Raw genomic sequence first — 576,716 nt, forward strand, 5'->3', positions numbered from 1 at the left:
GTGTTTTTACAGGAAGACAGACATGTGTTCACAGTGTACTGAAGTGGACATCTGGTTTGACTGTTGCATATTTGCCGTTTGCCATCATAATTCAACCTTGCATCATTTTCAAGTGTATTTTTTTTAATGTGTCACACACTTCGGCTTAATTTCTCATCACCATGAGATTTGAATGGTTCCTCAGTCCCATCTGCACCTGCTCTCTCTCTCTCTCTCTCTCTCTCTCTCTCTCTCTCTCTCTCTCTCTCTCTCTCTCTCACTCTCTCTCTCTCTCTCTCTCTCTCTCTCTCTCTCTCTCTCTCTCTCTCTCTCTCTCTGCATTTCAGTGATGGAATGTGTTCTTGTTGTTGCCTTCTCTTTCCCATCGCTGTCTTTGCCTCTCAGCATGGGGACTTTGGGATTGCGGCAGAGCTGTGTTGCCATGGCAGCGGGCTGTGTTGCCGAACTGTGTACACCTGGGATTTGGAGTCTCTCTCCCTCCGTAGTCTCCCTCGCTCCTATTTATTCCACCTTTCTCTCAGGTTTTTTTTTTCTTTTCCTGCGAAGCAGAGGCTATCGACACCCCACTTCCTTTTCTCTTCCTCCTCCTCTCAGTGTCTTCACAGTCTATCAAAAGTAAACTCGCATACATAATGAGACACATATACTTGAAAACAAAATTCATGTCCATACCAGTGCCTGTGCCTTTATCACTACCTTCCTCTTTCCACCTCCTCATTTCACTTTCTCTGTAGTTGTCTCTACTTCGTTTCCTTCTCCATTCCCATGTGGGGGTTCAAATACGGCATTGCGGGATACCACAGTCCCCCGAGTCCCCTGGCATACATCACTGTCTCGAGTTTACTTTGAAACACAGCAGCGCTTTCCACTGGACTGTGCTTCAAAATCTCATTACTTGATTTAAAGTGTAATAACATTGACTTTAATAGTAAACTAACCAGCTGGGATTGATGTCAGAACTGTAATCAGATATGCAAGCAAACAGAAGACCTGTCTCGGAAAAATAATTAATGTCTCCTTTGACTGCTGTCGTGATGCAGGTAGCAAACAATCATGAACACAATTCTTTCTGATGTACAAACATGTGTCCTTTTATTTACCTTTGCAGGTTTTTCTTGAAGTTCTTCCTGAAATGTAACCAGAATTGTCTGAAGACAGCGGGAAACCCGAGGGATATGAGGAGATTTCAGGTACAAATATATGATGGGGTTAAAAAACAAACCGTGTGTGTGGGTGTATGCTTGTGTGTGAGGGAGGAGAGGGAAAATGACAACAAACACCTGAAAAAGTCATAATGACAACTTATGGTGTTCATGCCCTTCCATTTGAAAAATAGGTATTTAATTTCCTTCCCAGTCTGCCTCCTTGAAGCATTTACACCATAAACTCTAAAGCAGTAAAAAGCTGGAAAAGTTTCAAGTGAAAGACACAGAGGAGGGAGGTAAAGGTGAAAGTTAGAAATCAATAACGAGTCAGAGAGATGGAAAGATAAACCAAATAAGAGAGATATGTGGGCGACTTGGTCGTGGGGGTGCCGGGGTGCAGGAAATAGGTTGAGGTGTTTCAGGAAGTTGTCAAGAATTGAGTGATTGGCTCCAGATGGAGGAGGTCATGCTCCGTGACCCAGGAAGTGGTCACAGGGGACACTCCCGCCTCACTTCCTCCGCCGTCTTTCAGCACCAGCGGCCTCTGTCTGGCATTCTCCTTCTCCCAGCCAAACCCTCTGTCCCTTCTCTTTCTCCGTGCTCCCCCTGTCTTCCACTGTGTTTGCTTTAACTCCTGTGATGTGACACATGCTGAGAAGTTATGACCATGTCGGTGCTCCACAGCTCTCATCTCTGGGTTAAGAGGTGATCAGATCTGGGCAGGAGTCTGCTGCTTGATCGATAATTTACAGTTATTTTCCTTCTGGCTTCCCTCCCTTTCTACCACCTATAGAACATTTTTTCCCCCTCTTTTTATCCTCCTAATGCTCTTTCACCTGTAAAGTTCCTGCCATGTGTTTATTTCAAAGGGATTGCAGACTTTTGTCTTTGATTTTCCAAAAATCCATATATTTCATAAGACGTGTATGTTTTGCCATTTTATTAGAAACAAAAATCTCAGTGACCCTTTATTTTTCACTGTGAAACATACTCATAAACGCAAAGTCTTTCCTGCTTTTAAAAATAGTATCATATCAACACTTTTAAACATCCAAAGCGAAAAGCCTTCTCCATTAATTATATCCGTATCATCCACGAGAGGCAGATGTGGGAAGGGACACACACAGGCTGCAGCCAGAAAATCAAATTAGGGCCACTATATATCATCCGCTGTTTTAACGGCCGGCTAAAATGGGAGATTTAGTCCATATGTTTGGTGTCATTGAAGGATCAGGAGGAGACAACGATGAGCCTGCTGCATGCTATATGAATCAAAAAGTTAGGCAAGAGGCATTGGAGAGACCATATGGAGGCCTGATGGAGGAGTGGAGGGGTGTGTGAACTGTGACATCCCCAGAATGCAGACATGTTATGGAGATCCCACATTACCTTTTGAGAAATATTACTATCACCTGTACCCTGAAACAAATTGTTGCCCTGGGATTTTACTGCTGTAACTGGAGATTGTGACTCACAGTGTGCTGTCGAAATGGCGCATTTATACTCATGCATCTTCCTCTGGGCTCTCTCAGGTGGTCTTGTCCAGCACTGTGAGCGTAGACGGCCACGTCCTTGCAGTGTCTGACAACATGTTTGTCCACAACAACTCGAAACATGGACGGAGAGCTCGCAGACTGGAGCCAGGCGAGTCTGTGGAGAATAGCATGGAATATGGTAAGAAAATGACATGTCATTAGCACTTGTATTTATTTTTATAACTACATGTCTACCCCCTCCCTCAAACTTACAAACACAAGACGTGCTTTATCGAAGAGCAAACGGCGGGAGCAGTTTGGCATATCAAACATAACCAATCACTCTGCTGGCTTGGTTGTTTATTGTGTGGTAAAATATATTTGGACAGATTGTGATAACAATTGGCAGGCTAACAGATAATGGGACAAAGAATAAGTGATTAAAGTTTTGTCGAGATCTGGATCATATCCTTGCCAGGAGGAGGTATATACACACTGTGAGTGTCTTCTTCTTTTAAAAAATATTATCTACTTGTCTATAAAGTGTTAAAAGAAAATATGTCATTATTGCTCTTCCTTAATTAAGTCTTGTGTCAATATGTTTGGGTGCAAAAAAATTGAAAGGTACAGTTTGTTTCCATTTGGAGGTCAACACGTCCTGTTTCCAGAGGAGTGGATGCGTGTGTATTTTCCCTTTAGATAATGCTCTCTCATTTTAGCTCATAAAAGTTAGTTACCTCTGATTGTAAAATGGCGACAGACGCCCAATACTGCCCAATACTGTTGAGCACACCTACTCTCACCTTATTATGGTTTAAAAAACCTCTAAAAAGAACTAGTTTGGACAAGAGTTTTGCTTCAAACTTAAACTTCTTAAATATAAAGCCTCTTTAAAACAGTCCTGCACCTACCTACAATATAACCTTGATCTTTTTCTCTCTCTCTCTTTTTTTTTTTTAAACTCCTAAACATCTGCTATTACACCCCCTAGAGTAAATCTTGCTTTGCTCCTCTTTTCAGCTACTCCATGCATCAAAGCCATCAGTCCCAGTGAGGGCTGGACCACTGGCGGGGCCATGGTCATAGTCATTGGGGAGAACTTCTTTGATGGGCTGCAGGTGGTCTTTGGAAGCATGTTGGTTTGGAGTGAGGTAAGAGTTATCAGCAGAATATCTCAAAATGTTGCTACATATGCTGACATTAAAGCGGGTGGCTTATCTCAGTATCTGGATAATCTATGGTTGTTTTGTTAGCCTAAATATCCATCTTCTATACTTTATCCCCGAGCCAAAGTTTTTTACTCGGTCATCTTGGTGCTTTATTCTCAGCTGATCACACCACACGCTATCCGAGTTCAAACACCTCCTCGACACATCCCTGGAGTTGTGGAGGTCACACTGTCTTATAAATCTAAGCAGTTTTGTAAGGGAGCACCAGGACGTTTCATCTACACAGGTATTCATGCATAACTCCGTCTTCATTTTGTCGAGAAACCTGACGTTTTGATGTGTTGTCACTCAGGTTTGACCATTTTGTCCTTCTTTTCAAAAAACTTCTTTAGCTCTGAATGAGCCAACTATAGACTATGGTTTCCAGCGCCTCCAGAAGGTAATTCCTCGACATCCAGGTGACCCAGACAAATTAGCAAAGGTGAGATCCTCCAAAACAAATGGATTTAGCATGCTCGGTATAATTGGTCAAGACTTTTTTGTATGTTTTTGTGATAGCTGTTTTGAATGAATTGTGTTTTATTTGCAGGAGATTCTCCTGAAGAGAGCAGCAGATCTGGTGGAAGCTTTATATGGAAACCCACACAGTAACCAGGTAACTGGTTACTTCAATGCTACATATCCATTTCCCTATGATTGCATGAAGTATTGTTACAATTAAAAGCATGAACAGATTTGGAAAAATGCCCAAAATGTTTTGTTATCCAAACTTTGGCTCAGCAAACAAAGCATATGGGACTGAAAAGTTGTTTATCAAGACAAAGATAATATGCAACCACCACACCGCTCTTTCGGTTTGTGGAAAATAGCTGTTTGGCAGCCGAGACTCAGTTCACAGATGAAATGAGAACACTTGAATGCACCAGCATGAGTCAGAAAATTGTCAGCAGTACTGTTTGTATATGCAACTTCTATTTAATGGGCTAATTGGGTGTTGGTTATACATTCTCCATTTTAACAATTAATTAGTGCGCCCTGTGTACTGGCAGCCCATAGATGAATTAACAGCGGTAACATGTTGGCAGGCAAACAAAGCCGCACCATCTTTCTGTATCTGAGTCTGACCCGTTGCGTTCCTCCATAGGACATGCTGCTGAAACGTGCGGCTGACATTGCCGAAGCACTCTACAGTGTTCCCCGTCCTCACAGTCAGTTACAGGCACTGCCCAGCTCACCAGCCCACGGCAGCGTCATGGGCCTGGGATCTTATCCGTCTCAGTTAGGAGTGAGCATCGGTGAACAAAGCAGCCAAGGTGAGTTCCAAACTCAGAGCTTTTGTTTTCGTCAAAGTCAAATCTGACAGTGTGTTTAATGCTACCCTCCAGGTTACATCCGTAACGCCAGTAGCTTGTCTCCAAGAGGTTACCCATCAGCCTCCACTCCTCAGCAGTCAAGTTACGGCGGCGGCGGTGGAATGACTGGCGGCTACGGGACAGTTCCCATGACCAGTCTAGGAGTTCCTGGATCTCCTGGCTTCAGCAGTGCCTCTCCCACTGGTTCACCCTACAGTAAGACCTCACATGCTCTCTGTCTATAAATCTGTCTTGCAGAGTGGGTGTTAATGAAGTTATTGATTGTGTTTGTTCACACTCAAACTTGACTGTTGCTCTCTCCACAGTAATGCCCTCCAGTCCCACTATCCCAGGAAGCTCCAGCTCCTCCTCATCCCTCTTGCCTTTCTCCTCCTTCCCGTCTGCTGCTAAACAGAAGAGTGCTTTTGCTCCCGTCCTCAGGCCCCAAGGCTCTCCCTCTCCTGCCTGCCCCGCCTCAGGGGGTAACAGCTTCAGAGGTAGCCATGCAACTCACTATCTGACCCCCCTGTCTGAACTTACGAATGCAGTCTAACCCCTCTTACTAACTCAAGATGCTATGACTGACCAAGACAGAGAACACTTGCTGGATGTACAATAATGCAAGACCCGATTGATTAGAGTCATAGATTTTGTATATTTTTTTCTCTCCAGCGATGACGGGCCTGGTCGTTCACCCGATGTAGCAAAGCACCCCGTCCAATCTACCGCAGACCACTGCTTCACTTAGCCCCACTTTTGGCACTGAGGGGGCAGGGAGGATGGAAAAATTATCACTAGTGACTGTGTAAAACTTCCCTCCCTGACCCCCCACGCTCCCCTATCTCTACCTGACACTCCTTAGTCTCTTTTTTTTATCCGACTGGATGAACAGGATGGGGTATGAATATGTCCAAAGACCAGTCATCTACTCCAGATGCAGCGGAGAATACTGCAGCCACCACTGCAGGCAGGCCGTGCGCCTTAGCAAACAGCACCGGACTGGATCGTGCACTGCTGTATGGGGAAAATGAAGCATAATGAAAGAAACAGAGAAGAACTCATTGTATTTTCACTCCATGCTTCAAAAGCGTCTTTATTGCCCTCTGGCCCACGATCACATGCAGTATTCACTTCTTCTTCCCGACACCTGCTCGAACCCCGGGCCAGATTCTTGCAGGATGCGCTGCGAGAGCACCGAGCGTTCATGGATTGCAGACACTGATGAAATGCCACTGCTCGCAAAAGCAGGGTGCTACTCTGTCTGCGTATGGACACCTTAAATGGCATGTGTGTGTGTGCACTGTCTGTGAGTTAGCGAGAGGATTTTTTTTTTTTTTTGTAGTAAAGTTTTTGAAGACAATTTACATTCCAGAAAAAAATAGGCCCTTTATTTTTTGTTCTGATCTCTACGGTTTTTCAAGGGAAAACTCTTTGTCCCAAGGGTTATTACTAAAGGAATTCATATATTGATTTATTTAAGAACAAGCAATTTAACTTATTATAGTTAGTTTAGGGAATAATATAAACATGTTTTTATAATGTGGTCTTTTTCCAGTTTTTCCTGAAATACAGTTGTGTCAGCATTTGATAATTAATTTGATAAATGATCATAGGGATTAAATCTTTTGGTGGAGAGAATTATTTCAATTTTTCAGAATGAAATATCCCCAGTTCACAGGTTGATGCATAGCGGAATATAAATGTTATGCCGACAATAAAAAAGTTCTTGTCCTTGCGTAAGGGAAAATGTTAATTAACCTTATCGTTTTAAATTTCACTTAAAATGCATGCGTTGTTACACCAATGCCCAGACACTTTTCCATACCCCTCTGCAAATTTGATTTTATAGAACTATGACTTATAGATTTTGCAGTTTCCTTTTAAAATGTCTCAGTACAGGTCTCTATGCAGTACAGTATTTAAAAGCACAACTGCTCAAAAGAAATGAACCGGGTGCATTGGGTGTTCATTAACCGTCATCATAATATTCTTACTGGTATTATTGATCCTTGTCATCACTACTCAAAATACATTCTCAGGACGTGAAAACAAAGAACACAAAGAGGTAGATGACGTTTGCAAAATGGTTTTTAGAGTTTTGGTTAATTTTATTTATTTAAAAAAAATTATTAGCAATTTAATATGTTTTTTGAAGCCACCTTTCTTTGAAACAATACAGAAAATGGTGCAAATGTGATTTGTATATTTCAAGGTGTAATTATATTTTGTGCTCCAAATAAAACAAAAAAGAAAAAAAAAAAACGATCAGGCTGATTTAAGTTGTTTTAGTTTTTACATCTCATTAAATTGCTGCGTGTCTCAGTGGTTTTGTTTTACATGCATTCACAAACAGAAGAACACAGGTATCTTTTTTTTTACACATGCTGTGATACCTGACAGTTTCCTGGACATTAACATTTTCCTGCGAGGCTTCTCATCTCAAGGTTGTGCTGGATCTATTTTTGACTGTGCCCATCACCTGTGTGCTTGTGCAGCTTGTTACACTGTTTTGTATACATAGCTGATGAGCCGCAGCATCTTAATTGTGATGCGAGCGTTAAAGACTGAGTAGAGCATGTCAAGATAAACAACAACCCCCTCCTATCGCTCTCCTCTCCAATAAGCCTGCTTTTCTCTGAGGACCAAGCCTCTGGGGGCCCGAGTGAGAACCACATGAGTCTCCCTCCGATGCGGCCTCCGCCTCTCCGTCTCTTTCTCTTCTGTAACACGCACACAGGCATAGGCATGTGTCTCGTCGCTGCCTTGTTTTTCAGTCTTTGTTTGGAACTACTTTATCCCTTCTTCTTCTTTTTTTTTTTTTTTTGCTCCTGTCTTTTGCTCCCTTGAAATGGCCCTTCTCTGTTAATGTAATTAGCACGGGTAAAGAAGGGCAGTTAATTACCCACTCTATTTTGATCGGGTAATTAATGTTATGCCAGGAAACAGCAACTGTTTCATTAACATAGCCCTCAAAGCGGTGAGGGGGTAGGGTAGCGCCCAGTCGATGCATGTGTTTGTGCAATCCACATATGGACAAACTATGTTTCAACAACTCCGCTTTGTGACGGTGGGAGACGTGTGGACTTCAAACATCTGACATTCTCCATCATCTGACCTCAGCTGCAAGTCACTGCTTCTCTCCGTGCAGTTTTCATCGCCGTCAAGTTGCACTTGCACCTGCCTCCTCCTCATCATCACCACCACCCCCCTCTTCTCCCCCTCCTCCTTTGATATGCTGTTAATTTGACAAGTTAAAGTCATCTTTGTTGCCAACACCTCAGCATTCATCTTGCTGAGTGCTCCTTCTGCCCAGTGGTGCAGGAGCCATATGCTCCTCTTCCACATGACTGTTCTGTTGTTGCTGTTGTTATTGTGAGTGTAGCGGCGCCATTTACTATTTTGTGATCACAGTTTGGATAAAGACAGGATATGAGATGCCACCTGCCACCAAGCCACTCCACACCACACTGCATGCACAGCTTCAAAAGATCAGCTCACTGTGAGGTATGGGAGCATAACCATGTCATCCTTCATTATCGATACAGCTGACATACTGATGAGCTGCATGTTTAAGTTAAAGCACTGTCTTTGCCACAATAGAGGGAGCTCAAAATACACCATTCTTTTCTTCACTCTCAAGGGATATGTTTGTGTTTATATACCCAATTAGCCCTCCGGCCACAGCACGGCCATGCATTAGGCTGACATTAGCCCCGGGTGTATGCAACGTCTGCGTGCATGTGGATAAAATACAGTGCACCCCTTTTTCATTTGAGGCATAATTTCAGGGGTGTGCGTGCCTTATTAGGCAGACGGGGGCAGAGCTTGACAGGGGTGGCCCACTGTTTTGTCAAATAGATTGGTAGATTGGCTTCCACACACGCAGTCAGTGTCCTTTGCCTTTGGCCTGCCAGTAAAACTCGCATTGTTGCCCATTAGACCACTGGACCCCGAGTCCTTTTTCCAAAATGAATCCCCCACCCCTTCTGCCGTTCCCTTGGGTGTCAGTAGAGTGGGGTGGCAGATGGGACAGACACAGAGCTGCCCCATGAGGCCACCCCCCTCCTCTAACAAAACACACACACACACATACACACACATGTGCATTCACATATAGGTGCGCACACACGCTCAGACGTGAATAAATGCATAAGCACAACACACAATGACACACACACACACACACACACATACACACACACACACACAACAGCACAGCAGCAACACATAGCTCCCCTGCCCCCAGACACAACCCTCATCTGTCAGCCTGCTGCTTTTGTCCAGGCCGCAGGACTGTGAGCACAGAGTGACGTCTCTGTCCCTACCTCTCAGTCTGAGCTCTGTGTACCTGTGTTTCTGTGTTTGTATGAGACAGGGAGACAGACAGAGGCGCCCAGAAACAGATTTGCGGGGTGAGAGGTGTAACTACAACAAGAGTTGCACAGAAATTACATTTTAAAAGTCAAGTCAAGGCAGATTATGGACAAAGGTAACCCCTGTGGTGCTTTTCACACTCATTCTGAGCTTGTAAATGAAAAAAATAAAAATAAATCAGCAATTCAAACTAATTTGAATGATTTTTGTGATACTGGTTCAGTTTGTGCTCGCGCCATTTTATCATAAAGAGAAACTCCAGCTATCAGATTGCCACCAAGATCTCCAAGAAGACTAATGAGTGATTAAATGTGAACATCAACTACTCATCCAAATCAGTTCCTTCTCTTTTAATGCAGATTCAATAATAAATTAACGTGGACAACAATATTCCGTGTTTTACATCATCTTGGGTTTCTTGGTCATAGCATATTGACCTCCTCAGTGTGAAAATGCTCCTATATACCAATAAGGTGCTTAGGTAACTGTTTCAAGTTACAAAACTCTTGGTATAGGGACCTTTGTGAGGAGGCATGTTTACAAGATAACCCTTCATGTCAGATGGTGTCCCTGTTACTTTAACCTCATAAAATGCTTTCAGGTAACATTTTAGTGGGAATATAACACATATGATCACATTTTTACAGACAAAGACAAATATGGAATCATGTTTAAACAGCATAAATCGGCGAGCGTATTGTAAATGAGCAACTGCCACGACAATATATGTGAATATTAATGAAATATAAGGGAATATTGAACAAAATACATTTAAAACTCACTATCAGTTGTAAATACATCGTGAAATTCTGCAGTCTTTCTTGTCTTGTATCGCTGTAGTCATAGTTTATTTGGTGCAAACATGTACATTATTCACTAAATGAGTCCACACTTTACAAAGCTAATGTGTTTACTGACTGTAATCCTTGTGTTTACACTAGACTCTGCTGTAAGGCTAAACCATATAGGAGTTTAACTCACTTCCTTAATGCAAACGCACACAAACTATTTAGAATCACTTAGATATTTACTTTCTATTTTCGATTCACGAATCAGTTATTTTTTTGGGCCTCACTTTTATTGCTCATCAAAAACATTGGTGGGTGGGGGGGGGGGAGGCTCTTTCTTCTGTTTGTTGTGACATGAGCTTTTGATGTCTGTACTGTTGTGTATGATATCACAATCATCCAGATTAGAGGAGGGAGCAGCGACCTCGGGCCAGAGGCAGGTAGGTTCGGGGTTCATTGTGCTGGGGGCGCGAGGTGCTGTGCTTTGCGGTGCGGCGCGTTGCGTTGCGGCGCGGCTGCGTGAGGTGAGGAGGCCCCAAGCTGGTGATTAATTACAGCCAGGCCGCTCTCCCGGTGCTGCGTGTCTGCAGCCGACACGGAGGGAAATCCACCCCGGCTAATTGACCCGGCTTCTGTAAGGCCATCCATCAAGCGTGGCCCGCGTGCCCCCGTAAGAAACACATTATTCAGAGGTAAGTTAGTTAACCAACTAGCGCTCCACTGTTCATTAATGGCTTCAGCTCCTCCGAGCAAACCAGCGTCAAGAGGAGCGACACTGTTTATTTGGTTGTTGGTTTTTTTTTGTTTTCATGAAGTGTTGCCCTTAAAAATGAGCTGGTTTAAGGTTTTTATCCTGTTCTGCAGACGTTTTTGACTCGTGTTGTAATCAGCGTCTGCACTTTACAACTATTGAAACTTCTACATTTATCGCATCGCTTCATTGATTTCGCTTTTAAAATGGGATCTTTTCACCATCAATTTGTTAAGGTTGTTTGAAATTATATCAGTGGAATGGCAACACAGGCTGCCTTTTTGTGTACATTGCACAAAAAGGCATTCTTTGTTTTCCGTGGTGAAACAAAATATCTTCCATTGTCATCATAAATCATCTGATTGGAAGATTTTAGTTTACCTGCAAGGAGCATCATAGGAACTGATCCTGTAACACATTTTATGTCGGAAGTATCAGTATTTTATTTATTTGTTTCAGGTAACATCGCATCCAATAAAATCAGTGGTGGTTCTGCAAAAATAAACCCATTAATTATTCCTCAATATGTCAGTTGAGGAAACTACAGTATTTCCATTTAAATTACAATTTCTAAGTTATAAAAAGAGAGCATAGGCTATGAAAGAAACATCTTAAGAGGTGTAATTATTGCCACCTTTCAATAAAAGCATACATTTTTCCTCCATTCTCTTAACCTGTCAAATGAAAATAATTTAGACAAAGGTGTGTCTTGATGCCAAAAAAGCATTTAGGATGTTTTTGAAAAAGCAAACAAACAAAAAACAATAATTTAAAAGAAATTCTCCATTTATCTTCTATACCACTTAACCAAAAGCACCAAGACAAGCACAGAGGGACAGACACTCACTTTCACACTTCACAACATGTTTGTTTACAATGAGAGGAAGAGACAATCCACATGCACAGGTAGAACATGTAACCTGGACACAATAGAAATAGAAACATGAGTAAACAAGTTTAGGTTAGATAGGTCTATATGCACACAGTTGAAATAGTTTCTTGATCTGCCGTCTGAAGATACGCGGGGCTGGTGTGGTTGTACTAAAGAGAAGGAAGGATAACCACAGGGTCTTCTGCTCTTCACACCTGGCCGAGGCCAACATGTGCTTTCACTTCACCTCCCAGTGCAGCAGCCCTGCAGATATATCACAGGAGAAGAAGAGCAGACACATGGGAACCTAAATAAAAGTCAGCCAGCAGTGGGGTTTACTGGACAAATGATGTTTCCCCCTCAGAAGGTGATTCTTAACACAGGAGTCTTTTCTTCAAAACAAAATACTTGCTTTCCTCGCTGGTCGTGTCAGAGAGAGACAGTCACACCGGCAGGGTCAAACGAGTTGTCACCACTGACCCTTTGTCAGTGACAGAGGTGTGTGTGTGTGTGTGTGTGTGTGTGTGTGTGTGTGTGTGTGTGTGTGTGTGTGTGTGTGTGTGTGTGTGTGTGTGTGTGTGTGTGTGTGTGTGTGTGTGTGTGTGTGCGAGAGAATCAGCTTTTTAGTGCAGCACTGAACAAGCAGGTCTTTGTCTCTTCACACTAAAAGATAATTATGATTTTAACCTTTTTTTTTTTTTTTAAGTAATTTTAGTATTGATTGAAGAGTCTTAATCAGTTTTTCAGACACCTTCATGCCAACTGTGCCTTCAGTGTGTACAGAAGCCCCATAGCGCCACCTACTTGTAAAAGAATAGTTTATGATTTTTTTTTTGAAATGTTTATTTTCTTTCACTCTGCTCTCTTTATTATAATTTATTTTGCCATGCAAAGCATCCAAATGTGTTGTGCAAATGTGCATCATTGCTCAAGATAATCTACGTCACTGTATACTGTTGCGATGTGTTTCATTTGGGAATGTCAACGTCGTAACTGTGACACGCCGGCAAGAAGCAACACTGTGACAACAACCACAAACAACCGTTTCATATGTCTAGCTGTCCTCTGTCTAGCAGCATGCATAAATATGCAGAAGGATATCTAATCAAATAAATCCATTCATTAAGAGAGCTGCTGGTATTTCTGCTTTTGCATTAATTACATAGTCATTACCATATCAATTAGAGAAATCAGAGATCATGTAATTAAGGTTTAACCAAAAGCACCTGCTGCCTCTGAGGTGTGTGTGTGTGCGTGCGCGCGCGCGTGTGTGTGTGTGCGTGCGCGCGCGTGTGTGTGTGTGTTCGTTTTAGTCCTAATCTAATCTCTGGCCTTTGACAGGACTCCCCCTCATCAATCCCAAGCTGTCGGAATTCAGCTTCCCTTTTTTTTTTTTCCCCTGTGTTTTGTTTTTGTTTATTGGGGTGGGTGTGAGCAGCGATGGCGGTGTTTGAATGTTGTCATGGTGATCAAATTGATTGGCAGGGACGCCTGATTAGAAAGGGAGAAAAGGGAGACAGGTGGAAGGAGGCGGGCTGGACATCCAGAGGAACAGATTGGGACAAAGTGAGGACTAGCTGGGTGTCACGAGGGGAGTCGCTGTCTGTCTTGGCTCCAGTTACACCTTGTAAAAGATAACCAGTAATTACTCCAACGGTCCACGGAGGATATTCTGATGTTTTGAGGTTTCAGCGTTTGAAACAATATCACCAGATGCTCTTTTGTTTGGCTTTAATGTAACTAAACTGAATCAAACTTGAAAGCTTGGCCTTGGATTTCTCATAGAGATGGATTAGTGTCGCCTTGTTCCAGAAGTTAAGAGGCAAGATTTGGATTTGCCACCTGTGAGGAAAAGCTGGAGGATGGAATAATTCTTCTAATGAATGGGTCAGGGGAAGTGGTGTGTAAGGAATCCATGCAAGGAAAATACACACAGAGGAAAAGATATTGGGTGGAAGAGGAGATGAAGAATGACAGCGAGGAAAAGTGAGAGGAAAGGAATTGGACTCAGGGGGATGGGTCTCTACTGCCCGGGTGACACCAGCGTCCGGCCTCCTCCTCCTCCTCCTCCTCCTCCTACTCACTTCCTGTTCCATTTTCTTTCTCTTTGCCCTTCTCGCTCTTTAGTTTTTTCCCTCATTGAAACATTGATACACTTTACCAGCAATAACATTGGAGTCCAGCAAGTGATGTTCAGTTTAAAAAAAGGCTGAAGCGAGACTTACTCTGAAGATGAATTTGTAGCTTATACATTCCTAATACTACACCTCATTCTTGAAACAAAAATAAAAAAGTTTTTAAAGTATTTTCGCATAAAACATCTATGTAAATGGGTACGGCGAGTTTTGGGGGCCACCTTGAAAAACACATTTTTCTTTTTTTTGTGTATTTGAACAGTGATCAATAAACACCAATTGAAAGCAGTTGTATAGACTAAAAATCTATTTGAAAGTGTGAAACTAACCAAAATGTCAACTTGTCATAAAAGAAACACTGTTAATTGGATAAAATTGTCATTGGGTGTCCTTAAGAGTCCACAACCCAACTCAATGTTGCTGAAACAAGGACATTTCCTGAAAAAGATCAATAAAGTCATTTTCTATCTGAACCTGGTTACATGGTGCTGGTGTCCTGCACCGTCTGTGCTTCTTTTCTTTTCTTTATTTCAAATAGTATGCATTTTGTAATGGTTAATTTCCAAACCATAAAACATTACAGAAAATCACAGAAAATGATGTTCAAGGATAGTGAGAAAAACACCAATTACTCAAGTAAAGTGCGGACACCTCAAATCCTGAGCAGTGAATGAAGAAATGGCATCATAATAAAACAAAGACTGATATTATTTAATTTAAATTTCAAAGAGGGAGAATCATAAATCTTTTGGATTACTTTGAGAAAAAAAATTACCACAAGAATAGTGTCTTCAAGGACACTTAAAGGTTTTCTACATGAATAAATATTGTCTATAGAGCTATGTTTTGGTTTTTCCTGTGTTTTCATGTCCTAGTGGTTTAATCCCATTTGCCTTTATCTGTGCCTCTTTCATCACACTTCTCTCCCTCTTAGTATTATTTTGTTTTAATCAATTTCTGTTATTAACCGTTTCTCTCTAAGTTCCATTGTCTTTGGACTCAGAAAAACTGCAATTTTTTTTCCCTTGCCTGCTGTGTATCAACACTCGGCATGCTCAAATAAAACCAGCAAATTAAATAAAATGTGATATTTTTGACAACAAATCAGTCGGCAATTGCTGCATTGTGTCAGACTTGCCTTAAATCAATCATTCATGAAATACAATATTTTATTTGTATTTCCAGGCAGTGTACGGTTGATAATCGCTGCCTGATGTTCAACAAATGCTGTCCTGGAATGCTACAGATGTTTACACACACACACACACACACACACACACACACACACACACACACACACACACACACACACACACTCAGAGTGATTCAATGAAATATTCACCATCATACAGAAGCATTCAGAAGCAATGCTGAACAGTTTGTATTGGAAGTCCACATTCCACCGCTCCTACACATATTAATCTGTCCCTCATGTTGTTCTCTCATCTGATCTGACACGTTTCACAGTTCACATTGTGTCTCCCTCCATGTGCCGTTTCAGTGCCGGGGGTAGTAAATCTTTTTCTCTTGTGTCTTCTTTTTCTGCCGCCTCATAACATTCTTCTAACCTCACTCCACATCTCCCCTGTCTGTCAATTAGCACAGTTTTTGACTCCGTGATGTCAAATCTGCGAAATATTATTGGCCTGAACTAATAGCCGCTTCTTATTCTAGTGTAAAGTCTGAAATCTACTCCCACTTCATTTTGGATTTTGATTTATTTATTTCCTTTTTTTTCCCACCACTTTGCTTTGCTCTGATGTTTATCTGTTTTGTTTTGTTTAAATTTGTGTTGTTGTTCCCACATGTCTAAAATAAACTTTTTTATTCTTTCATTCACTCATTCAAAATCAAAGGATTTTATAACACATTCACCAAACTTAAATTTGACGAAGATATTTAATTGCATGTTTTAATACTCAGCTGTTTTATGATTGATTGTTTTAAGTTCTAAAAAATTGTGCAGGAATGCAGCCATTAATATGACGAGAAAGATGTGCTGAGAAAGAAGTGAAAGAAGTGTTCTTCTATTAGTTTTGTTGCATGAAATATGTTTGCACATTGTCACCACTAGATGGCACCAGTAATGCTCGAATAGCTTTAAGAGTACCATAGACATCTTCATCCCTGAGTTCCACTCATACCGTTCATTAATAGCTTAAAACTATGTGGAAAATATAGCTATGATGTTGAAGTTGATGCTTTAGTCAAATAAGATTTTGTAGAACTGTTGGATATCAATCACTGGACATAAACACGGTTTATTTTCTTTTTAGCTGCCGGCTACATTTGACTTCCCCAATCCTTTCAGCGACAGCTTGCCTCTGCTATTGATCTTGCTGTGTTTCTGCACTTCACACAGTTTCTGCTATTTGTGGAATTTGGCAGGCTCGCACCCTCACTGTTTACAAAAATAATGAATTTCTTTTTAATCTCTGGTTTTACCCACGAGTTAAGAAAGACCCTCCTGCAGAGTGAAAATATAGTAGGCGTGATGTAATAGTTACAATCATCAGACAAGCCTCTGTCTCACAATCAGTTGAGAACAAAATATTACTTTGCCATCACGTTGCTGTGCTGTACTCTTGCAGTCACACGGCAGGAGCGATTGTCAATCTGCCTCGGGTCATTGTCATTCCCAGTTGGCGTGATTCACGTTCTCAGAACGGCTGTTCTCATTGCAGAACTGGTAATGCTGCAACGTCAGTAACATTTGCGTTGCATATGTACTCTGTTCTCATGTCTGCAGAGCGCCCTTTAAACACAGAGCCCAGTCAGGCCTTTAGATTCTTTAGATGAGGTGGCAGGATGCCAGAGCTCCAGTACAGTGTGCGCATGAAGCCTGCTCTTGGTTTGTTACCTGCCATATGGCTCTCCCTCCCAATCAGTGCTCTCTGTGCTGGTGCAGATCCAGTATCTCGTGTGTGTGTGTGTGTGTGTGTGTGTGTGTGTGTGTGTGTGTGTGTGTGTGTGTGTGTGTGTGTGTGTGTGTGTGTGTGTGTGTGTGTGTGTGTGTGTGTGTGTGTGTGTGTGTGTGTGTGTGTGTGTGTGTGTGTGTGTGTGTGTGTGTGTGTGTGTGTGTGTGTGTGTGTGTGTGTGCGCTTTCTGTGGGAGCATTTCAGGTCTCTGAGTTACTTTCTTGGTCTTCATATTTCTTTCATGCTTCACTAGTGACAGTCAATTGGCTGCTGTTCGCGAATGGAATAACTCCAGTGTACAGTATGACAGTAAATGCCCAACATGATTGATACCTTCCAGTAATACAGGTTTCTTTGTTCCATTAAACTCTAGTTTGTTTTTGGTTTGTGATGATGGTATGATGCATTGTATCTGAATACAAGTTTGGTCTTATATTGTCACTTGACCATGAGGACATCCTGGTCAACGCATGCTGGTGTTGGCTGTTGAATTCTATTTTATCCATTCACATAAACATATTTCATTATTGATGTATGTATTCATTATTGGTTTAATGGCGTTTTGATACTTCTTGAAAAAGTACATATTCCTGATTAATTACAGATTGAATTCAAACCGGCTGCTCATGTTGTGACAGAATTGGCTTGTTGTGCTCGTTTGGATTGGTGATTGTGTGCTTGTGTGCACAATGCGGTTAGACTCACCAACAGGGGGCGCTCTGACATAGGTTATCTGTTTTATGAATTATGCTGAGTTCTGCTGCATTTGGCTCTGTCTGATCAGTGGCGTTTTTAGTACTTCGGGATTTCACTGCATGTGGATCTTATCAACAAGATTGTATTGCATGTTATGTGATCAACCATCTACAAATGATCCAAGATCAGTGGCAGGTTATTTAAATGTAAAAAAAAACAAAAAACAGCAATGCAGTTCTAGCTGTTGCAGTACCAGCTCTTAAACAATAGAGGGCGCTGGCTGACCTGTTTTTAACCGCTTCATATGTCTTGCCTTTTCAATTGATCTTCTCTGACAACTGGCCATAATCTGTTTCACGTGGTTAAAAGTGCAGTATTATGATCCCTTGATCCACTTGGGATCCTCAAATGATCCACTGTCTGTCCATCCATATTACATTAGCACAAATACAGCAAGGCTTTTTTTTGTTGTTTTGTTTGTTTATCCCTTCATCTCATTTTGGCCGATAGTGACTAATGCTGCTGCTAAAATAACTCTGCTATAAGCCACAGCTGATGGTGCAGAGGATGGCACAGGCTTGCAGAATACTGTATCTCACTGTAGGCTCTGGTCCTCTGCCAACAAACACACTGGAGACTCGCCGTATCAGAAATGTTGAGATGGATTCAGCCTAAGCAGGATACTGAAAACCGCCAACACATTTTTACTTTAATCTTTACAGTTGAATTGACAGCTTTTCAGTGAATATGACTCACTTTGCGATATTATTAAAGTATTCAGACCTGCATGCTCCTATGACCTGACCCCAATGAAGCGAATACCTTAATCAGAGCAGAAATTCAGAATATTGCAGAAACAATTTTACCTGTGGCGTAAGTGTAAATTAGTGTCATATTGATTTCAACTTTCAATACTGTTAAGAAGGTCCTATTTACAAACCAATGCCTTTTGCAGACACTCTCGACCTGCTTGATCCACCTGCTTCCGGCTAACACTAACATAAGCGTGTCACCGAACGTGGTTATGATCACATGACTCACCGACCGAGCTACAAAATGTGGGTGTGTATAATACAGCGTGCCTTCATGTGTTGAATAGACTCTCATTTCACTGTGGTGAGTTTGTGTGACAGTGTGTGTGTGTGGCTCTGCCATGTCCCGTCCACTGTTTTTAAAGGAGCGGTGGAGCGGTTAATGTGCTGGCGGGTGCGGGCCGTCACACTGTGCAGATCCCAGGCTCTTACTGTGTGTGTGTGTGTGTTGTGTGTGTGTGTGTGTGTGTGTGTGTGTGTGTGTGTGTGTGTGTGTGTGTGTGTGTGTGTGTGTGTGTGTGTGTGTGTGTGTGTGTGTGTGTGTGTGTGTGTGTGTGTGTGTGTGTGTGTGTGTGTGTGTGTGTGTGTGTGTGTGTGTCCCACGTCCACCACACAACCTGTCCCTTTGTGTCCCAGGCGGGACCACCCCGGGGAAAGTCTGTATACACTGGGTGCACTCAGAGACACAAAAATTGGCTTGTATGTGGCTTTAATAGACGGGCTCCCATAGTTAGAAGCCATTTGACCTGATATGTTCTCCCAGAAAATGTATATGTATTATATTGCTGCATGCATTTTATTTGAGTAAAAATTATTCAAGCCAATTTCCACCACCGTATAAAAATAATAATGTAAACCTTCCTTCAAGCTATCGATCAAATCACATGATATTGGTCTTACACTAGTGTTCTGCCGCTTCAATGAGTTGTGTTGTTATGTGTTGTTTATTGAATTTTGAAGCAGTTTTACACAAAATACTTAATATCAAGCCCTTGATTTAACAAGTACAATATCAAGGCAGCCATGCAAACGTACTTTATATGGATAACCTTATAATAACGCAAAACAAACAAACTTCACAAGTCGGTAAATTGCTAACGTAGTGAATACTTTCAAAGAAATGTCCTTAAGTGGTCTCAAGTGATAGCAATATGAATATTCTTGATCATAATAATGACAATAGTACCTTTATTCATTGCTCCCTTTTAAAGCGTTCAACTTGACCTGACGAAACACAAACATCTATTACAAGCAGCCTCATTCAACATGGTGTTGCAGGGCACTGGAGCTGATCCTGGCGGGTCACAACCTGGACTAGAGGTGTCCAGAAAATGGCCTGCAGGCCAGTTGTGGTCCATGAATTATTTTTAATTGGATAACGGGAATGATCAAAAATCGTTTGCTTGCAGGGTCTGCACAGTGGTGCTTTGGTTAGCTCTCTCAAGCTTCCTGCGACCCGAGGTTTGACACAGAGCTACAGATGATTGATGGATGTATGAATTTACCGACATGTTTGAATTGTTTGACATGGCTAACCTAATAACTTTATAAAGCAATATACTCTAACTTTAGTGAGTGACGCAGTCCTTTATAGTTCTCCTGTATATTTTTCAGTATGTGGCTCTTTTGTTTATAATCTCCAAATAACCTCACATTCATGTTTTTGGACTGTTGAAGGAAGATGAATCTCTTGAAGAAAGACACTCTCTGCTCAATAATGGCTTTGAAGTGTCGAGTCGGTGATCATTTTTATGTGTTCACTTAATTTTGATGTCTTTACCCTTTTCCTTCACATTGAAGTAAATACGTGACACGGTTCACTGGTGGTAAATACAGTTGACTTATATTGTGCATTTCCACTTATTTAACAACCCCCAGAGTGCTTCATTGTCACATTCACTCATTCACAAATGCATTCGCACACAGATGGAGGCAGCAGCCATGCAAGGTGCGCAGTCTATCCAGTCGTAGTAGTTTAGGGTTCAATGTCTTGCTCAAAGACACTTCGACATGAGGACAGATAGGGGATCCAACCGAGAACATTCTGAGTGAGTGGTGACCTGCTCTACCAAAGCTACCATAGTAGAGCTATTTGATATGGAAGATTATTGTCCATTGGTACTTTATGATACTTCCATGTTTGCGGTTGTTTTACTTGTCGGTTATTTCCGTTACTTTCAGCTCTGAGCAGTCATTTGAATGCCACCATTCCAGCTGCAAGCAGTCAGTGCTCTGTAAAATGTGGTCCACTTCAATGCAATCAAGGAATGTTGCGTTAGCTTTGTGCACTGGTTGTCGAAAAGCCATCCATCATAGGTTTCTACACCAGCCTGCTCTCTGCAGATTATGTAAGTGTGTTGCTTGTCAGACTGAGACACCCTCATCTCCACGGGGTTTCCAGGTTCATCCACTAAAGACGCTACAACTGTAAGTGGTTACAACAGCTGCGTTAAAGTCAAACGTTAAACTTCCCTTCCATTAGCACAGGAAGAGCTTAACAAGGCCAGCATACTTGGCTAAGCAAAAACCTTATTACCAATGCAGTCACAAGTCTTGCTGGCGATTCATTTTTTTTTCATATTCCCAAGAGATTCAATATCGTGATGGATCTCTTGCCAAGGTGCTGTCAGCTCATCAGTATTTGTGTTTGTTTGTGTCATCGCTAGGCCACATGAGCAAGTGATTTGTGTAGTAGCATTGCAGACAGAAGGCGATATCACCAGTCCTATTCATTAGTATGCTGCAGTATATGGAGGGAGCTGCTATCAGATCAGGGGAAGCCTTGGCAGGAGAGCAGAGGAAAACACAGAGTTATGGACCGATCTGTGTGAGTGCAGCAATATGGACAGAAGGTAGGAACCGATAAGTGGGTAGATTTATAAAAGATTTCTGGAAATGGTATGAAATTTCTAATATTTTGACAGTAAATAGCAAGAGAGTTTCATGATGGCAGTTACTGAAGAAGAATGTGATTTAATCATGAGTCATAGAGTCGATTAGTCTGAAAAAAGACTGATGATGATTATAAGAACAGGAAAAGAAATTACAGCTGAAGATGTTTAGATGGTGAGTAATCATTTCCCAACTGTTAAATAACCAATAAATGGTATTAAATTAAAATATGGCTGCAGAATTGCTCTAATGACACACACAGAGCTGGTGAGTGAGTGTGTGTGTGTGTGTGTGTGTGTGTGTGTGTGTGTGTGTGTGTGTGTGTGTGTGTGTGTGTGTGTGTGTGTGTGTGTGTGTGTGTGTGTGTGTGTGTGTGTGTGTGTGTGTGTGTGTGTGTTAACGCACATGTCTTGGCATGTGTGTGGACTGTGGGTGTGTGTGTGTCTACAGTATCAGTGTGAACCAAACGTGTGATGTATAGTGAGCCAGGCAAAGAGAGATGTTAAAGGATTTTTTTCCCCCCGTGTCAGCAGTTTCACAGGGAGGAGGAAAGACGTAGGGGAGGGGAGAAGGAGGGAGGCAGAGCCATACCAGTAAACAGGTGCCGACTCCATTAGCACCTCATTCTCTTTGCGTATAGATCCACACATCCATTGTATTAGACACACAGACCACTTGTGCTGTGATACATATGTTGCATATTTCTGTGTGCGTTTGTGCAGGAAAGTCCATCAGATCACAGACGGGAAAAGGCAACAAATCAGACGAAGCAGTCATTGATGCAAAGATTTTAATGACGTTAATGTCTCACTCTTTACAAGAGACGGTCAGAGAATGATAGCCAGTTATGCTCTCAGCTTCCATTTAATACACACAAGCACACTGCACCAACATCCTTGCATGGGTACCAATCCTGTCTGCTGCAGCGCCTGAACAGTAGAGAGGGAGGAGGGCGTAGGGATAGAGTGAGAGAGGGGGTAAACGAGCAAGGGGCAGCTTTTTTTTCCCTCATGCATGTTTTATATCCCCCCCCCCTCCTTTGGTATCCTGGTGTGTTTGTGTGAAGGTGACGGTGTGATTGGCTGTGGTGGTGACAGGTTCCCTTTGCAGCCCAGTGATCCTACACAGATGGACACACAGCAGGACTGTGAGATACAGAGAAATTAAATACAGGAAAAGGAAACAAAATCAATGCGATGTGAGGAGGGAGAGCTGACTTTGATTTAAAGCTGCTGAAGCTATTTCTCAACTGACTGTCATTTCATCCCTTTTTAATCTTTGTTGATGGGGAAGGGGGTGGTTGATGCAGTTTGACAGCTTGTTGAGGCAGTCCACACACACAAAAAAAGACACGTAGAGATGGAAAACAACAAGGAAAGAGGGAAACCTGTTTGTTGACTGTTTCTTACTGTTTTCCCTCTGCACAGGGAAGGGAGGATATCGGGGTGGAAAGCCGCAGAAAGAATTGAACGAAGGAAGTGAGAGTGCAGACATCGACGCGCGAGAGAGGGAGAGGGAGAAAAAGAGAGCTGCGCTGCAGTAGCATCCCACAACAGACGGCTGAGGACTGTCGGTGTGTGTGTGTGACTGCACTGCTGAAGAGGAGGAGGAGGGGGAGGAGGAGGAGGAGGAGGCAGCAGAGGGTGAGCACGCTTGCAGACTCTGCAGGGCCATAGAGGAACGCAGAGAAGCGCCAGCGCTGGCCCGCGCCAGGTAGAAGACCCAGCAGTGTCCCCGCGCAGACCGCCGCCGTAAGACCTGGACACGCCAACGCCCCCCAGACTCCGACCACCGGCGCCATGGCACAAGCGGCCAAGCATCTCCGCAAGAACAAGGATTTAGAAGCGCAACTTGAGCAGGAGCGCAAAGAAAAGGAGGAGGAGAGGGTCAAAAAGAGGAGTCGCTCACGGGATAAAAAGCGCAAGGTACTGGGGACTATTCACAGGTGGGATAGTGAGTCAGGGGTGGGGTGATGGTGGGGTTGGGATTGGGGTGGGATTGGGGTGGGAAAGGGGTGACTGGAGAGGGGGGCAGGAAGGTTGAGATGGCCCCCCCTTTCTTTCTCTGTCATGCTACGCTGTGGTCAGGGGTGCCAGGGCACACATGGAAACCCAATCCCGAGTGTGTTTCTACTGTGTGTACACTCCCTGGCACACATGTATGTCGTGTGCATACAGACACTGGGGAAACGGTACTACACAATGCATGCTTTCCTGCTCCTCTTGACTGCTTTATACCTGCTTTATTGACTGTCCTGTCTGAGTCGTCTGATAAGGCAGTGTAGTACTCTACCTCTCACGGTGTCTCTGTCCCTCTTCACATTTCTGTCTCGTTGCCCTCTCTCTGTCTCCTCGCTGCCTTTGTTTTCACACTGCAGTATGCTATTAGTGAGCAAAATTTCTATACGGCTCTAATCTTCCTTGAGGATAGTAAGCCGGCTTATTTCTGCGGCAAACCATTCTCTTTCTGCTCTCTGTTTCCCCCCCCGACTGTGTGGCATCGTAATGACTGCAGAGCAGTACCTGCAGCCTGAGAACTGCCAGGCAGAGCTGGAATAAACGGCAAGGTTCGTTGTAAACAATAAATCTTTGCTCCGTCAGTCACAGACTGCGGGGGACCCATCATCAAGCTCACTTCATTCCTACGGCCGCTCGTCAGATTCCTCTCAAACTTATTAATGAAAATGAGTCATCTGCATATTGTGGATCGGTGGCAAATTGGTCCTCAGCAGCGGAGTCCAGACGCCCTGTGTTGCCTGCTCTGTGCCAGGTTGGCTGTAAACCAATCTGATGCTGATGCAGTAGAGACAGTGTTATGCACGGAAACACAGTACAGCTCCACTTCCCTGTGAAGGGGAGAAGCAGGGCTGATCGGCCGATGTATGGGATTAGATTTTTTTTCAGTCTTGTCTGCAATACAACGTAGATTGGCAAGGTTGTTGGACACATTTGTACAGATTCTTGCAGATCAAAGACAGAAAGACCAAGAAAAGAGTGGAAGGTGGTATGACTCATACACCTTGGTGGATTTCAGTCAGTCGGGGTTTGCTCCTCAACTCTTTTTGCTCGAGTGGGACTTTCATCACACAGACACACATGACACCAGCATGCCTGTGATGACTGACATGAGCCAATGACTCCTGAGTGACACTTTTCATCATATTTTCCACCTCTAACCTCTTAAACAATGTGATCTAATCGTCTGTTTGGCTTTAGTTAAAGAATCGTAGAATGAAAGCCCAGTGCAGAGGTCTGTGTGCGTGTGCATTATGCATGTGCACAAGTGCAGCCTGTGTCTGTCAGGAAAAGATGTGGTAGAAGGAAGGAAAGCGTGCAGCTCTGAGCAATTTGCGTAGATGGGGCAGGTATGAGATTTCTGGTAAGTGTGCTAATGCAGTGCAAGTTTGACCAAAAGTGTATGGTTTCAAAGGATCCCATATCACTTATGTAACCATGCAGCTCAAGTCTTTCAAATGAGCTTCCCGACTCCCTTCCAGCTCCCCTTCTATGTCTGTCTTCCTTTTTTTTTAACACCGGCTTACAGCCATTCCTCGTCTCTGGGACAGATGTTAACACTGGGGGAATTCTCTCTCCTTTTCCTGCTTCATGGCTTCAGCTACAAATTCACTGTCTTCAGTTTAATTCATGAGTCGATTATCACCATTTCATTACATCGACTAGGTTATTTTCAGTAGTTATTTTTCTATTTTTCATTTCACCAGCTGGCTTTTTGAAGTGACTTGGTAGTGTTCCCTTCCTCACAGTGCAGGCAAGGTCAACACTTTTGTATATTTCTGGAGCTGTGATTCTCAAACTGTGGTACGTGGACCACCAGTGGTTCTTGAGCTCCCTCTAGTGGTACATGGGGGCAATATTAAATTATGAAAATAGCACAAAACATACAATGAAATATATAACGTATTAAATTTATATTCAAAATAAGGAAATTCATAACAACTCCGTAGCTAATAGGGTAAGCCACATCAGAGGAGAGCCCGGTGTTTTCTCAGGTGGTACACACTGTGGCAAGTTTGAGAACCTCTGCTTTCATTTAGTCTCATTTAGGGGGCAACACATTGTGATTGACTAGAATTCTGAGAACTTTCAGTCAGTCATCACATGTTCAGTCAATCAGTGTTGCACAAGTTGACTTAAAGTCATGTCTTCCACGTGATGAAAGCTATTCTAAGATATTTTATAGTAATATTCTTTAAAAGTATGCCACAGTTGCACTTTGTGAGGCGGTGTACATTTGAAAACATTGGTTTCACACCAAACCTTTTATCTCTTGCCATTTTCATCCTACCAGTTTCAATATATACTTGTTCAACACAAAAAAGAGAACCAGCCTCAACCATGTATTCCTTCTGCTTCTTTGAGTATTAGATGTAACCAGCAGTACATCACAAAATTATCTTTGAGGTGACAGCTTGCCGGTAGTTTTATTTTCTCATTCTGCTCATTGTTTTAAGTTTTGTTGATGTAGCTTGAATGTAGTTATTACTTGTTGCACATATCTGGGAACATGTGATATAACCGGCTTTGTTATCGTCTCTACTGCTTTAATATTTCTAATCTGCTGTTTGTGGCTATTATCTGTGTTTTACATGGTCATTCCACCCCTGTGAGTTCAGAAAACGCTGTGATTGCCACGCTTGAGGTCGTACCCACTGCTGAACTCCTGGTGTCATAAAACGAACAATTCGTCATCGCAGGGTGAAAGTGCCATTTTAATTAGCTCCATAGTGTAGTCGCATTATCTCGCTCAGGTCAGTTGCTGAGCAGTGGATAATGTCCTTAAATTACTTTTATTGATGAGCTTGCTCCTCTTGAAAAAGGAATATTGTCGGAAAACGAACAAAGCTTTATTGTCCAGGTCAGCACCGACATTCAACTGACTCTGTGTCTGCCTTTGTGTCTGACGCTGCTCTAACATGAAGTGGTTTGCGTGGTGATGGCGACCCAAAAATGTGGAGTAATGTTTTCTATATTGTTTCTCATGTATCAGGATTAGTAATAAATGGGGAAGAAAGTGGATCTTGTCCACTTTTCATTTTAAGTTGTTTACTTCATTTGTGTCTCAGAACTGTTTCAAGGTTATGAGAAATGCAATTCTCAAAAAAAGAAGAAAAGAAATTGATCTCCATTGTATTCCAGCTTATTATTGACATTCTAGCTCCTGTGTCCTAAACATCTGGGCCACTTCCTTTTTGTAGCTTCTCGAGGAAAGCTTGTTCAATGACACTTATTGTCAATTGCAAAAGGACTGGTGACATTTTGACCAGAAGACAGTTCCAGTAGATGCATTATGTAATCAAATTCTTATTCTTTGTGTTCATTCCAGTGAACTATGAGTGCCAATAATTCAGATAAAATACTGGATACCAATATTAAAGGAAATTTACTGCTGGATTTGCAGTTAGAAAATAACAAAATAAGTCAAATGAGCCTGTTAGGTTTGGAATACAAAACATCATATTATTTAAGTATATTTCTTATTGCTCTTTACTGATCTGGGCTCTCTTGTTTCCAGAACAGTTGTTTCAATTCATACGATCATGATGAACTTTCAGGATGTGTAACAAGTCAAATACGAGCAATAGGGATGTATTGATTATGGATAATAACAGTATGGATTTCTCATTTCCTTTTCTTAAATTGATTGGATGTTTTTTTTCTTCATGTGTGGATATTATTTCAATTTACCGATATAATCCAACTAACTTTATCATTATCTGATCATTGAGTAGTTTTCAATAGGCCAGCTAATAAAGTGAGCATATTTTTTAGGAAGTTATTTTGGACAAATTGTAAAAATATTTCCAACGGGAAGCAACACATTCAGGAAGATCATTCAGCTAATTCAAGTAATGAAAGCAGATTTTAAATGTAACCTGAGATTGAAGTTTTCAGTGTCCATTGAATCAGGTGCAGTGGGTTGTTCTGCAGAGTTTGTCCAGTCCATGTGGCTGTAACGTAAGGTGTTTTGAGACCTCCTTCTTCCGCCCACAGTACAAAAACATGCATTTGAGCATAATTGGTAGCCGTAGATTGTCCATGGATGTGAATGTGAGTGTGTGTGGTTGTCTGTCTCTCTGTGTTTGTCCTATGATAGACTGGCGAGCCATCCAGGTTGTAACCTGCCCTCGCCCATAGTCAGCTGGGATTGGCTCCAGTTACAGCAGATATTGCCGGTAGTGAAGACTGCAGTGTTGAATAGTGCCATCTCCCTCCTCCATCTCTGTTTTCATGAAAAACTCGAGAGGGGAACAGTCGATCAACATTCCAGCCTTGTATCTGTATCCGTCTGCCCTCCTGAATCTCCTAACCTTACTCCCTCAATGAGAAGCAAAGTCTTCACTGAGCTGAACGTGTTGATGTTTGAGACAGATTGGAAGTATAATGCAAGGATTGTGTGTGTGTGTGTGTGTGTGTGTGTGTGTGTGTGTGTGTGTGTGTGTGTGTGTGTGTGCGTGTGTGTGTGTGTGTGTGCGTGTGTGCGTGTGTGCGTGCGTGCGTGCGTGCGTGCGTGCGTGCGTGCGTGCGTGCGTGCGTGCGTGCGTGCGTGCGTGCGTGCGTGCGTGCGTGTGTGTTAGGTTGGTGCAGTGGATTAGAGATGCTGCAGCAGTGATTAAACTATAGCACCCGTTTAATGATCATCCCCACTTTAACGAGAAACTTCAAACTGTTTTTTGTTCCTTTATGTTTTTGAACAAAAATAATCTTGATTCGAGACTCATAACTGCTGTCATGTCAGATGTTTTAATTATGAAGATCTTAGTTTTTTCTGTTGAGGAAAAGTTGTGAATGGGCATTATGGCACATGTTTGTCAAGGCGCCCCAGATGTTCTTGACATCCTTTTGCAAGACGGCCAGAAACTCTGCAATACACAAACGCACTCATGACCTTTCTCTATGGAAAATGACATGGTGGAAGCTGATCCAGCTCAGACGGCCAGACTTTCACCTGCTCAAAAGCAACAACTACGTGGAGCCTCCGGTTGCCAACTCCAGGCTGGGACTTTAGAGCAATCGTCTCTAGACCCAAGGGAGGGGTGAGGGGTGAAGGTTTATGGTATTCATGCCACAGTTTCACTTCTCCTGCAGTTGTAACATTGAGCCCGTTGTTCAACACTGCTCAGGCCTGAAGTCATTGTATTGCTCATAGATGTGCCCTCGGTATGCTTAATCCTCACAGAAGCTCTACATCCATGTCACGGTGGCTCACTTCTACACATACAATCGATCTGTTTGTTGTTGCAACTTGTTCTAGTCATATTAGATTAGAAAAATAAAACTTCCCTGGTTTCCCTAATTTCACCAGTATTTGCCATATAAATGCCATACATTTAAATATGCATTGGAAACTTGATGAGAACACAACAGTCCAAGTCCAAGTTTGTTCAGAGCTGTGTCATTATTAACTTAAGTCCAGTGTTCAGTCTCCTTCAATCTGAGTCTCTGCAAGCTGAGAAGAATCGCTGTCTTTCAAAATGTCTTGATGCTGTATTGAAAACCTTGTTGTCAGCGTCAACATTTTAGACTTGAGTAGTCTCCCGTCTATTCAATGTACAATTCATGCAATCATTTTATTTTTTATAATGTGTTTTCTGGAGTTCCCATCGGCAGCATTTCAGAAGCAGTTTGCTGTTGACTTTGAGTTTCAGAATTTTTCTTTCTCAATTTTTATGCTTTGCATTTTTGGCCTTTTGCTGTTGGGTATGGTATAATGTTTAAAGTGAAATCAACACAATCTAGAGTCTTAGGCCTCATCCTGAATGGCCAAATGCTGTATGTTGATATTCACAGCATGAATGCACAGTGCACAGAAGAACTGAATTTATCGCAGCTCAGTCAGTCATTTGCAATGTGTATGTTGTGAATGTTAATAAAGACAAATTGTGATTTATCATGCAGTCCATGATAATAAGAAACCAAATCATTTGTGTCAGTATAAGTGAATGTTTTCAAGAAATCTTATAAAGATGGCGACGCCGTTCCGTTCTTTCCCGTGGTTTTTGTGTGTGTGTGTGTGGGTGTGTGTGTGTGTGTGTGTGTGTGTGGGTGTGGGTGTGGGTGTGTGTGTGTTTGTGTGTTGACACCATAAAAGATCACCAGTTCAGGCAACCAGCGGTATGTTCATCTCAATTCTCTGTGATCAAACATCACTCAAGCCTCTGTACATTTCTGAATCCTTTATTGTGTGTGCGTGTGTGTGGCTGTGGCCCTGTGGAACCCCTCAGACAGATGACTCAGCAGGCTGAGCTGGGGCACTCACTCACATTGATGGAGCTTGAGTCTCACCGAGTCCAGTGCTTGGCTCTCCAGTAAGTGCTGCTGGGGGAGGGCGGCCAGGAGCTGCAGCCTACTCTCCTTTAATTAAAGCGGGAGTGGAACAAACACGTGAGGCCAATTCACTGAACCCGCATCTCTCTCCTCCCAGTAGTGGATCTTTATGAGCTGGAAGCGACTGATGAGTACATTTTTAAAACAGATACCAGAATACTCTCATTTCGGTTCATTGGTAGGGAAAACTCCACTTCTCAAAAGTTATCTATTCTTGGCAAGAATGAAAAAAAACTCCCCCCTCCAAAAAACAAATGCAGCAACATCAAGCATCCAGACGCTCCGTCTCTGCAGGACTCCGGCTTCCCCAAAAACTGCGAAGCTCGAAGATATTTTTAAATTGTTGATGAGTGATCAAGATGTCTCACCATGTTGTCAGTTTCATGCTCACTGCAGTGATTCATTCTTTCATTTTAGGAATGAAGATGCAACCATCTGCACCTGCTTATTATGTGTTATTATCTCATCTTATTATGTAATAAAGAAGGCATGATGTGTGTATTTGATAATCCTCATAAGCCTGGCAGACACTTTCCATTTATTGGTGTGTTTCTCAGCTGATTATTGTAAATGAAGGAGACACGTAGGACTGAAGTCTTTTCACGGGAGAGAAAAAAACATGAAAATTTCAGCAGAGGTTTATGTAAACCTTTCAAAAATTAAGAGGAGCCGCATTTGTGTGTGGTTGTCCTCCCACACCACGTGAAACGATGTGTCATGCTAAGAGGGGCTTCCTAGGATTTTTCTCCAAGTGCCTCCTCCTCTCTGCCTCTCGTCGCCCTCCTCTCTTTCTCTCTCCTTGGCCGATTGCGCTAATCTCCTCTCCCAATTGTTATTCTGATAGTGCAGCTGTTACGTAACTCCCTGAAACAAGTATTGAGAGATCAGGGTTATTGAAATGGATCCTCATCATGCCCAAATGAAAGAGGAAGAAAAACTGAGGCCAGGTCTTCATCGAGGAATTTGATCGGTCACTGCTTGAACAGTTTGTTGTGAAAATAGGAGAGGTTGTTGGTGTCCGTTGTCCAACCTGAGCCCTTCCCCTTTAAGCTCCTTCTGGCTGATGAGGGAGGAGAGGAAAGGACAGGAGGTGGGATAGAGAGCTGAGTGGGGTCTAATGTACAGGTACTGTGAGCCCTGCCTTGATCTGCCCGGCCCCCTGCAGCATCTCTTGGACTGGAACATACCGTGGCTGCATGAGCCTCCGCAGTGTGCATCCCAGCATTTACCGTATTGATCTGTCCCACTTTACCCCAGAGGTAAAAGATTTCACTTGCCCTGTGTGTTCAGCTCTAAACACCAGGTCTTATAACATGTTAACATTCACCCTACAGAAAAATTCTAAATCTCACCCATTTTTCAAAGCTCTCTGTTTACCTGTCGCTGAACTGGGGCAATTTCATTGATCAGAACCTGTAATGGACTTTAGGACTTTGCTATTTCTTACTTCTTTAAAAAGTATTGGCAGTGTCTAGTTACTGCAAACACGAATTGTATATTTTATTTGAGAAAGTTCATTATGTCCATGCTTTTGATTATACTGTCCAGCTGGACCAGTCTTTATGACATCCACAGTAACTGAAGTGGCAGTGTTGTGTGAGTCAGTCTGACTGATTTACTCATTAAACTTAGACAGACGTCTATTATTTTGTGTGGTTTTTTTTAGGCGAGAAATGGTCTCCGCTCTCGATGTTAATGTTCTGAAAGAAACCAATTTACCAGCTAATGACAACAGGAAGAAGCGGAAACGGCTGAAATAAATTACCATTGATGTTTCCTGCAAACAACAAGTCTTATAAAAAAAGCAACTATAGTATTTTGCTAATATATCACAGGTACTGTAGATGATGATAGTTAATTTGACTTCTCGTGGAACATCTTTTTAACAATTTGTTTCTGTATTTGCTATATTTAAGTTATTTTAGGATGAGTGTAAACTGGAGTTTTATGGAACCAGTCATCAAGGAAACACACAGAATAGTTACACAGTTGACTCAGTGAGCACAGCAGAGAGACAGCGGCTCTGCAACTGTTAGGAACCAGCCCACTGAAATGTCACTATTTATAACCGCAATAACGGTTCTATAATATTAATTAATCAATTTATTAAGTAATTGGTTATAGTCATGCTTTACCAGTTAAGTCACTGTCCCCAACGCTATTGAAAAAACACTACAAAAACCCATGACCCTTAGTCATTTGTGCTATATTTTTTATTTATTTTTTTCTATCTGCACTGTTGCTAGTTTGTTCAGCAGGCCAGTGTGGGAAGCAGTATATATGTGGGAAGCGCCTCATGTGTTGTGGGCCAGAGCTTGGTGTAAACACGAGTGCTCAGACTGAAAGAACTTAAGTGTCAAGAAGGAGAAGAGTGAAATCAAAAAGGAGCGAAATGTAAGCGGAGCGTGGGTGACCCGAGGGTGACTCTCTGCCCTTTTCCCTCTGTATTGGATGACTAGTGTCTTATTTATCTGATTGATATTATGAGTCCTTTTTTTTGTCTGTCTACTGGAGGAAAGAAAAATAATTCAATTCAAAAGCCAGCAGTACAGTAGGTCATTACGGCAGCATAGCTTCCCGGCTGTAATTCTCCGTTCCAGTTCTCTGAGTGCGGACAATAGAGAATGTCTGATTCATTTAATGCAATGGGCTGGAGAAGATTGAGTTCATGATTGGAGTCTGAATTTCCTGACTGAATTAAACCTGCATGGTCCAAAGTGATGCCCAGAAATACCGTATAGATGTTACATAAGCGTGGTAGGACGTTTGGGCTGCAGATTCAGGTTTGTTTTTTTTTTATGACCAGAAGCCTTATTTGAGCTCCAGAGCAAGAGAGCACAAGACCAGATGCTGGTTGGAGCTTTGGAGTGTCTCTGTGGGCTCCCTTATGACACGTCTTACTTAGTGGAGTGCAGATTTCTTGAGTCATCTAATCCTTGTGTCAAGTGTCATTACAGTGTTGTAGCATCATGGACCTGTTATTAAAAGCTTAGCCATTTGTAAACCCCTTCATCTGGATCCCCTGGAGGGAAAGGTGGTGTCACTTTGATTTGATGCTCTTCACTTCTCATCTTCTCCAGCTTCCACAGCGATCCTCTCCTCTGTGTTGGCCAATACAACACACGGAACATCCTGCATTTATTCCGGGACTGAACTTTGCTTCCTCTGCAGCAGCAAATGAAAACTGTTATCGTACCACCATGTACAAAATACGGCCTCTCTGCCAATTCTAACAGTTATTTTAAGCAACAATGACTCTGGCAACCACAGCACATTTCCACATGAAAAAAAAAATCAATCAATCTGCAAGCAAAAGCATTATTTTGTTGATTACTTTTAAATCCTCAAGTTGTAGCAATGATATTTTGATGTGCAGATTCTGGAGAAAAAGTGACTACTTTTGGATCTCGGAAAATAGTTTTAGGACAAAAATGATCTTACTTGAATTGTTAAAGCTTTTGTACACATTCATTGGAGGATATTTGGCATTATTTTGAGTTTCAAGGCAGCACTTTACAAAAGCATTCTTCTTTCAGCTGTGTTGTAGCTCCTGGGTAAATCTATGGCTGAATGTGCTGTGGGGACTGACAAGATCAAGAGATGACCCATAAAATGACAGCTTTGCTCACCATTTAAAAATGTGGATTAGAATATCCAGAAAAAATTTAAATGTCATTGAACAACTTGGTCAATGTTGGGACAGAGATTATTTGTTATTGTGGTAGTTAATACTTCTAGGAAGAACTGAAGACAGAAGTGATCTTGAAGTTAATTAAGAAGAAATGACAGTGGAACAGAATTAATTAATCACAATACAACTTGATTAGGTTAAACTAACAAAACTGTCTTTTGACTGTGGAAATAAGTATTCCAGATAAAGTCCACGCACACACTAAGACTGAAATAAAACTATGGACCATCTTGCTGTGTGGCAAGAGAGCGCTCGTCACCATGCAGCTCCCAAGCACACCAAACCAATACCATCAGTGCCAGAGCTAAAAAAAAAAAAGAAAGAAAGAAATATTAAGCCTTTGGTTATGAGGAAGTGTCTCATTATGTATTTGCTGTACAATAATTCAATGATAGTTAACGTCTAATCCCTGAAGCACATTTTTCTTTGATGATATTGCTCCCCGACACACTAATACCTAATTGTGTCCAGTCTCTACTTAAAAAAACCATTTCGTTTTCTGCGTATGTGTTTTCTTCTTGTTCGCGCGTCTCCGGAGGAGCTCATATGTTCATTGGGCAGAGGCACGCGACTTGTCTTCTGGTGCAGGATTTACTAGCTATCTTGGAGGATAGTAGTGTCACCCAGCCTCTAATTGGCTGACCCCACAGATTTTTCTTGAGCAGATGCGGAGCCTGGTATGTCCACCCCCCCTTTTTCCTTTCTCACTACAGCTGGATTGTGATCCTCCATCCCTCCTATAATCAATCCTGCTGCTTCAACACAGCAAAGATCTCATTCCTTCTCCCCTTCTTCCTGCCGCAGAGAGAGAGAGAGAGAGAGAGAGATAGAGAGAGAGAGAGGGGGGGGGGGCATTGCAACACTGCAAAAATCATAGATTCTATCCTGAACACCTCCCTCTTTCTCCCCTTCGGTCTCTGAGTTTGCACTAAACATTATAGATCCACGTTTACAGAAAAGCAAGAGATTAAGTGAGCAACAGTGAGAGGAAGGAGGAGGTAGGGGATGGGGGGTGTGGACCATTCAGTCACTTTCACTGTTACGGCAGCTTTATGTTTTCAGTAGGCAGGGAAATGGGAGAGCAGTGTTGGCACATATTGGAATAATTAGCTTCCATTACGTATCTTTGTGAAGCCTTTGATTATGATAACAGGCATTTGTGCATGTTGTGTTTCACCTGCATTTGTAACCCCCTTCATATGAAATCATTGAGGATCGAAGGGGAATGTGTGTGTGAGGGGGGGGGGGGGGTCGGTCCTCAGGGACTGAAGCGGTATATAGGCTTGGGATGAAGGAGAATCTGTGTGTATGCAGCAGCTTTACAAGGTCAACCGCACCTCACGCTCGATCACATGTAAGCACACATGTATGTTGACTTGGCACACACACACATCTTCTGCCAGCCAGCCCTTAGTCAGCACAGGGGAGGCAGCTCTGGGAGTGTTGCATGTCGCCACCTAGTGTTGATATCGAGGAGTTTCTCATCATGACAGGAACACTGACACCATTTCTTTTTTTATGCTGTTTTTGTTTTTGTTTTTTTGTTAAAGTGAAATGCTCAGCCGTTTCTCCTGCATGCATGACCTCTGAACACACGTTCACATCTTGGTCTTAATCTGCCATACTCTTTATAACACGCGGGACGGTCCAGCTTACGTTTTACATGACTTCTAGAAAATCATTGTAACCCTATGATTCATCTGCTCTCTGAGCCCTCTGTTAGAGTGAGTGTGTGTGTGTGTGTGTGTGTGTGTGTGTGTGTGTGTGTGTGTGTGTGTGTGTGTGTGTGTGTGTGTGTGTGTGTGTGTGTGTGTGTGTGTGTGTGTGTGTGTGTGTGTGTGTGTGTGTGTGTGTGTGTGTGTGTTACACTGACCCCGCTGAAAGCCAACAGCTGGCCCACTGACGCCTCTAATGATCTCAGAGGGAAACACTGTCCTTTAAATGTTACTGACACACTAACATCACATGCTCTTACACACTGAAAACTCATCTCCTTGGCCCTGCATTCTCTTCGTTTTCATGTTGGACTGACACAAAAAGAATATTGGGCACCTCTTTTAAAGTGGATTATTCATTTTTATCGATGGCGGCAGACATTGGCTGGTCTGCCGTTGGCTGTGTTCATGTTTGCCTCTTTTCCAGTCCGCTCATACAGCAGCGCTTCCTCTTCCTATTCTCTCTTCGATCCTGTGGCCACTCTTTTCAACCTTTCCTCTGCCGCCTCCTTGCAGAGTCTCGGATGAAGGACAATATACAGTAGAGCTTGAGGCAACGCAGTTAGTGGGATGGTAATGGAAAAAAATGTTTGTTAGGGCATAGAGCACCAAGAATTTGACCTCAGCACCCCCTTAGGCACAGACTTTTAATTGACAGCACAATGCGGAATTACTTTTGCATCTCATGCTGGTGTGTATGTGTCTAAAAGAGACTGTATATGGATGTCCACTTATTGTGGCTTCCTCTTAATGAGACCATATTACGACCCCTGGGTGGTTTTGTGTGACTAAAATAACTCCTGGGTCAACATTAGGACCCGTTCAGTTTCTTTCCGTTTAAAGGAAATGTGTTACTATGTTTTACTAAGATTGCCTTCATCCAGTACCTTTTCTTCACAATACTTGCTTTACATGTTTTGTTTGTGTTTGACCTTGGTCAGTAAACTGAAGGTCATCATCAAGCCACTTCCTTACACTTCTTGTGACTTTCCCTCCATTCATCAGTTTTCTTCGTGTCCCACATCCCCAGCCATCACTTCAATCCTGTCGTTTTTGCATTCTCGCGTTCTGCTGACCCCTTGAAACTGAATCCGCTTCAACACTTATTCACTTATATTTTCCTCCTCCTTCCCTCCTCTCTGAGATACCTCATGGTCATTTCAACCACACTCTAGTCTTTAAATCATTCACTTCTTATTTATCAGGATTCATAGTTGATTTCATAGAAGAGCTTTCCCAATGTATTATGTTGAGCTGAATGCAAATGAGGCAGAGTATGGACAAGGACCCTACTAAATCAGTTTAATGATTAATTTACACTTGAAAATGCACCAATTCTATTTAACGTGGCTAAAATTCACAAAGTCGTTTATTTCATTGTTTCTTTGTTTTGTGCTTTCAACTGTGTCTAATTTGTAAGGTATTTTTATGCTTCACTTTCCTGCCTTTTCTCACGATTGTAGCATTGTTGAACTTGTTGTTGTGTAACATGCTCAGAATATCTCAATATTGAGCAGAGGTGTATGCGTGAGTGTGAAAATCTGTCCAATGCGCGCTGCAAATATTCCCGTGGAAACCGTTTCTATCCACAATAACTGCTGGTTCAGTCATAGAGCATCTTTTTCACTTTAACTTGGCCTGCTGACATGTCAAAGACCCTTCATGCTTTTATCTTTTTCGACCTCATTTCTCTGTTTATGACACATATTGTATTGTATTCTCCAGATAGAGAAAATGATTTTTTCCTCCAATGTTTTTGAAAAAAATGAACTAATTATTTTCTGCTTTTGGCACTTTAATGTTTTTCAGTTCAAAACAACAAAAGTTTATTTCATTTCACCGTGTCTTCACTGCTCTCTCCATCTAAATATACAAAACAAATTGGAATGGAAGCAATAGCACGAGCTGTAAGTCAACATGCGTGTGTGCATTTTTTCACCCAACATGGCTCCGTACAGTATCCAGATACGTAACTGTTCCCCTCAATGACGAGATCAATTGCAAATAGCTCCACAGTCCTCTGACAATAATGTACGATGGAAAGAGAAGTGCACAGAACAAATGTGGTCTCATGATTGAAATGTCTGCAGCAGACCTGAACGTCGGCCAGATGTTTGTCCTTGACTGAGTGAAGAGACTGTATCTATATGATTGGGATTATCTGGATTGATTTAATTTATTCCTAAAAGATGAGCGACGAACAGGTCATAGCTCCCTCTGCTGGTAGGAGCAAGGTCAGGGCTCATTTACGTTCAACTTTCGCTGTGACTCAGGATTAGGGCAGTCCAACAGTGGCGCATGATGCAGTCAGTGGGCTGACAGCCGGTTCAGAGATCATCCACAACTCAGTGAGAGCAGACAGGATGTGTGAAGCACTTGGTGCTGTGCTTCCCTTCAAGGAATGCTATTGGGTTGTGTGTGACGCCCAGAGGACTCCATCTTTTTTTTTTTTTTTTTTTTTTTCCCCAACAGCCACACATTGCCCCAGATACCAGTCCAGGATGCAGTACACAAACTAGCTGTGTTCACACCAGCCTCTCCCCCCTCGGATCCAGTGCAGCAATCCAACACTGTTCTGCAATACTTTTACGCAGTCATCAATTATGCATAAAGGATTTCTGCACTCTTCAGTCATGGGCTTGAAATACTGGAAGATGAAAAAGAGTCACAAGGTTAAATATTTATAGAATTTTCTAAAAACTTAAATAACACGGTATCTTCAGTCAATTACTCTTGAAGAATTATTAGCGTCGATGCCATTGATTAGACTGATATTATTCAAGTGCAGCTGCTCTTTTTAACTGTAAATCAGTGCAGGCGTACATAATGAGTGTGTGGGGAAGGTTGTCTGATTTAATATCATTTGGGCAACAATTTGTCTCATTCTCTGCACCTGCATTACAAAATTAACATAGGGCTTCGTTGTGTTCTCATACATAACTTGGGTGGCCCTATAAATAACCACATCAGCACAGTGTATTCACGGGACTCGGTGGAAAGATTTTAAAAACGTCTGTCTACCAGACCAGCTGCACGGCTCATACGGTCAGATGAAAAGGTTCGGCGTTTAGTCGAGCCTCGTTTTGCAAAAATAACAACCACTAGACTTTTCCAATAACCTCTAATTAGTGTCTGGACCTTTATGAAACATCTACGGTTTAGTCAGGCTTGGTGGTGTCTCAGCATCGACAGCCCACTTCAAATCACCCCACAGATGTTCTTGATATTCCAGTCTATGAGCTGAGATTGGCCATTCCAGAACATTGCATTTGTTCCTCTGCATGAACGCCTGAGTAGATTTTGAGCAGTATTTCGGGTCGTTGTCTCGTTGAAATACCGAGCCCCCAGTGCAACTTGAACTTTGGGGGCAGACTCTTAAACGTTACTTCACTGTGGGGAGCAAGTGTTCTTCTTGGAATGCTGTGTTCTTTCACCACCATCCATAATGCTGCTTGCCATGCCCAAATAGCTCAATTTGTGTTTCATCAGTCCAAAGCACGTTATTCCAAAACAAAGTTGACTTGTCTGAATGTGCTTTTGTATACGGCAAGTGACAATTTGTGGTGAGGGCTCAGAAAACATCACTCTCCTGTAATAGCTCTTTCTTGGGCAAAGTGTGCTGAATTGTTGAAGGATGCACAGTAACACCATCTGCCATCATAGGTATTTAGAGGAGGCTGTGGCTTGTTTCTGACCATTCTCACCATCCTTCACCTTTGCCTCACTGATATTTTTCATGGCCTGCATCTTCTGGCCTGAACAGGAACTGTGCCTGTAAGCCTTCCTAGTTGTTTGTACCCTTTCCACAAACCATAAAACCAGCCATCTTCATGTCCAGGTCATTTGAGAGTTCAGTCAAGGAGTCAAAGAGAGGAAACGACTTAAAATTGGCCACCCTGAATACATTTTGTCATGAGTGAATGTACCCGTCTATGAAGATCAATGCTTAATGAGCTCATCAAGCCAATTTTGGGTTCCGGTTAATCTGTGTTAAAAGTGTTTAAATCAAGCAAAATGACATGGGTGATCAATTTTTGAATCAGATGCTTTTGAGACATGCAGGAAAGGTTTCAGTCAGCAGATGATACTCACAGAGAAGAAGTGGGCAGTTTAATGGGGGACTCCCTTGGTTTGATGAACACCGTACCAGGCTGGCTGCTGGCGTCGGGGGGGGGGGGGGGGGGGGGGGACAGCCATGCAGAGAAAGACACAATAAGAGCGTGGAGGAGATATAGAGACATTTCTGTGGATTGATACAAACACTGGGTGTAGTAGATGTTGCAGGTGTATAAAGCAGAGAGACACAAATAAATACTGGCTCATTGAGTGTTTGTGGATGTGTAACTGCTTGGATGAGCATTTCTAATTGCTGTCTGGGAAGGCAGATTTTAGTGCAGGGCTTAAAACTTTGTGTCTAGTGGTGTGTGTGTGTGTGTGTGTGCGTACTGTCTGAGAGGTGACACAGATTAGTGGAGGCAGGTCCTGCACTGTGTGGTCCACAGCACTGCAGGGTCATGAATGTTTTATGGCAGAAGAGGTGAGCTTCGTCCTCCAGCTCACTCAAGATCACATAGACATTTACGACGCAAAGAGGTGATTCATTTTCATGACTGGGCCAACTGTTGTATCGATATTCTGAATACATTGGATTTCTTTCTGTTATATTTATGACATTAGCTCTACAAACAGAATTGGTGCTGCATTTTGCCGCTGTTTGTCCAAAGAGAGCCAGTCAACTCCCACAATCATGTGTGAGTGTCATCCTCTCTCTTTTTAGGTACACTTACGTAAGGGGAAAGTAAAGAGAGGAGTCAGCAGGTCAACTTTGTAGTGTGTTACAGGAATACTATACTGTATAGCAGCATTTTCTCACAATACAAAACCACATATGCTGTGAATGTTATTTAATGACAGATAGGTGTGAATACTATCATGTTTCTCTCAGTTTATATGGTGCATGGTAATGCTACCCCTTCATAAGCCTTGACATCCAAGCTGCGGCTGAACTGGAGCCAGGGATCCTGTTCATACGCATTCATGAATATGGCTTTATTCATGTGAAAGGTCACATGTGCAATTGATTTGTTCTCTCTATTTTTACTTACTAAACTGCTATTTTAATTTCACCATAAAATCAATGAAACTTCTGAGGTTAAAAAACACGTCGTCACCTCAGTTTCATCATTTTCTCTCGAGCAACCTTTTAAAACCTGCTGATCAGGAAGGTTTCGCATAAACTCAAACCTCAATATTACCTACTGGATTCTTTGTAATGTGTCAGCTAATGAAATGACATCCACCTCAGATACTTTGTCATTGTCCAGAAATCTTCTGGTATTCTCATTTTAGCCTGTGGGGGGTTGTACGTTTGACATTAGGGCTGGGAGACATTTATAGAGACTTGTGTGAATGGTGGAATAATTCACACAATCACTTTTCCAGTCGTCTTTGTGTTTTCTTTTTGTGTTTTTTTTTGGCTCACTTCTCCTCCTACAGTTTTTAATCCAATTTTGACCATTCTGGTATCAAAACCTACAACTGAGTGAATTTCTGCATAATTATATGATTATTGAATTTGCTGTGTGTTTAAAGTTCCACAGAAAACGTTTTTTTAAACATATTTTAAAAGATTGTATAGCAACTTCACATCCATTCAGAGTTGCAAACATTTATTTTTAGGTTAATATTTGTTAATGTGGAATGATATATTTACAAATCATGCTCTAGCATGGCATTCCCGACAACACAGTGGGTTTACCAGATGGTATTTGTTACTATGAGTTTATTCAGTGAATATTGTCGGGCAACTAACATGTTCAACATGTAGAATCGAGGCATGGTTACTAGGCAACTGAATATTTGGCCGGATTTGGCTACGTTAAAGCCCTTCCTTTAAAAATAAAATCTGTGGCTTTCCCTAACGTCGGGGTATTTTACAGTATCTGGACGATCTCAAAATGTGAGAAAATATCTGCATTTTAAAATGTCAGCACAAGATTCAAAAAGTCTGTGCCACACTGTGTTTATAAGTTAATACAGTTTTCATGCTTCCACTTGGATTATTATTTGTTTAAAGATTGAGTTGAACCTCTTCTGAATCATGTTTGATGTCTCTTAATGTTGTAGCCGTCCTCGTCGGTGCTCAGTGTGTTAAGAATGAAGAGTAACTCAAGAACAAAGAGTATTTAAATAAGTTACTGTAGCATATCTGCAAACATCATTTTTTTTTTCTCTGTTCTGTATTTAGTCCAAGTTGAGTTGGTGGTGGTCTCACAGCAATTGAAACTGACTCATGGAAGCCAACTCACCACAGTGTTAACAAAATGCTCACACACTGCACATGCTGATCACTTTGAGCAGTAAATATTATTATTAGTGTCAATGTTAATGGCTCAGAGGATCCATAGATAACAAAAGCTTTTACCAGAGGCATGACAGTTGAAAGTGTTTTCAATTCGATGTTGGTGACCATGAAGGAAACTCATTCTGCAAATATTGGTGCCGTCAATGTCACACAAACAAGGAGGCCACTGAAACACAAAGGACACTTTTTGTCGAAGCTGAAGCACACCTGTCAGACAACACACGTCTGGACGAGTTTGACAGAGATCAATAACTCACGGGGTGACAGAATCGGAATGTACCTTTAGAAAAAACAGAAACAAAGACAAGGAAAAGGGGGAAAGGTGCATTTACGAGTGTGTGTCTGAAGCAGATTGCGGAGGGCGCAGGTTTGGTATCTAGCCTGGCACTTTCCTTGGCTGTTCATCCCTCTTTCATGCTCCATTTAGTCAAAATGGCAGCCACTTTGCTGTCTAAGGTTGAAACTATTTTGAGGCTTTGCTTCTGGTTGTAGGCTTTTTGGTACATGCTGATGAGACCATTTTTGCAGCAGTTATATACTTTCAGCAGTCTGGAAGCCTTGTATACTACCTTTGTCCTTTTGTCAAAAATAGAGCAGCCACCTTTTCCCAACAATGTAGTGACCTTCATGGTTTTTTTCAGAACAAGGAAATCATATGTGATATGCGACTAAATAAATGTTAAATGTTTCCATTTTGTGATCATTGTCGCAAATCATCATTGCTGGAAGCGCTTGCTTTTCAGTGGCCTCATTGAGCGGGACATGAATGGGGATGTTATTCTGTTGTACAGTGTCTTAGATACTCCTGAGTGCAGCTTGTTCCTTTGTCAGAGTGTGCCGTGTCCTCTCTCGCTTCAAATTACAGAACAAATTGTTGATTTGCCAGTTCTTTTCAATTTGATCCAAAATGGATGTACTGGTGTGGCCCACCTCTCATTGATGATAATTCACGACCAATTTTTCAAAGTATTTTCCCACACACAGTGCCGCCAAGTACCAGCATATTTCTTCAGCGGGGCCAACACTGTATCACCTTTTCACTTTCAGCTCTTTTTTTTTTTCCTCTCTCAACCTCTCGTTGTGTATAGCTTCACTTACAATGTTCACTCTCATCACATTCAAACCTTTCTGCTCCCTCCTCGACTCCCTTTTGTACTTATTCTCTCAGTTTTTGTCCACCTCTCCTAGTTTCAAGACATTCACATTTTTTTTCCAAGTCTCCTACTTTTCTTTCTCTTAAGTCCTTGAACTGACCCCAGCCTTTCCATGTGTGCATCTTTATAAGTCCTCGGCTTTGACAACCCCCTTGAGCGACTCACGCCTATAAAATCCCATTTCAAGAGCTCTCTTCCTGTTTCAGAGGGCTTCAGTGAGGGTTAGGGACTTCTCTGTGGTTGGTATGTGTCTCATTTACATCGAGGAGTTTGGGCTTTGTGAAAGCAGGAGTGTGTTTTTTTTCTCAGGCCACAGGTGTGTAGTAGTGGGGGGCTGTCATTGTGTCTCTCCTGTTTGAATAACAAAATTGAAATGAGTTTTCCTCTGGTGAGGAAAAGCAGCAGGGGTTGAGATTTTGTGAGATTTTACTCCGGTTGCATGTCTGTATCTAACACCTTTACAGAAGTTGAATCTGACTCACTGCACCGCTCAAACTCTGGATGAATACTTTTTTTTATTCAGTGTTCAGATTGTCTCATTGTCCTGGGAAGCGGTCCGATGTGTTTCCATGGAGTCTGTGAATTGGATGATAAATGGCCTCCTCAGATCTCATCACAATACTAATCGGGTCGGGCCAATCTATTGTACATCCCAAGGCAAACACAGAAAGAACATGTAAACTCCATACAGACAAGGCCATCTTTGTTTGTATTTCTGACGTTTTTATTTATTTTTTTGTTGCTTACTTTAATGCTCTCGTATCACGATTAGACTTTAAACAAATGGTGCCTTCATGCTTTAGTGAACTAAGGGAAATTAGTCATCACCAGCCATTTTTATAGGCAATTAAAGTAATTTTTCAAATGAATTGTCGGATCATTACGGAGTTGTGGTTCGTCACTGGTGAAATGATTTCCTGCATTTCCTTCTTCTGATAACTGGTTGCATTTTGATTTCCCTTCCTGATTCTACAGTAACAAATCTGGACACTTTTAGTATTCCTGGACTATTCATCAACGACAAAGAATAATCACTTTCCATCCGGAGATTCATCAGTTGTAGAAAACAAGACGGTAATAACATGACGTATAGATTGCAGTCTGTAGATATGCAGATTAGATTGTTTCCTCTCGTTCTTGGTAGATTGGAAGAATACAAGTAGCAGAGCTTTTCGCTGCCGGCACTCTCATTCAACACAGTTTTCACTTCTTCACCTCTTCTATTTTCTTTTTCATTTTATTGTTCTCACTCATCAGGACAGAAACTGGAGAAAATATGACGAGGAGGAAGAGTAGAGGACAGAGGACAGGAATTGAAAAGAGGATATAGTGATGTAACTGTTGGTGTCAATGGGGAGACTAAGAAAGCTCCATGAAAGCGGCTTGACTGTCCACCATCTGAATGAGCCCCACACTGCTGATAAGGATGATGAAAGGAGTAATGATGATAGTGGGGGTGCCAATTGGGTGCTATTTTTAGAAGCATTCGGCCAGCCTGTTGTGTATGACTTTGTACGTGCAAGTGAACGTTTCTTCATGCACACTCCTTTACATGTGTGCGGGTCATTTATGCAGGCATGTGCAGAACTGCAGTAATGCAAGGGTGAAGTATATGTCCAAGGGTGTGTGTGTGTGTGTGTGTGTGTGTGTGTGTGTGTGTGTGTGTGTGTGTGTGTGTGTGTGTGTGTGTGTGTGTGTGTGTGTGTGTGTGTGTGTGTACTGTTGTACATGTACACGTAGATGTGTGTGCCTCCTTTTCCAGAGTGCACATGGTTGTAGGTTTAAGCCACGTGCCTTTAGTGCTGACTACAGAATCAGGAGAGCTGCTGCAGTGAGGAGCTCATCGATGTACCCTCTTCATGAACGCACTGAAAATGGCTTTTCAACGGCTGTGCGTGTCCGTGTCCGTGTCCGTGTCCGTGTACGTGTCCGTGTGTGTGTGTGTGTGTGTGTGTGTGTGTGTGTGTGTGTGTGTGTGTGTGTGTGTGTGTGTGTGTGTGTGTGTGTGTGTGTGTGTGTGTGTGTGTGTGTGTGCGTGTGCGTGTGCGTGTGCGTGTGCGTGTGAGATAATTTAGTTCTGTTTTGGGCACCTTACTTTATTCACCCATATTATGGGGGCATAACAATTTTGGAAGCAAAAATCTACCTACAATGATTTTCTTTTCTTTTTTTTTATATCGGAGGTGAGAAGATGTTTTTATGTGGATTAAAGTTATGCTTCGATTAGGTATCAGAGTTAGGCAAGTATTAGTTATGTTGAGTATATAGTAATACAAGAGGCATCGCTACACAATGAATGTGAGCGTGTAAATCTATTCTATCCCTATCACACTTTTCTTATGTAACAGCCCACATTGAAGAGTTTTGGAGGGTTGTCTATTTTTAAAGGTTAGAAACACAAATCAGTTTCCGATGTGGGATTTGACAGCTTAATGCTCTGTTTCTCATCCTTGTTCTCATCTTTGTTTCTCATCCACACAGCTCTCTGACTGCTGTTCTTTTGCCCGTTTCCCTCTTGGAAATATTAACCCTCAGATTCAATTTCCCCAGTGTGAATCTAATCAAGGACGCTTGCAATAACGTTTTGTTTTAAGAACATTGCACCAGCCATCTATAGCGTTTTATTGGCTATCCCTATCATGGCAGTGCAGAGTGCATACTGGCAATACACTGTAAAGGCTCACAGGACTGAAGGTGGTGAAGGTTTACTTGATATCTGCTTCCAGGTCTCGTTACAGAAATGCCACAGCACATGTTTAAAAATTACAAGATGCCCGAGAGGGAATAGACAAAAAAAATGTGAATGGTTTACTCAAGTGACTTTGAAAACTACAGCAGCTTGCAAAGGTGTTCATACCACTTTCCCTCATTAAATAAATCCAGTGTCTCCAGAAATGATCTATTTAGTAAACATTGGCCCCCTTTTTGTTAATCTAATCTAATCTAAGAATATTTATGAACAAACGGCATCATCAAGACTGAGGAACACACCAGACAGGTCAGGGAGAAAGTTGTGAAGAGGTTTAAATCAGTATTGTTCTCCAAAAAACATCCAAAGTTTTGAACATGTCACGGACCAACGTGCAATCTATCATCTAAAAAAAAAGAGAGAAAAGGATTGATGATGTTGATGGAAGATGGATGGAGCCAAATACTGGGCGATCTTGGAGGACAAACTGTTCAGAGTCTGCAAAAGACTTGAGAGGTTCACCTTCCAGCACCGGGGTGTCAAACTCAGGTTCCTGGAGGGCTGCAGCCCTGCACGTTTTCCATGTCTCTCTTCTTTCACACACCTGATCCTCATGGTGGTTCATCACTGAGTTCAACAGAATGCCTGATTACCAGCTGCTCACTGCAATCAGCCCTATCGAAGCAGGGAGTCATGCAGAGCATGCGGGGCTGCGGCCCTCCAGGACCAGAGTTGGACACGTGAGTTCCAGCAGGACAACGAGCCGACTCACAACAGCCTGAGCTACACTGGAAAGGTTTCGATCAAAACAAATTCATGATATATACAAAATACATTACATTTATGACTGTAATGTGACAAAATGTAGAAAAGTTGAAGAGGTATGAAGAATTTTTGCAAGCCATTTTATAGATTCTAAAAATGCCTCAAAAGTGCTATAAAGTGATACTGAGTGATGGACATAAACATTTGACCCATTTAAAGTGTTGCTTGTGCCTGCCCAGTGTGTGTAAACGACAACACAGGTGTGAGGAAACTGCAAGTTGCCCCAGCGAAGGAGCATTAATGGGTGTTACATGTTGAAGTGAAGGAGGGAGCATCCATCTTTCTGTCCCAGGAGGGAGCAGCAGGCGGTGGTAGTAGTACAGCGCTGATAGATGACCAGCACAAGCTGCTGCTATATTATTACAATTGCTGAGTGCAGAAAATCCACAGTGTGAGCAAGCATGCACCAATACACTTACATCATTTTGTGGCTGTGGTGTGTTTGATTTTGCTTATTGGAGCCGCTATTCGTAGATTGGGATTCTACCTTTCTCATCCAGATAAACTGAAAATTTCTAACCTTTATGTGCTGTTGTTATTGCTCTGCTTCTCAGGCTTTGAGCAACGCGGCTGACTGATTTGAAGGTGAATGTTGCACTGTGATTCTTTTTTTTTTCTGTCTGCTGGTTGGCTTTTTTTAACAGAACTTTTATCATGAAATAAGCTTCTTATACGTCATCAGATCCTTTTTTGATTCACACACTAGATATAACGTTGTCCTCACCGGCCGAGTTCTGCGTAGGTCTCCCCTGTGCAGCCGCACATTGAACAAATGTTTAATAATAACTGGTGTAATATACAGCTGTAAATCTGAACAGATTTGAGAGATATGTCATGACACATCAAAGGTCCCATGAAGAGTTCAGCGACTGTCTCATAAAATGTCACGACGAATCTATATTCGAAAAAATTAGCATGCCTGTTTTTTTTTCATCTAACAAACCGCTTTACTGGCATCACATTTTTTTCTTTGCAGGTTCTTTGCCCCACTTTTTTTTTTTTTTAATAATTTTCTTAGATTTTATATTAAGACTTTTTGGTACAAAAAAATGTGTTGCCTGACAGTAGATTAAATAATAAGGTAACAATTAAAGAATAAAATTGAAGGCTTCTTTTGAATAAAGAAAAAAAAGAAAGAAAGGAATGAAAACCTTCACGACCAACATCTAATCTTTTTGGCATTGAGTTTTTAGACATGTGTGGCGAGACGAGCCGGTGCATGCTGATTATCACTGGACTGTAATACATTCAGTCCAGTATTGTGACGGCCATGTCCTGGCTTAAAGACCTGGATCTATTGTCTGCCCCGACGCCTGTGGTACATCTGCTGCTCCTGTTGGTTTTTAGTCTTGGCATGTTTTTTTTTTTTTTTGGCTACACTTATTAAAGCATGTAACATCCATGCTACACTTGGCAGGGGTGTTTGCTGGAGTGGTAGGTCGCTCTGTCTGCGTGTTGACGTGAGTCTGGGTAATCCACTGGCTGCCCCACTATGCTTGTGCGTGGCTCTGGGCTGGCCCCATACAAAGGAGCAGACCTGAAAAGCACCATAATGAGGCACAGGCTGGAAGAAAAGGCATGTCTCTTTCCATTTCTCTGAACGAAAAGAAAAGAGGAACATAAAAGAATAGGAGACAAGAAAGAAAGATGAAAATAAGCCTTTCAAATCCAGGTTTTTGGCTGCGCTGTCTCTTTGAGTTTATCTTTTTTTCCATGCATGTGTTTTATTATGGTAATGAAATGTTGGATAAAAATAGTCTTAGATTGTAGAGCAACGGTTTTCACTCGAAAGAGGAGAGAAATAAAGGGGCGGGAGAAGCGGGCACAAGTCATTGATGAAGCACATAAAGAAATTTTCAACTGGCTTCCCTCTACCTTGTAAGGTCTTTTTCTGTCTCCTCTTTCTTTTTATCCTCTTGGTCTTCCATAAGTCACAAGTCCCATGGGTTCACTTGAAACATGAATATGTTGTTTCGTTTGTCTGCAAGTCATCGCTCAATGAGATTGTGTTCCAATTAGGAGGAGAAACTGTAAATCACAGAAGTTTCATTGACGCTACTTGAATTAAATAATCCATTAGTGGCAATATGTCAGAACACTCATGTTAACTTTGCTGCATCCCTCTAAGTGTTTACATTAAGCTCACTGTTCTCAGCAGGCACTCGTACTGGTTGCTATACTGGACTCCGCGACACACAATCCTCCCGATAACTATTCTTTTTGGCAGACAAAAGAAAGGTACAGAGCTGGAGATCAGAAGAGGGTGTACTTTCTTTCCACGGCAGAGAACATCAAAGCAGCATGCCCTCGGTGTGCTGTGATGTTAATCTTTGTGCTTCAATGACCCCTGACCTCCGCCAGCTCAGACGGGACGACAGGAAGAATGAAGGAGGGGGTTGATGAAAAAACAGGAACACCTCATGTGCAACGCAAGGAAGCCATATGGCAGGTGATGTCAGATGCGGGAAAACTAAATTATTGAAGATGAGCAGAGGTCATACCGATTATAAATCATGGCCAGATTAGACACAACAAGGTAAACTATATCAACTTTAACATGCAATCAAAGATCAGCAACACATATGTATTTATCTCGTTAAAAGTGGATCATTCACGTCATCATACAGAACTGCCTTTTCAAACTTTTACTGATGATTTAGGAACATTTATTTACATTATTACATTGTCCATCTTAATAAAATGATACCGTGTACAAATCAATCCTAAAATGTTACTGTAAGTTCAATGCAATGTGATTTCTCATTTTGGTGGGGTTTGCACTTTTATTTCTTATATTTATGTAGATGATACATCTATTTCTTTTTTGACTTTTTGTAAATCCATATTTGTAACATTGTTAACCAGCTCGGAACAATAGTACAACCTCAAATATAACTTTAAAATTAATTCAACACCTCAACATTTTCCATTGGGGTATACAGACAAATATTTGAAGGGCATATCAATGTGGATTCTGTATAAAAGCACAATCAAATTTGAGCGGGCAGTTAAGGATATAAAAAAAAAGAAAAAAGTGTGGCTACTGTGTGCACCACACTGAGACAAAATGTGAACCCAGATGGGGAGAGAGATGGCGAGTGGACAGCAAAGAGGGTCGAGGTGATAGGTGGAGGTGACTGCACCATCCTTTTCTTTCATCCCACCTGGCAGGTCCACCTGTGCCCCTGCAGAAACCTCCTCTCTTCTGCTGATAGAGCTGCAGTTGGCTGCTGCTGGAAGCTCTCTCACATACATTATTCATGAGGCGGTGAGCTGCAGAGCTCCCCTCTTCATTCTTGCTGTGGACTTTTTTTTTTTTTTTTTTTTTTCATACTCCATCTCACTTTGAAAGTCTCTCATTTATGTCTGCTTCCATGTAAAACCTCTCACCAGTTTCAGTAGTGTCAAGCTGTAATGTTTTATGTATTTATGTTTTTGGTGGAGGGGTTTTACGGCGGTGTTTTTAATGGTGCAAAATATTTCGTATCACACAATGGAACACTTCTAATCACTTTATATGGCTCAGTGTAATTCCTCACATACTGAAAACCACCTATATATACAGTATATATATTTTATCAAAGGGGGTTTTCAGTTAAGATATATGATGCAAATGATGCAATTTTCTGCAAAAAGACTTTTATAATAAGCTAACCTTGCCTGTTTGCTATTTAATGCACCTTTCTAATATTCATGTTCCCGTCATGTCTGCTGAGCTGTATAAACTAATTTTTCCTCTTTAATCACCTTCTTAGTTGATCACATGAGGTTCTTATCCCCTGAGCTTTTCTGGTGTGTTCAGTTAAATCCTATTGGAATAAAAAGTGGACCAGATAAATCCGGTGTCATATGGGATTCTCTGGAGCTCTCATCAATCCACCACCTCAGTGAAGAAGCTTTTTTGTTATAACTCCACTTGATTTTTTTTTTTTTTTTTTTTTTTTTACTCCAAGGACCTGAATAATTTAGTACAAGTCCATTTAGTTTAGATACTGTGTCAGCCTTTCGCAAGGAACCACTGGCCTAGCCTGACCTGTGACATTAAGAGCTTGATTACTTGATGTTTATTCTGCACTTGAGGATAATGGACAGGATGGTGGACAATTCAGAGGGAAGCTGATGTACTGCCGGACTAAAACAAACTGCAATCATGACTAGTTGTCTTGTGAAAGGTACCTGGTTTTTAATGCCGCAGTCATTTGTGGATAACAGCTTATCTTAAGAGTTCTCACAGAGGGAGTGTGAGATGATGAGGTGGAATGAGCTTCTCCTTCACTGTTGATTACTGATTCTGCACAGTGCTTCTCAATTCATCAAAACTAAGCAGCTCAGTCACTTTTACACTTTTATTCAATACAAAGACGACACTGATTAGGAATTATTACAAAGTTCTAACAGCAATATTTCTTTACTTGTAACTGTCCTCACAGCAAAATCTTAAAATATTTTTTTTCCTCCCTACAATTTAAATTAAAAGATGTACATGCTTTGCTAATCTCTGATGATTATTTTAAGGGATAATTTTGTGTCTCTAATTCTCATCAATACTGCAACTCATATCATTCAGATTATACATGTGCTGCTTCAAGTGGCTCAAGAGGCAATTTCACACATTTCAGGGTGACAGGCTATATAGATTAGAGTATTAGAGTACTAGAGTTTTTTTATGGTGAATGATAAATTGACCAGATGGTGGCACTATAACAAGCCTTTACAAGTAGGTGTGTCTGACTAGCTGAAGTAGCTATGATGTGTTTTTTGATTAAAAACAAAACAAAATGTTTACATTGTTGATGTTTCTATCCAGGAGAGTCACATTTTCCTTTCTGTCACAACAGTTGACTGAAAGAACTTTGCCTTGAATACATTTAACATTGTATATGACGATTGTGATTGTCTATGGAAACTACAGGTAACGCTAAAAACTGTATATAAGCAACCCCGTGCGCTGGTTTATCAGTGACACCTTTTTTAATAGGGGCTTTCCCACTTTTCAACCTGTCTCTATCTCACTTGCATTTCTTTTGTGTGACTTGCACTCAAGTACAGACGAAATGATAAGTCTCTCTTCTTATGTGACTCGTATTGGTTGTGGTGTTTTCATCTTGTGGTGAGTTTGAAGGGAGGTCTTCCCATTTAAAAGAGTCTGCTAGTGAGTTGTTCAGAGTCTCAGAGTTTTATTCTTTTATCCCTCTAATCTGCAGCGTAACGCTTTGAGTTCGATGCGTGTCTGTTCACTGTCCCGAGGCTCCCAGAGGCTCCACAGCAAATGGCCTGTTACTTATCAGCACCTCTCTCACCCCCCCCTGCTGCCTCTATCTGTCTGCCCCCCCACCTTCCTCCTCCTCTCTTACCCCCTCACCCGTCCCTCCCTGTCATCACTAGCCGTCTGCTATTTAATCCAATTATTCCTTTAAGCTGACACGCTCTGTAACTTGCCACAAACTCCAGCCAGGGCTGACGCCCCTGTGCAACACACACACACACACACACACACACACACACACACACACACACACACACACACACACACACACACACACACACACACACACACACACACACACACACACACACACACACACACACACACACACACTGACTGAGCACTGGCGCTGCAAATTTGCTTCATAGATGAAGGTCATGAAAACACTGAGCAAGTTAAAAAAAAAAAAAAAGAGATCAAAAGTTGCATGGATTTTATTCCGCTCTCACATTGTATTTGCCCCTCTTCCACTTGTTTTGTCTATTTTCAGGTGTCCTAACAGAGGCTGTGGCCTCTGCTGTCATCGTCTGATTCACTGTATCCTTGAGGTGACTCCGTCTATTTCTGTGTGTTGCCCTCCACTTTCCCCGCTACGCGTTGGCCAGCATCTGTCTTCGCAGTTGCACAGGCTCGGTGCAGAAGGTCCTGCTCCCTCTCTGTGTGCGTGCATGTGGGCTTCTTGTATTTCTATTTTTATGGGGATCAAATGTCGCCACAGAGAGATGAGAAAATCATCAAAGGGCTATATTTTCTCTTTTCCGCTCATTTCTATTCAGTACTTGAATGAAATTTTTGCTACATTTTGGTGATGTTTGAATAAGACACACGACTGAATTGATCTTAGGATTAGGAATGCAGTAGATCCTTATATTATAGGTACAATAGTGCATAAATGTGCCTGTGTGAGTGGTTATCTGCCTATACATGGAGTGTCCTTACCTCCCCACACGGTGTGTGGTTTATAACCTGTAGTTCTCTCCCACAATTAACAGCTTAGGTGCTAAGTACCAAAGGTTATAACAGCTGGGATTTTAAAAACACAACTGGGATTTGAAAACTGCCTTCGTCAAGATTGAACGCATGGTTGTAGTTATGACAGAGTAATTAACACTTCAAATCTGCAATTTCACTCCGTTGCAAATCTTGACAACTGATTCTGCCGCAAAGGGCCGGCGAGCGGCCTCACAAAAGAAGCTGTGTTTGGTTGTTTTTGGTGCTGACACAACAGTGGAGGGTAACAGATTGGGTGCCCGTGTGCGTGTGTGTGTGTGTGTGTGTGTGTGTGTGTGTGTGTGTGTGTGTGTGTGTGTGTGTGTGTGTGTGTGTGTGTGTGTGTGTGTGTGTGTGTGTGTGTGTGTGTGTGTGTGTGTGTGTGTGTGTGTGTGTGTGTGTGTGTGTGTGTGCGCGCGCGCGCGTGTGCATGTGTGTCAGGGTGACGGGGACCAGAACTGTCTGGCTGCAGTGTTTGTTTGATCTGAATCTAAGCTGATGCAGTCTGAGCAGACGATGACGGCTTGAGAGATATTGCGATGCCGTCAGACAGAAGCAGACTTTGGGGTTTTTGTTAACACTCAACATTTGTTCACTGCTGTTGCTTCAACTCTACATGCTGGTTTTCCCACAATCTTGTGTGTATCTCACTACACTATACCATTGGTATTATGAAGGAAACTCGCATGTCGTGACCTATAGTACACGCTTCTCTCGGTGTCTCTCAGTGAAAAGGCCAAACTCGGGCCTTACTGTGTTTCTACCTTTTGGATTGTTGTGCCACATGGTGTTTTTGATATTCTTTTGTCTGTACTGTGTGTTGCATTGCACATACGTAGTTGCACATTTCTGTGAGAGAAGTTTGGGTAAGTACATTACATTTCATGTCCGGATGCCACTTGCACAAGAGTGATTAAAAAGGAATCCTGTCTCACTCCAGGTGTGTAAGTTGCAGCTCCCCACAGCAATGCTGCCGGACCATCTGAGACCTTCCTCCACCCACCACCATCATCATCATCATCAATGTGGTGTTGCCCTCTACTCACCTGTGTGTGTGCGTGCGTGTGTGTGATGTCCTTGTGTCTTGCCACGTCGCGCCTCCACCAACTCATACCACTCATTCTAACCTGACCTGTTTCCTGCTGGGAGAGTTTTCAGGGGTGGGGGGTTCGGGTTTTGGTTAAGCAAGGTGGGATGGGACGGGGGTGGGTCAGAGTGGTCGGGGTGGTTCCTCTTCCTGCTCTCTTTCTCCTCCTCCTCCCCCCCTCGACCTTGTTTTCTCTCTGTGTCTGAATATGATGTTCACCTGTTCCTCTTTTTCATTTCCTTGCCATTGTTTTCTGTCCGCTCTGCTGCTCTGCTCTTCTTCCCTCTCCTTATCTTTCCTGTCTCTCGATCTCTGCTGCTCACTGTTGCGATTAACTGGGCTCTGTCTTTATGTCGTATGTCCTTTTAGGCCCACGCCGTGCATCGCTGGCTAATCGATCAGGACAGTAGTGTGAGCTCTGAGATGCCGGATGGCCAAGGAGTATGGCACTATGATGATGAAGTAAATATCAGCAACACGTATATCTGGCTTTTCCTATTTCTTTATCTTTATATGTATATATTTATATTATGTATTTATGACCATCTTGTATCTGTCACCTAAAGTTTGTGTCCCTGTTGTTGCACTGCTGTTGTTGTTTTTATCTTTATCTCTCTTGTTTTTGTTGTGTGTTGCTTATGGTATTGTAGTTCTGGTTCCTTTGACTTTCTAGTGTTGCTGTTGTGCTGTGAGCTGACTCAGTCAGGTGTCGTGGGATCAAGCTGGAGCTTTTTATATGTTCCTGTCTTTGCTTGACGTATCGTACTAACTTGCTGATTTTAATTTTCTCATTTGATTTGTTTTGCGTTCCCTCTTTTGGTTTTTACATAATTATATATAACATGAGTGTGTATCTGTATCCAATTTGATATTTTTTATCGGTGTCTGTGATTCCTCTTAAATTAATGTTCTCCAGCAGCATATTAAATGGCAAGAGTCCACGGGGAAAATCTAGCTTTGATATAGTTTTTATACACTTGACACGAGCTACAAGTAGGTCCGTGTTTGCCGTTTCACAAAGCACTTCACACACTAACAGTTCACAGTAGTGATAATGGATAACAGTCCGAGTATTTTTCCTGTGGGTTCTTCTGATATATAAAATATGCTTGTGTCATTCTGTGTTTGTGTTTGAAGGTATTTTCACAGTTTGTGTGTGTGTGTGTGTGTGTGTGTGTGTGTGTGTGTGTGTGTGTGTGTGTGTGTGTGTGTGTGTGTGTGTGTGTGTGTGTGTGTGTGTGTGTGTGTGTGTGTGTGTGTGTGTGTGTGTGTGTGTGTGTGTGTGTGTGTCAGTGAGTGAGTGTGTGCGTGACGAGATGTGCGGGGATGTGCTTGTATCCTGTTTGGGGATTTGATCTCTCACTGAGTTTGTGTGCATGCCCCTGTTTCCGTCCCCGCATGGCTTCAGTTTGTGTATTGGTACAAAGTTTGTATTGGTGGAATTTGAATGTCTGACTGTATCTGTGCTTGTTGTCTGTGCTTGTGAATTCTCCGTTGTGTCTCTCCTGTCGGTTGTCATAGATGTTGTGGTTGCGCCTGCCTTTGCTCGCTCCTTTGATGTGTCCATCTCGTGTATTTTGGCTGTGTGTGTGTATTTCCTGTGCCACTGTCGTTTTATGCTGTGCCTGTGTTCTGTCTGTTTTTTTATCTACTCAACCAGTCTGGGATATGTTTGCCAAAAGTTTTATTGCACCTGTGTAATAGATGATCTTGAATCCAATTTCACTTGTCGGAGGAGAGATCAATCTAAGTACAATAAGGCTGCTGGGAAACTTGTTCCAGACAACTTTTGCTCCTGATGATTTCCCCTCAAATCCTAGCTCCCTCCCTGCTCTCATGTCAAATTCCCAACTCTCCTGATCTCCATATTGCTCCCAAATACCCTGGAGCATCATTGGCTTGACCTTTACTAAAACTGAACCATTTTCAGCTGTCTAAGTATTACAGCTAATAAATAATTTGGGCATGCAGCTTGCTGCAAAATGATGAAGTGACCACATTTACCCCAAAATGGAGCTAACACACACAAAGCATGTGAATAAGTGTGTAAGCCGTCATCAGAAACTGATCGACATACAACAATATGGAGTCTTTCCCTCGGTAATGCTCTTGAATGCGTGTGCACTCTGCAAGTGGAATTCTTTAAAAAAAAATATATTCTAACCGTTTGTGTGAATGTGTGAATGATATTTTTGGTTTCTTTATTTTATTCTGTCAGAGCAACAAATATCATCCTGTAATATATGTAGTAGAAGTCCTTTCTAGATGACATTTGAAAATACCAGCAATTCCCAGTGCTTGCTTAAAAGTTTGCTGGTGAGTTAGTTTTAGTTTTGTCAGCAAAGACACGGGCACACAATGTTTATTTCAAGAGTACTAATAAGACAGTGACTGATGGCCTTTGTAAGCTCAGTCCACTTCTTACGAGACCTCGGTCATTAACACAGCAGTAACATTAGCAGATTAAAGTAAAACCCTGAATAAATGTTAATAACAAAGCCTTCCTTCCCCCCATGTTTATCCTTTAATGCCTTAGTACTGCATCTTAAGTGAAAGTATTAATCAGGGGTTTATTATTTCAGCTGAATGCAGCAGTTTATTCATAAGATCGACTTGGAAATAAATAACAATGTTGCTTTCGAATTGGGCCAAAAAATGCCAACTCACATTCTTCTTAAAGTTCACTGCTCGTGATAATAGTATGTAGGGAATCAGGCAACATGGTGGATACCTTGACACCACTGTTTAAACTACACTTTGTGGCTTTTTTGTCTTTATCAGTAATTTTCAGTCAAGATAAAATGGACCTATGCAGAGTACAGAGTGGGCCTTCCATTTGTTATACAGCAGGCTGATGAGTTTTACCTGTTTGAACATCGGTTTTGCGTTTTGATTTTTAGATGAAAGTTATTGAATCATAACAAAAGATTCAAATCTTTAAAACCTAATATTATGTTTGCATTTTTATTTTATCGTTTTCAGCTGTCTAAGTAAATATGCTCAAAAGAATTAAGTAGCACGATGCAGATTGCCCGCTCTGCAGCTTAGTGATGCAAAACTACTCAGAAACCTTGGTCACCCAAATCATCACTCTTTCCCTGAGGGCTGATGTAATTTACACATTGAAAAAAAAATCAAAAAAATCTAACGCTTCATCAGACAGTCAATCCTAATACCCCCCTTCCCCGTAATATAGATTTGTGAGATGTCAAAGGTCCATGTAAAAACCCCATCCCTGTGCCTCTATTAATAGTCAGTGGGCCTGGAGAATATCCCGTATCATCCTGCAGCTCTAATTACCCCTCAGTGAGCCCTCGGAGACAGATGCTTCTGGAGCCAAGCCCCATTCGTCACAGTGCGGCTGCATGGTAAACCCAATATGGAAAAAAACCAAACTGTCACACTCTACACTGTCACATAAATTCTCCTCCGTCTCAGTTTCCCTGTTCCAGCTGCTCCCTGGGCCACTGTAGATGCAGACTACATTAGGAAGCCCATTCATATCCAACCACCAGCAGTTGGCTGTAATTTGTTTCGGCTCCGGGGGCAGAGTGTAATTTACATGTGAAAGGCTACAGCGTATTCAGATATTGTAATTATCATTTTTGTCCCAGGGTTATTGACACCAGCGCCACAAAATTCAGATTACAGGTTTACCGCTATTGTACAAGGTTGCAGAAGTCATATAATAATGGCTCTCTTGGCCACATACCAACTTTACGACGAAGACAGGAGTGCAGGATTCTCCTCGTCTTGCTGACCCATTAGGATGTGATCTTTTCTGGCTTTCTGCAACAGCGAGATGCCTCATGGGAACAATCTGGCCCACAAAGAGTACTTTCAATGGAGCCCTCCCGAGTAACTACAACCTGGATGACTCTATAATTGCAGGACACACCTTCGCTGGACGAAGTTGAATATTTCTATGTAAAGTCCACTTGCAAGTGGGAATTTCAAGTGACAAAATGTTTTTTGATCCTTCTTTGTATCCCAAGAACAAAGACAATCCTGGCTTGTGTATGTATTCAAGCACTTTACTGACTTTATCATAAGAGACCATACGAGGGTCAAATCGTTGCTGTTGGACATTTTTTCATCCACATGTCATTAATTCATACAAAAGGAAATTGAATGGGGACTTCTGACCAACCCTTAACTTCCAACTGAACTGTGCTCACTTTATCCAAAGTATACTAAACATTTGGTGAATTTTACACCCACTGTGTTGCTCACATGAAATCAAGGCAGTTATGTTCAGACTTTCTCTTCACTCTTGTTTACACTCTAGTGATTCAAACTCCATCCACCTGCTAATTTCCCACTCATGATTAATTTATTTTCATGTATTCAACATGATGTTATTTACTGTTAATTTGTTTCCTCCATGTCTTATATTGCTTTCCCCAACAATTTTTAGCGGTCTTCATTTTAGTTTACTTTTTTTCACTGCACCTTTAGTTTTTTTTTTTTGTTTTGTTTTCATTGAGCCCTTAAAAGGCTTCTTAGATGCCATCAGTTTGATTTGAGAGAAAGAAAGCGAGAGAGAAACTAAGCAACAATCAATGTGCATGCATGCGTGCATGTGCATGTGTTTCAGGCGAATGCGCAGAATGCATGGTAAAGGTGGAAGTATACTCCAAACGTTCTGACCCAGTCTCTTAAAATCCGTAGAAAAACTGTTCACCACTCTCACGGTATGAATGTCACAACAAACTCAGTTTCCAGCCCTCCAAACATTTACTTGCATCGCTTTTTCCACCCTGTCAGCATTGTCGGCGATAAAGACCCGGTGAACTGTCTGAGGAAAAGAAAAAATTAGAATATATTTAAAAAAACAAAACAGGACAGAACTTCTCAGTTGCTCAACGACAGACTCTGGCAGCTCGACATTTTCAACTGAGCTCTATTCCTGTTCAGCACAAACCACAAGAAAAAAGAAGGTGATATCTCTGTTCTCTGTATCAGTTATTCTCTATCATTCACAAATGCTTTATTTGATTATCAGCAGCAGCAGCAATTTATTTAGTAATTAGTTATCTGAGAGCAACCTTCTCAGTTTTAATTATTTATAAGAACATAACAAAAGCTTCCAGTGCATTCAAGCACCTTTTATAGCGTAATAGCATTTTACTTTTATAGCCCATCTCCATTATACTACAAAGAAAAAAATGTATGTTGTTTAACACAAGCGTAGTGTCTTGTATTACTTGAAAGTGTTTTACTGATTTGTGGTATAGCCTACCTGAAGTTTGATAATATAATTAAATTTCACATTTATATTTTATGTCCAACCTGTTGTGTTTTTACACAACGTAATCTGACTGCCACATATTGTAGTTACAGTCATGATTAAAATCAGGAGGCTCTTTTTTTTTGTATGTTAGCATACCGGAAATCAATGTAAGATTGTAATTTTAATGTTTATTACAAATATTTCTCTTTAAAGCCAACCTGAGTATACATGTATGTACGCCTACTAAACATCTTACCTCTTCAGGCCCAATGTAACTTTAATGACGCGCACTTGTCACTCCCTATCAGGTGAGAAAATATACATGTATATAAGTAATGAGCACATAAACGTTGCTCCTCACATGGTGGAACTGCACGACCTTGTTCAATATGAGTATACCGCTGCCTGAACTGAATGCTTGCATAATGGAAGGTTGCTGCAGATGTGAGAGTGTTGAATGCAAGTGTGTGTTATGCACCTCATGTGCATGTCCTGCACTGTAGGTGTGTGTGTGTGTGTGTGTGTGTGCGTGTGTGTGTGCGTGTGTGCGTGCGTGCGTGCGTGCGTGCGCGTGGGTGGGTGTGGGTGTGGGTGTGGGTGAGGCAGCAGCAATAAAAGTAGTTGAATAAGGGCTGCTGAGTGATTGACGCCCGCTTTAAAATCTGTCTTTAGACTGCACTTGCTCTGATTAATGAGACCATCTCCCTTAATTACTTATATTTAATATTTATTAACATGTCAATCTCAGGTACTGCAGGCAGCTCAGTGTCTGTCCCCTGAGGCTTGAGATATTAACTGTTGAACTGGAAAACAACATGGTAGACAGATCAAATATGTTTTTTGTTGTGTTTTTACACAACTTTTTAGCATGGATCACACAGCTGATAACATCATGGTAGGCCTCAGGTCCCAAGGTCTTGACTCAGCAAAGCTGTGCAGACGACTATGGAATCAAACTGCCAACAACAGACGAGAAGATACTTCTGGTGAAGCACGAGCTCAGTGTGGCTCCCACAGCGTGCCTTCTGATCCTTGCAGTTGCCACTGGAGCCACGACACACCATCCATTCTTTTTGCTTTTGCTGTGGACCTCTTGATCTTTCCATCCATCTCTTCTTTCATATGTTTCTCGCCTGCACTCCGCAGTGAGAAATGAGGCTGCTGCTGCAACGAGACGAGTCAAAACAAGTGTTTGTAAACGCTGCAGCTCCACTATAATTGAAAACACACTGCAAAGTGGCATAGAAGGGTTTAAAAATGAAGTGAAATGACGACACTGTGTGCCACATAAGGTCACATCCATCCTTTTCAAAAATAACACACTAATTGTTGTCTATATTACTGCAAATAATGCAGCATTTGATTGTTTTCTTTAGATTTATCGCTGTTGACTGAAGAGGTGTGTCATAGCTTAAATAATAAAAAAGTAATTGCCCAATTTTCATAATGTCCAATAAATCTTTTAGTTTTCAAAAATACAAGCATGTATACACATATGTTAGTAATTAAGATTTAGATTATCTTTGAATAATGTTTTACCAGGCCAACCAATTCACTCGAGAAAAGCCACACTTGCACAGAACATGCAAGCTCCACACAAAAAGACGCCAAAGCATGCAAATTCGATCAATGGATATTCTCACTGCAAAGGAGAAATGCTGACCACTACAGCGCCATGAAGTATACGATAAATTCCAGATTATTTACTTTTTTTATTTGAACATGAAAAATAGATTCAATCAAAAATGCATGGAATTTAAGGGCATATTGCTTGGGCTTTTCATGTGGATATGTAAACCAACACAAACTGGTAAAAATGACTTGGGATGATGAATAGATGCTAAAAATAGTAAGAAACCCTGGAGAACATCCATCCATTTATCTTCTGCTTAATCCAACCTTGGATTTCTGGGGGTTAGAACTGATCCCAGCTGACTGTCAGTGAAGGCAGGTTACATCCTGCACAGCTCATCAGTCTCATGCGCTCTCAGTCTTCAGTTTAAAAACACCAATTCACTACGTATGGGTGCAGATCTCAAAGTTTGTATCTGTAGAAAAGTGCAGGTAGAATAACGGGGACTTCTTTCTGCACCTAACCACGTCATCATATAGCGGTGTGCCCCTGGAGAACATCCTGAACTGAACTGACTTCATATGCTAATGTTATGTAACAATAGACCAACAGAGTGACATTTTTGTTCTTGATGTACCGCCCAGGAAACAGTGCAGTTCATCTTCTCGGGGGATGCCGAACAAAATTTCCGTCCATATTTAATTTCGTTACAGAAACACTGGCAGGTGACCTCTTTGTCCTGGTGGACTTTGTATCTCGTAGTTTCGGGACAGCGTGTCATTTCTGAACAGACTTAAAAACTTGGGCCAGTGCAGCTCTCTGTCTATTAACCAAGCTGATTGAATTATGGTCTCGCTGCTCAGTTTCTGGCTGATGCTGACTCAACCTCTCTCCTGACGGATGGTTGAACCCTTGTTTTTAAATTATTAAGCCTGTGTTCTCAGGTTGCACTCATACTCTGTGCATACAGGAGAGGAATCGTCATGAAGACATACTCTTTCTACGGTGATGCCCCTGGTCTCTCCTTTTGCACATCTTCACTCTGTATTTCCCCATCTCCACTCCTCCACTTATGAAGATTAATGGGAGCCCGGCCATGTGCTGACATATTTCTGCTGCCATTCTTCTCTATTGCCATCAGCTTTTCTGCTCTCCTCCGTCGTCTGAGTATTTCTAACACCCTGTTTTTGTCTTCCACAGGTCAGGCTGGCTTTGTCACGTTGAGGCGCATGTGCATTTGTTGAGCCGGCTGTAATAACTGTATGTATGATAATATGTCTATAAGGGAGTGAGCCTCGTGCAAGCTGACACAAGATATGTAATCTGTGAAGACGGTTTTAACACCCGCAGCTCTTAGTGATGAATTAAATGCTTCTCTGTCAGTTCATAGGCCGTACAATCTTAATGTGGAAAGGCACGAGGTACTTTGTGTGTGTGTGTGTGTCTGTGTGTGCGTGTGTGTGTGTGTGTGTGTGTGTGTGTGTGTGTGTGTGTGTGTGTGTGTGTGTGTGTGTGTGTGTGTGTGTGTGTGTGTGTGTGTGTGTGTGTGTGTGTGTGTGTGTGTGTGTGTGTGTGTGTGAGAGAGAGAGAGAGAGAGATGGAGGTTTGCACCAGGGCTGCAGCAAACGGCCCAACCCAGCCCACACCGTTAGAATCTACTGCGGGCCAATGCTGCAGAGCATCAAGTTGCCACTAGAGGGGCAATAGAGCAAACTCAAGTACAACGTCATATTGAAACAACTTTACCTCATATGATTTAAAGTCTGGTAAAAATTTAAAAAAATCATAACGGTTGTAATTCAGAGACTTTAACTTATTAATTCTGCAAGTCTTTTGAATTTAATTTGATTGTTCTGCCTAAACAAATATTTAGGTGAAGAAAAGAGGGATTTATTGAAGTCTGATCCTTATTTTTCCACAAATAATCACATTATTTTCACATCTGTGCATTGTCCATCTTAAATCTTAAATCTTGTAATTGCCAGAGAAAGTTTTCTCTCTTCAGCATTCTACTGTGATCCATCCCTGTGTTATCCAGGATGTGACTTTGTATGAGGCAGTGAGTGCAGAGGCCAGACAAGAGCAGTGGGTGTAACAGTTTTGAGAAAGGAAACTGACAGACTCTGTTTATGTTGATTTCTCCCCTACCTTTTCAGCCGTGCTCAGTGTTCTCTGAGGCATCGGTTCATGGGCAATAAAACAACCATGAGCAGCACGCATGGACAGCTGACGCTCTTCGTCCTGCTCACAAGAGAAGCTCGAACACAGGGTGCCGAGGGCATGTCTGACTTGAACCTAAAGCAATCTGGAAAATGCTCGATAATGGGCATGATACACAAACAGAGTTAATTCCTTTGAAAAGAAACTATACAATAATGCAGATTTTCACACTGATGCACGGTCATGGCCAAGAAATTCCTGCTGCTGTCCCACAAGCCAAGCCTGAGGCTAAACTCATGAGGGGCAAAGTCAGATATGACTCAAAATGGTCCCACTTTAGTCACACGTATTGGCAGAGCACATTACAAATTCAAACATTTTTGACAAATTAAATGTCTATTTTCACATTTTTTTTATTTCTTTTATTCAGCAAATAACTCAAAACTGTAAGGTCAAACAAACAACCTTGGTTCATATGATAATAAGCACTAAATACTGCAAGACATCCTTTTTACAAAAAACAAAGAGATTTGAAAAGCATAACTTTACATAAGCTCCACATTTTTAGAGTAAATGCAGTCACTGAAAATTATCTATTTCCCCTTTGCTGAAAACAAAATAACAAAAACAAACATACACATTGAAACTGGGGGGTGACTTTTTTTTTTTTTTTTTTAAAGCTTATTAATAAAGCTATATTTATAGTCATTGCGGCTGTAAACATTAATGGCAACCTAACTCAGGCAACTTCAGGACACAAGCTCTGGAAGTCTTCCCTGAAAAGTTGATAATTTGTGCATCATGTGCATTGAAGGCATGTATGTTGTTCAAGCAGATGATTATGGAAACAGCCCTTCACGATCAAGTCATTGTATAGTATAACATGTTCTTATTACAAATATTAAGAAGTTTGAAGACCATGAGTCTGTGGTGGTTACCGATCTGATTTCCAAACCAATAATCAGATTAAAGTTACTTGTCCAAGTCACTGTGTGTTACTAGTATAGTGTCCCGCAAGATGAGTTTCTGGTCTGCAAAACCGCTTTATTATTAGATAACAGAACCTGCCGCTCCTCCACTCTCCTCCAAAGTGAGACGGACATAAGCAGCACATGCACACCCAACACGCTCACCATTACTCCACTCTCAGCCAATCACATGCCAAACCGCTCTAACGGTGCGTTCAGGTAGCACAAAAGAATTGGAACCAACCATCGTCATCAATAAACCATAACATTGCAATAAGCCCCCTCTTTTTTAAATTAATCAATCAATCAATGAACAACTTTATTTGTCTGGTAGACTGTTGTCGGCAGCTGCTGAAATCAACTAAAAAAGTCACTTGTAATCTAACTTAGATACTTTTAAAAACAAAAACAAGTAATTGGTGAAGTAACTAAGTTACTTTTTAAAGGTTTAACTTGGAATCAGTAATCGTGTTACTTTTTTAAAGTAAGTGTGGCAACACTGGTGATAAGTTATCTTTCACCTCCTCAGATGAGCTGCGACGCTCCTTCCAGGCCGGTTGACAGACTGTTATGTCAGAGTTGAGTTCCCCCTTTCTGGCAGGACCACAACATAATTTGTCATGTCTTTATGGACATTCGTGTCTGTACTCCCCTTCCCCACATTCTTTATCAGTGCCACTCTCATCACTGTCTAAACTCAATTCTCTGGACAGGACAGACGTCCCACGTGATGTTTTTGCCGAGGTCACGGTCCAGTGGTACTGAGTAGTGTATAGCCTTCTTTCTGCTTTGCCCCCTCCTTCTCTTCTCCTACTAGCATTTATCTCTCTGCATGGTTTTGGCAGCGATGTGCTTTTCCCAGCATTTAGCCAGGAGAGGGAGAGAGGAGGGGAGAGGTAGAGAAAAGGAGGCCTTTTCAAGCGGGGAATGATGGAAGCTTTATTAAAAGAGGCAGGACCTTTTGAGAGCCTGGCCCCTCCATGCTCCCCCCACCCCCATGTGTCTGGGCCCATTGTCACAGGGCGGTGGCAGGGACCCCCCTCCCTCACCGGCGGCTTTGTCACTGTAAGTCACCTCACAGACTTAAACAGACCCACTCCGAAAGAACACACCCATTCGCCACAGTAACTCCGCGCTATTCTGGCTTTGCCTGCTCTGTGAAAAAAAATGATTGTCTGGCTGTCAGAAAACATACAGGAGACACAGAGATGGGCGTAACATGGAGGGAAGACCGGGAAAGGAGAAAGGAGGGATAAAGTTTGGGTTCGAGAGAGTTTGGGTGCAACAAATGTGAAAGATGGAAAGGACAGATGAGATAGACAGCTCCTTGTGGAGTGTCGGTGAAAATGGAAGAAATAGAAAGAAATATGCAAAAGTAGGAAACAAAATAAGCAAGTAAGGTACAATCCAAGAAATTGGAGTTTGTGAAAAATGAAGAGAAGTGAACTGAAAGGATGCAGGATGTGGACAGGGATCCTGCAGGGAGCGTATGGTGGTACCCATTTGTTTTTCACTGTGTGAAATGTGTGTCTTTAGATACAAGCAGCATTCCTCCAGAGATAAACCCCTGGGCCCCCCATCCCCTCAACCCCCCCCCCCCCCCCCACTCTCCCACCCTCTCTTGTCTCTCCACCCACCATGCTTGCTCAAGTGTGTGTGTCTGGCTGCGTGTTTACGTGTGTGTGTGTGTGTGTGAGTGAGTGAGTGTGGTGTGTGTGCGCTCATGTTTACGTTAGATGGGGGTGCCTCGTACCACAGCAGCAACGGCACTCGCAGGGGGCAACAGAAAAGACAGCTGTGTGTTTGAGAGTAACAGAAAACATAAGAAAGAGAGAGTGGAGGGCCAACAGGCATGCCAGTCAAGACCGTCACATTTGGAGTGAGTACCACGAACTCTGCTGTCCTCCATCTCACCTTCCTTCTGACTGCATCGCTCGTCCTGTCATTCTTTCCATCTCTTCATATCATTCGACTGCACGTCTCTCTGTTACTCTCATTATGTCTCTCTTGGCTTTTTTGTTTGTTTTTTAGTTTTTGGAAGTTTTGTTCTGACATAAAATCTTAAGTTGCATTTCTTCAGACGGAATGCACCTGCCAACACTTCCTGTTTTTTGCCGTCTCACATTAGACCGGGATGAGCCAATACTTTTACTTTCTGACCCACTTTTAGACCCCTTTTTTAAAATGTACTTTTTCTCCAGCCTAACAATATCAATGTGCTCGTACTACCTCCTTCCCTTTTCTGTTTTTGTCTCATTTTATTCCGTACACGATTCTCCTGTTTGCGGACCACCATTCTTCTTCTCCATCCGTACACATGAACTGTTTTGGTAACTTCTCTCAGGACTTTCACTGTTTGTTCTTGTTTTCAGTCCTCGCCTATAGAAGTACCAATGAGAAGTTATACCAGAGTTAAAAAAAAAAAAAAAAAATCTCCTTGTTGATGAATTGATTAGAAATGTACAGGTAAACTTTTTATGTATGACGAAATTATTTGCTCAGAAAAGACTATTTTGATCCAAGTCACTCCTCAGAGCTTTCTCGCCGCAACCTGGGAGTGAGCTTGGTTGTTTTGGCAGTATCTCTGACAGTTGTGGTGCATGTGCGTCCAAGATTAGTGTAAGTACGTGCATGTGTGGGTGTGTATCCCTGTTTACCCCTTTAATCGTGTTTTTGACCTCATTTGCACCTCTGTTTGATGTTCAGCTTGTACGAGGCCAGTATTTGCTGTGGTAAGTAAACTTGAGTTGGGTAAACTGATTAGCAGGTCAGTGAATAAGTGAGTGTGGCTTCATTGTCATTACAGAATGGTACATGCACTAAGCTGGCAGAAGTAATGGAAATATAAGTCACACCTGTACCAGTCCCTTGTTTTTATATAGAATTTACTTGGTTTGAATATTGAAACGGTGACATTTTACTGCAGATGATGCAATATATGAAAATGTTGCTGTGTTTATGGGAAGACTAAGTACAGTCAGGGAACTACTTTGTTGATCAGACTCACTCATCTCAGTGTTGCATTGTCTGAAACCTTTTTATTACGTTTTGCGGTGGACTTAGTTTACAGTAGATTTAGTTTAGAAGTAAACATATAAACTAGTTTATGGCCAGCTGGAGGAAATATGATCAAAATTAACCACAACAAACTTCCAATAAGGTGAGGTGGAAGAACTTAAGTAGAAGAGAAAATATTCATAATGAACCTCTGGAATTGTTTTAACCAACTGATGTCAAAGTTTACTCATCTGCTGCTTCTGTTTGCAGCATTGTAATATTATAATAATTATTATTATTATTATTGAAGAAATAGATGAAGTCCTTTTTGTGTAGATAAATTGATTAGAAAGATTCCTGAAACTTATCACATGTTCCATATCCAAAGATGTAAAAAAAATATAGGGCTTATCCAGTGTTTTGAATCAAATAGAATTAGTTGAGTAAAAAGCAGTTGTTCACTAACGTTTGCTTGTGTTGCAGTGTTAAGTGATATGAAAAAACACTCCCAACGTTTTCAACAAATTTCTTTAAAATAAATTAACCCGAGTCAGCAACTACGTGTGTTTTCTTGTCTTATGCAGTGTGTTGTAGTTACAGATAAGCTATCAAGTTGATCTTTACAGTGGCGCCATACTCCTCAACCCTATTTAGCATAATGCAATAGTGCACATTTACATATGTGTTCTATTGCATTATGTCTTCCTTTTGTCCCTGCAGATGGTGATACTCTGTAAAATACTGTGTCGCAGAGCATATGATGTTTACCATATCTTGATCCTATCCACCACCGCTCCCAGTCTTTATCCTCACACTATGGCCCTCACCTTCTTTGTCATCACTATCAAAGATCACAATACCCATGACAATTATGACCATGACAATCTCATCTACAAGCGCAGAGGCTGAACATAAAGAGACAATCGATGAGCATGGCAAGGACAAACAGTGGGCTACGTGGTGAGGGGGGGGCTAGAAGTGGGGGAGTGTGAGAAAGTAAATAGTAAAGATGGGACAATACACCTTGTGGCATACAGAGAGCAGCAGCAGACAAAGAAATGGCTGGACTGGCAGATTTACATGCAGACAGAGAGCGTCGAGTGGGAGGAGTGTAACAGATTCATCCGTGCACCCTGCTCATTCACTTCCTGTAAATATGTCCAAGTTGAGCAGTCCCGTGGGCCTCTGTCCGACTGACTCTACACTTACTACATCTCGGTATCCGGAAACTTCTTCAAGCAGCCATGAAGATGAAGGCAGAGATGGCTGAGAGGAAAAAAAAAAAAAAAAAAGGGACAGAGGAAGAAAATCAATTTCTAGAACAAATGCCAGTCAGCAGGAAAGGGTGATGAAATAGCTGTTTAAGCACTTTGGAAGAATTTCCATATCTACAACTCAGTGTTTCCCTGAGATGGACAGAAACCGTCTCATCACAATGTTAGTTTAAATAAATCTAGATATTGAGCTTAGTGAAGTGAAAACAGGAGCCATTACCCACAATTTGGTGGGCCTGCACAATGTCTATTGCTTAAAGTTTAGGGAACTATTGCAAGTTAAGCAGTACTTGTGACATGCTGAACATACATAGACACCTCATTTCCACCCTTCTGTGTGTACAAACAGCTGCGGTGGCATTAAAATATTTATGATTTGCACCTGGTGCTGTGTCTGCAGATTCATGTTGTGTTTCTGGCCGATGTGTGTGATAGAGCAGAAGAGGGAATAGGAAATACAAGGACTGTTTCTGTGTTGTGAATTGTATGTAGAGTTTTATGGGAATGCACTGATATAATGAAGTGGATAGGACTTTTATATCGTATTAAAAAATATCACCTTGATCTAGAAATCGTCATTGATAATTGGAATAAATTGACGCTTCCAACCAGTGACTTTTGTGGCAAATCCAATGTATAATAAGACTTCAAAGTCATAAAAATTATCTTATTCTGACAAAGAAGGAGGGATTGAAATGATCTATTTCCATCATTATTAGGCCATAACCCATGGTGTCATGTCACAAATACATCACCATTTGAATGAACTGTTTGAACTCATTATTGGTCAAAATAGAATAAGCTGAACTGAAATTGTAGCTGGAATGACTATTTGAGTGGTGCAAAGCTCAGGCAGTCAAGTGAAATGGGAAATGAAATGGAGTTTTCTGTATTGCTTTCAAAAGTATAACAAAAACTCATGCAGAAAGCACTGTGGTCAAGCATCGTGTGCAAAGTGCGTTTGCAAGAGTGCAAACATCCTCTGCAAAGAGATGGCAATATAGCAGTTTGCATAGAGATTTCTTTCAGACAGCCCTTTTCTCAAATCCCAATCTACACATTCTCAAACAGTTCAAAGTCAGAGAGAATCTTCTTTCGCTCTCCGTTGTCTCAGTGTTCATATTTGTCTTGTTGTTCCCCGTAACACCCGTCAAATCTGCCTCCGTGTAAAATCTTCACAAAAAACAAATGAAATGTAATCGACTCGTGAAATTGCCGATCCTATAGATCCAATCATCTGTCGCAGGGGATCTCTGAGGGGGCTGGGACGCTGATCCCTGTAATGCTTCTTCATGTGTGCACACGTTCATACACACTGCAGTCCACTGGCGAGGCGGTGATGTCATCCTGTCTGCTGCAGCACCAGCAGAGGAGGCAAGCAAAAAGGGGAGAGAGACAGTCAATTAGGAACAGAGGGGGTAGAGGCGAGAGAGTGAGCAACAGGAAAGAGAAAATGAGATAACAACAAGTACAGGGAGTTTTAGTGGAGAGGATTTTCTGTTATGAGATAGGGGAGTAATTTTACTTGGTAATTTTGAGCTTCATTATGAGGAGCCTACCAGAGTCTGAGCCTGAGGACAGTTGCATGCGCACTGCATGACACTGTCTGTTGATATTGCTAATGGTAAACGTGGCAGCTTATTGTCTGCTTTTGTAAGCGCAAAGTATGATTAATGAGTTTCCTCATTGCTGTTCAGCACTGTGGCTCGTCCACTCTCTTTTGGGAAGAACACAGAACAAGTCCTTCATCGAAATCACATCATATGCTCATAAAACGCTGCAGAGGATACATCCGCAAACATTTCTCGGTATCTTTGCATGCTCCACAGATAACAGGGTACCTGTGTCAGAGTTTGGGATGGGTGTGGTTCCCCTGCATCCTTATCTCACACCACCACACACTCATTTCTTGACATAAGCAGACATTTACAGAAACATGCAAACATCCAGGCAAATGCTGGCCCGGCAGTTAAAAAAGCTTCACGATGAAGAGAAAGGAAGTTTTACTGTGACCAGCGTCTTCGACTTGCATTTTTTCTGATAGTTTCAGTCCCGTGCTTATAATCTTTAACGGGTTGTATATTGGTGGGAGGGGCTCAAACAGGGTCACCATGGTGTTACCATTTGCTTGGGACATGTATATTTGGTCAGGTTGTTGAACTTTGTATCAGCTGTATTTGCCCCCATGTTGAAAAAGGATTTTTTTAGTGTCTCCATGGTAAAATATGCACATTAGAAACTGGGCCTGCATTCTGAAATGTCCCATATACCTTGTTTTATTTCATGCATAACTATTAAATAGACAGGCTATTAAATACAAGATATCAAGGTTTAATAGAACGTACATAATGTTTAAGAATCAAATAACATAACATGTTTTTGGCCTTTTAAGAGTAGCATGGAATTACCTTTTTCTCGACTCCAATGACTGTGTAGAAGTTCAAAGCAAGTACATTTTGGATGCTGTGTCCCATGACGATGCAACTTTTTTGCACTGCACTGGGGTCAAAGTGTTGCTCTTCAGCTGTCTAGAGGGTGGAGGTTGTGTGTGTTATGTATTTTTTCTTAAAGTCAATGAAAAGTCTGAGTATAAAATAAAAAAAAAGAACATGTTTTACCAATACAGCTTGGGAAGTGTGAGTGTTGAAAACCATCAGAAAAATACCGGTTATAACAACATCTGGGTATTATGTAGTATATTATATTTGAAGTTATATATTAGTTTTTTCTGTACAGCATCTACAGTGTGTGTGTCTGTGTATGCGTGTGTGTGCATGGGGCACCATGAGTGTGACTCAGATGCTTTGTGCTGTAGTGCGGTTTTCTCATTTGAGAGACAAAAAAAAACTATAAACAAAAACTCACAGGCAAGTGGCTCTGCATGAGTCAGTGTACTCAAAAGCAAATCCCAGGATTTATTACATTGCACTCAACATACTGTACGAGGTTCATCTGATAAGTGGAAACTCTGTCACTGCATAAATTTCATCATTTTAACCGATATGAACAGTGCAGACTATCAGATGTGGTTTTGCTGCCACAGTCAGCTGGAAGCAGCTTTTTCAAAAAGATTTTCTGTTTCCCTGCCATTGCTGTTCCTTTTGTTTTTCTTTCTTTCCAAGTGACCTCTCTCTTTGCACAGTGCTGTGGCATTGGTGTCATGCTGAGGGTGTGTTGTGTCATTTGTTGCTATGCTGCTACTTCAGGCATGTGGATCCTTTCTTCTTCTTCTCCTTTTTTTTTTTACCCGGGCCGACTCCCTCTCTGTCAAAAGAGGAGCAACGATCCTGAAGTTGAGAGAAGCAGCTTCTTTGATGCGTTTTAAACACAGTGGGATTTGATGTTTTTCTGCTGGAGCAGAAAATGAGGGTTTTACGCAGCAAATTCATTCATTATCTGCGAAAAACATACAAGGACGGGCTGTTTATTTTCCTGACGGGCATGTCGGGGAGGCTGGTTGGACAGAAAGCAGATGATGTATGGGTGGGGATGGGCACGGTGAGATGGGAGATTATGTAAATGACATAAAAAGGTGCAGGGTTTGCCGCAGTCGAGCTTCTCCCTGTGGTTCTCCCTTCATCAGTCCTGCTTCTCCCCGTCTCCCCCTGTGCCGCATGAGTGATCCTGTTTCAGCAGCAGTTCCTGCCTGCCTGGGAGGCATGAAGCCTTCAGACGCAAACAAAACACAGACAAAAACACTAGACAGGCCATGTGCCGGCCCGTGAGCCAGGACTCAACAAAACCGCTCTCCGGTCTCTGCATACGTTTGTCTCTCTCTTTCGTTTACAACTTATACACCACAAACCGTTGGTATCATAAAACTTACCTCATCACTAAGTGGTGCATATGTTTTAGTGTCATTGTACCTATGCACTCGTTACGTTCTCTCAAAATGCAAATTGCAAGGTGCAGAAGCACATGTTCAAGCTGCACCATCAAAAAACCCAAAGGGAGGAGGGAAATGAGAGGAAACCTGCACATCATGCTATTACTTTTCTATTCGTTGAAAATGCAGTGTTTGTTTCAAAATAATAACCAAACTCTGTCTTCTTCTCCATCTTCCCTTTCTGTTCCTCTACTTTATGTGCCTCTCACTTTCTTATACCCCTCATCCCCCTCTTTTCCTCCTATCTGCTTAATTGTCAGGCGGATGCTGGCAACAGTTTTCTCCGAGCAGCCCGTTCTGGCAACCTGGACAAGGCCTTGGACCATATCAAAAATGGCATTGATATAAATACAGCCAACCAGGTGAGAGAGAACCTTTCCATGTTAATTCATCTGACTTGGCAAACACGTTGAACCACGCCACAATGTTTTCCTTTTGGTTTTTTTTTTTAATTAATACTGTACGTGTTCTTGGAGTTCTACTCATGTGAGGTCATTTTGCTTACTTGCAAAACAGACCTTCAGATGTACTGCTTTATAGTCTATGGCATTAATCGCAAGTGGAATAACGCAGTAGTTCTGTGCCAATCAATTCATGCCAGGATTTTAGGCCTTCGTCTTATTATCCACTTTCAAACTGATTATATACAATTTTAGAAAGTGGCTGGACAGTTCCCTTATCAGGGATTAAGGGACCATTATTAGTCATTTAGTTTTATATTTGATCAGGACAATTGCCTGGATTGTTAACATGTGTAAATCCTGTAGTCCATAGAGAAAACTTTGATGAAATTTAATCCAAAATTGTTCCGTTTTTTTTGTTTTTTGTTTTTTTCCAAGCTCTGTCCATGTGTCCCAACATTTATTGGATTTCTGTTTATGTTTTTGAGTTTCTAGTCTGCATGAAGTATCCGAGCTGGTGACTGTGCTGTTCTGTCTGCTGATGCGCTCGGTCCTGCACTGTATTTACTGTATGTGCATGCTGGGATAGGTTGTTAATCAGCGACTGAAGGAGACAGGTGGAGCTTACAGGTTCTCCAGAGAAGTTAGTAAATGGGACAGGGGGATTACCTTCGCCCTATCTCTTCCATCCTGCCTCATCTACTCCGACAGTCGTTCCCGGAGTGTCCAGTAAGAGGCAGTGTCGGTATGCTGTAACTGCTGCCCTCAGGCCACAGAAACTTGGCCACACACTGTATCTGAGTATTCCTCTGGCTCATTAATCTAACGTTGCTGCAGTTTCCTTTCTATTTACTTATGCTGTCCACAACATTTTGTATTTATTGTTGGTAATGCTTCTTCCAGGACCTTTATGAGGTCCTTTCACCAGACCTATAACAGACTCCATATAATGCCAGATTTTATTGTATGAAATTACACTGCACAGTGATAAATGGAGACACCCCATAGAGCGCATATACTATGGCATGATGAAAAACTGTTTGAAAATGTTTGACATGCAGGAGTATTTTTCACAATAGCATAATTTATATAATTGTGTTAGTGATATACAGCACATAAGTAAAAAAAAAAAAAATCTCTGTCTGGTGTTAATTTGACATAAGTGACCATCTACAGTGATTCTTTGTGGCGAATGTGTAGCACTCACTGCATATGGTATGTTTTACAGTACGTGCCTGTTTATATTAATTTGTTGTATTGTTTATACAAGAAACTATTAATTATGTGTGCAGACATCTAATCATGTCTATTTATTACTCACCACTGGGTGGAAGCAAAATGCAAATTCTATAGGCCAAAACCATGTGCTCCAGTCAATAATGTCACATTAATGGTATCACTCAATTATTCAAGGAATTTGTAGTATAGCAATGAATGACTTGTAGATTGTCACTTAAACTATAGTGGTGGGATTACTGTCATTGAGGTTGTGTTGACATGGTGAGAGTCTGGCGAGGTGGAGGCCTGACTGTGGCAGTCGTGTCTCTGTTTCTTTGCCTGAGTGGATACCTCTGCCATAGCTCGCTGTCCAGCACACTGCCTCACTCCTGCCCCGCTTACTGTGTTTTCTCTCCTTCTAAGTCTTAACTAACTGCTCTGCTACCCTCTGTCCCTCTCTCCTTGTTTGTATATCGTTTTCTAATTCACCTCTCCTCTCCTTTCGCCTCCTCCATCACCTCCCTCCTGCCCCTCCTGCATCTCTCCTGTGTCTGCAGTAGAGTGATGGTGTGCTGTGGTCTCACCACTCAGAGGAATAATATCAGTGGTGTGGGAAAGGTCCAACCTCACATGTCCTGTGCGGCTGAAGGAAGGCTGTGTGAGGTCAGACCTATCCCACACGGCTCGTATTCTTCCCAGCCACGAGACCAGCGGCCTGCCATCTCCCTCCCGTCCTCCTCCTTCACCTCCTCCTCACACCATCATTAATCCGAAGAATACTGTTCTCATCCCAGATTTCATCCCTGTAGACATTGTTTTTTTGCTAATGATCCCTCTGGTTCTGTGAGGTACCCCATGCATGATGTCCTGTGTAAGTATTTGCCTGCGATGGTCTGTGAGTGACACTGAAAACAACACCAGTTGTTTCTTTTGGCATGACCTTCATGTGTTTGCGTGTATGTAATGTTTGTGAGGTGGTTGTTATTTTGTTGTTGGGTTTTTTTTTTTTTTTTTAATTGATGATGTCTAATGAAGTGTGTGTTTGTCGAGGACCTTTCAGTATGAGGTCTGCTCTTGTCTTCTACTCAGAATGGGCTCAATGGGCTGCATCTGGCCTCCAAAGAAGGCCACGTTAAAATGGTGCTGGAGCTACTCCACAATGGAATCGTACTGGAGACCACCACAAAGGTAAATTATTCACAAAAAATGTCCAAAACAATCTTAACTTCTCAGGTCACTTACAAACACTGGCTGACGCATTGTTTTAGAATGAGAAAACAACTTTTTTCACATGAATTCAACAAACAAAATGTGTTTTTTGGTTTTTTTTAATTAAAGGGTTTATGTTCAATAAAATAAACTAGTTTATAACTGAGATGTTTAAAGTTTTCTTTTTTCAGATTTTCAATTTAATTCCTTATTTTAGTTAAGGAAAGCCACTACTGGATTAGTTATAAAATGTAATTCAAAACCTGGGACCTTTTGGAATGAAGGGTAAAAAAAACCTTTTTTGACACATGTTCAGCCAGTATTTAGGGGAAAAAGGTGGTATTTTTTTTTTAAAAAGAAAAAGATTTCGTCAGAGGATTTGTTGGGTTTTTCCTCTTTTCTCTGTCAAAAGCAGCTAGAAATTACTATGTTGTATTTGGTGCTATATAAATATAGTTGAATTGAACTGAAGGCATTCGTATGTCCAAAACACATTTCCAATGCATGTGCACATTAAACTCCACTGCTGAGTTTGTGCTGATCATGCCTGTGTGTTCTTGTTCTGGTGTGTAGAAAGGGAACACAGCCTTGCACATTGCAGCCCTGGCAGGGCAGGAACAGGTGGTCATAGAGCTGGTTAACTACGGGGCCAATGTCAACGCCCAGTCCCAGGTGAGATTCAAGAGCCTCCCTCACAGCCACAATCACAGGACGTGCCGCGACTTCTTACAATGTCAGCTCAACTGTGAAACCACAGGAGTAACTATTGCAATTCCATCTGTTAACGTGTGTCTTTGCTCCAATATTTCTGTGTGTTGGTGTTTCCTCTCTGTCCACATCCTTGTGTGCATCTGTGACTGTCTCTCTGTTGCTGTGCTTGTGTTTCTTCTGCTGCTGCTCCTGCGTGTGCGTGCCCGTCTTTCTGAGACAGAAAGGTTTCACTCCACTCTACATGGCTGCACAAGAAAACCATCTAGAGGTTGTGAAGTTTCTTCTGGAGAATGGAGCCAATCAGAGCATTCCAACTGAGGTACCAGTGTGCCAAGAGAGGTTTTTCAATCGTAATCTCCCGAAATCCCTCTTTGCAATCCTTGCTGAGCCACACTCGCTGTGTTTCCATTCTGTTTTGTTCTCATGAGCTTCTCTCCTTACATCTCTCTCATTTTGTCTGCATGAGTCAACCTCTTCTCTCCTCTCTCTCTCTCCGGTGTGCTGCAGGATGGATTTACGCCTCTTGCCGTGGCTCTTCAGCAGGGGCATGAAAACGTTGTCGCCCTGCTCATCAACTACGGCACCAAGGGAAAGGTCCGCCTCCCCGCGCTTCACATTGCAGCGCGCAACGACGACACACGCACAGCCGCCGTGCTTTTACAAAACGACCCCAATCCTGATGTTCTGAGCAAGGTGTGTGTGTGTGTGTGTGTGTGTGTGTGTGTGTGTGTGTGTGTGTCTGTGTCTGTGTCTGTGTCTGTGTGTGTGTGTGTGTGTGTGTGTGTGTGTGTGTGTGTGTGTGTGTGTGTGTGTGTGTGTGTGTGTGTGTGTGTGTGTGTGTGTGTCTGTGTGTCTGTGTGTGTGTGTGTCTGTGTCTGTGTCTGTGTGTGTGTTGAAAGGGTCATAAACAATAGCTGTTAATGCAGCAGAAGGAACAATACCTGTTCTTCCTTTATGGTTTGGTGCATGGATTGCAAAGATAAAGAGAGTTAACAATAATGTGTCTCAACAGACTGGATTCACACCCCTCCACATCGCTGCACACTATGAAAACTTGAACGTTGCTCAACTGCTGCTCAATAGAGGAGCCAATGTCAACTTCACCCCAAAGGTAGGGAGTAACTAATGGTGACAGAAGGTCGATCGGTTCTCCCCGCTTCAGTTTTTCTTCGTTGATCTGTCTCCCTCTGCAGAACGGCATCACTCCTCTGCACATTGCATCCAGACGAGGGAACGTGATTATGGTCCGACTGCTGCTGGACAGAGGAGCGCAAATTGATGCCAAGACTAAGGTGCAGCACACACCCATCCCTCTGTTACCAGAGCTTTTCCTATTACCCACGCCCTTTGTTTGGGATTTAATGTGTCATTAACTGAATTGCTTTCAATTGTCTCCTTGCAGGATGAGTTGACTCCTCTACACTGCGCAGCCAGAAATGGTCATGTTAGGATAATAGAAATCTTGCTGGACCACGGGGCCCCCATCCAGGCAAAGACCAAGGTACACTCTCAGAGTCAAACAAAGACCCGTCTGCTCTTAAACTGAACGCAGGGATTTTGCTATGACTCCTTATCTGTTAGATTTTTTTGCTCCTTTTGTTCTCACTAAATCAATGAAAGTCCAAATCAAAGCATTTTATTGTGTTTGCAGAATGGTCTGTCTCCAATCCACATGGCAGCACAGGGGGACCACGTGGACTGTGTCAAGCAGCTTCTGCAGTACAATGCAGAGATTGATGACATCACAATGGACCACCTCACCCCTCTTCATGTGGCTGCACACTGTGGCCACCACCGCATGGCAAAGGTCCTTCTGGATAAGGGAGCCAAACCCAACTCTCGGGCTCTGGTTAGTAGGCGGTTTAGTTTATATGATTTGATCAATATTATTTCGTTATGTAACAGTGAGCATTTTGTTTGACTTTTGGACTGATGATAATAATAATTGTTTCTTTGTTTCTACAGAATGGCTTCACTCCTTTACATATTGCCTGTAAAAAGAACCACATGCGTGTGATGGACCTGCTGCTCAAACAATCAGCATCATTAGAGGCTGTAACTGAGGTGAAATAGGAAGAAATGAACAAGCAACAATTCTGAACAAGCTCACAAATATATTCGTACGGGTCAAACAAATCCTGCACATCAACTTATATTTGTTGTAATTGTATGCTCCTTTTGAACAGTCTGGCCTGACCCCTTTGCATGTGGCATCATTCATGGGTCACCTCAACATTGTTAAGATCCTACTGCAAAAAGGAGCTTCACCCAGCGCCTCCAATGTGGTGAGTATACCAACAGAACGATAGCGGCACGAGCACTTCTCGTAGAGTGGTGGACAAACTGCTGGTTCTGATGATGTGGATTTTCTTTCCGTGTGTGAACAGAAAGTGGAGACGCCTCTTCACATGGCTTCTCGGGCGGGACACTACGAGGTGGCAGAGTTTTTATTGCAGAATGCAGCACCAGTGGATGCCAAGGCCAAGGTAACGACTTCCAACTTGGCTTCAAATAGATCTGAGATTCAATATATTTCTCAAGGACTTACTGTAAATCTACTCAAAGCCTCTGTTAGTTAAGTGGGTTCTAACATATTGCTGTGATCAACCATGATTGATTGATTGTGAGATCATAGTGGGGTGCCAATAAATCAATACAGAATAGTGAACCTTTTCATTTCGTGTGTTACAGAGAGTTAGTGATCATTACCTAATCGCTGTCCCTTTCCTGAACCAGGATGACCAAACTCCTCTGCATTGTGCTGCTCGGATGGGACACAAAGAGCTAGTAAAGCTTTTGCTGGAGCACAAAGCCAACCCCAACTCCACCACCACTGCAGGACACACACCCCTTCACATTGCTGCCAGAGAAGGTCATGTTCAAACTGTGCGCATCCTCTTGGACATGGAAGCTCAGCAGACCAAGATGACGAAGGTAGAGCCTGTTTGCTGACCTTAATGCTGTTTTTCCAAACCACCAGAGACAAGCTAACTGATTTTGTGTCTTTTTTTTACTGTCGTTGCACCTGTAGAAAGGCTTCACTCCACTCCATGTAGCCTCCAAGTATGGTAAGGTGGATGTAGCAGAGCTGTTGCTGGAGAGAGGAGCCAACCCAAACGCAGCTGGGAAGGTGAGAACAAGCACAGTGTGGAAGATGATTGAAGTTTTTTGTTTTTTTCTGTAGTCACACAGTCTGACCAAGTATTTGTCCTCCTTTTTACAGAATGGGCTGACTCCGCTGCACGTTGCTGTACATCACAATAACCTGGATGTGGTTAATTTACTTGTTAGTAAGGGAGGGTCACCACACAGTGCAGCCAGGGTAAATAAAAAAGACACTCTCAAGCACAGACGTTATTCAAGTAAAATAGTTTTGTGTCATGAGGATGCACACATCTTATTCTAACCAGAGTTCATATTTCTCCCCCAGAATGGCTACACTGCCCTCCACATAGCGTCAAAGCAGAACCAGGTGGAGGTGGCCAACAGCCTGCTGCAGTACGGAGCGTCGGCCAATGCTGAGTCACTGCAGGGAGTCACACCTCTCCATTTGGCCTCACAGGAAGGAAGGCCCGACATGGTCTCACTGCTCATCTCTAAACAGGCCAATGTCAACCTGGGAAACAAGGCAAGAGCAGAGTATTTGAGGGGGGAAAAAAACAACCTTTAGAAATGTAGAAGAGTGCGCACTTTATCTGAAATAAACAGACTTAATTTTGATAGCGTGATCTATGTGTTTCATTCTGTGTCTTTTGATCCCTGCAAACAGAGTGGCTTAACCCCGCTCCACCTGGTGGCACAGGAGGGACATGTCGGTATCGCAGATATCTTGGTCAAGCAAGGAGCCTCAGTTTATGCTGCCACACGGGTAATACATTATGTTTTAACAGTCAGAAGATGCATCTGTTTGTATATTGAGTTAAAAAAAAAACATTTTCTTTCGAGCTGTTGCAGGATTAATAAAACTCTGTCAAGTTTAATGATGTTATCATAGACAGTTTTATATGCAACAATACATGGCTGAACCCATGTTCCTGTTAAAATCTCGAAATGTCTTCATTTTATGGACATTTTACTTAATGTTGCATTTAATATTCATAAAACATTGAAATCCAAACACATATTGTGTACATACTGCAATAGGAAGTTACAAAAATGCAAGTGAAGTTTGTAATTAACAGTCACTTTGTCCTCTCAATGTCAGATGGGTTACACCCCTCTTCACGTCTCGTGCCACTATGGCAACATCAAGATGGTGAAGTTTCTGCTGCAGCAACAGGCCAATGTCAACAGCAAGACAAGGGTGAGTCGCCCCCTGAGATGTTTGGTGTGTGGAAAGTATCTCGATATTCACAGGGTCACAGACACCGACTTTACTATTTAAGTTTGTAAGTTGTAAGTGTTGCAGTTTTTCGTGTCTCCCGCAGCTCGGCTACACTCCTCTGCACCAGGCGGCCCAGCAGGGACACACAGACATCGTGACACTGCTGCTGAAGCACGGAGCTCAGCCCAACGAGACCACGACAGTGAGTGTAATTCTACATTTTTCTCCTCTCGTCCACAAACGTTTCTCAATGGAGGTCTGATCACTCGTCCTCTTTCTCTCCGTTAGCATGGCACATCAGCCCTTTCCATTGCCAAGAGGTTGGGTTACATCTCTGTGATTGATGTCCTGAAGCTTGTCACAGAGGAGACTGTTTCAATGGTAAGAAATACTTCAAGGATACGGCACTTCAGTCGCCTTGACTTGATTAGTGCGTAAAAGTAATCCTCAAAAAGTTCGATCTCTCTCTTTCATATGTCTTTTTCTGATTTCCTTCTCCTCTGTGACAGACGACAACAGAGAAACATCGTATGAGTTTCCCAGAAACTGTGGATGAGATACTCGACGTTTCCGAGGATGAAGGTACGACACTAAGATCTTCAGTCCTGACATGAAATTGTAGGAGAAAAAAACATTTAAAATTCTTGCCATGATTATTCATTTTTCAACTGTTTTTTTTGTTTTTTGTTTTTTTTGCCTTTTGCCTTTTGCCTTTTGCCCCGTTTTTAGGAATTGCACAGCTAACATTAGGTATGAATGTCTCTTTCCTTCTTTGTGCGACATTCATAGGTGGTAAAAAAAAAAAAAAAAAAAAGAGTGTGTTGCTCCATTTCAAGCAAGCTTCATCTCTTTCCTCACTACCTCTCTCTGTGTGGTTTCCACTGTAGTGGCGCTCACTGTGATGGTGGCTCTGGTTTCTCATTGGCATGCACTCATAGCACTCGTGTCTGTAGCCTCTATCTTTTTAATAACATCCCCATGGTTGGACTCTCCAGGTGTCTCTTTTCCTCCATCTGATAACGGAAGTTCTTATTTCTTACTGATCTTCCATACAGTATACTTACAAGTTATATTACTCGTATTAAACATTAACTATTGGCTGTAAACTATTCTAAGACACTGGAAGGTTTTAGAGTTCATAGGGAGGTGGCATTCTCTTTAGTTTGACATGTGTGAGTCTGCTATTGTGTCTTTATTTGAATGTGCCTGCATCCTGGTTTTTGTCGTGTATCACATCATTGTGTCATGTGTTCGTCAGTGTGTCTGTTGAGTGGCTTGAAAATTGTTCCGGCACTTTGAATGGACTGAACACACAGAGACTTTTTACCACACTGTAGTTAGCCTTTGATTTCTAGAGACTCGTGAGTTTTTATTTTCTTTATTCTGGCAACTTTTCTTATATTACTTAGTTTTAGCGCAGCAGCTCACTGCATAGGATGTTGGATTTAATCAGGGAGCAGGTATTTACCAGGAAAAATGAAACACACTTGGATTTGGATCCTTTATACTTCATGGGAAACTCATGTGCACAACTCCTGGGAAGTCTTCTCAAAATAATCCAATTTTCATGCCAACAGAAAAGTGGATGTAAAAACATTGTTGCTTTCCCACCTTAACTACTCTCACTTGAAATGTTTGACCAGTTAAACAATTGCTGATTTACACTACTGGAGAAAGACGTTTTGCACTGATAATGTGTTAAGAACAGACAAAAGAACTCATGAGCCAGAAAAAGAACTAAGTATTCTGGTTTCTTATGGTTTCCCTTTCTCTCTTTAGCTAAAAGTAACTGCACAAGTGTAACAATATAAAAAATATCTTTTAAAGCTCATGGTTTCAGTATTAAAGAAAAAATGAGAGAAACATCACTTGTATTCTCCTTCTATATACTGTGTCATTCTTAAAAGAAAACTGTTTGGTATATATCTGACGAGACAAGTTGTTGTCTCATCAGATAGCAAACAATTTTCTTCAGTCCAACAGATTACAATGAGAGCATCCATATTTGATCATACAATGTGGATATAAAACTTGCAGAGGCACTTTGAATCTCATTTAGAAAAGAATTCATTCAAGAAGCTTCCTACTCCATCTGCTGTATGGACAAAAAAAAAACTGTTAGTTACATCCCACTAAGCATGCTGGCATTCAAGGTTTGTGCCAGGCTTTCTTGTTTACTGTAATTGTGACTGATGAACTCACTATAAATAACAATCTAACCTGTCAAATATGACAGATATGCAATTTTCCTGTCATGTTAAAAAAATGAAATTATTGATGGAAAACATTTTGCTGGCATTAAGAATCCACGATAGGCAATTGTTCCAGCTTTAGGGCTTTGTAGCACAAAAAGTGTAGCCTGTAACAACTTAAAAGTGATGATGTCAGTTTATATCCCACAGCTTCACATATGAAGTTTAAAAATGGAAAAAAAAAAACAATAATGTCACAGGTTATTATGTCATGACATTTTTAGTGTCCTGATAATTCAACCGTCAGATTGTCAGTGCGGCTTCAAGTTTAGAAAGCCACAGTCATGAAAACACATCTCATATTTGGATTAGTAAAGTGATCTGGGAGGAATTTTTGCATATGGTGACACAACACACGTGTGGTACAGAGGACACAGAATATCCACGACACGAGCTGACTCGTTTGAGGCCGTGTGAAGTGTACACACACAGGCAGACGTCGTGTAACGACTGCTGTCACACACATCAGGAAGCTAAACTACAATAGACAGCCACTCTCACACTCTGCACTGCCACACTCACAAATTCACACATTCAGAAGAGAGTCCGTTTATGCTCCTGTTGAATATGTAAAAAAAAGAAAAAGAAAAAGTCACGTGCTTTGCGGAGTGATTAACTAAAACCCACTGCGACTCACAGCTAGTGTTCAAGGAGCTTCCTGTCGTTATTGTGTTTCGTGGCAAAATAATTTTATTCACACTGTCTTTGTGTTTTACAGCTACTCCTTATATATCAATACAACCTGCATTTTACTGGCCATTTACCCTTGAGAACAAACATTTTTCATGGAACGAGATCAAGCTGCTTCCATCTCTAAATGAGAACCGTGCAATGTTTGTATTTTTGTTGTTTATTTAAGCCTGGACTTAATCTCTAATGTGTACTGATGTTAAAATAGTCTTTATTAAATATGTTGGATATGACATGTTGAGACTGAACTTCATTATAGCAATCCTCTTCAGTAGTCTCACACTTAGTCTTTGTTTTTTCTTAGATGCGTCTACGTATAAATTGAAATGTTTTCACCAGTCTCACCTGTAACTAACAGAGCCATCAGCTAAATCCTGGGCTTTCATGCTACCTAACCTTTCCAACTGCTTGTTAACAACGTTGTCCTTTTTTTTTCTCTCCTTCTCTTGTGCTGTTTCACCAACCTGACAACGGTCTGTTCGCTCTCTTTGGCATGTTGTTCTCTGAAGGAGAGGAGCTCTTGGGGACAGAAGGGGCCAGGTACATGAAGATGGATGACATGAAAGACCATGATGACGATTTCCTCTCCCCCAAGAAATCACTGGAGTACGAGAGAGGGCTGGGCACAGCGTAAGGGGGGCTGGGCGGGGAAGCAGGGGAGAGAGCAAAGCTGGTAGACACAACCTCATAACATGGATGGATAGTAGGGGCTGCACCTTAGACACCCACTGAACACATGAGCACTTGGGGAGGAGCTGAGATGTAAAGACACGTCTTCACTCTGGCCTGTTTTTTTTCCCTCTTGTCATACAACAGAAATTACTCGCCAGCCATTCCCAGGATCCCCCGCGTTTCCCCAGAGACCGTTATCTTGAAGGAACACGAGATGGATCAGGTATTGAATAAAAGACTTGGAAATTTTGATTTCCTACAAAATTGTGCTGCTTTTCTTCTGCATAACTCGAATCACATGGCTCAAAACCAGAGGATGTATAAGTATAAGTTTATACTTGACTGCTGTTCTTAAGTAGATTTTCAGGTTTCTATACTTCAGGATTCCTTTTTTTGGTAACAATTATCCACACTGAAGCTGCAGAAGTGGATGAATGAAAGACCTTTCAAGCTACATCAATAGTGGATGAATGCCTAAACGTTGTATTGATTGGAATTCATAGTTTTATATAGAATGAAATTGTTTCTAACCCAAAACTATGATACGAATTGACTCATGGTCTGTGTTTTAAGTTAAGAGTAAGCTGCTGTATGATGCTGATAAACACATGTATGAAATGTGGATACATGTTTGTACACGTGAGTCGTCCCACAACCACAAGAACAATATTCAAGATACCTCAAGAAAGACATTGTGTGTCAATATAATGAAATCATGTTTTACTTGAGCACTCAGAACTGTACTTTTTTTGTGTGCATTTATTTAAGTTTTAACACAGGTATCAGCACTTCCAACCCTGAGGTTTAAAGCCCAGAAAAAAACGTTTAAAAGAAAAACTACCCTTGTTACCCGAGTTGGGCTATTTACAGAGTTTTAATTTGCTCACTTGAAAGCAGGCTAACCCTTCCACTAGCTTTGATTGTTATATGATTTTGTCAATTTGTCATCAGAGGTTTTGTAAATAAATACACTTGTTTTGGATAGAAAAAGTAGTTTTCACATTGGCTCAAATAGTGTAATGTTTTATTATATCTCTTTCAATAAGCTATTTTTGATAAGCACTTAACAAATTATTACAGTTGCCTAATTTATTTTCATAGCTCAGGAGGCATCTCCTTGATTAAAAAAGAAAACAGCACTGTGTAAATGCAAAGTATTTTTAACACATTGTTATTAAGCACTTTGATAAAGTGATCATCACATCTTTTTCTGTCATGTAGCAACACACTCCGCTTCCACTGCCCAAAGAATACGACGAGGACTCGCTGATCCCCAGCAGCCCGGCAACAGAGACGTCGGACAACGTCAGCCCGGTGGCCAGTCCCATACACACAGGGTCAGCGGCGTGGCGTGCACAGAAGAAAGCGTTTTCTTTTGCTTCCTTCCTGTTTAATCTGCTAATTTCCACCATGTTGGTCCCATCACAGTTTCCTGGTCAGTTTCATGGTGGATGCTCGAGGCGGTTCAATGCGAGGCAGCAGGCATAATGGTCTGCGTGTCATCATACCTCCGCGGACGTGTGCGGCACCTACCCGTATTACCTGCCGCCTGGTGAAGCCGCAGAAGCTGACCAGCCCCCCTCCACTGGTGGAGGGAGAGGGGCTGGCCAGCAGGATCATCTCCCTGGGCCCGGCTGGCATGCAGTTCCTGGGGTGAGAAACCAAAGCAGAGCTCATTTGTTTCATAGGAAAGGTACAAGGAACAGACAAACAGTGATGGCCACATAGATTAAAACTACTGAGTGACATGAAATAACATACATGACCCAAACACATCGGTGCTTCTGTGACGGGTCCCGGTGTAAAACCACAGTTTGTTCTCATTGTCAGAGGGTCAAGGTTTGCTACCCGGTAATCAGTCACACAGGCAAAGGTGAAGAAGCAGTCAAGCGCATAATAAAATAACAGATTAGACATGAGTAAGATACCAAAGTGGAACGAAACGTTTGACAAGATGAACTGGCAACGGGCCTCCACAGAGGAGGGGTGTAGTTAATACACTGATGGTCACAAGGGACTTAATAAACATTCAGAAGGTAAGTGTAAATTTCCCTGACATCTCTGAGGACGTGACATACCCAGTGCTTTTAAGATATTGATTCATCTACAAAACAATGCTTATAGTCGAAGGTGGTAGGGTTTGTTTTGGGTTTTTTCCCCCAACTTCCCTGTACGCACACAAAAAAAAAGGCTTTTTGCCTTTTCAGGTATCTTTTAGCCTTGTTTATGTATATCCAGAGGTTTCTCTGTACTTATATGTGATTTTCTGTGTGTGACAGACCGGTCATTGTGGAGATTCCCCACTTTGCTGCTCTGGGTCGAGGTGACCGCGAGCTCGTCGTGCTGAGGAGCGAGAACGGCTCCGTATGGAAAGAGCACCGTAATCGCTACGGTGACGAAGTGTTGGAGACGATTCTCAACGGGATGGACGAGGGTAGGAGTTTAAAACCGTCACTGCTTGAAACTGACACTAATCGCATGGGAGGCATAGCTAAACCGTTTCTTCTTTCCTCAGAGCTCGAAAGTCAAGAGGAACTCGGGAAGAAACGAATCCGCCGCATTATCTCCACCGACTTCCCTCTTTACTTCGCCGTTGTATCACGTGTCCAACAAGAAAGTGACCTGATTGGTCCAGAAGGAGGTTCACTCACAAGCAAACTGGTGCCGATGGTCCAGGCCACATTTCCCGAGACGGCAGTCACCAAACGTGTCCGCCTGGGGCTGCAGGTGAGCTGGGACGATGAGAAGATGGAAGGAGAGGAGAGACAGAATCGCTAATGCCTGTTTTGCCTGAATAAAGCATGTTTCATTTACTTAAATTGCTCGTGGAATGACCAGATCATATCAGCACTTGTGCCAAATTTGTCTGAATCAGTTGTCTGTTTGTTTAACTCGTTTTTTTCCCCATTTTTCACATTATAAATGATCGCATTTGCCTTTTATTTCACATTTTGCATGCACTTGGCACCTTGATATAAATGTGGACTGCTGATTTTGTGCTGATATGTTATTGTCTGTTTTTTCTTCTGTCATTATTATATTTCCACCACTGGAAAAAACCATGTGCTTGTATTAGATTTATTTTTAAATATTAGAAAAACATTTATTCTTGCAGTGGCTAGAAAAACAAATGTGACTCCCTAAGTATGTTCTAATGACTTTACTAATAACCTTAAAAACACAACAACACTATTAACTTTTTATTAACTCATCAGGAGTGTTTCATATATAGAGGTACGACCTGATATTTAAGTAATTTTAAAGCTGTTGGAGCTCTGCATTTGTGTGTAGGTATGAGCTCTCCAACATACACACCAAAGTTAAGAAAAATCAGTTTATCAAACTCAGTACGTAGCAATTTTTGTAAAGGTGGTATTTTTGGCACATTTTTTTGAAGCTATGATTTCAACCTTCTTTGTTCATCACCTCACTGTTAATTGTTGTGCCAAACTGACCTTGAAACTGAAACTTCTAATATGGTTAAACCAAAATTCACAAAAACAAAGCAGAAATCCAGCCTCAAAATCCTATTTATTTTGGCGAGACATGTACCTTTAATACTAATGTCAGTTTCCAACAATTTAAAAATGAATCTTTTCTTTTTCTTCATGATGTTTTTCAATCCAAATATTTGTTATAGATATTGGATATGCAAATTCTGGATTTCAATCTGTCATTTGCATTTGATTTAGCTTGAACATGTCAGATTCACACACTGTTCATCATGTTGTTGCTGCATGTTATTCTGCTTGAAGAGCGTGTTTGCATAAAATGTTGTTTTTAACTACAGACTTGAAGCTTGTAGAGTTGAGTATGTTTCAGTAATGCACACTGAAATTGGGATACAGTGTGACTGGACCTTCTGCTGCATGTTGTTGCTACTTTAGACACGCAAATGAATTTATAAGCTGCATGTATTTTCTATATATACTAACATGCCACCACACATCCTATAACCTCCGAAATGAAGATAGAGAATGTAACTGAATGTAAGGACTATAGAAATTGGTTTATTATACAGATTATTTTATAATTTTAAGACCATATACATATATATATATTTTAAAACTAAATATTGCTGTAGTGATCATGTTGTGAATGGCCTTGTGAAAAACCGCAGTGCCTTTTTCCCTGATATCTCCTGTATTATTGTAAAAAGGCTCTTGTTAACACACATTGTTACATTTTACAATAAAGAAAGTCATACAAACCAGGTGTATTGGTATTGTCTTTAAATAAGTGAGGTTTCGATTTTGTGATACTTTATTCACTCTGGCCTTTTTCTCTCCCTTTCTCTTCATCTTTAATTTTTCCTGACTGATTTTTTTTTCATCCTTTTTTGTGACTGCTCTCCTAATATCCCAACCTTTTGCATTTCTTTTCATCCTTATCGCCTCCTCATCCTTCTTTATTTCTTTTCCATCATCAAACCTGTGCTCCTGTTGTCTTCGCTCCCATCCTTCTCCATCACTCATTTTAAACCTCAGGCTCAGCCAGTTCCAGACGAGCTGGTTGCAAAGCTGCTGGGTAACCAAGCAAATTTTAGCCCTGTGGTCACTGTGGAGCCTCGACGGCGCAAGTTCCACCGACCCATCGGCTTGCGCATACCCTTACCCCCGTCCTGGAGGGACAGTCCCCGGGACTCTGGCGAGGGCGACACCACCAGCCTGCGTCTGCTCTGCTCTGTCATAGGTACTGCAGCCTGGTGGCGTGAGGCCTGGCGAGTTGTTGTGTATGTCAGTTTATTGTCTTTGTGAAGAACGAAGAACAATGTCAGTGTCTGAGGTGGTTAAACAGCTTTTTTTGCCGTTTTTCTAAACGTGGCCTCTCCCTTTTATGAAACTTCTCGATAACCTTTGATCTGAGCTCTCATCCCGTCTCACCCTCAGGTGGGACGGCCCCGGCACAATGGGAGGACATCACCGGCACTACCAAACTAGTCTATACCAATGACTGTGCCAGTTTCACAACCAACGTATCAGCACGGTAAGCTCAGTCGCAGCATCTCGGCATTTGCACCTTGAAGGAACTTTATTGAAAGTGTTTTGCCATTTGAGATCATCCAACGTTGTTTCTGCGACACGTTTGCATCCTTGTGGTTGTTTTTCTCCCAGATTCTGGCTGGCTGACTGTCCTCGGACAGCTGAGGCCGTGTCTTTTGCCAACCTGCTGTACAGAGAGCTGTCAGCTGTACCCTACATGGCCAAATTTGTGGTGTTTGCAAAGATGAATGAGCTCCGTGAGGGCCGTCTGCGATGCTACTGCATGACTGACGACAAGATGGACAAAACCCTGGAGCAACATGAGAACTTCACAGAGGTCGCTCGCAGCAGAGATATAGAGGTCAGTGCAGAGACAAGGACAACAATTGGTTGACTCTTTAGATTCATGATCTGAAAGTGTTAAATAAGATTACAACAGAGTCATGAAATCTTGGGATATGTTGCTCCTTTTATATACAGTGCATAGTATCTCACACGATTTTGGATATAAAAAGTAATACAATACTTAGTAAACTTCCTGCTCTTGGTATTTTAAACCATTTAAATTCTTTAAGCGAAGAGAAATGCTCCTCCAAATGGTTATTTTTTTTAATAGAACTAAGTTTTGGATGAATTTTGGAAAGAGTTCCTCTTCATCCGTTGTACTTTGGAATCATTTTCAAAAATATCTCAACCCAGAAATACTCATATTAATGAATAAATACAACCGTATCATCAGAAATATGTTTCAAGAAGGAAAGTTGATTTTTATTTTAAATATATATATTCTGTATTTTTTTTTTTTTTTTTTTTTTCAAAATAAAGAAAACCGTCATGATGTCATGGCAAAAAAAAAACATTTGCAACTGAGACTAAAGTAAACTGGCTATAAAATATAACCCCAGCTTACCATGTATTGTAATACCACTTTGGTAAGGTGGTGTTGTATATATGCATGTACATAAAACAATCAGCACAACAATCATTGGAGAATTTAATAACACACAAGCAGAAGAAATTGTGACTCATCACAGAGTCATTCGTGTGGCACTAATGTCTGTCTCCTTGGGTTTTCTTTATCTTGTGATTTTACAATGGTCACTACCTTTGTGGGTACAACTTTCATCAAATTAGAATTCTTAATCAAATTAAAGTGAAATAAACTAGAAAAATATTGCGATTCCTCTTTACTTTGGTGACTCGATCTTGCTCGTCATGCAGGTGATGGAGGGAATGCCGCTTCACCTGGAGTGTTCAGGGAACCTCGTACCTGTGAGGAAGGCCGCCCAGCAGCCTCGCTGCTTCAGCTTCCAGGCCTTCAGGGACAACCGTCTTCCTGTTTCTGTCAAGGTGCTGCCTTTTGAGTTTTTTATTCTCATGGGTTGTTGTTTTTGTTTTTTTTTGCTCAGTTTCTCTATTAGCTTTGTCTCCATTTTTCTTATGGATCCCTCTTTATGTTGTCAATGCTCTCTGTATTTGTGTTTCTAAGGTGAGGGACAGCAGTAAAGAACCCACTGGATTTCTGTCTTTCCTGCGCAAGACCACTAAGTATGAGGACAGTCAACATGTCCTGTGCAACCTCAATATCACTATGCCTCCATGCATCAAGGTAAAGCACTCAGATTTAGCAACAAAGAAAATACGTACACTTGATATATTTATCCGTGAAGTGAATTGCGTGGCGTTTGCTTGTTGCTGGCAGATTATCGGGAGCGAAGATCGGAGGCGAACTCTAACCCCACTGGCATTAAGGGAAAGATACAGTGCTCTGAATGAGCCTGCTATGGGTATGAGTGTCTCACTCTCATACTTTTATAAAACTGTACCTTCTATCTACTTTTTTGTGTTATGAAACCATAAGGAACAATATGATTTTTATTGTATCAGTTCATCGAAGGCAGGGATTTTCTACGTGAGGGAGATGACTTTCTTTTAAATAAACAAATGCTCAGAAAAGACTTTCCCGTGACCCTAGATTTTTTGCCGGCAGTGCACTTTTCCCCACCCACACAGTGAAAAACATAGACGCACAGCATTTTAGAGCTTCTCCTCTTACTTCTGTAGCATCCATGACAGCCATGGAGAGGACAGAGCTGAAGATGGCTGTGATCGCAGAGCAGTTGGGACTGAGCTGGGCTGGTGAGTGAACAGCGCAAATTCACAAAATCTTGTCATGTATGGTACACCATGTTTACCTTCTGTCGAACAAGCTTGCCTGCTGATTAAACAAAGTTATAACATGGTGCCCAGCCAATGACGCTAATTATTTTCTGCCCCCCTGCCAAGAGCCATTGCTATTTTACACAGTGTGCTTCCTCTGCTGGATAGAGCTGCTGTGAGGCAGCTTACCATTTTAAGAGCATTACTCCTTCGCTAATAGAAATATTTTCCTTGCTTCCTTGATCTTTCCCTTATTTCCTAAACAGAGCTGGCACGTGAGCTCCAGCTCAGTGTGGATGACATCAATAAGATTCGGGTGGAGAATCCCAACTCGCTGCTGGAGCAGAGCTCTGCGCTGCTCAACCTGTGGGCCACCCGAGAGGGCAAGAGGGCCAAGAGTGAGTCCGTGACGTCTGGGTGTACTGCTTGATTTAGTTTCTGCTCATTAAAACCGGGTCAAACTGTATTTCCGTCACTGTAGTGGAAACCTTGTACATGGCTCTGAAAAGCGTCGACCGTATGGACATCATCAACATGCTGGAGGGTCAGCCTGCTCAGCCTGCCAGACAAGGCTCCCGTGACATGAGCAGACGCCGACACAACGAGAGAGATCACCTTTCCCCTGGTATTACCAATGGTAAGCTCCCTTCCCCAGATTCCCCAGCATCCCCTTCCTCATTGTCCCCTTCTGCCTTGACCCTGAGACCCTTTCCCAATAAACGTATGTCCTCCTCGCCCCGATGTCCTCAACAGACCAAGTAAAGTTTGTTTCTCTTCAAAACTCTTCATGTTTTGTCTCGCGTACTCCTGTTTATTTCCAGTGTTGCTCTTGTGTATCAAAGCTGCCACAAACATCACACCTTTGCAGGTTTTTTACCTCAGCAGCATGCAGAAGGACTCAGGACACTCCTACTGTACTACAGTAAAACCTTTGGTCATTGATTACATGCTTCATTTATTTACCACCATAGTGAGGATTGGAAAATGCAGCAAACTATACAGAAGATGATGGTGACATGGTGGATGTTGAGGGCTGTTTTATTGATATCACACTGAAACAAATTAAGAATCGTGTCATAAATAGTTAAGGTTTATTTTCTGTATCTAGAGTTTGTAAGATGGATAAGTTATGTACTGCCCATATTGAATAAACCACATGATCAGCCTATGAAAGGAAATATCTTTTTAGATTTTTAAGGTATCGTTTTAAAACTCTGAGTTGTAAATGATATCCATGATATTCTGTCTTTGTCATACATGATACAGCCCACATAAATCATAACAATAACTAGCATATCTGGTCTTCTTACCAGTTGTCCGTCCTCAGTCTTTTGCTCTTTTTCCTCATGGTTTCATTCACACATGCATACTGTATGCTACATCTTATTGACTCCATTTTCACTTAATGGACTGGCGTGAGCTCCCCATTCCTCCTGGACCGACTTCTCTTCTCTGCATCCGGTGCAGATGGCGAGTTAGTCTGACAGGTGACAGGTCCTCACTGTGAAAACTGGAGCAATAAATCACAGATGTAACAATGCATACGAATGCAACCATGACGGTCAAACGGGTAAAAAGGGAGACATTCAGATCACAAGTGCAGTGAATCTGATAACCGTGTATCTGTCTTCTCTGTCTATCTGTCGACTACCTGTCTCCCAAAAGCCGTTCCTGCTTTAAATTGGTGGGTTTAAAAGTTAAGAGACTTTCTTCACTTGATTTCGCACATAGATTTCACGTGATTCTAACATAGATAATTGCCTCTTTTTTTAAGCACACCATTGACTTGGAATTCATTTTATTGTTTTCAAGTATATGTCAAATAAAATAAATTAACAAATCTACTCAAAACAATAAGAAAAGATCTGGAACTGGTCACTGAAATTAAATTTAACTCGTTGTCTCTTTAAAGCTAGATGAGCATATGATATAGCTCAGCAAACAGCAGCCAGTAAATAACAGCTTTGTAATCACTTCAGTGACCTGTAAAACCAGATCATGTAATATTAGTGAAAGGATTAGGTTGGTATTTATGTTGGTAAATGGCTTTAGAGATGATTGATATTGTTTCTAAGTCAGAGTAACTTCCTCTGTTCTGTTCTATTTCCTGTACGCGAAGCTGATGCCAGTAGCTTCACATGAGCTGCAGAAACATGCAGTGGGGTGTTCATCATTTAATACTTAAATATATTTAAAAATATTATTAAAACACAAAGATTTACAAATCAATTGCAAATACTGTATATGTGCTAAATGTTATTCTGAAAAAATAAAATACCTAACACTAAGATCTACAACCACTTTTATCTTACTTTATGAAGTAAAAACCTTTAACCGGCATCTTTGTCATTTATTGCCTGAAAATATGCCATTGTCAATAATGTGTTTAATTCTGGAAAACCAGATTTGAACATGAATTTACTACTTGTTCTGAGGCAATCTGTGGGATGATGGGTTGAGTTACTCTCTTGACATTCACGCCACGTGTAAGAGCGCTTTACTTTGACTTTGAAATACATTTTTCAATTTGTGTTTTGTCTGCTGGTGAAGTAGCTGTAGTAAAAATATTTGAACAGAGGTTAAGGGGCAATGTAGACCAGAGGGGGCATTGCCCTCACACAAACTGCACATAATAATCTTAAGTATAGTCGTCCTACATGCAACCATAAGTTATTCTCACTGATGTAGCGTTTTTACACAAAGTGTTTTCTTTATACTTTGTTAAAATATCTGCAAGCTTTCACTTTTCTTTCGTAGTTATTCAGTGCACCTATACCTTAGGTCAGCATATGTTTGAGGTTCATTATATGCCAGTGAGAACATACAAAACCTAAATGCTGACAGTGTGACGCCTCTTCTTTCAGACCTCTGTTTAAGGGGCATCCCTATTCTGTCTGCTTGTTTCTGCATGGGGAGTAGTTTGAGTCTTTTGTAGGGTTAATGTTGGTGCACTGAATGTTCTTTTGGGAGCCCTGTTTTCATTCCCTGTGAATCTGTCCCTCTCTCTGTGTTTCTCTGGACATGTCATCTGCAGCCTAGCCGCCCTACTCTTCCTCCTTCTCACTCCTCTCCGAACTCTGACCTCATGCCGACCTCATGTTGACCTCTGACCCACATCTCTAGCTTTTATTTATTTGCGACTAGTGCATTTTTCTTTATTTTAACTCTTGAAACCCCACCTTTATTTAAATGTCCGCTCTGTGCCGGACACCCCTCACACAGACTGTGAACTCAGCACCCACTGGGAGGGGGGAGGTGACCCTCGCTCTCTCTCTCTCACTGTTTCTGTCTGTTTTCATCACCCTTTTTTGTACTCCTCTTCCTCTCTCGCTGCCCTTCTCTTTTTCTCTCTGTCCTTTCCCTGTTTATCCCATCCCTTCTTTCCTTGCATTCCTGCATGTCAGCATGTGCACCCGACTTTCATTGCTCATCTCCCCCTGTGTTTGCATGGAGACACCGGGACGAGGGGCATTAGTAACTCTGGCTTGTTGGAGATGATGCTTGGAGCACACTGCACTGGACACTGCACCGAAAGCTGCTTGACAAACAGACGTGTGCCTGTGCATGGCATGCACACTGAGAATGACACTACAAGTCTGTCTCTGTTACTCCTCACTGGTCTGTCCTCAAGGGGGGGTTGAAAAAGGCCTCAGACCTTTTTTGTGATCCGTTACTTGTGTTTGCTCTGTTCATGTATGAATGTTGTGGTTGTTTCTGTGTGTCACTGATTTCTATATGAATTGTTCATTGTTTTTTTGTGTGAAATACACATTTTCAATGTCTTTTTGATTGTTCGTGTGTTGTTCGCACATGACTGTTACACACCTTGTTATAAATGTCTCTATTATTTAATGTAAAATCTGAAATCAGTCTGTGTGTGTGTGTGTGTGTGTGTGTGTGTATTAGTGTGGGTGTTTTTATATGTCTTTTACTTTGAGATGTTTTATGTCTTCCATGTAAATGTATATCCACTGTGTCTGTTGGGGGAAAAAAGTGTATTTCCTTTACATATGTTTTTATGTAAGCTTCACTTATTTCTATGTACACATTTTATTTACATTGGGGAGCTCAGGCAATCAAAAGCACCTTTTTATATTCTACTCTCATCATTTTCTGCCTCTTTCTACTGCCTTTTATTTCACCATCATTCTCAAAAACCCGTTTGATGCCAAACATTCTCATTCAGAGATTTGTGCTGTTTGTCCAAAAACAGCTCAAACAACACGGCTTCAGATCTCATTATACCGTGAATATAACTACATCAATGTGTTTTCAGACACACAAGGTGGAATAGAATACAAATTCAACAACTCCATATGTTTGGCAACATATTGCTGGTAGTATAAATGACTATATTCAAATAAATACATGGGATTGTGGATTATTGCATTGATGAGGGGATCGGGTGGGGTAAACTTGTCTTTTTGGGGTTGAAGCTATTTTTCAGTCCATTTGGTAAGAGGGATTTGTAGAGTCTTTAGAGAATCTTTAATGAAAACAGCAGGGAGAAGAGGTGATGTTCATGGTGGGCAGGGTCCTTTATGTGTTTTCTATTCTATTCTATTCTATTCTATTCTATTCTATTCTATTCTATTCTATTCTATTCTATTGTATAACAGGCCCTTTTTGGTCAATGCAGATGCCACGGTTGGAAGGTACTCTGACACCCTCACCACCCGCTGAAGGTCCTTCCGATTTTCCATTGGAGAACCACACAGTACAGCAGTACATTTCTCCATGGCTGTCTTGTGTACATAATTACTGCACATTTTTTTAAACTACATTACTAACATAGGCACATTTTCTTATGCCAGTAAAGTAGAGCCATGGTGATTTTGTTACCTCAAGTACGCTTTACCCTATTCATGCATTAGCTTAGTCAGACAAAAATACAATGAATCATGACACATTTCATCAGCCCATAATCCCTAGTGAGCTGAGTCAGCTAGTCTGAGGACTCAAAAGGAAACTGGTTTCATTCCAGTTGTATCTCCAAGATTAATTTGATACTAATTTCAACAATATCCCTCAGATTTACATTTTCATAATTCCAATAAAGTATAAATAGCTAAATGAAATCTAGCAAATAGAACAAGGGCGTTTTATTTTTTGTCCTCACAGCTATTTGCCTTTGTTTTTAGTTTGTTTAATCTTTTAGAGCACAAAACATGAACAAAAATATATTGTATTTAGTTATGATTAATACTTTGTACAGACACAGTCACAGTAGTTTGGAGAGTGAATGAGAAAGTAGGACAAGGGGTCTCTTGTGCCACTTGGAGTCTCAAATATCTCCTGCACTCTCAGCATTCGTCTGCTGCCAACCATGAATCATGTTACACCCTGTGCTTTGCAGTATCCGCCCCACTATACAGTATATTCTCTCTCTCACTTTCTCTCTCTCTCTCTCTCTCTCTCTCCTTCTGGTCATGCATTTGGAGAATCATCCTCCCTTCTCGTTGTACTGCATGCTTCGCGCTGTTACCACCCTTTTTTCATCCTGTGGTTATGAACTCATGTAGTCTTATACACTTTGTCTAAAGCAAAGTGCGATTCTTTTGTTGGCTCAGCTCTTCACATTTACTCAAGTTTCAGCACAACTTCAGAATGAATATTGTAGCAAAATCAGTTTATAAAACCTATAAGCTATATTTGTATATTTAGATTTTCTGTTTGTGTACAGTCGTCTTCATACAGTCTGACATTGTGCTCTGTCATGCCAAAGCAGTTTCACACAATAGGCAAAGTATTTTGGCCAAGAGTGTTTGAGAAATGGCTGTAGGAGTGACCTGAGTCCGCAGCACATTAACAACATCCAGTTTCACTAACTTATATATTTGCTCTTGAAATACTAATTCGCATTTTGGTTTGAGGCAGCAACTGTGTGTCTTTTCCAAAGAAAAAATGATAAATTGTGTTTGCATAACTATTAACAATACGATAAGTTTAATGTTTATTTAGCTGTGGTGTATTGGATACAGTATAATAAATGTATGTGTCAGTGAGAGAACAAGCAGCTGTGTGGAGTGATGTAAGAGAGCGTGTACGTGCACTTGTGTGTAAGGAGAATATGAGATTGCCTGCGTGCATGCTATCCAGCCTGATAACAATATTAACCTGCCTGTTTCTGAGTGGGTTTGAATGCATGCTTTTATGAGAGTGACTGTATGTGCGTGTTAGGATGAGCCAGAGAGAGAGTGTGTCCCTGCTGGACAGGTGTAAGTAATCCCTCTCCGTCTCCCCTGCAGGTGGCAGCCAGCAGAGCAGCATCAGTCACTGCTGGGTTCGAACCTCAGTCTCAGTCTCTCGGTCCATCTGGCTGTGTCTGCTGCTGCTGCCGCTGCTGCTCTCACCGTCAGCGCTGGCTGATTGAGCTTGACAACCCCACTTCTAAAAGCTGCCCTTGCTCTCTTGTCCTATGCTCCGTGCACATTTGTTCTAGCTCCTATTGTCTTGGCCCTCCCCCTCTCTCCCTTCTCAATTCTCTCCCATTTGTCCCTTCAGCCTCCTCTACTCATCCCCTAAGATGCCCAGTTCCTGGGCAGGGGCACATACCCCCTCCCAGGGTCCTGATGCTATGGGGGTGAGGTGGGGAGCGAGGCGGGGGGCCGGGTATCAGTGTGCCTCTCTCTGTCTCGCTCCAGGTTATGGGCTCGCGCAGGAAGAGCTTCTTTCACCGGCCTCCATGCAGTACAGCCTGCCCTCCCCGCTGGGTGCTGAGCCTTACTGGCAAGAGGTCTCCAGTCTGGACTGTGCACCCATTGCCACCACAGAAGAAGACACGCTGATGGAGATGTCGGATGTGCAGGTGTGGCCCTCGGGCAACAGCCCCTCCCTGGTGCCCGTGGAGGACTCATCACTGGAGTGCAGCAACGCTGACGATTCAGAGGGTCTGCTGGGGCTGCCATATGGAAGTCTGGGTCGGCCAGCAAGTCAGGCCAGTGCAGCCAGTGGAGGGGGCGGGTTGCTGAGCGGCTCCATTGAGTTGCCCGAAGACGATTCAGAGATGGGCGTTGACTCACTCAGCACGACCACGCCGGCCTCGCTTGGGGGTACCATCGCTGGGATCAATCTTAATGGGCTCAACAATGGTCAGGGGTCAGAGGCCAGTTCAGAGGCATCAGCCGTCACGAGTACGACTGGTGGTGATGGAGCTGGAGGAGGAGGTGGTGGAAGAGAAGGCGGGACGGGCTCAGAGGAAGGGCTTTCTCTTGTTGCAGGACAACAAAGGGTGTATGCTCGCTTGAGTGAGTCACCTGGTCTGAGCCTTGTTGCTGATCGCAATGGAGATAGGTGAGTTGGGCCTCTGTATACCTCTCAGATGGTGCAAAGTCCAAATCAATCCCCTTTTAACCTGCATGTTCTGGAAAATCCAATGAAGAGGACATGAAAGCTCATGAAAAGTGTTTCATTCTGAATGTACAACCTTATCGTTGCTCCACTGGTGTCCTTTCAGGTCAGGTAATGGTGGAAACGGAGGAGGTGGAGGCTCTTTCCTTTCCTACCTGCAGGAACAGACGGGGCCAGGGTGGATCCCTGTCACCGACCCTACCCTGGCTTGGGTGGGTAACCAACCAAAACCCAGGCAAGCCATGGAAACAATGATGTCATCAGTGCGTAACGCTGTGGACGTAGACCCATCCCGCATGTCCCAGGAGGCCTTGCTTCAGCCTGTGAGGGACATGGGGCATTCTGAGATCTTGCGGGGCCACTTCAGGGGCACGCAGCCATTCGAGAAGGGTCTTGGCTTTCCACACAGGGTTCCAGAACTAAGGGCCTGGGATGACGTCCGTCTAATGGGCCAGGTGAGTGACTTGAGTAGAATATATGGCATCAAAGTCAGGAGGACTCATCACCGATGTGCCAAACACTATATGAATAATTATTGTTAGTTCCAGACTAACGTAGTGAACTAGACATCAGAGCTTGTTGTGCTATTAGCCACAGCATTGATAATTACAGAAACCACAATTATTCCACAGTAGCATTTCACAAACTTTGTTGGGAATTCAGCATTGATTCAGTGTAGATATGCTAATAAATAATTTTTTACATTTAGAAGTGGTCCAGTTGCTCACAGCACTCCTGTTTGATTTGGCAGATACAGTACTGTGGCACAGGTTTATTACCACTTAAATTAGGTTTTAGAAAGGTCTGAGGTCTGACACATTTTGGCACTCATGTTGATTTCCTACCTCCTCTCCTTAATGCCAAACAATTAAGTGTGGCAGAGTTTTTAAATCAAAGTATTATTGTGAAGGGATTGATCCTAGAAGGACACAGCCACACACACACACACACACACACACACACACACACACACACACACACACACACACACACACACACACACACACACACACACACACACACACACACACACACACACAGTGGACCCAACATGGGCACAACTCGCACGTCGAGCCAAATATAGAACACATTCTCACTCTCCCACTCGTATTACACGAGCCCCACCACAGTCGTTCCTACATGTTAACTTTCTGGCACAAGACAGACACACTCCACTGTAAAGGACAGTCCATGAAATGGTTCGAGAACAAAAATAGAGATCTGTACTTAGGGCCTTCATGGACTTGGTACTTGTTCTCTATTTGTCTCACATCGGTCACCAAAGAGCCAATTTTGGGTTTGCCTGAAGGCGATAAGTGCTCTATAACTGGTTATACATTATACTGGTAGTGTGGACATAAGGGAATGACAAATATCTTGTACTTAATGTGTGAAGAAGTTCTGCCTGTGTTTTTGCTGGAGCACACAAAGCTACTGAATAGACCGGGGGTATTTAAAGACCACAGATCACGTGATCAGAAAGTGAGGGAGGAGGGAAAAGACATTCGGAAGTTTGGCTTGCTAAGATGTTTTTGACCAGGGACGCCTGACCTGACAGTGAGGAGAAGAGGGAAAAGAGATCTCGGGAGAAGGGCCCACTCCCCCAGCAAATGGATATGAACTGAAAGAGACAACACCAGTTTGATTGAACCACTGACACAAGGCACACTATTTGCAGCTGTTACCTTCTCTCTTGTGCTGAGAGACGGCTGTGTGGGAACCAGGAGTTGCTGCAGTCTGACGGTCTGAAGTCGGAGTCGTGCCTTGCTGTGTGGATTTGCTGGGGGTCAAAGTGGGGCAATGTGGGCCCTGGTGACTGAGCTCCTCTTCAGCTTCGTGCTGCTGGCGTTCCTGGTGATCAGCTGTCAGAACGTCCTCCACATAGCCAGCGGCTCAGTGCGCTCGGTGCTCACCTACATACATGCTCAGCTGGACCACGAGCTTGGTGAGGTCGAAGGAGTTGCTGATGAAGAGGAGAACGTCACCACCAGAGTAGTCCGACGCAGGGTCATTCTCAAGGTACACAGATGAGAAGGACTGAGGAGAGGCAAGCAGCACATTGGAAGAAAGGATTTACTGGCAGAAACACAAAGATTGAAGGAAAAGAGAGGATAATACTATTGATGCTGAATGTCTGAAGTATGCAGTGAATTTTTGAGAAATGCAAAGTAGGTTTGTGGCAATAGATAGAAGTTAAATTGACTTGCTTTACTGTACTTAATTGGACCTGGATTGACAAATACTTAAAACCTGTTTTTAGTTCAATTCAGTAAATTTATTGTCAACCTATTTGTGGCTTTCCAGTTCATCCAGGCCATTTGTGCAGCACTGTTAAAACTGTCAAAGGAACATATAGAAAGCAAGTAATGTTTACAATAGAACCAAAAGGCATGAGACAATGCATACAATACTAATAAGCTGTCCTCCAGTAAATATCACGGTATGGTACTTTATCATGGGGACTTGTGGTTAAATTCATCTGCTGTTTTCACCGTTGTAAATAGATTGTCTTCAGCTCAACAATTTCAGACTCCTGTGCTATAAAAAGTCTAAAAGACTGCCTGGCATTTTACTCTTTCCTATTGTAGCTCTAACGCCCTCAATGTCAAACCTCAATGTCTCTATTGAGGTCTCTTTCAGGTTGATGCAACCTTGACTTCTTCCTAGCCGAGCTTCAGTCATGCTGCAGATTATCATGGACTAAAACGTATTGTTGTGAACCTCATCAAGTGTAATTACAAGTGCCGCCAAGGGACATTAGTGAGCTCTGTGAATCCCAACAGTTGGATTTTACTCCCCTGCACAAACAACCTTTTAACCCTCTCAGCCATCTGTTGTTTATCTGCCTGTCTGCGTTTCCTGTTCATGGAGGGATTCATTGCTTGCCAATTACTCCATTCCAGTAACAGCAATTTCAACTTGATTTAAATCTCCAATTAGAAGAAAACAAAAAAGGGGGGGGAAGCTGAGTTTCTGTTTATTTTGTTGCATTTGCAGGGTGATGAGGTTGAAGATCTTCCCGGAGAGCAAGTAAGCGAGGAGCAGTTCACAGATGAACATGGAAACATTATCACAAAAAAGGTCAGCCCTTAACATGTGCCGAGTCATTTATGGCCGGATTGTGTTGGAGATGTTTTTATGGAGACTCTGCAGGCAGTGACTCAGCTTTTTTAAGTGATGCCTAATTGTCCAACAGGTGTGTGCACACATGGTTTATGAACTAACTCTGCATATGGTAGATGGCACGTCTGTCATGGCGCAGTCTTCATGTTGTGTGTAAATCCTCAACAAAACACAATGAAATTTGAAGAGAAGCTGTTTCCAGTCAAAGCACATTAACTCTTTTACAGACACGCTTGTGGGATGATTTGGTACCATATAAAAAAAGCTGTTTCAGTCGCCCTCACAGAAAGATCTCCCTTTACGTGGTTTCAGAATCACAATATCTGTGTGCCACATTTCCTCATACAATCATTATTATTCCAAAAATAATAATAATTTCTTACATCAAACATTTGCTGTAAGTCACTTTTTGAAATTAATTTATTTTTCCCATGAACATCCATCACTCTGTCCCGTGTGTGTGTGTGTGTGTGTGTGTGTGTGTGTGTGTGTGTGTGTGTGTGTGTGTGTGTGTGTGTGTGATAGATTGTGCGTAAGGTTGTGCGTAGGGGGAAGGGTTCAGGTGAGGAGGGGGTTCAGGACGTGAGCGTGGAGGGGTCCCTGCAGGATGCCAACGAGCTGGAGATCGATGCCGAGCAGTTCATGAACTACGCCGTCTTGGGTCGGGACAGCAGCAAGGTGGGCTTCTGATCTGCAGGCAGCTCTCTTTCTCAACCGAGGCTCCCGTTGTTAGTTAAGGCTTTGCAATGAGCTCTTGGAGCCACAATGGACTGAACCAATCAGATGATACAGCTGAACACCATCTGATAAGGCCCTGTGTTTGGTTTAAATCCATGCAGTGAATCCGTGGATCTCTGTGCCATGGATTGACAGACTTTCCCTGCAGTTCCTGTTGTAGCTTATCCTGCATGAGCACACTTTGTTAATCGTCTCTGGACTTTAGGAAGTTACAACTCAACTATATTTGCGTGACAAGCAGTCACTGCAGAAGATAGAGAGATGTATGTTTGGTTGTTGTTTTTTTGATTGTTGACTTTCTGTACCATTAATTTCCACCTAAATATTCTGTCTTGTGTCCATCTTCTGCATGTAAGAGATTTTAATACATTTACTTCTGGTAATGTTTTTGCTTTGGTTTTGTTGCTCACAGTTCATCAGCTTATTCAGAATTTCATCTCCAAGCCACATCTATGCACCCCATGTTTGTTTCTCACACCTAAATGGCTGAATGAAATGATAGTGGATCCCTGGAGTTTTTATATTTTCCATCGTATCTCCACTGAATACAGTGACTCCTCTGTCCTCTTTTCATTTGTTTGTTTGTTTTTTTCCCTTCATTAAAGATTGTAGTCCTTCAACTGTGACTGTGTGCCTTGTCACTCCAACCTCCCAGAGTCTGAATCAGAACGGAGTCACATATTATTTACAGCAGGGGTGTCAACACCAGTTTTCAATTCCACTGTGTACAATTTACACAGAAACACCACCCTCAGTGTTTAGTGAAAATAACTATTCTTCTTGTGTTTTCCACTGCAGGAACATGACTAAAAACACTGAAACCCAAAACACGGGATAAGAAATCGCATAGTAGTTCAGTGCAGCAGTAAATGAAACGGAGCCTGAAATCAGCTAAAATGAGTTTGACACCCTTGATTGACAGTCATTTAAGGATTTTGAGATTCAACTCACCCAATGATTCAGACTATGGGGTATACACTAATAAACATTAATTTTAATGTGTGAAATCTCATGATATTGACATATGTCTTAAACCCATTCAGCTTGAGAAGCCATATTGGAGAATGCCTGGAAATATCTTTTGGCCCTACTCTGAAGAGCAAACGTGGTGTCTTATCTATTTTACAAACTGTCAGCCATCATTTCTGTCCTTGCTTGACTGTTTTCATAATTTCTTCCTTTTCCCCCTCCCTTTCCTCTGTCTTCATTTATTCATGTGTCACATGCTTTGTTCCATCTCTTGTGTTGACTCCCCTACATGTTCTCTCTTTTCCTTTACTGTGGTGCCATTTGCTTCGCCTGCGGGTCTATATCTGTGCTCCTTCCTCTTTCTCCCACCTCTGTCTTCTTCTCCTTCATTTTACCCCTTCCTTACTAATACTCCCTCAACCTCTTGTCCTGCTGCCGCCATCTCACCTTTTCTCAATCCCTGCAACTCGTCTGCCTTCAATCCCCTTCCATCCCCCCCAATGTAGCCCGATACTGTGGATGTGAAGAAAGGTGCTCAGATAGTGAAATGTGCCAGTCTGCGGAGAGTTAAGCAGTGAGGCAGACTGAGAGCTGCATTCCCGCAGGTACGGGACTGACCCACAGTGCCGCCTCTCCACTGTGGGCTAAACCATTTAATCCACTGTCTTTGGATTAAATGCAGCTGAATGTACTTTTAATTCAATACTAATAATATGTAACATGATGCTAGAACCACAAAACATTTTAATCTTTCGTCTGGCGCCCAGCAAAGGAATAGCCTTGTTATTTGTCACCTTTTGCTCGCCAAAATTATACAGATATGAAAAAAGTACCTTATGTTTTAAGTCTGATTAATGTAGAATTAATTTGAATTTGGACACCACCATTTTAGTCTGACTGATATAAAGTGAGACGACAAATTGCTTTCCACTTAAGGTGACACGTAATGCTGTAGTGTGACGTTATATTTGCATTGTATTATTTTTAAAAGCCAGAATAAACTGAATGAATTGCAGCTGCTGACCTTTTATCAAATGCTTTTCATGTTTACATCAGATGTGGAGTTCTATTGGTGAAGAATTAGTTATAATGGAAACACAATCCATTCATGTTTTCCTTCCTATATTGTCAGTTATGCAAAACGTTCTACAATATAATGAGTGTCTCAGTTCAAATCAGCTGAAGCTTGAAGCTCTCCTGTTGATTTAACAATAATTGGACACAAATATAAGTCCACAAGTTTGATGTAAATAGATGTTGCAGTGAACAGTATCAGGTCAGTTGTGTTTTTCATGCATGTTGTGACAAAGCTGTACCAAAGGTTGGCACAATGTGCTCTCAGCAAAACAGGCGACCAAGGAGGTGACAACTCTCAAGGTCAAAACTGCAAGAAGAGTCGCTCAGAGAATTGGAGCCACTGCTTGTGTGCGTGTGTGTGTGTGTGTGTGTGTGTGTGTGTGTGTGTGTGTGTGTGTGTGTGTGTGTGTGTGTGTGTGTGTGTGTGTGTGTGTGTGTGTGTGTGTGTGTGTCTTGCCCTTTCTATCGTAAAGGCCATGACATTCCTGAGATTACTGATATTTCAAGCGACTCACGACTGAATGTTAAACCACTTTTACCAACCATTCCTGCTTAAATGCCTGTGCAAAAAACTAATGTGCTGTGTTGATTGAGCATTGTAATGGCTGATTAAAATAAAGAAGAGAAGAGTTTGGGTGACAAATGAAGACTAAATGTGGAGAATGTTGAAAAGGGCCATTTGAGAGATTTGTAGGACGGATGCACATTTTAGGTATGGGATTGTCTTGTTGTGGCTTGCATGCGACCCGTTCTGTACAGTAGCGAGACAAACGTCATGCGGCTTGTCCTGAATCAGCATGTTTCCCTCTTTCCACAGAGCTCTCCACAGGATTCAACCCCCTCACCTAAACCATCGTACATGGACACATGACCAGCAGCAGCTGACAGGAAGAAGCCCACACGCAAAAGGCAGACAGATGATGAAAATGAACGGCAACACACACCGACTCAATGACAACACCAGTGGCTATGCCAACTCTCAGCAACCACGCACCAGAAGAAAAAGGATATGGATTTCCTTATAGTTTTTATTATCTTTTTTTTTTTTTTTTTTTTTTTTTTTTTTTTTAAGAACCGTGGGGGGGAAAAATCTACTACTAGGCTAGAAGCATGATTTCGTATAAAAGAAAAATCAAACCCCAAAAAACTAGCAACCAAAATGTGCTTCCTGTTATCTGTATCAGCATGAGTGACTGCTGCCGCATGGCCTGTCTTTAACTACAAATACTGGGAGGGTGGGAGACAGGGGCGGGTACAAAGGGTGGGGAGGGATGGGGAGGAAACACTTCTCTATGGGACAGGCATGCATTGTAAGCTATGGTCAACCACTGGGCCATTTTATGAACCAACAGGGAGAGGTTCATCAGTCAATCGTAAGAAAAAGAGAAACTAAAATACTCATAATGATGTAATCTCTAGACAACAGGTTGTTCTCCCTCCTCCATGCCAAACTCGTCCTGCTAAGAACATCACAAGCTAGTTTGAAGCCTGTCCCAGTGCTCTCTGAGTCCAGTAAAGATACAATTATTACCGGGCGACATCAGTGTTGTACATAATATTGTATGCACTAAAATGCTCTACGTGACTGCGTTACGTGTGTTGTTTATGTCATAAGATCCCCATACGATGCCACTGATGCTGCTGTTTCAGGTACATAAGAAGTCCTTCCCTGTTTTCTCTTATTTGGTTCATTTGGTCAGAACCTATATATTATTCTATATATCTTGAAATCTTTGTGGGTAGAAGAACATACAAATGTTGTGTCGCTCTGCCTGTTTTAAACATTGGATTTACTGGTGTCCCGTTGTTGGTTTCTTTGTGCTTTTCTTGTGCTCTCATCTTTTGCTTTCTGACATGTCGAACTGTAGAGGGAAGACGTACTGTAAGTCCCTCACCGTGTTGTGGGTGGTGGCGCTTTGGGAAGCAGGTTTTATACGGTGAACCTGCCTCCCTGACCTTCTCTCAGAGGGGATTGCTGTGGAGAGCGAGCGACAAAGAGATTATCATGGGAACCTGACCGACTCTGCCATCCCACTCCTCCGCTTTCTCTTGTCCGCACTCTGCCGCGTCCTCCTGAGATTTGTGTTAATAAGATGTCTGTCTAAACCAAACTCCTGATACCTCTCCTCACCCTCAGCCTTTCCCTCATCACCACTCTCTCCACCTGTCATCCCGTCACCCCTGCAGTCAGAGTAGATGTAGCAGTCCTGTCCGCCCCGGCCGGGGGCAGGAGCCCACCTTCAGCGCTGAGCTGTCTGTTTGACCTCATCATACATGGTACCCCACACCAGGTGCACTTATAGGCCATCTCACCACCACCAGAAGATGTCACTTGATGAGGGCAAAGTAGCTGAAATGCTGATAATAATGTAGCACTGGTTTGACTGGGTAAAGATGGAGGAAGGAAGGTGTCATGTCCGGGGTCGAGGACGTGTTGAGCTCGGATGTTTGTCTCCTTGGCAGTTCTTCGGGGTGTAGCAACGACAGTCAGTCACCAATCACTGTGAAGAGAAACTGTAATACTGACCCGTAACTGTGAGCCTGACCCTTCCCGAAGCATGTCTCCTATTTGTTTCACTCCTTTCTTTAGTGCGACGTCTTCCTTTTTATTGTTTTTCTGTCTCCACTGTATACTTCAGAAGAAGCAATAACTGCTTACAAAAGGAGAGGATTGTGTGTGTGTGTGTGTGTGTGTGTGTGTGTGTGTGTGTGTGTGTGTGTGTGTGTGTGTGTGTGTGTGTGTGTGTGTGTGTGTGTGTGTGTGTGTGTGTGTGTGTGTGTGTGTGTTAAAGAGGTAGGATTTGAGGATCATAGTTTAAGTTCTTCCTGAGTTTCTGTTGGTCGCAGCTTTAGAGTACATGTTACTCTGCTCAGAAATGATGTCAGCTCATCAGTGTGTCACATTTGATCACCTGGCTAACGAAGAAGACCATTTGTACCTTGGTATGACACCATACCAGTCATCCCATCTGAAAAGTGCCCTGTGATTGTTTTGGTGTTTCTCATCCGGGGCTGTAAGTGTGTACAGCCAGTTTCTAGACCTTAATCACATTCAGATGCACCTTGAAAGAAATCCTGTGTGTGTGTGTGTGTGTGTGTGTGTGTGTGTGTGTGTGTGTGTGTGTGTGTGTGTGTGTGTGTGTGTGTGTGTGTGTGTGTGTGTGTGTGTGTGTGAGCGAGAGTTATTCAGTCCTGAATACTAGGACTTATCAAAGTTGTGATAATATCACAGGAGGTATTAATCCAAATGGACAAAGATTACATGTATAATTCTGAACCACCTATTTTTAAAGTTGCTTTACCTCAATAAGTGTGCCATCTCACATTGCATCAATTACTTACATGCATTTCTTTCAAGTGTTGCATCAGACATTGACGGCTTTACTATAGAGAAATATATAAGTCACATGCAATGTTGCAATAAGCACCCATCAGTAAGTGTTTAGTATGGCTTCACAGCCAGAGATGATGAATGTAAAGTCTAGGTATACTGTGAGTCTTGTTATGAAGTAGTCATCCGTGTTGACTCTGTACTTCAATAGATAATAAGATATTCACTCTGTCGTTTCAACTCAGTATCTGCTGTTGATGATCATACATGTGACTTAATTCTCATTTCATCACAAACATACACAGAGGAGAGTTTTAATTGCTGACGCCTCAATTTGATTTTTGACATTTTTCCAAAAATCACTCCATTGGATATTGTTGCTGTTTTATTAATGTGTTTAATAACCACAGAGAAGTTAGATGTCAATTTTTAAAAAAATCACCAAGCAGTGTAAAGTAGTACCCCTTACATCAGAGCATACAGTTTGCTCTCTATGGGAGTGTGCTGTCGTATGCTTGGGTTGGTTTTTTTGGAGCAGGGGGTATTCAAAACTTCACTGCTGATTTCAGAGTTCGAGCCGGGGGTAGGAAGGGAAAACATATAAGAAGCACTTTGAAAGTAGATAGGAATACAGGGAAGCTTGGTGGCTTCGATGGCTAGTCTTTCAAGATGACAAGCATTTTTCCTCAACACAGCTCGCCCCTGATCTTTTTCTGCCCTCTTACCAAATATGAGACTGAGCCGATTCTCAGGCTTCCACATGGTGACAGTTCGCTCGCAGTTAGAAAAGAGCTCGACTAAGAGCAAGCAGAGGGAGGAAGCCGTTACAGCGGATAAGCCCTGGAAGGCCCTGCACTGAGGGACTACTGAGACGATGCCATGCACCAAGTTCATGCAAAAATATTAACTGTTGCAAAAACTAGAGAACACATGTATATTCCTTTAGAATGGATTGAAGACATTATTAACGCAATAGCATATTACTCAATACTAAGGAATGCAACTGCGCACATGCACAGAAAATGTTTTTAACATAAAAGGCTATATATATATGAGATATATGAAAATATATATATAAATATATATATTTACTTAGAATGCTATGCACCCTTACTTGTCAACTGGGATTCTAGTTATGTTATGGATGTACTTTTAGCATCAAACAGCTGTAGCTACCAAGAGACTGTTGTGTTCTGGGTAATGCCTGCAAACTGGGGATAAATAGGGGTCTTGTGGGTATTTTAACTTGTTTTTTTGTTTGATTTTTTTATTGCTATGGAGAGTCAAACATGGGTTTAAAATATACATGTAAAAGCCTTTTAATCCAATCAAATCTGAGGACATCTATTGACAATTTACTCTGTACACCAGCTCAACATTTACAAAATTAATAAAGAAATGAAATGTCTTTGTGTTTAGTGTGTATACTTGTGTGTGAGAGGCACTCAGTGCATTCAGTTATGGATGACCATCACAGATCCGGTATTTAAAACACTCTTACCTGCACCAGATATATTTGTATTCACTGATGAGCATCTTAGTTAGAGGATTGCATCAACTTCAATAGTGGGCCCAGAGGCCTTGCTGTGTGTAATTTATACATTCTTCCTTTGAGTGCAGAGGTTATCTCTCACAGTGCAAAAACATGTACTTAGTTGATGATTCTAAAATTGCCTGTACTATCTGTCTGTCTCTATGTTTGGACTGGTGATCTGGACCCTGCCAGGATTGACTCCAGGTAACCATGAACAACTGTTACCTGTATTTGGCCACAGTTTAAACCGGAGGTGTTTTGGCCCATTAGTTAAATCCAGCCTGCAAAAGTCTGATATATACGTTCCACAAATCCACCAACAAGCAAATAGTAAAAACAAAACAAAAAATAATTATTGAATTTTTAACTCAGGAAAGGACATAATGCAAAACTGAGACTCAAACTAAGGCGCCTGAGCTGTTGTCATAAAAGATAGCGATATTTTAGCTTATTTTTACCAATGTTGTAAAAGTATTCACACAAAAGGTTGCAGAATGCAACAGTCACAAGGGGGGGTTTCGATTTTTTGGGGGGTGGGTGGGCATTTCACTATATTTTGCATCACTAAAATTAGCTTTGTGTTGATATTGCAATAATTATTTATACTAATTGTACAAAGTAAAGGTTCTTATGGCACCTTTTCACCGTTTAGGGCCACTGTGACGTCCCACAGTAGCGTGTTGTTTGGACCTCTGGCCGGCAGAGGGCGCAGTGACCTTCCTGCGTCTGCCGGGGTGTTGTTTTGTGTGCATGAGTGGAAGCGGAGGAATCTTTTCTATCAAAGATCCTGGACACTGGTGTGTGTGTGCGGGAGAGAGTGTGTGTTGTAATGTGAGGCAATTATTTCCCGTCGTGTTTATTTTGCACTTATGCCAGAGAGGTATTTATTAGTATTTATCGGACAGTAGCCGTCCTCCGCAGCCCGCATCCGCGGCTTTGTTCTGCTCTGCCCGGTTCATGCTTGTCGTTTCTCCGGCTTCAGTTGAGCACTTTGAGGCGACATGTCCACAGACTGCCAGAAGACCACCGCCAAGGCCATCCCGTCCACCCGGACGGTGGCCATCAACGACGCGGCGCACATGCCCCACGACTACTCCACCACCCCCGGAGGGACCTTGTTCAGCACCACCCCGGGGGGTACGTAGCTCCTGTCTGCAGCCACAACACGCCATTGCTCTCCCCCCCCCTGTCCTCGTGAGCCCAGCACCGTCCTCGTGCACGGAGGAGCTCCACGCTGTCAGCTGATAGCTGCACATGCTACATGCTAACAGTGTTTACAGGACGGACACAAAGAAGGAGCAGCAACGTGTTGATTATTCTACTTTCAGCGACGTGCTCTCTGTTTTTATGGTTGCTCGAAATGCGCTGATCTGTATGCGTGTGTATTTTTTTTTCATTTGCTGCGGTTTAATGTTTAAAGTCCTGCTGTTGCCTGGATCCAAGTCACGTGATCAAACTCCACCTGAGGCAGGTGGACAAGACGCCACCCAGACACGTTTCTAATTATGCACCCTCCTGACTTTAAATATATTGCAACAGCAACAACACTAAGACACACTACCCTGACAAGCAGCAGAACAAACTAAACTGATCATATTTTGATATCCTTGAGGGAATTCCATTTATTTTCCTTGCTTTGACCAATAAAATTACTCTTGACATGAAGGTGCAGCCACATGAGAGCTCTCCAGGGAGCTGATGGCTCAAGAGTCTTTGTCAGGGAGCCACAGTGGAAACACATCAATTAAGGGATTCAAACCTGCACACTGTAGTCCTCTTCTCCAACCTCGGTCTCCGAGGGCAACCTGTCCTGCATATTTGAGCTCTCTCCCAGTTGCCACACACCTGATTGCAATGAGGGGATCGTTATTGGGCTTTTTCACAACCTTGGTGATGACATCATCATTAGATTGAGGTATGCTGAAGCAGGGAGAGAACTGAAACATGCAGGACAGGATACTAAAAGAAAAATGTCATTCTTGTTTACCTGGATACAAACGCATAGAGAAATAAATGGGGGGGCTGAAAGAATGCATAAACATGAAGTTTGCGTTGTTGTTCAACTTTATATTCCATGCTGTCCAGCTTAAATGTTAAAACATTGTTTTTTCATGAATGTGGTCCAAATTCACAATAGTAATCGAATCTACAACAGGTGGAGCTGTGGATTTTCTTCTAAAAGGATGTCGCTCGTGTGAAAACACCTTATAGCAGAGAAAGATTAAAGAGAAATGAGGAGAATTGATACAAAATCTTATTTTCCAGTTGTCAATATGATGCTTGACAAAGGAGTGTTTCTTCCTCCTCCTCTATTCGCCTCCCTGTGGACCAACTGCACCATCATTAGTAGCAACATGACTGAAGTAGTTTCTTTCCAGTCGTATAAATTTGAGGAAGTAACGTGTTTATGAGTTCAGTGTTCACACATTGTCACAAAATGATCACTGCTCTTCCTGTTTCAATGCACCACAGTGTGAAACATGAATGACATCACTGCAACTGTACTGGAAACAATCTGACTATGATCCCTGACTCACCTGTCACATGTCTAACCAGACAAGCTTGTTCAAATGTGGTGTGATTAATAATTTAAAAAAACAAACAAACAAAGCCTGTGACCAGTCGTGGCTCTTGACACACGGCGCTCTGGGTCGAGCCTTTGGCCTTACTCGCTGTTCTTGGCGACTCGCGTCACTCCACAAATCTCTCTGTGCGTCTTCTGGCTCTTTCACCTCTGTGGAAGAATTCAGGTCCACAGTGATGACGGAGTTGAATGATGGGGGGGGGGGGGGGGGAGTTATTTTTGTGTTTTATTTCGGTGCAGAGGTGAAGGATGACGTGTCTCGGGTGTTAATGTGACTGAATCAGAGCTCAGTGTGTCTCTGCCTGTCGTCACTGAAGGAACCCGGATCATCTACGACCGGAAGTTCCTGCTGGAGTGTCGCAGCTCTCCGGTGGCCAGAACTCCTCCACACGGTCTGCCCAACATCCCCGGGGTGACGAGTCCTTCCAAAGACGCCAAGAACAAGGTTCCTAATGGAGAACTACTGAACAACAACAGCATCACCGCACCCAACAGCAGCAGCGCTGGTATGTGGACCCAGCAGATGGAAATGAAAATGACATTGAAAGTAATTGAATCAGGTCCGCTGGACTTGGTTTTATGTCTTTGGAAGAGGTTTTGCCCCTTATGCAGTTGGATTATTGACCTGATACAAGTAGTTTAGTCCCAAAACAAAGTGGGACAAGTTGCTTCGTCACACACGTTCTAGCCATCAACATTAATTCATCTTAAGCCTTCAAAACCAGCTTAAACCCAGTTTAAAAGTTTAAAATTAAAGAGCTGAAAAAGGTGTTTACTAGGAAAAGAGAGCAACATTAAACAGGTTGATGTAATATTAAAGCTGTATGTTGTCAGTATGTTACATTGAAAATATACCAGTGTGTTGTGTGTGCTGTGTTCTGGACTTGACTGTACATGTGTCGCTGTCCTGTTCACATCGTGTCATATCTGACATACAGGAAGTGATCGCTCAGCGTTTCCCTCTACTTTTAAAAGTCTTGTCGTATGCCAATGTTTTCAATAACCAGTCAATTCAATTTATAATCGATAGTTGAGATAATTCCCAGAGATGTTGATCAAAGGTCAATTAGTCAAGTGAACCTGCTATCAATTGCAATTATTTTCTTCTTTTTAAATGAATTCATGCATTTTCATTCAATTTTGACCATCTTACTGAAATTCTGTTTTGTATGTTTCCAGTCGACGACGCACAGTTTGAAATGGACATCTAGGCGGAGCTGATGCAGACGCTTAGGAGCAAACGTCATTATTCCTCAAAGGAGATCCTTCTTCCGTTTCTCATGGTTTCACCTTTGTCAGTCTTATTCCACATTTAGTTGTTTTTTTTTCCTCCCCCGAACAAATCTGTAAAGGGTCCTTTTTTTTTTTTCTAATTGCCTTAAACATGATTTTGATGTGACAAAGCGTGCCTTCCTGTAGTGGCTCCAAGCTGAAAATCAACAGAGAAGCGCTTCACTGGACAATTTCTGTCAGTAATGGGAGACGTTAATGAGAAACCTCCAATCGTCACATTTTTAGAAGCATTCCTGAAAGGTTGCCACTTCAATGTGCTTTCTGTTTCCCTCCTCCTCATGGTAACTCGTCAGCTCTTTGCCTTTGAAAATGTACAAGGTAATTTTCAATATGCTTTTGAGAATGACCTGAAGTTTTCAACAAAACAAAGAATGTAAACAGATTTTTGTTATTTGAAGACATTTTGCAACCGATTTTCACAAGTGGTTTGTAGGGTGACAAAGATCATTAAAGCAAACACCATGAAAGCAGCTGTTCTTTTTCTTCTGTTTGGATTTGTGAGTATTCTAATATTGCTTTTTTAATTTAAAATCCTCTGATTATTCCAATTTGGACTATCCAATGCAAAACAATTGAGTTATTGGAAAAGCTGATATTCATTTTATGAATGAATGGTTGTTACAGTGCATACATTAAAATTTTGTGCATTCAGTTTATAGTGCTTTTTTGGGGTTTTTTTTTTACAATACCCGTGGTACAAGAGGAAAGACGATAACGGAAGTAATATAAAAGAAAAAAATGTATGCCTTTAATTTAATGATTGTGTCTATGTATTTCCCCAAACCTGAACACAATAGACCATGTATGGGATTATAAGTGAGAAATACAGTATACGCAAACATTTCTTTTTCAAAAAGCCACTTGTTTATTAATACCAATAGTTTTCAATAATTTCTTTTTATATATATATATTCTATATGTGGCTTTCAACTGAATTTATGGAGTAAAAATTCAAAGTGTATCAAATAAATTCATGCATCTTTATTAATTGAATCTCACACTTTGTCATAACACCACCAAACACCATAACCTTTGTTTTATTTTCATTTCATGATGACTTATTCATATCTTAATACACACATTCATTTTAAAGATAGAAAACCTTTGTGGGCCAGTTTCAGAGCCTGTAGTGCCTCGCATGCACTCCTGATTCAGCGCAAGTCATATCAGAGGAATTCTTCTCAAAGTTCACCGGTTCCTGATAACCTCAAATCAGTCAGTGGATTGTACAAAGAGAGGTCAATATACAACTGCAGCAAGGGGAAAAGTCTCCTTTCAACATCTGTGACTGCTTTTTTCGCTGACCACTGGCTGCTTTTACCTACTTTTCATGTGATGAGTGTGAGTGTGGAGACTTCAATCATTTCAATTCTATTGGACTGAATGCCAAATGACGCTCTTTTTTGTCAGCGGTGGATCAGTAGGTACTGAAAATGTGTCTCGAGTATTGTCAGTTGCTCAGTGAAGTTTGCATAGTGGTTAGCAGGCTTGAGAGCTTTACTGTATGGAATTCTCTTTATGAATACCGGTAGGTTTATTTTGAAACGTTCCTCCTGCCACAGTCCAAAGACACTAGTTTGAGGGTGATTATTGACTCTTGTGTTCCGTAAGTGTGATTGTGAGTGTGTCAATGACTTCTGTGGGCTCAAGTGTTGAAGTTGATCACTTACAAGTCTCAAGTTCAGCAGAAGGGGGAAAAAAAACGTTTTTAAATGAATGTGTATCCCAACTGTAAATAAAATGTATTGAAATAATTAACTAAATGTTTTAAACGACACAAAATATGACCTTTTTCACAGCATATACTTTGCAATTATCCCTTCTGAGATGGGGGGGGGGGTCTTAGAGGTGAGAGGTGTAAAAATGGCCACACAATGAAGAGGAAATGACTCTAAACCTCTGTTAATGGACTTTTGTCCACTATCGTAAAGGTCTCACCAAACATTATTGCAGAACGTCAACTGATTATTTAAAAATTCAAACGAATAAACATTAAAAGAGTATACGTCACAAAAACCACAATACACACTGTGGCGTGTCTGGGTATGGGGAGTCTCTCGGTGGTTGAATCCTAAAAAAAAGCAGTAATGTCGGCAGCAAAGTATCACGAAACTCAAGATCCCATGAAAGTTCAAAGATGACTCCGTCTGGTCCTGCCTCGTCTGACAGTGTGGATTGAACTTTCCTCCACAGTAGTGTCTCACTCATGTCGCTCGGCTTGCTTGGGATCCAGAACCCCCCCCCCACCCTCCTCACCCCTGCTTCCTGACCCCTGAACCCCCCCCCAACGACCCCTCCCCAAGATAAACAAGTACTACTGCTACTTTCTCCCCCGCTGATCCACCCTGCAGTATGGTTTGTGTTTGTGGTCCCAATCAACAAAAGCAGTGTGACCAGGGAGCCTGCTAATGACCCCTGATGATGGAGCCCAGAGATGTGGATTGGCCGGGTGACAAAGCCAAATACACTAAAAACGTGAGGCGGCCAGTGTGTGTGATGAGTAGACATGGTTGGGTTTCCACCAGCAGGCTGAGCCTCTGTGAAGTGTGTCACTTATCAACACAAATATGTCCAATACGCAAAGCACGGATGAAATGTAACTGTTCTGGCTATTTGGGGGAAAAAAAACCCTACTTTCTCTAAATATATTTAAAAAAATAGACACGATTTTTTTCAAGCAAATTTATGGTTTATCTAAATTACGCAAATGTTTTACTGTGGCGCTCATTTACCTAAATGTGTGTAATTGAAGTGCATCACCTTTATTGGTTGAGAGTTGTATAAACACAAGACCCTTTCCAACACTGAATATAAATCTAAAGGCTGGTAGAAAATTACAGGAAACTGTTGATCAAAATAAAACATTTTAATAAACTTTTCATATTTTATACAAAATATACATGATAATGAATAAATAAGCACATAAACATATACAATATTCATTACAGCGCGGAGTCCATTCTTGTTTCATCCAACATAAATGAAACACTGAATTAACTGACCACTTTTTCAATATCTAAACGTACATATTCAGTCAGGTGATCACATGGTAAACACTACATGTGCATGTCCACATGGTGCCAGATTCCATCTGACCATCTGCAATGCAGGCTGATCCGTTGAGTGATTTGTGGAGTTTAAGCATGATGTATTTGTACCGTGGACACTTTCAGGAGCGGAGGTAGGTCAGTTGGTGGAGTGGATCATCATCTAATCCTAAAGCTGGTGGTTTGATAGCCGACCTCAACATTTCCATCTTTCAAAGTGTTTTTGTGGATGTGTGAGTGTCTGAATGATTGCGTGTGTGAATAGGTGAATGTAATATAGCATGACAGACATGTTAAGTTAAGCTGAAGTGGTGAAATGGACAATATAGACTCTTCCAGAAGCAGCTGAGCTCCAGACACACACACACACACACACACACACACACACACACACACACACACACACACACACACACACACACACACACACACACACACACACACACACACACACACACACACACACACACACACACGTGAATACTGATCATCATTTCAAAACATTTCTGTACCCCTTCTCTAATGTGGCTTTCAGCAGGTAACCACACCCTGTCAGAGAGGTCACATCAGCTTGTACTGATCCAGCGGCGAAGGCAATGAGCTCGTTGTGCTCAAATGTCTCCACAGTCACCAGATCTCAACTCCACAAAGCACCTTTGAAACATGAGATGTGGTGAAAAAGGAGATTCCAACCTTGAAAGAGCCACCCATCAGAAAACATGGAGGAACTGAGTCATACACACACACAAAACTTTAAATGGACAATCACTTATAGCACTCTTTTATCAATTCGGCAGCCTGAGCGAGTTTTAACACGGCCACTCACATTTACCTGTGGGAATATATTCTCCCATTCACAAACTTGAGAGGTTGTCACCTGCACACAAAAGTCACAACACGTGTATTGGCGAGAAGAAGCTTAGGTCTTATGTTATACAAACTATGACAAATATAGTTAAATGTGAGCTCAGTTTCTGCTTCACCAATAGCAACTCCTGGGATTGTGGTTGGTCACTCAGTGGCAGCCACACTCTTCAACAATCATGTCCTCGTGATGTCGCAGGGTCAAGTCATTGCCCTCGTAGTACAGCATGGAAAGTTGACTGAGGCGCGTTGGCACGCAGGAAGGACACGACACTCTGTCTGGATGGTGATGTCTCAGGAGGCTCTGGAATTCACATCATTCATATAGTCACATCAGAGGCTCAGTACAAAGCTTGTGAACGTTGAAGAGGCTCAAGCAGTAAATGGCGTTTTCTCACCTGCATGTACGCATGGTTGGTGGGACGGAAGGAGTCATCCAGTGGTGACGGGCACTCCCCCTCACATCGGTAGGCATTGTAGCGCTTTGGATGCACGATCCATTCGTCCCACCCAATGTGGTCAAAGTCCACCCACATGTCCACCTTCCGACACAGCGGCCCCTGCACTGGCTCTGCTGACGGCGCCTCAGTGGGAACAGCTCCATCAGTTATTCTCATCCTCTCCGTTCGGTTCCTCTTGTGGCGTCGGCTTTGACTGTCGGTGCTGCTTCTGTCCGTAGTCACATATTTTGAATTCTCCACAGTGTGAATGAGACTGTACGCTGCATGGCCTTCCTGAGGAACGTTATACTTGGAAAATATGATCAACATAACCCGGTTTCTCGTCGGATGGTGTGTTCTTCTTTGCTTCAATCCCACATGTTTGTGGGGAGGCGTGTCATTTATCCTCCCGTCCTCCTCGGCACCACTCCCCATGTCAGCCTCGGGCTGCCCCGAGGCCTCTGGGCTCGACATTTCACCCCCCTGGTACAGCCAGTACTTTAAGAGAACTGTGACATTAAACACCTTCCAGGAAGACTTTGTCTCTCTGGGTGAAGTGCTGAAGCTTCCCAGGAAGAGGCGCTCCTCTTGGCATGAAACATTGTCCAGGCTGCAGCTCGGCTTCCGGTGGTGAAATAAATCCACCGTGGCATGCGTGGAGGCAGAAAATGCAGGTAGCCTGATCTGAAGCTCTGCCAGCTGGATGAGCTCACTGGTGGAGACCGAGGACATGTCGAACTCGACTGTCCACCTTTCACCCACCTGATGGCAACCTGGAGAAGAGACCAGACGTGCAAGTAAGAATGTGGAGAAACCAGATTTCCGGACAAATGTCAAAACAGTGGAGTGAGAGGATGAGCAGGACAGGATGTGTATTGGACCCCCCCTGTGTAAGGATGTCTGAGGGCTGATATACAACCGCCCCACATAAAAAGCCTTTAAAGTTGAATAAGCATTTTGACACTTGCTGGGTTGTAAAAAAAAAGAAAAAAAGAAAAAAAAGAAAAGGAGAGGGTCTGATAACAGATAATGCTCTCAACCACACTCCTCCCTCGGTACACTGAGAGTAAGACCAACACACACCATCGGCCCTGCGCTTTCAATCAACATAAATGAACCCCAGAAAACAGGAAACGGGCTGAGACTCACCTCCGGCCATCAGGCTCAAGACAGAATCAGAGCGAGGAGCCATCATGATGTTGTTGACACCTTGTGATGAGAAGACATCGGCCGTCTTGAAGGAGCGGTACAGCTGCATCATGTATGGGGGGAGTCTGTCACGGTGAGCGGCTGACAGATTTCTGTACTCTAAACTGCTCTTGTGATACTTGTGAGTGGAGAAAACGCCTCCGAACACGCCGAGGAGCGTGAAGAAAACGGTCAGGCCTCTCTTTTCCATTTGAATTGAAACTCGCCAAATCTGCTCCAACAGTCTGTTAAAGAAGCCGAGAGAAAGAGTGCGAGTCCTTCCCTCCTTCCTCCAGCTGCTCTCAGGCTGAACTGATGCTCTGTGCAGACGGAGCTGCAGACAGGCCTTTTTATAGTGGACAGCTGCCCTTTGATGACCCCCGATTATCTCAGGCATCTGAACAGCCCCTCTGATCATCAGGGCACATCAGACGGCTGCTCCAAAGACATTTAACCAAGGTCAATGTCCTTTTAAACGTCCTGCTTTACCCGCCAAGTCAAACAAAAAGCATCTGGGGCAAAGCGGTGAATCCAAAACCGCCTGTAGATGTTAATATGAGTGTTGGCGGTCGCATGTGTCACCGTATTTCCCCTTGATGGACGAGCGACTTATCCTGATTATTAAGTCTCTAATGTGGCAGATCTTCTCTTTCAGATCTTGGCTGTGGCAGAAAAAGCCAAAAGTCTACAATGCAAAGACTTCTTGAAAAGACACAAACACTTCAGACAAGTCAGCTCTGCACATATGCAGCCACCCATTTTAATCATTTCTTTTCAAAAATTAGAAATAAATAAATATGCTGGACAAAAAGCATCTCCTGACCCCAACATTATTAGAATCATTGAAATAGTGCAAACGGGGCAGTCTAAAGTTCCTATTTAGAAAGAATTGAATTCCCTAGTGATATTCTCGTTCATGAGGGTGTCGGCTTATTGAGCTTTTAGGCGACTGTGCAGATGCCTGTTGAGGAAAATGTAGTTGGGGTTTGTATTACCATATTGCCCTCAGGCCTGTTTTACATTGTTCATTTTTAACAAAGCCATCGTTTTGTTTCAAATTAGTGCCACACTATCAGCTCTTGAGAGTGTAAAGCCTGATGGACACGTCTGACTTTTATTCAAGCCAACTTTTCCAATTCTTCTCATGATTCAAAAACAATTCTGAGAGGCCAGCACACCTGCTCACCACAATGTTGCATTGTAAGTACCTGTAGTAACTGGTTTCTCTTCCTGTGTTTCATTGTTTTCTGACGTAAAAATGGTGTTTCAGTGTATTTTCAACAACTATGTTGAACTGTTAAATCTAAATTGTTGAACGTGTACAAGCTTCAAGTAAAACACATCGAACAGACTCTTGCGACGCCATTAAAAGTTGTAAAAACAAAAACATATTTATATAATTTATTCATTGCCTTATTAGCAGATGATAAAACAATGTACATGTGTTCCATTTTACATTTTTAGCCATTTGTTTCAGTAACATTTGAATATCAGTCTAACTCAGCAGTGAAACGAACAAAAAGAGAGGACATATAACGGAAGAATAATTTGCAGTAACACATCAATAAAACAAACCATGTGCATTTTGTATAACTTGGTCGTCCCGTAGACGGTGAGGTTTCGCTTCCACATCACTGCCTCTGTCCACCACTGAGAACTTTCACATTGATTTCGACTCCAGTAAAAAGTCATTTCCCTGAACGAGGTCCGGTTGTTCCCGCTGTTGACGGCTGCTTTCAAACATCCTCTTCATAATGCAGCGAAGAAGTTTTTCACCTGAGTGTGAAAAAAAGGGGCAATCACAAATATCCAACCTCACAAATCACAACAACGACAGAATTATGACTTTATTTTTGGGTGGAATAAGAAACCGATGAATTGACGGAGAGATGAACACAAACATATGGATGGAACCCTCATCGATACTTTAACGTGTGTGTGTGTGTGTGTGTGTGTGTGCGCGCGTTTGTGTGTGTGGTCCTATGACAAACTGTACTAAAATAGTATGACTTAATATTTAATGATTGAATATGGAGTATCATAATCATTATAGAGTTAAATATTATTGGTTTTGTGTATGTTTGTTTGTGCGCTCAGTAGTTTTATTGTGTAAAAATGTGTATCTTCTTCAGAAGTAATATTAAATACGGCTCATATTATGGATCTTATTCCACAAAGAGATCTTTAGATCAGCCAGAGCAGTGTGACGGTAATTCAAACGTTAAAACAGGGTCCTCGTGTGGTTAACTGTGGTACAGCAGCTGTCAGGTTAGAACCTCAGCATGAAACTGGATAAAACTTACTTGAGTAATGAACTGTTCCTGCACCTCTGGGTTCCTCTGAAACTCCATGCTGGCATCGAGCTGTAGGATGGGAATCTGCCTCAGCTTCTCAAAGTGGATCCTGAACGGAGAGCGCAGAGCTGAATGGGACGTTTTATTACCGGAGCAGCCTGAAGTGTGAAGACTAAACAACGCCGACTCTCGCTGAGGTGGCCTCCTTTAAATCACAACTCAAAAAAGCAGTTTTAGCCACGAGCATTCACGTGATGTTGCGACGGCATTTCGTTTCATTTTAGCCTCTGCTGTGTTTGACGCCATATTGTGTTACTCCGTGTGGTTACATCCTGAAATCTCCTGCTGTTTTAGTACTTAATTTTATATTGATCTGTTCCGGCTGCGTCTCAAATGCTTTTAAAGGCGCTACTAATAAATAATAATGATATAATACATGAAATTAAAACTGTAATAAATGAATGTACATAAGGTTGTAGACTCTACAGTAACAATCTGTTGGAATTATGTTCAACCTAAAAAGACATTTAGATTTATAAATGTTCACGAGATTCATACACGACAAAACAGCTGCAATCAATGTTGATTTTAGTTACCATCACCATTGAAAACATAATTTCTTTCATGTAGTAAAACTAACTAAACTTACCTCATGGATTACTTTGGACTTAATGGCTCATTACGATTCCCAAACTAATGTGTGAAAGACGCTGCTTTTCAAGAACTTATTATTCAGCAAAAATAAGCGAGAAAGTGAATTTGAGTTGAGTTAAATATTCCACATTTCCCCTCTTTATCAAACTTTTAGTACCAATACTGTGTGGACAATGTTGTGCACTGTTATTTCACATATTTTCTGATTAAAATGAGCCAAAACTTTTGAAGTAAAAACATATTGAAATTATTCTTTGAAATTCATTGACAAAAAAAGGACTCCTGTTGTCAGCAGAAATTCACACACGTGTGCTCTCACTCACTCTGTGCTTTTCTCCACCAGCCACCTCTCATGCTGAACATGCAGCTTTTCCAAATAGTCCAGCTTGACCCCCTCCTCCTCGGCCCGCCCCCGGCGCTCCAGACGCTCCAAACATGTCTGAGCAGCACACAAAACTCTCTGTGAGTGGAGGTTTTTTTGCTTCGATTTCAGGATGTTCAATACCCCATGGCGTACCTGTGGTGGTGCTCGGAGGTAAATGATGCCCTCCAGCTCCACCTGCTGACCGAACTGCTCCACCAGGAAGGAGTGCCAGTCCTGGTAGATGGCCCACTCTGAGCTGTTGATACAATCCAGCTCAAACATATTGAGAGCAAAGATGTACCTGTCACAACAAACACACACAAACAAGTTTCAGCAATAATACAATTCATCTTCCCGCATCACTTCCAACTATTCACCCTGTAATATTAGACATCCAACCTTTGTAATTCAGATTGGCTGAAAATAAATATTGTGCTAAATGAGAAACTCAGTTTATTGTCTCACGATTGTATTCCCACCTGCGTGTCCCGCTCACCTGTCGCTGTAGACGGAGCGCTCGTACACCTGCACCGGCGCTCCCTGTGAGCGGAGCAGGCGAGCCGGGGGAGGCTGCAGCTGCGTCCTCAGCCGGCTCATACAGGAGTACGTCTGGAAGGTGTACGACCAGCGCTGGGGGTCCTGGTACATCATCTGCAGCAGGTTGCTGACGGTGGTCTGAGGTGGTGCATCTGGTCCCTGACAGGAGACGCAAACACAGACGTATCGATGAGGAGGACACATCGGGTGATTTCATTGCGTCTCAGGCATGAAACAAAGAAAGAAGTTTAATTTACGTTGCGTTTGTTTGTATGCGTGTGTACATTGACACGCACATGTGTGTAAAAGTGCGTATGGAAATATTTTATTTTTTCCTTTTAAATGTCTTTTAGTAAGAAATGAAAACATGAACAGATTCATAATCAAGTAAGTAATTTACACATTTCCTACATTTTTCCAAATGTGAGTTCAGTCTCCAAATCACATTCAAATCAATTTTTTCCAAAGCTTTTGTGTATGATAATTATACGTCTCCTACTTGCATTGGAGTTTTACAGATTTCCCTTATCAATTCTAGCTTTCTTTATACAGTATATGTAACTTTTAGTGGGTTTTTTTTTTGTCAATTCCCCAGAGCAGGAAAATATTAAACATTAACTTCTTATATCTCAGGGCAATTGCTGGTTCTTTTTGTTTGTTTGTTATAGAGGATTCTTATTTTAACATAGCACTGGCACTTGAGCAGTGTCGTCCATATTTTGTTTTCACATAATTAAAAAAAAACAACCTAAAAAAGTTATAAAAACCTATAGAAAAATGTCTGAATTCAGTAATACTCTCTGGAAAGCTCTGTTGGGCCTGCAGGTTGCTACTTCACAGTTTTTATTTGCAACTGTGTTGAATATTCTATTATCAACTTCTATTTCTGAGCATTTTTTTTGTTGTTGTAGTTTTTCGTTCACCATTTCTCACTTATATCGATCCTAATTTGCAGTGTGGGTAGGGATGCTGTTCATTTATTCTAAAAGCAGAAAACATCCTTCATTTGACCCGGTGCCCCTCCAGTAAGCCATCAGTACATGTGCCCACCTTTGCTGCCACACTCTGGATGCTCTGCCACTTGTTGACGGGCTCTGCCATCACCTCCCAGTCAGAACAAGCCGACTGCAGCAGTCTGGCAAAGGTGGACTTCCCCACCGCTGTGAAGTGAGAGCATCAACACATCTGGTCACTCCCATTGTTCCAACACCATGAACTCAGTTAGGTAGATCAGTGGTTCTCAACCTTTTATTATTCTTTTCTTTTAAAAGTTAATTGCACATTTTTATGAATTAAATGCATATTTTTGTTAAGTTTGCATTTCATATTTAATGTGAAGTCTTCTTTAACAATATAAACAATTAGTGGATGTGTTATAGAGTCTAAAACACTCCCAACAATGTGTTCCCTCCTGAACCTGCGATTAATAGAAAAATGCTCAAACAACACCTATTGTGTTTTGTTTTTGCGAACTTTGAGGGCTGAGAAAATAAAACATAAACTACTTTGGACTTTTCCATTGAGGTGTCAAGAAATATTCAAACAAATTTCACAGTTTGCAGCCCCCCCGACCTGTAAAAACAATGACACTGTCTGTTTATAGGCGACAGCGCCTCCTGCCGGAGAGATACGAGGGGAGTCTCCGCATGGCGACAGGTGCCGCGCAGGGACAAAAAGACTAGATTACAACAACTGCACCTCAACGGACGAATAACTTTAACCTTGTCTGACTGTAATCTTGAGGAGTCCCCCCCCCCCCCCCCCTACAGACGCCCCCAGGCTGGGAACCAGTTTCCTGGATGACCTGCCACAGATCTCACCGATGTTGCCCTCGATGGAAACTCTCTTCACCGGAGCTTCAGCGGGCAGACCCCCCGCAGCGCCGACATGTCCCCTCTTTTGAGGAGCCTTCTTGTGTCCCTCTCGCATGAAGCTGTCAACAATCCTCCGCTGTGTGTGGAGAAACCTGCTCGTACCGCTCAGACCGCTAGACAAGCGGAGCAACAACGAGCTCATCACGACGGGTGTTACGGAGAGATTATCATCCCAGTTACCGGGTCCTCCACATCCGGTCCGCGGCCTGCTCCTCTCTCATCCGAATACAGACATCACACTCAGTTAGTTAGTTAATTAGTTTTCAGCCATTAAACTATATGAAATACATTCAAGCCAACGTGAACGGCAGGGCAATATACCTAACCGTTGACTATTTCCACTTCCGGTTCGACGGGCCTTTCACAATAAAAGCACGACATCAGTTTATATCGGGGTTATCAAACGTAAGGCCTGTGGGCGAAAACCGTCCCAAAACAGGCCCCAATTCGGCCAACAAACCAAGCTAAATGTGAAAATAGAAAAGGAAACACAATCTTCATAAGAGTAGTGAACACAACACTGAAAAAAAAGAATGCACACAAAAGTTATGGGAGGGATTTTTTTTTAACCTTCCACCATCTTTTGCACCACAAAGTATTAAAATTGAGTTTATGTTGGGATTAATTTGTACTTGTTGAGCAGATTTTTTTTTATACTTTTTTCAAAACATGTAGCCTGTGTCACAACAAAAAAAAACTTTTTTTACCCACAAGTAGAAGATGGATTGCTAAATAAATGCTACTGAGATGATTCTCCATGTTTTTAGGATAAATGACAAATCACACAACCTGCAGGAAAATGTTGAGACAACTTAGCCAAACCTCCAAAATAATACACACTTTAAATGCCCATTTAGAAAGTTCTTTGTGATAGAGAAAACCAGCCACTTTAACAAAATAAAGACGTTTTTTTTGCACCAATACTACACACACCACAGAGTATTCTTTTGAAGAAAAAAAATAATGAATCATGATTTTGAAATAACATTATATTGCACAATCAGCTTCTTTATTCCAATAGTAAAAATCCATCAAAAATAACATTTCACAATTCACGGATTGAGGCCCGAATAGTTTTAGCAAAGATTGTTGAACTTTTTTCGTTATTACCTTTTAATAAAATGTCTCTTCTTAAAAAAAAAAAGAAAACACATTACATTCAATCATGATAGCAACAGACAACTTCAGTAAAATCACCGGTTAAAATAAAAACAATCCTCCAAAGACCGAAGTCTTTGTGATTCTCCTGTATCTTCAGTAGCTCGTATTTCTGATAGCGATCCTTTGATCTGCTCCAATCTTAAAGTCAGCAACACCTGAAGGAGCAAAATAAGAAACAACAGTTAAATCAAAACAGATTACAGATGTGCTGCGAATGTTTGTCACAGTGGTCCTCTCACCCTGTGAGAGAGCAGTGCCCTCAGAGGAGAGGTGCCAGAATCTGCGGTCGCTCTGTCTGGCCTGCTCTCCGTTAATCACACTTAAGAAAGGTCCCCACAAGCTGGACTCTGTCTCAAATCTAAAGGACATCAGAGATCAAATGTCGTCAATCATACAGACTATATATATATATATAAAAGAATACTGCGGTGCATCATGGGGACTCACGTGAAGCCAGCACTTTTCTCTTGGAGCAGTGTGAGGGCCTCCAGCAGGGAGCTGCTCTTTGGGACGCTGACGGAATAAACCGCTGCCTCTCCGCTGGACGTCACCACCTCCACGGTCACAGCCACCTTGGTCTGACTGGGGAGAACCGCCACAGGATCTAAGGGCTCCAGCACCAGAGTGTCTGCGGGAACAGGTGCACCACAGCAAGAGCAGTGAGGATCCCAACATCAGGAAGGCCACATACTGTTGAAATATTGCTATTCTTACCATGCTCATGGAGACACTCCTTGCTTTTCACTGAGAGATAGGATTGTTTATACAGAGCAGGAAGTGTCTGCGATATGGACATGGGGTTGTGGTATACGTTGTTTCTGGCTGCTGTCCTCATGGCCTTCATTGACGGAGCACAATCTGCCACCTCACTGCCCATAGCCAGTAAAGCCTGACACACAACAAGTGCATAAGTTGGAGCGACAGGGATTGAACTCTCTTAAGATTTCAGCCAAAGGCCAGGGCGGAACAAAGGAAAAAGAGACCTTACTTGTACTGCAAGTCCTGTGCTGAACTCATTCCCAATATGGCCGTCGGGCCTACGAGCTGCCAGAAGCTTCTGCTTGGTCATCATGATAGCGGTTTCCAGCTCAGCAGCATTGTGCACATGAGAGCCGGAGTCCTTCACACACTGGAGAGCCATTCCAGCCATAGCGTAGGTGTCTGAGAAAGTCAGCCATAATGAACAAATGTTTTTTTTTTTGGTCCAAACTTATCTGAAGACTTAAAAAGTCGTTCACTTTTTCCACACCTCAGTAACAGCAAACACACTGGACAACTTTAGTGAAACAGAGAGGAAGTTGTTTCATAAAAGTTTGGACCAATAAAACTCCCAAGTCACCACAGACTATTCTTTTAAGTTTTCAATGTCTAAAATATAAATTCAAATGTAACTGCCCTCTTCACAGTTATCTCGGCATACAACTCTATGTTGAAGTTCTTTTCTTTTGTTTACAGACATGCACACTTGTTAATACGAAACATCTTCCGTTGATAATATTGCTACTGGATGATAACAGGAGGCCTAAACAGATCTGTGAGACAATTGACTGACAACGTGTATTGGTACCACCTGCACATAGTCCACATTTTCAATATTCTGGCTCACCAACGCTCTCAGTTTCTCCGTGTGTGAAGTGCTGAAGCTCCACTGCTTTGATGAGCTTGTTGGTGACATGGTTGTTCACCCGGACGCCGCTCACACAGAGAGCAAGCACACCGAGCGAGTACTGGTAATAGTTGGTCAAAGGGCGTTGGCTGACTGGAATATAGGAGAGAACATTGAAAGTAATTACATCATATGGACACACGAGTACATTACTTTCTTCACCGGCAGAGTCCTTTTTTTTTAACATTAGTTTCAGTGTAATTGTTGAATAGCTGAATCTTACAAGCATAACTTGTAAAACAACATATAAATGATCAAAAGTTACGGTTTTCTCTCTCCTTTTCTTTTTTTTTTGCGAGAGTCTGGGTTTTTTTTTTTTTAACATCCATAAACATCCATAAACTTTGAACTCATGTTGCAGCACAATGAAAGGAGGAATTTGAAAAAAACTCTTTATGACTCCAGGGGCCGTCCGAAAGGTCAAAGGAAACCTTACATGCAATGTGCTCCTTCTCTCGCTCCATCTGCTTCTTCAGATGTGTCAGGAGTGTCTCACTCTTGTCGTTGACGGTGAAGGTGATCGTGTTGAGATCATGGCAGGAGGATTTCAGGGCCAGAGTGTACAACGCCAAGAGCCCAACCACAGACTGGCTGTTAGACAGAGAGCTGAGAATGCCACAAAGTTACTTTAATTTAGTGCCGATACTCTCAAAACAGACACAGGTGGACAAAAAGCACTTGCAAGCGTGAGCAAACCTTTGAATGTCATCGTGTAAACTAGTTTTTAGTCTATTGATGTGTTCGCCCTCCTTGACGTGGTTGTGGTTATCGGAAAGACGTAATGCCAGGTGGACACTGGGATTGGGAAGTCCTTCCTGATTATCCAGAGAGCGGAGGAGATTCTTGTTGAGTGACAGGAGCAGCTCACTGTGCGATTCACCAGTTTCTGGATTGAAATAATCAGAAACAGGTCAAAATGTCAGCACACATAAATGAAACATAATAGAACGGGTAGGATTTCCATTCCAGTGCTGACATCAACACGGTCTGTGAATTGCAAAACCGCAGCAGCTGCGTCAGCAGAAAGGAGAGAAATTGGCAAGACTCTGTGGATTTGTTGATTTTGTTTTGAGTTCCCACTTTCTGAATGCTTCTTCCCAATAAGAAACAGGGGGGGAAAGAGTGTTTATGTTAACTTGATGATAGGTGCACAAGTATCAATCAGGAAGGAGTGATATGAGAGCCACTCAAATAAATCCAGAATTGCAAAATCTGTGGATTTCCAGACCAGATGAGTCAGTGTGTAAACTGAGTTGCCCCACAGTCATTTCAGACTTAGTAAGCACAATGTGTTTATCGATCAGCAATAGATTATTCTCTTTTAAAAACAAAAAGTTACATACCACATGGTTTGCTGGAGGCAACAGCCAGCAGACTAGTGATTATGACCAGAGACAGCATTGTGGATGACCTGCTTGGAAACGCAGCCGACACGAACAAAGTCACAACAACAGAAATATGCAATGTGAAGTCTGAGGAGACACAGAACACACATATCAAACAAAAGAATCCGGAAATATACGCTCATTAGATCTTAGACATGCAACAGACTACTACTGGTCGTGTCAATGGTTTTAAGATGTTGGTTATTACAGCAGTTGAGTGATGAGTTTCGGCAGAAATGACGGAAAACTGCAGGTTGTTACCTCTTCAGTGTGTCCAGTGTGAATAATCAGAGCTGAGTGAGGACTCGGGCAGAGACAACAGCTTCTAGTATTTCACTGTCACATGACTCTCATATAAGATGACAACACAGTGGAAGAGCTGGAGAGCCAATGTGCGTTAAACACATCTTTTTATTTTTTAACAAAAAAATAATGATTAAATAAATGGTTTGGTAAATACAAGTCCCAAAATTAGACTGTTATTATAACCAACAGATACTTTCAAAACAAAACGGAGCTAATTGTTTTCATGACTACATTTCCCAAAATGCATCTTAACTTTAAACGTAACTTTACGCATATTCGAGAACATTGGCGAAGTCATCCCGCGCGTGTGCTACAACCCTACCATGGCGAAGCTGTCGACCTCTTTACTCAACTTCTGATTGGCTGAGCCTGATCCCTTTAATCCCACCCCCAACCAATAACAACTCTTATCAGGCCCCAAGCCAGCGAAGGATACAGATAGCATCCAATCAGAGGCCGAGGAGCGCGTGTCGCTGCGCCTCTGCAGTAGGATTCGTAAAGACGCCTCCCCTTGTAAAACTCACCGTTTCAGAATAGCCATCTAACGTCAGTTGTTCCAGCCCACCTTTTAGGACAGTCCATTAAACGACCGATTCCTCTCCTCTTGCGGTGGAGCGGCGTTATGTTCGTGAAGCCTTCAAGCCCCGGGGAGCCTCTGACCGTGCGCTAACGACAATTATTCCCCCAAAAGCTGAAACGATGTGAAGAGAACGGAGGCGAGCTAGCGACGCGTCGACATCAACAACAACCCCAGTGAGGGGCAGGGCGGCTGCACAGGTCAGTCTAAAGCTGCTGCTTCACTCCGCAAACTTTCCACATGCTTAAATATGTGTTGCCACGGCAGGTAAATGCAGCCTACAACAATGCCGTTGTAGCTTAGCTCGATCATAAAAAGCCTCGTCCAAACAGAGCGTAGAACTTAAGCGTCGGTTAGCTGCCTGGAAATACCCACATCAGCTCATCTGACGGTCATCTGCCTTAATCTCCCAGATTAGATATTTAAATAACGACCTGTGTTGTTGTTGTTTTTTCCTTCTCTCCCGCCATGCACCTCCCTGCTCTCTGCTTGCAGTGGACTGAGGTTTCTGCCAGCCATGTTTTCATTCTCAGGCCCCACGAGCCTTCCAGAGTTTGACTTCGGACCTCCGAGCACGTCCGCTCACCTCCAGAGAGCAGCGGCCGCCAGCAAGTACGGAGACGATCATCTGAACAGGCTGCAGAACACTTGACACACAAAAAAAGCTACCTTGTCAGAAGTGTCGTGGTCGCATTTTTAAATGGCATAGTTTTTGTAAAGTTAAGTGATGCAGGTTGTGTGCTGTAGGTGGCAGAAGTGAGTCTGCGTGTTAAATTGGAGACAGACTGCATGCTGGATTTATTTCATCCTGGTAGGCTGGGGAGCAGCTACTAACTTCACTGTAGAATACCATTAGATTAGAAAAATGTCACTGTAACGCTCTCGTGCATTGTTTTTGGTTTTGTCACATCTCTGTCCTGCAGCAGCTGGGAGACGCGATGCCTCAGGAAACACCGGAGGAGAGTGGATGATGAGTGAGTGACAGACGCACACCGAGCTTGTCGGTTACCGGTACCCATTAGTTTTACTCTGCAATTTGGAATAAACTCACAAATCAAGCAATACTCACACAATCCAAATGTTCCATTTTTTTTTTTTTTTTTTACAAAAGCATCAATAACTCCCATAAAGTGTTTTAATAGTAGGACCTGGATACTATTTCTAATCGGTAGCATTTGGTTGCTTAATGTTTGGAAACAACAGCAGCAGGATCAGGAGGTGTGCTCCGCGTCGTCGTACTACTGAAACACTCTGCGTGAGACATTTGGCTCTGAAAGGTCTTTCTCATCTTCGGAATTCATCATTTCATTGAGCCCCACAATGTTTTCAGCAGCAGGACATCACAACACCATGATGCAACTGCACCGTCCTTAAGCGTCATGTTTTCTTTGTGGCTCCAGTTTACACATTTATAACACATTAACCCGGGAAAGAATGTCACTTTTCTCCGAAAGTTTTTTCTTAATCATTGATCTGGCCATTTGCTGGTTTTTCTTTCAACAGTGGGTGTTCTCCTTGGTCTTTGCTCATGGAGCTCCACTCGGTGAAAACGCCAGCTCACTGAACTTTTTTTTTTTTAAATATATATATATCATAGTTTTTCTCATTTACAGTTCCTCTAGACCTTCAAATATTTCTTAATTTTATTTCACATCCAGAGTTTCATCTCAGTTTCATGACTGAATAAATCTGTGAGAACATTTCATGTTCTGAAACTTGAGATTTGGAATTGTGGAGATTTGAAACAAGAACACTTATAATACTCTCTACCAGTCGATTTTCCTTCACCGTTGGGCCAAGCACTTTTTTTTAAAAATGGCATTAAAGTTGTACGTTTTAGATCCTTTCAGGCCACGTGAGCACTCGAGTTAAAAAAAGAGGTCAGTCTGATTGATCCAAGGATTAACGGGACATTTTATTCTCTCTTTAGATGATACAGAATTGGTTTAATTGTATTTATTTGTGAGGATCTGTCGCTGGAAATCAGTGCCAGTTGACTCCATTCCAGCTCTATTGTAGATGCACATTTCATATTTGACACCCTTGTTAAAATATGTTAACACATCCTCGCCGATGTTTTATCAGGGGGTGCAGTGCAAAAAAGAGGAGGTTAATGTTTGAGGCCGAAGTGGACGTTTCAGAGAGCTCAAGCTTGCACCACGAGTGGCCCACAGCAAGCAGATGCCCCCCCGTGTCGCAGCAGCCGGCCCCCCCTACGCCTCCACCACCCTGCTCCGCGCCCCAGAACCTGCCCGAACCCCCCTCCCCCCGGTCCAGGCCCGAAGGCGACGGCTCCGGCATGGAGGTGGAGGCGGCTCAGAGGAAGCTTCGGGAGATTGAAGACAGGTACTTTGTGTTTGCTGGTCGCTGATTGTTAAGTCGGTTACTCGTCACGGCTTCTCAGGTGTTTTTTCTGTTGAGAGTTTTTAGTTTTTTTTTTAACAACTCATGCCAAAAAAAAAATGTTTGCAGTCTACTTCTGATTCTTGAACTTAAGTTTGTCCTTTTTGATTTTTAAATGTTTTTCTTTGGTCAGAACAAACTCCAAATGCTCACTATGCAGTTGTACATAAGTCAGCCGGCCTCCATCTTTAAGAAAAAAAATGGAGTTAATTAATTCGGTGGAGAATGACCAGCTCCACCCACTTCTGCAGTGATCACTTCACACTGCTGAGTTTCACTAACTTTGATCTGCGAAGACGGCGCATGATGGGTATTTTGCTCTTCGGTTGGACTGAGCCAAACTCGACTATTGGTGCATTATACATAAAATATAATTAATACACAGTGTTATAACAATGAGTGTTAAATATAAAAGGTAAGAATTCAGATGGAAGCTTTTCTGAGAAAGGAGGGGGTGTGTCCTCCATCGCATGGAAATAGCCTGTAACCTCGAGTTAGGCCGAACAAATCCCACTTTTAAATAGAAACAGTTCCTGCACCTCGTCCACTTTCTCTGGTTGAAGCCAGATCAGGTACAACGTGTGTGATTAAGGTTTAGTTTTTTCTTGCAATGTTGTTTATTTGTTTTTCTTCAAAAGACAATACTTGGACTACGCGTGTCTTATTTAAATGTAACGACGCTATAGATGATCAGAACAAATCTACATGTGACAAATAGGGCCACAGCTGTGCCTCAGCGTCCTCTGGAGGTTAATGGAGGCCGAGGACGAGGTCGTTCCACGGCCACGAATGTGCTCCTCCATTTCCCCCCGGAGGAAGCGTCCCCCCTAAAATGAAGCAGCCTCTGCAATAAGACACAACCGCTTTAGAGAAGATTTGGATTCCCGATTCAGGGTGTTCTTCGTTCACTGTAATTGCAAGGTTACTCCCATTTTTCCAGAGCCGTGTATGTTTTGTATTCTGTGCAGTGTTGGGGATTAGCGCACCCCGCTGTTGTTTTCAGTCAACACTGCAATATGAATGTCGCTGTAGAATAACACTAGAGGACGACGACGAGGATGAAGATCTGGACGTGGAGCCGGCTCCCCGGCGGCCGGTGCTGGTCATCTCTGACAGTCTGAAGGAAGGACTGCAGCGCGGCATCAGTGACATCCTCCCTCACACTGTAGCCCAGTCTGTGTAGGTCCTCTCTGTTTTCTCACTGGAACATTTTGATGGCGAGTTAAAAAAAAGGCCCAAATCCATGTTGGCCCGAGCGGGGGGGTTAGCTTGAGAAAGGTGTAGAGGTGGTCTGTCTTCCTCCCCCCCCCCTCCGTGTTACTTTGCGTCTCACCGGCGTCTCGGTGTGTTTTTGTCCCCCAGGAGTCATTCCTGCATGGAGCTGGTTCTGTGGCGACCGCCAGACGACCCTTTCTGCAGGCGGCTCAAGGGCTCGTTGCAGAAACAGCGCAAACAGACGGCGTCGCGGCAGCCCCCGACCCCGTGTCCGTCCCCCGTCCCTCATGCTCCCCCGAAGCCCTCCAGCCCCCCCGCGGACACACGCCCTCCTCTATACAGCTTCCCCGAGGAGTGCCACGGCTCCGCGGAGGAGGACATGGAGATGTGACGGCGCCCGTCCCCGTTCCAGTGCGATGCCAAAGCGAAAGACTTCGAAGGACTCCTTTTTTCAAGCCAGTCGGCTTCAAGCTTCTGGCTCCGTCTAAATATCGTGCAGCTCGTGTGACTTGTCATTTCTTCTACAGTCCCATCAGTTTGTGTTTTCTGACGTTCTTGCCAGTCAAGTACAAGTAATGTAATAACCAATCAAATTTGACCCGTCCCATGAGCCTAAATCTCCGAGGTCTACAGAGAGAAAGCCTTACGTAATTTATTTCATATGCACTATAGCGCTAACATTTGTCTTGAAACACAAGTTCATTTGTACATACTCTTTCTAAAAGCCTGTTGAATTGTAAACATGATTTGATTTTGCTGCGTGTCGGTGTGAGGCACCAGAGTTCTTCTGTTCAGGCTCCAGACGCCGCTCACGGAAGAAGTTGTTCCCATTTGTAGAATCACAGTGGAAGAATCATCTTCCCATAGTGTTGAGCTGAATGCAGTTTGAATGATTTGATTGTATTTTCAAATGTACAGTATGTGGCTAGAATTGCAAATCCAGTGTTTTATATTTGTCTTTTCTTTTTTTTTCCATTAAATTGCCCATTTACAGACACAGTAGGCAAAGCCGGTTTTCGTTGAGAGACATTCTGTCATTTCAGGTGAAGTTTGTGATTCTGTGGGTCACGTTGGGAAGGTGTCCCCCGTTCTCAGACATGTAACGGAGCAACCTCTTGATGATCTGACATTATTCACCCGAGAAATGCTTTTCAGTGTTCAAATGTTATCACTTCAAGTCCACTTGTGCTCGCCGGCTTTACGAGGTTGTTTAACTCACATGACTCTGAAACGTCGGCTCGTCAAGTCCCTCACGGTTCACTGGAACTCGGCTATAAAATGTGATTAACATGCAGGAATATGGACTTGGTGACCACGTCGTCTTTGTGACTGTGACCTGCTTGTTAATCATGTAATAGCGAGTCCTTTGGGCCATAGAGTCACGGTTACAATCACCGAGGCGACTTTTTCTGAAAGTTCCACAGCGTAAAGTCACTGGTGTTGGTCCACTGGCTCAGTGAGGGGCGACGTCCCCACTGGACAGTGACCTGATGGATGTTTCATGACCTGCAAACAAATGATATGTCATTTAGTTCTCAGCCGTATTGTGAAAAGCATTTAAACACTGTTTGGAGGGAAATCCAGGAAAGAATCTCAATGCAGTGTGTCAGCACTAACAATCTCTGTATTTTATACTGGATCATTAAACCAGACACTCTTTTCCGTTAGTAGCTGTGGACAGTTTTTTTTTTAAGGTTTATTTACTCATTTGCTGTGCAACTTGGGTGTTAAGTCCTGACGATACTGGCTGGACAGAACTCACTGCAGTGAGGCAAGGGATCCGATCTCCACGTGAACGACTGGTTTTCCACACGGAGCTGCATCACTCTGCCCTGCAGGTGACGCAGCAGCTTCAGTGAAGCCACGTCGGAGGGGCAGTGGGGGGCAGCAGACACCACGGCATGAAGGCAGGGAGGGCGAACGGCACATGGAGCTTCCTGTTGGGAGGAAGGTACCGAGACAGACGGTTCTTTCTCAGCGAACAAGCACAAAGTGTGCGGACAAAAACACTTTCTGTTATCTAGAAGAGCTTGCTGCTCATGCATATAGTGACAGTAAAACATTCACCTTTGTACCAACCATCTCGACTCCAAGCCTCTGTGGTCTTCTTGGCCTCTCGTTTTGAGACTTGGATGATTTTCTGAAAGCAAGAAAAGACAAACAACAGAGCTGCATTAGGACAGTTTTGTTTTTAAGAGACTAATAATAATAATAAACATAGGCAAGTTTATAGTTATGCATCAAATTACAGAGGAGGTCTAAATGGCATACGACACTGAGTTTGGATGAGTTCATGCTCTTATATGGACAGACAGCATGTTAGTACCTCATCTATTTTGTCAGACGAACATAGTTTACCTGTCCCTCAACAACTTTGCCTGGCACCTGTCAGGTGGCACAGATTGTCACAGAGAAATGTGAGCACAGGTGAGATCATTCTTGTGTGCGTTATTAAGATTTAAACATGAGAAATGACGTCCTCAACCAGAGACCTGCTCTCAGGTTTGACGTCACAGTTTTGTTTTATCCTAAGTACCTTTCCAACTCGGCCGTCAGCTCTTCCTCGAACTTGCACGCCAGTCGAGCCGTCGTCTGCTCCTTCCACTGAGCCATGCTCCTCTGAACCTCCTGCAGCTCAAAGTCTTTGGCTCTCAGCTGCCTGCGGAGCGACACGGCCGCTCCACCTCCTCCATCGGCGGCTCCGTCACTCATGTGAGCCCATTTCAGGCGGCTGAGCTCTTCAATGTGCTCCTGGATCGATGGTACAGAGCTCGGGTGTTAAGCGAAGTCGGTGTAGCCATACAAACTTGAGCAACTCGAGGTGCGGGAACCGTACCTGAATGAGTCGCTCTTTGACTGAATTCAAGGCCTGATCTCTGTCCGCTCTCAGCTGCTGCCTCTGGATGCTCAGTTCACTCTCCTGAAATCAAATAAACTTGTCTATTTGAGCCGAAATAGACATTTAACTGTATTGTAATATCCATCAGACCTACCATGTCTTTTCTCAGCCGCTCGTTGGACTGTTTCTGTGAATCCAGCTGCTGGTTTAGGTGGCTGATGAAGTGCTTCAGCCGCTGTCGTACTGCTTTCAGGTGTTGAAGAGCCTCGGCTACCGTCAGACTGCGGTGCAACAACACAAACATTAACAGCTCATCAACTTTCAAGTCTCATTATCAACCACACTGTGAATTTGCATGGAAGTCAAGACCTAAAAAAAAAATCACACCTGCTACAATGATCCTCTGTATTTCCATTGTTTCCACTTTGCTCCACGAGGAGATGTAGATGCTGGCACTCTGCGTCCAGCTGCTGGGCCCCGACTCTCAGTTTCTCCTCCAGTCCAGCTCTGATTCGGTTATGGCTGCTTTCCCTTTCTTCAAGCTCGGCCCGCAGCCTGTCTGTCTCTTTCACCGCCAGCCGGACGTCCTGCTGGAGCTGCAGCGCCGTCCCCCGACTCTGCTGTGACGGAGACACAACACAGTGTCAACTGAACTTGTTTTTTTTTTTTTTTAAAGTTAAGTATTGTAATACTTACAGTTTGGAGTTCCACCACTTCATGTTGAAGACTCTGTGCTTCCTGCCGAATGTCATTCCTCCAGCTTTCCAGCTTTTCTTTGTTCTGCTCTTCCAGTACGGCGCACTGTTGAACTCTCTCAGCGTCCCACTTCACCCTCTCTTCCTTCACTGCTTCGTCTACCTGAAAGTGGCGTACCAGGCAAGCATGAGGAGAAAACAAAACAAAAAAAAGGCTCGCACATGTGAGGCAGAGCATCATTAAAGTACCTTTTGCAAGGCTTCCACATCGACTTCCTCTTCACGTCTCTTTGCCTCCTCCTTGTGCTGCTGCAGAGATTTCCTCAGCACCTTTATTTCTTCTTCTTTTAGCTGACAAAATGAGAGAAGGCGGCATGTGAGACCCACTAATCTGTTTGCAAGAACTTAATATGCTGTGTGAGGCACGAATTTGGCTCCTTTCCTATATTTGCTTTCTCCTCTTCTTATTTATTTAGTGTTTATTTAACCAGGAGAACCACATTGAGATTAATAATCTCTTTTACAAGTGTGTGGATGGGAGGGTGGGGTCTTGCTCATGGAATGAATGTAAATGAGGGACTTTTTTCAGGAACGCGATTCAACCCCTCAAGTCCTCATCTTTTAATAAACTCTTCCTTTTCATGTAAAAATCTAATTTAATACAGTTTTATTATGAGAAAAAAACTCACCACATACCATCATTTCTCGGGCCTGTTCTTGCACTTCCTTCAGGTCATTGTCGTGCTGCATTGTGAGGCGCTGCAGCTCCCTCTTCTGTCCGTCTATTTCTGTTTGGAAAGCGTCACGCTGCTCCTTTGAATCCAGCAGCTGCAGCTCTTTTTGGGCCAACGTTGTCTCCAGAGCGCCCACCCTCATCTTGTTCTCTCCCAATTCCTCCTGCAGCTTGCTCACTCCAGCCTCAAGGGCCTGACAGCAGGAGAAGCGCAAATCCATTAAAACAAAGTTGTATTAAAATGACGAACAGGATGAATTGCAGCACCTTAATCTGTGCTTTTTTCTCCGCATGTTCTTCCTCCAGAGCGCTGCATCTGTTCCGCAGTGTTTTCTCTGCCTCTGTGGCCCTCTGGAGCTCCTCACAAGTCTCCTCCAAGCTCTGCTCCAATATCACACAACCGATCAGTGATTCATGTGTGTTGTTTTGAATCATCATCATCAATACTGATGTCACATAAACATTGTGCACAACTTTATATATATGTTGTTTTTTTTTATTATTAATATGACCAATATTATTAAAAAATAAATAAATCAACCCGTCATAGTTCAATATTATCACCTAAGCCTTATGAATACACACTGCACCTCTTTAATGGACTCCAGCTCCTCTCTTGCACGCCGCTGCTCAGTAAACAGTTGTGTTTTAGCAGCATCCAGCTGCCTTTCCAGCTCCTCCCTCTCCAGCACTGACACGCGGACGTCATTCTGTTTGTTATCGCGGCAGAAGAAAACAAGACATGAGATGTACTGAGAAAGACAATGATTTTCCATACTAAATGTGTCGGGTTTTTAATCACCCTGTTCGTGACGGCTCCGTCGTTCGGAGTGTGTTTCGGCTGGCTCAACACCGTCAGCTCTTTCTCAACGTCTCTCACCTCGAGGCTCATGCGCTCATTCTGTCTCCGTAGTTTCTGCAGCTCACAGCTGCAACACAGATCGTTTTACGATATAAAATAAATCACACACACACACCCACAGGAGAGGATCACGTTGCTACATGAAGGTCATACCAGACAGACTCCTTCTCCACCCTGCGGCCTATTAATACACACTCCAAAACCCGCTTCTCCTTCTCCATCCGCGCCATCGTTGCGGTCAGTCGCTCTAAACCCTGCAGGGCATGCTGGGAAATAATCCATTAACAATAAGTACACGTGAGTCTTCACAGTTTTCACGAGGACTGCTGAACATGCTGTGCGTTACCTTCTTTTTCTGCCGCAGCTCAGCGAGGCAAAGCTCAACATCTCTCAACTGAGTCCTCCTCAGTCTCAGCGCCGCTTCTTCCTCCCCACATTTCTAAACCGCACAAACACAAGCTAAATCTCACAGAAGAACAAGAACTCTACATACGTGTACTGGAGTGAAACCATCTCCTCAATAGGATGTTTATTCCTACTTGTCGGAGGTTACAGAGTCGGGTTTTCAGTTTGAGCCAGTCGGACCGTGACGTATAAGGGTTTACTTCTTCGTCTGTGTCCCTGTCAGTCAGAGGACACACACGTCTGAGACACACAGAAATACACAATAAATACAGTCAGCGTTAAAACTTCAAAATCTGATAAATGAAAGAATTGTACATATTTAAAAAAAAAGTCACCTGACAGTTTCTCTTCTGCTGTGTTGAACTTTACGGACAGAAACCTTTCTGTTTTGTCTGCAGGGAGATCTCTGAACTTTGTAAACAAGAAAAAAAACAAAACAACAAACAGTAATCTGGTGATACTTTTGTTACTTTAGAGTCTAAAAAAACCCCAAAACACAAATTCACCTGCTGTGGACTGAGGTTCGCTTTCTTCCTGTGTGAGTGTGTCAGAGTCGCTCTGGTCGGTACGGAGGTCCTTCAGGTCTGTGACACACTGAATGAGGGACTGCCATCCTGAACAGACGGTGGTAAAAATCATTCCGGCATCGTCTTTGTACTTCAGTTCAGGTATTATAAAAACACATTTGAACGTCATTGTTTACTAAACTAAATCAACTGTGTCTTTTGTTTTTTTTTGGGGGGGGGGGGGTGAGGTTGACTTCTTACCCGGGCTCTTGTGAATGTGCTGCCTCACTGGCTCTGTGCAGACTGTATCCAGGTCGCTGTCGATGGACACGGCGTCAAAACTCAACACAGGTACGCCTGTGAAGGAAGACAAGCAGCCAACACACACACACACCGTTTGGACGGAGCAGATTTCCAGGAGCGCCAGTTGGATCACGTTCTCCAAACGGAGTTGCACTACCTGCCAAGCGTCTGGTCTTTGGAGAGCAGCCGTTGTTGTGCTGCACATTTTCATGGCCTGTTAAGACTTCTGCTCTGGGAGAGGCTGAGAGACGAGAGGGAAAAATCAAAAGGTCTGCGAAGCTTCAACGCTCGCGAGGGCACACCAAGCAACCACGCTGGAAAAGGAACGATCATTGTGATTCTTTCAGTGAGGATGTTGGTTATACATGTATGGAAGGTTAATCACTCCACACAAGTGAAAAATCTCTATTTGTGAATCAAGTCATTAACACTCCATAAGTACCAGCAACTTGAGCCAATTCAGTTTGGCTTTAATTAAACAGTGATGTATGTCACCAGCATTAGCTTGGGAAGAATTTATTCGTGTCAGCAATCCCATAAATCATAATAATGCAATTTTAAACCCACTCTGCAGTGGCTGAATGCCTCCTGTGGGGGAAACTGTCCCCCAGTTCAACAACTGCTGGGTGAAGTATAGAGTCTCTTAAATGGACATTTTCTTCCACGGTGGCTGGAGAAGCTCTCGTCCAGAAGGAAGAATGAAGGTTGAAGGTGTTCAATGATTTTTAAAGCACAACATGTGGAATACAGGAAGAAAAAGAAGGAGCCAGCCTGGTAGGGAGAGAAGGTTTGGGTTTCATGAATTTCCTTTTCCCTGAAAACAGACCACAGAAAACAGAGTTCAGAATTAAACTGTAACCTGTTCATTTTCTCACCTACAATATAATGTGTTCTTTAAAAGACTGCTATAATTAGCGCGATGTGAATACAACTGAAAAACCCGACGCTGATGTCTCAATCTGGCTATTAGCAGCACCTCTTAATCTGAGTCTGCCTCAGTATTTCTTCCTCTCCTTTACTGCTCAGAAGAATTTATTGAGTCGCTGGTTTTTTTTTTTGAACTTTTACTCCTTTGATACGTGAAGCAATTTAAACTTGATTTGATCTGATTAAAGTTATCTATTGTTAAAGGATCTAAAAAAAAAACCTTTGGAAAAGCCCTGCAGGGAGATTATTCATATCCACTTAATAAAAACCTCCCTGACAGCTGCAGAGAAACTCTTGGAGCTCAAAATGTAAGGCAAACAGATGGAAGGTGAATGATGCGAAGGCAGATGGATAATTGTCGTTTTAATCCTCATTAACAGCTTGAGAGCTCTTTGTTGTGGCAGAGATTAAGGGGATGTAGGGTGCTACCTACCACAGCTATCCCCATCGACCAGCCTGTGTGGCTCTCTGTTTCCATGTCCACATTGTAGATTTGACTTCCACCCGCTTTGACCTGCTTCCATTAACTGGGTAAAGACGGTGGCCACTTCGTCTTCACTGTCGGTTTTCGACGTCCGTCTCTCAACAGGAGCAATGTCGTTGTTGCTGTATTCTTCACCCTGGCGGGCATCACCGTCACAGAGCTTTGTCTCCCCTGCTGCTCCGGCTGGTTCCGGGCTGCTGCCACGGGGCACCACCAGTTCCACCATCTCCTCACTGAAGCGCTTGAAAAAGTCTTCTGTGCAGACGCTCTCTGAGGGCGGCTGCGTTTCTCCCGCCACCCCTGCTTCCTTGCAGCGCTCTCCCAGCAGCCTCTCCAGCCTCCAGATGACCTGCTCCCGCCGGGATTCAGCCGCCTCTTTGTCCCTGGACCACCCGTCTCGCCTCTTTTTAGTGTCCTCGTGCGCGACGGGGCTGCCAGCGGTACCTTCAGAAGAGGAGAGATGTGATGTAAATATCATTACACTGGACTATTGTAATTGTTCTCCTGTCATGGTATTGACATGATGAGTACCCATTTGCTCTGCAGTTGGGGTGTGCTTCAATTCATGACAGGACATTGGAGTGTCGTTGGTTTGACTTGTACTCCCCAGGCCTGTGTCTTTGCTCAGAGATTGGCTCCAACTATAAACTGTTAAAACAAACAAACAAACAAACAAACAAGAAAAGAAAACATTAGACAATTTGAATCTCAGATAAGCTGCTCTTCACGATATAAATTACCTGCATCGTTGCAATCCAGCTCCCTAGAAATGTCCCCGTGCATCACAGGTTGCAGCTGTGGACATTAATAAGACTTGTCAGACTGGTTGAGTGACAAAAAAGCGAGTTTACCTTTGGAGGTTGGGTGGATCTTATAGTATCTGTGGCGAGGACTGACTATGACCAGCACGGGTGAACGGAAGGAAAATAACTCCCCTGGGGGGGGGGGGGGGGGGGGGGGGATCAAGGTAGAAAAGTGCAGACCTGCAGTTGATCGAGTTGAGCATCCATTGCATCTAGGAGGAGGTCACAGTGGTCCAGTTTGAAATGAGAATCCCATTTGAATCCACTGCTGATGCTGAGATCTGTGGGAATAATCAGAATGTAATATAAATTTCCTAGCAGGTCGGTGAAGTCGAGTTGCGTAAACGTAATTTCTGACCAGTATGAAGAAACTCGTCAGCGTCCTCTTCATTCCTCTCTGCCATGTCCTGCATCTGAAGACAAACACAGAAACATCAGCTCTGCGTCTGAGCCGGTGGTTCAGTCTGGCTGCACAGCCATCAGGACAGGAGGGGGGGGTTTATGTTGCTCAGTTGTCCAGGAAACCGAGACCATTTAGCTTGTTGGCAAGACAAACCGACTTGTTTTCACTGGGGAGACTATAAATTCCTGTCTGTCCCCGCTCCACAAAGTGAACACATAAGTCCCCTACAGCTCTCTGGTGCTGGGTTTCATCTCTCTCTCTCGTCTTCAGACAGTTTAAAGGATCATTTTCCCAGTAAGGAATATACACACAACAAGCACTTCACAATTAGAAGGGCTAGTCTGAAAGTGTGCATTAGAGTGAGTATGTACAGAAAGTCACTTACCTTAAAACACAAATGCTAAAAGGATTTTTTTGCATTATTTATTACAAATGAGGACAAAACGTGCCACACTTACAGTTGCAGCTCCTCTGTCCTGCAGCAGCAGCAGCAGCAGCAGCAGCAGCAGCTCAGTCTGCGCTGATGCACAGCTTCACTCTGCCCCCCATGTGATTGACAGGAGCTGCGCGTTGCTCTGGAAACCGTCAACAGTGACCCGCACGCGGGGACACGTTCCACGCAGGCGCAGGTCTGTGACGTTCAGGCGCCAAATTGAGCATCAAAACATCGTGAATGCAGGCGTCAGAAGCAATTAATATTTTAATCTCACTTTTTAAGGTTTTTACATCCATGCTTTGGAAAAAAAACCAAAACATTTAATATATGCATCAACTTCTTCTGCACATTATACTGTAAAACTTGTTATTTTTTTAAGATGCAACATAAAATGACAAGTACAATCTGGCTGATTTATATTTTTCGTCAACAAGTTAGCACTGCTTGTAGACATATTTTAAATAGACCATACTCTGATTTCCTGCCCCACTGGATGGATCCTTCACATAGTTAAATAGTAAATACTAAGAGTTTGCTGATTTCAAAGTAGGCTCTCTTCTTATGGATAGAAAATAGTTGCATCACAGAATATTGTCTGTATAACCAAATTCAGTTTTTACAGAGGTTACTCGACGCTCAAAATAACGGAAAATTTGTATAACAAAATACTTGTTATTTTCAAGCTCCACTGTGTAATAAGGTTAACTTTATAAGACATCAACACATTTCCTAAGATGCCACACTCGCCTCTCAAGGTGTCCCAAAATAAAAAGGTAAAATGTGAATTCTTTGAAAATGAACTTTTTTACGACAAAAATGTTTTCAACAGTGATTCTCATTATAGACTTATAGCTTTAAAACACTTAAAAATGGTAATGAATGGTATGTGTTTCCTGTGTTACAAACATGATTTCAGATTTGTGCCAAGTAGCCTTTATATTAATCGTTACACTTGAATAAAAAATAAAAGTTGGTTTGAAGTCCAGACAAGATGATGACAGAGCATCAAGCGACTATAGAGTATATTACCACTATATAGAATGGAGTTGCATGACTATTGACAAAAATCTGTAGTTCTGTATACAGAAGAAAAATTCTGCCTAAAACAAATGGGTGTCAAAACTCTGAAGGTCATGTGTCTTTTTGTTTTGGTTCTCGTCTTTGGACTTACAAATAGCAAAGCTTATAGTGAATTTAAATCGGAACTTATTCCTACCTTGACTGTCATTTGTAAAGCATTAAGTCCAACATGCCTAAATTCTCCTTGCCCACCATGCTGGAGTGTATTAAGGTGATAAATCAACTTGATTGAAGGAGGACATTGGCTTTGTTCTGCTGCTGTGCAGGTTGAACTGCAGCACATCACAGTCAATCACAGCAAACCTCCATTCAACCACATAAAACAAACCTGAATGTGGAATAAAAATGAATCCTTGGAATTAAGTTAAAGGTGAAAACAGATGCTCGCGTGGCTTGTTATTCCCACAAAGAAGCCGATTTCTGCTTTATATCAAACCAGGAATGACCATTTGTAAAGCGTTCAGAACTAATCCTTCTAAAATAAAATTAAATCAGACAAACATCATGTGTCAACAATAACAACTTTATTATCTTTTTTTTTTTTTTCATCAGGGTGTCTTTGTTGGTCAAAGACATTGTTATTCGAATATAAATCAGGAGGGAAATAAAGATTAAAAAAAAAAAAAGAATAAGAAAAGAAACCACCTCAGTTTAATCTGTTCCACTTGAATACACGTGTGTATGTGATAGGTAGGAGCAGCAGTCAAGGCAGGTCAGTCTGCATCACGCCGCCATAGTGACATTTGTCATCCTGTGACTTCCACCGTCACACAGGTGATTAACGCCATCGTCGTCTCACCACAAAGCCACGAGTCACAGTCCAACGAGAAGCCGGAATCCGTTCGAGTCAAGGCAAATGAAACCTCCCACCTTTCCCCTCAAAACTGAGTGGCATCGAAAGAGGAAGCTCACATTGAAAACACCAACGTTGGGAGTGATGGCACCCATGAGAAGGAAGTAACCGCGACAGAAAATTAAAGCTAAGACTCGCAGCAGAGCAAATTAAAAGTTGTGTGAGATAAGACTACAACCCTCCGGAACGGCGAATGCAGATGAAGAGGGGTTTTGTTTTTGTTTTTTTGTTGTTTTTTTAAAGTCGCTCTCCACTTTGGTTGTTTACCCTCTTTCAATGTGACGCAACAGCAGCCACGAACCAACGAATACATATTTCGCTGCCTTATTGCTACAGCCGTTCGGACTTCAGCAGACTGTCCGGTGCCGAGGTCACGGCGTGTGGGAACATTGGCGATTAAAACATAGAGTGAGCTCTCCTTTATCATTCAAAATATACTATGTATTCTCAAATATAAAATCATCTCACACATATTAAAGTAAATCTCTAGTGAACCTCCTTCCTGCTCTTTCTGATGACTTTGACTGTGTACGACGACGCCGAGTGAAACAGAACCACGGTTCTGTGTTCAGTGTCAACGACACACGTGATTTGAATAAAAGCGTCCGTCAGGACCGTGTTTTTAGATATATGGTAATAACTCGACAAGACAGGAAACCAAAGCGGCAGATTAAAGCCAATGAGAGCATTCAACATTGGACTCCTCTCTCAGATGTGTATGTTCAGCTCACAGTAAGGCTACGACCAGCAGCTGCTCAGCTTTAGCATCGACGTTTCATCCTGTTTCCAAAAGGTGAAAACACCAGACTGTCATGTGTATCTTGTTTATCTTATTCGATGCCAAAATGCATGCACCTGAGGGTTACCTTCAAAATCTTTAGAAGAAAAATTAATAAATCAAAGCTAGTTGTGTTAGTAGACTTTAAGAGCTGGTGGTTGGTTAACCTTTTTTTTTTTCCTTTATCTTTGGGATTTACAATGGCTTTTTGTTTCCTTCTAGTATTTGTTGCTGAACCAGAAGGTTTTCAAAGTGTGGGAGGGCACAGGAAGCTCTCATTGAAACCAGTCATTTCTTTTTCTTTTTCTTTTTTTAAACATTTAGAATTTTCAAGGTAAAAGACATTATTGTTAAAGGCTACTGGAATCTATAGACAATGAAATGCATCTGTCACGATGTAAGCGAGTTAGAAATGTAGTTGTTAATGTATAGAAAGGCTCATTCAAGTTACTGCCCCACACTTTGGAAACCAATGAGCTAAACTAAGCTGCTGTCCATAGCCTTACGTTCACTGCAGGCCTGAGAGCAAACAGCAGCGACATCTCCTCCTGGGAAAACCGGCACTTTCATGGGTGATACCTTGTACATTTTAGCTTCTGGACGAGATATCTAGTTACAACCGACAATCAAAAATATATTAGAACCTTTGTTTAAACGATAAAGAAACACCTTGTTTTTGCGATAAAATAACATCAATCATCGTTTCATTACTAAATAATGAAGAATCTCACAGATAAACATTTTTAAGAGCTTATATTAATACACCGCGTTGTCACATCTTCACAACATAGGAAATGAACCAACCGTGCCGTCAGTGAAGATCCTGACATTTCATTTCAGAGGTGGTAAGACCAGAGTGTTTTTGGCCAAATTGAGATTAAATTGAAGTCTCTAAGTGAAATTTCGTGAGCTCAGAATCAATCTGGATCAAGTTTTTAACTTGCAGCGAATCCTTCAGGCCCGCTCAGTGGCGTCTTCACTTCTAAGCTCTGCTGTACAGATAATTCAATACTCAGATTAGTAGAATTAAGAATTATCACAAAATATTCACACAAACAGGCCGGATGGCAGATACAACACCTCCAAGCGTGATTTTACATCCCTAACAATAATTACAAAAAAATACTAACTGTTTTTCAAAACTCCTGTCGCCGTAGACTTGTAGTGCACAGGTCAGGGGGACTCGTTCCCTTGTTCAGTCAGTTAAAGGCAAAAGACTCAGGATACCTTTGTGAGCCGATCCAGATCAGCGTTGTCCACAAATGGCGAGTGAGCGGGCGGCGAGCCTGGAGCGGTCCTCCGCGTGGCTCCAGCTGACTGCACAGTGGAGAGCGTACAAGGAACCAGCCCCGTGTGCTTCCGTGACCTCTGACCTCCCGTCAGCTGAAGCCACGGCGGGGCCGCTCAGAGAGTCGGCTCCAGTCTCAAAGTACAGTAAAATCCCACGGGAAACGGTAAGAGCTACAAACTAGCGAGGGATGGAGCCTGTGGGTGTGGTGTGACGCACACGCTATGTTCCTGGGTACACTGGGCGGCGATTACTGGGACGTCTCAGTGATCACGCGCAGTCATCCCGTTTTGTAGGATCACGTGGGGAGGGTGTTAGTCAAAACGGTCACCGGGGGATACGAGGGGGGGCGTCGCTATGGGAGAGCACCAGAGAAAAAGGTAAAGTACAAAGTGAATATTACTCAACAGTCAACACAGATATGTACTAAAACCTCTAATCGCCCACAGTGGAAAGTGTGTGTTCCTCGACGGAGGCTTCTATTAAGAGTGAGTATGGATGCGCTGAAGTTCGATGTCGTACTGCTGCAGACGCACTAATGTGTCACAGCTCAAGGTTCAAACTACTACTGCTGAGTGTCGCTGATCAGAATCACGAATGGAAAAATGTGTCGATCATGTTGGGGTGACTGAAATGTCAGTCGTACAAGACGTCAGACTAACTAGTCGGATGCACCTGAAGGGAAACTCCAACATTCACACTAAGTGAAATAGATTTCGGCTCTGCTGCATATGTCACCACTTCAAATAACTATGAGCTTTTTTTTATTTTACTTTTTTTAATCTTGCCCAGTCCAGCATTAGCTTTTTTTTTCTGTGAAGACTCAAACTATTTAAAATGAATTAAAAAAAAAAATCCTCTGAAATAAAGCTAATCTATGATATAAAAAGACACCTGTGAAAACTCTGTGTCCATTTTCAGACCACAGCAGAGGAGCTCTGACGGTTTTACACGACAAGTTCACGCAAACCTGTGATTTGTTCAAAAGGGCAATGTTTGAAGTGAACTGAATCACATAGTTTGCATGATTACATCACGTATTTCTGTAAATATCTACACGGTTCAGTTTGTCATGTGTTGATGCGATTGTGCAACACTTTGGGTCTCCACAGTCGGTCTAAGAGATTTCCTGTCTGTGACTCTTTGCTTCAACGCCCAGAGTATTTGATATCATTGCCTTGAGAAAGAAACGAGCTAATTTAAGGTTTATTCTATTTGTGCTGGATAAAACAGAGGCTTAGGACACTTGTTTTGCCTGTGGCTGAAATATTGACATTAGTATTAAACAATTGTTTTCTTTTGGCTCTGAATGATCCTGTCTGTTGATAATCACGAGCTTGATATGGGCTTCTATCCTATTTGTAAAACTCTGCAATGGACACAGAAAAAAGTGCATTGTGGGTAGCATTTACAGAGCACCGGTGCATCAAGACCGTGCGGGTGCTTTTGTTCTGTGGCGTTACAATCTCATCATCTCACATCCACACGCTATCTCACTGCTGCTTCAGTACAGCGTCAACGAGGTGTGCTCAGGAATCACCCCCCCCACCCTTCTTCTATTTTAGAAATAAAAAACAAAACAAACTGAGCCAGAGTACATTATTTGGAGGTACAGTGTAATCCGAGAAGGTGCGAGACGTACACGTTCTCATGCTCACAGAGGTCCACATGGCGCTCCTAAAGCCAGCTACACTCCCTTGCGTGGGGACCCGGAGACGAGCAGAGCCCCCGGGTTAGAAGATGTCAGGACACACGCTCCAGTCCTGTCTGTCCTTCGACTCCCAGTAGCCTCCCTTGTACACAAAGTTCGTTTCTCCAGTGATCGAGTCTCTCCTCTGGTGGAACCACAACGGCTGGTAGCCTTCGTATTCTTTACCTGGAGGGAGAAGCACACGTTATTCAACCGGCGACGTCTCGACCCCCCCCCCCCCTCCCCCCCTCCGCCGGTGGAGAAGCCACACTTGCAGGCAATTCACCGAGCGATCAATTCACCGAGAGATCAATTCACCTTCGCGCGATTGTGTAGATGGAGAGCAATCAATCGTTTGGAATAGCGCCAAATGTGAATCGAGCTATAACGTGAGCAGGTTGGAATCAAAAGAGCCAATAAAAGAAAAAAAAAAAAGGTAAGCGCAATATATGAAACATAAAAGCCTGAATAAAGTGTTGAAGGAGAAAATTACAATCATTTTGGAACTTCAGAAACTGAATGATGAATCTGATCCTTCAAACTGAAAAAAAAACAAAAACCAAGCCAAACAAAGGAGAAGCGGCAGTTTTCTTATGTGTTAATATATGAAGAAAATGAATGATTTGAATTCACTATATGAGCCCATTTGGCATCTCTTTTGTGAAAGCACAAGGTGTGATCACATTTGACAGGCTTCATCTTTATCAAACAAACTATTGCAACTCTCCGCCACCATTGCCACCTCAACCCTGGAACGCTGCAAAACTCTTCAAAATGCATTAAGGATCGTTGTGGAAGTTGAGAAAAATCGATTTCATTCAAAAGATTATGAAATCCAGAATGCTATCTGTCCTTTATGGGATCTTTTGTTATAATAGAGCAGGTAATCACATCAGTGTAAACACAGAGTCAGTTTTGCATGAACAAAGATTTAACTTGTTGGTAAAAAGCACCAGAAAAAGGGGCAGAGGAATGTCGAATGAATCACTTGTGAACGTGGCTTCACCACAACACACTGAAGATTCGTTCAAAGTTGAATCAGTTGTTACATGTAATATGTTACTGAGGCCAGTTTGGGATGAGAATGTCACATGTGTGCAGGAAAAAGTGTTTTTTTTTTCTTCTTTTTTTTTTTTCCTGAGTCACGATTTGGGGCAGTTGACATGAGAAGGGTTTCATGCAGTTTCCGTACAGAGGCAGAACACACAGAGGAGATGGTGTGTGTGTGTGTGTGTGTGTGTGTGTGTGTGTGTGTGTGTGTGTGTGTGTGTGTGTGTGTGTGTGTGTGTGTGTGTGTGTGTGTGTGTGTGTGTGTGTGTGTGTGTGTGAGAGAGAGATGCACAACAGAGGGGTGACAGGGCAAACCCCCACTCACCAGAGTCATATTCACACTCTGACCATCAATAGAGGGAGGAAAAGAAAGACATGTCATGGGTACATCAAATAAAATCAACCACACACACACACACACACACACACACACACACACACACACACACACACACACACACACACACACACACACACACACACACACACACACACACACACACACACACACACACACACACACACACACACACACACACACACACACACACACACACACACACACACACACACACCAGTTTTTCTCTCATTTTGTCATGTCTTATATTTTCTCTTTAGTCAAATAATGTCTTCAGTTCAGTTGCTTATCTTGTGCACTCCCCCTCCCGATCACCTTATCGTATCGAATCAGACAATAATTTGGACTTTCATAGAAGAGCTCTCATCCTGCAAAGTCTATCCTCCAACTTTGACACTACGTCCTTCACTCATCTTTTATTTTCTTTTTAACTAGAATTGCCTTTCGTTCATCTGCCTTTGCCTGTCAGCCATGGCAATTCCTGCTCAGCGTCCAATACCTTCATCCAGAGCGTCCGATGCCTCCGCTTCCCTCCGTCTTCTCACTGCCCTTTGTTTCTCCTCCAGCCTCTGCTTTTCAGAGTTTGCGTCATCCCATCGCCCTTCCTCCATCAGCCTCTGGTCGGGTCTCAGGCGGCTGTCAGTCGGTCCCACCCCATCTTCCTGCTCATTCATGGTCAGAGCCAGCCCAGAGAAGTGGTACATGTTCTCAGCATTTTCCCTGACAAAGTAAGAACATTGGAGTTACACCGAGATGTTCAGCAATCCATCTCGTCCACTCGACACCGCGGCTTGTTGCACGACCACAGTGACTCATATACCGCGAAGCGATACGAGTCCGACGAGCTGGGCTTACGGGAGTGGGTATTTCTTCCACAGCAGCTTTGGGGCCAAAGTCTGATAGACTGTTTTTTGCTTGCCCTCTCCACCGCCCCCTCTGCTGCTCTGGATGATCTTTGCACTCTCCATTTTGTCATCCCATGTGCCAGAGAGGATGTAGTGAGCCTGGCCACAGCTGTCCGCCACCACACCAGTCACCTGGAATAGAGGAAATGCAAACTGCACGTCAGGCTTAAACATCTTCATTAAAGATAAACAGGCTCTAAATATTTGTTTTCGTCACTTCTCTGGATTGGGTGAGTGTTGTCAGAATTGGCTCCCATTTCAAACAAGGGGACCTCATTGTGGCCGTCTGATCCTTGACATGCACTAAGGAGATGGGCTGACGCCATCTGAAAAGGGTTACTTGGTCCACTTCGCAATGCACTCTGGAGCAGTTTGATGTGTGGTCGCAGCCATGACCAAAAACACATAATGTGATGTGCTTCTGAAGTGCAGTACTCTTGCAGGAGACCACGACTGATGAATGAGGGTCGTTTGGGTCCATTATTCATCTCGGTGGGCTCTTAGCCAGTAAACGTGTCTCCACAGAAACTGAACACGCGCCACATTTAGTCCTTCACAAGACATTATTGTGAAAGATATGAAAGTCATGTTGCAGTACAGTTAACCAGCGTGCATTTAGCATTTCTTTTGTCAGCTGTTGAAGATATCGGAGTCAATCAAACTTTACTTTTCTTTCGGTTTTCAACTTTGACAGTGGGAAAGGAAGCTCCACGGAACTTTCCTGAATTTGACCAACAGGGGGCAGCATCTCACCACTACAGCGAGCCACTGCATGGTATGACATCATGCAGAGTCTTGGGTGTCAACACAGTGTGCGAGAAATAGAAGCGTTCACCTTCCGAGGAACATCTCTGGAGAAATAACTGTAGGGAGAGAACTTGAGCTGGCAGGTCTCCTTCGTCCTGTGATTCACAATCTCAATGTCCCCCGACTGCACAGACAAAGAGATGCACACCAGCGCAGCATGAGAGAGAAGAACTCACGGAGCAGCACGCTAAGGCAGCTGCATACACAGATAGAATTTATCAAGACTAATGAGAAGTGCTCTGTGCTGAAATTTATTAGAACGCTTTCACACTTCCATTAGTGCCTGCCTTGTTTGATCAGAGGCCCACGACATGAAATACAATTAAATACAATACAATAAAATAGACTCATCGTTGTCTTCAAATTTCTTGGAGGGAAAAACCCAAAATTAAAGTCTGGGGTTACCCCCAATTTAAGGAAAATAGAAGCATTTTCATTTAATTGTAATATTCCTGCCATAAAGATTGGCACCTCTTGATATCGTTACTGTATTATCAATAATGCTGGCTGCCAGTGCAATAGGTGGCAGTAGAACTAGAAAATTGTTTGTGGAATTCATCGGGGAGTTGTTTGGCTGACTTTGTCCTGCGCCAGAGAACAGCACTGAGCAGGGAGTAAAGGAGCCATGTGAGGCAGGATTTAAGTACATTGAGTTCAAAAAGCTTCACTTGTACAATAAACCTGAAAATGAAGGTGGATTTTTTTTTCTTCTTTTTCTCAGCTGTGAAACATATGATGGGGGAAGAATTTAGATAAATGAGCAGGGGCTATTGTTTTCCGTTTATCTCAGATTTGCATTCCAGTAGAAAATAGATTTGGATACATAGTTATTGTACTAAAAAAAATGATCTGCATGGGAACCAAATCAAAACAAACAAACAGTTCCCTGGAAATTCCATACATTTGTAAAGACTATTAAATATTAAAGAGTCATTCAGGCTCAATTTGGTAATTTATACGAGATGTTTTCTTTGTGGTGATTTCCATATTGTTTATGTCTTCACACTGAACACGGTGCTGCACAGACAGACATACACATGTGAAGCCTGCCCCTCCCACTTCAGGCCACTATATACAGTAACTGGGCCATCTCGGAGAAAAAAAAAGACTTTATTTTAGGGTGTTAATAGAGATCAAAGCTAAAGATAAATCCCCAGAGATCATGGAACTCCTCATTGATGTGCTGCGCTCTGATTGCCGCCTTCAACGCTACTTTACTCTACGCGCCCGGTACAAAGAAGTCAGCAACACAGCAGGCAAATGCATTTCAGCATATCTGGCATGGTTTAAAGTGTGTACGTATTTTTTGATTGTGAGTCTGTGACCAATGAGACGTGCTAATGAACAGACCTGGTCGATCCACAGCTTCCCCACAATGATGTTGTGTACGGTGGAGGTGACCTTTCTCCACACATAGTGGTTCCCGCTGGAGTGGAAGTGCAAGTGTATGGCACCTGAGGAGAGCGAGAGAGACAAAAGAACAGCGGTGAAAAAAAAATTAAAAATCTAAATGGCCCTGCTTCTGTGAATCTAAATCTGCGACCATTGTCAATTTGTTCCTACTGCAGCTGAAAAACAAGTCACTTAATGTTCCTTTGCTGCAATATATTTCCACTTACATTCAATGTGACCTAACCCCAGAAGATTTATAACATGGATTTCACCATCAACACTTTCAGTTTTTTTTTTTTTTCCCTATCACATAGCACCTCACAATGGGCCAGATAAATACCACTGCATCCGACAGCTGGAGCTGCACACATCAAATCTCTCAGTGGTATGAGCCAACTGACCACTGTGCTTGCTCCTGCCGCTGCAATTTGGAGCTCCCTTTATAGCCATATTTATGTATGTGTCAAAAGGGCTCATAAAAGCCGTCTGATTCATTGCCATACCCTTTCCTCTCGCTTCAGATTATGTAGCTGGCAGATTGTAGGTGATCCTGCCCTCAAGTGGTCTGTGGCGTCTCTCTCAGCCTGAATCTGAGGCCGAGCTGTTCGACGACGAACCTTTTATTTAAACACCATTTGTTAGCTTCCACGCTGACAGAGAAATGTCTTACCCAGAGGCATTATGGAAAGGTATTTGCCACGGAATTTGCTGGCAATGGTGATTTCCTGCCACAAGGTCCAGCCTCTTTGGGAAATCACATGGTGTGCAGCTGCAGGGGGGTGATGGCTTACCTAAACAGATTTGCAAACAAAAACCTTAGTACAACACGTGTAATGTGTTCACATGACCATAAAACACACATCAGCATGGTCAAACGAGGGAGAGCTCACACCCAAGTGTGAAAAACAACAGTTACCTGCTCACACAGCGAGCGGTAGCCAAACTCCTCCAGGCGGTCCAGCTCGTAGGTCTCGCCCAGGAGGGGGTTGAAGGGCTTGGCTGTCCGATGGATGGTGGTGGAGTAGGAGGACACAGAGAAGGCGGCGACAAGGCACATCTGCTCCAGGGAGGATTCGCAGCGTGCCGCCTTGTCGAGGAGCTCGTGGTACTCCAGGTCCTCGGAGAGGCGCTGCAGCATCGACAGAGGCTCGTTGAAGTTCACCTGCGCAGAGGGCGAAATGGAACTCGCACGGATACGCGTCGGGCCTGTCGGCCGAGAGAGAAAGCTTGCTCCTCACACACGTACGGGCATGGGGATTTTAGACAGCTCCTTGCCGATGCAGTTCTTCATAATGCTCCACAAATTGAGGGAGTAGTTAGGTTTGTCTGGGATGTGAGTCCGCCTCCGTCTGCGGGGTTGCAGCTCCTTGCCTGACATATCATTACAGCCTGGAGACATCTGGGATTAGAGAGAAAGAGAACGATTGGGGGGGGAGGGGGTTAAAAAGTTGGATGAATTATTTTCTACTTCATTGACAGTTTGGCAGCACAACAGCAGAGAAAGTGGAAGACAAGAGGTACGGAGCGACGGTGACAGATGTGGGAGAGGGAGAAGCATGAGAGTGCCGAGAGGATAGAGGAACAGATGTCGGTTTGGTAATTAAGATTTAGCAAAGTGATGCGTCTGTATGTCTTTGGCACCACAGGAGTGAACAGTGACGCAGCAGGAAGCGCACACACACAATAGCGGCAAACTCTGCGAGTGTGGCATGAATGTGGGGAAGGAAACCAAGCTTATGAGAACATCAAGACGTTACATAAATAAATCAATGCAGCGTGAGCTTTGCACCCGCACAAATGAATCTATATAAAGATGACAAAAAAGGAAAAAAAGAAGAAAAAAAATATCAGCAGCCTCCACAAATGTCAATCCTATTAGTCAGTGATAGGGAGGCAGACTCTTACATTGTCGTCCTGGTTCCAGTCGCTGGGCTGGCCTCCACTCGCTCCACTCAAACTGCTCTGAGATCGCCTGCAAAAAGAATAGAAATGGTTTCTAAAATGAACGCTGCACGTAATCGGGAGAATAAATGCCTGTCCTTGTTGTCTCTTGTTTTTCCCACACTGACACACACTCACTGGGATGTGAATGCTTTGTACTGGAAGATGAATGCTGTGTAGTGGTTTGTATCAGCGCAATGGACATTTTGCAGATGAGAGATATGTTGCAAGACATAAAACAAACTATTTACTATTTGCAGGTGTGATAGTCTTTCCTTATTTTTCTATGTACAAGACAGAGTGAATCCATTTGATATAGTAATAGTGATGTATCACTTCAGTTTGCTCGTGTGTGTCGTTGTATTTTCTCATCTGGGGCCCAAAGATTAGAGTGAAATTATATTTGTGGGGCCATTCGTACCTTTGAAGGGTCCAAAATTATAGGCCCCATTCGTGTTTTATTTGTTTTCAAGGATGAAGAAGCCGTTTTATGACTTAAGTTACAAAACAGTATGAGGGTTAGACACTCGGGGCCCACTTTACTGAACGTGTGTGTGTGTGTGTGTGTGTGTGTGTGTGTGTGTGTGTGTGTGTGTGTGTGTGTGTGTGTGTGTGTGTGTGTGTGTGTGTGTGTGTGTGTGTGTCCAAAGAAAACAAAAAAAAAACCTGTAATAGGTACAATGAGGATTGCTTCTCAAAGGCACATCTTTTAATGAATATGCAATATCAGGTTTTTCTACCAGAAATTGCTAAATACTAGGCGGTAGTGTAACCTCGTGCAGAGACGGCAACGTGCACCGTTCTTTGTGGCTCGCGTGTCCATTTTCCAGATACTATTATATCATTGGTTTCAAAGGAGTCATTTGAACCATGTTGGGATCAGATGCTTTCTTTGTAGAGTTTGCATGTGTGTGGATTTTTTTCACTGATTCTTCTTTTTTTCTCCCACACGACAGAAAAAAACAAAACATGTGTTTCAAGTTAATTGGTGGCTTCACCTTGCCTGTAGGTATGAATGCGTGTGTGTGGTTGTCTTTCTCTTCGTTTACCCTGTGACTGATTGGCAACCTCGCTCAGGTTGTACTCCTTCTCCTACTTTGACAGCTTGGATCAGCTTCAGCTGACGAGGATGTTAAACTGGATAAAGGAGAGTACAAGACGGGTGAATTTCCGTACGCGACTGACCTGTGCTGTGTGTTCTCACTGGCAGTCACTGTGATGAACGCGGGGGAATCCTCCATGGCGTCAAAGTACTCAGTATCCTCATCTTCATCACTTGCCTCTTCTTTACGCGGCCTCTCACTCCCTGCACACGAGACATACGTAACATGAATGCAGAACTTTAAAAAAAAAAAAAACCACCTCACTGTGGTCCTATCCCACAGAGTTCAGGAGAGAAAAGCATATAATCACTTACACATGGTGATTAATCAGGAATAATCAGCTTAGTAAAACTGGCAATGTTCCCACTGGTCAAGTAAAGTGGATGATTCACCACCACCACCAGGGTGTGCTTCCCATGTTTATCAACCAACATCCAAGCAGTTCGATGATCATTTCCGTGTTTAGATTAGCTTTCAAGTTAAACACACCATTCCTTTCATTTCCAAATCGCAGTCCTTCTTTTTTCCCTGACAATTAAACGTGTCTCTTTCAAAAAAAAACAGGAGAAGTAACAATGACTGGCACTAATGGTCCAGAGTAGGATTTTTATCTTTAATCAATATATGCATTTGCTACTAGCGAAATGCACAAATTCCACGAGCCAAATAAAAAAAGTCATAATCATCCATGAGGGTAATCAAATGTTTTATCACCAGTTAAGCTTTTAAAGGGAGTTAACACTTACTAATATACCTGAGTTCCAGTACTATGTCTGACAAATGACAGGGCCTTTCTTCCATGTTGAGCCTTTTGTGGCTCCTCTATGTTGCAGATGAAGAAGATTAATGGATGCTATAAAACTTTAAATAATAATATGGGCTGTTTTTTGTTTATATTCTTCGTAACTGAATTTAACCATCGACTTACATGCCTCATGCTATAAATTTTTCTTATAAAAAAAAAATCTTATTTAGTTCAAAGTTGGGGGAGAATCCATTAAAGTGTTGATGTGGCCAAAGTATTAGAATGTAAGCATTTCTATATTTAGTTATTTATTTGAAGCTATGAAGGAGATGGTTTGATTATAATGTTTACTTTGCTTTCACATTTTCACGAAAACAACTCGGCTCACCTCTGCCGTTATAAACAGCCCTTCTTCCATTCCCAGCTTCGTGCTCTCGACTGATGCATTGATCTCAAAGGTTTGGCAAAATGTGATAAAGTGTGTTTGATCATCAGTGAAAACAAAGTGACAGAAAACAAAGTGATAGTATCTATTTTTAAACACAACCACTAAGCCCAGTAAGTTGTGTTCATTTTTAACCAATTAATGGACTGACGACCTGTCTGGGGGATGATGCTCTGCCTCCGCCCAGAGTTAGCCGGGATCGACTCCAGTGCCTCACAACTGCACTGAATAAAGAGGAACACAATGTACTGTAGCACAGTCAATATTTAACCGCCGATAATGATATGTACTGCATGTGACTTTTGTTACGTTTACACCAGTTTGCAAGAGATATGATTGTCTTGATGCACCGTAATACCCGTCAGCTGCACCTTGAATTTAAAATGATCAATTTATTTCCCTGGAAAGGATTCAAGGAAACAGAAAAAGAGATTAATGCCACATTTGAACAGTTTTAACGCAGAGAGAATGAGACCGAGCGACTGAAACTGTTTCCTCTTTACACATTATTTAACCTACTGTATTAAGACAATAAGCAAGATGAACGGAGCTATTTTGTGCGACAGCAAACTGCTTCATCCTCAAGGTTAAGACCTGCTGCTTCCAGCTCTGAACGCAGGAGCACAAACAACCACAGAGCGATTCACAGAAGTGTTGTCTATGGTTTTGACGGGTTAAATCGTTTAACTAAATGAACAGTGCCGTCATTTCTCTGGCGAGGACGGCGTTGAAGTCAGGAGGTCCGGGGGTTTAATCTGGATGATGTAACAAACTCGTGTGCTGTGTCTTGAGGGAGAAACGGGTTGATTTGAAGATGAATGACATCTTTTATAGAAAAGGCACTAGTGTCGTCTAATTACAGAAAAGGCGTGTATTTTTGGTTATAGGTGAACAACTGAAAATACAGGGATCTGAAACTAATCTTTTTTTAAGTTCTGAAATCCTCTCAGCTGCAGCATTGCTCTGCAGACCTCTGTTGGCAAAGGCCTGTCGCTTCTTAAACACCTAACTTCTTCAGACTTCAGCATTAATGCTTTCAGCATTTCCATGCAGACATTAGCTGGCCTCACTGCGACTTCACTCATCTCTCATGCATGAGCACTGTCCCCTACCATCTGCCGCTCAAGGTCTCAGTGTTATGTCCGCTACTCTCACTAAAACAATGTGACCCCAGAACAAAGTAAAATGTAAAGGATTTCAATCGATGGCGTCAATGTCCTTTTTAAACGTTGGTCTCCCTGACGGACTGTTTCGCCCTGCAGGACGCCTGTGTGATGCCCCAGATGTACAGACGGAGGCGACGCCACATGATCTGCGGTTTCTGGTTCTGGTAATTATCATCCTCTAACTGAACTACTCAACAATCCAAATCTTCTGGACATAACTTGAGACTTCCCTGCTCCACTTGAGTGAGAATCTCTAATATGGGGCCTGAGGCGGCACGTGACTTTTCAGCCAGTGAAATAAGGTCCAGAGGTAACGAGCAACACGCAGACAGTCAATCTCACCCTTGTTGGTGGTCGGGGCACTGGGTGTGCTGGAAACAAGCGTGGGTGCTTCTCTCCACGCACGCTCCAGGCTGTTATGCTGCTTTGCTAGCTGCTCAATGGTCTCCTCTAGATGGGTCCGCTGCTCCCGCTCATACTGCAGCGCTCTCTGCCATCTCCGGCTGTGCGTCTCGGCGAGGTCCAAGAAGTCTCGACACGCCTTGGGGGGGGAAATGCACAGAAGTACATAATAACACTCACAGCAATGGAAGTTTAATTTCTTGAACAAACAGTATCGAAAGTGGAGAAGTGTACACCCTGTTCACAGTTCTCTACAGGGAAGAATAAAGCTTCCTCAAAATAACTAAAGTTTTGTACTGAGAGAATGCAGTGAAATGTGATGCCAAGAAATTCCTTTTAAGAAATAATAAAGTTATCTGCGTTAAAAAATGATAAATACCATAGGAATGTGATTATTTTTTCCGTATCAGCCATTGCCAACACTCAAGAGGGAATTGGAAAGAAAAACAGTCTTAAGATATTTGCGTCAATCACCGTAATCAAGGTTGCTTATCACCAGCTTGCAATCATCAATATGTTAATTAACTGTTTCCTAAGCAGTTACTGCCCCCCCCCCCCCCCCCCCCCCTGCTGTGTGGAGAGCCCCTCAGTGCAAACTAAACAGACAACACATCAGTGACTGATGAGCTGCAGTTTACAGCTGTGATTGCAGCCCATGTTTGAGTCAAGAGGGGGCATCATTGTTGCGGTTGTGCACTTCCTGCTGAGACAAAGAGGTTACTCCAGATCGCACATATATTAACGCGTCAGCACTTGTCGCCTCTGCATCACGTGTCCGACAGCTTTGCCCCGTAGTGACCTCAGAGGTCAATGAACCTATAATGAAGTTTCTTCCCCCGGTCACATATGTGACGAGAATGTCATGTGATGGTCACTGAGGGAGGGAATTCAGAATGATCCATTTAATAATTTTTCAACAGCTGCATGATAGTTGTGGAGGTCGTTTTTTTTTCCCCAGATTTACCCCCCCCCCCCCGAACCTCACTGTACAGATCCAGAATTATGTATGGTATGTTCAGCAGTTATTTGAAGAAAATGCTGCTTTGGTCACAGAGCCAGGGGGCTGCGACGCGTTCGCTGAAACCTCTCTGATAAAGTGGAGACTGAAGGCAGAAAGCCGGAGGGAAAGACGTGTCATAAAGCTCAACCACTTTCTGCTCTTTATGTGTGAGAGAGCAGTCGGGTTGAACCGCCCCACCGTTAGGCATCAGGAAGAGTTCTTACTGCACCCAATGTATTTATTAGAGCTCAATCTCATAATGATGAATGCTGATAAATACTGGTCTTCTCACTGCCTCCCGGTTAGTTACAGAATAGACCTTAACGTTCTGGCACCAGTCGGCAAATCACGGATGATTTAGAAGCAGAATACGTGATTGAAATGCGGCTCAAAATATAAAACTTTGAGGTGTGGAGACTGAGGTCAGCGATTGGAGCCCTGGATTCAAATCAAATATGGTCAAACGACATTTACCTATCATGTTGTACGCAAATAGAACAAGCTACCAACAGAACTTGAGTTAGGCACTAATGTGAGCATTTTAAAATCCAAGTTTTTGTTTTGTTTTTTTAAGCCCTTCTATAAAACTAATTTTATCTTATTCTCGTTGCCTTGGGGGGGGCTCTATAAATAAAGCTGCCTTGCCACCTGCACTGACCAGACTGAACAATATATCCATCCATGTATCCTTTCATACACCTACCCATCTATCTACCCACACATCCATGCATCTATTCACCGGACATTGGGAAAAAGATGGGCGATATCTCTAGCAGGCTGTCATCATTCATCAGACTCGAGGCGATCACTATTTTGTATTTCCTCACTTTCATTATCTAAACATGAATGGTGACCATTAGTCACAAGTGTCATTGTGTAAGCATGAGTTATCACACTGCCATTGCCACTACCACACCACCAGGACCATATGCCTCTCTCAGCACTAATATTACAATATGCCCAGAAACATGGGAAATAGTCACATAAAACAATATGGAATTTGCTGATATTTGAAATAGATGCACCAAAAACAACAGACCATCAAATAAAAAATAAGGTAGCCCACCTAAACATTGATTGTTTATGCTCTAAAATAATTATATTTATGCTTTTATCAATATGCTGGCATTGTCACACATTTTCTTTAAGTTAGTCAAGTGTTTAAATGCCTCACATTAAGTTGCTATAATGGAAACCATCAAGAGTAAAAGTCACTGACTGGTACAGTAGAACATAAAAAGGGTAATACACTGAATATGAACCATCTTCTTCCTATTTGTGTAAAGTGATGCAGTCATAAAACAATCATATTTCAGTATCATCAAAAAAAACAGAATGCCCATGCAAGATTTTCTACCTTTTTAAAAAAAAAATTTGACAACTAAGATGATAATGTTGATGATAATGATAATATAAAGCAACAAACGCCTTTTATTATGAATGTATTCATGTCCATATCTTATAGAATGCCACTGTGACAGTATTTGGTCAAGTAAGAGAGATTTTTTAATTATAATGGTACTTAGAAAAGAGAAGTGTAGACTAATAACTGCAGCCCAGTTGTGAGTTCTAATTCTTACAAAGAAACTTGTAAGTATGAAGTAAAACACCAGCCAGGTATTTAATGATTCAAAATGAAAATCTAACAAAAGCAGTCTCCGATCAGGGGCTTACCTGTCGTAGTCTTGCACAAACTCTATGAACACCAGTGATTGAGCTTCAGCTTAAATGTCACTAGTGCGTATGACGCCGCGGTCAACTTCCTCAGACAAACCCACGACATGAAACTCATGCATGCATTAAAAAAGTAGAACACTTCCAGTTTTTAACTGCTGACTCTCGAGTACAACGTAGACTGCACGTGACTTCCTGCGGGGAACAGGGTTGACAAAGGCTAAAAAAAGATGAATGGGCACGCAGCAGTGGATATGGAGTTGAAGTCCACTGGTGTTAAATTAATAGTAAAAGCTGGAACGGGAATGATGTGGCGAATAATTCATGGGATCTGAGATAAAAATCCTTGTGATTTGAAAATACTAAGATTGAATTTGGGGTAATCACATGCATGTGTGAAGAAAAAAAAAAAAGCCGGTGTGGCGTCAGAGCACATTTGAGAAGGGTCACCGGTGAATGAACTTGAATACACTTCTCCCTCAGAGCCAGCCTCAGATCCCCCACAGCAACCAGCTGTGTACTTTTGATTACAGGCCAACTTAATTTCACCCTTAAATTCACCAACAACATCTTCTAAAATTAAAAATGTAAAAATAGGTGTTGCGATCAAAGACTTTCATTAAAGCCCAAAATTGTGCTTCAATCTGCAAAACGTGTGCCATGGAATGTACGCACATATTTACAAAAGTTTTACAATTCTATCACAAGCCACTCGTCTCAATGAAGCCCATCGTCAACGTGATTTAATGTGGAGTAAATGTGTTTTGCTGCTTTTGATTGAAGATTATCATGTATATCAATACATAAGCCACATGCTTCTATGTTGCAATGACATGGAAAGTGAAGAGAAAGTAGAGAATCTACCATGCGAGTCACACTTGCTCCAATTTTTAATGGGTTCTTTCTCTCTTGGCCCATGAAAACACCCTTTCTAACAAACTGCATGAAATGAGGCTGATTTTCTCACTTACACAAGAATAAAATTGCCTTGTGAAACTCACTTCAGTGACAGTCTCCCAGTCTTTACAGGAATGCAACACATGCTGGTAGAACTGCTAAGTTGCATAACCTGTACTACTCTCTGCTTGACTGGAGCCTGTTAAGACACTACAAAGAAAACACTATGGGGAATTTGTGGCAACATTTCTTTCTCATTAAAAGCAGAGTCTTGACAATTCAGATGATATTTTAATGAGTTAGGCAATCCAAAGAGGGTCAATATAATCGCTGGTCTGGTAGGTTTCAATTCCCTATACCAATTAATTAAAGAAATATGACAAGAGATTCATTATTTAGAGCTATGGTGTTCCATGTAACCTCAGTGCAAGTCAAATGAAACTTTTCTCCTCATTATACCGTTTCATCTCTCTTAACACATCGAATTAATCTCTCTTTTAACTCGCGACATGAACTTATACCAAAATCTGGGTCAGGGCAAATACACTCTAAAGCCAACTGTGTCTGACTGCATTATATTTACCCCCAACAATTACATATATAACCACGACGCTGAAAACTATTTGTCAGACATGCATCGTAGCTGAAATTATTTTAAAAAATTGACTTCAATAAAGTCACTGCCAAATGAAAGAAGAAAGACCAACCTTGTCTGACTATCTGTCTTGAATGAGAGCAGCTCTGTCTGTCTGTAGTCCAGCAGGCTCTGACATTCCACACCGAGCGGGGAGAGTTGAGAGACGAGGGAGGCGTGGGGAACTAGGACTATTCCTGTCACCCCCACCCACCATCATATCTGGTATCAATCCTTCAAGACCGCAGTCCTCCCTGAACTTTCATCCACTACTGACATACAGTAAAGCCCACAGTATTTACCGGTGGGTACACTGGAACAGAGCCATCTACAGTAGGAGCCTTTCTGCTTCTCATGCTTGGACAGAAACTCAACGTATAGCTGTTAAAACACAACCTGGCTTTGTTTATTCTGACGGCCCAAGCGAAAAACTGTATTTATATTAGCTCCTTTGTTGTCACTTGGATATCTTTTTTTTTTTAAATCGTTTTCAAGGAGTCATTAGCATGAAGTTCCATGCACGACAACACACGCCCATGTTTCAGTCGACTGAACAGGACCTGGTGGGCTCCAAGCCTGCAGTCGCCTGCTTCTTATTTAACATGCTGCACAGTGAAGTGATCTCATCGCTGCTCACTCAGTGACCAGGACATCATAGACGACTGGTATTCCCGTCACATCGATCATGCTCAAGCATGCGGGACACAAATCACTGTGTTTCCTGCTGCTGCTGGGTTCTGCAGCGCGGTCAGTCCTGAGGACGACTTACATTGATCATAGCATTGGAAGTGATGCGGAAGAGGGTCGCTCGCTCATTGACTGCCTTGATCTTTTCCCCTCCTTCCACGGGAACCTTCAGGCCCTCGAGTTCACTCAGGGACCGCTGCAGGGCCGCCCCGTGTTTGGCGATCAGGTCATTGCATGTGCTGAGGTCATCGAGTTTGCTGACGAGTATTTTCAGGGTGCCCTGAATCTCGCTGCGGTCCGACTGGGACGTGGGCTCCTCGTCCCCCGAGTCATCTGGAAGAATCAATAATGACAACGGTTAATACGACATGGCTTCCTTATACATTTTCATCGCTGGAAGTGGCTGCATGAGATAGCCACATTGTGTTTTGACAGTGATTTAAAAATATCAAATCAAAATTTATTCATATAGCACTTTTCAAACAAAGTGCTTCACATACTATAATGATGTTAGTGTTCTGTTTTGTTCTGATCAAGAGATTAAGAATTATTAAAATGAGACGCGAGACTGATTTCATTGGGACGCTTGCATGTGACGCATAAATTAAAAAGACAACTAACAGCGGAAATCCTGGGGAGCTCACCCAACCTAAGTTGTATTTGACATTTAAATACCCATGAGTCTTTGCTGCTGCAGCTGCTTTTCCCTGCGATATCAGTAAAGAGAGGTTACTCAAGGTTAAACGGAACATGCGAGAACAGTGCTGCCGTGTCAGTTCTGCTACACACACACACACACACACACACACACACACACACACACACACACACACACACACACACACACACACACACACACACACACACACACACACACACACACACACACACACACACCCACACACTGCAAGCAGAGGAGCGCACACACACTCACGGACAGAAATATACCGGGGTAAGACCCAGGTCCATAAACAGCTGAGTGACAACATACAGGGAACAAATCCAAAAAGAAAACGAAGCCGTGACTCTTCAAAAAAAGAGGTGCATACAGGCGAAAGTGTTTTCGCACAGAACTAAGTTTTATAAAGAATTTAATTTGGGCAGAGCCAACGGAATACAATAGGAAAGAGCAGCGGAACAAAAGTCCCTGGGTCATAATGCAACTGCTGACATTGTAGTTGGGCAGCATACTCGGGAGGCTCCATGTTGTCATGCTCACAGATGAGAATATTCCTCCACCTACTGTTAAAGCATCTGTGTTACATGCTTCTCTGTTTAATGACTCCAAACAAGCTCAGCTGGTCGGGAGGAATCAGAAGGCCCAGTCTCACTGCCGTCATCCTTGTTCTTGACACTTTGAAAATCTGGGAGCTCACGGAGGACTAACATATAAAATTACTGCCGAAGCTAAAAAAAACTCCCAACACATCACTAGGTGAAAATGAGGAGCAGGAGGAGGAGGAGGAGGAGGAGGAGGAGGATGAGGAGGAGGGGAAGCAGCAATGCATAGAGAATAAGAACAAAAGTGAGGACAAGGTGGACGACTGTTTATCCCGGCGGACAAGGCATTTTCAGGTAATAGTGAAGTTAAAATGACGAGAGTCTCTCCTCCTTCTGGGTCCAACCAACTGAGCCTGTAACACTCTCATGTCGAGGTGGTGCTGCTCGTCGTCTTTCCACGACGCAGCAGCGTGCAAACTCCTCTTTGTCCCATTGAAAAGGTCTGTTATGTCGCTGATGGGGGAGGCTGTGGCTGTCTTGGTTTGACGCAGCATTAGAGCATCATCCTCTCCAGAGAACAGCTGGTTGTGACCTCGTAGCGGAGGAGACCAACGCCTCTGTCGAGCCTATTTACACCATGCAGGGATAACATGGATACCTGCCTGGAGTAGGGTGGTAGTCTGTCACTTTCAACCGGACATGACTTACCGGATCAAATTTAGTCAGGAGCTTTTGCCTCGTGCCGTGTCCAGCTTCACAGAGAGAGCAAGTAACACAAGGTCATTTAAGGGTTAAAATGCCATATCAACATTGCCACTCACTGACTTATGATTATCAGCAGGTTTGAGTCCTTGCCTTTGACTGGATAGTCTTACTGAGCATGACCCTGAGCCGAAGTTGGTTTTAAGGCTAAATTCAACCCAGATAATTAAGAAAATGACCACAGTTTAGCATCACTGTGTCAATTAAACCCTTTATCAGATTAAAATGAAATTAGTAATGATATTCATGAATCAACTAAGGACTCAACTTCTCATTTCAGTTTTTATAGCGCCCACTTGTGGTTGACATTTTGTACAGTGAAAAGTCACCACAGTTGCTTGAACTGCCACAACAGGCAGTGTGGACATGAATGCCCCACACAGTATATACACTTATAATGTTTTTGTAGGCTCTTTTAGTTGGGATCGCCGCACTTCATGTTTAAATGTCAGTTAACAAACGTTAACCTACTTACATTAAGACGTTAGCATTTCGAACTGCAGTCTCACTGCGAGTTGGCGAGTTCTTAATCTGCAACAAAACACAACTTTGGCATTTCTGCAATCTGCATTTCTTATTCGAGTAGCACACCGTTTCACTCTAGGGACCACGTAAACAACATTCTACAGATAAATAAAGCAGCCTACACACCAAAGTTGATATGATTTTTTTTTTTTAATTACCCAGAAAAAGAGAGAAGGAAGTGGAACGACATAAAGTCTCTCACCATGTTTGCATTCCTGGACATCCATTTTCCCCCCAAAGGAAACAAAAGTTCTGCCAGTGTTCACTTGGTAGACATGACAAATAGGCTTCTGGAGAAATAAATCTGCTTGCTAATCCAAAAGGTACAGGCGTGATCTAACCTGAAGAAAGCTGGAGTATACAATTACACCGACATCGACTCAGCACGGCCACGTCAGGTGAGCCAAAATTCCAGCAAAGTCACAGGGATGAAAAATAAGACGATCGAAAGACAGGGGTTCAGAGAAAAAGGCAGCAGTGCAAACTAAAGCAGGAGACAAGCAAAGCTGTGGCTGAGAAAAGAGTGAGTTAGGAGAGTCTGGGAGCATAATGAAATCAGCCTTAAATTGATAAAGTATGACTAAAGAACTACCGCTTTAAACAGACAAGTCAGTTGATTTGTCATTAGAATTTCACCCACAAGGCAACAATTAACCTCTTAGATAATATTTCAGAATTACAAGCTCAAGATGGGTGACCTCCCTTATGTGTAAGTGAGTACAGAAGAGGGGGTTTTTTTGTATTTATTTATGCATATTTGAGAGTAAAAATACTTTAAACTTCAAGATGTATTTGGTATTTCTGTAAATTTCTCAGGCAAATGTAAAGAAAATTGCTTCTGGGATGAGTACAAATGATCAGTTCTTGAAAGAAAATCAACAAACGAATGCAAAAACCTGTTAAAGGTTTAAAACATAAGATCAGAAGCTTTTCTGCTTCTAATCAGGGTTAGGGTTGGATTGTGTATCGTATGCAAAAACTTAGTGTAGAGTAAAATCTGAAACAGTCGACCGTTAAAAGCAAATTGTTACAAATCTGAAACTCTTTGAGAAGAGTGCAGCCCAAAGTTGGAGGTGGTATTTCAAAGATGTTTTTTTCAACATACAAAGGCTTGTGTTTGCAGCGGTTTCTTAAAAAAACATGGTTCGGTATGTACATATTAGATGAGAAAACATAGCAAGCAGCCTCAGCAGAAGAAAACAAAAATATAACAGTATCTTCTGTTCTGGTGAAAATTCAAGGTTAGCAAATGTCAAAGCCGCCACTGACTGAGCCACAGGAAACTCGAGCCTATTTTTTTACACCACGTCCACATTGGAGAGTGTGAAATTACATAGGATAGGGTGATTTCAGAGGTGGGAAAAAAACCAACAAAAAAAACCCAACAAAACTGATCGCAGAGATAAGAAGCCAAAAACCACAGAGGAGACAATATTTATACGAGTGGATTTTACCGATTGGTTGTGAGTTTTGTCTGCGCTACCTGTATATGCAGCCATAACATTTGAATGGCAGCTATAAAACGCAGCTACTTAAAGTCACTGCCAGAACAGCAGGGAAGTTGTGCTCATATTATTCACCCCCATTCTGCCAATGAGTCCAGCGGCACCTTGTGCAGCCACTTAAAAATAAACTGTCACATGTGCCGAGGCATACTCGGAGAGGAGAGCACGGTGTCTGTAAAACCAATTCTTATTACGAAACTGTGCTGACACACATCCTGAGCCTATAATCGTGGCCCATCTAGGTTTACAGCCTGCAACCCTGAGGTGGAACTGGGAAATAGAGCAAAACGAGCGCACATATGTGTGTTTTTCACGTGACCCATGTCAGATTTTTTTTTTTTAAAGACAATTTGAAAAGCATAAATCCATATTTTTTCAAATATGGTACCAAATCTAATATATAACTGAGGTTTTTTTAAAGTGACAAACAATGAAAGAAACTCTGCATCCTGAGACGCAGCAGTCACTGGAGTCGGTTGGCTGTCACGTTGTGTTTGTACCATGAACCACAATGCAAAATCTCATCTTGTGGAATAAATATCTGAACTGAACATTAAACCCTGCGATGTCGAAGCCATTTAAATTAAGTACACATGGCAATAGAGGAAGACATGATAAGGTCGATTACAGGAGAGAGACACACGAAGTACGGTATGCAGTGTTTTTTGATGTGAAATCTTGAAAATTGTGTCCCACTATTTACATTTTACTCGTTGCACTAAATGGACGCCAAAAGTTAACATAATAACTAGGGATGCTCGATATTGGCTTTTCTACCGATATCCGATATTCCGATATTGTCCAACTCTTAATTTCCGATACCGATATCACCGATACCGATATCACCGATACCGATATATGCTGGCTTTTTACATCAAAACTGTTAGGTAACAACAACATAAAATATCTCCTACTGTGGAATTAACACATTATGCCTAATTTTATTGTGATGCCCCACTGGATGCATATGTGAATCAAACATGGCTTTCCAAATGTACACACTGAGAAAAATAAGAGAACAACAACTTAAATTCTGGAAAAAAGTGCCATATTTATTTAGTGTTAGAGAGAAACCTCAACAACAAACTCAACACCACCACAGACAATATAAAAAAAAAGGAAGAGGCATATCTGCAGTCCATTAGTTGTAAACAGTCAATGAATGAATAACTGGCCATAACTTGTCAAATAATATACTCAAACTGGGCTCAATCTCTTTTAAGAGTAACAAAATAGTGTAAATATAAACAAGAAAGGCACAGAAATGCTCACAAAATTAAAACAGCCCTCCTTTAAAGTGCAACAAAAACAAAGAATGAAGTTGACTCGTCCATATAACTGGTCTATTTCTTTTTCCCCGTGTCCTCATGTGTAAGAGGTAGATTTTTCTGTATGAATACAAGCATCTCAGCATTGTCGCAATGTCTGCGATTTCTCTTCTCATCAATGATGTGGGCACCAGTGCTGAACAGTGGTTCACTGTCAACACTGGTGCAGGGTGCAGTCAGGTACTGGCACCAGCAGGGAAGAGGGCCTGGTTGAGCCTCCAGTCCTCCACGGACATTTCATTCACCGGGCTTCTCCTTCTTAGCCACGAGTCCAGCATGTTGTATTTGTTGTTGTTAAACGTCATCAAGCGCGCGCCCGTAAACGTCCCATGCTGCGTTCATGCAGACTCGGAAATTCCAATATCGGTTGTTAAAATCCGATACCGATATTTCCAAATGTTACATTTTTAAGTCAATATCGGCTTAAAATATATCGGGCCGATATTATCGGACATCCCTAATAATAACTTTGTATCCAGAGCCTGGGCATCTAGTCTGTCATGAGTCTGATCAGGAAACCTACAGACCGAATAGTAAACACAACTGTAAGTCATTTCCAAACTACAAAAATCTGCCGAAAACTCAAAAGAGCTGGACTCAAGACCCGCTACTCACTACAACTCACTACTACTCACTACTGCCACCTTATACACAAAAGTGGCATTACCTCAATAATACTATACCAGAGCTTCACACACACACATGCTCCCTGTTGGATCTCACTCTGACCTGAAATAAAAAGTGAATATTGCACGTCTGTGCATCGGTATCACAGCCCAACCCAGCGTCTCACATCTGCGACCCTTTCCCTCACATCAGCAGACGCAGATGGACGACTTCTCACAGCAAAGTCGACGCCGTGAGGCAAGGCCAGGAACCCATTACCACGCAAGTCATGCCTCAAGGGCGAGCCACCGACCCCCCCTTCCCCCACATCCTACCACCTCGAAAACACCTTCCATCTACACCAGTGGAAGCAAGTTTCTTCGTCTTCGCCTGCAGCTATACTCCGTTCTTCTCGGATTAGATAATGTCGGCAAATATCTGGCCCTGATCACGAGGTCATTATAGGTCACAGCTCATCGGATGTCAGCATTTCAGAAGGTAAAACACAAATCCATCCTGCTCGTCAAATATGCGCACAGCGCCTTAGTCCTCCACTCCATCCACACTGCCCATCTCAGCAATGAGCACAGAAGTGTTGAGCGAGTGGGAAAGGAGGGGGGGGGGGGAGCAGGAAAGCAGGCAGCGGGAGTATGTAATTGGGTGTGCAGCTGAGATCTCCCTGTCAGGGCTCGTCTCCCTGCTCGTCCCCGAGGGCAGGCTGTCAGATGAGCACAGCCAAGCCTCTGGCTGACAAGATGTCACCCTGTGGCAGCAGAGCACATGGGAGAAATGTACTGCCCCTCTGGATTAAAGATGGTATTTAAATACACTCCGAAGCCTAATTAGAGGGGACGCAAATGTCGTAGAACCCAGAACGACTGTTCGCCGGGGCAGAGTTTATTTCACTTCTAAAGCTAAGTGAGATTCGGATTGAGAAGTAACAGTGTCAGCAGCATGGCCAAAAATATTATCATATTATCATTATTGTTATTGGCCATTGAGCTCCATGAGCAATAAACAGTCATTCATTGCGTGCCAATTGGATAATATGAAGGACGAGTAATTATTCATAGTCGGCAACTGTTGTAACTGTTACACTTGTGCTTTTGGATCTCAAATTAGTTTCTATAACAGGCTTCATCCTGACAGCCACATTTTCTTTCCTGCTGCTTTGTCCTTTCAAAGCTTTCTGGGGCCCAAGATGCTTGCCTAAAACGACAACATATCAAATTATTTTTGGTTTTAGGAGGAAGCTAAAATAATCACGTTTGCTCAAGGACAGAAAATCCTCTCTGAAATATGTAATGTCACATAAATGCAGAGGAACCATGATAACGGTCAATGAATATGGATACAAATGCTCATTAGCGACTTTGGGATGCCACTGCAGTAAAACATTAGCGACTTTGGACGACTACATTCAGGGAAAAGAACTAGACTTCTCCAGAAAAGTGGAAACATGCTTTCTTTAGGAATGTGGGCAAAGCATGTGTCTTTTTAACATAGAATTATTTGTTGGCTTACTATCTGGAAGCCATAATTGGGTATTCATTTCATTTTGTTTCTTGCCCTGTGGTGGACTGGCGACCGATCCAGGTTTCACCTGCCCTCATCCATCATAAACTGGGATTGGCACCAACACCCTGTGACCCGGCACAGGATTAAACGGTGATTTAAGAACCAAATGTACACCTGAGCAAATCAAGGAAAATGACAGGTATTTCTTTATTTTCTTGAATGCTTTTGAATCTGTGCACAAAAAAAATGATGTAGTAATTGGCTTTTCATTCAATGATACCTGATACCTAACAATGATACCTAATGATTAGCAACATTCAGGCTTCTGTCAGGGACGGCTGTCACATCTAAGCTGAAGATTATATTTCCAGCAAAGAATATTTCTTTTCTTCAGCACAGGCAGTCAAAACCAGCGTGACGACAATTTCGATTGAGTGCCCAAAAGGAGCTGACGGTACAAGAAGTGTATGTGAAACAGAAGACGGTACAAAGTGGATAAGGAGCAGCACGGATGCGTCCCACTGGAAGGGACTGTAATCCCGGCCAGTAATTGCCAACTGGCTCCGGCCCTCCCCGGAGATACATCACGTGGACACAGACCGAGGAGGCAGCAGGTTAAACGCAGTAACACGGCACTTGGCTCTCCGCAAGCAAATGAGAAAACTGTGCAGTGCAACTCATCACTGTCCCCAAAGCTCTGCAGCGCAGCTCAGGCGGTGTTGTCCCAATCGAACAGTCGGGAAAGCAGCAAACGACAAAAGAGACGAGCAGCAGTGGCTCGGCGCTGAGTTTAAACCAGTCATGTTTAACAAACTGCATGGGTTGAAAATAAATCAGTTCGCAGCCTGATTCTTTTTTATATACTAGTATCCTGAATTACTTAAAAATAAAAAATAAAAAAATCCCAGATGGTGCATTAAACCTGTTAAAATAAAATGGCTCAGTCTTACAGCATACCTGAGACAGTCAAGTGGTTATTAACATAAATTAAACTGCAGCCTCAGAACACAAACACAGCTCAGCTACATGGGTCTGGTCACTGTGTCTGAGCTTACAGGATATTGTGCCAGTAATTAAACATTTTAAAAAAATAAACAAATCACCGCTGTGCAGACCTGCGTTTGTCTTCTTGGACGGGAGACAGTGAACAGTTTTACACTGATTTATCTGATCTGTACTCACAAAAAGTTATTCCGAAAGACAATCACAATACTGATAACCCAAATCTCTAATTTCAAATTTTTTTAATAGCATGGATGCAGAGAACAAGATGACAGTTGCCTTATTATAGGAACTAAATGATGATCAAATGAATGCCGAGGCTAACACCCCCCACAGAATGAGCGCTGATTATTAGTGGTACGGCTCACCATATGGATGCAGTAGAATGGATTTCTCCTCCCAATATCCAATATGTCAATGTTTTCCAGCCTTTTTGGTTACCAAGGTATTTACACCCCCCCCCCCCCCAACTAATTGCAGAAAACATGTACATCACAAGTAGCAGAAATATGCTGGCCTACATTATAGTGGATCATTAACGGACGTCAATACAAAACAAATTGTTTGTTTTTGGGGGTAATTTACAAATTCATTAGGGGAAAGCAGAAAAAAAAAATATCTACATTCATACTACAAGTATTTCACTCAAGTAATTACCAAAATGATCTGGCACTACACTCCAAAGACTTGCATCTTAAAAGAAAATGTGACTCTCGCCAAGTACGGGTCCTCCTGAGAGACATTCACCATATAATAATGAGATTAAATCAACAAAACAACATACAGTTTGTCTTTACAAGACAATAGTTGTCTATCAATAATACAACTTTATCTTAAAACATTATTAAATGTGGATTTTTGCTATAATGAATGAATCAAATCCTTTCCCATCAGCCTCGTCTCTTTCATCACTGAAATGACAACAAAGGCGAGTGACTTTCAACAGCTCAACAACCATGAAGACCTCCTATTGACAGCTCAGACTATTGATAAGTGCTCACTGTTGAATTAGTGTTGTTACAGTTCAGAAAGGGGTCACTGAGGTCAGGGTCACTCTCGAGCACACCGAAACTGTGATCCATCACAATACCTGTGCTGCTGCCGGTGCTGCAAGAAAAAGGAGCCATAGAGGTGATTGTTGCAGAGAAGCCGAGGAGGCATTGCATAAGTACTCCCAAGTTATGTGCGTTAATATCTGATCATTCTTAAATGATGACAGCAGAGGCAGACACACTCTGCACCGGACCCTGCGCTCTGACCCCTCTTGAGAAAATGCATTGAGTCTGTGCACAGGCTGTGTTTTTATATCTCCAGGAGGAGGAAACCTTTTGTTTTCTCCTCCTGCAGATATAAAAGCCTCAAAGCAGAGCCAGAAGCACACTTGAATAAGAAGCGACTGACAAGTATATGTAGAATCTGACGTGGTGGCGAAGCTTCAGGAGAAGTTTTACACATGAAGAAAGCCACTCATAATAAGTCTGCCCATCACGCTGTTGTCGGCGTACCTAGAAATTTCCACTGCACAAGAAAACACTTCATTGTCAGAGAGGACAAAGGCAGGCCCTCGCGCTGGACGACTGATATAGCAAATTAAAACAGATACGAGTCCAGGCTTTATAAATAATCAGATAACTTTATTTGTTATCTGATTATTTATTTTCACCAGAAGAACTCAACAGGATGCTGTGTTTGTTTTCTTTTTTTTTTCTAAATTATAATTTAAGACACTTGGTGAATTATCTTTATGCTTTACTATTTCATTTGGAAGCATATAACATGATAGTTATATTGAGAAATAAATGCACTTTCCTCATTAGAATTGTCTTTTGCTGCCTTATTAGCTCACAAACCCCGATTCCAGCATGAAACCGGAGAGCAGCTTTCAAGCCAGTGAAAATGGCTGTCGGCAAGATGTGATGCGTTTGGCATGTGTGTGCTTCTCTCTCCGCCATGCTAAGTTGGGACAATCGAAAGTGTCTCATTATTCAGGCCGCCTTATTTGTTGCCTTCCTCAACAGCGTGTCTGGTTGCAACACTGAGCTCTCCAATTTAGTGTGTGGTTTCGACTTGCCCCGGGCTACGAGCTTAACTGTGTGAACAACCTCTGAGAAATTCACGTTGAACGACTGCATGTGCTCTGTGCCACAAACAGGACTTCATTTATATAGGGTCCGATGTCATATGCTTGTTATGTATGCTCGGTTTATATATAGTTCATCTCAAAAACTATATGGGAAAGAGGAAAAAGAGTTGTGTGTCTGTATAATATACGTATATCACAGCCGTTCAGTTGAATTTCAACAGGCGCAACTGAATTGTATTCAACTAAGAAAATACTGCAAACCATTGCTGTGGTCATTACTATCCTCTTGCAAAAGGACCGGCTGAGTAGAAACACCAGTCCTCGTCGTACCTCGAAGGTAACTGGAATCACAAAAGAACTACTGGCCTTGCCAAAAGAATTGAAAAGAAAGGTTTTGTGTGAATAAAAGAAGGGTCAATTGTGCTTTGCTGAGAGGGATCGAGTGAGTGTTGGATTGCTTCCATCTGTTAAAATCTCGAAGACTCAGAAGAACAAGGTCAAGCAGCAGACAATTCAGAACAACAAAGCCACGGTCTGGGCAGAAGCCGAGAACGACCCTCCGCTGACCAGAACACAAAGTCTTGACGACAAAGGATGAAAGTGCTTTTTGACATCAGTACGTGGCATTTCACTGAACTTTTTTAACTGATCGGACACAACCCCTGGAGCCACTCAGCAACAGAACTCGGCCTTGAGAGGATTCCAGGTTATTGCCTTTGGATCGATGCGGAGACTGATAAAAGATCTTTGTTTGGGACTCACGTTCCTGCGGTTCCATCGCAACATGCGCTTGAGCAGAAGAGTGTAGAACAAATACTAGAGTAAATGTTAAAACAACACACACTGGCACTACCTGTGCCAACTTCACTTCAGTGAACAAACAGACAAGTGAGGAGAGTGAGAGCCCGCGGCTTAAGAGCACAGCTGTTCAACTCCACATTGTTCAACTCTGCCATGGGTGAAGATAAATGAACGGAGATGGGTGAAAACATTCCTCGGAAAAGGAAAAGAAACCGCGGTAGATCACGCGTATATCCCTGGAGCTGCAACGGTAACAACGTAATCATACATGCAACGCAAAGCGTATCATATGATGTCATTAACCAGTAATGATATATTGATTTGTTCTGTGTAGAATCCTTTTCTGTATGGTCAACGGGTTACACGCTATAGTATTTCTGGTCAGTGGAAAGCTGAAAAAATGTTTGTATTAATCTTTGCAAATATTCCTCATCACCCCTACATGATAACAAACAGGTGCTAGGACCATGGGATTTACAACAGATCCCCATTACTGTCCCCTAATGGTGCATTGAACTCTCTTCTAATAATGTGCGAGCAGATACACTTTGCCAACACGACACGTAGGCCTGCCGGCCTCATCGATATGCAAATGCAAGGTGGAGCAGGCGCAAAGAGGAGAGGGAGCGAGTCTGAGTAGGAGCAGCACGGGGAGAAAGAGGGGAAAGAGGGAAGGTGAATGCATGCAGCAAAGAGCACAGACCGCTTTTTCTTTTCCTTTTTTTCCCACACGAAGCGGTGTAGCGACGAAGGACAAACGTGAGCATCCATGGCGGAAGAGGACAGATGCCAGGGAAGAGGGAGACGGATGGAGGAATGACGGCTACCTCTCAGACGTATGGACAAGAAGGACATGGCAGGATGAGGAAGCGTTTGTCGTTGGGACAGATGGAGGAGCGCGACAGCTCCACGCTCCCGTGCTGCAGTTTCAGCCATGACTGTACTGACCCCGGTTGAGTTTACTCAGGCAGCCCGAGTTGCAGAGGGAGCGGACCGTCCCGGACTCCCAGCAGCTCCGGCCCTTCATCCCACTCTGCGCAGGCCTGATCCCACTCCACGCTCCCTGAGACGCAGCGCCGGCCTGGGCCGCTACATAATCCCAGCTGGGGGGGGGTTGAAGCGACCTTCCCCGTTCAGCGTTGCAGCGAGCACACACATACCTGCATTCTCACACACATCCTGTACAAACACACAACGCCCGGGGGAGCAGCGTCGGCGTCCCCCAATTCTAATTCCTATCTGCCCTCCCGCATGCCTCCCTGTCTTCCAGGAACACACCAGCACTCTGCGTTCACACATCCACACAACTCGACACATTTAACAATTCTCCTCCACATGCGTCTCTCAGTGCAGTGCGGAGTGAAAGAGAAGGGGAGGGCGGGAGTGAGCGAGTCGAGTCGAGAGCAGATAGGATTCGGCAGCCAGCAGTCATTTATACAGCAAAGACCAGAATGCACTGCTTCCCCGCCTTGTCGCCAAAAGACAACGATTTAAGGAAAAACATAATGCAGAGATGGCACGGGGTTAAAAAAAAACAACAACAACTATTGTTTAAATAAAAATAAAACACCAACATGGTGAGACATTGTGAATGAAAATATTTGAGATGAACTGAGTGGTGTACTAGAAGATGGGCATAAGGTCAGGTAGCTTTTCATAGTGATGATCTGCAGCTGCTGATGGGCAACTTCACTTCTGACCTCCGGCAAGTCTCAGTATCAACCCAGCAGAGCTCAGGTCTTCACCTCTAAACCGCATGAAGGTCGTCATTTCAACGCTACCGCCAGCACGCATGCGTGCCACACTGTACTGTAAACCAAGGTCACCTTGGCTCCCTGGACTAATTTCTTACTCGCATGTTACATCAAGGATTTGTTGCAGAATGTAATCAGAATTACATTTTGTTACCGTTATCCATCTACCGTTGTTGACCCGGCAATATGTAAACCAACATTGATTTTCACCACATTAAATTCGATTTTACGTCTGCCAAAGACGTAAAAATAACATCATCGGCGTATTTTTGTTTGTCTGTACGTCTGTTAGCAAGATTACGTCACGACTACTGCACAGATTTAGGAAAACGTTTCACCAAAGAAAGCTATTAAGCCATGAAAGATTCCATAATATTTATAGAATTAATAGAAGGATAGATGGTTAATTATCTTGTGTGTAGGTGAGGATTTATTTGTGATAACAAGTAAAACCCTTTTTGGAAATACATAAATCTTAAATTATAAATCAGATCATAAAATCAGAACAAGCTCCTATGGTCTCATTACATGCATACATGCAATAGTTATGTTGCCATTTGAAAACAGTATTATTTTAGTTTTAAAGTCAGTTAGGTTGTCAGATTGGGTTCAATGATTGCTAACTAAAAGAACATTTTAAAAGAGCATTTTGTGTTTGGGAAAACTGTGTGACAATATTCAATTAATACAATTTTCCGGACTATTGAGCGCATCTGGATATAAGCTGCACCGGCAAAATTTTAAAATAATAAAAAAAAAATACACATATGGGCTAGGTATGGGGCCGACCTGATCCAGTATCGGGTTCCAATATCAACGTAATTCACAGATCGGAAATTCCCGATGCATGAAGCCTTGTCTGTGCTTTACAATATGCTGGGAAACGCAAGTGTTTCCCCGCCTCGCTGGCTGCAAAATGTGGAATGGATTTCCTGAACAGAGGCGGGTCTCAATGAGACACAGAATAATGTGTCAGGAAATCCATGCCACAGTTTGCAGCTTTGTGCTATCCGAATTTTCATGGCAATCGCTGTTTGGACGTATTTTACACTCAAAACACCGCAAAGCAACATTGCAAAGCAACATTGCACAGCAATGTGCAATGTTTGCAAAGCAACGCAGCAACGTGAATGTTTGCAAAGCCGTTGTACAGCAAGGCGGCCGCCCCGCTGCCAGGCATCACCGAAATTCCTGCACACAGCATTTTGTGTGCATTGTCCGCATGCTGGGGAGAAGCCCAGACAGAGGGAGAGAGAGAGAGAGAGACAGAGAAAGGGACAGAAAGAGAGAGAAAGAGACAATTGCAGGGTTATATCGATGTCAGTAAAGAATTTTATCGGTTATTTGCCAATTGTGATTCTGAAGAGCAAGATTTCTCAGCCACGGAGTCCAGCAAGGCGGGTTTACGTGATGCACCTGAATGCATCACTCATGGTAGTTCCGGACCACGGCAAGCAGCACAAGACCAGGTCACGAAGAGAAGGAATATCACTTTTAGGACAAGTTTTGGAGAAGCAGCATGTAACTACATGCGGAAGTAGAATCTGGCATTAAGTTCGTTAACCCGTAAAAATACGTAGATTTCGCTAAATAATTTTAGAAGCCGCAGGGTTCAAAGTGAGTGAAAAAAGTAGTAGCTTATAGTCCGGAAATTATGGTATCATGGACAACCTCCATATATACAACTATATAACTAATTAATCAGGTTCAAGCAAAACAGAAATTAAAACGAAGTACAAGAGCTGTGCAGTCAATCCCTTGGTCAAAAACATAGCTAAAATCACACAAAGCCTTGTAATATCTCACTTGCAGCAATTCAATGGAAATATCCAATAACAGCAGAAACAGGTAACGGGGGAGAGCCGCTGCAGGCTGTAATGAGGTGAGAGAAACGCTGACGAAGGGTAGAAACTGTTGGACTGTAAATAAATACGTCGCCTGAAAGTCCCGGGGCATGTTCGAGGGGGCAACGAAGCATGAACCCACAATTAATTTCATACTTGACCTTCATCATTTCTTTTCTTCACCAGTTTAACCATGCAAAGTGAGCACAGCCTCATATCACACGTCATCTTCTTCGCTGCTGGCTTCAAACAGTTTTATTTCCAGTCGCACTTATTGTAAAGCTTTTTCAGCTGCATTTTCTATAAAGTTTAGAGATTTTCAAACTGCAATGAAGCCCAAGATGAAGGTATTTCAATGTTTTACGGAGTTGACAGTTTGGTAATCGTACTAAATTAAATTAAAGCTGGTATTGACTGCGACACATTGTTAGACAATCATTAAATATACATAACTTTGTACTGCACTCTTATTCCTTCATATATAATATTGATTTGGGGCAGTGGTGCAGTGCTTGGCATGAAAAAAAAACACAGGCTTACTTTTTGGTTTAGATTATTTCTGTGTAATTTTCGTGTTCTCCCTGCATTGATTTCTTCATATGACTTAATTCAAATCCATGCCAAATTCATTGGCTCCGATTCTCAGTCGGGTTTTGGCTATTTAATGAAATAGGGTTAGGAAAAAAAAAAAAAAAAAATTTATGGAATGCGAGTTGAAAACAAACAAAAAGCTTTCGACTTAGAAATAAAGAATCACTGTGATCGCTCACCAGAAATTCAACTAAAGTTTCCTATTTTATTCTTAAGTGGCAAAGTGACAGTAGAAGGTCAATCTGCCTGAAAGATAAACTAAAGAGAGAGATGCTGTTTAAAAAAGCACAAGTAACAGTCTCATTATGGTAATTTACAGCATTAACCAGCACACTGCAGCCTCCACAGCCTGAATACACAAAGCTCATTAAAAACCAGTCCAATGGTTTGTTTTATCGTGTAGGGGGAAAAAAAATACTTTGAAGACATTTCAGAGGTCCCCATTTTGAATTTGAGACCTTTTAAAACATTGTGGTGTGCGAGCAGAAGCAACAGTCAAATGGACTGCAGATAGTCAGAATAAACAGAATATGACCCTGAAACGGAGGGTCCCCTAATGCACTCACGCTCCTGTAGCAATAATAACCCAGTTCTCCAAAGGAGTGCAGAAGATCTTTAATTAACCACAAATGTAAAAGTTGAGAGTAATTGCTTCCTGCGTGCGCTCGCACTGGCTCAAAGCAAGAGGACTGTGCATCAACTTGATGATTTAGTAATTGCAAACAGACACTTCATAAGACAGCACAGGCAGCACAGCGAAATTGCAGCGGACTCTCAATACGCTGGGGTAATGAGTCATCCAGTCCTCATCCGGTCCTACCTGCAAACAATCATCGCTCACAAACTCAAGGAAGCACCTGCGAGTGTCGGCGCTTCAAACGCGTCTGTGTGAGGAGCCTTTTAAAATCTCACAATGTGTATTTAACAGGTACCATGGTGTAAAAAAAAAAAAAAAAGTTCCCTCATTTATATGCAAATCAAGATATGAAGAAAAAAAACCCAACTTGTGTAAGAACCTCTATGGTTTTGAATAACTGCTTCTCACAGACCGACGTCCGTCATCATGTGTGACAGATCATCAGTTAGTCAGATGAGAAGAGGTGACCGGACTCTACAATTTCAGCAAAAAAGTAAACTACATAATGCTTTTTCAGGTCCCCAAAAACAGACAAACAACCTCTGATTTTCAAAAGTATGTCGACCTTGCTACGATTGTAGACGGGTGTAATTTAATACCTCTTATCCAACAGATAATACCAACAGGAAGGTGTCCAATTAGCTCCAATTCATTCTGCAGCAGTGAAAAACAACTTGAAACACAGAGCCAGGCTGTAAAAAGTACAGAGCATAAAACAAACAAAGAGGTCCTGGAAGAGACCCCCCCCATACAGAGCCCCAATTTTATGAACCTCTGTGAAATCTCCTTCAAAAACTATGTGCAAGTGTGAGGCCACCATAAAGGCAAAGGGCCGTAATGGAGGTTCCTCTCCTGCCAATTGATTATGCAGCTTACAGAAATAAAAACAACAGCTCCCTACCCAATTTGCACAGTACTGGATTTAGAAAATAATCTTTTAAAGGCACTAAACTGAACCACATATTTCCAGAGCTGCAGAACAATTAGCACTTTAAACCACTGCATATTAGAAGAAGAGTGTCAGTTCTGTGAAATCTGTGTGATGTTATGCATATACACTTAAAATGAGCTCAAGCAAACTGGTTGTTGTTTCCCGTATTTTTTCGGTGGTGTTGTAAAGCAAACCTCCCGTGTTAATGGAAACAGCATGGACAATTGTTGTAATGTGTCCCTCATTACGGGACGGCTGTGATGGAAAACCAGCTGCATGCAACACACATGTGCCTTTATAGCGATCACCAGTCCTTTTCAGAGAAATTGATGCCGTGTAGGATCACACACCAGCTGTGTCACTATGATCAGGATATTTCAGGATGAAGGAGTTTGTTTTATTTGTTGGAACATGATCTTCAATACAAACTGCATATAAAATGTTTATAAAACACATAGGAAGCACTTTGCTCAAACAAGAGGTATGCCATAATGTACACATGCAATTTCAAATTGCAAAACAAAAAAGAAGCAGATTTTTTTTTCCCCCTTAAGAGCCATATTAACAGATATCCTTCGCTGTTTTGTGTCATGTGACCATAATGTAAGCAGCCGCAGTGACTGCCTCAGCTCCTGATCTACTGCAAAGCATCAGTCAGGGTTGGATGTTAGTTTAGAGGCATTTTGATTGCACAACAGATTTAATTAGGACTGAGCATGAAGGAGATTTAAATTTCCTCAACAGCTGATTTCAAGAATCAGGAAAAAACCTTTTGAATTTTCATTCACAGGGATTTGAACTTTTTATATTTTTTCTATCAAAATGGCTGAAATCATGCATAACTACATGAAATGTGCTTAAACCTTTGTTTCCAACAAACAGAACACACATTAATGAAACAGAAGAATAATTTTACAAGTCCTATTTTTATATATTCACTCATACAGATCAAATTGTAGAAATGCAGCTCATAACACTGAAATAATGAGCTCAGTAATATTTTGTGACTACAAATAGGAAAGTTATCATTCCACAAAAAGTAGTTTCACATCATTTATGGCTTCACTCATCCACAGATTATTTGCAATCACTCAGACAAACTTATCACTAATATGTTGATTCCTGAACCTCCAGTTCCAAAACCCGTTTGAAAACATACGCAACACACACAACGCAGAATAGCATTAATATGCAATGGTGTCGAGCTAAACAAAAGGCATGCAGGTCCCCGGTGTGTCCACTGAAGCTTCTCCTGCCAAGCCGCCTTTATGGTATTTACAGCATGATTGGAGTGTTTGTGTTACTGCATCCGCCATCAAATTCCAGAAGAACAAAAGCACCAGGTTTTCCGTTGTTGGTGGCCTTTAAACAGCCGCACAAACTCGCCAAACCCTACACCAGAGTCAAAGTACCGTTGAGACTCTACGACTGCAAGGATACCACAGGAGCTACACCTGGAAGGCTGAAAGGAGCAGCTTCACCACGGAAGCAGAATAAGAAAGGAGACAAAAATGAAGTGTACTGTAGACCGGACTGACTGCCTCAAACAATATCTAAGAAATGTAGATTTTAATGACCCCCTCAGATCAGCATTCACTATTTCCTAATCTCCTTGGTGCTGATAAAGCAGAATAGCTGGAGAGGGCAACGATGGAGAGAAAATGTAAGCACCGACTGGGACACAATGAAAGGTTATTAATGAATTCAGGCTCCATGCAGAAGCCGGTCGGTTCACACACTCGGAGCAGACAAAGTCCCGCTGGAAACCAAGGACACAACAATAATACCAGTCACACTGTGTGGATTCTCTGACAATACAGAGTTGAAACAGAGCTCCTCCATTGTCAAATGATTGTGTGGACTCACAGAGCTGATAAGAATGTGTTCATTGGATTATCGTGCATTTAACACTCATGGTAATATAGAGACAGAAAGTCAGACCAATGTAAAGCTTTAAAAAAAAAAAATACATTTATCAACATATGCTGTTGTGCATGTTCAAATTAATTCAAAACAAATCCATCTCCATACTATAAACTACATTAAGTGAATGAAGCTACTTACTCAAGCAGCTTAATCAGACTAGTCATATTTCCAAACGCTCCTCTAATTCAATATAATCCGGCAATGATCAAAGTGTGCTTGAACCAATACAAAGCCTCTCAAATCCATGACAAGACCTGCAGCCACAACAGCAGCTTTGATTCCTGAAGAGCATAAACAACACGTCATCAATTACTCACTGGTGAGATACATGAGAAATGAATTGAGAAAACAAAGACGGCAATGTTTTTGCTGAAAGAACTACAAGTGGAAATAACCATTACACTAATTAATTTAAAGAAGTTAACTGTACTCTTTATTTATTAGTGTTTAGGATTAGAAACCCCGGAACAGGCGATGACGTCCAAAGGCTCCCAAATTAACAGTAAAGGACTTACTTTAAAAAACTCAAAGCACTCCGTGTGCACGACTGTTTACGATCTATAGTGCGTTAGGCCAACAAAGCTCTCTTTATTGTTTTAGCACATTAGCATATGAGGATATTGCTGAACAAGACAGCAGTCAGCTTCTGATTTAAGAATTTAATATGCTAAAGTCCAACATTTTTTTAGGGTGTAGTTTCATAAAATGAAAGAAAAAAAGTACTGTAGGCTTGAGACAGATAGAGGAGGAGTGGGTCAAAGACCCTCTATAAAGCTACTCAATGATACACTGTATTAGAACATTTCTAGACTCTGGGTTGTTGGAGGGTATCTCATGAATAAAATGACACATTTATCACAAAGTAAAATCTAGAAATGTAAATGGAATACATTTAGATTTAAAATTTGGAATTTGGAAACCTTTATTCCTGAAAGGTTTGCATGAAATAGTTGTTTCATCTCATCCTCATCTAGGACCAACTGTCCGACAGTGTCATAAGCCGTTTGCAAAGACAGTGTTTATATGAAGGATCAAGAAAAAAGAGTCGTAATCTTACAAATTCCAGAGATCATGCACATACAACATGCTAATCCAGACTATTTGGCGTAACGATCAGAACTGTGGGCGTTCGCATGTGGACACTGGACTGAGGAAACCCAATGGTTTCTGATTAGTTTCTGTTTCTTCATAATTCAGCACATGGAGAAGAACCCCGGCAGAGGTTAACACATCAAAACATCAGAGCGGTGGAAGAAACAGCAGGTGGCTTGTAAACCTCACATTAGTGTGTCAGCATGGCCAGCGACATGGAGGGAGTGGGAGTCCAGAAAGGCTAGGTCCACGGCAAAGACAGCGAAGCTCAATATTGACAGGGACACACGACAGGATAAGGAAACCAAATATGTTAAAAAACATGCCAAGGGGGAAAACAAAAAACAAAAAAAACAAAAGCAGCCGGAGGAGCTATGTGACAATCATTCTTGGCTGGTTTACTACTCGGACAGACACAGTGTGTGTGATCTTTGTCAAGAGATCTGGCTTCAGCCACGCTTGTTATGTTACAGTGCAGAACGCGAGTCTGTAAAGCTCTTTATCTCCATTTCAGTCGTCAGCGAAGACTTGAGCAGATCTTGCAAATGGACCTCTGCCGGCAACACAGCTTTTACATCCAAGACAAACAGGGACAGGCGCTGCGATACAGTGGCCACGGCAGAACTAATTGATGAAGACGATGAGCATACCATCTGTCATGCCATTACATTCTTTCACAGGTTCCTACAGCTGCTAATCAATTACAAAATATAGAACTCTATTACATAACGTCACAGAATTACTGAAGATGCCGTCCGTGCAATCTGATTAGTACAGTCGTCCTGAATATTCATCGTGAGAGTCATGTGGGAGAAATAAAAACACTTTAGTAGGTTAAATCAATGTGCATAAATAATGAATATCACTTCAAATTGTTCGTGAACGACTAAATGATTCTTTACATTTTTCATGAAGTCTGTAGTTACTGTCCACATTTCGGCCAAGATTCATTTGCAATGTTTGCTAATCGCATACATTTAAGTGTTCCCGAGAGCAATCCACTCACTGTAAACAAGAAACAGAAATATTTCGTCCGTTTGCCATTTCAGACTCTGGTTTGTTTGTTTTGTACAAGTCACATCATCAACTTCTTGTGTTTTCTTTTCTTTTCATCACCCCGATAGTTTCAGCTTCAGATAGCGAGTCAAATTGGAGATACCAATGATGACAACAGCAAATCCTCCAAATCTACAGACGTATGACATATAATGCATGGAGACGCGTCACAATCCGACAGGATACACGTTTGCGTACACAAACACACACACACACACACACACTCGTTCAGGTGCACAACACAAATCCAAAAAAAAAGATGATGAGTACTTACAAAAACAAAAAGAGCCTGTGCCTTTTCCTGTTTGTTCCTATTTTCTGTCCAGAATGTGAAGGACAATATCAATGTAGTTGTTGGTTTTTTTTATGCAAAAAGAAACCCAGTGCAAAGAGGAGAGTTGGAGAAAGAAGGTCATTCCACTTGGACCATACCCTGCTGAAAGAAAAGCAGAGTAAACGGCTTATCTAGGGAGAGTGAGAGATGGGGAGAGAGAGAGGGAGAATGCAAAAGAGGGAGGGGACAGGAAAACCAGACAGCGAGCGAGAGAACGACTGGAAACGAGAGGAAGCACGACTGTCGGACAGAATGTATAGGGGGCAAAGAAAAAAACAAAAACAGAAAGGCAATGGAGACCAAGAGGAAAGGGGGGCAGTGGAAAATAATGAGAAGTGAATCGTGCTCAAAAGACGCGTCTCTTCTTACTCAAATTAGATAGTCACAAGATTTCAGGACCACGGACAGAGCGCTTGCCTTTGATTGGCTTCGATACGCAAAGAAGGGAATAAAAGGAAAAAGCACAAGGAGGAGATGAAACTAAACTGCAGCCAGTGTATCAGTGGATATCAGAAAATATTACAAGCAAGCCGTCAGATCAAATGCAGATAAAGGTTAATGCACTACTGTTACAAATACGTGACACAAAATTCAATGTAAGGTGAAGCTTCTCTCCGCCTCTCCCAGACATATCTGATCAAAAAAAAAAATTTTTAAACCCAGCAGCTCAACTCTGAATGGAAAAGCCCTCATTTGATAACAGGGTCCAGCATTGATCAAGGTTTTTTGTTTTTGTTTTTTCTCTCAGAATCACTTCAGATCCCATTTCACACCCTTTCACGTTTTCAGAATTGAAATTGTGTAAAGTATCACTGTACCCAGTGGATTCTACTGGCTGTAAAATGGACTGCAAAAAAAAAAAAAAAAAACTCAGCTGGGAGAGAGAGATCACAATGAAGCGAGAGGAAACACTGCCACCTGGTGAATTTACTCGCCTCCAGTCGATGAATCGCACATAACCTTACGACAACCAAGAAACTCTGGAGAGGACGGATATCTTACACGTGAGGGCCTGTGGATTCAAGCCGATAGAAACGGACCGTAAACACCAGATGTGTAACTTTGTCACAACTCTGGTCCAGTTACACACGTGATAAATCCAAAAAGAGAAAAAATAAATAAAATAAAAAATGGGCTGTGGAATCACAAGAGAGGCAGGAATTTTACAACTGAAGATTTGATTTTGTTCGAAAGAAGGTGACGTTTTCATTGAAAACATAAAAAGGACAAGATGGAAGAGAAACGGCGACGATGTGAAACATATTGATTTATAACTTGTGTGTACTGGCACATCCTTCACATACACATGGTTGACTTTGTGCTCTCCTCAGGGGATCAATACGTGTTCTCTCCAGATAGAGTGAAGTGCAGGTTAATGAATGTATGCATCCTGCCACGGAGCCACATTTGTCTACTCACACGGCGCACAAAGACCCTCCTGGAGACCCGAGTGCAGAATCACCTATAAATTCAATTTAGATAAGCACTGTGGTATTAAAGCATTCCTCTTTGTTGCAGCTGTATTAGTAGATATCTAATTTACTGGAGACACGCTCACAGAGCGCAGCGTCCCCTTTTAACACGTTCTGTTAAATCCTCCTCCCACAGATAGATTAGCTGTGAAAAGGGAAAAACACAAAGACACATGTGTATTCTTTCTTTAAGTTCAAAAGCATTTAGCCAAAGCTTTATACTTGGAAGTCTAATTCTGTTGCAGCTCTAATTCAACAAATACCGAGGACACGTGTCTTAAATAAGGAATTGAATCATTGGAAACGCTCAGACTGAGAGTTGCTGAACCCGTGTGATGGAATTTACAATGGAACTGACGGCAGAGCAGACACACTTGATTTGTTAAGTTCAGGAACGCGACATCAGCAATTAAAAAGTCTATTGGCGCTCATGAGGGAGGAGAAGGGAGCAGTTTGACTTTTAAAATACCTGATGCTGGCAATTAGGAGGCAGGGAAAGACGCTGCTGAGTTGCACTATGGGAACTGTTGGATTCAGCAATTATAAAGGTAACTCAAGCTAAAAGTGTCACAACTACTTTTGTTTTCAGTGTGTGTGTGTTTGTTAAACCTCTAGAGCTTTTTCGTGTTATTTTAAGGGTTTTCTGAGAAAGAAAAGATTGGAGGGGGAAATAAAAAAGCCTGCTAAGTAACCAACCAATGTGAGTAAAATGCTGCATTTATCAGAGTTGTAAAGGGAATGACAACAGTCTTTAGCATGCTGGACACACATTTCAAACCTCTGCGCCAACCCCATACGGGCAAACAGGAAACAAACCATTTTAACCAGCCAATAACCTTTTAATGTTTTTTCAGTGAGCTAAAGCAGCTCGTTGCATTTAAACACACACACACACACACACACACACACACACACTTTGCTTTCGTTCAGCGATCAGTACAAGCACATGTTGTGCTTGTACTTGTGTCAAATGTTGAAGTGCTACATTTGATCACTGGTTCAGAATGAAGGAATTTTCTTGTAACACTCTAGAATACTGTGATGGGACTTTTAAAACAAAAAAAACGCAGTAAAACAACAACTTTCACAGAGATCAGGTCTCCATCAGATAATTGTGCATACACATGCACCAAATAATCAGGTTGTGCAATAGTCTAACCTTTTGAAAATACAAATATACTGACATACTTTCTGGAAGTGATGAAACTACAAGTACTTGCATACCCCCCCCCCCCCCCCTCTTAACAGACTATATTTAGTGATTTGACTTTCAAATGGAGGCCAGAGGAAATATAGCCCGTCTCCACAGATCCTTTCTGTAAAAGAGTAGGGCAGAGAGGCTCTGGGAGGATGCCAGGGTGAAACGTGAAGAAAAACGGTCCTCCCAGGCTTTTCCCACAGCCTTTTGACCAACGACATCGAACACAGCCGCACAAGAATGAGTCCCCTTGGAACAGAAAGCGTTCTGCTGTCAGGAGGAGGCTGAATGAAGGCTCAGTTCTCACAGCACAATTAGCATATACCGGTTTGTTTTCCAAACTGGACTGAGCAGTCAGCGCTGCCCTCTCCTGGCTCACAACGGAACGAGAATAACATGAAAAAAGGAAAGCCGGAGCTGAAAACGGCTGTGTTGAATATCAAATGGGAGGATGCCGACGACCGGTGGGCTGCAGGAAAATCAAATCCATCTAGATAATATCGGCTGGCCTGACAAAAACTTCTTCTCTGAAAAATGCCCCTTTCATCCCAGATAAATATAGCAAACACACTTTTGTTTGTTTACCTTGAATTTATCACCGCATAAATCCACGAATAGATTGTGACTATTAATATCTTCCATCAGTTTGCACTCGCACAACAAGACGACATGCTGCACCTGGCTCCAATTTTCCATTTATGCTTACTGGAGCCCGTCTTACCCGACTGATCATTCATCATGCGGATGGCTTTCGCTTTGGCCAGCTCCAGCGCCGTGACCCATCTCTGCCGCTCCACCTCGGTGCTGGCCTTCAGGTGGTAAGTGCGGCCGCCGCTGCTCAGTACGATGTTGCAGGCGTCCTCTGTGTCGATGTGTGCCGTGGCCAGGTTTATCGTTCCGCGACACGTGTGGGCCATCTCCGCCTGTGTCCTGCAAAAACAAAAAGAAAAACAGTTCAAACTATTACTCTACAGCACGAGCCAAAAAAATGTCAATCTCTACAGTGTTTGCCCCGCGAACCTCACGTTCAAGAGCAAAGTGCTGCAAATTATTCATGTCATTGGGTAGGGGATGAGAGCCGCTGAGCACAAGCAGGAGAGGAACTGGGGAACAGAGGTGCCACAAGTGATCGCGTCAGTCACTATTGAAGGCCAGGCAAACATGGGATGTGCCCATTTCTCCGAAACACAACCACCTCTGAAGCATCAAAACTGAAGCCTGCATTGGCTAAACTGCAGTTCAAATGTCTGGATCACTTGATGCGGCCAGCATGACCTGCTGTGAGCGTGTTGAATTGTGGGTATCCAGGCAGCCTCCACCAATACCAACTGTTGCACATTCAGCGGGCCACAGTAGTCAAGATAACAAGGCCATTGTCTGGCTCCGAGCCTTTGTAGTGAACACAACATAACAATGAATAACAGTGTGAACAAAGAGGGAATAGTTTGTGAGAGGTGGTAAAAAAAAAAAAAGAAGAAAAAAAAAGACAGAGTAGGGAGACAGAGCCAAAGCAGCAGGGCAAGTGATTACAGCAAAAAATAAATAAAAAAGTGTCTGTACATGTATACAAAAAAAGTATACACTGCATATCTGGTGTTTGTCTGCCAAAAAAGATTTGACTATGATTGAGTGGCTGCATTATGTGAACATACCGGGAGCACATTTTACAAAAGAGGAACTTATGTCAGTGAATCAACACAAAGGAAACTTTTCAAATAGGGTGAGGAATACAAACGGTAATTTGATTAACTTGAACAAAACAGAATACAAAAGAAAGACAGTTCGGTGGTGTGGTGGAAAGGATTGGGTGACGCATTATTGTACATTCCAATACGGTTCTCCACAGAGGAGTGAATCCGGCCATCGGATCACTTACATCACTACACATTATTTGCGTTGCTCAAGGTTGTTGTTTTTCAGGATCATCTGTGCGCCGTGCTCATTTTTTCACGCTAGTTTATTGCTTATCAGTTATGCTATTTTTAAATGACTTTGGCAGGATTTAATGCAGAGGTTAGGACAAATTGGCAGAGCAATGTGCGGCTGTAAAATGTCGGGGAGTGTTCATGTCTTTGATGGAACAGATGAGCAGAAAGAGGTGGTAAGATTCAAATTGAACAAGCAGTCTCAGCATTTTGTCATTGGTTTTATCTCGGCTTTTTCATAGCAGTGTTAAAAGAAACTATGTCTGTTCTGTCTACTGGGGAATTGATGTAGACATTTAAGCACGTACACTCATCAGCCACAACACATGAATTGAGTAGTATTGGATATCTCTTTATTACGGCACCTGCAGTGGGTGAGATATAATAAACATCAAGTGACCCTTTAGTTCTCAAAGTTACTCATTCAAAAAGCAGGAAACGTAGACAAAATAAACTCAACTTTAACAGAGTTTGACAAGGACCAAACTCTGATGGTTAGATTTATTAGCCTTTATTTATTCAGGAAAAACACATCGAGATTAACAATCCCTTTTGCAAGTGTGTCCTGGATGACTGGGTCAGTTCAACAGCAGCTACTTCAGGGGGGGGTTCCAGGTCTGCAGTGGTCAGTATTGATCAAAAGTGGACCGATAAAGGAAAAATGGAGCAATTGATCATTGACAACAAAGGCAGTGAAGGCTGACTTGTGCTGGTCTGATTCCACAGACAAGATAATGCAGCAGAAGTTAATGCTGTCTCTGATTAAAAGGCGTGAGAAGACACAGTTTGTTGTGTTTGGGTGGTCAGCTAAATGGAGAATGAAATACTACTATGAACATCATCATGTTCTGATCTTAGGCCAAGTTTTTGGGGCATTTTTCACTTTCTGTTCAATAGTTGTGACTTTCCGTTGAAGCTGGGATCTTTTTTTGGGGGGGCATTTTTAATTGATGCTAATTCACGACCACAGCAAGTCTCCACCTTCACAAGAGTCCTAGTCCGGGTTTTTCAGGTCCGGGACCATAACCGGCTACAAAAAGCTCCAATCCAGGCCCAGAAACCACCAGGCAAGGTGGTGATATAGGATTTAAAGATATTTTTGTTACATTCCACTGTATTTTCCAGCAGAATGTTTCATTAAAATGGAATTTATCGCATCGTGTTTGTTTTGATACATTGTCAGATGAATCTTGTGTCAGGGAATGTTCTGTTCTGTTTGTGTTGTTAAAATTGAAAAATAAAAAGTTCAAAAAAAAAAAGAAAAATGGAATTTATCACCTCACAATATAGTATTTAGTTTTTTTTAATGGAGCTCATCTATACATAAAGTTGACCATTTTTGTTGTTATTTGTAAATTATAAATAAATTGTGAAATATTGTAAATTACTATGAAAGAATGTTGTTAACACAGGAATTAACTAAGCAAAGAAACTGTATATAATTTATACTTCCTAAAATAAAAGAACATTGTTGTAAAACCTCACTTATACAACCCGAGCTCCAACGTTGGGTGAGCTGACTGACATTTTTGTCGCGGTCAGGCAAGCTAAGCTGCGGAGCAGGGGTGGACCAGCACATTTTCGATCCAGCCACAGACCACTGATTTTGCTGATCAACATCCTCAAGCGGAAAACAGCCGCTAATCAGCAAAATCACTGTGTTGACGTACAAGGGTCACTTCAAGCGAAACAAACACACATCCTCAGCCCTCCACGTCACATGCTTGCCCATCCGCCGCCTGGGAAACGGCCCCGCTCCAACCATGCAGCCATGCAATCATGTGGATTTATCTGTGGGTCCGAGCATCCTTTCACCGTATCCCCCGTGAGCCCTCGGCGCCACAAGCAGCTGCCTCTCCAATCTCCCCACTGGCTCCAGTCGAAGCTGACACTAACAAGGTGGTTGCCATCTTATTAAGTTGGACGTTGAAGAGTGTTTTGCCAGGCAGTGACTTCCCTCGCTCGCACTGCTTCTCCTGGCTGAGATCAAGTCTTGTTATAATGCCAAAGTAGAACAAGCGGTTCAGTGTACCGCTCCTCCGCTGGCACTCGGGGATCGTCGGTTGAGCAGACAAACACCGCGCTGAGGCCATGCGAAGCAGTGCGGAAGCTGGGCAGAGAACCTGAACAGCCCAGTTTTTTGGGGGGGGTTTTTTGGGCCTCACCGGGCCAAGCTCAGCTGCAGCGTCCCTGCATGCAAGTGGGTCAGCAAACTGAAAGTGCCGCTGATGAGAAAGATGAGATTCGCGACGAGTCGCTTCTGCTCTAAAGGGAGGCGAGGCCATGCAAAGGCCAGGAAACCACACAGTCAGGACTGCTGCGAACGGGCGGGAAATGTAGATAAGCACTACAGGGGGGCAAAAGGCAGACGTCGGCAAGGAGGCAGAGGTGAGCCTGGGGACGGCTGGGGAACAGGAGGTTTCCTGTGTGTTGCGCTGAGCCTGGTGAGAATTGCAGTGTTTTTTTTACCTGTCGGTCCCCTGTGCACAGATCCTCACAAAACACAAATCCACCGATCTGGAGCATGTAATGACAGAACAACAACCAGTGAACAACACAGAACGGGCGTCCAGAAGCATGAAGGGACATACACGGCGGACAGGCGGAGGAAATAGGACTCAGTACCCAGAGCATGAGAATGTAGAGAGGTTTTGTTGTGGCTGTGGGCTGTGATATCACAAGACAAGGAGGGTGTGAGCCAGAGAAACGCTGGGGGGTGGGGGGGAAACATGTCGTGCTGAAGACAGAAAAGAAACATAAGACAAAAATCCAAAAGCAATGATATAAGCAACATGTTCAGCATAACATGACCCGGGGACAAGGCTGAAACAATGAGATGTTGAGAATGTGGCCCAGCACTACCTGCTCTCACCTTCGCAAGACAAACACAAGGACCACCCGGGCGGGCACACTGAGATACTCTCTCTCACACGCACGCACGCGCACACGCACACACACACACACACACACACACACACACACACACACACACACACACACACACACACACACACACACACACACACACACACACACACACACACACACACACACACACACACACACACACACACACACACACACACACACACACACACACACACACACACACACACACACACACACACACTGCAGCTGAGACCAGCAGAGTCCATTAACAAGATTAGCTCACAGCAGCCACATCTCTTGGTCCCGCCACTCTGCTGATGTACCAGCCGAGTAAACAGGATTCAGGCCAGAGTCTCCCCTCCAGCTGGGCCCAAGGTTGGCGAGCTGACCGCCGTCTGCCGTCTGCAGACTGCTCCCCCCCCCCCCCCCCCCCCCCACGGCCCCCGCCCTCCTGCACCCAACAGCTGAGTGTGCAAGCACCAATACCAGAACCTGACTCTCCAAACGGAGACAGACGCTGCCGAACCCCCGAGCAAGCGCATGAATTGATACTATCTGGTTACTCTATCTGGGATAGTCCACTACGAAAGACGAGGCTGGATTCACTTATATGGCAGCTCCAATGACACTCAAAGCTTTAATGCCCTGTAATCTTTCCCCGTGCACCAAGCAGGACTCGCTCTAAGAGGTGAAGACGTAGTACTGAGAGTATTAAAGCTGGAAGTAAAAAGTCAATTAAGAAATTAAAAATTAAAGACGTTTAAAGAGAGAGGAGGCACGGCGACCTCGTCACACAGGTCCTGAACAGTGGAATGACGTCCGTTCTTGATTTATACTCAATGAGCAGGACACAAAGCTGATGAGGGATAAAAGACGGCAAGACTTGCAGTGTCCGGGGCCAAAAGGAATCAATAACAGATGCACTGTTGAATCTCTGTAAAAAGTCATTACCATTATTAACAGGCGCAATTGCTGAGTGTGCCGGTTCATCCAAAAAGAGTCAAAGGATTGATTATTATCCACTCGTGGCTTCAGGTCAGAGAAAAAGTCATGCTTGGCTTATTCATTAGTTTTCTAGCCGTCATGTCAGTCATTAGTGAAGGAAATGCAAAAAATGACCTTTTAAAAAAGGGTAAATAAATATTGAACACTGCAGATTAGACCACTGATCAATGCTTAATAGAATATGATCTGATGCAAGTTGCCTGGCATTTAAAGTGCATCTTCCCATGGTGGAGCTTATTGGGTTTATGACACGGTAAATGATGATCCAAAGTTCCGTCAATCGCTCCTGCAGGAAGAGACGCTCAAGTTCTCAACAACTTAACAGTATACGCATCTTTTTCCACTTTTTAAACCATCGCCAAAATGGTTTAGCTATAATTATTATAGCTGCTTTCCTATGTACCTCATCATTTTCCGTTATTGATTCATTGGTAATAAAAATCAATACATTTCATGAACTGGTTTCGAATGATTCGAGTTGAGACAGAAAACTTATTGAGAACACTTTTAATGACTATTAGTTTACTGTAATTTTTCGGCAACGGTTCTCATTTTATGTTTCTTTTTAATGAGTGTTCTCTGTTCTGTCAAGCCGCAGTCGAGAGTAAGCTGAATTTCTAGTGGTTGCGAGCTCTTCATGGAAGACAACGAGGCTCCTCCACACATTTTAACGAGCAAACTAATTAAAACCTTTGCCAAAACACTCAGGTCAATTCAAAACTTTTTTAATGAACATCACGATTGCGACTCTTAATCTGCACTATTATTAACAAGAAGCCTTTTTTTTTTTTGGTCTTCGTATTCCTCTTATAAAACTGCAGAAGGGCCGAAAGAGGGGAAAAAAACGAGTCACAAGAATTGCACATTTGACAAGTAACACCAGCATTATTTGACGCACAAAAGACGATGCATCGATTAAAAAAACGTTGCTTTTGTCTGACTGTCTGTCTCCAATTTTACATCTCCCACAATGGAAGCGCGAATAGTTGAGCCAGGGAGCCGCACACAAAGCCTGGAGTCAGACAGGCCCAACGTGCTCTGCCAGGAAGACGTCAGCAGAGGGGGGGGGGCGACTTGTGCGCTTCGCTGCTTCTGTGCTCAGATGTCGACAGGCTACCTTTACTTCGGGGACGGCAGTCACCTTACAAACACAATGGACTATTAATAGAGGGGAGAGGCAACTGGCGTCTTGCATTTCACCCGTCACCCAGGGCGGGGGGGGGGGATGGGGCTTTGGCTACCGAACCTCTCCGTCTAATGACAGTCTAACCAACAACAAAAGACATCCAGGGTAAAGGCTCATTGGCGGTGAAGCAGCGCCATGAGATGACATGTGTTGGAAAAAAGTATTTTATGGTTTTGACTTTACGCCGATATCAGACCATCCCACAATCAAATTGTCACACTGACACAAATGACGAATTGAGGAAAGACAATTAATTTCACTTCACAGTTAACATATGCAGTATGTAGACTGGGTTCTATCAATTACTTCCGATTTGTGAAGACAGTTAAAGATCGCAGTGGGATAGCGGAGGAAAGGTTAGCTCTAATGGTTGCACCATCAATGTGCTGTGAATTCCTTCAATTATTACGAGAACCTGGGTCAAATGGTGTGAACATTTGTTACAGCAAATACCCTGTCGTTCCATTTAAATGAGCCAAAAACTGAAAATGTGAAAGTTGTTTATTGCCACAGCTTACTAGGAATATCAATTCACCCTCAGACGGTCAACATTACACATTTATACCAAGTGTTTCAGTGTCAGGGTGACTTCTAAAGTGCTGAAGAGTCTCAGTGTTGACAAATGGAGTCCAGTGGTCACAAAGCAAAATGATGACATGCAATAGCGAAGCAATGAAGGTAATGAAATGATGCGATTGCTTCGATGCGAATAACTAAGTGTCAAATGCAACACTGAGTTGTTAGCAAATGAACTTGCCTCAGGTGAAGGCTGTAAAAATGCCAGAGAGGAGATTGTGGAGTTGTATGTTTTTTTATTGGGCCAGGGCTGAACCTCTTCAGACAACTGAACAAACTGTGGTTAAGTGGTGACAACACTTACCAGACCACTCAGGAAAGACGGAGCTGAAGGGATAAAAAGAATCAAGTATTTGTGCACGAGTAATATTGACTCAAGTTAAAAGTCATAGTTATTGACCTCAGTGAGGCAAATACTGTGCATGTACGTTGTTTTCCTCCCAAAGACTAACGGCATCCTTTTGAGATAAAACTGGCGTCCCAGAATTGCCCATAGGTATGAACGTGTGTGAGACAGTCATATGATGGCCCTGTGATGGGCTAGTGACCCATTTAGACTGAGCTTTAGCTCCAGAACCCTGCAACCTAAACAGTACAGGAGGTGGATGGAGCTTAAAATCCAGTTGACGTTCCTTCGTTGACTCTATTCAGAACTTCGTGAAGCATTACAACACACAGGACGCAACAATCCTGAAGCAAACTCCACAGTCACTGGGAAAGTGACCCTGAGATGTGGTGGAGCCTTGCTGGAAGGGTAGTGGGTCTATAGCTGGACTTGACACTGGAGAATGGAGGTCCACATGTCAACCTTGTTTGTACAACTTTGTAGGAGGATCTGCGGCGTGGTCTCCAGAGTGAGAGTACACTTTACTTTGGAATGTCGGTGTGCTATACAAACATGGTTCTTACACCCATGGAGCACCTCTGTGTTGTGCTAAAGTGACTCTCCATCCATCGCCTGCACACCTGCTGAAACTCGACTCCTCGGCCAGAAGCACCTGAGCCACAGGTGTCGTCGGTCTGTTGCTACGCCTGCTGGGCGACGACTTTCAGTGGCAGTGAATTGAAAGCACACGCACGAAGTGAAATAAGCATTTCGGGACAGTGACAGTGACATTCACCACGGGAGGTCTCCGCCGGTAAAGCAGCGGGACGCCTGGCTGTGACGAGAGAGCGGGAGAGAGAGGCGGACAGCTGGATGTTCCTGACGGCAGGCTAACGGGTTAGCCGCCGGCTAACACCTTAATTTCACACACTTTGTCGAGTTAAGTTGCTGCGGCGGCCGTGTGACATTCCGTCTGCCTCCGCGTCTCCTCACGGTCCACACGCAGCGAAAGTGGCGGGGCTTGACGTGTGAGGGTCGGGTTGACAGCTTAAGCGTTAGCCCGCCGCTAGCAGGCAGCTGTGGATGCTGCGTTCATTCTGGGAGCTCGAAACCGCCGCGTCTGTTTGTTGATCATTTACCTGTAGTAGGAGAGCAGGCCGTTGCTGAGGACGAACCAGCGCCGCTGGTAGCCCTTCAGGTAGTTGGTCCATTTGAACAGCCAGCCCTTGTAGGTATCCGAGCCCGGTGCCGGGGCCGCGGCAGAGGCGGACGCCGAGCCGCCCTTCCCTTGCTCGCTCATCCTTCTCCGCTCCGCCGCACGCAGATCGGCCGGGGGGACGCGACCCCGGGACGGGACCGCCGGGGCGAACGAGCTCGACGGAGGAGGGGGAGGAGGAGGAGGGGTGCGGGAGAAAGCAGCGTGGGCCCCTTTCACATGACGGCGGAATGGGCAGCGGAGGAAGGACGAGGAGTGACGCCGAGACACTTTGCTGATGCAGACTGCGGAGGATCCGGAGCACGGAGCTGCGCTGGCGAGACCCGAAACACCACCCACCCCCACCTCCTCCTCCTCCTCCTCCTGGACCACCTGACCACAACCGTCTCCTCCACAGTCAGTGGTTCCCAGGACCGGGGTCCCAAAGGGTCAGGAACAGGTACCGTGGCGAGGCGAGGATCCCGCCCCGCTCCTTCATCTGGAGGGGACCGAGCGGAGTGAACGGGAGTGACCAGCTCCGTTCACTCCGGTCTATGACTCAGACCCGCACCACGTGACCTTGTTATCCAAACATTCCTAAACATCGGACATGCGGCCTCAAACCCCATCCTTTCCTCCTCTCATCTCTTATCCCTTCCTCCTCTCACCCTTTCCTCCTCTCATCTCTCATCCCTCCCTAATCCCCCCCCCCCCCCCCCCCCCCCCTCTCGCTCATCCCTCCTCTCATCATCTGGGCATGTTGGAGCAGGAATTATTAAAGAGCTCAAGATTTTGTGGAATATTTAAGCCTGAAAGAAAAATAAAAAATTGTTGTGGCTTTTTAAAGTGTGGAGGAAATAAAAGAAATGCCATTGACATTTGATTAAATCGAATTATGTCTTGCACATATCTATCCATCTATACCATCTATATCCTGTTCAGGGTCGTGGGCTGCTGCTGGAGCTGGTCCAGATAACTCTAGCCTATAGGCAAGGCATAGTACACCTTGGACTGGTCGCTAATCCATCACAGCTGTTTTCTCAGATATTTCTACACTCAACATATCAATTCGAGGACTTTCAAACATCTTTTTTTTCCGATTTTGATTTGAACGATTACAACGTTCATTTTAACAAAGGATAGAATGACATGTTGTCTTATGAAGCATTCTAATATTTTCAGATAATGTGACAGCTACTGTGATTTCCAAAAAAAACATAGCATTGAAATGGCTTGCAATATTTCAGTTAATGTGTAGTAATAAATCTAAAATATGTGGGGTTTTATGGATTCAGTGCTACTTATGGGAAACATTGACTTTTCCATTGTAAATGGAGTCACATCAGAGGTCACACAGATAACAAGACCGATGGGTCAAGAAGAAGAAGAGGACGAAAGAGGAGGAGATGACGAAGGAAAGGCAGACATTCCTCACTCAAGCAGAAGTACAGATAAATGTAGCAACATTTGTAAAAAGAAAAAAAATATCAAATAGGCATCAGAAACACAAAAGGAGTTCCTCTCTTTTCTGTGCCTTTTCTTTTTTTTTTTTCTAGTTCCAAAAATCGTGTCAGGAATTAGCACACTGATGGAAAAAAACAGAATGTTCCATTTAAATGAGAAGTAAAATTAGAATTGAACTAATGCATGCGTTCAGATGTAGGTCAAACATACAAATGTTTGTTTTAAAATGTTTGCACCAAGGTTAAACATTTTTTTTATGTTTTTTAAAAAGACTGAAATATCGAGTCCACATATCGAAAATCTCTCGTGCAGAAATTAAGTATTTGTTGTTGTTGTCATTTTTAAATGCTTTTTCTGGTCGTGGTGCCTCGCCTCTAAATAAGGCTTCAGAGTAATTTAATATTGGGAGGCTGTTAGAAAGGAGCACATCATTTCAAAAGCCAGCTTGTACTATACATTGCAATTACACGTGTTCAAATAGTACAATAATCAAAACAATAACTGACTGTGACACCTGTTTGAATAAATGAACAATGCAACACTTAAACCCAAAGAATTCAATTTTCTGACCCAGCCATTAGCCAGGCTTCAGCAGTCCAGTACCACAGATGGTGCAGAGATAATTACTGGGTTAATTAATTCATTAGTTTTCCCAGTGACTGTAATCATTATCGGGCTGCCACTGTGAATGAAAGCAGGTCAGTTAAAACACAGGGGAGATTATGTCCAGATGATCTTCATCATTCGTTGGAAACCATTGAAGTCACATTGAACGCAAACAGCATAATGAGAGGGTGTTAAACGAGTGAGGCTCATTCAGTGGCAAGCCTCTGTTTTGGCTCCTGATAACATCTTTTTACCACAAGATGGCAACGGAGTCAAAGTGATTTGAATGTGGCATAACCTTCAAGGTTGCTGAAGCAGGGTTGTTGTTGTTGTTGTTGTTTTTAAATGCACCCACGAGTTGTGTCGATAATCACACTAGGAATACATTTTCACAGCATATTTCAGAATGAAGACAAGTGGAAGTGTTCTGATAAAAAAAATTGTAGCCCTTTTTATTGGAAAATGCGCACACAAACAAACCGATGAGAACTCATGCTACACACAGTTGCTTTCTAGTGAAACTCTGCTACATATATCTCCTTTTTTTTTTAACTAGAAAAACGAACAAAAAAGTAAGACAGCCATCAGCCCTGATTGACGGGGTTCAACAATACATCTCGGGGAGAATCGTGAGCTTGTGCTCTTACATGCCAGTGAAAAACAAACACATTCATCCACGCAACTGCTCGTACAGCGTCAGAAAACCGGGTAATACAAAAGAAAAACACAACATCACATTTTCACATCAGTGCAATTTAACCCTGACCTGTTGGCTCTACCAACAAAAGCATGCAAGTCAATAACTCTATGAATCACTCTTATATACAGTTGGTCTGCTTGCTTTCAGTGCAGCCATTTTCACAAAGTACCTGTACCCAGTCTTGATCAAATGAAAAGCAACTGTCAGTCTCACAACAAAACCAATTAGATCGTATCCACACACTGTTACGAAAGCTTCAGTAATGATCCATCTGTGTCTGCGATGTAGTCATGGGTCATTTTGTGCAAGTCATTGAGCTCAGCTCCCCTATTCTCTGCAGGTTATCCAAGTGTGAGGCCATCACTCTACTGCACGTGAGGCTTATTCAGTATAGTACTGTGAGACGTATAGTGAGTTCGACAACCCAGCGGTGGGATTTTATTGCTCCTTTCTAATCCAAAGATTAAACATCTGTCTCTTATCTTGCTGTGTCTGTCCTTTGCTTTACTGAATGTCAGCGATCAAACCTGCCTGTTTGTCCCCCCCTCCCATGCTGTCGCTCTCTCTCTCTCTCTCTCTCTGTCTCTCTCACTCTCTAACACACACACACACACACACACACACACACACACACACACACACACACACACACACACACACACACACGGGCACACAATGCATGCTCAGGTTCTTGTTTCAGGCTCTGCAGCCTCCTGCAGGTCCCTGGCACCCTGGATTTAATGTATTCATCAGAAACTGACACTGAGTGAGGAAGGGGGCAGATTAAAGTCCTACAGTACATCATGATAAGGGGACTGCAGTATTTTCTGCTGCAGGACAACCTTAAAACACCCTTCGCCTGAACAAACAGCTTTCACCGTAGGCCAAACTTGTAGTAGGGACAGTGAAAAACGAGACAAAACAAAACTGCAGGCTACTTCTCAAAATCTAAAATTAACCACCATCTAATCATTCTGTTTATGTACATTTTCAGAAAATGTCCCCGCAAAGGAATGTTTTTCTTTCTTCTATGCCAACATGTTAAAGCGCTGCTCACATATCTTCGCTTGGCTCTGGCCTCTCAGTGAATGTGATCAAATTTAAAAGGAAGACTCCATGATATTGCTGCCTCTCCGTGATGAGTCTCTCTCACACACACACACAGCTACCTTCCTGTCAAGTCCAGCTACAGACCTGCTGCTGTGTTATTTTTGGAAGCACAGCCTGAAATTTCTTACTGTCTAATCGATGCAAGGAGAAAAAAAACTAAAAAAAAACTGTGCTCGGTTAATTCTGGTGCTTTTTCACCTGCTTTCTCCTCTAACCTCCTTCCTGATTTGGACACCAATGGCAGAATCTGATTGAGAAGTGACTGGATGACCATGTGTGAAATCTCAGTGTCTTTTACAGTGCAAGAGTCTAATAAACCTCATTATGAAAAAAATCAGCTCAGTAAAGCAGGAGGCCACAGGGTATTTTTCCAGCCATTTAGATAAAAAGAAAGTCTTCTTCTCCACTGCCATTGTGAGGGGTGGAGGGAGCGCTCAGGGTCACATGATGGTGCAGCGATTCCTCTGAAGTGCCCCTTGCAGACGGATAGAGGTGTGGTTCTGGCGCATGCCCCGTGCCACCGCGATGCCCAGCAGCTCCTTGAAGAGCAGGACGACGTGCCAGTTGAACTTGGCCGAGCACTCCACGTAGCCGCACTTCCACGTCTTCTTGACGAGGACAGACACTGCCCTGCGAGGCATGAAGCGCTGTCGCTGCAAATCTCTTTTGTTCCCCACCACCAGGATCGGCACCTCGGTGCTGCTGCCTTCCCTGCAGGGGCAAGGTGGGGGAAAACAAAACAGGTTAATTTCACAATGAGCACAGTGATCGTGGCAGTGTTTGTCACAGCGGCGGTGCGTAGTTTCTCCTTGCCTCCGAGGCTTGTGGGGGCGGACTGGAGGATTAGAACTCGCAGGCTCAAGGGGCCTCCCACTGCACTCTGCAGCGACTGGTTTACAGCATTATTGAGAGTGAAAATGTATGGGAAACCAGAGGCAGGTACACATTTGTGGCTCCAAAATTGTACTCTGCACAGCTTAACCCTACGCTGCTAATGAGACACATCCAGAACGGCCTCATCAAGCACAATAATTTCTAGTATCATCTGATTGGTGGTGGCTTTGAAATCCAATCCAACGCTCTAATTAAGAAAAGGAGTTTACTGCAGCAGTGAGAAAAGGAGCAGTAACAAGAGGAAATTCCGGATTGGGTTGCATAAATAGGATTTCAGACTATTAGACTATTTTTTTAATCGAGTAGTTGAGAGCGAAAAAGTAATTGGATTGTGTTTTCAACAGATTAATAAATCCATTCTATAAATAATCATGAAACATGAAGTCAAGTCTCATCCATTAAGGATGTCTAAATCGGGCGGATAGCAAATCCTGAAAGAGTAGTGATGTTTGTGTGCACAAGACTTCTGCAGACGAGTTCAGTGTAAGCTGAGTCGAGGCAGGAGTATAAATACCTCAAAACCGCTGCAGTAGACAAGTTCTGTCGCTCTTCTTCTGATGAATAAATCGTTTTGTTTCTCTTCACCTCACCATTTAACAAAAACTTGCATCCTCATGCATCCTCGTGTACAACTGCCATGACAGATAGAAAGACAGCTTGACGGAGAGAGGAGCAGAGAGGAAAACATGTGCGGTGCAATATTTGAGTCTGTAGGCAAAGTTCTTAAAAAGTGCAATTGAAAATCACATCACAGCAATCGCCTCACTTCTCATCTATTCACAGGTTGCTTTTACATAACAGAGTTTTGTTTTTGTTTTTGTTTTCCATATTGTATATTTGTCCAAGCATTTCTGCTCGAGCTGGGGTTTTGCTGCAGAATGAGATGTGCTGTATGAATGGGAGCGTGTGCAAGCATCTGTTTGGGGGGATTTGGAGAAACAATATGGAACTGAAGGGAAGGACATGCACGCCAATAAACTGAAATACTGAAGAAACTTAGAAAGTTATTCCTAGTTGTGAGCAGAACTTAGATGACCCATTCAGCCACGCTGTTCCGTTCCAACTGATACATCCAGCGATGCCACATTGTCCCCTTTAGTCTTTTGTCTCACGTCAGATCTCACATGTTTCTCCTGTTTTCTATTCCTTCTGCATTCATTCTCTCTTCCTCTGCTCCAGCTGATAATGGGTTTTTATCTTTGGCCATACACGTTCATGCTCACACATTAGGAGCAGGGAAGGGGGTGGCAGTGAACTGTGCTGTGGCAACCTGGTCGTGTTCAACACAACAAACACATCAGGCCACTCAATGTACCTTTCTAAATGCAAATACATGCGTGTATGCTGTAGATAGATCTGATAGCACAGGTGATTTTCAGTGGTCTTTTTTTTCCCCCACACTCAAGTTCAGACCTTTTGGCTTACAGGAATCCAGGATACATGTATTATTTGTTACACATCTGTGTTATTGTCAAGCGTTGCGCCTGGTGCTGTACAGGAAGCAGGGATATCGCCAATATAATCTCTAAATCACCTGTGCCACCTCAGACGGCTACCAGGCAGGAACGTCATGATCAAATCTCATTAGTAAACTGTCAGGATGCTGGAACGGATGTGCTGAATTAAAAGATGCCGCCACAAGCGGACTACATATCACTGTCAGCGTCACGTAATTGTGAGGCGACATGGCAGGGTGTGAAATTGCGTGTTGTCTCGAGATGAGGCGACAGGGTGAGTTCATGCAAAATTACCAGTGAGGATTCACTAACTGTGCACACACACACACACACACACACACACACACACACACACACACACACACACACACACACACACACACACACACACACACACACAAAGACACAAGGTTGTGTGTTCAGAAGCTGTCGGGGTGGCTGAGAACACGCGATTGATCGTACCTGTTCTCAACAATCTGCTGTCTGATCATTTTGACGTATTCAAAACTCTCCACACAACAGATGTCATACACCAGGATGTAGGCGTTGGCATTGCGGACACCTCTGCAGCGTAAATCCAGCCACTCCTAAAAGACGGGCAGAGAGAGAAAAACATGAATACACAAACTAATTGGTGAAGCTCAACAAGGTATTTTTACACATTTATTGATCGAAAGGTGGAAGTATGTAAAATTGGAAATCACTTTTGTTTGGGTTTTTTTAGCTGCAGTGAATCATTGTGATAGTTTTTCTATTGTCCAGATAATCCTCAGTTTTATACATCTTGCTTCTATACCACTTCCTCCACACTGGGTCACGTGGCACTGAAGCCAATTCCAGCCGACTGTGGGTGAAGGCAGGGTACACCCAATCAATCATAAGACAAATAGGAGAGACACAACACACAATTTAGAGTCACTACCTAACCTCAAATGCATGTTTTCACTGAGGCAGGAAACCAGAGGAAATACGGGAAGCGCATGGAACCAACGCACAGAGTTATATATCGTGATTCATAGTCACAATGCTTGAGATTTATTTGCAAGCAAGCCGATTCAGTGAAATATTTCACACAGATGCAAGAGGTCTTTCCAAAACATAATACAGACATTCAATTCAATATTCAGAGTGTCCTGTTGGACCACCATGGAGTCTTGCCAGTCCATCAACAGACTGTGTGAAATCTAGAGCCAGCTTCATCTTCAAATAAAAACCTGAATGTGCTACATTTCAACAAAATATTTTCCAAACTCATGTTAATATCGTCCTCACTGTCACTTTGCACGAACCATCAATTGCCAAAGCGCTCACATTTTAGAATACTGTTGGAAAGGCTGCCTGTTTTTTTTGCAAAATATCATCCTCATTGTAAAAGTTGGAGTAGATATGCCTCTTTAGGGATATTTTCAAATTCAAACTCATGATTTTCACTCCGATAGCAAACAATAACACCACATTGTATGACAGGGAAAAAGGTGAAATCCCTATTGCTCGCAGTACAATCATTACATTTCTGCTTGATAAAATCAATGGACCAGATTGCACACTTGTCTGCCTGCCTTTAAATCAATATTACTTATGGCCAGAAACCTGCACAGACGCTTAGCTATAACTTAAACAAACATTTATACTTTACCTCAACACACAAACCAAGAATGAAGAAGCAGAAGACGCAATAAAAAGCAAGAGGTCAAATAACTGTCACGAATGTGTCTTTTTTAATATTATTAACAAACGAGAGACCTCTGTAATGTAATGCTGTGCTCGTCTTGTTCAACATGTAACCGCCTGCTTCACTTTGTTGGTGTGATTTTCTAAACATAAATGAGGAAAACATAGTGCTGTGCTTTGTTTCTCCTCAACTTGTGTCTGCTGAGATGAATGCAATGCTGAATGTGAGAATGGCTGTCGGTGTTTATTGTATGTCTACTGTGTTTTTAGCTACACCGTAATTTCGTTGTGCAATTTATTGTACAATGACAATAAAAGCAATAGAATAGAATAGAATAGAACTTGTTTGCAGGAGTTGTCATTCGGTGGTGACATCAGTTATGTGTGATACCACTGAGCTCCAGCTATCGATCCACCAAGTGAAGAGACCTGGAGTGCCAGCATGTATGGAGAATGAATGCCACAGAAAATAGGGTTTGGATAGCGTAACAACTTTTAACATTGATGAGAAACACGACTTTGTAGTATTTAGACTCAACTGCGCAACACTACTCAGAAAACAGATTCAAAATTTTGAATCTTTAACATAAGATTAATCCAAAAACAGACATGAGATCAGAAGAATCAATATTTTTGTACGACTAGTGTGCATGCGTGTATTCTGAGAAAAAAAATGTCAAAGTCAAGCTTGATCTGGCTTTTCTTTTCTTCATTATTATCTATGCGAGCAATCATTTCTTTGGTAAGCAACATTATCCTCCCGGTGTAAACATGTAGCGTCGCGCCGTACAGAGAGGCGAGCATATAATGCAAATTTACAGAACAGAGAAATGGAGCCGAAGTCCTTGTAGCATGTGCAAATTTCTAGGACAGGTTTAGCGATGCAAATCTCACAGCTTGAAACAAACTCATAGAAAAGGATGACTGACCATACGGGAAAAGCAGAAAGCAGAGCGCGGTCTCCTAGCTACACATGTTCAAGGACAATGACAGAGGTTAGAGATAAGCAAGCACACGGCCTTCTGTCCGACAGGAGCAAAAGGAACACGTGTCACTGTTTATCTTTTGATTCCTGCCCGCCGAGGCTTCGTGATGCAGAGCTCACGCAGCTTGACAAACTACCACATTTCTTTGACGGTAATGAACTGCAAGCTCAATTAAAACACATAAACACAAGCGGCAACATTTGCATCTGACGTCTATTCCAATAGAAACACTGTGGCCCATTCCTCTTTTCATGTCGTGTTTTTCCCTTGGCTCTCATGAGCTGGCGACTTCCACCACCCTGACCGCGTCAAACGGCGCGCAATGAAATTATTAAAAAAAATTTGATCTGATAGGCGAGTTGGAGAATGGAACGGGAAAACACATCTGCTGAGAGAGGGACATGAGAAAAGAAATACGGGCATGAGACAACATCGGAGAGATTGAAAAGGCATCAGCAGATCAGAGGATGAGGAGAATAGTGTCAACATCACACACTCCGCTGTCGTTCAATCCTGCTCATGTTCATATAATTTAGCATGCGCATGCAGTGAATGAAAAATGATGAAACAGCAATGTGATAGTAATTCATTGCAAGCTCCTGTTAACCATTAACTCCCTGGCTGCACTTTTTATGCAGAAGTAAGTCGCTGCCTCCTGGTTTTATCGCAATGAATCTTTAATGTGTTTAACTGTTGCAGAAATATGTTGTTGTTGTTTTTTAAATGCAAAGAGAAGCTCAAAACTCATTTCACATTTGGCTTTAAACCTGTAACCATCAGATGTTGAGCTTATCCAGGCATACAGTAAAGATTGAATGACGAAGCAAAAGAGTTGGCCTGGCTCTGGCTGATGATAAAACAAGCTTTCAGCACATGTTCAACGGGGCAGAAAGGTTCATCGGTTAACATGAAACACTTTTTTTCTTTTTTTTTTTACGAGCCTTATTTAAACCGACAATCTGCAGCTTGAAAGAAGCTGACGTGAACAGAGTCAGGCTTAAATCCTGGTCATTGTCCGATGTTAGGGCACCGGGGCATGCGGATAAGGAAGTGGACAATTAAAACACAACAAAGAACTGACAATACTGAAAACTGAACAGCGGGGACAAAATGAATACAAGCCTAACACAGGAGAGACCCCTGTTGAATGGGCCGCTAAATTATGAAATCCTCTCGGAGACGATGCTTGCAAGAACGTGCAACTCACTCTCCTGCTCAAACCAATGGGCCAGTGTATAGCGAAGAGACCGGCCCTGGCTGGATAAGAATAACAACAAGGTGTCCCAGTAGTGGTAAGGCCTCAGAGACGACTGAAGAAACAAATAGTCACAGCCCTGGCTCCATCAGAGGAGAACATAAAGCGACTGCTCTCAGAACCCATCCAGCAATCAGCCACACACAAAAAAAAAACAGATAAATGAAGAGCTCAAGCTCAATATCTAGAGGACAAATGGGGAAAAAGACCGGCGAGCACAACTGGGATCTGAAGAGTCAACCTCAGGACAACACACCCATAATCACGGCGGCGTACGCCCGACAATGAGGGCAGGAGAGCTGGAGAAGCCATTTCTATGTCGTCCTTGATGGCACCACAGATGAGTAGACCATTAACGACAGAAGGGCTAACCATCCTGATTGCAATTGTTTTTCAAACTATCATAGAAATGGCTTACATCAACACACACTGGCAGAAGCAGAGGGTTCCATCTGATTACAACAGAGGCTTTAAATCAATAAGCCACACATGGATACCGATGGAGCTGGCTTCATTGCCAGGACCTCAATCTAACGCCGTCGTGCAGAGGGTCAAGAAATACCTGATATCGAAGGATCAGATGTGGAAGGCGAAGTCCCCAGTGGGCCCAGTGGTAATAAGAGCTGTGACCTTCAAACTAGGAAAGTAACTCTCTCAGATACAACACACACATTCATATGCAGGAGAACTGAGCAATGAAATGTCCAACCAGTTATTTTGTTTCGCTTTAAAAAGGGTTTATCACTATAATTTATGCAGATGTTAGATATTTTTTTTATATACTGAAGCTCTATTGGTGTAACTAAGAAATACTCAACCCTTTATTAAACACTCCCTCAAATATTCAAAGATTCCACCCTTGGGTGATTTATTTGGGATTTTTACACTTGAAATGATGCCATTCACTACTGCATACTATGATCCACAACATCTTGAGGTTAATTTCAAACACATTTGGTTGGAAATTTACAGTATAAAGGTTTTTTTTTCCCCCATATATTTAAAATTAAAGCATCAATCAGTTACACTGGCTGAAACAAAGATACTATTTTCCCAAGCAACGGAACAAATCAGAATAGATTTTTTGTTCCAATAAAGCAGAAGTGTTAAGTCTTTTGCTGAAATCATGAACATAACAAAAAACACACACTTCAGTGTTAATCACAACTATTTAGCGACATATTCTATCAATTTATTATTGTGAGCAACAGAAAGAAGAAATCTTGGAGAAACCGACATGGTGTCTTTGCACAGATACTTTGCAGAGGTGTTTTATGCAGCTCGTCAGTCCAACACAAGCCATTTTACTTTCTGTCTCTTTGAAGCCAAGTTCCTTGAAAGCCTTTCTCCTAAACTACCCAGTTTTCTCTGTAGCCATGTTTGATGTGCACAACTAACACGATACGTCGCAATAATGTGAAAAACAAAACGTCTTCCTCTTCAAAAGTAGCAACAGTCGTCATGTGTGGCATCTTTCTTCCATTTATTTGATTGTAAGAACCTTTCTCAGCTTTCTCTCTCCACGAGAGGAGCTTGTCTTCGACCGCCGGGCACAGGCTCTGCTGCAACACTTCACATTACGTCTTGCTGCCATGATTTTCAAAGCTGTTCTGCTTCACGTATCTGATGTGTTTGGATGGCTGCACCTGAACCTCGGGGCCTGGATGACTTGGCCTCTTTAGATCTGTGTTTATTGTCCCACATGGCTTTACAAATTCGGATATCAAAGTGCTGATTGTAAGACCTCTTTATTTTTATGCTTGTGATTAGTGTGCGTGCTGCTCTGACCCTCACGCATGGAGGTGCAGAGGTGCATTGCTGATTGATTTGCTGCACTGTTCCAGTAATTTTTCATGTAGTAGTTAAAAAAATGTTTAACCATCAGTGACAGCTTGAGTCACTTGAAAGCAGAATGTGAAAAATATCATTACACTGCTGCAAAAATCTTGTGCCGGATATTTCTTTCAGATTAATGTACTGTACAGCCAGTCTGTTCAGTGACGATCAGCTGATTATTTTGGATGAGAGAGGCTGAGGGAACAGGCCACGATAGTCGCTACGTCCCCAACAATAATTCTGACACTTTGATGAGGAATAATTTGCCTTCGTCTCGTTGGAGAAGAGGGTGTTCATGTGTTTGTGTCGAGAGGAAGAAACAGCCTCACACATCAACGGGAAGATAATGAAGCCGATCAGGCACGGAGACAAATGTGAAGGGAAGATCATTGCTGTCTAAAAGTGAAAGAATAAGGGGGAGACTGTCGTGAAATTTGGTGTGGAGATTCTTTTCCTGTGACTTCTGCGAGGTTGTTGTTGTTGTTTTTTTTAAAGAAAGTTTTCAGCGACAGGTTAGCCATAATCAGACGTATGATTGTTTTTTTCATATCCACTGTACCCAATCCAAACTATGACTTGTCTGCTCAACAAACGCAACATATTCCGAAAAACGACACGACAATTCACCGTTTTCTGATAATTGAGGTGGCTGACGACATGAGAAGATGCACATGCTGGCTTCAGTAGCAGCCTCACATCCCTTGGGCTAAAAATAGCAGCTTGTGTTCTCATCTCATATCTCTTTGCCATCTAAGCCCTGTTTTTAAATGTGGAGGAGGGGCTTGAAATGGCAACACTACTTCTGGTAAAAAAAAAAAAAAAAAAACAAGGAAACACCGGCACAAACAAGTAAACGAAGATGAAACGGGGCTGATGAACTGATAGCAGAATGCAAAATGCATGTGTGGGCATGTTTATTTGTGTGCGCTTGCGTGATGTGTGAGTGTGAAGTGCGTGGTGCCAGTGTCTGTATCTTCCAGTCGGTCTTCATACCACGGCGCAGGAGGAGGAGGAGGAGGAGAAAGAAAAAAAAAAAGTGCATCTCATCCTTCACTCCTCAAGAGCCAAACAGAACATGTTTCCCTGACAACTGCAGGCCGTGGTCAGTTTTTGGCAGGCTTTGACAAAGCTGTCATGTCTCCTGATATTAGAGGAAGCAGCTTAACGCTAATGAGTGGTCGGGATGGATCAATACTCAAGTGTAGGACGGAGGCCAATGTATCCTGGTGGGGGAAGGGTGCTGCGCAATTAGAGATATGTCACACATTAGCCATGCTGGACGATTTGCAATTAAAATCTATTACATCCCCCGGGGATGACACTGCCATTACTCAGAATAACCTACACCAGGAAAAACCGTTTAAATCTGTAGGTTTTTATTGCTCTTTTGTGAACGCCATCTCGTTTGCGGTGATATGGAGAGGACAGTCCGCTGCAGGTTTTCCACACGGAGAATGTTTTAAGGGATCACGTGCGGCTCCTCCTGGGAAACGGAGTCGGGAATTGTTAGTTTTGAGACAAAAGCTAACAAGGACTTGACACTAGTTGAGACAGCTTAAAGTGAAGGGTTCGACAATTCGGAGTATATTCCTCGTGTGCTCTCTGGAGGGAATTGAATTCAAATCTGCTGCTCGTTAAATGTGGAGCAACAGCCAGGGGTTCATTGGCTTAGTTCAACATCAAGACTGGAAGCTGTGGATAACCTGGGCTGGTCTGTTTGTGTAAAAACTAATCCATGTCTTCAAACACTGTTGTTCTTTAAGAGCGACAGTGGATAATGTTGTGGGCTGCACACTGGTGTAGAGGTTAGTGCTTTTCACCGAATGTGAGTGTGACCGTCTACATCACCCCCGACTAAGGATGGATGACATTCTAGTTTGATAACAAAAACCTGGGACTTGTTTTTTTTTTGTTTGTTTTAAGTCCAGCAAGCTGCATATTTATTTAGCTTTAACACCTCACTGCCTTAATACTGGGTTGCATTCAAAGTGGTCCCACAAACACTGTACACTGAACACTGTAATTTGAGACAAATCTGTTGTTACAAACAAGGTGATAATGTTGTTTTTTTGTAATTAAATGAATGTTACAAACTCCTTAGAAAAACAGACTTTATGTTTACATGAATACACACACACGCACACACGCACATAGATCATCAAGCATGAAATGTTTCTGTATCTTGAAACCTTGTGGTGATTTGAAAAAAAAACGTGGTTGAGTCATTTACTGTTCCAGAAGAGAAAAGTTGAAACCCCGCATGCTAAATCACATTCAACAGAAAAATGTCACGAGCACTATGTTAGTGACGTCACAGTCACACAATACTTCATGACGCATTGTTCTCAAATCTTGTTCACACAGTGAAGCTGTTATAGGTTTGGATTGCTGAAGATGTGTTTATTTTGATTAATTAACTACAGAAAACAAATGACACGAGTGTAGAATACTAATTCCCATGCACATGGCTGGGTGGCTGAGAATAATAACAGGCTGATGAATGTCACGCATTAAACAGACGACACTGTGCTTCTTGGCCTTGTGGATAAAGAACAGGTGGAAGCATATGGACATTTAATTTATAATCTGGCTTTTGATAAAAAAAAAAAAACAGACATTTGCATGGTTATTATAGCACGAGTTACCAAAGCAAATCAAGGGTCCAGGTCTACAGTGAGATTTTTTTTTTTTTTTCTGAGCAGTATCAATTGTAGACGACCATCTTGAGGGGGAAAAAAAGCAGCCTCTGTCGCCTTTTTATCTCAGCTCTCCAACTGTTTTGTCCAGCTGCTTTTCAGATCACGTGTCATGTTTGCCCAATGTGTTGGGTTGATAAAAAAAAATAAAAAAATCATCCTATCATTTTTTTTTTTACAGTAAAACATAGTAATTGCCATTTCAGTAGAGGTGAGCGCTGCTGGTATCTTGAATGGAAAATAAACTTTGAAGAAAGAGGGTCAATCTCATTACAGTACAAGGGCGACAGCTGATTTCTCAATGGCCCGAGGTCACTCCTGATAGCATTATCGCCCATAAATATGGCCAACTGTTAAGTTTTGTCTTGGTTCTACTGTGTAAAGAATATGAGCGAAAAGTAAAACAGTTAAAGTTATGTGGAGAAATTAAAACTTCTCAAGAACCAGAGGGAAATTCCTTTGTGCCAATAGTCATATGGTGGTGGAAGGACTTCAGCAGTATAATAAAATACAGGATACATGAGCTTCTCAGTATCACCAAACACACATTATATTGTAATACTGAAAACATGCCTGAGGAGAATACAATTTGAGGTTATCTTGGAAAATAATTCCAGATTGTGTCATGATACAGAATTGTGTCTTATGCCTCCGACACGTTGTCCAATATAGACCTACACTGGGCTCAAATTCAAATGCCACCACTGTCAATTTCGCAACATGTAAGCTCTTTACAATAAAATGATTTGTAAATCTGACATGCACCTCAGACATATTTCCACTGAGAGAGGCAACCCGATGCATGGTGTGACATGAAAAGCAATCATTTTCATGCTGCTATCAGGGAAAGTATCGACAGAGATAACTGAGAAGAATGTCCAGAGAGAGAGGAAAGGGAGAGGCGGCATTTTGTGTGGGAGGAAGTCATGGAGATGCATTGTGGCAAGAGCCCCGACAACAAAAAAGAACAAGAAAAATCATACTGAATCTTCTGTTAGGCTTTAAATCCATCTGTCACACATCCTATTGACACACTGTGACAGATGCTCTCTAAATGCAATACTATCAGCAACAGCCAGGCACAACGCAAAGCAAACAAATCATTACACCATCACACATGGGCAGTAAAATAATAGAAATCTTGCCTTGTCTTCAGCGTGGGGAGGGTAAAAATGGACGTGTGCTTATGCGGTTGAAATGGGGTCAGAAGTAGCCTGCCAGAACATTTCAGCTCCTCCTTTTAATATGATCTGAACTGATGAGAAATTGCCAAGCAGCATCAGCATGGAGGCGTTGTGACTCACTCTATTCTGCAGCTGATTCATCACAAATGTTAGAGGACGTTAGAAAAGCTCATTCGGTAACCCCCCACTACGACGAGCTCCTTCTGAATGTGTGCAAAGTTTCTATTTGACTTCGGCAAAATTCCTCCTCACTCCTTTGATTCTCAGCTGTATTCCAACGGTGAACAGCGCCGGTTCAGTTTCGCTGTGACTTCGATCGGGGCTCTCGGTGCCGCCGTCACTCACCAGTCATTAGATCCACCGCTTCTGACCCAGGTTACATTTTCTTTGACTGTGGGATAAATTCAGAGGAAGGCAGCGGCTCAAAAATGCCCCTCGTCTCATCAGCACTTTCGCTCTGACAAGAGGACATCACCAGACAAGACGAGAGCGTGGGCTTCAGTACAGGCAGGACACGGCTGCAGCGGGCAAGAAAAAGTACAGCAGGCCTCGCGCAGTCCTTCCTCACCAAGTGAGTAACCATAAATCTGTCTGATGGAAGTGTTGTGGCTGCACTCAGCTAATGGTTTTCTCTGCCTGCACACCCTCCCTGGGCTCAGCCGAACAGAGGCTTTCATGATGCGCTAGCGCTCTAAAATTAGCGCTAAATGTTCACGCACTGTGATACAACATGTATCAGATGATGAAAGCTGTGTCTGCTGAAAAGCTTTCTCGTGTGACTCAACTTTTGCCACAAACACACACACACTCACACTCAAAACCCCCAGAGACACATTTGGCCTTATATCTCCTTTTCTGTTCACACCTCCCAGATTGCCAGTGGCGGGCTAAGCACAGCTGGACAGAAAAAAAAATAGGAAAACTAATTTTTACTGAGAGTTTCTGTGGGAATGAAACAGTCAACAGTTTCACATCTTCCAATAAGATGTAAAATCGAGCTGCAGCGCCCTGTGTAATCCTGACAGGATGATTGTTGTGGCCCCCTCAGCCTGCCTGTCAGCTGTTTTCTCCTGCATTTAATGTGATGCTTCCTCAGCATCACCAGCAAACACTTTGAGGCCCCTCTCTATCAAATGGTTCCTTTGTTGTCTCCTTCTCGGCCCAACATCTCATTTTCTCAGGAGCACCTCTCCGGTGCAGACAACCACAGCTGTTCCTGAGGAGGCTATGTGTGACACTGGAGGGGGGGGGGGGGGGGGGGGGGGGGGGTGAAGTGAAATGTTCAGCTGCACCGGTCCATAGCTCGGCCTGGTGACCTTGGGGATTTCTATCAAGAAGGCATCGCAGCATGTCCAATGAGGCTGCAGTGGACATAAGTCAAATACATACCTTCAAATAACAGACCTGTAGAGAGAAATATGAGATCCTCCTTGAAACACACAAACTCAATCTGTTGGTAAATGGTCAATGGAGTATGTAGTGCATTTTGCACAATCATTAAATTTACAAATCTCTCTCTCTCTCTCTCTCTCTCACACACACACACACACACACACACACACACACACACACACACACACACACACACACACATACATCTGTGCTCATAGACCATTGGGAACGATTTAAGTGCCTTGCCCATGGACACTGAAACATTGACAATATGGGCAATCTAACCATCAACTCTGGGAGTAGAAAGACCGTCCACTCCGTCAACTGAACCACAGCCACTGCACAGAAGAACAGATAAGTGTAAATCAATTTGCCAAGGTTTTTTTTCTTTCTTCTTCTTCATAGTTTCATCATATTAGTGCTGATCCTTAAAACAATTCTCACATTAGCGACACATTTCTCCTACCTTCCAATGGCAAGATCCATTCCTAATGGGATTTGCATGTGCCGCGATTAATGGATAACAGGAGGCACACTTCTCGTTCTGTGCAAGAATATAATTTAAAGCTTTTTGAAGCTAATTTTGTCACGTCAACAATGAGAGTTAAACATATCCAGGTTTCCTTTATGCTCTGCCTACTTCAAAGGAAAAGTAACGGCAAAGTCGGATTAAAGACTTTAGGTATTGTTCGCGAAGAAAACAGGCTCTGTAAAATTAATTCACCCTGAGAAGCCTCATAATGGATTCTGTCAAACTTTAAAATGTATTTATGCAGAGAGTGAAGGATGGGGACTTTGTCGCCCGTCACTGGGGATGATTTAATGTGGGATCTCTGCAGGGCAGGCAGAGGCACAAAGAAGAGTCCTAATGATATATTTAAAATGAGCACCTGACTGCTTTAAAGAGGTTTCTTTTAGCTAAAAAAAAAAAAAAAAAAAAAAAGATGGAAAGCTACACGAGATCCTCTACAGATCCCCGGTTCTCTGCAAATCTGCTGTGCGAAGTGATCACAAACCCTGAACGTCTGTGAGCTGCTGTCCAGTTTTTTTGAGCTCTGCTGCAATCAGATGTGAGCCCAGCTAACGAGGTGTGACATGTGACCTGTGGTCACGCATTAAAGGGCACCGGTTCTATTTTTGAAAAAGGAAGTTTAACCAGGTGCCATGGCCATGCCTGCAGCAAAACCCTGCCATTATTTCCTCGGCATAAGAGTAAGATTCAGCCCCAATTAGAGCCACCAGCGGCACGATCAGCCTCGTGCGTTCGGTTGCCGCGAATGCATGCGACTGTGAGCACCGCTCTGCGAGAGGTCTGCACGACATCCTATGATTAATAAACAACAACATGCAAGTTGGCTACCCCTCCTTGTGAGGGGGCTGAGAAAGAAAGAGAGTTTTACAACGTCAAAGTGAAGCTCCAAGGCTTTAAGTCAGGCAGGTCTCCATAGCAACCAGTAGACTGGGGACATCTGATAGTGATGGAATAAATACAATTGGTGGTTTTGGCTTTGAGAAATGGCAGTGGTGGACAGACGGGCACTTGTAAAAATTAAATGGGGATTAAATAAATGAAGAGGGGATTCAGAAAATGAGCTGGTGAACGAATGCTCATGCAAATCTGTCCGTCAATTCTTATAATACCCATTTTATCCAAGGAGCCCATTGCGACCGATAAGGGTCAAAACACAAGGTTCTAGTCAAATAAAGGGCAAAGACAGAGAGACGCACATTCACATATGTGACATTTAACAAACACAGATGAAGTTTTAATAGTCATGTTTGACTGTGGGAGGAAACTCCACACAAACTTCACACAGAAAGGTTGTGAACCAGCAGGTTTTCACAATATACCACCAACATGTGCAGTATACACAAGGGGAAATGATCTGACTGAGCTGACGTGTGATTGATTGCAGGGACTTCATAACGTCTTGTGCTATTAATTAATCTAAACATTTTCATCCATTGACAGTCCAGAATAGTTCACATGACAGGGCACAGATCAGAATCGTCAAAAACAAGAGAAAATGACAAACCAAGTCACAAAGACATATACTATATCTATATCTATATATCTATCTATCTATCTATCTATCTATCTATCTATCTATCTATCTATCTATCTATCTATCTATCTATCTATCTATCTATCTATCTATCTATCTATCTATCTATATATATATATATATATATATATATATATATATATATATATATATATAGAGAGAGAGAGAGAGAGAGAGAGAGAGAGAGAGAGAGAATCTTATTGTTATTGCAATAGACCTGCTATAATACAATAAACCTGTTATAAAACAGTAATACAGGCCAACATGATATAATAATTTCACTGTAGGCAAGACTTGAAAAAACAAACAAACAAACAAACAAACAAAAAAAAGTTCACCCTTGGGTGTAAAAGTCTTGAGACATTGAGGTACCTGACTGGAGCTGGATGGGAAGGAGGAGATCGGCGGGACGTCCAGAACCTTCAGCTCGTACATGTTCCCGTTCAGGATGACGGAGGGTCTGTACACGTATCTGCTCCTGGTCGGCGTGTACACCTCCGAGAAGTCGTTATAGATGAACTGGCGGATTATAGAAGTTTTCCCCACTCCGGGAGCACCGATGACTGCGATACTCAGCGTCTCCACCATCCCTGGAGCGCAGGTTCAGCACCATGGACAGCGACGGACGGCGACGAGAGCAGGTGTGAGCGTCCGAGAGAGGAAGCGCGGCCGGCCGCCCCCACCCACCAGAAGCCGCCCCCCCCCCCACCCAGTCACCTCGACAGGGCTCGACCCGATGAGTGATGGGTGAATAAACCCCCCCACCCGCCCCCCCGAACCCAGCACAGTCAACAAACTTTATCCCCTCGGGAGAGACGGCGCGAGACAGAGGCAAGGAGCCCCACGCGGCAGGTTGCGCAGATCGTCAAAAACGGAGCCCGAGCGCGGTTGTGTCAATCGGGGGGTTTCCGCTGCCTCCGCGAGCCGACGCGAGGATGAGCAACTCTTGATTTTCGGGGGACATCCCCGGGCGACCTCGTCCCCGGAGAGGAAGCGGCATGAAAGTCCGTCCTACCGGTCTCCGCATGGACATAATCCCATCCGGGCGAGACTCTGACCTTGACCGAACGTTGGAGCGGCTCTCGGCGTCTTCATCGATTATCTCCCCTGCGCTCTCTCACTCATTTCCACCGATGCGCCACCGCCACCGCGCTCCTCCATCACACGGAGGACGGGCGCACAGCCGCCAGCCTCGTAAATAAGCCTTCCACGTGCTTGACAATTGGCTGCCACCCCATAATTTTCTAGGTTTTTTTTTTTCTGTCGATGGCAGGAGGATCAGTGTGTTCCCCGGGGGGCGCTTCAAGAGAGAGGAGGCAGTCCATACAGCCCGCAGACCTCCTGCGCGTTCTGTAAAGGCATCTGGAGTCTGTTGAGGAGCGCTGTGCGTCTGCCAGTGGAAAGACAGGGGCGCTCTCTCTCGCTCTCTCTCTCTCTCTCTCTCTCTCTCTCTCTCTCTGCTCATCCAATAGGATCATGTCGTGCACAAGGCGTGTGAAGGCTTCTTGCTCCCATACGCCGCAAATAAATAAATAACTCAATAAATACACACATAAATAAATAATTCAATGGCAGAGGAACAGGCCACACGCTACAAAATTGTGTTGCCGGAGTGCAGAGGGGTTGTATCCCATGAGGGTGAGTGATCACCGGACAGGGCCACAGGGGAGGAGACGCCTCACACTTTATGGCGTGCTGTCGTCTCAGATGGGCCCGTAAACAGCGAGGAGAGAGGAGTCCAGCACTTTATTAAAAAAAGAAAAAGAAGAAAAAAAGAAAAAAGCCACTCTCGTTATAGCAGGTGGTTTAAAGTGTGTGAGGAGGAGCCCCCTTTCCTCTTAAAGCCTGCACAACATTGTCAAGACCAAGAAGAACACGTTGATTGCATTGGGGGGGAGGGGGGGGGTTCCAAAGGCTTCTCACAGTATGAGGTGTTCAGAAACAAAACATATATTTTGTGTAGTTGTAAGATGGAACCGTCATCCCATTTGTGTGTTTTGCACGCTACTTAAAAAACACAATTACAGCGTGAAACGCCATATTTAGTGTATATTTAGTGTCTATAAGCACTGACTTCCGCCTGACCCATTAAAGTTGCACTTGAAAGGTGCAAACGATTTTATTAACTACCCTCAAAGCTGATATGTTTTTGTTTTTTTAAACAAGATTCCTCCGGAAGATTAATCTCTCTGGTGAATCACCTGAGAACAAAACCAGATTGCATCAAAGAAGACAAAACATTAGCCCAGGAGATTACTCTTTAAACGCAGAGCGCGTGAGGCCTTTCTACAAAGCATTGATATTCATGTGAAGAGACTCACTGGGAAAAAGGGGGGGGGAAATGGCTCCTCAAAGCCCCCGACTGGAGGAATCATCAAATGCATGTATATTGGAGGAGCCTGATGGGTCACGTGCTGCACATCAAAAGCAGGAGATATGGCATTGATTTATTTACGTTGTCAGATCACATGAGGTGTGACTTGAATATGGGCTTCCTCCTCACGTGTAATGGACCTCATGCCCCCCCCCTCTGTGCATTAATGTTGCATCGAAAGGCTGAACCGTGTTGAGCATTGATGCACTGCAGTCAGGGACATTTCCAATTATATATGGCCCAGTTCAAGGATTTCATTGCATACATTTTACATAGCAATATCATTTCTTGATTAGTTTGCAGATTCAGTCAGCACTACTTAAAAGTCTACAGCCACTGTGGTTGTTTTTTTTTTTTTTTAAGGTCTCAACAGGAGTGTGTGTTGGAGTCCTCAGAAGTAACACTGCCTTGGGGAAGGAAGGAGAAAATCACCCAGCATTTATGTGAGCGCCATCAGGCTAAGGATTCTGATAAGTATGCAGACATTGGGTTTCAAGTCTGCTCAGTCACATTACATAAAAGCAGAGCTTTAAAGGGACAGTATGCCCTTTTTTTATGAGGTGATTAAAAACACATTCTGCACAGTGGTGTGGTCAGCACTCTCGCCTCACTGTGGGAATGTCTCTGGATTGAATCTGGGTTGTTTTTTTTTGGAGGACTTTCAGTGTGCAGTTTGCATATTCTGTACCTGTGCAGGGTTCAGTGGGTTTTCGTCCTGCATTCTGAAAACAGGTTTTTAAGGTTGAGTGGTGCCTCCTCAATCTTCTGCAATAATGTGGCTGTGCCAAATATGTCTTTTTGGACACCATTCAGCACATCTTTCATAAGGTAAATATTGCTGGATGTCTGATGGTAAAACTAATTTTGAAACGGGAGGAGAGCACGAATTGATGTGAATTCTAAACTGAAGGACAAAAAAAAACTAACTTTAATTTAGTCTGGCCATTATGTAGATTTCAATACCTTTTTTTTTTTTTTTTTCCTGGAGTTAGTGCCAAATCAGTGTGATAGATGTAAATGTTATGTATTTACCTACTTCACCATATATTTTGAGGGTTCAACTGTAAAGGTCTCAAATTTCCAGCCCGGTGAATGTGTTACATATCAAATCAGCTCAATCTCTGACAGTTGGATTTAAAATCAAGCACCAATGAAACACATTTTACATGCTGGACTTTTTATGAAGCAGCATTATTGAAAAAGATTTAACTGGTCAAGTCTGTCAGTATATGAGCTCCATAATCCATCCATTTGTACAATAGAAATAACTGACTTTGCTCTCGCCTGAATGAGCATTTTATGGGTTCAAATACCAGCCAGGGCCTTTCCGTCTGGGGTTTGCATATTGTAAAGTGATCTCATAATGAAGTGGACACAAACACTTGGAGGTAGCCTGCTTTTCATTTGCTATGTGAGTATTCACTGTCAAATTTGGACTCCAGTGTGAATTTTATTACAGGTTTAGTACTCAGGAAAGCGGCAGAGGTGAAGCGACACTGTAAATGTGACTACATTGATGATAATTATGAATTATGAAGCCCAAAACACACGTCCCGTCTGTGTTTTGTGGTTAATATGACTACTTCCGTTCAGTCCAGTTAAAAAGCTATTTCTTGAATTTGGAAGTCAAAGTCCCTTTACAAAAAAACTGAGCTATCAGAATGCAGTAAAGTGGCGCCCCCTGTTGGGACACATCAATCACTGACTGTCAATATTATCGATCATTTGTTAGTGGAAGAGGGTTCCGACAGCCTTGGAGGACTGACCTTCCCTCCTGTGTGATGCGACTGTGGAACTCTGAATACAAGCGAAGTAATAAATCTGAGATTAGGTGTTTGTGTTCACCATCAGGTAATGAAGAGGAAATCCGAGTTAAGCTTCCCAACGGCAGGTGAGACATTTGAAGAAAAAAAAAAAAAGATCCACCACGATTATGCAGTATGTAGTGGATAAACCCCCCCCCCGACACTCGAAGATAAAGGTTGAGAAGACTGTCGAGACTGTAGCAGCACATCGGTGCCCTCGCCGGGCCACCAGAGGACCAGACGAGAGCCCCGAACACCTCAAAGGTCAGCCGTGATTACAAAGAACACACCAAATAGAATTCTTGTAGACTCCAGGCCCCAGTGGGTACGTAGACTTTACCAAGCAAATAAGAATGTTGTTCACCCCGGTGACACTGGGACTCTGGCATCAGCAGACCGTGCCGTGAAAGAATCTTCATTTTTTTTTTTTTATCTCTGGTTTATGTCATGACGGCTGACGAATGAAGAGAAAGAAGAAAAAAAAAAATCCACAATGTGAATTTATCAAGACTTTTAATAGTTCTTATTTCAAATGACGCACGCACATCAAACAAAATCATGTCGATCAAAAACATCTGATTAAACTTTTCTTTTCTTTTTTGTACAGCATTTCATATGAATGGGCCGTCAACCACCACACTCGGAGATACACACTCGGAGGACACGGCTTCCTCCGCTCTAATCTGGAAAAAGGTGTTAGCGTGAGGTGCAATCATCCTGTAGAGCCGATAAAAGGGCCTCGGCGTAATCGCTCGGAAAAGGAATTCAATTATTCCGTCTGTAGGTAAAACAGGGACACGGGTGTTTTTTTCGCCGTCGATCGCGTTCAAGCTGGAGCCCACGTGCTTGCTACGTGTACACCTTTCAATCCCAGAGCTTTTTTTTTTTTCTTCTCCACCCCGAACCCTTATCTCAAGTAGCCATGGACCTCCAGAGAGCTGTAATGAAGACACATGGAGGGCAAAGTGGCAGAGAGCCCGAGAAACCTCCGCTGGCCAAGGGGGGTAAATCTAAAACCTTCACGACCCAAGGCTCCATAACAGTTTGCCCACAGTTACATCGAGACTACAAACACAAATCAAACCATGGAATGACTAATAAGGGCGCAGTTGGTGGACTACCTGCTAGATAGACCAAGACAATGATGTCAAAAATTAAAAGTAAATACACACTAGCACGGTTCCCGTGCAGACACTCGGCTTTACGGGGGAGATTTGTGAATGGGACTCTGTGGCGACCCACAGACAACAAAGGAAAACTCTAGAAAATGACAAACGACAACTATTGTGTAGTTTTTAAGTATTTATGTGTCCTTTATGGCCCGCACAGCCATTATGCACTCCAAACAGGCAGAGGGAGAGGAGCATTAAAGCTTTTTTTCTGACACAACTTAATTGAAATTACCCCCCCCCCCCCCAAATAAATACACCTAAAGGGATGATTCACCTGCTGATTGCTGATGCTAAAGAGAAAAAAAAAAAAGCCTCTAATTTGCAGAAAAGTGGGGCTTGAAAATGATTAAAGAGCCTCCTGCGGAGAAACAGGCAACAGTGAGAGAAGTCTGTCCCTCTAGAGAAAAACCGGAGGACGTCAGGACGGCGGAGGGGGAAATAACAAGGGTTATTTTGTCCAGAAGCAGAAACCTGCGGTGCGGGCAGACTTACAAAGAGAGGGCATGTCTGCAGTAGTGAAGAGGGGCAGAGCTCGGGTTCAATAGACCTCAACCCATCTGAAACAAACGGCTGAAGGACACACAGACTGCAGCATGCGAGACGAGACGAGACGGAGTGGGAAGACTGGCTCCTTGCGCTGCGTGAGCTTTGTAACGTGGTTGGCGGGCCTGATGACGGAGGGAGGGAGGAGGGTGGGGGTCAGGAGTCCGTGAGGGCGGCAGGCCGGAGGGGGTGAAGTGTTCAGTTCTTCAGCGCCGCCTCGTAGCTCTGGAACACACACTGAGAGACCTCGGGAGCTCTGCACTTCAGAGAAACCTGCGGGACGACAGGAGACGGGAAGGGGAAGAGAATTCATTTGACTCAAAAACGAAAAGGTTGGAGCGCACGTTTTAAAGTCTGATCCCACCATTTAAGAGCGCTCTGAATCCAAATTATAAATGACACCACACATCAATGCACCGACTCCCATCACTGGTAGAGTTCAGCCGCATGCTTCCTTGCCTTTTATAGCATTCTCTGACTGGCTGAACACATTTCAAACCTTCCCAACCTGTATGGTCTCTGGTTGTGGGTGAGAATATACAATGATGCTGTGAAATAAATGCTCCAGCAATAAACAGTCATGAAATAAATCAATTCCACAAAGATCCATAAGAAAAGAATTAGGAAAGACGAGGTTGCAACAACAAAGTCCTATATGGTATTATTTATGTACTTCTGTGATATTAGCCACAACAGTCAGTAGACAATCGTCTATTGTTTTTAATTGCCCCGTTACTGCAGGAGACCAAAACCCTGCGCTTCCCCCTGATCAGAGAGGAAAGCAGGTTGACATTAGCAGAGTTTTTTAATCCAGCATTATCGTCCTCAGACAGACAAAGACAGAAGTGCAGATACAAAAGCAGAGTAAACAGCGGCAGCCTCTCCCCCTCTTTGATGTCGGTCTCAGCTGGGAGCAGGCCTGGGGTTTGATGGAGCCCGTTTCTCTCCACCATCATGCTGCAATCACACTGCAGACGTTATTCCGTTAGATCCACGAGCTCGCTATTTACAGGAAACGCAAACCCACCTGGAGCAGTGGAGCAGCTTTACCACAATACCCACTCTGCCATCACGGCACAAAAGAGGGATTGCACTAATAAAATACAGTGTTTCTGAATACTTGTGTGTGTGTGTGTGTATATATATATATATATATATATATATATATATATAAATAATTGCTGCGAGGTGAAAACCAGCCAACACTGCTTTTTCTTGTTACGACTGGAGCTGTAAATAACCAGCATGCCTCTGCAAAGTAGAGAACAACCTGCATTTTTCTTGTCCACATGGACACACACTTACCAATAATTACTGTTGTCCTGCTCCAGCTTTTATTTGCTGGGATTTTTTTTTAAATTTTTTTTTTTAATTTAAAACCCTATTTGTTCTACTCGAGTGGCGCAGGTCAAATTTTTACATCTTCACTAGTCAGTACCGGAAAAACTAGTAGGTTAGTCTTTTTTATATATGTATAACATTGTCTGTGAGTCTATGGGAGCTTTAGTACAACCAGAGAGATGTAAAAAATAAATAAAATAACCAGGCAAAAACCAGCGAGGTTACTCAGCCTTTTAATGTAAAACAAGGAGGCAGGCGGTCTCCGTCCAAAACATTAAAAACTAGAATCAGTCCTCTGGCGTAAAGCACATTTCACTGGGGTTTTTGGACGTTAACCTGCAGGGAACTACAGCTGCTGCTTGTGGTCCAAATGAACAACCGACACCGTGATCCTGGTCGGGGGAGAAAAAAAACAAAACAAGACAATGCCCTTCAACACCTGCTCGTTCTTAACAGGGTTGTAGGCAATGCTTTTAGGAAGTTAATGGGATAAATGGAGCCTGAATAGAGCGCTGCGTGACACTTCAACTGCTATAATGGATTTCAAAAGCTGCTGAAGATTATAAATAAAGGGGCTATTAAGGCAAACAACCTTTTTTGGGAACAGAATGAAATTCTGCAGAGAGAAATTGGTTTCCAGGAACACCCCGAGCCGGTAGGCATGCTATGTGCTCAGGACGTCTGAAGAGTTGTAGTTTTGAGCGACGCGCACGAGCAGCACACGACAAGGAACCGAGTCTCAGACGTTGCTATGCTCTGAAAGAAACAGCGTTTGAATGACTGCGCGATCATCTCCTCTCTGCTTGCTGCATGTGTCTTATTAACCAGCGAGGACGGAGTGACCCTGATATCTGACATTAGATTTCTGGTGGGCTTTTCACCAGATTCTCTTCATGCATGCCGACTTTTATATTACGCTCGTAATTACAAAGTGATCCCGTCGATAATGTTTTGCGTCTGTATCAGCACACGGCGGGGTTTTTATAAATATTACAATGATCAATGATTGAAAGAAATGTGATAAAAGGAGACTTCCTTCATAACTCCAAATATCAAAACGGAGGGACGGGCTGTTGGGTGCTGCGGCTGAATGAAGTGCCAATACTGCGCAGCCCCTTCAAAAGTCCACTGGTGCACTCGGGGCTCTTTACTAATACATGCTGCTGGCATCATTTAGTCGGCTGCGCTCCGAACACCACAGGGTGAGATGTGAAGAAATGCAGCAGTGTGAGGAGAGCCTTTAACTGCAGCCTTCCTGCGGACAGCTCAGGGCTCGCTGCTGAAATCGGCGCATTAAATGAGGGCACATGCAAAAAAAACAACAACAAAAAAACAGGAAGCCTGGGGCCAGCCAGGTTTTGGTGGACTGTGAGATTTTTTTTTCTCTCCTCATAACAGTGCTTTTGTTTCATTATATCAATACAATGGACCTAAAATAATAACGAGCTTCTATACTATCAGTGAAGATAAGGCTTCTACACAAGAAAACGGCATGAAAACACTGCAGGAGTCTTTGTAAAACCTGGAGCCGCTGAGCTTCTCTAATGCAGGATGACGCAGATAACTCGATGAAAGACGCTCAATACAAGATGGCGGTTTAATAAAGTCACACTGTGACACTGGAAAGCAATGGGATCATTCAACTGTCACCAATTTTGCTCCGAAATGCAATAGAGGAACTAAACACAGCTCCATATTTGGAAAGAAACTTAAAACAGAATTGGATTTTGTAAGCAATCTATTTAAATTTTGAAGTGGACGTTGGCGTTTGAGTGCATCTTTCCCTTAATATAAATACGAGAATGCCTCACTGCAGCGAGCGACTCCTCCTGTCACACCGGTGTTCACACCCGCATGACACGAGCCACGTCGGGGCCAGACGGGGACGCCGACTGGCGCAAACCCTTTCCGAATCCCGACGTCGGGTCCGGAGTCCCGTTGGAGGTCGTTTACTGAACAAATGGTAGTCAGGTGAGAATTCATCGCGACGGTTTGAGTCTTCAGTTCGCATGGAGATTCCACAAGTTACCGCCGCCTAATGTTCAGTCATGTTGAATGCCAGCACAATATATTGTTTTGCTTATATCCCACATTTTCACTGCATGAGCAAGCTCACACTGACGCACGCTAAAGCCCACAGCTGATGGATGCCAAGTGACGTGGGCGACCATTGGGTTCGTGCCAATGAGGGTTTGGACCAGCAGGTTAAAACAAAACAACTTGTTCTCGTTTCAAATCTCTCACAAGTGTTTTATTTATTCGGGGAAAAAAAAACCCTGCATTTGTCACATTCACAGTATCAGAATTATTCTTTCATTTCCATTTGTCTCCTAAATTCTTCCCACTATTGTGGGCTAAAGGTTATTCTCATGAAATATTTGACCATTTCCCCTTCATCTAATCCTTTGTCGCTCCATTATTTTTATTTTATTTGTCTCTCATCCAGTTTCAACACCGTTTCATCCAATTTGGGAGGATGCAGCCAAAAGGCAGGGTTCGCCCAGGACAGGACACCAGACCACAATTATTTAAACCAAATAAAAACACTGGTTTTCACTTGTGATTTGTGTGGAGGAATGTCAGTCATGTCTGTGGTGTCCGTTTCCATGCCAAAGCTCACTGTGACATAAAGAAAAGGAATCATCAGCTCAAATGGCAAGTAAAAGAAAAGAAAAGGGAAAAAAAAAAAAAAAAAACCTGCCCCCTGGCCACATCGTTGCCATGGGGACAAGAGATGGCAGAAGAGAACATGCTTCACGTCAAGGAGAGCGACGTCCCACTTCTCCACTATAAATATTGTTAAGCATTCATGAGCGCAGATGGGGGAGAGAGAGAGCGAGAGAGAGAGAGAAAGGAAAAAACTTTGAGCAGGACGCTTTTGTCCCGACGTGTCACGAGATGAGATGAACACAATGTGACGGTGTGGAAGGGGTCGACTGAGGTGACGGGAACACGGGGGAAACATCACGTGAATCTGCAGCTCTGCTCGGCTTTAAGCAGCTTTGAGGTGAGTTCCAGCTCTTTTTTTTTTTTTTTTAGATAGCCGTCCCTTCATCGGTTCAGTTCACTCTCATTTAGCCCATTTTAGTTTTGTTTAAGCTGCAACGGGTTTTTCAGTTTTCAGCAGAAACAAGGTATTAGTTTTTCACTTTGATAAAAAAAAAAATTAAAAAAAAGAAGAAAAATCCAAATGAGCGAACGAGCTCAGCATTTCAACTTCAAAGGTGATATGGTAATGTGGTACCAGCTGGTCTCCACCGTCCTTAAGTGAAACGAGGAAGCGGTTTTAGAGATAATGCAAAATGTAAGACTTTGTCCTTGAACAGTTATTGTCCATTGTAATGTAATTTTACAACAGTGACTTGTTCTCCAACAACGTGTGATAACACAGCCCATTAGCTGCATTCACAAAAATCAAGTCCATTCGTCGCGCACGGCATATTCAGTTTAAACGCTTTGCCATCGTCGTCAAACTTCATCTCGGAGCAGAGTTGGGAGTGTGGATCTGGGGACACAGCTATACATGTGAAGTGAAGCATCATGGGAGCCCACAGAGTCTCACCAAGTGTTGAAACATCGGAAGGAAATGGGCCAAAACGTCAAACACGCTTCCAGTGATGACAATAGATTACATAACGCGGCTTTATTTATAACGTCTTACCCTGAGGAGCACGGGCGCTGAAAAACATGCAGGCTTTGCTTCGTCTGCTGCTAAAAATAGCTGCAGACAAAAAAGGCTGTGGCAGCTTGGCTTTAATGTCCTGAGCCAAGAGGAGCGCAGGGACGGTGCAGCAGGAAGCGGCGCAGTGGGACAAGCGTCAGAGCACAACGCTGGACTCGCAGCGACGTCGACTCCAAAGTTCAGTCGCGGTGAATCTGCGCCTCTCCACAGAACAGGGTGATGGAGCGTTTTCAATTTAGAAGTCAGATTTACGAAAAGACGGGAGCGGAGCAAAATATGAAGGGTGGACATGAACAACCTCCTGAATGAATGACGTCACTCAAGGACTGTGGTTGTTTGAGTCTATAGCAGGTGAAATGGATTGAGCACAATGAGCTGTGCAAAGTGTGAACCAGTTGAAAAAAAAATCGAAAGATTTAACTGAACCAGAAGGACTGAATGGACAAATTGCTCGGTCTAGACGGGAGGAAACAAGACGACGGTTAACGCCGCCTCATAAATAAAACATGTTCGGAAACTCAGAGCCGAGTGGCGAGAACAGAGTCGTGCCAAGGTCACCGTCCGGGACGGAGTCTTGCAGAAATTCGAAGCCAAAAACAATCCATCAAGAGCAGAGCCTCGACACGCTGACGAAGGAACGCCACGCAAAAAAAAAAACATTTTTTAAATGCATGTGCGCACTAATGGACATGTGCACAGATTGGATGAGTCACCAAATCAAACCTCCCCTCAGCCGCACCTTCGCAGCCCATTACTGCACATCAATCTCAGTCAATTCTCTGCTCGTCCAAAACCAGATAAGCCGCTTTTTTTTTTTTTTTTATCTCTTTATCTGCAACCATCGCAGTATTTTTCGACTCTTATCACACTGACTTTATTCAACCCGTCTGGGTCCTGAAGTGCCCTGGAAGCACAAGGCCTGGAGGTGGACGTCTTCCTCACCGCACACACCAACACACCCAATTATTGTCACATTATTCTCGTGGTCAATTACGGGAAGTGATCTGCTTTATCAGATAATGACGTCCACATTTCTCCCCAGTACTCCGATGTCTTTGTTCTTGTAAACCAGATTATTACATTTATTTCCTTCTCGGTGACAAAGAGCAGCTTCTGGAGTGAAGAGGTGACTTATTTCATGTAAAATGAGATGAGAGGGATTCTTTAAAAAAACAGTTTGGCTCTTACATCACTGGTATGGATACATATCCTCTGGAACAAATCTGATAATGACCTTTTGTCCAATGAGCCATTTCATTCAGCATCTGGTTCACAACGCAGAACATTTTAAAACAGACTTTTATAGTTGATATGATAGAATGTACTCAAAATCCCTCTGGTGGGGGCAACAAGAGTCGACCACAAGTGTGGGGAACCTGCGCTTGAATCCCCGGTGCAGCAGAAAGGGCCTCCAGCAGAACAACGAGCTTCATTTGTTTCACACACAACAGCAGCTTGCAAAGACTCGCTGTGGCAACTTCCTGTAAAAAGGAACGGTCAAACAGACTATCACCGGAGATGGTAATTGAGGCCCTCTAAAGGACTAATACTGCACATATAAAGCATGAATCAATGCTAACGATGGCCTCTTAGGAGTCTGAGCAAATTACACTCGTAAATTAAATGTTCATTTAGAAGATGAAACCTTTATAAGGCTCCGATAAGACATCAGCCACTGTGTAGCACTAACGAATACTTGCATATTTAGAGCATTTAAGAATAACTTTTATCAGTAACGCGTCTGAATTTTGATGTTTTCTCATCATGCTCCAGGCTTTCTTTGTACTCCAGCAAAAAAACGTTTCCGTTTCCATTTGTTTTGCATTTGCATCTAAAATGTACCTGCTGATTTTAATAGTTTTTCATTTTCATTCGGTTTTCTTGTCTGCAGCTGTATTAATTACCACCTTGAAAGATGATGTATAAAAAAAAAAAAAAAAAAGGTGTGGTTGATTGATAATCTTTTGAGCTCATATGGTGCAATTAAAAAGAAATTGATGTGATGCAGGTATCCAGTGTGATGGTATCCAAACTCCGGTTGGTACGACATTACATATCTGCTTGTGTTGCGCAAAACAAAGACTTGTAAACCAAACGGATGCTGGTCAGCTTCATAAGAGCCAAGCCCTCGTGGGAAATCCCAACAGACACGAGTTAATTCTGACAATGTACCAGCTGCTCACAGATAAATGACCGATAGATAAGTTTCTGGTTATAAATAGCTTCACATACGGTCTCCAATATTGTCCGCTGATCCCTTTCACAGATCTCCTGCCATCATAGCGCCCCCGCCTGCTCCGGCCGCAGCAGGGCATCCTGACTTCCGTCCAAAGCATTTGGAATGGAACATTTTCAGGACGAGCCCTCCTCGTGTATCCGGACCAGCACGACAGATGTTGACGTTGCCGCGACGCGAGTGAATCTCGGCTGTACTCACTGTGTAATTCGGGTTTCCTGCCTGCACCCTCAGCTCGGCCAACACCCAGATGCCGTTGGTGAGCTTCATGGACTGATAGAGCATGTCCTGGCCGTCCACCGTACGCTTCGCTATGGTGAAGATGTTGCTCCCCTGCAGCTTGTTGGAGGCGGCATCTGTTCAGTGAACACGAACAGAAATTAACACAACTCTCGGCAGTTTCACCCAAAAAAAAAAAATCGGCTCCAGGTTGGGTTTTGTTTATAAGATTTATATGAAAAGCCACATTCTGATTCCTGTAATGCCCTACACTTGTCTGCTAAAGCTCTCATTAGATGTACCAGACCATAAAGGATTTCTCGCTCTCGTCATCCAATAGAAATTTTTATTGCAGGCCGTCAGCGCAGCAAAGATACAGCCACTAATTTGGAATTAACTTTTCTCGTCGGTCTTGGTTTTGCTGTTGCGCCCCAGCAGGATGCGAAATCCTCCCCTCTCTGTTCATAAGGAAGAAATTTAATCTGCGGGGGGAAATCTCCATTAAGCCGTCATTAGGAATTCTTCTCCAGTTCAGCTGCTTGCACACTTGTGTTAAAACTGAATTATCGCACATAAATAGGGACTGCAGCTGATGAGTTCTCATCAAATACAATTTGCTTCATTAACGACGATCTGATTCCGAGGTTGAGCCGCAGCTCTGCTCGTCTAGTTTCACACCAAGAAGCTGCAGGCACGTGCCTGCGGTGTGGCGTGTATCCACGCTTCTTACCTGAGCTGAGATGGCACTCTTTTATCTGGAACTGGGCCTCGTTGTCATTTGGAATGTCTTTCCATGTGGCGAGGAAGACTTGTCTCTCTGTGGACGAAGAGCCGTAATCCATGAGAGAGGACCAACCACATATTGCAAATACAGAGATGTCAAAAAAAACCAAAACATGACTTTTGTAAAGGTGAATGTACACAGTGTAGCAAAATAAAATGTCCAAGTTGTAAGTATGTGGCTCGATTTCACTCTCTACATAAAGGGTCCCTGCTGGGGCCGAGGGTCCAGAGCATTAGCTCGCAGCCTCTGGCAGCCGTCCCGCTGTCCGACCCATCAGAGCGCTCCACGGGGAGAGACGGCAACATGTTCTCCCACAATAAATCAAACAACAGCACACAAACAAAAGGAGGGAGGGAGGGAGGGAGGGGGCGCAATACTCTTACCAGGCCGTGTGTGATACGGCAGTGGCCGTGTGGTCCCAGTGCAGATGTGAGAGCGAGTTCAGGCGCGGCGAGTGACACATGAGACGATAACGACCGACACGCTCACTACAGTCGCGACGGTGACGCCGCGAACTGAGGCACTGACGTACGCGTCTGCGGGCCGACGTCACCGGGGGCCTTTTGAGACTTTTGAGTGGCGAGATTTATCCGAGGAGCACTCACCCATCTTCCCGTCCTCGACAAACAGCATGCTGATGGGGTACTGACAGCTGAAGTAGAACACGTCGATGTTGTTCTTAACAGCCACCTGCGAGAGAGATTAAGATCCAAGGAGGGAGGAGAACAACAACAGGAGGAGAAACCAGAAGCAATACATCAGTAATTGCATTTTAAGTGCTCTTCAAGGAACGGCATGGCAGCTTTATGTGTGCTGTTTACTGAACAAATGAGCAGTAATGTTTCGGGAATTTGACTCTTGCGCTTACACACGTATATTAAACCATAGAGCAAAGTGAACTGAAACTCTGAGACCAATACTTCTATTTGGAATTTCCATCACAATCAAGCCTCATCTGCAGACAACTTATTTTTTAAGTGAAAACTGGGTACTTCATGTACCATATTTGTTACTGAAATGGCACTCAAACTACACAAGTTTGATCAACCAGAATTCAAATATAAAGAGGCAATTCAGCTGTATTAAGAAATGACAATTTTTTTTTTATTTATTTATTTTTTTTAAGTCTTCTTAAGAGCCTCAATAAATGCCTCATTCTGTTGCCGTCTTATTTTCTCTAAAAAGCTGCCAAATGACGAAGCTCGTCTCTGGAGAACGCGACCTAACTTTTTTTGACGTGTGATTGATGCTTCAGACACTGTTAGAGACGCAATCAATCATAGGTTTCTATATTAAGTCCACTCCATAAACATGTCTGCATTTCCTAAGTTTGGGGCAGTGAAAGATATCCACAGCATTGGTCGTATGGTCATGCTCATCATTGAACCTGCCCGTCACCTTCCATACATCCTACCGCCACAGATCTGGAACTGTCAGAGTGTAGCGAGTCCTATTCATTTTTTTATCAACAAGAGTGGTGTTGTCAGACACTCTTTATATCCTCTGCGGCCACCACTAAACAGCTTTGTTTTGGCAAGATTGGAGTCTCGATCTGTCTACTGAGTGAATTCTTTCTTCACTGTGAGGTGGCGCTTCCATTTCCCGAAGAACAAAGTTTCAATGTGCGACTTTTTGTGCAGCCTGATCGTGCTTTCTGTACAACGCCTCCAATTACAGAGTCATTGATAGAGCAATACACTCCTCTCTCAGAAACCTTCAGTCATAATTTGAAGCTGGAAAAAGCTTGTATTTACTGAGGAAAACAACCCGACTGGTGCCACCATCACTTATTCCTGATGTCATGTCACCCACTATCACTGTGCTACCAAGTCAGCTGGAAACCTGAAGCGAGCTACAAGCTGAAAGTAGTTTTACTTGAACAAGGTGTCTGAAACACTGCATCAATATCTTACAGTAAAATATAGAATTGTGTGTAACCTGTGACCACTGACACATTACTGAACAAGGAAAAAGACAAATTCCTAACTACTTTTTTTTCCTTAAAGGTGTCTTGAAAGAAACCTTTTGTCAGTTCATATGAAAACGTATCATTTTCCCTCCAAGCAGACTTTATTTGGATTTGACCATGTATCACAGAGGATCTAATATCTATGCATTTGCAGTTGTCATAGTATTGTAAGAATTTATTGTATTACATCAAATGAAGCTCGTTTAATCAACACTCGACTTGGACGCTAAATTCATCGTTCTAAAAACAGCATTCTGAAGCGCCTTCATCCAAAAAAAAAAAAAAAAGGATAAAAAAAAAATAAATCGCTAAAGCAAAGGAGATAAAGATAGCAGGCCGAGGCTGAAAATAAATTCCAGAAATAAGGGACAGAAGAGCGAAATGTCATCAAATTAACTAAAATAGCCCTCAAGCAAAACTTTGTATGACGAGACAAAGATGCATTTCATGAGCCTGTTTTCCCTCCCGACACCGTCTGGTCTTTGGACCCTCCGGGATCAAATACAGGACACTTAAACACACCAACACATGTGTCATAAAGCAAGCTCCTCAAATAAACACCAGAGCCTGACAGCGAACGGCTGCTCCACAGAGAAAGACCAGAGGAGAACCAGAGGAATGAGTCATGAATAAATCATCCAGGTGTCTTATTCCCGTCTTGCAGTGGAGGCCGGTACAAACACTGGACTTTCATGCCGAGTGTTTGGACACTGGGGCTCGATTATGAAGAGGTCAAGTGGCCAAGAAGAGGAGGTCTGACACTGCAGCCGAACTTGTGTGCTTTCAGAAGTTCATCCGACACACCGCCAGTCTGACTTTTGTACAGAAAGATATTATCGAGTGTGTTTTACCATTCTTTAGCCTTGGCTTCAGCCGATACCCATTTCAGCTACAACGATTGTGAAAAAGAAAAAAAATGTGTGCCTGAACTTTTAAGCACAATAAACTGAATACACAATATCTTTCCATGCCGAACATCAAGCTTAAGCCCACACAAATTAATGGATTTTTTTTTTACTGTGACATTGTGTCAGTTTTAAAGTGACAATACAAAAGACTTTGTTAGTTTCATTCCAGTTTATCAGAGGTTTGGCTCACAGGATATTTGAAGTCTTATTTGTAACATATACATATACAAATCCTTTCTGTATCCACTTGTCCATCTCCATGTTCATTTAAATCATTTTGAATTTCAATGAGTTCTCAAACTGTTTTTGTCATTCATCCGACATGTTTACATTGAGTGTATATATATATATATATATATATATATATATATATAAACATTTTGCTTTAATTTTCCCAAATCAAATTTCCTGGAATCACCTGCAGATAGTCAACAAAAACAAGAAATGTATTGTTTTCTGAATAACTTCCTGTCATGCTCCAAAAAAAAAAAAAATCATCAATTACAAACCCTCCCAAAGCCATTTAATCTGCACAGACCACCACACGAACAGCAGGACAGATTAATTCATGTTTCACAAGTTCCAAGGCGACAGAAGTGGTTGCACAGTAAAGCTAAATATTTAATGAGACAAACGACTTGGCCTTTTAGTGTTCAATAAGGAGGCAACGGCGGCTCAGGTGGTGGTGCAGCTTGTCTTCCAATTGAATGTTCAATCTCTTCCCACGTTTCAAAATGTTCTTGGGCAAGACGCTGAACCACGACGTGCGATCACCATTAGTGTGTGTGTGTGTTCCTAAATTCAACTCCTGATCAAGTGACACTCTCCCATATAAATGAAGTCCTTTTACCAATAACGGAGTTCTTGTTTTCACCCCTTTCAAGGCCATTTAAAATGTCACTTGACTTCCCACAGTAATAAATTGACAGATCAATAACATCACGCCACATTTCTGAAAACGTTGCTGCTACAACGTAACGATTAGCCTCTTTACGTGCGACAAAGTGAAATATTCAAGCCAATTTGTACAACGAGTAAAGTGGTTTTGTCTTAAACGTTCATTGCTGGAGGTTCGTTGTCGCAGAAATATTCATGAATACTAAGAGAAGCCGTTTCATGAGTTGTGCTGACTTGAGCAGAGTTTCAGCCATTTGAGCATTTGAATAATGATAAAAAAAAGAAAATACTGCTCCTACACAGCGAGAGTCAAAACGGTACTCGGATTAATATTGAGACATAGTATGCCCCAACATGACAAAGCTCATGTGAAACATCTCTTAAGTAAAATATCGGGGTATGTCAAAACAGACAGTAGTGGCCATCAAAGACGCCCTTGAGGCAGCAGAGGAAGGGGGAAAAAAAAAAAAAAAAAAGGCTGGCAGGGTTGCAAAGGCCAGGAGAAACAAAGAAGCCATGTGTTGAGAGACCACTAATGACCACCCCCACCTCTATCGCCCGCCCTTAACACCCTTATCTTCCCCGTCCAGCTGCACACGGCGCCCGTCCACCATCCCTGCCCTGTTAAAAGAACCACCCTGATCAAAAGCCAGCCAGCCTCTGCTGCGCTTTTATTTGCGACGCCTCTGAAGTCCGTTTTATGTTTTAATCCCCATTTTATTCACAGCGTGGGAATTCAACAGTATAGCTGAATAACGGCAAAGGGTGCATTACTAATGGGAGAAGACGTGTGGCAACATTTTTTTTGGGGACGTGGTGGAAAGCGGCAGCCGTGTCTTGTTGGACACACAGTGAAACAGACCACATGACGAAAGAAGCCAAAATATTTGCAAGCTTTGCGCCTGAACAGACTGAGCCAAAACAAAGGATTCATTTTACTACGGAAAAGTCAACATGCACCATTGAATTTTCGCTCCGTTTAAATTACACGACCGAATGACCTTATGAGGTCATCGCATCTCAGGCTTCGTTGGCACCGATATTGCTGGTGTTGAAAATAATATACACTGGCTCACGCTCGCGAGTATCAACTCTCACCTGGAGGTTGTTGAGGGGCTCCATCTTCATGACAGGTCCCACAGTGTTGAGCGGAAGGCTCGCTTCGATATTCTGGTTGGGGCTAACGGGGGTCAGGACCTGGAGCGGGCCGGCTGGAGCGAGGCCGAAGCTGGAGAGCGGCGCAGCAAAAAGACACGGTGTTACCACACGTGCATGGCGATAAAGACAAGTTTCCAGTGGTTAGCGGGGAGGGCAGACCTGTTTCTGTTAAACTGAATGGCAAAATCACTCATGACGCTCATAGCTTTATTGGTGATGGTCATCTCCATCTGGATGACCCCGGCGCGGCGGGCAAAAGTGCCCGTTATCTCCAGACCCTTGGCCTTCATAGCCGGAAGCCAAACCTGAACAAAGACAGAGTGAGAAACGTCCTATCTGCTTCCATCACTTCTTCTTGTTCGTCTTTCTGATCTTGTCGGGACTCACAGTCTTGGGGGGAGTGAAGGATCCCATCGGCATCCCAACTCCACTGCCAAGATCAAACAAGTCATCCAGTCCGCCGCTAACTGGGGCAGGAAAGGAAGCTGGCATTGACGCTGGAGGCGCCCCGAATCCAGTTCCCATCTGTAGGACGCAAAGCAGCACGTCACTGTCAAACATTTACCGTGAGTTTGTATCGACTAATCAAACCCCAACGCAAGTCTGGACTTACAGCAGGACTTCCTCCGAGGTCTCCTCCGAGCTGGGCATGAGAGGAAGAAAAGGACAACATGTGAAAAGCTGCAGCAATATTATATAATATTCTGGGAGATGTTGAGGAGGAAGGAGGGGTGTGAGAGTCTAACGCAGGAGTGTCAAACTCATTTTAGTCTAATAGCCACATATAGTCCAATATGATCTCTGAAATTGCTGTCATTGTCCTTGTTTCCTTAAACAGCTTTAAAGTTTGCCTTTTTTTAATGATACATCTTTTGTTATTATACATTTCACTGTATTTTGTACAAAGTTCAAAATGTATGGCTTGTCGTTTCTCCTTTCAATTTTGTTGGATTGGAAAAAAAAAAAGTTTGTTTGTCTGTTAAAAGATCAGAGATCCTCTCTGCAACACTGTTTAAGGCTGCTGCTGATTCTCACAGGCAAACGGTCTCTGCAGTCTCAATAAAACAAGTTTTTCACAAACCAACACTCAGTTTGGCCTTGATGTTAAAGTTGCTTCACTGGCAACAAGGTAGTTTGCTTTTACCACTGCATTATTGATCTCTCTGCTCAGACCTCGGCACTGGATTTCATGTCCTTTGCTTGCGCTAAAACAGCATAAACATTACAAACAGCAGTTTATTTGATTTCATTTTTTGTTGATTTTCACAGACAGATGGGAGTGGACCCACTCGACGGGCCAGATGTTTTGACACCCCTGGTCTAACGTCTTTCGGTGACGAGTGAATGCTATGGGGGGGTTTAAAGCTATAAAGAGCCAACGGCAGGAAAGACACCAGTGCATCACAATCACACCTTCATGTGACCAGTCCGCGTCCACAGCTGAACGTCTAGCAAAAATCACTGGGTCAAGAGTGGATCACAGAATAAATCTACTACCGTGTGGTGAAAAGGATTGAGGATGAAGTGAAACTATCGGTAGGATTCCACAGGGCAACGAAAGTCAAACTACTGCGTGCAGCATTGGCAGTGAAATCTCAGCATTTTACGACCAACTCATTCTACACGACGCAGGAAAACAGGAAGAGTGCAAACACAAAGTAGAAACGGGCACAGATCACTGCTTGGGGGGGGGGGGGACTAATCAGAGGGTACAGTGATACATCGGGGTGGGGGGGGGACTAATCAGAGGGTACAGTGATACATCGGAGAAGGGGGGGGGGGGTCCGGGTTGCTTGGTCTAAACTGGTGCTGGCCTTTTTGTGGTCCAGCAGGGTCCCCTCTGGACCAACCTCAGTGGGGCTGTAATCTGGGGGCGACGGGGACTGAGGTGGGGGCTGAGGTGACTGGGGAGCGTCCGTCCGCAGAGGAATGGGTGGCTGATTGGAAGATGAAACACACCGCAGAGCCCAGAAATAAAGAGATGGGACTTGGACCGACATGCTGCCTGCTCATTTCAGCACAAGAGATGATAAATGATGAATGGGAGTGTCAGACGGATGCACAGAGACGACAGTGAGGATGTGCTCACACTTGTGGCCCAGCTGCCTCTGAATCCCCCCCAAAAATAGTCAAGCCTCAAAATGATCATTCTACGAGCACAACCAGATAAATTAAGACATTCGGCAACACTATACTCTGCTAGTTATTTTCGATATGTGAAGAAAAATGTTTTTATAAAGCTGTATTCAAAATTGATCATAGATGGATTTAATGTACAAATTGTTTTTGACAGTTGCTGTAGAATCTAAATTTAAAATGAAATAATATAAAAAGCTCAATAAAATTATTCTGCCTTATATCAAATTTGATGTCCTGAACCTCTGATTCCAGTCGTTTTAAGACCTACATTTTAAGACCTTATTTCAGACTAAATGTTTTACTAAAGATCCATTTAACTACACTTTCAAGAGTAGCTTACATCCAGGCTAAAGAGGCTTTGCCTTACCATTAAAGTCATACAATATATATTTAAGTTTTCTTAATAATCTAGGAAGCAGTCCCAACATTAACAAGCTTTCTGCAGTTGCAGAATGTAGGCATTTATTCTATGAGTTAAAGTGGCAGCGCTTGACTGAGCCTACAAAGTGTGAACACATCCAACAACACTAATTAAATTTATCTTCGATAATGTCCTGTTATGGGTTTTTTTTTTTTTTTTTAATGTGCCATCCCCTTCCAGGTAATTACCGGCTCAGACTCATCCCCCATCTGCAGGTGCAGCATTGAACAAAGAAAGAAGAACATACGACAGTCAAGAGAAAAAAAAAAAAGAAAAGCACTCATAATAGGCAATAAACAGAGAAATTACCATTTGCCCATTTAAAATTGAGCCTCCGACAAAAAAAAAAAAAAACCTTTCAAGGAGGCGAGAGTTCACATGAATAGTGATGAAAGCGAAGACGTACCAGGCTGTCCAGTCCTCCTCCAAGAAGGTCCACAGCACCCATCTGCATGCCAGTAGAGGCAGGTGGGGGTGGCCCAGTCGCGGTGGGAGGTGTTAGGTCCAGATTGAGAAGATCTCCCAGGAGATCTCCTTGGGACGGGATGACGGCGGGAGGCGCGTCGGAAACGGCCGCAGCAGAACCCGTGTCTGGGCTCTCGACACTCTCCCCACTGCACAGAGGAAAAGTGAGTGACTTCATTAATTCAAGGCGGACCGTTGACAAACCAGCCCCGTCTGGTCACTTTCACGTCGCTGCCATCCCAGTTAACCCACTGATACGTGTACTCCTCGAGAAGACCAGTAACTGTAATGTGACGAGGTGTATCTGGAGGGAACAGAGACTGCAGAGAAACGTCCACACGACTTCACACTGCTGAGACTGTTGGTCAGCAGAATTGACAGAAAAAACATAATAGCGGAGTCTAACTGCAATGTCCACTTCAGAAAACAACCACCCTTTGCCTTCGGTGGGTCAATAAATAAATAAACAAAGAGCATGACTCACGATCCAGCACTGCCGGGGAGTCTCTTGTGCTGAACGCCACGGCTGCCCTCAACAAAGGCACTTGGAGGCTTGTGGTACACAGAGGCCAGAGTGCCAATGTGGCAGATAAGCTCCTCCAGGAGCGTGGGCTCGATCAGGTCCGTCTCCTCAGAAATCAGAGGCTTCTCGGCCAGAACCACCTCCTTGGCAGCCACGGGGTCTGTGGAGAGCAGACGCCAGTAGATGTAGCCTCGATCCCTGAGGTCTGGGTTGTCGGAGTCCTGCAAAGAGCGTCGGAGGTGAAGGAGATGAGAATGAACAATATTACACATCAATTTTTTAATAGGTGTTTGATTGTTGGCCACTGCAGCAATTCAAAGATGAACACAAGAGTCCATCTGAGACAGAGCCAACACAGCTAATCTCACACTGCAACTTGTAATTAGGGTTTTAAAAAAAAAAAACTGCTTGCAGAGTTTCAACAAATTCAAATCATCTATAAAGCAAACTCAGCAAGGAAAGTGTTTTTGTTTCATTTAGTTGTTTTTTTTAATAAAGTTTTGTTGCCGTTCTGTTGTTGCTTGCTTTGTGCACTGGAACAGAACAAAACTCCAAACAATACACACTCTTGGGACAGAATTTCCAGTTCTTACAACCTGTTTTTGGTTTAAAAAAAAACACAATGAAATAAATTAGAAAGACGTTGTTTAGGTTCCTGAAACATATTTGAAGCGATGAATCAAATTAGACAAATCCAGATAGCATTGTTATGAGACGTTGCTTGCGTTCAGTCATTTTCCCGGTGGAGAGAACAAGGATGAGGAAAAAAAGACAGTTCTCCGTTGCCACCCTGGTATTCGTGTTGCAGACTTCATGGGAACACAGGATATTTTCCAGAAAGTGAACTCATCAGCTCACAACCGAAAGTCATTAAAACAAAATTAAGTTTGAGCACAGTGAAGTACACTCAAATCACTGGAGCCATTAGTAAGTTCAGCCTAATGATACCATCGATACTAAAGTGTCTCTGAAACAAATATTACAATGATATTAGATTAGAAAGCTTTTAGGGGAAAAGATGATATTAAAAGAGGCTTGGATGGGAGCAAACTGCACACGCTAAGAGGAGGAAGACAATGACGGAAAGCTCAAAGTAGTGGACAAAACATGGGGGGGGGGGGGGTGATCAGGAAACTGCAGCCAGAAACACTGCGGTTAAATAAAGACGTATGAGCTGAACTGCTGGTGTGTGTTGTGTTTCTCCTCACCTGGGTGGCGAGGCTGAGCACCTGCTGCACCAGCTCCTGCGTCTCTGTGGGCTTTTTCAGGAACAACTTGACGATTGCAGTCAGAAGCTGAAGCTGCACCTGCAGGTCACAGTGCACACAGACACCGGTGTTACAGCTGCTCCCATCCGAATGCAATCAAGTACAAGTGGAGTGAGCAAGTGCATCCCAATAATGGGCTCAACACTCGCAGCTCTGCAGTGGACATCAAGCAATGAAACAGAAGCAATCTCAAGGTTTAGATTTCCTCAACCAGTAAATGTTTCCACTACGAGTTTAATCTGCATCATGGCACAGTTGGGGATATTTTATCCATAATGCATATCGTTCTACCCGCAAACACTGTATTTATGATCTGTAAAGCTTCTCCAAGGCAACAATTAGGGAATCGATCAGCTTACTCAAGAGGAAAATGTCCAACAAAAGCTTCGACGAAAAGCAGTGAGCTGAGGAGGAAGCTCTTCTGAGAGAAAGGCTGGCTTTTCGACAAAACATGCCTCTGAGCCACGCATAATAACTGATCCACTTATTGCACCGTCTTCTCATTAAACAAGGTTAGTCACAGTAAAACAAAAATATTACACCCCTTTGATTCTGTAATTTTCTCATTTGAAAATAATTAAACAGTCAAATCAGATCAGTCCTCTGAAGCTCTTCTCGCATTCGTGTGCGACACGACGACTCCTTCGGAGCAAACCAATTATTTCCGACTGGCTGGCCCTCTGACTGACGGAAACTGATGCAGGGCATTGGTACGACGACCATTGAATATGGAATTTGTTTTAAATAACTTCCCCCACGGACCCCCGAAACGCACCTGAGTGCTTTCATCGTGGAAACCCTCCAGAAAGCTCTCCAGCAGCTCATCGGCATTATCAATGCGCTCGGCGTACTCGCCCACAATCCAGATCATGGCAGCACGGGCCTCTGGCTCATCCAGGGAGTCCAGGTTTTCACACAGCGTGGCGATCACACTCTCATACCTAAAAACAGTGACAGAAAACCACCTGGTCAGAGAACTGAAACGCATACGCGGGGAGAGAAAAACAAGTTTAACAGTTTCCTTCAGGTGGTGGTCTTCTATTCTCATTCAAGAGGGGCCTTAGGGATGAAAACCATAATATGGATGGCGGAAGAACAAATGCTACACATCGAGCTTGTAAAGCAGCCAACTTAAACAGGGAGACGTATAACATAATTAAGGGTTATTACTTTGGAGGCATGTGTTCTGGCAGCCTGACAAATGTGAAGCCATTATTCATTCTAGGATTTGATCCTGCTCAGGCTTAGACACCCAAACATTAAGACTTCAGCCGTCTTTGATGGATTTCTAGTCTCGCATGAAATGCCTGGCAAATCCCAAATCCATTTATATGATTTTTTTTTTTTTTTATAGCCAGATATGCCAAGACTCAAATGTCTAATTAATAGAAAAAAAAGCCGGAGTTCAACCGGGCATTGACTCAGTATTGCTTAATGCAAGAACCATGATGAGCTGGAGGCTTTTCAAAGCGACTCCGGAATGAGAGTCTCAGGCTGAGTGGGAGAGGTTTCCTGTCTGGCACATGAATCTACGCTGTTGGATCCACAGCAGAATTCACACTCCAACTCAATCAACGTGGTTGTTTTCCGGATGCAATGAAGGCTTGCGTGTTCAGTTCGGAGAGTTTTCTTGAGGTGTTACCTTGTGCTTAATCAAGCGCGTCAGTCCTTGACCCATTAAGACCAGAGCAAACGTGACGGTTCCTGTTTTTTGGATGAAGTTGCTGTGCAAAGCCTTTGAGCCTCTGCCCAAACAAATCCATGGGTCTGGCTTTTGCTTTTCCTTCCAGCGCTGCTTTAGATTCTAAAACATGTCTTACTGTGTTGTTCTTTAAGATGATGACATTTTATTTAACATCATTGACAGGGGAAGCTCTCCTCCTTCGGGGTCCAAGACCCAACGCCCACTGCTCTAGGTCCTCATAGGTTGAAGTGAACAATTGCAAACAATTCCCTCGTAATATGGTGGCGTACATCTAAAAAAAAAGTTTCAGTGAGTACAAGCGTCCTACAAAGGAAATGTCTGGAAATAGAAATATAGCAATGCCATCGTCTCTTTCGCTCAGTAACATTGAAGAACAGACTTGACATCAAGGATTCATTATAGTTTGAAGACCAAAACCAGATCACCAAATACCTGTGCGAATAAGTACGTTTCATACTGTTGTTTACTTAAACCAGAAACGCACTTGTTGGGGTACTTGCGGAAGATGTCCTTGATGACCACAATGGCTTCCTGCACCACATAGTTGACCTTGGTCTGGATGAGATCCAGCAGGGTGCTGACACAGCGTTCAGCTGATTGCTGGCAAAAGACAGGGAAATAAATTGTGTTACTTAAGATCAGAAAACATCAAATGAACACTAATGCACTTAGAAGTACGTCATACATACATCAAAGATCCGCGGCTACATTTCTTTTAACCTTTCACAGAAAACCACTCACTGAAATACCTCCTCATAGTGTGATTGAAGCAAAACTTCTCAAAGTGTCAGAGGATGAGTCCTCTTTGTGAGCTTAACCCATGCGGCCCACCTCTAATCCCCCCCAACTCTTAGCAATTGGCATTATAAAATGCCCATAAAAAGCATAAATTAATAGTTCACCCTTACACTTCTTTTCAGAAAAAAGGAAGCCCACTCCACATTTTGAGTATCACGAAATTTTAAGACTTTAAAGTCGGAGTAAATTAACTCTGAGGTGCATAATCTTTCCAAATATTATTTCCAAGCACTGCTGCAACGATGAAATAAAATATTTAATCCATTCCCGGAAGCCCAAAGAAGAAACCGCAATCAAGGAGCTGTACTATTGATCAGCCCCAATATTATGACCACCTGCATAACGTTGTGAAGTCAAGCGTGTGCCGGGATCCGTCGAGGAATGGATTCCACGAGGTGTATTCTGACGTCTGGCATCAGAATATATTAGCAGCAGATGACTTTAGTCCTGCGTGGCCCTTTAATGACCGCGTTTGATAGACATCAACTCCAGCAGATTGAGAAGATTCAACAAGAGCAGCAGTTTTATCGATGCTCCTTAGCAGCCTTCATAATATGATCCTTGTCAAACTCATTTGTTCGGCTTCCGGCACACATTCCAACATAAAATGTTCACTTCCTCGATAATGCATCCCCAGCCCACTGCCCACTGCCATGATGAAGAGATAATCAGTGTGATTGACCTCACCTGTCGGTGGTCATAATGTTTCAGCTGACTGGTGCAGGCTCTTACACACAGCACTGTCGTGACAGAGCCACCTGGTGTTTGAAACTGAGCCTTACTGCTGGCTTTTAATCATTTACAGTTTCTGCTTCAGCCTTGCAGGAGACGGTAAACACAGGCACAACACAAACCAATGTTCCCCCACGGCTGACACAAATATTTAAACACATGATCTCCGCTCCCACCTCTACTTTGATGGCACAGCGGCCGATGGCTCTGACCGCTTTGCGCACAAAGTCCACATCCACCTCGGTGGCGTACTCCTTCAGCTCAGCCAGCACCTGCTCGGGGGACAGACATCCTCGTCACACACGTCACCTCGATGAGGATCGGTTTTTTTTTGTAATCTACCGACAGCATGCCAAGACAATAGTGCATTGTTGACGCAGGTGTGCGACCTGAGCAATGTTGGCTTGGGATGCCAGGCGAATCATGATGTCCAGCTTCTCCAGTTTCACATAGATCGGATCGTTGTACTTCACAAAGAAAACCTTCATTTCATGTTTCAGGATCTCTGGGCTGGGAAAAAAACAAACAAAACAAAACAAAACATGAATTTCAAACAAAGGTAATGGAATATCAACTGAAACCTGAATCTTTTAAGGCAGCATTTCTTACTAACCGCCTCTGGACGATGAGATTGATGTTTCTAAGTGCCACATATTGCAGCTCGGGCTCCGCAGACAGGAGGGTGACCAGTGGAGGGGCGAGTTTTTTCAGCAGAGTGCCATAATAGTCCAAGTCTTTGGGCAGCATCTCCATGAACTTCATTAAAACTTTGACGGCCGACAACACCACCGCGGAGTTGGCGTGGGAGAGCCGTGGGGTCACACGCTCACAGATGCTGATGGATGTTAATGACGATGAAAAAGAAAACCACACAATTAAACCAAGTCCAGCGGGAACCGATGTGTCGGAGGAGAAAACGATGATCGAAAAAAAAAAAAGTCCGCCGGTTACCTTTGAGACTCGCGGTCATCGCGAGGTGTGTAATTGGCCAGACAGTCAAGAATGAAGATCTGTCCCCACTCTGTGCACTCATTGAGAGCCGTGAGCAACTTGTTTATAGTCTGAGGGTTGAGGTCCAGCAGATTACTGTTGGGATGAGACTCGGCTATCTCAGACAGCGCTGCCACTGCATTTGCGACGACCTAATGGCAAGAGGACAGATTAACACCAACAAGAGGAAGAAAAAAAACAAATAGTGGCCAACAGATACATCAAAAGACAGAGCGGGTGTTTGACTATCACACACTGCTGGCATCAGATTAAACACGTCGGTGCCTGCAAAGAGCTAATCAGTGAAAGACAGGCTCAAAAATCAAATTATGAGTTGCCAGAGGTCAGCGTACCATGGGGTTGGAGTCCGAGATCAGATCTTTCAGGGTGTCCAAGAAGCCCTGATCCTCCACCAACTGGGCGTTGATGTCGTGAAGCTTCGCGACACACACGGCTGCCGTCTTCCTAACGTACGGGTCTTCGTCCTTCAGACATTTTCTCAGTGGCTCACAGAGGTACTCCGTGATTTTGTCCACGCGGATGCAGCCCATCGTACGAACCGCCAGAGCCCGGATGAGAGGGTTGGGGTCTTCGCAGTCCTATGAGTCGGAACCGTCAGGAGTTTAACGGTTTGTGTTTCTAACCAACTTACGACTATAGTAACAGTGATTTATGGCTGTACAATTGCTAAAGATGTACACAAATTGTGCCAGGCCATCATGCGGATAAACTACAAGCACCATATCGACAACTGTGCTTTTCTGCTTTCATTCAATCAAGACTTCGTTAGCTTCAGTACACAAAAAATAATATATCATTGTGCTACAGTTGCTATTATACAAGGAATTTGAAAAGAAAAATGCATTTTACTGAGACAGATGACTGTGTTTAACCTCAGCCAAAACCTTGACGTTTGGTAATTCTACTACTAAACTCACAAACTGGCGATGGAAACAGTAAGAGGCACACACAGCTGTGATGAGTGCTGCACGCATGAGAAAGCTGAAAATATTCACACAAAGCCCTGGATGGCGATATGTAATTAAAAACAAATTCTATTTCATCAACACTAACAAAACAGAAAAAAAACACTCATTTGTAAATTCTGATCATACACAAAGACACAGTGTGAATAAAAAGCAGACTATTATTACTTGTCCTGTTTGGCTCAAGCAAGACACGTAGCAAGCGAAGTTAATAAAGCAGGAAACCTCTGAATCGTTTCCCTGGAAATATTTAAATACTGCTCAAGACTTAAGACGTCCGTATTCAAATTCATACATGGAAGACATACCAGGATTTTGTTGCAATGGTTTAGAGATAGAGAAACAATGAAATGCCACTAATATTTAAACAAATGTTCCTTTGCTCTTTGCATGTGATCCTTGTGATGATCTGGGACCTCTAAATCCATAATCTGCATTTTAGCCAGCTTTGGCTGGGACAGACTTCATCTCTGCAGCTCCAGATAAAGGATCAACTGTTGAGGAGGAACTCGAGAACTAAAACACACTTCTAATAATCACAAACGACACCGATTTTTTTTTTACTTGACTGATACATTCCTAACTCCACACGGCAGTGCTTTTTTACCTTCACAAAGGTGTTAACAGCCATGATGGCCATGTCAGGCTGACTCTTGGCGTAGTTCATCAGGTAGAGGTAGACCAGCTTTTTCAGCTCCAGGTTATCCGTCTGCATGCAGTTCACGACATCGGGGAACAGCGCGCTGACAGAGGGAAGACTTGAGATGTGACTGCAGCATCAACATGTGACACTACGTGCGACTGCATGATGCGACTGTGGACCTCTCTGGCTTTATCAGCACAGGCTTACCTGACATCCTTGCCCACTGTCATGGATGCGATGACTTTCTTTACAGCCTCCTTCTTCTTCTCTTTCTTATCACTGTTCAGCTCTGCCTTGAGCTCAAAGATCTCCCCTGCACACATACACACAAACGCACAAAAGAAATGGAAGGGATCATTCACCATGTAATCCTTTTGACGGACCGAAGAAGCAGAGCGGTGCCCACAAACTGGAGGGGTGGACGGTGACCTGCCAGAGATACTTGTAAAGTAAATCCTCCACACTTTTTGTGATACGACTGTGAAGAGTGAAGGTAGGAGGTTGTGGGTGAAGCGTCACAATCTGAGAGTGTGAGGGAGGTTTTCACGGCAGCACTAATAAAGCTGGCAGCACAGGAAGCATGCCAGCACTGGCAGTTTTCAAACAGGCACAGTAATGTGGATAAAACCATCCACCAAAACTGTTTTTATTGAACAATGAGGGGAAAGAATCACTAACTTACTTACACGTGGAGACATCTGCTTCACCCACAGTGCAACTAATGCATGCAGCGAGTCTTCATGAAAATTTCATGAAAGGTGACAACAGGAGACTCTTCACTGATTGGTTACAAAGTTTGTATTGACAACCAGAAAACTTAAGAGGCTCAGCTTTGTTTTCATTCCGGTGCAGAGTCACTACTGCATATTTACACAAATTAAACTGCAAAAAACATAGACTGTGAGTGCACTGTCAATTTGGGACTTAAACCGGAATCTAGTCACTGAAGAGTTTCCCAGCCAACGTAAACCCTTAATCACATGCAATCTCCTTCAACATTTCAGCAGCAGACTGAGCAGATTCACACCATCAGGCCTGCAGTGAGCCCGAACGATCACGAGGAGGTTGACGCTCCATCACCTATAAGCTTCTGTTTACATTTCCCCGACTTTCTCAAGAGGAACAGTTCTGGGAGGTGTGGATGAAACCCACACATGCAGCAAGAGCCACAACAGTTTTATCTCAGGGCCACCTCTCAATATGTCTGCCCGGATGTACACGAGCTGCCGCCGTTGTTCTTTGGCAGCGACACCGACACAAAAGACAATGCAAAACATTTACAAGGCTTCAGCCTTCAAGGCTTCTGCAGTCTGAACCACTTTAGCAGTCCATTAGGCTTCTACGCTGTGCACCATGGAGTTCATAAACTTCATGCAGCAGGACGTCGCATTGTGGTTTAATGGGTAGTGCTCGAAGCGAGATCGTCCCCAATTCCAGTTTGCATATTCTTCTTGAGCATACAAGGGTTCTCTCTCTCTCTGGCTACCATCCATGTTTTAGGCTAATTGGTAACTCCAAATTGCCTGTCGACGTGAATGTGATTTGTCTTTCTATCCCCGTTTGCCCTGTGATGTCCAGGGTGTCTGAGATCCGCTGAGCCAGAACCTGATAAAGCAGAATTACAGCTGGATGGATTCGACATTAAATCTGACTGCACAAACCGCTACAACCGGAATAACAATGTTACTCTGCGCGTCACGTACATTGCTTCAGGGAATAAATAAAAAACAAAGCAGACCAGCCATTGTTCTAGTGCCATCTATATAAGGGGAATAGAATCACTTAGAATTTGGACCTGCTCCAGCACTTTACCCGCTCAGTAACCTGCAAACGTTCATTCTACTGCAGTATCATTGTTACTCTCATTGTCATGTCTGTGATTCCATCTCTACACCCAGCTCACAGCATATACGACTGGAGACCTCAGATTTTAAGTCAAGAATGAAATATCACCACAAGCATATGTATTTCGTCTGGGAACAATATCACCACCTTTAGTTCATGTACTCAGCATCTCAAGTAGGGCTGCACCATACAAGTTAAACATGCTATAATATTGAGTATCGTGATTTGCAACAAATATATAGTTAAGGAAAAGATGTTAACAACGTTGTGCTTTGGGATTTGTACTTGCAAATGACAGTGCTTCACTCCTGCAGTGCTTGAAAGGTGGAACACACTGTTAGCTTTGTGGTTTGACATTTTTGTGTCTTTGTGCTTCTCTTTTCTGGCCTGTTTTTGATATAATGTTGAAACAATGAAGTGAATTATGTCATCAGTTGTCAACATGGTGTACTGCAGTGGGACTTCTTTTGATTAATGCACAGTGTACTGAATCATTTATTGCCGTTTGGTCTTTTGTGATATGCAAGTTACGATAATGATAATATTGTGAAATGTCTTGCAACCTTAATCTCCATGATCTTAAACTGAAAAAAAAAGGCTGTTTGGATTTAGTGTTCAGCTGCTTACAAGAGTTCAAAAGCATCTTGCTACTGGGATTATACCTGTTATTTACTCATTTTTCAACTGTCAACAGCTTTAAATATATTTCAAGTTAACACCCTTTAAAACAGACTTTCAGAGGCGATCCAGTGTCACTCAAACAAACTGGTTTCATGCAATTAAGACTAAATCTAACCTGTCAGTTTTTCAACATGCTAATCCAAAAAATGTATAACAATAAGGAGAAATCTGACCTTTCTTGGTGGTGGTGAAGTACTTGGAGTCTGTCATCTTGGATCCAAATTGTCGATTCTCCTGCAACAGCAACAGAAAAAAGAAAAGAAAAGAAAAGCAGAGGATGTGTGAGAAATCTTTAACTGACATGGAGCATCACAAGAGCAACAGGAAATACAGGAAGTGCAAGAGCAGGGAAAAAGAGAGGAATTCCTGTCCTTTTCGAGGCATTTGATGATCCACAATTGGAAAGGAAAACAAGAAAGCTTGCTAAGCAATCACACTGATATCTCGTCCTGAAAAATAAATATTCCTCGTCAGCATATGTGGTGCCAGCGACGTGCTCTTGAATCAACGTTATATGTTTCCACTGTTTTTTCCCACTTCATAGACAAAATCTTTCAGTAATCAAAAACTAAAATCCAGCAGATAAACTTCAACTCTTGAATAGAGTAAGAACTGTCTTTAATTTCAACTTAAGTAAGTTCAACAAATATTCAAATCAGTTACACAGCTACCATTAAACACCGACATTTATTTTTCAGTTTTTAATCTATTGAGGAGAGCTGCTATGAAGAGTGGACCAACAGACAATAACAAACCGTACAAAACATAGGAAGTCATATTTCCCCCCACATTTGACATGGTATTTTCAATACGCTACAATTTAATTGTATAGATAATAGTGTAGTATTTAGCACTTTTGCCTTGCAGCAAAAACACCCCAAGTTCAAGTCTGCGTTGGGATTTCAAGGCCTTTCTTTGTGGAGTCTGCATTTTTTTCAGTTTCCTCCCATAGAACAAAAAACACAAAAACTGTCCACAGGTGTGAATTTATGCATCCGTTTCTATGTTTGTCCCGTGTTGGACTGGCGACCTCTCTTTGGGGAATCCAACACCCAGAGACCCCTTGCTGGGTAAAAGGGTATCAGATGCATGTACGTTTATTGTTTCACTATTGTTTACCATTTTTAGGTTCGGAAAATAACCCTATTGTGGGCCGAGTAGCATTTTTAAGGAATGTATTCAGGTGCTCCCTTGTGCTTAACCACATTTTATTACCATTCCTTATAAGTCTGATTAAATTTGTAATATGTGGCTTCCCCCTTTTTTGCAGGGGTCGCCAAAGGAAATCATTGCAGACACACACATATGTATTTACTGGATTGGACAAGTAACACAGATAACAGAAGTTAAAAAAATAGTTTTTAATCTGTCAACCCTGATGTCTTTTCAATATGGTAACCTCCATTTCCAATGTAATCACATGACAAATCTAAAGGATAGCAAATCCCAGACCAGTACCCTGGTCTGCACAATGACCAAAAACAACACATTCAAAAGATCGAGATGTCATGTTTTTACGTTTAAAGTTCTACTTTTAAACGAATTTTGCCAATTCAAGACACCAATATCAACTGCTTAGTAACACATTATGGAACACAAACTTTATGACCAATGCTCCTGCTCACAGGTCTGCATGGTGGATCTAAAACACAGGTCAACACACGATAACAACACAAGTCATTAAATCTAGCTGGAATAAGTCACATAGTGTGCAAATAACTGTTGGCTGCATTTGAAGGGAAACTTCTTGTGAGGGAAACTTGCAGGCAGAGAGATGCTATCCGAAAAGTGATGCTCAGGCTCGGGCCTGCCAGGTATTAACGTTACTTTTAACGATACACGCGACGAGCTGCACTGACAAGCCAGATGCATCCCTCGGCTGGCTGTTGGTTGAGTTTTTGGAGTAGCTGTCAACACTCCACAGATCACTAACCGGTTAGAAAGTTAACCAAACACGACGCGTATTAACTGAGCCGACGAAGAAGCTAGCCAAAGCTAACTACGGTCCGGTTTTTTTGGTATAAACAGCACTGTTATCGTGTCCCAACCGATAACTCACCAGTCTTCACGGTCATTGTTTACAAACTGACCATATATACAAACAACACTAGAATTTGTCAACTTATTCAAGCCACTTTGCCACAGAGGAGACGCTGGCTATCTGGTTAGCTTCGTGCTACAATGACGTTAGCATAGCAGGCTAGAGTAAACAGATATCACAGACAAAAGTGGGCTGAAGCTGCGTAAATGATCCCCGACAAAAAGGTGCGATCGCCGATGCTGTCCGTTCAATTACTCACGCATAACTGATTGGCCCATTCCTGCATGTTTGCGGTAGTTAGGGTGGATGAATGGGAATGTGGCTAACGGCTAGCAGCCCGCTGCAGTGTGCCTGTCAGTGGCCAGTCGCACGGCTGAGACATGACCTTCTAAGCGGGGCTTTAAGGAAGCCTTTTGCCGGGGATGCTTAAGCTCTTAATCTATCGGCCTAATTCAGACCTCACCCAGAAGAATTAGCGTACCTTCGGGGGTTAAAATTAACCTCGTCCCACACTGAATCTGGAGAGAAAATCCCCAACAAACATCTTACCGTGACAGGCGTAGTAGGAGCTGTGATGGCCTTCGTCCCCTCCCACTTGATTTACTTCCGTCTTTGCACAAAACAAGTGAGAGGTAATGTGGAGTCAGCTTTCATTCTGAGGGCTGGCTGTCAGCTCAGGAAGCACCGAAAAACAGCCCTGCAACTATTTATTTTTTTAAGGATGACATGTACAGTCCAGCTCTAACATCAGTACGCGGATGCACGAGGAAACACCCTCCTCTGTAAAATTATGAATGACACACTAGTTACTACAAACTAACCAAATATAAGTCTCCAAATGTTCATTTTAAAGATTAGTTATTTTAAAAACTTGAGTTGTGTCTCTCTTATAACCCGAACCCAACCCTCCTTATTCCTTGCTTAGTTTGATGCACTTCTTGGATACCAGTGGGAACTTTTGTCATTTAATCTCCTGAACTCAAAAATCGTCTTTCAAAGCATCACTCAACACCCAAGTCCACCATGAACTTTTAGGATCAGGCTTCAGGATCAGGTTTCCTATTTTCTCAAGCTGACAGTGCTGGATCAGGCCACACTGCATTATTTGGAAGGTCAGTGTACTTTGAGAGTTTGTTTTTTTTCTCTACTTTTCTCGTTACCTGTCACTAACCTTACAGGTTAAGTCTCACTGCAATGAGTGAACTAACTTGATGTCTATAATCAACTGATTGGCTTGTTTGTCACTCTCTGTCTCTGTCTCTTCTTACTGTCCACAAGCCATGACCGTGCAGCTGACAGCTGCCATTAAGTTTGTTTCTGCAGGTTTCCTCCTGTTACTAAGGAGGGTTTCTTTTCTCTCAATGTCATCTGCTTGCTCCTGTGGCATTGGGGGTTTTTTTCTGTTAAAATGCCAAGAGATGGATGTCTATATTATTATTGGTGCAACATAAATAGATCTGAATTGAATTAATTAAAATCTCTTCTAAAAAGAAAATATATTAAAACTCACAACCAACTAGTTTGTCTTTAATTTTAACAATCAGCAACATCGCAAAACAAGTCAAACCCACATCCATCAACAAATATTGAAGAGAAAAACAATAAGAGTTTTCCCCTGCAAAAATTTCGAGACCCAGAGGTTATAAAATATTTGGTTTAGTTATGAGCTTGACCTGAAAAAACTGCACAAACATAAATATTGAATATTGTGCAAAATTAATAATCCTGAAGGCACAGTCTCATCTAATAGTGAGCTCTGTAGTGTGGGTGTACACTGGTCTCGGTGCCTGTATGTGTGGGTTTTAAGCCAAGGTTATCTGATTTACCTCCACAGCCTAAAAACATGCATGATGGCGGGTTACTTGGTGACTCTAAATTGAGTGGATTTGTGAATGTGAGTTAGTCTGTCGTTGCGTTTACCCTGTGATGACTGTTTTTACTGTGCGTTCACTCATAGTCAGCTGGATATAATGGTATTGATATGGATCAATGGATGGTAACCGCTCTAGCTGAAATGTCAATCTAAGTACAAAAACCATGTCACGCATGAAGAATAACACCCTATCCACATTCATGTCTGGGCTTTTCTTAAGGCACTGCAGGACGGTTGAAACATGAACCTTATATTCCACATGAAAAAAAGAATGGCTGATTCATACATTTCAGAAGAAAACCTTTATTACAAGAACAACTTAACAGCATTTTCAACTTCAAAAAAAAGAGTGAAATTTTGCAGTATTGCTATTCCATACACACAAATTCCACGATGTCAAGCAATCTGTACATTGAACTGAAGGTTTAGGTGAAAATGACATTAGCAAAGAAGAAATTGTCTGGCGAAACATTCAGAGTTCACTGATTGGGGATGAAGGAGGAGTTGTGCAGGACAATCACTCTTTGTTTAAAACTGGCAATTCCATGTTTGTATGAAGTCACAGTTTACTGGTGAATCCGAATCACCAGCTTATCACAATGCAAAAGTCTTCAAACAGGCCAAAACACATTTGGAAATAAAGCAGTTCAACCATGTACGATGATCTGTTTGTACAAGTGAGGCTAATATCTAGCTACATGTTGCAGCTCTAACAACACCGATACACTGTGAATTACCGTTACAGATGAGTAGTGAGATTTAAATGAAATGTTCAGAAACATCTCAAAAGTGTTTTATTGTATGTAGGATAATGTATTTTCTAAGCTGGCAGTTTTCCTTGGGTATTGCAGCTAACGGAGATGAACGAGCAGGGAAATCTTACAGAGCCTCCCCTCATCCCAACGTCCCAAAACACTTACATCTGTTGGGATATAGATGTCACTTGAGCCCCACTGAGTTGATTTGATAAATAAATAAATTAGACCAACATCATTCTCCTCTTCACTTCAACACTGTACATGTTCTAGTTTGTATGTATTCAGATATGCACACTTGTTTTTTTTTTCACTCATTCTCTCTCGGTGCCTTCAGAAATACAAACGAGCAAACAAAAAGAAACAAATTGTTTTCCTTCTCCATCTGCACAGACTTTGTGACAATTTTCTATCAAAACTGTTACAAAACTTACAAAAACAAATTGCCCCCGCCCGAACCCTTTTTATACAAGCACGATGTCTTGATAGTGGAGCTTCTACAGGCCACCACAAATCCAACCGTTCACCTTTCAAGTATATTTTACAAAGTCCACACCTCTTAAATACCAAAAAGAAACAGCACTGTATCTGGATTATGGTCTCTTATACTGACGGAGACTGTGCATAAGCTTCAAAAGGAAACCTCCACATCCAGTTACAGCATCTATTATTCATGCAACCACATGCACACACTCCAAGTCTTTCTTCAACCATCAAAATTTACCATACCGTTACTTACAAGCTCTATTGGCTCTGATCAGCACCTCGACATGACCCTCTGAACTTATGAAATAAGCTGAAAAGTATTTTAAAAAAAAGGTATTTCCACTGTAAGTAAGATGTCATTCTTTAGCCACTAGATGTCGCTATCGATTGTGCCATGTCCATCAACTGGGGCTTGTGTTTCATAACAAGCAGTGATACAAAGTATATATCTACTTTCAAGTATGTTTTATATGAAAAATTGGCAATGCACCTCACTTTTTAACATATCCAGGCCCGAGATTTCCAATCATCATTATAAATAGCATCATAATGGGAATGTAGTGTTAGGAGTAGATTTTCGAGATGTTAAGCAAAAAACATTCAAGACTAACATGTGAATAAGTTTTAAGGCAAAGGGAACTGTCAAGGCATTTCCAACACCAATATTGCATAGCTAAGGCAGCACAGAACTTAATACAGTGAATATGTACATTAAACTGTATATCCCAAGCATTTTATATACAAAATAACCACTTTTTTCAATGAGCACATCAACAGGTATTTACACATTCATCCTCCGAATTGTGTGACTTCTGCACTTATATTCATATATGGTCAGCATTGTTTTCCAGAGTAAAGTTTGGTCTGAGGAAGAGCTCTCCACATTTCCGTTTCAGTGACAATGACACAGTGTAACATAACTAACACTGCTCCTCATCTCTATACACTTGATCCATTTAAAAGTAGAAGTTATAAACGTTTTACTGCATTAAACTTAAAAGTAAACACCCGCAACACACTAACAAATTAAAAAGAAATACACGATTGCATGGATTGATTGTGACAAGTACAGAACAACCTTTAAACTGTACACACACGTTTAGTGTGCATCAGGTCCATAAAGTGAGAGGAATGCTAGTGGCACTTTTGCCCACGTGACCGATAAATATGGTGTAAATATGAATATGCTGTCATATATGAAGACCACTGATGTGGAGAGAGTGAAAATATCACAGCCATCATACCAGTATTTTGACTACCAAGGCAAGAGTCTGCAGCAAACCACAAGAGGGAGCTTCTCCATCTGACTAAAGGGTTTAGTGTTTACACTGAGCAGAGTTGCAGTTTAAAATCCCTGGCACTTTACCATGCCTCCTTAGAGGGGCACATGGCAGCACATATGCTCTCTCTATACTTGTGTGTGTCAGCCGTGAGGACCTCACATGAAAAAAAAAAAAAAACACCTTGTAATTGGCAAAGCAACCCCATGCACACAGCAAAATGATGCTAACATTAAAAAAAACATTCCTTTGGTAATAAATAATTTGGCTTGAGTGCAAAAAAAGCAAACGTAAGTGAACCCATTGCATTTGTGTTGAGGGAGAAATTAAACAATAATGAGTGCTTGACATGCAGTGAAAACAATCCGTAGACCAGTCTCAAGTCGTATCTGTACACAGTAGTTTGAGTTCATGACAGATGCGTCAGTTCTGTGCTACATCCAGGCTTCAGTATCCAAACTGCCTGACTGTCCAGGAAAGGACAAATCTTTGTGAGCCATGGCCGGGGAGCGCGGCTGAGGATGGATCATGTCTGCAAAGGCCTGGTGTAGGCCTTTGCATGTGGCTGGGCGGCCTGGACGGGAGCTCTGTGGGGAAAGTGGTGGGGTGTGGCAGGGGGAGAGAGTGTCATGAGCCTGCAGGTCTCTGTAGCTGACCGGCGTGGGAATACGTGAGGGGCCGTTTTCTGGCCTGTTGTCAATGCGAGGCCTGAACCTTGCAGCCAGTTTGTGCTTCGAGACAGGATCGACCCTATTAGCTTTCTTTTGCCCTCTCTTCGTCTGCAACACGTCACTGTCAGAGTCTCCGTTGGTCAGACGTAAAGATGGCGGGGGGGACTCAGAGCGAGATTCACTTAAGCTGAAGCACATAGAAGAGTTTTCGCTGGAGGAATCTTGAAAGGAGCAGTCTTCAGAAGCGGGGAGGGGCACAGGTGATGGACAAGCCTCCGGGGGCGGGAGGTCATCGCTCCCATCGCAGTTGTCCAGCTCATAAGGTAAGCTCGGCTGGTGGTTTTCCAGAGGAACGTCTGCTTCAGTTTGTGTGGCCCAGCCACCCTGGTTCTGTTGCCCTGTGAGTCTCTGTGTAGGAGAACAACATCCATGGTCTCCATTCATATTTCTGCAGGGGACAGGAGGCTGCGAGGGGATCTGATTCATCAGGCTGTCTGTCTGTGGTGGATGTTCCTGTTCCTCCATAGAGCTGGAGATTGCTGGCAGCTTCTTGAGACCTGCTCTACAATTCCCCCAGTGTTCAGGCTCTCCTTGACCAAAATTGTGTCCATAAATTAAATTCAAGGGGTCCTCCAGGGAGAGGTGGCGGGGGTTCATTCTCTTGGATTCCCTGAGGTCAGGCAGAGCTCCTATCTTTGCCCCCACATTCAAAGAAGAACTAGAGGAATTAGAAGAGGAATAGGCTGAATCTGTGACATTAGAATCAGTGAGTGCTGGCACTGGATGAGTCCTCGCTCCCTGCAGCATCGCCCCGCCTGGCATTTTACTGGACACTGTTTTTGCTTGCTGTGTATTGGCTATAAACTCAGCCTCAAAGCTGCGATACAGGTCCTGCTCTCTCTGAGGGTCTAATGTTGGTAGCATCTGGAAGCCAAAGCCCGGCCCTTCCTCCTCCTCTGACTCCTGGTGCCCAATGCCAGACCCGTTCCTGTGGTGGCCTCGCCCAGCAGAGCGAGGACCCTGTGACAGCCGAGAGGGCCGGGCAGGGTGGTGATGAGAGTTGCGGGGGGAGGAATGCGGTGAACGCCGTCCTCCTGAGGTGAGTGGTGGCAGTACTCTACCTCTTCCTGTAGACGGTGAACGAGGTGCTGGGGGTCTGGGAGTACTTATAGTTTTCTTGCTGGGGCTGCTGTTGCTGCCCTGCAGTCCTTTAATAGGTGAGTTCGAGCAAGAAGATGACTGCCTCTTGCTAAAGCCACCACCTACTCTTGGAGAGGAAGGGGGCACTTGTTTGGCCCGAAGGTCATCTCGTCTGTCTGACGGCGGGGGCTGAGGCTCTCTGTAGGAGAGAGGGGGTCCTGGACTGGCATCGTTGGCTCGAGCACGACTTGATATCTTACTTTGGCTGTGGGAACGTGGAGCGTGAAGCCTCCTTGGACCCTCGTTTCCGAGAGAGCGCCCCCTCTCTGTACGAGGTTGCCTCGTTCCCTCAGATGATCCTTGTGGTGGATTGGGTTTCAGTATCGGAGCGAGAGCGGTACGTTCCCGTGATTGGCTGCGTGCACGGGGCATTGAAGTACGCAAGGATGGGTTTGGATTTCCACCTCCAGGCCTTTCAATCATATGCTTACCCTCTTTACGATTGACGAGCAGAACTACCTCTTCACCAGAACGGCGTGAAGTGCCACCAAGAGAGGGCCGTCCACCTCCTCCTCCTCCTCCCCCTCCCTTAGAGGAGGCTGTAGAGGAGTCACTGTCTCCAGACAAACGTCTCGTCAGTGGCATCTTTGTCTCCTTATTCCTACAATGTTGAAACAAAAGAAGAATTCATATTTTGAAGATGAAGAATTTCTCAAATTTGTCTTAACCTTGTTACAGATTGAGATTTTCATTACACCTGCAGCGTCATTGTAAACATACTCTAATTCTCTTTCATACTACGATGTGTCATTCAACATGTAGTGTGGAGGATTGGTGGGTTTCTTCCAACCTGGGGCTGCTGCACACAGAGAGTGTTTCTGACCTCATGTGTTTCTTGGAACAGTGAACAGCCACTGCCCAGGGGATTACAGGGAAGATGGGAACAAGTGGGGGCAGGATTAGAGGTCTCATAGATTTTCTCGCCCCACACACACCACTGCCCTTTCTCAACCAGACACCGCTGCACTGTCACGCACCAGTCGGCCCTTCAGGTTTAAGTGCATTATCAGCTCATGGTGAATAATAGAGGGGGAACAATCCTGGAGAGATTTGATGAATGCTAATCGATAGTGTTCATTATGAAGACCAAACGGAGGATGTGTTTAATAATAGAACTCAGGAGTGCTCACAAGTCTTCTGTATGTAACTAATAAGAAAAAAAGTACTTTTAATTATAACATGCATGAACCAATTTTACTCCAATGTGTACAGACTTGACTGCAGCTATAACTTTTTTTTTCTTTAATATGCACAAAATAATGAAGGTCTGTCTTATGTTGCTGCAGGAACTTTCCAGGCAGTCAGTATCAGCCTCGTGCTAAAAACTGTAAAAAAAAAAAAAAAAAAGGTACTTAAAGCATTAATATCACTCTTTTAAAGTTCTTAGTGAGGCCCATTTGTGTACTTTGCACACATGAGGTATGCCTACTAAGATAACTTATGTGGTTTGAGAAATGGCAAAAGGAGACTAAATCCATGTATTGATTAAAGTTTTTTTTTAAGGTTTTTTTGGGGGGTTTTCTTTTTTGTAATACCAACATTACATTTCAATTGCAAAGGACAAGCTTTGCCAATTGAAAATAAAACTAAAAACCACAGTTGTTTCACTAAGCATCTTGCTGGAGCTGTTTATCGTCCGCTAAACAAGGATACTGTTACTGTTACTGCAGCAGTCATACCTAACATTTTTAACACACCTGTTTCTAAACTGAGAAGTATTGTTTTATGTGTTTTGTTGTGTTCAGATCATAGAAGTTTCATCAATGTTTCATCGCTTCTACAGTCAATCTGAAAACTCTGATCTGAGGACAGGCGGCAGGCCGCCGGCCTGGAGCCCACCTGTTGACCTACTTTTCCAGTTAGCAGTGAACAGTTGCTCAAGGATAGTTGTGAGCTTAGTCTGATCAAGTCCAGCTCACGGAGGAAGCCACACCCACACAGGGTTAATTGAGTTGTTGCCTTGAGTCTCCTATCAGCTGTAGCTCATAACAGGAATGTGCCAGGCATTGGCTGGCAGCCAACGTAAACCACCGCTCAGCTCCTAATTGTGTTAAACAATGGTGCCTCTGCAATCTAACATATTGTAAAAGTATGTGACTAACTTAACATTTTGCCAGCTTCCTGTGAGGCATGAGAACAAGTTAAAGAAAGAGCAATGTACAATAATCGCAACAGTACAGCCACCTTTTGCAAACTGTTTTCCATAAACATGTCAGAAATAGGTATTTCATGTTGATCTGTTTACTGTGGCTAGAGAATAAATTTATTTATTACTGTATTAATCCCCTAGGGGGGATTCATACTAAATTGACCCATTAAAGGGAACTGAAGGTCTTGGTCAGATACCCACAGTGTACATTTTTTGGGGAATGTGGGAGGAAACCTACACACACACAGGGACAACATGCAAACTCCACACAGAAAGGCTCCAGACCATACTTGAACCCACAACCTTCTTGCTGTGAGGCAAGAGCGCTAACCACTGTGCCACCGTGCGGCCCAGACTTGAACAGCTCTCTTATAATCCCAGCCACAACAGACTCACTAGTCCAATTAATTGAATGAAGGGAGGAGAGGGGAATGAAGCGAAGTGCATGCACAGTATTATTGTGGACCTTGTAACCACTAGAAGGTGCCATCGAGCAGCTGTGTGAGATGGATTTATCAGGGCAATGTCACCTGAGATTAGATAAATCTTCCCCGGTCTAATCTGTGTTTTCCTGGTATGGGTGTTTGTTGTGTATATTCCACAAGTCTTTGTGTGCATGTGTGTGTTTGTGTGTGTGTGTGTGTGTGTGTGTGTGTGTGTATGTGTCTGCCCGTCTGGCTGCTTGCACAAAAGAGCAAGCAGTAAAAACTGAGTGTGTCCTACACGGCTAGTCGAAACAGATTAATTACTTCTCAAGGCATCCCACTGATCCATACACTTGTGCAGACACATGCCCTCACCTGAGAGGATTAAAGTGACGCGGTTCGGAGCGGTCTCGCGGAGGCCGTGGGAGCAGAGCCCGAGCTGCAGCGGCGTCGAGCTCCAGGTTCTGAGACCGACCGGACTTTGTGGAGGGTGAGGAGGAGGCACAGGGAGCTGCGAGAGGCTCCAGCGACCGCCTGTCCGAAGGTTTGTAAGGTGCTATACCGTCATTTCGCCAGTGTGGACCTGGGCTGGTGGAGCGAGAGGAGTGGGCACTTGAGGATTTGCTCTGAGCTCCCTGATTTTGCCCGCTGGCTTTAGCTTGATGGTAACGGTGGGCTGTGGACAAAAGATGACAACAAGTGTTAAAAAGTTCCTTGAAACAATATTAGGCGTATATTTTGTGCAATCATTTAACCTCTAAACGATACCCAATAGTCGTGAATAATTCTACAACTATCAGTGGCATCAAACACCCGATATTGTAGTGGAATTTAAAGTTGCTGCTTTCCAGACAGATGGACTCTTGCTTGACGACGTGGACAGTTGGTGAACATTAATAGAACACAAATTGCATATTTGTGCAACTAGCTAAGACTGTGTGCTCAGCTCTGCCTTTTGTGACGGAAATACAACACCGGTTTTGATTTGGATTGAAGGTCAGCTGTACCGGGCTCATCTATGGACACTTTAGTGGCAACCCTAATGAGAATGGAGAACATACTCAGCGTATATCACTTTGCATTTGATAAAAGTGGAATACTGGATCACTAACAAGAAGGATAATTAATTAGAAAAAAATGGGAGCACATTTTTTCCATTACACATTTTCCATTGCAAATATTTGTTCCCTTTGGTATTGATTTAATAAAGAGATGGCACAATTACATTTGTGCAAGTCGAAGTACTTCAACTTTGTTTTTAAATTGTTGCTGGTATATCAAAGCAAAATAAGACTGAATCTGATGCATGCAGTTACAAAGTTACATGCACTTTACCTTAATGTTTCTAAATGTTTCTAATTCAACACTGCTGACATTCCCACTGTTTGTTCCTAGTCTGAATTTAGTACATCAGAAGTGAATCATTTCCATTTTACATTCTCAATGTATTATGAATTATGCAACGCTGAACCACAACAAAAAAGTTGTTTTGTAAGAGGCTAATGGAGAAAAGGAAGTGACCTCACCAAAAGCAGCACAGCGACACGGGTCATGCTTGTCCAAATAGTGCTCTAATGTGTCCCAGCCCCCTCCAACACGCACCATCACGTGAGTACGAAGGACCTGGGGGGTGGGAGGAAGAGAAAAAGCTTCAATAGATGGAGTGAGGTTAACACACACATTCACAAATGAAATTGTTGAGCCCCTTGATATGCTGCAAAACCACACACAGGTCAATAGATATGTAAATTCCACACGGCGGGCAGTTGCTGGAGGCTGGCTTGCCCACAGTGTTACATAACAACGAGATGCACCCCTGCATGTGCCCCTGCCCACTCTCCCCTGCCAGTCTTTTTCCCACATCACCCCCAGCTGCTGCCATTATGAGGGGCTGTTCATTGCCATGCCAACTTGCAATTAAACAGAATACGGGAGCATAAGAAAGAGACAAAGTGCAATCAAAGCCACTCCTTTCCTGAGCCCCTCTCCTTTTTTTTGATGCCTGTCAGCTGGTTCGCCTCTTCTTTCAGATGGCGGCGGGGGAGAATTAGCATGGTAACGGCTAACTACTGGTGTCTCCCTCTGCTCCTCAGCTGAGAGTTCAGTTATCAGGCAGAGCAGCAGAGAGGAGGCGGGGGCCATAACACAGGGGGGGTTTAGTGGAGAAGTCACTTCCTACACTTCTCTGCTCTTTGAGGCACACACACACATCCACATGAGATCCAACCACTCCACACTGCCTCCAGGCAGAGGCTGCCATCACTGAGGCAGCCCACTGAGTCTGATGTGACAGCCCCGTGGATGCACCCTCCTTCCTACAGTTGTGTAACACAGTCTGCCAGCCACATGGTTTAAAGGGTGCACCCGGGTCTGTGTGGGCAGTGATACATCTATGTGGGCTGGCGTCGAGTTTATTTCCACCAAATGGCACATTGCGCAGTGTCTCATCTTCGGTGCCTGTGGCCGTGAGCCGAGAGAGGCCACAGACAGGATGTGTGCTCCAAAGTCTGACCCCACCTTCACTCTGATACGATCCCTGCCAATCCCACTGCACATCTTTATAACCCCCCCCCCCCCGCCATGAAATCCGTCGAAACAGCTGATCTGCTTATCTCTATCAGACCTGGGGTTATAAACTGCTTACTCTCCTCTGCTTTGGCCTTATGTCAGTAACAGGTTTATTGTTGGCGTGATGTTGCCTGACAATCATGAGCCAGCAGTGAATATCAGAGTTCATCATAACATATCAGTGTATTCTTTTAGCATCATTGCAGATTTTGTAAAAGTGGATTTGAAATAGAAGATACACAATGTTTGAAACAAGGGAACAACAGGCTGTTATTAGACACACAAAAAAAGAAGTCCTAAAATGCTATAATCTGAATGTAATGAATATACATTAAATACAATTTCCAGTGTTTAACATATTTGCATGTTGTATTCGTGTGCTTACTCTGGCATGAAAATACAACCTAATAGTTTACTTGTTTTACTTGTTTTTAGGAGATATCAGAGGCACCGTCCCACTGATCCCAGCTACTGGGAGGCCAAATAAATCTCTAATTGCAGTGTAATAAACAAATAACTACAAAGAGACTTACTAGTGGTCTTAAAATTTTAATTGGAATACATTAATTTCAATGTCTCCTAGCTCATTTGCCATCTAATAAAACAGTATAGGCGTAAGGATCATCTACAATTTGTAACGAAGGCATTTAAAGAGGTGACTAAAACCAGCATGTACTTTTAACACATTGCAGAAAATGTGAGAATGTGACAGACGTTAAGCTCATGCAAAAGATGGAACAAACTACTTATATTTGAGTCTGAAGTTGCAGCACAAGCAGAACTCGAAAGGTGAGAGGCTGATGAACCTTTTGATTCTTTCTATTCTACATCACGTATTTCACTATCCAGCAAGTTTCTAATAATTCTGCTGCCCTCCAGGGGAGCGTAAGTACATGTTTAGGGACCATATTCCTCTTTAGATCTGTGGCTCAGCTGCTTTCTTAACCACTGAAGGGGTATCACAGCCTTCACCAGTACAGAGACCCAGTCCCTGTTTCTATGGCAACCGTGAACAGAGGCACTTCTTATCATCGTTGCAGGGGCGTGTTGAACCAATTTCTTCTTAAATCCTGCTGTTGAGTTTAAAAAAAACAAAAACAAAAAAAAAATAAAGCTCTTGGTTGATTTCAGCTGTTGTGTCTTGAAACTGAAGGCATCTCCTCCCACCGAGGAGGAGTCTCCCTCGGGGATAAAGACGCCTTATTAACTGCCCCTTTCTCTTCATAGGGTCCGCTCACCCATTTCCTTTCACAGCTTCATCCCCTGTTTCAACTCAAGGACCTTGTCACAGCTTTGGCAGCTGAAAAGGGGGGGGGGGTTGTTGGGTTCAAAGGTGGCTGCCCGTTTCCTCCCATCAAAAGAATAGGGAAAGTGTGTTGAGGGCACTTTTAGCTGTTCGTTCATTCACATAATCACTGTTGTTCGCGATGAGGAGTCGCAAGAGGGCAAGAAAAAAAATAACATGAAAAGAGAAAATCTGGCACGTCACAGGCTCCTAGACAAACAAAGTCTACCCCAATTTGGACATGGTGTTTACACTGAAAACAGTAGGCTGAAGAAACAAGCACATGTTTACATGAGAACAAGTAAAAACATCAAAGTCCATCATAGGGACTGCACGTAAATATAAGAATAGATGAAGTGGAGGTCAGGGAGGCTGTAAGGCATTGTTTTGTTTTAAAGAGGCATTGTTATTTTTAGAAAAGCAGAGAACACATGGAGTGATGGATGATCCCATGTGATCAGTTACTGTGTCACTTCACTTCCACTCCAGTTTGCATCCTCGAGTAAAAAGTAAAAAATGTTGACCTGTCAAACAAAGTTGTAGTATATCCTGATTCAGGTAACAATGTTTTGTGATACTCGACTTGAAAAGCCAAGGATTCTGAGAGAAAAAAAAATTAAATGTGTGTTTGCTATTTGATTTGGAAATGGCAAGGTTCACAAATACAGCACTTGTTAGGGCTGTGTGGGAGTGCAGTGGTTAGCACTTTCACCTCACATCAAGAAGACCTGGGTTTAATTCTGGGCTCAGGGCCCTGTGTGGATCTTGCATGTCTCCCTATGGAGGTGTGGATTTTCTCATTGCACACTACAGCTTTCACCCACATTACAAAGACACGTGAATTACTAAGCTGGTGACTTGAAAAATGTGTGTCTGTCTCTCTGTGTGTCTGTGTTCGATCTGTGTAGAACACACACGGCCTCTCACTCATTGTCATTTGGGTTCAGCTGAAGCCACCCACAAACCTGCCAACTTCAATACAGTATGTATCGAATATCAATGGTTTGATGAATGACTGAATAGAATCAAATATGATTACATTTAAGTCAGTTCTGAGAGTCTCTGTGGTTGAGTGACAGAGGACGTGGCTGAAAGTTTGGGTTTAGTGATAGTCAATCCATTTATTTTGGATTTGAATCTGTTGGGCCACATGGTGGTGTCGCTGTTGACACTCTCGCATTGGTCACCTGACCAATTGGTCACATTGCAGACTTTGTATGCTCTTTATGTCCGTGTGTCAGTTTTTTCCAGGTACTCCAGATGTCTCCAACAGCCCAAAAACATGCATTTGAGGTCAATTGCTGACCCTAAAACTGATCTTAGGTGTGACTGTATGACAGCTGGGATCAATTCCAGCGCCCAGCGATGGATTGAATACAGCAATGTAGAAGATGGATGGATTGACTGAGCTCATTGTTTTTTTTCATTTTCATTTTGTCAGGCACTGTTTTGTTTTTTTTAAGATGTCACAAGTTTTCCTGGAGGCACATGTTCTTGTACAGACTGACTGGTGCCTCACAAAATGGAAAACACAGAGACATCATTGTCAGTCAAATAAACCAACAGTATATTGTAAATGCAGGAAACTTGGAAAACCATTGAGATAATCCATTAATCTGGCCACAGCGCATTTTCAGTAAGTGAGACCAAATCAATCTCTGGCATCAGCCAGTGTCTTCCTGCACCGTCCTCTGAGACCTGCGGTGGGTTGAGTGTCAGCTCCCGAACAGTGGAGGAGCCACCCAGTCCAGCAGAAACAAGCTATAGCCCAGATAAGCAAAACTCAGGAAATGACCTACCACTCTATTTGTGTCTAAATGGAAAAGAGTTCAGGGAGTGGGCCAGATGAAGCCCACTCGTAAACACACTCTGATAACACAGAGAAATTACAATGAATTCACGCACAATGAACCATACAGTCCATACACAGTAAACTGTTCGAGTCGATCTGTACCTACAAAAAACCAAAGTGTTCTTGAAACAACATATGATGCCATATGTCAGCACCGTATGGCTTCATACGGCTACTGCACACCTTTTGTGCTCCGTGCCAATAAAGATATAATTATACTCTGTCTACAATATAGCATGGAACTAAAAGAAAGCTTTCAGCACACAGCAGGTCCATTACACCTCGTTTAGTCTATTTTGTAGTTTAGGCTACTTTATCACATTATGAGCTTTCTGAATTTCACAGATGAAGCATCATAGTGCCTTTGGTTCACAAAAGCCTGAAGGCAGACGCAATATTAGCTGACAAATAATGATGTTAATGTGGAGAAATGTCTGTAGCTGGAGGTCAAATGGAAAGTGAAGACAACAGAAGTGATGAAAATGGTACAACGAAGCTGACCATGCAAACTGTTATAGAATCTTGATGTATGAAAGTGAAACAAGCTGGGTTTATAAACTATGCTTATTATATATCTTTTTTAAAGATACTTCAATTTAAAAAGATAGAATATTTGGTTGTAAACACTGGGTTAAAAGTTAATGATTTTTTTTTTTTATAATGTAAAAAAAATGTTTGACCGCACAATCTGGTGATGGTGGCTAATTTTACATTTGTGCAGAAAATAATGACATTTCCAGGGCTTACCCCTTAAAAAAGAAAAAAGAAAGGGAAGCAGCTTAACGTTTCAAGTTGTAAAACGACTATTCAAGTGTATTTTGCAACAGCAAGTGACAAATGTAATTCTACTAGGTTGAAATAAAAGGGTGGTCAAAAGAAGCTTTACATTTTCTGTTATTTTTACCTTCATGTGATAAGAATAATACCTTTACTAAATCTGTGTAAGTGGAGAAGAAAGTCTGTAAAGAATCTGATGGAACACTTTGCCTCGGTGTCAGTATTTATGGTGGTGCAGACCTACCCTGATGAAGATCAGCGCACTGGAGTCTCCTACTTTATATTTCCCCTCAGACACCTTGATCATTGGAAACTGAGCTGGACAGGAACACCGGCCCAGGATCTCACGTACCTAAAGAGAACAAAAACGATCATTAAAACACTCGGAGTACACGGACGTGATGCACAGGAATCTGCAATGATCCTCTTCCTGTTTTCCGATCAGCAGCCCCCGCACGGGAGCATGGTATTAGTAACCAACCACTATGGGCGATGTGTCAACAACACAATGAATCTATTTTATGGTGTGAGCAGCCTTGGCTATTCAGCCTACGGTATGATGATGCCGAAGTGTATGTGTGTGTGTGTGTGTGTGTGTGTGTGTGTGTGTGTGTGTGTGTGTGTGTGTGTGTGTGTGTGTGTGTGTGTGTGTGTGTGTGTGTGTGTGTGTGTGTGTGTGTGTGTGTGTGTGTGTGTGTGTGTGTGTGTGTGTGTGTCTCCTGCCAAATGTTCTCCCAGAGCACCGACTGGGTGATAAAGTGCCCCACCCTGGAGTTTTACCACATTAAAAGCACTGCATCATGTCATCTCCTCGGAACATTTGGGTCATTTAGTTCACCACAGAACGTCACAAAAACACATATGAGGACATGCTAATGAATACTCTGCCTGTGCAGCTCTCAGGGCTTCTATGTGACAGCGTTTGTGACATAAATTGAAGGGGAGAATGAGCTCGGAGAGCAGGCTGCTGTTGGGGATGATGTCAGCTGGCCCGCGCTGCCAGCTCGGTTCCGAATTGAAAAAGTCAGTACTGGTGCCCTCAGTGTGGTTGGGGGGGGGTGCTTGTTAGGCAACTGGAGTCAGACACAACTGTAGGGTGGAGTGAGATGTGCCTGTGCTCTCACTGGATTGGACAACTTTGATGTTTTTCTTGGCATCTCTCTCAGACAAAGGCGTGTGCGCACTTGTCGACCAGGAGGCAGAGAAAGTAAAACTCTGGAGTGGACTCAGGAAACCAAAGGATGAGAGAATGACTAGCTGCTTCACACTGCTGAGTGAATTCAGCTTGACAGACCTAATACGAGTAGTATTAGGTCTGTCAAGCTGTGACAATGCATTGTACTGCACACAATGCATTGTACTTCTTGGCAGAGAAAATACCTTAAAAGAGGGTTTATTCATTCAATGTGGAAATGAGAATAGGGTAGGTGTAATACTTTGCATTGTCTTGCACATCTGACCATTAATTTATCTTAAATGTGAGTTTACAGAGAGCTGCAACTGATTCCAGCTGTCAGTGGTTCAAGGCAGGGTTCATAACATGGCAGTATGTTTATGTGTTGGTTTTTATGCTCAATGATTTATGTTAGAAATATAACTTCTAATCTATAGAACTATATAAAAAGGAAACATTCACAGGACATGTGCAGACAGCATTACAACAGGCACAAGTGAATTTTATAATAAGCAAGTGATCAAATGACAAGTAGGAGGAGAATTTGAGATTTTAGGCTTCTTCGTTTCGACTGTTTACATTACAAGACCTGAGCAGCTTGCGTCTGGTGTGTGTTAACACAACCCACGGCACCTCTATTATGCTGTGTTGAAAAGATTATGGTGGCACCTTGTTATTTTCTGGAAACGGCCCCCTTCTTCTGTCCCATGCTGATTAAAGAGAGAGGAATCAAAGCTAAGCCACAGCAGTTCACCTGGACCCTCGGTCCTCCCTCTCACCTGCTCCTGTTGGGCCTCCTCTCCTTTTCCTCTCTCATCTGCTTCTTTGTTGTGCACGAGCCTTTATTTTTAGCTGCAGCACTGGCTAACCAGACCTATATTTGTCTCCTTTTTGTTTAGTTTACTAACATTTCTTCATCCGCTCACTGCTTCTGCTTTCCTCCGCCCTGTCACCCGGTCCTTATTTCTGTCAGTAGGTGGACAAACGGTGTTTGGAAAAACCCTAACCAGTGAGTTAATGGAAAGATTGCTATGGCAACAGACATACACGCACACACACACTTCTTTTTTTGACTGTACAGTTTGCCTTCTTTTTTCATTCGAGCAATGGCGAACCCTCTCTCCCCCTCAGCTTGTGAGCTGAGGTCATAAGTTTTTCTCCAGAGAGAAGGTGTAGGACTTGTGTTCCCATTAAACACTAAGCGTGATACATCCCCAAATCTTGAACTCAATAAGAGTCCAGCAAGTATTTACCCTGCCGGACCTTGGAAATGAAATGTGTGCACTTCCCATGTCTTCACTAGGTCAAGAATGACAGCGACGCTAAAACCAAAACACACTGGCCATCTCAGACACGGTACAGAGTGGGGTGAGATAGAGGAAATGGGGAGGAGACAGAGAGAAGGTCACGGTGGAAGCACGCGGAAGCCGAGCTGAAACACTGCGAAAAACTGCGGGATGAATTATGGATACATGCTGGCCACAGGAGAGACGCTTTTAGCCAGAGCTGCAGATGTTCGGGTTGAAAAAGAAAAGTGACTGAACCACCCACAGCACGCCCGCCCCCATACTGAGAATCTGCTGCATCTATCAACAGATAGGAGAGTAGATATGGCTTTATATAAGAACAGAAAGAGAAAGAGAAACATGTTTCACTATTAAAAAGAAACTGTGGTACATTTGTGGCATGTGGCAGCTGCGGTATGTGCTGTATACATACAGCACATACCGCAATACTTTATCAAGGCCAACGCTAGGATCACGTCATATCTGCTCAGCATGAGTCAACAATCTCTGCATTCTTTTCCTTCCTGACCTGCAAACATCTGAACGCCCCTTCACGGAAGAGATAGGCCGAGGCTGAGGGCTGAGAAAAACCCCTGGGATGAACAGAGGAAATGGGAGGAGGATGAATAAAGATGTGATGATTCTCTATCGATTTGAAATGTAGACTTGGATGTGACTCTGCACTATGTAGTATAATGCAGCATAATATAAATTCACCAGAACAAAGGAACATCTCTCTTTTTATGTGAGATAGATTTCTTGTACGATGAATAAATTGTGGGTTGGGTATGATGCAGGCATATTTACACTTGGATATAGTTTTCCTGCCTTAGGTTTTCCCACTGAAGTTAAAAAATAATCAAATTAAGCTGCAGATCCGCTTTGATCTGCTTCTCTTCATAAGTCAACAACATACAACAACATCATTGTTTGCTCTTGTTCCTTCAGCAAATAAAGGTGTGCTGCCTGCTGCAACTGGTTTCTTTAAGGAGTGCTGCAAGAACTCCTATTGCTAAACTTCAACAATAAAAACTCAGTGTTACAACTCATTCCAAAGGAATTTATACGAGGCGCTTCTATGAGTTGCTTCTAAGCCTTCAGTGACACAATAGCACTGTTAGGAGACTTTGTGAAAAGCCGGCATACGTAGAGTACATTCAAGGTGGATTTTGTTTTGGCAAAGTGACAAGACTCGTCTCACTAACTTATCTGTGTGCCCTGATGAGTGGGAATGTCTCCAGATGAAACAGATAGGCACAAAGAGACAAGGAAACTCGGCCACAGGGGGCGTTTGCTTGGCAGACAAGAGATTTTTGGAACTGGAGGGGTTGTTGCTCCACCACCCATGAGAAAACATTCCTCAAGCTTGTGAAGACACACTGAAAACAGCTACATATCAGAATCTATCCTGTTAAAGGCCTGACAGCCTGTCGAAACGACTCCTCTGTGGACGACCACGCCACAACTCATAAACACACACACACAAAAAAGAAATGCCTCTACGCAAATAATTTCACCTCCCTACACATTACGGGTGTGTAGGGAGATGGCAAGTGTCTGAATGAATGATAATTATGTTTCGTAATTATGTTGAACCCGTACCCGTAGCCCCAGGGCCTGAACAGAGCACGGTGTGGAAACAAGTATTTAGAGGCAGTTAGTTAGCATGCTGGTCTAAACAGGCCTAACCAGCACAGAAAAGATGGAAAAACAAGAGCTTGATGAGCGCCTCAGGCTCAGGTATGGCAGTTTAGGCCCTTACAAGGGGAGGAGACTTAAAGAATACTAATTTATAATCATTTAGGAGGGCCACAATAGCTGCACTTCTGTGTGTATTGTTGTCCTTATCACGACTGTTTCAATAATTTTATTTCAAGGGCAACTTGAATGACAAAGAAAAACAGCATTTCTCTAAAAGATGAAACCTCCATTGCATCTGTTCTTTCATTAAAACAACCATTCGTATTGTAATTTCATGTATTATAAATTTTTGTCAACTCTGGAAATAATATAACTTCCAATTTGACTTTACTTCAATATAGAACAGAAATGATTTACCTCACTAAGTTATGAGTACTTATTATGAACTAATCTCTTTAAAAAAAAGGCTTTTAATGTATTAATTTCATAAAGTTGTTCAGAAAAAGTGGCACCTGTAACAGGATCAATGCGTTCAAGTACAAATTAATTAAAATATAATGAAAGTGCATTAAGGCGGCAGTTTGATATATTGGAGTAGAGCAGTTCGTCTACAAACACCATTGCACAAATTCTGTTTTAATAGACAAAATGTATCCTATTGATTAGTGACTGTACATATATAAGTTTAATACAAAAAAAACCCAGATTCTAACAGCAAAAACATATTTTGTTGTTATCACCACAACATTGTGCTTGTATATACCGTATTTACACCACAGCACTTCTTTGATCAGGGTAAAACATGTAATAACATTTCTCCCGGGCCGATATCCTCCACTACATCAAGGAAACCTCTCTGTTTAAATCAATGTCTGTCTTCTGTCTCCATAACAATCAGTCCATCAGGAGCTGCAGCAATTTCAGTCTCTGATAGACCTCCACTGTTGTACAATGAACAATTCCATTATTCATCTAGCTCGGTCTAAACGTCACTATAATCACAGAGCAGGAAGCTAAATATGGGGGCACTGTCTGACTCATTTGCCACTTCAATTTGATGGGGCTGTAAAGCACTCAATCTGCTTGAGACATCCAAGGTTAGAGGAATTTATGATCGGTCTCCACCTGAGACTGGACTGAAAACGCTGCGGGCAGGTGCATAAAATAGCCAGTGGAGGACTGTCTACACAGAACTGACAGAAACCAGACTGGGAGGGTATTCAATTGAAAAATAATTATGCAAATGATTAGCTAATAGCGCGCGGCACTGCAACGAGGGCGGACAATAGGCAAAGTGAGGAGTCAGCCGTCTCCACATGTGCATGGAAAACTGGGGAGGAGGAAGAGAGGGAAGCTCTGTTCTTCACTGTTAATGTTGTAAAATCACCGAAAAAAAAAAAAAACCCTGAGTGCATGTGACACAAGGGGTAAAAATACTGAAGGCTGCCACGCTCTCTCAGCAAAGCGTACAAGTGTGACCCGATGCAAAGCACGATGACCTACTTTTCCTTTTCGCCCTCTCTACTGTAGCTCTCCCTCCCAGAGCAACATCCACTCCAGTCAGGTTCAACAGAGTGTACAGTAAAGTCACTCTGGGCACACTATCTGTTGTGCGCCCCCTCCTTTTTTTTTCTTTATTCCCTTGAATGCTGAACTGAACCATCAGGTTAATGGAGCAGAGTGTCCATACAGGCATATAACACACATTTCTGTGGACACCCACCCCCCCTCTCTCCTCCACCCCCTTCCCCTTTTGTTCTACTGGTGTTTCCATCCAAAGATCGAGATGTCAACCTTTGATTACCCCCGCCGCCGACAGTGGCAGGCTATTCATTTCCTCTCTTCCACGCCACCAACAAGACATACGGTTCCACTCTTTGCTTTATCGTCTCCAGTGGAGACCGTGGTGGGGGATGGGAGTGAGGGCTCACATATATGAACCAAACAAGGGATGAATGTCGAAGCCCGGGGTGAGAAGAGACATGAACCAGTTTATCTGAGTGAGCAAGAAGAAGCAAAGATGGCAAATAAAGGAAGTCAACAATGATGAGGGAAGCTCCGAATTTTTTTTTTTTTTTCCACCTCAGATATTGCACTTTATAGATATAGCCTATGCATTCAGCAAATAGGTGAATAGTCAAAGTGCAGAGGAAGCGGCCTCTAAGTGTCATTTTAATTTATCATTACATATCTATTGTATAGCTACGGTATGCATTTTTTTTTTTTTTTTTTTTTACAATGGAGCCCGGGACCAAATGTCAAGCTCTAGAAAACTCATGCAAAGGGTCATGCGTGGAGCCACGTTCAGCATTTCTTTGCCCCCGGCTCAGTGCAGCATATAGAAACGCACAGATACATTCGATCCAAGTCATAATCTCTCTCTTGTGGTGTATTGAGGGAAAATCCTCTAATGTAAAGGATAAACTTAATATGGACGTAAACAGCGATGGGAACCAGCTGTTGCCTGCTCACGTCCACGACTGGGGGGGGGAAAGGGGAACAATTCAGACTCACAGCATAAAAGTCTTACGAAGGAAATTACACTCCCGTCACTTCCTCAGCTTTGAGTGTGAGAAGACGTCCTGCTGCAAGATGAGTAAGAATGTACGCCGTCACACATCGGAAGGAGACACAGAGGTGGAGAGTGTTTACATGAGGGTGTGTTGTAACCAGCTCCTACTTACTGTATTCACCAAGTAGGAGCTGTGACACATTGATTGTCTGCATTAGGAGTCACAGGTTGTCTGAGTCACTTCACAGTACCATAAGCATTCAGGGTCAAATCATGACGAACTGTATTTCGTCCAAGTTGCTATAGTGCAACTATAGAAGGAGCTCTAATTTAAGCATATGCTGTATTTGTGTACGTTATGGTACACTCATTAGGATAACATCTAATCCTGTTATCTCCTCCACTTGTATTGTCTCAACAAGAGGATTACTGTGGCCGCCAAAGAACGCATAGATGAACAGACACGTGTTAAAAGAAACAAATCTCATCAGATGCTGAGGTGCACAGAAACAGGTTAAGTAAAGTTTCTGTTATCATAATAACCCAGCAATTTAATTCCAGACAAATGAATAAATATGATGGTGTATCACTGGTACCGTGTAATTACTGAGGAAGTTTGCACTGGGTGTCTCTTCTTATCAGTTTCAAATCATGTTACTTGTACTGATCGCTTGTTTAAATTGTGCCCTGAGTGCGACTCACAAGGTGCTTGCAGGACATCCAGCGGCCAAAACATTGAAAACGCCACTTCGGCTTTGGACGAATTACTTTTAACGCTACAAAATGATCCATGACCACAAACACGTTCTAACAATACACTTGTGACTGCTGTCCGATTTTAGAGGCATTATTGACTTGCAGGTAAGTAAAATGCAGTGACGGTTCAACGAGCATTTGGACCTATGTCTCAAGCAACTTGTAGGGCTGAAGTAAACAGATTGGCGTTCATAAGTACAACATAACAAACAACTGAAAAGTAGCTTCAATAATAGTGCACTATTCCGCTGCTCTGACTTTTTCTCTTACTACTGTAGTTTTATGAATGGAATTGATGATATCCGTTGATTTTGCACAGCTTACATGCAGCTACTTGTCGAGGAGGATATGGACTTTTACCCACAGTCAATCAAGAGCTGTCAAAAGCCATTGACTGAGAGCTGACGGTGAGTACAATGTGAGTGTAAGTGAGCTGGATATGTCAGTGCGAAACACTGCTGAACATCAGCGTAGCTCTCTCGTGGCTGTTTTGTCCCCAAAATTTTTTTAGCTGGCTCGGATAATCCCCCCCGTCAGATGAGTGAGAGTGTGTGGACTCAGGCCGTCTGGATGAGACCGGCACACATCCTCCTCCACACGCTCTCCTATTTGTGTGACAGAGGTCACACTCTACCCGCTCCGTTCTGCCGCCCGCCAAGCGGGTGGCTGTCGCCTGCCTGCCCTCCCCTCCCCTCCCCTCCCCTCCCTGATGGCCCTCACATCGTCGGTGTCAAAGACGGACATTGTTCCTCTCGCCAGCACAAAAAATATTAACTTCATCCCTCCGTCCGCAGCTCAACAAGCATGTGCTTTGCAAGGTCTTTGCTCGGGTGGAGCAGGTTCTGGCAAAGGTCACACATGTCAGGGCAACAAGACAAATGACACGAGTGGACGACTTCCTCGAAATCTGTTAAGATGCTTGAGAGTTTTTTTTTATATTTTTTGTGTATCTGAAGAGGCGTGACAGGATTAATCTATCACTCCTGCAGGACAGCGTATTGATTATTCTTAATGGATGAGCTAGAATTAAAGAGGCTGTCAACACGGACAAAACGTCATCTCTGTCAACCTCTTATACAGACAGAACTGGTATCTCTGCAAGAATGCAGAAGAAATGTCTCTCGGTTGACCTGTGACCTTTCAGTGCTCTCCTGGGGGGAGGGGGGGGGGGGTTTCATGGGTCCATCTTTCACATGCTGAGTCTGCAGGTGAGCAGGAATTCAATAACACATTCCAAACCCATGTGGGGATGCATACAAACTCCCATCCCACAGGAAATCTATATGCCGCCTGCCTTCTTTATAACACAGGGATGGCAGTTTTGGAGATGGACCTTCAATTTTCACACCTCTGCTTTAATGTGGGAGATATTTGTCTTCTATCAGCTGCTTTGCGCAGCAGACAAAACACACTGGATGATGTTTACTTTGTACCAAGGCCAGAGGGTGAGAAACCTGTGGGAAAACTGTATTTGCTTGTATCCTCCCAGTATATATTTACATTTTGAAAAAAAGAAAAAAATGGATTCTCTTTAACGAGTTAGAGGGGAAATGGAGAGGTGAGATCAAAATGTAAGTGAACTATATATAAAGCACTGATTTAAAACTCAGGAATTGATAAGCCTTGCAGCCGCTTTCTGTTTTTTTTTATCTCTTTCATCGTGGCAACTCACCAGCTCATCCAAATTTCGCATGTCACATAAAACTCTCTTCTGCTGCCAGACGAAGGGCTCTGGATCAGGCTCCTCTTCATCCTCCACACTGTGGCAGCTCTCCTTCCGACTGAAACACCTGCTGGGCGGGCTTTGCTCAGCCGGCTTCCCCGCATCTATCCTCAGACTCTCCTGATCCCGGATCTCCTCCTCGATCTCCTCCTCCAGCTGGATCAGCATCGGTGCCAGCATGCCAAACTTGGAGCCGCGTCGGGCCACCTCCAGGAGGCACAGCACGAAATTCTTCTCGTTGCATCGCTCCACCAGGTCGTTGGTCTCGAACATGAGCACGTCCTTGATCCAGAGCTCCTGCCTGCACCAGCTGATGAAGTTGGACACGTTATCCCGCGCCAAGAAGGAGCCCGGGACCACGTTGCGCGACTGGAAGACGACGTCTTTGGACGGCACCTTCATGGAGTGCGCAGCCTCCGGGTGCTCCAGCTGGAAGTCCTGCGCCGCGCGGTTCACGTTGTTGGCGTGCCGACAGAGGGCACAGCCCGTCTCCAGTCCGTCCATGAAGGTGTCGGCGGTGATGTCCAGATCGTACAGGGTGTTGAGCCATTCGGCCAGGTCCTCCTTCATGGCGTACAGGTATTCTTCGCTGGATTTAAAGGGCCGTATGCTCTTGGAGGCGGCGGACTGGATGTTGCTCTGATCAGCCATATTGTCCGATTTTGCCTTATCAATAAAAAAATTAATAAAAAAAAAAAGTCTCACTTGATCATTCCTGGACGTCTCATTGCACAACCGCACTCCGAAGCCCCGTGCGCAAAAACACAGCGAGATAACCGCGTTGACGCACCCATGCCGATCCGCATGTGCGGGTTTTTACGGGGTCTCCTTGAGGCTTTTGTCAGAAGCATACCGGGATGCGGAGCGGTCGTGGCGCATGGATGCGTGTTCCGGATGTCTGCGAAGCCAGTTTCCTTTAATGAGCGCATCGCCGGGTCCCGGAGAAAGAAAAAAACAAAAAAAAACACGGAGCGGTTCCGAACGCTGACAACACACCCATGCGACGACCGGGTTAATCCACCTGGCGGCTCGCGGGTCCTCGCGCCCGCAGCGATCCAGGTGTCAGCATGTCCGAGGCGGTCGGTCGGTCCGACGGAATCAGGAGCGGCGAGCAGCAGCAGCAACCCGGAGCTCTCGGCTCGTCTCCCCGCAGCCTCGGCCCATGTTGCGCCGCCTCTCTCCGAATATGTTTGACCTGCTGTGGAGCGACTCGGTGGCACATCCCATTATGAGGGATCAGCGCTCAGGAGTGGAGGGAAACTTAACCCCATGTTCACCGAAGTCACTTCACGCTGTCAAGAGAACAATTATCGCGACAGTGAGACGCCACGATACGACAAACGAAGTCGCATTCAAACGTCAAACGCTTTATTCAAAAGAAAAGCCAAGTTGATGATGAGGAATAAGTGTCTATGAGGTTTGGACAGCCGAGTGACCTCTCAATTCAAATTATAGGAATTGTTTGTACCAGAAGAGAACCTCTATGCAAATGAAAATAATAAAAAAAAAGGTTTAATTACCAAATCATGAAAAATACTGGTTGACTGACTGACCTTAGAATTGGGTGCCTTGAACACACACTCCACTGTAAAACATGATGTATACAGTGATCTGTTGTTATAAACACTGGTGGTGTGATTTTACTCGAAAAATCGTGTGACACAGCATTTGTGATTTTTTTTAAACTTCCTACCTCTTCTTCGAATGACATATTTGTTGCCTTAAATTTGTATATTAAACACACAACTATGATTTAAAAAACGGAAATGATTACCTCTGTCATATACTTACAATAAAACTAGTGGAGTATTATTATTATTTAGCCCATATATTCTATGAATAAACTCAATTTAACCCCACAGCAAACAACAGCTCATATCTAAAGTGATAGAGACTAAATTCTGTTTGACTTATTGTGTCCAGACCAATGGATGTTACTCTGTGTTTTAGTCATCCTGTGACAAAATGGCAGATTTCTTTGTTTCTCGATTGGGATCCAAATATAAACGGATTTCATAGTGTCTCAATTTTAAAGACTTTGTGTAACGTTCTTAGCAAAGAGCCCAAAGGCATAAAAGCCTTTAAAGCTGATATCTCAGTATCATGAGGCAGCTGCTTCACTCAGTGCAGGAACTTCCCCAAGGCCTGTATAAACTTAGCAATGATTAAAGGAGAAGATGAGCATGGAACACGGTTATGTTTGGTGTCCAACTGACATACTTGTGACTGGTAACATGATCACTGCTTTCCATGACATAAAACAAAGATTTTATATCAGTGACGTAGGATCTCCAAACCCAGTAACAATAGGGACTTAATGAGTGAAACCGTTGAGATCTATAGTAAAGAGATATGTTGTCTAGTCAAACAGGATGTTAGAGAGCCACACAAAGCAGCCAATTCAAGAGCACATGATCTACTGTGTCCGAGATGGGAAATCAAGCTTGGTTTTTTTTGTGACATAGTGACGGAGATGAGACCTGCTGTTATGCAGACAAACCATGGTGACTTCAGAAGACAGAAGAAACAAATTAAATAAGATAACTATATGAAGCACCTCAAAATGTGTCAAATGTTCAATCAATCACAGTCACGATGGTACTGATTCGTCTTGAAGAGGCACAGATCATTACACACTAATAGTCTAGTATCTGGACATCAGAGCAGAATCCTCAATGTTTAAGCAAAACTTTTAAGGCACTTTTAAACCATGAGCAAGATTTGAACTGCAAAATTTGAAGCATGTGTTTGGGAGTTATGACAAATCTGGAGTGGTCTTTCATTATGTAGGCCTTCACTCACGAGACTAATCGAAGGAACAAACACTTTCATTTTAGTCGAGATTTTTAACTTTCAGTGGGAGGTGGATGAACTTATTTACTTTAAATTTAAAATAAACAGTGATGTGGCGCTGTCCTCGGTTGGAACGGCTCAAGTTATCTTGTCGAGTGCTTGTTTGAACTTAAGAGAAGTTGGAGGGAAGAGGCAGGACTTGTTTTCATTTGAAAAAAGGGGCTGTGTCCGTTTAAGAAGGAAAGAAAAAAAGAAAGGGAGGGAGGGAGAGAGAGAGAGAGAGAAAGAAGCCAGAGAAGGCGGGGGTTGATGAGATCATTCTCTGGGCCTGGATGAATCAGCTTTTCTGTCAGCAACCAGAGACAGATTTCAGTATTCAGGATGATCCACATGAGCAACTGTGGCCGCAGCAAATGAGAAATGAGAAGTTCTTCAAGACTCGAGTCGTGTTTGGGCTTCCCCCAGAAGGACAACTCAGGACGGTCTCAAATTCAAATCATGTACGCACAGATGTGAATCGTGGCTCCGGCGCGGAACGAGTACACAAGTCTTCTAATAGAAAGCTGTGCAAACAGCAACTTATCAGCCTTTTAGATCGGGAGCTTAGAAACTAGAAGGAGCAGCAGATCGTCTTCCGAGGAAACAGTCTAAGGGTTATAACTGAGGGTGCTTTGTAAGAAATGTATATCCAAAGTTTTTTTTGAGACTTGGGCAAAAGAAACAAGAGGCAAAAAAAGTAATCGTTTGGTGGAAATAGACCGTCCAAATGCTGAAAACAACTGGTCGTACAGGAGGGGAAAGGCAAGTCTTATAGAGCACATGTTGGACATATGTGAGAAAGTTGCCATCGAATGACATCTGTGATTAATAACTGCTTGGTCGCCTCATGGATCTCAACATTCAAAGTAAAGCCGATCTGCACAAAAAAATAAGGGAAAATTGGCATTAAAGCGTTTATTCTGAAGCCCTTCCACTGGCTCTCTATATCAGTTTAAACAAGCTCAGTTTTGCCATTTAGAATTGCTTCGTGGATTATATAAATACATGATATGGAGAATTAATAAAGTCCTGTACTCTCTGCTCCGGATCAATGAGTTCAAGTCATTCTCATATTAAGGAAAAAGTACCTCAAACTTCAGAACTGACACCACGAGAGAAGGCGAGAGAAGTAAAAGGCAAGTGTGTTTAAGCCTTTCAGCACTCCAGTAAAAAAAAAAACAAACGCAGAGAATTTTTTTTCTCCAAAATACAAGTTATACTGCTGTGTCTGATTCAATCACCCCATGCCCTACAATTCAGGAGAAACTGGAATTCAATTTTCCTGAAAGTAAAAACATTTGGCTTCAGGGGCGTCAACCGTCTCCCGAGCAACAAATTCCCAGCTGACCAAGTCGTGAGAATGTGCTACAAGATCTACACTGTAGCGCCAACTGACGTTCTGCATTGAAACATTTTGTAAAAACTGGTCCTACAGAGAAAAACAGTGACTCAGAAATGTAAAGAAATTGTATTAATACCCTTGTTGGGGCCTTTCTATATTCGGATTTCTTTTTGCAACTGCAACACCCACAACTCCAACACATCTCCACAAATCAGTAAAATTTTAATTTTCATTGTTATCATCGTACAATTGTCAATTGGGGAAAAGAGAGACAATTTAGGTAAATGGAAAAAAAAGAAGCATTTTACAATACAACATCAGACCTATTCTCAAAATTCTTTAAAAAAAAAGCAAGGACAAACATGCACAATACAAGATTCAGCATAAACATGGGGAACCTAAAAATACAAAAACAGAAACATGAGTAATGTAACTGCGCAGGTTGTATGAAAGCAGTTGTGTAACCACCAATATATGGAATCATAAATTAAAAAAAATCTTCTAAAAATCAAATTCCACAACAGGAAACGATCAAGAAGTTGTTCTTCAGTAGGGTCGGTCTCTGCGCTCCTGGCGATGGTCCCTGAAGGCGAAAAAAAAAAAGACGCGTTGAGAATCGAACTGTCATTTCGGGGTCTCCCCTGAAACTTGATCGTTTTAATGAGCAGGAATGAAAAATGCATTAAGTACATTTGTTCTCACCTCATGTCCATTTTGCCACCTGGTGGGCCCATTCCTCTGCCTCCTCTGCCCCCCATTCGGTCCATTGGTGGTCCGCCGCGGCCAGCCCCACGGAAGCCGCCGCGATCCATGCCGCCGCGGCCCCTGAATCCACCGCGGTCACCTCCCCAGCCGCCGCGGAAACCTCCAGGGCCCCCGGGACCGCCGGCGCCTGCCGGCCCGCCACGATCCATGCCTCTGCCGCCGCGCATTCCCATTCCACCTCTACCTCTGTCCCCTCCAAAAGGTGGAGGGGGGCCACCGCCTAAGCCTTCCGGCTTGGGGGCTTTGCACTGATTACACTCCATCCTCCAGGCGAAGTTCTGGTTGCCGCAACCCCTGAAAACGCAAGAAGTCCCAAGTTGAAAGCATCTATTTTCCCCCAAACTCGGCGTCCGAGAACACCTTGAGGTACATACGGATTAGGGCACTCCCAGTCGCCTGCTCTCTGCTGCATGTTTCCTCCTGTGGGTCCACCCCTGCCCATTCCACGGGGGCCACCGCGAGGGACAAATCCACCGCGCTCTCCTCCACGGCCCATCATACCTGACGATACAGGGAAATACAAAACTTGTCAATCACGTGGTTGAAGCCGGATTCCCTGCTGAAGTACACCAGATAACAGCTTCAATATATCTGTAAACTTCATTCGCAAATCGATCTTTACAAAACCCAAAAAAAAGAAAAGAGTTCTCAGGCTCAAGCTTTACCTCCACGTCCCATCATGCCATCTCGCATCGGCATGCCTCCTCTCATTCCCCCCATCATGGGCTTGCGGCGTGCCATGGACACCTTCAGCCTCCGGCCCTGGAATTCTTTCCCTGCGATGACAAATATGAAGAGTTGAAAACACGACATAACCGTTCGCTAATTAAAGCAGCTGTACGAATTTGAAAAAGGTGCTTTAGGCTTTATGTTCACGCCGAGAACCAACCATCAAAGTGCTCCACAGCCGCTTTGGCACAGATGGGCTCCTCATAGGACAGAGTGGCGTCTCCTTTTGGCTTCCCTGAGTCCTTGTCCGTGTATATGTTGATGGCCGGCTGTCCCAGCCGACGGTTGATCTTCAGTGATAAAAGGCTACGTTACAACATTGTACTTTGGCGTACAAAATGCAATTTCCACGACAAAGCTCTTCTTACCCTGATCGGCCCAACATGCTTGAAGAACTCGGCCATCTCCTCCAGGTTGGCCTTCTCGGTCAGTCCGGTGATGTAAATGGTGCTGTTCTCAGAGTCATCCTGCTCTTCGGGGCGTCCTGCAAGTCGTCAACACAAAACACCAGTCAAGACAAATTAAAATAAATCTATCCGGCGGACACAAGCTCTTCTTGAGAGAAGCGAAAAGTTCCCCACTCACCCATTTCACGCTCGCCGTCGTTCATTGGTCCTGTTGTCCATCGATTGAGGGAGAGGGGAAACAAAGCAAAGGCAAGTCAGTGCATCGAACTCAAGGTCAGTAGGCAACACCTGAGGAATACTACAAACGATAATCCAGACACTCTTTTTATAGACACATCGGTCATATTGGGAAGTCGAAAATGGCACCATAGGGTACACAATTCCCTGGAGCAATATTTGATTTGAAAATAGAAAAAAAACCTCAGACCCTTTGGTATATAATTGTGTCATTTGAAAAGCCTCTCAGACCAGTAAGAAATCCTCAGAAAAAAACCCTTTGAATTCCACTCGGACTTCTTAAAGCAACGATAAACACATTAAAGCAGAAATTTGTCATTAACCTCTCAAACCATAAGCAGTGACTGAATTATACCAAGTAACCCAAAGCAAATGGTCTCAGGCATCGAACAAAAAATCCCCAATATTTTCAGATGTGCTCATGTAAGATAAATTTTGCATACCACAAATGTAATACACTTCAATACTCAAAAGGATATATATTTTTCAAAGAAGTTTTAAGGCTTTGAAAGGACTAACCAGTGTAATTCTCAATAACTTACCACCAGGCTTACTGAAGCCACCTCTGTCTCCAGCGCTGCTATGGGGGAATAAATGCAGATATGAAGGCGATTTCCCTTTTACAGCCACTTCCACGGCTCGATCAAAGTGGCTTGATTGAGGGAGTAATCAAAACATTCTAACTATTCGGACAGCAACTTGGAACAACTCCCCAAAAATTAGAAATAAAACAGTTTTAACTCAAGGAATGAAAAGTGTTCAACTATGTGTCGTTCCTTAGCGAGTTCAATACAGTTGGTGACAGTTTTCAGAAGTAGATACATTTTAAATAAAAGAAAAGAAAACAAACAACAAACAAACCCCCCCCAAAAAACAAAACACTGCTAACATTTTTTCCACTGCTCGTTTAAAATGTGAAAAAACCCAGCTATTTGAAAACAGGTTAAAAATCAGATTTCAGATGCACTGATGGCACAGAGCCGTAGCAGGAACGCCTTGATTACATTGGGAAGGTTACAAGTGGAGTCGCATTCGAGATTAATCGTACAAATGGTTACAATGCATCTGAAATTTCACATAAGCATCAGGAGACAATATTCATTTTTTTTGTGTGGTAAAAACAAAACAAAAATACAGTTTTATACATTTCTTTAAAACAAATCAATACCAAAAAGGTTTACAAGTGTTTTACCAAAATAATGCTGAATGGTAAAGAATTCATGTTTCCGTGTACCCATCATGCTAATAAAAACCACCATCCTCAGTTCTTGGAAAAAAGGAAGACTTGGAATCTTTGTTTAAGCTTCCTCCTGTTGCTTAAGCTGGCCGCTCTGCACTGAGTACAGAAACGTTTTAGAGAATAGATGGTTTAAAATGGCTCTCACTGTTACCTGTACGGTATAAATGTGACAAAGCATGTTAAAAAAGTGCTCAAACGAAAGTGATCAAACATTTGTATTCCAAACCACAAAAAACAATTCAAACATTTCAGTAATGACATAATGCCCCCCCCAAACACCCTCCAGATCAAACACATACCTGTGCAAAGCTAAAATTTACCTGAAAACGTCTCTGCTGAGGTTGAGATAATACTTTCGACTTAAGGTTTTAGTCCCGATTCACCACTATTTGCTACGACTGCAGAGTTGCTCACTTGGTTATAATAGTTTGGTTATGCTGCACCAGATTCTCCAAAACTGGTATGCAGAATTCTGTCCTTTGTTAAAAAGGCGTGTATATATATATATATATATATATGAAGCCTGCAGAGATTACTGTTGCAAAAGACCTGACGTGGCATTTCTGACCCATGAACAGATCGCTTGGAGCGAGAAGCCTTTTTGCAAAACTAAACATCTGTCCCTTCAATGACAACCATTGGAAATGAATCATGCGGATCAACCGTTGCATTTACTCGCTCTTTGACGTTTAAAGGCAAAAACAAATGTCAATGACAACCCCTGATCATCATAAAGTTGTTTTTGTGTGCGTGTGTGTGTCTTTTCAATTCCTTCTGAGGAGTGTTGAGCTGGTCAATGAGATTTGGAACCCAGTTAAACCAATTCCAAAGAAATTCAACCTATACGCACATGAACAAAACTGCTGCCATGCTCAAAGGAACCCTGAACAAGATTTTTCAATCAATAAACCAAAGTAAATGCATTAAGGAAAAGCTCAAGAAGCTGGAGTCAAGAATTGATTATCATGGAGGATAAACATGTAGAAAAACCCAACCAAATATAAATAAGTAAATAAAAGTCTCAAAGTTTTGATGGCAAATCAATATAGGACTTAATTTAGTAAAGAAATTATTTGTTTTTTTGTTTGTTTGTTTTTTATGAGACCATTCCATGTGATTTTGAGAAATATTGGAGGAAAAAAAACAAACCCCACTAATATGAATCGTCAGTAAGTCTCCAATGCCAACACAACTAGAGTTGTCTATCGTCCATCAGCCTTTCAAGAGACGGCAACACCACAAAATGTTGCTGGTAAATGAAAAATATGTGAATATCCAAGTTAGATTGTAAACAACGTTGTTGTCATTCTGGCTGTGCCATTCAAAATGTTTGTTAATATTGATCAGTTCTTGTGTGGATAGATAAAAGTGACCAGAAAAAGACCCATTGACGAAACTCCAAAATTTTGGAGCACAGTTGTCAAATAATTTCAGACCAATGTTGGAGCTCCAACCGAAAAAAACACGACAGAAACCCAAGAGTGATTATTTCACCGAGGTTTTGCCAGTGACAAATGTTGCAAGCTTTGTTTTTATAGTATGCACCCTCAAACCAAGCAAATGCAGAGAAGTACTTTAGTGCGAGCTCTGCAGAAACCAACCTTACTGCGAGAACGCCACTGAAATGGTAAGTGGAAAAGATATTGACCCATTGTACTACACATAGACATGAGAAATCGATGTACCGCATGAGGCCAATGATAATTTATCAAAATACCAATGTGGTGCTTTATGCTCTTACAAGAAACATTAAGTTTTTTGTAAAACCCGCAGCATGAAAAAGCTTCATATTCTAATTGCAAGTTTGTCAATTATCCCTGTGACACCCTAAAGACAATAATCCACCGCAGTGAGGGAAACTGACCTGATCGACTGACAGTGACACAGCATCTGACCATTAAAGACAATCTGCTGAATGTTTTGATATTGCAAAGATGAGGCGATTTTAAAGCACAATTCTTTTACAAATTCTGACAAAAGTATAAAATCTGCAGCTTCTCAACTGTCTAAACTTTTTGATTTTCAATTATCCATAATGGTGGGGCTCTTGATACGAGCTGTTCCAACTTAAATGCTTATGCACAGGTCTGATTAAAAAAACATGGCCAAATAAACATTTTACTTACCTTTGGCCACAAGAGGCAGGATTGAGAGAGACTCGATAAGAATGCCTCCTGCTCGGATTTGTTTTGAAATATAGTACACCAAAACGGATGTTTGTATGTGACAAGTGATGGCTGCTACAAACATCAGGATATTTTTGTGGCAAAAGAGAATTGGCTTAATAACCACTGATACGTTACAGCAAATGATGAGAACCATTTCTGATTGGACCTGTCTCAGTCCTGCCCCAAACGGCAACAGCACCTGCAAGTTAAAAGTAATTGTGAAAGTGGGTGTTAAAGAAAGACACTTACCCCATGCCGCCACGCCCCATGCCTCCGCGTCCACGGTGCATCATCCCGCCTCGGTCAAAGCCATCCCTGCCAGGACCTCTGCTGTCCCCTGCCCCTGGGTACCTTGACGGCTCAGAGCCAGGGTAACTAGAACCTCCACCCTGGCTGTCCTGTCTGTAGTTACCTGGAAGAGCCGGGAGACGCTCGTTCACTAGTTTGTTTAAAGAAACAGGAAACTCAACTGAGCACTGAAGTCTGAGGCAGAATTACGATACAAAGTTGAGCTCACTGTAATGACTAGACTGGTTGTAGCTGGGTGGTCCACCTTGCTGGTTGTACTGACTGGACTGAGGCTGGCCATACGAGCCAGTGGTCTGAGGAGGGTACGCGGGAGGCGCCTGCTGTTGCTGTTGGCTCTGCTGCTGGTAGCCCGGCTGCTGGCTGTAGCCCGCCTGCTGTCCCTGGTAGCCCGCCTGCTGCTGACCATATGCTGCCGGTTGGGGGTAATTATTTTGGTTGTAACTTGCTGGCTGGCTGTTGGCATTGTAACTAAAGGGGCAAAGACAGGCAGAGTATAAATAAGACCAATCATCGCAATGAATGTCCCGTTTCATCTCGATAAACCTCTGTGTACAAACCTCTGAGGTGCGGTGGGAGCAGCCTGCTGACCATAGCCAGGGTAGGCAGACTGGGCAGTATATCCTGGCTGGGAGCCGTAAGACTGGGAGGCAGCCGGAGCGGCAGCAGCAGGAGTACTGTCGTAACCACTGGCGCCATAACCTTGGGCTGACTGGGAGTAGCTATGAGTGGAAGACTGTGCCGCAGGATAGCCAGCTGCTGGAGAAGTGGAAAAAAAACAAAACATTTGATTAAGTCTGAACATCTCAAGCACACCTGCATTAATGTACAGATGATCAACAGGCAAGAGAAAGTTAAAGAAGCATGCTCAACAACACTGGCAACCGTTTTTAAACCACTGACCTGATGCCTGCTGGCCATAAGAAGATCCATACTGCTGCTGCTGCTGTTGTGTGTAGCCCCCAGCTGCAGGTGTGGTCTGAGAGTAACTGCTCTCAGCTGCAGCAGGCTGGGCATATGATCCATAATTCTGCTGGCCATAGCTTTGCTGAAGGAGAAGAACATAATTCAATTAAACCATGCTTTGTAACAGAAACGGAAACAGCGACGAGCTGACTTGTTTTCACTGAACTTCAGTTACAAGGCACTTAACATCCCCAGGACAACTCAATTAACATAATCTCCTTAAATCACAGTTTTCTAAGAAGCGATTTTCACTTACAATGGAAAATGTCACATAAGTAAAAAAATTTTTTTAAAAAAAGAACAGTAAAACAGTCCATGGTAATCCCCAACAAATGATAAATTATAAATTCTGTTCACCTTTACCTGTGCCGACTGTCCATAGCTCTGTGACGGCTGGGCAGCATAGGAGGCATACCTGGAACAGAAATCATTTCACAATCAGAAAATGTACAATCCCTTGAAAACATGCACTCAATGTTTAATTGAGATTTAACACTAAAGTCAAATGATAGAGCTTCTTAAATGTCTATATGCTTTAGAATGTTTGTTTTTTTGAATGAAGTTGAAGTCCAGACATGAATAAAGTTCCTTCACACTGGCATTTATACATTAGCCTAATTTCATAGAAAATATACACATTTGCAAGACAACAGAAAGTACATATCAACATGATGTACGTTTGAGTGCAGGCTGGTATGTGTTTATTATGATTTATGACCATGTCAGAACAGAGGATATTCAGCTCTGCTCTGTTATTCAAACACGACTTGATCTAACGAGGTCATTAACTCGTTCGCTGCAGGCAGACTTCTGCACACATCTCCGGTGGTAGCAAAGTGGAGAATCTTACCCTTGCTGAGCGCCACTCTGGCTGTAGGAGCTGTAATCTGTTGAAGGAGTCAGAAAGTGGGAGTTAAAAGTTGGAACAATGAAGGCGCGCCAGCACGTTCCTCGGGCCCGTCTTTAGGTCGCCATGCAACGCCGCGACCTCGAAAACCTTTCTTTCAGCTTACATACCGCTGAGAGCCAAATTTCGACATGGTACAACCTCACACAGTAGCAAATAACATCGGTATGCAGCTGGTAGACGTAAAATGGACCGAGCACGAAGAACCAGGCGGAATAAAAAAAACCGAAATTAACGGAGGAGCAGGCCTTGTGCCCGGCGCTAGCTTAGCTTAACGATCAACAATATTTCATCGGTTTCTCAAAGGCGAACTGGGCGTAACGCATCAATGGCGCATTTAAATATACAATAGCTAAACCATACAACGGAATATATTTAATAATCAGCGTATAATCAATAATCCCGAGGCCACTCACCCGAAGCTGACGCCATTTTAGCCTGCCTGAAAAGACGACTGGACGACAAGAGTGCGAAACGGCGCGCTCTTCTCCCGGGTATAGTCAGGAAGTCTCGCGATAAAGTCCTGGAAGCTGTATGAACGGGAGGACTGGAGTCACATGACTTGAGTCTACTTGCAAGGTCCCGGATGTGTGGCACAAAACATTGAACCAGAAAACTCAATAGTGAATGAAAGAATGAAACTGAAACGTGAGAATGAATTAGAGAGGTGAATTTTTCAATTGATTGAAATACATTCAAACCGATAGATTCAATTTCAAATTAGACCATTCAGATTCTGATTCACATAATTCAAATTCACTTGTGGCACAATATGGAGCCCGTGAATTTCACCATTTTAGAATAAAATAACTGGACATGTGACAATTAACCAAAGCTTTGATTTAAAATTTGACTGTAAATTGTATATTTTTTGTTTTATGTCTTAAAACCATACATTTGACAAGTGGCATAAGATTAATAACTCCCTCCTTTTGACAGAATTCTGTCGAATTGTCTGCTCAACCTCCCTGTTTATTATTCTCCATCAAAATGGAGAGAAAATTATGCTGTGGTGTTTGAATTAAAATGATAAAAAGATAGAGTACCTCTATGTTTTTTAAAGAAGAGTGCAAGCATGATCAAAAAAGACAAAAATACAAATTCACCTGGCAGCGTTTGTTTATTCAACAAGGCAACAACTTGTAGATTGCGACTCAAGGTCAGTGAAGAAACATGAGTCTCTATCAGAAACAATTAACATCACAGTAAGCTTACTGTTAAATAGTATTTCTCTCGAAAAAAAACGATGTATGGGAGACATACAGATTGTTAACTTTAAAGGTGTCCACACGGGGGCGCTGGTATGTAACGAGACGTTGGGATTTAAACGCGTAGAAGAAAACTTGCGGAAGTTCTTCTTCCTGTTAGTAATGTTTACATTTACAAGCTGGGTTTTATAGCAAGAATTAACCTTTAAAGACTTTTTAAGAATGTGACAATTACAGTAAGTCGTTTACATCGTGTACCTTAATGATACGTATTAATTTAGTGGATTAAAGCGTGTCTTTGTTATAATGCACTTGAGCTCCCAGTCTCATTCATTGGACTGAAACAGTGTTCTGTGTTTTATATCAGTAAACACTGTTATTGATGTGACCACCAACGGGTGTTTATTTACCGGAATGCTGTAGAAGGACCCGTGAGTAGTGAAGTCCCGCTGGTCATAAAGATGCAGGCTCGTCTGTTGTCAGTGTGGTGTTGGTTTGGATCCGATCGCCCTGGATTCTGTCTGGGAACATCATTCCTGATATCACTTATACTGCTGATGTATTCTGGGAGCGTCCAGGGAAGTCTCAGCTTAGGGCCAGGGGGAGACTTCCCAAGGTTCAAAGGTAATCTCTCAAAGTTTTTCCAAGCATGTTATTTCTGTCAGTTGCTAAAATAAATCTACTTTTTCTCTCCTTCTCAGATTTATTTCTCTATGCTCTTAGTCATGATGATTCCCTCTCTCTGCTGGTCAGTGTGGCCCTCTTGCTGCTGTTTGGACCCTGTCAAGAGCGTCGCTGGGGGACAGTAGCCTTCCTGGCACTGTCCCTCCTAACAGTAGCTGCCCTGCCATGTCTTTACACACTCGTCCTCTTTGTGGGCAGTGGTGAGGCCAGCAGGATCTGTGGTTACTCTGCGGTCAAGCTGGCCCTGTTCACTGCACAGTGTCGACAGGTGACACAGAAGAGGCTCTTAAGGTGTCTGCCAGTCTGGTTTCTCCCCTGGCTTCTTCTGCTGATTGGCCTGCTGCTGCTTCCTGGGACTCCTGCCCTCTTCCACTTCTGTGCCATCTGCATTGGACATAACTGTATCTTTTTCTATTATTTTTATATATTGTGTGTGTGTATATATATATAAACACAACCCACTTAGCCATGGGGCTGAAAGACCTTTGATATGGTCCTTGTCAATCAAAGTGAACAATCAAAACCCAGAGGTTTTGATTGTTCACTCTATAATATGACTCAATCTCCAAATCAATTCTTATTTCTATTAATTTCCACCACACAATGCTAAACAGGAGCAGAGATTTCACAAACGTCAGCCACGAGTACATTAGAGGGCTCATGCCATTCACTTTCTTATATCTCAGCCCTTGTTATTGCATAAAGTAAAATGACAAAAACTGAACTGGGTACATACAAGTTATTTTGAATACTTTTAACATCTTGCCCGATATTATTCACCCTGGAATAAAAGATTGCTGTCATCACAAATTGTTTATGATGATACTTAATGATCCCTGCAGATCGTCAGCCCTTTATTGGGATGCTACAGGAATTTGAAGAGGGAAGAGTCTTCGATCTCATTCCTGACTGGGTGTATATTTCTACTTCAGCCAAGTTCAGATTGCCCACCTACGCTACCTCACAAAGGTGGAATTCATGTCATAACATCTATTCAATGGTTACATACATTGCCTGAATGCATAAACTGTGGCAGATTAATAATTTTTGACTTCATTTGTTGTCATAGATCTCAATCATGTGCTTCAACACTGCTGGCAGAGCAGGCAGCGACTTCCACAATAAGCCATGACCGCTCTGCACTGAACAAACAGTCATGGATTGAACCTGTGCCTGCCTGGTTAATGGAAGCATCTCCTGCATTGTCAGAAGCAGATGTGCTGGAGGAGGAGATGCTTAGGGCAGGAATACTTGCCTCATTACAAGGTATCCCCGATGACCCTGATGCTAAAGTGGAGGTGCCCAAATCATCAGTTTCCTCTCTGCGGTTAGTGAAAGTTATTTGTGAAAGAGTTGTATGTAATTCTCAAAATGTAATCTGTGTCTTCGAAGCAGTATTCTTCAGTTCACTAAAAAGAGTAATACCTTCCCCTTAGACTGCAGCAGCTGGAGAAGATGGGCTTCCCCACGGAGAAAGCTGTTGTGGCTCTTGCAGCATCCAAGCAGCTGGACGGCGCCATCTCACTGCTTATTGATGACAGCGTTGGAGAGCAGGCCGTGGTGGTGTCAAAGGGAAAGAGCCACATCCCACCGTTAAGCACTTGAACGTGCCCACAGTCGCGGCCTGAGGCTCATGGGATTGTGTTTCTGCAGTGAGCTGGATACACGCTATGCTTGGGTTTTGCTGAGCTTCGGTATTTTCCCTGTGGGTTATTAAGTACTTTGATCACCTGTGCTGTTCTTTTCCAGTTTTGTTTTGGGCACATTTCTGTACATTTACATTGGAGGGTGGATAGGCGTTATTAACTGTAAAGGGTGTGTGTAACTGAATGTGTATCGCTTGATTACATATGAAAACATCCAAGTACAAGTGCAGTACGTAGTGCTCTGACCTCACAGGGAGAGTGCTACGTACTGCATCAAGTTCTGGTTCAGATTTAGATTTGGGAGCTTTTCTGTGTGGAATTTGCACTTCTTTATTTGTATGTTTGGTGAAAACCATGCATTTGCGGATAAATGGGGGTACTAATTTGTCTGTAGACATGATTGTGAGTGAGTGGGGTTGCCCTGTTTTTGACTAGTGATTAGTTCAGGGTACACATTGCTCACCGACTTCACCAATAATTAGCCGAGATCGGCACGGGTGCCCCACAGCTTTGAGTTGGATAAAGCAGAATAGCAGGTGGGTGGATGAAAACAGGTGGCATGAGGGTTACCCAGTATTGTGGTGAACGAGTGTCCTGTTAAAAGGGAAGAGAATGGAAAATTGTGTGTTTCTACTTTTTTTCCACAACCGTGAAGATAATTTTGAGAGCTTGTTGATGTATGTTGTCATGGAAGTGTCTGAAGAGTTCTGCTGCGACGCAAAATGAAAACAGTCCACATGTTCAAAAAACACAACAATGAACAGGATTTTTATTACACTAATCATCTAGACGGGACTCTCTTGGCACAGTAACACGTTTGCAAGAAAGTTGAAAATATGAAATGGTTACACAACAGCATACATAAAAACAAAACAAACAAAAAAAGAACCTACAGTTTGTCATTTTAAATAGTTTCACAATAAGATTGATATAAGATTACAAAAACATGTATTTTCATCAGGATAGTTTAAGAAGTCCATGTATACCAACACAACAGTGGTAAACATATGTTCAAGTTCCTTGTCCATTATCATTTTTTATTTACCTGGAGTGTGTGTGTGTGTTAAAGGTTTTCAAATAGACACACAGGATTCATTTGAATTCTAGTACATTTGTATGTTCCCTCTGATCTGTAGCAAACTTCAAATTCAAATATTTGCATGAATTTACTGTGAAAATGCCTTTTTACTCTTCATAACATCACTTTATCAGTACATATAGCAAGGTGGCGGTGCACTCGCACCAGAAACTACAAATCACCGTTGCCAACACAAACCTCACTTAGAGTAAAGATGACTTCATTTTTTTTAGTGCACTACATTACATCAAGTTAAACAAAATGATAGAAGTATAACAAAAATGAATATTAGGAGAGGTCTGTGTAATTGTGCCCTGCAAACTGTACATGCTCAATATACTTAAATAATGGACTCTCTTTAGATTGCAGTTAAATTGTAAAAGCAATACAAACTTAAATCCAGTCTCTTCTCTCACATCTGATGTCGACTTCAATCGATTACTCTGAATGACCCTTAATGTCCAATACTGCACAGGGCTATAGGATGAGCACCGGAGAGTATTCTTTTCCTCAAACATAGAACTCTTTAACGTGAGGATTCAACGAAAAATCAGACACAGAGGGGGGCAGCAGGGAGTGTTGTGTAAAAGTAAATGTTTATGGCAGCGGGAAGGCAGATGTGGGGGTCAAACTAGTTCTCAGGTTCCCGATGGAGCATCAGTGGAGTTTCCCTGAGGTGTCACCCTCCCTGAATCTGACCGGTAAAGGCCAGAGCAGGTTTCAAACACGGTCTAAATCTGTTGAGTGCCGATGAGAACTAAAGGAGGGGGGAGTCAACCCAGCCAGTGATCCTCAAGGCGAGCAGGGGGGAGGAGGGGCTACTTCTCTCGAACCTTGGTGTCGGAGGACAGAGGAGAAGCAAGTCGATGTGGAATTGCACCTGCTCGCTTATCTCTGTAGAAACTAGGGGAGGCAGTGCCAAACGGTCCATCCCCAGACCCTAGATCAGGCTCTGTTGAAGAAAGACAGCAGTTTGAACGGGGCCTCCCTGTCCACCAGCGTGTGTGGACATGTGCACTCTGTAGTCCTGATGCAAATATACTCCTAACCTGCAGCTAACACAAGTAGGTTTTTATTTTGGATGCCTCTGTGGAGGAACTGTATGAGTTACTTTTGGTATCAATAAAATGCTCCATTTATTCTCTGATGTGGTGACTCATTCATAAAAAAATACAAAAAAATGTAAATCATTGGTCAGATTTCCCACCACCCATTTAAAAATCTCATTTACAGACATCATCCCAAAACCTACATAGTGGTATCTAATAAAGAGAAAAAAGCAAAAAAATTGTCACATTTCGTAGGTCAAGATTGTTGTGGATATTTCCTCTCTGATTTCATTTTCTATATATAATCATTACACAATTATGAGATAAACTAACGTCCATTAAAGGTACAATATGTAGGATTTAAGTAGATCCTTGTATTTTGAATAGAAGTGGAGGCTCACTGTGGGGTTTGTGTTATTCTCAGTCTGACTCCTGAGAGGTCTGAAAGTTTGCTTTAAATTGGTCAGCTTGATTCTATAAATATCTCTGCAGCACAATAGGAAGCTGCCCTTTTCTGGGGTTGTTTGATGAGTTACTTTGTTTCCCACAATGTTTTGAACTTAAAATGTTACATATTGTACCTTCAATTAATGTAAAACTTGTCCCAAATGCTTTGTTGAAATGTATTGTTGGTGGTTTTTCATCAGACAAGTGACCAAATAACAACAATGGAAGTGAAAGTGAAAAAAACAACAACCAAAAAAACAGTTTAGCATGCACAACAACAGTAATCTGCTTCCTTGGGACTGAAGACAGGACAGATTTCAACAGTTTTGGTAACATCAGCAAGCAAACAATCATCTGATCTTTGATTAAAATGTTGCTACATTCTACTTAATACTTGGATATTTGTCTTATTATCTGTTACATCTTAGCACCACCATTTTATATCAGTCAGGAGGGTACAAAAAAAATGCACAGATAAAAAAATATAAGGAAAACTGTCAGAAGTGTGTCTGCAAAAACTGTATAACGATGAAACCCCACATCATTGGATGATCTCAACTGAGAAAAATAATCATTTGAATATCTTTGCTGTTTATACAAAAGGTTCCTCAGCATTTCAGTGGCTAAAAACCTAATTTAGTAGTTCAGTAACAAGTGGTTATCAGAAATTCTGGCACTAAATCTTGTCAAGGAGGTGAGTGAGGGCCGGCAGAAAGGCGGGTGCGGATGTCTCAGCGTTACCTGGCCAGATGATAGCCTCCAGCAGTGTCACCCTGCGAGCCAGAAGCTCGAGATCTGCCTGCAAGTCGTGGAACATCTGCAAGCTAATGTCCTATCAGAGAGCAGTGACAGGAGGGACTGTGTGAGGGTGTGGAAGCACCAGCCCGAGTCCTGGGGCTGCTCGCGACTGTTCCCGCTCCCTGCCTCAGCAGTGCAGTACAGTGGAAGACCTTTGACCGCTGCCTAAAGCTGACCCTGCCTCAGGCCTCCTACTCACCATGAATACCGATCATAGTCTCAAGGATTAAAACCCTCTCGGCTAAGATCTTCAGCGCCTCTCTGATCTGATGTATTCCGTCCCCCTGTGAAGATAGATACAGCCGTCAAGGTAAGGAGCACAAGCCAGAGAACTGCTCGCCAAGATGCAAGTCTTTTTTTTTTGTTTTGTTTGTTTGTTTGTTGTCAATACAGTTAGAAGGTTAAAACAGTCCACATATCTGCCCAGCACTGTAAGACATCATCCTGCACTTCTCTGGATCTCCCTCATTCCTCTGAACATGCAGCTACACGAGATCTCTGCCATGCTGAGCTGGGCAACATCAGCATGCACATCACAAACCAGCCTCATACTGGCGACAACTCTTCATTACGCTTTCCCATGAAATAGACTGTATCATGCCATCCACATTGTTTTTGTTGGACAGTTCAGCCAGGCAAGTTTTACTCAGCTCCGCAGTGTTCATCCTTAACACTGTGGTCACATAAGCTACCGAATGTCATGTGACATTTGTCAGGGTAGATTTATTTTCATACTTGATTTCCCTTAGGTTAAAGAAGGAGGCAATGATTTGATGAGTCATACAGTCAGGAACAGTAAAAGTAGCTGACTAAGACAAGTAAGTCAGAGACAGTGGAAAGCATCGCTATTATAAAAGGCATGCAGAGAACGGGGTGGAGGTGGAGACATTTCTGCCATGAAATGCTTTGATTAGTGAGACAAAACAAAGAGACTTCACAGTTACAGAAAAAAGGCAAACGTCACAGTAAGTGTTTGGTCGACTGTGTCAGTTTGTGAGGCGGCTAGTCCATCCCTTCAGTTCAGGCTGAAATGTTTCACCTTTGTGGTCGATGTCCAATGTTTTTAAACACACTTTTCCGATTCCCATAGACTCAATCCCATTGACTGGTGAATCTCCGACTCAGCTTTCAGTGAACATTTTTGACATGCCACGAAAACTGATGCTATCGTGTTTGATGAACTGTAGAACCTTAATGGTGTCATGTGGTTATTCCAGCCTCTTATAGTGACTGTCAATATTTTTAGACCTACTTTGCCTTCTTTCACCTTGATTTTCTGTGTTCTTTCGTTTGCAAGTTTGTGCTTGTTTTAGTCGACAGAAAAAGAAAGTTGACGTGGTGTCAGTAAAAGTCATGCAGCGTCGCATTGTGGGAGAACAGAGGGTAGCTGTATCCACTCCACTCACATCAGAGCACAACACCTCCAAACCCAACAGGACCCGCCAATGATGTATATATGAAGTGATTTGGCATACACGTTTCACATATTTGCTTTGTGCTTAAATGCAAAACCATCAAGTTGATTGGGCACGTGAGCCAATCTCAGGTTGAATGAAGAGGTTTTCTTTTTGAAAGAATTTATGCAGGATTAAGATCCGTTTTTCACTCAATCGGTTGAAGTGCACAGTGCCACTCGCTTTTATGTGTATATGCCAAAATCAGATGGTGAACAGTGACTGTGAGAGGTAGCCATGGGGACAGTAGCTTGCAGAGGGAGTCAGACAGCTTTAGGGTCAAGAGGACAGCAGTCCTGAGCAAACCCCAAGGACCGACAAAAAACACGTTAACACACAAAAGTCACACACGTCAAATGTACTCAAACAAACATAAACCACAATATCAAACGTACACTTTATGATTATTAAAAGGTGGGAGAAAATGGACTTGGGAGAGAAAGAGATGCGACAGATCATTTTGTGACAAATCACATTCATAAACACGGAGACTGTAAAGATATCATAATTTGAGGGGATGAGCAAAGTTAGACTTGATTTTACACCGCTGAGGTAATTTATTGCATTACAAACATGACATTAATAAAAATATCTTACATTGAGATTGTTCTTGTAAAATTAGAAAGATGTAGAAGAAAAGTAAGGGTTAGACAGACCAAAAAAAAAAAAAAAAACATTCAATACTCAACAGAATTATAAATCTTTTTTAAACTGACAACATGTCAACAAAGTCTCTTTCTGTTCTTTCTCATCACGTTTCAATGACCTGCCCAGGGATTGTGAATGAAAACCAGCTGCTCAGCTAACTCATTCATGAAGATGGAGGAACTTACATGTTAGTCAATGTGTTGATAAGTTAAACCCGCCCCTCCCAAAAATCAAAACCACTTCCAGCCACAACGTTCTTACCGGTAAACCCTTCTCTCCTGGCTCTCCTTTAGGACCTGGTGATCCCTGAGAGGAAACAATGACAACAGAAATTCGGACTTCATTACATTTTTCGAAAGCTGTACAGCAGTTTATAGGGCTCCCTGCCACTGTGACCGCCATATTACTGCATCGGTGTGGTTTGTGAAGCTGCTGGTGAATGTAGTTTACAATAATGTATTCAGTTGTGACGCGTTGGTTCCCACTGCTTTGTACATTCACAGTCTGAGACAATGACGCTAAAGACAGCAGGGTGGATGTGGCTTACCGGCTCGCCTCTGAAGCCCCTCTCTCCTGGGTAACCTAATGGACCCTGGAAAACCAGAGCAGAAAGATGTTGGATGAAGAAAAACATATAACACATCAAAGTACTTTCCAGCTACAATTTCATACATGCAGGCGACACAACACTTTGCCATAAGATAAATGATATATACAATAATGCTTTTGATACTGTCAACAAGCTGGGGACAAGCTCACAATATAACACTGATAGTTTTCAAACAAACACTAAACATGTTCACTTCTATAAAGCCCATCTCGTCCCACAACTGACAGAAGTACCACTTTTAAAGAACTCAACCAGACGACTGTTTTGTTCATAATGGAACAAACAATCTTAACCCTTACTTTCTATCTTTGTCACCAATAAAGTCGTTCTAACTGCAGTGGACTGGGTGCAAAGTACCACTGCCGATTGCCTTTTAATTAAAGGTTTGGCTTTTTGATTTGACCATTTGTGGGCGGTAGGAGGAGACCATGTGCAGCGATCTTGTTGCATAAAATGTTTTGCATGGGCTGATCTTCCTCCAGCTCTATAATGAACAGCACATCCAACCCGAAGTGTCTCAATGTATGTCCACTAGGTGTCGCACTGATTTAGTAAATAACGGCAATGTTCTGAGCAGAAAAATGAGAAATGCAGCAGAGAAACAAGCTTCTAAAAATGAAGGTGAGTTTATTAAAATCCTGTGTTCAAGAAGTTTTTTTTTTCCTGCTCATTAATCTGAGGAGAAACACAAGACAGGTTTTTGATTGTCTTGAGAAAAGAGTTGGATGAATGGACGACTTCATTTGAGACAAATATTTTTAAAAAATGTAGCAAGAAGGGTTTTTAACATTGAATCGACAAAAGGTTTTCTGTCTTTTTCTACTTTTCTATTATTTGAACAAATTCTTATAATTCTTCTTATCACCAAACATAATATGGATGAAGCTTGACAGTAATAAGCCTGTCCGAGTCATTCCTTTTGAAAATAACAATTAATAAATACAATATATGATATTCTCAATAAAGAGAATGAAATGTGCCATCAGAATTTTTTTATTTTATTATTATTATAGTCATCATTGTTTAACAAACTATGTTAAAACTTAATTGCATCCAGATCCCATATTCTGTTTAAATGTGTGTATTTAAGATTAAATAAACAGAATAAACTGATTTTTGGTATCAAAAAAAACGTTTTTGCTTGCAATTTTCCACTTTGTTGTACTTTGGCTTCATTGGTCAGTTGTATCTTTTTCCTGGCTTGGAGCTGAACATGAGCATCTGTCTTTTGCGTAGCTCTGTCATATGTTCAGAAATGATGAGAGCTCTGTCACTGCAGGACAAATAAATAAAGCTGTTTACTCACTCTCTCCCCTCGCTCTCCCTTTGGCCCTATGGGACCCTGTGTTCCAGGAGCTCCAGATTTCCCCTGTGTTTAGAAAGGAAAAATACACATTTATGCAGCATCATCTCTGACTGCGGTGAACTCAGCAGGTGGCTGCACTGCACTGCACTGCACTGCCGAGCTGTGAGCAAGCTTACATTCTGTCCTGGTGGGCCGGGAGGTCCTAATGGGCCCTTAGGACCAGGGGGACCTGCATTATTGATAAAAAAAAGACACATATTAGTTTTGCCTGCTGAGCAGACATGTAACATGTAAAGTACCTGGAGATATTTATGATTTAAGGTTCAGTATGTTTACTCAGCCGTGAAGGGAGTTTATGCTTGATGAAGTGGTTCAAGTTAGCATTTCTTCACACACATTTAGTAAAGCTGGCTATAAAAAACTTCTGATGAAAGTGAAATTAGATTTTGATTGACATCTGCCTGGGAAAGTTGACAGAAATATATATTATTGGTGAGTCACATGATTGACACTGCGGTTTTTGTGAGTTTTACTTGTAAACTTGTGAATCAGTGTAGATCTGTGTAATGAGAGTTGTTTTCCAACCACCACATCAGGATTGTTTTGAGCATTTGGAGATAAACTAACTGGTAAGTGCTTACCGATGGGCCCTGGAGGACCCTGAGGTCCTGGAACAGGCAACCCTCGTGAGTCATGGAAAGTGTTGCTGAAGAAGGGGTCTTTTCCACGACCTGAGGAGAAACACAATGTGTGCTTAATTGGATTCAGAAGCTACTTTTCCCCAATAACTGCAGAAAATAAGAAATAACGTGTTACCTACTTGAAGATAAGCCAGATTTATAACAAGCATGGTGCTTTTTTCATCAAATCAAATCAAATTCAAAGTGTGAGACCTTTGCATTTATAAATGCTGATGAACCTGATGGCGGGAGTTACTTTTGACCAGGAGTTATCCATCAACTCCCACATTACATACATGTGCAGGACTGCTTTCTTTCACCAGCATCATGTCTCTGAGTTCAGGAACATGTTGACTCTTAGACCATGCGTCTCTCTCTCACTCCCTGTGATCGTGGTCTGGAAGTTTGTGGTCTAAAGCTCCTGTCCCCATCACATCTGCAGTGAGTGGATTTATGACTGTAGATTTATCTGTTTGCTATGACAATCTGTTTGATGGTTGTTGCTCTTATCTCTGCCCTTTGTCTGTCTTTCTATCCTCTAACCTAAACCAGAACAGCAGGGTCTCCATCTCCGAGTCTGGTTCTTCAGGTTTCTTCCTCAAAAGGGAGTTTCACTTTTTCACTGTCACCTCATGTGGAAATTGTTGGGCTTTTCTCTGTAAAAGTGCCTTGAGACCACTGTGTTAGATTTTGTGTTCGCATATTGAATTGTAGTGAATTTAATTGATGAGGTCAGATTGCTGGTGTACCACTTGGGAACCCAAGGCTTTCCCAACTTTGCGAGTACACAGACAAAATGTACATGTATAAACACTGAAAGAAGCCTTGTTTAGTTTTTATTTTTGACGTCTCTCCCCATTGCTCGAGGCTCCTGGAAAGGCAGGTGAGTAAATACATTTATGAGCCAGCCTCGGGCCATTCATCCATCTTCATCTAACTTAAAGTAATAGGGTTGCTAAAGCTGAACGCCTGTAGTTGGAGCCAGTTAATTAAGGGCAAAGGCTTACCTTTTCACTATGGGAGGATACCAGAGAACCTGGAGAAACTCCATGCACAGTGTGAACATGAACACTCCACACAGTAAGGCTCTTAAACACAGAATTGAACTGGGACTTGTACTCCTGTGAGGCAAGGGTGCTAAAGACTTCACCACTGTGAACCCTAAACTCCAGGCAATAAAGATTTAATTTGACAACTTACTGCTTCCTCTAGAGGGCAGTGATTTCCAACAAACAGCCCTACCTGAATGACTGAACACTGATCTCAGGACATTTACACTCCACCGAATATAAACGTTCTCTCAGCTGTGGATCAGAGTTTGATATTCAGCCAACAATGCATGATACTGAACAAAAACTGAAATGAACTGCACTAATGAGTGGACATATATGACTAAATGTTTATTGCGGTAGAGGGTAGTGAATGTGTGAATGATGGAGGAAGTGCGCGGCCATTGGGTCATTGTATACTGACAGGAAACGCAGATCCAATCGCAGCACGAGGCTTCAGGAGAGAGGAAGAGGAGGAGGAGGAGGAGGAGGAGGGGGGAAAAGGGCGAACATCCAGGAACATCCTCCAGCTGCCAGATCATTGCACACCGTGAACAGATCAGGACCTGAGGTGACATCCAAACCAGGGCAGCTCCCTCTGTGTCTGACTCTATCTCCAGACACTCTTTTCATTTCCTATTCTGCACCAACTGGGATGTGAAGCTCGACATGACGTGAAACTGTGCAGGAACGCTGACAAACTCTGAAGTCATGCTCCTACACACTTCTCACTACTTCGGGTTCTGGCTGTTGGTTTGAGAAACCTCTCTGCAGACGGGAATTCCAACATCCTGATGCAGAGGTAAAAGCCAAATAACCCTATGTTTTCTAAAGGAAGCACCACACAGAACCCCAGTGTTCCCTACTGTTACTTTGATGTGAAAGAAATGGCCCACAGTCTCGGAAATTGTCAGAGCAACTTCACCGTTCCCACAGATTTTCTCCTCACAGGAGCCTGGAGCTTACAAATTTGCGCACTGAATACTTTGTTTAACCACTGGATTCACGTCTAAATCCCGCCCATGCACTGACCTTGAAGGAGCCGGTGTGGGCCCCCATCTGTCTCTCACGAATCACCCCACCCACCCCCCACCCACCCATCCCCAGCCCTCTGAGCGGCCTACATCTGGAAGTTGTTGAGTGACATCAGTGGTGGACAGGTTTTCATCCCAGCCTGTGAAGTCTGTGTCGATCTCATTGTCTCTCCCTCCATTTTACACGCTTTGAATCTGCTCTACTTGGCTGATGCACAAAAAGAAGCAAGCAGTAGTGAAGGATTAACGTCATCCTGTCTGTTTCTAATTCTATGGAGGGTTTCTTTTTTTTTTTGCAGATGAAAACACTTGAATATAGGTTTCGAAAATATAGCCTGTAAAACCTGTGTCACATTGTCTGCGAACGAATGCTGAACGTGAATTTGTGACTTTCCTTTGACACACATTACGAGATATACTTTGACTTGCAGGGGGAACACTTTGGTCGAGTAGAAGGCGGTAAAGTACTTTATGCAGTATTACTTAGTCATTATTTGGGTGTTAAGAGTCAAAAGTGCATGGAAACAGTGGCGGAGTTGCTGCCTTCAGCTGAACTGCTCAATGTACTGCTTTAGCATTTTAACCCAAGAGTTACTATTACTATTACTGAACAGTTTCCTAAAAGCTAGATAAACAATGACATACTGCCCGTAACATCAGCATTCGTCGTCATCCAAAGCCCTAAATAAACATTAACTTACTCCTGAAAAACATATCTGCTGCTGTGTATGTGTTTGTAGTTTATCTGAACTGGTTTGGTTACTCATTCATACATCTTACAAATTTCAAGTCATTTGCACAATACTTTGTTGTTTAAGGTTCAGTTGTGTGTAAAATATAATCATTGTGTGGAGTAAAAAATGTACATCGATTGATTTATTTTACTGATGTCAATTCCCGCCAATCAGCGTGCTTCTTATATTTTCAACATTTTCCGCTCAATTTCATGCGGATCATGTTGAATTACATTAACCACATGTCTAAAACCATGGTGTCACATAAATGTGATTATATCGTACTCAGCTCAACAAGGAGGATTGTGCACATGTGACTCGAGGAGATTGTGATTGTAAACAGAATTCATGGTTTACGTTTTCAAGATGTCATCAAAATTGAATTTTTTATTTTTTTATTTTTATCATTTGCTGTGCAAGGTCATAATTTGTTTGTTTCGTTTTGGGTCTTACTGTGATCTGGTTCTGGGATGTGAGCACTTGCTGGCGCAGGAGGGCCTGGAGGTCCTGGTGGACCGGGTGGCCCGAGTAGACCCTTCTCTCCTGGGAGTCCTGGTGGACCTCGAGGACCTGAGAGGAAAGACGACAGAAGCGGTGGTAAAAGACATGCTGTACAGTTGGTTTATGTCACCGCAAAATGTGACCTTTTTGACATCAGCAGCACATAGCTGATAAATGACTGTGGATGATATAATCATGACAAAGAGCAGAGAAGAAATGGATGAGATAAAGCTTGGAGTGAGACAACATTACGCTGTCTGGTTGGAGTGAGCGTGTGGACCTTCATTTCAGTGTGTCTGTGCACTGGTGGAGTGAAATCAGGAGCTGGACAGAGGAGCTAAAGTGTGTGAACGAGCTGAATTTGAAGGAGGAGAGCCTTAATGCCCCTGTGCTGGGAAGCTATTCAGAGACACAAACACCATTAAATTCCGCAAAGTGTTGCTGGCACAGGTTCATAGTAAATGAAATGCTCCCTGCATACACAGTGATAGCCTTTGTACACGTGTGTGTAACAGCCTGTAGCTTCTCCATGAGGGGCAGTTAGTAAAAGTGTCCCTCCTCCCCCACTGGCCATTATTTTGAAGGAGGTAAAAAGCTCTCAACACAAAATGTGACCTCATTGTTTGGAGTCTCCTGAGGTAATGCTGCCCGCAGAATACTGCTTTTTGCCCTCAAACTGCCCCAGACTCACCACGTTTCTGTTAATGTATTGATGGAACTTGGGATGACAGTCCACTAATTACTGCTTAGCGACTCATTGTAGTCACAGCTGATCCAACATCTCTGTGGGAGATTGTCACCAAGTCCTGCCTGCATAAAAATCACTGCTTCCGCTGCTGTAGGAAAATAGAGTGCACTGGTTCATAAAGCCATTCCAAGCAGTCTTTCAGAGTCAGTGTGACATGTTAGGGAAAACAATTTAGGTTTTTCCTGTAGAAAAATGGCTCCAGAGAGCGACTGCTCGGTCCCGTGACAAAATATGAGTCAAAGTTTGCAAAAACACTTTCCTGCAACTTATCAGTGCTTAAAAATCACAGAAAGTCACTCCTCATCACGCTCACTTTTGTCTAGTTTTTTCTCATAACCCCTGGCTCAAACATATATTTGTCTAGATTATGCATGAAGCTGGACACATTCCAGCCCTGTGTTTATCTTTCTCTTTAAATGGGAAAAAAAAATCGGCACAATAAGAAAAACACAGTGCTGCTTTTGGATACTTATGAAGTAATGGAGATAGAAAAAACAATAACACCACAGGCATATGGAAATCATAAGGACCTGGGATTTGTATATATATAGCTCATGTTCATTTCGGATTGAACTCACATGGCACTTCCCAAAAAGGAGTTTAAGTTTTAGTCTAAATCTCATCTTTACCCAGCAGCAGGCATAGAGCAGGGGTCATATGTTAGCCTGAAAGTAGAGGAACTCCCTCCCTGAGCCTGAGGAGAGGAATGACAGCCTATAGCAAGAGCAGATGTTCTGACACACAATTACCCATATTTACTTTATTCATCATTCAAGTCACAGCTGAGTGCAGATTCACTTTTTCTCAAACAGGTCATTTATTAGTTGTGCGTAGCCAATGAGCACTGAGCACCAAAGCCAGATTTATGATTTGGTGACGACACCAGCGAGTGACCATGAACGGCAGCACATGTCAGGCAGTTTAAATGTAGACTGAAAACAAATACCTCTGCCTCCCACCATAACAGCATTTTTAGAAACTTGTGATTTTAACAGCCAACAAACAAAATGCCAAATTCCAGTAGGTTACCAGCAGGCCACAGCTGGAATGTACCATCATTTAGGATTACGGGCTGACCGAGAGGTTCAACAGCAAGACAAACACTCTGGAGCCGACATCGCAGGTCACTCTCTGATTTCTGCACTGATGTTTTAATTGGGCTTTGGTTAGTAGTTAGCCATTGGCGTGCCTTGTTCTCCAGACAATATGTTCAGTGACAGACAGGTCAAATTCCCTGCAGTGACCGCCACCTCCCACAACAAAACAAAGGTTTACAATACTCTTGTTGGCAAACTGTGTCACAATCTACGAGGACAAGGTTAATCTGTTTTCATTGCTCACCTGTTGCCAACAATGAGTTCCAACAAACCTTACCTGATATTCCCGGGGATCCCTTCAATCCAGGGGATCCAGTTGGGCCCCTCACGCCAGCCTCCCCCCGAGGACCACTGGGACCTGGCAACCCTCGAGACCCGAGCTTCCCTGAGGAGGAAGAAACAGTGGTGAGCAATCACAAAACTTCAGAGGCTTATATCTTAAATGACTTTACATCAACTTTGAGGCAATTATGGACACAATATACCGTCTCTGCCAGGAAGCCCATCCTTCCCCTTTTCCCCCTGAGGACCTGCGATGAAAACAGAGAGTTGGCTTAATTGAGAATTGAGCATTTATCTTATGGAGGAAAAAAATAAAGAAAGAGTGTGAGCCACCTGGAAAAGAGAAAATTCAGTGAATTGTTTTATTATTGTCAACTTTAGTGCTCATTTATATTTCAAAACATATAAATTCCATCTTTCCCCCACTCGTGAACAAGACCCCAAGATACTTAAACTCCTCCACTTGGGACAAGGGCACTCCACCGACCTGGAGGGGGCAAGCCACCTTTTTCCGGTCGAGAACCATGGCCTCGGATTTAGAGGTGCTGATCCTCATCCCAGCTGCTTCACACTCGGCTGCGAACCGTGTCAGTGCACGCTGGAGATCCAGGCTTGATGGGGCCAACAGAACCACATCATCCGCAAATAGCAGAGATGAGATTCTGTGGTCCCCAAGCCGGAGCGTGAGATCGACAGGCGGATCGGTGCAGCGTCTGCAGTTATGCGGACGTTGTATCGGTCCGTCGTGGTGAAGAAGGAGCTGAGCCAAAAAGCGAAGCGCTCGATTTACCGGTCGATCTTCGTTCCTACCCTCACCTATGGTCATGAACTATGGGTCATGGCCGAAAGAACGAGATCCCGGATACAAGCGGCTGAAATGAGCTTCCTCCGTAGGGTGGCTGGGCGTACCCTTAGAGATAGGGTGAGGAGCTCAGTCACCAGGGAGGAGCTCGGAGTAGAGCCGCTGCTCCTCCACATCGAGAGGAGCCAGCTGAGGTGGCTCGGGCATCTATTTCGGATGCCCCCCGGACGCCTCCCGAGGGAGGTGTTTCAGGCATGTCCCTCCGGTAGGAGGCCTCGGGGCAGACCCAGGACACGCTGGAGGGACTATGTCTCTCGGCTGGCCTGGGAACGCCTTGGGGTGCCACCGGAGGAGCTGGGGGAAGTGTCTGGGGCGAGGGAAGTCTGGGCAACTCTGCTCAGACTGCTGCCTCCGCGACCCGGCCCCGGATAAAGCGGTAGCCAATGGATGGATGGATGGATGGACATATAAATTCCCATAATGTATATAGATGCAATGTTTTTCACAGTAATTATTTTTGACAAAGTAATGTCTGAATGTTTCTTCAACGTGTCTGTTGAATCAGTTGGGGACTAAATTAGGCTGAATTATACTCTGGAAGAAGGAAGCTACACCCTGAATAAAAAAACAACATCATTAACACTGCTGTAAACATGTAAATGGTGTTTCGGTGAGTGAAATCAAAATGGAATCAGCGAAACTCATCTTACAGTTTGTGCACAAAAATCTTTTGAGCCTGATGATGGCATTACAGGTACTGCTTGTACAAAAAAGAAGTATTCGGTTGTGCAATATATTAATATGTTAATATCCCTCTGCTGTAGAGTTTGAATTCTGAGTTTGAGCTGCTTAAAAAAACTCTTAAACATCAGCCACAGAACAACAATGTGCTTTATCAATGCAAAGACGTCTATGTCCTTGTAGGTAGTACATAGAGAAACCACGAGGTGTGTGAGTTGGGACCAAAGTGGAAACACTCTTGCACCCATTTTCACCAGAATTGTCTCACTCTACACAAGTGGAAAAGGAGCACCATCAGCTTGAACAATGTCATCGTCACATAGAATTCCTTCACATTTTGGGGACTCTTAAGCATAACTGATACACTTTCTTTTTTCCCTGTAACAATGCCTTGGAGGGACTGAAATGTGGGTTGTTAGATGCAGCCAACTCTGGGCTGGGCTCCAGGAAAGGAGAGGACTTTCATGCCTCCACACAGCCACAAAGCACTGAAAGTGTGCAGCACAGAAACGAGGGCTTTAACGTTTGTAAAAGGAAACGAGTGTGCATGTGCTCTGCAGGAAATAGGATATAGAAGCAGAGGTGTGCCGATAGTCTGCAGAAAAAGGAGTGAAGCTCGAGTTAAATGTCTAAACACACAACACTGGACTGCACTTAATGGAAATGTGCATTTTCTTAATCCAGAACTATTTGGATGTATGGCAGCTTGATATACATACCTGCAGGTCCCTGCTCACCAGGAGTCCCCTGAGCGGGCACAGCCCCCATCAATATCGAGGCTTCTGGTGCAGTCCCTCCTTTTAACTGAAGGTGGCGATGCGATGTGGATGTAGGAGCAGTGAGTAATTGTACCTAGAACAGGAAAATATAAAACAAATTTAGGTGAGTCAATTTCTTGTTTATTGGTATTCTCATATGATTCACACAGCATGGATGACTTACCTTTGTTTCCAGTGAGTTGAGCCTGTCGCTCAAAGCGGTGATTCGACTGCAGTTGAGACAATCTGAGAAAGTAAAGAAAAGTGTAAATGAGGAGCATTATCTATTATATACCTTCAGCATTGTGATGACTGGTCCTTCTGAAACAGGGCCACAGATCTTACTCGAGATCAAGTCTCCGGAGCGTGAAGGTGGTCGGCGTAGGGTGGAAGCTTTCCTCACTGCCTCTTGAGCTACGAGCTGGTTCCCCGCATCTGTGACAGGAGCCAAAGACACTAATAAAAATTAATTCTTGGGTCTTCAATTGTGACTCAGCTGGTTGAGCGAGTCATCTTCCAATCCTGAGGCTTGTCATTCGATCCCCTCATATCCTTGGGTCGGACATTGAAACCCAAACTGCTCAACACAGGTCAAGAACCTTTTCGTGGCAGCTGCCACCATTGTTGTGTGAATGTGCCTGACAGTGTGAAGTACATAGACACTATTGAAGCAGTAAAAATGTGCTACATAAGTAAAGTCCATTTACAATTTCTTCAGTTTGAAAATGTAATCGCAACACAGGAGGTTTTATTAGGAAAATAGAATGGAATCAAAATAAATCTGTTAATTGTGGAATATATAGATTCCAGTACAACTCATTGGAAATGTGTCCAAATGTATTTTGTCCACACAAAGCCATTGCTGCTGTTTTGCTTTTTTTTGTTTTTTTGTGTGTGTCTATGTTGCTTTCCAGTCTTCCCCTGCATTTCCCTGCCCTATAGTCCTGTTAACCTTTCTGCAGCTTCCTGGTTGCATCATCCAGCACACCTGTTTTTTATCAACTCATCAAGCTCAGCAGTATATCAACCAAAGTTGCGTGCTTTTTTTTTCTTCTTCTTCTTGGCCAAACTGTTGTTTCCACCAGTGCATCTCAGCCATGTAAGACTATTTCTAAACATTGAACCCTGGTGCTGTTTTTGACCATCGACTAAATCCTTGAATCACTGTGTCTGCAAGTATTTAGCTGCTCTTCTTCCTGCTGCTTCCTGCTCCCAATCATGCCATCAAACTCTGTCCTTCCTTTGCTTCACTGCAGCATTACACACTTTCCAGTCACCTTTCTTCCTAGATCTTAAGACAACAAACCTGAGTTCTGAGTGTATTTGAATGGAATAATGATGACTTTATCATCAAATCCAAATCAATAATTCTATGAGTTGGTTTATTAAGGCCTTTAAGTAAAACAACAACAAAAATGGACTATCTAGTATAACTGTCACTGAATCAACCTCGCTCCAGGAGTCATCATGCCACTTTGGATCTATTGTGATGCAACTACAAAGAACATGGAATGAAAACCCCACAAAAATCTGGACCTTGCCATATTTGGCATCTGTGGTCCCTCTGTTCTTGAGGTAAAATTCTCAGAGAAATTAAAAAAACCCAGAAGAGACACAGAAGTGGTGCTCATGAACCCCAGTCACAGCTTTTGTTTGTGTTACATTTCCAGGATATAAACTGTGGACGTTTTATCTTTGCCAATTTGCCTTTCCTCTGGCTCCTTTATGGAGTGTAAGATCAGAAGGCCTGGCAGAGAGGGTGCGTAAAGACACACAATAGCTTCCTTGTGCAAAGAGAATGGCCAGTCTCCACTGGCCTTCATTTTATGAAGTGTGGGAGTTTGTGTTGCAGGGTTGTGGATGTTTTCAATGGGTAGACCTTTGTGGAAATGCTAGACTGACTCCATTGTCTGGCCGAGTCGGGCTCTGGTTGGTCCAGGTGGTCCTGAGACAAACAAGAGACTGGGTTCACCACCTCATTAGCCAACAGGAAGCACATCTTTCCCTTCAGTGGCCAGCAGCCACAGTCAACACAAACACGCAATCCTAAAAAAAAAGCTATAAAATAGCACCTGCAGTGCTGAGCCGAAATGGTCTCCTTCAAACAGATTCTTTTACTGTAAAATCAGATGCCATAATCTGTCTCCATCCACTGGAGAACTAGAAAAGGAAAACTAAGTGCCTAATGTTAAAAAAAACCAACAACCTCAAAATACTTTGAAATTTAAGACGCCAAAGTATTTTGGGCTGAATGATTACTCAAGGAGGTGAGTGAGATAAAGGGCAAAAGAGGAGTATGAAAAGTACACTGAACACACGGTTCAGGGTAAATTGAGACAGTTCCAATAATTCCCCCTCCTCAACCTCTGTGTTCATGATTTCACTGTTTTGGGTTGTGGGTATTTCTCAGAGGATTACAAGTGCAGATGGATATAAACCATGTAAGGCCTGAGACCGAAATGTTATGGCATGAGCTCGAGATTGGAGAAGGCTCTTCCACGTCTTGATCACGATGGAAACGTTGCACAGCGATGAGAGGAACACACACTGAGTCCTGCGCCTCAGCTTGTCCTGCACTTTAGTCCACATGGGGGGGAGTGTGAAGACAAAGAGAGGTGTGCATGACTGTACATGCACATGAACATCCCGCAGAATCTCTGTGGAGCTCCAGCTTAAGTAGATGGCTGGATTCAATTACAAAGGGGGCTCCGGATAGAAAATATAGCCTTCACTTCTCCCAGCAGCACCTCTTCCCCCTTAGAATATTCAAGAGCCAAGATCCCCTCACCCACACTTCAGCTATTGTATGAAGCCTTAAAGCCGGCTTTGGCACAAAAACGACTGCCTCCCACATGCCCACATATAAACAAACACATGCCTCTTACATACTTTCTCCGTATTTCTGTTTCACAACAACAAATTTTCATTCTTGAATATCTTCTGTTTTCTTATACACCTCTTGTGACATATCACATTCCTGCAATATCTATAGTGTGAGTGCATGCCGATGGGTTACAGCCCAAAGAAAGAAGGACGCGAGATTGTCTCCAGTGTGATCCATCGCTCTGTTGGCCAACAATAGCATCATCATGGTTAATGAAAGCCCCCCCAGGGGACATGGTTCATTGTATGCATTGTTTGATTTCAATGGGCTAATTGCCCAAGTGGGGAAGGCAGAGGTCACAGAAATGTGTGAATGTATTTGACCTTTATACCCTATGTTGCACTGGGCTCCAATCAGGGACTGAGTCAGAGCTCTTCATTAGAGAAATACCCCCACAGAGAGTTCAGCAGGCCAGCGGCACTGTGAGAGATGGCCTGACATCAGCCATCTCTCACAGTGCGAACATCCAGGCACACCGTTTATGTTCCTTATGGGGACATTACATCGACTTACATTATTTTGCTGCATACTTATTCTGAACCCAGCCGTAACTACTGCTTGTCTAACTCTACCGCTAACGCTCACCCTAATCCCAACCACAGCCTGACCTCACATCATAGGTCCTCATGGGTCAGTGTGCAACCAAGTTTAGGTCCTGACAAATATAGAAAAGCAAGGCTGCCCCCCCCCCCCCCCCCCCCCACACACACACACGGACACACACACAAACACACACACACACACACATACACACACACATACACACACACGCACACACACACACACATACATACACACACACGCACAATTTGGAAATGTGTTTACAAACACTCGCTATAATCTTTGCTTTTACAGTTATCTCAGGGGAAAAAATGGAGATATGCACAAAGGTCACACAGAGAGGTTATCTTCTTCTATTCTGTAATGAGTGTGTGTATTCAGGCAGTTATAAAGGATGTCCTATGGGATATTTCTGAGCCCAAGTGCATGAAGATATGCACTCATAAACCTATTGAGTAGCAGCACTGAGGAAAAAAAGTAGAGGAAGTCAGATGAGAGGCCGTTTAAAATCAAATCTGAATTTTTCAGAACATCTATTTGAGACTGATTTGATCTCACTTTATTATCAAGCTCTGAAGCCATCCAAAGGTTAGAGCATATAGCTGTGGGAGAAAGTTAGACAGACCAATGAAAATGTTTGTTGAAATCGAGGCAATAAGTCAGCCAAGCCACACAACTCCACTTTCAACTTCAACAACTCTCCCTCGCTTTATTTACTCTGTTTTACGACACTAACTGCAATAAAAGAACAACACTCAAGGCTAATAAACTGCATAGTATCCATAGTGTCTCATGATCACAATGCATCCAGATGTGTTCGCTCACATGTGCAGATGAACATACATGTGAAGTAACACAATCCAACCAGTGTGCAATTCAGGAGACATTTTGAGAACATTTATTGGCCACATTTGAACTGGGATATCTTTATTTTTTCACAAGTCAAAATGTGTTTGATGCCTTTTCAATTTTTAGTTTACATTTACGTATAAATGTAAACACTAACCCACTTGCATGCCTTTCCATTTGTCTGCAGGTCATGACTGAGCACACCCTAAGTGAAAGTAACACAAATAAATACAAGAAAACCAGACTTGACATGTGAGAACCGGTTGTTGAATACAATATCTGTGACAGCGATACTGATAGCTAAAAGTAAACCAGATAAGACTGACGACAGAGCATATACAGAGGAGCCCAAATATCCCATTCATTAGCTTCTTTCCAAAAAATTGTGTGAAGTTTTAACATTGACAAACAGAAATGTTACCAATAAAATAAAGTTCTCATGGAAGGTTTTGTAAACAATAGATATAACTTTCAGATACAGATCTAAGCAGATCGAAGACAAACACAGAAAGAGATCACTTGTAACTTTCTGTTTGCTGATCCATGACATTGGTGCCAAGTGTGATCTCGTCCAAATGGAGAAGCCTCCCATTTGAAATGACTGCACTCAAGCCTGCACTCTTACATTTGGGTTCCACTGAAACCTTAAAGCCACTTGCTTTAGTATTACATCAATATTTTTTTTTTCCCACAATGGCAGCTTTATTATGAAACTATTATTATTGGCCTTGAAAACCCACTTGAAACTCTGCAGGTATCACAAGTTGGAGCCAAACTCACAAAGAGCAGGACTGCAGCTGCATTGCTCGCTCTGCAGTTGGAGGTGCGTGCAGCCTGCTCTCGTGTGAGGCTTTGTGTCTGTGAGCGAGAAACAAACACACACGTAGACACGCATGTACGCATTGCACACTCACACACGGGGTGTATCATTAATGGGCCAAGGTTGTTCCTTCAGTGATCTTCTCCTAGTGAAAATAAACTGAATGCTAAGAGCCCGATCAGGCCTGCCAGCCAGAGCCTTCGTACACACATCTCAAAGGCCTGATCCTCGGAGTTCATCACCTGCTGAGGTTTATTTGTTCTCTGCGTCTGCAGAACCGCTCTGCAGTTTGTGGACAGGCGGGCCTTAACGAGCCTCAGGAATACCCGAGTTATACCTTAGTACTCGGTTATGTGGTTTGCAGCCGAGGGCAGATGAAGGCTTGTCGACTGGAAAATGGCCTATAAAGGCTGTTCTGTACTGTTTTCCTGCATCTAAATTTGAAGTTCCTGTGGGGAGATTCAGTACATGGTGGGGCAGCAGCTGTGAACAAAAACATCCAAACATCCAAACAACACACACAACACACACAACACACACAACACACACACACACACACACACACACACACACACACACACACACACACACACACACACACACACACACACACACACACACACACACACACACACACACACACACACACACACACACACACACACACACACACACAGCAGGAGCGTAAGGTCCTGATCCATCACTGTCTCGTCAATTAGCTGAGCTCAGCGCTGCAGCATCATTAGTGACCAGGTGCTGACAGCAAACTGCAGGAGGCGTTTGTCTCTGTCTCTGCACTGGACAGACTGAAGACTGCTGCTACTGCCTGCTGACACACACACACACACACACACACACACACACACACCCACACACACACACACACACACACACACACACACACACACACACACACACACACACACACACGTACACGTACACGTACACGCACACGCACACGCGCACACACACACACACACACACACACACACACACACACACACACACACACATACGCACACACGCGTGCACACACACACACACACAAACTGGGCCAAGCTGAATAAATACTACTCAGAACATATGTTTGCTGAGGGAGCATTTTTCTTGTCTTGTCTACTTTTGGGATCCAAAAGAGATGAATTGAGGTGACGCAAACCGAAACATTTCAATATTTTGCTTTTCTCCCTTTTTTTCTCCTTCAGAAGGTCGATTAAATACCGAGATAGGCATGAATATGATCCTTCATCTAAAACCATAACAAAAGAATATATTTGAGATAATGCATTTCATATTTTTAAAGATCATTACCTAAGTCAAAACATCATGATCAGTTGCCAACCTAGTAAGGCAAGAAGCTGGTTGTAATCAAATTACAACCAGCTCTAAAAGGAGAAACATACAAATCTACTAAACAATCAAACAGATCGACAGAAATACGTGCACATCAACACAAGACACCACATACAACTTTATTTTAGAAAAATATCTTACAATTATTTGAATGCTACTGGTCTTATTTAAGCCACAACAAGGCTTAATAGAAACCTGAACCAGCACTGAATCCTTCAATTTAATATTCAGCCTATGATTCTACTGGACAATTGGATCAGGTGTCGGCCATGATTTTAAAAATCCATGTTCTATATTATGTCACAGCCTTATGGCGTTTGCATGTTCCTCCCTCACAATCCAAATAACACACATGTTAAGATGCGTTGTGAACCTCAACTGTCAATATTTGAGTGCAGGCATCCTGGCCAATGTGTACCCAACCTTTTGCTTGATATCAGTGGCGGGAGGATCGACACCCTCTAAACCCCCATGAGACCAGTCGAGATATTCATTGCACAAGCAACATACTGTATACAAACAATTTCTCACACATTCACACACAGTCAGGGAGAAACAAGCAACACACAAAAAGTCCCCCTCTAACCACTACATTTCATCCCATCCAGGCAGCGAGAGAAGTACTAGAATACGAGAAGCAAATCCTTTCACTTGTGTCTAGTTCAGAAGTATGTCAGCTGGACCCACGGACAGCTTTCACCCCCCACACAGCTGATGGGTCTCAGTATGGTTGTCTGCCTCGTGCAAACTTGCGTCTGAACCCCAGTGTTTACTGTGCTTTCCCAGGGTAGCAGCTTTATTTTATTAGGTGATTGGCTTAAAGGGTGGGACACACTTCATCATTTCCTTACACTCCAGCCAGAGAGCGAAATGGCCCACACACCAAACAGATTCAAATGTGATTACAGGTGAGAGGGAAGTGCGGCCTTGCTATATATAACAAGTGGTCACATAATTGATCCCCGAGGAGAGGGCATGCAGAGCGATACCAAATCCTCAGTTTACCACCGCTCGAGTTGAAAACAAGTGCACCGAGGAAGCCGGTCTTCATCTGCTACAGTTTACTAGTCGAGGTGAGGTGTTGCAAAGACCTGCTGCAAATGAAAATAGGGTGCAGCCTCCAGGACCTTGAGGTGAGAGTGTGCAGGGTCAGAGAGCTTCCCACCTCATGCACACACATCTCACCTCATCAATCAGCACAAACACTCAAATCGAAGCGGCGCTACACCAGGATGGCAGCAACCAAGCCCCAACCTCAACCTCACTGCTTCCATGGTGGAAATGACCAATTACATTTGGTCTGGTTGCTCTAACTGTGGAGATGATTTATGACCTTGTTGTTTAAAAAGTGGTACAAAACAATTTTGATGAATAAAAACTACATCCTCTATAAAGTGTTGAGCCGCCTGGTTTTACTTCAGTCATTAATTACGATTAATAAATAGGTTTTCAGTTCACATTAGATCTAAAGGTCTTCATTTTCTTCTTCCTTAATTACCATAAAGACTATGCACTCTCTAGACAGCTGGTTTACTGGCAGGTATGCAACATTGGTTGGGTGAAGATATACTGTAGTGAGGTGCATTTTTAACAAGAAAACCATTACAATACATTGTGAAACTTCAATCGTAGAGCAAAAGTAGTAGAGTTGTACCCATTTATACAGTCGAATATATACAGCATTAACTAAATGGCCTCCTACTTAACCAGAATAAAAAATATAATAACAAGCCAAATTCTATGGATTTTATATGCTGTTCTGATACCGTCTGTCTGCCTGGGTGCAATGAGACAGGCGTGTCCATCGGTCAATATTTTGTAAGGGTGCAAAAAATAAAACTTCCACACAAACGTAAATAAATACTGCAAAGAGGCCAGTTCAAACTGACCAGAGCTGTGGTTTTACAGAGACAAAACAGTTTGGTTTTTGGCCTTGCCAATTCTCACATGTAGTCATTAAACTCACCCAACCCATCCAGATGTGCTTGTGCTCACAGCCTCTAATCTTTGACAGGAAGGAGGCGGATCACCTGTTTCGTCCCCCACCTCTCTGTCTAACGCAAGGCTGTTTTTAACCTCACCTTTCCTCTCACCCACTCTCCCTGCCAGTCTCTCACTCTCTCCGGATTTCCAGCATAAGCTTGCAGTTGTGCTAATGTCAGTGACAGTCTGTATCACAGTCTGGTCGCCCCTCCTCCCCCTCCCCACCAGCAGTGGAGTATAATTACAGAGCAATGCCAGGCTGAATGGTCTGACTGGTGGGGTGACTGCGGTCTGCTGACTGAGGTATTTGTCTGGCCTGGAGACATTTGTGCTTGTTGGCACTGTGGGACAGGAGAGTGGTCACTCTGGGCAGAGCTCTCTGCACATGATCCTGTCTCACCCATCCTACCATCTTCTCAGGCTTCCTGCTTGTTGTTTTCCACAGACTTTCACCATGAGACGCCAATAGCTACCTGACCCTCAGACTCTCGGGAATACCTGCAAGGCTTTTGTAGATTCTAATTACAGGAAAATTGGGCTTTTCACAATCACTCACCGGCTTTACCTCTAATTACTGAGTGCAGCAGACCTGCCTCCACTGTTTGTTAACTGCTTGCTTGGCCTGTAGGAGCGTGGTGTGTTACGAGCTTTTATCAATAGTCTAAGTGACTGATGGCTCAGAGCAAAACACCACCAGAGTGTCCACAGAAGGACTCTGTGTTCAAAGAGACAGCCTTAAAGGAGAAAGAAAGTGGTGTTTTCAAAGGTTTGTGAGACTATATACCCTGCAAAATGTTCTGCCCAAGGAGTGTAGTGAAGTTAAATACATCAAAAAAAAAAACATCAACATGCGGCTAAATGGAAACAATTTTCTCTGTACCATAGAAGCAAACAATGCTGTGGTTTGTGTAAAGTGCCTAAAATTAGTGCAGGGCACATCTGTCAAACTGCAGAATGCTGATTTGAGATAGTGTGTGGTTGGGACAGGCTGCACTGCAAATCCACACAGTCTTTAAACATTTCCTCCACTTGAAAGCAGCAGATGTCTAATAAAAACATGTGGCAGAGACTGGCGATCCAGCTCGCACCCTTCACTTTTATTAAGAGAGACACAATAGCAGTAAAGCCTGAAGAAACGAGCTCCTCCCTCGTGATCCTTGTTGACCCAAATAAAAGCTGCTTTGTAAATTTTACCTTGGCGACTCTCTCTCTCAATGAACTTGGCTGGTATCTTATCCAGCAACACGTCTTTTTTCTTTTTGGTCCCATCTCTCAATCTCTGTGTCTTCAGTGGTCTCCTGGGAAACTTACACAAACAGGACCGCATTGCTGTAGACCGACCCTGCCTGGATGAAACCAGTCTGTGCTGCTGCTTTAGCCCAGCAGGGAGGAGACCATCTTGTCAGTGACCCCTCCATATGAAACACCCCTGACACACAGCAGTAATTAAACCCCCACCTCCTGCCAACGCGCTGCCAGTAGAAGCCAATAAACAATAGGCCTAAATACACAAAAGACCAGAATTAGACCTCAACACATACAAACACATGGACAGGCATGTGGTACAACATATTAATCTGAAGTTATTGCTATAAACACATGCTTTGATCAATGCTGCACAGAGCCTATATAACACTTTGAACTTTACAAGTCAATGTGTTTGGAATTGGTAAACTCCATCAATGTCCTTTAAAGAATACCTCAAAATAGTAACTATGGCTTTTTGCTGCTCGTCGTCCTTTCTCTTCACAGTGGCATCACCAAAGTGTTTTGCTGAGTTTTGAGAATGTGGGAGCATCGACACGATGGAATTGGGGGAATACAAGCAGTCAAACAAGCAGGGTGTAGATATGTCACCAAGTCAGCACTCTTGAGCAACTTGAACCATCATATTTAGTTAATGGAAGAAAATCTGAGTACAGCAGGTCACAGCTGTATCGCATCAGCCTCAGTCAATGTTTACAAAACACTGTTTGTAATGATAATTTCACCCCGTGTCTTTGTATCATCAGTTACATTCTTTTATTTCTGCTGAGTTTTTTCTTTTTCACATGGAGTTGTGTTCTGACATATTAGTTGTTATCATGGAAAATAAATGATGACCAAAATTATGTGTTTCTTTAACTCACTACTCTTTGAGTTCTTGCAATACTTTGCATTGACACAGACGAGCTACACTGACGAGCCACCTCTGCAGGATATGGCCCGTGCGTAGAGAATAAGAACAACTATAAAACAGCATTAACCATCACACATAGAACTCAAACCTTGAGAGGTATCCGATTTTCACCCATTAACAATAATGATAATATGATTAAATATGAAAAACCTTACAAAGAACCAGCATTAAACCAAATATCTTTACTTAGTAGCAGAAAATGGATGGAGGCACGTTGTGGTGCATGCTCTATGTGGAAAGGCCCATCCTCCTCCAATTAGAAAAACTCCTTGCAGTGAGCTGAAATGTCTTGCATTTGTTTATCCACTGAACAGTTTTCCCCCCAGATTCTATGAAGAACATCAAGCTCGCGTAAATTAAAATGCTAAAGTAATGCATTGCCAAGACATAAATTGCATGACCCTCCCTTACTCATTGTCAAAAAAAAAAACGCTGTTGAAGTACGAGTGACTCACACTGAAATACGCCTAAGCTGTAAAAGAAAAAGGAGAGATAAAATGTCTTGCAAAGAAAGTTCATGGAAAAAGAATAAACAAACAATAAGCTTTAAGGACTAAACAATAGAACGTTGTGGAATTGACCAAACTGCTATTGAGAAAAAGCCAAGAGAAAAGAAAAGTTTACACACTGCTGCTCTTTGCAAAAACATGCTGCTGAATTCCTGGCCAGCGGGCCCTTCACTCTGACCCTGGCCATTACCATACAGAAGTTGACATGCGCTCCTGCTCTGTGCCCACAGTTGCAGCCAAGCAGAGCAGAGCAGAGCACAGGCCAATCCACAAACCTTAAGCCAAACATCCTGCCCCATGTCTTCGGCTGTACACACTCAGTGCTGGGTGAGTAAATCTCTTTGCCGTCGGTGTTTGAAGGACATCTCTACCCCAACACACAGTTTATTTTGCCAAGGCTGTTCTGAACGCTCACTTATTATGGCCCAAGAGGCCTGTTGCCACACCAGCCAGAAGTAATTTCCCTCCTGTGGTATGACTTGTGTGTGAGTACACATGAGAGTGAGTCTTGTTAAAAAAAAAAGAGGTTTCAAGAACTGATACTTTTCCTTAACCGCCCGTGTAAACAATAAAAACAATTGCGTCCCCTGTGACGAACATGCAGTAGGATCCATGACAACCAAACACAAGTGCAGTTGAACACAATGACTGTGGGACAGTGACTGTTCTCGTTTGTCCAGAGCCAAGGCACAGCTCCCAGACCGTAGTAATTCCAACTCCCTTTTGGAGGATATTCTGCTTCAATAGCAAACCATAAACCTGCCTCTCTCTGCAGGGTTATAAACGAGCCGAGATCAGCAGACACGTGTTGTAAGAGGTGAGCCAAATCTTTCTTCACTATTGTTTCCATTTTCCTCATGATTCAGCAACTTTCAGAGATCACTGTCCACTTCCTTCACCATAACAAATCATTTGATTTGTCAGTTTCCTTAGGGACCTCTCATATAACACCCTAATCTCCATTTTGCCTTCATAAGCTTGGATCATATTACGGTGGAGGTATTCAGCCCTGCTTAGAGGCTTGTCAGAGTGAAAAATGTTCGATGTAACATACAGAAATAGATAAAAAGGACTGATTTGCCATACAATTTGAAACAGGGCTCGGCAGAGGAGTCTGTGAGAACATGTTGTCATCATCTTCTCATTGTAAATACACTTGATGGTGGATATAAACAGGCTGCAGAAACATGCCGGATGAAAACTCCTCCGAGTGTTGCAGTTTGGAGGGATGGATTGTCTTCAAAATGAAATTATGTTGGGTGAAATTATAGTGTTTGACAGGGTTGTTTTTTTTGTTTTTTTAAAATGGTTTCAGAAACCCAAACAGGAAGGAAAATTATCCATTCAATCCAAAAAAGATTAATCTGATTTAATACTGAGACTTTTTCAAAACAACCCTCAGTTACATATTTTTCATTATGTTTATGGTGATGCTTTAAGCACAACGAATATGGACAAAGTACAGGGAAACACAAAACAATTGTTTCTGTCACTCAGTGTAGCAGGAACTGTACGTTTAACAGAGCAGCAGCATTACTGAGTCGACACATGTTGCATTCCTGAGTTGGTCAGAAGTGCTCTGAGCCGAGAGATGTCACAGGAAATAAATTCAGAAGAGATCAACACCTAAACATCAAGTAAACATCCAGAGAACAACTGACCAAGTTGATGAGACTTCATCATTGTAATGCATTATTTTCAGGGGAGACAGGTGAAGTGTTATTGTCAAAATCACCAAATTTCCCTATTTTCTTTTGCAAGAGGTCAACCCAAGCAAGCTGGATTGATTGCACATCTTTTGGATTCATTTATCATATGTCTGTACTTTTCAACCAATAGCTGCAGTATTGTGTATATGTTAATAAGAAAAATTATCTTTCTGTTTAGGGATTAAACTCTAATGAAAAAGCAAGTGGCAAGGCAATCTGTACCCATCCTTAACTGTAGGAGGCAGTACTGAGCACACATGGTTCTCTTAATGTGATGGAACGATAATGCATACACACTACAGTTAATACTTTCATTTTTCTTCTGAGTGTGTACAGTGCCTTAAAGATTGAAGATTATTTCTTTACTATTTAAAATGTGATCTTTTTATTCAGTCTAAATCCCTAAATCCGCTCTTCCTGCATAATTAAAACACTTTTACAGCAGAAAATATGACAGGGATGATTATCAAAGTTTATAATGCATTCATGAGATTTTCTCTGATTTAATATTTTTTAAAGGGATGAATGTTGGATTAGAAGAATGTGGGACACTTTGAAGGCTCACAATAAAGTTTTGAAGGCAAATGAAAAAGACACGACCTTTCAGCAATTCTAGATCAAGGCACCATTTTCTGAACACCTTTTTTTGGGCCAAATATAGACCTTAATCAAACAAGTGTACTGAACTCCAATTTAAGAAAAACTAGGAAGTAAATGCTCTCTTTTCAAAGGATCTCCACAGTAAGTAATTGCAACTCATACAATGAAATTGGCACGGTTAATTCAAGGTCAAGTCTTAACCCGGTACGCCACATATTTCAAATTCTAATACAAGATTTTGGAAGCCATTTGAAGCCATTTGATTTTTGCTATATTTCTTTTTAAATATCCTTAGCACTGCATGGGGAGGCAGACAGGTACATTCCCAGGTATGAAACAAAGTGACATCATTTCCTTTCCACGAAAGATCCAGCAACTGGTGCCTCAACTCTCCGGTACATACGACCAAATATGTGTGAGCTGTCGAAGCCATGGCAGAGCGCCAGGGTCAACATCACTCCCTCCACGCATCGGGTTCAGCGAAAGATTGATGAGTCGGCTGCATGCCGCTACTTCACCGTCTCCGCCGTTCACTTCATGCCAAATCGGAGCATCACTCTTTACATCATTGTACATTTCTACGCAACTGTACACCTGTTTAAACATGCACACATGGGGCTGGGGGCTGAGATAAACCATGACAGCATGACTCTGAATAACACGGTCATTCACTTGATACTACTGCGAACCTCCTTACAGCGTGCTGACAGACATGGCCTCCACACTGCGTTTTTACTTGTTTTTTTTTTTTTGTAGACACGCTTTATGAAGTAAAACTGTAATTAAAGGCAGAAGGATTGTGTTTTTAAGCTTTCTCCTTCGAGGATGAGGTATTAGAAAAATCTGCTCAGAGAAATGGTGGTGAGATAAAACCAGATGCTGAATTGTTGCTATTGACTGCTGATTTACAGATGTTTATAAAAAAACCACTTCAGAATTCCAAATTACCAATTAACAAATATTTATTGAATTACAAAGGAAAGAGGGAATAATGTCATTTCTGCCGTGTCATTGTTCATGTCATATTTGGACTGTGTTCTATGTATTTAAAGAAAATGAGGGCTCTAATCCAACAACATGATTATTTATCAGCTTTGGAAGTAATACAAATACTTTGATTGCACCTAAGATTAAATCAGACAAACTGTTTCAAGTTCTTTTGCAAATAAAATTAAAGCTGCAGCTCAGTTAAAATTGAAAAGGAAAGTTACTAATTTAGTATTTTTATGTTTGTTTTCCAAACGTTTCCAATAATTAAAGCCTTGGATGGAGACGATATTAACGCTCTTTCAGTGTGTTATCTGATAGACCGTTGGATACACAAAAAGATCATATTCTCTATGTGGTGTTGTCACTCACTGACTGAAATCAATCTTGAAGCATGAAAGTGTAAAGTAAAGTGTGAACCTGAGTGATGCACAAAGGTGTTGTGATTCGCACACAGTTGAGCTTGAGTTGGGCTTTGGCTATTTCTGGATGTAACGTTCATATTCTTCCTGAACAGGCATGGGTTTTGTCTGGGTATTCCAGTTTTTCGTTTTCTTACTTGTATGAAAACTTTACTCGGGTAACAATGAATAAATACGTGGTATTCTGTGATGGTTATAGCCATATATTGCGTTTTCACAATATTCATTGTGTAAATGTCAGATAAATAAACTAATGCTTTCCAGGTTGATATTTTTATACCTTATTTTCCCTTTTTGTTTATTTTGTTTTCTGTAACACATCATTGACCATTTTTATGTAAAAAATCAATGTCATTATTACTGATTTTACAATTATTTGCCATCGCACAAACTCCAGATGATAAAAACAACCGCCCGCCAAAGAAAATATTAGATTTTGTTTGGGGGAGCTTTCATTATTTGTGACAAATGTGGCTAATTAATAAGGGACTAATAAAAAAAACAAAAACATATAGTGTATAATTAGCAGCAGCCTATTATGACCTGAGTTTTGATAATATCCGAAGTTGTTTTCAGGATTAGGTCTTTTTTATCGCAGCCATTTACATGCAAACATACAGAAATCTCATCTGTGCCCAAATACACGCACACACAAGAAACCCACACATATACAGTATAACCTCCCACTCAGTGAGCGTAGTAAATGACTGAGTGAAGCTGAGCTCCTCTCAGGCTAATCCCTGGGTGAATGGTGTGCTGTGTGCCAGGCATTCCTCTGTGTCTTTCTAAGGCTTTCTGGGGGATTAGACCCCACTTACTTCCAGGGGCCGCAGGGTGGGATCAAAGCTGATTGGGCTTTTTGGATTCAGGGTGATAGCTGTGGAACAGTGAGCCTGTGCTCCGGCAGACTCGCAGGGACGCATTGGGGAACACGACACCACGACCGAGATGTGAGATGGCGACACAGGTCGCACACACCTGGTGGGGGTCAAACTTGCACTAATCCGGCACAGTGCTAACTGGCGCTCCGCTGATTGATGACCGCGGCCGGCAAGGAGCTAAATCTTCAACCCCAGCACTAATGCAGGTATGCAGGAACTCAAGCTTTCTGAGGTTACACAAACTCAAACGTAAATCACAAAGATTTTAATTGTGCCTTTCTCTTATCGGTCCTTCAGTTTGCATAACATGAGTCGCCTTTTCATGAGGAAGACCTAAATGAAGGATGTGTGGAGCGGATTGTGTAGAAATCTGGTTTTCATTCTCTTGATCATTAACACAGCACCACAGGCTTTACACCGGCTAAACTTACATCCAGCAAAACAAAAAAAAAAGACAAAACAAACATGACGGCTGATCTGCCGTGACCTCAGAACACCTCACAAGATCCGCACAGTGCCTGACCTTTACCCCGAAAGAAAAAAAAAAAACAGGAGAGTTTGTTTAATCCCTTTAAGACGACCCAGAGGAAGCAAAGGAAGTCTTTACTATGACGGTGCAATGTGCAAAGCATTTGAATTACCAAAACAGCCCGAAGCAAGACAAATACACAAAAAGATGGTGAGAAGCTCTGCACTCTGGTCTTCTGTTAGAGATACAATAGCAGACATTACAAAGGCTAACATGGCAAACCCCATCAGACCCACAAAAAAAAATAAACACTGTGTATCCTCAGATAGGCTCAAACATTAAAGAGAAATTAGCGTGCTGTTTTCTGTACAAGAGTCATAAGCCCCACCAAGGGCAGGCACACACTTCCTGCAAGGATGAGACTAAATATTGCATGTAGGAATTTCAAAAGCCGATCTATGTATAGCCAGAGCTATCAGCAGCATCTCAATCCCGATGACAAACGCTTACAAACTGCGTGTTTCAGAAAACTCCCACGGAAATAAACTAACTGACCTTCAGAGGATTTCAGCACCCTCCAGATAAACATAATCATGACAGGAACGGCCCCGCAAACAAAAACAAGTGTTGATTGTGCGCGCACGCCACTTAAGCTGCAGTGGGTTATCTTCACGTTTTATTCCGGCTCTTTGTTCTTTTCAAACAAGAGATTACAAGGCTCTTTGTGAAGCCCGAGTACCTTCACACAGGTGTCTTTCTGCATCTGGGTTTTATCTGTGCTCTGTTTGGACTAACCAACCCCCGCATGCAGCGATGACACTCGGGGTCTGGCCAGTGTTATTCCAGCATGTGGTTGTGTCTCACGTCTGACCCGTCTGACAGAAGGAAATAAAGTGAGCCCTCGTGCACAGAGGGGCAAGGGTTTGTTTGTGTTTCGCACCATTGGCTATAAGTATGCATGCTCTGTGTGCTCTACAAAGGGGTGATAAGCTAAAGAGGGCCATTCAAGACAGAGAAGAGCAGGAGATGGAATACAGACATGCTCCTGAAGGAAGGAAAGAAATTGCATTTTCAACGAAATCTAACAATATCTTTGTGGTGCATGTACAAAGGACATAGTCTCAATGGTCATATCTATAATGTAGTAGTAGTAGAAGTATAATATAAAGTATAGTGACAATATTTATGATGAAACTCAAACCTTTCAACTCGTAACTTTGGTGAAAATCGCCTCAGCTAAATTTATTGATGTGGTTCTTCATTTTGGACTGTGAAGATGAATGTTTGCCGATTGTGTGTGTCCGTGTTTGTTGACAGGTCCAGTTTGTAGAATTCAAGCTAAATTCACTCACAGGGTCAATAAAATGCACCGTATTTCTATCTATTTCAACAGGAATAGCTTGATTTCTGTGTTCCCTATGTGTCAATATACAATGAAACACTAAGAATAACACACACTCATTTATTGACTTGTGTCACATCCTTTATAAGGGAAGTAGAGTGAAAATATTATACTTCTAAAAATATAAATTTGTTATTTAACATTTTCTAGTATAAAAACACAAGTAATCCAGCTTTTTCTGTATAACTATGAATGAAGAAATCCACACTGCCAAGGACTTCGTGCATAATTAAACATTATCCGTCTCATACTGATCTGTGTTTTCAAATCAAATTGATGCTTTCATGACATTCATAATCAAAGAAACCAAATTTACAGCAGAGGATCAATATGAAAATTAGTTTTGGGAAATGAATGTGAACATTAAAATCCATAGTGTTACTTGGGGGTATTTTACGTTTCAGAGACAGATTTATTAAGTGCAGTGAGCTCTCCTCCAAGTTGTAGAGCAGATGTAGGGATTTGGAGGGCATTTGCACACTATTTTGGCTCAGTCACACCAGTCCGTTGGCTGACTCAGTCCAGGAAAACTCCTGAAACAGTCTCAGTCCAGCTCTTTCTGCCTGTGGCTCGGTTTGCCAAAGCAAAGATGCTGCAAGGGGATGGAGTGTGCCAGTGTTAATGTGTCACACGTTGTCTGTTTCCCAGGCAAAAAACAGAGTTGGAGGCACAATACGCAATGCAGAATTTTAAGTATGCTGGATTTGATTACCTTTACGAAGAATTGAGAAAACTGCTGGGAGACGTGAAAAATGAGTGTAGATGGGAGCAGAGAGGAAATGGGGAGTGAGGGGGTTTAATACTTTTGTTGACGTTTTTTTTTTACTCCCTTCATCTTCAGCTCCTTTGCCATCACACCAGAATGCGGGTCTTATCTCTGAAAAGCACTTCAACACAGCATGCCCACAGACGAAACTGTCAGTGCGAAGACATGCACATGAGGATGAAAGTACAGAAGAGGGGCTCCCATGCAGAGGAGTGACGGCAGATTACAGGATCAGAGAAGCTGGGAAGCACAGATCAAAATGGAGGCTTTACAGCACCAATCAGGACGAATGGGAGTGGAACAGTGCCGGGCCATCAATCATGCTGCTCCTTGTCAGCTAATAAAACAGACTGTGTGATCGTGGTCTCAGGTCAACAGGGGTCAGTTGACCCCGAGAGGCTCCGGCAGGGACACTGGCAAGGGTTGATGTCGTGGACGCGGCCCTTATCTCAGCACCGCATTACAAAGGAACACAAGCTCCCCTTCAAAGTCCTCCCTGCAAGCATTGACCAAGCTTTTTGTCAACAGCCTTCGTGCACTCCCTCACACCCACACTGTGAGAAAATGTGCTGATCCAAGAAAAGAAAAGAAAGCAGGACAATCTGCTCAGCCGACACTTACAATGCATCAACGTATGCTGCTGCAGCAGCATGTATAAAAACTATGGCTGCAAAACAAAGCGTTTCTCTCAACTGATAGATTCGTCTATTATTACAGACAAGCGCATCCGTCTTCTGTTCCTGGTGAGAATTCCATTTTTTTTTTTTGTTCTGTGACATAAGACTTTAAATCCAGGAGTTTGCCTCATGGAGCTTGGCATTTCAGTGTCAGAGTTATTACACCAAAGCATTAGGTTGAAAAAAACAAAACAGAAATGAACACAAATCAATTCCTTATTCCAATTTCTTGTTATTTTTGCCACTAACTTAATAATTGATATTTGAAATTGCTCAGTTGATCTGTTCAGCTTATTGATTAGATGATCCAAACTTATATTGTTAATCATGATGCTTTAGTAGAAAAGAAAATCCAAAATAAAGAATATTAAAAGGAACATTTTAGAAAACTGCAAGCAGAGATTGGTTGGTATTTCATAAAACCAAAGGTATGAGATTAGTCATTCTTCCATATTTTACACCTGCGTTATTCTACACAAGAACATTTTCTCAAATAGATGGGAGCAAACCTGAACAGATCGCCATACATCAACATCTATGGGCAGTTTAGAGTCACAAGTACATCTTTTGAACAGTAAGAGGAAAGCCAATGTATCCAAAGAAACATAAAGGCAAAAAGCCTAAAATTAAACCTTAGTATTTTAGTGGAGAGGTGGCTGTGCAATATATCAAACCACTGTTACCCACCAGCATCTTCAGATACAACAGAAAAATAGAAAAAGTAAGCCTCACATGAGGCTTGGAGCTATTTTCAGAACTGTGTTTTGGAAACAAATCCAAAAGAACAGTGTTGTACACCAGGTCAAATTCCAGTACATGAATGAAGTTGACTGCATGAATTGATTTGCTTCATAATGGTTAATGTTCAGTGAAACCATTTGGATTTCTGTTGGTTTTCTTCAATAACTGGACCAGCAGCACTCTTGTATGAAAGTATTTTAAAGAAATAAATTCACAATTAGAGCGTCCAGTGAGGTGAAGATAAAGTTTCATTATCACCTTTCAGTGTGTGAGTCACATGGGAGAAGTCACACAAGGTTTGCTGGAGACAAATGATGTCAGGGGTCTATACTGACTCTCCGGGTCTAAATCATATACAGACGAGCCCCCCCCCCCATGACTGGCCTGGAGTGATTTATCAGGGCGGTCTCGGTCACAGCAGCCGTGGCCATGTGCCCAGCTCCAGAGATTATCACTCTTCCTTGAGACTGAGCGCAGCGGCCTGTCACATACACACTGCGATAAAACATCTGGCCCGTGCGTTTATAGTGACGCTCTATCCGTCTGCAGTGGATGTGTGCGTGCAGTCCAGAGGTGATGTGTGTATCCTTTCTGTCCTCCCCTCTTCGCGGCTGATATCTGGCAAAATGAGTTGTGCACTTAAGCAGACGTGGAGGTCTTGGCTGAGAGGGACTTGATCTCTCCAGACATTCGATGCTGCAGTAAAATTGAATAGATGTGTCCTACCGTATTACCCCCGACCCAAAAAAAAAAGTCTGACGTAGGTCAAACGGCGGGCCTTGAAGACATGGCGAGAGCGTCAGTGAAGAAAACAAGTCTTGACAGAGCCTCCTTTCACAGTAGTTGAACACTGACAGATGCAGCCGCCATCAAAAAGCATCAAAGGCACTTCTTACAAGCTCTCACTCAACCTCCAACGTCAGCTGTTTATTGTGTTTAATTGATTCATCAAGTTATTTCTATTTCAAATATCTACACGCAACGCATGGAGGTTTTTACTGGGAGGCTGTTTCTGTCCCATTTGCAGGCTGTTAAACTTCTCATGAAGCCTGTAAAAAAAAAATCACAAGTGACAGTTCATTATACGCCCATCTTCATAAAACTGTAATCGAGTCATCTAATGACATCACTCAGCGTGAGGTGACGAGTGTCAACACAAATGGCAACCACGTTTTTTTTTTTTTAAGTCGTCCCTCCCAATCCTTTCAGCATAATTAAGATGAAAAATCAGACTGTAAATTTATATTCTATATAAAGTGCAGCCAGTGGACCACATGAGCTGGTTCAAGACTTTCTGAGTTTTTTTTTGCTGAGTCACGACAAGTCAACTTTCTTTTCTGCGGGTTTAATGTTCCCTCTGACTTTTACACCTGACTTTTCTGATAGAATTGGTGAGCTTGGAGGTTCTGAGACAGTTCACCAAAACAATTTCAAAAATGACGTAATTGCTGTTGCCCTGCAAACAGACCCTTTAAAAAAAATATCAACATTTCTCAAACTTTATGGTGTTAAAGTGACACACTTAGTGTAATGAGACAGCACAGACCTCTGTGAATGCCAATAGTACATAATGGTGGTCAAAGCGCTCAACTAGGATATTTACAGTATCTGGATATTTTTCTTAAAACAGAGATTTCCACAATACACAACACTGAACTGAAGCCTGCTCATGATTCTGGGTAGTGATGTTCAGTCTTTGTTTGTCTGGCATTGAGCTGCTTTCCAACCGTACACTATAGTTGTATGCTTATGTCATTCTGGGGCAAAATATTAAGAGTAGTTCAATTTTACCCTGTGTTGGCTATTGTCCGATGTCACTGCCACTTTTTTCTGGATGACGTTTTCAAACCTTTCCTCAGAAAAGCTCAAAATTTCAGATTTGCCAAAACATTACAGTGAAGCCAAACACGGATGGAGACACTGCCACTTCTTAACTTATTTGGCAGGAGACTCCCAAATGAAAACAGTGGGATTTCTCAAGAGTCGTGGAGTCAAACAGTTCAAATGATCTTCAGAATTTTATGTGAAGGAACTCTTAATCCCTCCACCAACTTTAATGAAAACTGGATTAGTTTTTCTCTGTAATGACGGTGACAAAGAAACGCAAAAAAACCCAACCCTCCTCAGTGGATCGGTGATTAACATGGTTGTTGTCTGACGTGTTGTCCTTGTGGCTAACATTAAGCACAAAACTGAAGATTTGGGAGCCATTGTGGTTATGGTTAAAACTTGACTCACGGTAGGAATACAGATCACATGTTTTGGTTTCCCCATGAATCCACATCAGTTCTTCACTCACATTCTAACCAAGTCAGCATGTTTGTGTCTCTTCTTTTGAAAGAGAAGACTTGTAATTCACAATGAGCCCACCAGAAGTCAGAGAATAAACCATACAAGTGATTATCTCAGGGTTTTTAAAGGACAATTAATCAGCATTGTCGTATATTGTTTTTAATGGGTCAATCAAATTAAATGGCAAACATGAATTTGAACTATCCAAATGTACTTTCACAATAATGTCACCGCTACAAAATAAATTCCATTCACATAAAATCAAAGAAAAACAAATACATGGCCTATGTGTGCTAAACTAAAGAAAGGTTAAAAAAAAAAAAAAATCCACATACAGCCAATGTCTGGTTTGCATCTTGTTCGCTTCCTCTTGACTTCACAAGTTACTTTGAGTTTCTGTTTTTCAACTTGCATTTCTCGAAAAGGTGAGAGAAAAGGCGAAAGTTTAACATCAAAGATTAAAATGATCACTGCAGGACTCAACATTAAAGAAAACATTTATCTTTATTTATATACCTCCTAATGAGTATGCTAATTAATTCATTGATTTTACTTTTTACTTTTTAACACTAACAAATGGCCAGAAATTACTCTGTCTTTCTTACTGCTCTGACTTTAACCTTTATTATTAGCTGAAGCTGTTGTCTCTAGTAAAAAAAACCAGTTAATCCAAGCTCATGAGTCCATTTTTCTGCAGTGTTGACCATATCAAATTATGCAATTATTTTTCGATATCAACTTTTCATTTCCACATTTTAGCACACCTCTCAATCAAATCAAATGAATCAAACTGCCAATAACACCTATCAGTGCTGCATCAGAGATGCTTCCAGAGAGGACGGCTGCTCGCTGTACAGCCAAAACCGGACTTCACTGGGAGCCTCCTGAAAAGCTGCAGCAAACTTCACTGCACTTTTGGATTAAACTAGCAGAAGTAGCTTGGGCTTAGGTTTCTGCACTGTCGGGTGAAAGTTGAAAGGGGAAAGGAAAGGAATTACAGATTGGCAAAAAGCAGCAGCTCTGGTGTATGAATGATCTTGAAAAGTGATTGTAATTCATCTCCCAGTATGCCCTTTCCAGTCCTTTCAGAGAGTGTGATACCTCAGTCACAATCATGCATCCGAATAATGAAAGTGTTAGTTGGATATATTTTGGCAAAGTATTTATGCTGGCCATGATAATGAGTCTAGAAACAAACGAGATGTGGACACAAAAAAACTGTTACAAAACGGGGTGCTGAAAATGAAATGGACTAAATCCTCTCTGCATATCTCAGTTCATTATCTTCCTAAATGTCGCAGGACTTGTAGGGCTTTCAGCTTTAATCATTCTTAGTGATAGAGCGGTGCTAAAAGAGGCACATTGTCCTGCATGAGCAGCTCACGACAAAAAGCTCTGAAGTGACTGAGAAACTTAAGACAGACACTGAATGAGTGTGTCGAGAAATTTCCTATCATAGTCTTAATACACTGCTGCCAATTAGGGAACAATAGTTGCCATTATCCTGCAGGAAAGCACATTCACCCTGAACCCCTCAATTCTCTGCCCTTTCACCTTTTTGGCGTCCCTTCGGCTACCCACAGACACCCAGGGGGGTAGCAGTGTGTGTGTACTTCTATATAATCACATATTCATACACACAAACATACACACACACACACACACACACACACACACACACACACACACACACACACACACACACACACACACACACACACACACACACACACACACACACACACACACACACACACACACACACACACTTTTTGAGAAGTATGGTTGTAATGTTGTGAAATAATATATTACCTCAAAGGAGCATTGTGGTGAATGAATGATGCTCATCATGATTATTGCTTCAGTCTGTTCTTTGTCCTTTTAGCAGTAAAAGAAACAGGCCTTTCCAGTTAAGAAAAACCCTCCATTACCCTTCTCTCCATGTCACTTATAATATGTGTTTCTCCCGCTGGCTTAAAACAACAGTGCCAGCCCATTTCTTTGCAAGTGTCTATAATACAGGAAGAAAAAACACATCCTCTTTTCCATGTGAAGTCTTGCTGCCCTGTCTACCTGGCAGCGCTCTGGGAAACGTGTCCCACTGGAGCGATGCCATCCTTTCACTAGTGCAGCCGCTCTCGTTTTACAAACTCATCTCTCCATCGCAAAGCGAGGGAATAGATTATCTCCCCCTCTGAGTGAGGCCAGAGGGAAGAGAGGCAGTGAGAGGAGAGCTTGAACTCTCAGGACAAACTGTAATTCTCCACTTTGTCTTGGGGTTGAAGACTCGTCTGGCTGCAGATTTAGTAACCCTTGCTTCAATAGGCCTCTGTTTACTTGAGTAGCTAGGTTTACACAGGCAAGCTGAAGGGTTCATATAAAACGCATTAACTGAGAATAATCCTTTTGGTCTTTTGTAAATAGGATGTAATGTTGGGGGATGTCCAAAGAGGGTAACTATTCTGAAAAAGGCTCAGAAAGGCCAATTTGTGTGCAGGCAGTGGTTCAGCACCAAATCCTCTGAACTGTACAACTGTGGCTTCTGATATATCAGTATCACACACAATTTCAGACAGGCACTGGAGAAATATTCAGACACAACCAATTGCAACACTACAATTAGGTAACCACTGAGAGCCTCTAAAGAATTTTCACGGGGAAACTAAATCTATTTCTAGATATTTTCTTAGTTTCTCAGTTTTGTCATGAGTGAAATGAGAAGCATATGTCATTTGTGGTATGTTATTATCCAATCTACATTATAGTTTGAGGCATATTTCAGTATTAGTTGCCTCAATGAGACCAGAACCTATGAACCAGATTTATTAAGGTAGTTGCAGAGTTACAAAACAGCTTATACACACAGCCTTCAGTGGAATTCAAAACCTAAAAAATATTAATTTCCTATAAAACTGCAACTAACTACTCCATCAATGAATAATGTGTGACGGTTTCTCTGTCCAAACCAAAACCCGATAATGAATAATAGAATGCCACAGTAAAGTCTGGAGCATCTGGTTAAAATGTGTCAGATTGATCACAGCGAAAACAATTAAAAATTAAAACAATCTGCAACTGAGAAATCAAGTGTACCACAATTTCAGCAGATGTTGTGACATACTGAGTGGAAAATTACAAAATATGAGAATTTAATTATGACAACTACACAGAGTTGTGAGTAAACTGTTTGTTACTGATATTCTTGGTCCTTACAGGGGTTGTGGGAACTTTGCACTATGCATTTTTTTACTTTGACTTTAAAAAGGTAAAAAAAAAAAAAAAATCCTATGATATGGCTCTTTATGAATGATTCTGCAAAAACACTTTAAAACTTTCTAACTTTTACTTCTTTAAAAATCATTTCTGTCAGGTATTCGTAGTTCTACTTAAAGAAAATATCATATAGTTCCCAAGACACTCACAATGCATGAAGGCAAGATTCAGGGGTGCCCGTCTATTGAGAACAAGCCTAGTTTTAGGCTACAATTTATCACATGTCACAATGTAGCAGTCCAGAATGCATTAGAATGCACCATTTAAGGTCTAGTTTTTCAAGAGGAGGCCCCCAGTTAGTGAAGTTTGTTCTTTCTCTGCGTGCTCCACATCTTTAGAAGAGTTGCTCTTGTATTAGGCGCTGCACTTCTATTGGGAACTATACATTATGTACTTTTTCCACCTGCTTTTGCCTAAATTCACAATATAACCATGCAGTGAGTCTTTAAGGGACATCACCACTGACCGTATTACTGCAATTACTGTTGTATTATAAGTTGTTTTCTGTGATTTGATAATTGTCCTTTCTGGATGTTGGCCAACACGTCTCTACAAAACTGACCAGACAGGGTGTCACTGGGCCACATGTGACCCTCATCAGGCATTTGGGAAAGCAAAAGGCGGCAAGCCAAAAGAAATAAAAGGCCACCACATCATTCCCTGTCCCTCCACCCGCCAGTCAATGACAGCATCAGACAGAGCTCTCGCTCTGACATGGCGGCAGTGATTTACAGTCCTGTCAGCCAATCTGTCAGAAGGCACACATGCGAGTGATATAAAGAACAGTTGTGTGTGGAAACAGAGACAGACTGAGTGGATGTCTGCCTCCTGCATCATGTTCATTGATGACAACGGGTCAACAAGCTCACTATTTTTCTTTCGTTTCATGTTTGTGTGTGTGTGTGTGTGTGTGTGTGTTGGGGGAGCGGGGGGAGTCAACTTTGGTTAACACAAAAATGAACATTTAATTTTAATATGTGCCACACGTCTCTGTATACAAACTTCATACTCATGTCCTTGCTCGAGAGAGCAGGTGTTTTCGGTGCCTTAAACATGTCTGCGTGTGTCTGAGCGCAAAGTGTTAGTTTGCTGCCAGACTCTGGCTGTGAGCACAGCATGAATGAGTGAGAGAGTCATAAACACCTGAGGAAGCAGGAACACACAGCCACCCTCACCGAACTGTATTTATAGTCTCGATTGAGGTGGGGAAGGGGAAAGACATTATATACAGCTCGGTTCTGGTTGTGGCAAGGGTCCAATGAAAACACCGGGGCTGTTAAAGCCCCCCTGGATGAGTCCCGGGGGGCAATGGAACGGACGGAATGCAGGCCTGGGTTTAGAGGTTCAGGGGTACGTCCTGTTGTTAATGAGATCACCCCGCTGGGCCTCTCTGGCTCCGAGCCCCCGACGCTGCCTCACCAGCCCCATCGCCACTGCCACAACCTCACACTCCGGCCACAGAAAGTTGACCTGGACCACCTTGAACAATGTGGACAACCCTCTGTGACCCCGAAGTCCTCCAAGGAAGAGCTGTGACCCCCAAGTGAACAAGTGGATGGCAACAGGGAATGCCATGAGTAACATGAACCGGTTGAAGGTTTGTTCAAGTAACTTCACATGGAGGTCACATGACCATGGGCCACATAAGATGCTCACGTTTAATCTTCTCATTACTATCAAATGAACACTAATATGTGATTGCAGATGCTACCTTCACTGTACGACTTGCTGCTATACTTGGTTTTTTTTCTGACGGCTGCACTGATGTTTTTCCTTTTCTCTTGAGGTGGGCTTCACAAAAGCTTGGACAACATGCAACAACAAAGTATATCATGCAGCCTACTCTTTTTACCGAGACAATGACCTCTTACTCGAACTTCATTTGTTTGGTCAACGTTTACAGATAAAGCGTTTGTTTAAATGTGAGTATCACTGTCTGTAGTAACTTGCGACACTTGCTTGGAGTTGGACCCTCTAGCTGTACCAAAGCATAAAATAGAAACCACAGCAAAACTTCCACACAGATCTTTGTAATGTACATAAACTGCAGTATTTGTTTGACTGTTTACCTGCCTAATAGCAAGCTTAAAACAAACAAACAAAAACAACCTGAACCAGACATGTATTGTGCACAAAAACTGCGGAAACGTTTGCTTTGCCAGCCTTAAACGAGTTTAGCTTTTAATGTCATTCAGTCTCTTCAGCCGTGTTCCATTATCCTCTATGATTTTCTCATCTAGTCAATCAGGTGAGGTAATTTCTTTTGGTCAAGACAATTGGCTCCTTGAGGGCAGCACTTGCTCCTCTGTCAGGTTTGAACGCGAACCAGGCACGTCTCTAATTAGTTCAGCTGTACTTCATCCAAACCTTCACTCTTCCTATCACGAGTGCCAGACTAATCACAACCATCAGCACCCTTCTTCTCATCCCTGCCGAGCACTGCATCGGCCACATGAGCAAATGGAAATATCTGCAAAGACCAGCTCAAAGTGGAACTTAATAGAAAGACAGGGGCAGTGACTATTAAACTCTACATGTTACCCAAGAAAACTGATGCTGAGCTAAAAGTGGTTGCGTGTGTGTGTGTGTGTGGGGGGGGGGGGGGGGGGGGGGTTTGGAAGGCAAAACATCATAAATGATGTCACCACCATCAACTACAGCATGATCTCTGTGATGTGGTGACTTGCTTCTGGTTTAATAAACAAAGGAGTAGCAAGGGTTTCAAGGTTGGCATCGTAAAATCCCTGCCCACATTGCCACAAAACCCGGGAACGTCTTATTCTGTTCATGTTTATATACTCATAATAAATGCAAACATGAAGCCAGATAATCAGAACTGCAGGAAGGGTGCAGAAACCACATTTATTGTACTTTCAATGTTTCTGTGGTCTGGATTTCAAAGAGCGGCAGGGGTGAGATAGCAGTAAATATGACACATAACTTCATTTCACAAAACTTTCACAACTGAGCGAGAGGACCCGAACTACAGTGGAGTTGATGAGAAGTACAGTTCCACCAATTCAGTGATATAAGAGAAAATCAAAAAGTACATCTAAGTACTGATTTTCTTTGCTTAGATATGAAGGCTCAAACTTTTCTACCAAACCTTCTTATTAACATTTCCATTTGAATTATTTGTGTTTTGTTTTGACCGCTAAAAGGCTGATTTTAAGCTTCTGTCCTCTGCATATACAGACATCTTTCTGAAGTCTCAAAAAAAGCCAGGTTGAAATTGTGACAATGCACCAGGTAAAGTACTTAGAAAAACACCTTTAAATTAAATTAATTACTGCACTGCACAGCTTTAGAAAACTACCAATGAAGGAGGAGAGTTACAACAAATTAAGTGGAATTAAAGAGTAAACCTATAAAAAATAAATATCTCTGACATCCTCCTAGTATTTACACACTATCCAGTAGTGTGTTTTCAGAGAGATCAGCAACCTTCAGTGGACACCAGAAGGACCCACTGAACTCTATGACGACTGCATAGAGCCAACAGGATCCCGTCAAAGCCGCCATTGTCTCAGCACTGATGTCAAAACGTCAAATATGTTTCATTACCTCCTCAGAGCTCCCCTACCAAAGGACAGTAGTGCAGTGTTTTATAGTACCTACATTGTGCCACCCTATCCCTGATGGCTGAGTGATGGTGATAGGGTAGGATAGTGACAAGGGCAGAGAGCAGAAGGGCTTAATGCAGCTTCAGTGACATCAGATGCTGCGTGGATCAGAGATGAGAGGAACAAGCCCACACCTTCACTGGAGAAAGGGATTTATAAAGGGCAAGATTTATTATTCACTTCCTGTGCCAACGCATATGATAAAATCTCCGTTACCCATACATCTGGTTTGGTTTCCGTCGGGCCTGGAGTGAGCGCGTCTCTCTTCTTTCACCCATAATTGCGTGATCTGTCAGGCTGTAAAGTGCCTGTCTGTTTGTGGGTCACTCAGTCAGCACAAAAGCCCACTTAAACTACTGGGTGAAGGGAAATGCCTCCGCTTTATTGGGGACAGAAAAATACTCCAGCTGCCCTTGCCTGTGCATGTGTGTGTGTGTGTGTGTGTGTGTGTGTGTGTGTGTGTGTGTGTGTGTGTGTGTGTGTGTGTGTGTGTGTGTGTGTGTGTGTGTGTGTGTGTGTGTGTGTGCGTGTCTATTTTCATCCCTAAAAGTTTCTCTGCACCGCTGACTCGGCCCAGTTTATTTCCCTCAGACTGCAAGAAAAACAGTTTTCAATGTATTCCTGAGGGGAATCTTGGAAAATTATAAATAAATCAGTATGGAGAAGAGGCAATTCCAGTTCAGGAGCCAGATACATAAAACTTAACTCAGATTCAAGCCGAAGAAGGTATGAAACTTTAAAACAGATTTGGTGCATCTGTATATCTTGAAGTCAGATTTAAGAGGTGTAAAGTGTTATATTGTGTTTCTTCAGCAATACAAAAAAATAACAGAAAATAAACAAAATAGCAAATACAAAATAAATACTTATTAAAATACTGGTATTTCTTCACTGATGAGAAAAGAGCATCCCACCACTGTGTGCTTGTCTTCACCTTTGAAATAAACATAAATCACAGAAAGCTAAAGTTTTACTTCTTATGATTCAATAGTTATTACTCCACAGTGTGAGAAAGGTTTGAAGTACAGTTTGTGCTCTCTGTGGTTTGTATGGAACATTTCAAAATAATATGATCATAATCATTAGTATATATTCCAATTTAAATACCTACTCCTGTCCTTGCACTATAATTTGGGTTTTCTTTTCTTTTTTTTTGCAATACTGATGTAAATACCAGCATCTACTTTCATGGCAGGAAAATGATGACAGGAGAGAAAATAACATCTGTCTCTCCGCTGTTCGGTTTAGTTCATTTAAAGCTGCATAGTTTCTATTTTCACTTCAGTTGTTTGTTAATTAATGACTATTAGGACAATTCCCCAGAGCCGAACTGCAGGGGCTTGAAAGGGCTGGAAGCTCCCATGTCTGATCTGATCTGGGGCCCTCAGCCTCGTCCTCCTTCAGCTGCTTCCAATTCGGGCTCAGTGCCGGCCATTTACATAACTATGAATATCAGCTGTTGTGGTCTTTTCTGCAAGTTGGCTGCAGCTTGAACCACACAACATGTGTGATTTATGAGTCTTGGAAGATCTTGTCTCCGAGTCATAAACACGCTGTATGTGGACTCAAATGCATGTAAATCTAACATCAAATTGTTATTCTTATTTTTATTTTTGTGTGTGTGAATGAACTGGAGGAGTAGAGAATAACACCTCCTGATGCAAACGCAGGAGGATCCAGGAATGTGACAGCACGGGGGCTCAATGAAAGAGGTGACTGCACGTTTTGTCTGTGTTGTAGCTTTGTGTGGTCTAACAGGAGTGGGAATGGAGGTCACCTGCTCATGCCCGGCTCCCCTCCCCTCTGACCTCAGACTGCAGTCCCTCACTCACAGCTACTAAAGCTTTCTGCCATTAAAGCAGCTAATCACGGCGAACAGCTGCATCCCTCACCGTACAAATCCTCAACGCCTCGCTCTCCCTCCCACACGTCGAGTCAGACGGACACATAGGCCGGCGTCCGCGCACTCCCACTTTTCTTTTGCTAATGGCAAGCAGCAGCCGACTGATGTTTAAAGCACGGGGTTTAGCGTGTAGGCCTGTGATAAGCTGTGCTGAGCTGTGAAAACACAGATTACATTTCTGTGGCTTATTACAGACGGCGTGCCTCTGCCTCCCAGCCATACCGTAATTGTAACCCAAAAACCGCAGCCTCTGCTTGGCTGCGAGATACGGCTTGATGGGGACCCCCGCGGCAAGCGCTTTGACAGCCATGCTAATTCAAGTCTACATTTCCCCATATGTTTTGCTGCACAACAGCCTCCTCCTGAGATAAGCTGCAGCCATGTTTCCTTTAAAGTTTCTTCCTCAATAAATCAAATCAAGTTCAGTAAATTAACTGCTGTCTCTTAGTGTCATCTTCACACTATTAACACTCACTCAAAATTAGAAAATAGTGAGCAAAAGCCCAAGCTACTCCCAAATGTTATTGATACCACTGACTGCTGAGGGTGTGATCACCCGTCACCGCTGGCAATGGGAAGGTATCGTCTTGAGAACCAACTCTGATGTTGCTATAAGGGGATTGAATTTGATATTCGCTTATCACAAAATTACTTTGATTGAAGGATAATTTTGATGTTTATGTTTGATGTAGCAGAGGTTGGGATATCCCAACTGAAAACAAGCATTTACTTAGTTGGAATGCCGAAGCCAAGCAGGCATACATTAAATCCCTGTTTCTGGCAGGCAATGAAAGTGACTCCATCTGCAAATACTTAGCCTTTTTTTTTTTCTCAGGCTCAATCAGAGATAAAAACCATTGTATTGCAGGTCCAGAAGTAAGACAATATCTCCCAAACCTCATAGAAAACAATTAGGACCCAGTAATTACACCACTGGACAGGAATTCCAGCCAAGTCCCGAGGTTAGAGCGGGAAGTAAGTAAAAGAGTGCAAATGTTAAAGGTGCCTGTCTGATGCAGTATTCTCTTACTCTGTTTGGACTCTGATGGAGTACGTTTATTTATCAGCATGGTTGTGATGTAATGTTTTGCTTTCAGAGCCTTCACTCTCTATCACCAAATATTAAAAGCCTGAAATCTTCACAAGAGTGTGTATGACTCCATGACAGCATGGTGTGATCCCTTCCCATACTGTAATCATGTCTCATTTTTCTCTGCCCTCTATGCAACTGCTGCTTTTATTTTAGAAATGCATCAGCCACAACATAAAGGGAGATATCTTTACTCCAGGCAGAGCCTGTTGATGAATGCATGCTGACCAATCGGCTGCCAGTCAGAGGAGCGAGAACAAAAAGAAACACGCACTCAAAACAACAACTCTCTCACCCTCATTTTAAACACTATATCAGTGACTGAGCTCTTTGTTTTGCTTTCTTCTCTTGAACCTCGAGGCAGCCCCAGCCCCAGAGTCCTGCTGGTTTGGACATTGCTGAGATCTACTGTAATGCAGACCGACCTCGGGAGTCAGACATGGCCAGGGGCCTTTGGTGTGGTCTTGTGAGTTAACGGAGGAGGTAAAACCAGGGTAGCATGAGTGGATAATATGCATTTTCCACAGTCTGTGAAATACAGACAAGAATCTTGACAATGGGAGAAATGGTACATACATAGTTAATACAACAACACCGATTAGGGTCATTAAAACATCCACATGCTGATGGATGTTTATGAGCTCCAAAGAAATCTATCAGTCATAACCATGACCGTCAACTTGAAAAAATGCAGTGGGGTGATAAGTGTTTTTTCCTTCTATAACACAGAGGTTCTTTGGTCAGGGAGCATTTATAATTCAGCCCAGTGCAAAGTCAAACAAGTGCTCACAGACATCTGGAAATGCACGATGAAGATTTGCAGATGGAGTCACTCACAGGTATTAGGAGGTTGAATTTGAAACTTGCACCCAGTGAACTACGAGTGCAGCTTTAACTTCACTTGGCAACACTGTGGCAACAGATTTAAGCACAATCCGGCCCCAAGCTTTGCCCGTGTGGCAAGCTTTTATTCCTCCTTAAAGCGCCGGACGAGGCAGACAGCAGCAGGGTATCAGGTTCTGTGCTGGCAAGGGGTTCCGTTCACGCGGCAGAAGCAGAACAAAGCGCCGGTGGCCCTGGATAGCATCCACGGTGCCGGAGAGTAAAGGCCCTGTGAATGGGACCTGTCACTTTCACTCAGCGCCGCCTGTGATCTGAGCCACCCGGAACGACGCTTAGATAAGTGGCTAATCCCAGCATCCCCGCTGGCTCGACAGCCCCCTACTGCCATGACAACCGGAGGGGAATCTCCTCCAGCAACAACTTAATTGGATAATTTCCTCTCAGTTCCCCTGTTTTTGTTAAGCAAAGTCTGCGTTGTCTGACTGTGAATGTGTTTTTTTGACTTTGAGAGCGGAGAGGGTCTAAAACAAGCAATATATTCAGGCACTTTCGCTGTGTGCAAGAGTAATCAAGCAGGAAAAGTGGAGAAAGTAAATTCTCTAAATCACCCAGGAGCAGATCACAGGCTGCGGCGAGGGCGAAGACTTGTTCTGAGATCACCTCGGAGAGGAGCGTTAAGGAGAAAAACAGCCTCTGTTTTCAGCGCTGCAAAAAAGTGACCACTTCAACTCCTTTAAACATTTATTGTCTTTTGTGTTACATAGTCTAACAATTTACGTTACGCCCATTCAAGTCCGGGGCCCTGGCAGAAAAAGACGCTCCACCCTTCGGCCCAGACTGCAGAGGCCTGGGGACGAGTGCCAGGGGAAGTCATTACACACTGGGAGTGTGTACATCTGTGTGGTGGGCCGCTACTGTAGTCGAGAAATGAAAACAGCAGTGCTGGGCACTTTAGGACCTGGTTCCAGCTGCACTGTAAAACTTTAAACCACAATAAAGTATCAACTTTTGCCATGACTCTTACAATGAGCACATTAAAACTGATGAAGGCATCTGAGTCACCCAAAAGACAGTCAGGGATCTTATGTTCTAAGTTCATTCGGAAGGCAGAAGCAGACTTATGTAAGCTTAATGGAAATCACTTCTGTTTGTATAAAACTATACCAAAAATCATTAATGCAGGCTATGATGACAAACGCAGTGAGGGACAGATGGAAATAAACAGGAGGCAGGTGAACAGTAAGGGAACTTAATAATTGAAAGGCTTGACAAAGTCAAAGCTGTCAGTAGTTTCTTTGAAGCTATTCTCAGCACAGGATTGTGATGTTGAGTGTTCAAACTCTTAATCACTTCTGTCAGCTGTTGTATAACCGTGTGTGTGTGTGTGTGTGTGTGTGTGTGTGTGTGTGTGTGTGTGTGTGTGTGTGTGTGTGTGTGTGTGTGTGTGTGTGTGTGTGTGTGTGTGTGTGTGTGTGTGTGTGTGTGTGTGTGTGTGTGTGTGTGTGTGTGTGTGTGTGCCTGCCCAAAAAAACTCCATCTGTCTGGACTTACCTTCTTCACAGGCAGCGCCACTGAATCCTGGACAGCATTTCCATTCCAGAGAAGTGACAGTGCGGTACACCACTTTGTAGGAAGGTCTGACCACTGTCCTGTAGCTTCAAGACACACAGAAAATCCAACGTTGTCATACACATACACACAGTTAAATGCAGTTTCTTAGTACGCAATCTGAATCTATATTTTGAAGCTGATCTGAAAGATAGAAAAAAAACCATCCTCTTGGACACAGGAGAGGACTTTATATTGGTGAAACATTTTTAATGACCATCAGGGACACATGTGGACCCAAGTGCAGAAGCAGAAAACAAACGTTTGGCAGCTTACTTTAAAGCGGGGGTGAAAGTAACAGACAGAGATCATTTCAAAGCATGGCCAGAAAACAGGCGAGGCTCAAAACAAGATCTGAACAAAGCTAAGACAACAAGGTAAGGCAGAAAACTCAGTCGAGAGAAAAACGGTCAACTAACAAGACTGAGAACAGCAGGTATACATTATACACCCTGGCTTAAACACATCACGACGAGCACGGAAAAGACAGAAGAAAGAACACAGGACCAGGGCTTTGAATATGACTGAATGTGTTTTTTTCAATTAAGTGTAATTGATTGAGGAATGCACCCAGTCATGTAAATGTTAAAAAAAAAGAAAAGAAAAGAAAGAAAGTCTTGCCATTAGTCACAGTCTGAGAGGCTCATGTAAACTTTCATGAAACATTTCAGATATTTCTCACCGAGAACACGGACATTCAAGCAGCTGCGATGAACCCTGAGTTATAGATTTCAGTGGGACTAAATGACATATCTTATATTTGGTTTCCTCCTGAAGATAATAACAGGACAACCAGCTGATATACAGCATGACACATAGCTAAGCTTTCACTGACACTTGAAGAGGACAGTGAAAAAGAAACAACAGACTTCATATAGAATAAAGTAAGGAACATATAACATAGCTTCACACACATTCCCAGTAAAAATAAAGCTGCTAACACAAGCTATATAAAGTAAATAAATAAGTAATATGATACTGGCATAAAAATGGCAAATTTAGTTTATTTGACTTATGATGTAGAAAAGAAACACAATGTGAAATAATCATTTAAAGCGGTCCGCTGTGTTTTAAGAGTCGTGTAAAGCAGAATACTGCTTTGGGAGGAGTGTTCCACTCCTGCTGCCCTCTCACCTGCCTCCTGTACATCCCTGTGGCCAACGGCATGTCTGGTAAACCCGCTGGAGGATCGTCCCATTCTGTACCTGGCAGGTCACCGTTTTAGTCACCGTGTGAGGACACCAGTTCCTGGAGGGGGGAAAAAAATCACAATGAAAGTTAAAAAAAACAAAACAATGACAGTAAGATCGACACAAGGTTTTATTTTTGGAAACAGGGCATAGCCTAGTGTTCCGAATAATACAAATGAAGAACAGTGTATAGAGTCAAAACACCTTGAAACATGTGCTGTTCCAGTATGATATATTCAACAAGGTCATTTATAAGTCACACTCACAATGCTGTGGCATTCCCTCCCTTCCCCCAGCTGTTTGCTTTGAAACTTCCTTACTGTGTTTACACTTTTCTAATCAGCCATGAGACTGGCAGGGGTGCGTTCTGGATTGTATTCACAGTGAGGTCTCTCCTCTATCAGTGCACATCCATTGGGATTTAGCTCTCCATTGGGATTTGGCTCTCTGAGAATGTGAAGTCCTTGAGGAGGGAATAGAATGGGAAGTTTTGCAACACGGGTTAATGAGCTCGCTTTCCAGAGAGGCTTTGCAAGGCGTTATCAGGAGCCAGTGCGGCTGTTAATAAACAACGAGCGAGGGGAAAAAGCTTCACCAAAGGTCAGAGGTTAAGATCTGATTGGAAGGATCTAAATACTTGGAGAAGTCTCTTTGGAATTCAGTAACCGGATTTATTACTTTCTTAATATCTCTGTAGAAGACCACAAAGCTAGCTGAATTATGTAAAAGGTGATTTATTTGAGAAGAATGGGAGCTGAATGGTTTAGTTTAATCTTCAAAGAGAGCTTAAACACCATTTTAACAGGAGCAGATATACACAATGTTCACAGGAGCACAAAGTGCAAGAAAAATTATTTTTCAAAAACCTTTCCTTGAGAGGTTCATTTCCATTCCATTATATTGTAAATGAGGGTAACAAAACTTGGATCACTTGGCTTTAATGTATGGAAAACCCATTGACTGCAATGTTAACGTATGTTACTATCATTTTATGTACAGTGGCGTGTACAAATATCTCAATTATCTTCTTACAAGAAACTAATAATTTGAGTTAGCATCTTTATTCCTAAAGCACTTTCAGACAACCATGATTGAAACAAAGTGGTGTACATGGTCAAAATTATACAAAACTAAAGATTGAAAAAAAAAAAGAGATAAAATCATAAGATAAAATCAATAGATGTATAGAGACAAAGTTCTAGAAACCACAACGGAAATTGTGTGGCTCAGAACAATAACCTACCACTTGTGTGTTCTGCTGTCAATGTGCTCAGTCAAGTGGGAGGCTGTTCTCACCAAAGTCTGTTTGTCAATATATGAGACCATATGTTTAGTGTATCAAAGACCGTTTACACTAAAGGAATCCGCCACAGGCAGAGGATGCCGAGCAGCCCTGAACCAGCTCCCATTAACAATCTCCACATGTCGAGGTGACCGCACATGCAGACCTGAGGCAGGGAGCCGGGGCACGTCTGATAAATGTCTGTCTACTGCAGGGATTGTGACAGGAACATGTCTCTTTTTCATCGTGTTCTTGATTTCGCAAATATATGCATCCAAACGTTTACTTTAAAGTTCATAATCAGAAAAATCTGAAGTATTATATTTATGCAACCACTATGTACACAAAGAAACAACAAAGGTGAAGAAAGAGTTCAAAACAGATGTCTTTAATAGAGTGAATACAAGTCGACATCTGATAAAATAATATTCAAACACAGGTCCGCCCGTCATGTATCATCATAAATACATCCAGCACTGGGTCGGTAAACATGAATCAATGATCAATGTGGCACCTTGATTATTGATCTTCTTGGTCCAAAAGAAAAGAATAGCTTTAATCACTTGTTGAACATTTCAGACATTGAAGGAACTGTGGTCAGGTAGAGCTGAGATTACAAGGAGATAAAGGATGATCCCCCGTTCCCCCAAACCCCCCATCACTTTGCTTCCAGACTAAACAGATAAGCATCTGACTTTCCCAGGCTAAGAAGAAGCTTCACCTGGGAACAGCTAAGGTTGTCACCAGGGGGTACTACGAAGGAAGTGGGGGTGGGTTTTATGGTCTCCCTCTCTCTATTGCACTTATACAATTAACTAAGAGGAAATGCCGACAACAGTGAGTGAAATAACAAAAGCAGTTGGCGTGACCAACCTCAGAATTCCTCAAACGATATGACAGCAAATACCTGCATTATTTACATAAATGGATAAATGTCTGAGCAGCCTTCTGCGTAACATTTCTTCAGAGAAATTACAGACTGTTGATGCTCAAAGGTTTCTATATTTCCTGCCCTTCCAAAACATCCTGACCGTAAACCTGTATGAAACTCAGGTGCTTGGTGAACTAAACTTTGCCTTTTACCCTCAAATGTTTCACAGTCAACACCTTCCTCCTGCTGGAGGCACCCTGGTGTTATGAAGTGTGAAACCCACCAGCACCATGCTGTTTCACTGGCCAAAGCACCAAGCAGGCCCTCGGTGAGTATCGGGTCTCTAAGCACACATGGCACACATAGAACACCGGGCCCAAGCTAAATAAATCCTCAACCAGTCACATGTAGTCACAGCCAAATGTTAAGAACAAACGCCACAATTTTTTATAATTTTTTTTTGAAGTGATGGAAAAATCATAGCTTTGGCCCATCTGGTCCTCAACACTGCAGACGCCAAAACACTAAAACACTGGGAGGAAACAAAAAAAAAAAAAAAAAAATGCTAAACACTGAAATTAATGCATTTTCAAATGCTGACAGAAAGCTTGTGAACTTGTCGAAATGGCGTATATGTTGTGTTGTGGTTACTGTGTATGGCCTCATTTCGCCTTTCCTGCCATGCATCTTTCATGATGATACAACAGGGTTTGTGCATTTTCAGCAGCAGACTGTCTGAGGAGGAAGAAGCCAGGAGTTCAGCCAAGTGAACTGACAAGTAGGGTTGACCCAGGCCAAATGCTGATGGGACTCCGGTTTAAAAAAAAAAAAAAAAAAAGCAGTCACAGTAACTCCATCTTCATCCACCCATTCATTGACGTGTGGTGGGAAGAGGAGGGCCGAAACAGTCAAAGTTATGTTTGAAATGCAGCGAGGATAGAGAGCTAAAGGAATTTCTCTAGATATTCTGTCTGTGGGAAAATGCTCGGGGAGAACAAAGGACAAAAGACAGATGTGGCATATGGCCAAACAGAGGAGAGCAGAGGAGAGGAGAGGAGAGGAGAGGAGAGGAGAGGAGAGGAGAGGAGAGGAGAGGAGAGGAGAGGAGGAAGGAAGGGGGGAGGTCATTTTATTATAAAGGTCACACAAATGATTTTACAAGGAGCGTGAAAGGAGAAAATCACGAAGCCTTCTTGGTCTCATGGGCCAGACAAGAAGCCAAAGATAAATGAGGCACAACAAGAAATGACAAAAGACGAAACATAAAGTACAAGTCAAGGTGAAGTTAATGACAAGTGAAGGAAGCCTCATTCCTCAAGTTGTAATTTGCTGCTTCAAAAAAAAGAAAAAGTCAGTAAAGCAGGAGCCGCTGAACAAATGATGTAAAGATTTTAAAAAAGAAAACCAGTTACAGTCACTTGGTAATTAAAGTATTACTAATACTAGCAAGGCAAATGTATTTATATAGCAACATAGACACAAAGAAATAAAATACATTAAAGCAAGGTTATTAAGAATCTTGGGTGGTTAAGAATATGGAAAACAATAAAACAATGTGATTAAAAAAGACATAAACAGAGGAGTACATAAGGTAAAAGCTCTATTAAGGTAAATGTAATAAAACAAGTAAAGTCTATTATTTGATGGAAAATCGGAGCAAATAATGGTGTTGTAATGGCCTGATTTAAAAGGAGTGTGTGTGTGTCAGCAGTCCTCAGGTGTTCGGGAAGTTTTTTTCCACAGGTGAGGATCGACAGAACTATCCAAGTGGATTCGCCTTGTTTGCTTCTGACTCAGAGAAGACTGAGTGACCCTCTTCCTGATGACCTCGAGGGCCTGGTTGTTTCATATTGTACAACTAAATCTGAGATGCATTATGGCCCAAGACCTTTCAAAGCGCTGTGGACAAGAATAAAGGTTTTAAACTCGTCAATCCTGTGACACACAGGCAGCCGTGCAGAGACTAAAGCTCAGGTGTAATGTGCTCCATCCTCTGTGTGTCAGTGAGGACTCCAGCAGGTTGTGTCACCTTAAACACACTGTTACAATAATCCAGCCTTCTGAACATAAATGCATGAATACACACTACTAAAGAATTATTAATATGTGTTGGTGGCACGACAAGATATTTCACAGGTTCAAAGCTGCCATATGTTTCCCATGTGTAGACGGTGAAGACCATCAAAGCGCCACAGAGAGGCGGTAAAGGTCAGGGCTAAGTGACTCTTTACAGCAGACTGGAAAAAAAACAAGGGTAACTCATTTGTCTTTGTCTGGTTTGAGCTTTCGGGTCTCGACACCTGTGAGCTTTCTGTCGACGCGTGATGGCTCTGTGCACCTTCAAGTGTTTTGTGTGAGTGAAAAAGAAGTTTTATTGACCTGAAGAGTTCACCGACACTGCTCACCCACAACACTTGCCTAATGTGTGTGTGTGTGTGTGTGTGTGTGTGTGTGTGTGTGTGTGTGTGTGTGTGTGTGTGTGTGTGTGTGTGTGTGTGTGTGTGTGTGTGTGTGTGTGTGTGTGTGTGTGTGTGTAGCTGTGCCACAAAAACAGATCTGATGGTTGAAAAATCACTTGCAGTATCAGGCACCAAGACGTTAGCAGCAGGTAATCATTTGTCAGACGGGGGGAGGGGGGGGGGGGGGGGGGGCTACATGCTTCTGGCTTGTTTTTCCTCAGCATCCCACAGATGCTCCATCATCAAGGGGATTTGAGAAATTTGAGACCGAAGTCAACACTTTGAACTCTTTGTCATTCATCTCAGAGTGTTTGGAGTGTGGCATCGTTCTGTTCAAAGAGGTCTCTTCCAATCGGGGAGTATTGTTGCTGGCAGAGATTAGATGTGGTTTGCATCAATGTTTTGGGTTTTGATGCAGTTCAAAAGTAACACGAGTGCCAATCGTCAAAAGTTTTCTCGGCAGAACATTGTCCAGAGCTTGAAGCCACCTCCGCCAGCTGGCCTTTATACTCTGCTGCAACCTGGTGCTTTGTCTTCCGCAGATAAATGACATACCCAGAGAGCCACACCATGTGAAGGAAAACACAATTCATCAAAACTGACCCCCTTCTTTAACTGCTCTCTGGTCCAGCGCTGATCCGTCCTCCCTTTTGTCAGACAAAGGTCAACCTGGGCACTTTGCTGGTCTGTGACTATGTGCTGGTGAATTTAAAGGGGAGGGGTCGCAACAAGATAATCAGTGTTATTTGTGTCACCACCGGTTTAATGACGGGGCTGAGTGATGTGGAAGTGACAGCATCATGCATCTTAACACTGCATTCCGTTGTTACGCGATCTTGTACCTGATCTGCTGAACTGTTTACTTGCGTGGTATAGTATGGAGAACTGTTTTATATATCAAATAATTGCAGATTGCCTCATTTCAAGTTTAAACACCAAAAAAATATCTTTAAATTGTGAAAGATGTCCCAATGTCACGGGGTCACTCGGGATTTTTTCAGTCAAACCCCGAGTGAACAATACAAAACAAGACATTCTCAAGCCTGCAATAGTAATGAACAACAGTACAGTGTTTTGTCTATTTTTTCTACACATGAAATGGTTCCAACTAACAAATCAATCTTTGTTTTCGTGACGTGACATGATGACAGACAATCTGAGGTGTGGTCATGTCAAATTGCTCCAAACAAAAACCAAGATTTTACTAAGATCTAAAACAAAACAATACACTTTTTTTTTTATTTTTAAGACAGTGCTGTGCATGGTTGTTAATGTTTTTTTTAAATAAGTTGTAATATACTGTGTGCTTACTGCGATTCCAAATCATTAAAGCAATTTCTTTAAAAAGATCATATTCGTTCCCTGGAAATAATTCAGCTTCAAGTATCAACCACCAGTGAAAATGAATCAAGCTTCACAATGGCTGTTTCTTAAGACTCATCTGAATTATCCTTGGGCGCATAAATTATCTTGAAAGTCTCTGAATGGTCTAATATGAGGCCATTCTGCTTTAAGCCACTCAGTAGACAGCCTGCTGGAATTTCAGTCGTCTTTATTCCCATGATTAAAGAAAACATGGATATGCTTAAGATGAGGTGAGGAATGAGGGCAGCCGCCGGGTTCAGACTGCCTGTCAGACCATGACAAGTCCCTGGAGGGGGGGGGGGATAAAGAGGCAGGCGAGACACGGAATACAGGAGCATCTACCTCAGTAACCCCACAGTGTATTGAGCTTATACACTCATTAGGAGTGACAAGGGTGAACGAACACTTTATCAGCTCCTCGACAGAGTGACTGCACCAGACGAGAAATTACTCGGGAGTTCTTAATCCTCTTTGAGTTTGGTAATCACTGTGTGAAGACAGGGCTGCAGGGGGAAGACGTCCGAGAAGGTTTACCTGGGACAGGTTCATTTCCACGTATGTGACAATGAATACAAAGATGAATGAATCTAAGTTTGCCACTTTTTTTTTCTCCCCCCCCCCCCCCCCCCCCCACTCCTGAAGCTCGTTTGCCACCGTTTGACTCTGTGGACACACAACAAACTGCTGCTTTCAGAGACCAGGCCAGACGACAGGTGGACTGAGACTGTGTGCTCCTTCTGTGTCCACATCAAACCCGCTGACCCCCCCCCCTCGGAGGACCGTGGCTGAGCCACTCCGTAGGCAGCGTCCCCCTCTTTTTCTATCTCGTCTGTCCTGCAGGGCCACTTACAAACAGCAGCAAACTGACTGTAAACTCATCTGTCACGATCCCAAAACAAGACCAGATGTAGTGGAGTCCCAGCTGCTAGTGTTTAGTAAACATGTCCACAAACATCTGAGCATGAGTGACAGGGGTGCCGAGCAGGGCGGTGGGCCAGTGGAGCAATGCTGGGGGCGCTAACAAGCCACCTGGTCACACCCAGAAGGGAAGGACCTCCTCAGAGAGAAGGGGTTTCCGCCTGCAGCCGCTTCCAGCCCACACACGCAACTTGACAGCGTAAATATTTGTCAGATGGGAAACATCCTCTCGTCATTGTGCAACGGCGAGGATCCGACTCCGTCCGGGAGGTCAGTTGAGCTGCTTATCGTGCGAGGCTTGCCTGTGTGTTTAGTCTCGCGACTCTCCTTCAGAAACAGCCTTGTCAATAACAATGCAGTCACACAAAGGATCAATCACTTTATGAGGCCATTCGTTTCAGTGATCTCTCAGGCCAGGAGTCCATCCCATTCATCCGTCTACGCAACTGACTATTCCAGTTGACTTTGGCCAGTGTACACCCTGAACAAGTTACAAGTCTGAAATTCGGAATTTTGGGGGGAAATCGAATACCACAAGTAATTACAACATGCAAATTCTGCACATAAAAGCTCCCAAATGGACCAGTAGCAGGAATCTTCTTGCTGTGAGGCACAAGTGCTAACCACTGCACCATCATGCAGCCCGGGCTACAGTCTTGAACATTTATTGCCTCTTTGTACACTGGCTGAAACATTTGCTCTCTGTTCTTGTTAGTAAAAGCAAACGTCAGACTTAAGATGGTGCGTTTTGAGTGCACAGTGTGACATTGACGGAGTCGACGTCGCTGCATCACCTGCTGCGGGGCAACAGAGGGAACAACACACCTTGGGGTGAGTGGAGATGCGCTCAGGAGCCCAACATATAGACAGAAGGTGACCTGGGACAACAATGAGGATGGGAAGTATGTGCTGCCAGCAAAGGAAAAAGGAAGCTGACTGTCAGCGAGACAATGGGACCTGGTAGATTTATGGAGATTGGGAGTAACTGCAGATTCATGAAGTGACATTGAAAAAGACACAAACAATTGCAAGAACTCAGGATCAACATTCAGGATGTTGCAGCAGCACGGAGGATAGAATGTCCTTACCTTTTCTGGTAGATTGAAGTGTGAGAAGCCGCTGCTGCAGTCTGTGTCCCGGCAGAGTAGGTTTTGTAAAGTCCAGTTTTCCAGGTCCCGTCCACTAGCGTGACCAGCCAGAGGACCAGCACGGTCCAGAGCAAACTTCTCCTGCAGAGCACGGACACACTCGCTCGCTGGTGTGATCCCATTTCAGCAGCATCCGAAGCGGGACAGGAACAGTTTGAATGTGCCCAACTTTAATGTGGAGGAAAACAGAGGCAGCTGGATCCAGCTCGGTGTGGTGTGGGGAGGAGGAGGGAGGGGGGGTGGATGTGTCAAAACGCGCCGGGTCGCTTGGAGAAGACGGGCATCCTATTCAATTAAAGTAGGAAAACTTATTAAAAAGAAAAGGGGGGGGGAAGAGAGAGAGGACAAGTCGTCTTAAAAACCTTGAATGAACGATGGAAAAACGTCGTTCCATACACTGGCGCGTGTCGTTTGTCTCGGTGACAGAGACCCGAGGGACTGGGAATGAACCTTTTGCGCACAATGCCTGTTGTTGTTGGAGTGTGTCGTCCACCCCGCTCCGCCTGCCTCCTCCCTGAGTCCCGCACTTTAACAGCAGCGGGCATGGAACCACTTTTATAGTCTCCTCGGGTCTTTTTTTTTTTTTTTTTTTAAAGCGCAGCCTGCTGGGTCTTTTTCACCCTGCCCCGTTTCAAGCTCACTGGAGACAAAGCGCACTGGAGGCGACCGCAGCGCTTTGCGCTCAACTCACCGAGAGCTGCACAATATCCAACTAATCAAGGAAAAAAGATCCGGAACTATTTGATATGAACAATAGGAATCTGTTCATTTAGTGCATTTGTATCACCACATGCATCCTAACACATCTATTATATGCATAGAATATAGAGTACAGAATACTTTATTTGTCATTTTATGTGCAATATAATGAAATTGCAGGTGTTGCTCCCTTTTGGATCAATAAAGTGCGCAAAAGTGGATAGTCGATAGTACATGTCATAAAAGCACCCATAATATAAATATATAAATAGAAAGCATATCTATCTATCTATCTCTCTATCTATCGCCCCAGTTAATTGTTTCTAGCCATGAATGTTTATGCAAAATGCGTAATCATCTTAATTTCTACATCAAATCTACTAAATCACAAACTGGACGAAACAAATGTGATTCTTTTCAGACTTTTTTTAATCAGTCAGTGACAAACACACATTGTCATGTTTCAATCTTAAGCAACCTGCTTCGAAATGAACAATTTAACCCTTCCCTTCTGCAGACTAAATCCAGATCATTTGACCTGACGGTCACCTCTTGAAGACCAGACACATGTATACAGTCAAAGCATCCCACGCACCTGACACTGTGACCAAAGCACATGAAATGAGTTTAGGTTGGTGAGGTGATAATGGTACACAGTTTTAAGTTAGAGCCACTGTGGCAGCGTGCTCACACCTTCACACTATCAGAAGGGCATTTAGACTGGCACAAAGTGCTTCCCACACCACCGAGAGAAGAAACATGGCTGAGTTAGCCCACCTGCTTCTAATCACAGCTTTAACTTAGGAACTGGAAGGTGAGCTAGAAAATGGTGTGTCAGAGTTCTGGGGGTTTTGTTCTTTTTCGAGGACACCCTTGGTGTTTTACGAGGCCAACCTGCACACACAATGGTGCCAGGCAGGCATGGGAGCAGTTTGTTAAATGTAAATCCCTGCAGTCACAAGCAGCTGAAAATAATTTTGATCCATGTGGAGGGAGACAGGGAGCAGTTCCAAAAGAGCTTTTTTTTTTTTTTTTTAATCTATCAATTCTATTGTAGTTACTGTGTTGCTTCCACAACATCCCTCTCCCTAATGTTTGGTCAGGAGTGCACTGTGAAACTACTACATCCAGCACTGCTTGTGTGGGAATGTACTTACTGATTAAGTGTGTAAATTTGTATTCAAGACCACAACACATTATTCTTTCTTTTCTTTCAACGAGACAATACAATTTGTCCCCCTCCTGTGTTTCACCATAAATATATCCAGATCTTTACTCTTCACAGTGGCTGTACTCCGTTAAAGCTGAGACGGAGCATGTCTGGCCTTTACACTCATGCCATTTAGCGAGAACTCGTGCTGCCGGCTCTTTGCTTTGCTGTGATTTACATCTAGGCGCCACAGTTTAAGCTAAAAAGCACATCCCTGATTGCAGCTGCACGTTCACAGCCAGGCCTGATGTATGCTGCACAGGGTATTACTCAGAACTGTTGTGGTTTTTTTTTATTTCAGTGTTTCTGTGACCTCACTGCTGGACCAGCTGCCAGGTCCTCCAGGGCTGTATGATTTTTTAAAGGGAACTTCACCTGCTTTGGCATGCTGACCTCAGCAGCCTAGATTAATCAGTTCTGCATTCGAGCTTCTTGATGAATGTTGTAATCAAACATATACTGCTACAGATGCAAGAAAATAACAACAAATAAAAGAAGGAAAGCTTTACTTTTCCACTTCAAATCACAGACCAATACATTGTAGTAGCTGTTATTTTGATTCAAACAGTGCTGGTCGATGGCGATAATAGTAAACAAAGATTTATTTGATAATCTTACAGTTTAAAGTCTCAGTAGTGATAGTGACAGTAATGGTAATAGTAACAGTAGGTCCCTGGAACAACTGAGCTGACAGAAAGGTCAGTACTATTACGTGCTGCCATCTAGTGACAAAATCAGGAAATGAAAAAACCTTTAAAATTGGATGGTTCTTGTTTACTCTGCAGGCCATGTTTAATCATATTTAGTCAAGTGATTGTTTTAATTTAGTTCCCACATTAGTTGATTCTTTTTTGTGGACAACCTAAGAAAACAGTCCTTCTTACCTTCTGGAGCTCAGCAAGAGACAGATGCACGTGGACACCGAGTTTGTTGAAGCGCTCCAGTTCTTGAAGCAAAACCACTGAGGTTGGAGAGATCTCTGGGCCAGATTTCTTAAGGATCACATCCCAATCAAATAAATTGATCGGCTTGGGGAACATGACTGATGTTTCCACCTGATTCACCTGTATGTTTGAAGGCCAAGAGAGAAAATGTAATTAAGAGCATAGTAGCAACAGCAGTAAAAGCAGACATCAAATGCGTTTTTATCTCATCTAATATTTTACAAAGTGAAACTGAGTGTCAGTGATTACAGAAAAAAAAATCCTCTCTTTGCAATCAAGATGAAGTAAACTAACAGTTACTGACCAACATGTCATTGGTCCATTTGGAGGGGCCTTGTAATCAACATCCTTGAGTCTGAAGAAGTGGAACTGTCCAAAGCTGTAGAAAATGGCATTTCCAAAGTCATCAGGTGAAATAATGATTATTTGTTTAAAAAAACCCTGTTTGCATGGTTAACAAAATGTGTTTAACTTCACCACAGCAGATATATATATATATATATATATATATATGGGGTTGTACATGAGTAACTGTAATATTACTGTGCTAATAATATTTCTGTCATCTTTGTCACCAATAAAATTGGGGGGGGGGGGGGGGGGGGGCATTTTAAAAGCCAAAAATAAAGGGACACCAAGTGCACTATCAAAATATTTGCTGCACACAAAATGTAGGGTTCATTCATTTGACCAATCTGTTCATAAAGTCTTCACACATTTCACAAACAGAAATCACTGATCTGACTCACTCAGCTGAACCCAGGCATAATAAAGAATACATGACACTAAGCACAACAACTCAAATGAATACAATTTATTAACATCAAAGTTGAATCGACAATTTTCTTAAAAGCATAAAGCTTGGAGTGTTTGTGAAAGAAAGAAAAAGTGATTTTCCATAACAAATACATGGCAAAATCAGAAAAGAAATGACAATAACCCTTCAACTAAAGTATTTAGAAATTTAGTTTGAAAGTAACCGATATTAATCAAGCATGACCTGCTTCACCAAGATTTCACACCATGTTGATCCAAATGTTATGGCTGTACCTTTCTTTAGCAAACTCATTTGTCGGTGAAATAATGTAGACAATACTATAAGGCAGCAGTTGTGATAATCAAGTCTAATCAACTTGGAGAAAGTCCTAAACTCAATTCTTTTCAGGCCAAACCCAGAACAACTTACTAATACAGGAAGTAAATATTGGTGCCTGGTGTCAGAACATACCCTCAGATTGTGCCAAGTATAGATATCAGATCTCTCATAGTACAGAGCAACAACAAATTCATTGATGGAATGTTAAATTATACAATACGTTGCAGGTGTGAAGGCAACACTGTGAATGCATGAAAAAAAATAAAAAGAAAAGAAATCACACCCCGCCGACATTCATCTGTGATCCCGATGCGCTTTAAAAATAAATTAGAAAAATAATTCTGCAAAAGTATATACATCTCAAGTCACACATGCCCAAATTGTTTTCAATATTTAAAAAAGGTCAAAGGTTATTTGCTGTGAGTTGGTGTCTTTAATCTGTACCGGGAACCCTGGAGAATGATACAATATGCTGTACTCGCGGTTGAATGTCTGTAAGGCAGTCAGTGCAACAACTACTAAACCAAAAGCTGGTTCACTACCCAGTGTATAAAAACCAGATATGCAAAACTGAAAGTAGTTACACAAGTCAAAAGGGACAGCATTGCCAACTAACGGGAAGCAAATAAGAATGTAATATATAAATTGGATGTTTAATGTTCTTTAACTTCAATAAGAATATCACAAATAATTGCTGTAAGGCTTTTATTTTGTGCAACCAAATATTATCTACTTACTCTATTCTTGTGTCGAAATGATCTAATAATTTGAAGTATGGCTTCATACAAATAAAATCCATAACCATGTACAACAGTGCCTGACAGGAGTTTGATGGTTGGATACACCTGGAGAGGAAGATGTTCAATTTGAACACCACATTTAAATTACAAGTCGTTCCTCAGTGAGCCGGGCTGACCGCAGGACGTGATGCACTTTAACTCCACTCCTGTGGAATCTGATCGGAATCTCTCCGCAGCAACAGTCTGAGCTCCTAAAACCGTCTGGAAATAAGGAAGTGATTGAGTTCGGCGTTTACAAAACTCATCACACAACTACCTTTACTCGACAGACTTGCTAAAAAGACCAACATAAATATAAGAATCACTTTGTGATGTCTCTGTATTACATCTTGATAAGCACAGAGGCCCGCTGGCTTGTTTTGGCGCCGCTCTTCACTTAACAGAATTATAGGGGTCGTCATGTCACAGCAAACCATCCTGCTCAAAGCTGGAGGGCAGGAGAGAGAAGGCAAAGGGGCAGAACTTGATTCCAGTCCCACTGTAGAATTTATTCTGAAACTCCACCCTGAGGGGGGAAAAAAAACAAAACAAACGACTGTTATGAATGAATTATAGTTAAAAAGAAGAAAAAAAAAACCCAAAAGCCTATCTCCCAAACACAATGGCTTTAAAAGGATTTGGGTTGGTGTTTATTCTTACCAGTGCAGCCGGAGAGCATGAAGAAACGCAGACAGACCCTCCATGACCAGGAGGATTGCCACAGTGAGGATGGCAAACAAACCAAATACTGGCACCAGGAAGAAAACCCCGAGACTGGTGTCCATCCGCAGTCCTACCCGCATAACCATGGCCCAAAGAACCTCCGACAACTCTGACACAGTCGAGAAAAGAAGAAAAAAAAAGAGAGAGATAAGAGAAAAGTACAAAAGTGGAACATGTGAGCGAATAATACTCAGCTGCCATTGATCAAAGTTTCCTTAATATGAAATCACTTAACATTGTTGCCGATCACATGTAGCTCTTCTCCAAGACTGTTGATAGAACATTTCTGTATGGAGGCTGTGCATGTATGGTCTGGTTGAAGTGTCCGCATGAGGAAACTTTTCATAAGATGAATCAATCTGGTGTTTAAGTTTATCCACATTCTAAAATCTGCTAACTTCTGGTAAGTTTGGAAAATAAGGAATGTAAAGGCAAAAATTGTGAAGTCATCCTCGGCTTTCGGTCCACTGCATTCACACAAACTGGCAGCAATACTTATCTTGCCTGCCTCGTGTGCTGAAAGAGGGAATAATTATAGAGTCCTATTCATGTCGTGCGGGCAGAGTGAGTTCAAACAGTAACTCAGGTTTGTGCATTTGTGACTGCACCAATGAACAAAGGGAGAAACGATCTGCATCTCTTTTTTTTTTTTTTACAAAGCGTCATACTCACGGGCATGTGCAAGACTCAGGGCCCAGAGCCGGAGGTAGGAGGCCGTGTTGGAGATGCAACCCAAACAATACTCTATGGTGTGGATGGCCTGATGAAGGAACTCATCCGCAGTGTTGAACTATTGCAACAACAACAACAACAAAAAAAGACTTCATCTTCAGATCGTGTAAAGAAACAAACCGTCAAGCGCAATGACCGTTCGCCGCGCCAACCTCCTCTGTGTGGTGCTCTCCACTGGTGGAGATGTCACTGTGGCTGCTGCCCTCCTCCATATCATGCGCCCTCATCAGGTAGACCTCCTCCTCACTGTTTCTCCGCACGCGCTCGTATCCCTGGCGACACAGAGCATTTGCATATGTCCACACATAATTCAGGTTTCCGAGGACGGTTTGAATATGTTCCCCGAGGAGCTGAACGTCTCAAACGCTCACCCTGTACATTCCTAAACGGTGGCTTCCACTTTGAAGCCAATAAAGGTAGAGCGGCTTGCCCAGCAGTAAAACGGGCACTGAGAGAAGAGCGAGGATCACCAGAAACACCTGCAGGCCAGTCTAGAGGGGAAATAAACAAACAAAAAACAACCGCTGTGCTGTAACAACGTATTCACTCTGACCAACAAGATTTGTTCTGTGGAAAAACAATCTGCAGCAGCTTGAATAAAGCTTCTCACCTGTCCGGGGAAAAGAGGCTGCACAGACTCGCCCTGCATGAGGAACATGTTTATGAAGTGGATGAGGATGCTGGGGGCTTGCGTGGCGGTCTTCGCCGAGAAGGTCATCCACTTGTAGAATATCATGAACACCAGGTAGCCAAACAAACAGAGCAGGAACAGGAGCTCAGGGAGGAATACCAAGTACAGGTTGTGCTTCTTCCTGAAGTGGCTGTTTTTTTGTTGGAAAATTTGTAGTCGGTGAATAAAACGAACGTCAACGATACTGGATTTCCAAAGAAGCAAGGCCAACAAATCAATACTTACATGTGATTGTATGTGCTGAGAATGACTCCAAAGCTCATGTGTATGACTCCCAATATTACCGACATCTTCATTTTATAAGAGTTCAGAAATGTAAGACGGTTGGAAGCCAAGTTCCAAATCTACAACATAAAGAGAAACAAAACAAAACATGATTACTGCAGTGTAAGAAATCTCACAAAGACTTAGTTTTGTTTTCTTCATTCCTTCAGCCATGTTGGGGTGGCACAACTGTCTGTAAAGGGAATCCAATTATTACTAAATTGACTAATTATCAATAATGCTAATCGAGGTATCAATAACCTTAATTCCAGACATTCACCAATACTTAAGACAATGCATGTCCTTGTCTCACGGATACAAACGATTGCCTAATGCAATTTACTGTATCCACTCTAGACATGACCCACCTACACTGAATATTCATGTAATGGGATTACACCAACTCACTTTTTTACTCCATTAAACTGGTAGTTCTTTTTGTTGGGGGGACTGCGATTGGGTGAGAAAGATGTGTGTATGCACAGTGTTGCCTTGGCTGTTTACTTTGTCTTACGATGTTTTGGAATGTAAAGTGAGACGTTGTATCCCAAGGGCCTACCATTTCAGTACATTTAAATGCAAATACAATTCATGATACACGGGATTACCGGTCGTTTGCATCGTCTACTCACCGGGTCAATTCCCAGCGGGTAAGGTCCTTTGAAAACGCCTGTAACATTTGGATCCAGAGTTAGAAATCTGTTCCCGTAGACATCTTCCATCCTGTTGGACACAATGCAAGTTCTCATCACCCGAACAAATCCTCAAGCTTCACCTTGAGGCGATACATTATTTATTGGACTTTTCTGTAACTTGCCCACATTAATATCATTTTTACACTTGTCGATTGCTACTCACTTCCACTCTGTGTTAAACATGGCGCTCACGTTCCACCCAGAGCCAAATATATTGAGGGACTTTGAGAAACAGTCATTGTATATCAGACCAGTGTAGATGGAGAACAGGCCCATCATTAAAATGATATAACGTCCCTCAAAGAATGTGTTCCAGATCTGCAAGCAAAAACCAAAAAAAAATCTAATCATTTCCTTCACACATGGAGGTTAAAAACCAGGCAAGACAAAAGAAACCCTTCATATGGGTGCCAATACATTTGGAGCGCTCACACACCTCATTCCTGGTTTTCTTCAGTTTGCGATTGTTCTCATATAAAACCATCCAAAAGGCAAACATGGTCATGATGATTCCGTGACCCAGGTCTCCGAACATCACGGCGAATAAGAATGGGAACGTTATGATTGTGAACGGCGCTAAAAGAGAGACGCAAATCAGAACTCGTCAATATGAAAAATATATAGTGTAACATCACTGTGGGGTCTAACCACGGGACGATAAACAAACGAGTCACACACGCAGACCAATGGCCAAGATCAACCCAAGACACAATTCAAAATACAAAATTACTGTTTCAGTCAGAAAAGAGGACATAACAAGCAGCAACAGATGGCAATAATATTTACAGTGACACAGCAAAAAAGCTATACCTGCTAAAGACTAAAGCCTATATTGTTAGAATCAACTAACTTTTTTCCGCCTCAGGAGAAAGAAAAACATTGTGACAGATAACATCTTAAATAGATTTTTTTTTTCTTTTCAAAGAAAGTTAGAGCGGTCTAAAGATTTCATACAACGTGCAATGAATATAAATAGTTCTTGCTGATGTCTGTGGGGGTTTTCATTAAAATTAAGGGGAAAAACCTTATTTCTAAGTTATGCATTTTTTCCAGATCAAAACTAAGATCCAGACCGAAGATCAAGTTGAGGTGTACGTGGCCAAAAAAACCTCAAACAAGTTTGGCAGCAGTGCTGTATGCACAAGTACAGAAGAACTTAAATAACAGTGTGAATGAACTTTAGTCCTAAGAACTCATCTTGGTTGACGATAAAGCTGTGGCTACATGGGGGAATTCTAATGAAAGACTCTTCATTCCAGTTCAGCTCATGACAAAGTGTGCCTCTCACCAGGGTTAACCTCTCCATAGGTTCCCACTCCATAAGCGTCCACAATGTTCTGAAAGCCAGAGGTGAATTTGTTGGTCCGAATCAGGGTGGGCGGAGTGTCAGCAGTGGGGATCCGATTGACAAAGGAAGGAACCGTCGCCCCACTTTTTGTCTGGAATATCAGAATGAAATATCTTATTGGTGCAAGTAGGCGATTTTCTCATAATGTGGTCAAAGTCAGATAAGTACGGCAAACGGATGGTGGCGCATGAGAAACAATTAAGAGTTGGAAGTGGGCAGATAGAATGTTGTATTGTGGTTAATTGGCTTGACCTAATCGAATTACTGCAGTCCACCCGGGGAATGTGACAAACTATTTCAGGATCAGTTATTCTCAATGGTGCAAATGCATTTTTTTCTTAACCCCAAATTTACATGGTTCCCCTCTTTAGAGTAAAAACTGAATAAACAGTAAACCGTTACAGACCAAGTGTAACAAAATGTAATTTTCTTGATCAAAATAAGGGCCGAACAAACAATGTCTCACACTGAAGTTACTTCTTGAATGAACAACTGGTCAAACGAACAGAAGAGTCAAAAAAGGAGCTCTTTTGCAGGAGTTTTCTCACCGAACCATCTTCCAGCGCTCTCCGCAGAGCTGGGATGTCGTTGACGGGACACCACACCTCAGCGATCAGACACTTATTGGTCACATCAAAACTACACAGGTTCAGAATGTAGTAGATGGCCTTCATTTTCTTGACCTGGATGACCCAGGTGTAGACGGACTCTGAGGCCTTCATCAGGACTTGCCTCAGGTAGTCTTCTGTCCTGTGAAGCACCTGGATAGGAAAACCACCATGTTTACTTGGGTAAACACATTACATACTTAAGATGGGTTTAAGATCCCAGAACGCTCATATACATCTTACAACCAAATATTGAACGTCAAACACAGCGCAAATATTGGCAATGAATGAGCTTTATGTGGTGTGTTCAGGAACACACAACATAAAATGAAGCAAGACGAGAGGTGGGGGGGGGGGGGGGGGGGGTGAGAAAAGCATGCACAAAAAGAAAGGAGCCAGTTGAGTTTAGCAGAGGCCTCATGTTGATCATGTGCTACAGGGAGGGGGTAGCAGTTCTAGTTTACAGTCACAGCAGGTTGGAGCTACTTCAATGATTCACCGTGAATTGCCTCGGACACAAATCACACCACAAAGGCTTGCAAGAACAGCCAGGTTAATCTTACAGAAAATAAATCAGCCATTCACTTTTGATCTCTGTTCTTTGACCGTGAAAATACCAGCTTGAGGGAGAAATCCTGATGCTATTGTCTGAACATCAATGAGACTGACTGAGAAAAAGAATTTCTACCATGCAAAAAAAACAAAAAAAACAAAACAAAAGCAAACACAAAAACCTATAAATCTCTAGTTATCAGGATTGTCTACTTTTAGAAGTTTTAGAAACGACACATTTCTTTGACCAGTAGCAGTGATAAAATGTGACACGCACCGTGTGGAGGTCCTGAATGCGAGTCCTTAACCCCTCGACGACGTCACTCCTCTCCTCATTGCTACTGGGATAAGGATACAGGTGACAGTGGTAGCTGTTGAGCAAAACAGCGTGTCAAAGATATGTCACCGCGTACAAAGAAAAACAGGAATAACTTCATAAAAACTGAGGGCAGCCTGTAAAAAGTACAGAGTGCAGTAATTACCAGTCACAGATCTTCTTCACTTTCTGGCCAATCTGGTCTCCCCAGTAGGAGATCAGGAACACGACGCTTTTGGTTGGCTCACCCTGCGAACAGACGCATCAGGGAAAAGGGAAATTATGTTTGCATCATCATAGTTGCACGACATTTTAAAGCAGCTTGGAAAAGTTGTCCTTCAAATCGACTGGCACAACATACTGTGTTGGGATCATCCAGATACTCCTCGACTTCAGCGTAGCTGAGGATGGTGTAGCCTTTACAAACTCGCCAAAGCATCCGCTCAAAAGCCTCGATCTTCGCCCGCTGGATAAGCCCCGAGGTGAAGCTGTAAAGTAGTGAGAGGAACATTGACATACAAGATACACAAGTTTATGTTCAACATCAGCAATACGTCATTACTAGAAATATCACACACACAACCTTGAATAAGATTATTCAAACATAGAATATGCATTGTGTTAATTACGGAACTACACTATCAAACTGGAGACGTCTCATCTCTAAGAGGTTAACTGAACAAAGAGAAATTCAGAGCACAAAATAATAAGAGGATTCTCTTCCAACTATAAAAAGCGTCTCAAAATTAACAATGAACCTAAAGCTCACAGCATTAAAAGAGATGCACCATTTTCAGCTAGAGATGTGGAGAGACTTCATTTGGTTGCTTTGCGTTGTCAAGGTTACTCTAATCCTTCTTTATTATAGGTGCCCATTAACAACCAATCAGTCCTCTCGTTCAACCAAGTCTCTGCCGTTCACAGTGGCGGTAATGCTTGTGAGAAACAATCTAATCTGAGCAGACTTTTTATTTGAGTCACAGCTGCACATCAGTTCTCGCCACATGTGAATGATTTGGCTGTTGGTAGCATTAATGAAGTGTGTCAGTGTATAAATAGAGCTGAAAGAATGTACACAGAAGAACTTAGAAGAGGCAACTGAATCATTTGGTTCAACTGAAGCCTTTTTTTTTAATTAGCTGCACTTGCTGTGCACAAACACTTCTTTTATTATTTCACAAAAAAAAAAAACCTACTGTAAACTTTTTAATGTAAGAAAAATAAGCTAAATTCTAACAAATATAGCACTGATATTGGTAAATGAATCTCACCACTGACCCTAGTTTGGCTCCCAGCCTCTGCATGCTGCTGTAGTCCATCACGGTGTCTTTTTCTAGGAAGGGGAACTCTTCATACTGCACTTGTAAGGACTCGCGCTAAGAGTAAACACAGAACACAAGCTGCGATTGAGACAATCTCTCTCAAAACAGTAAAGAAAAGCTACTGCATACATATCGACATGCAAGTACAAAGACCGCAGCGATCATACAAAAACTCCTACCGACCTCAGTGGTTCTCTGCACAAAGCTGCGGGTGATGCGCAGCATGTGTGTGTACTCCGTCAGCTCCAGCAGATTCTTCTGCAGCTTCTCTTTATTCCTGGTCACTTCACCCAATTCCATCTCCAACCGCTGCAGCTGCTCCTGTGAGCAAATAAAACAGTATCCATCCAACAACAGTATGCACAAGGCAAAAAGGAGCGATAACAAGAAAATAACGTGAACTCACCATGATGTTCATAATATTCTTTGGTAACGGGGCCACTGGGTTCACGTCTCTATCTGGCAGTGAGATATCTGCTTTCTTGATTTCCCTCAGCAGGTATCCTGTTCAAAGTAAACAAAAAGATGTCTTGAGTATCACCACGGTCAGATAGCCTGACCCGTGTGGATCAAGATATCGTAACGTGTTCCTCTTTTTTTAATCTAATAACACAGCGCTGAGTTAGCCGAGTTCTGCATTTCCTTCAAAATAAATCAACGACCAGCTGACATCTCTCATGACTGAAAGGTCACGGATTGGCTTTGCCATTCAGTCCAGGGAAGCCGTTTTGCCTTTTTTTTTTAAGTATTCATTACTACCAACATTTCACCATAACTAAACATTTACTTTCAATGAGGAAAAGGATCTTATCTCCAATCCAAAGTATGGCTTTTAATCAGCTGATTTCATAACTGGAATAGCTCTCAAGGTAAAATGCAAATCCCAGACAAGCATGCCCTTACCGAGGATCCTCTCCATCTCTTCACATTTTTTCATCTCGTTGACGTGCTTTCGTTGAAAACAATTGACAGATGGATTGAGCTGAAAGGAGTGCAAGAATAAATAGAATGTAAGCACAAAGTTATTATCACAAACCAATGTAAAGCACACCAACAACCAAAGCACTAGAAGCATTTTACTTCAGCTGTGATCTACAGGATGGTTTAATTTCTACACGAGCTTGGACATGAGAGGAGTTTCAGTCCCATGTGTTACATAAGTCCAGCGCCTTAAACAAACACACTGCTGCGGACTACCAGAGTCAAGTCACTGCGGTCGAAAACTCAGCAACAAGTTTCAGATGTTTGAATCGTGTACATTAGGGGACTCACGTCTCGGAACTCCACCAGTCCCAGCTCTCCCAGCTCACTGATGCAGTCGTACGCGGAGCCGGACTGCAGGAAGAGTTGGGCCAGACACATCTCCTCACCCCGGAGCAAAGAGCACATCTTGACAGCTGGCTCCCCCGCCGACGGGCCACTACTATCTAACTGGAGCGGTTTCTGTGCGATATTCGTCAACGACTTAGTGTTAAATCGTCCCCGGTCATTGTCACGTCTCGGCTCAGGTGATAAAATGAATATTTGACGATCATTCCGCTGACTTTACTCAGCCGAGGTGTTTTCCTGTTAGCTAGCTAATTGGCTAGCCGCCGGTGTTAGCGTTGTCCAGTTGATTCCTGCTTCCTTCTTTATTTTAAAATAAAATAAAAAATATTTCTATTGAAAAGATGTTACGGTCGCCGGCGTCGTTTACTCCCAAGGTGTGGGAGAAACATCCTTCATAGTTGATGAAGTTTTGGACGTCCGCTGCGTCTGAGGCGATCCACGTCACTTTACTTCAGACTGTTGAACACAACCAAGTTCCACAGCAGCGGAGGTGGAGCTGACCAATAAGCGGCGTCTGTCTGAGCATGCGCACTTTAGATCAACGCACCTCTAATCTCCTTTCCGATCCAAGTAGAATCTCAGCCGATATCACCAACACCGATACTTGGTCAAAAAAGCTGAAAAATGAAAGTAATCCTAAACTTGTGTGGTGAAATTATTTTCAAGTCATAACTATTGAAAGACTCCAAGGTCTATGATGCGCTATATTATTCTTTATCGCAGCCCCAAACATGTTATTATCTATTCACATCTCATTTAATTGTTTTGTAATTTTGTCAAGTGGTCAGTTACGGCAAAGGTGTTCCTTTAGTGAAGCTATACAACACCAGTGAATTTACTTCTGATCATCATATTTTCTGAAGTGAGAGTTTTTGTCTGTAATCTTTCATCTCTAACATAATATAGTAGTTCATGCGAAAATTGACAAACTTGGTATCGGAAGAATTGATATTTTAGTTTTGTCCTGCACATGTTGTGACGAGAGCTTTAAGCCCTCAAACAAAATGAGTGCTACATATGAGTACCATATGAAAAAGAAAATGTTGACATGTTCAAAAAGGAGTAGGAAGAAGGATAAACTTATTGAATTCTACCTCCTGTCTGGTTAGTATGTTTTGATATTGTGTGCATGTTGTTTTGTTTTCACAATGTAATACTCATAAACTTGAATAACCACAAAATAAAGCAAAAAAAAAAAATTGTCTACCAAGTAAACAAACAGGTAGATTAACAGAATCTAAAAATAAATAACCTTTCTTCTTCCCTGTACTTGGTGAAGTTTGGACATTTAAAGGTAATCTATGTAACTGAAGGCATCTGGAGATTCTTGCGAAGTCAGAGTTAGCCATAGCCATAGATGTTGAGATGTTTTTATGTGAGAGAATTTAGTTTGTATCATCTGCAACTGAGCAATTGATAAAATAGGAAATAGTTGTGGTCCTCAACTTTGTGAAGGACTCTTTGAGTTAAAAAGAGCTCCTGAGGTTAATAGCTACTGCCTCAGTCGAGTTACTTCTTATTATCATGTGTTCTGCAAAGAGGAATTGGCTGCAATCTTTCCTCTCTACAGGAATCATACCATACTAATAATAATAATAATAATAAAAATCTAATCTCTGCCGAGTTAAAGTGTGATCCTCATTCTTCATATTTCATGGACTATTAGGGCATTTACTTGTTTGAAATTCACAAATACTCACAAATAGCCAAAGAGATAATTGTTACATTGATCAAAAAGAACAGAGAACAAGGAATCTATGTCACAAATATTTTTATTAGAAAACTCTGTACTTAACTATTTACATTACCAAAATCACAACGACAACAAAAATGACATATTCAAAATTTACAGCCAGTATTTAGCCTTTCAAGAGTGTCTTGTACATTATCTCAAAATCTAGAAAGCAGCGCTGTTCCACACCTGCCGGATTTGTCTCCATGGGGTTCCCAGGATCGAGGCAGTGATGAAAAAGAAAACTAAAATCATTCCTTTAGCTAGCGCCAGATGATATGGTTCACCTGAGGGGAAGAGAGATACAATGAATCATTAATGCTGCTGTCAAAACCCGTCACTCTAATCACTGATGTGTTCCTGGTATAGACGCATTACAAATGTGGGATGTGAGATTTTCTATCTCTCAACAGACAGGTGTACAATGTTAAAATGCAGATTTCAAAGGTGGTGTTGATGTGTTGAATAAAACTTTGGAATTGACAGGAACACAAAATGTTTTATGCTTTCCACAAAAACAAAAAGTAGACCATTTTCCTTATATTAGATAAACATCTACCTGTGTAATACTTTGTGAAGGGGAAAGCGAGCTCAGGCCAACACACATCGTTCCTGTTACAGTCGTATTCTGTGAAGTTGATCTGAAACCTGCAGGTAAACCATCAAAAAAGTTAAATGCCGTGTTTCAATGGGCGAGGTCGCACGTCTGACGTATTTCATCTGGCTCAACATGTCTCCTTTTTAAGATCTGTTTGACCAAGTACCTGGTTGTTGGTGGTCTGGTCTTGATGGGAATGTCAATAAAAGTGACCGACGATGTGACGGAAAACGTCCAAGTTTCCGCTGGATCGCTACATTCAGAGACTTCCCCGCCCCCACAGTCCGGCGCCCAGGTGGACAAGCCGTGACTGAAAACAAACAGAACGGAACCCTTTTTCACACTGATTTGAAACACATTCCAGTACACACAGTGAGAAACAGCTCCTTCACCGGATCAAATGTTACTTGCACTTTAGCGATGATTTTGCAGCAAACACACACCTGACTTGCACACCATGGATTTCCCTTTGAGGTATTCCCTCTGCCGTGCCAGTAATAACACTCCAAACTTGGATATGCTGGTGGGCTGGAATACCGTCACAAGAACCTGAAGACTCCTCAAAGGCTGTGCTCGAGTTCACGTTGTCAACTGGAATAACATGTTTTTGTCAAACATTTGACAACAAATAAAGGTGCAGTATATCAGAAATATATAATATTTATTGCATATTTAAACAGTGTACTTACATCTTATATTCACCCAGTCTGTCATAGTTAAATAATCTGGGTTTCCGATCTTTGCCACGTACTCGGCTGTGATCAAAGCTGTTTGAAGAGTAACCACAGTCTCTCTAGAGGACAAATAAACAATGTGTTGGCTCTCATGTAATACCAATACATACCAAATATATCATCACGTTTGGAGAGTGAACTCATGGCCTACTGACCTTAATAGAGCACACTGAGTCAGATTCTGTTGACTGACAGGTAGCACACAACCTGATGTTGAATTTACTCCAAATAGAACCTGTTTCTTCTCTGCAGTGGAACAAAGTCCATCGCTCACTAGTGGACAAAGCAGAACATAATGATAATCACCATATTTTATCATTAAGCTGATTACAGCACGTCAGCAATTAAGAGCAGGACTTTTTGGGCGATACCTGGTTTCCAAATATTGACTGATGTTCTCTCCATAAAGCCCGTGCTGTTGTCCGAAGTGTTAATTATCCCAGCAATAACAGGCCTTCCCACCTGATAGCCTGCCATTTGAAATATTTGGGTAATCACATGTCACATAAACCGAAAATGACGTAATACCTACAAATGGTTAAATACTACTTAGACTACTAGGATTCTTCTCACCTGGATTCCCTGAGTTGGGCTCACCATTAAACTCTCCATTCAGGAACACAGCAGAATATCTTGTAGTTAACATTGCTGTTAAAAAAGACATGAAAGTAGGAATGCAGCAAAACTGTAAGAAAAAAAGTTTGGTTGCTGTCCAAATCATTGGAAAGCATAAGAACGTACCATTCCCACTGAAGGTGATGCTCCCCACAGTGCGCGTCAGCGTGACACCTGTGATAGCATTTCCTTTCCAGTAGAATTTATAATCCAGGACTAAGGTGACATTTTCACACTCCACCTTTTGAACTTGAGGTGAAAATAAGTCAGTGTTAAGGTTTATTTTCCTTTTAGGTTGCTGCATCAATAATGTGTTGTCTTTAACGTACCTGAAGAGGAGCCGGAGTTACTTTCATATATGAAGGATGACAAGTCAGTGGCCACTTCATCGATCACTTCCACCACGACATCGCCTGAAAGGTTGAAGTATAAAGACAGCAGTTATTCAAAAAGAAATACACCATATTAAAGAAGTGCTTCAGTATGTGTGGCAGGGACAACATACCCCCTTCCCCATTCTTCAATGTCATGCTCAAATCTGTTTGTGACATCTGTAAGGGAGCTCCAGTTGGACAAGAGTGAAGCCAAGTCACACACTTGACGTCAAAATTTTCCAAAAAAGCAACAGGGGCGTTGTTTACGCACTGTCCGAGAGCCTTCTGTTGGTCACAACAAACAAACAAACAAACTGGCAATAGATCTTGCACAAGTCATTGAAAGATGTATTAAAAAACATACGCACACATTACCTGGGGAATAGTGAAAAACTCATCATTGAACTTGAAGATCGGACTCCCTTGTATGAGAACATTGACAGGTGTCGGAGTCGGCAAAACGGGTGTTTGAAATGACGGGCCAGGTTTGGATGCACTGGACAGGTTAAAGGCCAGGATGAAGAATATAAACATGATATCGTAAACACGAAAACACGTGAAAATGATAAGTTATTTCTCACGTTGTGGCTCCTTGGTAAAAGAGTCCAAGGTAAGGGTTGTTTTCAGGTGGAGATTCAACACATAGAAATGGAAACCAGTCTGGAGAGTTTTGAGACGACTGCACTGAACACTGGTAATCTGGGACAGGAGAAACTTGCCCACCAAAAGGCCCCGGCAGACACTGGGACACAAACAGCTTCAAATCCTCATCAGAGCAGTCCTGTTGACAGTGGCACACAGGTGAATCCTTACTGAATGATGAGGGGGGAAAAAAACAAACTTGAACGCTGATAAAAAAAAAAAAATGCTGAAAAATCGGAAATACCTTATCACAGCAGCAGCGGACATCACATACTCTGAATGTCAGGTCACAGGGACAAGTGCCCAAAGGTTCATACACTTGGTTTGGAATGACTGTTTTGTTATCTGAAATCAAGGTGATGATTCATATATTCAGATTCTTTGATAGTTTTGACCTCGACCATTGAGAGATGATGATGGTGAGACAGAAGCTTCATCTAAATTACCAAATCCGTTATTCGCAGGGACAAGTCGTGCGTGTATCTTGACCTGGACCAGCAGGGACGCCCGGGGCGTGCCATTCACACAGGCGGACAACTGAAGGGTTTCCAACACACACAGCGGCTTCGGGCAGCAGTCTGAGTTCGTGTCATTCTCACGACACAAACGCAGACTTTGATTGAGCTTCAGCTGTACTCGAGCCGCATTCTGAAACAACAAATCAAACGGAGTTGAGCATGTGTGAAATACATGTTGCGGAACGCATTTATTTTGAGCGAGTGCATACATTTCACGAGTCGCTGTTATAAAAAAACACATTACGCTCAATTTGTCACCTTTCCCAGATGCTCTCTTGTGAGCTCCCACTGCGTTGCTTCGGGAACACATGATGGGGATCCGACGCTTCCTGCAAAGGAACACGAAACTCAGTCCACCACAAAGTGAGTCTGTAAAACAATATCAACGATCGCAGGCACATGGACTCCGACACGATCTGCAGAGGGTCTGGTGTGTTTCCATCGTTGACCTGTAGTGTTGGACGGAGAAACTGTCCTCAGATTCAGAGAGACGTCCGAAGATTTTCCCAGCAAAAAGGCGCTGATCACCGGTCCCGTTGAAGTCAGAAAAGATGGCTGGAAAACTGTTGAAAGGACGATTGCATTCAGATTACAGCCCGCAAACCACGGTAAACTAAATATAAATCCCCAAATGTATCATGAACAGTTTAGCGTCAGTCACTTCCTGTTAGCCGAGTACCTACCGAGGATATTCTGAGTGTGAGAGAACGACAGGAAGAATAAAACGCCTACGAACTGAAGCGTAATGACTGTTGAGGATGTTTTAATCTCAGAATGAGCCATTTGATTTGCCTTACATTATGAATTCGACATATTTGTACACTCTTTCTGGTGTCATAGCAACAAAGATCCAAACTAATCACAGTCCGGGGATTTCTTCCTCTGCTGACAGCGCTGAGCCAAGTCTAAGTATCAGCGCCCCTTAGAGGTCTGGAGCAGTAACGCGCAGTTCAGCCAAGTAAAAGAACACACGGGTTTTAATATTAACCATATTCTTGTTGACAAATAAAAATAGAAAAATAGAGACAATTTCTATCATTTATTCTCACAAACATAGAAAAGTTTAGAAACTATTGATCACAATTCCCCCCAAAAGTATACATGCAACTATGTTATCCATCTTAAAGACGAGAACCTTTCAACTGATAAGCTATTAAACTATATTCCTCAGATATTGAACAATTAATAATAAAAAAAAAGTTTAATTCCTGCATGTATGTTAATCTTCATGATAATGTTATTACAACTGAGTTATACTGACATTCACGTTGACATTTAAAAAGTCAGCATTTTAATAATAACTTACAGGTTCTGTCCTGTCTTGGGGATCATTTCTGTTACGAGTTTGCATGTTCGCGTTCCGTGTAGATTTACTCAGCCACTTTACATGAATTAGTATCTGACAGTGATTTGATAAAGCAGGTGTTGTAGATGGACTGGCGTTTCTTTCAATCACTAATCTGCCCACCCACCTGTATTCTTTATGTATGAATTTTTCTTCTATATTCCAATTTCCATCTTGTATTCATGGCGTCAATACTACTACATTTGTATTTGTCGATACAGGATTCAACCACCAGGGTGCAGCACGCAGCACGACACCACGATGACTGTTGGTTCACTGATAGTAGAAGTAGTGATGTGTCACGTGACATCTCAACCAACATGCTGCCTTGTGTCTAAAAAGTGTCTGGCGAGCTAAGGATTAATTATGAAGTCGTGTGAAGCTCTGCTGGCCGCTCTGGAGGACTGCCGGATCTCTGAGGATGAAGCTCCTGAAAACGTCCGACAGACGCTCAGTCTATTCCTCCACAAACTGTCTGAATCCTCCAGGTCAGTGTGACTGTACTCACACTGGACACGTCTCCTTCACAAGAAGGGGGCACACATATTCACATTATGTACATTTATCAGAATAACGATGACTTGGACTTGTTTTTACCCCGGTCTGTGGATTATCTTCTTCAACAAGGTTCTGCAACATTTGTAGATTCATAATCTGGATATATCATAAAGTATTTCTGATTCTGATGTTGATGCAAACTGCTTTGTAGCCTGTTCGTCAGTGGAAAAAGTGCTATATAACAGTATGTACCAGTGTCGTAACATATCTTAAATCATGATAAAATATCACAGGAGCTGGTATTATAACAATGATTTGAACGTTGCACAACCTTCTTGATTAAGATATACCTATTATTGGTGTTATTATACTGTTTTTATTCCCAGTTTTATGTATTTGTATATATTTGTTTTATGTATTTGTGAATGTTTTTTTATGGACTCCTATGTCTGCAATAAAAGATGATGATGATGATGATGATGAAACCATGAACTGATATAAGGAATCCACTTATTGTGATTTCATCCACTGACAATTTGGTTCTTTGCACTTCCATTATTTTGTCGTCGGTGTAATTTGTGCTTCGATCATAACTATTCATAATATATACATCTAATTTAATACTTGCTGTCACCAGTTCCTTCTACTTTTATATGTGTGTTCTGTGCTCGAAATGGATGTGGTGGTATTGACAAGTGTGGGTGGATAGAACTATAATTGTCATTGAGTCCAAACCTTCTGGACTTTTTCCACCTCTTGATGAAGTGCAATGATTAACTATGCTTACTTGAACAGGAATAATGTGAAAAGATGTAAGGAGCGCTACTTGGATGAAGCCCTCCAGCTGCAGAAACAGATTTCAGAGGCGCAGCTTCGAGGTTTAGATGAGAACCACCTCACACTTCTTGTCAAACTCCTCCTGTCCATGCAGCTGCAGATGGCCAGCAGCTCCACGGCCTGTCGGAAAGTGGACAAGGTCAGCTCGGCACACGCTCTCTTCATGTTGCTATACTTCAGATCGAGCTGAAACTCACTGACATGTTATATATGTGTGTTACAGATGTTGCAATATATGGCGAAAGTGGATCACCAGTTGGTTTTTAGAGAGACCCTTCATTGTTTGGACTCTGTGGCCCACAGTGACCAGGTACAACGACCTCGCCTCACTTGTGTGTGTCATGTATTCTCACAAAGTCGTTGCACATAACTTTGAACTCCGTCTTTTAGGTTTTGACCCACCAAGATTTGCAGAGAGGTTGGTGCCATCTAAAGATGACGAGTTAAGTTAACATGTCATGAATATTGCTGTGCTACTTTTAATCTTTTTCTTTTTCTTTCGCCCCCCCCCCCCCCCCCATATATTATCAGCCTGTATGTTTCTTGAGGACAGCACTGTTGGTCGTGAAGTGTGGAAAGAGTCGTACGTGTCCATGCTGAATAAACTGTCCGAGTTGTTTCCTGTTGTATTGCAACAAGAGTCCCTGAGAGACGGTCCACTGTGCTACATTGCCGTCAAGGTGCACTCGAACTCACATGTTTCATTGCTTTCATCCTCAGCCTAATGCATGATCTCTATTACTAAGCTGCCAAATGTCCTCTCTGCAGGTCTGTTTGCAGATATTTCAGCTGTTGGCCACAGAAGTGGCTCCTCTCGTGTGGGAACAGGACCACAGAAGCCCAACAGCACAGAACATTCTGCAGGCTCTTATGGACATATTACTTGGACAGGTTACTTACTAATTTAATCATTCATAGTTGCATATCTACATCCAGATGTCTGCTCTGATTAATCAGTTTGTGCCTCCTCCTATACAGTGCTGCAACAGAGACACTCGTCTTTTAGCAGGCATTGCTGTTGCCATGCTGATCAACACCGCATCAGACAGCAGAGCTGGAGGAAATGCTGCCTGGAGGTTACTGCAGGTCTCTCTTTCAGGTATGTAAACATCAGTGAAAATAGCATGAGCAAATCCAACACTGGAATTCTGTTATGTAATGGTTGGCACTTTTGTGTCATGGTCTTGAGTCTGGGTTAGGTTATGGGGTCTTTCTGTGTAAGCTTTTTAATGTTTGGCCCGTGGGTTTTCTCTGCATACTCAGGTTTTTAAAAACCCACTTGAAGTTATCTGGTGACCATAATTTGTCCATAGACGTGAATGTGCATTCATGTTGGCCCTGTGATGGGAACATTCCAGATGTTCCATTCCACCAATACTCAGCTCACGGCATTAAGTTAGTTAAAGCATTTAGACGTACCGAACCGCTCAAAATGAAGCATCCAGTCGATAGTGAACACTTAAAAGGTCTGACTGAAGGGCTGAGTCCTGTCACTCCTCAGAGCCCTGGCTGCTGACTGTTGGTGCTCTACAAGTTCAGTGCAACACACCAGGGGAGGACGGGGGGGACAGACTGGCTGTGTGCAGGGGTCTCCTGACCTGCTCGCTGCCGCCCATCTTGCTCAGCTCACAAGGCGATGCCAGTGAGGTAAATCTACAAAAACACCATTTAAGGTTCTGCTGTGCGTGCTTGCTTTCCCAAATCCACCCTTTCTTGTATCTTGGCAGACATGTTTACTGTTGAAGGGACTGTTTCCGGTGGTGTCTGCATTGTGTGAGGGGAAGATTGACTGTCACTACTTTGCCTTCGAAGGTGAGTCATTTCTGGGTTTTTTTATTGTGATCAAAATGCATTGGCACCTGCTTACATATAGTCGTTTGTTGCAGCTTTAACACTGTGGATGAAGAGATTGAAAGAGTCTTTGCCTGATATCTGGAAGAGGACGGACGTTCGCCTCCTATCAGACAACAGCAGCCTGCAGCAACAGCTTGTTCACATGATCTGGACCAATGCAGAAAGTCCAGTGAGTCATTGCTTAAGATATAATATATATATATATATATATATATATATATATATTATAAGGTGGTATAAGGTGGCCTTTGCTTGTTCTCCTCTCATCATTTTCAATTGTGTCCTCCACCCTTTAAAGCTGGATGCAACCTCACCTTTTCATGCACGTAGCTCTGTGGATCATGACATGATTCATGAGTGGAAAATGTTCAAAATTTTAAGAAAGAATTGTCATACAGAAAACTGTGACAGCTGTTCAGTGATATTGTGTTTCTTACAGGTTGAAGGGGTGTCAGAATTTGCACGCAGTGCCTTTTTTCTGCTACTGGACCTCTATGAAATGGACTGTGAACACTTTTCAGACACAAAGAGACCTCTTTATTACGATTTGCTGCTGCGAATTCTGAAACTACCTTGGGAATCTAAAGCCAAATATCGTCACCTGTGTGCCCTGCTGCCATATCTGGGTACTGACACAGTGAGTAGTTAAGGGTGCCAATGAGAGTGGAACATGGTGAATCTTGATCATGCTGATTTTAATCCGTACTTCTTTCTTCCTTTTTATTGATTAGGTGTGGGATCAGTATTCTGAATTACCAGATCACCTCTTGAAATGCTTGTCTACCAATCACCTCTCACCATGTGGAGTAGAGCTCTACAAATGTCTGATCCAGCATCAGAGGAAGGAGCTGTGCAGTATGGCACAGCAGCCTGTGATTGAGCTGGACCTGGGTGGTCACTGGGCGCGGCGTTGGCAGCCGGTCATTCACAGGGCCTTCACGTGTCAAGTGGCTCTCCTGCAGAGCAACTGCTCAACGCAGCTATTACCCATCACCTTTCAGGTTTTCCCGTCTGCTGTGGACCATCTGCTGGTGTCTCTGGACCACTGCTCTCCAGGGCACCTCCATGCCTGGGCGAGCATTATGAGCTCATATCGAGCCGTAACTGGCTGCCCCCTATGGGCCTCTCAGGGCAGTTCAGCCTTTGAAACCCTGCAGCTCGCTCTGGGATCCGCAGATGACAAAATCCGTGTTGCTGCTCTCAATCTGCTCTGCTGCTGCCCGAAGACCAAAGAAACCCCCAGCACCGAGGAGATGGCAATCATGAAAACCTTTATTCCTCAGAACCTGAACTGCGAGTCGTCATCTTTTCGCCAGCACTTTCAGGCTGGACTGAAGAGGTTCCTGGTTCGCATCAGAGATGGCTGCTTGTCACATGTCAGAGGGCAGAAGGGCAAAAAGAGAGGTGATGCCACCAACTCGCAAAAGATGGAAGATGTGTTGGAGCAGGGAATAGGTGAGAAAGCCAACATCTATGAGTTTGTGTTTACATCACAAATCTAATAGGATAAAACTTCTAACTTCTAACTTTTTACTGTGTGCCCAGCATGACCACTGTGAACATACAGTAGCAGAGGCTTATCCAATAAGTTATGGACAGTTCAAAAAGGAAGCATGTTTAATCCTAGTCTAAAGATGATTTATTTTATATATTGTATTCGGCATTCGGGCCAGCATGTACAAAGCCGTAGCATTCTACCATTCTACCACTTAAACTCATCCTAACAAGATGCAGAACTTCTTTCCCTCATAAATAAACCAAGCCACAACATTAGGACTAACAAGACGTTTTCTCATTAAGTCACAAAACAGACAGTAGAGGAGACTGACAGAGACATAATTGTGCTGTTTTTTAGAATCAATTTCTTCTCACAGTGAATAAAGTAAATAATCGTGTCTAATGTATAGTGCATAAACCAGATGTAGCAGGATTATATGGGCATAAAGTAGAGGAGACATAATAATTAAAATGTCATGTTTTATGTATTTTTATTCAGTGTTGGAACTATTAGAATAATATTAAATATGTTCAAATTAACTTAATATTTATGAATTTCCTACACATCACTGAAGGGAACCTGAGTACCACTGGTGGTACCATATACCACTGTTGAGAAATCGATAACTGACTCATTGTGTACTTTTGTAGCACTGATGATGTGTTGGCTTCTTTAGGAAATGTTTGTACCCTTTATTGTTCTCTCTTCAGCTAACTGTTTGTGTGTGCCACGCAGGGTTTGTTGACTGGTTGAGTCAGCTTCCATACAGCTTTCTTTCAAAAGGACACAACTATCAGAGGAAGAAAACTGTGCTGCTGCTGCTGTCAGCGGTGCTGGAGACCTGCACAGACACCTGGAGCCCTGACAAAAAGAAAGGACAGCCTCCGGGTCAGTTTGAGTAAATGGTGCTACTTTTTAATCGGATGTTATTTTGGCTTCTAATACATTTGATCTGTTATTTGTTGCAGCAAATATGGGGTCTCTCATTAAATGTGCGAGGGATCAAGGAAAGTGGGATTTCTTCAGCAGGACAAACCTTCTGACTCTTATCGGCTGTTTGGAAGATTCAACAAATGAGGTTAAGCTATTTTCATTTTCCTTAAATGTATGTCACACTGTTCCAATTATTTGAAGTTAAATTTTAAAATATATTTTCCTATCCAGATATGCGACCTCTCTGCGGGGTTGTTGTTGAGATTTTTTCCAGCCAGATTTCCAGATGACGTTGCTGAAGTGCTGCACGTCAAAAGCGATCAGTTTCTGTGCAGTCCTCGAGTGCAGGAGGCTCAAATGGGCGCTCTGATGATGACCGTGCTCATTCTGAAGTAAGCCTTGCATCCTCGAGACACAGAACAACTTTAGGTTTAAATTTCAAGCCCGCATTACTTCTTCTCCCGGTAGATCACAGGACCGGCATGAGGACAATGACTTGAAGAGCACCGTCACTGTCAAAAGTGGAAGTGAACCGAAAGCCTCCGGCATGATCAGAGTCCTGGTGAAGGAGCTGGAGAAGCATTATCTGACAGCCAGGGGAGACATGATGCTTGCTGCCAGAACTACACCTATACATGGTGAGGATCAAGACATTTATCCTGTGTGGTGGTGAACATCTGAAATAGGCTTTCAGTTCTTTAACAGTGTTTTGATGTACATTGCAGGTGTTCTCTGTGCTCTTCAGAAGTGTTGGTTCCAGTCGCCCAATGATGACTATGCTGCACTCGACTACAGTCTGATCGCTGAGCTGCTCGGCCTGCTGGAGAAAATCTCTCTACTGCTGCTTGGGGTCCTCTATGGAGACTGTGACGCTTCTGCCGCTGAGAAGGGTAATTGAGAAATCTCCAGACATACCGCACGGTTCTATATTTTGGACAACACCCACCAAATATCTGTTTCGTGTCTCAGATGCCCCACCTTCGTTTTGTGACATGGGGAATGCCATCACCTCCCTGATCGTGCAGTCCGAAGGTGGGCAGGTGGACGGAGACGAATGCGTCCTCTTGTCTGAAGAGCACAGCCTTGTTCTCACCTGCTGCTGGGTCTCCCTCAAGGTAAACACGCTTTCTACATTTTGAGGCTTAACCTGATAGTTCACAAATTAAGAACATTGAATAGCATCGTTTTCATTCTTATTGACCGACATGTGGGCACTTTTCTCAGCCTTCACAGTTGTGTTCTCTCATCAGGAAATAGGAATCCTATTAGGCTCCCTGGTGGAAAAGATTCTATCAGAATCCAACCAAAACAGCCAGTGCCGTCTCACAAAAGACGATATAATAAGAGCATCAAATATATTCAAGAATATTCTTCTTAAATGTCGTCATTGGGTAAGTTTTACAAATGCACATGAGAAGGATATTTATCTCCAGCAGCTCTCTTGATGGTTTCTGAATCATGTTTGTTCACCAGGGGGCAGTAGAAGGATGCTGCATTGGCTTCACTAAGTTCTGTGCATCCCTACTGAGCAGCGGTGATCCCGAGGCCAGGGATATCCCAGCTCAAATGTTGAAACAAGTGAGTGATCGTGCGTGATTTGGATTGACATTTTTATTTAATGACAAGGGTTGGTGGCTTCTAGAGTTTTTTTCCTTTTCTGACTGTTTCCAGGGATTGCAGGTTGTGCAGTGTCTCAGTTCGACCTCCGTGACCCGGCGGGCTGCAGGATTGCCCATGCTGATGCTGTGTGTTTTGTCAGCAGAGGACGGCAGTAAAGCAAGACCACTGTTGGCCCACAGCATGCAAACCTTATTGGAAACAGCCAAAACTCCTCTAAATGAGAAGTGGGACCAAACGCTAGACCTCCCTCAGGTAAGCAGGCATAGTATCAATAACAGGGGGAGGCACGTCTGTGGGTAGGCTTAGTCAGACCTGATCAAAATATGGTGCTGTCTCCTCCAGGTGTGTGCAGTTCACACTCTGCAGGCGCTGGTGCGTGGCTCCAGTTTGGGAGTAGCCGTTCTTCAGTTTGCCCCCTCTGTAGCCATCTTGTCGCTAACTTTGCTCAGTTCTCCCTGCTGGGCCATGAGGAATGCAGCGCTGCAACTTTACAGTAAGACAAAGACTTTTTTTTTTATATATATGAGTCATTTATTTATCATGTGACGGCCTTATTATTTATCTGCACATTATTATTCAATTATGAATAAATGCTCCACACACTACAATCATTAAAATCTCCTTTCAGGTACTTTATGTTCTCGAATGCTCGGTCAGAGGTCAAGCAGCGATGAGGCCGGTCCAACCCAACATGCCATGTCCCCCTCTGCATTCTTCTTCCACTATCCTGCACTGCAACCCTTCCTCCTGGGCGAGCTGAGAGGGGCGGCAGGAGACCTCCAGGGTCCATCCATGGAGGCCAAGCTACACCTCCAACCCTCACTCTACCCCATCCTCACCCTGTTAGCCCAGCTCCAGCCCGGCGTCCAGGATTCAACAGAGTGATTACAGTTCATTCATTACCATTTTACGAAAACCGATTGATTTCTGACCGTAATTGTATGAATGAAGGCAGTTAATTTGACATCTTCTAAAATATGGGCATTTTAGTTTGTTGTCGACGTCAATCTGTTTAAAGTAAAGAGTCATGGAGGCGCAGATGAAATAGCATACATACTGGAAACAGAAAACTTAGAAAGTTGTATGTTTGAAACCTTCAGAGGAACTTTTTTTTTTTACATTAGTAAGTAAACATAGAAAATATTCACGAGCTTCATCTGTGTTTGCTAGTGGGTTTTGTTACATCTGAACAAAACAAGCTTTTTCCAGTAATTGTATTAAGCTGAAACTCTTAACAAGCTGAACCAGCATGTCAATCAAAATGTGAATTCTTAGTTTCAATATAATATTTGATGAAGTATCTTCTTAAATATATACATGATGGTGTTTGTTTTGACCGAGTAAGTGTCTTCAGTGTTTTCTGTTTTTTTTCCCACTGCCAGAACTTTGTCAGACTTCCTGCCTCCCTTACTGAAGCTGTCTGCCAGCCCTGTTTACAGTGTGAGAGCGATGGCCGCTAAGGCTCTGGTTGCCATGAGTCCCCCTTCAGAATACATGAACATCCTCATCAGACTCTTGGCTGAACTGCCAAATCCACAGAAGCGCTGCTGTCACAACCGGCTCCACGGACAGCTGCTGCAGATCAAAGCCCTGCTGCAAAGAGCACTCAGCTTAGGCAGGTGAGACATAAAGGAACTGTTTATTCATTCATCGGATGCTTTCGGCTTTCCAGTGCCGGACTTTGATATCCCGCTGGTTTTCCATTTGTAGTTTCCCTTCAGACGACCTGAGCGAAGTGCAGAGAAGAGTCCAGGCCTCACTGTGGCTGGTGACTGAAGCTCAGCGATGCCCCCTCGTGAGGGCAGTCTACCTCGGAGTGGCTGATTCTCTGAGGGTGCTGTCCTGTGAAAGCTTCATGTCAGACCTCAGGGACATAGTCATGCGAGACCTTCAAAAACCTCGGCAGGGTCTTCAGGTGCGTGTGACATTGTGACACAACCTGATATCAAAAGTTTTATTCATTAAAGGAACACTTTGATTTGATCAGAACGATAGATATGCCAATTTAGTTTATAATGCAAAGGTCTTAGATGGTATGTAGTGGCTATGAAACTGTGTTGTCTAATTTTTATTGTAACATATTTACACACTGAATTGAGCACAGCTGCAACATGATGTTTGTGAGGCTCGCGCTGTGGCTGGTGACATCTGTTTGGTCCTCCATTAGACCAGACATGGGCCACTCGCAGTCCACTCATTGATTTCCAATAATAGTCATGTAGGGAAGATTATTTATCCACATACTAAAGAAACATCCACTACGATTATCCAATAGATATTGTAAAACTGAAGGAGTTGATGAAATACATGCATTTTGATTCAATAATTTAAATGTAAAGCTATTCACGTACCTCCTTATATTATTAACTCCTATTCATATACCTTGTTAAATAATCTATTACACCGATGTCCTCTGGTAGACAGTCTGAACTCTGGCCGTCACTAAGCTAAAAGTTCAACTGCATTAAATAATCCACATGTATAGCACAGTGCGCCTCCTTCAACACAACACACACTGAGTTTTTAGTGTTCTACACCCTGGCCAAAGTTATTTCATCTTGCGATTATAGTCTGTTACAGTCTATCACAATCAGATGCAGATACCTTTGCTGGTTGCATTGCAGCGTTTATTACTTGTGTCAATAGATATGTTGATTAACTCCTGCAGTAGTGCAGACTTGCACCTGAGCCAGCCACATATGAAGATGTGCTTCTTCACTTCTGCAATCACAATATAGTCATTTGTTTTACATGAATTTTAGTGGATATGAATCCAAGTAATCCTCTCTCGATCCAAGAAAATGCAAAAAAAAAAAAGAAGCTGATAAGCTGTTGACAATGGCAAAAATAATGTTTCTTTTCGAATAAATTGCCAATACCCACAAATGTGCAAATATCTCTGATGCAGATATGTTTATTTTTCTGATCCTCCACAGATTGGGTTGTCTTCCTTCCACCAACAAGCCGTCCATTTTCTAAGTGCAGATTCAAAGTGTGCCACTAAAATGTGGAACAGCTTCTCTGCAGCGAGCCCTGACCTGAGGCTCTCATTGGTTACGTGGGTGCTGGATGGGTGGAGCTCACAGCAAGCCAGTTTGAGAAGTGTGATCCAAAAAGTATTGCAGGTGAGTCATGATATGTACCAAAGCTGCAGCTTTAACCAGAACACAGCAACCTTCTCAAAAGACAATATGGGAACATTTTGTGGGTGGAGATAGCCTTAGTACTATGAAATCTGTCCGGAGATCTGTTTCCCCCTTTAACATTTCACAGGGCGTGTCTGTCAACTATTATACTCATAGGATGTCTGTCCTTATCTTGCTAAAGTTCATGCAGGTCACTGAAATTTACTGTCTGGCATGTTGCTTTGTTATGAGACTGTTTAGCAAATGTCACTTCCTATGTATATGCTGACCCTCTTCAAAAAACAAAACAAAACAAAAATACCTGATAAGATATTACATATCTGAAGCCAGTATAAGAAATTGCATGCAATTTGTGTGTCCTAGTAACTTCATCAACAACTTAGTTTTCCTTTGCTATGTTTTCTAGTTTGGTTAAAGTGCAACTTGTTTATGGATACATGGAGGAAAAACTGTTCTGTGCTGTATCTCCAGTCATACCTGAAGGAGGCATTGTTGAGCCACAATGTGGAGTATCGCAGAATCTACCTCCAAGCTTTGGTAGCTGTTATGACTGGAGCTGATCCTACTTCACCCCACTCTGCCTCACTGCAAGAGCCAGTTCTGCCTGAGTGCCTGCATCTGTTGCTCAGGGACCTGGAGGACCAGAGAGGTGGCCCAGAGTTCCTCTCCCAGGCTCTGCACGCTGCCAGTTTGCTGCTTTCCCAGGCGCCAGACTTCAGGTCTTTACTGTCGTTTTTACCTCATCGTGAAGTCGCCTACTTCTTCTCACAGCTCTGACTTCTTCTCATCTTTTGCCAATCAGTGTTAAAATATCAACGTACCAACGCTGGTGCAGCGTCTTAGAATCCCAGCGGGTCCCGGAGGCCCCTGAAGTGCTCAGGATGGCGTCTGCTGAAGCTCTTTGTGTGGCTGGGGTCCCACTAATAAATCACAGCCAGCAAGAACAAAACACTCTGCCTGCCATCCTGACCAGGTATAAAAAGACTGTTCACACTGTGCTGGAACCCTTTTTGAGCGACACAAATTAAAACGTGAACTCGTTTCTCCTTCAGGGTGATCAACACAGGCCTGTACTTGCTGCAGGACCAAAGCCAGCAGGTGAGGAAGAAAGCAGCCTGCTATGTCTCCATGCTCCACCATGCAAGAAGAGGTGAGAGCCAAAAGAGCATCCACATCATGCAGGTCAACCTTGCTCTGCCACTTCTCCTGGACCTGCTGATGGAGGCGTGCTGGGACTCTCCCGGCACACTGGATGTATTACTGTGCCACGTGCCTCAGCTGAACCTCAGCGTTGTGCTGAAAGAGGCCTCCGCTTCAGGGTAGGTTAGCTGATATACTTGTGCAAACACATCCACCCCTGTTAAGCTATACATACCTGTCACCATTCCTTTTTTTTTTTTTTTGCCCAGATCTTCGGGTCTGTATGAACAGGATGAGGCCAATGTGTTTGCTGAGCCCTCTGTGATGGCTGCCTATGTGCTGCCATACCTGCTGCAGATGGCGGAAAGATACACTCGGTCTTCAACCCTGGCTCGGAGCCTGAATTCATGGGCAGAGGGAAATGCTGCACAGGTGCTAGATAATCTTGCAGTCTGCAGAAACCTCCCGCAAGGTAGCTCAATTAGCAAGTGTTTTTGAGTTTCTGTTTGCCATGTGATGCACCGCAGTATTGCCAAATTCCTGTGTTCCTGAGAGAGAATGATCTATTTTCTGTCTAGCTGAGACGTTCACCCCCTCTTGGCTGGCGCTCCTCACGGACCCCTCTTTCCACGGCGCATTGTGCGGCCTGTTCACCAGAGCGGCCTTTCTCCTGCTACTGCTGAAAACATCTGAGAAAGCGCGACACCTCTGTGATCCTTCATCCGTTCACGTTAGTTTACGAGAGGTTTGTAGCCTGCTAAGACGGAAAGGAGTCCACTTCCCTCCTCCTCTAGAAGCTGCTGTGTCTTCCACTGGAACAGAACAGCTCATTGCTCACTCATTGAGCAAAGTCCTTTGACCAATACGCTGGCCCAGGATAAAATTACTTGAGGATATTTTAAGAACACTTATGACTTGCATGTGTGCAACCATCGACTTTGAATGAGTATTGCAATTGCTGATGCTGCAGTACGCCAGCACTTGGAAGAGATCACACAAGTTATGTAAGCGCTCAGCCGCTACGGTTACTTGTGTACGGCATCATGTTTACCTAACAGTCTGCGCCTTGTGTTCCATATGCACGTAGGGAAACAACTGCTCTATAAAAGCTCCGAAAGCAGCTTATTGCTCGAGTGTTTTATTGAATTACAGTTTTCAGGGACCATTCATTTCAGCAGGAAGGTTTCTGATGCCGAGTTGCACTCACTAGACCAGCCCCAGGGTTATTTTTCTGCTCACCAGTACACCAAAGCATTAGGCTCCTGTCCCCTGTGCTTCTAAGTGCTAAGTTTACCACGTCTCAGCAGCAGCATGAGCAATACTCTGGCCGATGCAGTGACGTAATGCAACAGGATCTGGAGAAATTGGCTGCTCGGTACCCAGTCGGGGAATATAATGCACGGTTTAATGTTCCATTAGAGGCCTCCTGCCTGGATATGGATAAGTGTCCATTTTCCAACCACATGAGGGCAGGCGATGATTGAATTGATCTGATGCGGAGCTGGTGGTTGCCTTGCAACCGACCGCACTTTAGAGCAGTCTTACATCACCACATGGCCCATTGCTTTTGTTTGAGATGAGTTGCTCTCAACGTTTGACAAGCAAGATCCTGAAATGTGACATGTTTGGCTATTAATGAAATGTATATTGAGGTTTATTATTGCAAGTATATGAATTTCACATCTGCTGATAATGTTTCATAATGCCTGCTAAAAGTATCTGGGCTTATATGCGTCTTTATTATACGAAAGCTCAAACAATCTGCTTATAAGAATGATTCATGCACTAAACAACACAAACTGAATTAAATCATTGGATGAATGTCAACCTGCCAACTGAGCTCCTGTTATTCAGATCAGAAAGTTGATATGTTGGAAGAAATTCAAGTTTTAGTTTGCCTGCCTACAACATAACGTGCAATTTTCATGAAAAGAAAAGACAAGAAATGCAATTTACATTTTCATGTGGAAAATAGTGTATCCCTACTTTAAACCTTGGAAACAAAATGGAAAAAGTGAATTTGATATTAGCTTTGTTGTACCTTCCCTGAGGACAAAGGTGTCTTAACCTCAAACATCTGGCCTCATAAAAGTCTGCCATTGTTGCAGTTCACGACGCGCTTCCACTCTACTGATTAAATCATCAGCTGTGGCAACGGCGAACAAAGCCAAGTCGATTGAGTCACTTTTTTGGGGTGAGTGTGTGTCTACACAAACTTTGGTGCACAATTTGGGACATGAAAATTCTCTGTTTCCCACTGTTTTCTTTAAACTTATAAATAAACCCTTGCTTTTGTATGTAAAAAAAAAAAAAAAAAACAACAGCAACAACTAAAACAATTTTTAGTAAATAACTGTTTCAATCTACAAATGGAATTATTGTAACTGTAAATTATATTTTTATTGGGATAAAACTTTTGTCAGATGCATTTAGAAACTTGTTTTTATTAAATTATTGAAATTGTTGATCTGCAAAAAAGGCTCGTCTTCTGCTTCATGGTTATATTGTACAGGAATTTTTTTATTTTTTATTGCCAGGTACTATTAAAAACAAAAACATTTCCACAATAAGAGGAATTTCTTTTGGTGTAGAGGTGCAAAACTTAAAACAACTATGTGTGCACTCAAAGTAGTGTGACTAATATGTGGAGGAGTTGTACCACTGTTCATAAGTCTGACTGCAGGGAGGCAGAATCTGTCCTGGTGGATTGAGGTCCTGGTCTTGAAAGACCAGAGCCTTTTGCCACCCCTCCAGGAGCAATTTGTTTTGGGATCAATTATAGATGTTCAGTAGATTTTTCATCATCAGGTGCAAAGAATGGTGGAAATTGTACTTTGTACGTTTGACACTCCTTTAAAAGATAAACCTCCTTGAAATACAACATATTAACATGGAGTATGTGTAATTTGTTCAGTTCTCTCCTGCATTTCTCTTGTCGGTCCAGTGAGTGATGGACAGTCCTGGACAGATGTGGTGTGTTTGTTCTTGTAATTGCCTGAAAACTGAGTAAGCATCTATTTGAAAAGTGGTTCACTGAACACTCACTGAGTCACGCAGTTGGCTGTCCTCTTTACTGGGGAGCCAACAATCACACAAACACCCCCCCCCCCCCCCCCCCCCCCCCCCCCCCCAGTTTACAGCTTTGTGTGCACGTGCATATCGAGGCAAATTCTATTGGCAGCTGCCCCCAGTTGAATGCCCCACACAGAGTTCCTCCTGGATTGATCATGAAGCCTGGGAAACAGGAAGAAAAACTGGCGTTTAGACTGATAAACCAAAAGTTTCCACCAAGATAAGACTGCAGCAATATCTAAACCGGTAAGTAAAGAGTCGATCATTATTTGAAAAAAAAAAAAAAAAAACTGAAGGAGAAAGCAACTATTTATAAGTAACAATTTAATATGTGAACACTATGGAAAAAGAATGATAGAAGTAAGGAGGGTGGATTAGTTCAATTACCAGAGGATTGTTTTAGAGCATGCCTTGTTTTTGTTCCTTTATTTTTTTTTAAGAAATCATAATAAATCAAAAATTATAAACATTTCTGAATGTGATATAAATATATAATGTAATTTTTATTAACCCAAAAGTATGACTGTTAAACTATATGTCTTTTCATTCGTCTTAGCACTGACTTTGGCAGGCGTGTACCCTGCCTTTTACCTAATGTCAGCTGGACAAAATGCGAAAGAAACTGGATGGAAAAATGTAGTAAAACTGACATCTGATATAGAAATAGACCAGGAAGCTGCCAGTTTGCTCTCCAAGTTCCTGCTCCAATGCATTATTGCATCTTTTTTTCCCCCCTTCTGCGCCTGGGCAGTGCCAAGCAACTATACTACCTGGTATTTGAACCCATGACCTTCTGCCTGTGAGGCTGTGTTTCTTTTTTTTTTTTGTCCATACTTCATGTGCATCATACAGTATATAGCAGCACGTGTACTCATAGTTTACAGAGTTGAGTTTATTATTGAAAGACTGATTTAATGTTTGTCCCAGTACTCCCTCAGATGGAGACAATCTCACAGAAGAGGACATACTTAGGCCCACTATCCGGATGTTTCCTTGCAATCTTGTATTCTGTGCTCATCTTTAAAACAGAATGTGTCGAATGGACATCCTTGATGCTTTTCCATGCAGACTTGTTGACGCACTTCTTCTTCTCCCAAGGCTGCGTGCCCCGATAAGTTGGCAGACTTGTTTGCCAGCTGTTTTTCTCCTCACCGCGTGTGAGTGGATGGTGAGGCTTTAGGACCTTGAGGTCTGTGCTGCTGCAGAGGACAGCTCCTCCTCCAACCGAGAAGCTGTTTACCAAGAAAGCTGAGCTGCTCCGACAAAAACAAGGGCTGGGACTCCGGCGAGAGGAGCAGTGTGACTGATGCACATTCAGCACAGGCTCTCGACCCGCATTTTCTAGACGTTTTGCATTGTTGTTTTTGTTTTGTTTTTTGTAGTTTTATAAGATGCTGTCGGTGGATTCATCCCGCCAGCTCTGCAGGATGTTTTTCTCTCTGCACGTTGTTTTCCTGAGCGTGGCCATCGTGGACGGCAGTGCGTCAGAGGCGCAGCAGAAAGGTAGAAAACAAAAATAAGAATAATGTTTTGTTTTTAAATTTAGGTCTTCATTTGTTTTTCTCTGAAAAAGGCGTATCATATTTGAATTGCGTGCTTCAGCCCATACTCTTTATACCTAGACCCCCCCGACCCCCATACTGATTTCTCAACATACTTGTTGTTATTCTCAGATTGTATGGGATCCAGAGGCGAGAACTACCGAGGGGAGCAGCAGGTCTCCTCTGCAGGGCTCAGCTGCCTGAACTGGATCAACACCACCAGGGACTATGATGTTGCCATTCATCCTGATTCACAGACAGGTAATGGCATTTTTAAAAGTTTTTTTGTTTGTTTGTTTGTTTGTTTTTAAATAAAAGTTTTTTGTTTTTGATAGAGAAAGTCAACATGTTTATTTTTGATGTATCTCTGGGCCTAAATGTTTCCTGTCATGGTTAAATGCAACCCGCAACATCAGTTCTGTAATGTTTATAGTATGATGAAGTCAATTTCAAGGTAATTTCATGAACATCCAGAGCGAAGAATCCAGGCGTGTGTTTACAACACATACTTCAGATTCTGTGCCTGTTTATGGTGTAAATGTCTTCTTTTTGTACAGCAGCTGCTGTTTTCCTTTGTTTGCACTGTTGGTGGCCTGCTCATTGTGGTGTGATGAAGTAGTCTTAATGATTAATGAATCCAGTGTAACAGCCATATAGTCGGCTTTACACATAGGGAAGGTCCGTATTTCCACAAAACAACACTGACAGGTATGCGTTGTTTTTATCATCACTCCTGTAGGTGCTGGAGATCACAATTACTGCAGAAACCCAGACGCCGCCGAGCGGCCTTGGTGTTACATTGTTGGCCCAGATGAAGCCATCCAGAGACAATTTTGTGCAATAGAGACATGCGAAGGTAAGTGAAAAATGTACGCTGCAATAACTTTCAACATTTATGAGCAGCACTTAGACTTGGCTTGATCAAATTTGGCGAGGCAACAATACATGTGCATCATCCAAATCAAAGAGAAAACAACAACTCTGATTATTCAGGGAGCGACTACAAGCTTTCCTCTGTAACTCATTATTTCTTAGGGGGGATGTGTTGGCAGAATGAATCTTGTGTATGCAAGTGTCCTAGTTAGTCAGCAGGAAAAAAAAGAAACCAGCCAAGCTGTAAACTCTTATGGGACAATAAAGAAGTTTCCTTTTGCTGCATTTCTACAAATAAACCAAATGCTTGTCAACGTTGGAAATGGCTCCCTCACAATTCAAGTTCAGAGCTTTAGCCTGCAGCAGGTCAACAGGCCAGAGATAAACTGTGAGATACATTGCACGATTTGTCTCTTGTTTTCTCTTTCCTCTTTAGAGAAGAACAGAAACAGAATAACAAAGCCCTTCACTGAGTCGTTGGAAAGTTCAGTTTGAGGAAAAGCACTGACCCCGCCTCAAACCTGAGCTTATTGGTAGTGAGGCACAGCGGTGCCTTGGAGACAGCCACTTTATTGGCTGCTTCGGTCTGTGACTGCAGGCCCTTTAACTCGGGCAGAGTTCATAAACAAGTTGTAAGGAGGAAAAGGAAGAAGCGACACAAAATAGATGTTGACATCTGCAGCTGAAGTTTCCTGCCGCTGCAAACCGAAGTGAACACACTGAGATTGTTTCTCTTTACGCCTGAAACTCAACAACAACAACAACAACAACAACAACAACAAACACGCTTGCTAGTAGCCTGATTGATTTACATTCCAACAGTTTCATGATCGGGGAGCCCGTCTTCCTCCGGCAGTTGGGGAGGGATTTGCGTCACTAGTCATGTTTTTGGACCGGCAGTAATTGGAAACCATACGGCCCAGAAAATGAAGCTCCGATAAAGTCAGAGCCAAGTCCACATTTAACAACTAGAAATCACCAACCTAAAAAAAAAAAAAAAGGTCCACAGTATAAATATGGCCAAATTACATAGTGCTGTATATACAGTGTTTAAGCATAAAGAATCGCACTGTAAAATTATGAGGTTGTCTGGTTGTACTGATGGCTCTTCTTTTGATTGTGAGTGACTATGATTGTTGCGAAGACAGAATAGCATGAAAACACATAATGTAACTAGTATAAAATGAGAATATACTGTGAGAAAGCAAACTGTCTTCCAAGTCCATCCATTTTCTAGACCGCCTTATTCAAGTAAAGGTCACAGGGAGCTTGAAGTTGATCCCTGCTGGCTGCAGAGAGACAGTCACACCTCCAGTACTTGTTTTTTTGGCCTGCTGCGCTAAACCAGAGTATCTGGAGAAGACCCAAACTGCACCACTGTGTGGGTACATTTTAAGTACAGGTACATTTTGTTGGTAAAAGAGCTAATCCACAATGTTGAGTCATTATGAGTAAAAGTGACATATCTAACAAAACTGCATAACAAGGAGATTCCACTGAAGTGTTGTTTCATGTTGTCCCATTGTTGTGTCTGTAGAGCAAACTTCTGTGGTGCCAGAAGAGGTCAACCTCCTCAACCCATCAGGAACCACTCCCTCCACAGAGAGCTTTCAGTCTGCCAAGTCCAAAACTTCTCAAGGAGACGTTGCTGCTGTGCAGCCAGTGATGGGAATCAGCCAGCGAGTGCACATGGGGCCAAAAAAGAAGAAGGACCTTGGCACTCTTGGTATATTCAACTTTGAATTACTCATCTTATTTTGTGTAACATTTGTAGTAGTCAATCTTGCTCTCTTCCTTAATTATAGTTAGCATATCAGAACAAGAAACTGAAGTCAAAATGCTTTTATTCAAGCGTAACTTGAAATTTTGAACATTCGTGTCCTTTTCTGTGTTTCAGGATATGTTCTCGGCATCGCAATGATGGCAATTATAATAATCCTCGGAGCAGGCATCACGTTTGGCTACTTCTATAAGAGGTCAGTATCTAAATCATCGCAGTATGCTTGTGTGTTTTCCCTTTCATGATGAATGTCTGTGTTCAGATCATAGCATGGACGTGGCCTGTCACCTGTCGTTTATATTACCCACTGACGTTCTCTGCTGTTCCACATGAATGCAATAGAAGCACTTCAATCAATAGCTTTTTGCACAAACGACCACAACAGTGTATGGGGGGGGGGGGCATGGCAGGACAACAACTTGCCCACAATCTATTTAAAGTAGTCTGATTTCATATCCTCAAAAGAGGAGAGCGCTTGGAGGAGCAGCTGAATGGAAACACGCCCACACGCTCATCAGTTATGCAACATGTAAAGTGGCGGCGTCAACGTTTTGAAAGGGGCCCTCACATTCTCTCTGGCACAGGACAAAATGCTCTGTCAAGCCTGCGTTTGGCTATCATGCGTGATTAGCAGTGCCCCGTCTTTGTTTTCTATTTATAGGAGGTGATTATTAATAAGGAGGAGAAGCATGTTATGTCAGAGGGCTTATATGTTCCCTGGGTATACAGTGATAGTGAATCACCTGATGCGACTGCGCCATGAATACGTGCCTGCTCTCCTTTGCTTCCTGTGTATGTCAATGTACAAGGTTACAAATGTTCTACGATTTCTCCAGGTTGAGGATGGTGTAGTACAGAGATTCATAGTACCCCCCTACACACACACACACACACTCTGGGAACAGGATCTCCTCGCAGCCTGTAGTAGTATTTTATCGACAGGGACACTGATACCTTGCACAAAAATAAAATAACTCCTCCAAAAAGATTTCTAAAACTCGCTGCAGAACTTAGATCCATTTTAAATTACTGGATTGACATTCATGAGAAGTGTTCTTTTGAATCGAATGCGACGCTCAGTACCATTTACTTATCTACTGTACCGGTAAATAGATTCTCATTCAACATAGCAGTCTCATGGGACTTTTCTGTTCAAGTTGGCATTAAAAGGATAGTAATGGCGAAAATCAGGGAACAGAGAAGAACAAATAAATACACAGCAGGCGGCAAGAGCACAATGTCCATAAATCATGGGGTTAAGTAGCAGCGATCACAGGCTTTGGTGAGAAACTACAGAGGGAGGAGAGAGCACAGCAGATATGAATGTAATTCTGTTCAGCACAAAGACAAGAAACTGTTACAAGTGACGAGTTTCTCAGCATCACTTCTGTTGATAACTAAGAAATTGTCAGCGGCTTACTGTGAACTGTTGATACAGAACAGCATCATAGTATATTGGCCAGTTTTGGCTCTCGATCAAATGAAAGGCGGCTCCCTGCAGCTCCCTGTCACTGTGTTGCCCCGGAGTAGATAAACTCATTGCCAGCTTGTGAGCTCATTCTCCCCTCTCACCATCTGCCCCTCGTCTTCGCTACTAACGAGACGCTTGTTATAAGAGGCGCTCATACCTGTATGCAGTATCTTAAAACCCAGTAATCCATAGCTGCAGCACACTCTTCAACATAAATTTGAAACATACTAATGAATTTGTGTTTTATTTTTATTTTTTTCATTCTTAAGGGGTCGGGATTTGAAGAAGCAGCATGAGCAGCGGGTGTATGAGCGTGAGATGCAGAGGATCACCCTGCCGCTGTCGGCTTTTTCCAACCCCACCTGTGAGCTGGTAGACGAGAACACCATAGTCATCACGGCGGAGCACGAGACGACCCCGGTGCAGGAGGGCATAGAGGGTGTGGACCCTCTTATGGGGCAGCAAGCGGGCACCCCCGGAGCATGAAGCTTGTAGTCTTCCAGTTTTTTTTTATTTTTGTGGACCAAAACACTCCCAACTCGCTGTTTCTCCTTTGCACCTCCCCTTGACTAACCTCTGTCCTGAAGGAGTGGGGGGGGGGGGGGGGCAGTGTTGGCTCCAAAGACTTGAACTGAATCCTGTTGTCCTCCGTGTCTCTTTTTTGACCTCTTATTTCTCCGAGCGAGGCACAATCAAGATAAGCTGACACACGTTGGACACAGTGTTGACAACTAGAAGCTGTTACAGTGAATACGTTGTTTGATAGCCAGGCGGCTGAGGTCAGAGACGGCCCCCATTAAATAGCAGCATGCATATCTGGTCAAAACGACCAGGACAAGTCAGTGTTTATGATGTTGCTTGATTAAACTTTTATTTTTGTAAAGAGATGGTGTTTGGATTGAGGAAAACGTTTCTTACCTTTTGTTTTTTATTATTACAGGGGGTTACCGTTTGAGTATGCGCTAGATTTTGATTTGTCTGCACCCGGTGCCATGGGGGAAGAAGCGTGTGCACAACAAAGACTTACTTTGTCTCTGAGACACGCGGATGACACAGACGTCTCTCCCAAAATAGGCATTCCCCTCTGAGATCGGATGAGAGAGCTTGACTTTAAACAGACCCAGTAAATGCAAGGGAAGGCCTCCAACTCTGAAACTGCCTTAAGCATGAAACTTCTGAATGTATTTGTTTGATCTTTTCCTCCATTATTTTCCGTTTTTTGTGCTGTGTGACGAGCCAGTCTGGTTTTAAAGCACTGACGGCGGTGGTCATCAGCAGACATGAAAGAAGACATGCCCTTTTCTTCCACAGGTTAAGGAGTGACAGGAAATAGACAGAGCGCTCTCAGGATGCTGGGAGACAGTCGTTAGTCCTCAGGAAAAAAAATAAGCACTGCCACAACGCAGAAGTGAAATCGTTGGAAGTCTGTCTTTGCAGGGCAGGACAGTGTGTGCCGGCGTGCTGAAGAAGTTATATTAGATTAAGACGTGTGAGTTGTCCACCTTATGCTCCAGAGTAGACACAGAAATGGAGTAGATTAGAAACACTTCAAATGTTTGATCATAATTTAATTTCTTCTAAAAACATGAATGCATGAATATGATTACCTACTGTATGTTTGTCACCCAGGAGCTATTCTCTTGCATCTTAACGAGTACATGTAGAAAATACCTGCCTGAAAAAAGAAAAACTCTTGAACTGACAAGAGATTTGAGTTTGTTACATGTGCTGCACCATTTCTCCTTCGCTGTATCGCCAGTTTGTCATTCCATCCTTGTTTTGCCAATATAGCTGGATTCACATCACTGGTAATCTTTGGCTACTGCTGCTCCGTTACTTTAAAAGTCTGAGTGCTGGCTGTACTTTTATTTTTTTAATTCATATCATGTTCATCATATTGTTTAGCACTTGTCTTGACATGAATGCAAAATTTCACTGACGTGACTGAAATAAAAACATCAAAATGTCGCAAAGATGTGATGTCGTGTGTACGTTCAAACCAAAGAGACAAAAAGATTTGTTCTAAAACTGAAATACCAGAACACATCGGGGACCCTGGGATGTATTGCTCCCTCTGTTGGCTGCATTTCATTTTATATAGTTCATAGTGACTATTTATTCAATGAATCAGCCGAAGAAGGATGAAAATAAGAGTCAATATTTATTTTGGAATAAGTTGGGCAAAGGGATTTCAAGTTCCTAAAAAGAAACCAAAAAAAACTAAACAAAACCTAACATTGCTGAATAAGAAAAATGTGCAAGATTGACAAATACTCGATTTCTTACTATCTTTTCAATTTCACAGAGGACAGAAGTGTTGCAAATAACGTGATTCATTATAAATTCATTTTTTAAGATGTTCGTTTTTCACCCAACAGTGACGGTGGAGGTTTTTGCAACAATATAACTTGCATCCAGGGCCGAAAATGTTCCATGCCATCTGCCCTCACAAATTTTGGCACAAAAATGAAAACAAAAAACAAAAAAAATGCAACATGCTGTTGCTAGTTTTAACTCCTGTTGACAGCATGCTTGTGTAGCATATATGGAATCTGTGTAATGTGTGGAATAATTTCAGCCTTTGTTGCCGTCGTCAAAAACAGGTTTGTAACCCAATTTGGCTGAAAATAATGACAATGAAAACTTTCAACTTTCAAAGGGTTTATTTAGGAAACACTACTACAATATAAATAATAGTGGTTTACAACTGTTGGTCAGTACCTTGGATGATAACAAAAAAAGGCCAAAGAATTTATGAAAAAATTATAAAAATCTACAAATCCCAATCTAAAGTCCCCATTAAAAAAATCAAATCAAATTATATACATAATTATGTACAATGCTTAAGAAAAAAATGTCCAGTTTTCTGTACAGAGAAACTTTTTTTTTTTCACGTCTGCATGATTATGTTTGACATGTAACTCGAAAAGGGCTTTTGTCCTTTTGTGTGCTTGACAGGGAAAAAAAAGAATTATGATTAGTAAAACCACTGCACTATATAAACTACGGAACCACACCAGTCAAAAACAATATCAATGGGATTTAGAAGAACCTCACACTCCTTCGCCATCTTGTGCCAAATCACAGTGTGATGAAACTATTTGGGGTCAGTGTGTTTTGCTTCCCCTGCGGCCTTATAGGATCAGTGTGCAGGATTCAGGCTGATCTCGCAATAACTGGAAAGGAAAAGGAAACCGATGCAGTTGGTTGCAGTTTGCAACTGCACCACATGATGTCACTAAATCCTACACACTCACGCCACCTTTAAAGTCTCCTTGCTTGCTTGAGCATGTCAGTCAGCTGACTGTCAGGCATCTTTTTGTTTTCTTTGCTGCTGAAGGGAGGTGACTCTTCTTTTAGAGTAATGACTGATCTGTGTGTTTCACACACGGCAATAACAAAACTTTAGAGCCAGAAAAACACAACGACTACCAAAAGTCTCTGGAAATCTCCACAGAAGTTGTGTTTTGTCTCTATACACAGTAAACAATAAAACAAAAAGAAAAAAAAAGAACTATGTGCTGAGTGGGGGCTGAGCACAGTAAGAATATAACAACTAACACATGTCAATTTGAAATGTGTCTTTCCACTCGTGTTGCAGTTCTCTGGCACTCACAGAGTTAAGATCCCACACAGGGTGCTTGCTCCAGCTATTTCAGGTTATCCAGTTTTAAAATGGCTCGGCTATAACGCATTTAGTTTTTCTCTTTTTCATCCACAACATTAGTGCAGCTGTTGCATTCGGTCCACGATTTGACATTTATAAGTCAGAGACCAAACAGGCACCAGTCCTAGGTGCTACTTTCCGTCCCACTGGAGCAGTGTGAGGAGGATGCCGTCGGGGCTGACGGTGGGCTGGTGCTCTGGACTGGAGAGCCGTCTTTCGGCCAGTGGCGTCGACTCAGACTCTGTTGTAGCTCGTCCAGTTCGGATGGCAGGGGGATTCCCAGCTCCTGGTTGAGGGAAAGTGCTTCAAACCAGTCCTCCAGCTTTTGGAAAGGTGGACTGAGAGAGGGAGAGAAGGAGGAGGAGGGGAAAGGATCAGTGAGGTGAGGTTGAAAACCCGACTGACCAGCCTGGAGAAAACACGAGGAAGTAATAGGCGTGTCGCTGTGCAGGCACGACGAGATGGCATCTGAAATAGGAGGGTCATGTCTCCCTTCACTCCTTCTTCAGAGTTCCTGCTCGTATGACTGCATACTGCTTTAAAGGGACTTCTGCTGAGTCGTGTGTGTTCAGCCCAACAGGTCTGCTGGCCAGCAGCTCTGCAAATAAAGCAGCTGGTACTCACCGGGTGTCTGGTGTGAGATCACAACAGGCCACAGCCAGGGGAAAGAACGCTGGAGGACAATCTTCAGGGACAAACTTCTCCACAAACTTGCCAACATTTAGGCCAAAGTCGAGAGCCCTTGGGAGGCACTCAGGGTCTGCATAGACTTTTCCAATGATCTGAATCACAACATAAGATGATTTAAACAAAAACTTTTTTTAATGAATTTTAATGAATAAAGAGAAACACAATTCAGTCTGAATTAAAAACAGTCTTACCTCACAAAGCACAATTCCAAAGGAGAAAATATCCACCTTCTCATCATAGCGTTTCCCTGAAATAACATTGATTAAGTAAATCTGCTCTCTGATCCTCATAGCTGATCAGCCTCTGCGCATCCCATTGGAAAATATAATTTTCTTTATCATAAGCTCACCATTTAGCATCTCGGGGGCCATCCAGTAAGGGTTTCCAACAACAGTGTAGCGCTTCTTCCGGTCAATGCGTCGAAATACCCTCTTCTTGTTGGAAGACTTTTCAGGGGACGGTTTCACCTTCTCGTCCACGATCAGCCGGGACAGCCCGAAGTCAGCCACCACCACAGTGTTGTCCTGCACAAACAAAGACGCTTAGATGGCAGTCGGTCATGAGAGAATCCATTTCAGCTGCTCTCTTTTGAGGTTACTTAGAAGGATTTGGATAAAGTTTTGCGCCGGATGTCCGTCCCGACACAATCTGGGCAGTTGGGTTTAAAGCTTAGCTCAGAGACGTGACCTGTTGGCAAGTGGGATTTTCAAACCAGCGATATTCTGGTTACAACCTTGAGGCCAGCACCGCCCAGATCATAACCAATAATACGTTTGGAAACTCCTGTAATATCTACTAATGGTAGCCTTGTTCAACTGAATGCAAGTCAGGATTTACACATCTTAATATTCACTCTTCCCTCCCCTCCCATAATAGTACACATTATGATAAGTGTTCTTCAAGATAGCAGGTAATCAGATGTCATATCACCTACCAATTTAACCAGGCAGTTGAGAGAATTGAGGTCTCTGTGGATGATGCTCATTGAGTGCAGGTAAGCCTGAAAGAACGAGAAAAAAAATATTATTAATGTCAGGAAAGAGAGAAAGAAAGAAGGAAACACAAACCCTTTTTGCCCTTGAAATAATTTTTTACATTTGGAGTTTGATATTCAGTTGGAAGTAAGTAATACAATAAACGATCATATTGGTGGGATCAAAAGCTACGGTAGTTACAGTTACTAGACATTATTAAAAAAAACAAAAAAAAACTGTCTAAAGGCTTTAAAATGTTGCATCTCAAATGCTTTGGACGGCACTGAGTATGATGTGCATTTGGAGGAGCAGGCGCAACCGGAGCATGAGAACAACGACAGCTGGCATGAAGCCAGCGAGGCCGATCTTTGCAAAGAACAAGCAGAGGACATTGGAGACTTAATACCAAAAAATATATGAAGATTAAACATAGAAGTTCAGGAGGGTTACACCCTAAACTTGCACATTCCCAGTTACAGGTATTTAAAAAGATTTTATCAGCTACTTCATTCTACATGCTTCTAATGTCCTTATTGTAGAAAATAAAGTTATGTCTAAATAAAAAACTAAATTTGGTCAACAAAACTTTTTTCTAAATATGCCATCTCTAAAAGGCATACTTATTTTACACAAGTTGATCGACTTCATTACTTTTTAAACCATGGGTTGCCACTGAGCATGACCACAATTGGAATTAATATTCAAGCACTTGTTTCGCATTTTAGTTCATGCCGTATAAACACATTTGTTTAGGAAACAAATTCCCACGACGTAATTTTCATGCTCTTTATTGTAAGTTGAAGAAATGTGCTTCCATCATCGATATTCTATACTGGAAAATTAAATAAGATGACTGCTACTAAACATTTTATTATTTGTGATTAGAAAGAAACCAATACCGGTACATTAAAAACTATGATTTGAGTAAAGCAATATCTACCCATACTTTCGTATTTTCACTTATAAATCTGTTTAATCTTGACAACAGTTGTCCAAAAACTTTCTATATCCACAAATTGTTTCATTTTGATAAGTTGACTACCTCAACAAGCCTCTGCTGTTTATCAGATGCTGAACATCACACTGACAAAAATAGCAGGCGAACAGCTCACTCATGATAATGAAGTTGTGCGAGGTCGACTTACCATGCCAGATGCGATGCTCTTCGCGAAGCTCACCCTTTGTTCCCATGGAAACGGGTCCTGTGGCGGAAAAAAAAGAAGAAGAAAAGAAACAAAAGATAAATTAAGAGACACTGTTTCGGACGCCATGACAGAGGTTACTGCAAACACGATTCTGCAACAAGGTAGAAACAGTAGAAATCCACATGGTTGTGTAATTCTCCCACAGATACTCAAATATCTCCACTGACAAAACACTCTCCCCCCTGTTCACCGACCAATGTGACGGATTCTACAGCCACGGGAGTCTTTCAATTAAAACCTGGGAACTAAAACCTTTCTGCGTTCCTGTCTGAGCTAGTGGAAATACAAAGCGGCCCATCGGCGAGCTAAGAGCCCTTCATCAGTGCAGGGTTTATTCTAGGTCACCTCCTCTGAGCTGCACCTCCTTCACTGCTCACTGAAGGATTTTTGTTTTCTTCTTCTTCTTCACATGAGGTTCATGTGAAGAAGCAAGTTTGACTCACCACGTCTCTGATGAAATCCTTTAAAGTGCCGCCCTCGATAAACTCAGTTATCAAATTGAGTCTCTTGTCCTTGTAGAGCACGCCAATGAACTTCAAGACGTGGGGATGCTCGAGGCTTCGCATAACCTTGACCTGAAAATCAAATGTAGATGGTTCGGATTACGATAAGCAAGTTATTCTTAATCTGTTGTGATGAAGTGAAACTCAATCCTTGAGACAAACAAAATCCTTTAAACACAATAAAAGCTATTCAAGAAGAAAAACGGAAACATTAAAAAAGAGGAAAGTCTAAGAGAAGTGATTGTTGGGACATGTGGTGTGCTTTCAGTTGTGTTAATAAACAACTCTACAGAGACAGTAGAGTCTGTTCAGTCTGCAGATTACCAACCTCTTTTAGAAAGGTTTTCTGGGTCTCCTCGTCACAGCGTATCAGCTCCTTCATCACCATCACCTCTCCTGTGGCTTTATGAGTCACCTGTGTGGTGCAAAAAGAGCAACATGCCCTGCAGTTAAAGCTGCCGGTATAAAACACGACGATAAGCTGCTTAAAGCTGATAGCGGACCTTGATGGCCTGTCCAAAAAAGCCTTTCCCCAAGATCTCCCCGTGTATGAGGTCACAAGGTCGGAAGATGCGGTGAGAGCAGCTGTTGGGGGATCTCAAGGACTCGGAGCGTCCGATGTCCCGCGTGATGAACAGTGTCTCCCTTGGAGAGTTTGGCCCTGGTGACTTACACGTGCTGCTGCTGCGTCTGAAACAAGCGACAAAGTGGATTCGAGACCGATGTAAACTTGTCCTTTATCCTCCAGAGACTCGTCGCGGCGGCTCCGTCGTACCTCAGAGATCTCCTTTTGAGCGTGGTTTCTTCAACAGCGCCTGGTCTCTCCAGGACCGCGTCGGCCGGTGAGGACAAACGCATGCGAGAGGTGGCGGGAGCTCCGAGCTGTCTGGGTGACCCGAGTCTGAGCCGGTCCAGCCGCTGCCTGACGGGGTCATACTCGATTAGCAGCTGCAGCGTGTGACTGGTGTGGTGAATGAGATCGTCCACCTATATGGAAAAAAAAAATTGTTTTATGAGTATTTCTTTTCAGTTGTGTGGCATACTTTCCTCAGGATAAACTACTTCAATGAAATCAAAGCAGCCGCAGACAAATTGTGACAGTTTTACATTGTAGCCATTAGTCGAAGTGATAAATCAAGTAAGGCTTTCATGATATCAAATAAACAAGCGACATGTGACACGAACAATCAGACTCGCGATAAATAAAAATGCTTAAGAAGACGATGTTAATGTCTTTGAGATTTCTTCATCCAGTGCACTCTCTCTCGCTCTTAATGTACACCGTGACCAAGTTTGGTTTCTCCCCCTCTTTTCTTTTTCCCATCACATGGGAATCTAAAGCTTCCACCATCAGTGAATCAGCAGAAGAGGAGCAGTTTGTTCACTTTTCTTTTTAATCACCATTTTTTGATTTTTCTTTTCTTTTCCAAACTCAAATGCTTCGTACAACATAGAGGGGTGTAATCGGCCTCAACACCCCTCTCAGTCACGGTGTGACAAAGTCGTAACAGAACAGAAACACAAAACCAAAAGGTATAATTACGAATTGACACTAAAACCAATTGTACAAATGTCTGCTGAAAACTTTCCACTGAGCTCTGATGGAGCTGCTGACAGCAGAAGACTAAATGATTCACACTGTACACATAGAGAGAGAAGTTGTTTGAAGAGATATGAGCACTTCACAAATAGTGTAACTTCCATTTTGTTTGGCTGTGGTTTAACATTAACGATCACAGCTTGATAGCAACTGAATAGCACTTAATGACCTTTTGAAGAATTATATAATAAAGATTGGTGTAAAAAAAAATGTCCAAAGTCCAAGTAAAATATAAAAGAAAATTGAACCTGCACGATTGTCATCTTAGAAATAGTGCACGCATGATGTCGTGGGAAAATGAGACTTTAAGTGTGGTAATCCAGCATACCTCCCTCTGAGCTTTAGTGTGTTCAAGTATGTAGAAACGATTAAGGAATGAAAAGAACGCCAATTCTCACATGTGTGGCTGCATGAACAAAACAAGAAGTTATGCAGAATGCACTGAAGGAATGCATCACTGAGGAATCTTATTAACATGTCACCGCAGTTCAACTTCACTTGGTCATATTTCAAAGACGTATGACCAAATCCAGTTAAAATGATTCCATTGCAATGGTATGGATCCAACTTGGACTAATAAGATGTATAGAGAATCTCACTGACCCATTTTAATGAATGTATCATGCTCAGGTATCACTCTAGGAGTGAGTTGCGACTCGCAATGTCTCAACTGACCTCCTCTTCCATCAGCGTCCCGACAGGTAGGCCATTGATCTCCAGGATTCTGTCTCCCACATGGATGGCATTTCGCACTTCTGGACTAATAAGCATCCCTCTGACCCTGGAAGAATCAGACTGTCAGCATGACATGGAAGAAGAAGAGCACAGATCTATGGCAAGTGTGTTCAAGAGATCAGTCAGACACAAGAACCTCAAACCTTCGTACGCAACAAAGAACCACCAATAACAACTTTTTCTTTCAGCGGTTCACTTACACACCTGTTACGCAGCAAACCCATAATCAGACTTGCGTAAAGCATTACTCGCATCAATTTCGCAGGACAGACACAATGAACTTGCCACTTACTCTTTGACCTGAACGCTCGCCAAGCCCTTGACGTCCCTCATCACTGAAACGGAGAAGCCCCGTTTGCCATTGGCTGCCGAGGGGATTGAGATGAGGGTCACTGTGTGGGGCAACGAGTCCAGGACTGACTCGTGTGAGCGTTTTTCCAACATTGGCGTGAGGATCACCTGCTTGTAGCACTTTCCACTGTACACATAAGATGGGAAAGATGTTCGACGTTAAAACGTTCATGCCCGTGGCAAATTACTGTTTGAAGAATGGAAAATGTATCCGATGCAGTTTCAGAGCTATTAAATGTTGTTCCTGTCTACTGATGTGAATATCACAGAAGGTTCCTGAAGACAGACGGGTGCAGGTGACTTACCAGTAGAGTTTTGACCTTTCCACCAGGGCGTAAGTATCCCTGTCTTCAATCACCACCTTACAGCTCAGGCAAACAAAACATTCAGGGTGGTACTTGTATTCTCCGGCCACCTGCAACCAGAAACAAAACCAGCTAAATTCCCGTCCAGCAAGGAGCACAACTAAATAAAGCCGAGTCTGCTGTCCTGTTCTTGTGTGCTCTGCTCCTCAGGTATGGAGTGTGTTGGGTTGCGTGCCGCTTCTCCAACTCCTCCCACCATGACACATTGGCGAACACCTGCTTCGCCTGTCTGGGAACTGCGATGACATCACGCGTGCAGGTTTGAGCCGCTTGTGTTGTTGCCAATCTCGCTTTTGATCCATTGAGCCCCACTAACAGAATGTCATGTGCTCTCTCTCTCATTCGCTTACACCTCCCTAATGACTGACCATTTCTCCTCTTCAAATTTATTGCACACCCCCCCCCCCCCACACTCATTTATCTTCTTTTCATCTCTCTCTCATCCAAGATGAAATCATGCGCCAGCCTTTAGCAAGAAACAAATCTAAAGACGCAAATATCTGTATTTCAAATTAAAATAACAGTGAAAAGTCAAAATATTTCCTTAGATTCATTGTGTGGAGTTAAAATGGTTTTCATCTCTTTGCCATGTACTTTAGGTTGTTGTGGACATTATGAGAAGATGTGAAAATAGGCAAGTGGAAAAATAAAAAAGCATAATTACTTATCGTAAAGTGTATAAAGTCTGTATACTGGGGAGTTGCAACCTTCTCCAAAAAAAAAAAAAAAAGAAAAGGCAATGAATGTTCCTCCCAAAATATAAAGAGTATTTCTGTTTTCTATGATCTTCTTAGGGCAGTTTTACCACCATTCTAAAGGTTTAATTTCTTCCAGCTGTTAGCAGCTTCTCTATTTTTTGTCACAAAGCACAAAAAAATCCATGAATAACCCCCCCCCCCTTTTCTCCTGTGTAGCGAGTCCTTTACTTTTGCACACAGAATACCCCAAATCTACAGGGATTTACAGAAGAGTATTGATCTGGAACAGACTTCAAATCACGACGTGATGTTTTTCCTCAACTTCTGCCTCAGATCTGACTCACCACATTACTGCTGGGAAGGGATCCCATGCTGCTACAGAGAAATTAAAGTGATGTCTGCCAAATCATTGTGACACCTCAGATGCCTGTTGTAAACCCCCCCCCCCCTCCCAGGCTGAGAACAGACATAACCTGCCTCAGTCATGAACAAAGCAGGACAAAGCTGCAGACGGTGTCTGGATCAGAGTGAGGGACGAATGAAGAGGGCTCATTTAGGGGAAAAAAAGGGAAACGAGGGTCTGGTTACATAAAATGATTATTATAAGAACTCCCTGAAATCACGAAAACAAAGCTCAATGGATGTACACATGAAGTAATAAATATACAACAATGGTGTTACTGGACTTGAATGCGCGCTTAGGCAGCAACAGCTCTGCATGACCCTCCACTGATCAGACCACAATGATTTTCTTTCTGGCAGGAAGGCTGGAGTGCCAGCTCAGCCCTGCCAAAAACACTTGGTTTCACTGGCTGATGAAGAAAGATGCCAGTACCACATAGAAGAGGCCATTATGCGTGTTGCTTAGTGGCAAAAAGAAAAAAACGTCAGTCTGGCTCCGTGTGTGACAAAGTGACCGTGTTTGTGAACAGCGAGAGGCGTCGCTGCCCGAGTTTCATCTTTCGTCTTGTGGTTATTGACATGATTTCAGGGGTAACTCTAACCCGGTTGACCACTTTGAGCAGGCAGACATAATATTACGGATAAATCAAACTTCGAGCGCACATTATTTCATTTCCCAGAATTGCACAGCATCGCTTTAATAACAAATATCTGATCTCTGCAAAGCCATGAGCACAGATCATAATATGACTGTGGGTAATATCCACAGAGTCCCTTCACCGCAGAGGGCTCGACATGATGGGCTCCAAAACCACCTCATGTTCTAGCGTCCTCCCACCACATTCCCTGTGAACTCGGAGAGGTGAACTGTGGAGAACTTGTGTACGGCGCGGCAGCAGAGCGGGGCCCTCGAGGGGGAAACTAATTGAAAAGTGGAGTCTGCAGCTCATTCTGCAAAGTTCAGTGGCAGCCCATGTAAAGTATCACTCATCTGTAAATGTAATAACTGCCACAAAAACAGCCCCCCTGCCTCTTAATGTGTGTTGCTCTTAGCGAGGAGCGGTGGAGAGAAGCAGGAACAGAGGGAGCAATGACACGCTCCGTAGGCTTTCTGGTATTATTTAAGTAGAGGGGTGAAATGTTGGCAATTGTTGTTACGTGATCACAGCAACACAGATGTTGAGAGCCTGGAAATCACATGTAACAAGGCGATTAAATAGTCCTGACCTATTGGTGAGGCTGAAAGCGCCTGCAGACTGCCATTTCAGCCATCTTAAACATTTCTTAAAAGCTACACTGTGCAACAGCGGAGATCATAAACTGGGATGTCACATCAAGTTTGACTGCATGATGTCACCCTCCAGTGAATCAGAGGTGACAATCGCAACGACGAACGTCATCAAACAAGAATAAACATGTCCTCCTGTAAATCATCGAAATACGTCTAGAACAAAATGCGGTCGTCCACCGAGTTACAGGCAGAGGATGACTTGTAGCTTAAAATCTGGAAATAAGAGGGCGAAGCAGTGAGTGGATTAGACGTACCATTGCAGGTCCGGTCATGAGCAGAGAGCAGCCGTGACAAAACTCTCCAAACTTTTCCCAGTAGTGTTTGCGACAGTACAGCTTGCCATCCTTCTCGTAGTACCAGTTATTCAGGTGGTCACAGCATTCAGAACACCTAAGAAGAAAAGATACCCTCGTGGTTAAAGCTGCATTACATACAACATGACGAACAACGAAAACAGGAATTTCTCATGTAAAAACTATCATCATATTGAAGGTGTTGTGGCAAACCTTTAAAAGTTTTATGTTACTTCTACCCACAAATTCACAGGTTTGCCAACAACACAGGACAGGACTTCATCTCTCAACTATTCAACTGCAGAACTGATTTCATCCACCTGCCCTATACTACTTCACCCAGCGTTGGTTGCTGGGCGCTGCAGTCAATTTCGGCCACCTCTGGGCGAAGGCACGATGCACGCTAAACAAGTCACCGGTCCATCAGAGAGCAAACGGAGACAAAAACACACAGAAACAGTCTCACTTATAGGCAATTTAGAGGCACTAATTAAATTCAAATGCATTTGTTTGGACAAAATGTCCCCCAATTGTGAGGTCAGAGCAATAAACAATATGCTGCCAAATCAACCCAAATCATACAATTATTGCAATAAAATTAAGTATTCTGGATCATCATTTGAACATAATGCATATCTTTAAAACAAAACACAAGTGGATGGAAACAGAAAACTGAAAAAACAAACCTTTTATACTGTGAGAAGAAACTGAGCATCAGTCCTCTGATAGATTTTTTGAATTCCCTGCCTTCGTATGACATAAATATCATACCACCCAACTCTTGCTAAATAGCTCGCGCTCGTATCGAAACCATCAATCACATGGCACTTTCCCTCCTCCGTGGTTGGACGAGGTGAGAGCACTCGCTCGCGGCATTTTCCACTCAGCGACACCGTGTACACTTTTCTTTGTTTAACAAGGTGTAAGGCACAGTAAATACCTTAACCCTGAGATGTGCGGGGTCCAGCATGCGTGCGGTTATTAGTGCAGTGTTACAAGAGTGTAAAAAAAAAAAAAAAAAAATGTTCCACTGTGGAAAAAAAAAAAAAAAAGAGGATCAGGCAAGCTTTTGCAGACAGTGGATTCACAAAGCAATGGGTTATTGCACTCGACACAGAAACACGAAGGCTGCCAAATCTCAAGGCAATTTCCAGCACCTTAATGGGATCCAGGTTGTTGAGGGAAACATGAACGCCACTGCAAGAGCCACCTATAGACAGGCTCAAAACAACTCCGCGGGGATCATCCGCTTGTTTTCTGTGCACATACTGCTTGCAGTCAGTTCAAACGTCACACTCGGTCAGTGTAAATAGAATATGGAGCCACCCTGTTAACCGAGGTCAAAAGGTGCCAACTTTAAAACTAGAACAACCTTGGGATCACCCAGGAGCCAGCATCATTTTCTTCAGACACGTTCTGAGGGAAAATGCACTTCTGTGCAGCTCTTCTGTCAATTTCCCTTCGACTGTTCCTCCATCTGCCGATTGACCCGAGATGTGATCCAAGAAAATATTTGAGCAAAATCAGGGGCCACATACACCTACAACATAGGGGACATAGTGTTCAAGAGTGAGGAATGCTAAAGCTGCTAGTGAACTGGAAAGCACCTGCAGGCTACGAGCGTTCCTTGAACAAGCTGCACTGGTTATGCAAAATGGTGGCAGCAAGTTTGACTACAATCACAGATGAGCCACTCGGTCAGAGATTTGGTTACCGAAGCCTCTGCTGTCCGAATTTGTTTGGTTGTTGCACGATTCTGTCGTTGCAAATGCACAACCACTCCCTAACCTTTACTTTTACCCGGGATACTTGCAGAGATGAAGTTTTTCAGCAATTACAAGGAGACAAATTGATCTCGGGGAATGAAATCTGCAGTTGAATACGAATCTAAAAGTGTTTATACGACTGGCATCTCCCGAAAACCAGATTGAAAACAGCTGGCGTGACACAATGCACTGGTTGTTTCAGGTAAAGCTACAACAATAATCATCAACATGAAACTGCTAGTCATGCTGGTCATGATATTTTGCCATTTTAGAGAAAGCATCAGTTGTTTTAATGAGGAAAACGTGTCTTAAACTATGAGTAATCATCTGGGGCGCAGCACCTTTATATGCAAGAGAGCCCCATCTATCACATTGTTCTAGGTAAAGTTGATCCAGGATGATTGACTTTGGCACACATTTCAGATATTTCAGAGTTTTCTGGCATTACTTAAGAGGGAGCCGTCTTTCAAGAGAAGACCACCACATGTTGGAGAGAAAAGTACAGAGCGGAAAGAATCACAGGTCCAGAGGCTCCATCCCTGTTTTTAACATTAGTTGGCCCTCATCTTTATGTGCTTATAACAAGAGTGTGAAGAGACAATCTGTTCCTCCGTGATGAAAACATCCAATTCGACTGAAGAATAATGACATTATCTTGATGCGTCACATTGCAAGGGGAAAGAATGAGAGCGGAAAGTCTGAAGCAAAGAAGTGAGTGAATAATGAGAATGCAGGTTGTTCTAATAAAACCGAAGAAAAAAAGATAGAAAATAATCAATTCTGTACATATCTAAGATAATACACATAAAAAGCATTGATGTTGGACTGACGACCTGTACACAGTGTACTCTGGATTTGTCTTAAGTTAGCCGGGATGGACTCAGGCTCCCTGCAACCATTGTGCTGGTGTGGATGGATGGATGGATGGATGGATGGATGGATGGATGAGATTGCTGGCACATACTTACGGCAGAGAGTAGGAACTGACTGCTGTCGTAAAATGTCAATAGTAAATTGTACATGCAAGACTTGAGAAGCTTGACTTCACAGAATATGTCTGTCATTTAATGCTTTTTAAAATGTGAAAATCCCCCACTTATTATTAGCGTCATATTTGAGGCAATTCAGCATTAACAAAGCTGGTCCTTGATGAAATATTGTGTCACTTTATGGAGGCTTGTTATGGACTTGGCAACTTCAATGATGACCTTTCCCTTCACACAGAGTAAGACTGGTACAAATAACAAATTAATATGTAAATGGTTATTTTCTTAATTTTAATGAGAGAGAAAAGAAATCTCACAGCTACGATGTTACAGATTCAAATAAATTGACCATTATCATTTAGTTGTTGGTTTATTAATTTAGCAGACGCTTTCTTCTGAAGAAGCAATGTTCATACAGCACAAACAGCCTCAGATAGAAGCCATAATCTGACTAAATGTCGTCAGGCTACCATGGAGTCTAACAAAATGCCAGTACAAACACACAGGACTAATAAGTGACACGTAATTATCAGTATGAATATGACCCTGTGATACCATTGTACTCAATCTGTGCCATTAGACAAATGCACATAAGGACAGACAGGTTCAGTGTGCACAGATATAATGAATGTTTAACTCTTATCTGTTCATGTGTCGCAGAGAAAACTGAGTTGATCCAGCTTTTCCCCTGCATGAGGCATTCCTTAGCAAAAAAAAAAAAACCCTGATAAACTACAATTATAGTCCATTATATGACTATAACACCGAGATGAAGTGATGTCAACATGCTTATGAAAACACCTTACTTCCCTCCAAATGTGTTCTGAATGAAGGGCGGGCGTACGAAAACTCAGGTGGTTGTTCAGAGAACAATGCGATCGTCCTGCCTGCACAAACACTACAAAGTCAACATTACTCATTTCCTCAAATCCACATTCCTACTGCAGTATATTCTTTTGATGGCGAGTGGAGATAGTAAGAGAGGGACCTTCACAAGTGGCCTGGAGGGACCGGGGGTGTTCCACTTTTAATGGGACTTGTTATCTCAGTATGTGTGACTGTGTGTGTGCACTGATTTCCAGAATAGATCAATAGTCTTAAAAGTAAATCTTAGGATAGTCCAAAGTCATTGAAGACTGAATAACTGCTAACATAAATATTCTAAATAGATCTTATATCTTGGATAGACTTTATAAAGTTAACTTACAGAGTTGATTAAGCTTAGTTTTTCTTTATACTTTGCTGTTTACTGAAAAAACATTGGACTGCACGGAAAATGTTAAATGCGAGATGAACTGAATTGAGCTTATATAAAAAGCAAACATCAGCCTTTGATGTCAGCAGGTAGGTGTAAATGAGGATTAAGGCCAAGAAATGGACTAGAGTGGCAGCAAATTATTATTATAATTATTATTTTTTTATTATTCTCTAACCACGTTTCTCAGCCTCCGTGTTAACTTTCATGTTGTCGGTCACACTTGCCTTATGGCGAGTGTAGACTGGGGTTGGAAAGAAAACACAGCATAGTTGTCCATCAGTTTTCAGGAAATTATCACCACATTTCTGAAGTGCACACAACTTAAGATGAACCAAATTCAAAAACTATAATTTGTGTTTTCCGTAATTTGTCAATGAACTCTCTCGTACATCTGTAATTGACCCGCGTCTGAGGAGAGATTATCAGCATACATTCAAGCCACTCCTGCACTGTGGTCAAGAGTGAAGATAAGATCTGCAGCTCTCCACAGTCTGGGAGAAGAATAGGATAGGAAATAACCAACTTTCTTTGGAATAAAAACGATAACAAAGCAGCAGTCCGCTGTCTGAGACAGCGGACTCGCATCTCTGAATCGCCGTCTAGGAATGCAGAACGCAGCAGAGTCCAACATGCCATTACCTATAGGGCTCAATAACGCTGCAAGGTTTACTGGAACAAGAGTGACGTCGGCTCTGAAGAATGTTAAAGTAGGTGGAGGTACAAAGAGGGCAGAGTGGCAGCATGTGCACAATAGAGAACAGGAACCCCACAGGGAATCACAACGGCAAGGACGTTTTCTTTAGTGTATTTCAAGAGATAGCAGTGATCAGGGTCATTCAACCTTCATATGTTGCTTTAAAGAACAGAACATTTCACGTAAAAAATATAAACATAGTAGCGTTTACAAAAACCTAAACAAAAGGCAAGCGAGTAGCACAGCTGTCTGAGGGCCTCTGAGATAATACAAGTAGCAGTGCGAGTTAGTGAAGAGTCAGCGTTTGGAAAGAGCGACATTCAGGTTATGTAAGGACACGGCCAGACTCTAGCTCGAAAGTCAGAGACAGACATTTCAGCCGACAGAAACCGACAACCCAATCAACGGTAAATTTATTCTATTCTTAGATTCTCTCGACGCGCCAGAAAGATCTCCAGAGCTAAACCTTGCTAATTTTTGGCTATGATTCTCAGCATGAGGCCTCCGAGAGACAAAAAAGCTGCACTCTATGAGCTCCATTTACATTTTGAGACATCCAGTTTTACTGTTTTATAAGGCTAAAGCTATTGGTTATGTGACATCATTCTTTTGTGATCTGATTTGGATTTGAATCATTTATTGTCATTGTACAGGTACAGGTACAACGAAATTACATTCACATAGAAAGTTTTGGGGAAAGAAGGACACATGAGGTGAGGAGAGGAGTGATCTTTGGTATTATATGTCTTGTATTGTATGCCTTTGTGCTTAAATTTTGATTTTGAGGTCTGTCCGTGCAGAGTTTACATGTTCCCCCTGTACATGCATGGATTTTTTTCTGGGTTCTATGGTTTCTTCTCATCGTCCCAAAACAAGTACTTGAGGTTAATTGACCTCAAAGTATGAATGTCTTTGTGTTTTCCCTTTGTGATGTACTGGAAACCTGATGAGGAGAACCCCATCTCCCCCACAGTGACCCACAGTCAACAAATGTCATTATGAGTACACTATACATTTATAGCGAGTACACAAACAACAAATACATTTGTAAACAACAAATGTATTTGTTGTTTGTGCTGCCCACATGCCATGAGTCAAGCAAATTCTATGCTTGGTGTATTGCAATGAATCTTTTTATCTTCGAAACACTACAGGAAAGTAGATTGTGAATGTTAAATGTGTGTGACTGCATGTCCTTCTCCATTTCCCAGTCAGTTTGGATGAACTTGAACAAAGCTGTATAGAAGATGGGTTGATGGATTACCAGATCCTTCACTGGAACAACATTTAAACTTTATTTTCGTGTCCTGTTATTGTTTGTGTGTTTGACTTCATGCTTTGCGTGGTAAAGCAGTCTGTAAAATGTGTATGAATAGCAAGCAATAGGTATTGATCATTTGAGGTTATGAGTTCAGCTCACTTTCTGCTCCTTTCATCAGAAATGGGAGCGATAATCCTGCACAGTCAGCTGAAACCTCACATGACGCTTGTGTCCGGCAACGGTTTGATAACAGTTTTAGAACAGCCTGAGCCATGTTATCTCACCTGGAAATCAGTGAATTGTCAATAGTCTGCAAGTGTGAAGTTATACTGGACTGAGCGGAGAGCAGGTTCACTGCTCCACACGGATATTTCACCATGGGGCAGTGACCTGTGAAAACCACATCATGTCCACAGTGGAAATCATTAAGCTTCAGAGTTAAAAAAAAGAAGGGACAAAGTCCTCATGACAGATCTATATTCAAAGCCCTGGCCTCCCTATGTAAAGGTCTGCCAACCATGACTGTGGCAGGAAAAGCGCAGTGTGCAGAGCATTTTGTATGGAAAAAGCACAGAAACAATGGCGATCTGTTACCTTCTGTGTGGACTTGAGGTAGAAGCTTCTGGGAATATCTACAAGGCCATTTATAGCTACACACACATAGAGAAACGGGTCGACATACTGACATGGGGAGGGGGAAAAAACCACACAAAAAAAACCCTCCTATTGTCTTTCCATTTTAATACTGTGCTGATTGCAGTCCAGAAGATTGGAAGAGTGTGAAATCGTGAAGTGGGAGCACTTACTGAAAGCAGGAGTTGTGCCAAGTGTCCTGGTGGACTTTGATGTGGAAGGAGTCCTGGATCTTCCCTCCACATCCCACACAGTAAGACTGACCTGCGAGGCGAGATAGCAGGCTTTAATTAAACCGTAAGCAAGTAAGACTGGTTCAAACCAAGAGGCAATTAGCAAACAACAGGTATGAACGCGGACGCACTGAAACGGCAAATAGAGAAGACGCGCTTCAAAGACGCTGGATCCAGTCGCGGTGGAAAACGATACGCGATAGGGAAAACAATCACCTCGAGCGTAGAGTTACAAACGTGAAAACACCCCCTCACCTTCTGTTTCCTCCATTTACTTTGTTTAAGCGTCGTCGATGCCGCTCGGGTCTATTTCACAAAGGTCTCATGGTGGAGAGATGTCATGAAGCGCTTCGATCCGTGACTCCCGGCCCGCGTCTCCCAGCAGCAGTCCCGGACTCTCCGTCCTCCACACCCCGGGGGAAACAAACGAACGTCTTGAACGCTCCTCAGAAAACACCGGAGTGGAAATACTCCTGGATGGATGGAGCCGCTCTCCGCCGCTGGCAGGACAACTGACGTAATGCAGTCTCCGAATTCCTATACGGAGAGCGTGAAGGCTCAAAGCAGCACCTGGAACAGAGAGGAAGCGGAAGGCCGCCCGCAGCCCGCAGACGCGCGGCGGTGGCGCCCTCTGGAGGCCGCAGGCACACTCTGCACCTGTCTGGGAATGAAAGAGCGCACGCAATCTTCAACACAGAGATAACGGAGTTTGGAAATGTTTCTATGTAGTTTCTCTCTCTCTCTCTCTCTCTCTCTCTCTCTCTCTCTCTCTCTCTCTCTCTCTCTCTCTCTCTCTCTCTCTCCCTCTCCCTCTCCCTCTCCCTCTCTCTCTCTCTCTCTCCGATGTGCAGTAACAGATAGACACGAAATAGTGTTTATTACAGTGGCAGCAAGTTTGTGTGACGAATATTCTTGTGAAACATTGGTCATATTATGCAGAATTCACTTTCTCATGGTTTCCCAACAGTAATGTGTGTCCCCAAACCTGGGGAGGATGCCCAGAAGTGAAGAACATCTGTCATCTCTCAGATTCCGCATGCAGCTCGTATGATCTAATGTTCAAATGGCTGAAAATCGAAAGAAAGGCTGGATTTGAGGCAATAAACTTTGAATACAGTGTTTTTGGACCAACAAGAACCAAGTGTGTTGTTGAAAATCCGTATAATATGACTCCTTTATGCAGCATGCTATATGAATAGATAAAATGGCAGCCTGGAATTTCAAACTTTTTCCATGAGACACCTGCTGAGACACACATATGCAGTTCGTAATTATAGTTACCAATAAACTTGACAAGCATGCCTTTGGATGGTCTGAGGAGCAAACACAGGGAGATCATGTAGACTTGGATGAATTTGGCCTGGATTCAAATGCACACAGTAGCTCATGCTGTTAGTTGACTCCTGTTCATATGATAATTTCATTTTAGCAGTTGAAAGAACCAAACAACAATAATAAAAAAAACAACAACAGTTCTTTTAAGAAGAAAAAAGTTCAATTTCATCTTAATACCATTTTTGGTTGACACATTTTCAGCAAAATATGGTGAAATATCTTTATTTCTATATCTGTCCACTTTATTCACTTGTATTCTGTTAAATTTTATCAAAATCAAAAATGAGAAACATTTAAACTCGGCTCATGCTTTTTTTTTCTTTTTTTTACACAAATTCACTGGACTCCAGTTTGGTATGAATCGTAGTGCACCACAGAAATAAGGTGACGACTACCATCATTGACATCTGCTGTTCTGGAGCTCAGTACTGAGTTTTATCTGCTACTCTCACTCAAACCACTGATAACACATAACTTTAGAAGTTAGCCTGTCAGCAGATGTGCATTGAATGCATGTTGATTTATGCAAAAGGATTTCACAAGTGAATGAATAATTACGTGCCAATACATTTGGGATGGTAAAATCACATTTGTTGGACGCTTAGGTTTCAAATGATTATGTCAGCAGAGGCTTTCATAAGTGAAAGGTGTTGATGAGTAGCTCGTGAAAGTGTGTGTGTGTAGCCGCGACACTATTTGACCCTTCAAAATAAAAGCTTGGCGGGCAGTTTCTTATCCAGTTGTGTCAAACCTGTTTTAGTTCAGGTGCCACTTTTCACATTTTTAATTTCACCTCGAGGGGCCAGACCGGCAAAATAGTGCCATAATCACCTTTGGTGCAGATAATACATGATTACTACTAGAAATTACGACACTCTCAACACAAAGCCAATGTTACTGAAACATTCTGGTGCAAAATACAGTGAAATATAAAAAATTAAAAAAAACAAACAAAAACATATAGGTGTTGCATTATGTCTGTTTTTTGTGTTTTTTTGTTTTTGTTTTTTTTTACAAACTCACAACGTGGTTTTGAGACTAAAGCAAGTTTACATTTTCGCAAGGGGATATCGAGCTTTCATGGCAGCGTCACAGATATCTCAGCCCGGGTCTCAGTATTCAGTTGTGCGCTAATCCGAAGATTTTTATTTATTTATTTTTTAATTTTAATGTATTACATTTTTTAATTTTTTTATTTTTTTACAATTTCCTTGAGCTATCTGACCACACAGTATAACTGAGGATGTAATACAACTTTATTTTACAACATTTATAGTTAAGTGAATGTGTACTTGAGTCCCCCAACTGATTTCAGACAGATACAAATCCTTGAGAGTAGCAGGCGTATTAGTGATTTTATTTATTTACAAATGTATTTTCTAAATGTATTTTATTTATTTATTTATTTATTTATTTATTTATTTATTTATTTATTTATTTATTTATTTATTTATTTATTTATTTATTTATTTATTTATTTCAACGATCACAACTACTAAATAGCATATTTCCTTTATTTTTCTGGTTTACTACTAGGGCCTGCTTTTTAAAAGCATTTTTCAATGTTGCCATATTTCTTATTTATTTATTTTTTTTAACATGGACTTGGCAGATTCTAAAGAAAAAACAAGTTCAATTATTAAAACCTTGAAATAGCGGTAAGACATTGGTTTTATCTTGGAAAACACGCACTTTACACACGTCCGCGTGCTTGACGTCGCGTGGTGTTTTCCACGGAGAAAAGACAAGGACCTTTGCAGTGAAGTCACATTACCCAAGGCTGAGCCGGTCGGCTGCGGGTTCGGAGCAGAGGTGGGCTTTGCAGGGGCATTCTGGTCTTTTCATACGGTTCCATCATTTCATAATAATGACTTTCTAAATATCAGTGTGATCAACTAACGAGATCTCCGTGGGGTTCATTTTCTTTCAGTTTGGAACATCACATGTACTTTTCATCTAAGTGCATTTAGAACAATAAGTTTTACTGGCATATATACGCGGATTTTTCGTTTTGGACTCTGAGATAGAGTGCATTTCAATATCATTATTGGGTAACGATGGATGAAAACCCAAAGAACGCGTTGGATGAGAGCGGTGCCGATGTGAAACCTTCGGAGCTGACAGCCATGGTCGAGAGGACCGCAGATCCAGAGGCTCAGAGACCCACATGGAGCCGGCGGCTGGAGTTCATCCTGGCATCTGTGGGATACGCAGTGGGACTGGGCAATGTGTGGAGGTTTCCCTACCTGTGCTACCGCAGCGGAGGAGGTAAGACTGCCTGGTGTGCAGAAACATCCCCATGTTTTCTTCCGTAATCCACACTCATATTGACATATGTGCTTATTTTAGAATTGTTTGATATTTAACTGCTTGAGCACAGACAGAAGATACTTCATGAAGAACTGAGCGTGTGTACTTTAGAGTTTTGCAAGAAAAGAAACAAAGATGCACTGTTTATATATATATATATATATACATATATATATATATATATATATATATATATATACACAAAAGCAACTCATAAATGATAATGTAAAGTAAATCTACTGTCTACCTTTTGCAAAGCTATGGGTTTGTAACAGTCTCTGTTCTGCACAATCAGCTATATATATATATATATATGTATCACATCAGAAATTTCTGCTCCCTTGCCATTGTAATTCTTGTGTTTCAGGTGCCTTTCTGGTCCCGTATTTCACCATGCTGCTCCTGTGTGGCATCCCTCTGCTCTTCATGGAATTTGCTATTGGACAGTATACTCGTTTAGGGCCTGTGCATGCATTTGCCAAAATATGTCCCCTATTTAAAGGTGAGTGACCCTCTAGATTAAACACTCCTGTAATGCAACACATGCAGATTTGTTGGATTTTAATTCTTTTTCACAGCCTATTATATGCCTCATCTCAGTGTAGGTATACATGCTTGAGTGTTGTGCTCATGTTTAAAGTCCATAGAAAACCAATTTTTTTTTGCAAACAGACATAAGTGAACCTTTCTGTCTTTAATAGTTTGGATGTAATTAGCAGGGATGTGGAAATATAGGTCACATATATGGACGTTTCTAAAGAAACTGAAAGTTTCTTCTTTATGTAATAATTAACCTTTAGACCCAGAGACTTGTGGTCATCAATATGATCATGTATAACAACAAGGACAAATAAGAACAGGAAAATTATTAGAGTATAAATGACTATTTCACACAATAGAGATAAACACTGGAAATGTAAACAAAGTTACCATAGTTTTCCCATTCAACCAAAGTTTAGGTCACATTTGAAATCCCCTGTGGTGTTATATTGCTGTAGATTGTGTCTCGTTAACTGTGTCAAGTTAGAACTTCATGTCCAAACTGAGCTATTATCTGCAGCACTTAACTGTGTCAAGTAATCTTTAACAAACCGTTGTGGCATTTTCCTTTTTTTGCATCATGGTTTGAATAGAATAATTACAAATTCACATTTCAAATTGGAAAATTACACTTTGTTTTCCCACTGCTACATGTATTGCTATATGTCTCCAATGCTCAGGAGGGAAATAAATAAGATTCATCAATAATTCTAAGTGCTGCTCGATTTGAATGAATTCTGCCTTTTTTATTTGACAAATTAAACACATGGTCTCATGTTGATGGGTGAGAACTTGTTCAGTAAATGTCAGAACCACAGCATTAATCAATGTGTTTCGAGCTATGTATGTAATCACTTATAGTTCCTGGGACTGATTGCAGTGCCAGTGTGCTTGAAAGACATGATCAAATCGCTCAAACAATGAACTGAATCCCCTAAAGATTCTGTATTGGACTGTAGATGTGGTGGTTTAGTCTGCATCTGTTCATTTAACACTGACAATCAAGCATATAGTGTGAAGGCTGCCTGTTCAGAGCAACACACAAAGTGAGTTGTTTATCAAAATGAAGTGAAATCTGCAGACTTTGACAAGTCTCTATCGAAATCGAACAAGGCCTCAGCCATCAACAGTCAATGCATGTGGGAATTCAATGAAAACTGCTGTTTATTCTTGTTCTAACTCAAAATCTTTCTCCGTAGTTTTCTTATCTCCTGAAAGACAGAGATTATCTACCCGGTCAAAACACATGGGTCCCTCACTTGATTTATCGCTCATTTCTTCCTGGTTAATGCTTTGTGCTGAGCAGGGGGCCGAATGCAGGTAGTTTTCTTTCTGTATGTTGTTTCTGAATGATTTGCTCTGTGCACGTCAGATGCAATGTGACTGATTTACCTGTGATCGTTCCTTAAGATGCCCACAAACATCACCAATCAACAAACACACTCATGTTTCATTTTCTGCTTTCTGCTTAACATTTCAATGTAGAATTCCTATTAGTGATTATTGATGATATCCTTGTTAATCAGCTGACGAACACAATGACGTGACAAATACAGACGCCACTTGTGGTGAGCCTGGTTTACGAGACTGGCGGTGAACCATGTGAGTTACACGTATAGAGAGAAATGAGGCAAACAAAGGACATAGAGTGGATTGTGGGGTATATACACAGTGATTCCAGCTGATCCTGGAGATCAGTGGGTTTTCCTTTGGCTCTGTCACACTGTTGACACAGGACTGTTTTTCAGCTTCAGTTCATTCCTTCAGGTCATCTGGGTTGTGACATGGATCCAGTGAGGCATAGCATTTTCTGCTTTACCACAACCAACTGCTGAAACAGTTTTTGAAAGCAAAGTAGTCATAAATTACAAATAAAAATAGCATTGAAGCCTTTATTTCAATCCGAGATAGAATCACAGATAGAAGAGATCACAAATTCAATTCCATTCGATTCAACTTTATTTATGAAGCACCAAATACAACAAAGTCATTTCTAGGTGCCTTTAACAGAGAAAAACCCAACGAATCCACATGAGCAAGGAGATTTATTTGCAACTGTGGAAAGGAAAAACTCCCGTTAACGGGAAACAGGCTTCATCGGGTGAGTTGAGACGTTTGCTTCCACTACAATCTTTGGTCCTAAAAATGTCTTGAATGCAAATTAAGAGCAAAATTATTTGATTTACTCTCAGGACTCTCAACATTTGATTTATCAGACTGAAGCCTTCATAGACGAGCAGCTATTATAAGGATCGGGTTGATCTCCAGCTCTTTAACAAGTGTCAGAGCTGAGGAAGGAAAATAAAAAAAATGGAGTTGAGGAATAGCCTGTGGAGCAAAACAATGGCACCTCCAGGCTAAAAGTGTCTCGGGGGGTGAAACAGTATGTTGAACATCAAAATAATTTTAACTTTGTTAAAACACAAAACATAATAATTGTATATTTTCTGAAATGTAACTGAAATGTAACTGAAATGTAATGCATCATTTGAGATTAGCTCAAGTGAATATGATTTTCACTCTCAAAATACAGTGCAGAAGTATTGATATTTAGAAAGGGGGGGGGGGGGGTATAGTCCTCCCATCCCTCCCACAGCAAGTCACATCTTGCTACAGTATAGTGCAGCTCGATAAAAAAGTGAGCAGTCACTGAGAATGGAAAGATGATTAGAAAATGTGTTGAGTTTTTAATGAGAAACTACAGAAATTGTGATAATGAAACTTTGTTACTGCCACAGTGGAGGGAAACACAGATCTGCGCAATATCTAACACAAGATGAAGCAAATACAAACATTGCTGGAAATGACAACACTTGCAAAAACAAATGTATTTTAAAGACGTGAAGCTACTGCCTTACGTTAATTTGTTATGCATATTAACATGCAGCTCATGTGTGAAAATGTTGTCAAATCTGTGTTTCTCTTATATAGTTTATGTAACACAAATAGAGATAGTGAAACCTTTTTTTTTTTTTAAAGAATTTGAATAAATAACATCTTATTTACTTGCACTCCTCACTTGTTGATGTCAAGTTCTTGAGAGCAAAAAGGAGAAAAAGAAACAGATGGTACACACAGATGCTCCAACCTGAAACTTGACACGCAGCAAATAGCCAAAGGTGTTAAAAGACTAAATAATTGACATGTCGGCGGACTTTGATCACACATTCCTTTTTTTTTTCTTGCCGCTTCTTCTGCTGAAGCGTACAATATTATATGATCTAGTGCCTTTTAGTATCTGTACAGTTTTTGATCTGACAACAGAAAGAGATTGTGAGTCACCTCCTGTTGCTTGCTTTATTAACAACCGGCAGTCTGACCGGGAACGCTTAGAAGTAGTGTGTGTGTGTGTGTGTGTGTGTGTGTGTGTGTGTGTGTGTGTGTGTGTGTGTGTGTGTGTGTGTGTGTGTGTGTGTGTGTGTGTGTGTGTTGTTCCTGCTCAGGCGTTTGTTAGCTTGATCATCTCATGACTGATCTTTTACTCCCACTGAACAGAGGATCTCGGTTTATAACATTTAATATTTGAGACGTTCACTTCACCTCCAACTGTAATACAGGGACCAAATAATTGTCACTCAGTAATGCGTTGTGTATTAAAACGAATACGCGAGGTGACGCGTGCAGCATCTTTCTAATGTGACTCCTACGGACTTGTGCCTCACTTTACCCTCTCCAACCCCTCGTGTCACTTCGCAGGTGTTGGCCTGGCCACAGTCGTCATATCATTCATGTTCTCTACGTACTACAATGTGCTACTCAGCTGGGCTTTTTTCTATTTTTTCAACTCATTCGGAGCAACTCACCCCTGGATGTCCTGCAACAACACGTGGAATGTCTTTGAAAACTGTTCGATCAGGTTTTCCGGCAACACCACTCACCTGCAGTCGGCGAGCCAGCAGTTCTATGAGTGAGTGACCTCAGCACGTTCCCATCGCCAGCTTATATTTATTTAGTTGTGGCCATTTTAGCTGTTCTATTCTACAGCACAACTTGCCCCGTTGAAGTACTCAGACTGTTAGGTAAGGTTGGGTTTTATTAGAGAATGGTAGGTGCGATTGGATTATGGTTGGTTAGATCAGTAGAAGTTACATTTACTGCCATTGCACCCATAGATAACTGTAGTTTACAGTTAATCCCACAACAGAGGACTGAACCCCAAGTTCAGACACTGATTTCTAAGTTACTCCCAACAATGTGCAGGTATAAAGCACTTTTAGGTCACTGAAGAGGCAAAATGTGCAATATAAGAGAAGTCCATAGTCTACTCATAAACAGTGACGACGGTGCCCAAGGCTAACATGAGGAAGAAAAGGACAAGTTAAGATACTATGAGATAAAAATCTGCAATAAAAATCAAAAAAATCAATAATATAAAACAATTTATAGAAAAATTGGTACATTTTAAAACAGCCAAGATATAAACATGCACTTTGCTGTCAAAATTATAGCAGTTTTGGCCAAACATTGACATCCTCCTTTATTAAGTGTCTCTATTCTGTGTTTACAGTAACAGGCTGCTGGAGAAGACCAACGGCATTGAAGAATCTGGTGGCCTTCGCTGGGAGCTCTTTGGTTGTCTTGTTGTTGCCTGGGCCATTGTGTATTTCTCCATATTTAAAGGAGTCAAATCTTCTGGCAAGGTCTTAAAAACAGATGTTTTTCAGCCGATGTGTGACGATGAATTTTAGTTTATTGTTACTAACAGTTGCTATTCTATGTTGGTGTTTGCAAGCACACTGACAGAGAAAATGTTGTACTATACTACTATAGTAAGAACATTCCTCAAAAATAACTTTGACGTCTTCATTAACTGTATTGTACAACGCTGTTATGCCACACATGCGTATGTATTCCACGCCCAAGTCATCGTAAACACACACGTACTACACACAGTATTCTGTGTGGAGTTTAATCGTTCAACTTTGCAACCTCACCAAACACAGCAGCCTCTCGTGTTTGTGCTCCACAGGTTGTTTATTTCACCGCTATATTTCCGTACTTCATCCTAATCAGCCTGTTCATTAACAATGTGCAACTTCCCGGGGCCAAGAACGGCATCCTCTACTTTGTGACGCCTGACTGGAGCAAACTGTTTGAAGTAAAGGTGAGAGCCTAACCATTGTAAAGCTATATCTGTTTATGTGTAGAGAAAACAGACAGCTTTTTGTTGTGGAGAGTTGTGCCTGACTCAGAAATCAGACTCATATCTTTTGTCTGCTAAATGTCCAGCTTGCAGCACAAACTGTACACATCAATACATTAGAAATACATTTGTTAGTCAACTGTTTGGTGAGTTATTTCTACAATTGGTGTATAAATTCAATATCTATCTATCTATCTATCCATCCATCCATCCATCCATCCATCCATCCATCCATCCATCCATCCATCTATCTATCTATCTAAATTGAGTCTTTTAATAGTACGTAAACCATGCAGTATTTTACTTTTTGTTCTATTCTTGCGTTTGTGCTGCCCCGAGGGAATTTCATGATGGAGCCAAATGATCCAAAAGGGATGAGTGCAGGAATCTGTCCTGTTAGAAAATTTAAGACATCTCAAATATAAAATGTATCAGTATTCATGTCTTTCTAAATTCTCACTTGTGTACAAAGCATTGCCGCCACTTCAACAAACATATTTGTTGGGAATCTTTAGCATCTTTAGTATAGCTTTAGTATCTAAACAACTGGGTATCAAAATTGATGTTTGGTTTTTTGTTGCTGTAACATTTTCCTTTATGTTGTATGTCGCTCACAGGTTTGGGTCAATGCAGCTGCCCAGGTGTTTAACTCACTTGGAATAGCGTTTGGTTCCATGGTTTCGATGGCAAGCTACAACAAGTTCAACAACAACATTCTCAGGTAAAGATGCAATTGCTTGCTCCTTGATTGCTTTTTTTTTCGTTTCACTGAAAGTGTCCTGCTGTAAAAATGTATGTTATTATTTAAATGTATTATGTATTAATATAATATGGAGACAGAGGAAACATTTTGGAGCAATATTACATGTATTATTGAGAATAACATGATTTCTGGGAATATTTCGATGCTGTCTTCCTCAGCAATAAGAATAAAATAAAAAAGCACACCACAGATCTTGGATATTTAAAGTTCACTCAGCGAGACTGAATTTGTCCTTCTTTTGCAGGGATGCATTAATAGTGTCACTGACCAACTCCTTCACCAGTATTCTGGCTGGCTTTGTGATTTTCTCGGCTATTGGTTACATGGCTCACATTCATAACCTTCCAGTGGACAACATAGCCACGGATGGTAAGTATTAAGTTTGGAAACACAGTCTGACTTCACAGTTTTTGAAGCATTTTCTATTATTTCCATTTGGGATAATTACATAAATCCATACATTTACATAAGTTCATATACTTGAGAGTTGTTCAAATGTTTCACGATTAACATCTGATATGTTGTTTTTTTTAATCTGGGTATCTCACATTTCACCCTCTCTGTGAAAGTCTGTGTGCCTATATGACTGCTGGAAAGGACACCAAGATCAAAACTCAGGTTGAGGAGGAACGATGGGCGTTTCATCTTGGCCATTAAATATTGTACCAGCTTTTCACCCTCACTGTCTGTTGAGTGGGCATGAGGCCATTTCCAAACATCGCATGCCTTTTTTAAGATTGACGACTTACGTAAAGCTAATTCTTTTAACAGAACATGCACATTCTCTAAATAGATTATTTACCAATTTTTAGCATCCTCTTTCACACAAGCACTCATTGCACCATTCATGATTTATTTAACAAAGCTTTGTGATCACATGGTCAGACTGGAGCTCAGGCTACTCATTAACATCTCGTGTATCTTTGGCTGAGAAGACGTGTTTCTCAGCTGAAACATATCCAAGCCATGCTACACATTCAAAGGACCAAGAAACTAAACCCGTCTTCATTTCATTGTCTCAAACAATACCGAGTTAAACCACAGGCTATGCTTGGGTATATTGGCATGCGGTGATATTCATAACTCTTTTGCTGTGTCATGCTTTTAGGCCCAGGCTTAGTGTTTGTTGTCTACCCTGAAGTCCTCTCTACCATGCCAGCCTTTCAGCTCTGGACGCCTTTGTTCTTCTTCATGCTGCTGTGTCTGGGCCTGGACAGTCAGGTAAACTCACGCTCCTTTCACAACAGGTGATTCAAGAGCAATGACAACATCTGCAAAGACACATAATAGAATTAAGAGAACAGAATTTAAAAAAAAGAATAGAATAGGTTTTTATTTGTATTGTTTCAATAAGATACTTTTTAGTAGTTATCAGCCGGCAGTACAAAATGAACATGAAATATATAATTGTTTGATAAATGCCATATAACGGGTTGACAGGAGCTTAAACCACATTGTGCTCCGTCAATCGCTCTATATCTCAGGCCCCTCATGCTTCGTTTCAGGTCAAGTCGTCTTTTCTGGTTGACTGTCTGATATCCTAATGTGCTTTCACATTAATAAATTATAGGGTCAGTAGGAATTAAAAAGCTCACCAAGTCCATCACAGTGCTGACACTCAAAAACATTAACAAGTAGGTGTTATGTCACCAATTAACCTAAAAGACGTTTTCAGACACTTCTGGACACGCACAGGAACAGAATTCAGAACCCCCCCCCCAAGTATTCTCATCTTACTTCAAACTTGCTGTTGAAAGTTACAAAATGTGAAAAAAAAGCATTTCTTTAGGTCGTAACGAAAAAAATCGTAATAAGTTACAAGTGAGTGTTTTGTTCTGCAGTTTGCCAACGTTGAGGTTGGCGTGACGTTCATAAAGGATGAGTTCGGACCCAAACTTCGGCATTTCCTAAAGAGAGAAGAGGTGCTCACCTTGGTTGTGTGCACTTTAGGCCTTTTACTGGGGATTCCTCACATAACTAAGGTCTGTCCCATACTTTAACCTCTCAGAAACAAAAACCTCCGGAGCTTTACAGCCTGCATTAGGTCTGTTTTTAACTGTTCCTGTTTTCTCCTTCTCCAGGGAGGCATCTATGTGTTTCAGCTAATGGACCACTACACTGCGGTGGTCTCCCTCATATTCCTGGCTCTCTTTGAAGTTACTTCTGTCTGTTTGATCTTTGGTAATAATCCACAGGAAACTCACACAATCACAATGTGTCAAGAAAGCCAAGAGGACTATGGGAAAGAGGATTGTAGATGCAAGCCCGAAGGGTCAAACATGACAAAACGTTGTCTTAGAAAAGTTAACATTTGCCAAATAGACTTTTAGATTTTGTGCATTTATGCTCAAACAAAGAGCGTGTGGATAAATGCAAAAGAATTTGCAGTGACATTTTAGCAGCCCTTTATATATTTTATGCTCATCCGTCTATCAATGTTTCTTCTGTGCTGTTTTTTTCCCCAGGAAGACAGAACCTTTTAGCCTATCTTAGCTAACAATGGGTGAAGGCAGGGTACACCATCCCTCAAAAAATACAGAAAACACAGAGAGTCTCTCACACTCACTCACTCTTGGGTAAGCTCAAGTTAACTTTAAAGGAATGTTTTGGACTGTCGGAGGAAGCTGGAGTACCCAGGGAAAACAGGGAGAACATGCAAACTTCACACAGAAAGGTAGAGAACAGTGCAGCACGTCAATTGTCTTAAAGAAGACAATGCTTTTGAAACTATTGCTACATGAGCATTTTTTTGTTTTGATGAATGGTGTGGATTATTGTGCATCCGAGGACGGTAACTCAATTCCCAGTTGCAACACAAACTTTTTGTGTTTCACATGAAAATATGTTCTTTCGACGATGTTGTTCATTTACTGCAAAACGAGTCTAAATCTGCACTTGCTTCCCCCGTCAGGTGTCTCGCGTATTTCCTCGATGGTGCAGAGGATGCTGGGAAAAGCTCCAAACATCTACTTCCGTGCCTGCTGGCAGGTGTTCTGTCCTGTCTTAGTGTTGGTGAGTCCTGCTTAAACCGGAGAAATAAAAACAGATAAAGAAAATTAAGGCAGTGCTTAAGACAATCTGTTTTTCTGGTAGTGCATACTGTTCTCCAGCATTGTTCAGTTCACCCCTGCTCATTATGGGAAGTACACATATCCAGTGTGGGCTGAATGTGGTGGCTGGGTCATCTCGCTGTTCTCCATAGTGTGGATCCCACTTGGTGCTATTCATGAAATCTGTAACAACAAAGGATCACTTATTGAGGTGAGAACAAGTTTCAACATGCTGACATCAAGATTAGAATGTTGAAACTCTTTTAGCAATGGTTACATGATTGTTATGTGTTATTTATTACCTCAGTTGTGGTTGTGTCTGGGCTGGATCACACCAACGTAGCAGTAAAAGCAAGCTCCAACTGGAACCAATCTCACAAATGTACTTGGTTGTTTAGGAAGATGTATTTTTCTTAGAATTTTTGCAACAATTTAACTTGTCTAAACTGTAACTATGAAAGCTGCACAGTATATATAAATTGGTGTGGTTCACGATTGGTTTGGTGAAAACATTTATTAAAGCTTGTTAAGTGTTGTACCAATTAATGTGTGTATTTCTAAAGCCTGCCCTTTGTGACCCTCAGAGAATTAAGGCTGCTATGGCTACGAAAATAGACCTGGATGCTTCTGAGGGCGACTTGTCAGAAAAACAAATCCTCAATGGCAAGACGAATGAAAATTGCTTCACATCAGTTGCTTGACCAGAATTACTTGTCCAGAGGTTTGACCACCCATAACATCACTGCATTGCACCTGTGTGCCATGTGCTTAATGGGACCAATAGAATATGTGCCAAGTAGTTGTAATGGTATGAGTCATTGGTGTGTCTATCAAAACATTTAGCTTTTATAGTCATCTATATCTTAAACGCACTGTACATTTAATGAACTTTCTGTGATGCTACACCCTGTGTGGATTATGCAGTTACATGTTCCAACAAAATACTGACATTGAAACGGTCCTTTCCCTTTTGGTTCTTAATGCAGTGAATTTGCCACTTGCAGTTTCCTCAAAATGTTGTTATTGGGTAAAGGACAGCTAAATCAAATGCACCACAGTGGCCCTGGAAAGGCTTTTTTTTTTTTGTTCTTTAAATGTGAAGGTCTTAAGCAAATGGTTCATAGAAATATGTTTTAAGGCCCCGCAGTCCTCTTAAACACAATTTGTTAGTTTTCTACTTGTGTTGCCATGAAATATCACAATGGTTTCTATTCCAATATTATGGAACCAATTGTCAAGTGTACTAAAACACCATTTGTCACTGGATCCTGGGCCCAAATAAATATTTTGTTATGGATGATGTGGAATTTTGTTTGATAATGATATATTGTTTTTCTTTTTCTTGTTTCAAGAGTCAATAAAAACAACAAGAAGAAAAAGATAATTATATAACTGTTATTTTCAAATAATTGCCCAAAAATGTGATATTCTTGGATGTATCACTAAAAGGGGCTCATGTGTGATGATGTGCACCACAGTCTGAAAATCAATAATTGAATATGCAGATTATCATTGTTTAAAGGTAGTTTTATCTGTGCAGCTGGGAAAGGCTCCAGCACTACCCTGAATTATCAGTGGTTATATTTATTGGAAGGATTAATCGTAACAGTGTTGAAGCTTAATTGTTACTGTCTTGGGAGAGTTCAGAGATTATAAGTGGAGCCTTTGATCTGCTGCTAAGAAGCTGAACTGGGCTAATGAGGACACATAATCTTTATGATGGTAGCATTTATCTGGCAATCATGTAATGCTACTTTCATCTATGCTGAAAAACATGTTGATGGACTTTTTTTTAGAGTAAGATAAAAGTCTTACTCTCATAAAGACTGCCCCCCCCCCCCCCCCCCCCCCCCCCCCCCCCCCCACCCCCCCCCCCCCCCCCCCCCCCCCCCCCCCCCCCCCCCCCCCCCCCCCCCCGAGTCTTAAGAGCCATTGTGTGTCATCAGTACGTCAGCGTGAAATTAACCATATCTTGGTGTGATTATTCAGTGTCGTGGCCTGCAGTACACCTTTGATGATTTTTTCAGTTCTTTCAGTTCATCACACACACACACACACACACACACACACATCTGTCAGCAAAGAGTGGTGCCTTTATCTGAAAGTATCATCCGTATAATCTGTTCAGGATTTTTAAACTGATGCAAAGATAGATTTCAGACGTCCTTTAATAATGCTTCATACATTTTACACTGTGATGCTTCTGTTTCCATTGTTTTACATAAAGGAAAGAATAATATGAAGTAAAACTTTTCTTTTTTTAATAGATAATATTTTATGCCTCATGTGCCTTCATGTTTTATTTAACTTGATCCATATTTCATGAGACAACCATAACATTTATTTGATGATTTGAAATGAAATTATTTAAAAATCCCACATTTAATGCAAATTCTTAAAGTTTACAGTTTATAGCATTTATTTAGCATAAGTGGCAGTATGCATTTTAAATAACACTGTGGTGATATTGTTCAAAAACTCAATGTTGACGTTATCTACGCATAGTTGATGTGCTGAATATGCTGTATGAAGGTTTCATTTCAACACAATCATTTCACAGGTTATTTTCACTTGTTTTCCTTGAGTTATTTTGTATTGATCATTGATGTCTCCTGCTGCAGTGTTTGGCTCATTAGCAATCACACTGAAAATCAGTGTACAGCCTATATGTTTTAAATATTTTAAAATATATTCATATTTTTTAAATATGTTCTCAGAACTCAAGCTTATTTCAGTTCTGTTGTTTGTTTTTGTTATTTGTTACAATTTAACATTTACCACAAAAACAGGCCTCAAAGAAATTGAATGTGAAATTGAATTTAGGATGACTGTCTATTTAGTGTTTTTTTTTTAATACTGTGTATTTTTCTGCTGTGGTCTTTTTGTGGGATGTCTTGAAAAATTTATTTGAATAAAAAACTTGCTTTTTAATCTGTCAGAACATTTTTTTGAAATACTAGTAGCAACTAATACAGGCCAAATGGGCAGTGGTAAGCATTGGATGTGTATGGATGGATGGACGGATGGATGGATGGATGGATGGATGGATGGATGGATGGATGGATTTACAGTCATCAACTTCATATCATCACTATAGTCTGTCTTTGTGTATGTAAACTATAGTCCTCTGGAAATCCTTTCTGCAAACCTCCCTAACATTAACTTCAAGCTTCAGATCTTTACACAAAATCTGGATGTTACGAAAGATAAATTGATGAAGAAATATTATGCGTTGCTGCCTCACACAGTCACCAGGTGGCAGCATAGCTCCTAATAACGAAAAAAAAACAAACAGCCGCCAGGGAGGAGGGAGACCTGACATATCTGTCTATTTGAGCTACATCACTCTTATACTTTGATAGCAAATAACAGAACTTCTTTAACACTTACTGATCACCTGATGTATTGGTTTTTTGTAATACAATTACTACAAGTGTGATTTACTATAAATCTTCAGGAAGGACACGTATGAAACAATTTGTTTTTGTTTAAGCATCCTTGTCATAGATGTCAGCGTAACAAAATGCACTGTTTCTTCAATATGCTCGGCTGCTGTGACAATAATGATAAATGCTTCTGGCGATCAAACGGTAATCCATTAATATGCAAAAAGTGGGAATATATGCACGTGTTAGTATGTATTTGGGTTAATGCCTTCCCTGAACGCTGCTTACCAGCATCATGGGTACAATTCAGTATATTTTCATAATTAATAAATTGTGGTTCTGATCAATGTCTTTGTGGTCAATTGAGCTGCAGAATCACTTCAAACAGAGAAGAGCAAAGCTCAGTGAAGTGCTCTGAGGTTTCTGAAGTTAATTAGGCCCTTGTCATATAGAGTGCTGCGGTAGTGCCCCTTAGCAGGACTGTACGTTAATCAATACTCCTTCCTGCATCCCTCATGACAGCATGTATCATGCGCACTAAATTAGCGCCAGCAGCGCTGTTTGATCAATAGCCACAGACAGTGAGCCCCGGGGGAAGTACATTAATGGCTATGCATAGCAGAGGGGAAGTGTTATGTGAGTTTGAATGGGCAATGGAGAGGGGCGATGGGTCACTGCCTAAATCATGTTGTGAGGTGTGAAGACATTTATCTGTGCCAGCCCGTGACTTAAACCAGCAACTGTTTCACATCTCATTCAATCTCTCTGGAGAGGAGATATCTCCTGCGGTGGTTCCACTGGTGCATCTCATCATCGCCACTTTGCACAGTGCAGCTACAACTGTGCCTGAAATGGAAGGCAAACAGGGTCAAGTTCAAACTGCAACGTTTTTACTCCCTTATATTAACCTTGAGATCAGATTTCTTTTACTCTGTGCCCTGTGATTTTGGAGTGCTAGCCTACCATCTTTGTTCTAGACTTTGAAAGCCAGTGTTGTAGAAATGAATAAAAATTAGAAAATTCCTTACTCCTAGTTTTTTTGCTCTATAAATACTTACTTTTAAAAATAACTTGCTTTAGTCTTTTCAGTCAGACCTGCCTTGTTAATGGGCACATAACTGCTGCAGTCACACATTAGCTGAGCTGCTTGTACCTTATGAGTCAGTCTGATGACTGATTCATTAAATTCAGTTGAAGCTACATGTGTGCCACCGAGGGTTTTTTTTTTTGTTTTTTTTTTTTTGTGGTTTGCATGAATCACATTTTTCCTCATTTTGCAGAGCCACATCTTGAAACAAATCTCTTCTCTGCTGCTTTTGTAGCCCTCATTACTGTCTTGCTCTGTCTGTATAGCTATACAGGCAGAAGTGTTACATCTGGGAAGCGTGTTGTTGATGTAACCTATAAATAGATCCAATCAGTGTATAAAATCACCTTGAACTAACCTGCAGTGGTTTGTGTTTGCTGTGCAGAAGGTAAGCGGGGTGCAAGTTAAGATAATGTATTTTTGATCTGTGAAAGGTCCAAATTTGGTCATGAAATATTCATATTTTATATATTTTATACACAAATGATTTATTCAGCAAGTCTGAATAAGTGCATTTACTTGTTTAAGTTTTCCATTTCAAGCTATTAAGATGCTAATGAGCATATCTTACCCACCATTCATATGCAGATAAGAGCTTTTGAGGCTTGAATGCTACAGTGTGCCCCTGCTGCACAGTTGCCTTTGTTTAATAAGGATATTTTGGAGCTTTCTTTCAGGCTGTTTGGGATGTGCATACATTAACAAGTCTGCCCCTAAAGAGAACACACCTCCTGCTGGTAATGAGGCCACAGCCCACAGTGTTGGTTGGCCTTTATCCAAAATGTAAAATGCAGTTGGGTACTCATGAAGAGTCAGTCTTCATTTCAAATTGCTGGGTGCGCGGTGATTTCAGATCACTTTGTCAACATTTGTTTTCTCTATGTACAGGTCTCTGCAGAAAGTGACCACATTTTTCTAAAAACAAACAAACAAAAAAACAAAAAAACATTGACTTGGTGGCCTAATAGAAAAGTTTTTTACCCTGAAGTACCTACAATTAATCCACACATACAGTTTAATCAATATAATCTGCTTGGATAACATTTTGATTTCCATTTTTAGTAAACATTATTCTTTCAACTAAGATTTATGTCTGCTTTATATTTACATTCATACACCATATCTTAATTCATTATATAATCTGTGGTTTGTCTGAGGAATGTGCTTTGATAGAAAGAGATACTTTATTGAGGTATATTGAATTGAACCCTTTCTAGACAACACAATAAAATGCAACTAAAAAAAGTATCTAGCTTCTGATGGATCATAACACAACTCTTCCAACTTGCAACTCCGTTCAACTCATCCACGGATGAGATTTCTGAATTTTTAGAGAAAATAAATCCTGTACAATGTAGTTTTTCATATTATTTCTAATTGATTTTTTCAATATGTTTCATATATCTAGTATATGTCCATATATATTTAATATGGTATCATATGGCTTTGTTTCTCACGAACAATGGTCTTCTTTGCACACAATACCACCCTCCCACCCGAAACTTCGGCTCTGCCGTGTGCTGCACCTTTCAGCTCGCTAATGACTGTATCAGTCATATTTTAATCATGTTTATCAAATAATGTTGCTACTGTTTGAGCCCCGCAGCTCGTTAATGTCAGAAGGCGCACTTACGTGATGTGACTGAACGCATCACTTAAAGCAGTCAGTTACAAAGCAGCGTTATCCCGTTCTGACATCGTGGCTCTACATTCTCTTTACACTATAATAAAGATACTTTGAAATCCAATCCCGCAAATCAATAATGTTGAAAAAAAAATGGTCATGGATGAGTGGTCCAGAATCACGTGGACGAGTTGTCTGGGTTTGCAGTTTTGTGGTTTTGTATTTATGCTTCACTGGATTTAACAGCAGCACATTTACTTGCAATTGAGACAAATTTAAATAGTGAGCAGTTGTGCTGGAGTCTTAATTTAACTCTTTCCAAATACGTCAATTTCACAGTGTATCTGGTGATGTTTATGAAACATGCATACGTTGCATGATTGAAGCTTGTGTTAAATGAAGACCTTCACACAATGTTTTGCTTGTGGTGTTTCAATGGCGGGTTTTTATTAATGTTTCATATTGGCAAAATGTGTGTGTGTATGTTTTTTTTTTTTTTTACAAATACATAATTGGATATGTCTCTGAAAAATGTGAGCTGGAGACAAGGGTTGGAATCAAGTTGCGTATGTGCACATCACACTGAATCTGCATAGGAGTGATAGCTTTCCAAATAATAACTTCTATACAGAGAGGATGTATCATGCTGTGCATCCTAGAAGGTGGCATTATGAGCAGCAGTGCCTTTACGGGTTCAAAGTGATATTCCCTGCGAACCATTTCATTTCATTTGGGCTGAGGCTGGAGGGATGTCATAGGTGTTGGCATGTAAATGAGGAAAGTATGCGTTTTATCTTGCATAACATTTTCCAATGTATCAAAACAATAAAGACAGACATTTTTCTTTGTCTCTTTGGATGCAGGAATACATTTATTTTACACTAACAGGGTCGCACAGACTTTGTAATCTGCCAAGTCTGCTTTCATATACAGTCGCTGGCAGGGAATTGCATTTGGCCCTGAGGTTGATGGAGGTTCTGCTTCCCAGACCACATTTGCACCCTCTGTTTGTGTGTCTGTGTGTGTGTGTGTGTGTGTGTGTTTCCCCTATCTCAGTTCCATTTTCCTGTATTGAGTCTTCAGGTCATTTTAGTTTTAATCACACGCTCCTTTTTTTGTACTGTCCTTTTTCAAAAAAAGGGATGTGATTTCAACCGGTATCACTTTGACATTATGGAGTTTATTTTATCTCAATCACGAATACATGACACAAGATGAAAATGATTTCCGCTGATTGATATCAGCATTATACCTTTTTGTTTGATGAGATATTCCTCACAAGGATTTAATCTCTCACAAACATCTCCCTTCTTTTTTCTACTTCAGTCACTCAGATCAGAGGTTTTTGCAAATGAAATCCTCTGTTGTTCCTCATAGACCATAAAGCCTGATTCGGTGATGTGCAAAATGTTTCTTCTGCTTGGGTCTGTAACAAGTTAGGTCTGCTTTATCCTCCAGCAACAGTAAAAAGAACAGCAGTAAAGGCCCAGCACTGATCCATAGGGAATGTCTCAAGAAAAAAAAAATCAATCCTGTGATACCCCGGGATAAGGAAATTGCTATAAATTGATTTTGATGTATTTCAAGATGCCTGGGTGCGATAGAAGGATGGTATGAAGTATCTATGGTGTGTCAATATGGCAGATTATCTTTTCTATATTTTTCAAGCTTGAATTTTATAGTGAACAAGATATAGTCAATCTTCACAAGCCCTCTCCTCTTTTTGCATGTGCTTCCATTACTTTGGTCCGTGAGTCTGTCTGCCTGAGTCTGCTACTGAATATATGTAAGTACAATCAGAATGGATACATGCCTACAGACTCTGCTGCCATCTTAAAACTGTGTAATTCCATTGAAATGTCCAGTACAGCTCTGACATGGGGGGTGTCAAACACCTTGAAGTTCAGTGGCCACATACAGCCATTTTCATCTCAAGTGGGCCAGACCTGTAAAATTGTGCCTTTTTTTGTGGCACTGAGTATATGTTTAAAAAAAGTCATTTGGTATCTATCTTTCAAAGCATCATCACCAAAGACTCAATGTTGTGTTGTGTCCTCTACTTTTAATAAAACGAAACTTATTAAGACGTCAATGGCTTCTTTTGCAATTTTTACAATTTGCTTGGTCGTTTCCCGGGCTGGATTGGAGCCAGTTTTGGCCTTGTGTTTGACACCCCTGATGTAAACTGTTAACATTGGAGACTTTGTATACTGTAACACTCTTTCTACCGAGTGGCACAAAGTTTGACTGCAGACAATTCTGCTCAGGAAAAAGAATATTTACCTGAGCAACAATTCACACAATAACAAACCTCAGAGAAACTGAAATGAACATTTGTACATTAAAGTTGTCAGTAGCGTAGTTGAGTGCAGTGTGAGCTTTGTCAAGTAAGAAATAGGCTCACAATAACTTCTATAAAGGGAGTCCAGGTTTGACTGAATCTGTTTTTGCTTGCTGTGGCTATATCTTAGCTTCTTCACTGGATTCACAGAAAGCACTTATTTAACCCATAGTTTAAATGGGGGGAACAAATTATTATACAAAATAATTTGTTTCTATTCCATCACCATTAAAACAAGTGATGGCATTTAACTGTGAAGTTCTATATTGTTCTTCCAGCTGCGATGTTACTAAAATGGTGTTTACCGGGTCAGGGGATATAGTGACACCACGTATATGGAATATGGCCTTAAATATTTGTGCCCAAAAGCTGCTCAGAGGCCCAATGTACCTGGAATCAGGCAGAGTTTATTGAGGAGCCCTGGGCAAACTGTGACACGTGTTGCCATTCCTGGTACTCTGCTTTACCCACCACTGCAAAGAAAGCAGTGAAGTTGGACAGCAGAACGAGATCAACACAAAACGTGATTTTAAGTTGAGCAGATCCTAATCAGCTACATTAAGATGCAGAGAGGAACCGGTTAAGAACAGGATAATCCATATCCCTAACAGGCTTTTGCAGTATTGACGTTGAGTGTGCCATGAGACCGGTCAGGGTCTGTGCAGGAGTCTGAAAGAATATAAAATGGAGCCTAAGCAAGAGATGATCTGTATCATTTTAACACTGGTGTTTGTTCCTCCGGATCCTGACTGATTTTAGAGTATTAGTGCAAAATCACCCCTGACAGATAAATCCACTTTCTCTCCTTTTCAAGGTCATCTCAACTTATTTTGGGTGACAGTGGAAGAAATAGACAGAAGTGAAGCAGGATGTCAGATTGCATCGTGAAGTGGGTCAGCTCTCATAGGTATGATCAGAATGGATGGTGGTGACAAAAGTGAGCTGCCATTTGACAGCTGTTGGTAAAACCTCAATTATTTTGACATTCAATGTGAATATGACACACACGCACGTACGCACGCACGCACGCACGCACACACACACACACACACACACACACACACACACACACACAGGACAAAAATAAATATCCCAAACACAACATTGCCCACATTCACCTGTCATCTATCCATCCATCTTCCATACCACTTTATCCAAATTTGTGTGGCAGGGTGCCGGAGCTGAGGGCAGGATGTACCCTTGACAAATTGTCCATAACAGGTCAAACACACAGAGACAACCACACACACTCAGACCTGAGGGGAATTCATTTCATCAATTAAAGTTAAATGTGTGTTTGGGACTGGAGGAAAACCAGAAAATGTGGAAAAAGCACTTGCACACACTTTGGAGAACATATACAGGCTCCACATAGAACCCCACTCTAACTCAACCCACACTTTACCTGCTACATTCTAGCTCTGAGGGAAAAGTCCCATTGACCAGAAAGTGCAGCAAAACAATTCAAAGATAATTACACACCTGAGATCATTGCGTGTATGTGCATGTGTATGCAACTGTGTTTGGGCAGGTCTGTTGTGTGTGACTGTGATTCTTTCGAGGTGTATAATTATCAGTGCAGCCGAGCTAACCAATCTGACACCTGGTAATTTCCTGAAGACACACAAAACCCCAATTAGCAGAATGACTTTTTGTTACACGGCATTCAAAAACAAACAAACGCTCCAACGAGTAATGGTAGAAACCCGGTCACACGCGGTGGTGTTTCAGTAAGGTCCAGCTGTAACAAAATACAATCAGTCAAGCTCATTTCAATGACGACACCAAGACCAGCGCTAGAAACTCCGCTTGTGTCAATAACACATCAAAATTTGATGGGCTGATGATACTGTCACTCAACATTTCAACCCAATAGCAGCGTGCAGCTTCCAGCAGAGGTTAGCAATGCTTTCCTCTGCTTGCCCCATAGGAAAAGAGCTGTGATGCGTTTAGAGGACATAGGAGATTTGAGCTCCATAAAATAGAACCAGTCGTCTTCTGGATAAAGTTGCTAAAGTCACTAATTGATTTCAGACACAGATTTCAGAATTACTTTTTAATTATTAAAAAAAAGGAAAAGAAAAATATTTTTTGACAGGGCTAGCAGTGCTAGTAGTGCTAGCCCTGCTGCCCCTGACTGCACACCACTGAAGAAAGCCCTCCTGTGTAAAGTAGGTTAATGCAGTGCAGAGCAACATTGTGAAAAAATCTATAAATCAGTTTTGCATCTAAAAGCATCAATGTGAGCAGTTTTTTTTAAAATTAGAATTTAGAGGTTTTATTATATTTATGAGATGCAGTAGTGTATCTGACTTTCTGCAGCACATATGATGGTACTTAAAAATGTTGTGAAATACGTATTAAAAGTATTGAAATTATTTTACTTGTACTATACTGTTGTATTCAATGTAAGTATTTATTTACATTCCTACTATGTTGAAAAACAATTAAATACATGACAATCACAACATATAGGATGCAATCACCAATTTTACTGAGTGGATATAGAAATAGTTGCCGCAACAACGTTTTTCCAACCCTTCAATTTCCTCTCTGCAAGACTTCTGAAAAAAGACCAACTAAAAAGATGATGGCCTGCCTTTCCCCTTTTCACTCACTACCACTCACATAACTACCCTTTGTCCTCATTGTCAGCCATGCACACTGTAGTCATCAATAATACAAGACAAGAGTCGGGGCAGATATAAGAAAAGAGGTGGAGCTCTGAGACAGTTTGGCAGATATGAAGGGTTGGAACGAAGCCACTTGAAAGCATATAGTCATTTTCTAGATGTCTGCAGTTCTGCCTTATTTTGTTTATGCTGTGGGGTTCAAACAGAGAGAACGACGACTGTACTGCGCTGGCTACTGAACGCAGCTAATATGGTACAACTGCGGGGGGTTTTTTTGTGGTTTTTTTTACATCTGCATAACATCAGCTTGAATGTGAAATTAGTCCCTGGAGTGAAGCACTGATTGCGGTTAGTTAATGCCACCAAATCATTGATGACCACTTAGAAATTAATGGAAATACTCCTCTAATCAAAAGCACAGCAGGAGGGGAGTTTTTTTTCCTGCTGTGTGATTGCACTGCCTGCGTGTGAAATAAGAAATAAGACCAGTGACCAAACTGTTTCATATCTGTCTAATGAGCTACGACAGGCTGCAGAAGTGAAAGGATCAAGTGAAACTCGGCAAAAGAGTCATTATTTTTTTATGGTGACTGAAAGATGTGGGTCTTCAGTAATACTACCCCATGCTGCAGCAGCGACATTGAGATGCCTCTTGAATAGCAATTACAGTGTGGGGTTGATTTTTCCACCTCAGTCCTCCAGCAGAATCATTTTTGAAAGGTGTAAAATCTACAATAAAACACATTTGTCCGTTGATGGCTGGAGCTCTAGCGGCAAGATGTAAGTTGAATGCTTAAGATAATTTCATTCTTAATTCATATTTCTAATGACTTCAGTATGTCCTTTCAATTATTCAAGATCTATTTTTTGGTAGTTTTCTCAGAGACTGTTGAATTATTAATGCCAGCAGTGATTGTTGGGTTTAATAGATGACTACTGCCACCTCACTAAATCCTGCTCCACCTGCTCCCTCTTCCCAGGCTTTATGAGAAACAGACCGGCCAGAGCCTACTTTCTCTTGCAGCCGCGTCCAGCACATTAACTCTATCTCAGGACATTTCATCACCATTCGTTATAGTGCAACCCAGTATGTCATGCCGCTGCCATATATTCAGGCGAAGCAATGCCTAATCAGGTTTCACAGTGCGGCATATGAGGCTAGTGTTGAAAACACACATCTTTCACAGGAGGGACAGAGCACAGCCCTCAGAACAGACTGTGCACACAGTCAGAATATGTGCGACTGATGGTGGGTATTACCTTCCAATCTGTCACAGTATGTTTTGTGGAAACTATAAATAACAGAAGGAATAGGACAAGGCAGCAAAAGGATACATATTCTTGAAATAGAGATACAGACAACTGCAGCTTCTGTACGAAAGAAAAAGTGAACATGTACAGGCACTGAAACATGTTCAAAGTCTAAAAGTGAAACATTACCCTTTGGAGAACATTTGTCCTGATAGGGTCATGAATGGAGGATGTGTTACTGCTCATTTACTCCACCATCGGTGTTATCTGGTTCACAGCCGCATCTCCCTGTCACACCTTCAAAAAGGAAATAACTATGCAAAAAAAGCATTTAGACACTGTTGATTCATTACTTAATTTATTGTATTTTCTTTTGTCTTTGTCTTTCCTATGTTTGTTTTATTTTCATCTCTGTCTATGTTGTTTTCTCCTATTGTGCATGTGCAACTACATTTGTGCTCATTTGTGATGGTGCAGATCGATACACTACCATATCATTGATAATTTCCATACCATGTATGTCCGTGTTTGGATCGATTGTCATGTTTAAATATCAATATTCATATTGTACTTTGCATGAACATGTAGACTATTGGAGGCCAGGTTTGTGACCCTGATTTACGTCTATGTTTTCGTGTTCAAACCACACAAATGAAACATGTTCATGTGAGAGGAAACAACACATTGAAATATCAAATTATATCACAAATAATATAATAATTAATTAAGTGATATTTTAAGTTCACTAAAACCTAAAAGAAGCAATGTAAAAATAGTTTTTTAAATAAAGCTTGCCTCAATGAATTTAGAGATCCTGAGTCAGATTTCTTATGTATTGTCATATAATTACAAAAAAATTGTTTAAAAAAACAGGTGGATGTAATTTTATCATGGTATATACAGTACATAATCCACAGCTGTAAGAGTCTCTCTCTTTTTTTTGCTCTCTCGTTCTCTCCCAGTTTTCTCCTGCTTGGTCTTGATACACCATCTGTCCTGAACTTTGTTTGTTTATCATGTCCTGTCCTGCAGTGTTGTGACTGGTCAGAAATATGACGTGGGAATTGCTGATAGAAAGTTCCATTCTTGAGTCTTTCATGAAGTACAAAATATTATTTACAGCTGTCAGAGAACAACTTGTGTAGTTTTTTTTGCTGACCATGTTGACAAAACAAACACTTTGTGGAGCATACTGTATCTTTCTGTACTTCTCAATATTTCACACCACTGAGAATCAATTGGGCCACACGCTGTGAGGCCGATCAGATTACCAGGGGGAGGTAAACTACGGAAGCTTTACAACTGCATTCTTTTATTCACTTCACAGCATACCAGACTCTGAGTGATTTTGAGTCTATTTATGTTTTTAAGTCTAAATCCTGCTCATTTGTTGGTAATGTGATGAGACAGATACAAAAGTTGAGTTATATCAATATAAATCTTTCCAACCACAGGCAATATTAGATGTTTGCAGGTACTTGTCAGTAGCTGTTAGCCACAGCAACATCAATTTTTCCCTCAATCAGCACATAAGAATTTGCTTATCAGTGGAAATGGTTTCCAATTCAACTTTATGACTATTGGACAGTTATAGAGACATTTTAGGATTTTTTTTTTTTGCTTTGCTTTTTCAGCCCTGCAAGGTATGAGCAATAATTGTCTGCAGTGATGTTCTTCTTTCCGTCAAATGGAAGAGAAGAGAAAAATAAAGCATGAGAGGTTTATGAGCTTTACGTTTTGAAACATCTTAAATGAACTTTAAACAACTCAGTTTAAATAACTAGTGAATATAATTAAATTACTGGTACAAAACATCCAGTGGTGTTCTTAAGTTACAGAAATGAATAATTTCAGAATCTGAATAATTCTAGTATTAAAAAAACACCCCAAAATTAATTGCATTCAAAATGAAGCAAGAAGATTTACTTTTGTAATTGCAGCAGTGTCCCAAAATGGATGCCGGAGTGGGAGGCAAGTGTTTATTTGTTTAAAGGTCAAACTGAGTGCAGAGCAGCTACTCTTATCGATTGTGTTATTTCTGTGCCCAAATAGATGGAAATATTCCAGAGAGGAGGTGTGATTGTCATCAGTGGGATCAGGTTACCATTTTGCAGAAAACACCCAACTTCCTGGATCGATATGCACGAGATTTCAAGTTGCTGCTCGGAAGGATCACAGATAGTTTCTGTGGCTGAGGGGCCACGAGGCAGAAAATAACTCTCTGCAAAGATCAATGAACATGCCAACTGATTAGAAACTGATTGGCATACAAGCTCCACATGTGAGCCAAAGAAAACAAAATCTATAGTGCTGGTACCACTATCACTCCATCTATACTGATATAAGCTTGCAGGAGATAATTATTTTACGCAATTCTTATGCTACATAAGATGAACACATACAACAAAATATACACTCACACATTCACTGCAAAGGTTTCGTTCTAGGACTGTGTTGGAGGCCAGTTGGGGGTCTTTGTATGTGCGGTTTGCTTGTTTTTCCTGTGCATATATAGATTTTCTGTAGGTCCATTCCATAGTCCAAAAACATGCATATGAGGCTAATTGATAGCTGGAAAATTGCTCATACGGCTCAATGTCAATATGCGTACTTGTCTGTCTCTCCGTGTTCGGCTCAGCTCGAGAAACCTTTTTACTCTTCCTGTAGCAGGTCTGACGATAGGTACCACAATGTTAAAGCCAGTGAAGCTTTTACTTCATACTCGAGCATCAACAGGCCCAGTAATAGTCTTGCGACGTGTCCAGGATGTACAATGCCTTTGCCCATAGTCAGCTGGAATCTGTTCCATCTCCCTGCGACCCTAAGTTGGATAAGTGGTACAGATGATGGATGGATGGACTGAGTGTTGATGGGTGGATATTTTTTGCCTCGTCTGTGGTGTCTGATGAGGTCTCAGATCTGAGGCATGGTAAAGGGCAATGAAACTCCAAGTTGTTTTGTCATGAGGAAGATATTTTAGATGATTGATATGTTTTGGATCTTAACACTGCTGAAAAATTCACTGTCATTTATTATTCTGGGCTGATTTCTTTCAGTCCAGAACTCTTTATCCAGATGCTTCAAGTTCACTAAATTAACACAAGCTCACTTACATAAATGCAAAATAAACAGCATCTTGCTTTGACTTGCATACAAGTGTGTTGTATTATTCACTGTTGCCTGGTTCAACTTCTTACTATGGTTTTTCACCATCAGATCCATGTGGGGTGAATAGCGACTCAACTTAAAACAACTCACGTCTCCAAAGGCTGGTATCTTTCTATTACAATTTTATTTTTATTTTTTTGTGGTGGGGGGGGGGGGGGGGGGGGGGGGGTATTTAATCCTAGCAGTTTTATTCTCTGAGCTTATGAATGGTTTCTACTCTATCATTCTCTCTCTGTACTGGTACTTGCTGACCCTGCATCAGATGATCTGTGAACTGAGTTGTATCTGCTAATTTACATTGATCTCTAGAGCAAACCTCACTGCCGTTTGTTTTGTCTGTTTTATAGATGTTACTCACTGCCGTGTGAAACCGTCCATCAATGAGTTGGGTGTATGTCTGCTCTGTCTCACAGTTCCTTTTCACAGGTTTTCAGCAAAAAAAAACAAAAAAAACTGTAGAGGTAATAAAAACTAGATTACTGTGGTTGTGTAAAACCAAATAGCTCACACAGAGTCCCCAGCAGAGTCACCACATGTATAATTCATCATTACAAAAGAGAATATATAATATTCTTCCAAGTCTGCAGTTCACTGAATCAATTTCTCTTGATAATTGTGAATGTTTTTTTTATTCAGTGATGTCCTATTTTTTTTTTCTCAGGATGAAATACTAAATTATTGTAGCTGTAACAATTCAAAACCTAGCTGGTTTAAATTCTTGGCTGGATAAATCTTTTAATTTGTTTAAAACAGATTTTGGAAACATATATATTGAGACGATAACAAATTAAATATATACAGTATGAATACCGTACCTATTCCCTGTGTTTAGAGACCTGACTTATGATCAAGGAAGGAGAAGGAAAAAAAATAACTCTCCTCCTCTTCATTGCCCCATACTCTGCCTCTCAGTTACAGTTGTGTGAAAATGTGACATATAACACAAATGTGTTGTGTTTCTCCTTCTTTTTTTTCTCACATGTGGCTGCTGTCTGAGCTAAAGTTAGTGTTGACATTTCATTGGTGCCACAAAGCAGAAGGCAACACTGACATGCAAGTGTTCTTTTAGCATTTCCAATTGTGTGATAGTTAATAGTCTTTGCAGTTGAAAACATGACTTAAATTAATCACAGTGGTTGTGCGATAATAGGTTTTTGTAGTTATGGGTATTTGACTTTCTGAGAAAGAGCTTGGTATCCATTATCTGGAACTGGAGCAGTGAAGATGAGGCAGATGCTGAATTCTGACATGAGTATAGGATCTATTCTTTTTGTCTGCAATGTTAACAACTAAGATGAACATCTTTCTTTTCTCACTTGTCACGCTTGCAAAGACATGTGACTTATGACTACTGACCTGATTTCTAACAGAAATCCACAATGTTGAAGCTCTTTTCTCACTGTATATCAGTAAGAAGACTCTGTTAACAGCACACAGAGCAAAAACAATCTGTTATGAGGGGAAATACAAAGAGGTGACATGTGGGCTTCCAGTTACATAAAATTATCTCTTAAACTCTGGTCTTTTGGTGGAGATATGTGTTCTCTATTCAGTATGGTTAAATATTCCAGTGAAACATGGGGAGGATCAAAAGGAACAATTTCCCAGAGGCTGAGTTATTTGTGGGACTGTGCGCAAAACACCCATTTGTCAGATGGTGACATGAAACAGGACCATCAGAAGATGGTAGCAATCTGAGAATTCTCTTTCCCCTTTTAGTCCTCTGCCAACATATCCCACGAGAGAGCATGGATTTTACACAATGAGCCTATTATTGTCTATTTACTTCTTCTTCTTTTTTGCGGCTGAGGGGGCGATAAACCAGTCTCAGTCACATACAAGTAGATTTACAACGCACACAATGCAGTGCCCCCTGCCTTATGATGCAGATGTATGAGGGTTTGATGGTATGTTGCCTTGCCTGGAGGTTTATCTCTGGTGTCACAAAGCTCATTCTTCACTTCTGACCTTCAATGCCACTGTGGATGTCCTTGAAGAATACATAAAAAAAATAAGGAAAGAGTTTTGCATTGATCTGCAATATATTTTAGAGCAGTTTATCAAAAACAAGCCAGTAAAAGTCCACTCGCCCTCCTCAGACGTCAGGCTGGGAATTTAAAAGTTGTTTGGCCACTGTTCCATCCTGTCAGCCTGATTCAGCTTGAGTAATATCAACTCTGCACACTGGTGATTTCAAAAGTGCCCCTCTAAGTTGAAGTTCGTTGCTGAGTCACCATGTTAGAGGAGAGTAATTGTAGATGACAGCGCTATGGGCGACAGCACAGCACAGACAACAACCAACCCATGAATTGATGCCGCTGAAATATGCAGAGTCATCTCTGTTGTGTCAGCACACCATCCCTTAAGGACAGACTGGCACTAAACTCATAAAAACTGTGTGGCTTACCAACGCAGCGGGTGTGGGAGCCAGATGGGCCTTTGCAAAGTTTGACTAACCACCGCAAGTGAGACAAACCCACAATGCTCTTTAATTAACACCTAACCTCTTAATGAGACACGTCCCAATATTGCACAAATATCTCAAGATGAGAACTACTGATATCAAAGCCTCTATATCTGTATCTGTCTTATATTGTCTCATGTCTGGATTCCACATGAATTTTTATTGTGTGCACGCTTCTAAAGATCTGTGTAATGCAATTGCTTTAAGCCATTGATTTAACAGCAGTGACTGTCGGGGACAGACCGATAAAACTGATTGAAGAGCACAGTTTACACCCAAGCAGATTTGCAGTTAAACAGAATGGATGATCACCTCGTACTGACGAGAAATCCTGCGTGTGGCAGCGACTGACACTGCTGAACATCTGGAGGTGGCCGGGTGGCAGTGGGTCGATGCGTAAAGGATTAAACTCTGAGTGCAAACCGGAAGGGAAAAACCCCAGAAAGTAATCATTTAAAATGTGACTATTGTATTCATACAGAGACAGATGTTTTTTTTTCATATGGATGGATGGATGGATGGATGGATGGATGGAATGTGTAGGCACCCCGATTTCTCCTTCTCATATGTAAGAGGATGTTGTGTGGTGGTTTAGTGAATAAAACAGAATTATTCCACGAACGCAGACATTTCGAGCTCAATTTATTACAGCTATAATAGAAGTGGATTTTAAAAAAGCAGTTATGAAAATTGCACACTACATATAAAGACCTACCAGAAGGCTGGTACTAGAAGTGTTTTATTCCCCACGGTTTCCAGCAGCTATAACAATAATACTGTATGAAATTCAAAATATTAGTTTTCTTGTCATCATTACTGACATTGCTGTACCCCATGAGTTCTGCTTGTACACTGATATTTCCTTTACACAACCCCAACTATTCATGTTGAAGATTCAGCTCATTGTCATCAATTTGAGTTACAGCAGCAGAATACACCCATTTATTCTTTGCTGCTTTATCCAGCTTACATCACAGAAGTGACCCCAGCTGATTTAAGGTGAAGGCGAGAGAGCGAGAGAGAGTGAAAGAGAAAGAAGAAAAATAAGGAATTATGGTGCAAACAATGAATTCAGTGAAAATGTCTGAAATTCTCTCTGACACCGATTTACAAGTGAGTCAATGGCTTTTGGCAGTAATTTCTCCACTTCTCAAAGTTTCACACATTGATGATTATGAAATAGATAGATAAACTGATCTTATATATTTTAATATTAGAGATGCTATATTTGGCATTTGTATGATGACTGATAAGAAGAAACGATGAGATTGTTTTTCAACGTTTTCAACATTTTGTTGTGTGTAATAAATCTGAAATGCATGAAAGTCTTGCACCTGAGCGCATATTATTCATCGCGCGAGTGCAACTTTTCCTCTGGAGGGAAAAGTATCTGTGCGCATGGTTTGAGTGTTTATTGGATCCGGCAGACGAAAGGCTTGCATGCGCAAAGCTATCACCGCACGTGACTTGGACTCAGCCCTCGCACAAAATTACAGTTGAATGGGCCCACCACCGGGGAGTGTGTCACCACGCCAGACCTCACCTGTGTGGCCCAGAAAGCAGAGCAGAGTGCGAAGAGGAGGAGAGGAGAAGAGAGGAGAGAGGAGAGGAGAGTGCGCCTCGCCGCTGCGGTGCCCCTCCGCGTACAGCAGGCAGTGCTGTTGGTCCGTGTGGGAGCGCAGGGCGCACGGTGCGGCGCTGCCTCTCCGCAGCGTCAAACACTCTTCCTCCTCATCGGATAGGCGACAGAAAAGACAAGTCGACCGGCGGGACGCATGGCAGCCCACGTTTTGACCCGAGCGGATGACTGGAGCCACTGAAACCGAGGGGGGACCGTGTCGGCAGGGCTGGTGCGTACCGGAGAGAGAGCCCGTCAGGCCATTAACACTGACTCCCTCCCTCTTGGAGTGGAGCTCGGACCGTGTAGCGGTTCATCTGCGGTACAGTGGACTATTGAGACCGTACGAGCTAATGAGATTGGGAAAATAATGTTAATTATCTGTGGAGGCACAGTGGAAACTGCTTTGCGGAAGAGCGCCGTGACTGTGGATGAATGTTGATGAAGCGTCATAGCAGAGAAGACCATCTCCAGTTAACTGCAGTTAACACCAACATCAGACCTGAAGCCTGCTCCTGACTCATGTTTGAGGTAAGACGAAAGCCACCGACATTTCATTTCCTGTTTGACGAGAAGAAAAAGATTTCCCTCAGTTGATTGGTTAAATCAGTGTTGCAGAAGTCCTCATGACATCTCCGTGGAGCTGCACTAACATGAACCCTTTCTGGTTTCTACCTCTGATCTTGACAAAACATTGAACCAAAAGTGAGTTTTTTCATGTTTTTCCCCCCATATGTGTTTCAAGGACTGAGCAAGAAAGCGGCGAGACTAATAAAATGCCACATGCTTTCATAGAACTAAACCTGGATTGATACCAACGCTTATCGTAATTATAACTTGATTAAGAGCACTTTCTAATAGAAAGTTACAAAGAGCTTCCCAACGAAGAAAAGCAGTCTCATTAAAACAAATACAATGCAATTTAAAAATAATGCAATACAATTTAAAGCTGTACAAGTAGAAGATTGAATTAAAAACCGTAATCATAATGTCTTCTCATTGAGGGAAACATCCTCTTAGTGTTTTCTGCTGTAATACATTTGCTCTTGTGTGACAGATGTGCTGTGCTTGGCTTGGTGGCCAGTAAACCATGCATTAGTCTCTGAGCAGGTGCATGCTGGGTGGCCCAACACACTCAACCTCACCCTCCACATTTTTCCCAGAGTGGGAAGATGATGGTATTTAATTCGAGTAAACCTGCTAATTTTTAACCAGAAGTGCGAGTTGGACTCCAAAACCAGACATTACCTAACCTCTGGTCCTCTCTGCATTTATTTATTTATAACTATTTGTCCACAGATGTACTTGGTTTGTCTTGCATCTTCAGATTTTTTTGTCCTCTAAACTTGTTTATTTTGTTTTGTTTGTGAAGTAAATGTAATCTTCTGACTGAGGGTGGCCTTGGCAGTTTTGTGTTATGTTATTTTTTTTCAATGTGAGCTCATAAACTATTTAATAGTTGCATCTTTTTCATTGAGAGAATATGCTGTTTTTCTCCCTTTTGTACCAATATTACCGTAATGTAGAATCCTGAGGATTCAGCTGAAGACAGATTTTTAGGAGGGTTTTCTAAAGTTAATGTTACTGTGTTTTGAAATTATATGGAATGAATAAACAATATGTACTTTATTAAATAATTTTCTTACAATATCTATTTTTCAGAATTGGGACCAGACCATTTGGTAGCTATTAATGATTTTCCCGAGATTATTTGAAGTGAGTGGCTCATCTGCCCCATTTCTCTTGTTTCTGATGACCTTGGTGTCCAGTAGATCATTATATCGAACCAGCTGCTCATTGTACAATGCTGGAAGTAGAAGGGCCCGGTTCTCCTTAAGATTGATCACAATGCTGGGAAAATCAATTGATGAATGGCACTAATTGCAATGCCCTTGCTATTTCAGCAGTCATGACAGTAAATAAAAAGGATACAGCATGTCAGACCTTTTGTTATGGCAGGTTGGGCATAGCACGTAGTTCATAGCGCTGAATCTAGACCGAGCTGAATTGATCAATACCATGAACATCACTGTAAAATAACCCCCCCCCCCCCCGCCATCCTCTTCTTTTAGTCCTTATTACAGTCACTAGTAGCAATGCTGGTTCGGGTGTATATTAAAGTAGAAATTTTGCTCTCCTTGTTTTGGGCAAAAACATTCAAGAAATAAAATCACATAGATTTTATTGTTGCAAACAGCGGCTGCTTTGTCCCGTGAGCTCGGTCCTCCCAGAGGCAGAAGTGAACCAACATCAGGCAAACATGCCAGTAGCTGAAATTCAGATTTGTACACTTGTGAAATAGTCAACGCGTTCTCCGGTGCCGCTGCTGATGTGCTGAATAATCAAGGGGTCAGAGTCAGTGCATTTTGTATCACCGGGAGCCTTCCGGCATTTAAGAGTAGCCTGGAAATAACTGCCTTGCCGAGATTAAATCATACATGCTATACATATATACTAATGTTGAATTGAACATGACATTTTGACACGCAAGCTTTGCTGTGGCCGCAGCGGAGGTCCCGAACGTTGCTCAGATATTATTTGTGTAACGACTGGGTGGCCGGCAGCAGAGCGCGAGAGCGCGAGCAGAGGCTTTGAATTCCTCCGGAGCTTATTTCTTCATCCTCTTGGCGACCTCTCAGGGACGTGCTGTGGATCATATCCAATGGCTACAAGCTTTGAAGATCGACACAGGAACTGACAGGAATTTCAGTTTGCACGCTTGTGCGAGCCGTGACAATGAAGTGACAGTGGTGCAGTGCGAGTTGCGTATAGGCTGGATGCACTCATTCCTGGTGTATCGCCATCAAGAAAGGATGTAAAATATCATCATTAAGGCAGTGACCAAAATAGCAAAGCATTAGCAGCAGTAGATATATCGCCATCTTTGCCAAAGCTGTGTTGAAAGTTTCCATTTATAGTGTCTAATGTTCAAAAGCAGAATAGCAGCTTTACTCTTGGTGGCACTAAATTCTATTTTTATTGATGTGTCTGGAACTCTGAGGTCATGCTTGGATTTATTATATTTTCTCGATACCATTTAGTCCTTCCTTGAAAGGAAATCCTTGCCGACCTTTGGACAGATAGGAGGAGTGGGTCAGCTTTGTCAAATGCGTATCTCAGTCAGATTTTCAGCTTATTGTAGGATTATTCACAACACCAGACTGCTTCCGTAAGACAGATCCAGATAATGGCTGCCGGGACAGGTGGTAAGGAAACATCAGACTGCAGAGGAACCCCAAAATCTAAACTGTAACTCAAGTAATCAATGTTAATTAGTTTTGTCTCAAATTTAAGCGATTGTAGACAACCAGAAACAGAAAACCATTAATCCTACCATTGAATTCAAATAACAACCAATGGCACACTATATTCAAATCTGTTGGTTGTGTGAATTTCATTGGCGTTTTCTAACTGCCCTTTGATTTTTATTCCAGGTAATGGTGCACAGAAATATCCTCCGACAGACTACATGCAGTCAGCAGTGACTGCATATAATATAAATGCCAATTATATTTTTGAACACAGCGTTGCTGTTCTGGCTTTTCTTTCAGACAGAGACAGACGCCCTGCTGAGGGCAGATTTAATCCAAACAGGGTTAATGTGAACTGTGTCTGTTTGTCAGAGTCGTGGTGTGTGTGTTTGCATTTCTTCCATTTCCAATCAAAAGGAGATGCAAGTGAGAGCCGGTCCTTACCGAAACTCTAAGAGTAAAATATGCATGGGCCAAATATGTTCTCCATAACTTCAGATTATCTTCTGCAATAAACAGTAGTCACATCAGTAAAGCTGATTGCAAATCGCTCTGGTCTTTGGCGATTCTATCATATTAGAGCAGCGGTGGGTTATTTTGAAGCAGGAAGTCACTAAATATAAGAAGTGTTCAGCCCATTGAATGAAGCAATAACCAGTGTGTCTGAAGTGGCACAGATAGTATATGTCCCAGAAGTATTGGCTCTTCGTCCTGCTCTGGGTGCATCATTGAACAAGCCTTTTTTTGAGGGATGTTAAGTGAGACGGAAAAGACATAGTAAATGTTTATTTTCAAAAACGGAGCGTCCTGTGTTGAAGAAGACCAATCACATTTTATTCATCTCCTTGGGGGAAATTTCTTTACCGAATTGATCCATCATTAGATATAAACATATTTTACTTCGATAATTAAAGTTCACATCACATGATATGGCAGCAGGCCAGAAGAAGTGGTGCAAATGCACACAAATGTAAGTAATATCACCAAAATGAATGAAGCCAACAACTGCTTTGTTCAGAAGATGCTGCTGGGAGAAACTGCAGTCGTTCAATGGAACAAAACTGTGCGACTGCAGAAACCTCAAATGCCAGATAACGTCCACAAAAATGCAGTGTGTTGGACTGAATGTATTTCAATCTGATGCATTTTCAATTGTAAGAAAAGCAATGTATAAAATGGAACGTTATAAATGGCTTCCTTTTAGTGAAATGCGAGGCAATGTTTGAGAAACATGCAGTGAATGTTCTCGTCTCACTAAACACATTTTGTTACAGTCAGGAAATTAACTGAATATAATGAAGATAAATACTTTCAGTTTTCAAGTACCATGTTTTGAGTACTTATACCTGTACTTGGTCTATTAAAAAGTGGTATTAATGCATCCCTGTTATAGTATCATTACTTTGATCCGTATCTCCATCATCATCGGAGTTTTTCCTCATTTTTCTTCCTTCACTGATCACATTAGTTTATATGTGCTTCATATATTTTCCACAATCTAATGTAATTTAACTGCAGGTCTTTCATGTTTATGCATTTCCATGTTCTTGTTGAACATTGGTACATCCCATACAAGAAAACACAGTGTGTCCGGAGCTCCCTCTGGGAATTTCTTTGCATTTGTCACAATCTTTCAGTGAAACTTGAGATGAGCTGGTTCAAATGTGGCAGTGAAAGGTCAAAGGTCACTGAGGCCTCACAAAACATGTTTTTGTTGCCCCGGGAAATTCCTCGCTAATTTCACACAAATATCTAAACAGATACTGTGACGAAGTGACGAGATTCCCAAAGGTCAAAGATCGTTCTTGATGATGATGTAATTCTTTTTTCTTTAAGCACTTTTCTGATCATTATTGCAACCGAACAAAACGGAAGGAGATTGTAACCATAGTTTATTGTTTGCAATAGCCACTGAAGCACAAACCTCGTATTGTAGCATTCTCCATTGTTTGATATGCTGGAAGTTAAATATTTGTTTGGAGCGATTCTCTTTTTTTATCATTTGCTTCTTTACAGCTCTCGCCCAGCTCTAACCACGTGCATTATGTAAGTCTGAACAGGCAAAGTCGTGAAGGGCCACTTCACTGATCGGTGCCGACACACAAACCATTAAGCATTGAATGTAGTTGATATTGTAAAATTTGAAGTATAGCATTCTGCCTATTCAGTCTTGAAATAAACAAACATATCCTCCATTAGATTGTTACTCCCCAACCTGGCTGGATTAAAACATCTACCATTCATTTTCGAGGTCAGTCGGAGTACCAACTGTGGCATTAGCTTGGTTTCCCCTCCGTCTGACCCGTTCTGTCCGTTTGTGTCCGTGCCATCAGGCCGACTCGCTACTGTCTGAATGGTAACCGCTCAGGGGAGGCAGGAGGCTTGACATCAAACGTGTGCGAGAGAGGCGCGGAGGAGGGAAGTGTGTCAGAGCAGCTGGGAGAATGAAAGCTGATGAGGAGGAGAAGATAAAGAGAAAATGGTGAATACAAAAGACACATTTTCTGTGGCCCATGGCCCTAACCTTGAGACTGAGCCAGCCGGCGAGATTAACACATCATCACGGTAATTGCTCACCTCAAGCAGCAGACCCCCTTGTTCTTTCTTCAACCTAATCCGTGCTTCACAAAAAGGCCCTTTGTTGGTGTTAAACTGCAAGGCTCTGTTTTCTGTGCTGCACCAACAGAGGTTCAACCTGGCAACTGCACAGCCTTTAAAGAGAAATTTAGTTTGCCACCTCCAGTTTTAGGAACCAGGGAATAAAATGGTCTGCCTGTGCCCGTCAGTATTTATCCTCAGGTAATATTCTTCACCTTGGACTTGAGCCCTTTGAATACTCCTAAATGAGTGTCCACATTGAAGGTATTTACAGTATATAGTCTTTGAAAGCTGATTGTCAGAAGGAAGATAACCTAATCTTTTTCTAATAAACTCAAAAATGCTTGTTAGCGACCAACGCTTTAGAGCTTCCACAGCTTTTGCAACAATACTCCAAGTGACATTAGTGAGTCTGTGAAAACTCCTCCAGACTGTGAGGAATCTGACCATCTTCTGCTTTGAAGAAGATGCCAGGAGAATTTGAAAAGCGTTGTCCCAACAATACTGCAATACAACAGTGAGAGCCGCGGCCTGATAAAGAACCTGAAGGACTCGAGCCCCCTCTGCGTCTGTCCGCCTGTGCCGTCCATGTCGGCAGTGGCTTCAGATCTCCTTTCAGCATGCTGGGCCCTAATTGGGCTCACACTTTCGAGAGATATTTGTCAGGTGGCTGTGAAATTAACCACTTTGCCAGTTCACGTGCTATCTTCTGTTCCTCGGTTGTTCTGGAATAAAAGTTGTTTTCACTGATAAACCGTTTTTGCATATTTCCTGCAGGGTCTAGGTTATTAAAGTTTAAGTCGTTCATCCTCATGATAGCTTTGTACTTTGTAATTGCACCTACTGGGATTTCATGCGAAACTGTAACCAAACGTGTATCTGTCTGCGCACACCTAAAGTAGGGGCTTATTATTCTTTCTCTCAGCCTCTCGTGTTCTATTAATTTCCAGCAGCAAGCGGGATAAGTGTCTAAGTTTATCCTCTTATCAGCCACTTGTCTGTATCTGGCAGGCAGCAGAGCACACATGCATGAGCTGGTTGTGTCAGTGCTAATGTTATCCGTCTGTCAGTGACACCGCGCAGGTTGGTTGTGATGATGGGAACTATCACGCGCAGTAAATGAACTGCGTCTGGTCAGCCGCGATACCTTTGCCACGCCATGTCAACCCTCATTGCCGCCGTTCCCTCAGTGAGGATGCAGATGTCTTTCCCAGGTTGCTCAGGGGCAGGATGACTCAGCTCGAGCTGCGACTTGGCACCTGGGTGACTTCTGGTTCAGATCCCCTCCTCAGTCAACCGGCAACTTAAACACAGACTGACTGTACCGCGAGTCTGAGCCGAAAACACAGGCTCCATTATTTACTCACATTTTTAGCTGCTCGCAGCTTTTTCAATCGATGCCTTTATGCACTCATTTGATGATATTTCACCTTTAAGAAAGCACAGGGAGGCTTTTGAGAGCGTTTTTCTCCTGTGGATATATGAGTAACAGCCTGGAAATGTTCATAGTTTAGGGTTTTGTTGTTGTTGTTGTTGTTTCTGGGTTTTTCTCTGCAGACAGAGTCCCTTTAATTTCCAGACGCAGGGTTTTAAAACAAGAGCACATATCTCCATCCAAACCTTTCTGCATAGCAAGAAGCGGGAGGCGTGACCATATAGGTTTAAAGTTTGTTCAAGTAAAGATTCAAAGATAATGGATTTTTAGTTATTTTTTTACTCATTGGAGAGAAAAGAATTGAACACTTTGCTGTCTTCTTGCTGTTTTCCCTTCTCAAAGTTTTTTGCATCTGTAACACACACACACACACACACACACAGTTGTAAACACGCACTGTCCTCTTTCTTCTTCGCTTCAGAGATGTTGTTTCATGTTGCATCAGAGAAACAGTGAAGCACTACTGTATGTGCTCGTCATATTTTATTCATCTTAGGAGAGGCTGTTGCACCGAGGCTCATTCCTTCCTGCAAGTCCAAAGCAGGCAGCTGTCAAAAAGCCTGAGTCCCCAGATACTTTGCCCATTTTCTACCACTTCAGCACACTTTCATGTGCACATATACATACGCCCCCTAAACAAGCGCAATTAATTACAAAATGCAGGGTGTTCCTGTGTATAACTACATGTGCAATCTCCCCACCAGAAGTGGCCTTCGATTGTGAAACGTTCGGTTACAGTAAAGTGTAAAACAAATGATGTTTACAAATTTAGAGAAGAACGGTGCCGTCTTCATCAAATGTATTTTTATGCAGTAATTGATTGCAGTAATCCAGTGTGGTTCCACAATCGAAGAAAAATTATACAACTTGATAGTTGAGTGAAACTTGATGAGCCAGGTAATTGGGTAAGAGTGAATAAATTTAAAAAAATGAAAATAAAAAAAAGTACATACTGTAACATCAAAAACTTAAACAAGCTTGGTCATTTAAACATATCCCAAGTATGAAATATTTTAGATCACTTTCAGCAATAAATTAGTTCCTCACAAATTCACAACTAAAAATGTAAATCAGTAAAGATTTTTGGTTTACAGTGCAGCTACAGTATCTATATCAAACACGCATTTATACTTTGGTCATACCGCGTTCATGATAGAAGCGATCATTTAAAGCTTAAATATTGACCATCTTCTCTAAATAACAGTCCAGTTTAAGCTGCAGAAAATCCCGAGATCTGTTGAGTCACTGCATGTATCAAAATGAAGCCACGGCTTTGTGGTTTACTGCAAAGCCTCAAGAATAGATAGTGAGCACATGAAAACATCAACAACTTTGAAACAACAACATTTAAAATAGAACATATGAGCAAGAAGGCCTCTAACAACGCGCTTCTCTAATTGGAAAGGATATGTTGACAGCAGGCCTCTGGTGCTGCTCGACCTTTACAAGGCAGATTTGCGTGATGCTGATGAGGCACATGGTTCACTACACATTTTGCAAAGCATGCTTACAGAGCACCCTGTTATATGTACACACTTCATGTTCCTCAAATGAATGCATCCAGACGACTGCACCCAGCTCGCCTCCCTGCGTGATTGTGCACACTGAACAAGTCATCAAAAACGGCTCCATGGCTCGTACGTGGCGCTCCGCGACAAACAAGCTGACTGCTCTCGTCCTACCATTTCATACACTCTTTTTTCAAAGGAAATTAAGTCAGGTTGTGTCAGCCTGCAACGATGTTCTCTGCAATTTTTGCTGCAGTTTTGTGATTAATGTTGTCTGTGGCGCGTTCATTCGTCTAACTCTCACCCCCACATCTACAATTGCTTCAGCGAGTCGTAATTTCTCTGACAAAAAAACAAAAACAAAAACAAAAACTCCACCAGCCCGGGTGTCAAATACTTTCTGCTGTGGGATTTTTTTGTGTAGGTGGTGAAAGCAATATAGACTGCATACTAATAGCCAAAACATTTTTCCAGTGCATAGAAGAAGAAGAAGAAGAACAAAAAAAAACCCCAAGATTTATGTCAAGATTTAAAACACATGTTTTGGCTGCATTATAGTCTGCTCCGTGAAAAGTCAAAGTAAAATGAAAACATCGTTCCTGTGGTTTATTTCTCCACATATTACTGGCTCAATGAGATCTCAGCTCTGTGTGCCTTTTGTTAAACACTGTAGTTTCACAACCAGCCAAAGAACTGGTGTAGTTGACGTTTGAACAATCGTTGATGATCGAGGCTGATTGTTCTGATGATGTGGCCGGACACTGTGTCTACTGTGGTTCTTCTACAATTAATATGTGTACCTGTTACAATGACTTGGCTGGTAACTTTTCAATGAACATCTACCAGTTTCTTCCTGCTCGTAGGGAAAAATAGAGGTTTCATGTGTGACTCCCTGTGTGACGCACCAGGGTAATTACTTTGCGTATTGCTTATGCTTGTCTGCATTTCATATGGATTTCCTTTACTCTTGTTCTCTTTTGTGTTTAAATAACCGCAAATAGATTACTCTAAAGGAAATTATGACAGAAAATGTATTGCAAACACATATCATTTTGAGCATTTTTGCCAGTTGAACAATGCAAATGTACACTTAAAAGCACAAACAAAATCAGACAAAATACTATAATACAAGTCCACATATGACATGTACTAACAATTCATTTTTAACTGAATGTGTCACCTAAAATCTTTTTAGACCTGTTGTTGGCTGAGACGACAGCTTGCAGTTTCAGGATCTTCTACGGCCTGAAGTGATCCCAGCATGTGGTGCTGTGAACACCGCCGCATGCATACGCCAGACGACATCGTTAGTTAACTCTTTAATCCTCTTTGTTGCACAACCTTAAATGACGCAGACTTATGGTGTGTTAATGAGTAACTGGGAGGCGGGAAAGGCCCAACTTCTCATTGGAAAAATGCATCTGAGCGTCGTCTAACAGGATAAGTGGGAGGTTTGAGAGCACTCAGGCCCCATTCGCACGGCAACGTTTCGCGTGAAAATACATTGTTTTTCCAGGTTCACATTTACACGGCAATGACAGAAACTCTGAAAACGATGTAGTTAGCATGACAGGCAATGAGTTGGTGCTGTTGTTTGTTTTTGTGATGAAACCACTCGTGTACGCAGAACACTCAGACTATAAATGTAAATTTTCTTGCTCATTGTTATTTTAATATTGCTCATAGTCATTGACATAAATTACATAATAATCATAATCATAATTTCAGTGACGTAGCCTTGCTTTTTTTTCTATTATAAAGCTTTACTGCAACAGTTATTAAGATAACGTTTCACGTTTCATGTGACGATGCCTAATCCGTTAAAAAAAAGGAGTGTGTTAACACTGCAGCAGCGGACACGGAGACAACGATGTCGTTAGTCTGCCAGGCCACGCCAGGGCACTGTTGCTTGATTTTGTAATGAAACCACACAGACGTGTGTGCAGAGACTGGAGAGGCATCGGATGCAATCAGGGGTGAGTCTCAACCATAAAACTACTGATATGGACGATAAAACTAGAATTCTGACCGTGAGTGATACCACTGCGGGTCGCCATGTTTGTTTACAAGGAGTGGAAGGGGAAGGGAGGGGGAGAGTTGCAGTTACAGGCTCTGTATCCTGCGGCAGTCTCTGCAGGAGGGAATAGCGGCCTTGAAAGAATCTTTCCACCTTGGGAGTCGGATTAAAAACTTTGCAGCGACAGTGCATCCGCACACTGGTGTCGTGTAAACGAACCCCCCCAAAAGTGAAGAAAGTTTTGCGGATAGACTCGTAATCGTTGTCGTGTAAACGGGACCTTAGATATTTTGAGTGCAGAAGAAGTCATGTCTGTACAGCAAATTTGTATGGTTTCTGGACGGCAGCAATAAACCTGCACTGCAGGAAGCAGCCATGTTGAATGTTTGTTTTTTAATACGAACGCTGTAATGTTCTAGTCTCCAGCTGTGTGAATGCTACATTATCTACCTCTCAAAGTGAAATTGCAAGGACACTTAAGAAATGAATACAAACGCAATGATTTTGCTGCTCAAGTTCCCATCAGCTGTGTGTGTACTGCATCTCTGAGACAGAGAGAGGACTTTACAAGGAGGGAAGTAAGATTTTGTCAATACATGTCACTTGAAACAGCCCAGCGTTCAATACTGCTCAAGCACACAGCACAGAAACTACAGAGTGTCCTGTGCTTATTTGTCTTTACACACACACAAAAAGTGTCCTTGTTTTTTCTTTTGTGTGAGGTGACAGTAAAGAGCCGCACCATTGCTGGAGGATTGAGCTTCATGCTTAAGGACACTTGAGCAGAGTGGCTCCTCATTGACACAGGAGCTTGAATGTGTGTCCTACAGTGGAGGGTCTGTCTCCCCTCTTGCTGCCTCACCAGGCTCGTCTCAGTTTTTTTTCCTCTCTGTATCTGCTCTGTCCGCCAGCCCCAAAGACGCTTTATCACACGTAACAGTTTTGTCAACATCCTTCCCTCTGAGATTATGTGGCCCCGAGCAGGATGATGCAAACATAAATGGGTATATATGTATATTTGTATATAGTGGCTCGGTCAAAACTTGTGTTAAAAACATTAACGTTAGCCTGACATTCAAACAAACGAATAGATTCCCCAAAATTGCTCCAAGTCAATACCATGGATGCACCATTCCTCACTGTGATAAATGTCTCTTAATTGTTTTTGTTGTAAACGCCATTCAAGAGACAAACCTAACTGATGGACAGATTTGTGGGTCCCGCTGTGGCGAGATGATGACCCACTGCACTCATCCCGAGATTGGCTTGGTTTGCTGTTGACATTTTCTGGCACTCACTCACAATCGCTCAGACTGCAGTGAACTTTTAACAATGAAACTAAAATACACATTTAACAACTGTTTCAGACAGTTTTAATAATTGCTTAATGAGTTTAAATCAACTGTAGATGTTTGCCCTGTGATGGATTAACAATCTACCTTCACACATAGTCACCTCAAGTGGCTTTTTTCTTACTTCTTCCCTCTATCCCAGGACACACTTCTTACTATAACCACTTTCTCCTCAGTAGGATCCCAAAGAAACCTGAAAAAAAAACCCTCATTCACGCACAGGGTGAACGTTGAAATGAAAGATGAAGCCAAGACCTTGCAGAGAGATGGCCGCACTCACCACTACTCCTCCCTGTCATCCAGCAAAACAATGTTTACGTTGTAGAATAAATACCCATTTTGCAGAAATGAGGGTTGGTAACCAACAATCTTTTAGTTGCTTCAAGCTCTCGTCGTACCAAGTCAGTCAGAGTAGGATGGAGTACGAATAGGTTTGCTGAACTGACGTAGTGAACGCGTGAAATATCAGATGCAGCTTTATTAACATCTTTCCAGTTCAAATGACAAAAAAACTGTACTCGGTGTCCTGTTACCTCTGTTTTATAAAGGAAAGTTGCCTCCCTCTAAACAAAGAGTGGCAGTGTTGATGTTGTATTATGAAGCTCGTTCTAAGGAAGCAGAGGACATCAAGTGGATTGTTATTCTATCTGGCAATAACATTTTCCCTCAAAATTAAATTAACAAAACAAACTAAACACAATTTCGAGGAAATGAGGTCGGTAACAATGACTCATGGCACTGTGCTAATCATTGTTCACAGAACAGTTATAGAACAGGTCAGTCTCACAGACAGTAAACGGCTTCGCATAAATATTAAAATTAACCTTACTCAGTCAATGTTGCCCATACGACTGAGACAAATGTACACTCTGCCTCCAGTGCTGCAGATTTCTTCATGTCCAGCATCAACAAAGAAAACCTCGATCTCTGTTAATAAATAACTGCATTTCCAGGCTGCATGCTGTGTGGATATATATGCCTGCATTGTGCTTTCAGATTAAGGAGTTTCCATATAACATGTTCTTCTCCCTGCCTCCTCCTTACCACCAACGAAAAACATTTGCTGAAACCTTCTGCAATCCCCTCTTAAGTCTATTGAAGCACAGAGGACTGAGATCCACAGCAGAACTGAGCTGGGAGAATTCCCTTTTAATTAAAGGAGAGATATCTTCTGTGCTTACTGAAGGTGTGAGAAGAGAAATAGGGAAAACACTCCTTAAAAAAAAAAAAAAAATTCAGATACTCTGTACGGTCCTTGAATGCAAACCATTGTTTAGGTTGCGATAGTGGAAGACAGCATTTGATCGCCCATTGACGGCGCTTCTCCGCTGCAGAATAATCACTTCTTTTATGAAGCCATTAGAGACGACTGATTCAAGTGATTGTTTCTCAAATGTCCGTCCATGTGGCCAGCTGGGAGCTGGGTGCAGCGGTTTCTAAGGCCGGGTCACAAACTTACGCAGCAGGAATGTGGGGTATTTCTCTCTGTGTGCAGCTTTGTGACACATCGTTGGAACTCTCAACATCTCAAAACATTTTCAACATTCCTGTGCTCAAAAGATGAGAAAGACATTCCTTTTCCAGCAAATTGTCTCCTTCGTTCAGATTCAAGGAATAATTAGCGTTAATCCAGATGATTTGTCCGGTTTTTGTCTTTTCGCTCACAACTAATTGAACTCTGCTCCATTGTGTCTGCCATCACAATGGAGCCGTTATTCTGTCTCTTCCATTTTCCTTTTGACTCTGTCATTTTCTTATCTCTGAATACTGGTAGAAATGATCATCAGTCACTCAATTACAACTCCACAGTTTAACGCGACTGCACTTGTCAAAGACGAGGATTATATTATTTTTAGACCCTTTAATTTACCTCTTCCCTTTCAGAGTAAAAGGTCACTAGTGAGCTTAATGGGCCATTGAGTATTATCAGGATTACAATGAGCTTTTTTCCTGCCATCCTGGGCTTAATTTTAAAGCTTCATGGGGTATGCTTTAAAAAGTCTTCCTGTTGTCGGTCAGTTTAACGTCTCAAGAGCCAAATGCATCAATGTTTCTAATTACCTCAGTGCTGAGAGGGTGTAACCGGCAGGGGCTGAATACAACAGTCGTTCCAGGACAGTGGTCAGTTTTGCTGAACAGCGAGAAATGCAAACCCACTCAACTGCAAAACACAAGGGTATAATTACATGATTACTTCTGTTAGCTCCCATCTGTAATCTGGCTGCTTTGAGAAACACTTGGTTTTCTGTGCTTATATTGCACAATGAGCACTGCCTTCCTGGTTTGTAGGCTCACAATGTAATTGTTCACTGATTAACTTACTCATTTTTCAGTGGTTTGCAAACCAATGTACAATAACGGTAATGCAAAATCTATTAATTCGATATTAATTGGAAGGTATTATTTGTCCTTTCTTGAACCGTGGAAGTACAAGGGGCACTTTAATGATGTTCACATTTTACAAATAGTATATAGATGTTCTGCATTTAATCCCTTTAACACTCAAAGCGCTTATTGAAAATATGTGCTTTGCTTACAAGTACATTTCTCTTTGCCAAAATGTTGAGAAATGTAATAGAAAACATGCATAAATAATAAATCAAACAGTTCGGAGGTTAAACTTCAGCAATCCTACGCAACTAACTCTACCTAACTTTTTCAGTAAATTTAACATCAAGCAATGTATTTAAGTCCGGACCAGGTTGAAAATGCAAGGTTACAAGGCACTCATTGAAACGCTAACGGATTTAAAAAAAAAATCTAAATTATAGTGTCACAGACTTCAACCACGAATGTTTGTGGCTTAACATGATGGAATCCCATTACTTTATGATAGCTGTTCAAAAGTTTAAAACTCACCTAAATTACACATACTTTACCATGTGTAGTTTAAAACGACTGTAAATAGTTTGATGTCTTCACTTTACTTTTGCGAGTACCGTCCTCCCAATATAATGTGATTTCGGTGGGGAAAATAAACATTGGTGCACATGTTCAACCACAGATTATGATCTTCTTTGGTGTATTTTCAAGGGAAATGTATCAAGTCGGTGCAGTGACTGGGAGGAAGAGTTTATGTTGGATATGAGTAATACTGTCATGCATTGCTGTAATTTGGCAAAAAAAGTAAATCTCAATATAATGTGTGGTTTACTCTGTTCAGGAGAAACATGAATGAATGTGGAAGTTGCTTGAATTAAATGAGCGTTGCACCACTTCATATCTTATTTGGCATCACTATGCAGTCATTTCAACATACATCTATTTATTTTCTAACTTCCTTACCTTTTCAAACTATCACCACAGATTAAATCCCTTATTGCAGATACAGTACAGATCGCCCAGTCAGGTTAAAAAAAAAAAAAAAAAACACCATTCGGAGTGCATCACTATGTGGACACTTTATCTAGTGTTATATAAAGTGGCACTTTTCTGTGTCGGCTAGCAGTGTTGGATTCTCTTGCAGTCAGTTCATTGTTGTGTAGTTGTTAAAGTAAATCTACATCATGTGAATTGTCACTTTAAAGTGATTCTTTCAAGCATATTTCTATGATAAGTTTCCTTTTGAGTGGCCACCGGTAATTAGGTGTGTTAGGCACCGGGCCAATCACTAATGTGGGCACATACTGAGATCAAACACCCGTTTAATTAAAATAGCTTACATGAGGAAAAAAAAAAGAAGAAAAAAAAAAAGCCCAAAACTGTAGCACACATATCACGACAGCTTTTTTTTTGCCAAACACTAAGCAAAGATCTCAGCTTTGGCAGTGTGATGCTGTTGTTACTGGAGGCGTCCATGCTCACACTCCAGTTTACAGGGGTCACACACTCCTAAGAGTTGCCATCTGCGCTAAGAGAGCTGCTTCAATTTGTTTCTCGGAGCAGCGAAATCTTAGCTTGTAAATGATTTCATTTGATCTCTCTCCATTTTTCATGTGAGGAGCAGTGTCTTTTCACGACATTGTCTCCAGAGGCTTTTTCTCGACGCTTCTCCTGAACCACTGTCGTGCACATTTTCTTGTTTTACTGCTCAGAAGGTGACGCAGGAACTCCTGCCTAATGTTTTCTGTAATGCAGCCACATCCCACTTGTAGGCTGATGTGGAATGATCCAAGCAAACATGTGTCTGCTCCGTGTTATTACCGGGGGAAGAATCTGATCTTTAGTTTGATTTGATTTGACAAACATAGCTAATTCGCCCTGTCAGGCCAAACACACCAGGGGAGCGGAAAGACGGGCCTCGGGGTGGAGGGGAAGGTAGAGACTGGTGCAGTGAACGCTGTTAACTCTTCGACTGCTGAAGAATCGAGGACGTCCGACTGTACAGCACTTTCACAGGAATGGACGTCACGTTGTGTTTAACAGGGAGACAAAAACAAAGACATTGAGGCTCACGATTTCCTTTTTCACTAAGTGGGTGCTGGAGCTCCTGATAAGCTCTTCTTCCTGTTTTAAGTAGCTGTTACAGCAGTGTGTTTCCTTCAGAAAGCCCATTGTTATTAACCAGGAGTGTTTTGTTTTTTTTGGTTGTCACTTGGAATCAGGCATAATATACGGACGTTTCAACAACTGCAAAAACACAAGAAGAAAACTAAAGTTTATGCTAAGAGAGGATATCGCAGCTAATTTAATTCAGCTGCTGAGGATCTGGAAGACCTGCATGTGAGAGGCCTCACCCACGTTGTGGTGAAAGAATGCTTTTTGGCTTCAGAGAAACGGGGGTTGAAAATTGATTACATCTGCAGAATCAAGTCACAAAAATGGAATATTTCAGTGGCCTCACCAAAGATCAGACTCTGAAAAATCCTAGTCCAGAAAATTTTTTCTATTGTCTTCATGTAATATTATAATCACCAGTGTTTGATTTGTTTTTTGTTTTTTTTAATAGTTATTCATATTGTAGTATTGAACCGCCTCGCAATTGTGTCGAAAGCTTTCCTGCATTGAAGCGGCTCCTTGTTTGGCTGTTTGACACGTGCACATTTCTGAACTCGGGTGTTGTTGCTGACGTGACCCGAGCCCTGTCTTCCTCAACTGCGTCCGTGGTCGATGAGTCCCAGGACAGATATGAATTTTATTTATGGATTGACTTGTAGAGCCATTTGCCGGCAGCACAAGCAAAGCTGGCTGTGTGCCTGCTCACCAAAGATTAACTTTGACGTTTCCTCTCCTAAATCCGCTCTGATTAAATATTTGCTGGCTCATTTAATATGAATGTGAATTAATGGCCAGTCAGTGAGTTCATGTCCACTCCACTTGAGTTATATCCATGATTTGGCACAAGCACCTCTTGTCTTGTCTGTTACATTTTCTCTCCCCCGGTCAATCTGCTTCACACTTGATTTGTAACCATTATTCCTGTGTCCAGTTGAAAAGCAAATGAAGTTCACCTGTAGTGACTCTGAGGAAAACACACTTGTACAGTATGTGTGAGCCTATAATTATTAATGAGGTAGGGACCTGACGATGGAAACGTTACCCTTGTTATTACGGATCCTTTGGGTGATAGCGATGGCGTTTGGTTGGCCTCCATTTGCCTCAGTTCACCTTTGTTGATGCAAAACACATCATATTTAAATTGGATTTGTTAATAACATTTCTCATAGAAATATAGCTGTATTGCTTAGGATTTCTCAATTAAGCGTTTCTGCTGCACAAAAAAGAAATGTCGCAGTCCTAACACAGCATGAAGTCTTCCTCTCACTATTTCCTCTTTGTGAAATATTTAATGGATTGTGCTACAATTTGGTACAGATTGGAATATTTTGTGATTGTCAGTCATTGCCATGGTCAAGTCTAAACCTTGGGTTTGTTTTCTGTTTAAATGTCTGCTCACATAAGTTGCTTGTACAACTCGTTGGACAACAATGTAAACCGTGTGTAGCTGCACTTGAACTGCTGTGTTTAAAAGTGGAGACTCACAGAACCTTTTGCTTGTTCAGCCATAAGCCCAGTTTCATATTACCTCATGCAATATGGAGCATCCGTGCAAGTGCAGCAGGGGTCTTTCCAGGCTTTTGTTACTGTCATTAGAACCTGTAAATTAGCTATGAGTACACCTCCATTTTATTTTCATAGCGGAAGGTGGGCTGTGAATTATTAACACCAGTAATTAACCTGCATGTGCCCAGGTTGCATTCACAGCAGGCCCAATGATGAGGTGTCTCATGTATCTTCAAGTCAGTTTTTTGTTTTTTTTCCATTTGTTTCCACACATACTGTGTTTTCTCAACAGAGGTTTGTCAGTGCTCGTCGCAACATGCTGTTTGCGCACATAGATTTTAAACAATACTCTCTTGTGCACCGCTGATTATGACTTTCAAAGACCTTAATCCTAATGAGGTCCACTGCACATTTCCAGGATACAGTTTCTCTCCACAGTTACAGGTAGCAGAAAGGGAGCTGGTTGAGGTTTTCCTTTCATGGAAGAATCAATACTATTCAGTTTCTCCTCAACTAACAGTTTTCAAATTGGAACAAAAGTTAGCTTTTCTCTCTGCCGTCCTGTCATGTGTGAATCTTTTCTCCGTCAACGGTGGGCAAAATACTCACAGAGGACTGGGGAATCGTCAGAGTTAGAAAGCTGAGGTAGAGTGTGGGAGTCACTTGTCAATAGTGTTTGTACAGCTGCTGAGCTGCAGAGTTATCACACTGTGTAACAGCATTCATGTGGAACAGAGGCTGTTCAGAGGAATGAAAAGATCCTTGAAATTCACAAACCGTTCTATAAAAACATGAAGCTCCGGTCTGCAGCTGATTAGCTTCGCGTAGCATGAGGGCTGACATAATCTTTACCTTTCCCTTTTCATCACAATTTAATTGGTAAAATAAAGCATTGTTCTAGTTTTCAGTTGGATAAGCAACGAGCACACCAGCATGACGGGTTTCTTTCTGTATTCTTCTGATCCACCTCTCGATAGGTAAGAAAACAAACATGTTCAAAATGGAGAATTGGCCTTTTATATTAAGACGGACTTATTTGTGCACGTCCCGCAGTCTTTTAACACCGACCCACCAGTCAGACACTATAATGGATTTATTCTTAGGACGGTAATTATCAAAGCTGTTTTGCTCATGTCTGAAAGCTCTGTTTTGTTTTCGTTTTTTTCTGTTTGTTTTTTTATTTCAGAACCATCATCAATATAGAAAACCTCCTGTTTGCTTTTGGACTCTGAAAGAAAGACTCTGAAAATGCTGTGGGATTGAAGGATTAAGATGCAGGCAAAGACATCGGAAATGAAAAACACCCTTGCAGATATTTAAACACTTAGAGCAGGACACAAAGCAGAAGCGTGGAGAAGTCAAGACAGGATGTCGGCTGTCTTTTTGTCCATGGATGAAGCACGTAAGGAGAATGTGATACATTTCTCCTTGAGGGTCCCAGACTCTTCTCAGACTACTGCGGGCAGAGGGAAGAAGAGGGGAGTGCATAATGCTATTCAAGTCTCAGGTGACAAGTATTCTGCAGATTTGTCTCGGGGCAGACGGAGAGCCATAAGGGCGAGTGTCCCCTCAAATGTTCTGGAAAATTCCCTGACCTTGAGGAGTGTTGCATTACACCTTCCATTTGTAGGCTCCCAGACTCGTCCCAGAACAGAGACGTCTTTGACAGAGGCTGCAGAGAGTTGGGGAGGCTTGCATCCAGCCATCCCCTCAAAACTGCACCCGTCGCTATATCTCAATCTGAAAAGAGCCACTAAGAACTCCTTAGACCACTTTTATATTTACCAAACACTTTAACCTCTGCATTCTTTCCAGGCTGTTTGAACAGGTTTCTCTTTTTGTGTGTCACTTTAGATCGTCTGAGCTTTTTGACTCGACTCATTTTTAATTTCCTCCGATTCCCAAAGGCATTAAAACCTGACGGCTTCAAAGACGTTGCAAGGAAAATCTTTATTCTTTTTTCCTTTATTCTTATGTAATTTATCAAAGATAATGCCGGAGTGTAAGCATGACAATTTTCTGAACAGTGTGGTGAAATAAATCATTACAGTGACGTGTCGTCTCGATATTTGATTGCTTTTTGTGCTGTTAGTGAATCTTCCTTGCTCTCGCTTTTCTGTCAAAGAATTTGACAGGAAAATGATGTTTTACCTTCTTTTTTGAGTTAGATGTTAGAGTTTAATTTCAGTAAACAACAGCATTTCCAAAAGAAACAGAAAGTGGTTTGCTTCGGCACTGCTGATGAAACATTCTGGTTTGATGTATCCATTTTGCTAATACTTACTCAGGTGTGCACTCACTGTCCTTTTTTTGTGTCTTTCTTGCAGATGGTGATTGTCTCAGTGAATAGCTGGGCACACAAAGATGAGAGCATCTCGGTTCAGCCAGCAAATAAAACCGTCTTCGTTCTGCGTGGCGTGAGAGAAAGTGCCACTTCGGGGTTGGTGTAGCATCTCTCTCTCGGCTGATAACCGGAGTGAAAGCGGTGTTCAGTGATCGTCTTTCACTCTGAGCCACTCACCTTTCATACTGTGGCTCCAAAGACAGCTGTCGGGGCCGGGCTGTCGGCAGGAATACAGAGAGAGAGACGCTCCACACCAGGCACGACTCTGCAACATCTTTGTCATGAGCCTCAAGATTTGTACATGAAGAACAAATCATGCTATTGTTTAAATGACCTCAGTGCAAGGCTAAGACACTTCGAGGGACTTCCTGCTCAGTGGGGCTGTGTGGCAGGAGCTGGGAGGGCTGGTGTGGATTCTTCTACTTTATGAGTTTTCCTCCTTTGGTGAGCGTGTCTGAGCGGCACGAGGAGCCAGCATGGCCAAGCCTCTGCTGAAGATCCAACGATACTTTCGCAGGAAACCCGTGCGATTCTTCTCCCTCATTCTGCTGTACCTGACCGCGGGGAGCCTCGTCTTCCTCCATTCTGGCTTTGTTGGGGACGGTAGCTCTGGAGGTCGAGGGGGCCGGGACTTGGTCGTAGCCTCGGAGATGGGCAGCTGGACTTCGTCGTCCAACACTCGGGGGCTTGGCATCATGAGCCGAGTGTTTAAGGAGACGCGCAGGTCTGGGCGGAGGTACGGTCCCCCGTGGATGAAAAGGAGGCAGGAGGGCCGCGAGACGATCCGCAGGGGGGGGGATTACACCAACAACTGGAACCGTGCACTCAAAGGACGCAATGCCAAAGACTTGGATGATGGAAGAGGTAGGTTCTATTATTCTGCCATATCTGAAAATGATAAGCGGGTAAATGGTTCTTTAAATCATTATCATTCATGGTCACAATAGACCTTTGCTTTGCCTGCATATAAAATCTTTGAAAAGATAGCACAGTGAAAAAAATGCAGCACACATCAAACGATTCATCTGTGCTTTAAAAAAAAAAAAAAAAAAAAAATCCATCCCACTGTATGACATACAATACTCATATTTTGCCATATGGAAAGAATATTCCGCAATTAAAGCGATGAAAAACCATTTTATTGCAAGCTGACTCATAGCGCACATCCACTGGCAAATAGAAGCAGCTTTTGTCCCACTTCATGCTAATATGAAACTGATCCAAATAAATCTCTGATTACAAACTGCAGCCTCTTAATGACTTCATATTCGCAGCAGTAATTGGTCGTGTAGGAAATCTCTTGAGAAAGTGGAGTGGGATGATGATTATGATTAAGTCCTCTGTCTTTCCTCCTTGTAAATCCTTCAAGGATCTCATCCTCTGTGCTGGAACTCCGCTTTGAGCAGGTCAGCGTATGTTCAGAAACACTGCGGATGATACGGAATCACAACATCTCAAAGACGACATGATCACAGGATTTGCAGGTTTATCTGACATTCTATAAACTGTGCCGCAGAGTCAGAGAAGGTTTATGGGCAAAATCCTCGCGAGCTTGTGACGTCTTATCGCGTTGGATGGTTTTCTGAAAACACCAGCCGATTGGATTAGTCTGTCCAGGGTTTACAACCATGAACTTGACTATCATTAATTTCACCCTGCTTTTCACTTTCCACATGAATCATTGTCAAGTTAGTTTCAGATAAAAAAAACTTACTCACCAAGTCGGGTGTCTGACCGTACCGCTTTTCTTCCCCGTCAATCACTTTCTGTACTCTTGGATACAGTATGAATCATTAAAAACAAAAACATCTCACTACTGCAAGAATTATTTAAGAAAACGATCAATCCATAGCATCGTTCAATGATGCTTCAATGAAATGATTGTTGGTCACTGGTGAGAGATGTGCTGGGTATATTGCTATAATGGCTTTCTGTTGTTCCGGATGCAGAATCACTCATAGCTTCAAATAATTAAGCTCTCCTCTCACGACAGAGATGCAACGATTCTGTAGATCCATTACCAAACCACAGCCAAAAGAATCCCAACTTCACAGTTTCTTCATTTGAAACTAATTCCCTGAAGCACCGGTGAGGAGGTCTTTGTGTATTTTACAGTTCTGCTCTAATCTCTAATCTTGACTCATCTCGTGTTTCATTTCAACAATGGAAGGGCTGTTTTATACCGAGGTGTCTCGGTACTCTATGACAGAGTACAATTTTGTTTATCCGAGTTGGGATGTAAATCAACATTTTAGGACTTTGCAAAACGTACTACTAAGCAGAACGTTGTGTTTTGTTTTAAAGTCAGAACAAGTATTGTATCTCTAATGAAGTAAAAAAAAAAAAAAACCATCTCTCAGGGTGAGAGTGTTTTCGTGGCTTCGTTTCGGGGTCACCACAGCTCGTCGGTTGATGTGCAAGTTTGATTTGACAGAAGTTTTATTCCAAAGGCTCTTCCTTTCACACTGGTGGCCTGTTGGAAGTGCGATCTTGAATCGGCAAGTTTGTGCTTTCAGACGTGCGCACCCCTCGGGGGCTCTCAAAGTGTGGGAGGGCAAGTTCCCACTCACAATGCTTGGACTGCATTGGGTCCCGCCAACCTCACAAATCTTACAATGTATGCTTTCTGCCCCACCAAAGAGAAAGACAAATTTCTTCATCTGGCATTCAACTATATTAAGTTATCGTAACCATTTACGCCTTGCATGAAATCTAATTTGACCATTTTAATGTACAAGTGTCAAACTCAAAGCTCACAAGCCGAATCCACAGAAAGTTGTATCGCCTACCAGAGCATTCATGAAATATAACTGTCAAAATAAAAGTATATACTGCATGACGGTACACTATTTTGCATTCTGACGGCATCTCAAAGCGAGACAACAGATACTGTATTTCCTTAACTGCATAAGTGATTAAACTGAAAATAATTAAACTTTCCTGAAATGGTCACAAAGATTGGGAAATAAATTTAATGAAAGATGGGAATAAAAATACATTTATATTTACGTTTATATTTCAGGGAGAAAAAACAAAATGCCTTCCGTGTTACGGGACAGTGTCAAACTCTTGGATGTTTGTGCAATGCATGGGACAACAACCACAGTTTAAAAAACAAACAAACTCATGTTTCATTCATCTGAAAAATTCAGTCAATGACTGAGAGGAATGATGGTTTGTTAAACTGAAAATAAAGTGGCTGTTAATAATAACGTGTATGCACATTCCTGTGTTTATGTGAGCGGATGTATTCACATTCTATTGTGTGTAGTTATACGAGTGAATAATTAATGATCACATCCGGAGATAGTTATTTAACAGTCATATAATTTGTAGTTTTCTTTAAACCATCTTTCCATTGCAAACGGCTCTCAAGGACAATCGTGCTCATGGATCCTATTATGAAAATGACTTTTGACACCACTGTTTCAATATTTCTCCATTTAACTTGCAACAAATGAAGTGATAAAGATGCGTATTTTAACAAAATAAATAACAATTGAGCCCTCCTCCGATTTCTGTAAAATGTAAAAATTCTATTAGAAGAAAGCATCCCCTTGACCCCTAGATTTCTTGTGCATGTTGCACACGAAGCCCTCTGACACTCCCCGGAGGAAGTCCGCTCCTCTGCAGAAGATAAATCTAATAATTGACATGACAGAAAATGTTCAAATACCACTTGTTTGCCATGTTCAAGTGTTTCTGTAATATTCCACTTGTAAGGAACAGTCAGGTCAGCACCGATAAACATCTGGAAGCCCCTGTGTTGGCATGGAAACGGCTCTAAATGAGCCCATGCTATTTGAATGTCTCTATTTATTCATCCTTGAAACCCTAAAATAGCCCCGGCTCACCATATATAACACCAGGATTTCACTGCAGCTTGTTTTTGGTGTCGTTGTTTCTCTGGATCCTGTCCAGAGTACCAAGCAGGCAGGTGGAGAATATAAATTGTTCGTCAACACAAAAAACAAGGCGTGCATGCTTTTGTGCGTGCGTGATGGCTAAATTTGGGGGCTGTTCGACAGATTTTTAACTCGCTCTACTCTGGGAAAGACTCCAACATCTGTGAGCAAGCAGGAGGTCCAACCAGAGAAGAAAATAAAAAAATTATTCTACTACGAAACCTACGAGTGGCCTTCTGTGTATTTGACAGCAGAGTATTAAGGGACAATGGGATTTATTTCCAACCAGTACAGCTTTAAGCTTTTCCCCTTATTTACGTACACTTAAGCCTCAGGTTATCTGATCAAATGAGGGTCTCTCAGTCTGGCTTGGCCCCTCTCCCCCCTCCCATTCTTGCTTGTTCTCAAACACTAACCTCACGGAACTGCGGCTGAACATGATGATGGTGTAATTACTATCTTCAAAGCTTTCCTTTGCTCTCGTGCATCAGTCATTACTCTGCAGTCCTTACCGTCTATAGAGGCCTGTTATGTTCGTGTTAAGAGCCCCCCCCCCCCCTTCCATTATCTACCAAATGCAATCATTCTTATGGGCTGTGAATTCAATTTGGAGGAAATATGGCAGATGCAGGCGAAAACACATAAACACATTTGAACAATGTTGGTGCAGTCACACAAATGCATAAAACAGGAGACCTGGTGCAAGCAAAATGAATATACTTGATATAACTCACGATGAGGTCATTATAGAAAGTTTGAATGGTAAAATGACAAATAAAACCAAGAGTAAAACCACTCCTATATGCAGTTTCATCCTTGGCTCCTACGTAATGTTAAACAGAAATATTATTTTCAAACCAGAGCTGCAGCTTTGTTTAAGTCAGCATTTCCCTCCAACAGAAAGCAGATTATTTCCCAGCTCAACAATAGTTAGGAGGAAGATTACAGCTCATTGCAGCTCACCACATGCTGCTCAAATGCAGGTCTTTAGACTATAACAATTAAAGTAATGCAGGGGACTCTGTGCTTCCCTCATTTAGATAACAGAGGCTCAGAGCGGTAATGGCACTGCACAGATGGTGAGAGGTTTGTTGGTAGAAGGCCGTGCAGCCCGGTTAAACCGGACAACGTTGTTTTAACAAGAGACCAGAAGCTGCTGAAGGGTCACTGTATCTCTTCTGTGCAGTGGTTTGCTGCAGCTCAGCCCAGCCCCCCGACACACACACACACACACACACACACACACACACACACACACACACACACACACACACACACACACACACACACACACACACACACACACACACACACACACACCTCTATGAAAAATGCAGCGAGATGACTGCCACTACAGTTACAGGCCACTAGAAGGGGATGTGTGTCTTTATAAATAAATAAGCATTCTGCCCCAGTTTGGACTCCTTCTATGCTCTGCTGGTTCATAGTACAGCCTCAAGAAGAAGACACTGTCGTGTATAACTTCAATGATTTAATTATGTAATTACATTATACATTATTGATATAATGTAATTAATTTACACATTTAACATTTAAAAAAAACAACTAACTGAAGAATGTTTTTCAAGTGTGTGTATGTATAAACATCCCTGTATAGCTATATATCTCGTATATTCATGCCATGTCTTTATTTTGCCTTCTCAGCAAAGTACATCGGCTGCTACATCGATGACACCCAGAAAAGAGCGCTGAGAGGAGTTTCTTTTTTTGACTACAAAAAAATGACTGTCTTTCGATGTCAGGACAACTGTGCAGAACGGTAAGACGGCTTTTCAAAATATGTTGACTTTTTGGGTGAAATGAAGTGGAAACTGACACGACAGAAGATCTGATCTGAAGATTAAAATCATGACAGTCATACATAACCACTTCCAAAACATCCTTCCTGGTTTGTGGTGTGTGGATAAATCTGATGACCAAGTTGCAAATCAATAGTCTTGTCACATTCTTAGTGGAATTGTAAACAAATAAATTAGCTAATGGATATTTCAACTCCATACAGTTATCCTGAAGGAGAAACTGTCCCACACTTACACGCTCGTCACAGTGTATTTTTATTATTCCTTCACGTTAGAAACAATGTTTGTGATTCAGTTGAGGGAAAAAAAGGAAACTTGACTTGCGGGGAAAAGGTCATGTGATTGCGTTGTGACTGAAAGCTTCTGACTGGATCTGGAGGAGACACTGTTTTGTCTGTAACTTAAGGATAATAAAACATATACTGATGGAAGTAAAAATATTTTTTGTACTTTTGGCTTGGGTCTGCTTGTCATATTTTTAGCTCGACCTTCTTCATGGCAGATCTTATTTTAGACAGCAGAGTGCTCTCAACTGTGTGTCAGTAGTTTGAGGTAGACCTTTATCCAAACTCGATGTGGTCAGGGCCCCAAAATGGTTTTTTTTGTGGACAAACATACTGGCATGGCCCTGCTGAACCCCATCGAAGCAGAGCCAGATAAACCTCTTACTGAGGTCTGAGCCAAACATGAGCTGCTGGGCACTTTAACCTTATGTTTGTGTACTGTGAATAGTTTTATTGTGCTGGAATGGTCGAAATAAAGCTGGTATGTAATCTTAGTTTCTGCATATATGTGTTCACTATGTAATTTTGACACCCGATGTCAGAACGGGATAAGACCATTCTTCACAACAATAAAAAGCCATATGATACCATACTAAATATATATGGACATATACTAGATATATGAAACGCATATAGAATTTCGATGAGAAATAATATGTAAAAGTACATTGTACAGGATTTATTTTCTCCCCCAAATTTTGATATCTCATCCGTGGACGAGTTGACCGGGGTTGCAGTTTTGTGAAGGAGTTATCCGTGGACGAGTTGTCCTCGAATCCATTTTTTTTCTTAGTTATTTTCTTTTTCCTTGCATCACAGCTCCTTCCCTCTGCGACCTCACCATCTTCTTCTCACCTCGTTTTTTTTTTTCCCAGAGGAATACCACTCCATCGAATGCATTGAATTACACCCATCACTGATTCGGAGCGGAGCAGAGAAACATCCTTCGTTTCAGCTTCTCTTCTCCTCTCCCATCGCAACCTGTCCATATCCTCTCTGAGAGCAGTGGGTTAATAGACACAGACAAACAAATGTGGGGAAACATGCAGAAGCGCGCCAAGGTTTTTGGTTTGATTGGCAGCCCAAGAGATCTGTGCTGTATGAGGGGTGTGTTAGACATCTAATTGCATTTGAAAGGCCTCTTGGGAGTCAAATCCTCCATGAACAGGAAGGAAAGAACAGACCTTGTGTGATTCAGTTTCTAAGTATACTACACTCATTTATAATTGGCTTTGCCTCAGAGGCCTGCATCATATATAGCTTTTGTCTTCAGCCAGCAAAGCAAGACGGAGAAAGAGCAGTTACTTTGAAGCAATATTTTCATGTATTTTCATCTTTGCCTCAACAGCCTTTGCGTGTTGTTTGTTTTTATTGATTAGAGCTCATCCAGTTGCTCGGAAGGATAAACTGTATTGGCCTGCGAAGGATTAGGAAACATAATGAAGGCTCAGAGCACTCATTTGAACCTCTCTGTCTTTTGTTTTCCCCAAACGATCGTAATGCTTTTACCGTTTTCTTGCACTCTCCTCCAGAGGCTACATGTATGCAGGCCTGGAGTTTGGAGCTGAGTGCTACTGTGGTCACAAGATCCAGGCTCCCAACGCTTCGGAGAGCCAGTGCAACATGGAGTGTAAAGGAGAGAAGAGCAACCTGTGCGGAGGAGCCAACAGACTCTCCATCTACAGGCTGGAGCTGAGCCAGGAGTCGGCACGCCGCTGTGAGTCCGACACTCAGCAACTTAATAAAACTCCCTTAGGTTACTTACAGACCTCATGTTGCATCACACAGGACTACCAATAAAAAAAGAGAGAGATTTGAACATTTAGACTCACTCATGTTAATAAAACATGGCGGTAATCCAAAGCCTTTGATTAAATATAAGATTTTAACTCTATATCTGTTCTTTATCCAAACATGAGTGCAACGGTTTGTATCCGCTGAGGCGCAAAAAAAGGCTGTTTTGATCCAGAAATGTAACAAACCTGCTTTCTGAGAGCAAAAAAAAAAAAAAAAGATTTGGGTGTTGGGGGTTTTATTTTTTTTGAGTTATTGGCACAGTTGGGAGCAGGCAGCTCTGTGTGTTTACCTCTTTCCCAGGAGAGCTGTTCTACCTACGTACACCCAGCCAGTCGTGGTCTGCATCCTAAATATTTGCTGCCTGCTGGTGGGAAACGTGAAATGTTTAGAAAAAAAAAGAAGAAATGGTTGGTATTGAGATGTAAAAGGAGGTTGCTAATATCCTGCTGTTATCGTGGGCATTTAGACATTTTTGTAAACTAGCATGTGAAGCTCTTGTTTGTTCCGGTTTTGTGGTCTTTTTTTTTTTTTTTTTGTGAAATCTTAAAAAGGCCTCGCTGTGAAGTTAAGTAAGTTTGAACACCTTATTCTCCTTTCTTTCTGCTCTTCCTCTTTCTTTCTTCTTGTTCATTTCATAGAAATGTTCCTTGAAAGCTGAGTACGTTAGTATGCACAGCTTTGGTGAATATTTAAGCAACTCATGAATCTATTCACGCTCCATCTATAATCTATAACGTCTCTTTCTTCCATTGAGGCTGTTTGTTTATTATTTTCATTTCTGCTTTTTTCCCCCCCTCCCGTGTTTGCCTTCCATCAGTTTGCTGTGTAAGCTCTTCATGTTTGGATTGCCACCTCTAACCCTGATCTCCGTCATGTGAGCCCAGCACAGAACATTATGGAGGAAATGGAGGAAATGTGTTGAGGTGGCTGTTTTGGGGGGTTTGCCGCATCCAAGCGACTATGGCTTTCAAGAACGGCTTTGATTAACCTTCATAGATGATTCAGTGGTCTGAAGTTTCCTTTTTGAGACTTGTGTGATTTATTTCTACGTGAATCAAAGGAGCACAAGAATGGTGCACAGCAAGTGTGAAATGCACGGAGCACCCACATTAAAAATGCAACTTCTCTTTGGAGAAAAAGGTCAAAAGTAAATAAAACATGACTCGTATGCACAGGCCTTGAGCTAATTTGCCCAGGGTGCAATCCTTTTACACTGCCGAAAGTTATTATTTTAAGTGGGGGGGGAAACGGAGAAAATCTCACCCATGTTGTTGGGTGCCGGTATTGGCAGTGTGAACTTTAATCGGACGAATTGCGACAGATGCACAGCTACATTTGCATATTTTATTCAACTATGTTCAAGGCAAGCTGTCTTCATCATGGTATTTGAGCCGGTGAAAAGCAGTAAGAGTTTGGCTCCCTCCCTGTTTTATTAATTCTTCACAGTCTGTTGGAACACGGAGACAGATTCATGAGTATTGTATAGCAGAGCTGCTGACAAGTTGACGGCCTGATATAAATGTGAACCGGCTGCTTAGATTTCCTTAAGCAGTGCCTCAAAACATACAATAGTTTTCTGCCATTAAAGCTGAGATACACTGCAAGAAATCACTATTTTTGTCTTTTCAGATGAATTTGTTTAATTATCAGAAGAAGCCTTACGGCAGCAAACAAATGATCTCTTGGTGATTCTGTAATTATCTGTCAATGCACTTGCAGCAGCAGCAAAACAGATGAACTGGAATTAAAACTTAGATTATGAATTATTACTGCAAAGATAAGCTCACAAGTTCAAGTGAGGAGCGGAGTGGGTCGTCTCTGTGTCCGTGATATACGGCTCATCCATCTCTCAGCCTGGAGAGGAGACCAAAGGTTGAAGGTCATCATCACACTGCGGGGATGTGAGCGCTGCTATTGGTTCAGTTCTCTGGCAGGTCAGGGCTACGGCAGACTGCAGGGCAGCCCCAGTGGGATCTTTTCATCAGGGGTCAGTTGCCAGAGGCCAATCTGATGGACGCTCTGCTCAGTAACCATGAAAATGCAGCATATTGTGTTTCCTCCCGTTAAAAAACATTCTGGTTTTTTTTTTTCCTTCTTTCTGTTTCAGATGGCAGTGCCATTTTCAAAGGGTGTTTCCACCGGCCAGACAATGTCACATTGGCTCTTCCTTTCAGCACAGTCATACAAAATATGTCTGTAGACAAGTGTGTGGACTTGTGCACAGAGAGGGTGAGCAAGAGGGGGGGCTGGGTGTGCTTCCACTGTGTGCATCTTTATGTTGCCTGGATGTGTCTTCAAATGTGTAATGGCGGCTGTATTTTCAGGAGAAATCGCTGGCTGTCCTGGCTGGAGATCGATGCTACTGCGGTTTTCCAACTCCTCTCTTCTCCCTTCACGAGCTGGAGGACGAGGACATGTGTCTCCAACACTGCCATGGAGAAGAGTTTGAGAGCTGTGGAAATGACAAGTACTTTGTGGTGTACCAGACACAGGTTCAAGGTAAACGCCGCAGAATGAAGACGGCACACAGCACACTGTAGGCGTGGCGGTGCATTTTAGTGTGAGCCACAGCCCGGAGACCGAGATTTGGTTTCCTTTGTTCCTACTCATGCTGTTTGAAATCATCAACCTTCAACATCAAGCTGTCAAGTTAAGCTTATGTCTGAGAATTTGTAATATAAATTGCATTCAGTTCAGTTTCTTAACACATTTCGATGGTAATTCTTGTTAAATGTTCAAACAGCTCTGATGCCACACGTTTAAAAAAAAAAGTCTTATACAGATTTACTGAGTTTTGCATGAAGTGGGGTTTGCCTTTATGAGTAAACCCATGATGAAAGCTTCAATAAGTATATAAAGGATGTAAAAAGGGGTTAAAAGCAAATGCACCGAGAAAAGGTGAAAATAATTTAAAGGTAGAAGTGATTCAGAGACACTCAGCGTCTTGCAGGTATAAAGATATTTCTGTGTCAACAGTCGGCGAAAGAGCAGAAAGATATCAACTAAAATAATCCTTTCAAACAGCAAATCGATTGTCTCCATTTATAAAATACAAAAAAGAAGCTGCCACAAATGAGGAGCGCAATTACTTGGGAAAGAAAACAAAGGTGGACGTCGTGGAGCACAAAGCAATCAACTGGAGTCCGGGAGCTTTGGACCTCATTTGTCAAACATTATTACGGCCTATTATTATGGTCCTGGAGAGCGAAAGGCCCCGTGCGCTTCAGATGGACTCCTTCTCCGACACTCCTGTTTCAAATGAGTGGATCACCAACAAGCTGTGCAGGCGCCTGATAACACCTCATTTGTTTCATTCGTGTGTGATGGAGCAGAGAGAAAACGTGAAGGGCACCAGCGCCTCAGGACTGCAGTCCCACCGCCAACGCTGTTCAGAGATGGACACTAAAACCGGGACTTTGCACTTTAATGTAGCATTCCTTATTTAATTTCAAAATTAATGTTTTGAAGCACAATGCTTGCAGTTTTATGGTCAAGACGGTGCACACATAAATTGTTCTGTGATAAGTCTCATTAAATAAATTTGAGGCATTCCAACTTATTTTTCAGTTGATTTAGCATCATTTAGACTTTTTAGGGCAAAAATAAATAAATAGATAAAATTCAAGATTGATTTCATTGCCGTCTTAGCAACCAGTACTTCTTTAGTTTACATGTAAACAATCATGCTCGTCTTTGTTGCTGTGGTCTTTGCTCAGACTGCAGATGTGACTCAGATCAGCGTGAAAAGCAGCCCAGTAAACAAAAACGGGTTCAATGCAAAGCCAAACAACAAGAGACGGTGGTGGGAAGTGAAAAACACGCTGTTTGATGAGGAGGCAGTATGTTGGTTTTTTTTTAAAAACACTCATCAGCATTTTACCCCCACAATAACGTCACTAACTGAGAAGTTGGAGCAATCGGTGTAGCCCACACACGGCAAACAAATACCACATTTCTTCCTCCCCCAACAATCTAATGACGCCTCAACCGTCTTCCCAAGTTTCACCATTGTGTTATTTCTTTGTTGACATTGTTTCTATAAAACTTTGCTATGAACCAGCGACGTCACAAGAGGCCAAGTCTCAGAGCAACTTCCATTATCACTGCCAACCGTTCACTGAGCTTTTACATCACAAATCAATAAATTCGCCCTTTGTGTGTTGTCAGATAACCGCTGCATGGACCGACACTTTCTTGCCACGCGTGCCAAACAGCTGGTGGCTCTCGCCAGTTTCCCTGGAGCGGGAAACACCTGGGCTCGCCACCTCATAGAGCTCGGCACCGGCTTCTACACCGGCAGCTATTACTTTGATGGCTCCCTTTATAATAAAGGTAGACGGTAACGTGTGTGTTTGACATGAATCAAAGGTGTTCCTGCTGCTGTGGTTAAATCACTAACTGGGATTTCGCTGTGTGACAGGATTTAAAGGGGAGCGCGACCACTGGCGTAGCGGGAGGACAATCTGCATCAAGACGCATGAGAGCGGCAGGAAGGAGATCGAGGCCTTTGACTCCAGCATCCTCATGATCCGAAACCCTTACAAGGCGCTGATGGCCGAATTCAACCGCAAATATGGCGGGCACATTGGATTTGCGTCGCAAGCCCACTGGAGAGGGAAAGGTAAGCTTCCAGCTGGAGGGCAAAAATTGAAAATACTAAAATTGTCTGTTTTTGAAAAAAAAAAAAAAAAGAGTATGAACATTTTGTAATGTTTTAACATTTCTTTCTGAAATCAAGTGTTGGACATTAACAACAGTTCATCACAACAATGTGGCTGAGCACGTTCTTTTTTTAAACTTGTAAAACCATTTTCACGGTGCTGGAACTGATCCACGTTTCTGTTTTGAGAAGTGAAGTAACAAGCCCACCAGCCTGAGTCATGCCCGTGAACAAGTATTGTTACACAAACACTCGTCCCACACTCAAGTATGTACAGTGGAAATGGGAATCTTACGCATTAAAGATTTTCTTGTTCAAACCCTTTGTCAGCTGAAAGGTGCACTGTGTTGGTTAAAAAAAAAAACTCCCCCAAAAAAACTAAATTTAAAGCTGCTGCTATTATGACCTTATCAGCATTTCTGTCTGCTTCTTCTTTCATGTAAATGATACATTGTTAACTCAAACTGGGAGCGAAACAAAGATACAAGCATAACGTATCATTTCCCACGAGAGAAAATGAGGAAACAAGGTCTTTCCCATTAATTGATGAACTTCAAATAAAAGGTAGATGAGCTGCGTTAGCTGTCTTTGGTTCAAGCCTTTTATGACTTAAAATGCTGCTGTGCTTCGTGACGTCGCTCTCATGAACAGAAGTCATAGAGACCGCAGGGTCACGGCCCACACTGCAGAATTAAAAATAATTATTAAAATTCAAATGTCTTTCATAATACCAATATGTTTTTATAAGATCTAAAATAGCTTTTAATTTTCATTAGTGTTTTTTGGCACATAAAAATTAGTTTTTTATGCTTCTGCCGCACTTCAAGAATAAACCGCAAGTACATTTTCTATCATGGTGTCTTATGTCTGTCAGGAAACAAGTACAACCATCAAAAGCTCTTGAAATTAGAGCAATTTTTTTTCAATGATTCCATTTGTTTCATTCAATATTTTTGCAATTTATGATGCATGACACTCCGTTTTGGCACCAGAAAGTCTGATACCTTCTTTTTTTTAAGATGGCACCAGTTGTATGAGGAAAAATGAAGTGACTCTCACACTTAAAGGTGGATGCATATTGTCCTCTGACAGACCATAGAAATGTGTTTTCGGCCCTCCCTTGGTTCATGTGTCATTATTCTGTTAATGAGTGGCACTTCTCCACGTATCCAGTTACATCCTGTTTTTACCGTTGCCTCCCACTAACGACAAGTTTTGGGTCAATGCCTTGGACACGTCGCCAGTCTATCAAAGGGCAAACACAGAGAGACAGACAGTCGCACACTCTGTCACACCTCTGAACAATTTATAGTCACCAATTAACTTCAAGCACGTTTTTTCTTGAAGAAAGCTGCGCAAACATGGTCACATTGCATTAGGCAGCTGCATACAAATGCGTCACCACAATATCTGCTCATGTTTGATGATGAACAGCAAGTAATTTTTAAGAAAACACTCAAAGAAATTAAACTCTCAAGGCTAAACTGTGTGTCAGTAAAACAGAGGCCACATTTTGCAAAAAAAAAATAAAAATCATCTTTATGCATATTGAATTCTTGTTACTTACATCCCCCACCTTGCTGCATCTCTCATCGCATGGCCGCTGGTTCCGTCTCGTCCGTGTATCGTCTCTCTGACTTTCAGCTGAGGTTCAATCGATTTTCCAGACGCTGGAGGATTGCCGACCCAGCAGTTGTCTCTCTTTGTGGAAACATCAGCACATTTGGCCTGCCATTTCCAATGAGTGTTTGCTACTTCACTTGGTGGGGAAATGATGCAGTGACATCAGTAAAGAGAAAGACTTTTTGACAGCTGCCACTTCAAATACAGTGAGATGCTGTCGTCTGACAGGCGCCATGACATTGTGTACGGGGCCCCACGTGGAAGATTGGATGCACTCACCTCTGCAGAGGGACACTGTGGGGCTCAGACAATGTTACAGACACTGATGCCTTCCGGTGTGGCCCCACAAAGTCAACTCAGGGGCGTGTATAACCTGTTTTGGAGGGCATGGCATTTTACAAAACACACGACACGCATTTCCAGACCTATCGTGGTGGATTTACTGTTACATAAATATCCTCATTGAGGTTTTCAAAGTCACAGCTTGGCTAATAAAACCACACATATCCTAACTGAATTTGAAATCCTATCAGCCTTCAGCAGAGCAGGCTCTTCTGGGAAAGAGTTCAGATTATCTTAGGATTGGATTTCTCCGCAAAGATTTGACAGAAAAAAAGAACATGCCTGGCGTGTCCTAAAAAGCAGCTCCTCTGCGTTACTCCACCGCTGGTTGTGTTTTCGGATGACGTACATAATATTCAGTCCTCTTTGATACTAAAGTTGACTCTATAATTGGTGTCTGAGACAGCACTGCAAGCTCAGCAGGCTTTAAACTTTAACGAGCACCTCTTCGCGCAGTAAAGATGCAATCTAATGCAGCGCTGCTCCTGCCAGCTGCTGTTTTTATGGGCCAGGAGATGATCAATGAGGAAAAAGTAGCAAGAAAAGGTTTTTTTTTTTTCTTTATTACCTCTGCAGTTTGACTGACACTCGAGAAATGTTCACTGAGGACACCTCAGAAAACACTTGGACTAGCCTACTGTGTGTTGCAACACACCTCACGAGCTGAATGGTGTCAGTGTTGTGCTGCTGGAACTCTCACTTCCCCTTAATTCAGTCCCCTCACAGACACTTTGCTTTCTTATTTATTTTTCTCAAGGCCCCCATTGCATTAAACTGCTGGAGGGGAAATTCTCTATTTAAGTAACAGTGGAAGATAAAACTACCTCTTTCACACATACAGAGCAATAAACACTGTTTTTCACATTTCCGTCAACTCGTAGACGCACCTTCACGGCAGCTCCTCTCACACAGGAGCTCTAAATGAACATTTGATTGAATGATGCACCATTTTTTGTTCTATCATTCGAGGAGCACACTGCAATAACAACTGTTTTATTTCCCCTCAATTTGCATTACACACTGTGTTTTCTTCTTGTACTCCACCTTTGTATTATTTGAACCTATTTCTATATGCACATGCTAACTACTATGTTGCACACATTCATACCACAGCTCATGGTTTGTTTTTGACAGTTTTATATGATAGACATTTTAAGAGCATTTAACTGAAGGTGCATTTGTCGACCGTGGTGTTGAAGGATATAAAAGCTGCGGGGACGGTGGATGTTGTGTTGGCAGCCGTCCACTGCTCAGCCGCTCACACATGTCATGCAGGGGGTGAGAGGAGTCGTCCACCAGGGACGTCAGCTTGGTTAACGTCCTCTTCTGGCCAGTCCAAAGGATAATTTCAGGACCAAACAGCTCGTCTTAACCAGCTCGCTCAGCCCCATTCTGTTTCTCCACGACAGCCAAACTTCTTTCCTGACTCTCCAGAGGAGTTTTAATTCATAAAGCTACACACTAAATAAGAGGAACAGTTTTGTAATATTTATGAAGAATGGAAATTAATTTGGTACAAAATAACATTTACAAATTACAGACTTCTATTCTATTCTTTCTTACTAAAAGAAAAGAAGAAGCAGATATCTGATTTACCTTTACCCTTTTCATTTTTCCTGCAGAGTGGCCTGAATTCGTCAAGAACTATGCCCCTTGGTGGGCGTCCCACACATTAGACTGGCTGAATTATGGAAAGAGCGTCCATGTGGTTCATTTTGAGGACCTGAAGAAGGACCTGTTCTCACAGCTCAAAGCAATGGTCCAGTTTTTGGGTCTGAAGGTTGCTGAGGACCGTCTCCTCTGCGTCGAGGGCCAAAAGGACGGCAACTTCAAGAGGTCGGGGCTTCGTAAGCTGGAGTACGACCCCTACACTACTGAAATGCGAGCGAACATCAACGAGCTGATCAGAACAGTCGACGTGACCTTGAAGAAAAGAAACATGTCTGGGGTTCCAGATGACTATAAGCCAAGATGATAGTTGTTTTCTTTTTCCCTGCATTATTTGGAGTGTTTTCTCAACAAACGCTACACACCATATTCTGTAGGATTCTGGGACTTTATAAGTTTTTAAAATTATTTTTCAATGAAGTCACTTAGCTTTGAACTGTAGTGTGAATACATTCGTCCCTTTAGTTATCGGTTTGAATTTTTACTCGACTTTAAAAACAAAAGATAAAAAAGAAACTCATTCCCATTTTCAGCAGCTTTTTGTTTTCCGAGTTGAGGCGGGAGGTTTGTTTTTCTCTTGCGCTGAATGGAAAGCACTTCTTATTCTGCTCTATGCATATGTGTGGTGTTGGCATGTCCACGTGCCTGAACATGAGGAAGGTACGATAACCGAGCACACTGCGGCTCATCTGACTCTGCCAGGTAACAATACTAGATGAAGGGTGGGGGAAAAAAACTAAACAAAACATTGAATCCCAAAAATAAGGAATATTTAATGCAAAGTGTGATGCGGGAGCTTATTTTGTGCAAAAGAGAAGTAACTACTACCAGGATTAAAACATTAGGTATTTTGCTGCTATCACAGTCACAGAACTATTTTATATACACAGTTCAGTTGGATCTAACTTTTTTGTTAGAGGGAATAACGCAATATGCAGGGTATGGCTACCTTATGATGATGATGCTGTGTGTTTTTCAGTTTTTGTAAGTTGTTAAACTTACTATATATTAATGAATTCTTATTTTTGATGATCGAGATGTAATAGATTTACATCTGAGTTCCTGGTGTTTAAGAAGATGAATAATCCCTCTTGAAGGCACTGACTCGAGAACAGAAGAAGATTAATGTCCTCTGTGTTTATTTAGCTCTGATGCGCAGTGCAAATGTTGATTTTGGTCGTAGATTTGTTTTTCTGAACACTGGACTTGATGCAAATATCCAAAAAGCACTTTGCTGTGCAACACCTTCCCCAAAGATCACAAAGAATTAAGCATTACGCTCATAACATAGTCTGGAGGTTATCTTTAGTCTTAGAGAATATTGTAGATTTATTTATGACAGAAAAACTTGCCGAATGTGAAAACAGTCTCTTTTTATCGCTTTGTTGGAAGAAAAGCTTTAAAAATGTTAAGGCCGGTGATAATTCTACTCTTCCTAATAAAGAGAAACGGGAAAAGTTCTGCTACAATTTAATAAACAGCACGTCTTATAAAAGGTACTCGGTATGCTCTGCCACATGCTAAAAAAAAAACACAGTGCTAAAGTATAAACAAATTAGTACAAGAATATATATTTAAAGAATATACATCCACACACTGGTTTCTGAGAGACAGCAAACATAAACTGACTTCCATTTTCACTATAATATAAATATATTTTTGTAATGTGTGCTGACACATGGAAATTATTTGTATTGCAACAAGCAGCAAGGATGACTTGTTTATATTTTTAACACATGCTTTAAACTTTATTGGCTCTGGCTTTCAATTACAAGGAGGCACTTATTGGACAGGTGTCACATTTGAATGTATTTTATATGGAATGAATGTAATGGTTTGGAATGAAATGGCCCAATAAATGAATAAATTAAATTAAGCTGCTGTTTTGTACTGGTTTTTTCTTTTTCTTTTTCTCTAATGCTTTCAAAACAATTGCTGATATTCTATATTGTCTGTAAGTCATAATGCAGTATGTTAAATCTATGTGTGTACCTTTCAGACCTGGATACTCGGTACAAGTAACAGGCATGGTTATTGCATACAAATCAAAGCTTCACTTATAAAACCTTTTAGGATTGGATAATATTTAGGTCAACACATTGGAGACGTGGTTTAAGTTGTGACTCCTGTATGGATCGTTGCATATATAGAACAATGTATTACAGTGTTCATGAGGAAAGCTTGAAGAGAGCACATACAGGTAATATTAAAATACAGAAGAAATGGTCATTTTGCTTATTAAATCCAAATCGTGAAACTTCCACTTATTATAGATTTATTATGAATAATGATTTCTAGCATTTTCATTTTATAATTTCAGTGTCGATTTCAGTTTTACAAACAATTAGAATATTTCTAAGTACATTTTATTTTTGACTAGAGGCCATAATTAAGATTTGAAATGCTTTTAAGCCTAGCTATATATTGTTAGTGTAGAAAAAGCTGATGAAACAACGAGCTTTTGATTGATATTTACTTCCTCTTGATCTACACCTGTATATAGGTCTATGCATTCACAAATTAATCTGCTTCTATAACAGTGAAACTAGGTTGAGTCAGAACAAGGCTAAAACATGCGAGTCTGTATAACCATGAGCCACCCATATGAAACTATAACTGAGGAAACTGCATAGGTACCCTGCTGTTTCAGCGGGACGATTCCACGCTGGCTGTGTTTCATTTCAGCAGTCTGCCGACTGGGTCTTTCCCAAGTGCCTCGCTCTATTTCAACATTTGAAAGAAATATAGCCACACATTTTAATTCTCATTACGATTCCTCCTGTGTTGTCACTGAGCAGGAAATGAGCTGCTCGGCAGTCACTTTGATTCTGTTCATTGCAGATATACACTCATTATTTATTCATCTGCAGGTTATGCCGTTAGAGGCAGCGCAGTCTTGACATTGCTGAGATGTATTTCCCATAAAAGGCTTGAATGTCGATTCCAGCTATTTTGCAGTTTTTAAAGTTTTTGCATAAATGAGTTTGGAAACATGCCCTGAAACAGATCACACTGTTCTTCTTACAACTCAATCATAAAGATTCAAAGTGCTTTAAAGCTCATTTGTGTGTGTGTGTGTGTGTGTGTGTGTGTGTGTGTGTGTGTGTGTGTGTGTGTGTGTGTGTGTGTGTGTGTGTGTGTGTGTGTGTGTGTGTGTGTGTGTGTGTGTGTGTGTGGAGTCATCAACAACAGGGGGCAACATTAAAAAATCTGTATTATTAGTAATCAGAAGAAATGTACAAATCAGATTCACTCATCAACGTATTAAGAAAAAATATATGTGAATTCACCAAGTTGTTTAAGTTTGCTCATATCAACCCAAATTAATCATATGTGTGACGCTAACCTTGCACAACATTAACAACCACAAACTGTCTGCAGAGTGTAACAGGAACATTCTGCACATATTAGCATATATGGTGCACATATCAGACCACGGAGGGGAGGGGGGGGGTATGTCAATTTTTTTTCATTCTTGGTAGGAAATAAACCCACTAAACATCCTGTCCTGAGTTGAAGGTTTTTTTTTAGGGTGTATGTGCATAGAAATGAAATGTCAATGCCTTCTTCCAGCAATGGTGCTTGTTTTATTTCTGTATTTATTATTACATATAGTCTAACCCTGTTTCACTAAACTTCAGTATCAGAATGTCCCATTTTATGTCTGTTGTGTATGAGTTGTTCTGTATGAAAGATTCCTTTACTTGTCTCGATATACTGCTGATTGTGAACCATAAACGTTTTGAAAAAGTGACGCTGCTATCGCACGCTATGACAAACATTTTGAAATTGCTTTTGAGAGAAAAGCCTCTCGAGAACTGTTTGAGGACATGTTGCGATAATGACAAGTTTTGTTTTGTGTTCATTATCAAATGACGCAGATCATAGTTTTGAAAAATGGGATTCACAAGTCCGTGTCGCACAAACGCTGATTTCTCAACTCTTGGCTGTAAAAGATCGAATGCAACATGAGCTGAATGCACATTTACATACTGTCAACGGTTATTCAGCCGCATTATACCAGTGAGCCTGGAACGTCAGCTCTCTTTGTGCTCATTACAACAAAGAATTCAATGAAATAGTCTTTTCTTCCGTCGTCCTGCCCATCTATGAAGAGCAGGCAGTGTTGGGTTGACGGCTCTAGATGTGTGTCGACGCTCTGCCGTCCATGGAGCTGGATCTGGACAGGTATCGGCTTGTCGTGCGGCCGTCCTCCGCCATCGCATTCTCCATCTTTGAAAGCACAGAGCTCTTGAACTTCTGCTTGAAATCGTTGCCCATGAAGACGTACAGCACGGGATTAAGGAAACTGTTTGCCGCCGCCATGGAAGTGCCCACCTTGAGTCCCGCGGTTAAAACACTGTGGTCGTAGTCTTGGTGGCGCAGCTCCAGCAGCACAAAGACATGGTACGGCATCCAACACGCAAAGAAAGTCACAATGAGGGCCGTCATCACTTTGAAGGGTTTGGAGGATTTGGTCATTCTGTTGTTTCGAAGTTTGACGATGATGACGGAGTAGCAGACGATGATGATGACGAAGGGCACAGTGAAGCCTGCAAGGAAGCGCGTCACCGCCACGGCGGCGTGACTGTGCTGGTGTAAAGTGTAGTTGTTGTAGCACGTAGTCCTGCCCATGTGTGTGTGGACCTCACGGAAGATCAGAGAGGGGATGCTCAAGCCCATGGCGAGCAGCCAGGCCAGGACCACGGCGACCGACGCCTTCTGAACAGTGCGCTGGTTCTGGGCCCAAACTGGGAACATGACAGACACGCAGCGGTCGATGCTGATGATGACGAGCAGGAAGATGCTGCTGAACATGTTGAGGAACATGACTGCAGAGGCAAATTTGCACATGTAGTAGCCAAAAATCCAGTTTTCCATCGCCATGTTGGTGATGCTGAATGGGAGGAAGACGCAGAAGACGAAGTCGGAGATGGCGAGGCTCAGGTACCACGTGGTGTTTACTGTCTTCTTCATCTTGAAGCCAGAAATCCAGATGACCAAAGCATTTCCGCAGAAGCCCAGCAGAAAAATGACGACGCTCACGACGAGTATGGTCATGCAGAAGATGTCCTTCACACACGGGGCTTTCTGGTGAAAAACTGCCTCCTCGTGTGTCGTGAAGTTTCCATCGTAGGAGTAGTTGTAGTCCATGTTGATGTCATAATAGTCGTCTGACATTTCCATGTTGCCTGCAGAATATTCTTCCAAAATAATCTGTAAAAAGATTTTTTTTTTTAAATCAATTCTAATCTAAAATATCTTTTTCTTAAAAACTGAACATGTAAAAATCGTTTCCAATATATCTGCTAAACACAAATTACATAAATGTAATCATCGCTTACCTCAAACACAAACTAACCACCGCTGGAGCCTCGGCTGTGTCGAGAGTCGACTGAACTGAGTTGCTTCCTTGACATTAGTTAAACACAGATACCACACAATCAGCTGACTGAGTGGTTTCTCAACACTTCCATCCCCTAAATAATTTCAGTACTGCATTTTTGTGGCAATGTCTTACAAAGAGTTCAGATTAATTTCATTTGCGTTTGGTGATGAGGGCATTCAAATCATTTCTATCATCACCTGTGATAAATCATTCACAGCAGGTTGTCACTTTCACGTATAGAAATCATTATAAAACCTCAGTGTCTGATCAGTTTGTTTTTTCTTGTAATAATGCAGTTATTTATTCTGTTTTTGGACCCAAATAAAGCTTTAATTAGTAACAATACATTGATATGTTCTAGGTCTGGCGTGTTAAAAAGGGGAAATGTTGTACAAACACAAACATTCCCTGCCTGAGTTTATGGAAGTAACTTTTACATTTCTGAGAATGCAAAGTAATTCTTGTACCAGGAAGCTACACTTCTTTTGTCCAGATGTTGAAAGCATTCAAGTAGGTACCACAGTGCTCCTGCTACCATCAGGCACTGGTCAAACTGATTTTAATTAGAAGTTACAACCCCAACTTTTGATCCAGCTGATTCTGATAGGGCACACAAAACCCAGCAGCTGCTTCTCCTATCGTAAGTGACTGAATTAGCTCTCTTTGGCTGTGCTGCTTCACTGAGGCATAATCATAGAGGCAGATGCATTCGTCTGCAATGTTCTGTGTTTCTGCTGAATGTGAGGAGGCAGCAGCAGCAGCAAGAACAGCTGCAGGAAGACGAAGCACAGATGGCAAAGTCACTCCGTTTGGATAATGAGTGAGGAGGACAGCACTGTCTCAGATATCACATGAGGTTCTTGAGTACATCTAAAAACTCCCACATATGTAGAGAATGATAAACTTTAGTTTATCAGAAAGAGGCGTGCTGTTACCCTTGAAGGTTAAAATAGTGGACATTCAGTTGAGTTATCTGAGAAATAAGCAAAAGCTAGTTTCTGCAGGATTGTTGTTTGTCAAATATATTTTGAAAGACCGGCGTCGTCTTTGTGTCCCACAAACACGCGCGCACACACACACACACACACACACACACACACACACACATACACACACACACACACACACACCTATTCTATTCTATGGAGGGTTTCAATCTGCAAGTTAAAAATAATCACCGACAACATTTTTAATAAGCAACATTTCATCAAGCATTTATGTTATTATTAATTACATATGACACTATTGAGCATATATTAGCTCTTATAAACAGGCCTAATTTGTCATGTGCCCTTTTTTGGCTTCAGCTGTCTGCATGAGCTGTACCTGATCAATATAACATAATCCCAGAAATGCGCACACACTCATACACTCACAGCTGCATTCGTAGGAAGTAGTCAAGGGGAGTTCAGTCCCGACACCAGTAACCTTTAATTAAAAGCGTAATAAAAGAGAATATTGGATTTGGAAATTCTTAATAATCCCTACAACTTAACCCAGTGGCTTTATCACATAGAAATGATGATAAGAAAAATCTAGGAAAAATCCTCAATGAAAGTATAAAGTAAGCACGCTTTTAATTGCTGACATTATTGCAAAAAGCATATCCAGACTCAGGGTTGAACACAGAGAAACAGATCTAATTCCCTAACAAAGATCAACATGTAGCAGGTGGTGTTTTTTTATTGCAAAGCTCGGTTCAGTGCACAGATGATAAGTCGAAAATAGCAAACCATTCCAGCAGGAGCAAAGGCAAAATCATGAAACGGGGAGACAGATGAGATCCAGGAACACGAGCGCACAAAGGAAACAAAAAACAGACATAAAACCTCATGAAGATTTGGTAAATGAGTTGAAATGCTTCAGAAATTAAGCAGATTAGAAAGAAAGACAACAGTGTGAGACACAGACTTTAATTCATAAAGCATTGACATTAAATAGGGCTGAAACAATGAGGGCACGAACCCAATTAACTCATTGGGGCAACTTGTTACCACATACACAAACAAGAATGTAATACAGACTGTGTTTGAAATCACTTAATATTTTCAAATGGGGCACTGAAGAGGATGTTTGTAATTTTCCCATTATGCAATAATATAACGGCTCTAATTAATTACCACCGTGTCAGTTGCATCATTCATGTAAATTTTGTCTTAAACCATTGCAGAGCTGCTGTCTCTGGCTGAATCGTGAGCCGATGGACAGCTTTCACGTTAGTTGCTGTTGTGTTCATGACTATTATGTTACTTAACTCCTTTCTAGTGGAGAACGAGCGTCGCATTCATTCTGAATGTGATGGTAAAATAAAGGGTTCTCTATTGTCTGTGACACGTTGAAACATTAAGTGCCCAGTAAGCTTCCATTGCATGAATATTTCCTGTGTTGCTTTTGTCTGCAAGCATTGTATGAACCTGTCTCTTGCATCTGACCCCCGATACCAAACAACAGAGCATCTGATCACTCCTCTGTCCCCAACCACCCAGCGTCTTCTATCCCTCTGATGACTTTACAGATTCTGTAACCGGATAACAAGTATTTTTTTCTTCAGTTGAAGTACTGTTGTTTTTCACACAGATAATTTTAACTTCACTCCACCGTGATGTATATAACCTTGCTGCACTGATGAAAATTACTCTCTTCAATTAGCTTCTACAGTAATTGAATTACAACACAGAGACACACATTAACACGGAAATTGAGCCTTTGAAAAGCTGTTGAAGCACGTCATAGCCAATCAGTTTCAAAACTCACATGCTTGCACAACGATAAGACAATGTTTTTCCCCTGTTTGAGCTTCCTAATTTAGATTTTGATTAGTATAACGAACATGCAATGTTACAGCACCTTTGGAAAACAAACATATATTGCCTGTAAATATTGCAGCACCTGGGTAAATGAGGAAATATTAAATTGCATACATCATGCTTACATGACCCACTTAAATGTATTTCAGCTGAATCATTTGCACAGACCTGCAAGTGCCCCACAGATTAGATGTCCTAATGTAGAGTGAGGTTATAAATAATCATATATAGGCGTACAAGAAAAATGCCTTGCAAACTTTTTGAGGAAACATATATCCACATAGGACTTTGATTTCTCCCCCCCAAAAAATATTTACCTTTGGACTCAAAACACAGAAAGACTATTTTGAAAGTTCAATCGGGTCATTTAGATATGGGAGGCTTGTGGAGTCATTTGAGGAGTGCGAAAAGACCTTAAGATAACCTTCTGTGTGTTGTTGGTTTGCTAAGTGAAATAGGCGAGCGAAGGGTCAGTGGAGAGCAGAGTGAGTCATTCTGGCTGTAAACTCTCATCCATCCTTGATCCAGTCTGCATTATGCTACAGACACATGCTATAGAGCTTTTCCTCCCTGGTGTTTCACCTGACCGCATCACATGTTCAAAGGGATGGCACAGCGAATATAGAGAGGCTGTCCTTCCACAGAGGTCAACACTTTCCTACCGTGATGGAGAATTCTTGAGAAATTGAAGCTGTGCTGAACTGACTTGACTATAGAAGGGAAAAACTAAAAAGAACATAAACATTGCTCGATGACAGTAAATTAAATCCTACGTGTTTATTTTATTATTTATTTGATTGAGTATGTTCCTGGTTGTGTGTGAAGCGTGTTGTTTGCGTGACCTCATGGTCGGTGTTGGGTGGAACTGATGTTCACAAACATGTTTCTGATTCGAAAGGACAAACAAGAATCCATCCATCTGCATCTCCGTTCCTTCGTGGTCATGGTCGTGAGGCACTGGAGCTGATTTCAGGTAACTCTGGGTGAAAGGCAGGCCGCACACAAAGAAGGATGTGTATGGACTGGCTGCAGATGGTTGGTCACAACATGAAAAGCTTCTTTTGAGAGCGAGAGTTGATGGACTGAAGTGATTCCTGTCAAAACCACAAAGTGGACATCTCAGGTCAGCCAAGTCGGATGGAGTCTATATGGAGGAGTGGTCAGTTTTTCTTCATCTATAATCACAATTCAGTTGCAGATATCTGCAACCCTCATTAAATATGTAATAATTCTCACACACATATTTGGACTCTAACAGGAAACCAGATCATCCACAAAAAAAAAAAAAAATGTGTAATTCAACAACCCAGTGACTAACTTCGGCTTTAAATAATTTGGAGAAGTGAAAGTTGAAATGTTGTACCCACTGACATCATGGGATTGAATCATTTTTTTCCATGTCCCTGTGGTCATTTGATCATTACACAAATCCAGCCCACCCATCCACCACCAGCATATACAGAAGACACAATGAAGTATGCAGACCAAGTCAAACCTGGTTCATAGATTTTAGATGTTCAATTATTCACCCTGAAATTTTGCCACCACATCTGAAATGATAATAACACACAGTCCTTCTCGGGAATAAAATTTATTAGAATTTTTTTTTATAAGCTTTAGAACGTTGTGCCAAATTGTGTACCACTTTTCTGTAATTTCTTGGTGTCCTCTGTCGTGCAGTGTCAGGTTCAACGCCGTTTGACAGTGTACCATTTAAATTGTATTTGGAAGTAACTTGAGCACTATTCCGACCAAACTGTCTTCTGCTTGAAACCCATTATATAGATGAGAGTGGAGCACTGATGCACCGGTGAGCAGCATAAATCTGCTTACCTGAGATCCAGTGCCACAATGCAGATTAAAGTGGGACACATTTTTGAATCACAGTATCAGAAATAGACAGTAATCATGTGTTGAAATGATCTGAGGAGGAGACCAAGGCATTAACCTCAGGAAGTGATTTTGTAACTTCATAAGTCTCGGTTTTCTCAGTTATTATTAGAAGCACAGGGTTTTAGCAGCTTTTAGTGAGGCGGTATCAGTGAAGGTGATATCATGTTTCGTCTGGAATTAATTACATTTTGCAAATTTGGTGCTTTAATACTGGGTGCCTGTATCTCATTTAAAGCTGATGTTTTTGAAGTGTGGGGCGCAGGGCTTACATGGGGAGAGAGAGAGAGAGAGTCAAAGATGGGGAAGAGCAACAAGCCAGTTGAGGTGGTCATTGTAGGTTTGACGCAAGACCCACTGGAGACATTATATGTCTTTAGTTGGTCTGGTAGCAACTCAGAGTCCCCCCAGATTAGCTGGAGGATGCTGCATAAAGAGTTGGGCTTATGCTCTCTATACTGTCACCTTTACTTCATGGATGGATGGATGGATGGATGGAAAGAGGTCCTTCTGAGGAATAACAACTACATAGCGGCTCAAGCAAATGTTACGGCGTTTCCAATAATAATAATCTGAATCAAGGAATATCTCCAAATGGAGAGAAGTTTATTCAGCTTGCAGCTGCTTTGAAAGAAACAGTGCAAATAAAGTAATGAAGCTCTGGCGCCACTTTTTCTGCCATGTTGAACATGCAAATGTGAAGCTGGAGGGAAATAATGGAAATTAAGGTGCCTTTGGCTATTTGTTTTTCTTTTTTATTGTGGAGTCAGTTTCCAGATGGGATCCTTGTAAAACTACCATATGGGCCCATGAGGATTTGTCAGATGTTGCTGGAGCTGGATGCCTTTGTAGAATAAATGCCACCAACCAGCAGCCAACACTGATCATCCTGTCTTATGGAAATCATGGGCTGTATTCTCACTCTTCTTTTTGTTATTCTTATTAGACATATAATCACTTGAGAAATGTTGTGATGTTCGATTCAGCTGTTTGTTGACCAATTGAAAATCTTAACGGCTGTGATCGTACACATCAGTCTCACATGGGTTAAATCTGCCATTGCCAATATGCCTGAAAGTAGAAGCTGGGAAAAGGTCTAGTGTCACCACAGTTATTTTAATGAAATCAATACAAATATTTTATGAATGTATGAAAGCCATGTTCAGATCTGGATGATGAATGGAATTGTCATGCAGGAGATATATAGATTTAAATGTTTAAGATGTTTAGAAAACTAGACTTCAGTCCAAAGAAAACCAAATATTACAGAATCAATAATGTGTTAATTACAATTAATACAAAAACAAGAAGTACAGCACTCCTCTCCACTGTTCAAAAATGCTGAATTAGCAGCCTACACACAGTCTGTCATCACACTCCGTGGCCTTTTAAGCACATGCTAATCATTAAACACTTGAATTCCCTTTTTTCAGAGTTGTTGGATAATTCCTTTTAAAAATTCAAATGCATGGATGTTGATTGAAAACATACAACATACAACTAGTATTTTTCATGAAAAGAACTGCCATCATTCTCCTAATGGAGGGTGCAAATTTGGCCCTCTGATGAGCAGTTTATCAGCCCTTCACAAAGACAAACACATAAGAAGAACATACAAACTTCACAAGGACCTGTATGGCCAGACTGGAGCCATAGAGATGTTCTCACTGTGAGGTGAGAGAGAAAACAAGTACACAACTTGTTATACATGTACACTCCTCGTGTTAATCAAATCTCATAAATAAGTTAAAAAGCACATCGTTTACTTGTATTTAATTGTGTTCAATCATATTCTACGGTGCTATAATTGTACTTTGTAGACAACTGCACAAAGAACCCAAAGTCACTCGCCAGTCACTTCTTTCTGGGTGAATCAAATCAAATCAAATCCAACTTTAATTATATAGCACTTTCCATACATTTAAGTAGCACAAAGTGCTTTATAGTCTTTAGCCCCCCCCCCCCCCCCCCCCCCCCCCCACACACACACACACACATACACACATGCCACCAACCCCCACTCCCCATATAAAAATATAAAAACAGATCTAACAATGGCAGGAGAAAATAATGAGTTGCTCACAGTTCCTGACTCATTGCTGCGTGTATCTGACAGAGCTGCTGGCTTGCACGCCCACTCCTCTGAGCTGTACCGGCCAGTGTGGAAGTGAGATAATAAGTGAGCAAGAAATGCCCAAGGGAGGTCCTTAATGGCTGTTCCTCAATGGAGAGCCAATTATTTCCAACTCCTGTCTCTCCTGCAGATCTTTTACTCACCTGTTGGCCATGCTGAAGTCTAAAACTGGTGGCCTGCTGGTAGGACCTGATATGTCGGTACATGACTCTGACCGTGAGGGAGAGTGCTTGTAATGAGCGAGTGTATGCCACTGACAAACAAGTACAATTCATCGGACCTCCAACTCCGAAGATCAGATGTTAAAACAGGTTTTACATCAAATGAAATCCCTGCCTAAAACACACAAAAATCCTTTTCATTCAGTGTCTTTGTCACAATGAGAAAAGGGCAGACAGACAGAGGCCTGAACTGAATTAATACTATCACTATCTCCCAGCTTGAGCATTGCAAGCATGAAAGAAAATTTAATTAAATTAAAAAAAAATAATAATAATAATAATAATAACTCCATGCAGCTCAGTGTTCTAAGTACAATCAATCAGTTCAACAGATTACTCAGAGTAACTTGATTTATGTACTACTTCTATTTACTGACTACAATGTAATATGCAAGTTTAGACCGTTAACAATATTCTTCTGCAGCTTTTACATAGTATTCTCGGGGGCATCATATCCTATGAGGGCAGCGTTATAGGCCACTCACTTAAAATACATTTGAAAGGAAATTCAATGGTCAAATTGAACCAGACAAATGTTAAGGTAAGTAATTATGTATTAATAAAGTAACTAATCCTGTGCATCTTACATGAGAAGGTTAAAGTGTGTTTCTAAAAAAAGATATGCCCCTGCCGTGTTTCTGTAAGCTGCACAAACAACCGGGCATGGTGCCAGAACAGGGACCCAAGAGTACCACTTAGGTGACATGGTAACATCACTAAAGAGTTTATGGAAAAAAACAGACAAGCAGAGTTCGGCAAAGGGAAGTAAATCCAATAAGTCAAAGGTACAGAGAAGGGGGAAATCCAAGGGCATGGTCAGGAAACCAGCCAGGTCAGTAAACAATATGCAAGCAAAAACGAGGCCAGAGCGCTTCAAACTTACAATAGAGAGGAAACTGGTACATAAATACGACGGACCAAGCATTTCTACACCTGAGAGAGGGGAGACTGGAGACTCACAGACATCAATATTCAAGGATTAAGGAAGCTGCATGAAGCACAAAAGAAGACAAGAGGGCTGGGTCCTACGATCACTTCAAACAAGGAGTAGAGATAGAGAGCAATCACAGCCCAGAAGATAGCCTTCAACGTGCTAAAGCCAGCATTTTGACTGATAGTGTCTTAAGTTTGAATATTGTGAATGGATTTTTTTAAACAGTGGACATTGTAGAAGAACAAACTGGCAGTATTTGAATGGAAGCCGTAAGTCATGTACTGTATGCTGGTTGTTTTTTGGACAAGCTTCTGAACATGCGAAGGGAAACTAATCTGTTCCCTTTGTCCTGTGCTCATCTCTTGAGTGAAAAATAATGAGTTATTAAAATAAGATAATAAAAAGAAAGCCCATTCAAACCGTTCAGTCTCACAGCACTTTGTCATCCTGCCAAAAAGAGTGTGGATCTTCTACTTTGGAGCAAATCCTCTGGGTGGGATGCATATTTTGGATGCTGACAGTTAAGGGCAGTCTTCGCTTGGAGTGCACCCCTCTCCAGCCCTGTCAAACATTTTGAGACCCCCTTCATCTAATGCCGCTGAACCATCCATACTTGGGGAGAGAAAACCCCCCCCCCAAAAAAACGAGTGCGACCATCGCTCTCTTACTGACTGTCTAACGAGATCCTCTATCTCTGACACCCAGCTCTGTCACCCAGAACAAAGCCTGGCCTCAGACAGAGCGGGAGGCAGACTGACAGCTCCACAGAAGCAGGACGGAGAAGTGTGAGCCAGCGGGGGGGGGGGGGGGGGCAGTGGAGGGGACTGTGCCAGAGGGATTTATTTCCTGCCCTGACAGGTCGGTTTTTTTCCAGGTGGGCAGATGGATTTTCTACCTCTTGAAGCACAGTTCCAGCAAGCAGTGAAGAGACAGGGTGTTATTTTAATAGTGTGTGACAGGTCATCTCTGGAGTGTGCTTCAAGTTAACATGTCAGCTGGCGTGAAAGTCAGAAAGTCATGCTGATGTACAAAGCAAAAGCAAACAACCCCTCGTGCAGAATCTGCAAGGTATACAGTAAACAACAATTTGTTTTCCCACCGACGTTAATAATAATGCTCATAAATGTAGACTTTGTATTATTGCTTGATTGTTTCCATCTGCATGTCGTCAAGTCCAAACTCCTCAATGTTAATTTATTTGTTTGTTTATCTGTTTACTCTTCCTGTTTTGTCCTGTAGTTCAGTTCTGCTTCCCCCCTGTTCAGTCATAGTTTTAACTCCCAGTGTTCAGTTCCTTTCTTGGGCTTAAGTACATCTCAGATTTACTTGTAGAATATGAAACATCCAGACCCCCGAGGTTCTCAGGAAGAGGTTTAGTCAGTGTTCCCAGAGTCAGAAACAGACAGAGTGAAGTGGCTTTTGCTTCCTACACTCCTCACCTGTGGAGGACTGCTGACACACTGACTTGTTTTGGATGAGGCCTTAAAACAATATTACTTGTTCAGGCTTTCCAATAAACAATGGTTTTTACTTATTCTATTACCTCTATCTCAATAAAGCTTTAACTGTATTCTCCTTTTTATGCTTTTCTTAATCGCCTTGTTTTAATGTACTTCATAATCTTAATCACTTAAGGTTTTTAATCACCTTATTTTAATATGTTTATTTTATTTCCTTGTAAAGCTCTGTGGGTTGCCTTGTGTCTGAATGGTGCTATATGAATGAATTTGTCTTGCCTTGCCTTGCCTAAGACTGTGCAGCCCCTGCCTATTCTCTGACTATGGCCTTTTTAGATTTTGCTCCATCATTTTGAGAAAACTACTGCTTTTTGTTTTCAAAATTGCTTTTAACTTCTGAATTTGCATCTATGCGTGCACTCCAGATCCATTCCCCACCTTCTCCAACAGAAGCCTCAGATTTTATGTCAGGTTGGATCTTTTTTTGTGTGAAGTTTTCATGTTGTAACTGTGCCTCTCAGGGTTCTCTCATGATACTAGTCCTTCCAGTTGAGCGAGGAACATCATCTAACTTTAGGCCACAGGTGGCTGGAGCGGATCCCAGGTGGCGATGGGCAAGGGCAGGTAAGGCCCCAGACAGGTCACCAATCCATCACAGAAAAAAAACACAAAAAGATGGACAATTTTTGGATTAGTAATGTTGGAGAAAACCAGAGCACCCAAACAAAACCCAGGTAATCACATGCAAGAGCTGTACAGACAGAAGCCAGGACTTGAATCATTGATATTCTTACTGTGAGGTGTTTAGTGCCTAGAAACTAATTTCAGTCCTGAAGTGTCATTTTAACCATGTCTTTTTAAACATAGCCAGGCTGGTTTTCTGTAAAAAAATATCAACATCACCATGACAACACCGTGGGTTTTTTTTGGTTTTTTTTGAAAAAGCTCATCTGGAGTTACACGAACGATTAGACATCAGTTTTTATAAAGGTATATTCTTCAACACGTGAAGTCTTTTGCCCTGACAGTGTCAGGTCTGACAGTTCGATCCAAACATCAGTGTGACTCCAAAGCAACAATAGCAGTGGGACATGTGGGACTATTGAAACAAAGCACACGGACCGGTGGGCTGGTGGAAATGAAACTGTATTGGCAGATATTCTGTCGAACTCGACTGCACTTGTGGTTACTTTGCTGGAGGCACTTCAGTGAACAGATGGGTAATTGACTTCATACATCCACTGTAATTTAGCTTGGAACAAGTCACCCTATTCAAAAGCCATTGCAAAAACGGACAATTGATGTGAATTCAAGAAAAAAGGTCAAGCACAATGTTTAAAGATACAGGGTTCATTCATTCATTCATTCATTCATTCATTCCCAATTGAGAAGTCACTCCATTAATCAGAGCAGCACAAAACTCGTTGTTACACCCTCCAGAGATGGGTACGTCAGATGTTCATAAGTGAGAGCTTTGTGACTGAAAACACCGGCATATGCAGGTACAGGAAGAACAGAAACAGACAAGAAAGCATCATTTTGAGTGAATTTGTGTGAAAGAGCTGCAGTGATCAATGTGAATCAATTCAGTGCACAATGAATTTTGATGAAAAAAAAGCCTCTTTAAGGGGTACAGGCCTGATAATTTCAGCAATAATTTTACTTTACTTTGCTGTGAATGCAGTATCTCCTATGATTTATGGGAAATTGCTGACCTGTGATGTGATATCCTGCCATGAATTATGTATCAGCAAGCCGCTTGCCGTGGCCACAGAGAGTTTCTTGTAGCTGCTCCACACCATTGTTTGCAGCTGGACAGGAATGTGTTCAGCTCTTTTGCTGACAGCGATTGTTGGGCTGTGCTCTGATTTTCACTGCAGTCGTGGCTGTGCTTTAACTATGATTCTCACTGTGTCACACGAGTGAAACTGCCTACCAGGTCGCATGTGTGCAGATTCTTTGTGTGACCCTTCAAGGGCTCTGTAGCTACAGGCCTGCTTTCATGCATTATGGAGCAAAAGCTGCTTGCAAATCGAAGAGCAGCAATAAAACATCTCAATGAAGTAACAAAATTATACAGCACTGAGCAGGATTCCAGCCTCGAGCCCACGGGCAGAGGCTGTCTCTGCAGTCATCACTGTTAATCATTGGCAGCATGCTGATTAAATATTTCTCCATGCTTTTCTCTCCTGTGTCCCCTTGTTTTCCTCTCGGAGAAGGTAAGCTCAACATAAATATATTCTTGGCGGCGTCCGTTCTCCCCACCTCATGTTTTCTTTGAGATGTGTACATGAATAACAGGAGTAAAGAAAAAAAGGCAGCTCAAGCACTCTCAAACAGGCGGCTTCATTGTCCTCCAAGGTGAAATTGCTGTGGGTCCACGCATAAAACACTCTATGTGTTGGTAAATGATGATGGCGTGCAGCTCCAGTGCTCACTCTGCAACAAGACCAAATCTAAACCTTAAATTTTGTAGGCAAATATAGTTCCTTCAGTAACACCCACAAAATTATATAACATGGCTGCGTTCATTCATAGCTTTCCATAAAATGTCTGCAGGAACATGGTTTTGCTGAGTTACAGGTTGTGTGTGAATATCTGCTATTTAGAGCTCATAGCCTGCCATCATGCCCATCTGCCGAAGATATGTGTGATAAGGTTGGCTTTGGCATGCAGCCAGGAATGAAACTGTATCACCTCATGGTCTTATAAATCTGGTGGTAATTTCTGCAAGGGCAATGTTACAATAAACCTATGCTGAAAATGTATACCTATATAAAATCTAGAATAGGATCATAAATGTGGAGGACAAACAAACAACAGATATACATTGTTTTGGAGGAGATGGATAAAGAGAATCATTTCTGCCCTGCACAAGCACAAGTGTCCTTTTAATTCAGTTCGATGGTGTTCACGTAAATCTTGCTCATACTGATTTTGAGGCCAAGAATGTTGCTGCAGTCTTCTGAGGTTATGTTGCACTGAGTGGGATGTTTGCCTAACGCTGCAATACTGCCCTCTTCTGTCTATTGAAGGAGTAGCGTTGAAAATAATTTACAGCCTCGACTTCAATTATGTATCGGGAAAAACACCATGGGTCAAGTCAGTGGCGGACCTGGATGGTTTTCCACCCTGAACGGACATTTGACGCTGGGTTACATAATAAAGTTTTTATGTAAGGGACAAAGTTGCAAAATATGTGGGGAACTATTCTTTTCTTTTTCTGATCACCATAAATGTAGAGAAATATTGTTGTTGTTTTTAAGCTCATATACTTAACTACACTCAATAATCTGATTACTTACAACAAAAACAACCCTCCATCAGCAAGCCAAGAAAGATTCAATATTTTTGGGACTTTTCTTGGACTTTTTGAGTCAACCTTCCTGCCACGACGAGTTCTTCGTCCATCTCTTTTCCTTCAGCCTGGACGGCAAAACACCACAACCTACAGGTCCGATAAGTTGATTCAGTTTTTAGGATTTGAAGACAGATTTGAATAATTGCCTGGAAATGCAACTTACAACTTGTCTACACCATAGCAGGTGTAGACAAAACGTTGATCAGTATTACCGTAATTGCCGGTGAAGCCGTCGACTGTTAGCTTCGGTCCTTCATGTTTGACGCCCCCGCGGGTCGAAGCGTTGCAGAGAAACGACAGAAAAGTGTGAATATAGTGGTGAAATCAGATCTTATAAAAACTAGACGCGGCCGCCATCTTGGTCCGGTCGCCGCTCCGCTCAGTCGAATGTGTTTAATGTCAGAGACGTTAATCAACACCAGTTGGTTTAAATAAGTTGAAATATAATATAAATGCATTATAAACCCATATGTATATACAAAACAATAGGCAAGTTATCAATCAGAACAAACGCAAGGTTTTTTATTATTATTATATTCAACATATATATAATATTCGGTCAGGAGAAATCACACGTCACAGCGGTGTTGCGGTGTTGTGGAGATGATCAAACTTGCCACATACGGAAAACCATGCCAAAAGACTGAATAACTTGCCTTTCCAGATTAAATGTCTATTCTTGGTGTTGGAATTGGTGAAATGAAATTTACAAGTAAATGCAATTTACTATCTCAAAAATAAACAAGGAACTTTTTTTTTTTTAAGGAAAATGCTGGGGGCATTAACAAAATCACCCTCAGCAATGAAATAATCATTGTTTCAAAATCGAAATCAAAGCTTAAGAGGAACAATAAACTCAGTCAATGCCTATAAAAGAAAAGCACGTCTGAACATCCTCTATCTGAGAAGTTGAACTCAGGAATCTACGAGGCTCTTCAATATTCCACAGACCAATCAGAGTAGAGAATGTTGATAAGTCGAACCAGAAGAAGTGGATGATGTGTAATGTGTATTGTGCATTTTTCTCCCAAAACTATGCTCAGGCATAGCCAATCAGAATGCTGGACAACTGTAAACACAGGTCGCACACATGTGATGCTGGCGAGCTTCAGTCGCACACAATGACGTCATTAATAGTCTCCCCCAGTCACAAACGAGCTTTTTTCGGCTTCAGGCTGCCAAGATGGCTACCGGGTGAGATATCTGTGACTGAGCTCCTGCACTATGGACGTATAGAAGCAAATCCGTGAGAAGTCGGGACAGAAAAAGAATGCAGCGACGCAAGACCGCCACGCCTGGAGCCCCGCGAGGTATCGATCTGATAACATCGTACCACAGTCATGTTTCGCACCGCCATGGATGTGGCGGGGGCCACGTCAGACGAACGGTATCCGCCGATACCTGTTACCAATAGAATTTATTTGTTTTGACCAAACTTTACTGCGAGCAGAGGCTTTACAAACAAGACAGGGAGTAAAAGCATCAAGCATACAGATGCTATCATCACAGACCGAGAAGACACACAATTCTTCTTTTTAAAGGACTTTAATAATAGCGGAAACATTTTTGTCACCATTATGTCATTTAAAATAAAATGAGGGATGTTATCGATTTTCAAGGGATAGACAATTGTGAATTTCTTTCCAAAATAAATTGATAAAGGGACATTTAAAAAATAATTCCACATCAAACCGGAATCTTTTGTGTAGAAAATCAACAGGATGACTGTTATAATCTTAAAGTGAGTTTTCCTCAAATTTAGGAGCAATAGGAAGTGAAAGATAAAAAAAAAATTTTTTTCCCTTAAATATGCCTATATTAGTCCATACAGAGTGTGGATCTGAGTACTTATTTATACATTCTGTAAAGGCATTGAAATTAATATCACAAGTGTCAAAAGTGTTTATATGTTTAGCGTCTTGTTAGTGTGTGAAAGCTGTAACAGAAGCAGCTACATGTCATTCATTTACTTGAAGACATCTGAGAGATGAAGCTGTGGCGCTAATCTGCTTCAGTGTGATCAACGTTAGTGACTGAGTTTCCGCGGTCGTCTTTTACCTGCAGAACGCTTTGCGGACTGAGTGGATGGGTTCACGTCCCACCCGAGGATGGAGGATCTCACCCGGATCGTCATGCCTGGTCTGACGGTGTGGCGCTATACCAGCGGCCGTGTCCTCGGAGGATGGGGCCCGTTGCTGTGCGTCGTCCTGGGCTCTCTGGTGGCCCTCCTGATGCCCATGGCCCGGGTGGAGGAGCGCTGCTGCGCCTCCCTGAAGGGCATCGCCCAGCTCCGCTGCCAGCTGCTGGGGAGCTCCCCACCGCCTCCAGCTGTGCAGTCCACCAGCCTCACCGTCCCTTTCACTGCACTGGACGTGCTGCCTCATAAGTCCAAGCCCAGCAAAGGTACGAATAAGACTGGGTGTCTTCACATATTCAGGGAGAACTAAAACAACCAGCTAGTTTTTAGAGCAACTTTCATGGAGGTTAGATCATTTGAGTGTGGGACATCCACAGAGACGAAGTAGGATAAAATGCAGAATATCGGCCCAGCCAATAATCGGTCTATTCCTCATTTTAGCCATTGAAAGTATTTAGTGAGCCATAACTGGAAACAACAGATGAAATCTGGTCACACCTCTATTGTTGACATCTTGTTTGGGTTGCAGAGATGGTGCTGGAGGCCAAAGCAGCGCTGCAGCAGGCTCTGGAGATGAAAAAAGTGGGTAAGCGGGAGAAGGCTCACAAGCTGCTGGTGCATGCGCTCAGCATGAACCCGGACTTTGTGGACGCCCTGACGGAGCTGGGGACCATCCTGGAGGAGGAGAAGGACGTCGTGCAGGCAGACCACCTCTACACCAAAGCCCTGGCCATCTCGCCCTGTAACGAGAGAGCGCTGGTCAGCCGCGACCGCACCCTTCCCTTGGTGGAGGAGATCGACCAGCGCTACTTCAGTCTCATTGACAGTAAAGTCCAGCGGCTCATGTCCATTCCCAAAAGCAACTCTGCACTCCGCCGAGTGATGGAGGAAACGTACTACCACCACATCTACCACACGGTGGCCATCGAAGGCAGCACGCTCACGCTCTCCGAGATCCGCCACATCATCGAGACGCGCTACGCCGTCCCGGGAAAGAGCCTCCAGGAGCAGAACGAGGCCATCGGGGTGGACGCCGCCATGAAGTACATCAACACGACGCTCCTGTCCCGATCTGGCGCCATCACCGTCGGCGACATCTTGGAGATTCACCGGCGCGTGCTCGGCTACGTGGACCCCGTGGAGGGGGGCAGGCTCCGCACCAACCAGGTGTTTGTGGGCCACCACATCCCGCCCCACCCCCAGGACCTGCAGAGGCACATGCAGGAGCTGGCGCAGTGGCTCAACTCCGACGAGGCCCTGCAGCTGCACCCGGTGGAGTACGCCGCCCTCGCCCACTACAAGCTGGTGTACGTGCACCCGTTTGTGGACGGCAACGGGCGCACGTCGCGGCTGCTCATGAACTTAGTGCTCATGCAGGCGCGATACCCGCCCATCACCATTCGGAAAGAGCAGAGGGCCGAGTACTACGCGACGCTGGACACGGCCAACGAGGGAGACGTTCGGCCGTTTATTCGCTTCATAGCCAGATGTACAGAAATAACTTTAGACACGCTCTTGATTTCCACCACCGAGTACGCCGTGGGGCTGCCAGAAGCCGGCCAGGACCAGGCGTGTCCCGACTGCAAACAGACGATACCAGCCCACACCTGAGAGGAGGAAAGAACGCAAACGTCTGCAGGGATCACGGCTCTCAAAGCTCTTCACAGCCTGTTTGATATCAAAATGTGTAGAATTACGTTGGATTATCAAACCTCTGCATGCCTTTAAGCGGTGTGGTTTCTTACCTGTTGTCGTCCAACTGCTGCAGGACGCTGAAGGGAAATCATGTTGAGAGTTGAGGGTTCATACAAACCGTTTTTATGTGAATTAACGGAGATAAATTTGCATCGGAATTCTGGAGCAAACCAGACTTTGATTTCAGATGAATCAATGTTTTCCACTGCAGACGTGTCGTGTGACAATTAGATCTTGGGATGAAGATGTCTTCTACACTGGAAAGCACTTTTGACATGATTATTTATGAGAAAATAAAAGAGTTTTGTGCACATTCGCGGACTCCACACTCGCTGTTTTAGAATGGATGAAGCTCAGACTGACGCACTGAGGAGGATTTACATGACTTTATTAAAGCAAAGTTTTAGACCAAGTAACAAAACAGAAACTTTAACATATTTGTTTTTATTCCACCCAAAACACAAGGGTGGAAAAGTGGACATCGTCTTAGAAACAAGAAAATAAATACTGAGCTCAAACAAAAATATAACAATATATAATCACCTTTTTCATCGTTGACCTCTTTTCCAAATTCATAACATTGACTATAGAAATGATACAAAACAGCAGCAGTGCACACGATACAACGTTGGGAGTATTGGACATAAAATCAAGTTTACAGATACTTTTTTTTTTTTTTGTTTTTTAGATTAGGCCACTGTGGTGAGAGCGTTACGTACAGCTTGTATTCCATCTGCTTTTAAAATTTCGATTTATTACAAACTGTGGAACTTTTCTTTTTTCAAATGTATATACTGAACAATATATACAGACGTACTTGAGAAGTAACCAAGTGAGCAACGGACATGGGGAAAAACTGCATAGTTTGTCTTCTGCTGTGACAAGAGAAGTAGCAGATGTAACTAATGTGTGGACGGTCATAGAATCTTTATGCCATATACAGACGTCAGCATCATCTGGCCACACTAAAGGAAAAACAAGCTGTATTACAGGTTTAGGATTGATTGGGGAAAGCTTTTTTTGTTTTATTGATTTAAAATGCGGTTAAAATATTGAAAGTGATTCCAGAACTCCCCCAATATTTCAACATCAAAATGAAAAACAAGTGATGTTATTGAACTCCTCACCGCCATATGTGGATGAAATGGAGAATTTGGGTTTGTTTGTAACGATCGAGGAATTCGCTCCGTACACTTCACTCATTCACTTCATTCATAACTCTTGGAATCCACACATCAGTTGATGATGAGCTGCAGGTCACCTTTTCTTCTTTATTGTGATCTCTGACTGGGCCCAAGACACAAAGGCACAGGCTGTTATTCATCTCAATCGCCTAGAACTGTTTGAAACTTACTGAAAGTGCTCATCAGTATTTGTCCAAATAATTGTATATATAATCAAATGTCTAAAACCAAAATACATTCATAAATGAATAGGAAAATATTCACTTTTTTTTGTCTTTTCAGTTATTTCTACACTCAAAACATTTAAAAAAGGAATCTTAATTGCTCACATTTTTTTGAGTTTTTGTAAAAGAAAAAAAAAGATCTTAAGATACTGGGTTTTTTTTTTTTTCAAATTCTGATTTAAGAGCTTAAACTTGTATTTCTGTTCATGTGTGATGCATCTACAATTAAATATATATATTTAGATGAATCTGTCGTCACATAACAGACTGATAGGTTTGCTTTAAAAATGTATGAAATGCTAGGTTTATAAGTTAAAATTGCTTATTTTTAACAAACTATCCTGACATCAGAAGAGCCAATTACAACGTTTTCTTCATCCTACGAAAGGCGACGCTCTGCTGGGACACATCATATACGCCAGATCGTAAATCTGCTTATGGAAGCTCTTCCCGAGAAGAGCGACAATTTAAGTGACGCACAGAAACTGATAAATCATTAAAGTTTATGTCCAACAGTTAAGTGGATCATAATTCAGGTTCCAGCTGTGTGACATGACAATCGGGTGACACGCCCTCAGATACTGTAAACCTTGGAAACAAGGTAATGTGACTGAGCTGGAAGATTAGGAGGCAAGTGATTAAATGCAGACTTGAGACATGATATTAAATTATTTCAAAAATAACAGCAGCTTTCTTGTCAGGACAAAAAAGATAACAGGTCGTCGTGTGTCATTTTTACTCAAAACTTGTAGGTTCCCTAAAAACAGGAATTTTTTTTTTTTTTTTTTTAAATCACTGTAGAACTTACAACATATGTACAACCACACACACACACACACGCACACTATATTACAGTATAATGAAATTCCTGCATACACGAGGAAACAAACAAACATTCACCAGTTTGGCTGTTTGGAATATTTAAAAAAATACTCTCCCATATGCATCTGTCAAAATCACACAACAAGAGAAGAAACCTTGCAACATGAGGCTTACAATTTTAGATACAATATATTTACACATATATGGGATATTTTCTTTTTTCTTAATAAAACAGCCTGGCAGCTGCACTAAACAAAGTCAATCTGTTCCACGGTTGAGAAGTCTCCACTTTGGGGACGGGGGGCGGGAGCAGGGCGATTAAGGCAACCTGGATGGAGGAGGAGTGTGACGGAGATTAAAGGGAGATCGGGGAAATCGATTACAGGAGACACGGCGACACGGGTTCAGGAGGAAGTGAAGATGGCTTTCAGGGCAAAAGGCGCTCGTAATTCGTTCACTTATTGAGGAGCATCTTGGCAAAGTCTGAATTTGACAGAGATTTGGGCTCTTCGGCTGTGTTCGCCGCCGCCGCCGCTGCGCTGGCCGCGGTCCCGTTCTCCACTTTGCTGGCGGGGGCAGTCTGGCGGTGCAGCGAACGAGGGAGTAAAGAGACCTGCGTGCGTCCTCGCCCCCTCCTGGAATCATGGAAACATGAATGTCTTAACGACTTCTCGCCGAAGTCTGAAGGCGCAACATCGACAGTGAAGTGAACTTACGCTCCGTAGGCCTGGCGAGGCTGCATGTCGGCCACGAGTCTGGATCCGGGTTTGTCCGGCTTGTTCCTGCGCGGAGGGTTACTGATGGCGACGGAGATCTTGTTGCCCTCCACCTCCGTGCCGTCCAATTTCAACACGGCCTGAGAGGCATGAGCTTCGTCCGCAAACTCCACATATGCCAGCCCCTGCAGAGCAACACACACACACAGACAACCAGCTCAGCTGCTGCACGCTCACAGGTGATAATCACCCACTCGGCACAACATCTGGACACCCGTCTTTCTCTACAAGCCTCACCCTTGGTTTTCCTGAGCGATACGTGACCAAGCGGACATCTCTGATGGTGCCGTGACCTTTGCACATTTCCTCCAGCTGCTCTTTAGTGCAGGAAAAGGGCAAGCCGGAGATGAAGATTTTGTGTTTCTCCATCGACGTGTTGTATTTAAACACCTGGAAGGGCATTGATGCACATATGTCAGTTTGCCTGCTCTCTGTGGATTTCAATAGAATGAGAAAAATTTGCGACCATCTAACATTTATGGCCATACGGGCCGAGTCAGGCGGGAAAGCGGTCAAGGACGGCATGACCCACAAATATCATTGCACTATTTCTCTGCTTTCTCTCAACCCAAGCAGTCATTTTGGATTCAATATCAAACGTCCTCACGCTTCTTATATTGACGTCTATTGATAAGCAGTTCTCCAAACTGTGAAAAACCCCACTGCGGAGGATTCAAGTGTTTTTTTCCCACAGCCTGCACACAAAAACCCGTCACACAAGATTGAGGTTTACCTTGAAGTCCGGGTTTTTCTTTTTGTCCACACAAGGGGACACGAACATGGGCCTGCTCTCCACCTCCTGTCTGTCCAGCTTCAGGGCCTCGGTGACGGACGCCGGCGCCTCAAACTGGACGTAGCCGTAGCCTTCGAATCGTCCTTTGTTGCTGAAGATGCAGCGGACCTGGTCGACCGGGCCGCAGCTCTCGAACAGCGTCCTCAGCTTTTCCTCCGGCTCGTCCAGGGCGTACGCCAGGTTGCTGACGAACACGGTGCTGTCGTCATTTCTGAGCTCCGGCTTGTCGTCGCACTGCTTCGAATCCGCCTGCTGGGCTTTTTTGCCAGCTTTGTATCCGGGGGGGGCGTTCCTCCCAAACAGTCCGCTCTCCGTCTCCATGTGCTCCTCCGTGGTTTGCTCTTTGCTTCCTCTGTGCCGTTTACGAGCTGGTGATTTTACAGGGAAACGGGGAAAAGGAGTCAACTTGCGCTCTATTCAGCTCTTAATGAATAAGAAAAAAGCAGCGCTTCTTACCGGAGTCTTCATTCCACTCGTTGTGATAATCGCCCTGATCTGCTTTACGCTTCTCCCCGGCCCGGGCTTCATTGTGAGGTTTTTTGAAGGCCTTCTTGTCCGCCCTGGTCTTCCGCCGCTGTTCGGCTCTCCCCTCCTCTTGGCGAGCCATATTGGCTTCCTTCTCGGCGACCTGGCAGACGAGCAGAAATAAGATACACGAGTCCGGGGCCCGCAGACCTGCCAGGTCCGACACGCTGCTGCTACTACCTTTGCTCGCTGCTCGTTAATTCTGTTCAGTTTCGTCTCCGTCTTCTGCACCGCCACGTCCCAGTCCTCCAGGGAGCCTGTCAGTGAACACGCAAAACACTAAGTAACGTTTGGGATGTAGCTCTAATTTGCAGGGTTTTTTTGGGTTTTTTTTAAGTTGACAATCACCTTCCACTCTCTCGAAGGTGAGCAGGACTTCACAGACATGCTGAGGGTAGTCTGACGTGCACTGAACTGCTCTGTGAAGAGCTTTGCGGCAGTGAATGGGATCCCCGTAAGACCTACATTTACAACAAACAAACATTAAGTCACAAAGGCATCAGCAACGATCTTCACGTCATTTTCCATTCAAACCGACTGACGGACCTTTCAAGATTATAGTACTCCAACCACATGTTGGCGTACTTGGCGTTTCCTTTTGTCATGATGTTGTCCCACAGCTCTCTCGCCTTCTGCATGTTCTTGCAGTGAAGTGCCTGATCGGGACAAGAAAACATTACATCAGAGTGTGAGCCAGAACCAAAAGGAGTAGTGAAGCAGCAAAAATCCTTTTTTTTTTTTTTTATATATATCAGAAAACATTAGTAGATAAGATATAAATACAGTTTCTAAAGGAATTTACCAAAAATACTGTTCACCTTCTGGACTCTACCGTCTCAGCTGTGATTGCATAATCCATTTACGTTGATTGATTTTGAGTGGAACAGTTTGAGTCGCAACATAGTTTAAAACTGTTTACTGTGGTGGATTATTCACATCTCGACCTCCTGACAAATGGTTGTCATAGTAACGCCGCTCACCTCTACCCTCGCCCAGATCTGCATTATGATACAAGAGGGATCCCCACTTTCACCAAACCCTGCAGAGACACGGGACAGTGGATGCCATGAAAGTCAAACGGAACAAAAGGGGGAAAACACATCTCAATAAATTCGACTCACTTTCTTCGACATCTTGCTTCATGTAGTCTAAAGATCGAGAGAATGCTCCTCTCAACTCTTCTAACTCTTTACTGGATTCTGCAAAAAAAAAAAAAAAAAAAAGAAGTGAAAATGAAAACGCCACGAGACAACATGCAATTGGAGAGGTTATCGTTTTCAAACGGTGGCACACAACTGCTCTCACCTTTGCTGAAATCCACACGTCTCCTCAAGTAGTCCAGATATGCCTGCCAGATCTCAACATAATCCGTCGCTTGAATGAAACCAGCATTCAGCGCCTTCTCAAACACATCTGAGCAGAAAACAGATCATCACATTCAAGTCGACACAATGACAACCTACAACATTTCCCCATCAGGACATTAGTATTCAACCGAAAACATGTTCGATATTAAGATAATGACACGTTTTTCGGTCATAGTGAAGAAAACGGTGCTTCAGTTACCCGACACAGTGTGATGGTCGGCTCCGTGCCGCTCCAGAGCCAGCAGGTAGCTCTTCCACAGACCCATGGTCCAGGGGCAATTCCTGACGGCGCGCTCATGAGTAGACAAAACCAAATCTTTTATCTTCAGCTGGCGATCCTGCAGAGTCGAGAGAGAATGGAAAACAAAAAGAATTCTCATATCCATTTGATGTTTGATCAGTTACATTTAAAAAAAACAGTGAGACGATGTAGAAACAGAAGTGGATACGTGGAAAGATGAATGACAACTCAAAGGACTTTGTCCACATACACCAAGTATAAACCATGAACTCGTCATGCAGGTTGGTAACTTTCACTTTTCTTCCATTTCTTTTAAAAATAATAGTGAGATAGGTGCAAGTGTGCACAGTGAACTCTGGATCAATGCATTAATCTCGTTGAAGGTCGGTGGTTCTCAGTCATGTGTAGCCAATCGCTTACAGAAACCCAATAAGAAAGCCAGAAAGTTTAAAGTGGTATGTTGTGTTTCTTTTTGCTCAATATTAAGCTTATATTTGATACAAATGACACATAGGGATGTATACACACTTTAACATTTTTAAATCTTGAAATATGGTTTAGTCACCCTTCGATTTCAACCTTCACAGGTTATCATTTATCGAAATAAGTTTGCTGTCATTTATCCCGGCGAGTAAATAACAGAACTACCCTTGTATGAGTCTGATTAAAAGTCACCCACACTGGGAAATAAATCTCATTTTTTTTAACGCGGCAAACATTCCAGTTGCACCAAAGCAATACTCACAAGATAGGTGGTGTTTTTTGCCCACATGTCCGGCACCAGGCAGTTCTCCCCGAGAGCTCGCTCAAAGGTGATCTGGATCCGAGCCGGGTCGCCTTCCTTCAGTTCGAAGTCTATGTAGGCTTGATATTCTGCCAGCTTAGGAGGCTCCGCGACCATCTTGCAGCCAGACAACAGCAATCAGACGTGACACCACCACAGGAGGCGTACAGTTATCCAGACAAAACAATTACCAGCGACTCCTCAAAAGGCTTGTACTTCTCCAGCTGCTGCGAAGCCTTCTTGTACTGCTGGACGACGGTGTCCGCCACCCCGTGTTCAGACCACTCCTCATACTCCGCGTACGTGACTTCCATTTCTAGAACAAAGCAAGGCACAGTCTATAATTGCCTTACTCTCTATACTCCTGAACTGAGGTTCAGAGCAAAACATGGGCTCCCTGGACCACTGCAGCACTGGTCACCATTCAGCAGGACCAGACAGAAAACAGCACAACCCCACAGACTGTCCCTATTAGTCTTCTGTGTCCAGTTCATGGTGTTTCAGGCACAGTGGGAGTCCAGCTCATTTTACAGTCACGCGTCTGGACAGAAAAGACGTAGTTCTCACCCATGAGAGGGATGGCCAGCTGGCGGCGAAACAGTGTATGGATTCGCCCGAGTTGCGTTTTCAGCAGCTCTTGCTCCTCGCGGCTGGGAATCCTGCCAGGAGGAGGCTGCAAAGGAGATGCAGCGAAGAGAATGGTGTTAAAAATTTGCTCATTTTAATCCCCCCCAAAAGGGAAGGGAAAAAAAAAAAGTTTACCTTGAGCAATTGGTGCTCTAAATTTAACACACAAGAAAAAAAAAAAAAAATCCAACCCACAAAATGTATAAATTCCTGGATTAAATGAGTAAAATACTTCAAATGCATGTGCTTTCAAAGCACGGCAAAAAAAAATTGCACTGCCTGTAATACCATTGTAATTAACAGTATAATTTGTGGGTTTACTCTGGTTTCCTCCCCCCACTCCAATAAAAGAAAAAAAACAAACAATAAAAACATATTAATTTAAGAGAACTAAAAAACAAACACAAAAAAACAGTGATACATTTTTTTGAAAATGATAAAACAAGTTCCACCTGATGTTGACACAAACCTGCACGGTGGACAAGATGGCGTTCTCAAATTCTCGGTATGCCTCCCACACCGTCTGCCCCTTGGTCATGTGAAGTCCCACGGCCGTCACGGCTCGCTCAAAGATGGCTCTCACCTTGTCGATCCCGCCGGGGGAGCCCATGCCGCCAATGGAGTACTGAGCATATTCCAGCCAGATTTCTGGGCCTGGGGAAGAACGTTGGAGGTCGAGATCACAATAGTTGCAGCGACCGAGGATCAGCTGAAAGGCGGTGGCGGTGTGGCACACTCACAGATATAGTCTTTTACAGCTCTCTCGAAAAGCTCGTACACCTTCTCTCGGTTGGGCTCCTCCTCGGTCAGGCGGATCTCATCCTTAAGCCAGTCCAGCCAAATCTCTGGAAGACGGAACCAAATACAGTTTCAGGCTGCGACGCGCTAAGCTGACGATTCCTACAAGCCCAGGACGAGGTGGGGGTGAGCACCAACCTTCGGTGAGAGGGAACAGTTCGCTCATCTTCTGCCTTGCTTTTCGCAGACGTGAAAGTTCTCCCTCTTGTTTCAGAAGTTTTATTAGATCCACATGGCAATTGTAGTCAAAAGCGTTGATGGAGAGCTGAAAAGTTGTAGAGGGAGGAGTCAGAGAGTCTTTGGTTTACCAGGCATTAATAGGCACAGCCACAAAATGGAATAAAATAACAAAAGTAAATTCTATTCTGAGCCGAGGCGAGCACAACCACCGTGTTTTAGTATTGACTGCATTTAGACACCAGTAATATTTTGAACAGTAATGCCATTTCAATTGAATATCATGCATGAATTTGGGAGGAAAAAGTAAAAGTTGCACATCCAACTTTTAGATATGAAGAAGATTCTGTTTATTATCACTGAATTAATAAAACATTACTCAAAGTATTAGTGTCCACCTAAAATGACGACAGCAGTAGCCAATGCAGTACATGTGTGCACATCACAATGTTCTCAAAAACAGTGGTCAGAGCAAACAAACGTTTATCACCAAAGTTCTAATTAGAAAATCATAGAAATGCAAAAAAAAAAAAAAAAATTAGATTTTTAACAAAACTGTGCAGAACAGATAATAATCACAGACACGGTGACCAATTTAAAAAAAAAATTTTTTTATTTTTTTTTGCAAATTGACTTAAACAGAGTTGAATAATGTTGCTCATTGAAATACAACTGGTGATCCTGAACTGTTCAAAGCTTCGAACTCTGCAGGGCGGCTCCTGCCTTTAACGTTGGATAAACCCTGAACTGGATAAAGCAGTATGGTTTGGATGTTTCCTCCCATGGAAAACTCTGTGACTGAGAGGACTAAGACTTGTCATTAAGGGTGAACTCTGTAACTCTATTCAACCAGTTTGAAATGAATAGTCTTGTGTATTACTTTGTTATTAGGGAGGAAAAAAAGTTGACATCCAGCCAATATGATACAACACCATAATTATCAGACAGACTGAATTCCACAGTTTTAATGCATGAACTCAGTCAGATTTGTCTGAACACCAGATGCTGTCGGCCTAGCCTCAGGGAGATAGTATATTATTCACTAATATTTACAATATTTGGGTTTCATGGGGGGGAAGTTCCATCCAATCAACAAATAAATACATATAGTTTGTTATCTATGCGTCTGAGTAGTTGTTGTTTAGCCCTCTGGTTGCATAGTCTTTCAGCAAAAGTGCATCAGTTACACAGTAGTGAGCTGCTGATTGTAACAGTACAGATAAATAACTACACTTCTTTCTTCCCATTGTATCGCAACCGATTGATTCCTAATCGGACCGAATCCAAAACACAGCACTGGTGTCAAGCCAGTCTAAACTTCCAAAAACACAGGTCATATTGAGAAATTCTGACGTGTCATTTGAAAATGAAAGTTATTTGAAAATTGGAATACCACCAAACACTCAACATATTACCCCATTTAAAATTCAATTAACAGCAAAATTCCGAGTTATCATAAAGTCATTCCACATCAGAGTGACAGTGGGCCATCCCAGGATACCAGTCAAGTTGGAATGGGTTTATGATAACAGGAAAATTCCTTTTAATATCAGTCAAAGCCAAAAGCGAATTAATTCTACACTTGCTATTTTAGAGGGCTCTTATTTTGGTATGTCACACCCTGAACTGGCCTACTATTAATCTGAAGTGAAATGTGTTTATGGCAGCAGAGGGATTTAATGTATTATCAATTTGAATTTTGCCAAGATATTCTGTTTTGTTGGGCATTTAATTTGAAAGAGATCATCATAATGGGAACCTGTTTATTGTATTATAGTCACATTAATATACCAGTGACTGAAACTGGAGGAGTATTGGGGGGGGGGGGGGTTGTTGTTGGGGTTTTTTGGGAAGGGGGGTCATCTGGGGGGCAGTACATTTTATTATTATTAGATTAATGGTTTTAGTGTTACATGTATTAATAATGCACTCTTAGCTTCGATGTTGTCTATTACTTTGCGTTTTATTAACCAACTTATAGATCTCATTCACTGGAAAGTCACTTATATTTTTAAATAATTTCCAGTACGCGCTTACGGTCATGCACGGTGCTCTAAGAAACAAAGCGGCGACTGGCTTGACCCCAGCCACACACGTGTGTCCGTGCTGCGTTCAGGGACTGAGGAAAAAGGCGCGTACCAAACCAAACAAGTGTTAGCATAACAGATTAGCAGCTCAGCTAATCACGACTGCTCCGTCAATGACGTCGTCGCTATACTTGTTTGTAATTATCGGCAGCTGGCGCTGTTGTGATTTCTGCCCGTGGCCGTTTTCTTTCGGGGCCGAGTCGATCACAGTTCTGAAGCTGCCGTCTTGTTTTTAGCTCGTTTCTTTAAGCCTCCCATTCATTCCCATTAGCTCCGCGGCTAACAGCTCGGCTCGGCTGCGGGCTAGTTTACCTGCTCCTCCAGTCGCTGGATCTCCGCTTCGTTTTCTTTCTCGTCCTCTGAAGAATCGTCCTCCTCGTCTTCGTCCGAGTTTTCTACACCCATGCCCTCTTCGCGCTCTCCATCTTCGTCGGACTCCATCTCTCTCTCCTCCATCCCAGCGTCTTCCTCCTCCATGTCTTGCAACTGCGTTTGCTCTTCGTCGCCAGCCGCTGCCATGTTGGAAATACCGTCTGCCTGGTAACAACCCCAGCGAGGACTGGAGCAGCGGAAGGGAGGGGCGGAGCCTCGCCGCTGTATGTACCGGTCGCCAGGGGGCGCCAGAAGTACCTTCGGATTCACTCGGCTCCCTTCGTTCATTTCCGCTGACAGTCCAAAACATGGCGACGGTCTCCTTACGAAAGTCTGCGTCCTTGCTGTTGCTGTTTAGCAGAAGGTTGTTCCGGCCAGAGCCGAATGCCGTTTGCTTGTATCACAAAAAGGTAACTTGTCAACAAATGCTGTGCGAGTAAGTCAAGCGGGGTTCACGTGGTGTGTAACGTGGGGTGTTGCCACATTAGCCAGCGCTGCTATCGTTTTACTCCATGATAGCAATAGCAAACAAACTCGTAAAAGTCTTTGTCGCTGTGTTTTGCCGCAGGTTGTGGACCACTACGAGAACCCCAGGAATGTGGGCTCCCTGGATAAAAACTCCAGGAATGTGGGGACTGGATTGGTGGGAGCACCAGCCTGTGGAGATGTGATGAAACTCCAGGTGAGCTGCAGGTCAAGTGTGTTGCAACGAGGGCAGACCTAAAACATCCACCGGCTCTCGAGGTCCGGAACTAAATGTCCCTGCTTTAGACTCTCTTTGCCTCGTTCACATTGCAGAGAAATGTAATAGTTTGAGATTCAGATATATATATATATTTTTTTTTGCTCACAAGTGACCCATATCTCACCTGTTTTGTGGCCGAGTGAAAGCTCCACTTGAGATCCTCTTCACACCAAGCCCAAATATGCATGTCTTTAATGCAAAGAAAGGTATATGCCATACTCCAGTTTTTTTTTATAAGCCAGAACTATTGCACAGAATCAGCTGTTTTACTCGCAATAACTCCACAAATCAAGCACAAAACACATAAACACATCAGGTTTAATATCATAACTTTATTTGGCCTATCAACACCCTTTAAAAATCGATTTAAAGCTGAAAATCTGCACTTTGGAGCCAAGTTGGAATAGAGTCTGAGTGTTGCTGCTGTTTCCTGCTATGTCATTCAAATTAGCCATGTGTCAATTTACTCATGAGGTTAACACACTCCACAGCTGGTGCTACACTATTACTACACTTTCTTGGCACGTGGGGCTAGTTAGAGCTACTGTGGCAAGTAAACAAAGAGAGACACTTCAGACAAGCCACAGGGAGCAGGTATATGAAGAATTGGGCGTTAATTGGTGGATTACACCCTGACACAGAAGCAACTGTTGAGAGCAGCTCCGTAAAGTTCCTGCATCAACAATTCTTAACAAAATGTCCTCAAAACACAAGCGATGCTTCTTTCCTATCGGCGTGAGGCAGGCGATGTGCTACAAGCTAGGTTTTGTCAAAACGTGGTCGTCTTTGGAGCAGCAGAAACAACATTGTCTTTGTGAGGGAAGGAGTTTGTAAGACCACATTTGTAAGATGTGGCTCTTTGTAGTAACAGCGTAATAAAAACAAACGACAGGTTCGCCACCCCTGTAATACATCATCTCTATTGTCTATTAATGCCTAATGTTTGTATAACATGTATTATGGGGGGAAAAGGTTCTAAGACTGTGTTCCTTTCAGATTGAAGTGGATGAAAATGGCAAGATCGTGGATGCAAAGTTCAAAACATTTGGCTGTGGATCAGCCATTGCCTCCAGTTCTCTGGCAACAGAGTGGGTGAAGGGAAAGACGGTAAGATATCAGCTTCGGTTCAGAGGTGTTACTCGTCGATTGCTCGCCTTATTTAAACTAACACAAAAAATATGTAAACAAGCTCAGCCAAGAGCTGCATCATCAGCACAACGAAAATCTTCATCTGTTCAAGCCTCTTAGTTGTGAAACAATCTGGCTGCTGATCTGTCTTGATTTGAATTATTTCAGTTAAATATTAATGTGGAAAAGCGCCTTATGCCTTTCAAATTCTACAATATCTGAGTTAGGTTTTTTTTCAGCCCAATTGGAGCTACGGTACTCTTTTTGGTCATTGCCATCAAAAATTTATGATTTTCATTTGATATCTCTCCCAGCAGTCATGATTTTCCATTGGGAAATCTGAAAATAGATAAAAATGTGAAGTGATTAAAAATGTCGTATATCTTCGTGTTATTTTAGACAGTTTTTCTTTTTTTGTTAAGGATCAAACTAATAATTTTTCTCCCTTCAGGTGGACGACGCACTGAAGATCAAGAACACAGACATCGCCAAAGAGCTTTGTCTTCCTCCTGTCAAGCTTCATTGTTCCAGTAAGTTTAAGCCAGCGAGATGGTTAATAAGAACTAAGGAACGTGTGCATTCCTCACAAGAAATGGATGAAGTGCAGTAATTCCGATTAAACTTTGCGTGAAACCCTGGAATCGTTTTAATAGCTTTTAGATTTTGTGAAAGAGAAATGGTGTCGTTTGATCAGTCAGAATTGTATGCTTCATTAATGATTGTAATCAAAGCTCTGTAAGCATTGTTAATGTGCTTTTAAAGAGTGGATGCACTTCAAGAGAGGATTATTGATGTCATCTGCATATAAAAGCACATTTTCTAGCCTGATTCCTTTTACTTGAATCCTAAAACCTTCTTTCTCGTTTTCTCTCAGTGCTTGCAGAAGATGCCATCAGAGCAGCGCTGTCAGACTACCGACTAAAGCAGCAAGATAAGAAAGAGGAACGTGCCAAAGCCAGCAGCTAATATGTTGGAAATAACAATCCATTGGGGTTTATTTCACTGAGAAACTCCTGATCAAAATCTTAAGTCCAGTTGCAAAATTGCAAGAATTTGCATTTTACACTGTTGGATCTGAAAAAGGTTCTACGTAGAGCCTCAAAATACAAAAAATAAGCAATGGGAGCAAGAGACAGGAGCGTTTGAGCAGGCAATATATTGAAAACAACAATTTAACTGAAACAAGCTGTGCAACAGCTGATTGAAAGTTTAAGGCCACAGCCTTTAAAAGCCAAAATCTGCAGAGAAATTTGGGGTTCCTTGTCATTTTCTGTCAAGAGATCACACTGTTGGCGCCCCCTAATGGCAGAGCCAGGAAAGTTCATTGTTTTTGAATTTAGTAATTTTTTTGCCTAAGTGAGACCTCTCACAATGTGCCCTGGATACTGAGGTTAGAGTCAGTTTGAATGTTTTAAAAGATCCTCAACCCAAATTAAGGCCGCTACTGGTGCAAACTGCATTCCAGCGATCAGAAGGCATCTGAGATGGAAGGGCTTCAAAAACTATTAAAAAAAATCTTCAAAGGCCACTTCTCCTTCAATGCCACAAAATTGCCAATTTGGACTTGGCAAGGGAGCGCCAAACATGGGACACTCAAAGGTGGCAGAAAGGCGATCAACGAGAACGGCAGAGTTACTCATTACAGAGTCCCTTTTCTTTCTGACACTTTTAAGTCGTGTTTTGAGGGAGTTTGGGCTTTTATTGAGCTGTGGTCTTAAATGTTTGATCAGTTTATGAACAGCCTTTTTTCAGTTAAAATGTCGTTTTCAATAAATTGCCTGCTCAGAATGTTTTGTCTCCTGCTCCCATTTCTTCTATTTATATATTGAAGCTCTACTTTGAACCCCTTTCAAGATCCAACAGTGCAAAATACAAATTCATGCAATTTTTGTAACTGGTCTTAAGACTTTGATCAGGAGTGTATTTCAGCACCAGCTCATGTCGTGCTGTGTGGAAGGTCTTGCATCCTTATTATTGCTGCTTATATCAATATCTTTGCATTTAAGCCAGGAGTTCTGTTGTTTTTAAAGCGCCACGTGTACATTTGTTTTCTCACGGACAATCAGAAATGTTCCATTAACGTTTGTTCTCGTGCTGGAGGTTCACGGTGGGCCCTAATTTTGAACAAGAGTGGAATTCTCCCCATTCTTCAAAGGGGATTTTTAAACATACCATGGTTAATTTCTTTGAGGTGAGTTTGCTCTTATGTATTTTGGCCTTTATTTGGCTGGCTTGTGAAATACTTCGGTGTGAAAATGCTTATCAGGTCAACAGATTCTCTATTCAGAACCAAAAGACAATTGTATGAGACGGTTTTCTTTCTTGCAAAATAAATAAATCCTTTTTATCATGTGATGTCATCGGCCTGATCCTTCGTCAAGGGGAGCCACCCTTTGGCGCTGCAAAAGTATCCTTTTCAGCACAATGAGCACTGCCAGCATCAAGAGAGCAACTAGAACACACAGCACAGCCAGCAAAGAGATGATGACTGCAGAGTCCTGCAGAGCGAGTGTCCGCGGGGAAAGCGTGGGCAAGACTGCATCTATGTTCGTGGAAAGCAAAGATCGCGTCCCTTCAGCAAAGGTCGTGTTACCACTTGGAGCTGTGATGTTTTCTCTGCACCCCCGGTCCTCTTCTGGGAGAGAAGTAGTAGTTTCCACATGAACGGGGTCGACTGACTGAGTTTGATTCAGGAATAAACACTCTTCATAGGTCAGCGTTTCCAGCCAGTAGACGTGGGTCTTAGAAAGATCTTGAGCTTCAGGAAAGACTCCAACAGTCTTTTCTTTTTTTGCTTCCTGCAACGTACATCCCAAATCCATTTTGCTTTTGTATGGGCTTTGAACCGTTGGCTTGTTCTGAACCGAAGCATTCTGATCCAAATGGCGGGCACTGTCCGTCGGCTTCAGGATGTGGGGGCATATCGTCATGACGGAGAGATTAAGAAGCAGGCGTTGAGCAAGGTGGAGCGGCTCTGTGCACACCAGGTCTGTGGCCATCTTCAGCCTGCCGCTCAGTAGCCAGCGGTACAGATACAAGATGTCACACTCGCACACCCACAGATTGTTGGCGAGGTCCACAGACCTGAGGCGCGGGAGGCCGTCGAGAGCTCTCTCTGGGACCGAGCGCAGACAATTGCTGTTGACCTTCAGGACCTGCAGGTTGACCAGGGAGGACGGCGAAGGCCAGTCCAGGACGGAGATGCAGTTTGCGGAGAGGTCCAAGTGAGTCAGAGACGGAGGGAGGTCCGAGGGGAGGCTCGTAAGCTGGTTCCCCTTCAGGTTCAGGACCTGGAGTTTGTACAAACCCCAGAGTGCCCCGGGCTGGATGGCACGGATGCGGTTTTCCTCCAAATCCAGACGGGTCAGGTTTCCCAGCTGCCTCAGGGCACCCAAAGTGATGTAAGTGATGCGGTTCTCCTGCAGCAGGAGCGACTCCAGGCTGGAGGGCAGGCCACGGGGGAAGCGAGCCAGCAGGTTGTGACTGAGGCTGAGCTCCTGCAGGCCGGAGAAGGGCTGGAGCAGGTGGTCCACATTGCACAGCTGGTTTCTGGCCACCGATAGAGCCGAGGTGCTCAGGGGGACGGAGCGAGGGAGGGACCTCAGACCCAGAGACTCACACAGAACCAGAACCCCGGTGCCAGAGCAGCAGCAGCCGGGAGGACACGGAGACACCGTGAGGCAGGTCAGAGGACAGACGCAGAGAACCAGGAGGACACCACATCTGCCCCACAGCATGGCTTACTGCAAAGAATAATGACGAATAAGCAAGCACATTAGGCCCCATCTAGAAGAGACAAAGCCAAGGAATTATCTAATAAGTCACCAATAATGAAATAATGGCTTTAATCTGTTAGGAGCACATGAAACACTCCGGAAAACCACAAGTTGGACTACAAACACCTCCCATTAGGTGAAGAAGGTCCAGCAGAGACTTAACATTCATCAGGAAGCTGATGCAAACTCATCCCTCAACATGTCTGCTGACAGAATGTCATCGAGCTCTTGGGAACCTCCTGGCCTGCAGCTGCACGATGTGCTTCTCCTGTCCAGAGGACAGCAGGGGGACCTCATCAACACACCACCCACCCTCCTCAGAGACAGTTATTCTGACCAACTCCAAAAGAAGACCCCACCCACCCTGAACGTCACCTGCAGCTTTCTGTAAGGAGTCGAGGAACTTTTCAAAACATCACAATTAGACTAAATGAACATTCCGTTTCCCCATGGAGTCAGTAAGTTAACTAATTCAAATTATATTCTTGTCAAGTCTACACTGAAGTCATGACCGGAACAAATAGTCTTCAATTTAGTATCATTTATGTTTTTGTAGAGTAATAATAAATCATGGGAAATAAAAAAAACTTCCAGTTGATTCTCTTCCACTAATGTTCTAATAGTCTTTTTTTTTATTGATGTATTTATTCAGTACATATTTCAGCTTTTGGAAACAAGCTTTCTTCCTATAATTTACTTATAAACACATTTTTTTGTTCTTGTTGTTATTCAGTTAATTAAAACCAGAGCCTGGATAGTTTTTTTTTCAAGATACAGGCTAAACCAGTGCTAGATGATAGTGAGGAAATTGAACACAAACATGCTGCTCAAACACACATCGACATCACTGAGGACCCTTGAGCAAGGCCCCTTGATCTCCTCAAATTTTACCCGGCACTGCACAGCCAGCCACAGCTCCTTCAGGATGAATTAATAAATGCAAAAGACTATTTCTAACAGAAAGCAGAAATGATGATTTACATGTATTGTCATGTGTTTTGAGAACCATCTAAGAATGATCTGAAAGGAAAACTAGTGAAGAGGTGAAGAGGTGTGCCACTTACCATTCCCGTTCCTGTATTATCTGCTCCTCCAGAAAGCTGGGAAGGAGTGCATCCTTTACATGATCCACCGTATCTCTCAAGAGAAACAGCTGCTGCAGAGAATTCCAGGCAGATGCTCATCAAAGTTTAATGACGGCCTTAAGGTGCTCTATTACCTATTCTGGATCCTCTTCACCATTCGAACTGACAGAGAAGTAATGTCAGTGGTATCAGACAGTGAGGAGGAACGTGGGTTTGAAGCGGGGTTGTGCTCAATGAATGAAAGGAAATGGAAAAACAGCGGTAATAACGATCTGAAGCAACCAAAGGTCACGGTGTCTGTGGGTCAGACAGCGACTCTGTGGGACATGCTCCCCCAGGAAAGGCGCTGCCGGGTGGCCCTGCGCACACCTGTCACCTGCTGGGAAGAGTGAAAGTGAGGGGGGTAGTATTTTCTCGAATTATTTAACACCTCACTGACAATAGAGCAGGGAATCTGACCCCGGTGTGAGGCTCCACCACGGCTCCTGTTTCAGCCGTCACAAGGCTTCCCAGTGTGTGTTGTCATGTCATGTTTGATCTCTGGCAAGTTCACCCACTTCTGATTCACAGCAAACTTTTCATTTTTTGGAAATGTAAACTTTAGCATTATTTAATCACTCCCCCCCCCATGTTCATAATATTTATTTTTATAGATTCAAGAGAACGCCCAGAATCATGAGGTTCATTTGTAAAAATAGAAGATGAAGTACGGAGAAGTGACACATATTTCTCAAAGATTCTTGCTGTTCCCACGATGGCAGTATTTTATTCTCTGTATAAAATATAGAGCAAATTATAGAGCAGAATTGTTGTTTGAGTCCTTGTTTTGACCTCAGTGGAACAAATCAGTGACTTGAAAGATTTGTTGAGACAATACAGCAGCTCTTGCTTTGTGGCGAAGGGGTCGCGGTATGTATCTGGTTTACCGCTGCTGAAATATTTAAGCAATCTCTGTGCTGTTGCCAGTAAAGGACAAAAAGGTTTGTGGTTATTCCCCCTGTGTCCAGAGTCAGTGGTGTTTCTGCAGAGTGCTTCCACAAGTATGAGCTCAAAATGTCACGCTGAAAAAGCAGAAGACACAAACTGACATTTAGGAGACGTCTTCAGAATAGTTAAATTCGCATGATTGTCAACCAGCTCCAAATGATAGCGTTCCACAGTGAACATAATGTGCACATTGAGAACATCTTCTTTTTATGGACTGTGCTCGTCACCAGTTTGTTTTCTCGAGGTTTTGTCCGTGTTTCAGTTGACACAACTGCCCCAGTTGTAGTTACAGAAAATACTGAAACATCTTTTTCAATATTTTTATTAAACATAAAAATGTCAGTTTGTTAATGATATTAGTGTAACAGAGAAAACAACGAAGCACAATAAGCAGAGGTACAGAGGATCTGATCCTGACAAAGACGAGTGACTATTAAATCACAGTAATCAAATCAAATTTGCTAAATCTTAAAAATTAAAAGCTAATGCTGTAACTGGACTCTTACTCACTTACTTAAAACGGATCAATGGACTCATTTCAAATATTAACTTAGAAAACATTGAACATAAAAATAAAACCACGTTCACAAAGCCCGTTTTACCTTTTCAATATTTTGGCCGAGCTGGAAGCACAAATCAAACACATACAAAATTCTCATTGAACAAGGTTCCCTATTATTTTTGGTTTGCAGTTTTGTGAATTAAATTCTTACAATAAAATATTATATAACATATATGTATGTATATATATGTATATATGCTATATATACAATAGCAGGTCAAATCTAGATGTAAAGAAAAGATTTTGACTTCCTATGAAGTCAAGTTTACTGGCATTTCACGTTGCTTTATTTGAGCACAATAGAGTCGGCTCTAAAAATAGTGAATCAGCTAAAACTCAGCTGCCAAGGAGATTTTGTGGCGTTACAGCAGGATGAACTGAGGACACGGGACATTTCTAGACTTTCTGTGTTGTAAAGACAGAAAATTACAGCCTTCCCCTTTTTTGTTCTTTCTTTCTTTCTTTTTTTAATTTCATGCACATTTTCCTCCTGTGTTATTCTTCTAGATGTCATTCAACGTGAAAACGATCACTGCAAGTGAAGTCTAGTTTCATGTTGAGAACTGGCGATGCTGAAACCCGCTGATTAAAAGGAAAAGAATTGAGCGACCACTGCCAGACTAAACTGTCGGCTCTACGTGAAGCCGAACTGGTCACCTCAGCTCAGCAGAGAAGTCAGCCGTCATTAAAGGCCGGGTCTCTTCTGAGGTTTGATACCATAAATAACGAGCACCCTGATTCAGTCGTACATGTGGTGTTTTATTTTCTAATCTCTTTCCTTCATCACACACGCCAACCTGCAGTTTGAAATGCTTTATAGATGGTTGATTGTTAATATGAGGCTTTATTTCAACCTGGATATACTGTATCTCCGTCTGGATAAATGCGATTTAATTCGAGGACATTTCATCATCTTTGTTCTTGTCAAAAAAAAAACAAACACCTGATCTTGTGTTCACGTCAAGTCGCCACATTATCCTCAATCTTGCCCTAGTGGTGAGCTTTCTTCAGGTGGCAAGTGCAGACCGGGTGGCCGGAGCTGGTGCTGGCACTTTGCTGCACCTCCTCTCTGTATACCTTCGCCGGCTCCTTGTGTTTGGGCTCCTCCCTCCTCCTCTCCACCTCCTCCGTATCTCTGACCCGCCTGACCTCCTGGCGAGGCGACGACCGGACGTCCCGCCCCTTCTCCCCCACCAGGGCCTTGGAGGGCACGCGCAGGTGCTTGGGGGACGCCACGCTCTGGGTGTGGATCTTCTTGACGTGGTCGACTGCGTACGGCCTCTCGTGGAGATCGCCGGATTCCTTGCGCCCGGCGGTTTTGTCTGCCGTGTACTTCCTGGCCGGCTGAGGCGGGGGCTTGTAAGCCTCCAGTTTGCGCTTGTGACTCATGGCGGTGGCGCAGCAGATGATGAAGACCATGACGATGAGGAGAGAGGTCACGACGATGATGATGATCAGGTTCTCCTGCAGGAAGTCCACCACTCGGCTCAGGACAAAATCCTTCAGGCGGATCATGGTGGTGGTGATGGTGTCGGTCAGGGTGGGCGCTCCGGTGGAGGCGGTGACGGAAACTGGCGCTCTGGTGGAGAAGGACGTCGGGAAAAGGAGCTCCAGCTCGGCCTCATCGCCGCTGCCGTCCATGGAAGCGTTGTAGAATAGAGGGGTGGAGAGACACACGCGGCAGCAGAGCGAGAGCAAGGTCACACAGGCCAGCTGAAGAGCCACGTGGGACGTCATCTTCTCCTCTGAGTCCTGCACCAACAGCAAAGACACACCTTTGAACCGGGATATCAACGTGAGGCAGAGGTTACATTTCACAGAAACAAGGCTCTGGTTCAATTCTGTGCTACGGTCTCTGTAAGGTTCGCCTTTCCTCATGTCTCTTCTGGACTTTTTCTACACCCCTAAAACATGGAGGGCAGGTTAACTGGTAATACGGATTCATGTTTGAGTAGTTAAATGTTAAATGTGTTGCCTACAACACACCAAGCAGCAGTGAATCCAAACTGTAGGAAGAGATCCACCTGCTGCAACCCGACTTTAGTCGTTACGTGAACATATGGGAAGTAATTCCTGAGCTGAGCTCCAGTCTTCAACTAAACATCCACCATATACCATCTATAGTGTGACTCCTGAATCTTGGATCGGGTTTGTTTGAGGTCTTCTGTCTCTCCCTGCCTCGCACCAGATCTATTTTAGCAGGCAGGCAGCAGGGTAGCCATTACTTATTTGGGGTGGAGACAGTGAGTTTGGTGCCGAAGGCCTTATAATTTGTAAAATAGAGGGAGGCCACCCATCGACCACACTAAAGCGAGGAGGAAGCGATATTCCAAAGACAGCACAGAGGCGTGGGAGACCTGTGGCTCTGTCCTCTGTATTTACGCTGCCGTGCAGCAGCCCACAGCAGCACAGACCTGATGAGGATATTTCTGCTTCCAGGGAAACCTGCAGTTACTTGGGCTACGTACAACTCGCCGGACAAACCTCCCATTATTATGTTTCTCTATTATTCTGCTTCTCTCTTTCACACTCTTGTCACCGTCATGTCCAGATTTGAAAAAAGAAAACCAACAAAAAACTGAACGGAGGGAAAGATACCATTTACAACCTCGTAAAGTCTGTGTGTAATTAGTGTGGACTTGTGTGAAGACTTCTCATCAGTGAACCTGCAGCTCTGGTTCACACTCTTTACCAGCAGCTCCCCCAACCTCCCTGTGTGGCCAAATGTACAGTAGAGACTCTTGTGGACCAGATGGTGGGCTGGGCCTTCATCCTTGGATGTACAGCTTTAGGATGGCTCTGCCCTCTGATCCCCATAATTACAAACTAAATTTAGATTTCCTGTATTCCACCTCGAGGTTGATGTTACGTTGAATCGAAGGCCGTTCAGACGCCGAATATGTTGCGACTCATGTTCCTGACATTTTGTGAACATTGTGATCTCTCGATACTGCGGTTACTATCCCGACATTGTTTCAAGTTACTTAATGCTTTAAGTAGCATTTGGAAATAAGTTTCTGGTTGTGTTAAAGAATATTTGAGACATACGTTTTAATGTTTGTCAGTTTTTAAAGTCAGTCACAGAACAAAATGGAATTTATATGTTGTAAAAAAAATTTGGGGGAAATTGCAGAACTTTTAAACTTCTAAACAGGTTCGACTTTTCTCAAGATGTCTTCACTGAGTCTTTTTGTATTTTTGACATTGTATTTAACATTTGTCGCAGGGCATGACCCACAAGATAAAATACAAATATAAGAGCACTTATTCATAGCCCCTGCAATTATGACATATTTAGACATTTGTTTTCCATAACAGGAATTTTAAAACAGATGTCTGAATTTTTGTGCAAATATTTTTAATTTCTTGTAAAAATAAATTTTTTTACCTTAGGCCAGTAGTAGTTTATACACATTTATAACAATTCACTACTAACGTCTGTGTCTTTTCCAATGTTGCAGAGAGAAAGTCTTTCTACTTTATGATGCATTCTCTGAACTGTGCTGTTTGGTCATGAACAAAAAAACAACATAAAAAAAGTAAAAATTTGATCACTTATTTATTTGTGACTGTTTATATTAAATTATTTCCTTATATTATATGGATAATTTTGCAAAATAACTCTTAAGAAAGTGCATGAAAATCCCCCAAAATATTCCTTATGTTAAAAACTATTGTGATTGTTTTACTGCTTTGTGTCAGTCAAACTGATGCAATACTGCTGAAAAGTATGAATATATTAAGTCGTGTACATTGTAGAGTTGGCTAATTAGATGTGGTGAAGCTAAATGTATAAATTATTCCAATGAAATATGTTTGCAGCAATACATGAGATAATTACACCTTCACTGAAGTAACATTTTCTCCACTGTCTGTTGGCATGAAAACAAGATCTGAGTCAAAAACAACAACAAAACATTTGATTTTGCCTTTTTTTTTTTCCTTTGCTGAAAAAACCCCCACAGGTAACTTGAATCAATACTCACAGGCTGTCCTGTTCTCGGCTTGTCTTCTGGGAAGCTCAGCGCAGTGCAGGCAACTGCTGGAAGAAGAAAAAAGGGCAACGAGAGGAAAGTAAAAGCGAGAGAGAGTTTCCAAGTATTTGCCCTCTCTGCCAAGTTCTAGTGACTGTTCTGTTACTTGGCTTCTCAAAGTCTCCCTGCTGCAAATGGATGTCCAGCCCCTCTATTTTCAGCTTCTCCTCCCTCTTTTCCAACCTCCATCCTCAGTCTACATCCTCGCAATGAAGTCCACATTATGGGAAAGCCTTTATTTGTTTGTGGAGAGTTTTCTGAGCGTTTGACATTGGACAGTGAGATTGGTTGATTTCCTCTGAATAAACTTCAGACCCTTTGTGACTGTAGTCCTGATAAAGGATGTTTGACCCAAAACGTTAATTGAATAAAAAAAAAAACCCCACATGTTCTCATTGAGATTTGATCAAACTGACTGGCATGTTCAGGCCTCACTGTTTTCTCCCTGACAGGCTGAAATGCTGCAGCAGTTGCAGCATCAGTCCCATGTTCTAGGGGAAAATGGATATTTCTGTACTCGGCGGGGCGAGTCCAGCGACTTCTCTGCCTCCCACCAAGTCCTCTCTAATTACGTCTCGCTTGATTACAGCCTGTCTCTGCCGGGCCTGCGAGACCAGAGCAGGGAGAAAGCACCGCTTTCATCCTAAAACATATGTCCAGAGCGAACATATAAACTTCATGGCCTTTCAGGGGCACTTATCTTTGGATACGTCTCTAAATATGCAGGGCATTTATTTGAAGCTGCTCGTGCCTGCTTTTCTGTGTTGTTCACCTATTTTGACAGATGCTGTGACATGATGATGCTATGGCTGGTCAGTCTGAGAGTTTAATTGTGAGCAAGGTTGTAATTTTGGCAGCTTCAGGATGCAATGAAGGAAAAGTACAGCGAGCAGTTCTTCATAATACATGCAGCGATTCTGCTCTTTCTGTTTTACGGATCAAATAACTTTGTAACTTGACAAAGAGGTTTGAGTGCAAGATGCTGTGTCAGCGAGACTTGTCATCAGGTGCTACGGAGGACTGGGACCGTACGTTTAGTGTTTTGATTGACACAAACACAACAAACGCAACAAATCCACAGAGCGAAAGGTTCACATCCATGGATCATTTTGTTGGAAACTAAAGAGAACTATTTACATCACAATCTATTGATTTTATGCAGAGACCCTCTCTCTGGGGTGTGTAATGTATACAGGAAGTAAGTTGTTTTTTAAGAACTGTGAAAATTTGTAATGAACCGACACCCTGTCCAGACTCTTTGCTGCAAATAGCTGTGATGGACTCCAAACTCCTGGAACCCCCATCTGGTTTTAGTGGGTCTAGAACACGGAGGATACTTTACACTTTAAATGCATATAGGTTCCTCTGGAAAACTGGGCTCTTTTCAGGAGAAAAATTAAAACTTAGAACTTGCTTTCATATAATCTCAATAGTCAGTTTTGTATACCGTCTTCTGTTTGACACTACATTACTCAGTTACTCTTTAATTGGCATTCTCAAGAAATGGTCTGAAATGTTTTCAGGTTTTCTGAAATGAAAACATCTTGGTCACCAAGATGTTTTCATTCTTTTCACCATTGTTCACAAATATGCAACGCTCTATTTTATAATACTGCATAATATCCAAGTCTCCTTGGCTATAAACCTGATTCCACTTAATAGTCTGTTTATTCCCATCTTAAATGTTGGTGAGGGAAACCCAGTTCTATTGCTCATCATCTCACTTGTTTCTTTGAGGGATCAGATGAAAGAGATTAGCTTTTCAAGCAACGTAAAACAGGATTTATTGCCCAGATGCAATATGACAAAGAAATCATGTCTCAAACAATATTTGTGCAGCATGTACCGGTAGATATCTGCTTAAGTGATAGTTTCTTTGAAAAAGATGCAAGTATCAGACATTAGGAACTCCTCAATGTCCTATGTAAAACATGAGTATTTGTTTAATTCCTGCATTCCAAGATGTTTGTTTTAAATCACGATCCATCAATTTATCACAGCACCATAACCACCGACTGATGAAAATGTAGAATACTGGTTAATATTTGCATCGTGTCACCCGTCAGTGGGTGGAACACATCAAACATTAAGGACTTGAACAAGGGTCAAACGCGTGGCGAGTAGAAGACTGGGTCGGAGCACAAACACTGAAACTCCAGTTGATCTGTAGTGTTGAAAGAAGTAGAAAAGGGTGGAAGGCTGGTGGCGCTATACAGCGGAAGAACAGACGGGACGTCCATGCTTGAGCCTCTTCTGACCACAGAACAATGGAGGAAGAAGGTTGATCTGATGGATGACATGACAGCTGCATGGATTTTGTCATACCTGGGGAATAGATGACATCAGAAGCGAGCAGAACTTGGACAACGTTCTATCGGTAAACCTTTGACCCATGACTCAGTCATCCATGTGGACATTACTTTGATACATGATACCAATCCAAGAGTTCTTCAGATTTCAATTCACTGGATCATTTGAGAGTCATTGATGGGATTCACAGAGATCTTAACTTTATCCATGACTTAAAAGGCTGCAAAGATCTTGGTGGAGACGCCACGGGACACTTTCAGAGGCTTCAACAGACTCCTTGTATCAACAGTTTCAAAGTGCCTGGTATAGCTTCAAGCAGGTGACGAGACAGACGGCATATCAATACAGACCAAAGGAAACCCGTTTTAAAAATTCTTTATTAATTTTTCTTATAATCAATGTTTGATACTTGAAGCAAGAATAATGAACAAAAATGCTGAGCAGACCTCCACATGAGGTTTCCGTCTTGGTTCAGGTTTGACCGATTTCCGTCTGACCTCCAGTGTAACAGAGGTTCTGCTTTTCTCAAGATGCATTATGGCAAGGTGCAAGGAACACAAAAAAAAAAAAAAAAAAGGGGGAAACATTTAAAACCCACCTCCCACACCGATACCCTCTTAAGCACAACCACAAAACAATAGAAAAAGACAAAAAAAACAAATTATGGTCATGTTATTTACATCGCTTGCACTTATTTTTCTAGACCTTTATTACACACGTACATCTACCTTTCAACGGCACATTTCTCCAACCTACAGCGTCCCTTTGGATTGCTAAAAACTACAAATCCTCAAGCTCAGATCTTGTGCCAGCAGTGCACAAAGCTCCACAGAGCGGTCGTCTCACACACAATACGGTGGTACGACATGCGTCAGACCCTCATCTGTCACACTGCGGGATTTCCACCACTAATATTCCACCACTTGCTGCTCAAACCGTATCTTGAAGCACCAGTGACTCAGTTACTTAAACCTGTTGACATTTTCTTGGTGTGGAATCTTGAAATGCATTTATATACCCGTAAAATGGGGGGAAATGTCAAAATGTCCCGATGCATAGCGTATCTAAGAAACCCTGTGCAGCGTCACCGTTGGGCAGTTTAATGGAACGGCAGGAACGTCACACCATTATTCAGCTTTGGGACATGCAGTACTTCAAGAATCGGGCGATTTTAGAACAAAGTGGTTCAACTAAACTTAGCACCTCCGAGTGGTTTAAATCCAAAACTTCAACTCGTTCATTTTCTACAGAAACCTACTCGCAAAGCATTCCCCTACCAACACTTCCAGGATCAACTCTATGGCACTTTCAGGTCTTTACAGTGGTTAACAATTATTGAAGGCAAACATCAGACCAATACCCATCTCTGCTCCCGACCAGGAAACAAACCTACGACATCAAAAATAGAGCTTTTCTTCAGACTCAAGATTGGACAGTTCAATGGGTTCTCATTTTTGTGAGGGTACGCTGAATTGGGGCGTGTAAAGAAATAAAGAATGAAGACATGGAAGTGCTAAGAAGGGTATAAGCACAGCTGGAACAAGGAAAAGGCTAAAATTAACAGCGAAGTGACAAGCCAACTTTGAACTTTTCCAATTTAGAGGCAAGTCTTGGACCTTCCACTGAGTCTATTTCACAAAACCCCAGACAGGAAACAAAGCAGGAATATTTAAAGTGACAAGGACGCAAGGCCAAAGACATGAGGCACATATTCACACAATCTGTGGCCTTTGAGGTTTATCGTGAACAGTTTCTGCAGGTATCTCCAGCTCCGTCGCCACGTGGTCAAGAGCCAAGACGAACGACGGATCATTTGGCGTCATTTCAACATCAATTCCTGTGCAGCTTGTACAGAAAAGTCTAGATCTGAGATGTGCAATGTGGAAACAAACCGACTAAAAATAATCCCACTTCACTTGACCGCGGGGGGGGGGGGGGAAATCCCACAAACGCTGAGGTTGACGACGGCATTTTTACATGGAAACGGCTCTGCGAAAAACGACGACGACGATCCACACGTTGATGCTCCATGGCAGCACAAAAGAAAACGCCACAATGACAACCAGCTAATCACGACACCAGAGTGTTTACAGACAGAAGAACGAGGAGGATTTTTTCTCATCATACCAAGACCTGCCAATGATTTTTCTTCTATAAGTGCAGAGTGCATTGTTAATGAAGCAAGGTAGAAAGGAATGATTTTTTTTTTTTTTTTTTTAAATGGACATTTGTGTCCAAAGTTGGAATGACAGGAAGCAACAGAAGTTTAAAAAAAAAAAAAGTGGCTCCAACGCAAGACAGCAATAATATTTGGGATGTCAAAGGGCTGAGTGAAAACCATAGCAATGACGATGTAAGTTCCTGTCGTGAAAACCGATTTAATGATGGAAACGCCCCCTTTTTCATAACAAGCTTACTGCACTAGAGTTCAGTTAGCGATGTGATTATTCCCCCCCCCCTCCCTGTCAGAAAATTACAAAAAATACTGTTCGAGGTTCAAACAAAGTCCAGGTTTGGCAACAAGTTTTGGGGGATAACAGGAAACACTGGAAACTTGCTTAAAAATCAGTCCCTCCAGGATATTTCTCAGAAATCTCTACAATTTGCTCGCAAATTTTCTCCCTTTGTCAGCAGTCATCCTTATCTTATTCAAATGGATCAAGAACGTGCACTGCAATTTGTTTTTCAGACAGTCCGCAGCTATAAGTTTCACAAACCTTTGTATTTAAAGAAATGTCACTTTCTTTATTGGCAGACAGAAAACGGTTTTGAAGCTTTTTAGACCCGACTTGAATGCATTTCACAAACAAAACACTCGAATAAGAAAGTGCACTTGGAGTGCCGTTGTGTCGAAATCAAATTTTATGAAACACCAATTAAAATGGAACTGCGTAGACCAGGGTTAGATTTAAAAAAATTATAAATTCCTGCAATTTTGCAAATAAAATCACGTAAAATTCATGCAAAACTTAATCACATTTTGAGAAAATGGCCCATAAAAATCAAGGTCTTTTTTTTGCTTGCCTGAGATCCTGGAGGGACTGAAAAATAAATGAAGACCCAATAGTAAATGGCACCCTGGACACGGGAATTTTCTTGAATCATTGATATAAAATGAAAGGGAATATGTCAGACTTTTTTATGTATAGACAAAAAAAAAAAAAAAAAAAAAAAAGACACGATAAAAGGAAAGAGTCCTTTGTCACCAAAAAAGCAAGAGTATCTTCTGCTAAATTTGCCACATCTTTATTCCACCTGTGTTAAACTGAGAGTCAGGGGCTGGCTAAGAAAAGTTCATTTGGAATGTTGCTAGGGATCATTGCGAGACAGGACTCGGACCAAGCACTGTCATTGAGATAGGCAGTGACTGTTCCCGCCCACCCAACAGCCAATGGAACGTCCTGAATTTAAGCGGATCGGGCAAAGGGTCTTTAAATGGCAATTTTGGACATCTGGTCTTCAAGTTTGATGATTCGTTTTTCCTGACTGCTGATCAGGTCCTTGAGAGATTTGATTTCTTTCAAGATCTCCTCCAGCTTGGCTTCAGACTTCTGCGGGAAACACGACAAATGAGTTAGAAAGAAGTGTCCGACATGGATGGTACAATTGCACAAAAAAAACTGACTAAAGTCAAATGGAAGATAAAGCCCTAAGAGTGAGCGTGGCTCCTGAATCAAAAGTGCCCAGGAACAGTCTTGCTCTGGTGTGTGGCAGGACCTGGTGCTCTGAGGGTTAACGCCTCTGCCCAGCACGGCAGCTCAGTGGGCTGTGATTACAGAGAGATACATGGGCTGGGTCACAGGCGGACAGCTGTATTGTGGGTAATGTATGGCAGGACGCCCAGCAGTAGACCCCAAAGTTTGTGGGTCAGAAGGTGGATGAAGGAGAGCAAGAAACTCCATGAAAGAACTATTTTTTTCCTCCCATCATATAGGCCTTATCTTACGGCGCAACTCCAAAACAACTGGCAATGAAGACAAAAGCCAGAAACATGACTGACGTGGAGGAGAGCGTTGAGGGAGATTTTTTTGTAGGAACTTTTTTTTGTAGAGTTTTCCATAATTGAATGTAACATTTATCAGAGGCTGTGCACAAATGGGAAAAAACAAACAAAACAAAACTCACAATCGACGGAGTGGGCGAGGCAGACTTGTTGCCGGGGCTCGAGTTCTCTGCGTTTTTGGTGACCTTTGAGTCCAAAATGTTCTTTTTGACCACCTTGATTTCACGGCTTTTGGACGGGACGTAGCCGTTCTTGAGGGAGATCTTGATGGGCTCGCCATTACTGCCGTCAAACCAGTCCTCTGCCTCCAGGGCAGGGTCTGGTCCGGCCGTGTCGGGGTACAAGTCATCCTGGAACAGGTCCGACTGATGTGGCGGGACAAAGCAAGAAACTGAGTCACACCCTTAACAACACACATGGAGACAAAGCCCTACTAAGAACGAGTCAACAAATGGATCTGATGTCCAATGAGGTTTAAATGGTAAGAGACGATGAGGACTCACCTTTCTGGGCACAGTCATCACGATGGGTTCACACTTCCTTTCATGCAGTTTGAAGAACCTGAGAACACACACACACACGCAAACCAGTTACATTTTCTCCAGAGTACTTTAAACTGAAAAAAAAAAAAAAGTCAAGGGGCAGGTGCCATCAGGATCCTAACATGACTACATGGTGCCTCCTAGTGGTGAAGACGCGACCTCGCTCCATCGTTGTACACGGTTGCCCAAAAACCTCAGTGACATGATGTTTAAGGTTACCTTGCGATTTCACACTTGTTGACATCGAGGCCCCTCTTGGGCATGTAGCCCATGCCCCTCTGAGGCTCCTTGGAGCTGAACGTGCTGAGGAAGTGGACATATGGAGACTCGTCTGTGATTTCGAAGTAGCGGATGCTGCTGTCGCCCTACCGAGAAGCAAACGCGTCGTTTACTTCTGGCACGTGGGAATCAGAATTGGGACCCGGTGCTGCTGTATTGTGTTGCATTTATTCAACATGCTCAAGAAAACCCACCTTCCCACAGAGATAAACAACGCTGGTGTCTGCGTCGTAGAACGGCAGCAGCACACCGTTGCTGGTGTCCATCTCATTGACAGTCATGGGCTCCTTCATATTTTCCTGGTAGGAACAATAATTACAGCCATTAAAAACGTATTGTATTTTAAATACGCAACACAAAAAAAACCAATAAGGAATCTGTGATCACTAAGCTTGTGCGAGATGCTCACCGTGTTCCAAAGCGAGAGCTGTCTCTCGCTCATGCGACTGAAACCAGTGGTGAGGATGTTGCCATCAGCCAGGAAAATGGCCCTCATAGGTCGAGCTCCCTCGTGCGCCTTCTCCTTCTCCTGTGAGGTGAAGTCAGGAGGTCAACGGTTGGACACGAACCTATTCTCAAGTTCATGGTGGCGTCAGACCCAACAAGTAGTTCAGGGATTGTCCAAATCAGCAGTTTATGTAGCTTTATTGATATCTATGACTTATTTTTAACACGCATGTACAGCTACAGCAGCCATAGGGAGCAAATATTACAATTTATGTTTCTCCAGCTACATCAGAGGAGTTATGAATTAATATCGAGTTGATCGCGATCAATGCAACCGAGACTTATAATTGAAATGGCTAAAACACAGCCACACCAAGTGCAACACACGAAGATGGAGAGCACAAAAAGGGTCTCAGGACCACGGTACAATCTCCTCTTTAATGGTTTTCCAAGTGGTTTACAGACAGACAGGAGAGGGAATGGTTATGTAAAGACACAATAAACATAAGCATACTACTCACAGCAACGAGGGTCTTCTTGCGGGGGTCGATGACACGGATGGCCTTGTCCTTGCAGGAGGTGCAGATAAGGCTACCGTTGCGGTTCCAGCTCACGCTGTAAATGACATCAGGATGGTCATCCTCCAAGGAGATCATGGCCTCACCTGTGCCCACGTTCCAGATCATGATCTGGTTGTCGCCACCTGACGACAAAAAAGAAGAGATGGTGAACTGGAAGAACAAGCATTTACCCAAATGCCTGGTCTTCAAGGCAGACGCCACAGTGAGGATATTATGGCTTCAATAATTGTCTTCACGTTGAATTTTAGCAAGTGCTGAACATAGTCATTCTGTCGAGATGAACACCACATATCTGCTTCGTCTCACCGAGGAAGAGGAGCCAGATAATTGTGGTTACAGGCAATGAACGACATTCTACATCGTCGTGACAGACGGGGAACACGGTGGCTTCAGGGTAGTGCTCAAATACCTGCCAGAGCACTGCAACGTCTTCACGATTCAAGTGAGGACATAAAAATTGGTTCTTACCAGCACTGAGCAGGACGTTGCGTGCAGTTGGATGCCATGCGACAATGCCAACACGCTTCGAGTGGCCCTCCAGCACCACTACTGGCTCAGACATGGCGGTGACGAGGCCATTCTCCGGAATCTGCCATACCTGTGGAGAAAAAACATCAGACAGAGGTGGGTCAAAATAATACAAACTTTATGTTCTCATTGGGAATCTTAAACGTCTGGGTCCATTGCATTGAGCGTGACTGTTGTGTAGTGAACGGATGTGCCCACTAGGAGGCAGCAATGACTAAGGAGTGACAGCAAGGCATCACAAGAGTAGATTCAATTTAATGAAATGTTTCAATTGTTTCAGGACCCTCCCTAAAAGATTAAGCTTAAATTCTGATAAAGCAGCGATCTATACACTTTATTCACCGTCACTCATTTCTCACATTAAACAGCTAAAATTGTACATGAGCTTATAGTTTGTTGTCGAACAAAGAATTATTTGATTAACTATCTTTGTTGTTTACATGTTGCCTTTTCTATTCCTCCTTCACCGTCCACTGCCGAGATGAACATGTCGCTACATACTGAAGACAAATGTGGAACTATGTGGCTAAAATCTTACGAGTAGCTCAGTTAAAGCCTGATTTTCCAGTTTTTTGTTTATTTACATGAACCATAAAACAGCTTGCTTCAACAGGAATCGAGATGAAAACCCAACATGGGTTACAGTGTTATACTCAGTCTCTGCATAGCCTTGCGGCCTTGCTATAAAAGAAAAAGGTTAAGGCGATTCAAAGCTAAGACTAAACCATCTTCTTTCATACATCTCATGTATGTGTAATTCATTTGTTGGAATCATTCCATTTGTGTTTCAACTAAAATCAAAGAAAAAGTATAAACTATAACCCCGGCAGCATGAACGGAAGCGGAATCTGTTCAGCTGACCGCCACTGTGGAAACCGTTATGAACTTCTGAAACTTGGCATTTCATGTATAATAAAATGTGCAACGCTAAAATCACCTCATTTATCACTAAAGCTAGACTCCATGGCCACATGCTGCAGTTATCCCAACCAATCCTTTTAAAACACTTCACCTTGGTACCTGTGAAGTTGACGTCTACTAATTAAACATGGAGAATTGTTCCCTCTTAGTGCCTCATTACTTCAATACTTCAATTCAGCTGAGATGCATTAGGAAGTTGGGACATTCAGGTGAGGAAGTGGCCGCTATCTGAACAGAGTGAAAAGTAATCTTGCCCTTTCAAAAGCCCAAATAAGGCCATATGGAGGAAAGTACAACCACGGTCTCAAAAAAAAAAAAAAAAAGTCAGTGACTTCAGCTCAGTAAACAGCTAAATCATTCCCCAGCTCTGATTCCTACAACACATATTTGAGCCTAATCTAATCCAGAGGGTGAGGCCTGCAACCATCGCTCAGTTACAACAGCTTGGCCTTTCGCAATAAGAGCATGTCGTCTCTTGTCACTTATCAGCTTAAGAATGTGTGCTGGGCTTTTTTCTTTTTCTTTACCCCTCCCTAGTTAAGTGCTCCGAGTTCAGGTTTGATGGAGGAAGACGACCTTACCATCACTGTGCAGTCCTCAGAGCCGCTGGCGATGACCTGGTCATTATGGGGGCACCACTCGATGTCCAACACCGGGCCTGTGTGTCCACACACTGTGGGGTAGGATTTGTCGATGCGTCCCGTCTGTGAAAACAAAGATACATGACAAAGACTAATGAGATTAGACTTAATCTGGTCTGTACACGACATCGTCAATGCCAGTGTGGTGGGCAGGGTTTGAAACGAGACTATTACAAATGTAATCCAAAATCTTACTTAAAAACAAAAGTTCTCTCACAAGCTAAAAACAGAAGGGACTTCAACAGATCCATCCTACATCGTCATGAAATGAGCAATTAGATAGAAGTCTGAGAGGAAGTGCTATAGTTTGTCAAACGACAAACATAACCAACGGCATTTCAATCCATCTTTAAACGCCTTTCATTCAGGAGGATTACAGACGATTTGAGCCAAACAGTCGAAGACTTGGTGCTCACTCAACAGGCCAGCGAAGAAAAACAATCCCTCGCCCACACCTACAAGAACCTTTGAGTCACCAGTTAAACTATGAAGAAAGTTTTGAACCATTTACTGAAAACCAAAGCTGGATTTAAAACGTCAAGATAACTTAAAAATATAATTGTTTTTTTCTTCAAATTTGACCATGTACAATAATACGGTACATGTTTATTCAAATTTAACCCCGGTTGGGTTCACAACACAGAGAATATAAGACTGTTCTGATGACTGCGGTAGAGCGAGAGCAGCATGGGCCTGGTCTGCCTACAGCAGCGAAGTTACTACAACTGACATCACGATCCAGCAGAGACCTGCCAGGAGAAGCTCCATTTTCAGCAGCAATTTGTTACTTTTGAATAGCGGTGCCAATATCGAGCGTTAAACTGGTCTGTTTTAGGTCATCTACTTCCACAACTGCGAATCACGTGGCTAAGTATCAACTTCTGATTAACACAAAGATAATCTTCAATGACGGAGCATATCTCAAGTTCGACGTGCCAGTGGATTTCACCTCTGACAACAGAGGACAATGACTTTGCATCCACCGTTCTGTAATAGCCTGGATGTCTGAGACACACCCTATTCTATGCTGAGGCTAAGTGCGACTGCAAGGGCTGAGAAATGATGTCACCTACTGTGGAAAGAGCCCTGCTGCCGCAGCCCTATTTAAAGCACGATGCTTCCCCAATACAAGAAAGAGTCACTTACTGCCTTCACCTATGGAGCCATTATAGCTCCAAGTATGGCTTCAGAAGAGATTGTAAATCTCGGAAAATGTATGCTCATAAATGAGGAAAGAATAAAAACTAGACTTGCACGTTACAACAACATACCACAAAACCATTAGTACCTTAATTGAATCATCATATGTGATAATGGGAGTTTCCACATCTTAAGTAGAGTAGAGTGTTACATAGTGATGGGTTTAGTGTTCATGGGTTGTTTTTTTTGTGGTTTTTTTTTTTTAAAGAAACATCCCATTGCAATTAATTTCCCATTTGTGCTTTTGAGCTGCGTCATCTGGTCAAGGTATGTTTAAAAACTCTGTATATAATGAAACATTGAACTTGATTATTCATAATGAACTACATCTTTTCCCCACATTTGTCTGTCAGCCGATGCAAAATGTAGGGGTTTTTTTTTTCTGCCAAAAATAAAATGTCTAAATTAAATTGAAGTTGGTAGCACAAGTTTTTAATCTACTCATGCTTTTTAGTGAATCGAAAATAAACACTGTATCTGCGATTTACAATCTGATTCAAAATGTGTACTTTAGTGATACTAAACCAATAACAGGATATTAAGAGGGTGGCTGTCTGGACTGTGGAGACAGTCTAGTCCAGACTGAGTGTCTGCTTATGGTCAGCCCTGCCCACTCAGACATCTACCTCATTCAGTTGGTAGAAATTGCGCTTATGATACTTTTATCTATGTGCCAAGTCAATATAATTCAGCAACGGGGAATATATGAACAGAAACATGACATCACATGGAGTGACTGAAACTAAAACTGCACCTGTACAGTCATTTGACCGACGCCAAGGTTGAGCAATGACAAACTTCCAACTATAATACAGACAATCAAAGTTCAGTGCCTGCGACAATGGTGTGTGTAAATCACAAGATCGAATCCAAACCTCACCCCGACTACTGAACGCACCCTTGAGCCAGAAAGCAGACTTTGACTCCGCTGTCAACAATTATCCATGACCTACTGTTCACCATCAGATAACGCTGCCGTTGTGAAACTGGTATAAACTTGACATGCAGCCCAGTCTTTTGAAAGCCCACTTTCAATTAGCAAAATACACATAAAGTGGTATTGCATTCGTGCACATTATTTCATAACTTACAAATACAGGCTGGGTTTCATACAACTCCAGCAAGTGATTTCCTGGCAGCCATTAGCATAATCTTTTCATTCGAGCACCTCTTTATACATCCAGCTTAATACCATAGATTATTTTCAGTCCTGTAACGACTACTGGCACACCAAAAAAAAAAAAAATGTGACCGACAGCGATGACACTGTGTCAAACACTTCTGTCAAGTAAAAAGCCTGATGGTTATTTTGACATTTGTTGCTGCAAGATACGTTGCGAAACACTTCCGATCCCAAAGTGTTTGTAGTCTGGATGGATGTAGTGCACAAACACTGAAACAGTGCTGCAGATCAGTCACAGCTGTGAAGGTTCAAAAAAAAAAAAAAAAAAAAAAGACAAAAAGCCCAACAACATTTGACTTGGGAACAACATGAAGTATCACTAAAGGTAGTAGATACCTCTGTTTCCTCCTTGTGGAGGGAGAAGTCAGGTTAAAGCTTGAACTTGAGTGGAGGGGCTCCGTTTATAGTGCAAGTTGAAAGGACTTGCTGCGGAGACCCCTGTAAAAAAAGACGTGTGCATTTATGCATTTACACATGGACTACAGGTGGAGAGCAATATTTCTTTGTCACACCAATTAAATGCCAGTGAATACACACATCCATGCATGCAGAGAACTCATGATAATTGCACAGAGATGTGCTCTGTGGGTTGTTTGGGTAAACTGGCCGACAGAGCGCCCAAAGATAAGGAGGAGCTGTGGGAATAAGAGTCTTCAAAACTTTTTACTTGGCACAGTTTGAATAAAATCCCTACAAGGCCATGTAAATTAACCTCTGCTTTTTTTTACAAATTTTCTACCACATAGATTAAATTAAAAAAAAGGAAATTCTATTAAATTTGGAGTGAAATGGACAGAAGCGACAGCCATATTTTAGCTCTGGAGCTTCAACGTCTGATCATGTCAGGCAGTGCAGGTCCAGCGCTTGGTCAGAGAGCCAGACGTTCTTCACATTCCACACCTCAGCCCTGGGGAGCTCTGGTATGGGTATAACTAATGAGAGGAGGGCTGCCGAGGTGTCAAATGTAGCACCCTTTGAGGTGTTAACAGTATTTATGTCCGATATGCACAATTTGGAATTTAAGAGTCTGAAGACAAAGCAGGCCTTACCAAAACTCTGCATAAAAGATACAACTGCAGATTCTACATTACTGGGAGTGTGCCACATGCAAGCCCCTTTCCTGCAATGGCACAACGCTAATATTTAACAACCAGCACAGCCCAAAAAGGAACCATCTCAAACCTCACTGCAGAGGGATCACCTCTGGGAACTTTCTGCATTCTCCCTGGACTGAGTGCAGCTCCGGGCCATTTGCAAGTCTGTATGCGTTCTTAATTAGAACATCTTAAAAATATCTGAATCAACTCTGTGTAATATAGAAAATCACTTTCTCTGCCTTGTAGGGTGGTATCAGCATTATTGAGTTGAAGGACTTCAAAGCATATTTGACACATGTGGAAGGATCATCGAGTATATTTGACACAAAAAACACAAGACATCGGGTTGGAGTTAGACCTGAGGTGTGATCAGGCCAGAGAAGGTGTGATAAGCTAAATTTGAGAAATTGACAAGAGCAACAAAGATACGATACTATACAAAAAAATATAAGGACATACACTCAACATAGGAAAAATATATAAAATAGCAATTAGAAATATGTACAAGTACAGGATTAATTTTCTCAAAAGATTATGAAATCTCATCCATGGACGAATTGTCCACTGAGGGTGCCGTCCAAGTTGTCCTACAATTGTATCTGTGTATCTGTGTGTGTGTGTACTTCTGTTAAGGAGAGGGTAAGCAATTCATACAGGCAAGTCAATTATAAGAGATGCAGACTTCACGTGTCCAGATGCAGTTGCTACTGGCTCCGCCTACTTACTGCCAAAAAGAAAAATACTCACAAGCAGTGTGAAGAGTGCCGAGATCATTCTCATAAACTGCACTTGCACATTTTGGTAGGGATATAGCACCATAGCCCTCCGCTATACAGCGGTGCTCGACGTCGACAGCACTTTTAAAAACAGTTCGACTGGATATTTGAGAGGTGCACTCTCAACAAACACAAAGGGGTTTGGTAGCACTGACATCTGGAAAATAAAAAAAAAAAAAAAAAAGCATGCAGGCCAAGGTAGAAAAACAAATAGTCACTGCACTGGAGCGATGCACAACCACGTGGTGGACTGCTGACGTTAGCAGCTCGAGCCACAGGCCAGTTTGACAACTTGTTAAAAGAGACGACGCCACAATCCCGCCCAGTCTGAGAATATTACGCAGCTTACGACAATGACCTCGCGAGATACGATTTCACTGAACTTTGTAAAAGGTTTTAGGACGTTCAGGGAACACTTTCATGGGTGAATACAAAACAATTTTGGTTTTTAAGTCAACACAAATTGTTGAAGCATTAAAAAATGTGCACTGGTGTTACCTAGAACGGGACAGAGGCAGAACAATACATTGTAGGAGAAGTACAACTATCAGGATGCTCTCAATAACCATTCTCAGCTTCACAGTTGGGTTTCAAATTTATATAAGAATACAAAAGGTGATATTGTATTACAACTAACCAATATAATTACAAAAAAATATTCTAGACTAGATGCGTCCTCAGTGTGAGTAATAAGAGCAAAAAGGTTTAAAACATCTGTGGCTATGGAAGACAAGAGTCTAGGGTTCATAACGTCCCTATGAAAATGCCCCATAGCAGACTAAACCAGTCAGGCAGGAAAACCATCTCCAAGACAACCAGCCTACAGGTCAAGAAAACATGCAACATAGCATCATTCTGTCCAACACCAAGAAAAGGGAAAAAAAAAAAAAAAAAGCAACCGCATAACACAAACCCAACAGCAGGAGGCTGTGCTCAGCAGTTCAACACCTCACATGTCTAGAACTACTACACTACAGACATTTCAATGCCTTGAGAGGAATGTCTGAGGCCTGAAAACAACCAGTTGCATAGCAACAAGTAAGGCTGCAGAAAATGAGTGAATCACACAGCAATAGATACAAAGCTCAACAGTGAAACACACACACAAAAAAAAAAATGTACAAACAACACTCCCTCAAGGCAAGAGAGGACATTCTTTTCATTCACACAAGAGGCCTGCACACTTCTTTTGCTTGCAGCTTAACATGTGATTCACACATGCACACCACTAAAGGCTCTTCCATGCATGCTGTCCAGTGCTGCTCACAGCTCCATGGAAATTTCCACTTTTACAAAAGCTGTGGGCCTGTACGGTCCAGACGACCAGCTGAGGCTGTGGTATAACAACAGCATCGTCACTCCCGGATCTCTTTCTCAGCATTTACGACCTCCTGACGACAGGACAGGAACAATACAATGCAAAAAAACATTACAAACCGACTGCAAAACCTGAGCTATAATGGAACAGAGGAGATTACACACATACTGTGGATAGAGTAACGCATTACACCACCTTACTGGCACATGACAAGTGAAACAATCCGTGATTGGATCATTTCCAGATAGAGAGAACTTTGTTTTATTATACATCTTTTTTTTCTCTCCTTAATTTTGCTTGGCTGAACGTTTTTGTGGGAACTGAATTTGAGACCACGCTGCTTTCTGGTATCAAAGTGGTCCTGCAGTGTGAGCTATGTGCCAAAACTCACTGTATTGAAATCGAGTCGACTCGTGATCCAAGGACATTATGGCAGAATGGTGGTTGCTGGTGATTTATGACAACCAGCATACGTCTCCGTTCACAATAACTGTTTGTATTATGTCCGCCAAGGATGTAATAAAATCATTGGCGTATATTTGTACGTCTGTTAGCAAGGCTACGTCAAAACTACTGCAAGGATTTTGTCGATTTCTTACCACATATAAGAGAATAGGCCATGGAAGACTCCAATAGTCCAGGTCAACCTTTGACAGATGTCAGAAATCGGATTGCTCGTTACTTTGATGCAAGGAGAATAGAAACTCAAAGGGGTTGTTCGTTCTGCCATCTTTGACCAGACCGCTCAAAATAGACATGATGAAACCTGTGCGGAATGGCCTATATCCACAGCGCTCCTACATCTTCCTACCATCTCACCTTGCTTGTGGTAGAGACTACCACCTGCAAATGTTGCGAAACAACAAAAGGAACAGTCTGTTGCACCTATCCACACACTGTGCATCTGATATGTTTTGTATAGCAACAGCTCCTTTACAGTAAACGTTTAATGTCATTGTACACTGCTTTGATGGTGCCTAACTAAATTCATATTGAAGAGAATCACAGCTTCTTTCCAGGATCTGCTACTTGTCTATGGCATGTGATTGTTCTGGCAATGCTTATTATTTGGCAATCCAGGAGTCGCACCTTAAGATAATTATTTAAATTTGGCACTCTGATACAGCAAATGACTGACACAAAAAACATCCGATTTCGACCCCGTTCTCTCATCCGGAGCGCTCTTCATGTTTCAGCCTATCCCAGAATCCACATGAGTACTGACACTGCGGGAAGCAGCCAATGGCAGGGCAGAGAGGAAATGGTCTTGGAAGGCTGTCAGGCAGAGAGCAGTGAATGACCATATATGGTAAAATCTGCAGTCAGCAGGACTGAGCGGCAGAAGCGGCAAAGGCAACCGCGTGTAGCGTTCGAGGTCTTGGAAGAGAAAATGACCCAAGTGTGGGGAAAGACCCTAAATGAGTGAAACGTGCAGATTAGTGAGCAGCAAGGCCGCTGAATGTGAGGCGCAGTAGAAATATTGTGTCATTGTACAGGCACCCAAAGAGTCCCAATTCTAAACACCGAGTATGTTATGAATGGTGCTTCAAACAATCAAACCCAATTCTGATCCTTTCAGTACAGTGGTAGTGATAAAGTTGTTTAAAAAAAAGCCGGGCGGGGGTGATTGATGACTAAAACTGCACAAGCAGCAAATCATTTTTGACATTACCTCCAATAGATAGACCATAGATAAATACATTTAAGGAGGTTTATTGTGAAAAGATACAACTCAAGCCTGCTCTCACAATTTACTGATGGTTTACCGAGCAGACAGAAAACAACCATTTTCTCCACACTCCTGCTATCTGCTCCATTCACTCCCACTACTTCCTTCATATGGAAATCAAGAGAATAAATTAGCGGGGCATCCTGGTAAGAAAGAGAAAGGGGGGAGACTGAAAGCATGAGGGAAGGGAATGACATGTGTTGAGCTGGACATCTGATCCCCTCTTTATAAATCCCCGTGTCCTGTGACAGCGGGAAGCAACAATACTCGTGGCTGTGCTGAGTCAGGGCAGCCGAAGCACACCAACCCACATCTCGGTTGACTCACACCAGGCACAAACCCCCGTCAGATGACTGCTCCAAATGAGGCACAAACCCCAGGTCACAGCACTAACCTCCAATTGAAGATGTCTGCAGATACGAACGCTGTCCCCCAGTTATGGCATCATTATAAAGAAAGCCAGTGCCCAGTTGCATATGGTTTAATTGACTAGGGGGGGGCACATCCTCACACTTCTGCTTCTGCCCCCCCCTTCCTCTTCCAAAGTGCAATAATGACAAAGAGCTGTGCTGGGAGTAAGCGTAGGACAAAGGCCCAGAGCAGCTGGCTGCCTACAGAGACTGCAAGCAGCACAGCAGAGGCAGATGGGTTCGCCGGACAGATGCACCCTCACATTAGAGAGTTGGGGTTGGAGGGTGGGAGGGTGGGGGGGGGGGGCACAAAGATAAAAAAAAAAATCAGACCCAAGTAACTGCAGTCAACTCAAGAAAGCATGCTATATTTCAAATCCACATAAACTCTGGAATTCAACTTAAACAATAGTGAATTAGTATGTTAAAAAAGAAAGTGCTTTAATGCTTTTTGTATTATAATATAAATCATTTCATGAACAGCAATCAGCTCTGCAATACTGCTCTACTGCACTGCAGTTCTGTCTTACAAAAGGCAAGATCAGACCTGTCCTACTTTTGAGACCTGCATTGCCAGCGAAAGCTAAACTGAGATTTCCAGATGGACTTGTCAGGAAAAAAAACAAAAAATCTAACTTATTTGAGGACAATTTGTCATTGTAACTTAAAAATATATATATTAAGAAGAAAGAAAGGAAAAACAACACTTCATGTGAAAAAGGCATGACCATTAACTTAAGGCGAACTTGCCATTTTTGGTCACAAGGAACAAAGTGCCTCCCTTCATTACCTCAAGCTGTAAAACTGGTTTGGTGACAATGCACAGTCACATCATACACAAGCAACTTTATAAATCTTAAACAATATGGCATTCCCTTCAAGTTCTGCCGTCTCAATGCATCTGTTGAGCCAAGGAAAAGACCGTCTGAAGCTTGTCATGCCCTGCCAGCAGAAATGTGGGAAGATCTGAACAATCAAAAGTGTTTTCAAGTTTCAGTCGAGGAAATTGCCTGAGGTTTTTTTGCTCCACGTAGAAAGACCTCCCTCTCCCACAACCTTTTTAATTCAGCAGTGAAAGTAGACTTTGTTCTGGAGACACACCGTTTACTGTACTGGGACATGGCATGCAGAGGGCAGCTCGCACGAATCTAAATACAGAAGAGGAGGAGGGCAGGAAGAGTGTTAAACTGCTTGAGCTTGCAGCCCACCTCCAGCACAAGCTCGGCATTGAGCGGGTTGCTGAGAGGTGTAAGTTGTGTGATGACAGGCCTGAGGATCCGGTCCCCAATGCCAGGGCCCTCTCATGTGACACGGTAGTGTACCGGTGTGTACTAATTACAGGCCGAGAGTCGATCTGTCAACAGTATTGCGGTGCTTATGTCACTCAAAGTGTCAGGACAGGCTACTCGGCCATCGCTTGGAACTGGCAAACGGAAACACAAGCAGCCGGTAGTTTACCAGTATCGTCCATAATGATGGCTCAGCGCTCTCTGGGGGCAAACCAGAGCCCATTCTTAAATTCAGCTCGAGCCCCATTGCACCTTACTTAAACCAACTATGACAGCAGGGATAAAACAAAAGCAGGGTAATCTACAGCGTTTATGCCACTACCTTGTTTACGGCCAAACACTCCTCAAGTGCAGGCTTGACCAATCCAAGACTAAACCTGTAGGAGCAAGTCCTTATAAGGAGGCAAAGATCAGGAGGCTGCTGGGCTGTGAAGAGGTTCAGTTGTCCACATGAGGGCGTGTAAATCAGCCCACCGGTAAACATCAATCACAAGGTACCTTAACATTAAGGCACATTGAAGGTTGAATCTTCAATGCTTTCCATTAAAATCGCTTTGCACAAAACATGGGAAACAGGCCGTACCTCTCAAAATGCAGAAAAAACAGAACAATCAAACCTCAACGTTTGCAGACCACTCGACACAAACTTACCTTGTGAAGCGGGAGGACGAGGAAAGCTCCGCCACCACTGGCTTCAACAATTATGGCGACAAACTTGGGGTTGACCGAGCAGAATGTGCTGTCCCATGTGACCCTTGAAACTCGGATATCATCGTAGCATTGGTCATTCTTCGCCGCCTGGCCAAAGACGTGACGGAATTTGCTCTGTCGTACAACTCGTTTCATATCTGTGGAAAGAGCAGGGGAAGATTTAAAAACGTGCTACTGAGCCAAGTTATCTACACCCAGGCATTTACTACGAGATCAAATCTTTAACAGTATCAAGGAAATTGTACAGTGTAGACAACCACAGTACAATACAACGCAAACAGTAGGGAGTGAAACAATGGCGACAAAAACCCGTCTACAAATCTTAACCGTAAACATTTGAGATTTGAAAATACAACTTCCTACAGCACGTGGCAACAACTCTGAAATTATGAAAGACACTATTGTTTCTTTGTGACAGCGCTCCATCTATTAATAGGTTTGTAAAAAAAAAAAAAAATCAAAATCGCTCATCTAAAACTGCCCATTTTAATAGACATTCCTTCAACAAGTGTGTTAAGCGTCAATCAAAACTAGCAGGCAGCAAACACAAAAGATGACTGGCAGCCACATGCGTTAGCCTTTGACACAACCTTTCCTCGTGGCCATTGTAAAAGTTCAAAATAAAAACATGCTTAAAAGCATTTTAGACTTTGATACAATGTACCTAGTTTTTGGGTTTTTTTTTTTTTAATGAAGAAAGACTCCGTTAACTCCGTGGTTCAGTTAAAATCCTCACCCAGACAACAATCTGCTGACAGATATAAATACACGTTAGATATAAAATCAAAAGCTGAAGGTCCCACAGCAATGCTGACAACAGGAGGCTACTTCAATGGAGAACACAAATCTGGCTAAGAGAGGTTGACCTAATTGACACAGAAATTACTCTCCATACAATCCAAAGACAGACGGAGGTTCTGTTGACATGAAGTTCTACAGATCATTTATTTCGATGCAGCACATGGGAGCAGCTTCACAGCCTGAATCACTACTGCTAAAGCACAGTCCAGGATGTGGGACAAGCTTTGGAGGTCGTTTTCCATTGTGTGTGTGTGTGTGTGTGTGTGTGTGTGTGTGTGTGTGTGTGTGTGTGTGTGTGTGTGTGTGTGTGTGTGTGTGTGTGTGTGTGTGTGTGTGTGTGTGTGTGTGTGTGTGTGTGTGTGTGTGTGTGTGTGTGTGTGTATAAAGAGACGGAGTGAGAGAGCAAAAGGGAAAGAATGAGTGTGAGCGAGAAACGCTTGTGTGGCATGTTTCCGACAAGACAAAGATCGCAACACAAGCAGGAAGTTCGTCCTGTTGGGATGTGGGAGTGTCTGAAAAAGCAAAACTCTTCTGAAAACAAACGTGTGTGTATGCGTGTGGGTCGCCATGGAGCAGCGGCGTAGTACAAGTTACGACTTGCACAGGATTTTCGCCAACATAAAACATTGAGACACATTTGTACAAATAAGACTCCAGTTAATGACATCATTAATCTCCAGAGTTAATCTCATCTAAATTGAGGATTTTTAAGAGAGAATTTCCCAAATCCTTCCCTACATTTAGCAGGATCAAAAGTGCATTAAGAAACTTTGCTTGATCACTCCACAAAGGACTGACCGAGACACAAACTAACAAACAACTCCGCAGATTACAACAAAAATTGACAGAAAATTGGCTTCCGTTCTCTGTGACAGATGTTGAAAGGCACTTCCTCTGTAATTTCATAGCCAGTCACTCGAAGTCAGGAACCATGCCATGTTAATGCTGACAAAGCCTTACATAATCACTTTTGGTTCGATTTCAAGTATGTCAGATGGAAAGGAAGCGGAATCTTCTTGACGCAGATGTGATGGTAGTCTGTGGTAACGCCGCTTCGAAAAACTATGTAAAATACAAGCGTTGGAAAAGGCTTGAAGAAATTCACCTGTACATCCAGTTGAAAAGATGAACAACTTCAAGTGTATACTGGAGATTTGTTGGAGTTGAAATGCCTTGATTCCCTTACTTTCTTTACCAACATGATGAGTTGAAGGTATTTCCTCTTTATGTTGCCTTCATACTGGCATTCAGAAGCAAGTCTCTGCACAGATCGCCTTGTACGTGTGCACAAGGCTGCGATCCAACGGATCCATGCAAAGCGTCTCAGAATATTACTTTTTACAAAGAGGTTGATCATACATTTAAAAATGTTTTTACTGGATACCCTTCAGACTCAGAATTTCCATATCAGATAATAGTGTGTATCCCATGAATCTCTTCAAAATGAGTTTTTAACCACCGATTGACAGCAAAAAAAAGGTTTTAAGTTCATCTTCAGTGTACAAGCAGCCATGATGGCGGAACATATCCGAGTGGAGAGAAACTGAGGTTTGTGCAATAAACAAACAAGATATGATGCTATGACAACAAATGGGAATGAATGCATAATATTGAGTTTTAAAGTGAACCCAAGTACTTATTTAATGACACAAAAGGTGAAACCATGGGCAAACACTACCAGCGAGAAGTTGGACATTCTCATTCAATGTTTTCTTGACCATTTACATTGTAGATTCTCACAGAAGGCATCAGAACTATGAATGAACACATCGGGAATTATGTAGTAAACCCAAGTGTGAAATAAATCAAAACATGTTTTATATTTTAGATTCCTTAAAGTTGCAATCCTTGGCTTGGTTGACCGCAAATATTCCATCATGGATGTCTTTTTCACATCCAGTAGTACGTATACCTAGCATGACATATAGAATACACACTAATGTCTTAGGAATGGTTACTCAAGATATCAAAAACACAAGCAACTAAATTATATTGCCATGTTCAACAATTCCTTGTCACGCAACAAACGGAACCAAATGTGCTCAGATTTGTAAAATCAATGGGGGTTTTTTTCTACATCGAATGACTGCGCTGAGCAGCAGGAAACCACTCATCAGAAAACTACAGGAAGTGTGAAAGAACATGCACATCAGGGCAACATGTGGATATTGACTGACCAGTGACACTGGTAACTATTGGACCCGAATATTCACTGAGGTATCCTGAAATTAAAGTCAACTCTATACGGTCAGTTTTATGAAACCATAGAGATGAAATATGTGTGTGTGTGTGTGTGGGGGGGGGGGAAACTCAAACCACTTCTCAGGTTAAAACAATGGACTTTCTAAGCATGTCGTCACTGACACTTCAAGCACCAGAAAAAAATATGACATGTTGCTGTTGAAACACCCAGATACTTCAATTAGTGCTGAATCTACGTTTTTATTTGACCAACCCACAATCAACTGTGACGACACTGAACATCACCGTCTTTACGGTAGCGATCCGCATTTAAACCCTGCCAGGAGAAGGGTTGGGCAGTACGAGTGCACACTGTAGCTCACACAAGACTGGGTGGGACAGTAAATGGTTATGAAACACTGCGTTGTGCTGAATTAACCCCACCTTATCATATTAGTGCATCTCAATGTTTTATGGAAGATGCATTCAACAAAGATTCACAAATTAGCAAAACACCATTGCATCTGCACGCTCAATAACTGATCCACTCAACTTGTAGACTAAAAATCGAGATTAAATCTGGTTTACCATCAATTAGTGACCAGGTAAGGGCAATAACGTCGCTGCCCAGAACCAATAAACTCGGAGAGGAGATGGTGCAATAAGATCACAGGTTTAGCAGTGTGGTAGAAAAATTATACATTGGTCTCATTTGAGGCTTCACCAGGTCCAATGTGAGGACGTTTTTCCATCTTTTAAAGAAAAAGTGACAGGCCACACACATTGTGTACACCAACGTTTAACCCAACTGCTGCGCCAACTGTTCAATTAGGTCACCGTTGACTGAAATTGGATGTTTCTGCATCTCATGTCCCAGTACAAGTGAGGGGAAAAAAGAAAAAAACTGTAGACGATTTGTGATCTGCAACTTGCCCAACACTAGAGCACGCAATGTGTTTCGACAGGTGTAACTGCCTTGACAGATGTTGCCGAGGCAGAATTGCTGCAGGGCAAAGCTCAGGTGTTGACAAAAGCAGCAGCTGTCACGTAACCACTGAGGGAAATCGTCTTACCACAGGTAATGGGCTAATTGTTGAACTATAGGGAGAAAAACAGTGATTGTGTTTGCATCAATTTAATACACACAACTGAAATTGGCCTGAAGGTCAAATTTCGTAAAAGTCAAAATTAGAAAAGCCTAATCGATAGAAAAAGAAAGGCATCCGAATTATTGAAAGCGTTAAACTGTATCTTGAAATAGAATTTCATGAACTCTTACAAGCAGGGTCTACTCCTGAATATCAGTGGTGTAATGCTTACGATTGCCGCATTTATTAAAATGAACAGGAGATGTGCTAAAGCAATAAAGGCTTGGGACTGGTCTCTCAGTTTCAGACATATGCCACAGACCGAGAGACACTCCTTGAGGAGAGTGCTGTGCATACTCACCAACACTCCCAATTTTCACAGTTCACCGATTTGCACAAAAGACCTCACGAATCTGTTGGGCAGATTTGGATAGAAAGGGGGGGTAACCTTGTACCTTACTGCCTTCTGAGGCAGCAGAGCTGACCCTGATGAGCAAAGACAGGAGGACCACACCGCCTGAGGAAATGACCAGCAGTAACCGGACCGGCGTGACACAGTTTCTTCCATCGTCTGGATTCCTGAAGTCCACTCGCATCCGACATCTCCTTTGAGGAAACCAATAGTCTGGTCATTTGTAAGTTAAGCAGGTGATAATGGACGTTTAGGCCCATCAGGCATCCTGCAGAGCCCACAGTGGTGATTTATAGAGGGTTTCCCCACCTCTCATCTCCCCTTAAAGTCACAGTGCAGACTGCTGCCTTCCATTAAACCAAAGGGGAAATTGTTTTGCTCTGACATAAGACTGCAAAACGGCTACAGAGCGGAAGCAGGAGCAAAAGAATGCTTCGAGGAAGCTCATGTTTGGCCGGTGTTTTGGAAAGTCATTTTTGAACATTAGAACACCGAAAACTAACAGCTTTCCAGGCATCTGATCCTGAGATGCAGCGAACGAAACATGGGGATTGATGCAGGACAAAAGTGAAAAGTATCCATTTACTTTGTGCAACTGGGTCATCGGGCATCCACAACACTTAGACATGCAACCTTTCAAAAAAAAAAACACCGAGCATAATAATATTCTTAGCAAACACATGACTTCTGTGACCGGACACATTTAATGCTGCTCGTCGCTGCCACACTCCACTGCATTCGCACATACCAATTAAAACGTTGGCCACCTCATTCTGTCAGCTATTTCAATTCAACTACCGGTTTCCTCAGCGACAAGGTTCATGCGCAATAATATGATAACATGTTACAGCCCCGCCCTGAAAATAAAGATACAGTCAAAGGAACTATTGTGCAGATAAATGTCAGAACACTAAACCGCAAAGAGGAAACACAGGTGATTATCAACCACTGCAGATCATGTAAAAAGCTCAGCGGGGCACAAGTTTGCTCTTGAGAAAGGTAAATAAGAGTCAACGTCTCTTTACGCTATGTAGCTGCTGGGTTGCTATAAAGTCCCTGATGCTGCGTTTCATGCTGTGCCTGACGAGTAAGATGTGACATAACATGAAAATCCCAGCCACAAATCAGGATGAGCTGATGTAGCAAAGGGAGGGGCGGAAGAATTAGAGCCGAATTATGACAAAGCCTGAACAGTCTTCATCCACAGCAGTCATTTTAAGAAAACGAACGGAAAACCAAACGTTTAAAAACAGTCACAGAAAATCTCACCAGTACAAAACATCCACATCGCTGGTTTTGCGTCGCAGCCCGAGACCATTGCTGCTGGTAACTTGTACGGGGCGCATACCTTCAAACAATAGGAATATTAGCCTCAGAGAGGGTGAAAGCGATATGACAAGAGCACACATTTTTAAGATTTTAACGACTCATTGGAGTGTTAAACGTCTCAGCCATTAAAGCCAGACCTGTCTTTCCCACACCATATTGCCTTTCAAACACATTACCCACATTTTCGCGTCACCTCAATGCTCGCCACACACTGGCTGTCTTTTTCCCTTTGTCACCAACTCCACATCAGACGCCACCTAAATCCCCCTTCTATAGCCAAGGCCACGAACTACTATTGTAATCAGATTCTAGCAACATTCCTGTGATTTTTGCAACAATGAGATAAGATGCAGTTTCCCCCCCCCCTATACAACCCCAAATGGCCAAGCCATCTGCCCAGTCATCGATTTCAACAGAGCTGAAATGTGTGAGTATTTCAGAGTACGATTCTTTTTTTTTATACTTTAAAGACACAAATGGGAATTTCAGATACAAGAGCAAAACTGAGCTCGCTGCTACAGAAAGCAGAAAACAGATTACAAATTCTTCAGACACGGTGGCTCCATTACTCCCCAAAAAACAGGAAGATTCCTGCACTAGAAATCCATTTATTTCCCCAACTTCCTCTTTCGAAAACATAAAAAACAGATTCAGACACATAAATGTGTCACGGAACATCTGCACGTTTAGTGCAACACTGACCATGCATTCTAGAAAGCCCGGGGTCCTAACTTTTTTTATTACTTGCCACGATAAGACTTAAGACTAAAACTTCTTATCCTACTTATAAGTCAGAGTTTAACAGGAACCACTTCGGAGCAAGAAAATGACTCGCAACAGGAAAAGCTCCGGGTTCTTATGAGCGACCTGACATCGACTCAGCGCTGTGTAAAACAAGTCAAAGACAATTAATCAAACGCCTACTCCTCATATTTAGAGAGAGAACTCCTGAATATGGCTGCCTAAAGTACAAAGCATGTCCCTTCCTCTTCCTGATCAGCTATTCCCCCTCCCCCAGTGACTAATGCACAAACCACTGCTCCATTTCAGCAGATGTTGACAACCACGGTGGAAAAGACCAGTCCAAGATGTAGTATTAAGTTGAGTGCACCTGCTTGAAATGCTGAGCTACAAACCAGTTAAAAACCTCAAAGTTTCCAAGTACGACAAGAAAAACTACTTCCAAAAGATTAGAGATAGGAATAGAGAAAGGACAATTACACAGTTGTTTTTAAAAGCTGCAACTCGAATTACGGTAAATATGTCTGGATTTATTGCAAGAGAATCATTTTCACTGTAACATCTATTGTATACATGTAACAAATGAAGCATTCTTCTATATTTTCGTCGGAATCTTCACAAACAAAACAAGTCTGGCTGGCTGCGTGTCTGTTTTGGAATCCACGTAAAACAATTAGTGGCAGATTTAGGCATGTGATCCTCTTCATGTCCCGGGCTGATCCAAACAAACGCCAATATACTAGGCAGGTGGTTAGTTAATGAGATGTCTGTTACAACCTGTGCACAGAAAAACAAATGGCCGGCCATCTTATCAAAGGAAAAATAGAAATGTAAAAGTTAATTGTCCAGATGAGGTCAACCAATCATAAAACTGATGCAAAAAAAACAAAAAACAAATGGGGAACAGAGAATTTCTTGCACAAGAGGCCAACTTGTTTAAAGAATCTGTTGACCAAACATTACGCTGTATTCTACATTATAAATTTTTATTCAAATGAAGCAAACTACTAAGCTACTTATGATAAAATAAGCCTAAACTACTCCTACGAAATGTCACTAAACTCAAGTGGCTTGAGATGGCAGATTTGGGGGAAAATATTGAATTCAGAGATCAGCACAAAAAAAAAAACAATGACGCCGAGCAAAAATAGAAGCCAGTGTTCAACACGTTTTCACCTTTATGGAACTTAAAATATATTGCAGTCGGGAGGTTTTCACAGCCCACACTTGAGTTTTCTTGCCACAGCTGACGAGAACCAACACTCTCACATCTTATGCTTCGTTTCCCTCCGCTTCCTGACCCACTTCCTCCTCTCTGGGCCCTGGGCCACAGGAAAGCCAGTTGTACATTTCGCAAGACCTTGTACTGCGGCACAACAAGCAGAGGTTGATGTGTCTGGGACAGTTCGCCAGTCCAAACACAAGTTGTAGTAAAGGCGACCCCGGGGGTCATTTCCCACCAGCCTTCACCTGCTGCGCCGAAACCAACGGCAAGACTCAATGTGAGCCCCTTCGAAACTCCTATACCACACGGGTACCGAGTATCCTGGTTCAAGACATGGAACAAGTATGCAAGTCATGCTGTTCTTACTGCGGAAGCTGCAACCCCAACCACCGCAACTCAAACCATCCTATTGTCACATCCCAGTGAATGAGCTTGTGGTGGAGCACAGACACAAGTGAGACAAAGGGTTATTGGGGCCTCATCCGGCGATCAATGCGAGGCTATGGAGAAGATTTATGGCGAAGAGATGGAGAGGCCACAAACTTGTCTTTCATCAACCATCATCCTACAACCTTAAGGTGCAACCAGTTTCTAATGACCGATTAAAAATCAAGGCAAATCCCCAAGTGTGAATTACAGCATTGACATAGGAGACACCAGACTAACAGTCAACAAGGAAACACAACTAAACTGTCTTTTTACAATCAACCAAAAATCCCAACTTTCTCAAATTTCAGTGAGTCACAAGGAAAGTTTTGAAAGATGCTTTATGCAACCATTATCTCCAGGTAAAAAAAACAAAAAAACAACAAACTTTCAAACACCAGTATTACATGCTAAACCTCTCATTAATGTACACACCCATTTGAATGGCTATACATGTGGTCTTTAGTGTCATTTAAGTATTAGAGGCAATAAACGAGCTCTTGAATGCAAACCAAATACGCAAAAAACGACAATCTTTGCAATTATAATTTGCTGAAATTAAACCCGTGTGTGGCCTTCCAGCTACAACGTGCAGCACGATGACTGCCTGTGGTGCATGGATGGATTCACGCTCGCAAATACTCCACGTGCAAGTCGAAGCAAGCAAAGAGGGGATCTCTGCACCATTGCAAAGCTCCGACCCCCCCCCCATTAATCTTCCATATAGCACTGTGTTAGTGGGTCAAGGCTGGAGCTGTGAGGAGGAAATGCGTGCCGCGGATACTGAATCCAACGCAACGAAGACCACCCCCCAACCCCTTCCAATGTAACTGAAGGAGAAATCGTTCTCGTGGAGGCCAATTGGTTCCGGTTTCAGGAGAATATTCAAACGCCAGTTGCCAGCGGCCAGGGCGCGGCTGTGGAGCTGCCTGCACCTCCGCCTGGCGTGGATCTATTGGAGATAAGTTTTCCTGCCGCACCGTGGTGAGCTACCCCACCCCGCTCAACACCGCCACATTTCGTCAAACAAATAACCCCTCAAATTCCGCCAAACGGCGACACAAGGGTGAAATGACAGGAAACTTCCCCCCCCTCCCACGGTGTCAGTAAACTGCCTTTAATGCGAATGTTAGCTGTAATAAAAAAAAAAAAAAAAAAAAAAACGGGGAGTTGAGGCGAACCAGACTATCCCGATTCATTTTTAGCTAGCTAGTGCACTTTCCTGCCGGAGTTGGGAGTGACAATGAAGAGCAGCAGCGCCAATTTTCCGCCATAAAAAAAAGAAAAAGAAAAACCCCCTTTGGATTATCAGAAAACGTAAATCTAATGCGTAAACCTACCTTCTGCTGGGAAAATGAACGTATTCCTGAAAGCCGATTGATACAACACAACCCAAAGCGTATCCCAATCGATTCGTCCCTCAGCCGGAGCCGCTGCTGCGCTGACACAAGCCGCCCCGCGAGCTTCGTCCTCTCCCTCCTCTAAGCCCCGCCCACTCACTGGTTTGGCGCACTCTGACTGGACCAGCTGTCTTTGACTGACAGCGGCAATCAGCTAATCAGAGCGAGGATCTGGATAAAGGAAGCAGCGCGACACCACCTCGTTTCTTCAGGTTACAGACATACCAGGGTTTTTTTTTTGTGTTTGTGTTTTTGGTGAATTTACAGTGTTTTTATTTACTATGAAAACTGTGATAAATCTGTTCTAAATGTAGCTGGCATTATCCACCTTTTATATTCCAGTCAATTTAGAAATTTGTTTAAAAATGCAACAATTTATCAGCAATTGGGGTTTCTATTGTTCTGTTGATGAGATAACACGTGAGAAATTAATTTCCTCTCTAAATTGCTACAAGCGAAGTACCCCAAAGAGCTATGATATATGATATGATGTGTAAAAGATGTTTAGATATCCTGGATACATGAGACTCACTATTGATTGAGGTCTGGTAAAACGATAGACACAAAATGCAAAGATACAAGCACTTTGAGCCAGCTTAATCAACCGTAATCAGAAACTATGATTAACTTTGTGCGAGAATAACACCACATACCTATACATAATTATTATAATAGATGGGCTTTAATAATATTAAACATGTATTTCAATTATCTTTAAGAACACAATGTCCTCCGAATGTAATATACCACCACAAGATGGCGCTATTTCACAAATCCAAAATGAGGCAGACTCATTACAGCAGAAAACAGCTGTAGTCCATCATCTAATCCACATGTGTCAAACTCCGGTCCTCGAGGGCCGCAGCCCTGCAGGGTTTGGATGTGTCCCTGCTTCCACACAGCTGATGGCAATGAGCAGCTCGTTATCTGGCTTTGTGCTGAACTTGGTGATGAAGCATCAGGACATTCAGGGGAGGGAGACGTGGAAAACGTGCAAAGCTTCGGCCCTCGAGGATCCGAGTTTGACACCCCTGATCTAATCTGTTTTCCCTCAACCCAGTCAGGTTGCTGCCCTGGTGCAAGTGTTTGTGGGGGCATTGGCAACCCTGTAAATCAGGGCAGAGATACCAGGAACACATACTTCAATGGGTTGGGAGTGTTGGGAATAATACATAATCAATAAATAAATACCTCATTGATGTGTTTTATCTACATTTTTTGCATTTCCTACAGCAGGATCTGTTCAAGGCAATGCAGATCAAATACTGTCTCAGAGCTCCGAAACAAAAAGCCCAAATACTAGAATTAGCACACAATCCAAATGTATCTTGAATGCAGAAATACACAAGACTAGGCAGCCAAAGAATACGTTGGCCTTAAGTAACACATTTATGTTGCTGACAAATGAGCAGCTTCTCATATGTACATTTGAATATACACATTCCCGTGTGGTAATTACTTTCACATTTATGGAAAAATATCTTTATATATAGCCTGCAAAGGGAATAAAAAATAATCAAAATATGGAATGTATTTGCTATGTTTTATGAGTAGAGAAGCAGAGAAAGAAATGGGAGGTGGTGGACACAAAAGAAAATGTAGAACAGCAGCTTATTCACTGGAGATTGAAGAAACACAGGACAATATCTGTGCTTCTTGGGATTTCTCTTTTCATCTGTGACATTATCAGTTTGTTGATAAACATCTTTAATTTGGCAACGCATGAATGTTTATTGCTTTGTGTCTTAAAGACCATCATTTTGTTTTCTTATCCATCTTTGGTGTTATCAGAAGTCAAATTGGACTCAAATTATTTTTCAGCTTGGCTCAAGCTCAAGTCTTTAAGAATGACAACAACAAAAACTACAACGATTAAACAGTGCAACGATTCCTGCAATGGATATTCTGCCCCCACAGAGCCGTGACTCAGATGTTAGCCAGACGTCACATGAGACTGAAAACAATGAGTGTAAAGAAATGAATCCATGTTAAGAACTGCTGCAGCGTCTGTGAGCTGTGTGACATAATGAAACCTGCCAAGGGGTCTTCAAACTGTGCAAGAAGTGGTGCGATGCACATCAGAAAACAAACGACGGCCTCAGTTGATGTTTGAAATGTTCTTTAACGTATTCAGATCAGTTGTGCAGCACTGAACTGACGAGCTCAAGTTTGATGCTCTTACCTCTTCTCATTGACGTCTTTCTCTCCACGGCCTTGTCTGGGGATTTCTGAGCCGAGTCGAACGCCGCCTTCATCTGCGCCACCTTCACAGACTGCTCATCCAGCTTGACCTCCACTGGCTTGGGCCGGTCCTGGTGCTGCAGCTTTTCATGAAGCTGAATTGTCTCCTTGATGAGTTCGGAGACCGGCCTGGGTTTTGGAGTGCTCTGGGATTTGTCCCTCCTCGTGACGCCGTCGTGTCTTTCCCGACCAGATTGGTCTGTTGTCGCGTTTCCTGTCAAGTTTGGATTCATGCTGGCTGGGACCTTGTGGCCTTCCTCAGTTATAACCGAGCCAGCGTTCACAGCTGGGGCAGCTGCGTCTTCAGGAGCGACCTTCACCATGCTTCTCCATGGAGCTCCAGCCGCTTCCTCAGTACCAAACAATGGGAGGTCGGTTTGGTTCCGCAGAGGTGACCTTCCACGACCACCGGCCGTCTTCTCACGAGTGATAGAGCACGAATCTGTGATTTGCCCATCACTCTTTGTAGGTGGGGGCTTTGCTTCAGACAGTGAGGAAGATGTGGATTCCTCAGAGATCACACCACTCACTTCACATGACTTCCTTTCATGTGAAACAGCTGATTGTAAGTCGCCTGAGCACACACTTGAAGAGGGGCCTTTATTTCGTATTTCCATGTCATGCTCCCTGACCGAGGTATGGCTGCTGTTGAGATCTTCAGTTGTGGTCAAATGAGATTTAATGTGTAAACTCTCACGTGGAGCATCCCCAATGGGTTCATGTTGTAAATCTGAGGTTGCACTAGAAGCAGTGACTCGTTCTCTCAAATCCAGGTCCTTGTTGTGTTGATCTATTGTTTTATGTCGTTTCAAGTCTGCAGAGGATGTGGTGTTCTTTAAGGCACAGCTTGAGTGATCAGTCCTCTCACTAAATTTTGCTGACGTATGGAGGTCATGGGTAATCTCTTGGTGACTCTCTCCATGGATATCTGTGGTGTCCGCACTGCAAGAATCAATTTCTATTGGTTCAGAAATACTAGGGCTGGTTTCCTTTCTGTTTCTTTTCAGAAGCTTCTCCAGAATAGAGCTGGGCTCGGTCGATGAGACTGGATGTGATGCCGAATCCAAGGCTGAGGATTGAATTATACCTGCTTCAGTTGTATCGATCCATGAATTAAGCTCCATTGACTCTTCATGGTCATCAATGCCCGTGACCTTTGCGAACAAGGAGTCATTCAGAACTGGCTTTACGTCCCTCGTTTGCATTTCTTCTTTTTCATCATGCTGCGTTTCTTCTTTTGGAGGTTTGAAGTGAATGGTATCACTTTCGCTCAATGAAGACTCTCTCTGCAGAATGTTTTTCAAAGGATGTTGAGCTTGAGCTGAAGGCGGTTCCTTCCTCTGCTTCAAACGCCCCTCTGTTCCTGCACAAACCTTAATGTGTTCATTCTGATGTTCAGCCATCGTGGTCTTATTCAAATCTCCAACATGCAGCAACTCTCTCTCTGCATGAGCCCCGCATCTGCTGTTCTTTGGGATCATAGAACTCTGTTCATCAAAACAACTCACGTCCTCAGAGTCTTCATCCTGGTCCTCCTCATGCAGGAAGGTTTTCTCCACTAGATAGTCCATCTTGGCCTTTGAAGATGCTCCAAGCTGCTCTCCAGTCTTCTTTTCTTCCCTCTTAACTGGACTGAACCGCTTATGGACACCAACACTTTCTTTTAGTCTCAGACTACTGTTGTAGTTCTTGTCCGTCTCTTGTGGAACCAGTGGAGCAGTCCTGCTGCCTCCTCCTCCTCCCCCTCCTCCTCTTCCCTCCTTTCCTGCAGCCCCTCCCCGTCTCACCTCCTCTGCAGCAGGCGGGTTCTCCCACAGATGTGTTTGCTTCTCACTCAAAGGTGTTGTTGGCTCCTTGCTGGGGCTCCAATCCAGATCCTGAGTGTCTGGCTCCCCTGAGTTTTCATCAGCGTTACCAGCGTCTTCCTCACATGAGCTTTCTCCCTCCATTACATCATCCAGTTGACTGCCCACACCTCCAGAGTCATGGCATGACTTTGTTTCCTCCAGTCCTTCCTCAAGGACTTGTTGTTCTCCTTCTGGTTTGTCTTGGTTCTGTCCCATATTGGTCTGCAGAGAAGGACATGGCATTAAACTCACAGCAAAATGTCAAATCCTCCTAAATTACGTCACATGTCTGCCCTGCAGCGCATTCATCTCTTATTGCTTGAATGGGGTTTTTCTTGAATCGGAAATGCCACTTATGTTTCTCCTGTCAACAATACACTGACAGAAAAAAAAAAAAAAAAACCTAAAAGAAAGAAATAAACAGAACTCTGTCAAGTAGAAAAGCAGAAAAAAGGTGCTGACACGTCAAATTGGCCTCACAGTTTGAGCGGACAAGAGAACATGTAGCATGTGGCAAACAATTCATAGTCACACCAGGGTAATTTTGATGGAAGTGGGTAATTGAGGAGCTTATGACCTGAACTGCTATAGTACGCTCACAGTCCAGTTACTCATGCACTGGAAATGTTTCTAACCGGTTCAACGAAAAGTCAGATTACAGTCACAAGATTCATGAGCAAACTCTTTTTTTTTTTTAGGGAACGTCACCGCAGGATCAAATTGTTTGTACTCTGTGTTTTCCCCTTTAATCACTAATGCAAACTCAATTGATTATTTCAGATATCACACCTCATCCTTAAAGGATACTCAGCATCACATTGTTTCAGATTAATGGATTAATCCACTAATCTCTATGTTGATGTCTTACTAAGTCTTATGACATGGCACAATTTTTCCCACACTCTTCCTTTATAAAAGTCTATTTGTTTGGTCATATGTTTTGATGTTAGAAACTTCTTACCGATTTGGTTTTATGCCTTTTGCATTCCCACTATTTGTATTAAAAGGAGTCGTGACGTCAGCTTCTCAAATAAAGTTACCTGACAAACTGAAACCAACAGTAGCTTATCATCGTACCTTGTATAGATGCAACCCTAAGCTTGATGATGCCGATATAGAAAATGTGCAGATGGTATTTGTTTGGTAGCTCAGTTCAGTATTTAACTTCAAAACAGTAGAAAATTTTGTCACTGGATTTCTAAAGGTCCAAACGACCAGGTTGACACATCTCATACACTATTAAGTACTCATGTTCTCCAATGTAATGTGTTTTTTGAAACAAATATGACTAGAGATTTCCTCTAATGTGTCAATGGATCAATTGCCACTTTCTTAACTCTCAGATTTTCACATTTCATTCGGATTATAAAATGTAAATATGTGAGAAGTTTAAGCCTTGGTTATGATTTGAACTCTAAACTCTATTTCAATGGCTTGCATAGTTACGTTGTCATGTCTTTAACTCATTGTTAGTTTGGAAAAAACACACAAAAAAATGGAAGTCACTAAATATGGGCACTTGCCTGATGAAGGGTTAACAAATCTGAGTACAAGGCAGGATTCTCAATGATCATGTTTGCAGAGACAAACATTTCCAGGACATAATCTAATTGTGAAGCTCGTCTTCGCCCACTAAACTGCAGCAGTAAGCGGAGAAAATGATGAAGCACAATAAACAATGATCTGAACCATGAGTCCATGTCCCTTCCACAGCCTCATCTCCAAATGTGTGTGACAACATATGACTGCTCCGGTCTTATCATCTGACAGGCCTGCACACTGGCCAGACGCATGGCCAAGGAAGCTAATGTTATCAATCTGCAATGGTGGCATGGCTGTGGTGATAAGGATAGACACGGAAAGAGTGAAAACAAAAATCTATGATTATACAACATAAATGGAAATCGGAAAACAGGATGTGTGAGAACATCTTAGGATTTGTTTTCCTTCAGTTTCCGAGTTCTCTTAGAGGCTTATAACTCCATTCTATCGACTATCTCAGTGGAGGAACCCCCTTCCCCCGAAGACAGTCCATCCCTGAAAACAACTACTCCAGTTTTCCAGGCTCTTCCTTCCTAAATGCCCAAAGCTGATCACTTGATCACCATGTGATCTGCTGCCCCAACATACTCAAACATACAGGGATCCAAAACCAAAGAAGCAGCAAACTTCTCACAAATCAAGGTTTCAGCGTTTGAAAAAAAATACACAAATGATCCTTTCCGTTAAGCTCTGAGGTGTTAAACACAAGAAAATGACACAAGCCTGGCCCTCACAAGTTTTCTGATCCCGCAGCATGTAGGTATCATATTGATCACCCGAACATATGTTTCACACACTCACCGGTCAGATGCTGAAGCCGAGTGGATCGCTCTCCCTTGGGACTGACAGAGTGTGCTTTGTTGGTTGTTTGGCGATCCTCAGTCCTCCCTCAATTGCACAAGCAATGGGAGCCTTATATTACATCCATGTGATGTCACAACACATTTGACTAATACAATCACCACACACTTGGACTTCTGGCTTGACTTTACGCTCAGATGACAAGGAAGGCATCTTTAATATTTCCATCTCTGTGAGGATTTAGACTGGACTTGAGGTACACACGTGATAAGCTCTATGCCTTATTCTCAGTTGGAAGCTGCTTGGGGAATAAAACTGATGACAAGTAAAGATACAGGAGTCAAGAAACTGACTGTCCTGAATTTTTCCTCATGTTTCCTTTACCCAACAGTGTTTGCATGCCAGTGCAATGAGCTGCACAGCTTTAATGATTTCACCCCGGGAACTTAGTTTAGGTAAATAGGAGGTAGTTTAAAAATAAGTAAATAAAAATAAAGCTCTGTATGGGATAAATGTGAGCAATTGAAGCCAAACTAGGTATGTCTAGGAGTGTGGGAAGTCATCTGCAAAACAGGCCAGACCATTTCTTTTGTTTCTCTCGGTTCCTGTAGTAACGGACAAAACAGGATACGTCCTCAGATAATAAAACAAAAGTCGAGGTACGACAGCCAGGGATTAACCGGCAGAAGAAGGGGAAGAGGGTCCAGCCCACACCCAGCAACAGCAGACTGAAGGCTTCTGTGCTGGCGGAGAGGCGGCCAGTGTTCTCGCCAGCCCATGTTTTCTGTTTGTAAAGCGTTACAGGTCACTTTCTGTCTCGTCTAGACAGAAATCTGCCTTTAATTAAAGATAATACACCACAACAGGCCCCTCTTGAGCAAGCCTCATTTGGTCCATTTAAAAAGCTCACACGTTTAACTGTCGATTTGTTTTCCATTTCTCGCAGTCTCAGGTTTTCAATTATTGTAAAAACAGACAGTGGACTGGCTTTTCAAATTATGAGCGCACGCAAACTGAATGACATCCCCACCACCTCACTTCTCTGCGACGTGCCATGTTTTTTCCACACAGGGGTCGACCTTTTAGTCCACTAACACACACATTCATATAGGCCTGGAGTAACAACAGCGTGTAACTTAAGTAATTCACTGATGTCATGCAAACAGTGACGGGAAGCTAAACGTTATATAACCTGGCTGTTAGAGGGAGACTGCTGCCAAAGTATACAGATGTGGGACATGATGTAATATCAGGGTAAACTCTCCATTAAGTAGTACACAACACAACATATAGTTAGATTTGCCTACATTATGTGGCGTCTGATCACATCCCTATTTTGTGTTTGACGAGTGTCTAAAGAATTTCAAACAAGGAAAAACTAAATAGTTGAAGGCGTATTATGCCCAGAAGCACAATAAAAAGAAAAACAAGATCTGCAGTAAATTCTGTTAAAGAAATGTTTATTTCCATCATTGACACTTACAATACATATTTTTCTTCCAACATAAAAAGTGCAATATGCATTCAAACTACAGCAATGGACAGTACAAAAATTACTGCATACTTAAATATAAAAAGAAAATGGTTACAAAACTGTGAAGTAACCTATTGTGATAGTTTGTCACCTCAGCGTGACAAAAGCTTTAAAACTCATCCAGGGTATGAGCATCAAAAAGCTTAACAGCGATGCGCCTGATGACTCCACCAAGTCGCGTTCATTTCTCCCAAAAGGTGCATAAAAGATGACGGTAATTAAATATGTACGTGATTGACATTAGGATTCATACAGTTTGTACAGCTTCAATGGTGCTTTCCAATTTATTAAGACAGCCCAAAAAAAAAAAAAAAAACTTTGGTCTTTCACATTTCAAAAAGCACAAATGAGTTGAAAACGTTGGCAAACCTTAAAAAAGTAGATTTAAGGTAAGGAAGGTTTGGAAGTAATGTCTTGTGTTTCATCATACCGTGCATACCGACTCCACGCTCCTCTCTCCCCCCCCCCCCAAAAAAAACATTGTACATTGAAGCGCGTGATGACGTCAATAACGCCACTCTTATTTTGGAAGATAGCTTGCAAGTGTACCAATATTCACTTGATAAAAAAGAAAAGAAAAGAAAAAAAAAAGCAGTGCAAAAGAACAACAAACTCAGAAATGTTTCTGCTGTGTTTGCTGAAAACAGTGAGCGTGCCTCTGGTTCATGTTCCGACCTCGTCTCTCCGCTTTCACCCCGCTCACTCGCTCGGAAAAGTCGCATGCCTTAACATACGAGTCCGTGTTGAAATGAGTGCAAAACAAATTCTCTCACTTGAAGTCGGCGTCTGCAAACGAAATCGAATTAAAATTTTAGCCTGCTGATCGTCCCGGCGAGAGCTCCGCGGATGCAACGTGAGGTAACCGTCCATTTTTACAACCTTCTAAACATCGAGGAACATAAACTGTGGTAAACAATTCTACGTTTTCAACACCGGCTCTTCCTGCCAAGCTCTCTGAGGGACTCGCGCCGGCGACCACTTTGCACCCGGTATGAAAAAAATAATGTAAGTGCCAATGGATACCAGGTTAGAGGTTATCGAGCGCCTTGTTCGTCTCATCCTGCAGTCTAACACACAGCTCTGTGCCTCTGGTCTCGGAGGTAAGGCACTTTGTTTGTCCGTGAATCAAACAGCGTTGGAGGTGAACTGATGGCTTACACACTTGTCAGATACAGCAATACGACTTCTTCTTCTTTTTTTTTCTGAAACAGCAGTTTGAGAAACAATGTGGCAAAAGGAGCACAAACACTCCTTACAACAACACTTGGCATTGTTTTGTTTTTTTTGTTATTCATTTCCTTAGACGAGACTCGAGTTTGTTTCCAGAATCTGCACAACCTCCCCGAGAGCCAGGCGATGGGAGAGGAGGGAGTCGGTGGAGTGTGTACATCCTCCACTTGATTTGTCAGCTTCGGGGCTCACTCGGTGGCGCTCTCTCCGGGGTGTGCTGGTCCTTGCGGGGCCGGGACGGAGCGGAGCTGGAGGGAGAATCCCACTCCAGGCCGTGCTCCGGCTCCGGGGACAAAGAGAGGAGCAGCAGTGTCCCCGCGTCCGAGGAGCAGGCCGAGCACAGGTCCTCGGAGGAGAAGGTGAGGCCACCCAACTTGGCCAGCGAGTTGGACCGCTTCAGTCTCGAGGGAACCGTGAGGCCGGCCAGTCGCATGCGGGTCTCGATCTCCTGTGCCCTCTGGCGCACGAGGCCGGGCTTCCCCCTGACGCTCCGCAGGCTGTCGCTGCTGGAGCTGCGCGTCAGGGTGGAGCCGTGAGGCGAGGTGGTGGGCGTGAGCAGCCCGGATCCCACCACCCCCAGCAAGGCTTCGTTGGTCAGTGGCACCACCAGTGGCTCCAACCGTACTTGGCAAGGTGTCGACGTTTTACAGAAGTCAGTGGGGAAGCCAGGGAGCTGCTCTTCCTCCCCGGGGAGAAAAGGACTGTTCTTGGACAATTGGCAGGCGTGCAAAGACTTCAGTGGACTCTCTTGGGTCGAGCCCGAAAGTTTCTCCAGTCTCTCGGCACGACGACGCACCAGCCCAGATCTACGGAGCTGTAAAAGGGTCTCCTGTTGTTGACCGAGATAGCAAGCCACTCCCGACTTTTCCTCCTCCCCATCTACGCTCACCAGCGCCGGGAGAGCCTCTGGAGCGGCTGCAGACTGGCCCTCGTCGAGCTCGGCTTTTAACCTATGGAGACTGACATCGTCTTCCGGCGTAATGTTTTCCAAAGATCCTTTTGGTTGCTCTTCTCGGTCAAGTAGAGTCGTGGAAGGAGAGGGAGCACAGTTGGCACAGTTACGGAGCAGGCCGCCGGGGCACTGCAGTCCCACTGAAGACTGGAGGCCTTCAGGCGAGGTACGGGACTGTAGGAATGAAGCACTTGGGACCTCAGGAGGACTCGGGTTAAGGCAAAGCTCAGAGGCCAGGGATGAAGAATCTTCTTTGTCAATAGACTTGGTCTGATCCCACAAAGGTGGCATCGGAGTATCGGCTGGAAGAAGGATGGACGAAGCCTTCTCCTAAATAAAAGTAGACAAAAAACAAATGTCAGAGGAACCATTGTCCAAGAGACCTTCATTTGAACAAGAGCAATATTAATGTGTCTAATACAGTAACTTACATTGTGGTCGTGTCGAGAGCTGAAATGGTTGTTGTTGTTGGAGTTTTCATTGAGGGTTGCCAGGTCCATCCCGTTACCCTCTGTATCGCCTTCTACCTCCACATCTTGTGTTTCACCACCGCCTCCTTCTCTGCCTCCTCCGTCGTCTGGCTGCATCAGTACCTCCATCTCCGCCTCCTCTTTTTGTACGTCTTCCTCATCCTCCTCCTCGACCGTGCTGAACTCCAGCCTCAAGCGGAGTTCCTCCAGCGGCTCGGGGCCTCGGCTACAGGTCTGTGCGGCAGTTCCCTCCGCCGTGGGCCCGAAGTGAGGGAGCGGCGGGCCCTCGCGCCCGTCGAACGCCTCGTCGTCCAGCAGAGCGTCTCGCTCGACGTCCTCGATTTCGATGAAGACTTTTTCCATCCCTAAAAGGGGGGGGCCGCGCACGGGCGTAGACGGTTCACTGTCGAGCGCCGAGTCGGACAGCCGGCGGAAATAGTAATTGTTGTAGGCTGGGTCGATCTCCAGGGCAACAGTCCGGCGCGGGGAGGGGCACACTGCGCCTTTATTGGAAAGAGCCTCGTCACAGCAGGGAGACATGCCTGGCTCCGGAGTCGAGTGCTCTCCTTCCTCGCCTCCACAACACTGAGCTGAACCCTGCAGCCCCTCGGCCATCTCGCAGTCTGCGTCTGGATGCCACAGTTTGTTATGCCGCTGTTTGCTGGAAATACAGAAAAGCAATCGCTGAAGGCAGAAGTAGCAAACAAAACAAAACAAACAAAAAAAACAACTCGACTAGAAAAAGAAACAGTCCAGGCCAGTGGCTCTCAACCCTCTAAAATGCTCGCGATCACTGGGAAGATCCTCTGAGATACTTTGTATAATTGAGAGCCGTGATTCTCAAGCAGGGTGCCCGACCCACACTGCACTGAATTTCTGCCACAAAACTACTAAGATTAACCATTTACACTGAAAATGCATCATTTATCTTAATGTTTTACAGTATATTTAGTGTCTTCAATATACATACAGTAGAGCATCAGGCAGAAATTAAAGATGAATGGGCTAATTAAAGGGTGGAGCTACATAGAACGTGGTTTCATTGTAGGAATGGACAAATTAGGGCCGAGTCAATCTTTTATGGTGGAAAAACTGACTTAACAGAAGTTTAAAATGGCGCAAACTGAAGCGGCACACCAACACCACCCCGAGAAGATGTGTAAACCCCAAAGAGTTTATCCTGAGAAAAAAAAATGATTCGTCATTACAGAATATATACGAAAACCTGTATTTTACCTGAGATTCCTTCAACATTTCTTTTGTAATTGTACACTGGCAACTAGAGGAACTCTGGGGATTTTCCATGAGGGGGGGGGGGGGGGGGGGGAGGGGCCATTTATCAAGGCTACACAACAAGTTTAATCGAGTGAGGGAGAGTACCTGGCATCTAAAATGCCCTCGTACTCGGCCAGCTGTCTCATGAAGGCGGGGTTGGGTCGCGTGATGCTCCTCTTTTCCCGGACAAAGTTGTACGCTTTCTCCAGGGACCAGCCGTATTCCTTCATGGCGTAAGCGATGACTGTCGAGGCCGAGCGACTCACTCCCATCTTGCAGTGGACGAGACACTTGGAGTGATTCTTCCTGTCGGGTTAACATTACATACAAGTACATGAACACGTTTGTACAGCCGTAGTGCCGTGATGAAAAACGCTTACATTTGGAGTGATTTTCACACATGCTGGTCAGTGGGGTTTTTTTTTTTTTTTGTGTTTCAAAACTGAAATGTTGAAACGGATATAAAGAATGGATCCAAATTAAAGATCGATCGGCTTGAATGATGTGTTTTTCCAGTCTTTTTCAACATAATTCCAATTGAAATAGTTTTCTCATTCAGTCATTTTTACCTTGCTTTTCTAATTACGCAGCTCTCTGGACAATTTTTCAACCTCTCTCATCTGGGTAACTTCTCAGCTCACTGACTCCTTTATTTGTTGCTTATTTCATATAAGCTGGGGTTTTAGAAATGCAGCGTTTCATTTCTTGCACTGAAACAGAGAGAAGTCTGTACTTCATTGGACAGATGAAACCTTACACGATAAAAATTTGTGTTCGTCCAATCCAGTCTTGTTCTTAAGTCCTATTTATGTAGTTGGGTAATGAAAGCGAATGGGCAACATGTTTTCTGTTCCATCACGACTCACTTTGCTTTTACAATGAAGTTGTACGTGTCATTCCAGTGAGCCAGCAGGTCAGTGGCCTCTTCATCGTACACTCGGATGTTGTGATAACTGAATGTGCCTGGAAAGAAGTTGTCTATTTCCCTGGTAACGTTGAGAATATAGCCCACCCTGTGGAGGAAATGTGACGTTCAGTCATCAGCAACATTCTTTCTCGCTTGAATCATAAACGAAAATATGTTTGGTGCACAGTAATCTCAAATAAATCACCCCGACTCCTGCAGCTCCTCCAAATTAGATGCATTCCATTCAGATCCCTACCAAAAAAAAAAAAAAGAAAAGTAGAAAACATATTTCACAATGAGAACATTAGCAAATCTTTAGAAAACTGATTGATTGCTTCACAAAGAAGACGACATGAACGCCCGTCTCTCTCTGAGAATTGAAAGGGAATCCTTTCATCTGAAGTCCTTTACAGGAAGACCAAGTTGCAGCACACGTTTCTGTAAATGTAAGAGCCTCTGCATCAGTTTTCTTACCAAGTAGACATGGTCAAAAATGAGGGTCGCTTTGTCCATCTGGCCCAGGATCAGCAACATCTCATTGTCAATGTACTCCTTGTACTCCTTCAGGTTGCAGTTCATGTGTTGCTCCAACTCTGTACGAATCTGTACGACAGTAAATAATAAAAAAAAAAAGATACAGCATTACAAATGGACGAGAGCCTGTCACAAATCGGGAAGGATGTGAGAAGATGCAATAAGCTTTCAGCCTACAATTGCCTAAATCGCAATTAAGAGATGCCAATTAAGGAGTCAGAAGGAGCAAATTGTGACCAGAATTAAAGATGAAGAAAGAGCAAAAACCTAAAGTGTGACTGCAACAGAGTTCAGCCGTTTCTCGTTTCCACTCTGCAGCCTATAAATCTACAAGATCTCCAAAGCTTGATCAAAACCACATTACTGAAAATACTGAAAGATAGAAAAACCTATGAATGAGTCACTTTGGAAACGAGGGCTGCAGACCGACAAAGCCATACTTAGACTCTACGACCATAATCAGGTACGTTTTTTTTTTTTTTTTATGACAATTTGATTGAAGGAAAGAACTGCCCGGCTGATCTGAAAGGTGGGGGCGCAGATTTTGCAGTGAAATTACAGCAAATTTCAGCTGAAATCATTTTTGTGAGCTGTTAAAAAACTGAAAAGAACCGAACGCGATAGATTTCGAGGTAAAAAATGTATTAAACAAACCTCGGAAATCATGACACAATATAATTGCAAATGAGAGCTGAACTGTTCAGAGAGACTCTCACGTCGGCACAACTGGAAAGTTAGAGAAGATTCTGCAGGAGTAAACGAAAAATAGCCAGCCTGCTTAAAAATGCTGCGATCCAGAAAGTGATCTGCTACAAAGATGAGAAAGCCGGTTTGGTGATTGTGGCAACTTTCAAAGAATAACTGACTATTGTTTAAATCACGTTTACGTTCAATAACTAAATAGTAAAATGCATTGGCTTTTTATCAGCTAGTAATTCTGTGTGTGATTTTAGAGGCACATGCATTTTGTTTAGTTTTTTTCCACTTCTCAGATCAACAGAGAAAATTAATTACTGCAAGATTTACAAATTAGAAGTGAATGATCATTAATGCACATGGAGTCAGAGAACAAGAAAGCAGAAGCTACCTATGTAAAGCAATGGCTTACTCAAAAAGGGGGTGTGTCACTGTATTTATTTATTTTTTTTACCTGTTTACAGGTGACGTTCTCAAGGTCCTGGCACATCATGATGCTTCTGAGTTTGGCTTTAATAAGGCACTCTGTCCTTTCTCTCTCCGAAGGCCTGACGGAAAAAAATGAAGTCACATCAAAAACCCCACAACAGAATTGACTCCCAAATTGATACGCCTGAATCTTTTTTTTTTTTTTTGTGAGATGTCGTGGCGTTGGAACTTGAGCGGACTGACTTGTCGACAAACATGGTGGGCGAGTCCGGCCGCGTCGTCTCCAGATCTTTCATGGCGTTCCACTCGTTGATGCAGCTCTGGTCTGAGGAAATGCAGCTCTCGTAATAGCCCGTCCAGGTGAGCGCCATGCCTCCGGGGAAGTAGTTATACCTGCGCGACACCTCACATGCTTTGTGCAGCACCTGCAGCGCCGACCTAGATCATTGGGGTTTTTTTTATAGGAAAAATAGAAAAGAGTCGTAAATGATTGATTCATGTCAGAGCGGTAGTGACGCACTAATCAAGTGAGTGCGGTCCAGGCGTCGTCGAGTTGTGTCTTCATGCCAGCAGGTGGCAGAGTGAATCAGCGCCGCTTGAATCTGCATCACTGTAGAGATTTATTGTGGTGTGCAATAAGGCTCAACTGTCTTAAGACAGCCAGTGCGATTCCAGAAGCTGATTATTACTCACCACATAGCCTGCACGGACACGGGTTTGAAGACATGAGTTCGGCCTGCCGTGTTCACAGTAAAGCCCCTGAGGAAGCAAGCAACACAGACGGGTTATTCGCCGAGCTGGAGCACCATGGAGCTGCAGCTGAATTCACTTCAGACGAGGTCTTCGGTGAGAGGTGCGACGTGAAGTTTAAAAATAAAAATAAAGGCAGTAGATTTCAATTGTTCCAGCTGGGTCCTCCGTCTGTACAGCGGAGATCAAAGAGTGAGAGAAAACGTACCCGTCTCCATCCAGATGGATCTTGGTATCACTCCACAGAGGTAGCACCATGCCGATGGAACAGCTTTTGCTGGGGGGGCGACAACATCATAAGAAATAATAATACATTTATCATATTACCCGAAATGAAAAAGCAAGGTAACGCTTGTTTTTACAGATAATCTTAACCTCAGGACAGACATTTACAGGACAATTTCGCCTACTTTCAAAACGTAGCAAAGAATTTGTTTAAAAAAATCTTGTTTTCGATGCGATTTGCTCTCAGTCGCTCTTCCTTGAATGTTCGACGCAGTGAGTTTCAATATGATTTGCACACCCTGAAACTGAATATTGAAACCTGAGTGTGAACTTGATGTCATTTAAAGGTACAACATTCTATTGACGAGAAGACAACGTCATACAAGCAATACTGATTTGAAATGAAGCTCATTAAATTCATTTTTCTTTCAATTTAAATTCAGTGACACTATTCCTTTTCGTGACTCCAGGACGGGTTTTTTTTTTTAATGTACCAGTCTTTGCTGTTGAAGTCGATTCCCAAAAGGATGTTCTCCTCGGTGTCCTGTCGCCCACTGGTGTACACCACCACCATGTACCGCACTCGGTCCGACCATGCGCTCTCCAGCCGCACCGCCTGCACAGGGAACAGCCACCTCACGTCAACGTGCTCCGTGTTTTACTACTATTCAAAACACATTTCCTTAATTGTGCAGAAAGACAGACATGTTTTTATCATCGAAATGTAAAAATTGTCTTAAATGGTTGGACTTGTGAAGTAAACTTTACCACCTATTGTTTTCGACAAGCAAGTAAAGTCTATTAAACTCTGCAAGGTGTCCCAGGATGTGCAGATAAAAACACTGTGTGCTGCCATTAGTGAGTATTCAACATGTACGAGAACAAGAGACGTGTTCAACACAGAATAAAGCGAGTTTCGCACTCCTTCATGTACCCACACACTATGGAAACATTCTGTCATGCCCTCCTCGGTGTGTTCAAACCTGTTCTTATGGGCTAATAATTACAGTGAGCAAATAAGCTTGCGAGGAGCAACAATAAAATGCATTCTGTAGGGCTTGATATGCCAGATTGAGATTGACTGGCTCTTGTGTGTGCACACTTTTTGTTTTATTGTTTAAACTCTTACCAGTTTAATTCTGTCTTCCGAGCGAAGAATGTTTATCATCACCTGCAGGTGTTGAGGTAAGTCGCCTGTAAAAAGAAAAAAGAAAAAAAGATGGCACATTGAGTCTTGTCAGTGTGTGAATGGACTCCACTGGAGAGGCTGTTTGACTGGAAGACTAAGAGATAATATTATTAGGGGTCTAAAGCAATGCTGGCGACAAGAAGCTTATAGAATCATTACAGGATTTACTGTCGTCTAGTAAAGTTGCACTGCTCCCTCGTGTTTAATAATAAAGATTTCGAGGCATCGGGCCAAAACTCGAGTCAAACTCCTGGAAATGATTATCCATAACATGTTCTTTGATTTTTACTAGCTGACGTATGTTTTTAAGCAAATGAATAAAAATTAATTGACAGGCGCTTTTTTTTTTTTGCGCAAGACAAATTTACATGTGTTTTTTTTTATGAATTTGTATCTACTAATGTAGACATGCCTATGTGGCTGGATAACAGAGATGACGTCAAGCCGTACAAGTAAAGATCTCTCTGTGTCTCACCTTAATTTCCCCTTACATCGTATTACTCTGCAATGTTTTAGGTCCGGTGTGCTTTCGAGCTCATCCTGACATTTTTAACACCATTTCATAAGATGTAAATTAAACACATGTTGGACAGACGCTGTGGTGTTTATATACGGTATTTTGCGAGATAACTTCCACATGCTGCTTTGGGCTGCTCAAAATGCAACACAGTGCATACTGGATCATTGGGGGGGGGGGGGGTTAGCAGCTGAACACCCAAAAAGCAGTCTATAACAATGCACAACGCCGTAGACGGTGGTTCCTTAACCACATAGGAATGAATATTGTTTACGATTTGAATTTCACCGAGATAGGAAGCAGATATCTGATGGGTCTCTTCCACCATTATACAGCATATCTTTTCAAATGACAAAAGTTTATTCGAAGCAGTGGGATAAGAACCCAGTAAAATCACAGAATTAACTGTGGGGGGGGAGAAAACAATCCATATTTTGTTCCAATTTTAACAAATAAGCCTTGTGATTTTAATTAAATGAAAAAAACATTACGACGCGTTACACATGAATTAGTCGCACTGTGGTTTCGTGGTTAACACTCGCCTCGCGGCTAGAATATCTTCTGTATGTGTGAGTATGAGTTTCCATGTTCCACCTGGGCATGCTCACATGCAGGGATTTTCTCTGGAGAGCTGGTTTCCCCTCATAGTTCAAAAACATGTGTATAGGTTAATATGTGCCACCAAATTGCATTCAGGCATGAAGTTAAGAGTGTGTGATTGTCTGCCTCTCCTGTGTTTGCCTCGCAACGGGCTGGTGAACTATCCAGGCTCCTTTTCATCCATTGTCAGCCGGGACTGGCTCCATTCAACAACTCTATATTGGATTGACATAGTGGGTATAGTAGATGAAGGGATGGATAAATGAGACCATCTTAAGGGGATAAAAGTGGCTAAATTGCATTTTGACAGCATCTTAAGTTACTTAATCAACTTCCATCCTACTCAAACAGATTTCATCAAAGAACAGCCGGAGTATTTTGATTTAACTGCCCATCTCAATGGAAGAATGATGTGGAGAAAACTATTACAGTGTAATGATGTATTGGAAGATTTTGACGTACGAGACAGATCAGAAGAAAAGTGAGCTCCTGAACCTCACAAGTTGCTGCAGCAGAATAAAAACAGCTGTGAGCTACAAGGGCCAATACAACGGCTTTTATATACACACATTTGCAACTTTCAGATAAATAATATTAGACATTTCAAATGTCTTGTTGGCCACAGGAAGAAACAGCCTTAAAATGTTTATTTTTTATTTTGAAGGTTTAAACCTTGTAGTGCCTTGTTTATTCTTATAACAACTTGCTGATGGGACAGAATACACATGGACCCTGTTACCACTGTTCCCCCTGGTAGCTGGACACTCATTGTAAGGACTACAATATATTTCTTAAAGGCCACAGCTACTAAGAAGGAACACCACTATTTTCCAAGCCAAATGCATGAGGATAAAGTAGGAACAAAATATTTCCGCGTTAACCGACTAAATGAATGACAAAATGAACAAAACCTGATACCAGAGGCCTGCAAAAGTCAACCTGGGCTAAATTACCATCATGCCACAGAGCTGTCACTGTATTGCAACTGTTGCACTCAATATCATTTAGCACAGGGAAAAAGCAGAGGACCGACAAACAATAGGGCCTCCCTCTAATCACTGACAGAAGTTTTGCCCACAGTGCTACCAAAGGCTGGATTTACACACTAATCTGCCTAAGCGATACGTCTGGAACATGCTTATCAATGAGGCAGCCTCCATCCTCACGTACAAACATCTGCTGCGGCGTTAAGGAGAGGGCAACACAACCACGTTACTTAACCTGGGTGAACAGTCTGACGAGGAGGAGGAGGAGGAGGATGATAATAGTCTCATGCCTCACGGTTCTCACCTGCATGCTTGTGATGAGGGTGTGCTTTCTGGTCCTGATGGCTGCTTCCTTGCTGCAAGAAGAGAGCGGCACCTTTCACCATGAAGAAGCTCTCGCTCAGGCTGCAAAGCATATTGGAAACAGGAGTTACAAGCCTCGAAACACTGACAATGTACGTTACGCATTGCTGAAAAGGAACAGCTCGGTACAATCTCTACACCTTCTTGACGGAACCAAGCTCGGCATAGAGACACAAGACAAATTACTTTTTTTTTTTTACCTTCACCAAGACGGTTCCGTTCAGATAACACACAGCAGACAAGCAAGATTCAAAAGCATAAATCAGGGTTGTCTGCTGCGGGTGAATTACACAATTACTGAGTGGAGAGGCCCAGCCGCCACGTTACAGAGGCAGGCCTCAGGTCTGCAGCAGTCATGAATCAGGCTTTTATTCTGAAAGCTTAACCACCCTGCTGCATTGTCCAGCACTCGGGTTCGCCTTGTCAAAGCTTGTGATCTTTGATGTAATGCAACGCAGACCCAAATAATCCACCAAACTGCAGTGGTACGCAATGTTTACCTTCCAACGCTGGGCAAAAAAAGCTGCAATTATCCCTTCACACCTGCCTGTAAAAAACCTTACAGACCTTTTTTTTTTTTTTTTTTTGCAGTTGGCTCTGGAACCGTCAACCCATGACACAAGTGAGGAACTGCAGTAAAAAGAAGTGAGTCGTTTCCTCCAGGCTGAATTCAGCCATTCCATTTCACTGAACGACAATGTGTGCACATTCATAAATCTATCTTATGTGGCAGTAGGGCGGAACACAAGCGCCGTGTGTGTGTGTGTGTGTGTGTGTGTGTGTGTGTGTGTGTGTGTGTGTGTGTGTGTGTGTGTGTGTGTGTGTGTGTGTGTGTGTGTGTGTGTGTGTGTGTGTGTGTGTGTGTGTGTGTGTGTGTGTGTGTGTGTGTGTGTCTCGTCTGGCAATGCAGGGGCATCATTACGGAAGTGAAAAAAAAGTGACGAGTGAAAGGATCAAAACAAACTCCGAACAGGTACGACAGAAACACCCGTCTCCGGCTCTTATGAAACACACTGATGTAATATACCTGCTGCCAGAATAAATCAGATGGACTCGTTGTACTGAAGAGCCGAGAGAGAAGAGCACTGGTGCTTTTCACATATGCTAGATTCACAGAGAAGCTCTGCTGTCTGGGTCTTCAGTTTTTTTATGTCCACGTTGCATTAAAAAGTTCAAGATGTGTAGCTGACCTATATTTGTGTGAAGTTAAATTAAACAGCAGTTCACCGCATAGTTACGGCTTTAAATGAATTAGGAAAAAACAACAACAAAATATAACTCGTGTGATCAGCTCCAGAGGTAATGTCATATGTCATGCCGACGGAGTCACATGCTTTGAGGTTGAGTGAAAGGGAATCCATTATGATGGAGCGAAATGCACCTGTTAAACTTGTGCTATTTATTATATGATCAAAACTGCCCTCACTAAAGTAGCACCTTGCAAGGAATTTGTCCTAATATTGTTTTAAAAAAGAAAAAAAAAAGAGATGCATACAGGGTAAAAAGCCTGCAGGAAACACTTTCTGGGAAATGCTTCAGCTCACCCAAGTCAGCAGTGATCTTCATCTTAGCATGCACACTGCACATAAATGTGGATTCTAAGTTGAATTAATGATTACCTAGAAAACTATAAAAACAAGCTTCGCTGGTCTGAGCTGCTCCTATTTTAAACTGTGTTTCTAGAACAAATACTCTTGAACTACTTTGGGCTCCAACATTTTTGAAAGAGTGAAAAAGTATGCAACTTTTTTTTTTCTGGACAAGGCCGTATCTCCTACAAAACCAACATGCTGCATAATTAAATGTCTTTAGTCTAAATAAAAGCTCCTCCATCTGCACATTAGTAGATCTGCCATCCGACAGTGAGCCAACAAACCCTACATGCAGAAGAGCAGGCAGGGCCAAACTGGGCGATTTTAGGTGGGAACAATGGATTTCATTCTGTACACCTCACAATAAATTCCGTCCGCCTCCAGCACCGCTGAGAAAGAAAAAAAGTTTCAGTGACAAAGCCCGGGGGTGGACACTTCTCAACATGAGCTTTCGTCTCACTCTGGTAGATTTTTCTGTTTCCCTTGGCTCCCTGTTAGAGATTGATGAGGCTGTCGGGAAGGTCTATGATAGATAATATGAGGCCAATGCAGGCAATTGACATTGAGGCGAAGGTTACAGGCTCACTCTGGTAAAAAAACGAAAACAAAATGTAAAAGTTGTGACTCTTTTATTGGTGGTTTGTGATTCAACTGTAAGTCTACAGATCTTAAGGAGTGATACCTGATAAGGAGGAAATCGTTCAAATTTGCTCTGGGTGAAGTTAGAGGAAACTTGTACTCGTCTATCAATCAAGAGCCGTTTCCTGGGCCACGTTCTGACACCCTACATGAACAGCATCAGCTCTACCGTCTCCTGCCCCGAGGTGCCCTGCCAACCAGCTTCTCTACAAACGCTATGGCTGGCTATGACGTCTGGAATCAAGGCAAACAAACACTACAGCAGAAAAGGTTTGGCGGATAACTTACATGATTGTGTGCGATTCGAATGTACCGTGATTATACCTTGTTTACCGAAACAATCAAGATTGTACGCTTGACAAGCAAGAGGGACACAGCGGCAGAGACATAAACAGCCAGTGAATGACAACTATAATATTAGCCATCATATGACTGATTCAGTGTAGTGGCCTGAAGCCCCACTACGCTTGTGCATGTAAAAGATCCATCTACCAATCAGAGCACATAACGTGCATGTAAAGTTACAATACAGAAAGATACTTATATGAAAACTGAAAAGCGTAAACAAGTTCATAGCAGATCAAATCTCAAGCAGGTCCTGAATCTCAAGTCTCGTCTGGGTCGAATCAGATTTCTAAGCCCCCCCTCACTTGAAATAGGTAAACTCAACTCACATGCGGTTTATCTCACTCTGGGTCAACACTGCATTCTCCACAAAGTAAGGCATCATCTTCATCATGGCCTCCTGAATGGGTTCTACCACCAGATGCATCCTGCAGGCCTCTCTGGAAGGCGCTACCTCCTCTTCGTCAGCGTCAAGCGACAAAGTGCAGAGGAGCGGCGACGGCTTCAGGTCTTGGCCCTCCGCTTTTGAGTGACAGACTTGACAGCAGTCTGCCCTCCTTGAGTGCCGCTCAGAGGAAAAGCGCCGTCTGTTCAGTCGCCACTCCCTCTGGCTGCCGCCTCCTCCTCCTCCTCGTCCTCTCCTCTCATCTGAGCCTCACTGTGTGCGAGTCAGCCTCCCCGCCTGCAGGGACATACTGCAGCCTCCGCCCGCTGCCTCAGGCACTCGCAACCAGTCTCCCACGTCCCTCAGCCTCGGTCTTGTTTTGTCTGCGTTACAATCCTCTGCAGTAAACTGAAGGTTGAACATCCTCGCCTGCAAGCACGAGATTCTTTTGTAATACAAGAGGCGCGTTTCTGTTCCTTCGGCAGTGAAAGGGAAGTGATTTGTTTCAACCATCAGGTCAGAACCAATGTAGCCAATGAAAATCTTTTATATTTCCAGGATATTGTCTTTGTAAAACCCAGTGAGAGTGACCCCCCCCCCCCCGTCTCCCTCCTTCTTCTCAGAAAGAATCACAACTACCATGAAGACAAAAGAAAAAAAGCAGACAGAAGAGTCTTGGCCCCCCCAAAAAACTTCTTAATGGGATGTCTCGATGTGCATGCCACACGAGGGGTCAACAGAATCCAAGGTAGTGCTTCCAGGGAGCTTAACACATGGGCCAAGCATGGGGTGGAAAGGGCAGTGAGAACTGGCAAGGCCCCAAAACTCCCAAATCTCATTATACTCGGGCTTATAAGGGAGGGATTATCTTGTCTCTCTCTTTCAAATGGCCAGCGTTGGCTGTCAATCACTCTCATGCATCGCAAACAAGCCACAATGTGTTTGATTATTAGAGAGCATGACCCGACTGATGAAGGAAACATCCTGTTCCAAATGCAACCTTCTCAATACAGGCAGTACACGATGATTTAGAAATCTGGTTCTTCAGATTTCTGGTGGGTAATTTCGGAAACACTTTTTCTATTTCCCCCCCTTTCACTTTCTTGCTAAGTATTGCATTCTGCACGCATGTACTCTGGGCTTACACGACTCCGTTAATCTGTGAGGATTTGCTGACAGACATGAACAGCAGCTCTGTGACACAGATAACAAGACAGCCCTCCTATTCTCCTTAACAATAGCCTACATCTTTAACGCCGGGTCACCAGCGGACGACACACTCGACAAAGTGACGTCGGTTCATTGACGTTACGGGTGGGAACCTGAGGGACCTGGATACGGGGCGTTTCTTCTGCCTTTGTGGTCAAACTTTACAAACAGAAGGCTGATGGCACGTCGGCCTTCTGTTTGTAAAGTTAAGATATAGTTAAAATATAGTTTGTTGCTCCAAAAAAAAGTACCCAGGTGGACCTGGAACGGGCCAAACGACGACCAGATGTCCCGTAAGCTCGAGCTCCGAGTCACCAGGTGCACCGCGATGTGAGAGAGGTGCCCTGGCTTACGCTGAGGACTCACTACAAAGAGGCTACACAGACGCTGCGGTCAGGCTGCTTTATTCACGGTCTAAACAGTGTTTTACACACACCAGCACAGTGAGAGGGGGGGGAAAAAAGCTCCTCTTGAGGCGGAGTTGCATAATACTGGCATTTTCTCACTGACACCACTGAAAGTGGCAGAGAGAATGAGGTAAAGAGAGAGAGAGAGGGGCTCAGAAAAAGGAGGGTTGGATCTCTTCAGGCATCACTGGTAACACGAAGTGCCCGAACGTCAGATAGATGACATTCCCAAGCTTCCTGAGCTTGCGCGGTTTAACACCGGCTGTCTGCATATGTACTTTCTCCTCCCAGTTTAACACATTCGGACATATCGCGACATCTAAATGACGACCTGCCCTTACAAGTGTGCTATTCAAATGCAAAACGGAGAGGAGCGAGTTTAAATGGAGCTAACCCTGACCCATAGAAGTCTTTTATTAAGAGTTCTCAATCCTTCAATGCTCCTCGTGCAGGAGCAGAGACACCGACACTGTTTTCGTGGATCTGACTCATCTTCATGATCAATGTCGGTCAGGAAGAGCAAGCTCAAAGACTCCAACTTGGTGGCCGTATCACTGTCTGCCATCTCGCGCGCTTGATCGATGCAACGATCTAATCAAAATAGATTTATGTCTGCTGGGTAAAAAAAAAAAAAATCTA

The 576,716-nt window shown here is 42.5% G+C and overlaps 29 protein-coding genes across 42 annotated transcripts; 11 read left to right on the forward strand and 18 right to left on the reverse strand.

Moving 5' to 3' along the window:
* Positions 1 to 1,160: 1,160 nt before the first annotated feature.
* LOC308132614 (transcription factor coe2-B-like) lies at positions 1,161 to 5,845 on the forward strand (the record flags this gene model as incomplete). The annotated part of the gene is made up of 10 exons (XM_080499770.1): positions 1,161 to 1,190; positions 2,678 to 2,819; positions 3,641 to 3,771; positions 3,949 to 4,075; positions 4,182 to 4,270; positions 4,379 to 4,444; positions 4,934 to 5,102; positions 5,175 to 5,357; positions 5,468 to 5,638; positions 5,814 to 5,845. Exons 1-10 carry the CDS (start codon positions 1,176 to 1,178, stop codon positions 5,843 to 5,845), a joined length of 1,125 nt encoding a protein of 374 aa, XP_080355896.1. The 5' UTR covers positions 1,161 to 1,175.
* Positions 5,846 to 23,177: 17,332 nt separating this feature from the next.
* On the forward strand, positions 23,178 to 108,210 carry ank1a (ankyrin 1, erythrocytic a; the record flags this gene model as incomplete). Its single annotated transcript, XM_080499761.1, has 45 exons — positions 23,178 to 23,303; positions 53,874 to 53,966; positions 71,856 to 71,957; positions 74,304 to 74,402; positions 74,997 to 75,095; positions 75,355 to 75,453; positions 75,642 to 75,827; positions 76,147 to 76,245; positions 76,328 to 76,426; positions 76,537 to 76,635; positions 76,786 to 76,983; positions 77,100 to 77,198; positions 77,321 to 77,419; positions 77,522 to 77,620; positions 77,871 to 78,068; positions 78,166 to 78,264; positions 78,358 to 78,456; positions 78,565 to 78,762; positions 78,904 to 79,002; positions 79,339 to 79,437; positions 79,562 to 79,660; positions 79,747 to 79,839; positions 79,968 to 80,040; positions 80,188 to 80,208; positions 82,910 to 83,030; positions 83,217 to 83,295; positions 84,294 to 84,409; positions 84,501 to 84,725; positions 85,352 to 85,506; positions 85,588 to 85,799; positions 87,560 to 87,764; positions 87,962 to 88,058; positions 88,187 to 88,415; positions 89,276 to 89,404; positions 89,544 to 89,663; positions 89,757 to 89,841; positions 90,119 to 90,193; positions 90,481 to 90,612; positions 90,696 to 90,851; positions 96,859 to 97,507; positions 97,671 to 98,019; positions 100,562 to 100,645; positions 101,213 to 101,365; positions 102,901 to 102,999; positions 104,289 to 108,210. 44 exons carry the CDS (start codon positions 23,178 to 23,180, stop codon positions 102,970 to 102,972), a joined length of 6,117 nt encoding a protein of 2,038 aa, XP_080355887.1. The 3' UTR covers positions 102,973 to 102,999; positions 104,289 to 108,210.
* Positions 108,211 to 109,081: 871 nt separating this feature from the next.
* Positions 109,082 to 112,683, forward strand: eif4ebp1 (eukaryotic translation initiation factor 4E binding protein 1). The gene is made up of 3 exons (XM_080499772.1): positions 109,082 to 109,473; positions 111,238 to 111,426; positions 112,100 to 112,683. Exons 1-3 carry the CDS (start codon positions 109,338 to 109,340, stop codon positions 112,129 to 112,131), a joined length of 357 nt encoding a protein of 118 aa, XP_080355898.1. The 5' UTR covers positions 109,082 to 109,337; the 3' UTR covers positions 112,132 to 112,683.
* A 3,592-nt stretch (positions 112,684 to 116,275) lies between these two features.
* Positions 116,276 to 117,861, reverse strand: spaw (southpaw; the record flags this gene model as incomplete). The annotated part of the gene is made up of 3 exons (XM_080499771.1): positions 117,714 to 117,861; positions 116,523 to 117,337; positions 116,276 to 116,428 (listed from the first exon to the last, which is right to left on the reverse strand). Exons 1-3 carry the CDS (start codon positions 117,823 to 117,825, stop codon positions 116,276 to 116,278), a joined length of 1,080 nt encoding a protein of 359 aa, XP_080355897.1. The 5' UTR covers positions 117,826 to 117,861.
* Positions 117,862 to 119,293: 1,432 nt separating this feature from the next.
* dguok (deoxyguanosine kinase) lies at positions 119,294 to 123,736 on the reverse strand. The gene is made up of 7 exons (XM_080499767.1): positions 123,422 to 123,736; positions 122,652 to 122,761; positions 121,561 to 121,760; positions 121,218 to 121,365; positions 121,024 to 121,139; positions 120,056 to 120,155; positions 119,294 to 119,528 (listed from the first exon to the last, which is right to left on the reverse strand). Exons 1-7 carry the CDS (start codon positions 123,615 to 123,617, stop codon positions 119,502 to 119,504), a joined length of 897 nt encoding a protein of 298 aa, XP_080355893.1. The 5' UTR covers positions 123,618 to 123,736; the 3' UTR covers positions 119,294 to 119,501.
* Positions 123,737 to 124,414: 678 nt separating this feature from the next.
* Positions 124,415 to 128,632, reverse strand: tcn2 (transcobalamin II). Of its 2 annotated transcripts, none has more exons than XM_080499765.1 (10): positions 128,518 to 128,632; positions 127,646 to 127,713; positions 126,999 to 127,188; positions 126,739 to 126,908; positions 126,243 to 126,395; positions 125,625 to 125,797; positions 125,351 to 125,525; positions 125,084 to 125,264; positions 124,876 to 124,994; positions 124,415 to 124,791 (listed from the first exon to the last, which is right to left on the reverse strand). In XM_080499765.1, exons 1-10 carry the CDS (start codon positions 128,532 to 128,534, stop codon positions 124,730 to 124,732), a joined length of 1,308 nt encoding a protein of 435 aa, XP_080355891.1. In that variant the 5' UTR covers positions 128,535 to 128,632; the 3' UTR covers positions 124,415 to 124,729. The 2 variants fall into 2 exon arrangements, with proteins under 2 accessions (XP_080355891.1, XP_080355892.1); XM_080499766.1 differs by lacking the exon at positions 128,518 to 128,632 and adding an exon at positions 127,949 to 127,970.
* An 8-nt stretch (positions 128,633 to 128,640) lies between these two features.
* Positions 128,641 to 133,814, forward strand: ccdc117 (coiled-coil domain containing 117). 2 transcript variants are annotated; one of them, XM_080499769.1, is made up of 6 exons: positions 128,753 to 128,770; positions 129,066 to 129,182; positions 129,494 to 129,544; positions 130,656 to 130,916; positions 132,006 to 132,152; positions 132,336 to 133,812. In XM_080499769.1, the coding sequence occupies exons 2-6, from the start codon at positions 129,088 to 129,090 to the stop codon at positions 132,577 to 132,579; spliced, it is 798 nt and encodes a 265-aa protein (XP_080355895.1). In that variant the 5' UTR covers positions 128,753 to 128,770; positions 129,066 to 129,087; the 3' UTR covers positions 132,580 to 133,812. The 2 variants fall into 2 exon arrangements, with proteins under 2 accessions (XP_080355894.1, XP_080355895.1); XM_080499768.1 differs by lacking the exon at positions 132,006 to 132,152 and having other exon boundaries at positions 128,641 to 128,770; positions 132,336 to 133,814.
* LOC308132825 (uncharacterized protein) lies at positions 133,575 to 140,420 on the reverse strand (the record flags this gene model as incomplete). The annotated part of the gene is made up of 22 exons (XM_080500009.1): positions 133,575 to 133,694; positions 133,951 to 134,125; positions 134,256 to 134,328; positions 134,547 to 134,573; positions 134,725 to 134,939; positions 135,025 to 135,108; positions 135,182 to 135,308; positions 135,415 to 135,644; positions 135,724 to 135,885; positions 135,972 to 136,073; positions 136,419 to 136,649; positions 136,723 to 136,836; positions 137,046 to 137,165; positions 137,258 to 137,384; positions 137,471 to 137,583; positions 137,664 to 137,756; positions 137,857 to 137,938; positions 138,058 to 138,085; positions 138,229 to 138,336; positions 138,490 to 138,585; positions 138,689 to 138,772; positions 139,973 to 140,420. 22 exons carry the CDS (start codon positions 140,418 to 140,420, stop codon positions 133,642 to 133,644), a joined length of 2,892 nt encoding a protein of 963 aa, XP_080356135.1. The 3' UTR covers positions 133,575 to 133,641.
* A 2,760-nt stretch (positions 140,421 to 143,180) lies between these two features.
* osbp2b (oxysterol binding protein 2b) lies at positions 143,181 to 196,158 on the reverse strand. 2 transcript variants are annotated; one of them, XM_080499763.1, is made up of 15 exons: positions 195,711 to 196,158; positions 187,387 to 187,595; positions 162,562 to 162,812; positions 157,528 to 157,726; positions 154,912 to 155,032; positions 153,691 to 153,757; positions 153,032 to 153,184; positions 152,702 to 152,947; positions 152,456 to 152,576; positions 151,744 to 151,847; positions 150,422 to 150,517; positions 149,537 to 149,718; positions 149,181 to 149,401; positions 148,649 to 148,666; positions 143,181 to 147,459 (listed from the first exon to the last, which is right to left on the reverse strand). In XM_080499763.1, the coding sequence occupies exons 1-15, from the start codon at positions 195,869 to 195,871 to the stop codon at positions 147,317 to 147,319; spliced, it is 2,292 nt and encodes a 763-aa protein (XP_080355889.1). In that variant the 5' UTR covers positions 195,872 to 196,158; the 3' UTR covers positions 143,181 to 147,316. The 2 variants fall into 2 exon arrangements, with proteins under 2 accessions (XP_080355889.1, XP_080355888.1); XM_080499762.1 differs by lacking the exon at positions 148,649 to 148,666 and having other exon boundaries at positions 195,711 to 195,938.
* A 3,928-nt stretch (positions 196,159 to 200,086) lies between these two features.
* rasl10a (RAS-like, family 10, member A) lies at positions 200,087 to 215,671 on the reverse strand (the record flags this gene model as incomplete). Its single annotated transcript, XM_080499828.1, has 3 exons — positions 200,087 to 200,357; positions 202,460 to 202,584; positions 215,456 to 215,671. The coding sequence occupies 3 exons, from the start codon at positions 215,669 to 215,671 to the stop codon at positions 200,087 to 200,089; spliced, it is 612 nt and encodes a 203-aa protein (XP_080355954.1).
* Positions 215,672 to 219,789: 4,118 nt separating this feature from the next.
* On the reverse strand, positions 219,790 to 250,017 carry ap1b1 (adaptor related protein complex 1 subunit beta 1). The gene is made up of 22 exons (XM_080499789.1): positions 249,958 to 250,017; positions 247,541 to 247,601; positions 245,049 to 245,154; positions 244,806 to 244,941; positions 243,566 to 243,811; positions 243,174 to 243,364; positions 242,836 to 243,057; positions 242,612 to 242,732; positions 242,399 to 242,494; positions 241,177 to 241,292; positions 239,763 to 239,928; positions 238,928 to 239,026; positions 237,681 to 237,940; positions 237,138 to 237,345; positions 234,785 to 234,814; positions 234,559 to 234,696; positions 234,331 to 234,476; positions 234,112 to 234,241; positions 229,845 to 229,929; positions 229,186 to 229,272; positions 228,438 to 228,592; positions 219,790 to 221,250 (listed from the first exon to the last, which is right to left on the reverse strand). The coding sequence occupies exons 2-22, from the start codon at positions 247,575 to 247,577 to the stop codon at positions 221,176 to 221,178; spliced, it is 2,850 nt and encodes a 949-aa protein (XP_080355915.1). The 5' UTR covers positions 247,578 to 247,601; positions 249,958 to 250,017; the 3' UTR covers positions 219,790 to 221,175.
* Positions 250,018 to 251,574: 1,557 nt separating this feature from the next.
* gas2l1 (growth arrest-specific 2 like 1) lies at positions 251,575 to 274,990 on the reverse strand. Its single transcript, XM_080499159.1, has 5 exons — positions 273,771 to 274,990; positions 264,974 to 265,081; positions 259,774 to 259,870; positions 258,623 to 258,923; positions 251,575 to 256,274 (listed from the first exon to the last, which is right to left on the reverse strand). Exons 1-5 carry the CDS (start codon positions 274,470 to 274,472, stop codon positions 254,237 to 254,239), a joined length of 3,246 nt encoding a protein of 1,081 aa, XP_080355285.1. The 5' UTR covers positions 274,473 to 274,990; the 3' UTR covers positions 251,575 to 254,236.
* A 3,208-nt stretch (positions 274,991 to 278,198) lies between these two features.
* Positions 278,199 to 286,202, reverse strand: ewsr1b (EWS RNA-binding protein 1b). Of its 7 annotated transcripts, none has more exons than XM_080499786.1 (15): positions 286,137 to 286,202; positions 285,664 to 285,700; positions 285,177 to 285,228; positions 284,751 to 284,895; positions 284,408 to 284,603; positions 284,059 to 284,318; positions 283,791 to 283,953; positions 280,676 to 280,710; positions 280,075 to 280,104; positions 279,858 to 279,973; positions 279,650 to 279,779; positions 279,426 to 279,536; positions 279,135 to 279,261; positions 278,698 to 279,054; positions 278,199 to 278,578 (listed from the first exon to the last, which is right to left on the reverse strand). In XM_080499786.1, the coding sequence occupies exons 1-15, from the start codon at positions 286,150 to 286,152 to the stop codon at positions 278,542 to 278,544; spliced, it is 1,812 nt and encodes a 603-aa protein (XP_080355912.1). In that variant the 5' UTR covers positions 286,153 to 286,202; the 3' UTR covers positions 278,199 to 278,541. The 7 variants fall into 7 exon arrangements, with proteins under 7 accessions (XP_080355912.1, XP_080355911.1, XP_080355910.1 ...); XM_080499785.1 differs by having other exon boundaries at positions 280,676 to 280,713; XM_080499784.1 differs by having other exon boundaries at positions 280,676 to 280,713; positions 284,408 to 284,606; positions 286,137 to 286,201.
* Positions 286,203 to 287,389: 1,187 nt separating this feature from the next.
* rhbdd3 (rhomboid domain containing 3) lies at positions 287,390 to 289,851 on the forward strand (the record flags this gene model as incomplete). The annotated part of the gene is made up of 5 exons (XM_080498879.1): positions 287,390 to 287,552; positions 287,630 to 288,013; positions 288,455 to 288,581; positions 288,682 to 288,939; positions 289,049 to 289,851. The coding sequence occupies 5 exons, from the start codon at positions 287,390 to 287,392 to the stop codon at positions 289,215 to 289,217; spliced, it is 1,101 nt and encodes a 366-aa protein (XP_080355005.1). The 3' UTR covers positions 289,218 to 289,851.
* Positions 289,852 to 289,998: 147 nt separating this feature from the next.
* Positions 289,999 to 349,273, reverse strand: emid1 (EMI domain containing 1). 4 transcript variants are annotated; one of them, XM_080498875.1, is made up of 17 exons: positions 349,094 to 349,272; positions 348,672 to 349,016; positions 340,633 to 340,746; positions 339,442 to 339,545; positions 305,420 to 305,530; positions 305,259 to 305,320; positions 305,036 to 305,168; positions 302,977 to 303,021; positions 302,769 to 302,876; positions 300,599 to 300,715; positions 297,290 to 297,379; positions 296,825 to 296,877; positions 296,649 to 296,711; positions 295,280 to 295,324; positions 294,994 to 295,038; positions 292,574 to 292,664; positions 289,999 to 291,288 (listed from the first exon to the last, which is right to left on the reverse strand). In XM_080498875.1, exons 2-17 carry the CDS (start codon positions 348,851 to 348,853, stop codon positions 291,155 to 291,157), a joined length of 1,497 nt encoding a protein of 498 aa, XP_080355001.1. In that variant the 5' UTR covers positions 348,854 to 349,016; positions 349,094 to 349,272; the 3' UTR covers positions 289,999 to 291,154. The 4 variants fall into 4 exon arrangements, with proteins under 4 accessions (XP_080355001.1, XP_080355004.1, XP_080355002.1 ...); XM_080498878.1 differs by lacking the exon at positions 292,574 to 292,664 and adding an exon at positions 292,830 to 292,914 and having other exon boundaries at positions 305,420 to 305,509; positions 348,672 to 349,273; XM_080498876.1 differs by lacking the exon at positions 292,574 to 292,664 and adding an exon at positions 292,830 to 292,914 and having other exon boundaries at positions 348,672 to 349,273.
* A 3,110-nt stretch (positions 349,274 to 352,383) lies between these two features.
* On the reverse strand, positions 352,384 to 362,445 carry atp6v0a2b (ATPase H+ transporting V0 subunit a2b). The gene is made up of 20 exons (XM_080499608.1): positions 361,983 to 362,445; positions 361,614 to 361,692; positions 361,117 to 361,214; positions 360,894 to 361,031; positions 360,667 to 360,764; positions 359,750 to 359,876; positions 359,555 to 359,637; positions 359,350 to 359,443; positions 358,461 to 358,673; positions 357,853 to 358,003; positions 357,001 to 357,140; positions 356,728 to 356,882; positions 356,502 to 356,592; positions 355,831 to 355,949; positions 355,525 to 355,735; positions 355,286 to 355,405; positions 355,067 to 355,186; positions 354,855 to 354,972; positions 354,120 to 354,291; positions 352,384 to 353,985 (listed from the first exon to the last, which is right to left on the reverse strand). The coding sequence occupies exons 1-20, from the start codon at positions 362,097 to 362,099 to the stop codon at positions 353,883 to 353,885; spliced, it is 2,547 nt and encodes an 848-aa protein (XP_080355734.1). The 5' UTR covers positions 362,100 to 362,445; the 3' UTR covers positions 352,384 to 353,882.
* A 1,438-nt stretch (positions 362,446 to 363,883) lies between these two features.
* Positions 363,884 to 368,058, reverse strand: tctn2 (tectonic family member 2). Its single transcript, XM_080499885.1, has 18 exons — positions 367,936 to 368,058; positions 367,702 to 367,815; positions 367,511 to 367,581; positions 367,181 to 367,382; positions 366,979 to 367,079; positions 366,674 to 366,873; positions 366,468 to 366,588; positions 366,224 to 366,377; positions 366,048 to 366,131; positions 365,845 to 365,967; positions 365,677 to 365,751; positions 365,475 to 365,573; positions 365,259 to 365,376; positions 365,059 to 365,162; positions 364,813 to 364,960; positions 364,536 to 364,679; positions 364,331 to 364,419; positions 363,884 to 364,058 (listed from the first exon to the last, which is right to left on the reverse strand). Exons 1-18 carry the CDS (start codon positions 368,033 to 368,035, stop codon positions 363,937 to 363,939), a joined length of 2,169 nt encoding a protein of 722 aa, XP_080356011.1. The 5' UTR covers positions 368,036 to 368,058; the 3' UTR covers positions 363,884 to 363,936.
* A 905-nt stretch (positions 368,059 to 368,963) lies between these two features.
* LOC308132826 (tRNA (32-2'-O)-methyltransferase regulator THADA) lies at positions 368,964 to 380,982 on the forward strand (the record flags this gene model as incomplete). The annotated part of the gene is made up of 30 exons (XM_080500010.1): positions 368,964 to 369,085; positions 369,891 to 370,071; positions 370,323 to 370,350; positions 370,503 to 370,612; positions 370,701 to 370,823; positions 370,911 to 371,031; positions 371,434 to 371,579; positions 371,660 to 371,744; positions 371,819 to 371,955; positions 372,226 to 372,423; positions 372,518 to 373,241; positions 374,020 to 374,172; positions 374,253 to 374,362; positions 374,449 to 374,609; positions 374,686 to 374,855; positions 374,943 to 375,107; positions 375,187 to 375,332; positions 375,468 to 375,608; positions 375,691 to 375,795; positions 375,889 to 376,089; positions 376,180 to 376,330; positions 376,466 to 376,718; positions 377,220 to 377,456; positions 377,548 to 377,752; positions 378,774 to 378,962; positions 379,455 to 379,702; positions 379,786 to 379,956; positions 380,036 to 380,302; positions 380,393 to 380,595; positions 380,702 to 380,982. The coding sequence occupies 30 exons, from the start codon at positions 368,964 to 368,966 to the stop codon at positions 380,980 to 380,982; spliced, it is 5,532 nt and encodes a 1,843-aa protein (XP_080356136.1).
* Positions 380,983 to 384,463: 3,481 nt separating this feature from the next.
* On the forward strand, positions 384,464 to 390,827 carry pik3ip1 (phosphoinositide-3-kinase interacting protein 1). Its single transcript, XM_080498827.1, has 6 exons — positions 384,464 to 384,698; positions 384,869 to 384,997; positions 385,476 to 385,592; positions 387,147 to 387,335; positions 387,507 to 387,585; positions 389,130 to 390,827. Exons 1-6 carry the CDS (start codon positions 384,587 to 384,589, stop codon positions 389,344 to 389,346), a joined length of 843 nt encoding a protein of 280 aa, XP_080354953.1. The 5' UTR covers positions 384,464 to 384,586; the 3' UTR covers positions 389,347 to 390,827.
* Positions 390,828 to 391,510: 683 nt separating this feature from the next.
* Positions 391,511 to 408,914, reverse strand: limk2 (LIM domain kinase 2). The gene is made up of 16 exons (XM_080500173.1): positions 408,721 to 408,914; positions 408,406 to 408,496; positions 401,596 to 401,731; positions 398,891 to 399,000; positions 398,527 to 398,712; positions 398,175 to 398,280; positions 396,675 to 396,886; positions 396,403 to 396,589; positions 396,228 to 396,314; positions 395,840 to 395,971; positions 395,337 to 395,393; positions 394,152 to 394,217; positions 393,567 to 393,741; positions 393,409 to 393,464; positions 393,152 to 393,309; positions 391,511 to 392,865 (listed from the first exon to the last, which is right to left on the reverse strand). The coding sequence occupies exons 1-16, from the start codon at positions 408,734 to 408,736 to the stop codon at positions 392,652 to 392,654; spliced, it is 1,989 nt and encodes a 662-aa protein (XP_080356299.1). The 5' UTR covers positions 408,737 to 408,914; the 3' UTR covers positions 391,511 to 392,651.
* A 2,943-nt stretch (positions 408,915 to 411,857) lies between these two features.
* Positions 411,858 to 446,877, forward strand: LOC308132827 (sodium- and chloride-dependent GABA transporter 1; the record flags this gene model as incomplete). Its single annotated transcript, XM_080500011.1, has 14 exons — positions 411,858 to 412,068; positions 412,478 to 412,612; positions 416,347 to 416,557; positions 417,158 to 417,290; positions 417,620 to 417,754; positions 418,411 to 418,514; positions 418,801 to 418,925; positions 419,665 to 419,777; positions 420,398 to 420,538; positions 420,638 to 420,737; positions 421,468 to 421,568; positions 421,650 to 421,817; positions 441,057 to 441,250; positions 446,763 to 446,877. The coding sequence occupies 14 exons, from the start codon at positions 411,858 to 411,860 to the stop codon at positions 446,875 to 446,877; spliced, it is 1,986 nt and encodes a 661-aa protein (XP_080356137.1).
* On the forward strand, positions 441,309 to 479,572 carry wscd2 (WSC domain containing 2). The gene is made up of 9 exons (XM_080499448.1): positions 441,309 to 441,709; positions 461,610 to 462,490; positions 467,197 to 467,311; positions 469,168 to 469,352; positions 471,540 to 471,661; positions 471,757 to 471,931; positions 473,600 to 473,764; positions 473,853 to 474,053; positions 477,680 to 479,572. Exons 2-9 carry the CDS (start codon positions 462,103 to 462,105, stop codon positions 478,030 to 478,032), a joined length of 1,704 nt encoding a protein of 567 aa, XP_080355574.1. The 5' UTR covers positions 441,309 to 441,709; positions 461,610 to 462,102; the 3' UTR covers positions 478,033 to 479,572.
* A 1,498-nt stretch (positions 479,573 to 481,070) lies between these two features.
* Positions 481,071 to 483,102, reverse strand: cmklr1 (chemokine-like receptor 1). Its single transcript, XM_080499454.1, has 2 exons — positions 483,071 to 483,102; positions 481,071 to 482,942 (listed from the first exon to the last, which is right to left on the reverse strand). The coding sequence occupies exon 2, from the start codon at positions 482,910 to 482,912 to the stop codon at positions 481,866 to 481,868; it is 1,047 nt and encodes a 348-aa protein (XP_080355580.1). The 5' UTR covers positions 482,913 to 482,942; positions 483,071 to 483,102; the 3' UTR covers positions 481,071 to 481,865.
* Positions 483,103 to 497,103: 14,001 nt separating this feature from the next.
* On the forward strand, positions 497,104 to 500,051 carry ficd (FIC domain protein adenylyltransferase). Its single transcript, XM_080499453.1, has 3 exons — positions 497,104 to 497,228; positions 497,983 to 498,321; positions 498,585 to 500,051. Exons 2-3 carry the CDS (start codon positions 498,027 to 498,029, stop codon positions 499,664 to 499,666), a joined length of 1,377 nt encoding a protein of 458 aa, XP_080355579.1. The 5' UTR covers positions 497,104 to 497,228; positions 497,983 to 498,026; the 3' UTR covers positions 499,667 to 500,051.
* A 1,236-nt stretch (positions 500,052 to 501,287) lies between these two features.
* On the reverse strand, positions 501,288 to 510,815 carry sart3 (spliceosome associated factor 3, U4/U6 recycling protein; the record flags this gene model as incomplete). The annotated part of the gene is made up of 19 exons (XM_080499446.1): positions 501,288 to 502,615; positions 502,697 to 502,881; positions 502,994 to 503,146; positions 503,490 to 503,917; positions 504,006 to 504,177; positions 504,255 to 504,331; positions 504,423 to 504,535; positions 504,621 to 504,730; positions 505,055 to 505,113; positions 505,196 to 505,273; positions 505,380 to 505,487; positions 505,641 to 505,779; positions 506,428 to 506,583; positions 506,658 to 506,782; positions 507,034 to 507,139; positions 507,563 to 507,747; positions 507,834 to 507,938; positions 508,030 to 508,156; positions 510,468 to 510,815. 19 exons carry the CDS (start codon positions 510,813 to 510,815, stop codon positions 502,435 to 502,437), a joined length of 2,955 nt encoding a protein of 984 aa, XP_080355572.1. The 3' UTR covers positions 501,288 to 502,434.
* A 9-nt stretch (positions 510,816 to 510,824) lies between these two features.
* iscua (iron-sulfur cluster assembly enzyme a) lies at positions 510,825 to 514,755 on the forward strand. Its single transcript, XM_080499464.1, has 5 exons — positions 510,825 to 510,937; positions 511,096 to 511,209; positions 512,269 to 512,379; positions 512,852 to 512,930; positions 513,275 to 514,755. The coding sequence occupies exons 1-5, from the start codon at positions 510,836 to 510,838 to the stop codon at positions 513,364 to 513,366; spliced, it is 498 nt and encodes a 165-aa protein (XP_080355590.1). The 5' UTR covers positions 510,825 to 510,835; the 3' UTR covers positions 513,367 to 514,755.
* Positions 514,756 to 518,562: 3,807 nt separating this feature from the next.
* On the reverse strand, positions 518,563 to 522,926 carry tmem119a (transmembrane protein 119a). The gene is made up of 2 exons (XM_080499460.1): positions 522,797 to 522,926; positions 518,563 to 520,562 (listed from the first exon to the last, which is right to left on the reverse strand). The coding sequence occupies exon 2, from the start codon at positions 520,545 to 520,547 to the stop codon at positions 519,801 to 519,803; it is 747 nt and encodes a 248-aa protein (XP_080355586.1). The 5' UTR covers positions 520,548 to 520,562; positions 522,797 to 522,926; the 3' UTR covers positions 518,563 to 519,800.
* Positions 522,927 to 525,522: 2,596 nt separating this feature from the next.
* Positions 525,523 to 554,721, reverse strand: coro1ca (coronin, actin binding protein, 1Ca). 2 transcript variants are annotated; one of them, XM_080499450.1, is made up of 11 exons: positions 554,595 to 554,721; positions 542,750 to 542,946; positions 533,037 to 533,159; positions 531,475 to 531,604; positions 530,947 to 531,128; positions 530,388 to 530,507; positions 530,173 to 530,277; positions 529,919 to 530,064; positions 529,661 to 529,718; positions 529,280 to 529,522; positions 525,523 to 528,705 (listed from the first exon to the last, which is right to left on the reverse strand). In XM_080499450.1, the coding sequence occupies exons 1-11, from the start codon at positions 554,665 to 554,667 to the stop codon at positions 528,586 to 528,588; spliced, it is 1,497 nt and encodes a 498-aa protein (XP_080355576.1). In that variant the 5' UTR covers positions 554,668 to 554,721; the 3' UTR covers positions 525,523 to 528,585. The 2 variants fall into 2 exon arrangements, with proteins under 2 accessions (XP_080355576.1, XP_080355577.1); XM_080499451.1 differs by lacking the exon at positions 554,595 to 554,721 and adding an exon at positions 552,353 to 552,477.
* Positions 554,722 to 560,345: 5,624 nt separating this feature from the next.
* On the reverse strand, positions 560,346 to 574,503 carry ssh1a (slingshot protein phosphatase 1a; the record flags this gene model as incomplete). Its single annotated transcript, XM_080500012.1, has 14 exons — positions 560,346 to 562,889; positions 562,991 to 563,690; positions 564,410 to 564,610; positions 565,171 to 565,317; positions 565,417 to 565,463; positions 565,686 to 565,814; positions 566,896 to 566,989; positions 567,114 to 567,308; positions 567,564 to 567,629; positions 567,829 to 567,897; positions 568,340 to 568,461; positions 568,975 to 569,039; positions 571,442 to 571,542; positions 574,406 to 574,503. 14 exons carry the CDS (start codon positions 574,501 to 574,503, stop codon positions 561,783 to 561,785), a joined length of 3,141 nt encoding a protein of 1,046 aa, XP_080356138.1. The 3' UTR covers positions 560,346 to 561,782.
* Between the last annotated feature and the right edge of the window lie 2,213 nt (positions 574,504 to 576,716).

This window comes from Blennius ocellaris, assembly GCF_963422515.1.
Source record: "Blennius ocellaris genome assembly, chromosome: 7".
NCBI lineage: Eukaryota > Metazoa > Chordata > Actinopteri > Blenniiformes > Blenniidae > Blennius > Blennius ocellaris.

Excerpts from the sequence above, each read along its gene's own strand:
- cmklr1 (XM_080499454.1), bottom strand. The coding sequence starts at position 482,912 with ATGGAAATGTCAGACGACTATTATGACATCAACATGGACTACAACTAC.
- ccdc117 (XM_080499769.1), top strand. The coding sequence starts at position 129,088 with ATGTTTTCATTCTCAGGCCCCACGAGCCTTCCAGAGTTTGACTTCGGA. Across the intron at positions 129,183-129,493 it reads AGAGCAGCGGCCGCCAGCAA|CAGCTGGGAGACGCGATGCC; the intron begins GTACGGAGACGA and ends TCTGTCCTGCAG. Across the intron at positions 132,153-132,335 it reads CACACTGTAGCCCAGTCTGT|GAGTCATTCCTGCATGGAGC; the intron begins GTAGGTCCTCTC and ends TTTGTCCCCCAG.
- dguok (XM_080499767.1), bottom strand. The coding sequence starts at position 123,617 with ATGAGCTCGTTGTTGCTCCGCTTGTCTAGCGGTCTGAGCGGTACGAGC. Across the intron at positions 122,762-123,421 it reads TTCCATCGAGGGCAACATCG|CGGTGGGGAAGTCCACCTTT; the intron begins GTGAGATCTGTG and ends CTCACTTCACAG. Across the intron at positions 119,529-120,055 it reads AGGAACAGTTCATTACTCAA|GTGAAAAACTTCTTCGCTGC; the intron begins GTAAGTTTTATC and ends TTTCACACTCAG.
- ewsr1b (XM_080499781.1), bottom strand. Across the intron at positions 284,607-284,750 it reads TTATGGCCAGCAGGCATCAG|CAGCTGGCTATCCTGCGGCA; the intron begins GTCAGTGGTTTA and ends CCACTTCTCCAG. Across the intron at positions 279,055-279,134 it reads GACTGGGAGTGCCCTAATCC|GGGTTGCGGCAACCAGAACT; the intron begins GTATGTACCTCA and ends TTGCGTTTTCAG.
- osbp2b (XM_080499763.1), bottom strand. The coding sequence starts at position 195,871 with ATGAGCGAGCAAGGGAAGGGCGGCTCGGCGTCCGCCTCTGCCGCGGCC. Across the intron at positions 153,758-154,911 it reads AGTGAGAACACACAGCACAG|GCGATCTCAGAGCAGTTTGA; the intron begins GTCAGTCGCGTA and ends TTCTTTTTGCAG. Across the intron at positions 149,402-149,536 it reads TGGAAGAAATACCCACTCCC|GGAAAATGCTGAGAACATGT; the intron begins GTAAGCCCAGCT and ends TTACTTTGTCAG.
- wscd2 (XM_080499448.1), top strand. The coding sequence starts at position 462,103 with ATGGCCAAGCCTCTGCTGAAGATCCAACGATACTTTCGCAGGAAACCC. Across the intron at positions 471,662-471,756 it reads TGGACTTGTGCACAGAGAGG|GAGAAATCGCTGGCTGTCCT; the intron begins GTGAGCAAGAGG and ends CTGTATTTTCAG. Across the intron at positions 471,932-473,599 it reads GTACCAGACACAGGTTCAAG|ATAACCGCTGCATGGACCGA; the intron begins GTAAACGCCGCA and ends GTGTGTTGTCAG.
- coro1ca (XM_080499450.1), bottom strand. The coding sequence starts at position 554,667 with ATGAAGGCGGCGTTCGACTCGGCTCAGAAATCCCCAGACAAGGCCGTG. Across the intron at positions 533,160-542,749 it reads TCGTCCTCCCGCTTCACAAG|ACGGGACGCATCGACAAATC; the intron begins GTAAGTTTGTGT and ends TTGTTTTCACAG. Across the intron at positions 530,278-530,387 it reads AGCTCTCGCTTTGGAACACG|GAAAATATGAAGGAGCCCAT; the intron begins GTGAGCATCTCG and ends TGTTCCTACCAG.
- ap1b1 (XM_080499789.1), bottom strand. The coding sequence starts at position 247,577 with ATGACAGACTCCAAGTACTTCACCACCACCAAGAAAG. Across the intron at positions 244,942-245,048 it reads ACAGTGGGCAAGGATGTCAG|CGCGCTGTTCCCCGATGTCG; the intron begins GTAAGCCTGTGC and ends TCCCTCTGTCAG. Across the intron at positions 234,815-237,137 it reads GAGGAGGACTGGACAGCCTG|CTCGGAGGAGACCTCGGAGG; the intron begins GTACGTCTTCGC and ends TCTCATGCCCAG.
- tctn2 (XM_080499885.1), bottom strand. The coding sequence starts at position 368,035 with ATGGCTCATTCTGAGATTAAAACATCCTCAACAGTCATTACGCTTCAG. Across the intron at positions 366,132-366,223 it reads ATTGAAGAATGGGGAAGGGG|GCGATGTCGTGGTGGAAGTG; the intron begins GTATGTTGTCCC and ends TCAACCTTTCAG. Across the intron at positions 364,420-364,535 it reads ACCAGACCACCAACAACCAG|GTTTCAGATCAACTTCACAG; the intron begins GTACTTGGTCAA and ends GTTTACCTGCAG.
- ficd (XM_080499453.1), top strand. The coding sequence starts at position 498,027 with ATGGAGGATCTCACCCGGATCGTCATGCCTGGTCTGACGGTGTGGCGC. Across the intron at positions 498,322-498,584 it reads TAAGTCCAAGCCCAGCAAAG|AGATGGTGCTGGAGGCCAAA; the intron begins GTACGAATAAGA and ends TTTGGGTTGCAG.
- atp6v0a2b (XM_080499608.1), bottom strand. The coding sequence starts at position 362,099 with ATGTGCTCTTTGCTCCGGGGTGAGGAGATGTGTCTGGCCCAACTCTTC. Across the intron at positions 361,032-361,116 it reads AGAATATTATGAACATCATG|GAGCAGCTGCAGCGGTTGGA; the intron begins GTGAGTTCACGT and ends ATTTGCTCACAG. Across the intron at positions 358,674-359,349 it reads GCATTCAGGACCTCCACACG|GTGCTTCACAGGACAGAAGA; the intron begins GTGCGTGTCACA and ends TTTCCTATCCAG.
- limk2 (XM_080500173.1), bottom strand. Across the intron at positions 394,218-395,336 it reads AGAGCATCGCATCTGGCATG|GCTTACCTGCACTCAATGAG; the intron begins GTAAGTCGACCT and ends TCGTTCTTTCAG. Across the intron at positions 393,310-393,408 it reads TTGGAATTGTGCTTTGTGAG|ATCATTGGAAAAGTCTATGC; the intron begins GTAAGACTGTTT and ends GTTGTGATTCAG.
- emid1 (XM_080498875.1), bottom strand. The coding sequence starts at position 348,853 with ATGGGATCACACCAGCGAGCGAGTGTGTCCGTGCTCTGCAGGAGAAGT. Across the intron at positions 305,169-305,258 it reads TCAACTCACTGGAAACAAAG|GTACAATTACTCACTGCTCC; the intron begins GTAAGTCATCCA and ends TTCCTGTTCTAG. Across the intron at positions 292,665-294,993 it reads CAGGAGAGAAGGGTTTACCG|GACATTAGCTTGCAGATGTT; the intron begins GTAAGAACGTTG and ends GCTCTCTGATAG.
- eif4ebp1 (XM_080499772.1), top strand. The coding sequence starts at position 109,338 with ATGTCCACAGACTGCCAGAAGACCACCGCCAAGGCCATCCCGTCCACC. Across the intron at positions 109,474-111,237 it reads GTTCAGCACCACCCCGGGGG|GAACCCGGATCATCTACGAC; the intron begins GTACGTAGCTCC and ends TCGTCACTGAAG. Across the intron at positions 111,427-112,099 it reads ACCCAACAGCAGCAGCGCTG|TCGACGACGCACAGTTTGAA; the intron begins GTATGTGGACCC and ends GTATGTTTCCAG.
- tcn2 (XM_080499765.1), bottom strand. Across the intron at positions 127,189-127,645 it reads TGCCTCCAGCAAACCATGTG|AAACTGGTGAATCGCACAGT; the intron begins GTATGTAACTTT and ends ATTTCAATCCAG. Across the intron at positions 125,798-126,242 it reads CGGAGAAACTGAGAGCGTTG|ACACCTACGCTATGGCTGGA; the intron begins GTGAGCCAGAAT and ends TGACTTTCTCAG.
- gas2l1 (XM_080499159.1), bottom strand. The coding sequence starts at position 274,472 with ATGGCTGATCAGAGCAACATCCAGTCCGCCGCCTCCAAGAGCATACGG. Across the intron at positions 259,871-264,973 it reads GTGCGCTGATCTTCATCAGG|GTCCTTCGTACTCACGTGAT; the intron begins GTAGGTCTGCAC and ends CCCACCCCCCAG. Across the intron at positions 258,924-259,773 it reads GTGTCGCTGTGCTGCTTTTG|CCCACCGTTACCATCAAGCT; the intron begins GTGAGGTCACTT and ends TTTTGTCCACAG.
- pik3ip1 (XM_080498827.1), top strand. The coding sequence starts at position 384,587 with ATGCTGTCGGTGGATTCATCCCGCCAGCTCTGCAGGATGTTTTTCTCT. Across the intron at positions 384,998-385,475 it reads TCATCCTGATTCACAGACAG|GTGCTGGAGATCACAATTAC; the intron begins GTAATGGCATTT and ends TCACTCCTGTAG. Across the intron at positions 387,586-389,129 it reads TTTGGCTACTTCTATAAGAG|GGGTCGGGATTTGAAGAAGC; the intron begins GTCAGTATCTAA and ends TTCATTCTTAAG.
- iscua (XM_080499464.1), top strand. The coding sequence starts at position 510,836 with ATGGCGACGGTCTCCTTACGAAAGTCTGCGTCCTTGCTGTTGCTGTTT. Across the intron at positions 511,210-512,268 it reads GAGATGTGATGAAACTCCAG|ATTGAAGTGGATGAAAATGG; the intron begins GTGAGCTGCAGG and ends TGTTCCTTTCAG. Across the intron at positions 512,931-513,274 it reads TGTCAAGCTTCATTGTTCCA|TGCTTGCAGAAGATGCCATC; the intron begins GTAAGTTTAAGC and ends GTTTTCTCTCAG.
- tmem119a (XM_080499460.1), bottom strand. The coding sequence starts at position 520,547 with ATGACGTCCCACGTGGCTCTTCAGCTGGCCTGTGTGACCTTGCTCTCG.